The sequence below is a fragment of the Ursus americanus genome, chromosome 19 (genome assembly GCF_024610735.1).
Source record: "Ursus americanus isolate L20-20 chromosome 19, mUrsAme1.1.p, whole genome shotgun sequence".
Classification (NCBI taxonomy): Eukaryota; Metazoa; Chordata; class Mammalia; order Carnivora; family Ursidae; genus Ursus; species Ursus americanus.
Window position 1 is genome coordinate 9,705,860 of NC_142145.1, and position 576,716 is coordinate 10,282,575.

Here is a 576,716-nt window from a genome sequence, read left to right on the forward strand (position 1 = left end):
AAAAATCAATTGTTACTGGATTGGAAATGGTTATTTACTACAGGGCCGGGAATAGGGTGAGGCAAGTGAGGTCATCACTTTGGGTACAAAACCTTAGGGGGTACCAAAAACTCAGTGATCAAGGTAAAAGGTATTTTATTTTATTTTATTTTATTTTATTATTTATTTTAGGGGGGCAGGGCAGAAGGAGAGGGAGAGAGAGACTCTTAAGCAGGTTCTATGCTCAGTGCAGAGTCTGATGCAGAATTCGATCTCACAACCCTGAGATCATGACCTGAGCCAAAATAAAGAGTCGACCACTTAACCCACTGACACACAACTGCCCCAAGGTAAATGATACTTTAATTTAGTTTTCTTTTAAATCTAAATTAATGCAAATCTCTATCATGAACAAAATATCAACATTTCAAGTAAACTATTAGCTGAGTGCTGATAGTTCTGATTCCTTTCCAGTTCCATAAGGGAAACTGCTTTCATTTCTGTGGCTAAAGAAACATTGCAAAGAGAGGCTCCCACTTTAGAAGAGTCTGCAACAGGGCATGTGCTGGTACTTTAAAGCACCAGGGGAGAGAGCAAACATATCTCCCCTAATATGCATACTTGCCCCTCTGTAATGGGATTTCGTGCAGCATCCCAGTTGCACATATCTATGTTCTGTGTTTTACTGCAATTTCAGGACTACAGCAGGCTTCACTGTGTCCCCACCTATATGGTCTCTAGCAAATCGATATGTATGTCAAGGAAGAGATGTAAAAGTCTACGGACAAATTTTGCATATTTACATACTCATGGATTAAAATTATGTCTAACAAGTTACAACAGCTTAGAAAAAATTAGCAATGATCTCAGCAAAACTTCAAATCACATGAAGACTATTCATAAGAAGTGAATTAGCATAACAAAGGTTAAACATAACCAACCTCATGTAGTTACTTACTGAGAACGTACCCTTAGCTTTATTATTAAAATTGACATAAATGCAATTTTCAATCTAATTTTTTACCTAATATCTAATTAATTGAAATTAATCTAACAAAATATGTCGACATGGATACATTTTCAATATATGAATCAGAATGATGCAATTGATAGTAATTCTTAAATTACTTTGATGCTCTATTATTTGAAATTAGTGATAATTCATTTTTTTCTTGATACCCTTTTTTTAAATGATTTTTTTGATAATTCATTTTTTATCTTCTCTTTATACACACCTTATCTAGGAGAAAGAGTATTTAGCATAATACATTCCAATTGTTGAATTAAAGTATCAGAAATTATTCCAAAGAATAAATAGATCTCTTTGCATTATCTGTATTTTTAAAAATTCTCTATTTCATGGATGCTTCCATTATTTTGAGAAATATTTATGTATTAAAAAAGCATTTGTTGAATAAAATAGATTTCATTTTTCTTCTCAATTTTTTCAATAGTCTCCAGAAACTCACTTTAAGGATTTTCTCACTAATCATATATAAAACAACACTTACTTCCACCAAAAATTATTTAAGGAGTATCTGTAGATATATTAAGGGACCTAATGGATACAGAAGAATGATAGGGCTTGGAGTAATTACATGCTACTCAGCGACTTTTTTGTAGAACCCCAAAGGCATTCTAAGACTTTTGCGAGGAAAACCTGTCATGAATGAAACAGGATGGCAAATTCTGTAACTTCATAATTCATGTGAAAACCTGACTTTGTTAAACAAAGGTGTTATGACAAATGGATCGGTTCAACCTGTGAGGAAATGCCAGGTACTGCCTGTCTTGATCTATACCTTTAAATCATGTTTTTATCTTATAAAGCTAATAGAACTGGACCTTCATTATTTATATTTCCTACTTGTTCCTGCTTTTAAATAAATCTCCATTTTGGTTCTGACTCTTGTTTGTGATTCTTCCCATAAACGAAAGGTGATGCATTTGAAATGTTTATTTCATTTCCTGGGAACTCCAGCGTGGATTTTCCCTTCCAGGATTCCCCAGTTTGGACAATGTCAATGTGTGTGAAAACCTTGGGCTCACACTTTGGCACAATAGGAGGAAGTCAGTGAAACTGTCTCACTCAATTTGAGGTTGAGATTTTTGGGGTTTGGGGCTATCCTCGCATGTACCTGTGGAACCGTGTAGCTCCAGTGATATATATGTATTTTGTAGATGACAGTGAAAGTGTTGAAAATGATATTAACATTCATTCTAAAAAGCTTTACATCTCTGAGACACTAGACCAAGGAGGGCTGCTTCTAAAAACAACAACAACAACAACAACAACAACAACAACTACCCTTTACGGTTTCCTCATTGGTTTAGAAGTTGTGGAACTTTGGTTACTTTGTTACTGTTAAGAGCTTTAAAAATTCATGATCCTGGTCTATGACTGGTAATATTATGCCATTTTCTTCTTGCTCACTAAAGTGGTTCTCTATGGCGGTCAAAGCGGTCTGGCCAACTTGATGATCCTCCCGAAGTTGTAAACATCAAGTGTATCCATCCTGTTGAGTTCTATCAGAAAATAATTTTGCCTTCTCAGAAACCTTCTCTGCCACGTGGTATTGAGGATGACGACAATTTTGGTGTCTTGGATGGTGAGAAGATTGTCCAGTGGTTCCAGTACTTCAGAGTGGACACGCGGAATCAACTGGGCCATAAGCCAGGGCCCCATGGTCATGTAGCTCAGGGCCCAGGCTTGCCTCCTCTGGATGGAGGACTTGGGGCACATCATCACCAGCTGGACCAGCATGCTCAGCATGCCTGCATCAATGGCCACCTGGGTCTGGTGATCCATCCCAGTGACAACGTTCCCTGCAGTGTGGAAAGAGGGGTCAGGATGTCAAGTTCAGAGAGCTGCTTATTAGTTGGCTAGCCCAGGCAGGACCTGTGCCAAATATTTGGCCAAGAACTCGCTGAAGTCATTGGTGAGGTAGGACAGGGACCAGCAGGTGCCCAAGAGAATGTTGCTGTTATGGTTGTCCAGAAGATGGAAGCAGATTGGCAACATTTGCTTCATTTTGAAAAGGTTTGTGTTCTTACTTCAACACAGGGTGGACAAAGTCCATGTGATTTTCTACAGAAACACAAAACCAGGGTCAGCAAATGAGGGACAGCACTGCTTGATACCATGTCTCTGAACTCTGGGCTGTCTCCTGCTGTGTTACCAAGAACCCACAGTCCTGTGGAAGGATGACAGGAGCTCAATCAAGGACCAGACAGCCCCCTTCCACAATGGCTGAGGTCTGCTCTGAAGTCCCTGAAGCAATGTTGGTCAGAGTCCGGACTACCTCGAACGGCAAGCAGGGGTGAAGTGATGACTCCAGGAACTTGACCACCCTGGGAACAAGCCCTCCTTCAACAGACGACTTTAGAAGAGGGTTCCTTTCCCAAGACAGCATTTTCTTGGCTGCCTGGGTGGCCTAGAAACATAAGTCTGGATGTGAGGCATTCACACCATTGATTATGTCATGCATGGTGAGGCTGACTGATTTGGTTGGCTCTTCAGAAGCTGGGTCAGGGAGAAATTGATGATGTTCCTTCTCTTTAAAGCTTGTTCACCTTTCTCAGCCTTCCGGAGCTTCGGGCTGACGGCCATCTGCTGTTGCCACCTCACAGATGCATGTCTGCCTTGGTACTTCCATTTTCTCACCCTCCTTCTGGAGCTTCTCAAGTCAGCAATATTGACAGGAAGAAGTAAAGCACCTGGCAGGAAGCCACTGTGATTGATGAGGTAGAAAGAAAGCAATATTCAAAGCCCAAACCCAAGTTCCAATTTGTAAGTGAATAGAATGTAAATTTTAATATCATCTACAATGTTATTTAACTTTCTTAGGCATCAGTTCTTTCATCTATAGATTAGTGGTAATACCTGGCTCTTCTAGTGTTCAAGGCTATTTTGAAAAAAGAAAATTATTAAAATGTATTAAAAAATTAAATGTAATTCCCATTAATAGTCCTTAATTCCCATTAATTCCCATTAATAGTCTGTTAATAGGCAGTGCAGTGCATTTTTATCATTATGTCAGCAAAAATTCTTTGAACTAGATATGCTAAGGGTGAATTGCCCCAGAAAAGAAAGGTATACTCTTACAGTGATATTTTTGAGCTTCTCAGAAATCTGTCAGGGGCTGTACTTAGGGACTCAGTATTTACACTTATACTTATGTATACACATCCTCTCGTCTCCCATAAAATATTGATTAAACATTTATATTTATTGAGTAAAGTAATACATAATTCCAACAGTAGTATCGATTTTCAAGAAGATCATAATTTACATATGAGATTGTACTGTCAGTCATTATACAGCCAATGACATTTTTCTAAATTTAATGCAAGAAATATATTAATGATTGCTTAGCTACACCAGTTAGCAATCTCTTCTCCCTGTTTTCTCTGAGACCATCCATGTCTTATAATTCTAGACTAGCTATGATTTTATGCTTTCCTTGTTATTTGGATATGTGGTTAATACTAAGGATATTTCAGAGTGTTAAAAGCATGCGTAGAAAAGTCTGTCCAGCAGAAAAGTGGACATTGAAGATAAAGAAAGAGCCAGAGGAGAATGGATAATGGAAGAGAGTTTTCATTTAGTTTTATGTTGGGTTAAAGCATATTTAAAAGAGAATAAATAGACTCTAAGTAGATGATCAACTAAGATGAATCATCATAGATATGGAAAAGAGAGGGATGGGATCCTTTGGGTCAGGAAGGGAAAGGAAACGAGTAGGTAAAAATAATTGCCCATTTAGAGAATTGTTGACAGGAAAGAGAGGTCACAGTTGATGCGCCTTGCAGGGAGGTGGGGAATATCTGAAAAGATACACATGTTTTAAATTTACCCAAATGGAGAATGGGAGAGAGGCTCGCTAGAAAACATGGCGGGCCTGGGGGAGCATGGAAGTCTAATCGAAATCGTTGCCTTTCCATTTATAGAGGTACTAAGCTGTCTGGTTTGTTGTTTTTCTTCAACAAAACTTGATACACATGGAAATATTGAATAGTGGTATTCACTCAAGGCTGATGCATGTGGATGGACATCAGGTCATGAGATTTGAAGGAGGCCATAAATTTGACCTCTGGCAGAAAGAATGTGAAGATCTGAAAGCCCCTCTGGGGAGTGTTCAAGCCAGCTGTGGGAGATCTCCATCAGGGCTGCCCTTGACAGAAGAGCAGGCAGAGTCCTTGCAGACAGCAGTACCAGAGGCAAAGGGACCTGAAGAAGAGCGTAGAAGGAAAGCTGCCAAGCATTGCAGAGTTCAGGAACGTTCTGTCATGGGAATGAACCATTTTTTCTGTTGTGTGTAGGGGGCATTTTTAATCATGTTTTTGTGTTCAAAGAATAAGCAGTTATATTGAAAAAAATATGACCCAAGCCCTAATTGTGCTATTTATTAGTTTCTTTGCAAATCTGCTACTAAAGAGTTAATTAAAATTTTTTAAAAAAATCACCAAGGTTAAAAAGCAAGCAGTTATACTATTAAACCAGAAATTAATCTACGATCACTCTTTATAAACTGTAGGCTTTTACACTGAAAATCAAAGCAGTTTTTAAAATTATTTTAAGGCAATTTTATCACTTAAATTCTTTCGTTTTATTGACATTTAATTTATCCTTTCAAACTGCAAAAATATTTACAACCCCAAAGTTAAAGACATAATATCCAGTCAGAATTGTCCTTTTCCAAAATCCCTCAGTTTTTATACAATGAGCTAAGGAACAACAGATCTTGCTTTGTCTCAAAGGGATTTTTCTGACATTAAAAAAACCTGGCGTATTTTCTCTGTTTCAGTGTCATTTTACCATAACAGCTGTTTCAAGAAATATCAACTGAGTTCACATGAAATATTTTGCCTCCTAGCTTCAGAAAGCACGAGGAGGATCTTTCTCTGTCAGGGTGCTTGATTGTGAAAATATGAGCTGGTGCCAATACCCCAAGAAAAAGAAGAGTGTCCTGAGAATCAGAGCCAATATTCTTATCCTGGCTCTACTATTGAGAGAACTACATTCAAGCCAGATAATAGCATGACATTCCATAGGCTAACAGGACTTTACCATACACCCATATTGCTGACAGTCTTACATAGCAGTAGAAACACCTATTGCTAGGTTCTTGGATTCTGATGGCGTCTGCCCTTGGGCATATGTTACTCCCTCCACTAGTTATGGAATCCAGATCCTCGATGGTGTTCTATTGCCAAGAAGTCTGCTTTTGAATTCCCAAGCCAACTAAAAGAACAGGTTTCCAAAGCCTATAAAGTACAAAGGAAGCATGTATTTACACGAGGAATGAGATCAAAAGGTTCTAGTACAAAAACTAGAGAAAATTGCCCATTTCACTGAAGCACCCTCTGAATAATCAGTACAGCACAACATACCCAATTCTAACCTAAAGTCATATAATCTGAGCCAGGCCTTCATAGATAGAAAATATTTTATCTGTTCGGAAATCAAAATGCAAAACAAGTTAAGAAACTTGGTTCCAAGAATTCCAGAGGAAACATGTTTTTCAATTACAGAAACGTGGCTTATTTTTCCCTTTTTCTTTAAAAATACAGTCGACATATTATATTAGTTTCCAGTGTACAACATAGTGATTTGACAATTATATACATTAGAAAATGCTAAGCATGATAAGTGTAGGTACCATCTGTTACCAGACAGTTATTGCAATATTACTGACTATATTCCTTATGCTGTATTTTTCATCCCCGTGACTTATCTGTTCTATGGAACTATAACTTCTTAAGCTCTCTTGCTTATTCTTAAAGTGCACAATAAACCTAACAAGTGTTTAAAACCACCTCAGAAAATATAGCCACTCTTTTGATAGCAGCAAAAATGAAAATAAAATACATATTTTCCTACATACAAAGGAAATAGTGACCCCAAGGTTTTCATACTTGTTGGATTTTTGTGATGCTGTCAGTTAAATGTATTAAGATGTCTAGAGGTAATTATGGGCAGTCTGGGGTGAGTCAATTCACTGCCATTTTATATAGCCTTTATATTTTAAAATCCTTGAATGAGAATGCAAAATATCTATTTTATATATGTCATCTACCAGGGAAATAAACACGTAATTGACCTCTAATAATTTACCTTTTCTGATTGCCTGATACTCAAGATTCAGAGTGTTTGTTCTTTCAGAACTGTATCTCCTGCTGGGACCATAATTTAACACATCATACCCTAATTTATATAATGTCAAAAAGATTAACTGCTACCAAATCTGTAATGATAACTACAGCATAGTTTTTGAAGCATCTTGTAGCAAATTACCATTTTGTCAGACATTTTCTACCAATTTTGAAAGGAGAAGGCATTTGACTTTCACGGTGTTATTCTTGGTTTTAAATGGAAGATTTGTATTATTGATAAAGACACACAGAAACATGTACTCACACGCTGAGTAAAATCAGACATTGGAGAATGGTGGCTTCGTTAAAAAAAAAAAACAACCTAAAGCCTTTTATTTTGATCATGTTATTACCATTAAAATGTGAGGCAATCTGAGCAAGAGGAAACCAGACAGGATTAGAGTCCACTTTACAGGTATTAGTAACACTCATTTAAAAATGGGAAGGGCACCTAAACTGAAGGCTTGTGTGATATTATTTGCAGACGTGGGAAGGGGTATGTTTAAAGAGTTTAATTCCCTCAAAGTGACCTTTTTGGAATGATCCTCTGGAGAAGCAGGCAATGGGTTGCCTTTTATGTCGAAGTAGTGTAAATTGCACCAAACCTTGACCCCAGCTGCCTTCCAAGAATTGCTGAAATCTGCTCCTCTTAGGTGCCCCTTGTCATTTGGTCTCTGCTTCAAACAGGGTGCTGCCAGCACCAATTCCATAGGGAGAGGTAACTTTTCTTCAGGTTTTGAAATACGTATTTTACATTTACATATATAGGTGTGGATGTATACATATATACATAAAAATCTATACTCTATACTCTATTTTAATAAGTGTTTTGACTACCATTTTGTCCTATAGAAACCATAGGCTGACATTTTCTCCAGTTTACATTCCCTGAAAGAGTTTGAGGTCTGTGCACTTCAGAGTTCAAAGGCACTGAGTTAAGTGTATTGAGTTCCAATGGTTAAGATCTCATTTTTATGCACAAAGAGATGCGGGTTCATTTGCTACCATATTTATGGCATTAACTATTATAAAAACATTAAGATATATTTAACATTGCAAAATGAAAACGAGAGTTGCATCCAAATTATTTTGGTCTAATCTTTTACATTTGAGGTCGTGAATCTCGAAATATACTATTAGTTCCCTGCCAATTTTCTTGCTAATTCTATTTGCCTCTGGATTGTTCCACAAAGTTCTATTCATATTATCGATGTGAATTTATTGCACATATAAACATCTCCTACCCATTGTTCCCATTGCTTATGTCTGCTCTTTTACCATATAAGTAGGCAAATTATTTTCTTCTTCTATGGTTCTTGAGAATTGAAATATCCGAGAGTTTAGCAAGAATCCTTTTTGAAGATGGATCTACAAAGTATCTACTTGCTGAACCATTGTCCCCTTCCAAATTTCAGAAGTTTTTTCTGCACCCAGCAGTCATATCATTTTGCCAACCCAGTTTCCATCTCTCCATCCACTTCCCAGATTTGGCTATATGTGGCTTGGCTCCAAAATGGACAAGGTTTGAGGGATTTCCCAGGTCCTGTCCTAACAACCATGTAAATCAATTGAATTGTATTTGTATCATTGTTATTGATGAAATATTGACAAATACACATTAATATACATTGAGTTAATATTTCTGTTGTGATCCTGTGAGTTTGCTTCTGTACTAACCAGAACACATCTTATAAGACTGTGAAAGCAAATGCCCAGCACTGTGTTACTGTGGGTCCCTTCCACTGTAGCTCACTGGAGAAGAGCTATATCAGAGATAATACGGTAGCCAGAAGTAAATGTGAAGGGAAGGGACAGGGAACTAGTGTCAGCGCAACCAAGATGAAACCAGGGCAGGAAAACGGGAGTATTGCAGAAAAATAAAGAAAGTTAGTTATCCACACATCTTATTTCATTAATAAGAAAAGACTTTTCTTTCTTGGGCCTAGAAAGACACTAAAGACAATTATACTGTTTTTGCATTTGGCTTCAGTAAACATCTTTCAAGAAGGCCATCTCTGATAGGGTCTTTGGCACTGATGAGTAAAACACTGCAAAATGTGTGATAGCTGTATGAGTCACCTACCTTTTACACTTTTATTTTTTAATGGTACATGGTATATATTTTAATGGTACATAGCAGCAAAAATGAAAATAAAATACATATTTTCCTACATACAAAGGAAATAGTGACCCCAAGGTTTTCATACTTGTTGGATTTTTGTGATGCTGTCAGTTAAATGTATTAAGATGTCTAGAGGTAATTATGGGCAGTCTGGGGTGAGTCAATTCACTGCCATTTTATGTAGCCTTTATATTTTATATAACTTTCGGCTAACTTTTACACTTTTATTTTTTAATGGTACATGTATTTCTCAAATAATAAGCAGCAAGTCAGCAGGTTTCTTGTAACTAAGGACAAATCTATGGAGACAGGAAGAAAGATGGAGAAGGGAGATTAGATATATAATTTTTTAAAATTAGGCAAACTGTAAGCAATCATACTAAGACAATGGCATAGATTGGGAATACAAACATTACTAAAAATGTGCTCTGAAAATATTTCTTTGAAGGAATCATTCTTTTATAAAAAACATTATTTATTTTTAGAGAGAGAGAGTGCATGTGAGCCAGGGGAAGGAAAGAAGGAGAGGGAGAGAGAAGGAGAAGGAGAGAGAATTTCAAGCAGACTCCCTGCTGAGTGCAGAGCTTAACATGGGGCTGGATTTCACGACCCTGGGATTATGACCTGAGCCAAAATGACGAGTCAGATGCTTAACTGAACTAGCCACCCAGGAGCCCCCGAAGGAATCATTCTTAATAAACTAATACCATATAATATTTGGAGTTTTACTTAATAATTCTATGTCAGTTACACCTAGTACACACAATTTTCAGAGGCTTCACATAGAAAGTTTCTTTATTTGCTACAAAGACTAAGCCAGTATGTATGACTGACTCCTGAACATTTTCTTCCTATGTTTATTGAGATATAGTTGACAAAAAAAATTGCATATATTTAAGATGTATGATGTTTCGATATACATATGTACTGTGAAATCATTGTCACAATTGAGTTAATTAACATACTATCTCAAATAGTTAACATTTTACAAATTTCAAATATACAGTATAGAATTAACTATAATATTCCATTATACACACACACACACACACACACACACACATATACACCTCACATTTCCTTCATCCATTCATCTGTCAGTGTATACTCAGGTTGTGTTCCTGTTTTGACTATTGTGAATAATGCTGTAATGAACATGGGGATGCACATATCTCTTCCAGATACTAATTCATTGCCTTTGGATGTATACCCAGAGTGGGATGGCTGGATCTTATGGTAATCCTATTTTAAATTTTTGAGGGAATCTCCTTATTGTTTTCCATAATCCCCGTACCAATTTACATTCTCAGCAACAGCGTACAACATCCTCATCAACACTTACCTTTTAACGTTTTGATAATAACCATTTCAACAAGTGTGAGATGATAGCTCATTGTGGTTTCGATTTGCATTTCCTTGATGATCAGTGATGTTGAGCACTTTTTCATATACCAGATGGCCATTTGTGTGTCTTCGTTTGAGAATTGTCTATTCAGGTTCTTTGTCCATTTTTCAAAATTACGTTATTAGTTTTTAGCTATTGAGTTGTGTTAAGTTCCTTATATATTTTGGATATTAACCCCTTATAAGATATATGATGTGCAAACATTTTCTCCCATTCCATGGGTTACCTTTCACTCTGCTGGTTGTGTTCTTTGCTGTGCAGAAGCTTTTTAGTCGGATGCCCTCCCATCTATCTGTTTTTTTGTTTTGTTGCCTGTGCTCTTCAGTTACAAACTTGCCAGGCCAATGTAAAGAAACTTTTCCCCTGGTTTCTTCTTGTAGGTCTACGATTTCAGCCTTATATTTAAATCTTTAAATCATTTCAAGCTAAATTTTTATGTTTGGTGTGAGATTAAACCCTTAAGTGTTTCTCCCACGGTGATAAATTCACCTTTTACTTTCACTTTCTTTTTTTTACCTCACTTGGAGTCATCCATAGGAGAATAAGTAACTTACTGTTTTGCTCAACTTTTCAGAAAAATCTTAGTTAATTGTCATAGCTATGATCATTTGGATCCTTTATTGCTCATGTCCGGTGCTATCCAAGACCCTTGCGTCTTGGGCACTACAGTGGGGCTCCGGCCAAACTTGGGAAATGCCTCACGCCATGGCTCATTCTTTTTTGTTTTCTTTTCAGTAAGAATTGTTTTCCTGGTGAACATGTGTAATTTCAGCATTTCCTCCCCTGTTTCGTATAACTGGTATAACAATCTAGATTATAATTATGACTAATTGCTATTTCCTGAGCTTTTAAAAGCTATATATATATATTTTTTAAAGGCTCTAAGACAGTTTGACCATAATGATTACACTACAGGTGGAATAAAATATGTACAAATTTATTGAAAATATTTTAGTCATTCAATAAGATTATTATAGCCCATAAGATATCAAAAAATATCCTTGTATCTTTCACGTTTTCCAATAATAGAAGTTCAAGGCTTCCTGCCATGAATGAGGTGATAAGAATTAAGATGAGAACTTCAGAAAAATAATAAGGTTTGGAATAATGTACTAACGAGATATAAGTAAAAGTTGACTATGGAGTAGTAAAATTTGTAAGGAAGAAGGGGTCTGGGGAAAAGAATAAATAACACTGGAATAAAGAGGAGAGAGGAAGAGTGTTCATAGACACTCCCTTTACATGGTAGTTACAAATAACATTTATACAGGAATACATTTATATAAAAATATATGTATATATTTGTTCTATATTTTTTAGAAATTGGGTTGTTTACAGTATTTAACTGTAAATTAATAAAGTATGTGAATTACATATACATGTTATATATGCATATATCTTTATATACCTTACACATTATATTCTTTTATTGTCAAGTAAAAGTGAACATAATAAAGTACATTAATATTTAGAAAACACTTTCAAATACTTAAAAATTACTCAATTCTCACAATTGTTCTTTTGTGGACATATATTCAGCTTAAGGTAAGGATTATGTTTCTAGCACAAAATAAAAATACCTGTCAAATGCTAAAATTTAGGATCCATGAGGTATAGCACAATTGTAAATCTTCAAAATCTTCAAAATGAGCTGCACATTACTAGTAAATGGTATTCTGGAGATGATTCAAACATAAAAGAGAGCCTGACCTCATAAACTTCCTAGTGCCTTGGAACACTCCGAGTCTTTAATTATCGGAATAAAACACCCTCTCTTCATGGCCCTTGGCTTTGCATCAATGTGTAAGTGTTAAAATCACTAATTCCACTATATGCCAGATGGTACTCGTGGGATTGTTTCCTAATTAACCTGGCTCTGACATGGTGTTCATTCCTTTTTGGTTTTACTGACATTTTATCAGCTAAAACACATTTTATATTTAAGTAGCTTATCAGCTGCATTTTAGGCAAACTGGTACAACAAAGATAATATTTCTAACTTATAACGAAGGACTACTACATTTTTTGTACTTCCATTTCAACCTACATAATTGCTGCAATGGTAAGATGAACACTCTCTATGTTCAAAGGTTTTATAGTTGCAAATCTAGATGACTTGGCTCACTAGTTCTGAACATTTTATATTTAAAACAAATTAAAATCACTGAGTGTTGAAACTACAACTTTTATAATCACATGTATGATTTAATTCGGGAGACACATAATGGTGAATAAGGGATATAAATCTGTCAAAAAGAAATCAGCTCCCTCCTAGAAGACAGGATAGTGTAGTGATCACAGCCTTCACATTTTATGTCCTGGATCAAGTCACAAAGTCTCCTTAAGTATTAGTACTATTTTCCCTCTGCAAAAGAGAATGATCATAGTACTTTCTTCATTCAACTGTTGAGGGTATTACTCAAAATAATGCAGCTAAAATTCTTAGGACTGTGTCTGATACAACAGCAATTACTCAATAAACATTATATGGGAAATGTCCTAGAAAAACAATATATAATCTTGCCTTTAACCTAGTTCTAAAGTTAGCATTGCCCTCAAGGAGTAGTACAAAGTTAGAGCAGCCCTAAGATGGGTTATTTGGAAATAGAGGCCAGGTAATCTGTACTTCCCCAGTACTACTGTGCCATACTCTGACAGAGAGAACTTAGAAAGATTGCGTGAAGGCAGAAGTTAGTGTTTCTTCATCGCCAGGAGGAAGATTTGCTGCCAGGCACCTACTAGGTTTGATGCTAGCTCTCACCTCCCTGGACATTCTCTTTGAACTATACAAGGCTTCTCTGACTATTCAAAAGAATTTTTGGTGTTGTGCTCTGTAATACCTCATGTCTGGAAGTATAGCTCTCCATAATGAATTTTATGAAGAATTATATGCAGAAATTGCTGCAAGTGTTTACTAAGTGTGAATATAAAGGATCTGGAAGTCAACATCACTGAAGTTCCCATTAATGACTTAGGTGCCTATATAGGGATTATGGACTCTTTAGGCCTAACTACAGAATTTTAGAAAAAAAATTTAATTATAAATTTAAATCCATGTAGAATGCCTTTTACAAACAAATCTTCCACTACATTTCTTTAAAAACGTCATTTTCCAGAGTGCGATTTATAATGAAGAAATGTATACTCTACTGAGAGTTTGAAATCAGTTATTAAGGGTTATAATTAACAATTCACAAAGAACTAACTCTCCTTTCTGCATTGTTAGAACAGACAGATGATATATTAGAAATTCCCAGGCTTATAGATAGAAAGTAATTATTCACCTGAATTCATTTATTTCAGAGTGGTGCCATTTCTCTAAATATAGTTCACTTTCACATCTGTATGCTGACATTGTAATTTAGCAGCCCTCAAAGTATTATAAATGCAAGGGTTTTTAATTTGATTTAAAAATGATTTTAGATTATTTTTCTGGAAAGCAAACTAAGTAAAAGTGAATCATGTATGAACCACGGAGCATTCATGAGGGTGTGTTATGGAAGCCCGTCAGAGCTTTGGCTAAAATGTGAGCTCAGCCATTCATTGCTGCATGTTGATAACCAATTGAATTAGTCATTATTCAGTGAGAAACAGAAAATAAATATTTGTTCTTAAGAACAAAAATGTTCTTCACATTTAAGGGGTATACCAGTTTAAAAATTAAATTCAACATGTTCGTATTAGATATTATGCTAGCACTGTCAATACCAATATGAGTAAGACATGGGCCAATCACTGGTATGGGACAGAGGGAAGAGACTTCAAAGTCAAAAAAAAAAAATGATTCTGGCTTGGTTACTTTATTCTGTGGTCTAGATGTTTAATCTATTTATGTGAATGTGCTAGTCTGTAAAACACAGAAAATTATTATAATACCACTGTGATAATAGTCCGGGTGCCCAAGATATTATGAGCTCACTTAATATTATGAGAGAGGGAAGAATTTGAACCTGAGGCATGGGCCCACGTGTATTGAGAATGCAGTTGGCACAATACATATGGTCCTGAAGACAACGCCTCTGCAAATCCGATGCTTTTCATTTACATGGTGCCATTCAGCCACATAGTTCCCTCACCCTCCCACCCGGTTTGTGCCCCTTATGTGCACATACGTTTCCATCACTACACCATTCCTTTTGATTTCTCAAAACAGAGTATCCTCAAACATCACTCATGTATGCATAAATTTATGTGTATATACATCTCTTCTCAGTCTTGTCACCATGGTTCTGTCGCCTTTTGCATTAAGCTTTCTCATTGCATCAGACAACAAAGGCAGAAATTCTAGCAGAAGTCTTGACACTTGCTAGCCTCTTCATCTAAGGTGGAAGGTGTGTAGCTGAAAAGCAGCAGGCTGTACTCCAATATGTTTTAGAGTTCAGATTTCAGGACTTGCTGACAGATAGGCTTTAAGGGGTTAAAGAAAGAGAAAGACAGGAAGACTCTGATTTTGGCTTCAGAACTATGTGGATGGTGGAGCCATTTACTGAACGAGGAAGACAAGATCACAGGTCTGTATGATAGGGTAGAATTATGAAGTGTAGTTTACACAGACTAAGTTTGACATGGTTCATATATACTGAACCGAGAGAAGGTGTGTGGCAACAAGATTGACGGAATAAGCAAACATTCTTTAGGAGTTAGCCTGAAGAAAATTCATTCATAGTAAAATATTACTTAGTCTTAGAAAAGAAAGATATCCTGCCATCTGCAGGTGGATGAACCTGGAGGGTATTATGCTAAGTGAAATAAGCCAGAGAAAGACAAATACTGCATGGCAACACTTATATGTGAAATTTAAGGAAGAAAAAAGTCAAATTTACTGAAACAGAGAGTAAATGGTGGCTGCCAGGGACTGGCAAGTGGCGGGACTGAAGAGAGGTTGGTAAAAGGTAACTTTCAGTTATAAGATGAATGAAATCTGAGGATGTATGGTGTGGTGACTGACTACAGTTAATACCGTATAGTCACGATAGTTAATACCATATTTTATAATTGAAATTTTCTAAAGGAGTGGATTGTAAGCATTCTTACTCCCTCCAAGAGGTAAATGTGTAAGGTGATGGATGTGTTAATTAGCTTGATTGTGGATCACAGTGTATACTTTCAACATATTACACTTTTGTTTGTCACTTATACCTCAGTAAAGCTGAAAAGAATTATGTTACAAATAATAGGTGCACCTCACATATTTATTGTATTTTATTTAGATTTGCACCACTACAAAACATTCTTAACCTTAGTTATTCTGAAAATAGTATTTGTGATCTTAGATGAATTCTTATTTTTTTCACCACTGTCTTGGAAAAATCTTCTGCTCGGCAAAGTAGATTGCTGTTGTTTACTTAAAAACAAGTTAATCAAGAAATTCATTAACAGTTTGTGCTAAAGATATGATGGTTTTTAAATTATAGTCTTGGCCAGAAAATACCATTATTAGAAACTCAGTCCTAAAACTTAATGCAATTGAACTTAACTATAGAGTTCATTGTTAGCAATCTTGTTTTGGACATGAATATTCCATTCAGATTTAACAATGACTGTTTTCCTGTCTGTACACACTGATGAAGGTAATTATTTTCTTCAGTAGAAATGGCATGATATCCAAGGCATTGTTGTCCCTAAATACCATTCTTCCTGATGCTAGTTTTAATTTGATAGTATATCACTTATTAACTAAAATGATCATGTAAAGGATATACAGATTTCCTTCAGTCTGATCATTTGCTTTAGTTAGTGATGACAGTAAGAAGTACTGTAAACTAACGGGGTGGAATAATTAGGAGAGGTTATATGAGGGACACTGCAAGGACAAGAGTCCTAAAATCTGTGCCTGTTGACCATTTTCTTAATTGGTTGACCATTAGACCAACACACTTTTAAGTATATACACTAACACACAAGAGATACTTTCGGAGAATTTTTCATGTTGCATTATGATAAATCATATGACGTATGTAACATAGTTAGGAAAATCAGAAGTGTGGAATGATTAAGCAGTAGAACCAAGAGTTGCTACTGATGAGAATGTGTGAAAGCAAATGCGTCAAGGCCATGAGAAACCTTAGTGGTTAAAACTACAGGCATTAAAGCCAGACTGCCTGGGTTTGGATCTTTGCTAGTAAGCTGACCTTGCACAACTTAAATAATATCTCCATATCTCAGTTTACTAACCTCTAAAACAGGAATAATAAGTGTACCAAATTTTGTAAAGTTGTTGAGAAGGTTAAAATGTGTTAATATATGATTGGAAAAATAATAACTATGTCTAGTAAGTGCTATACATGTTCCAAGTAATCCTATTATTAACCAGAAAGCCCCTTTATTCCATCCACTTAAAAAGCTCTCTGTATTTCTTTAATCTGAATGTTCTCAGACAGTGTCTGTGTGATGAATTCTACTTATTTTGTTGCCTGGATGAGTTTTGTTAATGAGAAGGATGATTTATTCCAGTATACTACTAGTGTGTTGAATAATTATAGTGATGGTGGGTATCATAATTATTCTTGATTTTAATGGAATTTCTTCCAACCTTTTATCATTAAGTATTTTGTTTACAGCAATTTCTGGTAGATAATTTTCAGCAAGTCAAGAAAATACCTTTCCATTTATAGAAAATTAAGAGTTCTTTCCTTGTTTAATCAGAAACAAATACTCAATTTTAACAATATCCTATTAGTAGGTCCATCTTGGAGTCTCTTAAATGAGGACGACATTCTATTTTTATATGGCTGTTTTATATATTTAAGCATTATTTATCTCTAACATAGATACACTTAATACTTTTCTCCACTTCTACCACACAAATTCAAACCTATTAAACCATACTTGTTTAAATTGCAGTCCCAATTCTCCACCTTGCCAGAATGGTTCTGACATTTTTTGTTTGCTTGTGTGGCAGGACCAACAATTGCCAGCGAGATTAAAGGCAATCTCTCTGTAAACACAGTGATATAATTTCATTTATTAATACGCATTCCTAGTTTTTATCCAATCTAAGGTTTTGAAATTATGAATTGGATAATACATCTCCTGTCCCACTTTTCCTTCTCCACTCTGCACATTAAAGAATAACCTCCTTCTAACGTGAGAATGCCTGCCCCATCTCTTCTGACAATACCTCTTGTGGGGTTGGCTGCATAACTTAAAAAAAAAAAAAAAGCACAAAGAAATAACAAAAAATAATTTTGATTTTTACTTTGTTCATTACCCTATCTTTGTCACATTGTAATCCTTGTAGCACCACTACCCGAACTGCTTATTAAGTAAAAACCTTGAAAGTGAAAACTGAAACCCTTGCTTAAATCCTCGCACCTCTCCATTTCCACTACAGCCCATCAAGAAGCTTGATTTAACACCAAAATTTGTTCCGAACCTAATCACCTATTTCTCCTTGCACTACAACTTCCCCAATACACTCTAATACCTCATTCCCCAATGCCTCTTTGCTCCCACACCTCCACCTGGACTCTTGCAATGGACCTATGCTGGCCTCTTTGGTGCCTTTCTACCCAGTCTACAGAGCAACAAAGTCATCAACTTGGAATATGAATCAATTGATATCTACATAAATATTCAACTTCATCTCTTCCCTCTTTCATTCATTTTGATCATAATTCTCATTTATAACATATCATAGTCTTTGGTGTATGCATGTCACCACTTAAAAATTTATTATATTTTATTTTTCATTCCCTGCCACCATTATCCTGTACTTACTTTTTTTGGCACTCCCCACACATACATCCCCCTTAATATTATATTACACTCTGCACTGGTATTACTTTTTTCTTTTTACCTGACATTATATTTTTTTTAAAAGATTTTATTTATTTATTTGACAGAGATAGAGACAGCCAGCGAGACAGGGAACACAAGCAGGGGGAGTGGGAGAGGAAGAAGCAGGCTCATAGCGGAGGAGCCTGATGTGGGGCTCGATCCCATAACGCCAGGATCACGCCCTGAGCCAAAGGCAGACGCTTAACCGCTGTGCCACCCAGGCACCCCTGACATTATATTTTTGAAATCTGCTCCTATTTATATTGGAATATTGAACTTATTACTTTTTAAACTGTATAATATTTTATCATTTGTATATGGCAAATTTTCTATGAAATATTCTTCTTGATCAGATCCTGAGTCAGGTCCGTTATGTTTGCCTTTCTCTCTTCCTGGAATCTAGCCTGTTCAGAGACACTAATCTGGTCAAGAGAAATATAGTCAAGGCACTGATCTCTATCATTAATTCCAATCAGATATATTGTCAGAAAATCATCCTAAGAATGTTAAAAATACAGTCCAAATGCTAGTACTTAATGAACCATGCCAAAATTTCACCTTAGATATTACATTAGACATTTCACCTTAGATATTACATTAGACATTTCACCTTAGATATTATGCTTTTAGTAGTTTCTATTATGCACACTTATTTGTGTATTTCAAGGCTAGGAAATCAAAAATAAGAAGTTTATCTTCATCAGGTTCTGCTTAGAGAAATTTTAATGTGGGTAAATTATTCTCTCTTTGCACATCCCCAAAGCTGCTAAGATTTCTGTTGTGCCAGAAAATGACTTTCCTTACTTTGAATGCTTCAAGCCACAGAAGAGATACTACACCAGTTTCCTCAAAGGGCCTCATAGGCACTGGTCCCACTAAGGATTTACAGTAATATGCATAATCGTTAGTTTTTCAAAGAGGCTTATATTCAAATAGAATCCTCAAGATATGCCCTCTGTTGTACAATTGATTTGTCTAGTTATAACCTGGCAAAAAATGGGCAGATTCTTACTGAATGCATGCAAATTACTACATTACTGTGAAAAACAAAGTTACTTAGTAGAAGTATTTTGTGAAGTCAGTGAGAACAAGATATGAATCAAACAGTGTTTCATGTCAGTTTATACAAGCAGAGTCTACTAAAGTTAAAAATAGATCAGAAAGAATGTAAATGATGTCCTCATATGTTTCTTGGAATATGGACAGTAGCACATAACAATAATATTCCAAAACCAGATAACCAAAATTATATTCTCCCATTATTACTATTGTTATTAGACCATGTAGTTATCTATTTTTCATTAAGATCTTGGATTCACAATCAGCTTTCATTATGTCTTCTACTTTGAAATTGAAAAAGAATCATGGAAATCCTCACTCAACCCCTTGAAGAATTCTGACCGTCTATTGAAATGATGACACCAGTTCATATGGAAAAGTCTGTATCCCTGAGCCCATTCCCAGTAGTGTGATAATGACAAGTACTTTGTTATGGTCCTTTATTCTGGTCTCTGAGATTGCACTTTCTCATTTGGAAGAAAACAGATGCCACATGTTGAGGAAAAGATAGATGGCTCTAGTTAACTTATTAGAGTAACTAGCAATATCTGAATGGAAATTAGTACAATTTCTGTATGAAGAGGAGAGAAAAGAAGGTGATGAAATAAATAAAATACTAAAAAGCATGTTTGAGAAATTTTGCTGTGAGGAAGAGTAAAAGGATCTGAAGGTAGCGATGGGAAGGCAAGGGTTAAAGAAAGGGGTTTGGATGCTCTGCTGCCTTTATTCTTGGTAGCTGCAAGTTTAATAACAGGTGGGAAAGAGCTACTTGAAAGGCTTAAACTATATAAGAGATAAGGGATATACTTTGGGTAAGGTCTATGAAGAGAGAGAGATACAAGTTCCTGAGCAAAGGGATTAGGCTTTGATAGGAAGAAAAACTCCATTACTTTATCAGGTGAAAAGGAAAATAGGTTTCTATATTTGGTATCATAAAGTGAGAGCACTCCTGTCTGGGCCATCCATTTTTCTCTGTACAGTGAGAAATGAGGTCATTTTCTGTGAAAAATAGATGAGAAGGTTTAGAACTTTGAGGAGAGTAGGGAAGACTTGAAATGGTCTGTGTAGATGTTTGGTGAGTAAACTAAAAAGCAGATATTAGAGAGTCAGAGGGGAGTGTGGGAACGCAAATGAGTTTTATAATTATGAAATTTCAAAAGCAGATAGAATATTTATATATGCCTTTCATAAATAAAATGCAAGCTATGAAAGCAAGCCTCAATATATTTAAATACATTAATATCATTTAGAGTAAGACCTTTGACCAAATGGAATGAAATCAGAAATAAATAAAATGATACCCAAAAAGTAACGAAATACATTAAACAATATGACTTTATATAACACATGAATAAACGGGGGAATCACTCAGTAAATTAGAAATATTTTAATCACATGAAAATAAAAACACAATACATCAAAGTTCATAGAATGCCACTAAAGCAGTGGTTAGAGGGAAAATGGTCCATCCAATGCTTATAATGGAAAGGCAGAAATCTCAAATATTTTTACCTAAATTTTGACCTTAAGATGCTGGGCAAATAAGAGAAAATTAAACCCAAAGTATAAAGTAGAAAATAGTAAATAAAGGAGTAGAAATCAATAAAAGAGAAAAGAGAAAAAAATAGAATTAATAAACTCAAAAGATGTTTCTATTGAAAGATCAATAACTATGATAAATAACTTGATGCAGGAATTTTTTTAAAGTAGGATGTCAATATCAGGAGAGAAAAGAGAACATCCTTAACTACTTTGTAATTATTAAAGTTATAATAAAAGATAATTATGAAAAGCTTTATGGTAATAAGTTCAACAACTCAAAGGACAAAGGGAAAATTACTTTGAAAGTCAAAATTTTTAAACTGACACAAGATGAAATAGAAACTGTGTATCTTTGTATCTTAAAGAAATTGGATTTCTAATGAAAAACTTTTCACCGAGAAAATTATAGGGCACAATGACTTCACTGATGAATTATATAAAATATTTTTAAAAGATATAATATGAAGCTTACACAAATGCATTAAAAATAAGTAATTGCATCTTTAAGAAAGCTATTTCCAAATAAGGTCACATTATGACATACTGTGGTTTAGGACTTCAACATATCTTTTAGGAGGGCACAAGTCAACCCATGACCGATACCTACACTGATACCATTTGACAGAAAAAGATTAAAATATAAAATTTGAAAGATAAAATATAAAGTTCAATCTTTTTCTTTTTTTTTAAAGATTTTATTTATTTATTAGAGAGAGAGAGAGAAGGAGCAGAGAGAGTGGTAGGTAGAGGGAGAAGCAGACTCTCTACAGAGCAGGGAGCCTAATGTTGAACTTGATCCCAGGATCCTTGAGCCGAAGACAGACACTTAACGGACTGAGCCACCAACGTTCGGTAAAGTTTAATCTTTTTAAAAGATTGCAGAGTACTCAGACAAAATCTAAGTGGAGACATACAATGAGATATAAGCAGCTGCTTTGGGCAGGCTCAGTTGATCTCTACTGGGCATACTCATGCACTTGTGGCCAGTTGACAGATTGTCTGGAGCTGCATAATCTAGAATGCACTTCTCTCCTGTGTGGCACTTGGTCACTATCCAGCATGCTAGCCACTCTGGCTGCGTCCAACAGCAGTAGGCTTCCAAAAGAAGATGAGTCTTGACATGTATTTTTCTCTGCTTGCATTACATTTGCTGTTATTCCATTGGCCAAAGCAAGCAAACAGAATAGAGGCCAGAATCGACCCAAAGGAATAAATGAAGAGGTGAAAACAAATCAGGGGCCTGAGGCAGACACACCCTGTGGTGAAACCCAGTGAAGTCCACTCTGAGCAATCCACTACTTGAAGACATATGTCTGGATTCTAACCAAAAGAACTTGGAAAGGGTGATAGAATGCCACTTCCTCAATAGTTTACCTTATATGACAAATTTGATCACTGCATGATTACTTGTCTTAGCTGATAGGAGAGGAATATTTCCTTGTTGTTCTCGAAGAATCAAATGACCATGTTGTGAACTGTCTATGAAGAAGAACCCAGAAGAGGGGACAGTAGATGACCTCAGGACCTGAGGCTGGCATCCACTAAGAAGACAGGACTCCCAGACATAGAATTGAAAGACAATGAATTCTTCCAGCAACCAGAATGAGCTTGGAAGTAGATGCTTCCCTATGTGGAGACTCCAGATAGACCCACAGCCTTGCTAACACCCTGACCACAGTCCTGTGAGATGGGAAGTGGAGGGCCTTGATAAACTATGCCCAGATTTATGACTAACAGAAAGTCTGAGTTAATAAACTGTGTTGTTTTATGTCACTAAATGTATGGTGAATTGCTACAGAACAGTAGAAAAATAATACAAGAACATTACTAAAAAATATCCATGACAGTCAGGTATCAGTACAATCCTCTATCATTATCTGCACCTTTGTTCTTATGCCAGTCTTTGCTCTCTCTTTTCACCTGGCTTTTCACAAAAACGCAGCTTGCCATGCAGCCTCTCTAGTAAGAAATATTTTCTTTCTCTCATACTCATTAGGTTCCACATACATAAGCCTGGGTAAATCTAAAATTTATTACTCCTCTCCTGCATATGCAGCTGGAAAGAAACAAAAAAAATCTTGCTAATTGCGATCATAATTAATTCATGAATATCAACAGCAAGAGGGCTCTTAAAGAAGCCCAGCAATACTACATTTCTATCATCTACTCACGCCTCCACACTCCCAGGTCAACTATTTCATAACATCTCTTTTTTCAAATACCCAACACTCTCATCCCCATCTTCCCTCTCTGCTGATGACTTGTGTCCTACATCACTGAGAAAACAAAGAAACTGAAAGTTCCTTTATACATTTCCAGAATCTGTGCATACACACTCTACTACAGAGAAATAATTAACCCACACAGTGCTTCTGTGTGATTCAGAATCTCCCTAAGGAAAGTTTTTTTTTTAATTAGCCTTTTTTAATGATAGCCATTACAGTAAACATAAAATCTTTACATTTAAGTTTGTTGAATTAAATCATTAAGTAAAAATGACAGAAATCTAAAATTTGAATCAGCATTTTAATCTTAATATTTGATTTGGAAATTCAAGTCATTAGAGTATATTATTTTTTTACAGAATACATTTATGGATGTTAAACAGTCTATATGTTCTTAGAAAAAAGTAATAAAAGAGGCCATGACTCGGGAACAGCAAATTAAAATGATTTTTATTTGTTTTTTTTCCAGCCTTATGTTATACTCAGTAGTAACTTTTTATTATTTGCAGTAACTTTTTCATGCTACAGTAGAGGGACATTTGCAAAGGTATCAAGGGCTGTGTGAGTATTTGATATCTCAGAGGTCTGGTCTGAAACCTTTTTGGTGGAAAATTCATTAGCAGTTGCTTAGCAACCAAGGTATTTGGATGTACTAAGAATCACTTGACATGTTTTCAGTGGAAAATATTGCCACAGGGAGTAAAAATTTGAGATTTGGGATTTATCTCTGAAATTTGAAAAGCATTAATTGTTCCCTGCTAGTAAAATATTATATTTGAAAGACATTTTGGAAGGAAGATCTTCAAGATTGAGACTTATTGGATACACACACACACACACACACACACACACAGAGACCCAAACCAAAAAAGTAATTGTCAAATAAAAAAGAAAAACACATATTTGCTTATGAACCTCAAATCTATATATATCAGGTTATTTTTATAGAAAATAATATCTTAAAATTCAAAATATAATAGGGAAGAGTTGCGGCTTTAGATAGATGATGGCAGTTATTCCATATAAAACCAATGGTCACCAAAGGGGTGGAATCTGTGTATATAATTACAAAGAAAGAAACCTCATTGTCAGGAAATCCCGGATATTGACATATATATATTGTATATGTCTGTCTATCTATCTATCTATCTATCTATCTATCTATCTATCTAATCTTTGTTTTTGTTTCTTAGAATTTGTTTCTTAGAATAGATAGATATATCTATTTCACTTAGAAACAAATTAATGACCAGGGAAAATTAGTTTGAGGAGAATAGGAATATAGAATTAAGGCCCCAATTTGGAAAGAAATGTTGAAAAAATTCAGGGGCTCTTAAAAATTCATGATTTGAGTCCCTTACATAGTTGCACCAATGAAAAATAGGTACTATTCTGAAGCATGCTTTGTCCTTAACTTCTAACTTGTCACAGTATTTGCAGAGTCAGAAGAGAGAAAAAACAAGCAAGTTCAAATTACCTGTTAGGAGAAAAAAATAAGCATCTACTTCTGGCAGGATTATCACTTGATCTCGTACTGTAGGCTTGTACAGAGTGTGAGGGGAAGTCCAGATAACCTGAACAAAAGAAGTAAAGAATAGAGGTGATTTAACAAAAATCATTTCCAGAAAGAGAAAGGCCATCTAAGTGTGAAAATGCCAGAAATAGTTGCAGTAGATTGGATCACTACCTACAGGAAAACACTTAACAGTACAGGGAATCAAAGAGGCAGTCATGCAAAGGCATCCATTCTCAGGCAGTAAAGGCTAAATAGCAATATGAAAAGGGAGAAAAGCAATGAAGAAGGCAAAACATCCCCCCCATCCTCCAGCAAATGGTTTGAATTAAGAAAATTGAATTTGCTACAGTAGAAGAGAGTATTCTTGAATGAGGAATCTTGTAGTACCAATTCCTGTCCATAGCATGCAAACACAAAAATACAGACACATGAACAGTCTTTACCTATACAAAGCTACTACGATATGAAAACAGAAAATGAGAATCAAAGCACTTGAGACAGTAAAATTACCTTTCCCCTCTCCTACCAAAAAAGAAAGAAAGAAAAAATCAGAGAATAAAACTGTAAATAACATAAAAACTTTAATTAAATATCCTTAAAAAAAGCTGGAAATATGAACGAAATCTTGAACCAGAATTTCCCAAATTGAAAATAGAAATGTAAAACAAAATAGAAAAATTAAATGAGATTAAATTAAGGAACTGTAAGGCAGAAAAGACCACCATAATTTTAAAAATGAAGATAATGTACAAGGTGCCCAAGGGAGAACAGAATTAGATGCATATTGCATATTTAATAAGGGAAAATGAAGAAAGTCAGGGAGGGAAAACAAAAAGCAAGGAAGTAAAGATGGAAAATAAAGAATTAAAATATTTGAAAAGAAAGTGGTTAAAATGGAAGTCAAATAAAAGGATACTCTAAGTGGAGTACTCAAAGGAATTGAAATGATTAAACTCTATTAATACTTATAATCAATTAAATTTTTAAAAATAAAGGACATCTGAATCTACATTTTGAGAAGACTACTTGAAACAATTCTCCAGACTGTCCTGTTTTTTCAAGTTTATCTATATAGTATACAGTATGGAAGTTCGGTATGGTGTCTTCACAGAGCATGGCATATATGCTTACTGCCCATTATACAATATTTTCTCAGGTTCCTCTCTTGTAACAGAACCCACTGAAATCTGCAGGTGCTACCTGGCTTCTTGTGTCACCCCACAGGAACTGTGGCTGTGGGAAACAGTGTAAAAATGTTGATACTCTACCTACTGCTATTCCTGTGAGTAATGAATTGCCCTTCACATCTGAGCCAGGAATCTTGTCTTCTGCTAGCATTCAAGAAACTGTGGCAGGCTAATTCATTAGCAAGCATGCAAATAAGGTAATATCTCAGAACATTTAGAGTTCTTGATATAATAATTGTAAAACAATTAGACTTTAAATATGAGGGGGATAATTTCAATGCCTTAAAAGATGAAATGAATTCCAGATATGCAAAGTTGATTTAATATTAGGAAATCTTCTAATATAAATTACCATGTTAAGAAAACTAAGAAGATAAAATATATGATTTTTCCACAGATACTGAAGAATGTCCTAACACCAGTATTTTTCTTAATGGAAATAAGTAGATGAATGTCCTCCAAGATTAGGAACCTTCTACACTACAATTGAACATTTAAAGAGAAGGGTTATTAGGTGATGGAACTAGGCAAGATAAATCATATAGTAACATAGGATTTTGAAGAGAAAAAAATAACATTATTATGTTTTGTGGATATATTTACTTCAAAATATACTGATCTGGCAGGATACTAATTAATGTATAAAAACTGATAGTCTTCATATATATAAGCAGCAACCAATTAGAGAAGATAATGATAGAAAAACCCCATTTCCAAAGGCAATAAAGAATGTTAATACTTAGGAATAAATTTAAGGAGAAATGTTCAAAAACTGTAGGGAGAAAATGTTAAAATACTACTGACAGAAAAAGTAGTGATGAATAATTAGAAAGGCATAACTGGTTCTTCAACAGGATGGTTCAACATCATAAATGGGTTAATTTTCCCAAGTTTATTTATAAATTTAATATAATCTCAATAATTTATACCAACCAGACTTACTGAGTAGCAGGAGGCAGTGAGAGAGGAATGTGGATACCAGTCTGCTTTTGTGAGTCTGAACTCATTTTTGTAGATCCTGGTTTGTCTTATTCCCACTTCAGAACACTTTCTTTTTGACTGCCTGCCCAGCTGACTTCAGTCGCCAGCACCCAATGCAGAAGCAACGATCTAAGATAGACTGTTTAACCAGTTCTCACGATTGCACAAGTTCTAATCATTTCATAAAACCCTTATTGTTTATCATATTTCATGATTTTTCTTCTCTGATCACACTCTGATACAGCCATAATTGTAGAACAGTGAAAAGGTTTGTATTCATTAAATGACCAGATCAAAACTGTTCTCAATATTTATAAGGTATGCTGATCACCACAGGATGTGTTTGAGAAATCCACGATAGCCATCTTCCCTTCTTGTGAATTTATAATCTGTAAGCATATACATTTCATGGTGCAGGTGGTGATTTTTTTCTATGTCACTTAATTTCATTCATATATCAAATGTAAATTTTGTCTAAATTTTATGTGTTTATACTTTAATTGCACCTGATATTTTCCAGTTTCTTTCAAGTAACAATTTCTGAGATAATAAAAGATTATTTATTTCATCATTAGTTAACAATCACAGATTCTAGGACAAGAGTGTTTAGAAATAAAGCTAAGCAGGAAGATGGAGTCTAGGAGGACCCTAGACTCATCTAGTCCCACGAACAGAACTAGGTAACTATCAGGTCATCCTAAATACCCCCCAAAATCAACCTGAAGACTGACAGAACAAACTCCACAACTAAAGGGAGAGAAGAGGCCACACTGAAGAAGGTAGGAAGTGCAGAGACATGGTTTGGGGAGAAACAGATCATGGCTACTGTGGAGAGGAGGGAGCCAGGGTCATGGAGAAGGGTGAGAGAGAGAGGAGCACACAGGGGAATACAGAAGGAGAATGATTCCCCAAAGCCATTGGCTTGGAAAATGAGAGAGGCTGAATTTCATGAGTTCTTGCAACCAGTGGGGCTTAAAGTCTGGAGTTTTAAAGGTCAGTAGGCTTGGCTGGGATAGAACTCAGAGGGTGCTGTGTTACTTCTGGAAAGAAGGCAGGCAAACAACCCAGGGCCAGACAGCCTGTAAATAGCAATCTGGAGAGCACCTGGGCCACAGAATGGGGAGGTTATTTGCTCTTCTGGGAGCACATCCCTGAGACACAACTCTCCAGGAACAAAGGAGCTGACCAGCACCATTTTCCTCCCTTGACCCTCAGCATAAACACAGGGCCACCTGTGAGAAAGAGCACAGTGTGGACACTGGCTGCCTAATTTGCTTAAACTAAGCCCCCACCCCCTGCATTCTGGTGGAACTGTCCTTTTCAGTCAGGCTTGACTCAGTCCCAGAGCAGCAGTACACTTCCCCAGGAGACCAGCATAAACCCTAGCCCACACCATGTCTCCTCACTTAGGGAACTCAGTGACTCCATCAAACATAATAACATCTGTATTATAGGAGTCCCAGAAAAAGAGAAAAGGGGACTGAAAATTTATTTGAAGAGATAATAGCTGAAAACTTCCCTGATCTGGGGAAGGAAACAGACATCCAGATCCAAGAGGCACAGAGGATTCCCATCAAAATCAACAAAAGCAGCCAACACCAAGACATATTGTAATTAAATTTACAAAATATAGTGATAAAGAAAAAATATTAAAAGCACAAAGACAAAAGTTCTTAACTTACAAGGAAAAACTCATAAGGCTAGCTGGATATTTCTCAAAAGAAACTTGGCAAGTCAGAAAAGAATGGCATAATATATTCAAAGTGCTGAATGGGAAAAATCCACAGCCAAGAATATTTTAACCAGCAAGGCTATCATTCAGAATAGGAGGAGAGAGAAAGAGCTTCCCAGACAGAAATTAAAGGAGTTTGTGGCCATTAAACAGACTCTGCAAGAAATATTAAAGGGGACTCTGAGTGGAAAGGAGAGACCAAAAGTGATAGTATAAAGGTAGGAAACACAAAAGCAGTGAAAAACGAATATTTATGTAAAAAATCAGTCAAGAAACTCACAAAAAAGTATATTAAATATAATCACATATACCTGAAATGTAGGGAGGAGAGGAGAGAAGCATGGGTTCAAACTTGAACACCCATCAACTTCATGTAGACAGCTACTTGCAGAAGAGGTTATATACAAACCTAATGGTAACTGTATGTCAAAAACCACTAATACATATGCAAAGAATAAAGAGCATGGAACTACGCATATCACTAAAGAAAATCAGTAAACCATGAAAGAGAGAAAGACAAGAAAGGATCAGAGAAAATCTCCAGAAATCACCACAAAACACGTAATAAAATGGCAATAAATGCATATCTATCAATCGTTACTTTGAATGTAAATGTACTAATGCTCCAATGAAAAGACACGGGGTGTCAGAATGGATTAAAAAACAAGACCCATCTATGTGCTGCCTACAAGAGATTCATTTTAGACCTACAAACTACTGCAGACTAAAAGTAAGGGGATGGAGAAACATTTATCATGCAAATGGATATCAAAAGAAAGCTGGAGTAACCATACTTATATTGGACAAAATAGACTTCAAAACAAAGACTGTAACAAGAGATAAAGAAGGGCACTATATAATAATAAAGGGGATAATCCAACAAGAAGATATAACAGTTGTAAATATTTAAGCACCCAACATTGGAGTGCCAAAAAATATAAAACAATTAATAATAAACATAAAGGTTCTAGTCAATAATAATATGATAATAGTAGGGGACTTTAACACCCCACTTACATCAATGGACATATCATCTAAACAGAAAACAAAAAAGGAAACAATGGCTTTGAATGAAACATTGGACCAGATAGACTTAACAGTTATATTCAGAACATTCCATCCTAAAACAGCAGAATACACATTCTTTTCAAGTGCGAACAGAACATTCTCCAGAATAGATCACATATTAGATCACAAATCAGGCTTCAACAAATACAAAAAGATTGAAGTTATGCCATGTGCCTTTCTGGCCACAACACTAAAACTAGAAGTTAGCCAAGAAAAAATCTGGAAAAATCACAAATACATGGAGGTTAAATAACATGCTACTAATCAATGAATGGGTCAACCAGGAAATCAAAGAAGAAATTTTAAAAAAATGGAAACAAATGAAAATGAAAACACAATGGTCCAAAACCTTCAGGATGCAGCAAAAGTGGTTCTAAGAGGGAAGTTTAGAGCAAGACAGGCTAACCTCAAGAAACAAGAAAAATCTGAAATACACACCCTAACCTTATGCCTAAAGGAGTTAGAAAAGGAACAACAAATGAAGCCTAAAACCAGTAGAGGGAAGGAACTAATAAATATTAGAGTGGAAATAAATGATACAGAAACAAAACAAAACAATAGAGGAGATCAATGAAATCAGGAGTTGGTTCTTTGAAAAAATAAAATTGATAAACCTCTAGGCAGACTTATCAAAAAGGAAAGAGAAAGAACCTATATAAATAAAATAAAAATGATTCATAATTAAAACCCACAGCTAATATCATTCTAAATGGGAAAAAACTGAGAGCTTTTCCTTTACTGTCAGGAACAAGATAGGGATTTCCATTCTCACCACTGTTGTTCAACTTGGTACTAGAAGTCCTAGTCACAGCAATCAGACAACAAAAAGAAATAAAAGGCATTCTAATTGGCAAGGAGGAAGTGAACTTTCATTATTTGTAGTTGACATGATACTACATATAAAAACCCCAAAATTCTCCACCAAAAAACTGCTAGAACTGATAAATGTATTCAGTATAGTTAAGTATACAAAATCAACATACAGAAATCTGTTGCATTTCTATACACCAAATATGAAACAGCAGAAAGAGAAATTAAGGAAAAAATCCCATTTACAATTGCACCAAAACAATAAGATAACTAGGAATAAACCTAACCACAGAGGTGAAAGATCTGTACTCTAAAAACTATAAGACACTGATGAAGGAAATTGAAGATGACACAAAGAAATGGAAAGACATTCCATGCTCATGGACTAGAAGAACAAATATTGTTAAAATGTCTATACAACACAAGGCAATCTATACATTTAATATTATCTCTATCAAAATGCCAACAGCATTTTTCACAGTGCTAGAACAAACAATTCTAAAATTTGTATGGAAACACAAAAGACTCAATAGCCAAAGCAGCCTTGAAAAAGAAAAGCAAAACTGGGGCATCACAATTTTGGACTTCAAGTTATGTTACAAAACTGTAGTGATCAACACAGAATGGTACTGGCACAAAAAATAGACATATAGATCAATAGAACAGAATAGAAAACCCCAAAATAAACCCATAATTATATGGTCAACTTATCTTCAAAAAAGGAGGAAAGAATATCCAATGGGAAAAAAATGTCTCTTCAACAAATGGTGCTGGGAAAACTGGACAGCAACATGCAAAAGAATGAAACTGGACCACTTTCTTACACCATACACAAAAATAAATTCAAAATGGATTGAAGACCTAAATGTGAGACCTGCACCCATAAAAATCCTAGAAATAACATAGGCAGTAACTTTTTTGACATCAGCCATAGTAACTTCTTTCTGGATATGTTTCCTAACGTAAGGGAAATAAAATAAAAAATAAACTACTGGGACTACATTGAAATGAAAAGCTTCTGCACAGCAAAGGAAACAATCAAGAAAACTAAAAGGCAGCCTACAGATTGGGAGAAGATACATGCAAATGACATATCTGATAAAGGGTTAGTACCCAAAATCTATAAAGAACTTAAAAAACTCAACACCCAAAAAACAAATAATCAAATTAAAAACAGGCAGAAGACATGAATAGACATTTTTCCAAAGAAGACATACAGATGGCCAACAGACACATGAAAAGATAATCCACATCAGTCATCATTGTGGAAATGCAAATCAAAACTACAATGAGATATCACCTCACACCTGTCAGAATGGCTAAAATCAATGACACAAGAAACAAGAAGTATTGGCGAGGATGTGGAGAAAGGGAACTCTTTTGCACCGTTGATGAGAATGCAAACTCGTGCAGCCACTCCAAAGTAGTACAGAGGTTCCTGAAAAAGTTAAAAATAGAGCTACCCTATGATCCAGCAATTGCACTACCAGGTACCCAAAGAAAACAAAAATACTAAATCAAAGGGATATATGCACCCTGATGTTTACAGCAGCATTATCTACAGTAGCCAAATCATGGAAAAAGCCCAAGTGTTCATTGACTGATGAATGGATAAAGAAAATGTGATATATACACACAGTGCAATATTACTCAGCCATAAAAAAGAATGTAATTTTGCCATCTGCAACAACATGGATGGAGCTAGAGTATTATGCTAAATGAAATAAGTCAGAGTAAGAAATACCATATGATTTCATTCATATGTGGAATTTAAGAAACAAATGGACAAAGCGGGGGGAAAAAAAGAGAGAGAAAGGCAAACCAAGAAACAGACTCTTAACTATGGAGCACAAACTGATGGTTACCAGAAGGGAGGTGGGTGAGGGCATGGGTGAGATAGGTGGTGGGGATCAGGAGTGCCCTTGTTGTAATGTTGTAGGAAAAGGCTGAATCACTGTGTTGTACACCTGAAACTAATACTACACTGTATGCTAAATAACTGGGATTTAAATAAAAACTTTAAAAATTTGAAAACGAATTCTTTATATATAACGCTTGTTTTAGTTTTTATAATTTTTCTTTTGGGGGACTAATCTCTTCCCAATATTTTACAGTAGATCATCTAAAGTTTTATTCTTTAATATTATCCTTAACTAATAATATGGTAGCTATAAATTATAAATAATAATGTGGTTTATAGTTACTGAAATTCAAATAATCCCCCAATTTATGTATACTTATTAATGCGTGATCTTACTACTGTTAAAAGAAATAACAAAATTTCTTACATGCCAAACACTGCTCTAAATTATCTGGGTATCCAGGACGCCTGGATGGCTCATTTGGTTAAGCGTCTGCCTTTGGCTCAGGACATGATTCCTGGGATCCAGTCCTGCATCGGGCTCCCTGCTCTGAGGGGAGCCTGCTTCTCCCTCTGCCTCCCACTCCCCTGCCAGTGCTCTCTCTCTCTAACAAATAAAAAATATCTTTAAGTTATCTGGGTATCTTACCTTATTTAGCCATCCACATGCTTCCTCAAGTAGACATTGTTATTGGTGCTATACTGATTGAACTGATGCTTGCAGAGATTAGTAAATTGCCCAAGATGAGACAGCTAATATGTTGTTAAGTTTGGCATTTGGGCCAAGGTCCATGGCTTTAAAAGCTTTGCTCTTAACCTCTTCAATATAAAGCATTCTTAAAAATAGACTCCAATCCTAACACTTGTACATAATTTCTTTGACTATCCTTAAATACTTTCACTAATGTCTCTTGCCTAGTCAATACCAATTGTTAGAAAATACTTTGACATAAAGTATGTTTGCTGTAACTTCTTCCTGACTTGCCTCTCGTTGCCCTCTGAAGCGTCACAGAACACCCAGTCTGCTTACCCATGTGTAAGCATTCCAAAGGCTGTGGGGTGCTCCACTTCACTCTCTCTTTTGTAAATAATTATCTTCACTTCTTCAGATGCTCATTTCCAGCTCTAATCTCTATAATCCTTGCCATCAAAACTGTAGCTTTGGGGGCACCTGGGTGGCTCAGCCATTAAGCATCTGCCTTCGACTCAGGTCATGATCACACGGTCCTGGGATTGAGCCCCGCATCGGGCTCCCCGCTTGATGGGAAGCCTGCTTCTCCCTCTCACATTCCCCTGGCTTGTGTTCCCTCTCTTGCTGTCTCTCTGTCAAATAAATAAATAATATCTTAAAAAAAACCCCAAAAAACAAAAAAACTGTAGCTTGCACCTCATTCTCAGAGTAAATTGAACACCTCTTCCAACGAATTAGTAATAAAAGTGAAAATAAACAAAAGCAACAATAATTTAATGTTCACTGGTTGTCCTTTAGGATAGCAATTGGCACTGTTTAAAACTGAATCAGCCTGCTTAGGGACACTACTGTCATTACTCTGTGTGATTACCAGTGAGGCATGGGTCCCCAGGGCCCAGCTAAGAAACATGAATCATAGTTAATACGTATTAACTCACATTAAAACATGACTACACATTAAGTGAAAATAATCTTTGGAGAAACTTTTTATGAAGGGCTGCATCCAATAGTTTATTTCCTGTAGTTTGGAAATCTCTCCTGTCTGTCTGTTGTGTGTAGCCTGGAGCTCTTACTTAGCATTAAAGTAGTACTGTCTTCATTAATGTATGATGCTGTCTTTCAGCTGGCTTAGGGTATTACCTTGCGCACCATCAGCCTCCACTTCAACTATAATATCTCTAGTATGTTATATGAGGTTTCTGCACAACCTTCTCACAATGGATTTTCATTAGTCTCTTAACTTTTTTGCCTCATAGCCCTGGAAAACTATCTTTCAAATCACACCTGATAAATACAGGAAAGCTTAGGAGTTACACATACCCAACACCTGCATTTATCCTGGGCATCTGCCAGTTGAGCCTTGTCACGCCTGTGTGACTGCTGTTGTCTATAAGTCTGACATGTTACAGTGCCATACTTCAGTGGTGTGCATGCCTCTTTCTATGCTTCCCATGCTTCTCCAGCATTCACAACATCCTAGGAACTAGTGGCAGCACTATCTTCCAATTAGTCAATACACATTGTTATTATCACCTTATTCTTGAGATCATATGGATCAGGAGAAAGAGAGCCACTCTTACAAAGATACTGTAGTTCTTCTTTGTAAGAACCTTAGAACTTTATAAGTTTAGAAAGTTCCTTTCAGAGACAGTCTCAGGCAGAATCATGGCAAGGGCGGTCATCGGAAATCCTGATGCTCCCGTACGCCTCTTGACCACGCTTCACATAGTCATTGTACTCTCCATGGCTGCCCAAGAACCCCTACAGAAGGCTTACACCTGACACATAGTTAATGCTTTAAATTCCAAATGCCCTTTTTAAAATTTGTTTCTCTTATATTTGGTTTTCTCACGACTCTGTTTTTTTCCCGAAAATTTTAGTTTTGTTCAAAGCTAGTATCGTGCTTGAAAATAATGCTTGAGATAATCATTTTACTAAGATCAAATAATCTTAATTTAAATGATTGAAAATTAATGTTGAAGGTGTAGGTCTCATAGGGAAATGGTAGGGTTGCCCTGGATGCCAGGGTCTCGCAACATTCCTCATGCCACTCTCTACGGCTGTTCAAAATCTACTTTAGATACACATGATCAGTTTTAGTGCTATTATCCCAAATAGTTATTGATGACCATAGTTTAGTATTCCATAATTACTACTCCCTACATATAGAACCATACACTTACATGTTCTCTTATTTTAAGAGGAACTCAATCACTTACTTGAGTGTATTGTGTGTGTGTGTGTATTAATTCAAATATCTCTTCTTTATGCCTTTCTGCTCGCACAGGAGAATTTGAGGATTAAAGACTCTGCTGCCAAATTGTATCCATCCATGTGAGGAGCAGTGGTCAGATTTTATAATGATGTTCTTTGCCTCTAATTGCTTGTTGTTCCATACACTAATCACCCTCTGCCTGAGGACATTTTTCATGAACTCCCTTGGTGTACTTTCTTTTTCTTAGCTTTAGCTTCAGTTCATGGCCTCTTATTTTTCAGTCCATTACCTCCTCAAGTAATTTGTGGCTTACCACTTTATATGTCCTTCAAAATTTTATTCAACTAAAATAACATTTTTCTTATTTTAGATTGGTTTGTTTTAAGGTTCTCTTATTTTCTTTGGGTAGTCCTTGTCTATAGATAAGGAATTAACTTTCATTTTTTATTCACTTTCATGACTTATAAGTTTAAGAGCCTGTATAATGCCATGATTAGGTACTGGTTCTCTGTATGAGATGCATTCCGTAGGGAGGTGAACAAAAATTAAATACTACCCATGAAATAAGCTAAGCGATTTCCAGTGTAAAAAGCTATGCACCTTCTATTATATTTTTATTTTGTTTTGTTTTAGGAGGTTGGAAACTAGAATGTGGTAAAGATACAGAACCGCTAGGAACTTAGATGGAGAAAAAGTCTAACTAGAATGTTTTGTAGTGGTAAGAGATTTAGTTTTGTTTTGTTGATCATGCAATTCAGTATCTACTTTGCTCATACGATCACAGCCGAATATGTGAATTTCTTTTAGAATTTTTTCCCTATTAGATCTTGGCAAACCATATAAAAAGTAAAAATTAGACAAGTTCAGGAAGTCATATGATAAAATTCCTTCAATGACCCAAATTATGTCACTGAATGACCCAAATTATGTCTTAAGGTTAAAACAAGAAACTGGGTATTGACATATAGGTCACAAGAGAAGCTGCACGTATTCACCACTTAGCTTAAACAATTTTTTACTTATTTTCTTCAACAGACAAAAATGGCAACTATAAACAAACGAGCTAGTAAGGAAGGTGGAAGGTCCGGCCTATCAATCAAGGGATCCACTAGGGATCAACCAATCTCTCAAACTCCCTCAGTCACCACTCATTCTTGGCTGCCTTGCTCATTGATCTCCACTTACAGGGGTCTTCACTCCAGTATGAAGAAGGGACTGGAATACATAGGGTCACCCTGTAGCAGTCTGCAAAACGCTCAGCACACACCAGAAAGATGCACAGAATCAGTACTTGGTGTTTTCTGGCAGGCCAAACCTTTCTACTAGTTGGAGAAATTGAATATTTTTGGTGTGCTTCAATGTTTATTGGCTCGCGGTTGCACCAACCATATTCTGATGATACATGTACATAGATACATATGCACAGATGTAGGCATGTATGTATGGTTTTCAGTTCACACCATTCCTTATCAATACATTCTAGATTTTTTTTCAGTACTGTCCAAACATGTTAACAACTAATTTATGGTGTTATTTAACTGTACTAACTCTACTAGGCAATGTAGTTATATGCTTGAGGGAAAAATAAAGGTTTATAGCTATACTCTAAGAAAACATGTTTATAAGCAAAGGAACGCTTTGTAGTGGGAAAGTTGGTTGGTGCTTTCAAGTATACAAAACATGTTAAAATTCACCCTTATTCAAATGTAGGAAGAGGCATACTTCACAAATTTCACTGCACAATCATAATATATATTATTTATTCGATATTGGTAACAAAACTTTTTCAAGGGTCAATTCTAAACAGATAAACTAACCAAGCATTTTAGAACTGCCATTGGAAAACATGTTTTCTGCTGTTTTCTGGTGAATTAAAATATCTTTATAAAAATGTTTGTTTTGATAACCTAGGATCTCTAACTACAAACAAATGTCTAACTATAGCACTTAGGAAGTTTTATTGACCTGAAATAGACAAATTTTTAGATAAAAAATATTTCTTTAAATGATTGGCATCCAAATGATTTGCACTTGAAGATATCAAGCTAGTGTGGCTTCCAGTGGAGGAAGGCAGGGAAAAGAAAAAGTTGGAAAGCATTATAAAAAGGCTTTTAGTAAAACTGAATGGGAAGGTAGATCAAATTTCATAGAAAAGACTTCTAAAATTGGAAATTTCTCATTTGAATTCCAACATTCTTCTCAGCAAAATACTGTAATTACACTCTGATTCCCCTCCCCTATCTTATAATTATCCTCTCATAGTTTAGATATTATTTTTAATGGTGAGTAGGTATCTCAGTTTACATTTATGGAAAGAAAAATCAAAAGAAATTGCAATCACCTCAAATCCAAAAATAAACTATAAATTAAAAAATCTTTTTTGATGTACAATAAAATGTCATTAGTAAGGATCATAAATAAAGTTTAATTTTCAGCTACCTAAAACCAGTATCAAAGGTTGGCTCATTATAAAAGAACTATTCCCTAAATCAGAAATTAATTAGCTCCAGAATAAAAAAATGAGAAGGTATATATTTCTGAAGGTCACGTCATACCCAAAATAACCCAAAATAAAATTGGTCCTTATATGAGCCAATAATTATATTTCAAAAGGACCTCTACTAAATAAAAGAAACTATAGCTGAATTTTCTTTGTGAAGGTGAAGTAAAATACAAATGCCTCTATGTTAATCCATAGTTTTAAAGATGACGAAATGGAGGCAGAACAAACGCTAAGCCAAAATTTTATGAAAGTCTCTAGTTGGGCTAATTACCTGCTGTGTCTTACACACCTTCTAAAGACACTTTTGCTATAGAATTATAAAGTTTAGAAAATGTTTTGTTGTAATACAAATCTCTGATCATTTTTGTAATAGTGAAAATTGCCTGAGAGCGTAAGTTACCTTTTTCATTTCAAATAAACTTTAGCACTAATAAACTGAACCAGAAGTGGCTTTGAAAAGCTTCCTTTAGATGTGACACACTTTACTTCTGCTCACATACCATTAACTTGAGCAGGTCAAAGTAGAAAGCCCTCCATGTGGAGACAGGAGCATCACCTTCCCAAGACAAAGCAATCCAGCATGTTATGTCTTGTTCCTTCTTGATTTCATTCAATTTGCCACACCTAACTTCCACTGCCTTCTGATGATGCCCAGAAAAGGTAATTTTTTGAGAATTTCTGAACTTAAAAATATCTTTATCCTGTTGTGATATATCAATAGTGATTTGGGTATGTAATGTGAAAGTGAAATAATTTTTCATCAGAATACAAATGAATCATTTCAATGGCCTCATGCTTCCACTGGTATTATTAATTAGTACCAAATGATCTATTCTGCAATTATTTCTGATGGCTGTATTTTAATTTAAGAGCTTTTAAGCTTTACTTTTCATCTCAGATCTGTTGCAATTGTAAAATAATGTGTTTTCTTATGGGTCTTTTTTCAATCCTTGTTTAGGGTATGGGCTTGACCAGTTCATTGGAGGATCCCAAGTATCAATCACTGGTAGGTCTTTTCTCTCAGGTTGGTGATTTTCCATAGAGAGAATGCTCCAATCTTCTGCCAGGCTTTGAGAATAGAGAGGCTCATCATTCAATGTGTTGACTTTAACTTTACATACATCCCAGATATATGTTTTTAGTATTTCATCTCTACCTGGTCCTTTGCTGTGAGTTTTGAGTTTCGTGGCTTTCAAATCTTTCTACAAAATAATCCCGCAATTTTTCAGTAGGGTTAAAATAGCTATGGTTGCATGACTTAGTGTTTACTGTGTGTGTAGGTGGAGCAAGGGAGAGGTTCTAGTGATTTTACGTGTATTTTTCTTTGTTTCTTATAAAGACTTTCAACCTGTCCTTTGATTTCAGCCCCACGATATTCCACAGGTCAAAACTTTTGATTTGTCTTATTTCTAAACATATGACTGGATGTAAGTAACATCCATATTATACATTATGATCAGTATTGGAGTTTTGAAACATTGGGAATAATTTAAACATAAGAATTTGGAGAAACTCAAAAGTCATCTCTTTTCTTTAGTAGATGGTAGTAAGATATAGTCTAGTAGAAGAGATAACATGTAAGCTATCAATAAATAAAAATGGGATAATCTATGAGGGGAAAAGTATGGATAACAGGAAATTTAGAAGATAATCACAACGAAAAATCTTCAGGTGGCTGAGAAAAGTTGTTATCAATATTGAGAAGAAAAGTGTGCTATAAATACCATCTTGACCTATGCAAAGAATCCTACCAGTAATAGAAAATCACTCTTTTATTGTCAAGAATTGTTTCCTCTTCCCATTTCTTTGTGTCATCTTCAATTTCTTTTATCAGTGTTTTACAGTTTTCAGAGTACAGGTCTTTCACCTCTTTGGTTAGGATGATTTCACCCACATGTTGAATTTAAGAAACAAAATAAACGAGCAAAAAAAATAAAAAGACAGAGAAAGGTAAACCAAGAAACAGACTCTAAACGATAGAGAACAAACGGATGGTTACCAGAGGGGAGATGGGGGCGGGGGTTAAATAGGTGATGGGGATTACAGAGGGCACTTGTGATGATGTCAGGATGTATCGAATCATTGTATTGTACACCTAAAACTTTAAAACTTAAAAAAAAAAGAAAAAGAAGTGAGTTTTCTCATTGTAAATGACAGTTGCTGAAAAAAGTACGTAACACAAAGCAAAACAAACAAAATACAAATAGTCTTTGTCCTGAACCGAACATTAAACGAACACTGAACACTGAAACAAAATTTCCAAAACTTATGAAAAGGTTTTATTGAAGATCTGTCCTTCAAATCTCTTTTCAGATATTTCTGCTTTCAGGTTACCCTCATGTTAACCACAGTTTAAACTAATTTGCATACACACTATTCACTTTAAACATTGATATGTAATGTTCTATCTTTCCATTAGAATGAATGTTTGTTATATTGTATATAGACTTGATTCACATACAGGAAATATATTAGATAGCAAATCGAATTTCAAAATAGAACTCCTAACACCAAAACTTTCATTTGTGTGTCAGTTACATTGATTGTGAAGACAAGGAATTCTCTGCCCTCTTTTCTCATCTGACGATTGCTTTTTGTTCTGTGGTTTATTTCACATTCAACAGTATATTTCATCTTCAGCTCCTCCTAAAACCATGCCATGTAAGTTTTCAGAAGTATGTTTTCTTCAGTTTCACATAGCTATTAGTAAGCTTTCAGTAACAAATTCTTATTCATAAGAATGAAAGGAAAATAAAAATACATTGCAAATCATCTTCAGAAGACTCATCATCCCCTTTCCAATTTTCATTTTCTGCTCCAAGTACTTCCAAATATCCCCATCTCGTGAATTCTCAGTCTCAAAATTTATTGTCTGCTTCCGCTAAGTGGTGTCATATAAATTATATGAAATTGCCGGTACTGTAATGGAGGAAACATTTCATCCCTCAGGAGAATAAAACCCTGACCACACTTTCATAAACACGGTGAAAGGTTTACTCTTGGAACAACTTGTTTCTAGTGATTTCTGTGCCATGGGAATCCCAAATACCACTCCAGTTTCCAGGTATAAAATATTTTTGCATTCTGTGGATGCTATATGTACCACTCGGGTCACTGGCTGTGTATTCTTCTATAGCAGTTCTGAAGCTCTCCAATTACATGGTAAACGAGAAACGTACTATGACCCAAATGAGTCAGGGTAGAATATTTCATCATTTTCCAAACCAAGTGATCTCGCCAGCTTCCAGACTGCTCCTATGAGTCATTCTTTGAATAGACACACAGAGGTGTGGCTCTGCATCAGACAGTAACCCTAAGAGCCCAGTCAGGTCTCAATATCCAGAACTGGCTATGGGCTTTCTGTTCTGAAATAGAGTTTGTGAAGTTAAAAAAAAAAAAAATTAGCCTAAGTAAACTGGTGAACAATAACAATAGAGTAAGCAGGCTTAAGTGTAATCTAAGGGTAGCAATGAATAAGGACAGCAATAGCAGAATGATAAATTATTATGACATCTGCAAAAGTCCTCTTCAACACATTTTAATGTAACACCATAAGTCAAATATTATTTCTAAAGCATCATTCCTATATTTATGACAGCAAAACCAAACTAGATATGTAAGAAAAGGCAATTTCCATACTACATAGTAGTTGATATTGGGCATGAAAAAGAGGTCTTAGAGGAACAAAGGTGCATTGAGGGAAAAAACGTGTTAACAATGTTAGCGTCTTTAGATTGTCTTTGACCACAAACTCACTACAGGGAAAAAATCATAGAGATTTTTTAATTGAGTCCACAGTAGGTGAATTTGTATCGACTATAGCCTGACAGATGTTTGAGGAAGAAAAATTCCTGATTAGATCAAATTGGTGTAAGGAAATGAAAATACGGTTGGATCAGATTGATTTTTCCCCGTAACATACTACACAGACTTTATTTCACTTAAAAAATATACACTTCACAGATAGCTCACAGAATGTTTGAGCTCTATCTTTACTAATTTAGGAACCCTATTTGGTAAACAAGAGGACCATCTGGAAGATCAGGCTAAATCAATAAAGATCGACCTTCCTGCATAAACTCTACTTGAAGTTTAAAGATCATTTGCAGCCTTGGAAGGATAGTAAACTGTTCAGAAGAAAAAAATGCAGTTTGGCCTAAGTGGTTTGTTTAGTTAAGAGAAAAGCTTGATTAGGTTTCTCTAAAGTATAATTAAAATAGATAGCAGTAAATGAGACATAGTGAATAATATCTCACAGGCAGTGGGATTTTCTAATAGAAGTTATTAAGTATGCTCTCAATAACAAAATAGCCCTCCAGAAACTCATCTCATTTTTAAGCATTATTTAAAGTATATCCAGATAGATTTTAAATACCTATTATATGGCATAAGTATTGATTTTTAAAAATCTTAATTTCTGTTAGCATTTTCAATGATCTAATGAGGTAGCATTCATTAAAGCATGCATGATTTTGCAATTAAAATAACTGTAATTTTATCAGCTTTTGGTTAATCTAAGTCCATTTACAAAAGAATGTGTTACACTACCCTCCTACATAAGTCTTAGAAGAATCAATACAAGATATAAATAACATCATCCAAAAAGATTTTGTCAGTACAATTACTTGGAGTTTAGAATCCCTCCCAACCAAAATTAATATTATATCTATATAAAACCTACACTGTATCATATATTTCTAAGACTTTTGATTAGTAAGAGTATATAAAATAGAGTTAATTCTTTGTTGTGTTACTTAGTAAAATAGTAAGTCTAACTCAAAACTGTAGTGTGTAAAATTCAGTATATAAAGGAAAAAAATCAGTTTTTAATTAAATGATTTCCTGAGCCTTCTCCTACACTTTTGCTCCCTAAATTAACTCTGACCTGAAATTCAAAATGCAGTTAATTAAATGTCATATATATTTAAATTCACAAGTCACAAAGTTTAACATGCTATCTTATATCTAAAACTTTCAAACACTGAAATTTCTTACCTAAATATTGTATTGGTTCCCAAAATATAATGAATTTGATTTCCCTATATTTAACCTCAGAAAAATCTCTCAGTGTATGTTCACATGTAGTTTGTGTATAGATAGATAAATACATAATGTCTTTTTAATAGAGTGGTAAATAGAAAATAATTTGAAATCAAAGAGTTGCTAGTATTTTGAAAATTCAAATTAGAAAAAATAATAACTGTAGAAATAATAACCTTTGATCTCTAGATAAAGACAGCACCAGTTCTATGTTATTCACCAAAGTAATACAGGAGTGTTCTTTCAACAAAATACAGAAGGATATGTATAACGTCCACCAGAAGACTGGTATCAATACACTGAATGATAAAAAGGTATGGTGCATTTCAGTTTAATTCACAAAAGAAAATAATTTCCTTCTGATCTTTAATGCTGAATTCAACTTGTAATTTTTGATTAATCTTATTTAAACATTAGTTACTCTTTTAAAAGTTATTATTTTTATAAAATCTTTCTTTTTTAAGTTTTAACATTCCATATATTCCTTAACTTATTAATACACGTGGCCTTTTTATTCCTGATTTTAGTTTTAGCCTTTTGTAGGATTTTAAAAAGTTAATTAAAAGTTAAGCAAATATCTATACAAATTGTTGTTTTTTTTTAAACTGCACTTTCAGAAAATCAAAGTACTTATGTTGGAAAACACAGATTGAGCAAGCTGCTACCTAATATGAAAGGATATTGTGTCACTGATGTTACATATTTTACATTAACCAGGAAGTGTAATAACTTCTGCCTTTAGTCAGGACATACCAGAATAATTATATAAGGAGATATCACGCTCCACTTCTCTTTTGTATCTATTTGAAATAGTACCTGTGCATGTGGCTGAAAGAAAAATAACATGTAATGAAATTATATGATAGATGTAGAATTTTGAAAAATACTTGACAAGATGAGACTACAGAATATTTTTGTCTATATTCATTTATCTATCTACCTATCTGTCTATCTTCCTCCTCCTCCTCATCTATCATTCTATCCAGGTAAGTGTGTGTGTGTGTGTGTGTGTTTAAAGTTTTATTTATTTATTTTAGAGACAGTGAGAAAGCGACAGCGGGGGGAGAAGCAGAGGGAAAGTACAAACAAACTCTGGGCTGAGCGCAGAACCTGATGCTGGGCTCCATCCCACAGCCCTGAGATCATGACCTGAGCCAAAACCAAGAGTCAGCTGGTTAGCGGACTCCGTGTGTGTTTGTGTGTGCTTGTGCACGTGAAATAAGACAGTGTGTTTATCAAGAATTGCATTGGAAGCAAAGCAGAACATACCTATTTCCCTTAGAAAACCTTTATATATTTTTACCTGAATCATAGCCTACTCACTACACTTTTTGAGCAGAATTTTTTTTGAAAGAAAAACAATTCATAAGAACATAAATTTGGGCTGTGTACCTATAAAGTGACTATTTGAGTTCATAATTTAAGAAACAGAAATTAAGAGTTATTAGAGGGACTGGAATCAGTATCAACTATATAATGAAGAATTCTTTCAAGATTCTATAAATCACATCAAAATGAAGATAAACCATTTAAAATAGTAATGGTCTTGTTTAGTATGAATAGAGTAACTTCTACTGCATTAGTGAAAAGCAGTTTATAGATTATATCAAAAGATGGAAATGAATAAAGTGACACATTGTAAAGCAGTTTAAACAGCTTCATAAATAGCAAGTTACATATTGGGTAAAATATGGAAAGTAGGGTGTTTTAAGTGTGTATAGTCATTATGTTTGAAGGTGATACCAACACACATTAACATCACTACTCAATATTTCAAATTCTTTTTATAAATTGTCTCAGCTATATGTTTCATCAAAAAATTAAAATTACGACATGAAAAGTTATACTTGTTCACATGTTAACTGCTAAATAACAAATCATTTCCAAGGACGAGTAGAAAAAAGAAAAATAAGTAGGTTAAGTTTACCAAATAGATAAAAATGATCTTCTATCTTCTTTTACTATTCTATTATTTACTGTTATTTCTAGATAGAAATGCAAAAATGATCATAGTTCAGCAATAATAAATATTTATGTAATGTTTAATATGATGGATTACTATGTGCAAAATAATTATCTTAACATATGTATTATTTGAGGATTAATACACTTTCCTTGATAAACCATAACAGAAAAATAACTTGGTAGATATATGCATGTATAGGTTTGTTTAATTTTCTTGTGTTGCCCTTTTCTGTGTATCTTTTTTTTTTTTTTAAGATTTTATTCATTTATTCGACAGAGATAGAAACAGCCAGCGAGAGAGGGAATACAAGCAGGGGGAGTGGGAGAGGAAGAAGCAGGCTCATAGCAGAGGAGCCTGATGTGGGGCTCGATCCCATAACGCCGGGATCACACCCTGAGCCGAAGGCAGAGGCTTAACCGCTGTGCCACCCAGGCGCCCTTTTTCTGTGTATCTTTTAATCTTTATAATTTTAAAGGTCTTGAGACCTTTTATTTTATAGTTACATTATGCGCTGGGGTGCTAATTTTGGAACTGCTGCAAGAAAGTAAATTAAAATAATGTAACTATATTAAATAAATTTAATGAGCACTTCTAGATCACATTAATTAAATCTGAGTCTTATAAAATATTGATTTATCATTGTAATATTTTAGAATCATCATTTTAGCTGGTATCATCAAGTAAATAACTGCTGAATAGTCTTATAATTGGTTAATTCGATACTACTTTTTTTAAAAAGTCATAAAAGAATCATCTATATCCCTGGGTGCAAGAATTATGTGACTGCTGTTTATCTACACATAGTGGGAAAATACTGATCCATGCTTTATTCTAAGTCTCTATTGAATTTGATTTTCTTAATTCCAGTAACTGAACTTCAACACATTTTCTGGCATAGGTTTTAGTTGGTTTCCAAAAACACAGAATATTTTTAGTACATGAAATATTTTTGATGTATGGAATATTAAATTTTGCTCCATATATAGGTTGTTGAAAAAGATAGGTATTACAGTTTTGAATTTTGAATTATCATTTCCTCATATTGGTTCCTGGGGACAGAATTCACTATTTTAATGATTGCTTTAATAACCAAATCTGTTGTCAAATATTTTGGAACACAAGCATACAAACATTAAAAAAAACCCAAAAATATTTTTATAAAAATTGCGTTTTAATGGTCAGTTCCTTGGTAATCACGTAATCTCTGAAATAACGTAGGATTTTAACCACACAAAAAAATTGATCTACCTTTACTAAAAGGAGAATGCAGTCATTTTGCCAGTTGTATTCTCTTAAAACACAGTGAGGTTAAAGCAATGACCTTCAAACTTTGGTATCCATCTGAGTTTATCAAGAGAGGTCTAGGCATCTGCATTTTCCTAACAACAAAAATAAAAGAAAACCCAGAGGAGGCGCAGTTGCCACAACTTCCTGGGAAATGGAGAAATGATGTGCTGATGGGGGATTAGCTAGGAAAGCCAGTTAGAGCAAGCATGGTACGTGGCTGGAGTGGTATCACAGCCTGGCTCACTGGATACGGAGCTGCTGATTGTATTGGAAAGGCTCTAGCCAGCGCCCACCATATAGGTGCTGGGGTGAGTCTTCAGAGGTAACTTAATACTTCAGACTGTGGAAATCTAGAGGCCAGGATACGTTTGGGTTCTTTCAGTCTACGAATTTTTATTAACAGGAAAGTGAAGTATTATTTAATCAAATCTTAGGGTGTACTGTGAGCAGAATATATAAAAATGATGCCTTCTACAATTTTGATAGCTATTTGTAAAAGGAGAGTGGGGCTTTCAGTAAAATATAAAAGTGTAAATACAAAATGGGTAGAAAATTCTAACACACTTCTAGTAGTTTTGTGTGTTTAAAGATGAAAACATATTCTTTCAATGTTTTAGAATAAATTGTTATGACTAATAAATAAATGGATGAAAAATTCAAGAAATATGAAATTACTGATTGACATGAAAATTATAGTAATCAGCATACGTCTTTTATACTTACCAAAAAAGAAAAGGTTATTCAAGAAAAATCACATTTCATGCTGTCTTTGTAAAATTCTTTAATATTCCTTGAAACTTCAAGCACACAATGAGCAAATAAATTTACAACAAAAGACCATTTTGAAGAACTTTGCTAAACCATTGCTTTGAAGATGGGTGGGGTTTTTGTTTCTAAAATCTTTCATAAAAATAAAAGCCGTATCAAACTGTACTTATTTTTAAGTTCTACACTGTACATTAAATAGAGTGGACAATCAATAGCTGTCACTTATGAATTCACTTCTTTATCTTGGCCTTTTTACCATTTTATAACCCAAATATGATTTTATCATATGAAAAAAGAAAATTGAGTATTTAAAACAGAGAAAATGTTACATATTCTCACAATAGAAAATATAAGCAAAATATACTATTTTCAGAGATAAGGAATTTTAGAAATATTATCCTGTGTTATTTTATTTGAAAATCTTATAAATAAATTATCTACGTCTAACATCAGAAGCTATCTTGCTGCGTTTCCTTCCAGTATTTCTCTATACTCTTTATTTTTTGTGTTATTTCTATATTACATATATATTTACTTTATTTCATAAGCATTTTTCTACAACACTAACATTGCCCATAAACATTATAATGCCTATATAATAATTCTCATGGTGCATATGATCTGTTCTGCAGCCCCATCAATTCCTGTGGCTGTTTTGGCAGAATATTTGAACAAATGTCTTTAATCCATTCTCTTATAGAGAATTCAATTCATTTTCTTTTCAAAGGTCCTGCCATATATAAAGGCATAATCAACATATTTAGATCATTTGTCACATCCTTTCATAGATGTTGTGCTGCAAATGGAATTCCTGGTGGCCACTTTTAAAGTTCATGATACATACTGCCAAGTTTCTTTACACAAGGTGGCAATTGGTAATATTCCTTTTAGAATGTAAATACCTGTCAGTACCATACTGTCTAGATGCTTACAGCTTTGTAATAGAGATTGAAGTCTGGCATTGTGATGCCCTTTGATTTTCTTTTTCAACATTCCTCTGGCTATTTGGGGTCTTTTCTGGTTCCATACAAATTTTAAGATTATTTGTACCAGCTCTGTGAAAAATGTTGATGGTATTTTGATAGGGATTGCATTGAATGTGTAGATTACTCAAGTAGCAGAGAACAAACTTTGCAAAGAGCTGAGATGTCCATCTACAGACAAATGGATAAAGAAGATGTGGTCCATATAGACAATGGAATATTACTCAGCCATTAGAAAGGATGACTACTTAACCATTTACATTGATGTAGATGGAACTGGAGGGTATTATGCTGAGCAAAATAAGTCAGAGAAAGACAATTATCATATAGTTTCACTCATATGTGGAATGAAAGAAACAGCGCAGAGGATCGTAGGGGAAGGGAGGGAAAACTGAATGGGAAGGCACCAGAGAGTGAGAAAAACCACAAGAAACTCTTAACTATAGGAAACAAATTGAGGGCTGCTGGAGGGGAGGTGGGTGGGGGGATGAGGTAACTGGGTGACGGGCATTAAGGAGGGCACGTGATGAGATAAGCACTGGTTGTTATACAACGGATGAATTATTGAACACTACATCCGAAACTATTTATGTACTATATGTTGGCTAATTGAATTAAACAAAAAATGAATGTAAATACCTAAGGGCAGGAATTTATCTGTGTGTTCCCCAGATCTAATATATAGAAGGAACTCAATAAATATATATGAAATTTATGGAAGAAGGAATGGAGTAATGCAATTTATAATGCCAATATTATAGCATCTTTGACATTGCCAAATATAAAACACATATCCTGTGTTATCATAGATAAAAACATACTATGTCTTTTACTTTATTTCATATATATAGCTGTGGGCATTGGGGTTTTTTTGATGAGTGGTGAGAGCTTGACTCCTTGCAGACAGTGTGGGTTGCAGGGCCTCTAGCATCTGGGGCATCCAAGGGTTTCTCATCCCAGGACCACCCTGTATCCCAGTGGAACTCTGAGATCTCAAGAGATAGGGTTTCCTCTGGGAAAAGTGGTCAGGTAGCGCCTAATGCCTGATTCAACCATTCACAGAGCCTCCCCTGATACTCAGAGTATCCCGCTCCTTCTCCCCCTCCCTCTCCACCATCAGGATCTGCACTCATTCCCCACATACCCTAAGCCACTGGTGGCACCCTATTTACCTTCCTAGGAAACACCACACAACATCCACCCAGACCCAGCCCTAGCCCATAAGCATCTCCCATGGTGTTCAAAAGAGAACATTTCCTGATGAGGAAGCTTAGATGGAGGGGCCAGCTCCCTCATGTCAGGGTGCTGGTAGCTGAGCTGAGTCAGAGAGAACTGTGCCCTCCCGCTGTTCTGCAGGGGAAAGCTTTAGGGCCAGGGAACATGATCTCTCGGGGAAAGTTCTAGATGCCTCACAGCTGCTGGGAGGAAAACATCCCTGAGGATGTGTAATGGAATTTAACACTCATATTTTTGCAGCCTTGGACCATGGCAGATGTCAGATTGTGGCCCTGGAATCTGTGCCAAAAGCCCATGTCCACTGCCTAGGGGCTACTGGAAGGCTGTAGATTCTCAGCTGGTGGATGTACAGTTCACTCCATTCTGGCTTCAGCCGGTCCCACCCCTGCACAGCCTGTGGCCCAGAGCTCCTTCCCTGGCACCTGGCTAGGCCCCTGGGACAGAATGCCAACACACTGTGACTCTGAGTTTGGGTTCAGGGGCCTCCAGGGCATAATCATAAATCACAATTTTTCACAATGTAAATTTTGATATATAAATTAGGAAGCACAGCCTTGAAATGCATTGAAGGATAAGTATTGAATATAGAACATGAAAATCTGAAAGTAAAAATTCTAGTAGGAAAGAAAGCAGGTTTGTGTGACACCTTCAAGGTTTAGGGGCTCTGTGTACACCGTGTTCTAACAATAGATCACAAGAATGATGAAGACTGATGAATATTGAAGAAATATGTCACTAATGAAAGTACAATTGATTGTAGAAAAGGAAAACTATTAATGTTGAGCATAGGCTAAATGTATTCTAACATTTTTGTTTTTGCTGCTTATATTTTGTAACAATACACTTAAAGATATTTAAGAGGAAAAATATTGCCGACATTCAATGAAAAAAAATGCCCTATAATATTGCATGTCTAATGTATCCTAGTTTCATCTTTTCTATGGACATCCATCTTATGTAACAATTTAAAAATAATATTAAATAAATAGTGTTCAAATAACTATGGAGTTATATAAGAATAAACACCATAAACATCCATTCATTTATTTATGCAGGAATGCATTTTTTGATCACTAAGCTCCATCCATGAATCAAGGTTCTGAATCACTTGCTGAGATTACACCATTATGAACAACAAACTAGGAGAAAGTATAGATTTTTTAAAAAATATCCACAAATTTAGGTAATTAGGAAAAGAAGCAAAAAAGTGTTAATGAATATTGCAAAGGGAAATTTCAGAAGGCAACAGACACTTACCTGAAGGACCTAAGGTAGATGAAAATGGGGGCAGGTCCCATTGAGGGAAATTTATGATGAGACATGGAATTGAGTAGAATTGAGACAAAAAATGTGAAAAAAAATGATTCTTGAGAAGAAATAGCATTTTAAAAATTTGGATGAACATGAGAAAGTTTGGTTTATTTAACAAACAAAAGAGAAGTCAAGGTAGCTGATAAAATATTTGTAAGATAATGTTACTTTCTATACTACAAAGGAAGGAAGAGAATAAAAATAATTCTGTAGATTTGATGGTGAAATGAGAGTATTTTTGTCTCCTGAAATTATTTGTAAAAATACACAATAAATATATATTTAATATATCAAATATATATGTAATATATATAACTATACTATATATAGCATAAATGTATATAGTATAGAAATACAATACACACATATAAAAAATAAAATATGTAATATAAATATCTTTCAAAGTTGGAACTTTGCCTGCATGTTAATTACTTAAATTGCTCAATGTATTTGAAGAATACAGAGAGCTCATTTAATCTGTATGTATCAGTCAAAAATATTACTTTTTCAGATGTTTCGGGAGAATCTGGTGTAGATATCAGGGAGCACTCAGCTTCTCTTTGACAAATCCCATATTAATTATTAGGTTTTTTTTTAAGATTTTATTTATTTATTTGACAGAGAGACAGCCATCGAGAGAGGGAACACAGCAGGGGGAGTGGGAGAGGAAGAAGCAGGCTACCAGCCAAGGAGCCTGATACGGGGCTCGAACCCAGAACGCTGGGATCACGCCCTGAGCCATAGGCAGACGCTTAACGACTGCGCCACCCAGGCACCCCAATTATTAGCTTTTAATTATATTTTTAAGGGAATAAAAGAAAGGTTCAGAATTTCAAGTTGCACATATCAGTCTGAGGGAGTCCGTATTTTTCTACCCTTGATAGCATTAAGTAACAATTAGATAATATTAGGTACAAAAACAAACAATTAAGTAAAATGACCATCCTGTACTGATTAGGCATCTCTTGGAACAGTTTAAAAGATCTGAGGCACTGCCTCTCTGTCCTCAGCTATCTTCTACCAACTTTTGAGCGGTAGACAAAAATGATTTGCCAATTTCCAGCCTTTGGGGCAAAGTCTAGTCACCGCCGTTTCTCTTCCTCTCATGAATCAGTTTCTTATTTCTCAGAAGATTAATATTTTCCAACCTTTCCTTTCTTATTTGGGGCACTGAGAGGATGCTTTTATTATTTTTTCCGTAGATATTTCAAAACAGGAACCACACAAAAATTCTCAGGAAATAGCATTTCAGGTCTTCCGTCCTTTTTTCTTTTTCTTGTTATTATGATGGGAAAATTTCCCAAGAAATTAGGATATCATTGGTCTTGATGCACCATGTTTTTCTTGTGGCAACGCACCCACTCCATAGGTTCACAGATGATGAAATTATTACAAGTAGAAATGGCCAAAGGTGAACATGACATTTAACATAGTTTTCTCTCTCACTACTTTTGTTTACAGACACAGAGACCCTGCTCTGACAATATATCAACTTAACTTTGCCTTGGTCTTCTTAGCTATGTGGTACTTCACCAATATTTTTAAAGAGTCAGTAATAAGAAATGAATTGAAGCTTCTGCATTAAGGCTAAAAATGATGATGACATGGCCTCTGTAGCCCATATGTGTGAACAAAAGCATACAGAAAATATTAATTATTTAAAACATTGATGACATTTTCACTAGGCAACTTGCATTGTCTTTTTTTTTCTACCAGATGAGACTACATTTATGAGCAGAAAAAAAAAGTTTTATTGTAAAGCAAACATATATTTTACTTGAAGTGAATCCATTTCATAATTAAGTTTAACAGAGATGACATTAAAAAGTATAGTCGTATAGTATAAAATAAAGCAGATATCCAGAAATTTAGAAGAAAAAATATGTACCAATACTGTATGTTAAAAAAAAGAAAGAAAGAAGAAAAGGGGAAATCCATTAAGCAAACTGATTAAACTTCTCTTCTATGTATACAATTTTCTTTATATGAGAAACAAAGACCTGAAACACTGGGGCAATGTGAGCTATGGTGAGCCCTCAAAGAAAGCCAGGCCTTAGAAGGGAGGAAGGCTGTTGGAGAAGCTGCAAGAAGGGAGTCAGTCTGGAATCAGAAACCTAACAAGAGCTTTATGAGCGGAGTGAAAGAAACTCTTTAGTAGCAAATCTCTGACAAAAAGTCATATTGAATACTTAAATAAAGAGGGTCAGCATAAGGTAAAGAATAAAAGTCTTAACATCTCACCTGTTTGATAGTAAAATTTTGGTAAAAAGTTGAATGCTCTTCCGCATATAACTTATGTATCTCTCTGAGGCTTTTGAGTTCCTGGAAGTGTTATCAAGATGATAATCTCTTTCTGGAAAACGACTAACCATCATTTCTTATTAAGATCATTGATACAACCTAGGTGTTTAGGTTATAGAAAACCTTTTGCAAATTGCCTTTTGCAATTTGACAGACGATATGTTTGAATATACTTCTTACCCTGAATAATCTTAATGTTTTTACTATAAAAATGGTTCTCTGAAGAGAGATGTCAACATTGCTAAATTGAAAGCCATTTCATTTGTTTTAATTTATATGAAACTGAATTATATTTTTGGCTTCCACTTAGTGGAAGGTCATTAGAGTGTAATTGTCCCATCAGTGACAGTCTGAAAATGTAGGCATGAAGTCATAAACTATAAATTCATCTCACTGATCCTTTGGGATTTGTTTTAATGCCTTCTTGTCTGCTAGTTTTCCAACAACGTTGGGTATCATAGAAGAGATGACTCTGTTGGTACTGTGTGAAAAGCAGCAATAACTGGTCATATTCATAGTAAATTATTTTTTTTCCAGCTGGCTCCCAAGAGAATAATTAATATTAACATGGTTAACAGAGTTTCATGCCTACTAATATGAAGGTGACATTCTTGTTTTTGTTTTTGTCTTTGTTTTTATTTTTCTCTCTCCAAAGTCATTTCTGCCTAGAGATGGTTGTGGTAATGATTTAGGAAATGGAATTGGAGGACACTTAAAAAGATGCTTTTTGCTGAAATCCCTGAATATTGCTCTCTTTTCCTGGCTGACTTCTCACAATAAAAATAATAAATACTATTGTAAGAGTATGAGGTTGTTAGGAATGTGAGATGCTCTGATAGAGCCCTGGACCAACTTTGATCTGGAGACAAAACCCTGACACTTGTCATGCCTAATGCGTTCAGAATCCCCGCTGAAAAGAGTGGCCACCAGGGATTATTTACACATAGGCTGCTTGCCTCTGAGTCATGTGACCTGGGTGGCCTAGGTCAAAGTAGACTGGGACTGGCCCTTAAAACAAAGGGCAGTCATCATAGCCTAAATCGGTGGCATGGAAGTTTTGCCAAAGCACATGCCTCATTTTGATTGTGACTAGACCAATCTGACCTTCAGGGAGTTTGGACAAAAAACACACAGAAACACATTTGAAGGACATAAAGGAAAACCACAGGAGCCATGAAGTTGTGGAAGCTCTGAGCACAAAATGTCCTAAACTAGGGAAAGTGAAGTAAGGAGAAGTCATTGGACATGTTATCAGATGTAACCAGAGAAGAGAAATGGAAAAAGCCACATTACAAAAGTAGCCAAGTGAGTAATGTAGGACTGCTATTCATCTGGTGCACACTGGTATGACCGTGCTGTCATTCAAACACTGAAATAAGTACAAGACGGTTGGCAAATAGCTGCTTCTCGGAGGCACCTATGCATCTATTCCTTGGTACCAGCTGCTCTGGCTACTCTCCTATATCCAGAAACTAAAGTGTTAAAGTCAGGAGCCTTTATTCTGAGGGACTGAGGATTGTGCCTTACTGGTGATTAAATATTTCAATTTTTATCCCAGCAGAGTAAGGTTCTATGAAGGCCTGCCCCCGAGGAAATAAAGGATCCTGATCCGTAATCTGTAAGACCCTGTGGGTCTAGAGGAGGCATTTTTACAAGTCCAGTGCTTCTTCATTTCTCTGATGCATTATCACAAGAAATTCCTATATTTGAAGAAATTTCTGATCTTTCCAATCAGGTCAAGTGAGCCTGACAATAATATAGGTCACCCAAAATATAAAGTTGACATCAAAAAAACAAAACAAAAACCCAAAAATCCAAAACCAAAACAAAATCTGTTTAAGGAGACTCAAGGTAAATGACATTATTGTTATTATGCTCTGAGCTCTACTCAAAGTTAGTATAGAAAAGGTCAGTAAATCTTCCCAACATATCCAGATATATTACTTATAACTTCATGAGTAGGTTTTTAAAAAAGATTTTATTTATTTATTTGAGAGAGGAAGAGAGAGTGTGGATGCGAGTGGGGGGATGGGCAGAGGGCAAGGGAGAGAGAGAATCTCAAGCAGACCGTGTGGTGAGTGGGGAGCCTGAGGCAGGGCTTGATCTCAGGACCCTGAGATCATGACCTGAGCCGAAAACCACGAGTCAGACACTCAACTGACAGAGCCACCCAGCTGCCTCTAGCAGTTTCATTAGTAACATTCTAGGGCACAGTTTTCTTAAATAGATAAATCATAAGAGAAATTGAAGTACTTCCACGTTTTTCTGATTACTTCCATCAGTCATATTACATATAATGAGAAGTATTCCATATAAACATTAATATATTGTATGCCTATATCTTTCCATGTGCATATATAAAAGATAATGTGTGTGTGTGTGTGTGTGTGTGTGTGTGTGTGTGTGTGTGTTTATGCAATATGGAATACATTAGACACTGCTGGATCACCGGAATCCAAAGATTCTTCTCTTTCCTGGATGCACAGTTAGACTTCACTTTCTAGTTTCCCCTGACATTAGCAGTGACCATGTGACTGAGCAGTTGTCTATCACTGGAATACAAGCAGAGTGTTATATGCCACTTTCCTGAATGGCCCACAGAAACTCCCTCTGGGCCCCTTTGCCTTTCTGGCTGGCTGGATTGAAGACAACTTCCAGAATAAACTTGGAAGCCAGGAGAGGAAATGGAGTACACAGCATAGGGATACCCCATTGCCTTGTTTACTTCATAGCACTGCTGTCAGAGGAAAAAACAGGCTTTTATTATATTTTAGCTATTATGTAGTTTTGGGTGTACTTGCTGTAGCAGTTAATATATCCTAACTTGTTCATGGTATTAAATAGTAAAACTTAGAAGAGAAGTTTAGGTATGGGCTGGTAAGAGATTTAGAACTTACTATCCATAAAATAAAAAAAATCAGTTTTTTGATTTTATATATTAAAAGAATAACATTTAAATCTCAATGATGTTACTAGGTTTCTGGTCAAATATTACTAAGAGCTATAACAGAAGTTCCATGAGGGTAAACACACCATTTTCTTTTTGTTCAATGATGTACACCTAGCTCCCAGGATAGTTCTTGACATATGATAGTTTATCTGTAATTATTTATTAAATAAACAAGCAAGAATCAGAGTTTACTAGGATGATCTGTTAATTTCCTAAAATTTTCTTCTTAAAGTTGAGCTCTTAACTATATCTTATGATTTCCCAATATGGTAAAACTTAAATTGGGTAATTTGAGGACAGTATTTAAAAATAAGGTGAGCAAGGTGACCAAAGTGCAAGAAATTCACAATGAATAGTACAGTATTCTGTGACTAGTACGAGCAACAGGCTACAAAACATGTATGAAGGGATGAGGGAAGGAAGTAGCTACTCAAATCAGAAAGGAGACTGTATAAAGAAAGCCATCTGGCAGAAGCTGTGATCTTCAGTCTAGAGATTTAGCCATCCCTCAAAACCCTACAGAAATGAACCAAAGAAATAAGTACCCCAACCACCGTCCCTACCTCTCTCCAGTTCCTCCTTGTGCTGATCATTGACCAAACCCAAGTAAAGGATAGAAGGCAAAAGAGCCCATTGATGCAGTCTATATCCAATAAGCTCTTGGACAAATATAGTACAGAAAGCTGGAGAATGAAGGTAGAGGGACAAACGGGGTGCCTAACTATCTCTCTTTATTAAATGGCTTCACTTACATTTGTGGTCACTACATTAAAAAAAAAAAACAGTCAATATTAGGTGATCAGGGTTTAATCTGAACTTAAAATCCTCCACATGTTAATTTTATTTTTAGATATGACCGTGCCAAGGTATTTGTATACATTGAATAGAGATGACTTTCATAAACATTGTATGGATAAAATTAATAATCAAATAAAGTTGGGGCGCCTGGGTGGCTCAGTCGTTAAGCATCTGCCTTCGGCTCAGGGCGTGATCCCAGGGTTCTGGGATCGAGCCCCAGGTCAGGCTCTTCCGCTGGGAGCCTGCTTCTTCCTCTCCCACTCCCCCTGCTTGTGTTCCCTCTCTCGCTGGCTGTCTCTCTCTCTCTGTCAAATACATAAAATCTTAAAAAAAAAAAATCAAATAAAGTTATAGGTAGAAGTATTACAGAGACCATCTTATTCATTATTTTTCAGATTAGTATTCTTACATCTGGTAGGTAATAAATAGACACAAGGAAGAGACAACATGATGTGTGGTTTTAAGCTTTAATCACTCCTGCCTTGAAGTGTAGTTCAAATACTAAAACACTTGAGATGTGAGATGCAGGAATTAAAATGATAGGGTACAAAGCAGCTTCCATTGATAAAGTCATATAGAAAAACAGAAATTAGAAGTGGCCACAATTTGCCTTCCTATTTCCTCTCCTGAGATTAGCATGTATGAAAATCTGGCCTCGGGAGAAATTGGATCTGAAAAATAGACTACATACCTGGAAACTCTCCCTTAAATATCCCGAGCCCCAAATGTGAGGATAGAGGAAAAGAGCCTCTCAACCTTTCTCAATAGGAAGGATTGAATCGGAACACTAAAATAGAGGAAGTGTAGGAAAATACAGCTTGCTCAGGAATACAGATTGGAAAATGTGAGTAAGAGAGTTTCAAGCCACTCATTTTCATGCCCAGCATTTTCTCCAACAATTCCTCCTTGTCTGTTTCTAGATCTCTTCCTACTTATTCCAGCTCTCCAATCAGCATGGAGAACACACTCATGTCTCTTCCATACCAAACGTAAGTGTCTTTTCTCTGGATCTCATTCTTCTCCACTAAAACTTTTACTGGTCAAGTTTTACAAAGCAATTTTCTTTACACTCTGGCTCCATTTTCCAACCACCTGGAACTCCACTCTGCAATTTGTGGGAGATTAGCCTTCACTATTCCATTCATCAATCTTCTTGCTAATGTTAAAAAAGGCCTAACAGGGGACTCCTGGGTGGCTCAGTCAGTTAAGCAGCTGCCTTTGGCTCAGGTCATGACCCCAGGGTCCTGGGACCGAGTCCCATATCGGACAGGTGAGCCTGTTTCTCCCTCTGCCTGCCGCTTCCCCTGCTTGTGCTCTCTCTCTCTGACAAATAAATAAAATCTTAAAAAAATAAAAATTAAAAAAGTTAGCTACAGTTATCTAAAAAGAAAAAAAAAAAGGCATACCAGGTCCAAAGTGGAGGCACTGGGGGCGCCTGGGTGGCACAGCGGCTGGGCGTCTGCCTTCGGCTCAGGGCGTGATCCCGGCGTTATGGGATCGAGCCCCACATCGGGCTCCTCTGCTGTGAGCCTGCTTCTTCCTCTCCTGCCCGCCCTGCTTGTGTTCCCTCTCTCGCTGGCTGTCTCTATCTCTGTCAAATAAATAATAAAATCTTTAAAAAAAAAAAAAAAAAAAACAAAGTGGAGGCACTGGTGCCAAGTGCCACGTCAGCAAACCAGGACTTAGTAGTAACCTAATTGGAGTTTCAGCCTCTTCCAGGAATGTAACCTTTAACTGGTCAGTCTGGAATTACCTGGTCAGCACTAATGAGGTAATCCACTGGATAGACCCAATCTGCTCCCCACAGGAAGGGGACCTTGTTAACAATCCATTCTTTCCTTGTCTCTCTCAATTTTCTGCCTATAAAATCTTCCATTTTGTACAGTTCCTCAGAGGTCCTTTTTATTTGCTAGAATGTACACTGCCTTATTCACGAATTGTTGAATAAAGCCAATTTGATACTTAAACTTACTCAGTTGAATTTTGTTTTGTTTTTTTTTTAACACTAAGATTGCATGAAAGTTTCTATTTCCGATGGCATTTTTCAGATCACTCTGTCTCTTTCTCTCTTTTTTAATTTAATCTCTCTGCTGTATCAACAGGGTCAACCACACCGTCTTGGAGAGTTTCCTTTTCTGGGACACTGCGCCCTTTTCTTTTCCCTTCTGACTTTCCAGTTTCTGTATCTCAGCTGTTTGGTGTCTCCTCCTTTACTGGGCCATTAATCATTTGCGTTACTCAGGTTTGATCCTGGGTCTTTCATTTTTTTTTTATTCTTTTTTTTTTTTTTTCATTTTTTTTTATTCTTTAACTACCCCAGCCACAGACCAATTTATTCTCACTATGGCTTCAAATACCATATTTTTATCTTTAGATCGTATACCCAAATATTTACTTAACATTTCCATGTTATTTTTTATTTATGTTTTTTAGATTTTATTTATTTATTTGATAGAGAGAGACAGCCAGCGAGAGAGGGAACACAAGCAGGGGGAGTGGGAGAGGAAGAAGCAGGCTCATAGCGGAGGAGCCCGATGTGGGGCTCGATCCCAGAACGCCGAGATCACGCGCTGAGCCGAAGGCAGACGCTTAACGACTAAACCACCTAGGTGCCCCTTAACATTTCCACTTTAAATATCTAAGTGAATATATTAAAGCCATATTCATACTTTCTTCATCAACTAAAGTATCGGTTTCCAGACTTCCATCTCAATATTACATGACGTACTCTTTCAGTTAGTTACTTGTGCCAGTAATCTGGGGTAAGAATGGACATCTCATTCCTTCCAACTCTCATAGCTGATGAGTCATAATATTTTACTGGAAATAACTAAAAATAGTTTTACAAAACTTCTAATGTCTTGCTCCATTTATTCAAAGAAAAGGGGAAATAGGGTGATACATAAAATGTAATACATTTCACAGAGGGCTCTAAGAGAAAGTAGCACCTGAGTCATGTTCCCAGTAAGAGGAAAGTCATGAAATTAGATGTGGAAAGTGTTTTTGTTTGCTTGTTTGTTTTTTCCAGGCAGAGAGAGGAGGAGGAGACAATCATACTATGTAGTTTTGAATTTGAGATACAATGGAAGACAAAAGATTGGAAAGAATGAGGGGAAAATAGTAGCTGCAGAATGGGAGATATATAGAAGACACATCACATGGGAACATTCTTATGGGAGAATCACATATGATTTATGTTTTTAGATGAGTATTCTTGTTTCCTTTTAAAATATTTTTAAAGTTTTAGATCAATGTTAGGTTTACAGAAAAAATGTGAAGATAATACAGAGAGTTCCTGTATATCCCACACCCAATGTCTCCTATTATCACCACCTTACATTAGTTTGGAACCTGTTACAATTAATAAACCAACAAATACATTACTATTAACTGAAGTCTTTATCTTTATTTAGTCTCTAACTAAAGTCTTTAGACTTTTTCAGATTTGTTTAATTTATACTTAATGCCCTTTTTCTGTTCCAGGATCCCACCTAGGATACCACATTGATTTAGTAGGCATGTCTCCTTAGGTTCCTTGGGTCTCTAACAGGTTTTTGTTTGTTTCTTTGTTTTAGATGGTTTTTGTTTTTGGCTTTTTTTTTTTTTTTTTTTTTTTTTTGATACTTCTTGTTTTTGACAACTTTGAAAGTTGTTTTTTTGTGTGTGTTTTTGTCTTTTTGTTTTGTTTTCTGGTTTTTTGGGTTTTTTTTAGGAAAGCTTGTTCTCATGACTCTTAGTTCAAGACCTGAGCTGAGATTGAGTCGGATGTTTAACTGAACCATCCAGTAGCCTCGACTTTGAAAGTTTTTAGTATTGCTCAGGTATGTTGTACAACACGCATTAAACAGGATTTTCCTGGTGTTTTCATGATTGTATGGATTTATGGGCTTTTAAAAGAAAGACCAGAGATAAAATGACTTATTTATTTTCTTATATTAATGCACTAACTAGGTACTCCAGCACATTGTGGGAAAGAGGAGGTGAGAGGAGAGATTTTTGTCCTATTTCTGATCTTAGAGGAAATGCATCCAATTTCTCACCATTAAATATTATGTAATTATAGGCCTTTTGTAGATGTCCTTTATAAAGCTGAGGAAATTCTTGTCTATTCCTAGTATGCTGAGTATCCTAGCATGTTTTTTTGTTTTCTAATCATGAACACTGAATTTTTTCAAAAGTTCTTCTGTATTGATTGATTTTTAGTTTAGTTTGCTGGTGTACTGGAAAACATTGATTGATTTACTAATGTTGAATCTGCCCTGAACCCCTGGAAGAGAGGCGCCTACTCTCCCACAGAAACTGGAGATAGAGAACGCTATCTCCCTTGATGTTCACATTTCAACTCCAGTCGCCTGAGAAAGACAGTCCTGGGCTGTAAACCTGACAAGAGGCTGTTAAAAAAAGATTTACATACATCTCAGAGGAGTAGAAAAAGAATTTGCAATTATAAGCTTACAAAACAAATGTTCTAACAAAAGGGAGGTGGGATGTCTCTCCCATTATTTTTAACAGGGAAAATAAATTTTCTTATTTTTAATTGTTATGTGACCTTATAGCTGTTGTTGGTGGAGGATGCATTATTGGGTTTGGGATGTATTTAATTTTTATTTTTAAAAAAATTGTTTGCAAGTTTTCATTTACTTAAGTAATCTTTACACCTAAAAAAGAGTCTCACGCTCTACTGACTGAGCCAACCAGGTGCCCCATCTTTTTTTCTTTTTTTAAGATTTTATTTGGTTTGGGATATATTTTAGAGGTCAAAATAACTGGATTTGCTGCTAGATTTTGATGTTAGCATGACAGTTAAGAAATAATGCCAGATTAATTGAATTGAGCAACTGGTGAATTGCAATGCTATTCACCGCAGTGTGAACACAGAAAAAGGGGAACCTGGATTACTCATTTTAACATGTTAGGTTACAATTAACTATTTGATGTTGAAATGTAGGTGAATTTGGGGCAGTCTGGGATTCAGGGCAAAGATGATGGCCCCAGGCCTACTATTTAGAATCATTGTAATGTAAGGATGATTTTTAAAGACAGGACACTGAAGATCATCCAGAGAATACAGAATCTGATGGAGGATTAGGTCCCATGGAGCTCAAACATTTAGAAGATTAAACACAGAGAATGAGAAGAGGCAAATGTGTAGTCTTTGGAGGCAGTTAAAGAAAGAAGTTCAGGAAGAAAGTAACCCATTAAGTATAAAACCCTCCCCTGTCTTCCATTCTTTTTCTTTTCTTTTATTTTTTTTAAAGATTTTATTTATATATTTGAGAGAGAGAGAGAGCATGAGCAGGGCCAGAGGGAGGGGGAGAAGCAGGTTCCCCGCAGAGCAAGGAACCCGATGCGGGGCTCGATCCCAAGACCCTGGGATCATGACCTGAGCTGAAGGTAGCCAGTTAACTGATTGAGCCACCCAAGTGCCCCTATATATGCCACAATCTTTGTCCTCTAGATCCTTTGTGTCCCCTGATTTCTCCTCTTCAGCACAATCCAGATACCATCTCCTCTTCCTTTTTTCCTTTTTAAAAAATATTAATTTATTTATTTATGAGAGAGAGAGAGAGAGAGAAAGAGTGCAAGCAGTGGTGGGGGGAGGGAGAAAGGGAGCAGGGGAGAGTGTCAAGCAGACTCCCTGTTGAGCCCAGAACCTAATGCACCGCTCTGTCTCACCACCCTGATATGGTGGACTGAGCCAAAAGCAAGAGTCAGACGGGTAACGGACTGAGCCACCCACGCTCGCCTTATCTCCTGTTTGTTTACTTCATCTCTCAGAACTCATTTTAAATATCTCTCTCCCTCAGAAAAACCTCATCAACTCCTCCTAATAATTTAGGGCTCCCTGCTATGTAGGTTCATTGTACTTAGTAGTTCCCTGTCATAGCACTTCACCTCATTTTAATTAGAAAATCTGCATAGATTTTTTTTAATTCCTCTTTCCTCCAATAGATTATAAGCTTTAAAAATTCAGCAACCAGATGATCTCGCTCACTTCTATTTTCCCAGCACTTGGCACAATGAAGCATACTTGTTGTATGAATGAGAAAATAAACGAAACAAATAGTAAACTATTTTGCCTCTTCCTGGACTGTTTAATGCAACCACAGGAAATAATCTTTCCAACTTGTTCCCATGCAAACTAAATGTACATTTATTTAGCCAGTACTTTAAAAGTCAGTAGAGGTTGTGAAAATAAATAAAGGAAACTTCTTTTAAAATGGAGTCAGGAAGTCCTGAAGGGGGAGCTCTCATGCATGTATCATTCACTGCAGCCTGCTTCAGCCGCAGAAAGAAGGAAGGTAAGAATTATCTTGACAAAGGACATTTTTCACATTAGAATTTTATCTCCTGCCTTTAAGAAAAAGAAGATCCCTCCCTGCCCCAGCAAAGCGCTAACGACAGCTCACAGCCAATGAGAAACCACCTCAACCTTGAATTCTTGTTTTTCTCCAATGAACTTTTGTTTAAAACAACCCTCCTGCATTTCCTCCTAAAACCTAATAAAAGCTGACCTTCCCTTTGTCTCTTTAGATTCGCCTGTGATTCATTATAGCTTACATATCCCGAATTGCAATTCCTCTGCTATTCCCTTAAGTAAACTCATTTTGCTGGTAAAATACTGGCTATTTTATTTTTAAGGTTGGCAATGTTAAGAAAATAATAAAGCTACTTTCTTTTCAATTAAAAAAGGTGTTTTTACTTAAAAGAGTCATTCTGCAAATGTGCCACATCAATATGCTAGGAAGAGCAAATACCATGTGACAATTAAATTGACTTCTGCATCTCTTTGATTAAAGTTAACATTGCCTTCACACACCAGTGAGTTCTCATATCATAAACAGTAATTAAGATATTAATCACAGAGATTCTCAGATGGTATAAGTTGTTTCAGTGGAGAGATTTTTTTTTCTTCTTTTCTTCCTTCCTTTCCTCCTTCTTTTTTTATTAATCTCATTTTATTACATCCTTAGTAAGAATTATACTCAATATGATCTGGAGATTAAACACACCATATAATCATTTTCATAAAGCCTGTTAACTAGGAAGTTTCCCTGTTTTTATTTAGGTAATTTAGTTGCATAGCACTGACTTGCAGTGTAAGCTGTAATAGCTCTTCTGAAATTAAATGATTTTTTTATAGGATATTCTCATTGCACATAGTAATGTGATTGCTTCTTTAATTAAAATGATTTCTTATTTGCCAAGGAAAGAAAAACAACAATAACAAAAAAAATTAAAAAAAAGAAAACCAAAGCAAATTTAGACTTTGATAGCTTTACTTCAGATTGTATTGCATTTGAATGCAAGATGTTTATGGATATTATCCCATTACTGATTCTCAGAGCAGTGGCTAATTCCATTAAACAATGTGTTGGCAGCACCACTGTGTGTAACACACAAAAACACATGTTATTATTGCAAAGCAAATTGGGCATCAGTGCATATGAATATGAATTTTAGCTGGTAAAATGAAAATGTTCTAGATGCCATGGATAGCTAATAAGTTCTATAGTTTAAATATAAAGAAAATATATTGTGAAAAAATATTTTTACAAAATTATTTTATTCAATGAATAATGAAAGAAGTGCTTCAGCAAGAATGTGCTATAAGGAGGCTAAAGCACTTTTGTGTGGTTATTATTATCGTTCTTTAGTTCATTTGCATGTGGATAAAGTAATATCTAGCTCTACTAATTTATTATTAAACTTGAAAAAAGTGCTTTTGTTACACCATTTAAAAATTTAATATAAAATTGTCTAATTGATCACCTTGAGCTCCATTAACCAATAATCTGTATATTGAATTAAATGATCCCCAGAAGTCTCTAGAAACACATTCTTTTCACATCCCAAGACTCGCAAAACTATGGCTCTGTGTGCAGGGATGAAAGAGAACTGATGATAATCTCAAACTGAATGTGGACTCAACACATGTTTGGTGGGTACATCTTGCTGTCCTACCAGATAACTCCAAACCTATGACACTTCAAGTGTCCCCACAGAAGAAATATTGGAGTAATGATTTAAAAGTTAGAAGAAAATAGACACAAATTAAAATAATTTTCTAAAGACTTTGTATCAAATTAAAAGTAGAAAATCTTTTAATAACAGAACTATACTCTTCTATTACTAAACATCTTATTTCACCAAAATAATATTTTTCCTAATTAATGTGGTTAGTATTAATTCCTTGCCTTTCTCCTACTGTCTGTTTTCTGGGTCCATTGTCTCATATAACAGTTTGCAATTTAGATGTCCATGAGACAGTTGCAGGCAAATTTGATTCCCACAAAAAGACCAAAAAAAAAAAAAAACAAAACAAAAAACAAAAAACAAAAAAAAAACCTCTTTTAACCACACACATTGCTGAGCCCTTTCAGTTTACATAGATCTAAAACCAAGTTATGTCTTTCCTAAGGTAAAACAAAAACAAAACAAAACAAAAAAACAAAAACAAAAACAAAATGATAGACTTAGTTTTCCTTTGATTAGTAGATATATAGAATTAACGTGCTTATTTGCTCTATCGGTTTGATCTGTATATGTGTGTGTGTGTGTAATAATACAACAGAAAAATCCATAAACATGAAGGTATATTTGCCCAATAATTATAATGTGAACAATCTTGTAATTATAATTTAGATTAAAAATAAAAAATTGATAATAGTCCAGAATTCCTCCTCCAGTGTGTAACTCTTCCAATAAACATCCCCCTGCACACTGGAGCTGGCTGTTATATTCTGGAAGTGCACTGTGCAACAGGTTCCACTAACCACATGTGTAAGTGTTTAAACTTAAATTAACATGAATTAAAATAAACTGAGAAGTTGTTTCTTCAGTCACACCAGCCACATTCCAAGTGCTCACATGTGCACTGTGGCTTTTGTATTAGACATTTCCATCAGCGAAGTAAGTTCTGTTGGACAGTACTGCTCTAGAAAAAAAATACTTCTAAGACACAGAAAATGTTTTTAAAAAGTTCAGTTTCATTATTTGACCTTATGAAAGAAAAACAAGTGACCAGTTGTTATTAAAATTAGAAAAGAGAGATCTGATTTTACATTAAAAAAATACTGTGCCATATTTGAAGTTCATTTTGACTGCCATTATGGCTGGTACCAAGAGCCAAGAGGTCTCTATAATGACATTAGGGTCTATCTATCTATCTATCTATCTATCTATCTATCTATCTATCATCTATCTATCTATCTATCTAATCTGTTTGTCTAGCTAGCTATGTATCTGTCCATCATCATTTCTTTTCCTATATTATAATATTTCCTAGCTGGTTGTTCTTCTTGCCCATGTGTCCTGAAACAGTATCTACTCCAGGGCAGGAGAATGGCATTTCTACAGCAGATCACTCCTGGTCTCCGTGACCTCCAACAGCATCCTCTGTCATTCTGAGTGAGAACCAAAGAAACAACTGCGGCTTCTCTGCCTTACTTCTCCCTCCCCATTCATTCTGTGTGGCTATCTCAGTCTCTCTACTGCTCCTTCAACACATGTAGTCTATTTCCACCTCAGCACAGTGGCACAAGCCATTCTTTCTCTCTGCGGTACTCTTCCCCTGGATAATAGTGTACCTCAGTCCCTTCTGTCTTCAAAATATTGTCTCACATGTCATCTTGTAAGTGGGACTTAGAAAGGAAGTACTACATATAGTTACTGAAATTTGTGTCTTCACACCTAAACATGTAATTTCCATCATGGAAATAATTGTGTGTTTTCTTGAGTGCTGTCTCACTCTGTCCGTTGTACAATATTTGGCACATAGATGGCATTCAGAAATATTTATTAGATGATTTTTGAAGATAAAAATCATCATAATCCCAAATGTGTTCCTGAATTGTACAGTATAAGAAAAAATATATTTGTGCACTAAGAAGGAAGATTCTTGGGGATAAACTCAAAGAATAGAATGTGTCAGGAGAATGTTACATAAACTACAATGACCAAATAGTAATTGATAATGACACATCACATACAACATGCTTACTGGTTACATGAACTACATGCTTATTTTGGTGTAGCCAACATGATCTTTCCCATTAGGGTGACCACGAAAATCAGACAAATATTAGACAAATGATTTCTAAGAATGACATTAGAACAAGTATCCTGCATACACATTAGCAAATCCTTTCTAACTCCTTCTCAGCTTTATAGTGCCGTCGTTCAAAAAAAGAAATGGTTATTTTCCAATCCTGATTTCTGCATTTGAAATTTAGATAAACTATTTTTCAGGTAGGACCATTTAGCTAGCTTTTCTAAAATTTAGTAGAGACATTTGTTTACCTTTACTCAATTATGACTGTAAAAATAAATATAATATTTTTATGAAAGGTACATTTCAGAAATGCTGAAAAACATTCCATCTGATACAACATACAATTGGAAGTCAAAATCAGAGAAGAAAAAAAGAACAGTGATTATCTCCCTCATAGAATCTTAATTGTTTGTATTGCTGTTTCATATATATTTCCTCTTACCCAGAATTCTATGTGAGAGACCACAGGACTTGGAGATATGCTCAAAGAGAAGCAAATAGCTACTCCGTGCCTCTCACGATGACCCTTTAGAGCATAACTGCCCATCTGCTTTGGGCTGTTGGTCTATCTGATATGAGAGGGAAATGCTTTACTTTGTGTATCCCATTTTTGGATCTCTTCGTTAAAGCTCATGGAACAATCAATCCTGAGCAACCAAACACATATTTCCATTCTGAGAAATACAACAGGCCCCATTTATAATATATGCCATTTGAGAATATATATATATATATATATATATACACACACACACATATATATATATCCTTTCTGAGAAGTAAATATAATTTTTTCCCTCTAGCAACTAGAGATGTCTTATCATATAATTTGCCTTTCCCTTAACTACCTAGAAGAGTCTATATTTGGGGTCTTTCCCAGAGTAAGAGTTATTACTAGAGATAAATCTTATCTGAATGACCCATTTGTATGGCAGGAGAGACATCTAATTAATAAACATCTTTTCTTCTTATTGTCCTGTGAACTGCCCTCCTCCCCTTTGAAGCCCCAGAGCCCTATCCCATTACTTAGCTTAGGATGGCATATATCCCTCATTTTACCTTTCTGTCTTTGAACTTCTCATATATATGGGATTCCCGTATGTACAAAATTAAATTTGTTTTTCTTCTGTTAATCTGTCTTACGTCAATTTAATTACAAGACAGAAGAATCTGTGAAGGATAGAGGAAAAATTTTCCTCCCCCAACAAACCTCATACTCTAATAAAATTTTTAGTATTTAAAAGGCATTTGGACTTTAATATAATTTTCTAAGTCTGATTCTAGTGTAACTTGCACTGTAGTTAGTCACATCATTTTTTTTAACTCTAACTTAATACAAACTCAATAACCATCTGACATATTCCAGCTTGCAATTAATAGCCTGCTGGACATATTTATGTACCAAGGACTCTTATTAATTTATAGTGGGTACTATGAAATCAATGTTAATGTATCTTGTGGTGACTACTAATCTTTTAGGAGTAAATAAAGTGAACACAGTTAAATATGAATTGATATATGTTCTACAGTCCTAATTAAATTTACTAAATCATTAAGAGAGAAGTTAAAAGTAGACTTATCTCAGTGTGAGCTCAGATAACTTCAAAGTTACCGTTAGCCTGATTTTCATTTCCAACATGTTGCTGCTGCCATAGCAACTGGCATTTGGGGATGGGGTTAGTGGAATTGGTTAAGCCTATAGAAGATACTATGCATAACTAATAGACATACCATTTGTGTTTAAAGTTTAACTGGATTTGTCAATGCTTTCCATTCAAAGACTGCCAGGCACACACCTGTAGTTGAAGAAGCTGGGTTTATAACTCATTGCAATGAAGGAGATCACACTATGGGGAACTGTAGACATAACAATAAGAGGATGTTAGAAAGCACTAATTACAGGACTTGGTCTCATGCTAGGTAATTTTGGGGAGAGATCAAGAAACAAAGGTTTTTCATGGTATCGAATGCTGTCAGGAAATGGGGCAAATCTATGTTTCCATATAAACATAGATTTATAATGAAAAATACTAAACATAAGGTTTCTTATGAATCCTATCTATATAGTGGGAGAGATGAAGAAAGGTTAAAGCTGTCATTGATTAAGAAGTGGAAGTCATTTTTTTAGCCAGGGTAAAGGGATATTTAATCATGTTGTGGCTTTTGCAATATTCATGTTTGTGTCTTTATTAAAACATGACTATGGAATGAAACTGTCTTGTCTTGATCCATTGAGGCCACAGATAGAGCTTGCCTGATCTAAGATTGGTTGTGTTCAACTGAAGAATATCAAGACTTAGCTGTGAGGGCCAGAACAGCGGGCAGATGCCAGGGGCTGCTGAAGGGGAGCTGATTTTGCTACTCTAAAGTATGTCTCTTTGGCATAAGGATTATTTTGAGCTAAAGGCAATCAAAACCCTGCAGATTCAGGAAAAGCTCTTTACCTCCCCTTTGATTGCTTAAATTTACATTGGAAAGGGGGCCTGTACCCAATCAAGCTATTACCAGAGATTCCTTTTTACCTAAGAAACTTATCTAACAGGGCAATCTTTGTTTTCCAAATATCTCTTCCCCTTTCCCAAGAATGGCCTTCCTTCTCTTTGTATCCCCAGATCCCTACCTCTTTCTGAACTTCAGGGTGGTATATGTCTCAATTATCTGACTGCCCCTTGGGTCTTATATTTTTACGGGTCTCCCATATGTATGAAATTTGGATTTTGTAGATGATCAATAATACTCAATTATTTAAAGTTAAGAAAACAAAACAAAAAATTCATTAATGAGTTCCATGACATATATCTATTATACAGTGGTGGAAACATTTATTATTTTATGTATAATATATATTAACCTACCTTAATAAGTGACCTTTCAAAGAAAATATTAATTTTTTTCAATCTTCAAAATACCTAATATCTCATGATAACACAGTCATGAGTAATAGTATTTACATAGTATAGTACTGTACTATATACTACATGTATACTATACTATACATATACTATATATGTGTATTTATACATATTTATACATATACACACTATATATATAGCTATCATTGATCTTATTGGCTTACAATCCATTTCTTTCCCTTTAGGATATGAGTAGGGTTGAGAGAAGCTAAGGAGGCCTAGTCTAATCTCTGTAAACCTCCTAAAATCAACTTCTTACAAGGAAACTCATGATTATAGCAAAGGTAGAGTTCTTACGTATGGAATTATTTTATCTTGATAGTTCCTTCAATAGATTGCTTATGCTACACAGACCTAGATTCTATGACTTGTTTATTCTTCATACTAATTCTTTTCTAGTTATACAATAAAAACATTGTCTCCTATTGTGGATTTTTCTTTTAAACTTTTTACATTATCTTTTACAGAGTAGGTGGTTTTATTAATTTAGGAGTAATCTTTATTAATTGTTTCATCATGATTTATGATATTTATATGTTTTCTCTAAAACCATATTTCCTACCATGTTTTCCTATAAATATTCCATTAAACAATCTTCCAATTTATTTATTTGCTTGTTTTTTTTTTTTTTTAATTTGTGCTCTTTTAACAGCTGGAATTGATTCTTGGAGTATTGTCTTTAAATAATAATTAAGCCATTTCTAATACATTGTGACACTTATATAATAAAGATAATATGCAATAATGGTAGCAGTAAAATTTTATTAAGCCATATCTGTGGTAATGACTAAGCCTTTACAATTTATTGTAAATACCTTCTTTTTCTATTAGTTCATATCTGGTACATCTCAATGACCTTTATTAATATTAGTTAGTTCGTTTGTTTGTTTTTATGTCCACCACATACACCTGTTCATTTAAATGAGCCTGTGAGACATTTAAATTAATTAGAAAAACACTTCATCTTTATAATACTTAGTTTTTCTATCTTGAATTATGAGTAGGAGTCTTCATTTAATATTTGTCTTGTATTTAGAAAATTTCATGAAATTTACTTTCTAATAATTGCTCAGTTAAGTCCCTTCAGTTTTTTGAGTATATAATCAAAATGTTTCCAAATAACAAGATATTTATCTTTTTTTCCCCAAATTGCATATTTTATTTATGATTATATATATATTGTATTGGTCAGAATCATAACAGGTTTTGTAAATATATATGACCTAATATATTTCTTTTAGAATTTTCATTACAATGTTTCTAGTATTTTTTTGTATTATTTTGTTTTGTTTTTAAAGATTTTATTTATTTATTTGAGAGAGAGAAACAGAGAGAGAGAGAGAGAGAAAAAATGAGTGGGGGGAAGAGCAGAGGGTCAAGCAAACTCTCCACTGAGCAGGGAGCCTGATGTGGGGCTTGATCCCAGTACGCTGAGATCATGACGTGAGCCAAAGTCAGATGCTTAACCGACTGAGCCACCTAGGCGTTTTTAGTATGTTTTTGACTAAATGTTTAACATTAAAAAATAGAATATTACTATTTATGGAAGCACAAACAAATCTATATTAAGCAATCTCTTCAACACTCAAGACAAACTCAATCCCTTCCTTGAATTTATCTTTATTTCTAAAATTATATCAAATATATTTTGCAAACAGTATGGCATAGGAGAAACAAGACCGAATTTCACGCCAAATATGGGTACTGTAGTATTTTTTATGTTATTAATCTCAAAAATTTCTTCTATTTATTAATAGTAAAGATGTGCTTTTATAGTAAACTAAATGTTTTACCTGTATTTTTCTTAAATAGAAGTTAATTGTCTTTAGTTATGTGCATAGAGCATGTCATCATTGTGGATTTACCATTATATGGTCAGTAGACTAACAGCTTGAACCGAACAAAGTAGAAGGAAACAATTAATACATAATAAAAGTCACTGGGGTGTTAAACATTTGGTTTAATGAATGAGTTGGCCCAACATATTGCTATTTGCTAATCAATTATTGAAAAACCAAAGCAAATAACTAATACCATTTCTTTCTCTCAGTAAATGCAATTCCCTGGTTACTTTGTTTCAGGTTGAGAATATATACTATAGAAACATTCATTTTATTTTCAATTATTATTGTTTAGCATGATTATGAAGAATTAATTTAAATTAACTAGGAAGTTTTATTTAAATTAACATAAGACTATTAAGCAAACTATCAGTCTAATGCCAAATATGATTTTACCTTTCTGTTAGTCTGCTTTTAAAAAATATTCTGAACATTTTTATGAATGACGGTTTGTTTATTTAGTTTTGTTTATATGCTAACATATTTCAGAGATCATTTCAGTGGCAAAATAGAAATGGATTAATTAGACTTGGTCTCAGGCATAGACAGAACAAAAACACCAAAATCTAAGCTTTCAATATAGATATTGAGTCACTATGTTGTAAACCTGAAACTAATATGATAGTGTATGTTAATTTTACTTCAATTTTAAAAAAAAAGAAACAAAACTTACAGTCAAGAAATAAGTCAAGAATCAATATCTGGTTTCCAAAAGGGAGTAAAAAAAAATAAAAATAAAAATAAATTAGAATGTGACTTGAAACAGATTAAGTGCATGAAAATTTAGCCCTACCAAACGCAAAAGAACAACAAAATTATTATTTTGTTCACTAAACTCTGGAATAGTACGTTGCCTTTTTAAACCACCAAAGGGGTGTATTTTTAGTTACGCATAAATTTCCTAAACCATGATACAGAAGAGAATTTTCAAAATTTCCATAATTAACATCATATGAAAGACTATTTCAATAAATTTGAGTGAACAAATCATAACATTTGGAAGAACATTAATATGAAAACATGCTCTCAATGTCTTTGTACAGTAGTTATAGATTTGAGGAAATTATTTCCTTTACTATTCAAACATAAACTAAAACAACTCAAAAATTTTGAATACATATTTATAAGTTGTCTTGATGATCAGAATATTTTCTTCAACAATTCTGTTGATTATTTAATAGAAATGATTCCAAATGTATTTACTTTGACAATTAACATTAGAGAGCAGAGGGAATGATTTTTTTGCACTAATTTGCATGACAAATAACATTTTGTGAATGCTAACTTTGTTTTATAAATTATGACATAAACTAAAAAATTTGTGGAAATTACCAAATTGGCTTTGTTTATAGCTTTTAAATAAAACCCCAATTTTCAATTATACCATTTTAATTGTCAAAATAAAATTAAAGGGGAAGAATTATCTTGCCAAGTTAAATTAAATCACCACCATTGAATAACAAGTAGGCAAATATTTATAAAAATACTGAATTATCATTTATGTTGAAAAGCATTTTCTCAGGCCAGCTAATTTATTTTGCATATGAAAGAACTGAAGTAATACATTAAGAACTCTTTCATTATTAAGAAGCAAATAATTTTTAGAAATGGAACTTAAAGTTTTAAAAATTGTATTCTTTGTGAAGTTGTATAGCAGTTCTCATGTGACACTTGCTTGTCTCATATCTCTAGTATTTAATGTCATGATTTGTACTTACATGAACTACATTTATTATTTTAAAAATTTGAATAGGTTTTTGCTAAACATATGTGAGACCAAAAATATACTTGAGTAAGTCCATTTTTGTGTCTACTACCTTAAAAATTAATAAAAAACAATATTAAGAGCACAATATATTAAAATAAATTTTAAAACTCCAATCTTAATCTTTTTGGCCCACTCTTACAAACCATTGAAAATGTCATTAAGAAGAACAAGGCTGGAGGTATCACAATACCAGATTTCAAGATATACCACGATGCTGTAGTAATCAAAACATTGTGGTACTGGCACAAAAATAGACACATAGATCAATAGGACTTAGAATAGAGATCCCAGAAATAAACACACAATTATATGGTCAATTAATCTCTGATAAAAGAGGTAAGAATATACAATGAGAAAAAAACTGTCTCTTCAATAAATTGCATTGAGAAAATTGGACAGTCGTGTGTGAAAGAATGAAACTGGACCACTTTCTTACATCATATACAAAAATAAACTCAAAGTCGATTAAAGACCTAAATGTGAGACCGACGCATAAAATTCCTAGAAGAAAACATAGGCAGTAATCTCTTTGACATCAGTTGTAAAAACATTTTTCAGATAAGTCTCCTTTGGCAAAAGACACAAAAGCAAATCTAAACTATTAGGACTATACCAAATAAAAAGCTTTTGCACAGCGAGGGAAATCATCAATAAAACAAAAAGGCAATGCATCAAATGGGAGAAGGTATTTGCAAATGATATATCTGATAAGGGGTTAATATCCAAAATTTGTAATGAACTTAAATAACTGAATACCAAAAAAACAAATAATCCAATTAAAAATGGGCAAAAGACATGAACAGACATTTTTCCAAAGAAGACATACATATGGTGAACAAGCACATGAAAAGATGCTCAACATCACTAAACATCAGGGAAATGTAAATCAAAACTACAATGAGATATAACTTCACACCTCTCAAAATGGCTAAAAACAAATCATAAGAAACAAAGTGTTGGTGAGGACGTGGAGAAAAAGAAATCTTTGTGCACTGTTGGGAATGCGAACTGGTGCAAAACAGTATGGAGGTTCCTCAAAAAATTAACAGAATTATTTTCCCTACTGGGTAATTTCCCAAAGAAAACGAAAACACTAATTTGAAAAGATATACACACCCTCTTTTTTTTAAAAAAGATTTTATTTATTTATTTGAGAGAGAGAGAGAGTGAGCGAGAGACAGCACAAGCGGGGTGGTGGGGGAGACACAGAGGGAGAAGGAGAAGCAGACTCCCCGCTGAGCAGGGAGCCTAATCTAAGGAGGGGCTCAATCCGAGGACCCCAGGATCATGACCTGAGCTGAAGGCAGACGCTTAACTGCCTGAGCCACCCACGCACCCCTATACATCTTTTTATTGCAGCATTATTTACAGTAGCCATGCTATGGAAGCAACCCAAGTATCCATGAATAGATGAATGGATACAGGAGAGGTGGTATATATATATACTATGAAGTATTACTCAGCCATTAAGCAAAATGATATCTTGCCATTTGCAACAACATGGAAGGATCTAGAGGGTATAATGCTAAGTAAAATAAGTCAGTCAGAGAAAGGCAAACACCATACTGTTTCAACAAACTGGTGGTTACCAAAGGGGAGATGGATAGAGGAGGATGAGCGAAATAGGTAAAGCGGATTGAATATACTTATGATGAACACTGAGTTATGTATAGTTACCTGATCACTGGGGGTTTACAGAGTGGGGGACAGGGAAGAATGGAGCCAGAGAAAATATGCATTGAATTTAAAATGTATTGTGCATGCTTTTCTCATTAGGAAAACTCTTTCCCAAATTATTGCCAGCTCCCGAATAACCCACCTGGGAAGACAATAGTCGATTGCTCCATATGAAATAAAGGAACGTGTTTACACCTTCAGACAGAAATTAAGATTCACAAAAACTGCACTAATTAAAACTGCCAAAACGTTTTATTCCATACTTGGCAAATAAACGAAGAATAATTATATAAGGATCATGTTGTAGAATTTATCTAGGGAAAGCAGATCATTTGAATAATTACATGTGTTGAATAATTAGGTTTAAAATTTTAAGTGTCTTAATTGTCTCCTCTCTGGTCACATCCAGTTTAGAATAATATAGGAATATAATATTTAATTTTTGAAGGTCTTGAGTTTTTGTTTTTAAATATTTCATGAAATGCGTGATTATTTTGAAGTTTCTATTCTTCTATATTAATTTCATGGGTCAAATGTATTGTCAGTGTTTTTGTGAATAATTTAACATGATGAAAATGTTCTAGTAAGTTGAATTTTAATAACCAATGTCTTTTTAAAACAAATGGCTCTGCAAACCTCAGGAAATGCTCCGCTGCATATCATTTGGACTTAAAGATTCCACCTATGTTTTATGTATGTCAGTTTTAAATATCATCTCTTTGACCATAGTGATAATGCTGCTCTGTAACATATACTAAATATGGTTTCCAAGGTCCTTAATTGACTGTCCTTGTACTACACTAAAATCAAGTGAATTAATGAAGTCACTTTTGATTAATTGGGTAATTTCTGAATTTAAGAGGTTAAGGTAAATATAAGTGTGAAAGTACTGATTAATTTACTATATTGTTCATATACATATTTTATTTTCTCTTTGTAAATCTCCAATTTAATGATAAATTAAAGAAGTAGATGCCCTGTCCTACAATAAAGTGATAAAATTAATACATGAGATGTGGAACTAAAATGGAAAATTTGAATATTGCCATTTCACTATGAAGGTGATTGAGTATGTTGAAGTACATAAATATAAAAGGTATTTCTGGATGTTTTTAACAAGTTGAGAACTACAGCAACAAGAAAACCAACAAATCGGGAGGAAATTTATCTCTAAGAGAGAGTAAGTATCTAACTAGAAGCAATAAGTCCCTTCCATTTGCAAAACTTCACTTTCTGAATCTTCCACCTTTTAAGCTTCCATACTGATTTTCAGCATTCTATTCATATGTTTAAAAATTATCTTTTCTGAAAAAATTAGAGTCTTAATAATTATTGTTATTTGATTGTTTGTATGCAGTATCGCCACTCTAATGAAAGCTAAAACTTAAATGATTTTTGTCTATAGTTACATATGACTTCATAGTCATCCATTTGTGTAATAAAAAAACCCTCCTTTGAAAGCATACTTTTGACATTGACTCTTCTAAATTTGAGGGTGATGGACTTGTTTACTATTTTGACTGGTTTCAGGGGCATATATACATGTCAAAGTTCTTCATATAGTATATTTTAAATATGTACAGTTTATTGTATGACAATTATACCTTAGTAAACTTTTCAAAAGTGCATATGTTTACATATGTTTACAATAACATTCAGCAAATATAATTCTCCTGAAGTCCATACATATATTACTCTTTTTGGATATCTATGTAGAATTTGATTCAAAATCGTTAGATTAAATATCAAACAACTGCAGACAGTAATGACGCCTATGTATTTTTCTGTCCCTCATATTCTTAGAACAATATACATTTAGGTATTTGGTTCATTTTTACTAATGAAAAGGTCAGATAAATAAAAACATTTTTGTTCTTGGAAATGTTATTCAGAATAATTTTCTATGCTGGTGTCTTGGTTTCCCTAGAAACTGTCCTAATGAAGCAGTTTCTAATGTAAGGGAAAGAAAAAGAAGACATCATTTTATATCTTAAAGAAGAGATATGTGGTCTTTCATGAATATGAGTTTTAATGACAGGTCAATTCAATAAATTGTCCTAGAAAAAAAATTTTAGGATTATTCTACAGGTTATAATGTCATTAGAGAGTGAGACTTTTAAACTTTTAGTAAGATATGATTTCTTTAATTATCAGTTTTTTTCATAAAAAGGTGTTGAAAAATAGATTTTTACTTTCTTATATAAAGAAATACTGGGTAACACAGAAATAGCAATAATTTTCCTTTTTATTTCTTTTATACTGAGATATAAATGCATACAGTAAAATGCACTGATGTTAAACAGTTCAATGAATTTTTTCAAATGTCTGTATTCAACTTTGTCAAGATATAGACTGTTTCCCTTCCCACAGAAGTTTGCCCAACCCCTTATAGTCATTCTCCTGTGGGCCCAAGAGGCAATCATTTTCCTGATTCCTTTCATCAGACATTAACTTATCCTGAAAACCTTAATTTTTAATAACATCTTAGTCATTTAATGCTATGGAAATTCAACTCCTCTCAGCAAATCTGAGCTTCTTTCTTCCTTGATGACTTCTACCTGTTCTACTAGCTTTTCATCACAGATGAGTTATGAAATGACAGAAGCACTGGATAAAATACATGTATACATATATGTATATATACATGTATACACATATGTGTACATATATACATGTATATATAATTAGGTATAAAGTTTAGTTTTGTAATTTATAGTCTTACCTTCTGAGTTTAAGGGTAAGTAGAAAAAAGTCATTGGGGATAGATAGTTTTTTTTTTGCTAAGAGTAAGCTAGTGTTCATCTTAAATACGCAAGTACACTTCTATCTAAAAGACTAATCCTTTGTGTCTGAGGAATAGCGTTGTAATTCTGGAATATGATGCTATATAAAATTTGAAATTTTATAAAAGTGTAAGAAAAAGAGCTAGTAAAGGAAAAAAGTAACTTTGTTTTTAAGTAATGTAAAAAATCATATATATAAAAGGAAAGCTAACGAATGAACAAATTCCATATTAATTCCCACCCCTGTGAGAAAAAACAGAATTTTTAGATCTTATGAGGGTGTGTGTGTATATGGTATGTATATGTTTGAATACACAGAATCAGACTAATTGTATAGCTCTGGACCAGATAAAGTGTTTGCATCAAAAGCCAAATACTGTGTGGCTCAGTTGGTTAAGGGTCCAATTCTTGACTTTGGCTCAGGTCATGCATGATCTCAGGGTTGTGAGATTGAGCCCCAGGTTAGACTCCATGCCGGGTGTTGAGTCTGTTTAGGATTCTCTCTCCTTCCCAGGACGCCTAGGTGGCTTAGTTGTTTAAAAGTCTGCGTTTGGCTGGGGTCATGATCCCAGGGTCCTGGGATCTAGTCCCACATCTGGCTCCTTGCTCATCGGTGAGCCTGCTTCTCCCTCTGCCTGCCGCTTTCTCTCTCTCTGACAAATAAAATCTTAAAAAAAAAAAAAAAAGATTCTCTTTCTCCGTTGCCTTCTGATCCTTCTCCCAAACCACCTCTCACTCCCCACTCACGTGCATGGGTGCTCTATCTCTTTCAAAAAAAAAAAAAAAAAGAAGTCAGATACTCAACCTTGAGGTCTGTATCAAACACTTGGAAATTCGGTGGGAAATTTCTACATACAGGAGAATATCTAAAATTAAAACAAAATCTCCCTGTTCTTGTGATTTTCTTTAACCTGTCTAATACAATAGATGATGCTATGTTATTGAATACCAAAATATTATATATCCTTGTTCTTACTCTACTATAATGAGATAAGGAATGAAAGCTCAGAAAGAAAGCTTGCACACCACTCTAAAGGATATTATTTTGTCCTAGAGTCTACTCTATATTCAATTTAGACACTAAAAATACCACATAATGAAAATATATTTTTTCAAAGTTGTTACTCATACGTCTATAAAGGGACTTTACTAGACATGCTGCGTCTGTTTTGGGTGGGGACAGAGAGACCCAGCAGTGGTGCCTCCACAAACTCCCGAGGGATCATCTCGAGATTCCAGCTGCACTTGACTCTTCTCACCCCAGAGTCCAACTCACAACCTTGGTAACAGAGGTGGTTCTCTCTCCTGGGTACACATTACAGCCAGGGTCCCGAGGAGCTTTATAAACACCTACACCTGAGACATCAGTGCTGAAACTGTGGACGGGGTCCTGTTCATTCTGATGGATTAAGTCAAAGATGCCCCAGAGTAGCACGGAGGTGAGAGCGTGAAGAAATGAAAGTAAAAGCAATCGACCTTCTTCCAGTCTAAGTCCATTACACGTATCCAGAGTCTGGAGGACTCCCTGGGAGGGGATGGGGCTGAGGGGAGGGAGGAGGAGGGAGTTTTACTCAGCAGGGTTTTTATATTACCAACTTCATTAGTATTTTCATTCACTCAACAAACATTTGTGGAGTACCTCCGATGTCATATGCACTCTTGTAGGGTATTGGGGATATAGGAGTGAATAAAAAGCCAATATCCTTGTTCTCCTGGAGCTGGCATTCTATTTGAATAAGGGAGATAATAAACTGAGAAGAAATATAAAGCAGAGCCAGGGAATAAAGATGGCATGATCTTGCTATTACTCAGACGGGTCAGGAAACACCTCTGTGACCAAGAAGGCTGATACTGGAGAAGAAACCCAAATGAAGTCAGACCTAAATAAATCAGAACGTTATGGTGACTATAAGAGTCTGACTTTTATCATCTTTGAACATCTAGAAAATCGATGGGACTTATCCTGTGATTTCTTTCAAGGGCAGGAAGAAACTGACAAAATGATTTTAACAGGGTGTGTTAGGAAACAGTAAAGTTATTTTCTACTTACAACTTATACGATATGGCTCATCCAATAAAACTGCTACATATATTCAATATACATGCATCATTATAAAAGAAGTCGTTCTTTTTTTAAACACAAACAGTAAAAATATTCTGCTGAGGCTTTTTAAGTATCTTTTTATGACATATATGAAATAAGGGTAAGATGTTTCATCAAACAGCTCCAATCAAGTTTGCATTCATTTTATCAATAAATACTGTGTGCTTATAGTGTGCTCAGTACTATGACAGGCAGTATGGGGAAAGAAAATACATGTTCTGGCCCATGCCTTCAAGAAATTCATTTACAATGAGGGGCACATTTAATGGAACAAACTAGATTCTTTCATTCATTCCACAATTATTTATTAAGTGTCAAGGGTCTTAGAGTAAGATGACAAAAAAAAAAAAAATCAGGTAAGGAAGGAGAAGCTTTATATCAGAGTGTCATTTTCTCCACCTTCCAGCATTGGCAGATAATACGCATGTTACCTGCACTTTCGTATTTAATCAGAAAAAGGAGACCAAGAAATAGTACTAGAAGGTGAGGTCAGAGATTTATTAGTAGTTCTGAGTTTTTGAAAAGAGATGGTCTAAGGATTCATCAAGAAAACAGGAGAGTAAAGTCTAAGATTGGCAATTTTTGTTAGGTAAGTATTGTGGTCTTAACTCTTTCTGTGACGACTGGATAAAGGCCAGAGTACAGGTGCAGTCTCTGCTTTCATGAATATTACTGTATTACAATTAAAGAAGAAACCCTGCCCTATGTAGTTCATATATAATCCTGAGCTCTAGGACCAGACTCCTTGTAATTAAATCTCAGCTGCTTCATCTATTGGCTTTGTGACTCAATTTCCTCATCTGTAAAGTGGATGTTAACACAGTTCCTATCTCTTAGTATTATTATGAAGACTAACTGTGGTAATACTTGGAAAGCCACAAGAATATGTATGGAATATTGTCAGTGTTCACTAAACATTAGCCAAGATAAAATAATTAAGAGGATAATTTAAAAGATTAGGATGAGATGATAATTTTAATTTTTAACTTTTAATTCTGGTAAGTGCTGTCTATAGCAGAAATAGTTTATGGTGAAAAGTTCATAAAATCCAGGAAGGGAAATTTTTTTTCCCTCATGAATCTGCCGGAAAAAACCACAGAAGCTAATCTACCATGTTAGGATGAAATAGAGAATAAAGAATAATGGCAACCTTGATTGTTAGGGACTGAGTTGTGCTCCCCCAAAGTTCATATGTTGTAGCCCTAACCTACTACCTCAAAAAGTAATCGTACTCAGAAATACAATGCCTTTGTTTTTTTAAAGATTTTTATCTCTCTATCGTCTATCTATCATCTATCTATCTATCTATCTATCTATCTATCTATCTATCTATCATCTATCCATCCATCTATTTATTTATTTATTTGAGAGTATGAGCAGGCAGAGGGAGAGGCAGAGAATCTCAGGCAGACTCCGCTCTGAGCACATGTGGGGCTTGATCTCAGGACCTTGAGATCATGACCTGCGCTGAAATTAAGAGTTGGATGCCTAACTGACTGAGCCACCCATATGCCCCTAGAAATACAATACCTTTAAAAAGGTTATTAAAATGAGATCTCTAATCCAATCTGACTGGTGTTGTGATAAGAAGCAAGCATTAAGACACAGAGAGAGATGCCAGGGTGCACGTGTACAGAGAAAAGGCGATAATGAGGACACTGGGGGATGGCAGCTGTCTGAATAACCAAGGAGAGAAACCTCAGTAGAAACCAAACCTGCCAATACCTTAATCTTGAAGCCTACAGAACTGTGAGCAAATAAATTCCTTTTGTTTAAGCCACCCAGGCTTGTGGTATTTTCTTGTGGCAGCTCAAGTAAGCTGTCTCTCTTCTGTTAGCCTTTTTCTTTCTTACTCTTTTATATCAGGAAAGACAAAACTAAAGTGAATTCCTTAATTCTCCTGCCACAGTTCTTTTTTTTTTTTTAATTTATTTATTCGACAGAGATAGAGACAGCCAGCGAGAGAGGGAACACAAGCAGGGGGAGTGGGAGAGGAAGAAGCAGGCTCACAGCAGAGGAGCCTGATATGGGGCTCGATCCCATAACGCCAGGATCACGCCCTGAGCCGAAGGCAGACGCTTAACCGCTGTGCCACCCAGGCGCCCCCTCCTGCCACAGTTCTGATGAGGAAGCAATATAGGTAACAGTGGGAGGATCTCCTCAGATCCCAGGCTCCTGTGAGGTCTCATTTATGCCGAAGGCAGACAGGTAAGGAGGAGGCAGCCAGGTGAGAAGGCAGACGCAGGGTGTATCCGGGAACAAAACTGTGCACTTGATGGATTGAGGCATGAGTTGGGTTTGCCCAAAAATGGAAAGATACCAGTTTTTTTTTTTTTGTCTGTTTGCTTTTGTTTCTAAAATTCAGTGATACAATGGAGAATAGAACGAACCCTATGAAGTTAAAAGCCAGAAGAGACCTTGGAAAGGTTTGAAGCATGGGATCCACCCAGTAAGATGATACCTTGAAAAGACTAATTTGGCATCTGTGTGGATAAAGGTTAGAATTGGACACAGAAGTGAGGAAAACAGTAAGGAAGCTATGAGATGGTTATGGCAAGATAACATTATCAGTACAAAACATACATTCTGGAAGGGGGAGATTTGCCCCCTTCAGATGGCAGGAGTTCAGATGCAGAAGTTTATGCAGAAACTGGTCATGACCAGATTTCTCAACCAAGCCTTTACATGGTTGCTGCTGTCTGAGGGAGTCTGGAGGAAACTTGGATGGGTATCAAGAGTCATTTTGGAACTACTTCGAACTAGCTAGTTTGAATTCTGTGCTTACAGTTATCTCAGTAAGCCCCCGAAACTTCCTGTTGGCTGTATTGTATATACCATATCCCCTACCCCTTGACACTATCTATAGATATCACTGATCATGTTATGTTGAATTCCTGATATTACTGCTTTTTGGCCTGTTTTTTATTACCAAATTTCTCATGCATTTCTAATCTTTAGCTCATTTCACAGTAGAGAAATTTAGAGAATATTACCGTCTCAAGATTTTTCCATCTGTGTGACTTTGAGTATGTTACTAACATAGTTATTTTTTAGTTTCCTTTTTTGCAAAATGGAGAAAATAAAACAACAATCTCTCTCACTGGCTGGTGAAAATAGAATAAAAATTTGTAGGAGTGCCTGGGTGGCTCAGTTGTTAAGCGTCTGCCTTTGGCTCAGGGCGTGATCCCAGTGTTCTGGGATCGAGCCCCACATCAGGCTTCTCCACTTGAAGCCTGCTTCTTCCTCTCCCACTCCCCCTACTTGTGTTCTCTCTCTCTCTGGCTGTCTCTCTCTGTCAAATAAATAAATAAAATCTTAAAAAAAAGAAAAAAAGAATAAAAATTTGTAAAATGCTTATTAGAAATCTACCTGGCACAGTAGCAATGCTATTTATTAAATATAAATGTTAATGTATCTTATTTCTTAATGCAATGGATGTTATTAAGAAATTTGTAAAAAATTAGTTAGACTAATTTAAGCTTAGATATTAAGGAAAGAAAAATTTTAAAAATTGGATTTATAAAGAGGAAAACTGAAGTCATTGAACCTAAAAGCATTAAAATTTAATAGCTATGGGTGGGATCACAACAGAGGAGAAAAAATTAAACCAGGATTGCAAATGGATTTCATATAAAATAAATAAACAAGGAACCTTATATAATCAGCTGTGCATATTTTAGCTGAAGGAATTAGATCAAAGTATATTAAATACATACGACTTAACTGTTTTTAAAATTATTGGAAATCATAAAGAGCAAGGATCTCCTGCCATATGTTGTTCTGCCACTCATCTCTGTCTCCTTCGTTCTTTCTCCACCTCTGCCTAATGCTCGCGCAAATGCTCTTGCTTAATGTAACAGTGGGGTAGATTAGATGTGAATATAACAACCCAAGAAACAGTGATGCTTGACTTAGTTTACTGAAACCAGTTATGCACTGAAGAATATGACAGACAATGAAGAAAATATAATAAATGAGGCAATGTAGAGTGGGTAAGACAGGCGTTTGTAATTTGCTCAACTTATATTCATATCATAACTTTCAGCTGGCTACTTACTGGCTGTGCAACTTTGGGTGAGTTAATTTAACTATCTGGTCCCTTTATTCCCTTCCAGTTTCCATCTCCTCTTTTTTTCTCTCTGTTCTTTTCCCTCTGTTATATCCATCTTGCTGAGTTGCTGAGGCAATTATATATACAGCACGTTGTGACAAGTGACATTTATTTATGACACTAAAGAGTTTTAAGAACTAAAATCTCTCAGGAATATTTTATTTTTAAAGATCTGTAAAATAAGATGTAAATGTCAAGACAGAGAGAAAATACTAATACTATACACAGAAGATAAAAATTTTTCCAAAAAATATTAGTCATAGATTAGGTCATTATATTTTTGGATTTAAAAGATTGTATTTTCAAGATTTTTCATATTTATTTGAGACAGAGAGAGTGAGCAAGGGGGAGGCAAGAGCAGGGGAAGGGGCAGTGGGAGAGGGAGAAGCAGACTCTCCACTGAGCAGAGAGCCTGTCGTGTGCTCGATCCCAGGACCCCGGGATCATGACCAGAGCCAAAGGCAGATGGTTAACCAACTGAGCCACCCAGTCACCCCGAATTATAATAATTTTTTACAATCTATTTAGAAAATGTTTTCCTGAATCAATCTTTCTTCCTCAAAGGAAACATGCTGATGACTCATGTAGCAGAGATTTATTTCAGCAATGCAAATAAACACACAAAGACTTAATTAGAAAATTTTCTAACTAACCACACCTACGTGTTTTATATAAGAAAAGACATGAAATATAAAATCTAATTAAAACTAGAGCCAAACCAATTTTTAAATTTTTTTTATTTTACTGACTTCTGAACAATATAGCTTTAGAGTTGGAATTAATATCACATTATAAATAACTTAATTACAAGGCTAACAATAATAAAAATTACTGGTTATAATTAAAACTAATTGTATTTGCATTGAAAATATTTGTTTTAGCATATTTTTTGCTTTGAACAGAATTCTAAGCTTTATAATTATGGGAATAGTGTTTTGTCAAAAGTAGTATGAAGTTTGTTTTCATTACTTGCAATAAAAACTTTTATTTGAATAGATTTTGAACAAAGTTTGCATATGTTTTCAATACATAAAAATCTGGATGAATAATCCGAAAATAAAAATAGGAAAATTTTATTTTGATGAGATAATATGGAATGAAGTTGAAACATAATATATGTGCATTTTATTGAAAATTCCCAGTTATTATGAATTTCTAGATAATTAAGCCGTGTAATACAAACTGTGAAGGCAGTGGTGCAGAAAAACATCTAAACTTATTGCTAAGTTATCTGTAGTGCGAAGTGTTTGGGTTAATATAGGGGATAGATTAGAGGAAGTTGGGAGGGTTGTCATAGACCTCTTTCAGTGAGAGCATCCACCCACATTTGAGAAATGAACTTTTCAGTGTAACAGTTTTCAAAACCATTAATTTTCTCATCATACACATTGTCTCATTAATTGTCACACATATGAACATAACTGCATTATATCGAGGGAAGATATTTACTTTTACAGAATTGGTTGTTCATGGTAAAACCGGCATTTGGTCTCATGTTTTTTGATCCCATGTTGAGAATTATATTCACTACAAAATGTTAAATTACCATAGGGCTGCTATATTTTATTTATTATTTATTATTATCATTTATTTTATTTATTATTTATTTATTTTATTTTGAATGTTCTGAATAGCAGGATCTTTTATGAATGAGTACTCTGTACTACATTTAAAAAGAAAACAATAATCTGTTAAAAGATTAACTGAAGTATGGCAAACATTTCAAGAGTTTACTCGAGCAGACTTTGAATCCGATTGGGCAGGCCACACGGAAAGTGGGTAAGGAGCTGGGGAAAGTCTTCCATAGGACAAATGCAGAAGCAAAGCAGGAACAACATTTGGTTGGCTACAGCTTTAGCAGCGTTTATTTAGAAAAGTCTGGTGGACTATTTGTAATTAGTTGTGTATAACTGGTTTTCTTCAATGCAAGAGTATGCACAGGAATGGACTCTGGCTTAGGTTCCAGTTTGTTTACTTACGCTACCAAGACATTAGAGCCATGTAAGGCTAATTTAATTATTTTACCCATAAGTCATTCAATTACCTTAACAAACCTTAAAGTAAAAGAGTGTATTTTTTAATCATTGTCTCATTTTCAGTTAGTAAAATATTTTCTTACTCCCTATTTTAGATGAAGAAACTAAGTCTTGCTCTCTTGGTCCAGGACTTTATGATTTTTCTGGGAATTTCCACTTAGATGTTTATAAGGTACTCCTAATATAGATACAGGACCATTAAGATTTATATGGTTAAGAAATAAAACAAATGACATATTTTACTTATAGTTCCCTTAAAATTTTATTTTCAGTGATATTAGCATATATCTAACTCAAAAGTATTTAAAAGTAAAATGAATTTGAATTAAAATCTAAAATATTCCATTTTCGGGTAGATTAGAAATTCAAACTAAAGATTGAAAACAAACAAACAAAAACAGCAACAAAATCCATGCTACTAAAGGGCTGATGTGTTAATAGAAAAAGACACAGTGAGTTTTACAAAGTACCTGCCAGATTTACAGAATTGGAGTTCACCACTGGTGTCTATAAAAAATGGCAGCCAACTGGCTGTGTTCTCCCTGGTTATTTTCAACCCCTGTTCATCTTGTTCAGACAGAATGCCTGCCTGGCTTCTGGGCTTATTTTAAGTGGCCTTGAAATACTGAAAGTGATTGGTGTCTCATTTCAGTCCACTGATACTCAAATTTCTCACCCTTCTGAACTCCATTCCAAGTCTAGTTTCGTGACTTTTGGAAAAGAGTAGAAGGAATTCTCATAGCACAAAGGTAGCATTACTTTCCTCTTAGTATGATGGCCATGGTTCAGAGCTGTAATGATTAGTTTGACAGAATTCTCAGTTCCTTGTTCTCTTCTCAAAGTTGAAAATATTTATGAGATGTAATTAAAAAATACTAGCTTCCTGTGTGTCTAACAGCTAGTATGCAGATTCATGCAAATGTAAATTGAGTTTGTAGTCCTTAATGTGCCCTTTCTCATTTCTCCTTTTATTTTTCAGGGGGGAAAAAAAAAGCTGGTGTCTATTTGTGCAGTGCTCAGCTCTTTGCTCTATTGTTCTTCCCTTTTGATCATCACTGTTAAGTGATGTTGGAAGTAATTACATCCCTCTCTCTCTTTTGGCCAGGAAGCAGTTTTCAGATAGAGAACAGCTTGAAAGACATTCACCATTACACAGAAACCATGTCTCAGTGATACCCTCTGTGTAGCAGGATTAGATTCTCCCTGTGCCTGGTGAGAGCAGTGCAGACTATCTGGTTAATCATCTCATGCCTGTTAATGGGTTAGCCACACAAATGTGTCTTTATCCTTCATTTCACATCCCAAATCAATCCTCAACCCTGAAACACCTCTAGATCACATTACTCTGTCCCCACTCTCAATTCCTGTAGTGTTTATGGCTGGTGACATCCAGTTTACACCTAGTGATAGACTTACAGGTGTGTAAGATGTCTGTGCAAATGATATCCCAAGACCTGTGGAGTAAGAGCTACATCTTAAAGATCAATATGTCCCCTAGAGCTGAGCTATTTGTAAAGTACTTTTCACAGAGTGTCACTTAATACATTTTAAATTGAATTTAATTGTACTCAGGAAGCATGGTGTTTTTAATATCACTCACCAGGAACTAAACTTTAGAAGTAGGTTAATAAGTGAAATGCCCAGGGCAGTGTTAATTTCCCCTCCCTTCAGGCAATGTGCAAATTCTGCTCTTAATCATATTTTATTGTGCTTGCCTATTTGTTTTTGTTTTCCCTAATGGACAGTGAATTTCTTGAGGACATGGGACTATGGGCTTGATTTCTTTCTCTTTTTCTCTTTCTTTCTTCATATATTTATTCCACACATTGGCACACTGTCTACATAAATTTGGTGTTTCTTGAATGAATGATTAATTTAAATTTTAAGCATGAGTCTCAATATTTAAGTTCTCACTGTGCATCCCATCTGTCATGCCTTTGTTTACAACTGAGAGAAGAGTCAGTCAGCTGTGCAATCTTCATTAGTAAACAGAGTGCATCTTTGCTTCTGTCCTCACCTTGATAACCTAAGTCGGAAAACCTGGCAAGTGATAAATAGAAAAAGTGGTGGTCCTTGCTGTCATTCTCCTGAGATTATGGATTCTAGAGATAACTACGGGAATATATGGGGAGTTCTATTTTTCTTTAAATCTCTACTCTGCTTGGTATTTTTATGTCCTCCTAGGGAGAACAGATTGCCAATCACCACACTTTATTCCCTTATTCGTGTAACAAATATTTCTAGAATTCCTACTCTAGGCTAGCTGTTATGTGGACCATGGGAGCAACAGCTAGTTTATAACAAGACAATGGTGTTCTCTGCTGTCAAGGAGAGGTCAGGGCAGTGATAACCATCCACACATCACTGTGGCTCCGTTTATCAGGTCACTACATTATAACAACAAATACCAGCTCTTTGAAGCAGTATTGTAATAATATCCATATTTCACACATGAAGAAACTGAGTCCAAAAGAGTTTCCTAAGACTGGGCCATGGCAAAATACCCAGGTCCCTTGATTTGACTTCTAACTAGTGGGGATTCTGTTTTACTTTATTTCATTACACAACGCAACTCCAGTTTCATGATTGCTTTCCTTGGAGGTCTTTTACCATTTTTCCTTTCCCATAGTTGGACTAATTTTTATGAGTTGGTGTTTTTTTTTTTATCAAATTTCCTTCTCTTTAATTTATGTTCTGAATGCCTATGTTCATAGCTATTTGAGATGTATAAATGAGTGAAAACAAAGGCAAACAACAAACAAAATATACAATCATTTGACTAAACACAAGGATTTAAAAGAAAGATCCACATCAATAGATACTATAATAGATGCATAGAGGGATAAAACAAATATTGACCAGATGTTATATTAATTAAAAGTAATAGTAATAGGGGTCCCTGGGTGGGTCAGTTGGTTAAGCATCTGCCTCTTGATTTCAGCTCAGGTCATGACCTCAGGGTTGTGAGATGGAGTCCCACATCAGGCTCCACACTCAGCTTGGAGTCTGCTTGAGATTCTTTCTCTCTCTGTCCCTCTGTCATTCCCCCCCCAACTCTCTCTCTCCCAAATAAATAAATAAAATTTTTTAAAAATAATAACAATAGAACTTCACTTAGAAGAAATGTATGAATGTATGCCATATGCATTCAATACTTCATTTTATCCTCACTCAATCCTGTGCTGTTGGTATTCATGAGAACCTCAAGGATGAAGAGACCTTATGTAGCTTGCTAATTTTAACAAAGCTTATAATAGGAATAACAACAATGCCTCACACTTTAATATAAGTAATATTTTTGGGGTGATTTTAAGACTCAAGGTATGCATTTTTTTTTTAAAGATTTTATTTATTTATTTGACAGGATAGAGACAGCCAGCAAGAGAGGGAACAAAAGCAGGGGGAGTGGGAGAGGAAGAAGCAGGCTCATAGCGGAGGAGCCTGACGTGGGGCTCGATCCCATTACTCCAGGATCACGCCCTGAGCCGAAGGCAGATGCTTAACCGCTGTGCCACCCAGGTGCCCCTGCATTTTGTTTTAATCCCATTATTGACTCCACTTTCCTTGATTATTTAGCTAGGTGTTATGTAGATGGCAGATTTGTATATTCCGTGAAAGCAATTTCCATTACGCAAAAGTGAAAACCATGTTGGGTATATGAATTTTTTTTTCATAAAGCTCTGATTCTGAAAAGGCAGAAATAAAACACATGACAAAATGATAAACGGGACCAAAGCATTTATATACTTCCAGGGGCTGGGCAACATTAACATGATGATTAGTTTTATGTGTCAATCTGATGTGGGTAAGGAATGCCCAGATATGTGGTATAACATTATTTCTGAGTGTGTCCATGATAATGTTTTCAGAAGAGATGAGCATTTGTATGGGTAGACTGAGAAAGGAAGATCACCTTTACCAATGTGAGTGGGCATCATCCAATCATCTGAGAGCCTGGAGAGAACAAAAAGGCAGAGGAATAGCAAATCTGCTCTCTCTGCTTGAGGTGAGACATTCCATCTTCTCCCACCCTCAGACACTGGTCCTCCTGGTCCTTGGAACTTGGGACACAGACTGAGACTTACTGCCCTGGTTGTTAGGCCTTTACACTCAGACTGAATTACACCACTGGCTTTCCTGGTTCTCCAGTTTACACCTGTCAGATTTGGACTTTTTTGCCTCTATAACCACATGAACAAATATCTTATAACTTCTCTCTCTCTCTCTCAATCTCTTTCTCCCTCTCTCCAGATATGTGCAAGTATTGCCTCATCTCTCCTGTCTATTGGATAAGAAGTATTATTATTTGATTTAATCCAAATGGAAATAAGAAGATAAAGATATTAAGCCACTATGTTCTCCTTGAAATTCCATCTACTACTTTTACTCTTCCATCTTTTTTTTTCAACATGGAATCTGTTCACTATAAATCATTCTCAATTAAAATAAAATATTTCATACTGTGGCAAGTATACCTCACAATACTGTAACAAACACCCATAATTCTCTAAAAAAAATTAAACAATCAATCAAACAACATTTCCACAGCAACCCTACTCACAAGTTTGCTACATCTGTTTAGAAACGACACTAAGCAGCTGCTGCCCCGGCTAGAAATAACCTTTGCTACTTCTTCCAAAGAAAAATCTACCTCTCATTTTCATAGATTTCAGTTACTTATTTATCACTTCTTTTGTAACATGGATCAAAGTAAAAATAACCTAGGGTTCTATTCCACATTCTATGTGAAAATTCTTTATCTGAATGGCATGATGAGAGAAGAAAATCTTGATCTTAACAGATTTCTTTAAGAATCCCATAATTGATAAAGAACAAAAAAAATTATTACAAAAATAGGTATCAAGGAATTAGCTTTGCTTATATGTTTTTCCTGCTTCCTTACTTCTTCCCTTCTTGCCCACTTTTCCTCAGGGTTGAACTTTCCTGCCATAAGGAGCTAACAAACGCTACTCACACAACTCAGTAAATGTGAATATGTCTCCAAACTCCTGTCAATTCTCACTCCAAAAAACCCCTTTGATCTATCTCTTTCCATTCCAGTGTCTGTATTCTCACTTTTAAGATTCCCTTAACCCTGACACACGAATATCTATTGCCTTTCAAATAAAGTCTCAGTGCCTTGAGCTTGTATTCAAACATCTCTTTGAATTTGCATCACTTGTGTTTCTGGTCTAAAGGCATCTTTCACTCAAACTATGCTATTCTGTATTCTTGATCTTTCCAAGTCTGCATCTTTGCTTCTTTATTCTTTCTAAATTGAACAATCTTGCTTAATGTCCATATTTGCATCATATTTCTTTCTTTTTTTAAGATTTTATTTTTAAGTAATCTCTACACCCAATGTGGGGCTCAAACCCACAACCCTGAGATCAAGAGTTGCATGCTGTACTGAGCCAGCCAGGTGCCCGGCATCATATTTACTTCTTTGCTTATGTTGCCATTTCCACCTAGATTGCAAGAGTTTGGACAAAAAACATTTCATCTGTCCCAGGAGGTATTTCGCCTCATTCTAATAAGCATATTTGATTGGGATTGTGACATCTGTATAAATAAAATGGAAGTTCTAGAAAAGAAAAGAGGTAACTACTGAAACAGTTCTGCACACCCAATTTCAATGTATGGGGAGGGGGCTTCCCCCACCATCAACTGATGCTCTGGACACCAGCTGGTGTCCTGCAGTTCAACCCAATTCTGATATTTTCTACCAGGAGACATTTTGTCAGTGGTTATTTTTAGCATTTTATATGGTTTCTATGAATAGTTGGGATTCTATTGACGGTGAGTAACAGAAATCCTGTCAATTCCACCAACTGATGAGAAGAATTGTTTTGTTTTGTTTCCCCTCATGGAGGTAGAAGTCTGGCAGTGGGCAAGGGTGAGGACACTGAGGCATTCCTGGTCTGTTCTTCAAAGTTGCCTGATGACCAGCTGTCGTGTCCATGTTTCAGCAAGAAAAATGGAGAAAAGCAAGAAAAAGGGACAGCACGTATGTCACAAAAGGAAAAAAAAATGCCAGAAATTCACAGGTGACTTCCACTTATTTCTCATGGTTACATTACAAAATGTGAACACCCTTGAACTGCAAAGAAGTCTGAGGAATGTCATTTCTCAATGTATAAATTGCTAAACTGCACAAAACCAGTTTTGTTAGTAAAGGGGAAGAAAGGTGAATGGATGTTATGTAGGGATATTTGAGTAGAGTCCACATACCCTAATTTTGTCTTTTTCCTTTGTAATTAAGTCTTTGTCAAATGGATTAACACCAATATACAAAAGCTTTTTAAAGAGGGTCCTAACACTTATTAGAATTAACCAAAGCGATTGTATCGACTTACATTTGTAGCATATTCTTACAGGCTTTTTTTTTTTTTTTAAGAACAGTGTTAGGTTTACAGAAAAATTAAGCAGAAAGTACAGAGTTCCCATCGTCTCCACCTCCACACACAGCCCCTCTCTCAGCACCAACATTCTCTGTCCTATTCCAGAATGGTATGTTTCTTATAACCGATGAACGGACATTGACACATTGTTATCAATCAAATCTATAGTTTACATAAGTGTCCACTCTTGGTGTTGTGTATTCTAGAGGTTTTCATAAGTGAATAATGACATCTACCCACAATTTACAGTTTCATACAGAGTAGTTCTCTTGCCCGAAAATCTCCTATAGTCTTATTCATCACTCCTTCCCACCAAATCTCTGGAAATCCCTAATATTTTTACTGTCTCTGTGGTTTTGCCTTTTCCAAAATGTCATACTGTTGAAATTATATAATATATAGTTTTTCAGTTTGGTTTCTTTAACTTAGTAAGATGCATTTGAATTTTTTCTATGTGTTCTCATGACTTGATAGCTTCTTTCTTTTTAATGCCTAATTGTATTCCATTGTTCGGATGTACCACAGTTTATCTGTTACCTACTGAGGAACATCTAGATTGCTTCCAAGTTTTGGCAATTATGAATAACAGCAAAGTTTTGGCTACTGTAAACATCCATGTTCAGGTTACCAAACAGCATAATTGTTGGATCATATGGTAAGAATATATTTAGTTTTGTGAAAAATTGCCAAATTGCTGTATTGTATTTTAAACATAATGTTAGAGGGGACTATGAGTGTTAATGATTGTCTGATAGTCATACACAGATTAAAATAAACTCCATATCTAATCACTGGGTGGGAATTTCTTGAGTTATGTGAAAATCCAAATTGAATTGTTCCAGTTTAAGCTACAGTCTCATGATTCAGGAATTATCTAGGCATTTCCACATATTTTATGTAAAAAGTTAGATGTATCACCTCAACATATCTATACAGGGAAGTCATACTGAGACACAATTTGGCTACAATTTGTCCCAGCTCTCATATTGAAATAATATAGAACATCTAATTATATATTCCTCAGTGGTATCTTTCTATCACCCTGAAATTTTGCATCACAAATAAAGTATTTCATTGAATTACATCAATAAAGGAAAACAGTATATCACTAAGGAAATTATATAAAAGAAAATTTACACATGTAAAGCTTATATAGGTTATTTCTCACTGTTGTTAGAATGGAATCAAATGCATTTGATATCATGATGCTAGAATATATTGTTGTGGGGGGTCCGTGCATACTGAGTTAAACAGTGTGTCTGCAAAATACACGCTGTCTAGAAATGACCATGTTCACTGGTGCATGTCTGTGCATGTGGAGAGATGCAAAGTAAGGACCAGTGTTGAAATGTAACAGAAATATTTATGACTGCTTTGGTTGTACTTTCCTATCTCATTCCAGGGCTGTCATGTGGGGGATTATGAAACTACAATGGCTTTTTAAAATACCGAAATATTCAGTCTAGTTACAGGGTCAAAATTTTTAGTGTTCTCTGTTGGAAGTTAAAGGTCATGATCTCTTTCTCAGCAGTAATTTGGGATCTTTACATTGTTTTTCATTTATTTTTCTAATTTTTAATATATTCTCAATTTAAACAATTAGAATGATATTGCATACCTACCTCAATTCAGTCTCACTGGTAGAAATAAATATTCTTAACAGTTTGTGAGGAATTATACCCATGTTTTCTGTACACCCACATAGATGTATTTACATATACTCAGGTGTTTTTTTTACATGAATTGAGTCACAGCATATATAACATTCTGTGATTTGAAACCTTGGACTAAAAATATATTGTGGAGACAAACCATAAGAGACTCTTAATCATAGGAACCAAACTGAGGGTTTCTGGAGGGGAGGTGGGTGGTGGGATGGGGTAACTGGGTGATGGACATTAAGGAGGGCACGTGATGTAATGAGCACTGGGTGTTCTATAAGACTGATGAGCGTCTGTCTTCAGCTCAGGTCATGATCCTGGCGTTCTGGGATCGAGCCCCATATCAGGCTTCTCTGCTAGGAGCCTGCTTCTTCCTCTCCCACTCTCCCTGCTTGTATTCCCTCTCTTGCTCTCTCTCTCTCTCTCTCTCTGCCAAATAAATAAATAAATAAATAAATCTTAAAAAAGAAAAGAAGACTGATGAATAACTGATCTCTACCTCTGAAACTAATAATACATTATATGTTATTTAATTGAATTAAAATTAAAATTAAATTTAAAAGTATATTGTGGAGCTCTATTTTAGGATCAATGCTTTATATAAACATGTAATTTCCATATATATGAATATATTGTGATTTATGTGAGTCTTCTCTATAAATGGACATGTGGACATGATGTTGACACCAATTTAATTTACCATATATCCTTACACTATCATTTATTTTTTAGAGGAACTTACAGTTAGTCAGCAAGATGCTTAGAACTGTAATCATTAATCAAAACACATATGTGTTTTAAAATTTGATGGATAACAACAACTCAGCCTGTACAATTATCTCATTAAATCTTAACCACTGAAAGAGTAAAAATAGGCCTTCCATACACCTAGGCTGACTGGGTATTGTCAACATTATTATTTTTGTTAATTTCACAGGTAGAATATCATCTCTAAATTATATTTCAATTTCAATTTTCATAATTATTATTGATTTTTGAGTATCATTATTTTTATTTAGTTTTGTTTTCCTGTGACTTGCTTACCCACTTCTTTGTTCATATTATAGTAGATTTCTTTTTTTTTACTTTTTCATACTGCTTCTATCATGAATATTAGCCATTACCTGAGTCTGTTGTTTTGTCAAATAAACTTTTACATAGTGTCTTTCCATAAGAAAAATACACTGTTGTTTATATTTCAATTTAATAAAATCATGCTAATTATAAGAACAGACATTATAATTGAATGTATATTTTCGGGTAATTTACTCATACAGCAATTATTCACCATCATTTTTATGCAAAACTAACAGTCTTATAGGTTACAGATAATAATAAGAAAGGCATTGCCCTTAATTTCAAGGAGACCTTGGTATCACTACGAAAACAGAGAATTACACCAAGAATTAACCTAAAATATAGGTAGAGGATTAAGGGATTGTAATGAGAATATTTAGAGAAGGCACTTACTGCACCTAGAGATGGGCAATTAAAAGATGTATATGACTAACTGGGAGAAGAAACTCAAAGCATTATAAATGAGTTAAAAGGAAATGTATAATTTTCACTTACTTCAACGATCTATTTTGTAATTATTTTGTGATACAAAGATCTTTAAAAGGTATTGTTTGGGGGGAAAAAAGGTATTGTTTAAACAATACCTTCGTTAGAAAAATGTCTTCTTATTCAGTCCTAGCATCTCAAAGCCACCTTACCACACGCTTACCAGTATCTACACTTAGAAATGCATCCCCCGAACTATTAGCACTGATGAGGTGCCTAACACTTCAGACTCTTATAAAGAAAAATAAAGTCAATTCTTAGAGAATTGGAGATGGACTCATGATATCATGTAAATTAACTGAATGTGTGCATTCTTTAATTTGTGAATACATACAAATAAATCTATATTAACAAATTCTCAAATCCATAACAGTTAATTATGTGAAGAGCAGAATTGAACATTGTCCATCTTGATAATTTGAGATAGGGCTATGATATTATTTGATATTCTACTGACGCCGAGTTTCATCAGGCAACTGAATTCAGAAAGATGTTATTTACACTTATAGTGCTCATAAAATAAATTACTACTGAAGAAGAAAATAATTTTAGCTTTAATTAATTTAAAAAATAAGCACAAAGCAAATAGTAACTCTTAATATTATCTTACTCCCTAGGAAACTACAATTTCTGGGCACATTTGCAGTATAAATAAAACAGGGCTGCGTGAGTAGATGGTGACATAGGGCGGGGAAGTCAATCAAGCCAATATTTGACCTCATGTGCTTACTTATATTTCTTTTTCTGAGAAAATATGACATTTTTGGCAAGACGTAGAATAATCTCTTTGCTCCTTCCGGTCCTGTTCTAAACTGAACAGTAAGTTATTTAAATATGATATCTCTGTTTATAAGCATTTAGAGGATTAAACTAACTCAATCCAGGCAATTTATTAAGCAGGGGTCATAATTTCTGAAGGAGAAATCAATGTGAATTATAGAGAAACTTAGATAAACTCATTTCATCTCCATACGCCATCTTTTGGAAACAAACGTTTGAAATCATTGGGGGATTGTAATTTATGTAACAATCGTAAAACTTTGACTTGAGTTCTTCTTAAGATGTCTTTGAAGATAGAGATCTGAACTAATTAACTAGGTAAAAGTATGACTCAAATAACATTTGAATCAGCTTCTCTATCTTCCTCAAAACTTTGAACAATTTTTCTCTCCCTGTCTGAAAGATTAACTGTGCTTAATATTTCCTGGCAAATTAGTCATCACACTTTTGTTGGATTTGGGTTTTATTTTTGTCTTTCAGGTGCATAAATCACACAGCTTATTAGCTGGAGAAGCCTTTCATGTCTTTAATGAACTCCAAGTTTGAAAACTCTGAAAATGAATCAGATTGGCAGGCATACTTCTGAAGATTTTTAAAATATTCCCTGGTAAGGAGGATAAGTTGAAAAGATGGTCATTTGGCAATGCTGCCTTCAGAGAAATACGCTTTGCTGAAAAATGTGTGCCTTAGTACTTGGGAATGTGTTTGATAAATAGTCTGCCTTCATCAAAGATGTACCTTATGTCTGCTGCCATGTCTAGAATTTGAAAACGGAAGTTGATAGCTTGCCAAATATTCACCATCATTAAAGTATTAACATATATTTCTTTGGGTGCCATTAAATAACTACAATTGAAAACACCTAATTTACATATACACATACAAAACTGATAGCCACCTCCTGTGAATTTTAAGTTACTTAGATAAACATTTGAGTAAAATGAAATAAAATATAAAATATATAGTATACCTCAGTTCATTTTAAAATTAAGATTAGGTTATTATATTAGTCTTTCACATATTTTCTAAGCATTTTCTTTAAATGAAGATTGCAATAATAGAAGTTTAAAACTTGGAAAACATCAGTAATAATCTAACACCATTCCTGAACAACCTCTGTGCAGCTCTGGGAATTGGACCTAAGTGCCCACGGGGCACCAAGAGTATAAACATGGCCAAGAAGACAGATACTTCAGCCTGGTTTTAATCACAGAAGTGGCTCTTTCTATTTCAAGGATTTCCATAACAAACATCAAGCTAACAAACAAAACAAACAAAGCTTAAAAACCTAGAATAGATGGAGTCCAGTGATTCTCAAACCAACTGTACAATCGAATTACCCTGAGAAATATTTTCAAGTACTGAGGCCTGGCTGCCCACCTCTAGAGGCTCAAATTGGGTTGATCTTGGTGAGCAGATCAGCATCTGCTTTGACATGGCCTTTGAAGACCTGCTCGATCTCTCTAGCGTGTCAGAGTAAAGGCTGTCTTCCAGACTGCGGGGACATGTGAAACCTGATCTGTGGACATAGGGACTGCAGGTTGAGGATGTGCCGGGTATGGCCACATCACCCATGGTGACTAGGTTGGGCATCTGCTTTATGTCTTTCATTGGTCATCTGTTTCATCTTTCCACCATCAGAGGAAATACTGGATATTAGTTTGAAGGGAACACTGGGAGCTGTTTCTCACGTACTTGAGGGTTCTCCCTCTTTTAAGCTTAAATCAAATTGGGCAATGAGGGAAACATGTGGCAGTAGAAATGGAAGATTCAGGAAGATGCATTTTTGAATTGCTTTGGGCCATAGTGTGGCCAGCATCTTCAAGGATACACTTGAGGGCCAAAGAATAGATGTGGGGGTTGTTATAGTGACCCTATTAGTTGGGGTCTGAGCTGAGGCAGGTGTTGGGCCTGGAGACTGGGGGATGAACAAAAAAGGAACATAGGGGCAAAGGGCTGAGCAAATATCCAGAAGATACCTGGGACAAATTATGTATGGTCACTCTATTCAATAGAGGATTCAGTGTCTGTCTTCAAGTCAATGCAGCTCTCCTTCTTGGGCCGTGGTTGGTTGAGATAGATCCAGGGAATCAGTTCCTCTCTCGTCATCCAGCTGAGGTGAGGGACAACACAGAGCAAAGGCGAAAATGGTAGTATCTCTTAAAGAACAGCTTCCAGATTGGTCTCAGGAAGGGGGAAGTTTGATGAGGGGAAACCTAGGATAGACGCCACCAGCCCTCTCTCACCAGAACCACTGGTATGCTCTGAGATCTGAGAGATGGGTGGGGGAAGAACTGGGGTCTTTCGGGGCCCCAAAAAGAACAGGTGTTGAATTATTTACACAGTCTAGGATGGCTTTTAGGGTCCACATTCTACTCTCCATCTTTTCATCGCAATAGTTAGGACATTAATCAACATCGCCTGGTGATACCTTCAAGTTACACCTCTACCTTAAGACAGTCTGTCCAAGAAACAGTGCAGGGAGAAGGAAGCCCGAGGTCGTCCAGTCCTGGAGAAAGAGTTTAAGCCTATTTGCCTTCCTAACTTCTAATCCAGAAGGTCTTTGAAAACTATCAAGACATTATTAGTTATATACACAGAATAGAAACATTTATTTAATGGCTTAGAGATGAAGGTGCCAAATATGCAAGTAAAGAGAATATTCTTTGTGTTTAGAAACATATTTTCTGAAATGAAATACATCATTGGAAGCAGATCCTCCTTTTTTAAAAATGTTTTATTTATTTCTTTAAGAGAGAAAGAGAGAGACTTCGAGTGGGGGAGGGCCAGAGGGAGACGCAGACTCCCTACTGAGCAAGGAGCCTGATGAGGGGCTCAATCCCAGGACCCTGGGATCATGACCTGAGCTGAGGGCAGATGCTTAACTAACTGAGCCACCCAGCAGATCCTCCTTTTAATATGTTCTATAACACGTGATCTCATATGTTCTTATGTTTCCTCTTGTAGACCACAGTCATTGATACTATACTTAATACTTTATAATAATAATACTTTATAACAATAGTACCCCTTACATTTACCAGGACTGAAGAATCCAAAGGAAAGGATGATCTGCTGCCCTTTACCTGTGTAGAAAATTGGGATTCTATTCATAGAATAAGTAACTAATAAGAACCAGATCATAAACAGTATGCAAAAATTGGGGCATTGCATGTTAACTGATGAAGAATAACTGATTCTTATATGAGTCAGAGTTTTTTAGAGAAATTCTTCCATATTTTGTGTCTTTAGTTATATGACCTTTGCTCTCTTTTTATTCCCCTTCACTATGTATAATGAAAACATTACCTCCCACATTATGGTTAGTAAGTTTTTAAGTGTGACTGAAGAAAAAGAAGTTTATACTTATAAAATGTTGAATTTATAATTTAATAATTTGATTTGATTATAATATCCATTAATATCCTCAATAACAATAAAGGTTGAAGCATATAAAATTGTCATTGTTGTGAGTCAAAATGGTTGAGTATATTAATAACTTTTAATTACTAATTCCAAAGGAAGACTTTAGGAAAATGGGATCGGCCTGTTTGGTTAGTAAATAAAGTTGTCCCTTTGTAATCTATTTTACTATAAAATACATACTGGTATTTCTTACCCAAATTGCCCCTGAAAAAGGCCCTAACAAAATTCAGTTCCTGTGTTTTCCTCTGTAGGACATTAGAGGAAAATGACCTTGTTTACTCTCTACCAAATAAAAATGCTAACAAAATACTTTACATACCAACTGTCAGTAAACAAATAATGCATATGTCCTTTATCTGTGCCTCTCTTGCTCTTCTTTCTGCAGATTCCAGGGATTTTATATCCATCTGGGAGGATTCATATCTGGGAATTTTGGAGCATGACTTTGCCAGAAGGTCCTGGAGAGCTGATGAAGAGCAAAAGAGGTGGAAAAGGGAAAATACTAACAGTAAACCCTAGAATTTGCCTCAACGGACCTGAGAGGTTCCTTGGGTACTAACATAAAACCTTGATATTTTTGTAAACCTAGGTAAGTCCCCGAGATACAATACAGTATTTGGACCCTGTATATTTTTTATTGCTATTCTTGAAAGTTTTCAACTTTCTAAAAAAATATATTCTTAAAACCTTTAAGGGACTTTAAGCTCTTATCCATGCATGATAATAATCTTCATTTATAATATTTTCATTTAAATATATTACTTTAATGTTCTTTGTCATTTATATTTATTTTTCATAACCATAATAATTCACCCTGGGATTTTTTACGGTTTGAAATGACAAATCAGAGTTATTAAGGGCAGCAAAAGCTTACTCATATTCCTAACAACCACCAAGGTGTGTCCTTATTAGAGTCTAATGCTCACATTGTTGTGTTTTATTACCTAAGGAGTGAAGTAAAAAATTAGTGCATAACACAATTGGACAGCTCCATTGGTTTTATGCAGTGAATTGCTCTGAAGATGAACATTACCGAGCTCAGGAAACTCTTATTCTATTTTTGGAAAAAAATGTTCACAAAGGGACAAATACCAATTTAGTGACTAAATGAGAAGAAAATGTTCTGAAAGCAAGAATAGAGTAAATGAGTTACTAGGCTTCTTATGTCCTAAATTGTCACATTTAGCCACCACTGGAGATGAAATGAATGCAACAATTGATAAGAATAGATAATTCTCAGAAACAGAGATTTAAAATTGGGGGCTGCCTCCCCTCAGTGCATTAAATAAATAAATACTTCTTGGCTAAATACTAAGTTTATAGTGGGTCATACTGGCACTCAGGACACAAGAAAAAAAGTTATTTCCTAACCAAAAGAAGTTGAGCCTAGTGGTTAGTCTTGCTGAAGCAGGGCTGTAGTCATGTTTTCTATACGGAAGGGGCCATGCACGCAAACACAGGGATGAGGGATGGCAGGCTGTGTGTAAAAGTGTGCAGTCAGATAGGTGAGTGGTTGAAGATGAGGCAACTAGTGAGGCATTTACACAGGTACTTACTAAATTTGCATATGCATTATCTCCTTTAATTCTAACACCTAGCCTATGAAATAAGTATTATCTTTTTTTTTTTAAAGGGTTTTTTTATTTTTTCATTTGACAGAGAGAGAGAGAGAGAGAGACAGCCAGCGAGAGAGGGAACACAAGCAGGGGGAGTGGGAGAGGAAGAAGCAGGCTCCCAGTGGAGGAGCCTGATGCCCGCTCAATCCAGAATGCCAGGATCACGCCCTGAGCCAAAGGCAGACGCTTAACGACTGAGCCACCCAGGCGCCCCTGAAATAAGTACTATCTTAACCTCCATTTTTCAGTAAAGGAAACAGGCTGAAATGTTTCCCATGCCCCAGTAGTGAAATCGGAGTTTGAATTCATACTCCCAGATACCAGAGTCCTTAAACACTAACTCGAATCATGAAAGTTCTTGTATGACAATTAAGTAAGCAGATTTTGTTTTATCCTGTCACAGATCAGCAAACTGGCTCTGAAGAGGGCCACTTAGGAAACATTTTAGGCTTACATATGGTCGCTCATTAGTAAATTTCATTTGTAAATTTCCTTCTTCCTCCTGTTTCTTCTTCCCTTTAAGACTAACAAGCATTCCAACAGGCTATCAGTTACATTTGAGTGGGGGCTGTACTTTGTTGCCAAGGGTAGCCAGGGAGAATTTTGAGGTGAGGAGAGAGAGGATACGGATTACTTGCTAAAAATGCAATTATGGCTACAATATGAAAGATATATTGTATGGGGACAGGAACCTGATATGAACTAGACGGTAAGCAGCCTACACAAACTGTCCTGGTCAAACACTGTGAGGACAGGAACGGTGGATAATGGAGAGAAAGTAAAATCAGGAGCACTTAACAGTTCACTGTTTGCAGTATTTGAATAAGAGGGAAAACATGGCATAAGTCATACATTTCTGGGCTGGACACATGGGCATATGAAGAGAGAAGGGATCAGATTGAGCTTTCCTCCAGATATTGCAATATTGACTTTATCCTCACAAATTTATAAAGTCTTCTACAGAACAAAATTTGGTTTACTGAATTTTATTTGACCCCAGAATTCGGCATAGATTCTGAAAGACAGCTGTATTTACCATAAGGTCTTGTAAATCATACCTGAGTGAATGAGTAAGTGAGTGAATGCTTCCTTCTTTAAGTGGGGAAATATTAAATTATTATTCTGAAAAAGAATTACCAAAAATGAAATCTGCAAAATATGGGGTGATTATATAAATGTCTCTTATCTAACCCATGCTCTGGGTCTTTAGTGTAAAAATGAACTTAGATATAAAAAAGGAAAACACACTTGAGGTTAGCTCAAAATGACAATTTTAAATTGGAGAACTACTTAAAAAGAGCACGCAGTCTTTTCTAGTCCACATTGACATAAGTTTAAAAGCTGATTAAAGAGCAGAGGGGAGAGCTGACTCTGAGTTAGGAAAAGTAGGAAGGATTTGGTGGAAGACCTCACACTGTACCTATTACAGCCCTCTTTTGTGCTGGCAGGGCAGGTGGGAAGAGATCTGAATGAACATGAGTTTAATGACCAGAGATCATGTCAACATTTTAATCTATTCCAAAAATACTCTTGTCATTAACCTCACATATATAAAGTCTAGAAATTTATTAAAACATATTGGTCTTTGTGATTAAAAAAATGAATTTTTTAAAAAATGAAATTCTTCCTATTTGGGGTAGTGTACATTTTTATTTTTCATCATGTCCATGGATGTGGGAGTCATTGATTATGTTTAATATTCAGATTCTATAGCAGTTCTATGTAACTAACCAAGCTATAAATATGAAATCACTAAAAAGGTGGTGGTGCTTACTATAAATTTCTGAGACCAGTTGCTTTTAATTTCCAAACCTGTTGAGTTAGATTAATTTCTCTATGATTTCAGGTTTGACACCTAATGATGAATTTCTGGATCCACGTAATAAGAGTTAACTGAGATCCTGCCAAATGTTAGGCACTATTCTGTGTGGGGGTGTTGCAGCTGTAAATAAGATAGACAGGAGCTCTGATCTCATGGATTTTGCATGCTGGCGCCATTCCGTCCAATATAGTAGCTAGTAGCCACGTATGGCTATTCACATTTAAATTAATTTAAACTAAAGAAAATTAAAAAGTCAGTTCCTCAGTCATGCCATCTTCAAGTGCTCAATAGCCATAGGTAGCATGTGATTATCATACTGGAGAATGAAAATTAATAAAACATTTTGTTCATCATAGAAGTTTCCACAGGGTCATGCTGTTCTAGGGTACTCTGGAGAAGTCCATTTGAAATTATATTATTTCATTTTAAATTATATACCATACGGGAATTTTCCTCAACAGTTTGTGAAAGCTGGGTAGGGATAAATTAATCAAACTGACAATGATTCACTTTTAAATTACTGCCTTTTAAATTATTTATCATAGACATAAATCTTCGTTCTATCATGACTACATCTGCAGCCTTGGGCAACCCACTTAACCATTCCATGCTTTAGTTCTTACAGGGTTTCAGTGAGGATGGAATCAAATTACACAGAAAGTATTTAGAACAATTATCAGTAAGTTTTAATGATGATTGTTATTACTGTTGTTATTATACACTCACCCTTCATTTTATCAAATAGCTCCAAAATAGATTTACTTCACTTTTTCTCCTATATGTTCTATCCTTCAATTTTTAAATATTTTCTAAATCTAGAATCTGTGGATATAACACATAGAAATGTCCTTTCATCTATTAAAATTGAGATATAAAATGAGTCCCTATCTTTTTTCTCAGTTAAAAATTGTAATAGAAATTTTCTTTAAAGATTCTTCTCAATTATCATACAGTTGTAATAAATACTATGGAGATACCTCATATCCTTTACCCAGTTCCCCCCAAAGGTAACATCTTGCAAAACTAGATTACATTATCACAACAATAAAGTCAAAATACAGAGCAATTCTGTTCCCGTAAGGATCCCTCTTCTATAGGTATATCTTATAGCTATAGATATATTTCCCTTCTGCCACAGACTATCATTAATTGTTTGTAACAACTAACCTATTCTACATTTCTGTAATTTTGTTATACCCAGAATGTTATTTTAAAAATGTTATATAAATGGAATCATAGAGTATGTAACGTTTTGGATTGGCTTGTTAACACAATTCTCTAGAGATTAATCCAAGTTGTTGGGTACAGCAACAGTCCATTTCTTTTTATTGCTGTGAAGTATTCCACAGTGGATATACAGTTATTTAACCATTCATCCAGTGAAGGACATCTCAGCTGTATCAAGTTTTTTGTTATTCTTTATAAAGGTGCTGTAAATATTCATGTACATGTTTTTGTGTGAATGTAAGTCTTTATTTCTCTGCTCAAAGGTACGATTAATGGGTTATATGATAGTTGCATGAGTAGTTGTTTAAAAAACTGCCAAACTGTATTCCAGAGTGGCTATATAATTTAATCTCCATCAATAATATATGAGTGATCTAGTTTCTCTGTATTCTCACTTGATGTTGTCATATATATATTTATATAATATATATTTTAACTTCAGACATTCTGATTATTGTTCAGGAATAGCTAAATGTAGTTTTAAAACTTGTATTCTCCTAATGGCTAATGATGTTGAACATCATTTCATGTGCTTATTTGGCATTGTATATCCCAACTTGCTGCTTTTTTAAAATCCTGCTTTTGCAGTCTATAAGCCTCATAATTTTACCAGTTTGAGGGAAGCAGAGAAAGCTGACTTCACTTTATGTCTCTTTATCCTCCTCTGCTTATAATATAATTTTCTTCAATTTTTCATCTCTGCATATTCAAAACCAAGTATGACAATGTTATAATTTTGCTTCAGTCATCAGACATAATTTAGAAAACTTGAGAAGGGAGACTACTGCATTTACCCATATTTTTGCGTTCTATGTTCTTTCTTCTTCCCTAGTGTCCCAAGATTCCTTCTGTTATCTTTTCTCTCCTGTTTAGAGACTTTCTTTTAGCCATTTATTAAAGTGGGTCTGTGGGTCACAAGCTGTCTTAGTTTTCCTTCATCAGAGAATTTCTTGACTTTTCCTTTCTTTCCCAAAGGATTTTTTTTGGGGGTGTAAGATTCATTCTTTTAGTGCTTAAAAGGTACTGGGCCACTCCTCTGGTCTCCATGGTTTCTGATGAGCTATCCATTGTCATTCAAATTATTTTTCCTTTATAGGTATCATTTTTCTCTTGCTGCTTTCAAGATTTTTTTGTTCCTTTTTTTCCTGAAGTTGGTGCATATTACTTTGGTTTTATTTTGTTTGAAGATTATTTGGCTTCTTAAGCCTACAGTTTGTCTCTTTCAACATATAGGACTTCAACTATTATCTGTTCAAATAATTTTCCAACTCGTCCCTCTTTTTCGTTCATCCTCAGACTCTGATAAGCAGTGTTAGATCTTTTTTTTAAAGTCTTCCCACTCCCTTAGATTCTGTAGTTTGTTTGTTTGTTTTGTTTTGTTTTGTTTTCACAGACTTCTTTTTTCCCTCTAGTGTTCATAGTGAATAATTACTGTCGTTCTGTCTTAACACTTTATTGCTTCTTTCCACCACGTAAGAGATGTGAGGTGTGGCCACAATTTTTCTACAGTATTTGCTTGGAGTAGAACAGTCATTATCTAAACATTTTCTGTCTGGGAAAGGTTGCCTCTTTCCTAGTCCTTTGAAAAGTAAGAGTAGCCCTTTGTTGGAGCATTTTATCTTTGTGCCCATTGGTTGCCATCTTCCCAACGCCAGGTTTCAGAGACATAAGGCAGAAAGTTCATCACTGCATCACTGTCACTCCTTGCGTCCCAAGGCCCTGGCTGGCCTGCCTTCTTCTCTCCAACTTTCAGAGTCTTACATTTGTTTTATGATGCCCAATGGTTTTAGTTACAATTATTGGGTGGAGTAAAGGAAAGCCCATGTACTCCATGTTGCTGGAAGATAAAGTCTCCTCAACACTTTTTTTTTTTTTTTTAAGATTTTGTTTATTTATTTGAGAGAGAGAGAGCATGAGTGGGGGCCGGGGGTGGAGGGGCAGAGGAAGATGCAGACTCTCCACTAAGCAGGCAGCCTAACTCAGGGCTCAACCTCAGGGCCCTGAGATCATGACGTGAGCCAAAGGCAGACGCTAACTGTCTGAGCCACCTGGGTGCCCCGCTCATGCTCTTGATAAAGGAACTCTATTTATCATTCATTAACTTTTTCAGTTCTTAAAAATTTCCTAATTTTTTCTAATTTCAAATTGTCAAAAGAAAGTGAATAAACTATTTCTCACATGCTAGTCATAGCTTTATTAAATGAATGTTCAGATGAGATATTCAAAGTTGGAAATCAACAAAACAACTATACTATGGATGTTTTATTTCTCAATTTCTGTAACTACAGAGGAGAAATACCTCTAAAGAATACACCCACAATACTGGCATATTAATACTGGCAATTTTAACACATTGGTTAAATACTTAACCAACAAAATGTAGTTGTTTAGGTTTTTTTTTTTAATATTTATTTATTTATTTGATGGGAGGAAGGGGCATAGGGAGAGTAAGAGAAAGAATCCCAAGCAGGCTCCCTGTGAGTGTAGAGTCCATTGCAGGGCTCAATCTCAGGACCCTGAGATCATGACCTGAGCAGAAATCAAGATCTGATGCTCAACCGACAGAGCCACCCAGCCGCCCCTTCAGCTATTTTTAACGGGAAATAATGAGAGTCAAGAGCCCCTAAGAGATGTTTCAGCATAACCTTTAGGATATGTCAGACTACACATGGCTCAATTTCTAAATTTCTAGTAAAGCCTGAATTGGGGGTGGGGGTAGGTGGAGCATGGTACAGAATCACCACTTCCGTTAGAATAAATGGGAAAAAAAAGTTTTCTTCCATCCACAAGATAAAAAAAAAATGTGAACATTCTATTTTTATAGTTCTCAGCATGGCTTATCATAAACAGATTAAAACTGAACTGGTGTATGAGAGTCATACTCTTTGCAGTCCTAGATCTACAAAAAATTTGTTGTGTGATGAAGGAGAAGTGAATTCTGCTCTGAAACTCCTATCCTTATTTGCAAAATTTAGAAAGTGAGTTTTATCTCAAAGATATTTCTATCATGAATTTCTGTTTTAAATATGAGACACATCTAAGAACATCAAGATATAACTGAAATAAGTTTAGTGATCTATTTTATACGACTTCGTTTTGTTTTAGGTACTGTATGTTAAACAACATTTTCTGTTGGATATTTTATAATAATCTTATAGGCAAACTATGATTTTTCTCAGTTCTACCATAATTTCTTTTCTTTTCTTTTTCTTTTTTTTAAAGATTTTATTTATTTATTTGACAGAGAGAGAGAGACAGCCAGTGAGAGAGGGAACACAAGCAGGGGGAGTGGGAGAGGAAGAAGCAGGCTCATAGCGGAGGAGCCTGATGTGGGGCTCGATCCCAGGACCCTGGGATCATGCCCTGAGCTGAAGGCAGACGCTTAATGACTGAGCCAGCCAGGCGCCCCTCTATTTCTAACATAATTTCTTATTCTTAAAATTATCTCTTTAACAAATGCCGTATGATTTCACTCATATGTAGAATTTAAAAAGAGAGAGGCAAACCAAGAAACAGACACTTACCTCTAGAGAATAAACTGATGGTTACCAGAGAGAAGGTGGGTGGGTGGGGGGGTGAAACAGGTGATGGGGATTAAGGGGGCACTTGTTGTGATGAGCACAGTGCACATCACAGTGTGTGACGTGTTGTATGTAAGTGTTGAATATGTGGAATTACTATTACACTGTATGTTAACTAACTGGAATTTAAATAAAAATGGGAAAAAATGATCTCTTTATAAAGTATCTTCTCTTCCAGTTCATGTAAACTATATTGTCAGGCTGGTTAATCAGCTCATGTGCAACTTTGAAAATTTACTTAAACATATCTTGTGGCAAAGAAAACACAACAAAATTTTACCAAATGAATCTTTGTTGTTACATTTGATTAATTTTCCAATTAGTAAAGCAAAGTTAAGTGTGCAAAAATATACCTTTGTGGGGGGTTTACTACCTGTCTCTGACATATATTATCTCATATAACAGTTTTTGGAGTGAGCTTTATAATGCAAATGAGCTGTGATGTGCTTCAACCCAGTTGCTTTCTTTAACTGCTAGGGCAGTAGATTTTATACATCCTGACAAATGACTTTTGATTCTCTTCCTGTGTCTGTTTTCATCTCTTCCTTAAAAAGTATTGGTTGAAACAATTAGTCGTCTGATGTCATTAGGTTTCAAAACATCCACATTAAGCTCTTGTAAACCTTTACAGAGTACAAAATCAATGTTGAGACTTTGTCAGGATTATTTTGTCTGCTTCTTTTAAGTGAGCTATTAAATGCACCTCAAATAATTCCAGTGCATGTGTGAAGAGAAGAAACTAAATCAAAGCCTGACTATAGAGAGATGAGGGTGATCATTAGTAAAAGCATAAGAGGAAGCTGGCATAAAAGAGTAAGTAATTTGAAAAGCAGACAAGCATGAAGATTCTAATGATAAACATTCTGAGAATGTAAACAACTTGCTTAAAAAAAGAAAAAGAAAGAAAGAAAAGGCACATGCCAAAAAATTAAAAAGCCTAGAAGCATAGATGGATTAATTGGATTCACAGAGAAAATGGAATCACACAGCTGTCATATTCAGTCAAGAGATAAAAATGTTGTTTGGATCTATGATAGGAAGAAAGGCATTAAAGCAATAGAAAGGGTCTGTTCACGTCAGCACAACCCTTTCAAATCACATGGCTTAGACATAATCACACCAATTTAAAGCAAGTGCCAGTTACAACTTTGGAAAGTGACTATTTGGAGATCTTCATCACCCTTAGGTGACATATTCACAGCTTCTAGATAGGGCATTATGTTGAGGGACATATCATAAATAATAGCGCTCCAACATGACTCAAATAATTCAATAGTATAGGCCTACACATAATGGAGACATTGTTCTCATTCACTCAGGATACCAAGTAATGGAGGCAAAGAGAAAGAAAGCTACAGAGTAATCATCTTATGGAAGTGAAATACCCCCAATTTGTGAAAGACAATCAGACCACATGAGCAAACCCCACAAGCAGTACCAAGAACAGTTTCTCTTACCTGCTCTAACCTGCAGAAGGAAGTGCTCTGTGGTACTGACACAAGGTTGAACACAATCCCAGAATGACAAAATCACTCCTCTCTTTGTCCAGTCCTTAGCCTTGCTCAGGCTTTAGCATATTACTATGCTCCTTTTATTTTTCCTCCTGAAGCCTCACAATTTATTAAGTGCTTTGTAATATTGGTATTTTTTTACACTTAAGAAATATTGGGACGCCCGGGTGGCTCACTCAGTCAGTTAAGTGTCTGCCTTTGGCTCAGGTTATGATCCCAGGGTCCTGGGATCGAGCCCTGCATCGGGCTCCTTGCTCATCAGGGAGCCTGCTTTTCCCTCTCTCTCTGCCTGCCGCTCCCCTTGCTTGTGCTCACTCTCTCACTATCTCTCTCTCTGTCAAATAAATAAATAAAATCTTTCAAAAAAAAAAGGAATATTGTGAAATTATTAATTAATGGAGTGTAGGAAGTTAGATTACCCATCTGTCTTATCCTTGTTTTATATTCCCCTATGATTCTGAATTTGCATTTTCCAACCCCCAAATGCTTTTTCTCCCCTCCCTCCATCCAAATACTTGTTCTGCACATGATGAGAAGCCTCAGTGATTGATCAGTTTTTCCATGCACCCTCATCTACGTAAAATGGTACTTTCCCTGCAGTCCTCTCAAGTGAGAGTTGCTCATTATCCCTTTGTGCTAGTCAGAACACAGGCCTCTAAAAATGTCACATCTTAATCACCAGAACTTATTAATATACAATGTTACATGATAAGAAGAAGGACTTTGCAGATATAGTTAATATTAGGGGTTTTAAAATAGATTATCTTAGATTATTGACTTGGTCCCTGTCTAATCACAAGAGGAAGCAGAACTTCCTCCAGCTAAAATCAGAGTGACGCAGCAGAAAGGGGAGATTTGAAGCAGGATTTACTCTACCCACTGTTACTAGGGAGGACCACATGGAGAATAGGGGAGGGAATGTGGGCAGCTTCTAGGAGCAATGGCTGGCTCCAGCTGACAGCAAAGAAATAGAGATCTCAGTCCTATGAGGACATTAGTTCCACAAATGCAAGAAAGTGAAATTTGCCCAACATCCTGCATGAACTTGGAGGCAAATTCATCCCCAGAGCTCCCAGAAGGGAGCACAACCCAGCCAATACCTTGATTAAGTCTTGTGGGGATTGCTGTGGAGAACTCAGTGAAGCTGTGCTACACTCAGACTTCTTATTTATAGAACATTGAGATAATAAATGGTTGTTAGTGGTGGTGATTTGCTATGGTATCAGTAGAAAGCTAGTATACCTTGTTCCCCTACAGATCTAGAATTGGGGCGGATATTCTCATACTACAGTCTTGCTTCAAGATCATTCCAGGAACACCCAGGAATGCCAATCTTCCCTCTTGTTGTTGGGGTATTTTTTTTCACTTTCCTGTAAATCCTCTTTATTAATTGCAGACTTTGGCACCAATTCTTAGTCTATACCATCACTGGCCAACAGCAAGAAAGTTCTTAAAGGCCACATGCATGACATGCTTAATATCCTGGATTTTCATTTTTTTTAATCTTCTTATATCTAGCTATCATCACTCCAGTCCACTTCAGCCACTTGCTCTATTGCCATGACTAAGAATTCATCACTTCAGGGAGCTGTTTAACTTTGAAAACACTTAAATAGAGAAATCTCCTTTCTAGCGATATTTCCATATCTTTCTCACAGGACAACAATTCTTCATGGGCCTCTCATATTTCTGCATGTGTTTGACAACTTTCACTCTAGATTGTTTTTTATAAGGGTGCTCCTGTAACAACACTGGGGGACAGAGATAGTGTCTCCGCTGGGCAGAAGGCCGATTTTGTGTACCTCAAAATAATGAAAATAATGTCTTTCTCCCAATTTCTTCCTAGCTCTTTTTTTACAACTGGCAGTTTGCTAAACTTGGGGCTCCCAGCCAGAAACAGATCCCCTGCCTTCTGCAGCATTCGCTCAGGAAGCTCCACATCACCCCAGTAGGCCGGTGGGAAAGAGGCAATAATATAACCACGAGGCCCATACTGTGCAATAAATAGTGGGTAGACAGTCTTTCGTCTTTGTCTTCTGTCTCCTACCAGCATCCACGAGACTGGCTAACTTGTTAGCTTGTGAGTAGAGCAAAAATCTCAAGCCTTTTCAGTTTTTAACACTTTCTTCTTCTCTTACAATCTTAGATTCTTAAATTTCTCCCTCTCTAATAACCTCCTCATATTTTAGATTATTTCCCTATCCAGGTGTATAAGAATAAGGTTAACTTATAATATAAATATATGTAGGTTATAAAGTTTATATATCTTTAATTTAGATATATATTATATTTAAATGGCAGCCTTTGAATATATTTACTCCATTGATTTATGTTATTCTATTGCTTGTTCTTGGTGTTGACTTAATCACACTTTGCAGTTCATAGCACTTTGTCAGCTTCAATCCTTGCAGGGGGGAAGATACCTGTCACAATTGCTCTGTTTATCTGTTCATTCTTATTTATCACCATGTCCCATTAAGCATTCAACTTCTCTCTCCAACTTCTCCCAGATTAGGCTAAGTTTTCCTCAAAGCTGACCCCAAAAGCAGGATTTGAGTACAAGCAGCTTGTTTTGGCGATGCTCCTAGAAAGTAAAGTTGGGGAGTATGGGAGGGAATGAGACAGGGAAAGGAAGGAAGACAAGGTAGGGGCAACCATGAAGCTACTTCCCTGACCACTGGGCATCCTCTGGGAGACTGTGCAGAACCTGCCTTGGAATTACCTCAAGAGACAAGTCAGATACCACAGTTAACCTGAAGCCACTCCCGTCTTTGGCTGAGGGTGGTTCCTTAGAGCGTACTTGAAATTAGGGGACTGTCCCCCCTGCAAACAGAGCGAGCACTCTCAGGTGAGGGGGCAGAGAGTACTGCTGTATCATGTTTGGGAATAATCACCCTGAGAAGCTATGGGTGGGCACCGGCAGCATCTGCTAAGCCCACACAAAATTAATGACCGCAAGGTGTTTAATCTGTGACTTTTTAACTGTATATGTTACCAGAGAATATGTCTTGTTGCTTAGTTACATGAACCATGAGTAGCTAAGGAAACATGAAAAAGAATAGCTTAACTATTTTTACTAGGGTAAAAAATTGCCTTGCAGTAATCGCATGTGTATATTGTGAAGTGGAGCTGCTGAGTCACAGGGGAGGCCAATGTTCATATTCTAAAGACACCGCCACAGTTTTACAAAGTGGTTATATTAATTTACCGTTGCACAAGCTCCGCGTGCGGTTCCAGGCAGCCCACCTCCTGAACAACACCTGGTATTTTGAGTTCTGTAAATGGCCCTCCTGAGGGGCGTATGCTGAAATGCAAAGGCAGCTGTCATCCTGAGCCCCTAATAACACTGAGCGTCCTTTCCTAAGTTTACTGACCATCTGGAATTCCTTTCTGGGAGATGTGGCTGTTTAAGATACCAGCCATTTGTTTATCTATTTTCTTAGTAATTTGTAGGAATTCTTTTAATAGGAGTGTGAAATTGTGAAGGTGCAGATAAAACATTCATCTTTTATGTTATACGTCATTATTACAAATAATGGAAAGGGGACTTCCAGAATTGAGGACAGATTTGCACACCAAAAACATACATTTGCAGACTTAATAAATGTAGTATAATCAGCGAGAAAATAAATAAGCATGAATGAAAACTGAATTACTGAAAATAAAATATCTTGAAATAATTGACTGAATGCAGAGGAAAATGACAAACTTTACAACTGTTAATGAGCATATATATATATAAATGGAATATAAAAATATTTTATGGTCCCTATTTGTAAAATTCAGAGAAAAGGTATTATCAAGGATCTAATGAAAAATAATTCCCTGGTGCGTAGGAATAACTTAATTTTGAGAAAATACATGCATTTAATATTCCAGGAAAATTTGGTATAGAACAATTACATCAATTACATTTTACAGTTATTTATCCTCTGGGAAAAAGAAACAAATCTTGAGGGATTCAAGCAGCAAATGCACGTCATCCGCAAGAGGAAGAACTTAGGCTCGCCTCAAACTCACTGCAGTAATCAGCCCCATCCCAGTGCAAAAAGAGAGCAGAGCAATAACAAAGTTCTAAAGGAATGAATGTGTGATCTAATAATGTTACTATAGCAAGCTCCCCCCTTAAATGTAGACGCAATCAGCTATTACTGTCAGTTGCCTGAGAACTTAGAAATGTGACAATTATGATCTCTTCTTTTAAAAATAAATTATTGACAATAAATTCTGCTCATCAAGAAATAAAATTAAATAATTCATTAATAGAGAAGATATGCACATATAAGATATAAGGAGCATTATATACTATTAGAGAAATAAGAATAAACAACTAAGGGGATTATTGTGACAGAGTATAAATATTATAAAGCTTGACAAACTATGAATAATGGTATACTTACCCAGCCAGAGAGTGGATGTGAAATGCGTGTAGGAGTGCAGACTTCATCATGCTCGGCAAGAGATCTATTTGTAGTGTTCCTAAAATTGAAGCACATATTTACAAATCCACGTTATTCTAGCCTCCTAATATTTTTGCATACTCTACACAGAGGGGAATGTTAGAAACAAAAATTTCTTGTATCGATAAAACATTTATCTGGAATTTCAGCCATTCTTCTAGCTTTAAAAGAATCATTTCATTTTTATTTTCCTCTAAATAAAAGTAATATAGATGCCAGTCTTTTTACTTTACATATATATATATATATATAATTTATATCTGTATCTATATCTAAATTTGGCCTTGGGATTATTTACTCTAATTTAGTTAGGAATTTTTAGTGATGTGGCTTTACAATAGTACCACAAAGCAGGAATGGGAGGATGAGAGGAGGGAAATAAGTCTTAGAAATTACGTAGCTGCAAAAAATCGAGGCACATGAGTTAAAGTGAATAAAGGGATCAAAACACAATGTCTAGATGTCTCCATATACTAAACCAGGACATGTACACGTTTCCCTTTTCTTTACTCAGGACGAGCAGTGATGAATTTCTACAAATTATGCTTACACGTGGCAACATACGTTCTAGTACAAACAACGGTCGTAAGTGCCTACACTTCTTATTTGTATTGAAATAATTTTACTTTGTAAACAAAGTTGTTAAATTTCCACATGACTCTGGAAACTGATTTTCACTTCATATCAGGCGACACTGATGAATGTTGCTTGAGAAACTTGCCAGTGGGAGGCACATTAAGGGGAAGATATCTGTGACAAAGTACTAGCAGCATCAGCAAAAGATTAATGCTGAGGCTGGGGAATAAACGAGATATGAAGCCAAAGCCCTGGAGAAGCAGTGGGCAGGAAGCAGCATGTTGGACAGTAAAGTGAACGAAACTGCAAAGTAACAAGAATAAATGCCTAAGTGTCAGGAAACAGTTGCAAAGCAAGATAAGTCATCAAACTTAATGTGAAAAATAACAGTCCGAGGCTTTCTAAAGATAAATATTTAAAGTTTATGTATATAATCTATGTAAGGTAGAAAAGAGATGAGTCGTAAAAAAAAAGTATGATTTTGGTATTTGAGTGGGTAAGTTATTAGTGCTGTAACAAATTATGACAAACTTAGTGGCTTCAAAGAACATTAATTTATTATTTTACGATTTTGGAGGTCACAAATCTGCAACGGGTCTCCCTGGGTTAAAACCAAGGTGATTGCAGAACGATGTTTCTTTTTTTCAGGTTCTGGGGGAGAATCTGCTTCTTGCCTTTTCCTTAGGCACTGCTTGTATTTCTTGGCTCATTTCTCCTGATTCCTTCTTCAAAGTCAGGACACTGGCACCTTGAAATTTCTTTTCTGCCTCCCTCTTCCACTTTAAAAGATCCTTGCAAATACACTGAGCCGACACAGATAGTCTAAAATAATTTCTTTATTCTTAGGTCAGCTGATTAGCATCCTAATTCCATCAGTGATTGTAACTCCCCCTTGTCATGTAACATAACACATTAAAAAATTCTGGGGATTTGGACACGGACATCTTTGGAAGGCCATTAGTTTCTTACCCACAATGGGTTGAGGCTGGAAATTAAAATTTGATGCCCCTACCTGATCAATCTCAAGTTTTATGGCTCTATTTTATAGGAGGAACTCTGTGTTCTCTCCTCAACTCTACTAATGAGACTTTTTAAAATGTAAGTTTTATAACTGAATACATGAGTGAAACTATGAGACTGGGTGAGAACATCAAAAATGCGAGTGTAGAGTCCAATGAGTAAAAGCTGAAGCATTGAGTTCTGGCACAGGAAAATATTAAGAGGTCACATAGAAACAGTTAAACCACCAAATGAGGCTTAAAGAAAAAAAGGAGCTACCAAGGAGGGAGCGGGGAAGTGGAAAGAGGTTAGTATTTCAGATGCCAGGAGAAGACAGTGTGTCAATGAGGATGGAGACATCCATGATGGCAAATGCTGCTCATCAGCCAATGGAAATGAAGTCTGATCATTGAAGCCGATTTTATCATTGACCATTTAGTAGTCGAAGAAATTGGCTCTGGGGACTTGTGAAAATGGTTCCTGTTATGAAACAGTACTCAGAAATAGTGCTGCTTCAATAAGTGACCTCTCCTTTAACTGTCTCACACGTTCATAGCTTATTTTTTTTTTTAATTTTTAAAATTTTTGTAGTGAGCTCTATGCCCATTGTGGGGCTTGAACTCATGACCCCGAGATCAAGAGTTGCACGCTCTACTGATTGAGCCAGACAGGCGCCCCCCTAATCTTTCATAGTTTAAATAGGCAGAGATCCGCTATAGGCTGTATTCGATTACCAAAGCCTCCTTTGCTTCCAGTCAGATAAGGTATTTAATGAGAATTTAATTAGTTTTTACTGGGTTAATAAGAGCTTTCTGAGTGTGAAATGAAGAGGATCTGATGACTTACTAGTGACCACTGGCACCTAACACCTCTATCATGGGTGGTTTGATCCTAATGCAGTAGGTCCAGAGCTGCCAAGTGGGTTTGGTCACTCGGCCTTGGCCTTCTCACGTGACACTGAATGTTGACCTGTAATCCCCCAAATAGCACGTTATACAGAATGATGTCCATCTGACTTTTAAGTACTACTCTTATGCCCTGGATTTGTTCATTGTTAAGTTCAGCCTCTGAGGTAGGCTACTTAGTGACTTGGAAGTTTCAAAACAAAGTTGACTGAGCCAGGATGAAGTTGTTGCATCTTTTCAAACCTGTACCTGCCCACCTTGCAGTGCCAGGTAGACCCACAGGATAGTCCTTTTAAATCAGTCAGTGAATCTCCTAAAACTTTCTGAATATATACTCCTACCCTTTCTCTCTTTCTCTGTTTGCCCCTAGTTCCAGGCACCACAAGAAACTCAAATGGTTCATTTTTCACTTCCATGAATGCAAATATAAATATATTTATTAAATATTTTAAAATATCTCTACAAATACTCATATGCTCCCATGTTAACACATCGTTGGAAAGATAAAGTGATGTTCCTTAATCTCTTCCTTGTATTAGGTGGTAGGAGAAATTATTAGAGCACCACCTGAATTTGTTTTTCCTCACTTCTACTCATTGGTGTATTCTCAACAATATATTCCATTACGCTGACCTCCCTCCTTTCAAATAAGTACTTGACTATAGGTAACAGCAATCAGAGTGGTGTAGTCATGGATGAATTGATTCTGGAAATACCTAGCTACATACTTTTAGCACTAAAACAAATAGGAAAGATCACCTAAGCCAAGCCCTCACTCTACAAAGGAAGTAACTAAATCCTGTAGAGGTGTTTTTCTTTTAAGATTCTGATGATTACGGGGGCAGTTGGGTGTCTTAGTTGGTTAGGCCTCTGTCTTAGGCTCAGGTCATGATCCTGAGGTCTTGAGATCAAGCACTGTGTCAGGGCTTCCTACTCAGCGGGGAGTCTGCTTCTCCCTCTGCTCCTCCCCCTGCTCATGTTTTTTCTCTCTCTCAAATAAATAAATAAAATCTAAAAAAAAAAAAAAAAAGATTCTAACCAGTATGTATCTAGATATAGGCGGGGGCTCCTGGGTGGCTCAGTTGGTTAAGCGTCTGTCTTCGGCTCAGGTCATGATCCCAGGGTCCTGGGATCCAGTTCCACATCGAGCTATCTGCTCAGTGGGAAGTCTCCCTCTACCCTTCCCCCCTGCTCGTTATCTCTCTCTCTCAAATAAATAAAATCTTAAAAAAAAAAGATATATAGTGTATATAGTGGACACGACTTAGACTGTGTTTTGACCATACCGTTGCAAAGATGGGATGTGCAAGCTAGCTTAAATGCTTGGGGAGTGGGGTACTAGCTAGATGCTTAAGCATTGTGTGCAACTTGTACAGTGAAGCATAATGCCTACCACCTGTCTCAGGTTCTTTTTGTCATTTATCGCATTGGTTGATGACTCCTGCCTTTAAAATAAACTGTAGCTGCATGAATTGTGCTCAGCAACATCTTACTTTGAATTCTCCTCTTCCTGTCAATTCACAATGCAGTACCTGGCACCTCGTGGGAACGTAATAAATGTCAAGTAAATGACAGATGACTAGTTACGAAATCAGCATCATAATAAAGACAGGATTTTTAGTAAATTCCTGAATTATAGATTATTTTTTATAGATGATGATTTTAATATAGTCAAAATTTAATATGTGCAATGATTAAGAATAGTGACAATTATATACATATCAGTAGTTTAATACCAACTTAATTTTTACAAGGTATATACTGATAATGCAACTAAGAGTCTAATTTCACTTCCAACCCCTAATTGTTGTATGCTCATGTGTAGTAATGGCATGTCTGGCTATGTAGTATTTACCCACTGCTTTATAATAAGCCCACAAAAATCAGCTCTGTTAATGGGAAAATAAACGAGTTTTATAATACTACAAAAATCATTATTGGTGTACATCTTCTCTGTATTTACGTGGCTCCAGGCTTTACTTAAAGGCATTTTTCGAATGCAGAAATGGCCTTCATATATCTTCAGGCTAGGCCAAACAAGTAAAAAAATGCCTTGATTGATTAGCCAATTAGCACTAAGTACTAGTGTTAATTTATCTGCATATTTAAGAGTCTGTTAGGAGACCATGGTAGAAATTAAGTACCTGTAAATAAATCAAAGGGAAATACGTCAAAAGGAAAAAAAAATTTTTTTCAAGGTAACCATGTTAAGCTGGATAACAGTAATTAGAGATAGAGTCAGTGTAGGGGACTTTCAAGCATACTAGATTCAGGAGTCAGTGAACTGCACTGGGATCAGTGATTTAAATGCTCCCTCATCTGGCAAACAGGGGTTAAAGCAGTACACTGACAAGAACTTATTACATGCATTTTCTTTGGAATGGTAAGTACTCACTTGGCTTTGGGAGAATGACTTGGCTTCACTCTTGTACTCTATGAAAGCTGCTATCATTCTATGAATCTCATTATCAGATTCTGTCTACATTGGGTTTTTTATTTTCTTTAATATGGAATAAAACACAGGATAATGAATCATTCACAGTTCCTACCCCTAGAATCTTTATTGATTCATTTAGTCAACCTACCACTTGGTTGGCTTGAGGAAATTATTTAAATCTCTAATTCCCAGTTTCTGTGTCTGCAAAACTTGATATACGTGTCCACTACAGTATTCCCTCTGATAGAAACATGCCTGATATATTAGTAAATATTTGTAAACTAAATGAACACAATTTATATTTTTGTAAATACACATTACTTTTCGCTCTGAACTTTTTACATAAACCTCTTCTTCATGGAACTCACAGTTGATTCATCTCTTACCTTAACTCTCAGTTCACATCCTGATTCTGAGCTCATCTCCATGTCTGTAGCATCCTGCCCAGTCCTCGCAAGCAGAGGTCATCAGTTGGCTCCTGAGGGAGAGGAAGAGGAAAGCTTCAGTTTACACAATTTACAAAATTGATTTACCTACTTAACCATTACATGATTCACAAATGCATTCTGTGTATACATATTTGTACATAAAACATACCACTGAATCGCATTAGGGTTTCCACATATGCCACTCCTGTAATAGTTGTTATTCATGTGCCCTGTGATCTATATACTATTAAAACTTACTAGTGTAATTGTGCTAGTATATTAGTATACTAATGAGCATCAGATAACTAAGTATCAGAAAAGACCACTGGGATTGGAAATGTCTCGACTTCCTGCCCAAAGTCACTACTCTATTGTTGTGGGTGGAAGGGAGTAATAATACCATGAAGACAAAAATTTCTAAAGAAAGGGATAATATAACATTGATTTTATTTTTAATTCTTTAAGTGATTAATTTATAGATAAGATTTACTTCAATATATCTACTGAAGGTAAGATTTGGGACAAAAAATTGAGTATTTGAAGAAATCTGCTTGGTCTCTTATTAAGTATTTGATCTACTTTAGTGTAATTGTTAGCTATTTAATTGGGATAAATAATCATTTTAATGACTATGCAGTGAAGCTGTAAGACCAGGAAGACAGCAGGACTGAATGTTCAGGATAACAAACATGATGTATCAGAGCACAGAAGAATGAATGCTGGCTGTAGACTCTTGGCTCCGCCCCTTCCCAGTTATTTAACCTTTCTGACATTCCGTACTGCAGTCTAATTGGGGACCTAATCACATGCAGTGCAACAGGACAACCAAACAAATGAGAAGGAGCCTCCCAGAGATAATTTTTGTGTTATGAAGATATGTGGTCATCATGGAAATAAAGTTTAGTGTTGCTTACACTTATTTTATGGTTTAGTATTTCTTTCTAATTGTACATGGAAGTGCTTCAAGCTTCTAAGTATCTTAATCCTTTTCTGTGACTTTTAGTGACCTCATGTATAAAATTGGAAAAATAATATCTACCTTTCATATTTGCAATAATAGCCATGCGAACCAAATGATTTACACTGTGTTTAGTTCATAGTACATACTTAACAATTCACACTTTCCCAAATATCTTGGGCTAAATGCAGAACATTTAACAAGAATGATTACATTGTAGTTGAAATTTAGGAAAGTGTTGGGGTTTTTAGGGTTTAATAGCAACATACATCCTTCCCTCTGAGTTCAGAATTGATTAAGAAACAGAGACAGCAGTCAGTCTTAGGAGTATTAATTTTAAATTTATTAATATAAAAATATGGATTGCAGGATATGATTAGGTATATAGCCATTTGGGGCTTTACTATACACTGCTGCCAAATTGAAACTACCTGCCAAACTACAGCATCTCCATGTAGGACCAGAGTCTTCCTCTGGGAGTTTACCTGACAGGAAAGTAGATAAATGTCTCCTTCTGGGCCCGTTGTGTACATACATTGGGAAATAGAGACAGACAGGCAAGCAGGCGTCTACATAGGTCTACATAGGTCAAAAGAAGCTATCATCAGTCCTGTTGGATTTCATGATTGACTGAAAAATAAGCTTGTTTTGAAAACCAACATTGCATAAGTGTATGAATCCATGCTTGGACTATTAGAAAATATTATATGTTTTCTTCTACTAATTTCCTTATGTAATTTTTTTGCTGATAGTTGACATCATTTAGGCTATTTTTCTGCCAATCCTGTCTGTGTAATTTGATAGAATACAATATGAAATGAAAAGTGATGGGACATAATCAAAAGTAATAATCACTGTTGTTTGGGTGAATCATAAGGCTTGGTGACATTTAGCTTGTATAAAGAATTTGTGAGGTTTAATCTCAAATTTTTCTAGAAACTACTTCAAGAATTTTGCTCTCAAGGAGAAGTTTTGAGATTTGATTTTCTTACTAGAGGCAAATGCCCTTTATTATAAATGACTAATTTTAGCTTATAAATGTGGCAAGATGTCTTGTTTAAATCTAATTTTAGTTTTGATGTCTTGTGCATCATTTCTAGCTGAAGAGTATCAATTTATTGCATGTTAAATCTGGAAGGAGGGTTCACAATACTCTCGGGTCCAACCAATGTATTTATCTTACAAATGATTAAACAATTGAGAAATGCTGACTTGCAAATAATCAGATTCCTGCACCTATGGTGAGATATCTAATGACTGACTCAGTGAAGTAGAGAAGCTAGGACCATTCATTGTCTGATCCTTTATCCTTCCTTCCTATTATATGGATATAGTTATGTCTATGTATTTCCTGCAATGATAGGTTTATTTTTATATGGCAAATTTCCATGGAACAGAAGGTTACAGTTCCTTTTCAGTTTATTCAACTTTTAAAAGAAAATGTATCACTAAATAGTAAGCACAATTTTCTAGTAGTAGGGCCTTAATGGGAGCTATCAAATAAACCTGAGTAGAAGTAATTCTCTTTTCTTATCATTAAACCCTCCTTTAACTTATGTTCCCTGTAAGTGGTATGGTCTGGAATTCAGTAGTGCACTTCTAGAGAAAGAATTAAAGGAGTTAATTCATTCTTTTGTGTCTAAGTCCCGGGTCCTTGCAGCTTAAGCTTGACCATCCCGTGTGGTTTTACCAACCTTGTATATAGACAGCTTTGGGGTTTGGAACAAATCTTCACATGGCAATTGTAATATAAACAATTATAATATTATAATATGATTATAATATAATATAGAGAAGCCTATTACCAGGACTTTAATTTACCTATACAAAAGAGGAGAGGAGAGGTAATTAGGGAACTTTAAATTCTATGTAGTTCATGGGGTTCACCTAAAAATGAATAGATGTGTATTTGTTCAGCTTTATAGTGTAATTGAAGATTATGGACATTAAACAGGAACCATATCATGTAAAATATGCCATCAAGAGTTGTACATTGAATAATCAAAAAAATTGTTAAAATAATTGTTTCATGTAAAAGAATAAGAAAAAAAATAGGATTATTTATTTCTCTGTGCACTATATGAAGAATCATTTTAAATATTAAAATTTAAGTTTTGCCCAGATGAAAATCAGAGCTTCTTTGGCCAGGATTCATATGACATTAATAAAGATATTAAGGGGCTGGATTTTCCCTTTTATTATTCTCAGAAAAATTACACAAAAGCAGTAAGGATAATTGTGCAAATTATTCCATTAAGATTCAAGGCATCTCTTATATTTCTCCTCAGAAATATCAATGTCTCTGCCCTCTGAACATTTGGCTATTAGACTCCCTGAATCAAAAGAAAACAAAAAATCAAACAGAAAGGGTGAAGTATCCCCAAGTATAAGATCAATTTACTCTCTTCCTATGCTTTGTATACTCATTCTCATATAGGAGGATTTTTTTGGTTCACAATCATTATAGTCAAAATACTAATGAGGTTACCTATGCTAGGAAGGAAACTTTTGCACAATGGGCACATATTAGCATATATTTAGAAAGCCATCTTCCGTTTCTCCGCCCATGAACGTGGTATAAGGTGGTGTTTGAGAGATTTACTTGCTTGTTAAGTGGTACATGATGCTAATTTATTATAAATCCAAAATTTAAGGCTAGGACAAAAGTTTAGACCAAAGAGGTTCTCCTTTTCCTTGATAGTCTAGCTCTGCTGATCAGAAATAAAGTTCTATATTGGAGTTTGGGGCCAGAAACAATGAGTAAGGAGATGTTTCTTTGTTGACTCATGTCCTGAGTATAGATACCCTAGTTGAGCTTCCTGTGGATTGGTAGGTGGCTGATATAAGACACATCTTAGATACTGAGGAGTCCAGTTCCAAATGCCAAATCCTTTTCACCTTTCGAGACACACCTTATAATTTCAAATAAAGCTTTTAAAATTTGTGATCCCCAATCTGACAGATAAGTTCTTGGCATTCATAGATCTTTTGGTCACCATTGGAGGGTCTTTAGATGGTTAATGGATCCCTAAAAATAATATGCAAATATTTTTCCATGAATTTTCATAGAAAGAAAATTAAGCCTGCATGACAGCATCAATAGGGTTTATGATTCTTCCTCTTAAGTATAAGAATATTTATCTATCAACAATAAACAAAGAGAATCCATTGACAAATAGAATCCATAAATGTCATTGTTGAATGACTACTTTTTGAAACACTCCAGGCTAGCAATGCTTAGGATTTGTAATCTGGCCATCCCATAGATCATTCACTATTACTGTTAAATACCAAATGCTGTGAAAGTAATACACATTTAGAGGAATGTAATGAGGAATAAGACTCACTATTGTCAACAAATTCATAGGTCCATAGTAGTAGTAGTGATAGTTATGTGAATGTGATAATTTTAAATGGTGTTTAATCTATAGAATCTCAAGGTCACTAGTGTATTTTTATGTTATATATTGACACAAACATGCAGGTGTTGCATCATTAAATCATATAATAGGTGTCACTAGTAGTGTCACTTCAGAACCTTAGTCTCCTTATCTTAACATAGACTAAATAATAGATTTTTAAAGGATTGCAAAGAGGTTAAATTAGAAAATCAAGATAACTTGTAAACCTTTTTGGCATAAAGGTTTTAATAAATAGACATCCTAAAGTTAATCATAATACTCAGAAATGTAACTTACTTTGTTATTGAAAATAATCTAGTATGCCCTGTTTTTCCAAAATAATAATTTAATTTTAATAAATGCACTGGGCTGAGCTTACAGTATTTCCACATAAAGATTACACCCAAAATGTTAATGACATTTGAAAGATGAGTTTGTAAGACAGATATGACACCAAGTTTTACAGAGTTATTTGGTGTAAGGAGAGCCTCAGCTATTTTTCTCTTTAATACCACTTAAGCTGTTTGATAATAGAAGGGACCATTGCCATCCCTTCCAAATCGTGGGTCTGTCTTGTTGGTGCATCACTAAAAGCAGGCTTTGATTTCTTAAAAAAAAAAAAAAATGTTGCACATTCCTAGGAAGGGGAGGAAGTTGTGTGATAGATCTTCATTTGAAGCATTAATTAAGTGAATTAAGAAGAAAAAAAGATTCATGGAATAATTTAGAATTCTATTAGTACTTATGTTGATGGTAAAAAGCTAGTATTTGCAGTAAGCATCTCATACGTAAGTACTATGCAAACATACCACAAATAATAAATTATGAAAAAGCTATTTTATGACAAAAATATAGTTCTTTTCTAAGAACATAAAGGCAATCACTTATGCCACATCATTTTCAAAAGTGATACATTTTTTTCTGACTCATTTGTTGGTGGAAAAGCTACACTCCTCTTCAACACAAAGATGTACATACGTGTACACACACACACACACACACACACACTTTCCTGCACCATGAATAGTTTTCCTAAAGATGCTTGATAAAAATATATCTGTTTTCAAGAATGTGCTTTAATAATACACCATAAAAAGGGCACATCAGAGAAGAATTTATTATGATAGTTACTTGGACAAATGATACGAGAAGATTCGAAGGAAATCATAGATGCCACAAAATGACTTTTGAACAGAGAAAAGAGATGGCCGTCATCAGAAATAAAGTTCTCTAAAAAAAAAAAAAAAAATCAAGCGATCTTCTCCACTGGAAATCATCAAAACTTCCAGTAATAAGAGAATGCCAGTCAAAGGAAAACTGGACATAAGTATAGGAAGATTTCTATAATTTATTAATCCCCAGAACATTTGTAATAAAAGCATTCTACCTGTCACCCTCAGAAAAGGAAAAGAAAGTTAGAAGTTTAGCTGGAATATACCTAGAAGTTTCCTATGCATGGATAAGCTTCTCTGTAAATAGCACTTTTAGCTAGAATTAACAGTGGAGTAGCCCATGTAGTTCCATAAAAATGTATCCAGCATAAACCTCCTGAAAGCAGATACATGTGGTTGAGTTCTGGGAAGGCTGAAAGGATGTGTACTTGAAGCATGTGCAAAAGCAAAAATCTGGGGAGAACCAACAGCGGGGGACACTATAGATATATACTTATTTGTATATACACACACACATCCCGCATACCAGGAAGACACTGTATGTGTGTGTGTGCATAAAAGAGATTTAAATACATTAGGTTTTTCAAGTTCATTATGATCAAAAGTGAGAGAGAAATGGATAATTGAATACACAATACCTCGAAAACTTAATTTTCTTTCTGTCTCATATGATGTGCATGTTGCTTTCTGTCTATCAATACTGCACAAAATACAACTCAATGTGTACAATATGTCCTTTAAACTCCAGTCAACTATATTATTCAGGGTCCAATTAAAGAAATAACAATCTGTTACGGAGAAAAAATTGGCTATACAGTACTTGGAATTATTGTTAGATGGTGTATTTTAAGACACGCACGGTGGGTGATTTAGTAGGCTTTCAAGGAAAATTTTGTCTAGGAGGGATTTTGCATTATATCTTGCTTTTTTTTTTTTAAGCCTACTGTTACCACCCACTCCACACTGAGATCCAAACACATCAGTAAAACGAAGTAGAAAAATGAAACTTTCTTAAAGACTGAGATTATCTGGGAAATTTTAGTGCCTGTGTACAAGCTTTCACATAATTTTGCATATATATGCTATACTCTATGCCTTGTTCATTCAGTGTCTAAATCTCTGTCTTTAGTAAGTGTGTTTATTTATTATTTAGAATATTTCCAAGGGCTTAGGTAAATGCAGGGACAGACATGCTCACCTAGAAATTTCCACACAACAATTTCCATACAAATACTTATATTGTTTAGAAACAAAGAAAATGCTTATTTATGATTTTGTTATTATGGAGACAACAGTAATAGAAGACGATATTTAGGTTAATGGTCCCATTAATACATGAAAATTTTCCTTGAAAAAACACTCTTCTCAGTCAACTCCCCAAGGCAAATTTAAACACAAAAGTTAAAGCTAAGAAGCACTTTAAATGCTAGCTGGATGTTTCATTGAATAAGATAAATAGAGATAGCAAGGAGGGAGAAGTTTATTTTGAACCTTGGTATAAGTAATTCATTTTTAACAGCAACCAAGGTGGTATTTAAACTTTATATGACACTTGCAATTCTTTCCCAGTTGGTTTCTCAATTGAGCTCAAAGGGAAAACCATAAGTGGCTTTCTATTCTAGTGGGCAGAACTACAGTGAAATATCACATCAAACCGTGGGCTCTTTGTACTGTCTGTCCTTTAAGTTCAAGTAACATCAAATTAAGACAAGCCAAAGGTCGATGATTTTTATCTTCAATGTAGTATAAAAAAAAAAAAGAATGTGTTGAATCTTGTTACTAAAAAGGGACAAGAGTCACATACACCAATGTCAGGAGAGAGAAACAAGACAGAAAGGAGAAATATTTGCCCAACTGCATAGAACAGAGCTATCCTAGGTCACAAACACAGATGTTTTCTCAAGAGGGAGGGTCAAAGTTTCCGATTTAATCACCCTTTACAATAGAACAGAGAAAAACCAAAAAAAAAAAAAAAAAAAAAAAGAGAGAGAGAGATAAAAGAGCTAGAGAACAGTCTCATGCATTTCCAGTCCTACTCAATTCTCCTTTGAAAAGGAAGATCTGTGTGCATGCAGGTTATCTTCTTGGTCAGCAGTGTCAAGAAGGAAAAGGAAAGGGAAAGATGCTTCTCCCCATATTCTAATTGCTGAGAACTTGCAAAAGATCATGCCCCCAAAGTATGACAACCACTAACTAGAGAAAGTTTTCCAGATCCTAAACAAATACAAGAGATATAAGCACCCACGAGCAGCCCTTAAAGAAGTAATAAGTAATGTTAAATGGAAAACATTTGACTAGGACTGATTCACAATAATTTGAAATGACTTATTCTGTCATTGGTTTGATTACGTGGATTTCATAACACATAATACTATTTAAATAGAAATTATATCTCATTAACATGTAAAGGCTGTGATATTGGAAAACTGGGTCTCTTGACTGAGCCAAGGAAAAGAGTCAAATTGAGCATTTTGATAAAGTACATCCTGAATTTGTTAAGATTACAAAACAGGCAATTTGAATGGCAAATTATTTAGTTGTTAGATAACATTGAATTATTTTTTATCTGTTCTTTTTAAAAATAAATCAGCATCTAAAAGAGTGCTGAAGCTATGCTTTAAGTGTTTTTATCATGAGTAAGAACAACAACATTCCTAAAATAATCAGTTAAACAACGCTCTCAAAAATCAAAATGATCCAGGCTGTCCAGAGTTGTTTAGGAAAGAAGGAGCTGTGACTCCAAAGACACACTTGGTCATCTTTGCTTTCAAAATATACAGTACAAATATTAACTAACATCCCCTAAGCATCTGTGGATGGTGCTCAGGCATTTGGTTCTGCTGTAAATATGGTCAAGGGTTTAAAAAAAAATCTCTAAATATAGAATATGTAATGTTACAGCACTGTACCTTAAAATAAAGGTTCATATAATGTAAAAAGAAAATTGAGGACATACTAAATCTGAATCTTGTTTTAAACAATAAAATGATTCCCTACTTAAAAGAATAGTAAGTACAGAAAACCATATTATTAAAGTTTAATAAAATATTTATGTGATAGAGTGTAAAGAATTGGAGTATTAGATAAGATTTTTAAATAATGTACAAATTTTGGTGGAAAGCCATAGTAAGATTAATATATAGCAATCTAGTTTTCTTATGAGTGCTACTTTAAATATATTTGTCATCTTTAAAATGACATTTAATTACATAAAAGTAATTTCAGCTTAATATATGTTATAATTTTTCTCAAGTAGAAAGGAAAATACTTGAAAGGCCAAATGTTTTACAAATATGAAAATAATTCAATAATTTCATTCTATGCAATACAACTAACGTCTTAATGGAACTATTTTTTTTTTAAATGCCCCCAATAGTATTATCTACTTTTCAAAGAAATTTAAAAACTCCTTTTACAAAATGGTAAATTTGACCAAATTTAGATTTTTTTTATTGTTAAAACTTTTTCTGATTTATATAGACTCACTTTGGATACCTATACTCAATTGCTGTTTCATATAGTTCTAAAGAGTAAAAATCAAATATCATTCAGACCACATATTTCCAACCTGTTCTCTGCAGAAGACACGATTTCTTAGGTTATGTACAGTTTCCTGAGTTTTCACGTTCAAGTCTTAAATAGAAACAAGACACCGCTTTTCCTTTTGAAGGCTGAAAGAAAAGTCCCTAATTTTGATCACATGGGGCAGGTCTTGACCTTCTGCTGGTCTAAGAGGCATATTTCTAATGAAAAACAGTAACAATAGGAAGAAAAAGAAACACTTTTCGAAGTGAGGTATTCTATCTCCCTCTTGTGCTTCCTTTAAAAGAAAACACGTCTTGCAGTGACTGATCCTGAGCTATTCAGTCTGATACAATTACAATCAGAGCGGCAAAGAAAGCCTGTCCCTGTGGTTCCTATGGATGTTCCTTGAAGAGCATCACAAAAATCAATTAAAGATATGCTGAACAGTTTGCAGATCACTTTGTGTTTGTATCCTGAGACGTTTGGAAGCTAATAAGCAAGAAAAATGGTATTGACTCTTTGTTCTGCTCCTGTTCTCACTAAGCTCATTTGTCAGACAAAATCCAAGAGCACGCCAGCAATATGTCTTATTAGTAAAACAAATTGAAAACCCTACTGGTTGAGGTCATACTGCAGTACAAATGATAGAACTTACTACAAGAAATGTAAAGGAATAATTTACTTTTCAGTTGAGAACTACAACAGGGAAAACAGTGGCCCCACATCAGCATGAGAGAAGTGCTACTGTTGTAACCGAAATGAATTACCGGGCTTAATAACTTTTGACCTAATTATACCCACTTAAGTGTAAGTTCTTTGCCAGAGAAAATTTTGGCACATGAATCTTGTTTTTTAAGACTATTTTAAATATGGAAGTTCAGTGTTTTATCAACCTCTCACTAAAAAACCACTTAGTTCTGGAAAGAAAGAGATAAATTTAGATGATAGTTATATTTTAAAATAAGATTGAATAAATGTATACACATAAATTATTCAAATAATCTCAATATAAACATTCATACTTGCTCCAGAATTGAGGAAATTATAAATCGGTATATGTACTGATGTACCAAAAAAGAGAAGATGTCACTGCCTGGTAATCCTTCCACTTATTTGTAATCAAATAAAATTATTCAAAGAAGTTTATTGTTCCAAGGTATTTTTTTTTTTAGAAATTTACATTAGTCAGATTTATTATATAACAATTATCCCCAAAATCAGTGGCTGAAAGAAACTGGAATGGCCATTTATTCTTGTTTGTGTGTCTGTAGGTCAGCTGGGACTCAACACAGCTCTCTCCTTCAAGCTGCTGGTCTAGAGCTTGGTTTCTTGCTGTAGTTTGGGCTCAGGTGTGCTCAGATGTGTTTAATTGGAGCTCTGTCTGAAGAGGGAGTGACTATCATTGCTTAAGTAAATCATGTGAGCAAGCTCCCAGTCAAGGGATGGGAGAGTGCCTCCAATAGGAGGAGTTTCAAAGTCACCTAGTAAAGGACAAGGTTGCAGGGATTGGTGAAGAATTTGGACCATTTTATTCTGTAGAGAAATATCATGCTTACTAACCAAACAGAGCTCTTTTAATGACATCTTTTAATGACAAACCCTGAATATTAAAGAGATTATTCTTCATGACAATTAAGAACTCTTTTCACATATACAAATATTATTTAAGCATTATTTGATCTGCATTTCACAAATTTTTCTATATTGTATCTTTATTTCCATTCAGTTGAAAATATTCTGTAATTCCTTTCTCATTTTTTCTTTGCTTAAAGGGTTACTTACAATTTTGTTACATATTTTCTATGTTTTTATTACACTATCTAGCTTAACTACTCAGTGGTCAGATAATATATTCTGATTATTTCCAGCCCTTTCAAAGGTACTGACACTTACTTTATGCAACAACGTGTTAGGTAAGGATATATATTCCATGTGCATTTCAGATCATATACTTTAGAATTATTGATATCAATTAGGCCAATGAGATCAATGACCTTTTATCTATTTTGTTTTCTGTCTTTGGGGATGGAAGACTTTCATAGTTTTGCAGAAATTTTAAACCCTTTTTCTGCCATTCAGATCTCTACTTTCCCAAACTCTGGTGCTTCCTCCAAGCACTCCCCATCTACAATCTCTCAAGAAGTTAAAATTCTTGGGGCATCTGGGTGGCTCAGTAGGTTAAGTGTCTGCCTTTGGCTCAGGTCATGATCTCAGAGTCCTGGGATCCAGCCCCAGTTGGGCTCTCTGTTCAGCAGGGAGTCTGCTTCTCCTTCTCCCTGTGCCCCTTCCCCCACCCCATCTCCTTAGCTTGCGCTCCCTTAAATAGATAAATAAATAAATAAATAAATAAATAAATAAATAAATAAATAAAATATTTTTTAAGAAGTTAAAATTCTCCCACTTGTCTCTCTAGGCATATAGAAACTTCTCTCTTTTTCACATGACTCTACCTAGAAATATACCTAGAAATCTTTCTCCATCGAAGCCGGGCTTACATGGAATTTCTCAGAGCTGGGAGGTGGAACGCAGACACAGATGGTCTCAGTTCATTTCTCATGTAATATCGGTTTCCACAGAAAATTCCCTATCCTCTCCTGCTGTACTGCTCCTCTTTTCAGCCCTCAGACTGTGGGCCAGGAGGGCTTAGCAGTGGGTTCCCTGAGAAGGATGTCAACCCATTCATGTCATCTGAAAATCTCTTTCTTTCCCCAAAGGCCTTTTCCTCTTGCTTTTTATTGGAACTTTCCCACAAGCTGTATTGTGACATAGATTATAAACTCTCTGGTTTAAGAGACTTGTTTAGTTTTTTACAGAGAAAGGTAAGATATTAGGAACCGAGCAAACATCATATTCTATAAGAAGCTTGGTGAATAAAACTATTGTCCTTTTAGTTACAAACAATGTCAAAATTTAGACTGATGGCTGAAATACAAAGACTTTATCCATACAACAATCTAGTACAAATATTGACTCAAATGTTTGTATATTTTTGCCTGGGCAAGGCAGAACAAATATTGAAGAGTGCATATATCTTATGTAAAACATACTTCTGCTTGGGGACAGACTTGTAAATGTTGCAAATATAATTACTTTGAACTTCAGTTAGGTACTGAAATAAATAGAGTTTCAGAACTGGAAGAGAACATAATAATCTCTTGCTTTACTTTTTTATGGATAAGAACATTCAAACACTGAGTTATTAGGTGATTTCTCATCTGAGTTCTCTTTTCCTTTTCAAGGACTGTTTTCCTATTTGGAAATATATACCTGGTGCAGTTTAGAAATCTTACCTAAGTTTGTTACCCATTTACCTATGTGTGTGTGTGTGTGTTTTTAAAGGATTATAATATAATCTTTAAAACTTAATGGTATGTATCATCCAATTTTCATTTTAGTAACAAATTTATAGTAAGAAAAAAACTTGTGGAAATAGTGAACCATGCACATTTATATTTTATTCCCTTATATTGATGCATAAAAGAAAGTATCAGAAATATATATATGTATATATATATATATATATATATATATATATATATGGCACCCATATGCACATTTAAAAGTACTAAACAATATACAATTTTCACATTTATATGGCAAAGCACAAAAATAGCTAATATCCGTCAAACAGTATGTCTCACATGACTTTCTTAGGGCATAAACATATGTTAAGTCATTTAGTCTAAGAAGTAGACATATTATCTTCATTTCTCAGATGGGAAATTTATGGCTATAGAAGTAATTTGTCTAAGATACCACAGAATATGATTCTTGAGTTCATGCTCTTCATACTATAAAATATTGCCTATATATCAATTTTAATGATGAATACAATGCAGAACAGGACAGAAGGAATTCTGATTAATTCAGGGGTAGAGAAGGGTAGGGTAATGACTTCAGGAGAGCATTTCACCCAGGGAGAGATCAATTTTATTTTATTTTATATTTTTTTAAAGAGTTTATTTATTTGAGAGAGAGAGACAAAGAGAGAACGAGTGAGGGGCAGAGACAGAGGGAGCGGGAGAAGCGGACTCCCTCGCTGAGCAGGGAGCCCCATATGGGGCTTGATCCCAGGATCCTAAGATCATGACCTAGCCAAAGGCAGATGCTTAATGAACGGACTGAGCCACCCAGGGATCCAGGAAAGATCAATTAAAAAAAAAAATTAGGAATAACCTGACCTTTTCCTTTTTCCCACAACCATAGAGCATAGTACCATTTGCAAATGTACACATTTTCTGTAAATATACACACATTTCTTGCATAGTATTGTGACTAATCTAGTTGGATAACACCATAAATCCGTAAGATCGATTTATAGAAACCTTTGTGCTATACACTGTTTCATGTTTCACTAAGAGTAGAAACTTTACCAGTATCTATTTAAATATATTTTATCTAAAGTAATTTGCATTATCTAAAGTAATTAGGCATTTTATCTAAAGTAACTTGCAATTTAAAAATGTCAAGTCTCTCAAGAGACATGGTTTAGTCAGTGCTTCTCAAACATACACTCTGAGAAATTCGGGGAACACAGAGGATGGAAGTGAAGTTGGGAAGGAGTCAAGGTGCTTAGGCTGCTGAGCCCAAGAACAGCTTTGACAGAAGCAGACACTCCTGTATGTAATATAGGGTTTTCCTTGGACTGCCCTGACAATGTAGCACAAGCTAGGTGTTTCGGGATAACACCATGTATTCTCTCACCATCTGGAGGCAAGAAGTCTAGGATCAAAGCGTTGGCCGGGATTCCTTAGGATGGCTAATGGAGAGAATCTGTCCTCTCTGCTCTTACAGCTTCTGGTGGGTTGCCTGCAATCCTTAGCATCCCATGGCTTGCAGACGCACTGCTCTGATCCTCTGGCTCCACACCGTGGGTTCAAGTGTGAAATTAGGTCCTGCCAGTCTCCCTGTTTTAAGGTCAGTTGATTTGAAACTTTAACTACTTGTGCCAATCCCTTCACAGCAGCAGGACCCAGGAAAATGCTTGATAACACAATTGGGAGAAAGTGTGTTTAGACAAGGAGCTGGAAACTCTGGGTAGTCCATTAGTTTCCTAGGGCTCTAGTAACCAAGTACTATAATTATTGGCTTAGAATAATGAACATTTATTGCCTATCAATTCTGGAGGCTGGAAGCTCAAAATCAAGGTTTTGATAGGGCTTGCTCCCTCTGAAACTTGTAGTGGACTCCCTTCTTGCCCCTTCCTAGATTTTGGTGATTTGTCCTCAATCTTTGACATTCCTTAACTTATAGAAGTATCACTCCAATTGTCCATCTCCACATGGCATTCCGTCTGTGTCTTTTACATCTTCTTCCCTCTGAACATGTCTGCTTCCATGTTCAAATTCCCCCTTTTATAAGGATACCAGTCATATTTGATTAGGGTTCAGCCTAATGACCTCATTTTAATTTGATTACCTCTTGAAAGGCCCTATTTCCAAATAAGGCCATATTCTGAATTACTGAGGCTGAGAACGTCAACATATTTTTTGTGGGGGACACAATTCACCTCATAGCATCCAGTTTATATATTGGACTTTCTACTGTATTTGGTTTAAAGTAAGGAATCCATGCCCAAAATAAAACAACCCCATTGATAAAATTCTGAAGGGTTCTTAACCAAGTGATACCAAGTTTAATACAAGTACATGTGTTTTAGAAAAAAACTGCAATATGTATAAAAAAGAAAATCACTCACCCTTTGAGCCAGAAATTTCACTTCCAAATATTTACCCCAAAGTACAAAACATTGACTTTCAGAATAGCACCTCTGAATGGGGAGAGAAAGAAACAAGTTTTGGAATGCACAACTGGGCTCATTTTTTCTGTATTCACTTAAAAAAACACTGAAGCGAGTACGGCCATTGCTAAGATTTGATAAAGCTAGGTACTGATGATTATTGCCTTATTCCTTATAACTTTTTTTCTGCATTTTTAGATGTTTTGTTGTTTTTAATCAAATATAACTAAAAAAGCAAGTTGTTCTAATATTAAATTCTGCAGATTTTACTTCTGAAAGTAAATATATTACTATAAGCAAGGCAAGCAACCTCCATGTGGTTCTTTTTTTCTCATTAAAACAGTATTTGCTTCTAAAGAGTATTATGAAGAAACAATGTGGGGGGAAGTGTTTTGAAACTTTGAAATCGCTATTTAAGACTAAGGTATTCATGGAAGTAGAGACAATTTGACCAGATTTTTATAAAATTAAATGATGTAGATTGGTGATCTGAAGTATGGAGAATTATGGTGGGATTTAGTTAATATTTTGGAGCTATTTCGTTTTTATTTATGGTTAATTAATCAATTATTGGCTAGCATCAAGAGAGATTAAATACAAATTAGACAAAATAAAGCTGTTTAGAAATTCTTCTATTTGTTTCTGTCTATGATCAACGCGATAGTGTGCTCTTCCAAAGATTTCTCCTTATGGGATCATTTTAATTAGTGTGAATGTTAGGTTCGCGACTATAGCATGCTGATTAATAGTGAAAGCTTGCCATCTGGCGGACAAAGTAAAAACTGTGGCACTTTCTGGCTAGAAAACCCATACATCAGTATCTTTTGGGATTAAGCATTTGCTTTCTACATATTTATTTGTAGCTCATGGCTGGATAGCCTGAATTACACACGTGTGTACACACATACGCACATACATACATATACACACACATATTTACACACCTGTATACACGCTCAACAGCCCTAATGGATTTTCGTTTGTATTCAGACGATGACTTGTATGAAGTCCTCTAATAAGGATGATTTAGATTAATTTCTGCACAAAATATTCTTTTCCTTGAGCTATATTATCTTATCAAACCTGTTGAGACACTGCTTTTGAAGTAATTTGAAGAACTTTAATTCATAGTCATTTGCAAATAAATGTGTCATGGATAGCTCACATTTCTTTTGGTGCACCCACCCTCCCTTTTTAACTCCTGAGTAATTCACCTAAATGTTAAGTTCACACCCGCAAACGCCACCCCCACCAAACTGACATACACCCCTTAACCATAACAGTGAGTAAATAGGGTGAGTTCTATTTTGACCACTAGACTAGATTGTGTCAGTGGGGGTTCTGTAAAACCCTTCAAATTGGGGGAGATTATGGTTGAAAAAAAGAAACACTTTTGTCCTTTTCACTTTGCATGCCGCATGCGCATAGGGCGATAGGATGTTCGAGGTCTCTCAGTACTGTGTAACAGCGCACGGTAGAACCATGCTTGCTTGAGTCCAATCTCAGCTTTTGGAGAGAAACAGATGCCCCTTGATAGGTGGTGAGAGCTGCACCGGACAGGGGAGAGATTTAGCAGTCTGGCAACACTGATTTCCTGAATTAGCTCCCCCCAAACTCTCCATATGCAACTTTGACTAATTTTTATGAGACAAACAGGGTCTTCAAATATAAAATAAAATAGAAGTGGGCTTTGCAAACCAAAAAAGGTCTCTGTATATGCTGTCATTCAGCTGCTGCTTCTTTGCCATCTTGTTGCCATTTTAGAACTTGTGAACACAGATTGTATGGGCCAGAGCTGAATTGTGTAATAAATGTTTAACTTTTTTTTTTTTGCAGTTTTCTCATTTAGTTATTTATTGCTTCCTTCTGTTGACATTTTCTTAGAAGTCGTGTTTTGCAAACACGTTGCCCAATGTGGCGATTTTTGAGGCAACATGTGACACACAAGAAAACGATGATGGTTACAGGGCTTAGCCAATGGACACATCTAATTAGGTCATGTTGCAGAGTTACTATGCTCCGAGGTATTTCATCTCATGAGTGTGACAAGGGACACAGGAGAAAGCCAGGTGCACAAAGAGAACAATTTGCCAATGGTGTTTACATGAGGTAGTGAATCATGTTGCCCCTTTCCATTGGGAGCTATCTGCAAAGCACAGAACACAAAGTCAACAATGGTTTCTGCAAAATCATGAAAGACTGAGCTATAAACCAGAGCCATTGAACAAGTAAAGGTGCTGATTATTTTAAGTGACTAATGGTATCTCAGAGTAAAGATTTTGTTAAAAAAAAAGTCATAATTCTTAAAATGGCTTAGAAAACAAGTTATTAGCAGAACTTTTTTCCCAGAAGAGGGAAGGAAAAAAAAATAGTGTTGGTGAGGACCAAATAATATTCACATGTAAATCAGGGTGACTATATGATGAAATCAGCGTGAGTATACGAAAAAATGCAGTGTGGGAACTTGAAAAGATCCCATTCTCAAGAAGTACAAGTACAGAAGACACAGAAATGATGCCCAGGAGATTTAAAGAAACACATTAATTTCTCTGTCGAGATTGATTGTTGTATCAATAAATGTCATGTGTAGCATTTGTAAGATTTGCAAATAATGGTGAAATTCAACATTTTTTTTCTTATAAGCTTCCCCAAACAAGCAGAGGCATAAATATATTTCAAGTTTTGTCTTCATCTGGAAACAATAAGTGTATCTTAAAGGAACTCTGTTGGTGTCATTATTGGTGCCCATCGATGTTTGGTTTTGTGATGTTTCACTTCTCAAGCTGCAAGAGTAAAACTGAAGTCCTAATGTTTCACAAAACACTGTCTTCTTCACGGAGAGAAATTATTCTCAAAAACTCTTGTTGGTTATGAAAGATGGTTCTGGAAGATGTTACTTAATGGTTAATGTTATAAGGCTACTTCGTTGAGGATGTTCAAGACCATGAGGAAGCCAGAATAACAAATGTATAATTCTCCTCCGGCACTGAGTAATCTTGTGGTTTAGCAGAGGAAGATTTCTCACCAGGATATTTGAATTGAAAGTGAATTGCAGGAATGCTTCCAACAAAATACTAGGCATATATTCTGTTTGTTTTGAAGAGGATGGGTAGCCACGAAGGTAGCATACTTAGAAGAAAAGCCTCATCATGTGAACCAGTTGGGTAAGTCTCCTTATGACCCTAGAGAAAATGTTTTGTTTTTAAGTGGATTTAGAAAGAAACTCAATTTTTGGAAACCTGGGTCAAAAAAGGAAATAGTGAAATGTTTCCATTCTCACAGGGGATTCAGAGTGAGGAAAAGTATCAGCAAGTCTCAAGTCTTATTGAAAACCACTTGGATGAACTGTAGAATCAAAATTGAAAAATAGCTACCCTCCCTCTCAACACAAGTGTGAGACAAGATGACAGACCTGTTCAGAGAACTTACACTCAGCCCAGAAATTGGTTTTATGAGGAGGGGAAGAATTTTGTGAGGGAAAGGCTAGTATGGACTTCGGATAAAAAAAATATTGATCTTCACTTAGACCAATTCTGGATTTCAGTGACAACAATAAACACTTTGTTGCAGTTCAAACTCTGACGCATCAACAAGCTTCCTCTTGTCTAACAAGCACTGGGAGCCTGGACAGATACTGACTTACGTCACTTGAAAATAAAATCTATGTCTCTTTTCTCAACTTCTACCAAGAACTGAATATTCATTCAGCAAAAAAACAAGAATAATATTTATATTAAAATTAAAATTTCATTATTAGTTTAGGTACCCAGCAGGAAATTGATAGCTCATTTGATTCTTTCTTTGAAATAAACGATTTACAAAGATGAAGGTGTGGGAACACCAGGGGTGGTGTCTAACTTCTGGGTTAGAAGCAGATAGTTGTTAATGCCCATAAGTCTGAAGGAGAAATGCGTAGGGACCTGCACGGAAAGAGTCTCATAGAGCAGGGCTTCTCAAAATACCTGTGGCAAAGAACTGTGTTTAGTTTTTTGTTTGTTTGCTGGTTTTGTATATTTCCAATCTGTTGAAGATCAATACTTTAAAAATAAAGTAAATTATGAGGGAAATAAGTTACAAGGCATTTGTTAAATTAAAATTTGGAAAATGAACCACTAAAAAAATGAAGTAAAAAAGATGATCTAAATACAAGTCTAGTTTTGGTATTATCAGATTGGGAGATACAAATTTACCCTGTGAAATTGCTGTAACATTTTCCAAATTCTACTCATCATGTTTGTAATTAGTTCATTGCTGACCTGCAGCAATAATTGGCAGAGTGATATGGTCAGCAAAATAATTTGAGCAGCAATGCTATAGACTTCACCTCCTCGGAGGAGGAATAACCTTCACAATGGACAGTACAACACCAGGCTATTGAAAGAGGACAGGGAAATAGATCCATTGACCACAATATCCTCCCCCCCACCCAGCTGGGGCAGCCCATTGGTTAAATCTGACTGAAAGCTACATGGCTTGGGAAACCACAGCAAACAGTGTGGAAAAGGTGGAGGGGGTTCTATATTGACATAAGAAAGGAAACTGATAAAAAATATTTTTTACAACTTAATGACTCCTAAATGCCTTGACCTCTAAGGAATTTCTTGCTAGCTTTTTCATAGTGTAATTGGGGTTAAAATTTTGCCTTCCCTGAATTTATTAATTTCTTATTTTCTGCCTTCCATTAATCACTAACACATGATTTACTGTTTTTTGATAACTGTATCAACAAAAATACAAAAAAAAAAAAAAGAAAGAGAGAGAGAGAGATGAGTAGATTCAGGGTCTAACAATTCATGACACACCCATGAAGTCTTCTTAAATATTTAGGGAGAAAGGAAGGGAAGTGGAGATGTCTAATAACCCTATAGGTTTATTCTTTTCTTCTCTTTATGTTATTCACAGAAAGATAATTAGAAATGTCCCATTCCATCTTCCTTATTTTCTACATCTACATGAAATTAAACTGAAAGCAATCTTCTCCCTTCATCATATTTTTTTCTACTTTCCACCAGATATTTAAAATTGGCAAACACTATTATTTTCCTCATATAAAAAAGAAAAATATTCTTTCTTTCCAGCCTAGTATTCATTCTCTTACTTGCCCCTCTTCCATCTCTGGTCAGCAAACTCCTCAAAGGTATTGGTTACACTTGTCTCTAAACATTTTCTCCCATTCATCTTTGACATCAGGCTCGTCAAATCCTCTTTTGTCAAGTCTACCAATGACCTCCATGTTGAAAAGCCAATGGCCATTCCTCAGCATTTATCTTAATTGACCCTATAGCAGAATTTGATAAAGATGGTATCTCCTTCCTTGAATAATTTTCTTCACCTAGTTTCAGAAAATCTTCCTTTAGAAAGTCTTTCCTCTATTTTTTGTCTGCTCCTTCTCAGTCTCCAATATCTTAAAGTTGAGCCTGATGACTCAGACTTTTTTTTTCTTTCTTCCCTGTCTTCTTTCACTCCTTTGGTGATTTTACTCAGTCTTATGTTTTTATATGCTGTATAAATGCCTGCAAATCCAGAGTTCATATCTCTACCCTAGACCTTTCTCTTAATTTCCTAACTCATATAGACAACTGTCTTCTCTACTTGAACCCTTCACCTGGAAGTGTACTAGGCATCACAGTCTTAAATGTTGAAAGTTTAGATGCTGGCCTCACTTTAGAAGCTTAATTGTGCTGTCTCTCTATCTCATGTACTAGCAATAACGTCATTTCATTTTCTTAGGGCACAGACTTAGAATCATTCTTGATATTCCCATTTTCTTAAAGCTCACTTTTTAAAAAAACTTTTCTTATTTATTCATTTCAGAGAGAGAGAGAAAACAGGAGTAGGGGGGAGGGTTGGAGGAAGAGGGAGAAGAAGACTCCCTGCTGAGCAGGATTCTCAATGTGGGGCTCAATCCCAGGACCCCAGGGTCATGACTTGAGCTGAAGGGAGGTGCTTAACCAACTGAGCCACCCAGGAGCCCCAAAGCTCACTTTTCTTAATCAGAAAATCCTATCAGTTCTACCCTGAGTGTGTCTACCCTGAGTGTGATCTAAACAGATATATCCTGGGTCAAGACACTGTCATCTCTTAGCTGAGTAATTCAACCCTTTCCTTGTGCCCTCTTTTGGTCTGTGAACAACACAGTTAGGTCCTGTCAAATGTAGTCATTTATTTCCCCTCCTGAAAACCATTTCATTCAGAATGAAAGCTAATGACTTACGATGACCAATAAGACCCTATAATCCACTCCCAGCACTTTCCTTCTAATGATGGCCCTGGCTTACTCCCTTCACCTACACTGCTCTCCTTGATGAAGCACAAACTCAGAGAGAACACTCCTCCTTGAGACCCACATGCGCTCCCGTTCCCTTTCACTCCATTGGACTGTTCTCCCCTTTGATATTCTCAAGGCTCCCACCCTCACATTCTTCAGATCTTTTCTCAGATGTTACTTTTGCATCTTTTCTAACCCATCTTTTTATTTCTTATTTCTTTTTATTTCCAGTTAGTTAACATACAATGTAATATTAGTCTCAAGTGTACAATTTAGTGATTCAGCACTTCCATAAAACACTCTTGTGCTCATCACAAGTGCCCTCCTTCATCCTCATCACTATTTAACCCAACCCCCCAACCCAGCCCCCCTCTGGTAATGATCAGTTTGTTCTCCATAGTTAAGAGTCTGTTTCTTGGTTTGCCTCTCTCTTTTTTTCCCCTACGATCATTTTTTTCTGTTTGTTTCTTAAATTCCACATATGAGTGAAATCATATGGTATTCGTGTTTCTTTGACTGACTTATTTCACTTTGCATCATACCCTCTAGTTCCATCCACATCACTGAAATCCTAACCCATCCATTTTAATTTAATACTTCCTCCAGCATGTGTTCTCCTTCTATGTTTCATTTTTCTCCAACTCAAACATTATTTTCTACAATACTATATAAATATAGGCCATGTCTCCAAGTAGACTATAAATTTCATAAATGCTTAAGATTCCTGGTGCTTAAATGATATATCGCCAATATTCAGAACCAATCCTGGCAAATCCTGGTTAATAAATAGTTGTTGAATTTGAAAAATCAATCTCCTGTTCAACATTACAATGTTTTTCAATGAGCAATGATCCATATTATGAGTTTTTGAGTGATTTACTCACAACAAAGTGGGTACTATGACTTTTAAAGATTTTTTTCTAATACCCACCTACAAAAATCACCACTATTATTCAAAATAAAGTATAACAACTATTCGAGAACCAAAAATATTAATTTTCCATAGGAGTTAAATCATTGTAATTTTTAAAGAAGGAAGTAGAATTAATTCTGCCAATTGTTTTTCAAAAGTTGGCGAATGGTAAGAACTGTTATTTTGGATAGGCCAGTGATGGGTATTAAGGAGGGAACATATTGCATGGTGCACTGGGTGTTATATGCAAATAATGAATCATGGAACATTGCATCAAAAACTGGGGTTGTACTGTATGGTGACTAATATAACAAAATAAAAATTATTTAAAAAAAAGAAAGAAAAATTCTCTTTGCTAATGGAAAAAAAAAAAAAGAAGAAGAAGAACTGCTATTTTTGTATTGGTCCCAAACTTTCAGATATAAGAATTTGGAAAATTTTTGAGATATCCCTTTCTGCTTCCAAAGCTACAGCTTAAAAGATGAGCAAAATAGGAAAAGTTACCTAGGTCTCATTTAATTTAATAATACAGTTTACCCTTGAATAAAGTGGAGGTTAGGGATGCCAACCCTCTGTGCATCAAAAATCTGTGTACTAACTTTAAATTTTAGACTCCCTAAAAGTTAACTAATAATAGCCTGCTGTTGACTGGAAGCCTTGCCAATAACAAATGGTTAACACACATTTGTAAGTTATAAGTATTATATACTGTATTCTTCAATAAAGTAAGCTGGAGAAAATAAAATGTTATTAAGAAAATCATAATGAAGAAGTGGCTCAGTTGGTAAAGTGTCTGCCTTTGGCTCAGGTCATGATCCCAGGGTCCTGGGATCGTGTTCTGCATTGGACTCTTTGCTTGGCAGGGGGTCTGCTTCTCCCTCTGCCTGCCACTCTCCCTGCTTGTGCTGTCTCTCTCTCTGACAAATAAATAAATAAAAGTCTTTAAAAAAAAAAGAAGAAAGAAAATCATAAGGAAGAAAAAATACATTTATAGTACTATACTGTAGAAAGGTCCATGCATAAGTGGACCCATGCAGTTCAAACTTGCTGTTGTTCAAGGATCAACTCTATATTTTTGATTTATAAAATTTTGACACCCATGCTCCATTCAACTTTTTTCTAGTGAATCATTTATCTCCCTCTTAACCAAGTTTATAGTTCAATGACTTAAAGTGAACATTAAAATTAAGTACAACTAAGATTTTTCTGGGTTATAAAGATATATTCATTCACGTATGTAGCCAAATACTTTAGTTAGCTGTGATATCTCTCTTGTAGCCAATTACCACCAGTCATTAAATTTAATCAAAAGATCCATTATAAAAATTATTTATTAAAAGTAAAATTAAATAATTTATTCAATATAATCATCCATAAATGTAACTAAACATGAGCAGTATAATGTACACATGTATATGGACATTACATATCTAATGGAATTTTACTGAAAATTCAAACAAAATTATATAAGAATATTTAACGGATTTAAAAGAAAAGAAAGATACAGTATTATCTCATATGGTATAATATATACTACACAAAATGCCACTAAAGCACCATTGTTGAACTATAGAATACTGTCTTGAATGAGACACTTTCGCTTTTCAGAAAATAAGAGATAATTAACTTGAAATGCTGACAGGGCAAAAAATCAAATTATGAGTTTGAGCATTAAGACACATCTCATGGCATGAATCAAGTTAAGTACATAGCCATCATTCCTTTGTTAAAATGTTCGGATTGAATATCAAGACACTTGCTGCTTTAGGCAAGAGCTCTTTTTTTAAAAAAGGTTTTATTTATTTATTAGAGAGAGAGAGAGAGAGAACGTACAGGGGGAGAGGCAGAAGGAGAGGGAGAAATAGACTCCTGCTGGACAGGGAGCCCAATGTGGGGTTCAATCAATCCCAGGACCCTGAGATCATGAGCTGAGCTTAAGGCAGACACTTCACTGACTGAGTCACCCAGGCACCCCTAGGCAAGAGCACTTTTTGAGTCCATCTATAATTCAACTTCCTTCTAAAGAAATCAAGAATTATTTTCTTAAATATGGTTTCGAAAAATGGTATACTTTTTTTCCAAAAGTGATTTAAGATAGATTGATTTGTTAAGAAAGAAATGCATGGCTATTGGTAAAAGAATAATAATTTGAAGAACCAATTTCTTGTCCTGACAATATTGCCCAGACTGAGTAGTGCTTGTTTACAGCTGTGGGAATAACAACATTCAAATGAACAATAAGCTTAGTGATGCATTTATAAATTGTAAAAAAAAAAAATTAATGTAGGATTATGCACATCAAATTTTCTCTCTTTTTTTTTAAGGACTTTATTTTATAGAGACAGAGCATGAGTGGGGGGAGAGGCAGAGGGAGAGAGAGAGAGAGAGAGAGAATCCCAAGCAGACTCTGCCCTCAGCATGGAGGCCCATGCGGGGCTCCATCCCAGGACCCCAAGATCATGACCTGAGACAAAATCAAGAGTCTGACGCTTAACTGACTGAGCCACCCAGGCACCCCTCAAGTTTTCAATAGTTGTATCTCAGCCATAACAAAAACCTTGGCAAACTCATTTTAGTGGTTCAAAAGTTCTGGGAACAAACCCAGTACAAAAACAAAACAAAACAAAACAAAACAAAACAAAACAAAACAAAACATGTAAGAAGCATTCCCATCATAAGTGTAATTATTTTTCTCTGCATTCAAACAGCAAGGTATTACACTTATCACACTATTTTAATTCATCCTAATTTTTTTCATTTTAAGGAAATTTCCGAAAGACCAAGGGTCAGTAAGGGCCTTGTCAAAAGAAGGACAAAAAGCATCAATGGTCTTTCCTTCCATTATCACTCTGTGTCTGAATCCACATCGTTTAGACCAAATACAAGCTTCCAACATTTCAGAATTTTTTGGATACAGAATGAGGGGTAACCTCTACACAGACACACAGACACACACAGACACACACACACACACACACACACACACACACACACACACCCCTAGGAAATCAACTCTTTTGAACTTCAGAAATTATAAGAGTCATGAAGCTTTGATGAATAGTACTAATACTATAGGACATATTAAAAACAAGGAATCAATTTCTTAGGTAGTTTCCCCCTCTCTCATCATTGATTTATCACAGTCATGTGGAAAGGATGACATTAAACTTCAATGGGTAAAGCACAGCACAGAATGGTGATCATAGAACAAATACAGCCTATGGAACAGCCCCACCAAGGATACTGTAAATATAAAACCATGCTCAATGTCAGCAGGAGGGAGTCAAACCACAACTATGTATCAGGAATTTGAAGAAGTAGGGATAGTCATATCTGTGTTCTCTGAGAAATCAATATTTATTTTACTCATGTATGTTTCCTAAGGTCATAGAACAGTGCATGACAAACAGTAAGTTTTCAGTATGTACTGTTTGAATTGTTGAATCTTCCCTAAGCCACAGAATTGGCTAGTCAAAGGACAGATTGATTTTAAAGGTTATGTAAATACACACAATTTAATCGACCTGACCAGATATTATAGAGGTTGAACAGATATTCATCTTCTGCTGTTGTGACTTTATCAAGTACTAAAAATGACACTGTAATTGTTTGGCGTAGTGAACAGTTGCTGCACAGCCCATAAAGAAAACAACTAGCCTTCTTTAGCATACATCAACTAGAAACAGCTTTGACTATATCGCAGGAGTCTGTGTCATATCATGGGCCAATGAAGGGGAAAAATAAGGCCCAAATCTGGGATTCAATAACTACCTGTTCCCTAAGTCTGTTAGATGAAATACTACTCCCTTTGAATGTCAGTTGCTAGACACTTGTGCTTTTGTTGGAGAAAAGCAAATTTAGCAACCACCAACACTATCACCACCACGATATCAATAATAAGACTCATCAAGGGACGTTAGATCCAAAATCCAAGCTTCCTATATTAATTGGATCATTTACAATTCAGCAAATGGCAGCTGCATTGGGAAATGGCAGTCGTACCTCAGGGCTTGCATTATAATTGGCTCTAGAAGCATTTCTTTCAGCTTATGATGGGGTAATTTCTGCACTTGCAGAGGGTAGCCTATGCAAGAAGTTATGATATCAACACCCAAGAGATCCTACAAGTATGTGGGTATCTCTTCTATGTGTTATTGTCTTGTGACTGCAGATCTGCTTTTTGTTTTGAACATCTTAATAACCATTGCTTCTGGAAAGTAACAATATGAGTAGAAATCTTTGAGAGGGATAACTCGGATCTCATCCCTTTGGACATAATCAAAGTTATTACCTATGACTTTTACAATTATGGACTAAATTCTTTCTTATAATGATTATCACCTCACTGATTAGAACATATGTACACCACAAACTTAAGTAAGGAATACATAATTTCTCCTGATTATCATTTATTTTAAAATTTTCTGACCCTGTTTACTTCTTGATATTTTATCTCTTCTTCTAATTTCTTCCTCTTTATCTCTCCATATTTTAATATATCACATTAACTCTGCTTATCAAAAGGCCTCTCTTCTTTCCTCCTATTTTCTTTTTTGATAAGTTCTAGCTTAGTTAACTGTTGTACATTTTTATCATGTCACCATCATTGAATAGGTAGTAGTGTTATAAGACATAGTATCATAACGATTTATATTTTAAAACAATAAATACACAGAACCTTATTTTACAATTATCAATTATGTGGCATTTTATAATACCAGATGGGTAGGTAAATAGAAGGAAGAAAATTTAAAACTTTTGAAGACTATTTTAAAACAACTGTCCAATTTATTTTTGAAATGAGTAAAAAGCTTTAAAATCTTTCTCTTGATGGGGTTCCTGGGTGGCTTAGTTGGTTGTCTGATTCTTGATTTTGTCTCAGGGTCATGAGATCGAGCAAATGTCAGGCCCCACTCTCAGTGAGGAGTCTGCTTGATATTCTCTCTACCCCTCTCCCTCTGCCCCTCTCTGCCCCATGCTCATGTGCTCTCTCTCTCAAATAAATAAATAAATATTTAAAAAAATAAAAATAAAGTCTTTCTCTTGGATATTCTAGATGACTGCAAGCTTCAACTTGTGGTATTATATGGACACACAAAGTGATATAGGGAATTAAATACTTTGTACACTTAATTTGAATTATTCAGTTATTGATTAATTCACCATTTATTTAAACCTTATTGTGTTTAGAGAGCTATATGATGCCAAACAACTACAATAATCTCTTCGATATGCTCATCATATAATTGAAAGTTATTTTACCATTATATTGTCATAATCAGATAAAGAAAAAGCTATATTTTCTATACTAATATTAAACTTAATTTTGATTGTTTTTCTAAAATATCCTCAGAATAGTGATCTAGTGTCTTCAGATTTTCTTTTTTAAGCAGCTATATTGAACTTAGACATATAAAAAGCTGTACATACTTAATGTATATATCTTGATGAGTTTGGGCCGAAGTATACCCCCATGAAACCATCACCATCATGAAGGTCATAGACATATTCACCACCTCACAGTTTCCAACCACTCTCATTATTACTATTGCTATTTTTTTTTGTGGCAAGAACACTTAATGTATGATCTACCCCCTTACTCAAAATCCAAGTCAATCTTTTTTTTTTTTTTTTTTTTTTGGAAAATTTAGAAGCTGTTTCTGGAATTTCCATGATAATAATAAAAAGGCATAGAAGAGCCAGTGTGATCTTGAAAAATAAGAACAGAGCTGAAGGTCTCTGTCTTGGTATCATGTTTTTGTTGTTCCCTTCAATTTATTAAATGATGCAATTCATATCTTTGTTCCATTTTTTCATGAAATGCTATGGAAGTTATATATCATATTCCTGCTCCCTCTTTTTTTTCTGTTCCCTCTTTTTATTAATTTTTTATTTGAGTGTGATTGACACACAATGTTACATTAATTTCAGGTGTACAACATAGTGATTTGATAACTTTTTTTTCAACAACTTACTCTGTTTTCTAGATTTACTTTACTTGTTACAGCAGGTTTACTTTTCAATTCTATCTGTTCCACTCTTTTACTTTATTGCTTTTTAGTGAGATGATTACATGTCACATTGTGTTTCCAATATTATTACTTATTTTTCATAAGAATTTATTATTATGGGTAAAATATGAATTTTAATTGAGTATAATGATTATGACTATGCTACACAAGTTTCCTCTGGTTTTAGCTTTTCTCTGTTTATTGTAGTGACTGAGATGATATTGAATTAAATAAAATATTTATTTTGTTTTTCTATTTGTATTTATATATGAACATTGTACACAAGGTTCTGATTATTGCTGTCAGCCACTTCTGATTGTGGGGGAGGAAAGTTGTATTTATAAGTGTGGGCTGCTCATACCATCTGAGGGATGTTAGATGTGACACTACTTGTCCTCTCCTGTCCTAAATAACGTTTGCATTTTCTGCCATAGCTTGGAAGCCAATGCCAAACTTTCTTGCCATTCTGTGCAAGTGGAAAGTGGAGTATGAGCACATACCCAGTTCCCTCCTGAATTACCTTCAAGTTACTTCAGGAATCCTACATTCTCCATATTTGTGTTAACTCTAACTTCATGCCTTCTAGAACTCATTTTACCACCTCAGCTGTCTGCTCTTGTGCATTTATTGGGTTTTGCTTTTTTTCCCTTTGTTTTTGTTTGTTTTAATCAACCTAATTTTGAAGTATTTAACCTATTTCAGCAATTCTTAAAAATGTGAAATATACTACTTTTAGAAGTCTTTCTAGTTTTAGTGCATTGTAATTGATTGACTAAAATTCATTTTCATTATTTTTTTTGTTTCATTATTTTGTCTGGAGAAGATATAAATTCTGATGTTGACACTGATCTGATCATATCATCATAATTGTAATCATGGGATTTTTCCTTTGAGCAAGGATCAGGACTTCTTCATCTTTCTATTTCATTAAACAATTAGAAAGTGATCTTGCATATAGTATAGTTTTAATAATAATGTTGATAATAGTCAAATACCATATTATCACTTGCCATATACTAAACCCTTGCTAAGTCCTCAATTAATCCTCACAACAGCACTCTGAGGTAGGAACTGTTTGTATTCTCATGTTATATATAAGGAAACAGAGGCACAGAGAGATGAAATAACTTGCTCAAGGTTACATAGCTCCTGGATGTTTTATTCAGAATTTGAACCCTAATGTTCTGACTCTAGAGACTGTGCTATATTATAAAGTAAGTCCTGTCCTCCAAGGCCAAACCTCTAGTTGCTAGCCTTCTCTTCACTTACATGATATACTTATCAAACATACAGTCTTGTGCTCAAAATATCCCTCCAGGTCCTACCAAAATATGATCTAGGAATATATTGATTTATTAAGTATTTTTTATTTGCCAATTTGATAATGGAATACTTCCCCCACAACTATATGAGACTAAGAGCTCATTCTAGAGTTAAAGATTAATAGTCCTTAGAACTAACTTCAAAGGTGGGAATCCATGCAGTCAATTAGATACAATAAGCAAATTTATCTGAGTTTATAGTCTAATTTAGTTCTCACGGTGTCATATAGTCACAACATAAGTATGTAAACAAACAACCCAGGGAAGCAATATTTGTATTACTGACATTCCAAAGCCTTCACCTGATAAGCAAAGTTAGTGTTACAGCTGAATACAGCAAAATAAAAGCTCAAAAAACTCCTAATGCACCGCTTAGATGATTAAATATAACTCAACTTTTGAAGATATAACATTTTATTTTACCAAAGTATTCATATTTGTGGTAATTCTGTATAAAATATTTTAAATTGCCACATCTGAGGCTAATTATTTACTGGTCTACAAATTAAAGGCATTGCTTTGGTGTCATACTTTCCTGGCATAAGAAAGCAATTCACCATCTCACTCGGAATCCAAAAAGTAATTCTCAGAAATATAATTCACAACCCATTATATTTTAACACAAAATATTTCAACACATACATCAAGTTGTCTGCATCTTCATCTCCCCAAGTCACAATTAAAATGAGTTAATGAAATCATTATCCAACTTGCTCAATCTTATCATTTATATATGACACAACTTGTTATTTATGATGTTATTGATCTTCTATTACACACTATAAAAATAAATTCTTCTTCTCTTTTGAATGCTTGGGGTAATATTTTTTTTTTATTTTAGAAACTGTCATATGTATCTAAAAATAAAGTGAATTGGCTATATAAAATTTATTTAAACATTGAGCTAATTTGATAAAATGAAAATTTCATCTTATTTCTATTTAAGTAAAGTTTTCAGTTTCCTATTATATTTGGTAATACACTAAGGAGAATTATCAAATTGTGAATGATTTCCTTTGATTGGACCAAGAAGATAACCTCCAATCATTCTAAAAATAGAAATAAGTAGCTGAATATCATGACAGCTGAAATGTTTGAAAAGATAAAAATGAAAGGATAAAATTCTATTGAAAACATGAATTAGATTGAATATATTTCCTCAGACATATTTGAGCTTTTTTGACAAACTATGAGAACTTAAGTATTGAAGATAATCTTCTCTGGTTTGATGCTTTGCCTTCTAAACCCACTGGACTGGCAGTCCTGTCCCTAGAACCCACTAGAGCAGACAGAATATTAATCAAAAGAGATGTCAAGAAGCATAAAAGAGGCAAGAAGCATAAAAGAGGCAAGAAGTTTTTAGGTATATAGTATGGGAGTAGAGAAGTGAATGTGACTATGGCAGATGAAGTGGTCTTCATGCAGTTGTCAATCAGTCAATCAATCAGTCAGTCAACCAGACAGTCTTTGATGAGTATTGGTAATGTGTCAGACACTGCTTAGTGGATGATGCAGTCTTCAGAATGAATCCTTCTACTATGATGGAGCTCCAGAACAGCAAGAAATTTTGCCTATTGTGTTTGATATCATATGCTCATTGATAAAGCCCACTGAAAATGTGTAATAAATTTCTATCTATAAGTATTATAAAAAGCAAATCAACTGAAATGAATCAGATCTCAGGAAAAAAAGACTTTATTTAACAATTTTCTAAATATTACCTAATTCTTAGCATGTACCACTCTGAATATCAGAGTTATGACACTCAATCGAATGCCTATAAACAGACAGGCATATATATTAACTTGTGCTTTATGACTGCTCAAACTTCAAATTGCTTTATTTTGTCTTGGATAGGATGACAATTTACACTTTATCCATTCCTGGTCTTCAAACCATTCCACTGATCCAGTTCCCTCTGTGAATGTATTTATTGTTTATTACTTGTCCACAATCTTCTTATATACACATTTTAAAAAGACCATTAAATCCCCCACAAACAAAGAAAAAAAAAGATACTCATTATGTTAATGACAAACAAACTCCATTTGCTTAGAGTTAATGATAGAGTTACTTATATAATAAATAATGAAGAAAGTTGAGTGATTAATTAGTTAATATTATTTAATTAAACAAAATAGTTTCACTTCAAATATGATGACAAGAAGCTATTAGCATTTGATGATTAAAAGCACCAAGTTATGTCTCAGCACATGTGCATTTTTGTCTGCATTTATTGACTTTTTTTTAGCTGAGGAATATTTTCTTCTATTATATCTTTATTTATTTCTTCCTGGGCACCATTCAAGATAATCAATCACTTACTTGTTGGCTGTTTCCTGTCTGACTTCCATTTCTCTCTTTTATTTCCAACTCATAATTTTACTTAAAAATTTCCTTTATTTAGCAAAGTTTGCTTTTTATTCCATACATCCAGCAATATGCCCTTTTCTTTCTTACTTATTTAAATAAAGCTTGAGAAAACTACAATGCCCATTGCATTTCTACCAAAGCTGTCTTATTTATGTTGCTACATAAAATGTTTTCCAGGAAAATTTTACTCTCTCATAAATCAGATCACTATCAGATTTTTCTCAATTTCTTCTAACTTTTTGACTTTTGGGTTTCTTCTTTAGGCTTCTGAATAGATAAATATAGAAAAAGAAGATAGGAGAGTTGTATATTTTTCTGTGTCACTTACATTGTGGCTCTAGAGGGAGAGTGGGGTATAACTTCCTGGTGCTTCAATTGTTCATACCTAAATCTGTTATTTAGGAAATTGATAGTGAAGGCACATGATTGTCTTCTTGTTTTTCTCTATATTTTTATTTCAATGACGCTTAAAAATGCAGTACCCTAAAGCCTTTATGGATTTTTTTCTCTGCCTTATAGTTACACCAATCTGTCAGAGAGATAGATAAACATTTGTCAATCTTCATTTTTAATCTTGTAAGCTTCAACTTAGTCTGCCTTTCATTTGGAATTTACAAAGAAGTAGAGTATTGCTAAATTTAAGATGCTGGCTAAATACTATTTTCAAATAAAAACTCATATATATGTTATTACTTTATACCGACAGAACAGATTTTTTCCTTCCAAATATCACTAAGAATTTTTATAATGATAAGATATATAACTGAATTATCATTGTTAAAATGTGGCCAAAATTAAAGTTTGATTTTCATCCTAGAACTTAATGTGACCTTGGACGTGTAATTTACCTCTCACTGATCTCCACTAAGACTTTATAAAATTATAAAACTCACGTCATAGGGTTGCATGAGATTCATGGCTTGCCTCTTATTAGTATTCAACTAACGTAAATTGTTATCATAATTGTTAATAATCATGTGATGTTTTATTCATTTTTACTAATTATGTTTTAAATGGAATTTTAAACTGTTTTAGGCCCAAATTATTCTGAATAATTTTAAAGTTAAAGTCATGTTTACATGATACAAACAATTTATCTAATTTGAAAAGTAGATTATTTTATGCTTGTTAACAGAGACTTAGATATACCCTCATTCCTTAAAACTTAGTATAGAAATTATGTTTAAATACATACAAATTATTTTCATATTATTTTGCAAATTTACCTTTGAATATTCTTTTATTCATTATAAAAATATTTGCTGAATTTATAATTTCCAATTTCTGTTATAAGAATTTCATTTTATGTAAATAAATTCACCCAAAATATTAAATGAATGTCTATAATATATCCAATAAATACACATAAAGCATTTATCAAATGAATTACATTATAATAATTTTAATAGTTATTATTGCAACGTAATATTCGCTATTCGAAGTTTTACTCCCCTAGCATTGACTCATTCTAGGTCAGATAAAAAGTTACTTAAATATTGCTTTGGAAATTTACATCATATCAATGGAAAACTTTGTGTGTCACAAAAGGCAATTTGTCTTTTTTGTTCTGTTTTTTTGTTGTTGTTTTGCTTTTTTTGAAAATGACCCTCTTTGTTGATGCTTTGGATGCATTTCTTGAAGCATTTGAAGCCAATTATGGTTGCATTTTTTGAACAAGCAAAGGCATGTTTTTCCTATGCTGATAATGACATACATTCATATGATTTTTATGATAGGATAAACCAGTGTGTACATTTACGTGATGAAATTGAATATTTCAGAAAGACCACTAGATGTCTCCACACTACACTTCTTAGAAAGACTCTACCTAAGAATCACCTATGAATAAATGGAGAGTAATATTGACAGTGTACAAAAAGTGCAAACAAAATAAAATCTTTTTTTCAGAAAAAAAAATCAAGAAATTTTATATAGGGATTCAGTCACGTTGTTTTAATTTTCTCCAAACAAATATATCCATGATAGGAGGGGTTTAAGGGCATTGTCTCAGTAACTACTGGCCTTTTAACAGCAATGACTGAAGGATGAATACTCCAGGGAAAGGAGTCTACAGGAGTGTGGGTGCATATTGTTACAATGAAGGATACCATATGTATATATGGAGATACTATTATAGCCCAGATAAAAAGGAGTAGCCTGATTTCAGGCAGGTTTGATATTCGAGGGGGTACTGTGAAGGGGTTTGGTAGGACATCAAATAGGGTCCACTGGAATAATAAAGATGGTGGCAATTTACTAGTTAATAGGGGAACACACACACACATATAAAGACACACACACACACACTATGGAAGAAGACAAGGCATAGAAGAGGAAAAACACGCTTGAAGATGCGGAACAGATGTAGAAAGAACTAGTCAGGAAAATAAAACCATGGCAAACTATCTCGCACAAGAGAAATCACATCACAACTCCCTTCATTCAGGTGACAGGGATCCTAATACACTGCAAGCTTCCTCTAGACCAGCAAAAGAATCAGCATGAATAGGACAGTCCATTGCTTCGAAATAACCCAGCTACTGCCTGAAGACAGCTCCACCAACACAAAAAGGCAGTTGGTCTCAGAAGTGTCTGTATTACTTCGAACATGGGATAGGGTTTACAGGACATTTTTTAGAGCACAGAGCACTGGAAGACTCTCTCACCCCACTCCAAATGCCCTGCTAGCAGAGTTAAAATGCATGGATTTTAACTGGATTTCAGTCAATCTGTCATGTGTCAGAGCTGGCAGCTGATGATGGTTCCTTACTCATTGTAAAAATAAGAAAATTATAAAATGCCTCTAAAGTTATGAGCAGTGACTGAAAATCTCACTTCAAAGAATAAATGTAGAAAAAATAACAAAGCTTTTGTTTGGAGCATATTACACGAATGTAAATTTCTTATGTGTATAGTTATCTCCGGGCCATGTGGTTGCCAAGAAGTTCGGTAATAAATTTATTTATCTATCTATCTATCTATCTATCTATCTATCTATCTATCTACTTGAGAGAGAGAGAGAGAGAGTGCACGGGGAAGCGCCAGAAGGAGAGAATCTCAGGCAGACTCCCTGCTGAGCATGGAGCCAGACATCGCACTCATCTCACAACCCATGGGATCATGACCTGAGCCAAAACCAAGTCAGACAATCAACTGAGCCACCCAGGCAGGCCATGATTTTGTTTATTTTACTTTAGGATCATCATTTTATCACATGTGATGAATCCTAAGTTTCCCTAAACTTATAAAAGGTATGTAGTCACTTATGTTTTGAACTGAAAGCATTTCTCATGGTAGAAAGTAGACAGTCTTGAAAGAGAATCTGCACAACACGGCGTTCAAAATCTGAAGGCCTAATTCCCTGCTGTAACTGTAAAAATAAATTTTAAAATTGTATTTAATAAGCCTAACTTTATTTTTATATCAACCTCATTCATAATTTCAGATTTAATGAATAATAAGAATTAATTTACCAATAAAGCCCCAAAGTATTATTTTGCTAAAGTAGCTGCTGAACACGAATACGCCTCATTACAAGATTCTATAAGGCAGGCCAATTTCCCAATTTTCCCCACATGATATTAAACAGATATTATGGGCAACAGAATGAAGATATTGAGAAATCATTATGGAGATAATCTTTTCTCATGTGAATGAGGTGAAAATATTCTTCTAGACTACTCTTAGTGGATTATTTTGGATGAACAGATTTGCTTATCTGCTGTTTATTTATTTCTTTACCAAGACATTAGTGTTTCTGTGTTTAAAAATAATAAACACATTGATTATATCTGAAAATGCTCAAAGTTCATTTAATGAGATTTTACTGGACTATACCAATACATGTGGTATAGGTTTTCTGTTTAAGGCCACAGTCTATATGCATCACTCCAAATACAAAGATACAGAGCAATAAGAAATGAAATGCAAAAAGAGAGATTGAAAACATGAAGATTCCTTATAACATCAAAGAAGCACCGAGGATCTTTTGCTCATAGAAAAACAGAAAGCTGCTTTTCACTGTCTGCTTAGAGAATGCTGTTTTTTATTTTATTTTATTTATTTTATTTTATTATTTTTTAAAGATTTTATTTATTTATTTGACAGAGATAGAGACAGCCAGCGAGAGAGGGAACACAAACAGGGGGAGTGGGAGAGGAAGAAGCAGGCTCATAGCGGAGGAGCCTGATGTGGGGCTCGATCCCATAACACCGGGATCACGCCCTGAGCCGAAGGCAGACGCTTAACCACTGTGCCACCCAGGCACCCCATGTTTTTTAGACAGAAACTGGCCATAGCCCGTGAATAGGGCCTGAACCCACCCACCCATGAACTAGCTTTGTGACAGGCTTACGGATATCTACAATTTTACTAGAAGATGTAACTCCAAGTGGAAAATGGAAGATCTAACCCACATTAAGCATCCTAGAAAGCAGTAAGGAAGGAGGACAATAATCCTAGAAGGAATGTCTGAGCTGACAGAACTAACAATAAAAAAAACATTGGTAACAAGCAGATAAACCCTAAAAAAAGAAAAGCAAACAAACAAAAAGCAATCTTTATTACTACAACACCACCAAGAGTATCTCATTTGAAGATAATGAAAAAATATACTAAAAATGAAAAGGTAGGGGACCCTGGATGGCTCTGTCTGTTACGAAGCTGCCTTCTGCTCTGGTCATGATCTCAGGATCTTGGGATGGAGCCCCACATGGGGCTCCCTGCTCAGCAGGGAGTCTGCTTCTTCCTTTCCCTCTGCTCCTCCCCCACCTTGTGCTCTCTGGCTCTGTCAAAAAAATAAAATCTTCAAAAAAAATTGAAAGGGGGCATTACAGCATAAATAAACTTTAAAAATGACAAAATAAAGAAAACCACCTTACTCCATATTAGTACATGTCAATACATAAGGAACTTTTGCCAAAGACATAACTTTGTAAAAATCAGATCAAATTAAATAAAAAAATTAACCCATAACAACTGACTGAAGGGAGAAAAGAGCTTGAATAAAGCTACCACAAATCAATTAAGTGTGAATCATTAGATTTAAAGAAATCTTCCTACAAAACACAAGCTCAGTTTTTTATACAGATAAATGCTTCCATAATCTTTCTGATAATGAAGAAGAAAGAAGTATTTCCCAATCCATTATATTAGGCTATCGAACCCTTGACACAAAAATCCCCCAAAATATTTTTAAATTACAGGCATGCTTATCTATACACAGGTATAAAAACCCTAAATAAAATATTAGCAAATTAAGTCTGGCAGTATATAAATAAGAAAACACATTTTAACTAAGTTGTGTTTATCTTCAGAATGCAAAAGTAGTTTCACATTCTAAGAACTAAAATATCATTCACCACAATGACATATTAAATTAACCAAAGTACATAAGCAATTCAATAGCTCCAAAGAAGTTCTCATTCTTGTTAAAACTCTTAGTAAAATAGGAATAGAAGTGAATTTATCAAAGCCTTACAGCAATTTTCATTCTTCATAGAGAAATGCTAGAAACAATTATATTAAAAAGGTAAACAAAGAAAAGATGCCCACTACCACTAATTCTATTCCATGTTTTACTGGAATTTCTAGTCAATGCAATAATAGAAGAAAATGATTTAAGAGACTTCTCCATTGGAATGAAAAAACCAAAACTTCCTATAGTTGCAAATATATAGAAGTTTTTTTTTTCAAAATTTAAAGATAATTTAATGAGATTAGTGACAATTATATAAATATAAATATATATACAACCTTTCTATACATAAGCAAAAAACTTTTAGAAAAAAATAATTTGAATAAAGATAACAAGTCTAATAACAACAGCAACAACAAGGAAAAAAGGGATAGTATAAATAAAAGGTATCTGAAAATCTTACAGTGATAGATTTGCCAGACCTTTTGGAAACAAATATAAAAATTTTATAATACATTAAAGAAGACCTAAGTATTTGAGAAGGTATATGCAAACATATGTAGAAATATTATATCATAGATGTGATCCAACTTTCCAAATTTATCTGTATATTTAATGCAATTCCAATAAAAATATGGTGGATATCGGCAAGCATATTTTAAAATTATATAGATGAGCAAATAGCTGAGAATAGCCAAAATACGTTTCAAGAATATGAACAAACTGGAGGAGGTATTTTCTAACACATATCAACACATACTTTAACATGTATTTATAGAATGTAAATCTACAGTGTGGCTTGGGTACAAAAGTTGACTGACTAAGGAACAGAGAGGCCTCCCCATATATGAAGAGGTGATACGTGGAAGAAGAAACTTGAATTGCTCACAAAAATACAAAAAAGATTCTCAAATCTACATTGAATTATGACTTCATCTTACCCTAATTTCACAAATGTTAAGGATTTTGATGGATTACTTTTTTATTACAAAGCAAATGTGTTGCTCTTTAAACACACACATACATACAGGTAGATATATGCAAAGTATCCCTGCATAAACATCTATTTTGATTTTTTTGCTTATTTTTTTCCTGATTAATATTTTTAATTTTTTTATTTTTAATGATATGAAATCATCATGCCTTATGTTTACCATTTTCAAAGTACGTAGTTAGATTTGTGCCATATTTAAAAAATCTAATTTGATGACACTGGACCACTTTCTCACACCATACACAAAAATTAACTCAAAATGAATCAAAGACATAAATGTGAGACCTGAAACCATAAAAATCTGAGAAGGCATTGACACAGGCAGTCATTTCTCTAACATCAGCTGTAGCAATACTTTTCTAGATATGTATCCTGAGGCAAGGGAAATAAAAGCAAAAATAAACTATTGGGAGTACGTCAAAATAAAAAGCTTCTGCATAGCAAAGGCAGCAATCAACAAAACTAAAAGGCAACCTACTGAACGGAAGAAGATATTTGTAAATGACATATCCAATAAAGGGTTAGTATTCAATATATATAAAGAGCTGATACAACTCAATACCCCAAAAATAAATAGTCCAATTAAAAAGTGGGAAAAGATATGGACAGACATTTCTCCAAAGAAGACATAAGTGTAGCCAACAGACACAAGAAAAGATGCTCAACAGATACATGAAAAGATCACTCATAGGGGCAATGCAAACCCAAACTACAATATCACCTCACATCTACCATAATGGCTAAAATAAAAAACATAAGAAACAAATGTTGGTGAGGATGTGGAGAAAAAGAAACCTTCATGCACTGCCAGTGGGAATGCAAACTGGTGCAGCCACTGTGGAAAACAGAATGGAGGTTCCCCAAAAAGTTAAAAATACAACTACCTTTCAAGCCAGTAATGACACTACTGGGTATTTACCCAAACAATACACAAACACTAATTCAAAGGGATACATGCACCCTTATGTTGATTGCAGCATTATTTACAAGAGCCAAATTATGGAAGCAACCCAAGTGTCCATTGATAGATGAATGGATAATGAAAAAGTGGTATGTATATACACAATGGCATATTATTCTGCCATATAAAAGAATGAAATCTTGCCATTTGCAACAACATGGATGGAGCTAGGGAGTATACTGCTAAGCAAAATAAGTCAGAGAAAGGCAAATACCATATTGTTTCACTCATACATGGAATTTAAGAAATAAAACAAACAAGCAAAGGAAAAAAGAGAGAAAGACAAACCAAAAAGTAGACTCTTAACTATAGAGAGCAAACCAATGATTCCTAGTGGGGAGGTGAGTCGGGGGATAGGTGAAATAGAGGATGGCAATTAAGGAGTTTAGGTGTAGTGATGAGCACTGGGTGATGTATGGAATTGTTGAATCACTCACTATATTGTACACCTGGAAAAATATAACAGTGTGTGCTAACTATACTGGAATTAAAATAAAATAAAATACAAATTAAAAAATATATTAAAATAAAAGAAAAAATATATTTTGGGATTTAGAAAATAAACAAAATTTTTAAAAAATCTAATTTGATAGTTATTGTAAGATATAAGTGTAATTTATTGAGGATTACTGCAATAAACATTTACAAAATTTTAGTTCTATAGGATTTATGAATAGTTAGGAATAATTGTAACATCTTAGTAAGTTTAAACATAAGAATAATAAAGCACACACGTATAAACCAGGAAGTCAAAGTGTGATAAAGTTTCTGCAACTGTAGAATCTGGTTTCCCTCCTAGTTCCAACTCCTGCCTCCTAGCTTGATTTTATTTTTATCATGCTCTTCATTTATAAAGTTTTTTTACAAATGTAAACACAAAACAATATATTGTGTTGATTTCTTGTTTTAAAGATTTATTCATCATGTCTATCATGTTTATAAAAAATTTACTCAAGTTTAATATTTTTGAAATCCAATTAAAATGTATTATATATAGTGTACTTATTTAATGATGACAATAGCCTCTTTTGTGATATAATATAATGTATTAATATTTTATTTTACTGTTGAACATTTGATTAGTTACCCATTTTCCCTCATATTCTAAATAATGCTGCTATATATATTCTTTTATGTGGGGTCTATATACAATAGCACTTCTAATATTCACATCTATGATATACGTAATAAAAAGGAACCTATTTCAGAGCCTCAAGGCCAGTGTAATTATCCATACACGCAGTACGTTGCAAAACCAGTTTTGTGCCTTATGGTGTTTCCATACATATATATTATATACATAATATAGACAGCCCTGCACTCAAAATAATCATTTTGAACACAAAAACATTTACAAGTTATGCCTGCTTTTAAGTCCCGGAATCTATAATAAACTTAAAAGAATTTATAAGAAGGAAGTGATCATACACAAACACAATTATATCAGAAATTAACAATTAGAAAATTCTTAAAGTAACAATATACCTAGCAAGCTGATATTAAAAATGACACCTCTAAGTATAAAATAGTTTTAAAAATCAACTAGAATGCAATTAAAGAACTGTTTTTTAACAGAATGATACTGAAAACGTTATGTATCTAAACTTGTGGGAAGAAATTAAACTGTCTTTTAGACTGAATATATAAGCTCATTTATGATAAAACAAAATATTGATGTATTATAAAACAAAACAAAACAATAACAAAATTTAGGGAATTAAGTCTTTGATTTGAGAACCTAGAAAGAAGAATAGAATGATCCTCAAATATTACTATGTAGGAAATATCTTTAAAAAGTGTGGAAATTAACGAAATAACAATGACGCTCTCAAACAAGTGGTGAAACTCGAAAGTGCATTCTTATAAAGAATGATTACTTGAAAAATGTTTCATAAGCCATATCAAGGACGAAAGAGAAAAAGGATTCTGACTTCCACAATACCCTAGGCAGGTGGAATGGATCCCACTCCTTCCTAGCCTAAACAATCTCTTCCTGCTTTCTACCTAAACTGCTCTCAAGAAATCTTCACAAGCATATAACATAATTCTTAAACCCAGTTCAAAATAGCACTCATTAATAACACTGAATAAAATTTAAGAAAATAATAACAGTCATAAGTTGGATTTGTTTTAGAACTTGGACATATATGTTTGTACTGGGATACTGGACCAATTTTTGACTGGTAGCCAAAGCAGACAGTTATGTGGGTATTAAACCTTAGGTGAACAGCATAGCTAGAAAGTTCGGAAGAGGACAGGACCAAAGAATGTGGGAGAGGTATCTGTGGGGAAGCTCGGCATTTGGTGGTTTTACCTCACTGCAGGCAAATGTCTAGAGTGCAACTGTTGCAGAGAGAGCAGTCTTAATTTAAAATATTGATCCACAAGAGGATTTTAAAAAAAGATGATAAATGGTACTTCCGTCAGTTGCATATTTGGTGCTAGACAGTGTATTCCCTTCATACTTTAGACTCCTTCTAATGGCTTTCCCTTTTTATTTTATTAAGATCGTATTATTTTCATATCATTTTATCTCAATTCCCTCTACAACAGCAAAGGCTTATGAGTTTTTCTCTATTTCTTCAAATATATTCGAAAAATATATTTGATGGAGTTAAGTTTTGTTAGTATTTGTGTGTGTGTATTGTGTTATATTGTACATATGTGATATATAACTATAGAATGTGGGGTTCTTCAGGTTAAAGGGTACAAACTTTAAATTTTAAGATGAGTAAGTTCTAAGATCTAAGGTACACTGTGGTGATTACAGTTAATAATTCCATATCTTATACTTGAAACTTGCTGAGAGTAGATGTTAAGTGTTCTCAACACACACACACACACACACACACACACACACACACACACAACATTGTAACTATGTGAAGTGATGGATGTGTTCATTAACTTGATTGTGGCAATTGTTTCAAAATGTATACATATATGAAATCATCATGTCATAAAACCTAAATTATTTGTTAATCATACATCAATAAAACTGGAAAAAATAAAATAAGATGTATGCCCATGTAAAAAAAAAAAAAGAACAACAACAACAAAAAGTTTTTAGTGTGCGTTCAGTGTTTTGTTTTCCAAAACACATATTTCATCAACAGCCAAGTTTTTGTTGTCATTGTTTTAATGTAGTATATTTGCTTGACTCCTTAGTTGCTTTCTTTGGAAAGTGAATTATCAAAATTCTTGATTGGTAAAAACGCAGTAACACCTACTTACCTTATGAGATTTTTAATCTAAATCTTTGCTCCTATTTAACATAGTGTCTGACAGTACAAGAAATTAATATATTGGGGGCAAATAAATGCTCAGGAATGTTATTACAAGTAGCAGCATGTTATCAGAAGCTCAGGTTTTAATGTATCTCCAGCCTACCATGCACCAGGCTGAAGGACCAACATTACCAAGCTGAAAGCAAGAGGGGTACTGTCCTAACTGCTGAGGAACTTCTTTCTCCTTACCCTGATCTTTGCTCACTGCTTTATTGTTCACTTTTGCATGTGGTTTCTGCTTACCTTTTCCAGCTCTGTTGTAGAACCATCTATTTGCTTCTGGCTCTCACACTTTGGCTTATTCTGACTCCTTAGTTTGTTATATTCCTTTAGGCTTGATGCCTTGAAATGATATCCAAAAGTAATGACCATATGATTTTCCCCTTAGTAGGGACAGGAAAAAGCCCAGTTAAGGGCCCAGATCACATAAATGTGGATGTGTTGAACATCTCAAATAAAATTTACCTGCTTGGATTCCAAAGAAATTTAAAAAACATTACAAGGATGAAGACTATACAGAAGGACCCCAATTCAAAAATACCATTGTGTCTTCATTGTCAAGAATTTGTGTATCAAACAGCTTCTTAAGGTGCCAGAGTAGGAGTTTATATCAAAGAAAAAAATATGAACTAAACTAAAGTTATTTGATTTCTTAATGTAGTATAATCATATTTTCAAAGAAAATACTTATTTCAGCTCTATTAAATTTGTATATTCTTTCAAATTCAAAACTTTTGAGTTGATCTATAAGACAGCTTTGACTTGATTTATATGACATGGTACAAATAATATATTTCAATAACTCCAAATGTGGTTCTCTTTCTTTGCTCATTATTTTCAACATCTCTAGGTATGTGGGGCATGATGTAAAGAGAAAGAGAATATAAACTTAATGAAAATAAATGCTCTAATGGCTCTTTTTGACACAAAGGTTATAAGAGGTAAAGATATACAGAACACAGTGAGAGCACTTATATAGAAATTATAAGTTGGGAGCCAAGAAAATTTCTCCCATGATGAATTAGCATTGCATAATATGCATACATGTGTCAAATAATTTAAGATAATGAGGACAGTAGTGCTTCAAGAATTCTTATTTTTTCAAAAGGAACAAAACTTTTAATTTTAAACTATTATATCACTTTTTCATCCTCTGGTGCTATATTAACCTTTAAAATTATCATATAAAATGAAATATACTTTTATGCAACTGAAACAGGTCTATTTTATCTCCTTTTTATGAAAACCATGGCTATTACTTTTAAATGATTTTAATCCACAAATATCTTTAAAATATTGGGAAGGAATCATTTGCTTCTCAGATTAATAACATGTTTAATTACCTCCTTGGACACATCTAAGGTATCCCCCATCTCTTCCTTCATATAACATGCCGCAGCCGTTGACTCATGATCTTATACAATTTATCAAAAAGTGAAAAGATGCATGTTGTTCAGAAACTGGAAAAATAAGTACTTCTGGTCTGTTTATACCTTTAATATATAGCCTACAACTAAGTGTCTTAGCTGAAGGAATTTTGATAATTTGTTTCCTTCTTTACTTTTTTATTAAAGAGCAAACTCGGGTTCAATTGGTGTGTTTTTATATTCTAGTAGCTTTGTCTCTTGTCAACTTTTTCTATCGAATTCTTATCCCCCATTTGCAATAAGGAGGCTGTTCTTGGAAAATGATGCTGACTTCAGTGTGCACTAACGGCATCTAGCTGATAGGGTAGATGTTTTACTCATCCTACAGAGGAGAAAGCTTCAAAAATCTCAACCTCCTACTTTCAAGCTCTGTAGAAAAACATTTCTCTTTAGAATAATAGCTAAGGCACTATTATGTAATAAATACCAGAACAATTATCAAAGCCTTACATTTTTCTGTCTACCTAGGCAGACATATCTTCTTCCCTTCTAGGCTTTAGTTGAAATATTTCTTTTTCTTTAATATGCATATTCTTGGACTTGAATCCTGAAAAATCTCTGTTTTAATGCTGGTCTCAAGATATCTCATTCAGTTTCCTTATGTAGGAGTCTTCTATTTTCCTAATCTAGCAAAATCAACATGTTATAAACCAATACTAGTATGGAGAAATACCCACATATTTCTTAATTACAGATGAGACTGTCCTAACTTTTTACATTGGAAAAAGAAAAAATTAGGTTATTGTATTTTTCACTATTAATAAACAATTGGATTACTCACACTTGAAGTTTAAACTCTTAAAATTAATAACTAATTTGGTTACAAGAAGGATTATCAGACTCACATAAAACAAAAGAAAACCCACCTGTATATTTGAATATGATATTATTTATCTCTGCTGAATTATCGATTGCCAATATGGCATCATCTTCCACTCTTCTAAGTTTTCCCCTGCATTTCAGAAAATGAGCTGCGACTTCACTTCTCGGAATCTCCTTCTCTACACGGTCCAGTGTAGAGAATTACAATTTGCCAACACAAGAATCTCACATGATATTCGGAAGGTGTAGAAAAAAGAGATGTTCTGTAGGTGAATTACAGGCAGACCCACATGCAGGCACGGGGTTCCTAGCAGTTTCTTTGTGAGAATTTGGGAAACAGTCGTTTTGTTATTACAGTATGAGTGAGAGAGATAGTGGGAGTTTGGAAGTTTTCTGAAAACTGAAGCAGTTTTCTTGTGGTACCCTTAGAACTACACTTTTTTTTCCCCCAGAGAGAGAGAGAGTCTGTGTGTGCACGTGTATGAGAAAGGGAGGGGGAGAGAAAGAGGGACCGAGAGAATCTTAAGCAGGTTTCACCCCAGTGAGGAACCTAATGCAGGGCTCGATCTCACAACCCTGAGATCATGACCTGTCAAGAGCTGGATGCTCAAACAACTGAGCCACCCAGATGCCCCGAGAACTACACATTTTAAATACAATATTTAGTTGTGAAGTTAAAATTCCTTACTGATAGCTTATGGCTGTCAGTTTTGTTTGAGTCCAAGGCAAGAGAAGACTCTTGAACTGTCCCTGACTGCCTTGTAAGCTTATGTGCCAGCTGGGCTGCATGATCCACCCAAGAAAATGGTGATTGTAGGAACGAAGGGTCTGCGGCAGATAGTGATTCTATAGGGAAGCTTCAGCAGGTTCATAAGAGATTCTCTATCATTGATTTGCTGGGTCAGGGATTTCAAGACCACCCACGTGTTCCATGCTTCACTACAGGGACTCACGGTATTCAGTATGTATTTGTACTTGCAGCTAAGATTTATTACAATGGCACAGTAAGGATAGGCCACTGGACCAGCAAGGGAAAAAAGTGGAGGTGGAATCAGGTGTAGTCTGGAGAAATCCATGCACAGGCATCCTATGCTTTCTCACACCCTTTGGCAGGCTTCTAAAGAGCCTGATTTTTTTTTTTTTCAAGTGGCAATATGCATCAATACATCTGTACAATACTTCCCTATTGAGACCCAGTTCTCTGGGTTCTACTGAGGACTGGCCATGTAGACACTTTGTACCAAAATCCAGATTCCCGGTAGGAAATCAAATATTCACAGTTTATCGTAACACTCTGGACAGGCTGGTGCCATTCTGGAAGCAAGCCCTTCTAAAGCTTAAGCTTGTATACTCTTTCCTGCAAACTCACATACCGATAATTGATTATATGCAAATATCTGCAAATATCTGTTATCTCATGAAAACATGGTTCCTGGGTGCTTATTGATCCCTGACAGAAACGGAACCCTTGATCAATGGGGTACCAAGAGACTGTGCCCCCTGAGTTGCTTATCATGGAACCAATGTGGGCATGAGTAGTAGTAACACAAGCTAGTTCAAACTTAAGTCAGTTCTGATGGACAGAAGCACAAGCAAGAACTTTAGGTCATTATGGTAACCATGCCTATTATATTAAATGCTATCCCTCAATTCGTATCTGTAGCATCATAGGGAGATCACTACGACCAGGTGACTCTGGAAGAAGGTTTTTTTTTTTTTTTTTCTGGTTTGCAAATGATTCTACACATGAAAGTAGGGAACTAGAGAATTCTAACTTTACCTGGTCATGACTCTGAAACACAGTGACAGAGGGAAATTCTGTTAGCAAGCAAAACTTGAAGCATTGGGCACGAAATTTCCCCTTTATCTGGACGAGCATATGGAAGGAGTATAGATTGATGCTGATTTTTAAAAGCTTTATTGAGGCATGATGAACATACAACAAACTGTATATATCTGTGCTGTGCAATTTGATAAATTCATGTGAAATATTTGTGAATTTGTCACCACAGTCAAGAATGTGAACATATCAATCACTCTCAAACATTTCCGTGTGACCTTTTGTGATTTTTCTTCCCCATCCCTCCCCAAACACCCCTCCCAGAAAATCTCTGATCTGTTATTTGTCATTATAAATTAGTTTTCAATTTGAAAAGTTTCCTGTAAACAAAATCACATTGTGTATACCTTTTTGCTTGACTGTCTTTTTTTCACTAATCATAATTATTTCTACTATAGTATATTTTAATAATTAATTCCTTTATTTTCTGCATAGTATGCTATTGTTTGTATATACCACAATTTATTTTTTATTGATTAATGCATACTGAGTTATTTCCAGATTTTCTAATTACAAATATAACTTCTTTGAACATTCATGTATAAAAATGCATGCTTATATTGGGCTAATGCTTGGAGGTGGAATGGATTATGGTAAGAGACAGTTTAATTTTTGTGATAATTTTATGTGTCAACTTGAGTGGATCACAGGATGCCCAGATATTAGGCTAAACATTATTTCTGGGTGTGCCTGTGAGGATATTTTTGGAGAGATTAGCATTTGAATCAGTAGTTTGAGTAAGCAGATCACCTTCACCAATGTGGGTGGTCATGACCCACTCTGCGGAGGGCCTAAATAGAACAGGATTCAAATACAAAAGTGAATGTAATAATGGAAGATATTTAGTGCTTTTTAAAGTTATTTTGTTTAAAATATTGAAAATCAAGATTTTTGTAGTTTTCTGTCCTTGTTAAAGCAATTTCTTTTCATTAAAGTCATGTGGAAGATACCAAGTTTCATTCTTTTCGTAGATAATAATTACATGATTATGAGCTCACAAAATTGTGGGGAGAGGGCAGTGTATGAAGGATAAAAGCAAGAATTCATGAAATTCAGTTCTCCATTTCTTGTAAGATAAGCATGCAAAGAAAGAAAGAGTTTGCTGAGTTTGAACCCATGATTACTGAATTTGAAGTCTACATTTTTAAAGTAACAACAAGCATTAGAGAAGGTACAGACATTCTTCAGGTTCATGGAATAGACATATTATGTACAGGGATTTAAACCAGCCTTAAGCGTATGTAGCGGTTAGAAAAGCAGTTAAAGAAGATAAATTGAGTTACTTTTATTTTGTGCTGTTGTTTGATTTGTTGTAGTTTTTTTTTTTTTCTTATATTGATATTGTCTCACTCCATTCAGTTTAATGGGTGACATTTAAAATGTTGTGCTTTCCTAATAGATGTAACCTGGGTATGAGGACTGGCCCCTCCAATAGCAGCTTCTCTGCTAATTATTTAATAACAAGAGCATATTGGTTCAATTATATAATATAAACACAAGCCTAAAACAGCAAACTCAGATGCATTTTCAAGAGACACGAAGCTTCTTTTATCAAAAGATTCAATATACTCCCTAGAGCCAACCACAACGGGGATTTGCTATAGCAGCTCAACTGCTTTCTCTGGAGCCAAATTACTTTCGTATTTAGGAAACATGCCCAGTAATGGTTAAGACATATCATCGGCAACCTGATAGTGACAGGAATTTTTTTCAGTGCTTTCAGCCCTCCTGATAAACATTTAAATCTTAAGATAAACCAAACTTACAGAGGATTTCAAGTGTATGTGTTGCCTAATAACTGTGACAAGGACCTACTATCTACTTCACACATTAATGAGCACCATACCATCTCCAATGGGAAAAAAGTTTTGTTAGTATCATACCTTAGTGAAAGGTATTTTCACTCTGTATGAAAAAGCAACCTATAGAATGAGAGGAAATATCTGCAAACCACATATCTCATAAGAGATAATATCCAAAATATGTAAGAGACTCACACAACTCGTTAGCAAAAAAAATCAAATAACCCAATTAAAATGTCAGCAAAGAAATTGAATATACATTTCTCCGAAGGTCATAAAAAAGATGCTGAACATCAATAAGTATCAGTGAAATGCAAATCAAGACTATAATGAGATATGACTTCACACCTGTCAGGAAGATTGTCATCAAAAAAGTCAAAAGACCACAAATGTTAGTGAGAATATGAAAAAATCAGAACCCTTGTACTCTGTTAGTGGGAATTTAAAATAGTGAAGCAACTATGGAGAAACAGTATGGAGTTTTCCTTAAAAAAATAAAAATAGAATTACTGTATGATCCAGCAATCCCACTTCTGAGAATATATACAAAAGAATTGAAATCAGGATCTTGACGAGATATCTGCATTCCCATGCTTATTGTAGCATTGTTCACAATAGTCAAGATAGGGAAACAACCTAAATACCCATTGACAGATTAATGGATAAAGAAATGTGGTATACATATACAATCGAGTATTATTCAGCTTTAAATGAGAAAGAAATCCTATAATTTGTGACAACGTGGATGGACCTGAAGGACATTATGCTAAGTGAAATAAGCCATTGACAGAAAGACAATTACTATGTGATTTCACTTATATGAGGTATCTAAAATAACTAACGTGTAGAAGCAGAGGATACAATTGTGGTTGTCAGGACCCGGAGGTTGGGGGAAGGGGAGAGTTGTTCAGGGGGTATATCATTTCAGTTATGATAGATGAAAAAACTCTAGAGATGTGCCATATAACATAGTGCCTATAGATAACAATATGGTGTTGTACACTTCAAAGTTTAAGGGGGTAGATTTCATATTGTGTTTACCACAAAACAAAAGGAAGTAACAGAACCAAAAAACACCAAGAAACAAAAACGAATGAACATAAGAAGACTCTAGGAGATGCTGGATAAGTCCATTGCCTTGTTTGTGGTGATGGCATCACAGGTGGGTGCATGTGTCCAAATTCATCAAGCTGTATATATTAAATACACACAATCCCTTGTATATCAGTTAAATGATAATAAATACGTGGGCAAAAAGCCAAAAAAATTTACAAATGAGAAAATCAAATATGAGGATTCTGCCTTGCCTTCCTACTTATTCTATTACACGATATTTTCCCTTTTTCTTCTCTTCCTTCAGTTATGAATGTTATTTAAATAAGCAAAGCATTAGTGAATTCTATAAAGGAGCTGTTACTTTTAGCCTAATTCAAAACTGAAGTAAGTATTTTGGAAAACACCCCGGGAAAAAAAAGTAATTTTTTTGGAAAACAGAACTGCATGAAAACTTCCTGACTGGGAGATGGTGTTGACTGAATTCAAGAATAATTTATGAACGTGGTTTTTATCTGTATCCCTAAATAGTGAATTAAAGTTCTTAGAATCAACATGTTAACAAGCTGTTTTATTTGTGAAAATATTCAGTAATGTTTTATATTTGAGGCATTCAGAAGTGAGGAAAGAGAGTTCTTTACCCACTGTTAAGTACAGACCTGCCCAGATTTTTCTGTAGAGCTGGTGAGCAAACTCACTAGAGTTTATATTCATGAAGAAAAGTGTTTCTAAGGGCTCTTTTTGGTGTTACATCTTAATCCTATGATAAACAAAACATATTGTTTGAAATGTATTATTAAACAATCTGCTTATATATTCACAAAATTAGAAAAAATAGAAAGTGGCTTTATATTTCCACATAGGAAATTATTTCTTGTAAAATACCAAGTACTAATTTATTTTCTTATTACTTTTTTTAAAAAAGAATGTGTTTGAATAATTGTAGGTTTTTTTTTTTGCTCTAAAGGAAGTCCTTTAAATCAAATTCCACTACAATCATGATTACTTTATTTAAATCAAACTATTTTATAGATGAAGAAAACTAATGTCAGGGAAGGCAAGTTGATTAAAATCATGGTTTATTATTGGCATAAGAGAGATTAGAATCTTGGATAAGCACCATCCTTTCCTCCCACTGTGCTACTGCAGTTATATGAGATAAGTAGATTTTAATATCTGACTGCTTAATTATTTAAAAAGCCTTAGAATTCCTTCCTCAACAATCTCATTAAGTAATATGGTCAAAATAGAAGTTAAAACATGTCAAAATGCTTTTAAAACTAGGGCACTTGCCACATGTCTTAAATTAGCCTACCATTAGTGAGACAAGGTCCTTGATTAAACCAAAAATTCCTGTCAGGGAAGGCTTGGATCTCCTCACAATGAAAACTAGCAGCGATTCCACCAAATCTTTCCATTATACCTGCCATATGAATTCAATATATCACCTTCATCTTTAAATAATCTGAACTCACCAAACCTTCTAAGTACTTAGAATAAGTTTTCAAAAATGAATCCTTTAAAAGATTACTTAGATGGAAAGTCTTGCTTTCACCTTTCACTTTGTGGATTATAAATTACACTTATACATCTTAGCAGTGGCATCAGATTAATGATATATTACAGAGGCAAGTAATCAGCACGATATTTCCTTAATAATGTATTCCCTCAAGTCATCAACATCATAGCATTGCAGAGATATTATATCGACGGTGGTTTCCACGAGCCTATCATCTATGCAAGCACACATCACTCCAGTGGTGGGCACGCTAATAAATTCTTAGCTGCCACTTTAATACAGAGTATTAACTTAATGCTGCCATGAGGTAACTAAAGAAATGGATTTTTTTCTTCTATTACTCATTATCACTGGAGGTGAAAGTCATTGAAAGTCTGGAAGCAACTGGAGTATACTGAGACTTCTAAGCATGAAAAGCCCTAGCATGTTAGAAACTTAGTCTTTGCTTTGAGCTACACTTTAACTTTGGAGGAAAGGCACCCTTAATGGAAATCATATGGACCTGTATTTCTCACTAAAGGGAAATAGTTCTTTAACATACTTTTAAGAAATATAACAATATTTTAATCATTTTAAGGGTGCTATTTTTATGCATTTGTGAAAGCAATTTTTGAAAAAAAAGTGTAAGGGGGAAAAAGTCCATTTCTGGACTTTGTCTTTTTTTGCACATTTAGTAGTTTTTATGCCAAAGACTAATAATTAGAGCTCCCAAATGCAACCTTTTTGCACTTTTTTACTCACCTAAGTCACTTCCATAATACAGATTTTCCCTAAAGCACCGTTGTTACTTTTCTTTTAAATTTTTGCCTCTTTCCAAAATGTATGCATTTTTTATATGTCCTAAACTCTCAACTGCTTATTTCTTAAACTAACACAAAGGAAATTATAAAAAGGCTAATTTAACATTTTTGGTAAGGGACATCCATATTTTAATCTTCTTTGGATATACTGCCTCATCTTTAAATAGTAGAGAAAAAAATATATCCTCCATTTTTATAGATTTGATATGTATGTCTATTTTTTCACTCTTTATACATACATTTATAAATATATTATCCATATATACTTGCATATATATGTGTATTATATATAAATGTCAGATGTAAATAATATAATTATATATATTTATATAAATATGTGTGTGCATATGTATATTTTTTTCAAAACTTTCATGCCTGTACTTAACTCTTGAACATGTGGAATGTGAAGGAATAACTTTTAATTTCTTTGCTTCCTAATTCAAGTATCAGTATTGGTCATGGGCCTATTACGATTTTTTTTTCTTTTAGCATCATGGGTCGTATTTTTCTGTATCTTTTCATGTCTGATAATTTTTTATTGGATGCTAGACAATTATAAATTTTAACTTACTGGGTTTATATTCTTATAAATATTCTTGAGCTCTGTTCTGAAATGAAGTTATAGTTTGATGCCTTCAGTGTCTTTTTTTAAAGATGTAGTAGGTGGGACACGGTATGTTTAGTATAGGGCTAATTTTTCTGCAGTAGTGAGGCAGGACCTTTCTGGGTGCTTAACACATTGCCTTGTAAATTATGAGGTTTCCTGTCTGGCCAGTGGAAGTAAGTTCTATTGCTGGCCTTGTATGGATCCTAGGCCCTGTTCCCTGCATTCCTTGTGGAAGACTGTTTCTTGTCTCTCCAGATTGCAAGGGTTCTTTCCCAGTCGAGCTGTCCCTTTCTGATATCTAGTCTCCTGTGACTTCTACTAATTCTGTCCAGAGAGTTCACTGAGCTGCAGTCTGTATTCCCCCCCTCTCCACTGCTGCTCAGAGATGCTCTTAAGGAAGGAAGTTTGAGTATGTACAAGATTCATCTCATTTGTTTCCCCTCCCTCAGAAATCATGATCTATTATTCCCTGATACCCAGTGTCTTGAAGTCAATATTTCAAAAAATATTTTGTCAAAAATTTTTATTTGTTTCAAGATAATGTAAATCTCTTCCTTGTTCCTCCATTTTTGCCTGAGTCTTCAGCAATTTAATTAACTCCTTTGCACCTAAATTTTCTGTCTATAAATTAAAGATATAGTTAATATATTTCTAAATGTTTTCTAAGATTGCTGATTTAGTTAGTATGTGTAAAGCATATGCAGCTTTATTAATATTAAGTAAGGGCTCAGTATGTACTCATCTGTAATATCAAGGTGAAGAGGTATATATTGTTTGCATTAGTATAGTTATATAGATTGTTTTAATATTTTGTTTCTTTTAGGTCTACAACCTTAAAAAAAGAAAAGCAACACCATTGACATAGCATGGGTCTGTATTTCAATGCCATGAGACTCTTTATAAGTCACTTAACCTTCCTAAGCTTCAGTTCCCTCATTTGCAACATAGACATTGAAATGGCACAAAACTCATATGTTTTGTCAATGGATCAAAGATTCCTGAGTGTTTAAAAGTCATGACGATGTTTTTGTCCAGAAGCTGCTAATCCCTTCACCTCTTTCCATTAGCTTTCAGATAGTTTGAATATGACTCTTACTGATAAACAGTAAAGAAAACTACCTGCTGCTACCAAATTCCGTAAGTTGATTTATTATCTTAGAGGATGGGGAGATTAACAATCTGTGTGACTTTATTAGCTTGAGTCTATCGCATCAAATATAGAGCATTTTAATTAAGGTGTTTTGTTTAATTGAACTTTCAAATGTTCATGTGCAATGTATCAGACACCAAAATTAATTATAAATGAATCTATGGAAATGTTTTTGACCCAGACTGGAATAGCAATGTTATTAAATAACTGAATCATTATTGGATTTAAATGCTTTATGGTTATTACCTACATGTAAAATAAGTTTCAAATTAGTAAGTGCTGCATCATTTCATCATTGATTAGCCCTTTCAGCTACATTCTGAGCTTTCAGAAAAGAAAAATGGGTTAAAAATATGATTCTTAATTTTATACACCTTGTTATTAGAAAGCCTTTTATTAGGAAATAATGCTTTCCTGTAGAACCTAAAAAATCAAAGTGTACAGTTAAAGAGCCATGCTTTTTGCCAAGTCATTGGAACTTTTCTTGAAAAGGGAAGAAGTCCAAAGGTTTTAACTCATTTGATTTCAACACAGTATGTTTAAAGCCCATCCCTAGATGTTATGAAGTTCCTATATACAGTCATTATTAAAATAATTTACTTGACATACAAAATTATGCCTTGTATTAAAATATATGATGACATACATCATTAGAGACTATTCAGTCAAGATTAGAGTTTCTCATAATAAGGCTGGTTGCTGATGCATTCCAATGTGTTCTGATATCTTGACATATTTTAAGCAATCTTTGTCTTAACTTTTCTTAAATTTCTACTAATATAATTAGGATGGCAGGGAGAATTTTTGAAAACTCAAAAACAACTGAAAACAAACGTTTAAAAGTAAGTTATTGCCACATCTTTGGGAGACTTCCACTAAATGAAATATTCAGAGTAATTCACTGGTGAGACATTAGGTGAATTTAGTAAGAATTAAAGAAAATCATATATAATTGAGTTTACCCTAATAAATCAAGATTTGCTGGACAGTTGATAATTAATTAGTATATTTCACCATGTAAACGAAAATAGAAGAGAAACCCCATAGAAGCATCTCAGTAGTTCGAGGGAAAAAAAAAGGACAAAGTCCAACATTCATTCATATTGACTTTCAGTAAAACAGAGATAGAATGTAACTATTTATTCTAAGAACTACAAAAAAAACCCTACAGAAAATACATTTATATCATTTCCCTTGTAATACCAAATGAATGTATGAATGTTTATTAGTCTTCTATTTAACATTGTCTTGGAGGCTCTAAGCAGTCCAAAAAGGCAAGAAAAAAAAGGGGGGGGGGATGGAAAAGAAGAAATAAAATCACATTATGCATAGTTGACAAAGGTGTGGACTACAAAAAAAACCCAATAGAATGTACAGAAGATTATATGGGATAAAAATTAAACTAAAAATTTCTTGATACAATTTTGAAATAAAAATTAAAATCTAATTAAATTTTAAATAAAAATTTAAAATAAAAAATTAACAAAATTTAGAAAATACAATAAAATATATATGATCACCTGAAAAACTTCAAATACCTATACATAAATAGAGTGGAAGATATAAAAGAATATTTCCTAAAAACCACAAGTAATATTGAAGAAATTAAAGAATACTGAAATTAAAGTTTGTTCATGGAAAGACTAAAGATTGTTGAAATACTTGTTTTCTTTAATTTTATCTCCATATAATGTAATCTGAATCAAAATGTCAATAGGAATTATTCTGTAGAAATTGAGAATTTTATTCCAAAATTCATATAAAAATTCAGCAGGTCAAAAATTGGAGAACATATACAATAATGGATGAAGCCATTCTAAAGCTCAGTATTTTGAAGTGGTAATAACACATCAATAAATAAATAGATAAATGGAACAGAATCCTTAGCCAGACTCATAAATTATGACTGATATATGACTGATATACCAAATATACACACTTCCCATTATTTGTATTATTTAAATTTTTAAGGCATGTTTTATTGCTCAGTTGTGATTTATCTTGGTAAGTGTTCCATGTGACTTTGAGGAGAATGTGTATTTAGCTGTTGGTACATGGAATACTGTGTAAATTTCATCAAGATGATTGAAAGTGCTGTTGAGGTCAATCAGATCGCTACTGATTTTCTGCCTATTTAATGTCCTTATGGAGGAGCTAGTATCATTTTCATTTTTTATAAAAATAATCCTGAAATATATATAGATTAACCAACTAAGATCATGCAACAAAAGAGTGCTGAAACTTTTGACTTTCTGCATGCATGCATTCCCAATTCCCAAAACCACATTTTAGGCAAAGTTGCCTCTCAATGTTCAGAAATGCATAATCCTCAATAAAATGGTTAATAATCATAGTAAAAAACTAAAAGCAATTCCACTTCTGGATATAGGTCCAAACAAATGAAAACAGGATATTGAAAAGATAGCTGTACCCACATGTTTATTGCAATATTATTCACAATAGCCATGATATGGAAACGATCTAAGTGCCCATCAATGAGCGAGTGGATAAAGATGTTTACACACACACAGCACGTGCGTGCGCGTGCGCACACACACACACACACACAATGGAATATTATTAACTCATGAGAAAGTAAGAAATCTTTCCACTTGTGACAACACGGCTGGAACTTGAGGGCAATATGCTTAAGTGAAGTAAGTCACAGAAATACAAATACTCTATGGTATCAGTTATACACAGAATTTCAAAAAGTCAAACTCATAAAAACAGAGGAGAATGGTGGTTACCAGGGACGGGACCTGGGGGAACTGGGAAGATGTTTAAGGGTACACACTGTAACTAGTAGATAAGTCCTGGCAACCTACAGTACGGCACAGTGATTATAGACAATAATGCTGTATTCTATATTTCAAAGTTGCCAAGAGACTAGATCTGAACTGCTCTCACCACAAAAGAGAAATGATAATTATGCGACATGAAAAGGTGTTAGCTAACACCATGCTGGTAAACATTTTGTAACATACAAGTGTATCAAAACAACAGGCTGTATGCCTTACACTTTCACAAAATGGTATACATAAATTATATCTTAATACAAAAAAAAACCCTGAAAGCTACCCACTTGACTTTAGAAATATAGTTTAGATCAGATATTAAATATGACTTCCCTTCACTTGCTTTTTACACACCTGCATTCTTTTGACTTCTGTGGTTCTCTCTCTTCTTACCTCTCTAGTCTTCCCAGGTGTCTTTCCGATTTCCTACCGCTCTGTACTGCCTCCAACTGTGGGGCTGTACAGGACCTCTGCACCCTTTCTCCCACTTCTTTGCATTCCCCAAATAATTTAATCACATCCCAGATTTCAAACCTCATCTATATGCCAGTGATTCTGAAATATACATTTTCTACTCACACATCGTCCCTGAAATTCACATTCTTACTTGTTCTCCAAGTTGTAGTGAAAAAGACAGAACTTTTCATTTATACCATCTACCAAATCTACTTATAGCTTCCAGATGTGTGCTGGGGTCAGCTAATACTGACTTGCAAGAGGCAATTTTTAAGTTTTCAGGAATATCTGAACCATCTGTTAGACCATTAGTTGTTGGATGTGACAGAGTGGGCTATATTTACAACAAAAAAATTGAGAGACTAGTAGTAATTGGGTGCTTTTCAGAGACAGCATGTTGGTTAACATTTACCATCAAACCACTGCACCTAATTCTCCTCTATCCAGATTTCCCATCTAAGAAATAATCTATCCACCCTTTTAGGTAAAATTAAAATAAACAAACAGGAATCTTGTCTTCATCATCTCTCATGTGCATTCTATTTGTGAATCCTATCACCTCTAATAACAAAACATATTGGAACCTGTTCCCTTCTCTCTATTCCCATATTATCACAGTAGTCAAGAGGGTCGTCATTATTCTTTACTGCTTCAGCAGCCACCAATCTCCTCTTCCAGCTTCCCCACTTTGTTCTCCCTTATAGCTTTTATCCTTTTCATATTGTAATTGGAATGATTTTTTAAAACCAGCATTGTCCACAATAGCTAAATCGTGGAAGGAGCCAAGATGCCCTTCAACAGATGACTGGATTAAGAAGATGTGGTCCATACATACGATGGAATATTATTCAGCCATCAGAAAGAACGATTTCTCAACATTTGCTGCAACATGGACGGGACTGGAGGAGATAATGCTAAACGAAATAAGTGAAGCAGAGAAAGACAATTATCATATGGTTTCACTCATTTATGGAACATAAGAAGTAGGAAGATTGGTAGGAGAAGAAAGGGAAGAAGAAAGGGGGGATAAACAGAAGGGGGAATGAACCATGAGAGACTATGGACTCTGGGAAACAAACTGAGGGCTTCAGAGGGGAGGCGGGTGGGGGAATGGGATAGGCCGGTGATGGGTATTAAGAGGGCACATATTGCATGGTGCACTCAGTGTTGTATGCAAGTAATGAATCACGGAACTTCACATCAAAAACTAGGGATGTACTGTATGGTGACTAACATAATATAATAAAAAAAATATTATAAACAACAACAACAACAAAAAACAACCATGCAAATTCCTTGCATTTGTCTGCCATGAGCTGGTGACTGCCTAGCTTTCCAACTTCTTGTTACACTTTAGCCTGGCATTCCTTCTGATTCCTCAACATCCACAATAGCAAGGACACGTGTGCCTGCCTCAGGGCATTTGCACTAGTCACGCACTGGCTTAGAACAGTCCTCCCTCAAAACTTCACAGCATTGGTTCTCTTCTGGTCTCAGCTCAAATGTACCTCTTTGAAAACCTCTTTCTTCAACAACTGGCAGTCACCATCCCAGATCTCATTTACATTCAACCTGTTTTAATTATCAATATCTGAGATAATCATATTTATTACTTTGCATTATGTGTTTTTCATCACAAATAAGAAGCTCTGTAATAGCAGAGACTGATCATTCTTGCTGACTTATTTACGGAGTATAACCTCCGAGAGCAGAGGCTGTTGCTGTAGATGGCACTATGTATTATTTAACGAAAATAAAACAAAAAAAGATATTAATATTCTCATTTATGATTATAGTTCAAGAAATCCTGTATTAAGGAACAGTATCATGGAATCCACTAACCATGCAAAACAATTATTTTCTTATCAAGCAGCATTTATTCCAGGGATTTAAAGATTTTTAAATTTAGGGAAAACTATTTCTACATTACATCAATTGACCTAATAAAGATATGATCATAATAAAATATTTATTAAACACTACTCTGTGCTAAGCACCATCTTAAATATTTTACATCAAATATCCTATACAATCCTCAAAATAATTTTACAAGGATAGTATTCTTTTTACCAACTTCATTTGAAAAGTAAAGAAATTAGACGTGGAAATAGGTCATTTGTGTGAGGTCACACCACTAGTATGTATAGGCTGCCAAACTTTAGAGACTATTCTCAAATAAAATTCCCACATCTCAATCAATCCCCCCTCAAAAAAAAAAAGTGGTTGATAAAAATTAAACATAAATTCCTGGTTTTTATACAGCTTCTAAAATGAGTATATAAGGATACTGTATTTACATTATATGGAATATATATTTTGACCAAAAGTTCACATACTACTTATTAAACTTTAAGGGTTATTTTCTCTTTTCCATAACTTACACTTTCCTCTGTGTGTGTGTGTGTGTGTGTGTGTGTGTGTGTGATAATAAACATCTGGATTTGTACCAACCAGCTTAAGAAACAAAACATTTACTTGAGTAACTTGAGTTTTTTCTTCACTTTTCATCTTTTCTTTCTCCTCACTCCCTGACATAGGTGATCATTCCCATGCATGCATTTTCAGTTTTGCTTTATAATAAGCATAAGTAAAAACCTATAGCTCTGTTTAAATGTTTTGAATTTTATGTGACTGAGCTCGTGTCTCTCATAGCGTATACTTCTGAAATTTATCTTTAAAAATCAATAATATGTGTGAGCTTTATTTATGCTGATATATAAAATGCACATTTATTCTTATTGCTGCAGTATTTCATTATAAAATGCACTGCAGTTAATTTGCCCATTTTCTTGATGTTATTCATTTAGTTGTTTTCATATTTTCCTTATCACAAAGGCATAGTGAACATATGCATACACGTTTACTATACATATGCTTTTCCCTCCTACATTTTCTTAACTTAAAAATATTTTTGAACATATCAGAATGTTTTGTATTGTTTTTTCCCTCTTTTCTTCCACTAGCTTCCATGATTTTCCCCAGCTACTTAATTTGCTTGTAACATTAATAGCATGGAATATGATGGACACCAACATGAGATCACTTCATGAAATTTTTGCATATTTAGTATAATCTCTTCTAATTAGAAATATTGTTTATCTTTCTACTTTGAGATTAAACACAGTCCACAGTATTCTGATAGCAGATTCTATATGGTGTGCTTGCATGTATACTAAAACCATTATCTATGATATTACATATGAGCTCATTTTTTAAATAAAGTGTTTTATGTTTTACAATGGAGAATAAAACATATCTTAAAGCTCATAATTCCCCCCTAAAATAATATGAAATAAATGCCTATTTATTTATTAAGTATAAATAAATATTTTACATATGACAATTCTTTACTCATTTAAAGTAAAATTAAATATATTGGTAAGCACTCTCCTTTCTATTCTAAATATACTCAGTTCTTTTACTTATTCTACTTTATCACGGTTTCTACACCTGAAACTCTCTTGTTGCCCTGGTGCTGTAGGGCTTGAACTCATTAATTTTTAGTGGACAGTAGAGCATACTCTTCGAGTTTTTGCAAGAGGTGTTTGCAATCCCTACATAAACAAGCATTGTCTATGTACTTAATACATGCTGTCTCACAGTATATGTGTATATATACACACACACATGCACACACACACTACAAATAAATTTATGTAAATGCAATGCTGAATTTATGGAAACCTTGTCATTATGTTATTTACTTATTATCTTATTCATTTATTTTGCTTTTGATACCAAAATTCAACTATCATACATTTTGTGGGTAACCATAAAATTATTTGAAGTGTATAAAAAATCATTGTGCCTGAGATGATTGGATTAGATTTAGATTTATGCTTTAGATTATGATAGAATTTAGAGCACAAATCAAGCCTGCTTGGGGGATTCCATAGCAGAACTTTCATCAGTGCCCTGGATTTGAAGGGCAAGGCCACCTTGACTCCGGCAATTGCCATGATATGTCTTTTTTTGTTCAGGAGCAGAATTTTGTTAAGAATATTTGGCTTGGAGTGGTAATTGTTTAAAACATCTGGGCTTATTAGTCATAGCCATCATATCATAAAGACAGCTAGTTTTAACAAATGTGAACTATATTAGTCAGTAAGAGTCCACTGTTTGAGAAACTGACTTAAGCTACAGAACATAAAATAAAAAATAATGATTAAAGTGGAATCACAACTTCTATTGGTTAATGTTTGAAACCATGTAATAATTAAATAATTTTTTCCCAAAGACATAATGGGATATTTATGACAGATCTTTTAATCATTTCAGAGTTTTTGATGATGTTTGGAATTATTTTTATCTATAACTCCTGCTTTTCATTGATACACATTTGAAATGTAGTAGCATGATATTTTTGCTTATCCAGTTCACCTGGTTTTCCAATTGCTTTTCATATCTTGTTCCCTATAGCTTTTCATTTTTCTCCAATTGAACCTGAGAATGTCTCAGCATGAGAAACTGATGCTTATTTGCAGGTTCAGCTATTTCCTCTGGTAACTGTGGTTTTCACTTTGTTTGATGTTTGGGTCCTCCGGCCCTGATCTGTTGGACTAAGAAATAATGAACGGCAAAATACTAACTTGTGCCATACTTAGTAGGGTATACTACTGTACCTTAATTTATTTAATAATAATGGAACATTGTACCAAAAACTGGGGATGTACTGTATCGTGACTAATATAACAAAATAAAAATTATTTAAAAATAAAAAATAATAATATTTGAATATTTTTAATAGCAGTTTTGATTAACAACCTGTACAATCACTTTAAAGAACAGAATAGAGTTATAATTTAGATTGGCTTAATATCATTGCATCTTGTGAGAACCCAATATTCTGTTTAGATCATCTGCTTTGACTTTTCGTGGTATATGTAGTTAGCTGGGTATATGTGGGCTTATTTAACTCAATGCAGAGATCACTGAGTACACAGTGTGAACATATTGACTGGCACATTAATGGTCCTTGATTGAAACCTCCCCCAAAAGACTTAACTAAACGTTGCCCACTAGAAATTTATTCCGTATATAAAGATACAGAGAGATTAAGAGATAAAGGATTGACTAATAATGTATAACATACTAATATCAATCAGGAGAAAACTAGAGTAGCTATTAATATCAGACGAAATAGGTTTCCCAACAAAGCATATTACTATGGATAAAGTAATATTGATATTTCTGGATGATATACAAGTTCATTCATTGACAACATAAATAACATAAGCATTTGTGTGCCTAAAAACAGAACAATCTGTATGAAATGAAGAATGACAGAATTTCAAGGAAAAACAGAGAAATATATACTACAGTCAGAAATTCTTTTTTTTTTTTTTAAGATTTTTTTTTTTTTAATTTATTTACTTGACAGACAGACAGCCAGCGAGAGAAGGAACACAAGCAGGGGGAGTGGGAGAGGAACAAGCAGGCTCCCAGCGGAGGAGCCTGATGTGGGCTCGATCTCAGAACACCAGGATCATGCCTTGAGCCGAAGGCAGACGCTTAATGACTGAGCCATCGAGGCACCCCAACAGTCAGAAATTCTAAGACTTCTCTCCCTCTCAATAATTGATAGAGCACTTAGACAGAAAATCAGAGAGAAAATAGAAGACTTAAGCTATGCTATCAAATAACTCGACCAAAGTGATATAGATAGAATTCTCTTAACATCATCAGCAGAATTCACATTCTTTTTAAGAGCATGGGAAATATTCATTGAGATGGTTAATAATCTGGCCCATAAATTGAGACTAAATATATTTAAAATGATTAATTTCTTAAAAAAGTAGAATCTCTTACTATAGTGGAATTAAATTACATATCAAAAACAGCATGGTTATTTAGCACTAAAAAGATATGAGCTATTAAGATATGGAGAAGAGAGGAAACTTAAATGCATATCACTAAGTGAAAGAAGTCAATCTAAAAAGTCTACATGTCTGTAGGATTCCAACTGTATGACATTCCGGAAAAAGCAAAACTATTAAATAGTAAAAAGATCTGTGATTGTTAGGGGTTGAGCAGGAGGGAGAAAAGAACAGGCGAGCACAGTGAAATTTTAGGAGAGTGAAAATATTCTGTATAATACCATAATGATGGACACATGTCATTATATATACAACAGAATATACAGAATATACAACACCAGAATATACAACAGAATAGTGAATATACAACACCAAGAGTGAACTGTAATGTCAGCTATGGGGTTTTTGTGATTATGATGTGTAAAATTAGGTTTATGAATTGTAACAAGTGTATCACTCTGATGGGAGATGTCGATAGTGGGAGAGGCTGTGCCTGTAAGAGGGCAGGAGGTATACGAGATGTCTCTGTACTTTTACATTATTTTTGCAGTGAATCTAAAATGGATCTTCAAAAATACAGTCTTAATAAAAAAAGAATAAATCCAAAATCTGACTGTATCTGTATAGTCACACATGATACAGATGTTTATGATACTATTTTCCAATTTTATTTATTTATTTATATATATATTTTAAAGATTTCTTTTTAAGATTTCATTTATTATTTGACAGAGAGAGAGAATGAGAGAGAGAGAGAGAGGGAGAGAGAAAGCACAAGCAGGTCTGGAGAGGCAGAGGGAGAAGCAGGCTCCCCGCTAAGCAGAGAGCCCACGTGGGGTTTGATTCCAGGACCCTGGGATCATGACCTGAGCTGAAGGCAGACTCTTAACCAACTGAGTCACCCAGGTGCCCTATTTTCTCAATTTTTAAAATATTATTTAAATCTCCAAATAAAATACGTATATATTTTATTTAATATTGATATATTCATATATTTTTATATCTACTTTCTTACATTTCCAAAATAAATCCATTTTATTTTCATTACCAGAACAAATTTGAAATATATAAAATTTGCATAATATTACTTCTAAACCTACAAACATGCAAGTGGAAACTTAATGATAATGTGGTATAAATATTGTTGAGTAAATTATGGTGTTGGATAAAAGACCTATGACCATAATAATTTTCAACTTTTTTTCTATTTTTACTATTTATAAAAACGTTTCTGTTCATTATTCACATGGTTTAGTATAGTTGAAATAAACATAGGTATTAGAACTAGTTTTAAGAATGAATATGGAATCTGGGGCGCCTGCATGGCGCAGTCGTTAAGCATCTGCGTTTGGCTCAGGGCGTGATCCCAGCATTCTGGGATCGAGCCCCACATCAGGCTCCTCCGCTAGGAGCCTGCTTCTTCCTTTCCCACTCCCCATGCTTGTGTTCCCTCTCTTGCTGGCTATCTCTCTCTGTCAAATAAATAAATAAAACCTTAAAAAAAAAAGAATGAGTATGGAATCTAAGAAATACAAGTATCTTTGAACTGAAAAAGAACATTGAGAGACTATAAATACTGGTCAACATGTGTAATTCAATTTTGAAAATATTTACGAGTATTAGTATCCCTATAATATTTTAATACATAAAAGAAATACTGTAAGAAATTTCTTGAAATTCCATATTAATGTGAAAAGTAAAAAATTTAAAAAGATATATGAAAAGTAAGAAAAAGTTTAAAAAATATAAAGTTAAAAAATAAAACGTTAGATCTACAAAAATGCTTTTAATAAGACAATTGTTCTCTGACTCGAAATAAGGGGGTTTTGCATACTGTGTTCCACGTAAGGGAAAAAATAGTTTTTTCATATAAATAAATAAATGATTCCTTCAATGGTCTGATGAGTCATACCACATTTTCCCATTCCCAATATAACTGAGTGTTCACACAATAGAAAGAGGGATAGCAATAGTCAAGAAACGAGAATCCCATTTTCTTACTATGCTGCTAAAAATCTTGTATGGCCCTGGGTTTCTTAGAAGATAAACAAGCTAAATTTCACCATCTGTTATACTGCTATATATCTGCTTTTGGATGTAATGGATAGTTTTTAATCAAACTCCTCTGATGACATAAAATAAACGGGAATAGAACAGCACTTTGAATGAATTATGGAGCACTTGAGTTAGCCAGGATGAAAAGGCCAAGATCCTTGGAAAAGGCAAATGAATCCAGGCAAGTACACCATCCTCCACTAATTTTCCACTTGAGACAACTGGCAATCACATGCAATAAGGGCCCCAGCGTCATACTTTCTACAGTCTTACAAAAATGGAAGATTGCCACCAAGAATTACTAAGAAGACTGAACTTGAGCAGCCAAGATCATGGAGAAAGGGAACCATAGTGAAGTAAGCCTGATATTTTGCATCAAACTTTGTCTCAAAGCATCTGCTGGTAACTATATTGTGTGGAACAAGAGGCCAAGAGGGATGGATCAGCTAAAGGGCCAGAGAGCTACACAGGATTTTCAACAAACTTACAGTGCTGAGAAGGGAAAAAATGTAAGGCCAGGACCTACAAAGATAGAGGTGGCCTGGTTAACAGCCAAGTTTTCAAATGAGATTACTGACTCCTAAAACTTAATAGTAGGATTAAACTTATAAATAGCATAGCCAGGATCAAATTATCTCAAACATTGATTGGATAAAGGTGATTTGACTCTAGACTTACAAATTGCTAAAAGCAAACATTATGCTTACAGGAAGAAAATAACATTTCACTGAACCTCTACACTGAAATTTTCATACAGTGTATTAAGCAATTTTCACATTATTCCCATGGCCAGAGAGATTTAAAGCTCTTTTTTAAACCCATGTAAAAGAATAGTAGAAAGTAGGAGAACAGTAGAGACTAAGGTAAATTGTATTTATACATAAAAAAAAGGACACCCTACTTTTTCTATCAGGCTGCTAACAGGGGCAGGGGTTGTAAAGTTAATCTGTTATGGTAGGAAGTAGTTTGACTCACACAGTGCCTGCTGCCACACACACCAACCTCTGCCCACCTCTGCAACCTCCCTCCCATAGACATACAGTCATTTAGTTTTTTCTCAACAGTTTTAAAAACCTTATCTTTATTTTGCCTTTAACAGGGCATGTATTATAATGCCTAATATGTGGTTATTAATTATTTGATGTAGAACATGATTCTTTTTAAGCAAACATAGTTGAAACAATAGAGCTAATGTTTCACAATTTATCAGTTAAGGGTTTAAATTATGCTGAAAAAAAAATCAAGAAATCTCCATGTACGCCATGATTTAGTGGTAGCCATTTTATGAGTTGGCAAGCTTTGCACCCTCTATTTGATGGGGAAAAAAAGTGTTACTTACCTGGAATTTTAAAAGAGAGTGAGAGTGAAAAAGAAAAAGGAAGAGAAGACTAGTGTTCTGGAAAAGTGGTTTGTGACTTGAAGCATCATTGATACAGTGCCAGCAATTGTCAAATGGAATTATTTTGTGTCACCTTGGCAGTTAAGATGAGTGTTCAGACTTCCAAATAGAAAATTACTCCCTTATCCTGAACCGAACAGTGAAGGATAGGGAAAGTGTTGGGGAAAAAATGGAAAGGGTAAAAATAATTTGTCATAAGAAATTATATTTTACCACTTAGCATCCTAGTCGAGTGACAAGACGGACTGATGACCGATGAGCAGATAATAATACAGACACATGACCTAATATCAAAGATGGACGTTTGCTAGATGAAAGATTTTTCTCCCACTAATGCTGACTTATTACAAGTAGAGTTCCCTATGTGATTCACTTCACAATGCTGCCAATTGCACTGACTTTTTGAATACCATTTATAAATAAATTTCTGATCTTAATATTTCAGTAGCATTAATGAGACTAAATCAAAGATAATACGAATACAAGAATGGCCGTACAACAGGAAATGTCAGAACGCAGAACTTTTCTGTGACATATTCTGATTAAAAAGAAAAAGTCATTAAGAGTTTAACAAAGTTTCAAGTTATGCTGGCAAGGCAGAAAATATAAATAAATAAAAGGGTTTAAATACGGAATATTTGTCATTTCCTCTTCACAGCATCTTAACAGTAACTGAAAAAAAAGAGACTTTTCCCAAAATATTTTAATTATGTATTAGGGTATATTCAGATACATGTATCCTGTCCAGCTGCACATGATCTTTCTTAATACAAGATCATAGTATTTCTTTTTTTTTCTTTTTTTAAAGATTCTATTTATTTGTCAGAGCGAGAGAGAGCGAGCGCACAAGCAGGGGGAGCAGCAGGCAGAGGGAGAAGCAGGTTCCCCACTGAGCAAAGAGCCTGATGTGGGATTTGATCCCAGGACCCTGGGATCATGGACCTGAACCAAAAGCAGACGCTTAACTGAATGAGTCACCCAGGCGTCCCAGTATTCTCATTTCTATCACTTCATTAAATGCTACATACTGACTTGATGTCCATGGCAAATACCTCAAAATGAATAGTATTGCATTTGTCTTTTTTCTCCCCAATGATGAACAACTGAAAAGAATTCCATTTGAGAAGATATTTATAAGAGCAGTCTTACCTATTTGCACTTTTCTAAATATATGGCCCATTTCCAGTATAGTCTGACATTATGGAGTTCATCTCCTCTTTGTCTTAGATGTACCATTTAAAATAATTTATTGAAATTAAGGTCCTCTCTTGGTGCTGTTGTATTATGTTGCATTTGGGCTAACACAGCAATTTTGGTAGAGTGTGCAAAGTTAATCAGACCAAACAACACTGGGGTCCACCTAATTTCCTGCATGCAATCTTGTCTTTCCTATATTTGGGGACACTTGATACACAAATAAGTACTCAACTCCAATCCTACGATCAAACCTGAATAAGACTGGTACATAATTCTAACTTACAATTCTTATGTCTCTCCTATCTTTGCCTCAAACTTTACATACAAAATTATAAAATATATATCAAATATCACCACATTGAAGGAATTTAACCCCATGATCATACTTGCCACATTTACCTTAGACTTGAATCCCCAGTCTGAACACGATGCACTGGCTTATTATTATTTCTCTAGTCCTTCTGGGGAAACCAGAGATAAATAGTAAAATAATATATTAGTAATGAAATAATTCCAATAAATTGGATTAATAAAAAGTCTTCAATTAATTTAAAAGATATAGGAAAAAAGTAATAATATGGTTCTATTAAATGGGAAACAAATAGTAGTTGTAAATTTAAATATGTCAGTGATTATATTAAATGGAAAGGATTAATCATTTCACCAAGAAGACTAAACTTGGCAGGCTAATTAAAAAAAAATTATGAAGTCAAACTAAATATACTCATTGTGGAAGACTTCATTCAATAACCGATAGAATAAACAAAAGAACATCAGAAAAAATACAGAAGATCTGAACCAATCTTGACCTAATTTACACATATACACATGAATGTGTATGTGTGTGCCTAAATACATGAACAAGAAAACTTTAAAAGTCATAAATTTAGTTCTTTTAAAATATTAATACATCTTGAGCCCCGAGTAAGACTAAAATGAAGAGGAAATACAAAATAACAATATAAGGCATGAAATGGGAGAGCCATATCAGATCTTATTGATATTGAAAAGATAATAAAAGAATATTATCTACAACTTTATGCCAATAACTGAAAATTTAGATAATGTGGATAAACTCCAAATAAAAATCTTACCAAAACTCCATAAGAAGAAATTAAGAAAAAAATCTCACTGGCTGGCCTGATTTCTAGCTTTTGACTCTTATTCAAGAAACAGCATTGGATTTTATGATGCGCTGTTTAAAGTCCTTTGTTACCCATGTTGGGGGAGGTCATCAAGAAGACATGACCTCAGGTTTGATCCTCAAGCTGGACTCAGGCAATTGGAAGCTACTTACTACCTCCCCTTTACTTGAAACGCTCTCTCCACTTATCTTCCCCATGCTAGGTCCCAATCTTGAGAGAGTACTGTGTTGTTGAGAACATTTGGACTGAATACCCGATGGAAACTTTAAGGTCTCCCAATAAACTAGTAGGACTTGATGGGTGGGTGTGGAGATCTACTCATCTTGCAGCAGTCCAAGACAAGCCTCTTATGTAAGTTCCCTTGCCTGTTGAAACTGCTGCCTAACAATCTGGAGTGGCTACCTCTTTCCTCCATCTCTCCCTGCTCTCCTTGCTGGGACCAGTTTCAGATTTCATGGGGGAGCTTCTATGGTTGCAACCCACAAAATTAAGCTCTTTACTTTTGGTTTGCAATGGCCTAACCAGTTCGACAAAGCTGACTTGATTATGTAAAGGGACGCTGAGAGCTCTTTTGGTGAGCTCTCCAAAGCCAAGACTCCTCCTACCAATGTGGAGGTTCACACTGGGGACACAGCATGTCACAAGGGGATCATGGGTACAAGAGTAGCTTATGCATGGGGTGTTCTTTAGACTTGCAATGTGTGATCGCATTCTCTTTCTCTTGCTGCACTATATTTTTTGCCTTTACATCTCTGTGCAGTCTTGTGAGCACTTTTAAACATCTAAACATAGGAAAAAATATACCTAGATATTGTAAAGAAATCAAATATGCAATTGAACCTTTTCAAAAAAAATCCAAAACTATCAAAAAAGACATAAGACATAATATGACTCCAGATTCAGGTAAATTTGCTTGTGTATTCGTCCAAATATTTAAAGAAGATATAACCTCAATCATAACTAAATCAACTCTTTCAGAAAAGAGGAAAGGCTTCCAAGTCATTTTGTGGATTCAGCAACTATTGTACTAAAACCTGGTAAAGATACCAAGGCAGTGGGAATTACAAATGTAAAATAAAATAAAAAAGTCAAGAAATCAAAGCTACCAAATATAAGAAGGATGATCCATCATAACTATCTAGTGCTTATGCTTGGAATCAACAAGTGAGTTAGCATTTAAATATCAGTAATGTGATCTTTCATATTAACAGGAAGAAGTAGGAAAAAACATATACACTATTCAATAAATGATTAAAAATCATTTTATATAAAATACTTTCTTAATATGATAAAATATCTAAAATACAAGTAACACCATTTAGACTGGTAAGTACTGAGAACTTTTCTTCTGAGTTCTTTAATAAATCTCTCCATGTATATCAAGCATTTTGTGGCTATAGGAGTGATGCCTGCCACATGGTATATAGTCAATATTTGTCAGCTCTGCAATTACTATTTTTGATGAATAACGTTATTTTTATGTGATGGAAGTTAAAATGTTCCATTGCATATTACTTTCATTTCAGACTTCAGTACGCAGGGGGAGTTTTCTATCCCTCCAACTTTTCCTATTTACCAAAATAATCTCATTCAGAGCTTCCAATGAAATTTGATCCCCTTCCATTTTGTTTTTAAATTTATCCTGGATTTGGTGTTCTTACAAACGCTTCACAGTCAGACCTTGCAAATTCTCTGTACTAATTCTCCCCATGAACTTTCTGATCAATCTATACTACCTTTATAATCATTACAAATTCCTCCTTCCAAACCCCACAAATCCTTGATCTCCATTACTGTCTTATGATATTGCCCTAAAACACAGTGTCCTCCTGGTCTTCTCTGACTCATAAATTCTTGAAATTCCAGATCAAGCTTCATCTACACAATAACACATGTTCTGACCCCTCTGACACATTTGGATCCTGCTATTGTCAGAACCAGAAAGCAAATTATCTTTATTTTGCACTGCCATATGCTCTTCCATATTGTGCATTTGCATACCAATAGTTTATGGACATAACTTCATTGAAAGCTTCTAAAGGCCAAGATCATGACTCTGCTTTTTATTACCTCCCAAGATGCCTCTCCAGGTTTGACATGGTACATATTGACTGGTTGATTTTTACATGCGTCTCTAATAACAAACAGCTTTCCTTTTTTTATGGGGCAGGGGCTAGGATGAGGTGAATAAGATAACTTGCTTTGGGCACAGAATGAAGGTGCACACCAAAAAGCTCTCATTAATCAAGACAGTTAATAATGTAATAAATTTAAAAACAGCAATTAACACAAAACCCTATGAGGGACAAAATATGAAATGTCAAATATATATAGGATCAGTATTACTGTTTTTGCCTTATGTCTCAGGCTCCAGTATTGCTCAGAACAGCAATGTTTACTTTATAAGCCAAGAAAAAGTTTCATATCTGGGGTCTTTTCGTCATTCTTTTAGCCTATTGGTTAACTGTAAGCTCAAAACTGAAATGGCAGAATGACACCAGCAATCCTAGGGAATATCTAGGTTAATTTAATGTTTAAATATTTTAAACTGTTAAGAAAGGAGTTGTAGTGGTCTAGTGATCACAGCTCAGGTACTGAAGTCACACAGACTTACTTCAGAATAGTAGTCCCTTTTTACTATTATTAACTAGAAACTCTTGAGAAAATCTCTAACACTTAACATATAGTTTTCTGATTTATAAAAAGAAAAAATATATTAATATCTTTGTAGAGCTTAGGAAGATTAAGGGAAAGAAGTAATACATATAAAATGATTGCTGGAAGCATTGTAATAATCTCTAAATTACAGATATTAAGGTTACTACAAGCCAATTATAAAATATGTTAAAAAAGAACTCTTTTCTGATCTGAAATGAATCTAAAAATATGGATGACTCCTAAGGAAAGGAAGAAAAATTAATTGTGCTTTTTTGTAATTTACGAACAGCTCAAGGTAAATAGGGAAGCTGGAATGAATCAAGAAACTTAGGATTCTCTAAAAGGGCCAGGGACATCAGAATTTTCCTTTGTCTCTTCCTGATGAAACCCTTGAAGACGAAAGACTCATCCCCCAAAAGAACAAGCTAGATTTAGGATAAAACAGGCAGCTGGAGCAGGAAGGACACTGCTGCCTGCAGGTGTCATGACACAAGTCTGGTGTGAGGAAATTAAATTTCACTCTCTGGAGACTTGGAACACAGGACAAACCATTTCAGAATCCTTAAAGAATGGTGTGGACTCTGGAGACATGAACTATATTTACAATCTTTCTCAGTAAGGAATCAGTAAGCACTTATTAGAGGCCATAAGTAAAAAAAACAAATTAATAATAAATCAATTAATCAGTAAAAAATGTTAATTATGAAATGCTGATAAAACGCGATTTCTGCATCCACGGACTCACGATCCAACGACAGAACAAACAAACATTAGCGATTAGAACTCAAAGAACACTGGAAAATAACTAAAATTCTTATTAAAAAGTTCTAAAAAGACAGAGCGTTCCATTTTTTTTTTTAATTCTGATAAGCGGAGTTCAGAACAATGTGTTAACACCATTAGTTACCTTTAGTTGGTAAGAGATTATATATGGTCACAAGTTCAAAGGTGAAGGTAAGGCAGATTTCCACAAAACTTTTGCCTTCAAATCAAGTAATTACACTCCTAATACTAAAAAAAATTACTACAAACATCCTAGATTTAAAGAAGAAAAGCCCTACACATAAATACAAATGAAAATAAATCAACCTACTCTTACATCAATTTCATAGTATTAACACAGGAAGAAATAATTTACATCAAGTAACTTAGGAAAAGATGTTCACTGTACTTTAAGAATATACTGTATATTGGATGCATTTGAATTAAAAAAATAAGGAAATTTAAATTTCACTGTATAGTGCTATTTTTATTGGTAAATTGATATTTTGTTTTGAGGCCACTATTATACATTTCAAGATAAAACAAGTAATTAATTATGTTAATGATGCTACAAATCAAGATTTTTGGTTTAGGAGAAAATATGTAAAATTATAAAATATAACAAGTAGAAACACTATAATATTAAAATTAAGTTGGAACTGTCAATATGAATTATGGGTGTATGATATATACCTACATAAGCTTTTAATACATAAATGTATATTTATAATGCATATTATATTTAATACATAAATGTATATAAAAATAAATACGTATATTTTTAATGTTTATTATATGCTATATAAATATAAACATGTTTAAAGACGTGTATGCATGTATATACTTTTTTAGCTCTGTCTTCTAAATGTCTTGGAAGCAATTTTTACCTCAATAATAATGAATAACTTGAACATCGGGTGGTGGTTCCTAATACCATTCTACAGTAAATAGAATCAGGGCTCCTTGGAGAATGGCTGATTCCAGGAATGAAGGAAGGAGGACACAAGATGAACCTGGGATATTATATTGTGCTGGAAAAAAGGCAACTTAAAGTAATTTGCAGGGGCTATATACATAGGACATAGGAATCTACTTGAAGAGAATTCCCCATTAAAGTTGCTAAATAATAATTATTTTATTGGATAAGTATTTATTGAATTATTAACAAATCAATTAGTTCTTAATATTACTCACAAAAAAGGAAAAGCTAAGTATAACCAAACGGCGTCAGTCAATAAAGGAATGAAATAATTTGAAAAAGATAATTTTATAATACATATATAGTTTGTTTCAAATATTGGTAACTGCTTTCAAGACTGTTAAGGTAATGGTTGCTGGAGAAAAAGATATCTGTATAATGCCAAAGAAATACTATATGTGTTACTCACTACTCTGAAGAGGAAAAAAACAACTAGTATCAGTACCTAAATCACTGAAACCTAGCAACAGTATAGTAGGACATCTCAGATGATTAAGTATTATGAAATGTGAGATACTACAAAATAAACAGCCATTAAGGTGCATTTTAGCCAAAAACCTGAATCTACATTTTTTTAAACATTTTATTTATTTATTTGAGAGAGAGAGCAAGCCTGTGAGTGGGGGGAGGGGCAGAGGGAGAGGAAGAGAGAATCTCTAGCAGGCTCCACACACTCAGCATGTAGCACAGAGCCCAACACAGGGTTCAATCCCAAGACCCTGAGATCATGACCTGAGCTGAAATCAAGAGTGAGATGCTTAACTGACTGAGCCACCCAGGTAACCCCTGAATCTGCATTTTTTTAGAACTAACTTCAATTTTACAGAAAATGCTGAATATTGAAAAGGAAGATAATACCTCAAATTAGAAATATTGAGGAGTTGAAATAATCTGGCAATAATTCCAATAGCATTTTTTTCATAGATACAGAAAAAAAAATCCTAAAATTGATATGAAACCACAAAAGACCCCAAATAGCCAAAGCAACCTTGAGAAAGAAAAGTAAGCCTGGAGGCATCACATTTCCTGATTTCAAACTACACTACAAAGTCATAATGTTCAAAACAGTACAATACTGGCATAAAAACAGACACATAAAACAATGGAATAGAATCAAGTCTGGAAGTAAACTTATGCATATATAGAGTCAAGAATACTCAATGGGAGAAGTCACTCAGTAAATGATGTTGGGAAACTTGATATTCACACATAAAATAAATGCAATTAGAACTCTATCTTACAACACTCACAAAAGTCAACACAAAATAGATTAAAAGTCAAAGTAAGCTGTGAAAATGTAAGATTCCTACAAGAAAATATAAAGACAAAGTCCTTGACATTAGCCTTGGAAATGATTTTTTTGGGTATGAAACCAAAAGTAGAAGCACCAAAACAAAAATAAACAAGTGGGACTACACCAGACTAAAAAGCTTCTGCACAAAAAGAAGCAATCAACAAAACAAAGAGGCAACCTTTGGACTGGGAGAAAATATTTGCAAACCATATATCAAATAAGTGGTTAATATTAAAAATATGTACGGAACTCATATAACTCAAGAACAAAAAAACCCCACCCATATCCGATTAAAAAGCATCCATTCCACACCACAGATATTTTGACAAATTTCTTAAATATGGTATCTGTACATTTGGAGGCTTTATTTAATCTCTTATTGGAAAAGTAAATGAAATGTGTCAGTTTGTAATGCTGATCATTATAACACTCATTTTTCACTTAATTTTACAAGTTGCATTTTCTTTTCTCATCTGCTCATTTGTGACTAGCAACTGAAATATACTGAATGGAGTGTATAAGACAGAAACAACAAAAGTGTAAATCTTAAGTGCATTTTTGAAGCAGCAATAGAGGCGATTCTGCAAGTGCCATATGCACAGAAATAGTAAAGGCCTCAATATGTTCAGAGCTACTTCATCAAGCAAATACGTTTACAAAGCACAGGAGCCAGCGGGTTGGCTCATTCTCTATGAGATGTCTGAATTATGTTGACAATCTAATAATGTGGCTGAGGAGCTAAAGGCTTATGCAGGCCTTCAGGAGTTAGTAATGTTGCTGCAACATTTTACAACATTAATGGCATCATGGAGATAAATGAGACTAATATAGTTTGAAAATGATCATCTCTCTTGTTTTAAAGAAAGATTTAAAATGTATAAATATTATATATTTATATGCATATGTCTCATCATTCACATTATACGTCTTAGCACACTGAGCATTGCATATAAAGTAGAAGAAACCAACAGTGGTATAAAGTCTTTGTGAAATTCAACTGAACATTTTCTTAAAAAGGATAATTAAGCTGTAATAAAAAAGATTGATTTCAAATTCTAATATGATTTTTAAGAGAGAAAAAAATGTACATTTCTCTTCTTTTTCCCAAACAATGGCTATATGCTCATAAAAATCCAAAAAATATATGAAAAAGTAATGAAGTGTGGGTGAACATGTCAACTGAGATGATATACACAATAATATGCTTTATAACTACATGTGATGGTAGTTTAAATACAGTCGAAATACTGCTTGTTACAGCACTTCAGACAAATGGTTGATGAGTTTATTTCATTCCATTTTAAACAGTAACTTACATTAAACTAAAAGAGACTTGGTATTATAAAAGTTAAAGATTATTTATTATCAAGTGCTTTGTATTCCATATAATTTTTCTCAACATGGAAAAACTGTTAATTCCTCTTTAAAATTCAGTTAAAAAGTAACATGATGGATATTATATTTCTTGTCACTTAATCCATTTTTAACTAATTGCTCTTATGTTCATTTGCAGAAAAATAGACATTTGCTCTGAATAATTTAATAATCTATTGCCTGCAAGTGTAAGAATATAAGAGAACAAATATAGAAAAAAAAAAACATCGTCATGGTACAGAGTTAAACTGACATTTTTGTCTTGTAGTTGATTAAAAGAAAGGTTAAAGTGACCATTCATTTTCAGGATCTCATGTTCTTTGTTTCAGAGGCAGGGAAATAAAAACCATATAAGTCCAAGGGAAAATTAAAAAGTGAAAGTAATAGGGGGCACCTGGGTGGCTCAGTCAGTTAAGCGTCTGTCTTTAGCTCAGGTCCTGATCTTGGGGTCCTGGGATCAAGTCCCTACTCAGAGGGGAGTCTGCTTTTCCCACTTCCTCTGCTCCTCCCCCCACTTATGTGCTTGCTCTCTCTCAAATAAATAAATAACATCTTAAAAAAAAGTGAAAGTAATAAGCCCCAATGGACACAACCAAGGTGATGTGATGCTGATAAAAACAGTCTGCAGTGAAAACAAGATTCATGTGATAAGTTCAGCTCTAAAGAACAGCACACTGCAAGAGTCCGAAAGCTGGCTGTAGCAACTACAATCCTTGGCTGTTCTGTGAAAACTTGCCAACAGAAAGAGCATTTTAAGTTATTCTGGGAGAAAGAGGAGGCCACTTACAGGTGTCTGGTAAGCTCTGTCTTACAATCCATACATCTATCCATTCAACAATAGTTATTGTACATTTTTTAAAGTTCTTTTAAAAAAATTATCATTTATTTATTTATTTGAGGGAGAGAGAGAGAACAGAGGGAGAGGGAGACATAGACTCCCTGCTGAGTAGAGAGTCCAACATGGGTCTCAATCTTGGGACCCAAGATCACAATCTGAGCAGAAGGCAGATGTTTAACTGACTGAGCCATCCAGGTGCCTTGTTATTATGCACTTTTATTTAGAAAGGATTTTGGTCAGATATAGTAGGGAACACAAGGATGAATAAGATAGTTTGTATCTGAGACAACTACGCAAACATCTGTCAGTTCCTTAAGTCAGCCCAATCAAGCAAGCCTTAGTCATTTCATGAAAACAAATTAAATCCAAATTAGTGATTTTTTAAAAAACTAATTCACTTCCTTTGCTTCTGCTTCGCATAATCTTGGCCTCATTTCCCTGGCAGAGGACTTCTAGTATCTATGTTATTTTTTGATCTATTGACCATGTGGCTATCCTTGTGATTTGTCAACCTTTCTTTGGAAGACAACATACCTGCATGATTTCTGTGTTTGCATGATCATTTGTCTTTGGTGGTCTCTGCTGTTTCAGCTGACAATGTCCTGTATGGACTCTCCAGCACTTGTCACTACCCTGTCTTCAGCTAGTTAAATACCAGTCTACCAGCTACTCAATGTCATAATATAGGGGATTTGAACATTTTATTTCAGAAATGGAAGTGAATTGAAATACAGTATAAGGACATAGATGAAAGAAAACTGCAAATGCATATTCAGTGGAAGGAACTAAAATGGATCCACCAAACCATAAAATTAATTAATTAATTAATTAATTTATTTATTTATTTAAATTGGAAATACATGTATTCATTATGCCATAATTTTTTTATTCTTTTATTATCTAAACCCTGCTCAATCTACATTAATCTTGTCATAAAGAGAAAATTTATATTTTATATGGACTATACAAGCAGCATAAGCAGTAACTGCCAAATAAAACAAAGCTGAAAGTGTTTTGGGAAGGCATATTTGATGATTGACAATAAATATTCTAGCAATTTTTGGCAAATATCTAACAACCACAGACAAAATGGCATTAGCATGCAAAAATGGAAGATCAAACCCACTGAAATACATATTTGGATCTTCTGAATTTTGGGGTAATGGGGTTTGTGTTTGAGATGTATGAAAACTTAAACCCATAGTCACAGAATTTCCACCATTTAAAAAAATTCCTAGATCTTGATAGTTTCCCTCTCAATGCTACCCATTCCCTGTGTGCATTGATTCCTGGCATCACTGTTAACATGCATTTTCATCAGGAGCAGATTTTTATGGTGGTAACTTAAGACTATCTACAAAGCCATTTCTCTTTATTGTTTCCTGTGAAATTTTAAGTCAGCATTTTGAAAAAGGAACCCTTGTGCCCTGTTGATGGTAATGTAAATTGGTACATCAGTAGTGGAAAACATTATGCAGGATCCTCAAAAAATTAAAAATAGAATTATGATATGATCCAATGATTCCACTATGGGGTATCCACTCAAAGAAATGAAAACACTAATTTGCAAATATGTATTTGAAAATATATATGCATCCGTATGATTATTGCAGAATTTTTTACAATAGCCAAGATACAGAAGCAACCGAAGTATCCATTGATAGATGGATGGAAAGACATACACATATATATCTTTTATAAACATATAAATATATATAACATATAGATATATATCTATATTTAATATATAAACATTTATATTATATGTTTATATATATTAAACATATAAATATTTATATACAAATATACAAAGATATGTGTGTATATATATATCTTTTCTTTTCTGGAATATTATACAATGATGAAATAAGGACGAGATTCTGCCATTTGTGACAACATGGATGGACCTAGAGGTATTATACTAAATGAAATAAGTCAGACTGAGAAAGACAAATACCATTTGATTTCACTCATATGTAGAATCTGAAAACAAAACAAAACAAATGAATAAACAAATAAAAGCAGAATCAAACATAAATATAGAGAACAAACTGCTGATTTCCAGAGGTAAGGGGGCTGAGGGAATGAACAAAATGGATGAAGGGGAGTGGGAGATAGAGGCTTCCAGTTACAGAATGAATAAGTCATAGAAAGAAATAAAAGGTACAGCAAAGGCAATGAAAACATAAAGCATAGTGGCCTCAAGTTTTACTTCCCATTTCTTCTTGTCATGGCTTTAAGCACAAAGAACAGAAGGAAGAGGAGAAGAAAATAAAATTAACACAGGAAGGATTTACTGCCTCTAGAATTCAGATATGTCTATATTTTGTTCCTGTCCTTTACTTCCCCACTCACATTTTAACTTTCTAATTACCAGTGAGTCTGTCGATACAGTATATATAGAGTCCCTTAAGAAATATTTATGTGCAAAATCTAGGAATAATTTCTTCCCTGGCTTATCTTGTTGGTTATAACGAATATTCCAAGATAATAGAGTTAGAATGCCACTAGGCTGCACTTCAGACTGGCATTAAGATTCATGCCATATGAAATGTGTCAATCCCATCTGTTTGGGAAAGGAAAGGTGAGGAGTATCTAGTAATTTTAGGGAAATGAACAAAAAATAATTTAATAATTGAGATTCACACAAAAGGTATATTGTAAGTATAAATTTAAAATTTTAATAGTCACACCAGCCACTTTTTATTTATGATTATTTTAATAATTAGAGATGCTTAATTTGGAAATACAAAACTTCTGAATTTCACAAAAACACATTCTAGCCATATTACATATTCTATCAAATACCTTTTCTTTTTACGGTTTAGTAAAATAAGAAAGGAATAAAGGAAGGTTGGAAAGAAGGAAGGAAGGAAAAAGGAAGGGAAGAAGAAAGGAAGGAAGGAAGGAAGGAAGGAAGGAAGGAAGGAAGGAAGGAAGGAAAGAAAAAGAGAAAAGATAGTCTTTGTCATTCTTTTTAAAAAACTCTAACCATATTTCTATTCATAACTCGATAGGATTTATATATCCAAGGAGACTATCAGTTATTTCTGCAATTGCTATATAGTTAGCAACAAGTCTCATTGTCTTTCATTAATATTGATTGATTGATTCCTATGGGGGAAAATGTAGCGGCTCTGCTTCATCCTCCAAGCTTGAGTGGGGTTTAGGTTTACTCCATATGTTTTCTGAATCTGGGACCAGAACCCCCCCCAACACCTGCAGAGTACTAGAAAGTTAGCAAAACATACATTTCTGAAGACCTACACTGAGAACTGGCATATTGACATCTCTTGGTAAGTGTCATCTGGCAGTCCAACATCAGTAGAAGGAGGAAGAACGTTCCATATATAATGGGAGGAGATACAAAGTCAAACATTGAAGAGCACGTGTGTGTAATTCCATTAAAAGTGAGGGGAATGGGGACAATCAGCCAATCTATTACTGTTTTCTAGGGATATCAGAAAAGCCATCACAGTGAGGTAAATCCAAGTTGAACTTTATTCAACAAATATGAATCAACAAACTTTTCTTTAACACCTATTATGTTTATGAATGGCTTATTCTGAGTTGCTTTTGAAACTAATTTAATGTTTAGTTTGTCTCTAGGATAACTTTGAATGGCTTATAGGTTCAGCATTTAAACTGTATTCTTGGACCAAGGAGACAAAAACTAAGTTGTTTTATGTGTGTTGAAAGAATTTTTTGTTAATCACTGAAGTGCTTAAATGTTCTAAATAAATGAATGTTCTTTAATCAAAAGAATTATCTTCTAGTTCTTTTGTGTATATAACATTTATAATGAAATGCTGTATACAAGGCAGGTACTTATGGACTTAATAAAAGTTTATAACTTTTTTCTTATTAGCAGAACAATACATATTAATTATTATTGTAATGCATATTATACTATATTTAATCTAAATAATTTAAAATGATAGTATATTTAAGTAATTAAAGTATCTATTTTATAATGCAGATGTTCATTTATATTTTCTTTTAAAATTATTTTAGAGCACAAATATATTTGGGAATTATTATTCAAAAACATATGTATAAATATATATCTTACTGTGAGGAAAATTATGTATTACATATGTATTTTATATATCATACATGAAATATTTCTTCTCTATCTATGTAAGTCCATATTTATTTAAATATATGTCTGTATATATTTTATTGTGAAGAAAAGTAAAACCTGGCTTGATTTCTAACACTATTTCAACTGCAAAATAATATAAGACTGTGATCAAAAGAGAAAGGTGTTTATACTTGTGTTAAATGATTAAAACTACTGAAGTTTATTAAATTGTACACTTTAATATTATTACTGTTTTATAGTGATGTAGAATATTATACAATTAACCTTTATATTTAAATTTAGTTGTGTTCATGAAGATACAAGTACATTTTTGATTTGAAGTCTAACTTTACAGGTTAACAAAAATGACTATCTCTTTTATAATTGAAACACTGACCTATGTATCAATAAAACTATTCTTTAGTTTTTACCCAGACTACTATCCACGAACTGCTAAAGATTTCAGAGGGGAATAAAAAAAGTGAAAATTTGAAAATCATCCTCTTTTCTTTTGGTACACATATTAATTTGGAGACTATGCAAATATTCCATAATGAACTTCAAAGAAAGTAAAACATTTAGCTACACAGTAGGGTAAGACTTATTATAATCAGTTCTAGGAAGAAATACTTGTGTATAACTTTTATGAAGATGGCCCTACTAATCAGGGTGTCCTACTAGCCAAGTAAAGACACATAGTCAACCTAGATTTAAAAGGAAAAAAATAGACCTGCTTTTGATGGAAGGAAAGTATTTAGACTTAATTTTGTAATCTATCCTAGCCTTGACCGTATTTATTTATTTTTAAGATTTTATATATATTTTTTATTTGAGAGAGAGAGAGAGAGTGAGCAGGAGGGGGAGGGAGAAAAAAATCTGAAGTAGACTCCCTGCTGAGTGCAAAGCCTCATGTGGGGCTCGATCCCATGACTGGCAGATTGCAACCTAAGCTGGAACCAGGAGTCAGGGGCTTAACCGACTGAGCCACCAAGGCGCCCCCATCTTTACCGTATTTATAATATTCCCATTTCTTATCATGTGCAAAATATGATCACTTCTATCCAAAGACTCCCCAAATTATCATCCAATTATGGCATCAAAATCCTAAGTCATATTTTGCATTACATTTATCATCTCTATTGGGTCCAACTGGAAACAAAACCCTTCTGTGCAGCTTCTCAGGTGTGGTGCCTCTTAATCTAGAGACCAGTGAACTAAGGAAAAGAATGATTTTCTTTTCACACTTGTAAGTGTCATGATGAGCCAAATTGTGGCTAACTGTGATACAGCCTCATATTTTGAAAATGAGGAACGAGATGCACATAACAGTCACTGGGTCCATAAAAATCTGAAAATCCATAGGGTGCCAGGTCAGCCTACTCAAGCAGTGGTGCATACTGCTTCACCTTGTTCTAATCTGTGGGGATAGGTCCCTCGCTTACTCTCCATGTCTCTTGACTCCACCATATGGGATCTTTCCTCTGCCTCCTGAGATATCTCATTTTCTTCCTGAAGAAATTGCCAATATTTATAACAATAGCTTTTTCAACAAACTTCCTGCCTGTTTGGCAACCCCAAGGGCATTATGAAATTTGAGTGATTTCAATTCCTTTCCAGTGAAAGTCACCATATTTTCCTTAAAAATTTTTGTGAGAATATTATCTTTAAGTTTATAATACATTTATTAGAGAAAAAGAAAAAAAAAACTACAGTTCTGAGATGGATAGACCTTTCTCTACTTTGTGTTTTAGCCTTATGTAAGACCAAAAAATGCAGAAAGAGCATTTTAAGTTTTTCTGGGACAAGAAGAAGGCTACTTACAGGTATCTTTTTTATTCTAGCTGAATGGGTATATTAGGCATCATATTAAACCTTTTAAAGGCATTAATACAGAGCTTTAGTTAACATGTCTTTGATATTAACTGTGATGTCAGGAATCCTTTTACTTCAAGAATCTTATACTAGCTTGGAGACTAGCTGTAAGTAAATTTGTTTTCCATCCCAATAATTTACGGCTCCTCTGTAACCTTTTAAAATTATCCTCACAATTTTAACAATTTCTTCCATGGCTCTCCTTCCTCCTAAAGTTCTTTATCATATGCAGCTCGGAACATTCAACTGACACTTTCAATATTCTGTCTGGGGATCTCTTTGGAAAAAAATCACGTTTATTAGGCCAAGTAACTGCAGGTTACAGTTCTGCCAATTATTTAAAAACTACATAAATAAATTGTCATTTTTTCCCACTCTTCAATAATAATTTCTCCAGCAGCATTTCTCCAGCTTTTTCCAACTGCATGTTTGGTGATTTTTCATTTTTTGATTATCACCCAATTTCAAATCCAATGCCATTTGTTTTAGTATTTGTAAAGACGGTACCCATTTATAGATAACATTTTTTTTATCAGTTAATTTTTTTTTGTAAGCCATCACTAAACTTAAAACTTGTAAGAGCAATGTTATATCAATTTTTATTTAGGTAGAAGAGTCTGTGGTCACTCTGGTTTGTTTAGCTTTATTGCTGTCTGCTGGGCTTCCTCATGCCTCCAAGGTGAGTGAGTTGAAAGCTGCTGTCTGGTGTTAGGCAGGCTGATTGGTTTAACGTGGACAGTTTATAATCTGTTCCAAATGATCTCAGTGTCTAGAAGCCTAGTCTGGCCTTACTAATATGTTTGTTTTATGGTTCAACAGAGCAGTGGCTGAGTAAGCTCATTTCCATGCACTTTTCAAGCCTTTGTGTGACTCACAGTTGCTAATGAATGTTCTATAGGCCACTGAAAGTCACTGCATGTAAGTCACTACATAAGCCACTTAGATTCATGGGGTGGAGATATAGCTTACACATTTCGAAGGGACAGGAAGTATTTGCGATCATTTCAACTCTAGCAATACATGTTTCTGCTTGCTCTCTTGTTCTTCTGTCATCAGGAGGAAAAAGCATTCTCCCAGGTAGTGGCTGGTCTACTAGGCTCAGCCTTAAGAGGGACCGTATGTTTCCATTTGCCTTCCTGCACTTCCTTCTCCACATAGCTCCTGTCCCCTTAGCATGGACTCCAGAACGGAAACATGTGGAGGATCTCTTACCCGACATGTAGTGAGAATCAGCCCAACTAGTTCTGTGACTTGAAGCAGATCACCCAACCTCCCTCAGTCTACAAAACCAGACACACGTGTGTGGGTGAAAATAAATGCTATTCTACGCCATTGAGATTGGAGTGTTCAAATGAATCAACAAATGGCTATACATGCACCACCATAGAGACTGACTAAAGACTTGACCTGTGCTCACTCGGTTCATTTCCTTAGATGAACTAATAATGTTCATAATGTTTACCTATTATTTATCTGTATGAACCAATACATTTTCTTTTTTATGCCTCGGTGATAAGAACTGCATGGAACTGCCATAACTCTCCATGATGAATGAGGAACCTGTGGCCAAATCATTTCTTTTTCTTTTTTGGGTGAGCAGGATATCTCCAAAGAATTCTAGAAATATCAGCTTAATATTTGTGCAATCAGATATCTGCTAATGAATGCCAGGTCACATCTAAATAGTAAATGGGACATTTGGGAACCAATATTAAAAAGATTTTATTTTTTTATTCAATTTCTGCATAGTGATTTTGTTAAAAAGTTGCTTCAGTCTTTCTGTTTGGGTATTTGTAACAAGAATTTATAGTAATCCTTGAAATCAGGACTTTTTCATAAAACAAAAATTTTGTTGAAATTAATTTAGTGGATACAATGGAATGAACAGTGCTGACTTCAAGAATTACCCTCAGTACAGTCCCTACACACACACACACACACACACACACACACACAGGCACGCACGCACACTATGCACTCACACACCAAGATATTTCTTACTATGGCAATGTTTAGCCCCCATGAATTAGTTAAGGCAGAATCCCCAACCTTGGTTTTTATATTAGCTTTATAGTCCACTGATTTATGTCTACAGTACATGATTTCTCAATTATATTTTGCTGTATCAAGACACACAAGGCTGATTACTTCTTTGATTCAGTTGTTATACTTATTCAGTGCTCTCCATTTTTATGTCAACATTTTCTCATATATGGTCATTAAAACATAGGGCATATATTGTTTGAAATAATTATCTATTTGCTACCACAAAGAATGGTACCATATGAAGTCACTGGAGTTCAAGTTTTTCTAGTTTAAGTGATTTCTACTACAAATTCTACAATATGTGTTTGTTATACAAACTGTATTAGACCATATTTTGTGGTGTATTGAGAGAATTTATAAAAGCTGATGGCCCTAGGAGCAGAAATGATTCTTTGGGGGTTTGAATATTGCTGAAGAATTCCCTACTTTCTCAGAATCTGACCCTTCAGCTGTTATTTCCCATGAAGCTTGTGGGTTATCAGGCTACAGGAGCCAAATGAATGGTACTTTGTAAATATTTCATGGTCATATCATGGTTATGAGAACAGTGACAAATGATCGTAGGGTCTTGAAAACATGCTAGATCCTAGGTTCAGTCATTTGCTTTGATGGGAAATCCAGAGATTCATAGGGCACTTGGGTGCATTTTATTTTCATTGGGTGTTTTATTTCTATTTCTTATTTTATTCTGAAGATCTTACTAAAGTATTTATTTGTGAAATGGTGGAATCAAACTTCAAAAAGGTAGGAGGGGAGGCTAGAAGGGCAAGTCTCTGAAGTTTTCCAGGCGCAGCCCAACATCCCCACAGTCTCTTGTTATCCCTGGTGTTGTGTATCAGAGGTTGCAAGTTGCCTTTGATTAGGTAATTGGGTTCAGGAAACCCTCAGGCATGAAAATACAATTATTGCTTCTGTCTTCTTTTTGCTCTTCTGACCCACAAAAAGACATCTGGCTCAACTGTACCATTAGGAATGAAGGGAGAAAAATTGAACAATTAATTCAAATTGTAGTTTTTAAATTTCTTATAAATCTTCTTTTCAACAAAGAAGAAACATAGAGAATCTGTTCTTGACAGCCCTTCAGAGACATAACAGGGCACCTAAACTAAAATATGTAACAATTCAAAAGAACAATGTCAATTTTCAAAGTAAAACAGTTACACATTTGCATAATAAATAAAATGGCACATCAGGTTTTGTGATCAACATTGACCAGAGAGAAATATCCAAAAATGAAATGAAATACTGAAGAATAATCAGGGTTGTAGATGCTTTTCTTTGTTTTTCTTCAAAATTTTTAAAGCTGCTACGTCAGCAGTTTCAAATTTTAAAAAATTCTAGAACGTACATTATTTTGAGGTTTGTTGAGTTGTATATTCTGTTCTTGTGCCCGTTTTGAAATACAGCTGAGGAGGCAGATTATATTTTCTGATGCTGTCAAACATTCCATTTTTATCATTAAAATGACACACTTTAATGTGATAACTAACAGTTAATATCAGCAGATGGAAAAATCATGTTTATTCTTCGACTGGTTACCATGATGAACTGTAATCTCAGATCTTGCACCCAGGAATTCAGATATTTAGTATCACTTCTGTGCTTTAAAAATGTGCACCCCTATGTTTATGTGACTGACTCCCGTGTGGCAGGTCACACATGTAGCTTATTTCTTGCTACTGACGTGAGTCCAATGATCTGTTTTGACCTTTTTCAAACACTGCAATGCCTTCCCAACTTTATTCTACTCCTATTATGTGACATACCCACTTAAACAATATTATGTCCTTGGACTTTTAGAGGCTGGGTTAGCATATTAGCATACAAGGAATCAGATAATGAAGGGATGAGAAACAGTATTTTGATAGCCTATCCTTTACACAGTTCATTTTTCAATCTGACCTCAAGTAGAATATAATGGTTACTTCTGGAAGACTGTCAAGGGTTAAGAAGCAAATTATAAATGATATAACAAGATAAAACTTTTTAGAGCAAGAATATTATTACTATAAATTCTTAGTGAAAAGTTAGCTTTAAATATAATTTTGTTAAGAAAATACACACGTACAAACACAGATGACTCTATTCCAACCTTTGAATGGAACTATTTATCATGGCAAGAAACTGTTAGAGAATTCAGTAGGCTTTCTGCCATTGTGGTAAGATGAATGATGAATCAGATGCAAGGCAGGGTACCTTAATAATTTATTGGGTCATGAGTTATGGTTTTGTTCAATTGAAAATTATAAGATAGGTTTGCCTCAGGCAAAGAGCATAATGTATGCAAAAGGAAAATAGATTAAGCAAACATTCCATGAGTTTAATCATTTCAAACATTATACTGGATAAAGGCCCTGATGCATTTGTCATTAATTCAGGGGACAACTTTACCTCCACATAACATGATCACAAGATGGGAGTTGTCACTACAGTTTCGTAAATGCGATGCTCATAATGAATAGTCAGTAGAAGTCATTACTCTCATTCAATGTTTCTCCTTGTGAACGAGGATAAGGAACAGTGCAGAAACCAACGCTTGTGGTTATGTTTTCTTTTATGGGAAGTTATTATTTTTCTATCTCTAATTACTTGTTTACCCATTGACTTTCATACTCATTCAACATACATTTACTGAGCACCAACTCTGTGCCACAGACACCGTTCAGAGTTCATTATGAAGAGCCACTTCTAATCTTTGGTGGCTGGCACTTTTGAAGCAAAAACAATTTTGCATAGGCTTTCTTAGATTAAGACATTTATAAAGTTGCCCAGATTTTACCAAAATAATGAAATCAATGCATAGGTAAGATTACAACCTCAATCTTTATTTAATTCATGTCCTTTCACATTCTTTGAGAAGTGAGCATATGTATGCTCTTATATACATAAAACAATGCTCTATTAAACAAGTTGATATAAATAATATTTACTTAAAGGTTATAAGGCAATGTTAAACCAACCTCAAATCAATATGTATTTGGTTTCAGGCTCTTTGGTTTTGTTTTGGGAGGTTTTTCATGCTCCAAGTTCTTTACCTGGTAACTCCTCATAAAATGTATTGGTTCTGGCAAAAAACAACAATAATAAAATCATAGTAGTCACATTAGTTTTATGTTCCTCTCTGATAAATCTCCAACTTAGGTCTCGATATACTGGGATATAGGAATCTCAAAGGAGGAATAGTATGGCCATATATTTTGATTGTAATGTTTCTCTGGCAGTGAGCTGTCCAAGAAATGTGTCTCTTGAGGACTGAGGGTCAACCTCGTACAGGCTTAGGAAGAGACAACAACATTTCAGCTACCTATCACTAGGCTTTAGGATAACCTAGTGAGTGACTGTTCTATATTGGTCAGATGCAGGTGCCTCTTGTCTGAGGTTAGCAGTGAAATCTGAGTTCATTTATTGTCCCAGCCAGAGATATCTGTTCATTTCTACAGAACACTGAAGAGGAAACCTACAAAACTGCTCACATCTAAAGTTCATATTTTTGTAAAAAATCTAATTCAATTATTTCAAATATTTTTAAAGGTCATCTAATCCTTTTTTTCTTTTAAGTATTTATCACATATTTTGTGCAAGAGACTCTATGTGTTGCTGGTGTATTAGAACTGAACAAAATACTCAACAGTTTCTACCCTAATGGACATTATTTTCTGACAAAATAAAAGATAAACAAATAGATAAAATAAATTTTATTATATACCGAAATACGCTATGGATAAATAGGAAACAGTGAAAAGGAATAGTGAGTCATATGTAGAACAGCTGTACTTTTAGGTTTTTTAAAAAATGAATTCTATGAAAGTTTTAGTGAAAAGGTGATTTTTAAGCAAAAACTAGGAGGAGTAAGAACACAGAACTCTATCTTTGGGAAATGTATTCCAGACAGGGGGAACAAATCTTGTGTCTGACTTTGAAATTAAAGGTTTTGGTGGCTGTATATCTACCCTTCCAGGAGGAGAACGGTCTTTTAAGATCCTGAAAATAATGTGGTTTTAATCTGACTGCAACAGGATCCTAGCACAGGACTGACATGTTCTGAAATAAATATTAACTTGATAAATCTGACTGTTTTTTTAAAATAAGTTGAGGAACAAGGGTAGAAGCAAAGATTACTGGAAAAGAAGACTAGTCTCGTGATTTATAAAATCAGTGAAAGTGACTTAATCAGGTTGATAGTGGTTGAGGTGATACCAAGCAGCAGATTTTGGATATATACATATTTTTTTCATGGTGAAAATGAGGCAAAGGTACAGAGATTTCTTGCATACCCCCAGCCCCCACATTTACATAGCTTCCTGAATTATCAACATCCCCCATCAGAGTAAGACATTTGTTACAGCTGATAAACCTCCACTGACACATCACAATCACCCAAAGGCCATAGTTTACAATATAGTGCACTCTTGGCGTTGTGCATTTTTTGGTTTGAACAAATGTATAATGACCTGTATCTATCATTATGGTGTAATACAGAGTATTTTCACTGCTTGAAAAATCCTCTCTGGTCTGCCTATTCATTCCTCTCACACCTAAAACGTCTATCAACCAGTGATCTTTTTACTGTCTCCATACTTTCACCTTTTCCAAAATGACATATAGTTGGAATCATATAGTAAGCAACCTTTTCAATTGGCTACTTTTGTCTTCTAAAGATATGGGCATGTGCTTGTCCTATTACAAAGAACATAAGGGAATGTAAACCATGACTGCAAATCTTTAAACGATGGGGTTGTGATTTACTTGATTAGATGCTATATCTACTTTATATTTAAAACTTAAGATTGGGGAGATAATATTCATTTAGTACTTTTTCTTTTACAATGCCGGAGGCATTTATCTTGATCACTGTGGGAAAGATGTACTTTTCAAGAAACATGAATGTATAATTGTATTCAAAATTATGCATTTTCATTTCATATAACAAAAATTATTTGTTTCTTTGTGGCTCAAGTACCTTTTCCTAAAATAGTCATTATGACATATCTTCTGTCTATGTACTGTTTTCAGCTCTATGATTTTTACATAAAGGGAAAAAAAGTAAAGAGGAAAGCTATCTATTTTAAGTTGGGCATATAATTTGTTAGTTTGCATTTGATTCTGTAACTGAATGAATTAATGTTATTCTGAAAGAAGACACCAAAATCAGGGAGGGGAGTCACAGAAACATGTCAAGTTATATATAATTCAAAATCTCTTTAAAAAGCTACTAAATAAAACTGCCAAATTTTTAAATGTCTTAACTTTTCTTTTTAAGAAACAAATGAAATTTGGCAAAAATACAACAATCTTATTACAATCTTATTTTAAAATCCCCTCCTTAATTTTTATAAATTTTGGGAGAGTATAAATTACTTGTGTGGGTTATATAAATCATGCATCTAGATTAGAAGCAAAGCTGGGAGTGTTTTATTTGAGAATATACATTGGTATTCCCTTTATCATATATGTAGGACAGAGTCATTGTGTTTGGCCAATAAATGCTGACTGCATATAGTATTTTTGATCCTGGTATACACTACACAGGCTCATTAAAAATTCAAGAAAAATATTGCTTAAATGTTAGCTAATTTATCCAGGAATTGAGACTGTGGTATGTTTTTTAGAGTCAGAACTTATTCCCTATGAAATACTCATGTCATTGATTTACCTTGTTTTCTTACACACTAGAGAGAAATAGTTCAAAAACCGAAACAATCGGGGTGCCTGGGTAGCGCAGTCGTTAAGCGTCTGCCTTCGGCTCAGGGCGTGATCCCTGCGTTCCGGGATCGAGTCCCACATCGGGCTCCTCTGCGGGGAGCCTGTTTCTTCCTCTCCCACTCCCCTGCTGTGTTCCCTCTCTCTCTGGCTGTCTCTCTGTCACATAAATAAATAAAATCTTAAAAAAAAAACAATCAAGGAAAATATTTTTATTCTGTTGCTCATAGAAGTAAGACTCCTAAATTCTGAGGTATAGGAAGAGCTGCTATGGATGGTTATGAGAGTTGAGCACTGCACAAACCAGAGGGCACCAGAGGGCGTAACTGTGTAACACAATGTCTCTAAGCTTAGATCTTGTTGTGAGATGCTTATTTTGTCCTAGAACTACATACCTTTCTATCTTGGACTGCAGTATTTGATTTTGTTTCTTCAGTATTTGACCTTGAAAAACATGATAATATGGCCTCATTTAGGCTGAAAGTAAAATAAAAATGTTAGGTAAATTTTTAAAGTCACCGTAAGTTCTAAGGGACAAATATATAGAGAGAATGAAGAACTTCCACTCGGGAAAAAAACCCCAAAAGGGGGTAAAGATAGAAAGGTGTCCTTAGAAAGTTGAGTATGGGGAAATAGTCTATTCTCCAGAAGTCTTTTATTTTAAAGTTACAGATCCAGATCCATCGATATGGGGGGTGGAGAAGCCAATAATATTGCACACTTAAGAGCTGATGTTTTTCTGAAAAAGTAAATACAGTACAAGCAGGGCAGAGTTTAAATCATCATTTGCTTTAACATAGGTAATCAATAGAAGATGGAGCCAATATTGATGTGGGGAGAAAAGGCACTAAAATGCCAGATGCAAAAAAATAAAAATAAATAAAATAAATGAAGTGCCAGATGCATGCAGGTCATCACTCTTTTTCTTTGATGTGAAAAAATCTTTAACTTAAGAGAAAATATCATGGCAAGTGCCACAGAGATTCTTAATTAGAGATAGCAGTGAACAGAGCACAGTGGCTAAATCAGGTAAGAGCATAGCATGGAGAAATACCTGAAATATTCCCAGGAACTAAGTCTATTTTCAAACTGTGGTAGCCCTAAAGCCTCTTTAGTGCCTAGAACATAGTCACTGTGGCTCACTGAATGAATGAGCACATACGTACTCATGGAGAAGTGGGAAAAGTGCCTGACAAGCCAGTGTATGGGTGTCGGACAAGGGCTGGAGAGAATCAGGCAGTTTGAGCCCACTGGTCAGGTTCAACAGTTTGTAACTCAGGAACATCAACAAAAAAATAGCAGAGAAAATTAAGGATAGGTGTTCGAGCTGGCTTAAGTTTTCACAGAAAATACTACGGAAAAGAAAATCAATTAAGTATTTGCTTTACATAATGAGATTAACAAATAGTTTGCTGCAAATCTAACCAATCAAGAGGTTTAAATAAATAAGTCAAGCAGAGAAAGACAATTATCATATGATTTCTCTCATCTATGGAACATAAGAACTAGGAAGATCGGTAGGGGAAGAAAGGGATAAAGAAAGGGGGGGTAATCAGAAGGGGGAATGAAGCATGAGAGACTATGGACTCTGACAGACAAACTGAGGGCTTCAGAGGGGAGGGGGGTGGGGGAATGGGATAGACTGGTGATGGGTAGTAAGGAGGGCACGTATTGCAAGGTGCACTGGGTGTTATACGCAACTAATGAATCATCGAACTTTACATCAGAAACCAGGGTTGTACTGTATGGTGACTAACATAATATAATAAAAAAAAAACCATTAAAATAAAAAAAAAAGCTTGGAAAATGTTATTTGAGATAAATCTTCTGTAAAAGACCCAGAAACAGAAGCTGCTCTTGTTCAAGTGGAGCTGGGACCTCCAGAGCCCATGTGGGAATCCTGCTCCTTCCTCATAAGTAGTGAGGGTGCATCAGTTCTCATTTAGAAAGTTCTAGAACCCTCTTGAGCATATTTGCAGTATTACCAATCTCATATGAACAAATTTAATCCTCTGTAAAATGGAATCCTCTTAACCTCTTGCCAAACAACAGAAGTCACAGTTGTGGAACGTAGTTTGAAATGCTGAGTTCTTTAGAACTCATGATTTATATCTACAGAGTAGACACGCACCGGTTTACCTGTATTTGTTTCATGGGCAACATGTGAATCTAAGAACCACAAGTGAATCACAATCAGCGTGTTGAGTAATTAATCATAAGCAAGAGGACACTGTTGCAAGTCTAGAGTTTAATGTCAGTGCATACTTTGCATAAGTTTAAGCATTTTATAGAACTTTAGTGTTCCCTGACAAATTCTTCTCTGTGGGAAAGAAACCAGATGGTGTGAATTCTAGGTTAAGTTTTTGTATTTTTGTGACTAACGTAAAGTGAACTTCATATATAGACTGTAGAGACATGCGTTACAATTCTGAAGCCATAATTCAGAGACTTAATTGCCTATTGCTGCATATTACAATTATACATATAACATTAATATAACATTAGCTAAAAGGCCTGCCATATACTCATGAAGTTAAGGGGGAAAGTTCATTTATATTTTAATTTTAGCTTTAAACAGATAACTCTGGAATATTACTCAATCTATATTAACTAAGACTGATAATCAATGCTTTCATTTAAACTTAAATACTAATGCATGCAGCAAAATTAAATCCAATGGCTTTGATTTTCTTTTCCTGGAGCTATTCGAAATTATTTGATCCATCTTTCTTAACACTCAAATCTGGTCCATTAAGACTTTGAAAAGGCAGAGAAATGCTGCATTAAAATTAAAAGCTCATATTCTGAAAAGCAGCTAGCTAAACTCTGAGACATTAATGTCTAGATGTAATATTTTGGTTGTATATGAAGGAAAATAAGCTATTATCACTTTTGACCTTTAGAAGTTATGTTTTATGTATAGTTAAAATAAATAAACTCCTGTTTGCTGATCAATAAACAATGCCGTTTTTTGGAGTCAGTAGAAATAACTGTGTATACATGAGAAAAAAAAAGAAGTGTGTATACATGAAATTTTAGGAAGTTCTAAACTTTGTACCCTACAGCTATTCAGACCTATTCATTATTATTCTACTTTATTCAATTTTGCACAATTATTTACACACATCTAGCCATCTAATCAATTTCAACCCTGTTTTTTAGCTACAAGTTTTCTCGACTAGTGGAAAAAAAAATGTTGCTTTAGGTACTAACGAATTATATTTCTGGTTAAAGTAAAATTATTTGATGCAGATATTTCTATGACTCTTCTCAGGGTTTTGTGTCTTCTATTTTAATGATCATCTTTACGCACTTTAACATATCATGTCTACGGTCCTTCCAGAGGTGTCATTTTCAGTCTAGATTTTTAGGATATGATGATACTTGACTACATTTTCTTATAATGAGCATCCAGAAATAGATTCGTACTCCAGTTCTGTAGACCTTGCCAACCAATTAGAATGAAAGGACAGAAGCCTTGTTAGAATTAGTGAACCTATACTTTGGCTAAGCCATTCTTACATACTTTTTATGAAATTATCATTATTCTTATTCTGTCCTTCTCATGCATTAAGGTGGGGTATGTCAATGTACAGTGTAGAAAATTCAGTGAGTTTAATTAGTAATCATAAGTCTCTTTTAATAATATTAAAAACCATCAAAATTCATTCACTGATTTAATAAACAAATTCACTCTACCATCCCGTTCTGTTTGAAAAGTTTTCTTTCCAAAGGAATTCTATATTTATTATTACAGGTTGAGGGAAATATGCTGGTAAGATAATCTTTCATATGTAAACGTAATTTAATTTGTATTTTTAGAATTTTTATTGGTTTGGGCACTTTTCTGAAGATGCACAGAGATCTTTTAGAAATTCAATATTATGTAACTATTAAGCAAGGATTATGAATAATGTGCTATTTTCAAAATCAGGAGTATCAAGGTATCTTAGTAATTGATAGTTATTTTGAAGACATAGGTAAAAGTGAAAGGACAATTCATCCCCAAAATAAGACTATAATCATCAGGATGACTTTCCACAAACTAAATGGAAATAATATAAAAGAATGGACTCTGGAACCATATCGTTAAAATTTGAGTCCTGGATTTGTGACCTTAAGGATTTAACTTCTATGATCTCTTTCTTCATGTTAAAAATGGAGTAATGATTATCATGCCTATACTGTGGTGTTGTGAGTTCTAAAGTTACAGTGGAAAGAGCTCTGAGAACTATCTTATGCATGAGTATGATCTCTTGTGACTATTTCCCAAACTCAGTAATATATTTAGGCTGAATTTCACATGTAAGCTATTCCAGAGGCAGTTTTCATTGCTCTTGTCAGAAGTTAATATGGAAATAATGTACTGGTCTCTTACAGATTTTATATACGATTCCAATATTCTTGCTCCATAGTAACACATATATAAAAGATACTTCAAGTATGTTTTATTTTTTCAGATCTTCTGGCAAGCATTTTGTAGAATATACCATAGATTGAAAAGAAAATTTTCATGAAACCTACAGATCTCCTCCCATGTTGATAACATCCTTGTTTCTAATCAAATAACTCCAAAGAGGTCCAACTTAACTTAATTTCTTCTCACACATATGACTCTGCTATATTGTCTTACATATACATATACATGTATATATATATACATATTGTCTTACACATATGTGTGTATATATATGTGTGTGTGTGTGTATATATATATATATATATATATATATATATACACACACACACATATAAAATCACTGATTGCACAGGAATACCCAAACTGTCAAATAATCTTATTCTGTTTTTATGGATCGCTTTTTCTTCTCCCAGAAGAGACTCTTATTCTTTCCTAAACTTCCCTTGCTGCTTTTACAGATTTTCACCTGATGACCTTCCCTTATGCTTCACTTAAAAAATCAAGGCAATTAGGAGGGACCTAATTCACCTTTTCACCGTCAAATACATGCATCTGCAGACACTTGTGCACAGATTCTCTGCCTTTTCTGCACTTCCAATTAAAGGTCTTGTTCTGTTTTTTATTTCTTCCTTCCTCTGGTATTATGGATCCCCTATTCTCTCAACTTTTCAAAGACACTGGTCCAGAAATTATCTTCTAACTCTCTCTGTCTGTATTATTAATTTCTCACTCACAACTAATTCTTCAGGGAAGTGAAATATTGTTCAAAATATTTCCTGCCTCTATTAACCCTCTTTAAAAATCCTCATTTTACTAGAGGATTATGTTCTTCTTATAATGAACTCATATATTAGGATTTTCCATGTGACTTCCCTTGACTAATGGTATCACAGTGAGATTGACAGATGTTAACTTTCAGCAAGAGCATTAGAAATATTATATGGTTTTTCCTATTCTTGCTCTCCTCTAATACGAGGAGAGTGATGACCCAGAGAGGAGATGCTATTTCAGCCAGAGCTACACAAAACCTGGACTAAACAATGAGAAACAGACACTAATGAAGCAAATTTTTTAAAAAAATGAGGTTTTAAGCTAATGAAACATTTCAGTCCTGGACAGTTTGGGATCGGGGTCTATGGTTTTCCCTTCTGTTCTAAAATACATTCACCACTTTCTAAAGGGATAGAAACTCAAAAGTCGGATCAACCTAACATATTCAGAAGTCATGTCTTGAGATCACTTCAAAAATTGCTTTTCAGACTGAAAACTAATAATCAATCCTGCTAGTTCTTTTGTGATACTAACCGGACTGTCTGCTTCTTGATCTTCTGCCACTGAAATCACACTATGAAGATGTGCGTATGCTTGAACCGTCTGTGATATCTTTAGAGATCAGTATTGAAAGATAACAATTTAATATAATCACTTGGAAATTTACCCTAAACTTGGAAAAAAGAAAATAGTTTTCAAACTCTGATAATACCTTCAGGAAATCTGTTAATAAATACATGAATCCTTCCTTCCTTCCTTCCTTCCTTCCTTCCTTCCTTCCTTCCTTCCTTCCTTCCTTCCTTCCTTCCTTCCTTCATTTAATACTCATTAACTTCCTACCAAGTACTATGCCCTGAGACATATAATAGGAATACAAATACATAGGAGACACAGTCCCTGACGTCAAGAAGATTTTAGTTACAAAAAGTTAAGCAGCGCTGAAAATAAATTAATATGATAAAGTGTTACAGGTATCATTATAGATTCATAAACAGGATAAGGCATTAAGAAGTATATAATCAATTCTACTAGGAGGAAACGAGATACATTAATAGAGTGCTGCTTTTAGAACTGATTAACCATAAAGGTGGAGAGTGGTCTAAAATGCCAAGGAACGATGATCATGTAAGCAAAGACAAGGAAGGGTGAAGCATCTTGGAATGTTCTAGGAGTCAGGAGCACTTCAAACTATAGGGAACAAATTGAGGGTGGGGGGATGGGGTAATGGGGTGATGGGTGTTAAGGAGGGCACGTGATGCAATGGGCACTAGGTGTAATGTGCAACCGATGCATAACTGAACTCTACATCTGAAACTATGATACACTATATGTTAGTTAATTGAATTTAAATAAGATAATAAAAAATGGCTAGTTTCATGTGAGCGGAAGGAGTAGTGAGTAGGGAAACTTTGATTAAAACTAGCAGCATAGATTTCTTTCCTTTGTAAGTGATTAAAAGTGCACACTAAGCATGCCGTTTGAATTGTCTATATCTATGAGAAGTTTATTAATCATACCACGAATCCAAATAAAACATGTCACTGCCTTTAGGAGCAGCTTTCGTGGATATATCTCAGTGCTTAGAAGACACTTGTCTTCATGATGTTGATATTGTAAACTTAAGTCCGTAACATGAGAGTAAAAGTTTTAATTGCATCCTGAAATTGATTTAAATTATTGTACTAGGAAAGCAAAAGACACAGGACACTTTTGAGATTCCAGGAATGGGAGTGTAGCATAGGAATAAAGTTACTGCAAAACAGTTTTAGGATGTGCTAGGATGACACCAAGTTAGAAAGTAACTCCATCCACCCTTGAATAACTTTTTAATTGACTATTAGGCATATTAATTAGGGTGAGGAATAAAATAGACTTAGATCATTACTGTGAAAATAAACCAAAATGAGCTTTCAAAGTCATGCAAAATATTAAGATAGAATACATTTTGCCCAGAGAAAGATTTGGTTTTTTTGACAATGTAAATAGAAGGGTATAATTGCAAATTAAGTTTATTATCATTTTTATGTCAGAGTTTTTTTCTGAACTTCTCACTGGGAACATTGATGAATAAAGAATTACAAATGGGTGTGCTTCATTTCAGAAATACATCAAATGTTAATGCACTATAGAAAGCTATTCCATAAAGTAATGTGAGCATTTGTTTTTGAGTTTTCAACTAATACCAATTTTATTCTGCATGAGTTATTTTTTTTCTTTTTTTGTCCTAATTTCCTTTTAAAGAAATATTATGGAAGCACTCTGAGATATGTAAGAAGCTGTTTTGTAATAAAATTTGACTTTATGTAGGTCCAGTCCAATGGCCTTTTTCATGTTTTTGTTCTTTTGTTTTTCTGCAAAATTCAGCATTCATCTTTCTGTATTTTAAAAAATTTTTTACTCATTCATCAAACATTTACTGAATATCTAGAGTCTATTAAAAACTGTCCCAGGATAGGGAATTTCAGTGGTGAATCGGGTTCATGTGGCTTCTGTCCTCACACATGTTATCTCACTTATATATTATTTAAACTTCTCAAGATCCATTGGAACTATTTTCTAGATGAGGAAACAATGTCTATGATCACAATGGTGGAAACCTGTCAAGTTTAAATAGCTGACAATCTTTCTCTCCTACATTCCTTTATACTCTCATTAATACCAGGGATTTCTAAGGCAATCATTTTAAAATTAATAAAATTTAAAATTTTATTTTTTATAATAAAAAATTTTTATATTTTTTATTAAGTTCTTAATTTTAATTCTAGTATAGTTAATATACAATGTTACATTAGTTTCGGGTGTCTAATATAGTGATTCAGCAGTTCTATACATAACTCAGTGCTCATCATAATAAGAGTACTCTTTAATCCCCATCACCTGTTTAACCCATTCCCCCACCACCCTCATTTTAAACTTAACACTTTATTGTCTGTATCAGTTTGGTGGTTAACAGCATGTCAGTTAATTCTTATAAGCAAGTTCTTAAAAAAATGCATTGTTATTCCCATGATAATCACCTTGGTCTGCACTTTTATGATTGCATGGTTGCAGTAATACAATCTCCTCCTTAAACTCCCTAAACTATCTTTTAGTCCAGTCACTCAGCCCAGAGCAATGAAATCAGCCTTTTACTCCCTGAGTTACCCAGCAAAAATAGGTAAGATCAAAATGGTGGCTTCCTCCCACCCCCCCCTTTTTTTTGGTTTATGGTTAAATCTTGAAAGGATTTCCTCTCCCTGTATTATATTTAATTTACATATGAGTTACTTATTTCCTTATCTTCTGATCTTATTCCTGTCTATAATAACATATTCTTAGTTGGTCTTTTGCCATATATTGCTCTTTATTTCACTTCTTGGTTAAAATTCATATATGTATGTTTATTTCTGGTCACTTGGTTTAAACCAACCCATTCTTTCCTGGTTCACTCAGGGGTTGTTCTGATGGATGTCCTCAAGCCTCAGACAGACCCCTTAGTGTCTCTAGTCTTTATTTCTCTTTACTACATCAACTGCGTGCTGTGTGAACTTCTATTTTTTTATTGAGCTGGGTGATCATGCTCAATTGCCTCATGCTAGGAACACCTTAACCCTGGATCAATCCATCCAGTTAACTTTCCCATAGCAACTCAAGGACTGATGAAGCTTACTGGGAAAAAAAACAAACAACAAAATAAGCCCTACTTCTCAGATTTGGTCCCTTTATCAGTTTCTTAACTCACATTTAACTGAGTCCTCATTAGTGGCTGGAAATTCTTTCCTTTCTAATTACTGTTTTCCTATCCTCCTTTTTTTTTTTTTTTAATCATTGGCACAGCTACTAATCCATCATTTTAAATAGGCAAACTCAATCTCTACTTCACCAACCAAAAATAGAAAAAAAAAATCAAAGAATTTCCCTCAAAGTTATGCCAAAGACACTAAAAAGTGATCTCAATGGATGCCTTTGCTATCAGATGCTAATGGACAAGAATTCCCTCAAGAATAAAGGTAGTTCTAGTACCCAGCTTTGGATACACCCTCTCTTCCCAATCCAAGATAATTTCCTTTATGGAAATAAACACCTTTAAAAAAATCAGCTTTTCTTTTTATTGCAGTCTTCTCACTAAGATTAAACACAGTTAAAATATTGTGTTTTATAAACAGAGACAAATGCACTTGAAACTCCTTTCTCCTGACTTCATTGTTCTCCCTACTATTGCCCACTTTACCTCCCCCCTATAGATTAAGTCTTCATGAAGGGGTGACTTCACTGCTGCTTCAATCATTCACTTTCTGAGTATTTCCTTAACTCACTGTCACCTTTGCCCCCGGCAGTCCTTTGTCACTAATGTCATTAATGATATTAGTCACTAATGACACAGACCCTACACACTCCACAAAAATTAATTAAAATAAATCATAGACCTATGTAAAATGCAACACTCTAGAACTCCTAGAGGATAACATTGGATAAATTCTCTATGACCCTGGGTTCAGTGATGACTTTTTTGATACAACAAAGACACGATCCATGAAAAATAATTAACAAGTTGGACTTCATTAAAATTAAATATTTCTGCTCTGCAGAGGAACCAAAAAAGAAGATAGCCACAGAATGGGAAAAAGTATCTGCAAAAGGCATTGGCTGTTAAAGGACAGCTATCCAAAATATACAAAGAACTCTCAAAACTCAACAATAAAAAAAAAACAGATTAAAAAATGGGCATAAGTTCTGAAGAACCTCACCGAAGAAGACATACAGATGAAAAAAAAAAAAGCATATGAAAAGGTGCTCAATAGCAAATGTCATTAGGGATCTTATAAACTAAAGCAACAATGAGAAACAACTATACACCTGTTAGAACGGCCAAAATTCAAAACACTGGAGCACCAAACGCCAACTGGGATGTGAGTGACAAGAGTGCTCATTCATTGCTGATGGGACAATGAAACAGTACAGCCACTTTGGAAGGCAGTTTGCCAATTTCTTACAAATCTAAAATACCTAACCATATTACCCAAATTAAATGTTGAGAACATTTCCATACAAATACCTGCACGTGGATGTTTATAGCAGCTTTATTCATAACTGCCAACAATTGGAAGCAACCAAGATGTTCTTCAATAGGTAAGTAGATGAACTGTAGTACATCCCGACAATGGAATAATATTTAGTGCTAAAAATATATATATGAGCTATCAAGCCATGATAAAAAATGGAGGAACCTTAAATGCATATTAATAAGGGTAAGAAGCCAGTCTATAAAGCTACATACTGTATAACTCCAACTATACAATATTCCAGGAAAGGCAAATTATAGAGACAGCAAAAAGATCAGTGACTGCCAGAGGTTGGGGAGAAGGGAGAGATGAATAGGTAGATTACAAAGAAAATTTACATCAGTGAAATCATTCTATGATATTATAATGGTGGATACATGTCATTTATATTTACATGATACGTTTTTCAAAACCTATAGAATGTAAAATACCAAGAATGAACTATAATGTAAGCAGTGGACTTGGGATGATGATGGGTTAATATAGGTTCATTGATTGTAACAAGTTTATCATTTTGGTACTGTAATTTGGTAGTCCAGGAGGCCATGCATGTGTGGGGGCAATGGTATATGGGAACTTTCTATACTTTCCACTCAATTGTGCTGTGAACCTAAAACCACTTTTAAAAAACAAAGTCTATTAAAGAAATATATTACCCCAATCAAAACAAAACAAAAATAGGGATAAATTTAACAATACTTGTACAAGACAAACATCAAACATTATCTAAATTCATGGGAAGTTATACAGTGTTAATGGTCCAGAAGACTCAACACTGTTAAAATAGAGATTTCCTGAAAATTGATCTACAGATTAAACAAACCCCATTCGAATTTTTTGGCAGGCATTTTATTTATAAATGCACAGATTATATAATTTATATGTTATACAAAAGAAACCAGACTAACCAAAATAATTTTGAAAAAGTGGAACAAAGTTAGAGAAATTACACACTATCAAATTTCTATATTTACCTTAATTCTATAGTAATTATGAGAGTGTGCTGTTGTTGAGATAAAGGACATGCAGACTTTCTAAAAAATATCATGTGAGAGTGGCACACATTTCTTTATAGTACAAGAGATTGATTATTTTGGGTTTTGCAACCACACAGAATTTCCTTTGCATATTCCTTTGTTATTTTTGTTGTTTGTTTGTTTAATACCATGTTTAAAAGTGAAAAAAACACTGTTAACCTGTGGGTCATAAAAAACAGGTTGCAGGCCATATTTGATCATGAGTTTCTACACCTAATATAAATAGTCCAGAAATAGGCTCAAGAATGTATGATCATTTGATTTGAGAAAGGTGTTAATGTAATTCATTAAAGGAAATTTTTTTCTACAAATACTTATTTATTCTCTAATGTAAACTTACTTCTACATTAAATTTTGGAATACCTCTAACAGTATCACTGTTTTTGATTTTTATTTGTTTCTTCAATGGACTATCTATTTTATTTCATTTAGGGCTTCACTAGATGTTTTTTTAAATCACATAGGAGCATTTATTGTTATAATAAGATAGTATTTTTCTTAGTGAAATGGAATTTATTTATTTTACAAATATAAAGAATAAATAAAATTACATTTTTACTGCTACTTGAAAATTCTATAATGTTTTGAAATTTGAGGAAAAGGTTGTATGATAGCACACATTTGTTATGATTATATAATCCTATTGCATTTTTATCTACCATAAACTAATTATAGATTTGAGTAGCATACATTGTTATTACCTATAGATCTTGTAGTTAAAGCTACTGAACATGTTATACAATATAAAATATTATATCTATCCATTCAAAGGTGTGCTGCATATTTGAGTGAGGAGTAATAATATACTAATTAAGAAATAATATATTCATTAAGAAAAATAAAGGAAACATTTATAAATTTATAATTAAACTTGGTTTAAATCACAAATATCTCATCTTTCCATGACTCCTTTTTTTTTTTTTAAAGATTTTATTTATTTATTTGACAGAGAGAGAGACAGCCAGCGAGAGAGGGAACACAGTCGGGGGAGTGGGAGAGGAAGGAGCAGGCTTCCAGCGGAGGAGCCTGATGTGGGGCTCGATCCCAGAACACTGGGATCACGCCTTGAGCCGAAGGCAGACGCTTAAGGACTGAGCCACCCAGGCGCCCCTCTTTCCATGACTTCTAAAAGGCAGAGTTAATTTCTTTAAAAGCCCATATAAAATTGTGATGGGACTATTTTGCATGGGACCCATTTTGGATTTGGGAAATTCATGAACTTTTGCAATATTGTGATTTATTTTACATATAATTATTCTAAGATAACATTCTATCTCATGATTATTATACATTTCCTTTATTCTTATATGTGTCAAAGAGGACTTGTAAAAGACATATCACTTAGAGGATTTTTTAAAAAAAGATTTTATTTATTTATTTTGAGAGAGAGAGAGGGTGCACACGTGCAAGCGAGGAGAGGGGCAGAGGCAGAGGGAGAAAGAGAATCTCAAGCAGACTCAATGCTGAGCATGGAGCCCAACACAGGGCTTGATCTCAAGACGCTGAGATCATGGTCTGAGCTGAGACCACGAGTCAGAGGCTTAACTGAGCCACCCAGGAAGCCCTAGAGGATTTTAATTAAATATCAAATACATATAGCATGTTTTACAGATAGCACAATAATTGAATGAACAAATGAGTTAATATTTTGCAGTTTTAATAACATATTTTAGACAACCATATAACAACCCTGCCTTTCTTAAAATTTCCATTAATAAAAAATAAAGTTCATATTGATATGAAAATGTTTGTATTAAGGCCTGGGCCTCACCATAAAATTGAAAATAGAAATGACCAAAATATAATTAATTAGAATAAATCTCCAGTTTTCCCAACCTTGACTCTAACAATGAATGAGAGGGAAACTGTATACTGGCAGGAAGGTGATAATGAGCAGAAGGCCACTTAGGGACTACATATGAGATCAGGGTTCATGAGAAATGAATAATAACGCATAACTAATTCCCACTGCAAGCAGCCCAGAAATATTCCAAGTCAAGAAGTTATGCAAATACCAAAAAAAAAAAAAAGATCTTTACAAATGTTACTTATAATTACTAAACTTCCCCAAAGTGTTTTTTACTTACATTCACTTCTGTCTGCCCTTATTCCCAAAATTTGATTGACATATCTTTACAATGATGGGCTGCTAGTTTACTTTTCTTTTCTATAATGTAAATATTTTAATTTAAAAAAAAAAGGCCGTGGAATCATAGTAAGGAAAATATCCTATAATTTCATGAAGTCTGTTGATAGGAATCAAGAGGTGAAGGATAAGAAAATATCTCTGCCCAACTGTGCAGGAGTAAATCTACCCTTCCTGAAACATGTACTATGTCTTTGAACTTGTGTAACAGATTTCTCTGTGTATTTTCTCATCTAGAAAATCAGAATGATAATTATATACAATTCATAGGTTTGTGTGAGAATTAAGAGTGTAGATGTATGAAAAAACTCTTAGTAGTGGCATCCCTGAGCAAATATCTCCTATTTTGGTTCAGTTATATATTACCATAAATAATATGTTGATTCATTTTGTTATTACTATTTTGCTTTTGAAATTGAACTATCATGTAAGGCTGAAATGATATATGAAATAAGACCTAATAATATCATCACGTTATTTCGGTAAACCTCTTTAATAGATTTTCTATGGTCACAAACGTTATGGTTTTCACTAAAACTGGGCTATTCCATTGTATTTATTACAAGAAATACTAGTTGAAGTATTTAAAATAATCACAGGAAACTTGTAATGGATGCTTCAGACAGAAGGATGCTCAGGGAGATTTGTTCCCAAGCTACATGTTAAATATTTATGATATCAAGGTCAATACTTCATTAAAAGAAGCTTGGGAGAAAACAATATAAGAAAAAATATTCTGGAAAATTATCTGTGGGATAATATCAGCTGGAGATTTTCCTAGTGTAAATGATCTTTTCCCACACTTTTTTTTTTTTAATACTGTTTCTATGTTTCTGGGATAAATGGAAATTATATGTTGACACCAGTAATTAACATCATAATGATATTGCCAGAAAGAAACCAAATGTAGAAAAGCAATCTTGATAAGAAAATATGGCATATGCCATAAGAAGACATGGCAACATATGGGCTGACAAGGTACGGAACTGTATGCAAAATAATAGTTATAAAGAATGTAAAAGTAGGGGCGCCTGGGTGGCACAGCGGTTAATCGTCTGCCTTCAGCTCAGGGCGTGATCCCGGCGTTCCGGGATTGAGTCCCACATCAGGCTCTTCTGCTATGAGCCTGCTTCTTCCTCTCCCACTCCCCCTGCTTGTGTTCCCTCTCTCGCTGGCTGTCTCTCTCTGTCGAATAAATAAATAAAATCTTTAAAAAAAAAAAAAAAAAGAATGTAAAAGTAATACGTAATGTATGGGGAAAGATTATGTAAGTCCCGTCATATTCCCTGTTTCCCTCTAAAGTATTCAACATCTTATTTGATTATTTCAATTGATATATTAGGCCTGACTCAAATACAAATGAGTTTAACTTTGGAAAGATAGGTACTTGTATATTACAATATAAGAAAATGTAGTTGTCAAAATAAAATGTTGAACAGCAATATCAGTCAAGCGACGGTTAACATAGATTTATCTCTCACATTTTGATTCTGCATATTTTCTATTGATTTATTTAGTATTCATGCAGAGACCTTGAAAAATGATTCATTTTTGCTGATGGATATAGAGGTTGAAACTGCATCATTGCACAGAAAATGCATTAACTGATATGATAACACAGTCATAAATGTCCTAGGATTCATTACTACCAAGAACTAGCACTATGATGCCTATAAACTTTTTCCCTGATTTTTAAAATGTATATTAAATAGAAATTTCACCAAGATTGTAAGCCTATAGGGATTTACCTTATAGTCAGTAAATAAACTGAAATTAATCATTTCAAAAGCAAAGAATTATTTTTGTTCTACAGGATATACTTTTTACTTATTTATTTTTTGTGTGATTGAGATGTGAAATAAAACAAGGTATGTGTAAAAATAAAACAAGATGTGTGTATAGAAAAATACATACATCTATTAACTACATACGGCCAAACACCCACACACTATTTAGTTTGGCCTGCAGTTATTAATGTTCCCCTGGAAAACTCTGACCTACGTTAAGAATCTATGATCAACTACATTAGTCAGGATTCTCCAGAGAAAAAGACTATATGTATATATATCTATATCTATATCTATCTATATAGGCTATATATCTATATATCTATAGATATAGATATAGATAGATATAGATATATAGAGAGAGAGAGAGAGAAAGAGAGAGAGAGAGAGAGCATGAGAGGGAGAGAGAGATTTATTATGAGAAATTGTCTCATAATAAATGACCAGGAGAGTCAATGATATAAATCCCATTCTAAGGACTGGAGAAGATGAGAGGCAATATTCCAGATCTTAATCACTGAGGCAGGAAAAGAGAGGTGGATTTCTCCTTCCTTAATCTTTTGTTATAGTTGAGCCCTCAAGAGATTAGTTCAGGCCCACCCATATTGGGGATGGCATTCTACATTATTGAATCCACTGATTCAAATCCTAATCTCATCCAGAAAACATTGTCATAGACACACCCAGAAATAATGTTTAATCTGGGCACCCCAAAGCCGGTCTCACTGACACATAAAATTAACTGTCACACCAGCTATGCTGATTACTAGAAGAATCAAGAATGCATAGATTCTCTCACTTTTTGACCTCACATCTTGGCTTATACGTAACTTCCTCCATTAAGATTTTCCTGTTTCCCTGAAATTTTATTATTTATTCATCAATCCAATATTATTCCATAGGCTTTATGAGATGTTATCTTGATTTTACTCTGTTTTGGTTTCCTGCTTGCTTATCTGTATATCCAAGAGCATGTAAGTCCATTGTGAAAATAGTAAGGATGAAAATGAGAATAGCTAACATTTACCAAGAGGTTACTTTGTACATCATTATTCAATAATCTTACACTAAAACATGTTATAGAGGATAACTTGGATTTCTATTCAGATTTAATATTTACTGTTACATCTTCAAGGGATTCCAATTTTCAATAATGTTAGGGTTTGTAAATTATACTTGATAAAATCTTTACACTTTTCTATTGTGTAGTAATGTTACCAGACTCCAGAAGAAAACAAGTATCATTTCAAACAAGCAATTTAGGAATTTTCACCAATTCTTGATTAAGTCAAAAGATCTTTTTATTTATTTATTTATTTATTTATTTATTTATTTATTTATTTATTTCCGGCTGGGTACAGTATACTTATTGAAGGTACATGACAAGGTAGGGCTCCTCAAGCCTGTCCTCTTCTTCAGGGGGTCTGGAATGGAAACTGTGTAGAGGTAAGGAGAGTCTCAGTGTGTTGGGAGATGAGTTGGGGTGAGGACACCCCAGCAGCTGAGGGCCTCTCTCTTCCTCTTGCTCTCACTGGGGCAGGTGGTCCAGGGGCTCTTACTCCTTGGAGGCCATGTGGACCTCATTGTCATACCAGGATATTAACTTGACACAATGGTCACTGAGTGCAGTGCCAGCACCAGCATTGAAGTTGGAAGAGTGGGTGTCACGGTTGAAGTAGCAGGAGACAACCTGATTCTCAGTGTAGCCCAGCATGCCCTTGAGGGGACCTTCCAATGCCTGTTTCATCACTTTCTTAATGTCCTCATATTTGGCAGCTTTCTCCAGGCAGCAGTTCAGATCTATGACTGACACATTGGGGGTGGGGATACAGAAAGCTATGCCAATGAGCTTCCCATTCAGCTCAGGGATGATCTTGTCTACGGCCTTGGCAGCACCAGTAGAAGCAAGGATGATATTCTGGGCAGCCCCTTGGACATAATGCCACAGCTTCCTAGAGGGGCCATCCATTGTCTTCTGGGTGGCAGTGATGGCATGGACTATGGTGATGAGTCCCTCCACCATGCCAAAGTTGTCATGGATGACCTTTGCCAGAGGGCCAAGGCAGCTGGTGGTGCAGGAGGCATTGCTGGTAATCTCGAGGGAATTGTCATACTTCTCATGGTTCACACCCATCACAAACATGGGGGCATCAGCAGAAGGGGCAGAGATGATAACCCTCTTGGCCCTACCCTTCAAGTGAGCCCCAGCTTTCTCCATGATGTTGAAGACCCCAGTGGACTCCACAAGATACTCAGCATCAGCATCACCCTATTTGATGCTGGCAGTATCTTGCTCCTGGAAGATGGAGATGGGCTTTCCATTGATGACACGTTTCTCATTCTCACTCGACTATGCCGTTAAATTTGTTGTGAGTGGAATCATACCGGAACATGTAGACCATGTAGTTGAGGTCAGTGAAGGGGTCATTAATGGCAACAACATCCACTTTGCTGGAGTTAAAAGCAGCCCTGGTGAGCAGGCACCCAGTATGGCCAAATCCACTCTGACCTTCACCATTCTGTCTCCACAATGCAGCTGGCACTGCACCAGAAGATGCCGCTCTCTGTCGAACTGGGAGGAGCAGAGAGCCAAAAGATCTTTTTTAAAAAGCCCTTCAAATGCAATCCTCTAATCATCTGGATGACTCTTTTTATTTAATTAAAAAATTACATCATGAGTCTCTTTAAAACTATATTCTTAATTACTTGCTTTAGAATTATTTCTCTACTTATTGTCCAGACTCCCCTTCTCCAATTATTTCCCCAATTTTCCTGCATTGTACTTCTTATTGCATTAACATGAGTGTATTGGAGTTAAACGCAGTTTTTGTTTCTATGTATATTTTCTCGTTTGAGTAGAAAGATAGTTTTTCTGGGTATGCAATTCGGAGAAGTTATCTATCACAGCACATTAAGATATTATATTACCATCTTCTGTTTCTTGTTGAGAAAACTATCTTTCTAAATGTCTTGATTTTGTAACTGTTTTCTTTTTCTCTGATAGTTTTTTAGGTTTCAAAGTTTTGCCTTCAATGTTTGCCCTGTTAATAAAATGTGTTTAGTTGTACATTTAGTCTATTTGAATTCAAAAAGCTTGTGCCTTCTGGATCTGTGGAATCATGTCTTCTTCTACTCTAAAAATTGTCATCCACTTCTCTCTCCCATACTGTCTCTCTTCATTTTTTTCTAATCTCTTTCTCCTTAAATTCATTTTTAAATTTGCACATTGGACTTTTGTTGTTTGTCTACCTTTTGATTCTGGGAGTTTCCTCCATGGGAGTTATATCTGCAAGAAGTGTCTCAAGATCACTTCCCCAACGGTGGCCTCAGGGCTCTTCTTTAGATTTTTCCCCCATGATAATTCTCCAAATCAATTGCTTTCTTTTACCAATAACCATGGATTTTTCTTTCACCTACTATTTGTTTACACTTCTCTTGTGTGTGTGTATGTGTGTGTGTGTATGTGCATAGGAAGCAGTTCCTTTCATGATTTCTCTTTCATTTCTTTGAATTTCAAAATCACAGAAAATAATCTTTAATGCAATTTATCCACAGGTAGATGGGGAAGCAGGAGAATATTTTAGATTTCTAAGGTTTCCATTCTCTCAGAATCTGTATTCAGTTACAAAATTCTGCCTTTGTTGTGGTTGTGATTGTGCTTTTCAAGTGTTTTGAACCCCAGTAAGAGATCCTGAGGATCCAAAGATCCTGATACATGTAAGGGTTTAATATATTATTTGAGCTGAATAAATAAATGAATGAGTAAGGGAACACATCTCTTTCTATTAATACTGTCATATACATACTTTATGGAGGTTTTTGTTTACACATAAAAAATGATTTATTAATTTTACACGAAATGTTAAATATACAGGCAACAACATCTGGTAGTTTTACATGTTAACTGGTGATAATTAATATTTTCCTTGATACACCAATTTTACAACCCACCAAAAATATTCTAATTGTTGGCATTTTAAATAAATAATGTGGACAGCATTGCATATTGAAAACTCCAACGATATCTAAGTCTACACTTAATTCAAATGAAACAAGACTGAAAGCTGACAGAGAACACTGAGGTGATATTTCATAAATCTCTGAAACTTATTTTTTATAATGTTTGCTGTCATAGAGGCTTAAAATATCCCTTTATTAGAAATATCTCAGATTTCTCCTATAGCTGTTCACAGTAAATTATTTTTGAATATTTTAGGCTGTTGGGGCATTGTTGGACTCTATTTCATTTCAGTGCAATGCATTTGCTCCAATATTTTCTAATCATTTTTTATTAAAATGAGACCTGGCTTTATCTTTTACTAGGGGGTATCAAAGTTACTGTCAGTGTGTCTCCGTGTATTTTAGACAAAGTTTTTTTTATTAAGCAGCGATATTCCTTTATTAATACCCACTAAGATATCTGAACATAGATGGCCACCTGGTGTGACACAATAAATTTATTTAAGTCAAAGTAGAGAAAACTCTTTCCGGTGAGAAAAACAAAAATATTTTCCTCATGCTTCTTTAAAACAACAGCAAAAAAGGATGAATTTAATTTGTAACTTTCTTTGAAAATTCATTTCCAAATATTCATCCTTACTTTTAAATTAAGATTATTTTTATTTGCTTTCTTGTTTCATTTAATGGAAAAATATACAAACACTTTAGTATAATGAAATTTGCAATTTTTCTTCTAGTAGGTATTTTCCATGTACTACTTAAATAATGCTCATAAGTGAGTTCTTCTTGGTATGAATCAGATGGTATATGTATATTGGTACATGATCCACCATGTGCAATCACAAAACTTTAATTTGGAAATGGATTAGTAGTTATCTCATTTAATCTTCCATTATTTAAAATGTTTGCTCCTTTAAGATTCTTTTTTTTTTAAAGATTTATTTATTTATTCGACAGAGAGAGACAGCCAGTGAGAGAGGGAACACAAGCAGGGGGAGTGGGAGAGGAAGCAGCAGGCTCATAGAGGAAGAGCCTGATGTGGGGCTCCATCCCATAACGCCGGGATCACGCCCTGAGCCAAAGGCAGACGCCCAACCGCTATGCCACCCAGGCGCCCCTCCTTTAAGATTCTTTTTAAGCAATCATTCAACCAACACTTCAAGTTAAGCAGAAATTATTATTTTTAGCAATATGATAAATATGACCCAACAAATGCTCTGACAAAATATCTGCTTCATATTTTTATGTTTGTTAACCAAATTGACCAATGAAAGGGCATATTTTGTAACTGTTTTAGTGATAGTTTATAAATTCTTCTCCATCTTTTAAGGATTTAATAGACAAAATCAGGACACTACACATTGCTATCAGGAAAAAATACTCTTACACATTTATCATGAAAAGACAGACTATATATTACTCCTTTTTCTAGATACTTTGTAAGAAACAGATGTGCATTATTTCATTTAATATTAAAATACCCATCACATTTACAGCAAATTTGATCACCTACTCATATTAAGCCATCTAAATTACATTTATTTGTGTTTATTTATTTTCATTTCATCCCCACCTTGCAAAAATGCATGTATATTTATGTTTCATCTAAATCTATTCTACAACATAAAAAAGACAAAAACTATTTGTTTATCTATCAATGTACATCATTAATATATGCCGTTAGTGTGTCTTTCATAGAAATTCCATTTTCATTGTTTTAGCCTATGTGTAAACTACATGCAGCTATTAATCAATGAGCATGTACTGGAGGTACATTAGAGTTGCTGAATCCTCTAGTCTTTAATTAGAAAAATTAGGTACCCTTAACAACAAGCCTACTACTGCTTACCCAGGAGTATTCCCTCTCCACTCTAAAATGTCTGGACTTGAAAGTAGATACAGTTTGAGTGAACTGAGGATAAAAGTATGCTGGGTGAAACAGAGTTCTTATTATGGTAGGTGGCTTTCAAGGTCTGGGAACAGTAGACATATTAGTATTGTTTTTCCTTAAAAATTGTTCTAGGCAGGTCAGCTAACTGGGTTAGTCAGTCAGTAGAGCACACGGCTCTTGATCTCGGAGTTGTGAGTTCAAGCTCCATGTTGGGCATGGAGCTTACTTAAAAAAAATAAAAAATAAAAATAAAAAATATTTCCAGGCAATCCTTTTAAAATAGTGAAAGAAAATATTCACAACCATTCAAACTTAATTTCTTGTTCACATGTAATAACTAAATCCTGATGCAGTATTTCAAACTTGAACTACTTCTTTGAAACTTCACAATAGAAAATTATCTACCATGACATATATATTTCCCAAAATATATTTATGGATGCTAAATGGGAAGAAAGCACTGTTGAAATATCAAATATATTTTTTCTAATATGGAATTCACTAGAGAAAAAAATTCCATATAATTACTGTTTAAAAAAAATTAAATGCTGTCTCAGTGGCAGGAGTAGGATATACCATATTCTCTTCTACCCTTTCAAAACGAAAAAAATGCAGTACTGAACAGAACAAAGGTAAAACAACAACTGAATGTACGTTGATATTGAAAGATCATGAATAGAATTGTGGACAGATGCACATTGCGATGAAAATGTGGAATATATAAAGCTAGATAGGTCAGACTGACAGCAGAATTAAACTAAGTTGAAGAATATTCTACTCCAGATAAGCAAAAACAGATTATCTCCAATAAAGTGAATTTTCAAAAAAAAAGAGATAACCTAAAATAATCTGTAATTTGAGGACAAGAGCTTCAAAGGAGAATGCTATGAGATTATCTAGCTGGTGATTCATTTAGGAAAACAAAGCAACAGAATGATGTCTCCATATGTTACCTAATGCAGAACTATGGGCTTCTGCAGTCTGTCTCAAGATAATATCATAAATACCACTCACTCCCTGATGTAGAAAATTTTAAAAGTGAGACTTTGTTGGATCTGAAGTAATGGAGTTCTCCACAGGTAACCTAGCTTTCTGGGGAAATGTGAGGACCACTATAGGATAGAAAAATCACTGGTGTACGTTAAAGGGAAAGTCATCCAACAAATCCTTGTTCCCCAAAACATTATCAGGATCAGGGTTTAATCATCAGAATTCTGCATTTACTGATGACCCAGGGGTAGAAATAATATTTTTACATGGGATGAGGAAATTAAATGATCAAATGTTATTAATCTAGTCATTTATTCTCAAATTTGACCAGTAAATTTAAAATTTTACCCAATATTAGGGAACAATAAAGGATAAATTTGGGAAATAAATCTACAAGTCCTAACCATGCATAGGAAAAAGAAAAAGAGTTGACACAGAAAACAAAAGGAATATTTTAAGTATAAATAGTCTCATCTGAGACATTTGAGAACTTGCTTAATTGGAGAAGAGTAGCCTCCTGTGAAAAAACTATATTTTTATTGTTGGAAGTTAAAAATAAAAATAATTAATAAAAATGGAAAAAATTTAAGGAAGGAAAAAATCATTATTGTAATGCCTGGAGGAAACTTTTTTGTCTGGGGGCTATTTCAGCTTCTAATTTAGAATAAATTTCATTATTTTTCCAATGAAATTTTTATGCACTGCAATTGCTAGGCTAGTAGTACAGAGCCACAAGCTTGGGAAGCACGTATTTCACAAGAAAGTAACTGGATATAATTTTCTGAAGTACAACACCCTTGCCTGAGTTACAGAAACCATCTTGGTTGACTTTGGGAGAAATAGCAGCACGGTATTAAAGGACATGGACAGCAGCCTGGAAGTCAGCATACATATTAATTATAACTGAGCTTTTCATAGTTGATTTCTCCTTAGAGAAGGTAGCCTGGTTTTATATTGCGCCGTGCATATTAAGGTAAGAAGCACCTGAACAGGTACTACCTAATAATTTGTCTGCAAGTTCTTTAATTTTTCATGTACGGCCAGCCATGAGGGTGGAGAAGGCCACAGGTGAACCCATGAATGCTGGAGTTGACCGAGACAGCAAAATCATATCTAAACGTGGAATAAACAACTATCCTGCTGATGTTGAGAATAAATATTGAATTTACTCTACAAGTAATAGTTACTTGTAGGGCTTTTTATTGTTTAATGCCCAGCAAGGTGAAACCTCTTTTTTTTTTTTTTTTGTTCCACAAATACTGTAGAGCAGGGCTGTCCAAGAGACCTTCATATGATGACAGGCTTGCATAGTCCATACGGCTGCATACAGTAGTCAGGAGCAACATGTGGCTTATGAGCTCTTAACATAAGAGAGTAAACCCTAAAAGTGCTCAAATGAAAAGTCAAAAAAAAATTGTAACTGGTATGATGACAGTTGGTAAGTAGACTTACTGTGGTAATCATTTCATAATATATACAAATACTGAATTTATGTGTTGTACACCTGAAACTAATGTCACATGTTAATTATACCTCAATTAAAAAAAAAGAAATATGGCTATTGCAATGGAGGGACTGATTTTGTAATAGTTTCTCATTTTATGTTAATTAAAACTAACTCTAAATAGCCACATGTAGCTCCAAGATACACCTGAACTACCAGAAGCTAAAGGGGACAAGGGAGGATTCTTCCCTAGTATCCTTTGAGGGACATATGGCACTACCAGCACCTTGATTTTGGATTTCTGGTTTCTAGGACCATGAGAAAATGAATAGCTGTTGTTTTAGCCATCAGTTTGGAATAATTTGTTATGACAGCCCTAGAAAAATAATACAGATGGCTTAACTGAGGCATCTGAAACTAGAGCAAATGGCAAAAGGACAGAAACAAGGAAGCTTTCATGCATGAGAGGTCCTGGGTCTGAGTGGTGGCAGCACCATTACTCTCACCAGACTGGCCATGAAATACAATTTCACTGCCTTTCTGGGCCCTCATCTCCATGGTCACCATCCTCATCCTGAGCCTGTTTCTTCAACCTTCCCTTTAATTGTGTGTTACCCAATATAATCTATTATCGGGTTTAGGTTAACTACAATCTATTTCAGTCATCTACAACCAAGAACTGAGGACCTCAATGGTTTTGAACAAGTTTCCAAAACAATACTTCTTGAGTAAAATAGTTTTTTACTTTTATATAAAATATATATTTATATATTTTAATATATACAATTAATACATATATGTATTCACTTTTTATCTCTCAGAACTTAAGGTCGTACAAATAATGTGTGCCTCAAAAGTATGATACCCTTCTCAAAATAAAACACATAATGAGTTTTCCTGTTGTTTAGGGAAAACAGAAGTGAGTGCCGTTCTTCACACTGAGAGTTGTTTGCCACCTGACAGCCATGGGTGAGTGGTAAAAGCAGCCACAATAGAAATGTAAATTGAGCTGAAATATTTCATTTGGCAGCAGCTCAGTTTTAAAATAAACACAGTAATCTGCAGAAATGTCATATATATTAAGATTTTTATTTAACAATAGCTATGATTTTAAAAGATTATTGCATTAGAGAGAAAAATCATGCTTCACACTGTAAAAATTTAGCATTCCAGTAATCTGTAAGAAGTGTTATTTCACAATATTATGAATAATTCATATATTTTAAATGTATTTTTGTCTTAGCTAGAATTCAGCAACTGACAGTGCTAGGTGCACATTTTCATTATTTTCCTATTCTAATATTTTAAAATCCATTTTAATTTAAATGATTTGATCAACTAAATTACCCTGAAATATCCAAGAGAGTTATGTACATGATCCAGTTTATAGAATACAAATGAATATGTAGACATGTTTTTATTTATTATACTATTTCTGCTTTATTTTTTTTTAAGTATAGAATTTTCTTTACTCTGTATAATTATGGCTCTGGTAATATATTAAAAGGTTTTTTTTTTTAAAGATTTTATTTATTTATGTGACAGAGAGACAGCCAGCGAGAGAGGGTACAGAGCAGGCGAGTGAGAGAGGAAGAACCAGGCTCCCAGCAGAGGAGCCCGATGTGGGACTCGATCCCCGAATGCCGGGATCACGCCCTGAGCGGAAAGCAGATGCTTTAACGACTGCGCTACCCAGGCGCCCCCTAAAAGGTTTTTTTTAATGCCATCTTTTCAATTTTCTCAAAATTAAGAAAATGAAACTAGAATGTCCCTCTATCCTTTCTGTTTCTTGCATGGTACATGGTTTATGTTCTCTATAGTTCTACAATTATCTGTATCTACATTCACCTATGCAGTGATCTTTAATGAGCCTTGATCTGAAACGATGGGGGATGATTAGTATTTGATGACTTTAGGGTACAGATCTCCTTTTCTTTTTTCTTTTTTTCCTTATGCACACGATTCTGTAATGGTGAAATGGTTTTGCTTTTATTTCACTCTACTGTGGTCACGGGATGAACTTTGCTGACATTACTGTTTTATGAAATTATCTGTTTTCCATATGAAACAACTTGGTCCAGCTGCCTGCCACGCAACCACAAGCTGGGAGCTCCCAGGGTTACTTTCTTTTTCTTTCTCTTTCCTTATCTTCCATTAGCTACATCCTTGGCAAAGTGGGGGATCCCCTATGTGATGGTTGCCATGGAAATATCCATCTGTGTGGTTTTTTTAAAACTCATTGGAATTTAGATAATATTTCCCAAGAAATGTATATGGCCAACTGCTACAATCATGGTCATTCTGTACTTCTGGGTTCAGATAGTCACACTCTAACACACAATACCATGCAATATGAACATGAGGTGGTATACTTCTTAGGTATACGTTCTAGATATCTGGGAGGGAAGGTGGGTGAAGAAGCACTCTTTGGATACGTAGACATACATTTTATTTATGTATTTATTTATTTGTTTATTCACACATTGCTTTTTTAAATAAGGTACTAGTTTTGAATTGTGTTACTTTGGATAATTTCTGATACTATCAGTAGTTTCTATCAGGCCATTTGAGTCATTGTACCTCTGGATATATCTCTACTTCAATTAGGATGCCCCACAAGAGTAAAGACAATTTTAGTAGCAGATAACTGTGCTGTTCCAGCCCTGCCAATGACTTAAGAAAAGAGATCCACATCACCTCTTTGTCTTTATACTTCTGTCCTCAACTAGATAAAAAATACCAAGGTACACCCTGCAGGAGAGGTGGCGATGGACATGGCAATGCCATCCTTTTACTAATGTAAGGAAGCTATGGCTAGACTCATGTTCCATCTGCTTGATGCAAGATAATAATGATTCTGCTAATGCATTAAAACAACAACAAAGGAAAGGCAGACAGGACATTCAATATAAAGAAAGAAAATGAATTGCCAGTACAATTATACGTTCAGGTAACTTAGTTCATTCACACTTACACACACACACACTTAGTTGGGTAAACAACGAACTCTTGATTTTGGTTCAGGTCATGACCTCAGGGTCCTGAGATTGGGCCCTAAGTGGAGCCCCCACTGGGCTCTGCACTCAGTGGGGAGTCTGCTTGATATCCTGTCTCTCCCTTTCCCTTAGCCCCTCCCAATTGCTCTCTCAGTCCCTCTCTCTAAAATAAATAAATAAATCTTTAAAGAAAAATAGATTATTTTTCTAACAGCATTTTTAGACTTATGCTACTAGCAGTTTATCACTCAGTTGTACTAAAGACATAAGTTTGAGATTTTTTCCTAAAAACTAAACAGATTATTTATAAATAATATAAGAGAACAAAGTCCTTTCAAATGAGAACAGAAAGTATCTGAAAGCATTGACTTCTGATGTAACAAAATAAACTGGATAGATGCTGAAGCTAACAAATGCTGAAGCTAACAAAGTCAGAGGTGTTGGAATTGAAGCTGAGAATGAAAAAAATTAAGCTACATGATTAAAGAAAAAGGAAAATCATGGTCATAATTCTGTATTTAACAAACATTGTTATTGTTGCATTTCGGAGGGGGCTAAGTATAATCATTGTATTTCTGTCTAAGAGAATTTAAAATGTTTAACAGACTCTAATATTTGCAACATATAAAGAGCTGGACTTGCAAAAAGCTTAATTTATGTGTAATCAGTTTTAAATGCTTTGGAAAATGCAATTGGTCACAGATATACATTCTGTATTTGTTAGTTTGTATAAGTATTATTTGAATCTTAAGAGGTTATGTCTAAATAGTAATAACTGTAACATTAAGCAAATTCTTTTTTTTTTTTTAAGATTTATCTACTTATTTTTAGAGAGAAACAGAGTGAGCGGGGAAAGGGGCAGAGGATTCAAGCTGGCTCCCCGCTGATCAAGGAGCCTGACCCACTGGATCCCACAACCCATGAAATCATGACATGAGCTGAAACTGAGGGGATCGCTTAACTGACTGAGCCACCCAGGAGCCCGTAGACAAATTATTTTTTTAAAAAGGAAATATTTCTTCTATTCATTAAACTTTTTCAGAAGACATACTATAGAAGAATATTCTTGCTGTCACAGGGTGGTGAGATTTCCTGAAACTCCTGCTTGTCTCCATCATTCTTTGACACTCTATTACCATAAACTCACTCCCTACAGTGGGCTATTCCTTAATCATGTTTAGGTAAAGGAATTTTTCCTCAAAAGGAAAAAGGGGAATTGTCTGGAAAGAACTTTTGAAATTACTTTTTCAAATAATAATATTTTTGAAAAATCAAAACTTTTTCTTTAAAAAAGAGAAGAAAGTTATTGGGTAATTACTAAGTGGGGGAATTTAGGAGTTTCTAAGGGCTAGAAAGGGGAAATTCATGATACTGAGCTAATTAAGCACTGAAAAATAGCACTTGGGATAAGACAGATTTAGTCCTGCGTGTACACATTTGGTTAAAACGAGTCCCTTTGTTCACTAGGTAGGAAAGTGTCTTATTAATTAAGTGCAGTAAGAGTTTGACGTCCTGAGGTTACCTAAAGTCCATGGTCTTTACCAGCTTCAGTTTATTAGAACCTGTTGCACAGAAACATGATGTCAGTTTTGATATCTCTTGGGCAAAAGCTGCTGTAATTGGAAATGTTTATTTTATGATCTCCAGCCTTTGAAAACCAGTAAAAGAAAAATAAAGCTATGTTTCATCAGTTACTTGGATCCTTTATATATTAATTTCACAAAGGAAAAAATAACTGAGCTCTGATTTGGACTCAGAAAAATGCTATGTACTTAAGAGTGAGAAAAAAATTAGCTGATTGGAAGCATATGGATACTCACGATGATGATGATGATGGTGATGGTGATGATGATGATGATGATGGTGATGATGTTTCTGGTCATGTGCTGAGTGATAACACTATGCTGAGATCTCTGCATATGACTCATATTTTGTCCCAGGAACAACCTTGTGAATTGAGTGCTGTTATTTCCTCCATTTTGTGGATCATTAAACAAAACATAGCAATGTTGGGTGGCTCCCCTAGGTGTGTACAGCTGGTGAATGGCAAAGACTATTCATTAAATCTAATTATATCAAAACAAGAGGACAGAACCTCTATCCAGGGCTTGTAGCTTACTAAGAAAAATAAAAATCACCCAAGTTCTAACAATACTAGTGATCAATAGTTTATATGTATGTAACATTAGTACTGAGAACATATTTTAAGCTATATTAAAGTACAACACCTATGTTGGCTCCTATACTATCACTTTTAACTGAGTATATTTTCTTTAAACTATGTGTAGTAAATATTTGTTTCATAGGCGAATCATTCCTAGGAATACTATCTTTGGATAATAAATAAAGCTAAAATAATTTTAAAAAAATAGTTAGAGACCTAGTTTCTTTACTTAAGGTAATATTCATTCAAGTAGAAAATTAGTAGTGTTAAAATTAGATCTGAAAATTCTACTGACAAAGAGTAAAGAAAGTAATTTCTTAAGGGAAAAAAAATCCCCCATAATTTTTTCCGTTATCTGGACTACCTAAATCAGGTCACTCTGAATTACATGTGTTAGAGAAATTCATACTAAAATGTCTATTTTCAGAATGAACTTGTATCCTTAATATAATAATTTAAAATTCATCTGTGGTAATTTAACAAGTGAATTGACTTCTCTATTTCATGTACAGTTACTGTTTACATAAAAATGATCTTCTTAACTAAAAAGAGCAAATCCAACCTCACTCTCAGAGTCATCAACATTTCAGGATTTACAGGAAAATAGTTAATGTTACTTTGCTATCCTGCTTGTAGCTGTGTGTTCTGTGGTTTCTGAACTGAGATAAGGAGTAGGTGTAGAGGGCAATATTCTGCCCCTTCTGTCTTGGTAAAATAGACTTTTAATATATATGCATACTCAGGAAAATAATATTAAACAAATTTATCCAGACGATATAAGGAATCTGGGAGAGAAGCAGAAAACAGTGGGGCCCCAGCAGATGCAGCGGGAAAGTGAGGGACTGAATCCCACAAGGTGGCTCTTGTCTCGTTTCTGATCATTCGTGGCCCATTCCCAGGCAAGCCACAAAAGGAATGAGAAATGAGAGAAAATCTGGCAAAATCTGGTGAACTCCCTGCTGAAATAGGCAATTAAAGAAATAGAGCTTCAGAAAGGGCCTAAGTGAAATAAAAGTTGGGCCCTCAAGAGGAAGGGTGTCAGGAGCACGCTATGAAGGCTCACATGAGTTGTGTCTTTCTACAATATCAACTTTATTCAATCATAAAGCAAAGTTAATCACAATTATAAAGTAGGTTCAGGATTCCAGACGCAATGACAATTCACCATGTGATTGAAGTTGGCTTCTTACGTGGCACACAGAGCAGGACAGAAGTCAAGCCACACAGCTAACAGGGTAACAGAGGGTGCAGGAAATTAACAAACCCAACACGAAGTCAGTCTGTGGGCCCACTGTTCAGACCTGGGTCCGGTCCGGGTCAGCTCTCAGCACTTATTGCTTCTGGTGTTCAAACAGTGCAGGATCTCGGCTCTGTTCGGAGATCAATCCAGCAGAGCCTTCGGTGGCAGGTGACTTTTTCAAGTGGTAAGACATGGAGGGGTCAGGTCTGAAGAGTCTGACAGTTTGCTGCCAAAGTCCTTCCCTTTTTAAAGGGACTTAATCAGTCTTGGGCCCCTGCAGACCTCCTCTGCTTCTGCTCATTATCGGTTCTGGGGTGTCATTTGATGTTGGTCCAGAGATATCTCCTGGCTGCAGTACCTTACCCGCTTGCGTCATTGCTTGACACAGGCTCTTGCTTGACATGAGAGACTCCATTTTGCTCTCTACAATGGTCTAGGTTCAGGGGACAAAACTGCTTACACTGAGTAGTCTGTAATGTTATGGAGCAGTTAAGGTTTGCCCCACAATTTTAAGGACAAGACACAGGTGTTTTTGCCTTTTCACTAGGGAAGCAAAGCAGCACTCCCTGGAATTAAAAATGATAATGCCTCCCTAGAAATCATGTGACCTCCCATGAGATCACAAAAACCATGTAGATGATGTTTTGTTACCTACAAACAGCTGCAAATTCCACACGTTACATAAAAAAACATGTCGGATAACCATGTCCAAAGAAACTGTTAACCTATAATTACTAGAAATTGCTAGGATAAAATCCCATCTATTTAAAAATACATTAATGCCCCCTTTCCAGACTTTTTTTTTAATTTGGATTTTATAAAACTAGATACCATATTTAAGTATCATATTGGAGCCTAACAACAGTGTAAATCAAACAAAGTGATTCTGTATTCCTTTTTTGGAGTTAATTGTGCAATCACAGCAGAATGGGGATTGGGGGATCATGATGAGTTAACTGATGCAAATGATAATTTCCAATGAATATTCTATACCAATGTTACTACATCTCTTATTTATTTGGTGTAAAAGTTAAAATGTCTGTGCAAGGGCTAAATATCTGAAAACCATTTGTGAATACATTAAAAGATATATAAAAACAATTTAAATGGTCATTGAAACAAAATGTGTTAATTAAAATATCTTTTAGGAATTGGTCCTTTTTGAGTTGGGAAAATGTCTAAAATTGAAGGCCTAATATTGAAGGTCAATATTCTCCCCTTAAACTCCTAGATGCTTTCCTTGTTTAATATGGGTTTCTTTCAACATCTAATGCCAATGAGCATTGATATTGTAGGGATTTTTTTTTCAAGTTATGCAGAAGGCTATCTCTTCATTTGAGATAATTAAATTGAAATTTATGGGACACTTTTGAATGGCTTACCTCTCTGTTACAGATTATGTGTTTCTATTGCCATTGTCTAACGAAAACATTTCCCTATTTAGGTACTGAACCAAATTTGTAAAATGTATTGCATGGGAGACAATTCCTTTAATATTTTCCTCATCCTTACAATACTAAACAGTTGAGCAAAGACAGGATTTTAAAGAACAAATTGACCAAATTTTGTGTATTAGTGTTCTCCAGATAAACAGAGAAAATAGGTTGAATATATAGGAAGAGATTTATTATATAAGGAATCTGCTCACATAATTATGAAGGCTGAGAAGTCCTAGGATTGGCCATCTGCAAGCTAGAGACCCAAGAAAATGGATGGTGTAATTGAGTTCAAGTCTGAAGTCCCGCAAATCAGGAGCACCACGGACAGTAGAAAAATCAATATATCACCTCAAGTAATCAGGCAAGAATTGAAAGGGGTTAAGTCTCCTTCCTCTGGCTTTTCTTCTATTCTGGCTTTCAACTGATTGGATGGAGTCCATATTGGGGAAGGCAATCTATATCACTGAGTTCACCAATTCAAATGCTAATCTCGTCCAAAACACTCTCAGATGCATGCCCAGAAATAATGTTTAATTTCAGCATCCAATAGCCAGTCAAGTTGACATATAAAATTAACCATCACTTTGTGACAATACAAATTCAAATTGGGCAGGCCTCCTCTTTTATATTAATGGTTGGGGGTGTGGCACACCACAGAGGGCAGCTCTGGATGGAGTTCTGAGTCCCTCAACCACCCTCCAGCTTTTCTATTGCCATGCTTGGGCATGAACTTCTGCTCACCTCCACTTTCCAGAGGTTACTTTGCTTCTTTGTGCCTTCACTGTAGCCAAATGAAATTTGGAGGACGAATTCCTTCTGCCTGAAATGTGCTTTATTATTATCTCCTAGGTTATATACTAGACATTTCACAATTGCAAAAGCTTCCTGACCTTGGTGAAGCTCTTTCCGAATCATTCAGGTAAAGTTAGATGCCCCATCTTCCGTGGTTCTGTAACACCTATAAGTGTAGGTAATAAACCATTGATTGCATCTTCTGTAACTTTATATTTCATTTTTATCCATGTCTCCTCCCCAGTGAATCTCTCAAAGATTGATATATTTTTTCAGCTTTGGATATTCAGCACCTAATATAGAATTAATTAATATTTAGGGAATGTATGAGTAGATGAATAAATAGAGAAAGGACATTAATCACTAAGTTGACACAAATGAAAATAAAATCAATGAAACCAACAAAGGACAATAATGGTAGACTAGACAAAATAGGAATGACTTTACCAAAAAATAAAAAGAAAGAAAAAAAAGAAAGAAGAAATACCTCAGAAATCAACCATTTGATAAAAAAAAAAAAAAGAGTAAAGTGAAGCATTGCCAAAGATGGAAATGGAGGGAGAATCAAAAACAGAAATCACAGAACATGTACAGACCAGTATAGATGATACTAAAAGAAGAAGAACAAAGTAGGCATATGATAATGTATCAGTATTTGCTCTTGATAATAGAGGCTGTTAGTGAGCCCACATGATAAATGGAATGGGTGCTAATATATAAATTGGATGGGGAAAGTTTTGTGAAGTGAACACAGCTGCTTCCTAATCGCTAATTAAAACTCAGAAGCATAGTTTGAGATAAACTTTATTTTAGTAGGATGGTTTTAAAGGCCATGCAAATTGTAAAGGGTTATCCTGTGTTACACTAGATCAATGAAAAAGATAATGTGGTGGTAAACCAGAACCATAAATCTTCTCCGTCCACTTAATAATGTTTCCCAGGAGATCCCTAAGCTGCATTAAGCTGAGGAAATTGTTTTGGGCAAGGAAAACAGGTGAGAAGCCAAAAGGAATTCTTAAGGTTAAAAATAACTATAAATGGAACACTTTCTGTACATGAAAAATTGTTTTCTTGCATTTGAAGAAAAGTTTTTTACAAGAATGGATAAGGCCTCTATAAAGAATGTAAGTGACAAATTCCTTTATAGAAACATGCAGTGTCTTTACTAATGTGTCAGATCCATCAGTTACACACGCACACGCACATGTGAGCATGCGCACACACACACATACAACATAGACATACAGAGCCATACACAACTACATTAAATTCTGATACTTAGCCCCTGAGCAAACTACATAATATTCTTCATTTTGTTATCACATCGGTAAAAATGCAACATTAGGAGATATCTTGTATGGTTGTCATAAAAATTAAGTGAAAAATTAACTGTATGGAAAATGCTTGCTAAGCACTATGAAATGATGTAAGTAAAATTTATAGTAAGAGCCTAGCAAATATTAAAGCATATGAAATTAATTCTCCTTTTTCTGCCATTTTCATCGATCTGTGAGAGAGACTAAATTGTCTCACCCTTTAGTGTCTCTTTGTGCTTAGGAAACTGCATTCCTGAGAAAGAAAAAAATATATAAAATTTCATAGAAATAGCAGCTTTGAATTTGAAATTCAGTTTATGACAAAAAATGCTTACAAATGCACATAATAAATATATATGTAAAAAGCAGTCATAAGGAACATGTAAATTGCTTTCTATGAGTCCACAAACCTCCAACTATCAATTATTTCATGGGCACTTTTGTGGCAACTAGAACATACAGAAAGAATTTATGGAAATTAAAAAAGAGTCTTTAATACTATAAGAAAAGACTCTTGATCAGTACAGTTATTCAGCTTCTGAGAAAATTACAGATGAAAGAAATGTAAAGAAATTGTAAAACATGGTTAAACTTCTAAACCTTTTAACACTAAGCTATTATTTACAGCTAAACTAATAGACAGCCAAGGAGATTTCAATATGATATACCTGACTTCAACATTCTGACAAACTTGAAATTACTCTTTATTGTGTCAGTCCCATCTGTCACATTGGCTGCAGTCAAATGGAGAAATCAGTTGCTGAAAGTTTCATGACTTATGGCAAAACTTTGTGTTTCAAATGAAAACACAAACACGTAAAAATTACTTAATGCCTTATTAAGACAATATAAGAGTTTTCATTAGCTAAATTTAATTAGGCAGTCAGTTATAGGCTTATGTCCTAAGACAAGGAGAGCCTTTAGCATGAGACATTTGACTTAATTTCTTTGATGACTGTGGGTGCCATTTTTCTGCCATTAACTTTGTTTTCATTTCAAAAATCAATAACCTTATGCTCGATTCAGCTTTATTATTTCCATTGTAGCATTCCCACAGCTGTTTGAAGATATTGTTTCATATATATACGAATATGTACATAATGAAATAGATTTAAATGTATGCCATACAATAATTTAGAATTTTTGAGCAACACCATGAAATTATTTGTACTAAATACATAAAAGAATTTTCACATCACAAAATGTGATGAACATATATATAATTAGAAAGGGGGGGGAAGCAGGGAAGGGCTGAAGGAGCGGGGAAGGGCTGAGGGAGAGGGAGAATCTTAAGCAGGCTCCATGCTCAGTGCAGAGCCCAACACAGCGGCTCCATTTCACAACCCTGAGATCATGACCCAAGGAGAAATCAAGAGTTGGATGTCCAACCACCTAAGCCACCCAAGTGCCCCATGACAAATAAATTTTAATAAAATATTAAAAGTCCAAAACCAGATGTAGCAGTAGGGAAAACTACCATTTTTTAATCCCTCAAACCATACATGTAACATTTTAAAACTTCTGAATACATCTTTAAAATAAGCTTCTAGGTCTGTTGTAGGTAACGCCCCTGCCCCCAAAAGCGATTATAATATCAGTGTATGACAGCATCAGAAATGCAATTGTTACACAAAATAAGACCTGTCATCTTCAGCAGAGTTTGTCCATTGTGACATTCCTGGACAGACTTCAGTGTTCTGGAGTTATCTTTTACAACAGTATCCTGAGACACTGGCTTGAATCACTACTTTATGTGCTGTGGAGATTTCTGATAACCGGAGTTTTTTGGGGGAATAGATTGGAATTAAGTTTAGGATTTAATTTTCTCATAATCAGCAGGGCTATAAGTTATTCCTCCTGTTTTACTGCCCTTAATTGTTGATTTGAGGTTTTGGACCTGGTAATCTCTCCTCTGCTTGTTTGCACACTCATGCCACCCTTTTCCCTAAATCCCTCAAGATTTAATTGTGTGGAATATCTTTATTGAAACTTATGGCTATAACTGGAATAGTATCTCATTTCATCCAAGAAGCAATTTCAAATTTAATGTAACCTCTACAATTTAGTTGCCATGTTTGGATACATAGTATCTCTCTCTCTTGCTCCTCAATGTTTCCCAAGTTCCTGTGTATGCTGTAAGTACTCAGCATCTTAGTTCTTCCTTTTCTTTTTCTTTTTTTTTTAAGATTTTATTTATTTATTTGACATAGAGACAGCCAGCGAGAGAGAGAACACAAGCAGGGGGAGTGGGAGAGGAAGAAGCAGGCTCCCAGCGGAGGAGCCTGATGCGGGGCTCGATCCCAGAACGTTGGGATCACACCCTGAGCCGAAGGCAGACGCTTAAAGACTGTGCTACCCAGGCGCCCCAAGTTCTTCCTTTTCTTACTGGGTTCCTCATACTCTCTTTCTCTTATGTTTTCCTCAGAATTCAGGATTACATTAATTTATTCCCTAATCATCTCCCCACATATTATTCAGTCAGGATAAAACAGCAAATCCCCACTATATACTGTCTACCTTAGAAACACTTTAAGTGTAAAGACACAAATAGTTTGGAGGTAAAGAAACAGAAGAAAATGTACGATGCAAACAGGAATCTTAGAGGGCTAAATTAATATCAGGCAAAATAGGCTTTAGGACAAGAAATATGACTTGAAACAAAAGATATATTTCATAGTGATAAAAGAGCCAAAGTGCGAGACAAACACATAAATTATAAATGTATATGCATCTTATAACAGAGCTTCAAAATATATGAAGCTAAAACTGATAAAATTGAAAGGAGACTTATACAATTCTACAATTACACTCAGATATTTCAGCATGCCAATCTCACTAATAAAAAAAAGATAGAAAATCAGTAATTTTATACAAGACTTGAATAGCACTATCATTCAACTTGAACCAGCACTTAATGTAACACTCCATCCAACCACAGCAAAATGCACATTCTTTTCAAGTATCCATAGAGCAGTCTGCAGGAGAGAACATATGCTGGGCCATAAAACAAATCCCAGTGAATGTTAAGAAGATTGAAATCATACAAAGTATGTTACGTAATCACAGGGGGATTAAATTAGGAGGCAGTAAAGAAAATCTCCAAATATTTGGACAGTAAATATAAAACATATATTCAAATAACCTATGGGCTAAAAAATGACAAGGAAAATTAGAAAATATCATGATTAAATTCAAAATATTTGAACTTCTGTGATGCAGTTACAGCAGTTGAGATAAATCCTTAGTTTTAGGTGATAATAGAATAGAAGCAAAATTTCAAATTAATAATTTAAACCCAGACACATCCTATTAAAGCTACAAAGTGTTAAATATAAGGCAAAATCTTCAAAGTATCCAGGCAAAAGATCAAATAAAGTGAATACAAAAGGAATCAGACTAGCATCGGACTTTTGAAAACCAACATACCAAGTAAAGCAACAAGAGTGACATGAAAACAAAATCAATGAAAGGAAGTGCAAACCAAGTATTTTACATCAAGTCAATCTTTCCTTCAAATATCAGCCTTACAGAAAAACAGGATTTAAATATGTAAATAGTTAGGGATTTCTGTGATAAACAGTGAGCTTCATCTACCCAAATGGTGACTGAGAAAAATTGAGCAGAGGAATGCTGGTTGCCATTTCTAGACATAAAATGGTCACCTTTGACTAAAGAATAAGTGGGGAAAAGGATGGATGGCTAACATACAAATGTTATATGTTAAAATATAGTACAAAGGATGGAACTAAAAATGAGAGGAAAAATAGGTAAAGCATAAGTAGCAAACAATATATTGGTGTATAGGTAAGTAATAGATGGGTTAAAGGATACTAAGTAACATTTATAAGCCATATATCAAAATGTTCAATGAGTAAACAGGGAACTAAAAGCAGTAAAAAGCTATAAGTACAAAGATAACCACAGAATACAGATACAAACTAAGTTGAAAAAATAAGAGAATGTACATGCCATAAAGAATCATAGAAAATATCACAAATGAATAATGGAAATTATCACACAATACACATAATTATAAAACTATACCATATAGTATTTTATATATTCTATATAACATAATGCATAACATGTATATGTTATATAGCGTATTACATATTATAGTCATGTACTAGTATGACAAGGTTGAAAACAAACATATAAATCATAAGAATAAATGTTAAAGGGCTTAATTTATTAAAAGACAGAAAGTTTCCTATGTGGCTTACAAAACAAAATCTACAACAAACTGATTAAGGGTAAAAGGATAAACAAATTCTACTAGGCATATGGAGACAAAAAGGCAATAGAGGTCCTGATATCAGTAAAAGTAAAACTCAAGCCCCAAACCATTAAGCATGATGAAGAATTTTAAGGTAGAAAGCCAGAATCCACAATGAAAAAATAATACTCATCAATATCTATATACCAATTAACAGAGCAAACACCTTTAGGAATAAAAAAGCTACAGAAAATGCAAGAAGGCATATATAGAAACTGATCAGTAACAAGACATTTTAGGTCAGCATTCTCTGTACAAGACAGATCAAGTGGGCAATGATAAATAAAGAGACAGAAGATCTAAAAACATAATCAATAAGACTGATCTTATTGATTTATTGTATAAGAAACTCTATACTTTATAACAGAGAGCATACATTCTTATTAAAGGCCTATAAATTATTCAGAGAATAGAGATATATGCCCCGGACAAGATTCAACTGCTGGAAACCTGCCAAATTAAGTCCACGTACAGCCAAGATAATGACCACAAGAGTTCCAATTAAATAAAAAAGCTTTTGCTTTTCCTGCAATACCCACCTCCTTCTACTCCAGCCAGCAGCAGCTGAATGGAGAATGAGGGAGGAGTGAGAGAGGAATCCATGGCGTCTAATCTTCAGCGGCAAATCTTTCGAGTTAGAGATTAAACCTCAGCTGGAGGAAGGTTAAGAGAATTATTGGAATAGTAAACTAGAGTTGATTGAGCTATTATTTTTAGTGTTTAAAAATAAATGAAATTTTGGGGTGTCAGGGTGACTCAGTCGGTTAAGTGTCTGCCTTTGGCTCAGGTCATGGTCTTGGGGTCCTAGGATTGAGCCCGTGTTGGGCTCCCTGCTCTCAGGGAAACTGCTTCTCCCTCTCCTCCCTGCTCCTGCTTTCTCTTACTATCTCTTCAGAGAAAAAAAGAATATCGAAATTTTATAGACTATGCATGAAATAGATTCTATACATGAGACATGGAAGACAGAAATTTGTCATGGTTTTTTGAAGACCGTTATTTGAGGAAGAAAAATTATGTATGCATCTCACAGGTTTAGATTCATACATTTGCTACATAGTAAGCATTTGAAATAAGGAAGTAGGAAGATAATTTTAATTTTAATGAGAAAATTCTGAGTTGCTGCTTGGCAGAAAGTGGTAAAGTAAGCATTGAGATTTAAAACAAACTAGGAATTTGCCACTATACTGCACGTTTACTAGAGATGATTGGGTTATAAGCCAAACAATCAAATGGATGTGGTATCAAAAGAACGGGACAGCTATTTAAGAAGTAAAGTTTACTAAAAATTGTAAAATACATAATATTCATAATAAGTGAAGACTTTTTCAAAAGTCCCCTCTGATATAGGTAACTTAGTGCATGGTGGTACAACTAGCTATATATGTATTAGCTAAAGGTGACTGGGTTTCATTTAGGAGGAAATAATAAGGAGTTGAATTCATGTGTCTGGATATTGAGAAAGGGATAGGCTGAAAATAAAGGTAAAGGGCACATGATTTCTTAGATCATAATTAAAATTTAAGGTTTTTATTAATTCATTCAGGAAGAGTTTACGGAAATAAAGGAAAGGAGGGCCAGGGAGTAAATCCAAACCATACTCTATAAGTGTTCATATTTAATAGTAATTCATTTAATTTTGAGTACATTAATATATGATTCTTTGTCTCCTACAATTTTCTCCATAATGTATCAGCATATAGTTCCACACATTGATAAGTGATTTGTTTCTCCTTTTGATATTTATTTTGTCAGCATCTTTCTCAGCCTTTATAGTAACTTTAAATAAATTTTGCACATTTCAAATAAAATGTATATTCCAAATAAGATTCATTTGCTTTATTTTTATTTTGAACTAGCACATGTCTTACTTTTTGGAACTATAATTAAATTTACTTTTTCAGGGTGCCTGGGTGGCACAGTCGGTTGAGCGACCAACTCTTGGGTTAGCTTGGGTGGTGATCCCAGGAGTTGTGAGATTGAGCCCCCTGATGGGCTCACTCTCGGTACAGAGTTTGTTTGAGGTTCTCTCTCTCTCCCTCTGCCTCTCCCACTCGTCCTCTATCTCTTTCTCTCTCAAATTAGTAAATCTTTTAAAAAATTGTGTGTGTGTGAATATATATATATATATATATATATATATATATATATATATATAATCTGTAGTTTATTTTGGGACCTCGTAAAGTACACACTGGAGTACATTCCGATGAGAGGATTTTGATTTTTAAATTATGATTCTTAAAATTGAGTACCTACTTAGGGTCTGACACTAGGCCGGATACTGGTACCTATACCTCAACTTGGAAATAAGCTGAAAATGAGTCAGGAGAGTTCTAAACTATTTTCAACATATTGTTACACACAAATTCCATTCATGTCCACAAATTATACTGAGATGGTGTAAGCAATGTGGGCTCTGGGAACAAAATAATGGCTAAACTCCTACGGTCAAGGTATTCACATTTTAAAAAGCAAGGGGACACTGTACTAACTACACTGCTTTTCACTAAAGAATTTATTAGAGCCATGAAAATCCAAATTTAAGGCTCTCTAGATATCTAGTTGAGTCTTCTGTCTTACATTATATAGAGGAGCCCAGTAACAAATGTTATACATTATAGAGAAATCACAGTTTTTAATGCTCAGTTTTTTTTCTTGAAGTGGAGAATGAATGAGGTGGTGTTACGGGGTTAGGGGTGGTGTAAAAAAATTAGGAAAGCCTTCCCAATAGAGATAAGATTAGTGCTAGTTTTAGTGGTGGTATAGTCTTCTTTGCAGATGTTGAATATATTTGGAATTTAGTAAATAAAAGCATTCTAGGTAGAAATAACTCCTGATTTCTGCTTGCAGGATTTACTACAACCTGAAGATGAAGGTCTCTTGGATATTTGAGACTGGGAAATCTTTGGTTAACTTATGTTAATGTACTTTTCCTTGCAAAGCTAAAAGAAGAAATTCTGGGTAGGTAATCTGGGCTATCTACACCTTGTGGTACCCAGCTTTATCTATGACATTAACTATTTCTGTGATATCCCAAAGTTGCAGACTATCAGAATTTAGAAGGCAGAACACTACTCTCTATTTCTGTTTACAGGCCTCTTCATTAATTCAGCCTTTTGCCCAAATAAGGAGAAATGCAGATAGATGCCAGGTGCAGTTATACTTTTCTTTGGTTTCCTTTATTTGTTCAAGATCAAACTGGTATATCTATATATCAATAATATAAATTGATAGATGATAGATCTGTATATATATATGTATACTACAATCAGCTTTTGACTTTAGTATCTCTCTCTACTTCTCATAATCACCAATAGAGATAGCAAATGTGAATAAACTACAAGGGAATCAAGTAGTTAAGCAGCACTCAAGTATGAAATCCAAGAAAATAGTGAAGTAGTAGCAAGACAGATGAGGGAATGAAGTTGAGTCATATCTGAAGAGCTGTGTTTGACAAGCATAAAGCTTGTACTCAATCCTACAAGCCACTGAAAAGTTCTAAGTAGATTTGCATCTTATTAATTTCATTTTGTGGGAAGTATACAGGATATATTAGGAATTGGGATAAAGAAAGATTAAACTATTACTTTGTACAAATTAATCTCTTTAGACCAGGCAATTCAAATATAAGAACATCATGATCTTATATAATCAAAAGAAACTACATTATTTTTATAAACCAGAACAAACTAACACTAATGTATAACTTGAAATAAGGAAGCGCTCCAGAAATTTTGCATTCTAATTTTCACATCACAAGTAAATATTTAAATCTAGCAAGGTTTGTAACTATTTAAACTTTTGATTAAAAGCAAAGTTATTCTAAATCAAAATAAATTTCAACTAGCCTCAGGAATCCAATTGCTTTACCTCATTTGGGCAAACCTTTGCGAAATGACCTAAATTGTCCTGAATTTCTAAGAAGGAAAAATAGAATACATCACAATCTCTTATTATTAACCACAGGAATTTACATTACATACAAAAGAACTAATAACAAGATGCCCGGGGGGTTAACTATGAGCTGTAGTGTCATCTACTTGAAGTTTTTTCCCTTCAAATGGGCAGTGGCATCACACTGTTTCTAACACCCCTGAAAAAATATTCTGTCAATTCTCTGCTCCTAACCATCCCATCACTTTTACTTAGATTAATGAGAAAAGCTCACTTGAAAGAAATGAGCTCAGTTTAGAATTTTGATCTGACAAGGGCTTTCTAAGCAGTGGATTTTGGATTAGCTGATTTACAGTTTTTAATTTTCAGCTACATCACCTACAAAAGATATAATTTCAATTGAAAAATTTTCAATTGACTGTGTATACTTTCATTACTGAATCTGCATAATTTTGATTCTCCTAAAACATTCTTCAAAGAGTTACCAAACTGACACCATCCTGATCATTTGTGAATTTTACTTGTTTTGTGGGCAGTGAGGGGAGGTTATTTTTCCTCTTTGTAGGTTGGTGGGAAGAATTATGTTACTGAAAATGTAAATTGTTTCCATGACTGATTCAAGAAAAAGTAGTCCTGAGCTTTCCCTTTGGCACAGAGGTAACATTAGACTTTGAAGTACTTATAACACTGAGTTGACAATCTTTTAGCACAGTCTACCATTTTGTAAATTTACCTATAACCTATATTTCATCATCTGAACAGCAGTAATAATGACCTTACACCTCAACCTAACTGAATGCAATGCCCATTTAATTAGACTTGCTCTTATTCTTCCCCAGGAAGAAACACATAACTGTGTAATTATGTGGGTCTTGGTCATTTTTTATTAGTTCAATCACAATTTCCCTTTGACATCCTGAAATTAAATACTAAATTATATAAAATTATTGTATAAAATTTAGGACTTAATTATATTTAAACAACCATAATTATAAAATGTGTATGTAATAATATAATGTATAACCACTTTTAACACATCTTCCATTAGATAGAATGGTATAGAAAAAGAAAATATGGTTCTATACATTATCATATACATCTACATATGGAAAATATGCAAATCTCAATTCTCATTTCTGTGGCTAATCATATGGTGGTATTTGGTATTTACAACTCACTTCTTCACAAACCATGCCACGCTCTATTTGTCCTCACCCACCTTTTGTCATCTGGCACCAAAATAAAGCTCTCAGACACCAAGCTGGGCGGTTGTGTAGGGCTGCCTCTACAAGGGGAGTAGCAGCAGCTAAATTCTGCACATAGCTTTTATTTTATCAGCAAAGCAAGGACAGATGAATCAAAGCATGGGGAAGGAATACAAAGAGATGGCAATTATCCTGAAGCCCAAAAGCAGGCCCACACCCTCCCTGCTCGAGGGCACACAGGGAGGCAGTCATGGGATAAGGGGATGTCTGAGCTAGCAACCGCCCAAGGCAGGAAGCGGAGTTGAGGGTCACTTCTTTCATAGCTCCTTATCTATCCCCTGCCACAGATGATGGGCTCCTGTTCCTACTGAGCCACTGCATTCAACAGCCCAAGAGCAGGAACTCTGACGACACTTCAGCAGCTTCCAGTAACTCCTTACAGTTTACATTTTCTAACAATAACCCACAGCTTTTCAACTTGTTCTGGTATTTACCTGGACATATGATCATTATTTTATTCATAAAAGATCTGTGCAATTAGCGCGCCCCATCCCTACTGAGTTGTTATAGATTAATATTAACTTCTGCCACTGGACATGGGAATACTCAGGGGAACTCAGATAATTATCTGATTTTAGATATACTCCCCTTTGCCCTCACTGTGTATTAGTACTCTACTTTTTCTCAATAAACTGGATTATTCAACAAATTCAGTAAGACTTCCTCTGCCTAGTCCTTCATTGGCACAATGAGCCCAGAGTTGCACGATGACCATCTCAACTTACAACTTGGTGGAAGGTCCTTATGTCTCTTACTGATTTTTTGGGCACTGAGACATCTAAGCCAGCAAAGCCAAAGTTGCTGGAATGGAGAACCAAAATTGTGTATGTGCATAAGGAGAAACAGTAAGAAAAACCACTCACGTCCAGTGATTTGTTCCCAGACACGTGTATTCTAGCCGTATGCTGATCATCTGTTCTGAGTATATACTGCAACATATAGGGAAGCACCTCAGTCCCACAAGGTGTTATTACACAGCTAGTGCATTAATTGGATTTTGAATATGCCATCCTGCCTTCTATCAGGATAGATACTTCAGGATGATGGCATACATAGTAAGATCAGCGAATCCCATTGGTATAAGGTCATTCATTCCTCACGTTTTTTGCTGTGAAAATAGTTCCTAGTTGGAAGCAATGTTGTGTGGAATATCATAAAAGTGACTAATATATTTTACATGTTCACAGGTGGTGCTGGCAGAAACAAATTAATATAAAGTGTAAGCGCCTGTTCCAGTGAAGAAGAAAATCACTGCTCTTGCCTGAAAGGATCTATTATAGTTAACATGCCACCAGGTGCTTGGCTATTCCTCTGGGAATAGTGCCATTTGGAAAACACAACATTTGTTACCACTGCTGTCAAGCAGGGAGCTCAGCAGGTGGTAGGACACGATCAACCTCAGTGCGGTTAAATTCATTTTCTTGATCACATACATAACTACCATCCCACAGCCGGAACTTTTTTCTTCCTTAGTCCGTGGAACTTGACCAGGTAGGGGGAAAAGTGGCTGATGTTCCTAAACCAAACTGATCTACCCATTTCGATTGTTCTTTACAGCTGATGTCCTTTGTGAGCATTCTCACAGCACTCAAATTTATGCACATCCTGCTGTCATTGTCCTGAGATGTCTTTACGACTCTTGATTCATAATTCCTGGATATCTTGCCAGACAACCTCTCTTCTGCCTTACCTCAAGCTCTTTTCATTAGAGGAGTTTTAGTCCTCAATGGCTCTTCGTCTTGCATATAAAATCTTAATTAATTGTATTAAGTTCCTCAGAAAAACTCATTTTTACCTATTTTTTAAGAACTGCAATAGCAAATCTTTAGTGTTATTTATATTATCTTCAGATACTGACTTATTACAAGTAGAGTAATCCAGTTTTGTTAGCTGAGTTCCTATACTATCCCTTCTTATCTCCCTACAGTCCATTCACCTTTGTAGTCACTTCTTTTTAAGTAAGCCCTCCTCAAATTTTACAAATTTGTATGTGTGATTTATTTCCTATTGGGTCTATGACAAACATGAAATTAACATATATAGGTTTTCCTTTGGTAAGGTTATTGATTTCATTTATTTATTTATTTTTAAAGATTTATTTAATTTATTTGAGAGAGGGAGAGAGTGCCCACAAGCAGGGGGGAGGGGCAGAGGGAGAGGGGGAGAATCTCAGGCAGACTCCCCACTGAGCCATAACCCACATGGAGCTTGATCTTGCTGCCCTGAGATCATGACCTGAGTGGAAATCAGGAGTCGGATGCTTAACTGACTGAGCCACCCAGATGCCCCTCCATTTATTTATTTTAAATATTAACCCTTGTGTCCTTGGGATATCTATATTTATGAATATAATGGCCATGAAAATATCCTTTTTAGCAGTATAATCCCCCAATTTTACTGTTATGATCAGGCTGGATCCATAGAATGAAATATTTCTTTTTTATCTACTCTCAAAAATAGTGGAAAGTAGAAAAGACTACTTACTTTAAATTTTATAAAACTTGCCTGTAAAATTATCTGGGCTTTTAAAATTGGAGAAATAAGGTATTTAATCACTGCTTTCATTTCTTTGATAGTTAAAATACCATTGAGGTTTTTTTTTTTTTAAAGATTTTATTTATTTATTTGACAGAGAGAGACAGCCAGCGAGAGAGGGAACACAAGCAGGGGGAGTGGGAGAGGAAGAAGCAGGCTCCTATAGGAGGAGCCTGATGTGGGGCTCGAACCCAGAACGCTGGGATCACGCCCTGAGCCAAAGGCAGATGCTTAACCACTGTGCTACCCAGGCGCCCCAATACCATTGAGTTTTTAATTTTTTTTCTGGAGTCAGTTCTCTTGGATGTGTGTATTTATATGTGTGTGTGTGTGTGTGTGTGTGTGTGTGTGTGCGTGTGTGTGTGTATATATGCTGTATATATTTTTAACAATTTGTGTAGCTATTTATATTATTTTTTTAATATTATATTCTCTTTTTTCTGAATTTATGTTCTCATTTTTATTAGGACATTGTTTATTTGTGTTTTTTCTCTTGAGGCTTTATCAGTCTTTCCAAATATTTATCTCCATTGTTAATATTTTGCAAGAACTAATATTTGGTTTTCCTGATAGTCTCCATTGGTATATATATATTTTAAATCTCATTAACGATCTTTTCCCAGTTTATATGGGATTTCCCTGTTGTATCTTTTCTAATCTGAAAAGAGGAGCACTTATTACTTGTGAGAATCTATTGTGTTTAATATACTAATTTAAGGTTAGAAATTGCTCTTGAAATAATGATTTTGCTATATCCCATATACTTCATATGCAATATTTTCATTATCTTCAGTTCTTCTTTTACAATATAGTTTAAATTTTATTTTATATAAATGGGATTGTAAGATTTATTAAAAATGTGTATTCTCAATTTGACAAGTGGAAATTTCCAGATAATTTCTGTAGGTTAATCCTTTTAATTCTGTCTCTCATACATCATTTATTCTCCTTGATTTTCTATATGTTTTGATCATCAATAATTAAGATAATGTGTTAAAGATGCACAAGTTATAAATTTTACCATGTAGGTCTATCAATAAAATTGTTTAAATTTGCTACAGTTTTTAATGAATATCTATATCCTTTATGATATTTCTTATCTTAAAATCTATCTTTTATTTGTTATTTATCCAGCTACCCCATAAATAGCACTTTTTCTCTAGTGGTCAGAATCAAGGTTAAGGGACTGATCATTTAAACTAAATCAAAAGTAGTAATGATCAACTGGGATTGTACCTTTAGCTTTAGTTCGATTCTGGTTTTTCATGTCTCAAGGATGAGATTTGTCCCAGGAATCACTGGTTCCACCCATTAGCAGAATAATGGACTAGGGGATTAAAAAAAAAAGTTTCTATCACTTCTAAGAAAAGGATGATTTTTCTGTAGCCATGGTAACAGTTGACCACCAGTTTGAAATCATTTAATTAATTAATGTCACCATCTCAACAGTACAGTTTTCTACCAGGACACAGTTCAATTATTACAACCTACTACCCAGTGACAGACGCGTACTTCTGAAAGTCAGCCAATGGGCAAAGCCTCACCTCTATGTCTGAGCTTCTGAAATTCAGTCATTCTGCAACAGTCACAATCTCATTACCTTTCCATAGCCAAGGGACAACCAACCTGTAAAACATCCTATCTTCAGAAAACCTCAAATCCCCAAACTCGTATTTCCCTAAATCTCTGCTTTGCTGTGTCTAATTTGCTTAAGTAAAAAAATAAATTAGGCTTTCGTTTCATATGTCTCTTCCTACAACATTTGCTAACATCTCCTCTCCAGTAATCCTACCACTCTGAGAATACAAAGATCTCTTAGCAGACCAGCCATCTACCTTCTATGCTGCCATGCACTGCAAAAGCCCTTGTGGAAGTTTTAATGGATAGCAGCTTCTCTGTAGATGAGACTTCTACAGAAGCACAGAATAGCCAGTACAAGGAAAAGCTCCCTGTTTTCTTGTTACTTCATCAGAAGCCTTCCGTGTGTGACAGATCTAATCTACTGGCCACCTGTGTGCAGACTTGGAAGTCTGGCTCCAGGGAAGGAAGCAAACATTAGTCTCTGCTTTCCTAAGAGGGGCTTTTGTTTTTATGAAATGGAATTCTCTTACATTTCTTTGTATGCTTAGATACAGAATGGCTTATCCATTTTGTCTAGTATTTACTGTAGGAATGGTGGTCTGTATCCCAACTGTAAGAGGTATCTTTGTCTTTTAACTGGTGAGGTTAGGACATTTTTCAAAATTATTGCTAGTTTGGACCCCCTTGTCACAACTAAACCTATTCTTGCATTTTGATCTACTTTAATGTCTTTTAAACTCTATTATATTTTTAAATGCTGTATTTCCTCCCTAATAAAATATTTTACCATTCCTCAGGTGTCTTGTTTCCTTCGCTATCATTCCAACATTATCTAGACTTCATATAAATACTACATGGACTTTCCTTTTGAGTTGTTGTGTCTATAGTTTCCCCTGTTTTAATTTCATCTTGGGTATTCTTTCAAAGATAACAAACTATTTATCAACGTATTCTCATCTTTATATGATACACCCCTTGCAACGTGTTCTGACTTGGACTGCCCTTCTTCTTAGGCATGTCATCCAAAGCAGTTATCAGTGAGCTTATGTTCATGGCAGATTTCTGGAGACTTTGATGCTAGAGAATATTTTTAACACGCTCTCATATTTGAATGACAGTTTGGTTAAATATTCAATTCTAAAGCCTAAGATTTTTGTTTTATTCCTTAAAACTTTCTGACAGCTTTCTTATGTCTCTAGTATGGAACTTGCTCCTTCATCAGGACTCAGCACCAGAGCACATGTTTTACACGTAGAAAAACAGCTGCACTGTGATGCTTTGGAGGAATTCTAGGACATGGAAAAATAAATTGGCTATGTATACATTTTACTTTTTTTTTTTTAAGATTTTATGTGACAGAGCATGAGTACAAGTAGGTGTTGCGACAGAAAGAGGGAGAAGGAGAAGCAGACTCCCAGCTGAGCAGGGAGCCCAAGGCAGGGTTCAATCCCAGGACCCTGAGATTATGACCTGAGCCAAAGGCAGACGCTTAACCGACTGAGCCACCCAGGCATCCCCACATTTTACTTTTTTAAAATCATTCTATTTGTAAGGCTCAAAATAGTAATGGTAATTATTAGTATGACATGGCTGAACTGTTAAACTTTTAGTGCAGTGATGCATTCTTAAAAATGCAGATTTTGTACGAAATGCACAGATTTGTAAATCACAAATGTCCTAACGAAAGCACATGTCTATACTTGTGCTGAATTCTGGTAGCACTTGATCAAATGAACTACCTCTGACATTACTTCTTCTTTAATTTTGTTAGCCATAAGATATCAGTTCCTGCTAGCCAAAGCATACTTCCAAATCAGTAGCAGACATAAAAAAAGGATAGAAAACAAAATAAAAACAAAAACCAAGACCCCTATCATTTTAATAAAACAGAGGAAAGGAGGGAAAATAGAAACATCAAAAGCAGGATATAAAAAGAGCATATGGATATTGCAGAGCTAAGGTAAAATTAATTAGTTACTTTAATTATAAATAAAACATTTTTCCAATTAAATAGATGTAAATTATACATATATATATGTACTATTTGATAATTTATCAAGTCACACATAAAACATAAGCTTAAGAGAGGAAAGAATTTCAAGTGATGGAAAAAAATGATCAGGCAAATATCAACTGAAAGTTGTCACAACTGTATTTTCTATACTAAAGAAAAATTAAGGAAGCTATTTGATGTTGAGTAATGAATATGCCATAGAAACAACAGAGAAATGTTCAGAGAAACGACTTCGGAAAGGTCAATTTCATATCATTTCTTGGAAGTGATATATGTAAGATTGTGGCACGGGCTCTCAGCTTACTGGCAACATTAGAATCCTAACCGTATCACCTTGACAAGACACTTAAACTCTCTACTACTCAGTTTCCTTTTTGGTTAAATATATGAGTATTTATATTTTTGATATGTATTTATATATATATATATATTTGAACATAAAAAACCCTCAATAAATATTAGCAATTACTATTTATTGATCATATTCATCAATGTCCAAACAAGAAATGGAAACCAAGCTATACGGTGGAGAGAAATATGTTAGTAAGAATTATTACCTATAACAGAGAAGGAAGGATATCTGTGTCAGGAGAACATGAACGGGTGCTCTAGTGGTGAGGAAGAGTACCCAAAAAAGGAATATACTCTGAAACAGGTTTCTTTCCCAGTGCTTGGACTCAGACTTCACTGGAAAAGTAGTTGCGGCACTCTGAATGTAACCTCCTGGGTTTCCTAGGCCAGAGTTTGTCCATAACTCTTGGGCAGTTCCCAGGTACAGTCTAGCCAAGGCTAGTGAGTGGGTGTGCAGAGAAAGTCTGAGAGTCTGCAGCTCTTGCCAGCCAGTGGTCTGGGGCCTTGATGCACAGTATCTGTGTGGGAAGATGTTGTCGTGCAGACTGGGTGAGGCTGGAAGGCAATGTGAAGAGGTATTTAGGGTGTTGGAAGCCTGCTGGTTGCAACTCGAGGCCTGGGATGCATGATATCTGTGTCAGAGGTTTGTGGCAAGGTGGAATGCAGAGAAACAACTTTTATTTCCCCATGGTGCAAACTCTGTAGGGGGAAGATAATCCCACTTCACTAGTCATAATCCTTCCTAGAATCTTTCCAAAGAGGGACTACAACACTTCCTCACACTACGTTTTCTGTGAAAGCTATTGTTTACAACTTGATACTCTGTATTGTTAGAGATCACAGACTTTGCTGACACCTTTCATATTACAGTTTAATGGTGGAAACTCACTTTTCAATTGTGTTGTCAAAAATAACCCAGCTGTTATAAATGTGCCAAAAAGATCTATCATATTTCATCCTGAATGATAAAGCTCTTGACATAAGATGCTATGTTCTAACACCCTGCCAATGTCTTCCCTGACAGCACCTTTGGAATGGGAGAAGTGACAAGTGCTGTTGTGGCTTTGGGAACAAGTGGATGACGTGTGCTCCTTCTGCTCTTCCAACATGAGAAGTGATCTGCTACAGCCTAAAATGGAGGGAGAAAATACTTAAAACATATCGATATCGTGTTTATGACTGCTGCATTCTTGAAGTCATTAAAAGTAATAGTACTAGGAGATTTTTCTCAAAACCAGCTAGTTAAGACAGATCTTGAGAAAGTAAAACACTATAACTCTTAAAGATGAACTAAAAAGTTTCACATGTATATTAGTCAAAACTTGAAAGCAAAATCTTAAAGAACAGATGCATATAGATTTAATACTCTGAGTTAATTTTGCTTCAAATATACCACTTTGAATTAGTCCACTTAACTACTCTGAGAACTAATTTTCTCATCCCTAAATTGGGTTTGATGATTTCAAAAGCCTGCAAAATATAAATTTTTAATAACACTGTGAAACATTTTATATAAATATTAGTAGGAAGGAGAAGTCTATTACGAAATTTAAGAAATAAAGATTCACTACCATGAGTATATGTTCCATATCTTTTATGTCCTTGAAAGTTACACTGACACATTTATCAAGATTTAGGTGTAAATACACAGGCTCTTTTAACTATGCTAAACCAATTAATAAAACAGAAACTAAGTTAAACTGAATTGCTGACAGTGAAGTTAAGAAGAGAACAGAGAAAAACTTAATATTCAAGTCATTCAATGACTTCCAGGTCAACTGCCTATCACTTTTTGGCAATGCTGCAAACACTGACTGTCATCTCCAAGAGTCATTTTAATAATAACTTTTTTTTACCACTACATTGATTGAGTTTATAAAGCATATTTCAATTTATTTTTGTGTCTTGTTTACTATTTGCATATTCTGGTCTTTATGGCTTCCTTTTCCTTTTTACAAGCTGGTTAGTGAATATTATGCTCATTTAAACAAAAAGAAATCATAAGCACAAAGAGGTTAAATGACTTGACCAAATTTACGCAACTAAGTGGCTAAGAAAAGGCATGCTATAGGGTGAGATATTAGGAGCTCAGGCCTTGTGTGAGATAACCAGAGTTTGAATTCTGACTCTGCAATAAACTCTAAGGTAACAAGTAAGGTACTTAATTTTAAACCCCAGAATTCTCATCTGAAAAATGGTGTAATAATAGAACCTAGGCTATAAATCCATCCTGGGGATTTAGAGATTGGATTGGAATGCCATTTGAAGTAGTGATAAATATCTGAATGTACTTCTGTTCACAATATTTTAGAATGAATATTTATGTAATTGTCTGTTTAACAAAAGCTTCCCAGGTACACTGTGATACAAGAACACAGTCTGTTTTGGAGTGAAAGAGTGGATCACTGGTGATCCAAATGGGAAGAACTAGCGTAGAAGTTTATGTGATGCTCTTGAAGGCGCTGTCCCCAGCTAGATGAGTCCACAGTAGAAAAAGGAACAGAGATAACAATGTATATGATTAGCTATCTGATTTAGACAAGTCAATGACTTACCTGAGACTCAGATTTTTTATAATTTAATGGGATAATAGTGCTTGAGTCCATTAGTATTATGAAGATTAAAGGAAATCATGTATTTGCTAGCTTTTCAATAATGTATTTGTCAGCACATCTGAAAATGCACAGGGCTATAAGGCATGTTCATGACGACCTTACAGTTACAGAGAAAAGAAAATAAATATTGAAGTGATTTAATCAGATTTTTTTAGATATTTATAAAATATTGTTTTTACACAACTGAGCTTACTTTTATAGTAATTCAGTTATAGCACATAACCAAATCAATTCATGCACTAGGAAGAAGGTGATAAACCAATAAACCAAAGTGTATAATCAAACACTTAGCTTAAGTAAGTGTCAGGTAAGTTTCTCTATTTATTACCAATACTTACATCAATCTTTAAGTGGGTTAGAGTATAAATCAATGATTTATCTTATTACCCCATTAATTTCCTTTTTTATTCTTACTTCAATCTATAACTATCTGGTGTCTTAGTGTGTTTCTTTCTTTATTATCATAAAATTAAAGTCATACATGGGCTGTGTACTTGTTTAGTTTGGGGTTTGGTTTTTACTCCTCTTTTGTTTGGTTCACATAGGTAACTGTACAGCCAATTCATGTGTGACATAAATTTTTGTAGGCATAGGCATCCCCAGTAGCTTTGTATGGAGAGAAAGAAAGAAAGAAAGAAAGAAGGAAAGAAAGAAAGAAAGAAAGAAAGAAAGAAAGAAAGAAAGAAAGAAAGAAAGAAAGAAAGAAAGAAAAGAAAAGAAAAGATTGAGGGAGGGAGGGAGAGAGGGAGGAAGGAAAAGAGAGAGAGAGAAAGAGGGAAAGAGAGAAGGAGGGAGAAAGAAAGAAAAAGAAAGAAGGAGGAAGGGAGGGAGCGTGGGAGGAAGGAAGAAAAAGACGGAGGGGAGAAGGAAGGGAGATAGAGAATGGTGATGATGATAAAACAAAAAAAGTGGTAATAATATAATGCTAGATGTAGAAGTAAAACACAAACCTATAAACCTCTAAACATAAACCTTTAAAACAAGTATATAATGGTTCTATTTTGCTAAACATATATGTGCTTATATGCTTAGGTATGTACATAAGTATAGAACAAATTGAAGTTTAATACAACAAACATCAGGGTTTACTTTGTCATTTATTTTGCAGAAGTAATTAAATTATATATATATTTAGCATTAATGTATATTGAATTATATATATCTTTTGTAGATATTCTAAATTTTCTATATTTAGGAAATCTTATCTTTATGAATAAATTGGAAGCAATCTAAATCTGTACTAGTACAAAGCTAGTTCTACTTAAAGTTCATCGGTGTACTCTATTTTCATCTAATGGAGATTATGATCATGGCAGTTTCTAATGTTCAAATTAACACACAGAATACAAATTTTTTTAAATATTAGAAGTAATATAACTGACAATCAGAAACTGTTTGCTTTCATTTGTGTATTTGTTTTTATTTTATTTTTTTTTAGTGAGGCAGCACAGCATAGTATTTAACAGCCCAGATTCCACGGCCAGATTTCTTGGATCTGTAATCAAGTTCTATAGTAACACTCCTAAGCACTTATTTAACCCTTCCATGCTCACATTTCCTTTCCTGCCCTCAGAGTGCTGTTCTGAACATACATGAGTTAGTAGATCTAAAGCCCGGAGAGCTGCACCTGTCCCATCATGAGTGCTAACCCAGCGAAGACAGACTGAAAAATATTTTTTTTTTGCACAGAACTGAACATGCCCAAATCTCAAAAAAGTATTTTTTTCCTCATTTCTATTTCCAACTGAAATATTTCTCAATACAAAAGGGTTGTGTCAACCGTCCACTGTGCATAATCAAACTGCAAGTTTCTCTGAGAAATACAACAGGTCAGGCTCTAACTTGCTCCACGTCAGTTACTGTATGTAGCTCTCTGGGTTTGGCTAACAAACGCCAAACTTCTGCAGGATATTTAAATCTTTTAAAAATCTGTATAGAAATATTACCTAATTTATTTTGAGTATATACTTTCTTATCTATTCTTCAAACTGAAGTCGACATGACACACTTAGATAGTCACGTGCACTCCATGTTTTTGGTTTTACTTTCAGAGATGCTCCCCCCCTCCCGCACTGCCCCCTGTGGGGGGAGGTCCTTTCATAGGAGTTTCACACTTTGTTGGTGTTTCATGTTTTCTTCAGTTGGATGAATATATTTTTCATCTCTGTCCTATTACACATAGTCCACAACAGCATAATTTAGATTTTTCATTTTACTTGGTATCATAGTTACTTGTTTATAAGGTTTTCTCCTCCACTGGATTATATGTTACTATGGAGACTGCATCATACTCATTTTCATTTAGCTCAGAAATTAGAACTTTGTTTTATACATAGTGTTGGTGTTTCATTTATGTTGTTGAATAATTGAATGGCCAAATAAGCACAAGTCATAAATACTCTCAATCTAAGGATTATAGTTGATTCTACTGATGTTTCTAAAATATATCAACTGCTCAGTGATGGATCAGTTGGTTAAGCATCGAATTCTTGCTATTGGTTCAGGTCATGATCTCAGGGTGCTGGGATCAAGCCTTGCCTTGGTTTCCACACTCAGCGGGGAGCCTGCTTGAGATTCTCTCTCTCCTTCTGCCTCTGTCCCTAACGCCATGTGTGCTCTCTCTCTCCAGAGTAAATAAATAGATCTTTAAAAATATATATCAAATGCTCAATTTCCTAGTGCATCTGTAATTATGGCCTTTAGAATTTCTGGGGGTACTGAGAGAGATTAGGTAAACAAGATAATGCAAAGCAAAATAATGGGAAAGAGTAGATAGAAGATGAAGAAATGGCATACTTAGTGATATTAAGGAAAATATTTGTGACATTCATGTTACTAAAATAACCTGCCCCGTGTGTATGAATCTGGATGTGGCATAGGCATAATCCTGTAATGAAACACAGTTGCTAATTTAAAACTGGCAATACAAAAGTAATTTATTATAAATAATTAAAAGACTTTCCCTATCATAGTTCTTTCCATCATAATGAGCCAATTATTCTTCATTATATAAATTTACTGAACCTCAATGACAAGCAGACAGGACAGTTAAAATTATAGTCACAATGAAGCTAGCATGATGTTTTCCCTTTGTAATTTTTCACAATATATTTTGTAAATTAAGATTTTATACAGCCATAATAATATTAATGGCTGACAATTACATTTTATATGGTTAATAAAAAGCCATATATAAAATGCATATAGTGAAACATTAGGTTGTAGTAGTTAATATGTGGACTCTAAAGTAATTCTGTATAGTTTTATAACTTAGCTGTGCATCTTATTGCTCTGTAACTTGAAAAGTAACATATCATTTTTGTGCTTTAGCTTTCTCATCTACAAAATGGGAAAATAACTTTAGCTCCCTGATGGACCCTTGTGAGGACTAAAATCTATAATATTCAGAGTTTTTACTACAGTGCCTGACATTAATAAGCACTGAATAAATAGCAATAATAGTAATGATAATAATAATGATTGTTATTGTATAAACTCATCTACTCACTCAAGAGAAAATAAAAGAGCAATGTTCAATTTCAAGATGATAATATGGAATACTACATGATTTCTCCATTTCCAACAGACCATAATAAAAAAACAATTTTAACAAAACATAAATAATAAAGATACTTTTAAGAAACCAGAAAATCAGAAATGTTCATGAGTACTGAAAACAAAGGAATCACATTATAGATAAAAGCCATAATTGTTGAGCACTCAACAAAGAAAAAAATATATACAGCTTAGAATTAAATGAAGGGGCATTTTAGGAAAGCAAAAGAAAGTCCCCTGAACCTAGAGTTTAAGGCGCTGGTAGCATGGATGGATCATGAGACAGGTAGTGAGTAGTACATTGAATGATTTCTCTTTTGGAACATATATCAGGGTCCTACACATAGAATGTCCAGGTAATAGGTCCCAAGTCCTGACTTCACTTATTTTTTATTGATCACTAAGTGTGGTATTAAGCACACGTACCAAATAGAAGAAAGTCTATACCTAAGTGATTTTTTTCACCATAAACACGGCAAATAATTCTGTTTCAATTGTATAAACTAGAATACAATTCCATAGCAGGATCTATTTTTCCTATTTTCTTCCCTAGATTTTATTGGTAATCAAGTTCTAACCAGATATCAACATTACAGCAATGTCTCTACACCCTAAAACAGGTAAAAACATAAGTACAGGATTTATATTTAGAACGTATTCCTGAGGATGATGCTAGATGTGGCTGGGTCTTTGTTTCTTTAACAAATCCAAATGCAACACGGAACTGTTGCTCTGTGAACACTGCACGAAAATCTATCCACCTGACCCTTTCTTATTTTCTCTGAGAACATTCTTCCCATATGCATCTATAACAATGTGTTTCCTTCCATAAGTGTGCTTGGTGAGGTTGGGGTAAGTGCTGTGGAGGAAGACAGAGAGAGAGAGAGATTGGAGAGAAAGGAGAGGCTTGCCAGAAAAATGGAATTAGTGCCGACATAATCGTTGATGGAATCTTGGTGATTGTTCATCAATCTTGTATAATGTTTCTTAATTTCAGACTCTACTGGGCAGCTTTTGAAAGGCAACAAATATAAAATTATTTTTCAATAAATGTTAGTAAAACAAATTATAACAAAGGAAAAGATATCTAATTTGTACATCCTTGTATAGAATTCACATGTATAAACTGTATTACAGATGATTAATTTTCTCTTTGCAACTTTACGTAAACTGTGATTTACTATATTAAATGCCTACACATACACTTTGAAAAACACAATAAATCAAATTTTAAAATTCTGATGATCTTCCTAGCTCCTTCCATATTCCAATCTATACTGGATTGTTGACATCACTACTCAGAGGGAATACAGTGTAACTAAAATACTCCTGTGTTTTACTTTTATAACACTCAGAGAAATTGGTCTCACAGAGGTCTGTTGATAGAAATGAAAGAACCATCATGGAACATTGCATCAAAAACTGGGGAGGTACTGTATGGTGACTAATATAACAAAATAAAAATTAAAAAAAAAGAAATGAAAGAACCAATTTTAAAGCAAGTTCAATCTGAGCAAATTCAGATATTTATTTTTAACCTTTATTGAAAATGAAACCAGTGATCTGGTATTATCAAAGTTCATCTTCATACTCTCATCAGTAATCAGGTGCAATAATGTTTCTTTAAAGGCACAGATAAATTTGAATTATTTTTCAAAGAACAAAAGAAACATACTAGATTCATAAATGTTCTATCCGTGGCCTTTTTAAATTGAAAATATTATTAATATAATTATAGATTCACCTGCATACTGAAGAAACTATACAGAGAAATCCCATGTACACTTTATGCAGTTACCTCCAATGGTAACATCTCCAAAACTATCACAACCAGGGTACTGACATTGATACAATCCTCTGATCTTATACAGATTCCCCAGTTTACTTGTGTAGATGTGTGTGTTTTGTTTGTGCATATGTTTAGTTTTATAAAATTTTGTCACGTGTAGGTTGTGTATCCATCATCACAGATGAGACCAAAGTTAAAAAAAAAAAAACCCATCATCACAAAGTGCATGAAGTTTCCCTTTCAAATTAAAATTCACTTCCATCCTGCACTCAATCTGCCTTGTCCCTAACCTCTTGCAACCACTAAATTGTTCTCCATATCTAAAATTTTGTCATTTACAAAATAATATATAAATAGAATCGTAAAAAATGCAAAATGGTATATAAATAGAACCATAAAATATGCAACCTATTGGAATTGATTTTGTTTCTTTCACTCAGCATAATTCTGTGGAGATTAGTCCATGTATTATGGATATCAATAATTAATTCCCTTTTATTTCTGAGTAGTATCCCCAGGACGTCTACATCACAGTTTGTGTACTGGTCACCCACTGAAGTTCATTTGTTCCCAATTTGGGGCTATTACAAATATGACTGGATGAATAATCCCCACCCCCACCCCCAACATGTACAACTCTGAATTCCCTCCATCTGCGAATGTTATGTTCTAAGACAAAGACTTCGAATATGTGATGAAGGCATTTTGAGATGGAAAGATCATCCTGGGTCATCTGGTTGGCCAATAAGTGCCATCACAGGTCACCTTATGAGAGAGAGAAGGGAGCTTACAGAGGATAAGTGATCTAGATGCAAGACAAGGAATACTGGCAGCCTAGTGGAAACTGGAAGAGTCAAGCAGCAGAATCTTTTCCCTAGAGGCCCCAGAGGCAGTGTGGCCCTGCTGACACCGTGACCTTGGCCAAATGATACCAACAGAGGATTCCTGGCTTCTGGAACTGTGATAGAATAAATACCTGTTGTTTAAAGCTACGAGGTCTTTGATCAGTTGTTATTACAGCAGAGATGAGAAACTAACCAATGAATTAATCTGCTATAAACATTCCTATAAAGGATTTTTTTGTGAAAAATATTTTAATTTTTCTGGGACTAATGCCCAAGAGTGTAACTTCTAAGTTATGTGGAAACTGTGTGTTTACTTTTATAAAAAACTGCCAAAGTTTTCCAAATGGCTATACAATCTCATCAGCAATGGATGTGTGATTCAGTTTCTCTGCATCCTTGCCAGAATATAAGGCTATCACTATTTTTAAATTTTATCCTTTGTGGTAAGTGTGTAATACTATCTCAATGCAGTTTTAATTTGCATTTTCCTAATTGGTAGTGATACTGAACATGTTTTCAAGTGCTTATTTACCATCTGCAGATCCTCTTCACTGAAATGTTTATGTCATCTGCCCATTTTCTAATTAGACCATTTATTTACTGTTAAGTTTTGAGAGTTCTTTAGACATTCTAAATCCTGATCCTTTTTCAGATATGTGACCTATAAATATTTTCTCCTAGTCTGTACCTTGTCTTTTCACAATGGTGGGTTTCATGGAACATAATTTTCATTTTGATGAATTCCAATTTATAAATTTTTCCTTTTATTGATATGGATTGGTTGTCAAGTTTAAGAACTTTTTTCCCTAATCTCTCCTCCACTGAACTGCTTTCTCATCTTTGTCAAAAATCAGTTGGTCATAAACATGTAGAGTCTACTTCTGGATTATCTATTCTGTTCTATTAACTGATGTGTCTGTATCTGTGCCAAAACTAAATTGTCTTGATTATCTTAGCTATGTAATAATGATTAATATTGTACTGAATGATTCTTCCTACTTTATCCTTCTTTTTCAAGATTTTTCTAGGTAGTTTACAGCTTATACCTTTCACTATAAATTTTAGAATAAGATAACACTGACGGATCCCAAATTTTGGAGTAGAATGACCTTGTCTATAAAGGCAAAAATTGTTTCCGGGGTTTGATAGCAATTATGCTAAACCTTTAGATAATCTTTATTATGTTGAGTCTTCCATTCCATAAACACAGTATATCTCCTCATTTTTTAGAATTTGTTTTACTCTTTCCATCAGTATATTGTAATTTTCATTTCAAAGATCCTATACACGGTTGGTTAAGTTTCTACTTAAGTATTAGTTCATCAATTACAACAAATATACCCCAATAATTGCAAGAGGTTATTATAAGAGAGGAAACTGTGGGCAGAGGGAGGAGGGTGGGAAAAGTATATGGAAACTCTACTTATTCTTCAGGTTTTCTATAAAAATAAAATATATTGCTCTAAATTGCCCTTCCTCTAAAATTGCTCTAAAATTGGGGCATCTGAGTGGCTCGGTTAAGCATCTTACTTCAGCTTAGGTCATAATCTTGGGGTCCTGGGATGGAGCCCTGCACCAGGTTCCCTGTGGGGAGTCTGCTTCTCTCTCTGCCTCTGCCCCTCTCCCTGCTCATGCTCTCTCTCCAATAAATAAATAAATAAATAAATAAATAAATAAATAAATAAATAAAAATTTAAAATAAAATTAAGTGTTCTAAAATAAAATATGTTATTAAAATATGAGGAATGGAATATTCATAGAGTATAATTAAGTATTCAAAATCAGACAACGGCACAAAAGAAAAAAAATAGTTAAGAACCATTATTACCATTATCATCATCATCTTCGTATTTCATTTCTGCAGGGAAACATGCTTAGAACCGAGAATCAATGACATCAGAACAGCAATGGAAGATATATGACCTTAGACGTCTATGTACAGGCAATTATCATATACGTGTTTGGGAAAAAAGGAATAGATTTTCAAACATAAAGGGAATCTTACTCACATCCACTGTATAAAGAAACAATAATGTGAAATAGTAAAATTGCCCAAACATATTTGCAGAGAGACAGAGAGAGAGAAATTTTCAATTTAATATTTCACGTGAAATGATTTAGGTAAAATCAAATAATGGAAGCTTAAATTTCTGTCTAAATATTTACTGATTACAAGTCATGAAGTTTAATAAAATTCTAATTTTTTTAAAAATAGAAAATATAGACAATAAACACAAACAGTAATGAAATTTGAAATTTAAACTTTAGAATGTTTAAAAGAAACCAAAACAACCTTGAATGTTGGGTAAGAGGAGAACATACTACATTGATATGTTCTATTTTTTTCCTGGGGCATTATGAAAGATAAAATTTAATAATTTTACTTTTTTATGCTGATTTAAAAAATATTGAAATGCGTTTTCTATACATGTAAGATAAACTGCAACTGGAAAGCAAATAAGATATAAGTTTTAAACCTACAGAGAAAAAACAAACTCAACAAAAGATAGTATGGTTCCCAAGGCTTCCCAGGGACGTGGGCTAATGTCCTTCCGTCTCTTCACTGTAATCCTCACAACATAGTGTATTCAACTTCCTCGTCTTTGTTAAAATCAGCTACTACACCTGTATTTGCATTCTGTTACCTTCTCATTTGTCCTTGTGTGATTATGGATTTTTAAAGCTATTTGTCTAATGGTGTTTTATACTCTCATTTATATATCATAATTAAAACCCAATGTTATTAAAAGGGCTGGATAGGAAAATTCTCAACATAATGATTGCAGTAATAGCTCTAAATTAATTAATAAAATGTTGGTAGCATTTTAATCCATACACATTAATAAGCCACAATGAGTAGTGTGTTTACATACTATCAGAGGAAAAATAAGTATTAAAACTTTTAACCAAGACAGCTTCATGTGGTTGTAATTAATAAAGAACAAGTCTTTTAAAAATGTCAACTACACTGACTGTGACATGAATGGTGGAATTGGGAACTGTGCAGTACACAATCTACAGGAAGAGAGGTGGAGGCCCTGTCCTGAGTCATGAGTTCTCTACTGCTGTTTAATCCATAATAAGTTCTTACTGGAAATAACATTTTAGGGGTCTGGATGGCTCAGTTGTTTAAGCAGCCTAGTCTTGATTTTGGCTCAGGTCATGATCTCAGGGTCTTGGGATGGAGCCCTGTATGGGGGAGTCCACGCTCAGTGGGGAGTCTGCTTGAGGATTCTTGCTCTCCCCCACTGCTCCCTTCCGATCTCTCTCTTTCTCTCAAATAAATAAATAAACCTTAAAAAACATTTTCTCACTCCCTCTACCCCTCTCCACCCTGCTCGTACATGCTCTCTCTCCCTCTCCCTCTGTCTCTAAAAGAAAAAAAAGAGAGAGAGAGAAAGAAAGAAAATAACATTTTAAATGGGGAAGTATTAGTTTGAGGTAAGAAATATATCTCTCTTATAAATACGGTTAGTAAACTTGCTTCCAAGTTATTTAATTCACAGAAGTTATCAAAATCATTTTCTTATGGAACTTTTATGCAATATACTGCAAGTATAACACAATAAATAGAGCACAGGCATTAAATACAACATATAAATAATAATGAAACGTATAATGTTGTAAGCATGGTACATGCTTATATGCAACAAATATCCTTGTTAAAATAACAATAGCAAACTAACAAGGATAATAATTACATTACATAATAACAATATTACCATACATTTAGTGCATATCTACTAGACAATGTTCTCAGGAGTTTATACACGCAGGTGAACACACACATTTGTTTAATTCTCACAATAACCTCATGGGGACTTTGTCTTTAAATCATAAGTAGCTTCCCTTCTTTTTTCAACTTATGGTGCAGCAACAACTTATGGAACTATATTTTATTTTATTTTATTTTATTTTATTTTATTTTATTTTATTTTATTTATTTTATAAGTTCAAGGCCTGAGTGGAGCCCAATGCAGGGCTTGAACTCATGACCCTGATATCAAGACTTGAGCTGAAATCAAGAGTTGGACGTTCAACTGACTGAGCCACCCAGCTGGCCAGAAACTATTTTTTAAATCATCTTGCAAACTAGTAGTGCAGACTAGAAGTTAGTAGGTTTATTATAATTATTGTGCAATATATTTCACAGTTTTTTAGCTATCTGGTTAAAATTCAGAGGTTCATAAATAAATCCCAAGAAGAATAAAACCACTCAAATAGAACACATATACTGCAGTAACCAACTGTACTTATTTGTTACTTTTGCTTACTTCAATGACTGAAAAAATTTAAAAAATAACACAATCTGAATAAATTTATATTTATTAATTCTATTAACAATAATATATTCATTTGGTAAACTAAGTCTCACTTATAAGGGTAATTTCTCTATAACTATACCATTCATTCAATTAAAGTTATTTAAAAATAAGTTCTGAGATAATTGAACACTGGCAGTGAAGAAAGGCTGTTTGCATTTGGGGAGAAATGCACTTCGGCAGTTTCTGTGATTTTCATCTCTCAATTAGGCTAGTCAAAGATGAAGACTCAAAGGAAAATTTTACGTTGTTAGATTGTTAGAAATTAGTGGCTTTTCGTGGAAAATCTCTCTTTGTGTTTTTTAAACTAGAAAAACATAATTATATCCCTAAACTCATTGCTACTCAGTGGAATACAGTAGCTGCCTCAAATCTGAAATACTTAAGTATAGCTCTGAAAACAAAATCAATCTTCTCCATGTAATTCTTTCCAAGTCTTTTATTTCATGTACCCCATTTCCAATTTCCCTCCTGGCTTCGTTTTTTACCCGCTTTTCAAAGCCCTTTTGATAATCAAATCACTAAACACCATTCACTCCTTGCACTTCTGGGGATCAGATCTGTCACTGGTTTATATACCTTTTTGCTCTGCGCTGATTTTGATTCATGCCTTAGAATGTCAGAGCCTAAAAGGGCAATTCTACTTTCACTTTTCAGAGCCAGTTTCAATATCAACTTTAATTGAGTAGATAGTATTTAATATAGTTCTCCTCCAGTAGGCAATAATCTTTTACCCCAAGGTTCTTTGTTTTATATTGAACGAAAGAAGGCTGACTCAGAGGTTTTTGTTTTGTTTTGTCTTTACCCTTGCTACCACTTTAACTTGGTTTGAGAAAAAGAGTTTTACAAGTTAAAATTCCCATACTTGCCAAAAATACAGAATTTAGGAAAAAAACATATTGTTTTTAATGTTTTAAAGGTAATGGAGTTTAATTTTTTAAACTCTTTTTAAAACCACAGGAATAAAAGTAGTATCAATAATAGTGCAGTGGACTGAATGCTTGTTTTCTCCCCCAAATTCGTAAGTTGACACCTAATCCCCAGTGTGATGGTATCAAAATGTGGGGGCTTTCGGGAGATGATGAGGTCAAGAAAATGGAGCCCCAAGAATAAGACTGGTGCCCTTATAAAAGACACCTTAAAGAGTTCCCTTGTCTCTTTAATCATGTGAAGACACAATGAGATCTCACCAGACATATCTTGACCTTGCGCTTAGCGGCCTCCAGACTGAAAGAAATAAACTTCCATGGTTTATAATCCACTTGGTCTACAGTGTTCTTTTACAGCAAATTGAACAGACTAAGTCATATAGAATAATTAAAAATAACTTAAAAGAAATATATATTCACAACCTAAATATTGACTAGATACTTAAAATCATTTGACTAGATTCCCCTGATTTACTATTGGCCAAATTTTACTGCCAAGTTTAAATATCCAGTACAAAAATCTTTTTAAATAAACATTTTTAACTATTATAGCAATTCTGTTTTACAAATCGGAGCTGGTATTTGTTGTATGACAATTTAATTAGCATACTCCCCTCTCAGAAATTCTGGAAAATATAACTCCAAATTGGCAAAATTCCTCAGCTTCTCTTCAACTCCTCCAAACCAGTCCTCCTCAAATTTGTGCACACATTTTCATGTGCAATGGTAAAGTGAGGCTAAAATTTAAAGAGGAAAAAAATTATTAAAAATAAAGACATGATTTGTGGTCCTGCAGGTAAGAGGCTTGAACATCACCATCTGTCCTAATAACAATTAAAAAGCTGAACAGACTGAAAAATAAAAAAATAAAAAACTTTTCTTGGATCCATAAGAGAGGAAGGACACAAGGCAAATCCCTGCTGTCAAGATGGGTGAGACAGACAGGCAGATTCAGGGAATCACAGCTTGCCACAGCAGAGACTAGTGAACAGAAACCACTGTGGTCACTGGTGCTGGGTAGGAAAACCTGAACTGTATTGAGAAATTATTGGAGGCTCAGTGTGGACAAGTCTGAGAGTTAAAAACTCCATTGTGTGTGGGAGTCATCACAATATTGTGAGATTTACCTCCAGGAGCTCAACCATTTTCCCATACTCAACATCAGAGAAAAATCTCCTGGACTTTGAAAGGGGAAGGGAAAAGAAATAATTCTGAAATATATCAGAGTCCTATGTTCTTAACAAGGCCTGCCCTCAGGGGAAAATAGCTAACCAGAACCTAATCTGCAGGGCTATTATGAGAGCTTAACTGTCATGGAGAAAGGGAAATACCCAACTCCAGTCAGTTCTAGCCTTCCACATAAGAGAAAGGAAAACTCAGATCCAACCCACTCTAACAATGCTGTCTCACACATGGGGAAGAAGAAATAAAAATAAAACAAAGCAAAACACTGAGAAACACTCTTGAAGTTCAAAGTCCAGAGGCACAGGCTTACTAAAACTCTGAGATCTAATCAGGACTATAGAATACTTCCTTCCTCCCATTTCACAGTGCCAGATTACTAAAGATTTATTTGCAATAGTTCCCTTTAACCAGTGTATCATGTCTAGTTATCAAGAAAAAAAGAATAAAGAAAGAAATACCAACAGCCAAGCAAACAAAATCCCAGTGTTAGAATGAGTGTTAGAATGAGACACAGCAAAGATTTTGGAAAGAGCAGCAATTTAAAACAACGATGATTAATGTGCTAAGGGTTCTAACGGATTAAGTAGTCATCATGCAAAAGCAGATGGGCATTGTAAGCAGAGACATCGAAATCCCAAGAAAGAACCAAGAAGAAATGTTGGAAATCAAAAACACTAACAGAAATGAAGAATGCCTGTAATGGTATTATTAGCAGACTGGGCACAGTTAAGGAAAGAATCTCTGAGCTAGCGGATATATCAATATATTCTTTAAAAACTGAAAAGCAAAAAGAACTGATTGTTTAAAAAGCAAAAAAGAACGGAATATCCAAGAATTAAGGGACAACTACAAATGGTGCAATGGGAATACTAAAAGGAGGAGAAATAAAGAAGTAATAGAAAAAAAAGTTGAAACAATAATGATAAAGAATTTTCCTAAATTGATGTCAGACCACCAAACCAGATCCACAAAATTCAAAGAACACCAAGTAGAATAAATGCCCCCAAAACCCCAAAACAAACAAACAAAAAACCAATTACACCAAGGCATACATCTTCAAACTATGAAAAATCAAAGATAAAGAAAAGTCCTGAAAGAAGCTAGAGGGAAAAATTACCTTACCTATAGAGAATGGTAAGAATTCACCTTCCCTGGGGCGCCTGGGTGGCACAGCGGTTAAGCGTCTGCCTTCGGCTCAGGGCGTGATACCAGCGTTATGGGATGGGGCCCTACATCAGGCTCCTCCGCTATAAGCCTGCTTCTTCCTCTCCCACTCCCCCTGCTTGTGTTCCCTCTCTCACTGGCTGTCTCTATCTCTGCCGAATAAGTAAATAAAATCTTTAAAAAAAAGAAAAAAAGAATTCACCTTCTCCTCAGAAACCCTACATGCAAGAAGAGAGTGAACAAAATATTTGAAGTGTTGAGAAGAAAAAAACAAAAACACCCCACCAGCCTAGAATTCTATACCCTCCAAAATTATCCTTCAAAAGTGAAGGAAAATACTTTTTCCAAAAAAAACAAAAACAAAAAACAAAAATCCAACAACACACAAATAAACAAAAATGAGGAAATTTGTGGTTTGTAGACATGCTTTAAAAAAAAAGATCTTTAGAAAGAAATAAAATAATATATGTAAGTAACTTGGATCTTTGGAAAGAAAGAGTATCAACAAAGAAATAAGTGATTCCTTCCTAGTCTTAATTTATCTAACAGATAACAGTTTCTTTAAAATAATACCAATAATGTATTACATTATGTATGCTTGTGTACATATGTACATATGTGTGTGGGTGTTTATCTTTATACATATATACATTCTTGTGAATGCTTATATAACAGTGAAATGAATGACAGCAGTAATACAAGGGGCAGCAGGGAGAAACGAAGTAAAATTATTGTTATTAAAGACACTAAAAAATAAAATAATATAAAATAAAATAAAAGCACTTACACTACCCATGAAATGATATAGTCTTATTTGAAAGCAGACTTGGCTTAGCTGTAAATGTATATTGCAAATTCTAAAACAACCACTAAAATAAATATTTTTTAAAAACTATAACTGATACAATGATAAAGGAGAGAAAATGGAATCATATAAATTACTCAATTAAAACTACAAAAGGCAGAAAAAAGTGAAAAACAAAAATAGGAACAAAGAACAAGAGCAAAAAATAGAAAACTAAGAAATATACAGTAGATATGAATCTATGTCAGTTATTACTCTGAATGTCCATAGTTTAAATGTACCAATTAAAACACAAAGATTGTCAAAATTGTTAAAAAAATAAGATCCAATTGTATGTTGTCTACAAGAAATCCATATTAAATATAAAGGCACTTACAGATTTAAAGTAAATGGAAGTAGAAAAATATATGATGCTGACATTAATCAAAGCAAGCAGGAGTAGCTAGATCAATTTCAGACAGAGCTGACTTCAAAGCCAAAGACATTTATAAAGGATAAAGAAGCACATTATACAATGATCATGGGTCAATTTTCTAAAAAACATTACAATCTTTAACGTGTATGAATCTAACAACAGTGCATCAAATTAAGTTAGACAAATACTAACAGAATAGAACAGAGAAACAGATGAATCCACTAATATAGTTGTAGACATCAACACCCCTCTATCAGAAATGGACAGATCCAGAAGGTAGAAAATCAGTCAGGACATAGTTGAGCTCAACAACAACACGAATCAACTGAATATAATGAATATTTACGGATGACTTCAACCAACAACAGCAGAATACACGGTTTTTTTTTTTTTTCATGTTCACATGGAACATTTACTAAGACAGGTCAATTTCTGGCCATAAAACATACCTTAACAAATTTAGTAGGATTGAACTATACAATGTCTACTCTTAAAATACAGCGGGATTAAACTAGAAAATAATAACAGAAAGAAAACTGGAAAATCCCCAAACGTGTGGAGATTAAACAACACAATTTTAAATAAAACATGGTTCAAAAATGAAAACTCAGGGAAATGAAAAACTATTCTGAACTAAGTGAAAATGTAGATACAACTTATAAAATTTGTGGAATGAAGCAAAAAGCAGTGCTTAGAGGGAAATTTATAACACTGAATATATATATTACAAAAGAAGAAAAATACAAAATCAAACATCTAAATTTCTACTTTAAGAACTAGAAAATAGACAATAAGTCAAATTTAAGGTAATCAGAGGAAAAGTAAAAATGAGAATCAGATAAGAAATCAATGAGATAAAAAATAGGAAATCAATAGAAAAAAATCAATGAAATCTAAAGCTGGCTCTTTGAATAGATCAATAACACTGATGAGCCTCTAGCCTTGCCAAACAACAAAAAAAGAAACAAAATAAATTACTAATATAAGAAATGAAAGAGAGGACATCACTACAGATCCCATGGACAGTAAATAGATAATAAACAAATACTATAAACAACTTTATGACCACACATTAGATAATTTAAATGAAATGAACCAATCCCTTGGAGACACCATCTCCCAAAATCAAACAAGAAGATATTGATGATCTGAATAAGCCTATATCTATAAAATAAACTGAATCAATAATTAATAACCTTCCAAAACAGAAAGCACTAGGCCCAGATCAGGTAACTGGTGAATTCTACCAACATTCAAGGAATAAATTATACCAATTCTCTGCCATCATTTTTAGATAACAGGAGAGGGAATACTTCATAACTAATTTTATGAGGCTAGCATTACCCTAATACCCAAAATGGATAGAGATATTACAAGAAAACTATAGAACGACATCTCTTCCAAACATAGACAAAAAATACTCAACAAAATATTAGCAAATCAAACCCAACAATGTGTAAAAAGAACAATATACCACAACCAAGTGGGATTTTTCACAGGTATGCAAGACTGGTTCAAGATTTCAAAATCAATTTGTGTAATACATTATATTCACAAGAGAAAAATCACACGGCTATATCAAGAGGTGCAGAAAAAAAGCATTTAATAATCCAACACTCATTCATAATAAAAACTCTCAGTAAACTAAAAATAAAGGATATTCCTCCACTTGATGAGAAATATCTACAAAAATTCTACATCTAACATAATACTTAATAGTGAGAAACTCAGTTTTCCCACTAAGATAAAATGCAAGGCAAGTATGTTCCCTCTTAACACTACTTTCAATATACTGGAAGTTCTAGCTAAAGCAAGAAAATAACAAAACAAAATTAAATACAGATTGGGAAGGGAGAAATAAAACTTTCTTAGCTTGCAATTGGATGATTGTGTTAAATATTCTAAAGAAGTAATAACAACAACAACAACAACAAAACAAAGCTTCTGAAACTAATAATTGATTATAGCAAGGTTCAGGATATATAGGTCATTATAATAAAGTCCTTGTTCTCCTATATGCCAGCAATGAACAAATGGAGTTTGAGATTAACAACAGAATACCATTTACATTAGTGTCCAATAAAATGAAATACTTAGGTATAAATTTAACCAAATACACATAAGACCAATATGAGGAAAACTATAAAATTTTGATGAATAAAATCAAAGAAGGACTAAATAAATAGACAGGTATTTCATTTTCATGGACAGGAAGACTCAGAATTATCAAGATGTCAGTTATTCCCAACTTGATCTGTAGATCTGACGCATTCCCAGTCAATATCACAGCAAGATATCTGATGGATATCAACAGCGTAAATATATGTTTATATGGAGAGGCAAAAGGCCCAGACAGTCAACACAATATTGAAGAACAAAACTGGAGAACTGATTCTATCCAACCTCAAGACTTAATTTGCAAGTGCAATAATCAAGACTGTGTAGTACTGGTGAAAAAATAGACAAATCAGTAGAAAAGAATAGAGAGCCCAGAAACAGACCCACACAAAGAGAGTCAACAATATTTGACTGGAGTAAAGGCAATGCAATGGAGAAAAGATAGCCTGTTCAATAAGTAGTGCTGTAAAGACTCAATATTCTCATTCAAAAAAATCAATCTGGCTACAAACCTTATATACCTCACAAAAATTAACTCAAGTGGGATCTTAGACCAAAATATAAAACAAAAAATATAAAACTCCTAGAACATAACATTGGAGAAATTCTAGATAACTTTGGTATGGTCAGACTTTTTAGATTCAACACCAGAAACTCAAAAAAAAAAAAAAAAACTGGTAAGCTGACTTCATTAAAATTAAAAATACCTGCTCTGCAAAAGACAATATCAAGAGAAAGAGAAGATTAGCCACAGACTGGGAGAAAATACTTGCAAAACACACATCTGATAAAAGACTGCTATCAAATATATGACAAGAACTCTTAAAACTCAACAATAAGAAAACAAATAACCTGATGAAGAAATTGGTCAAAGGCTTTAACAGAAATTCATCAAAAAAGATATACAGATGGCAAATAAACTTATGAAAAGATGCTCCACATGATAAATCATCAAAGAAATAAATATTCAATCAATTACACACCAGTACACATCTATTAGAATGGCCAAACCCAAAACACTGACATCACCAAATGCTGGAAAGGATGTGAAAGAATAGGAACACTTATTCATTGCTGGTGGAAATTCAAAATGTCAGAGCCACATTAGAAAGAAATTGGGTAATTTCTTATAGAACTAAACATACTCTTACCATAAGATCTAGCAATCACACTCTTTGTTAGAGATTTGAGAGCTTATGTCCACACAGCAACCTCTGTTTGGGATTTGAGAGCCTATGTCCACACAGAAACTTCTGTAAGCAGCTTTATTCACAATTGCCAAAACTTGGAAACAACCAACATGACCTTTGGTAGATGAATGGATAAGCAAACTCTGGTACCTAGACAATGAAATATTATTCAATGCTAAAGAGAAATGATCTATCAAGCAATGAAAAGACATAGAGGAAACTTAAATACATGCCACTAAGTAAAAGAAGCCAGTTTTTAAAAGCTATATACTGTATGATTCCAACTATATGCCATTCTGGAAAAGGAAAAGTATGGAGATAGTAAAAAGATTAGTGTCTGACAGGGGTTTTGGCTGGTGGGAGGGATGGGCAGGGAAGTTCAGAAGATTATTAGAGCAGTAAAAATACTCCGTATGACACCATAATGATGATACATATCATATATTTTTGTCCAAAACCATAGAATGAACAACACCAAGAATGAACCCTAATGTCTTGTCTCCCCCACTTATTCAAACCATTTATATATATCCATTTAGAATCATAGATGCCTATTTTATATTTTGGATTATATTCCAGTGATACTTAAGTTGTTAAAATTGTTCCAGCTTTGGCCATTTGGGAGGTCCTTCATTTGGCCAGTGTCCCTTTGACATATACTCGTTGGTGTGTGTATATGTGCATGCATGTTTAGCATTCTCTTACTTGCCAGCACTAAAATACATGTTCCAGGCTCATCTTTTATATTTTTTCCCCAATCATAAAAGCAGATATTTCTCTGATGAAAGTTTTATGCTTTTATGGAGAATAGTATTCGAAACTAGGATCTGTGTGCTAGGCCTGCTCATTGCTGGTGGAATGCCATTGTTGCTAAGGCCCATTCAAATGAGAAAGCAGAAAAATGTTACGTGTATACTAACATATATATATATATATATATATATATATATATATATATATATATATATATATAATATAATGTTATATATATTATATATATACACATATGTCTATATATTTCAACATGCAATATGTGCATATATATGAATAAATTTATGACATCATGCTGGTCTATATCTCTCAACCATTACCATATGTATCATTCTAACCATGCTTATCTGTAAATTCCTACCTCAAAAGCGAGAAACCTGGCTAGTATCATCCTGCGTAGTAATAGCAGAACTGGTAACCCACACCTCTGGGGGTGGAGGAGGGCTTTATCAAGTAACGCACAGTGCTTATGTACACCTTCATTTGCATTTAGAATTACAGACTCCACTCATTTTCAAAGTTACTTAGGTCAGAAAACTTCGACCCCCCCTCCCACCACATTCAATGGGGTTGTTTTATATATTTGTAATGCAATTTGACTATTTTGCCACATTCTGCATTCTATCCTTGGGTCACCCACTTTCTACACGATTTTTTTTTTAATTTTGCATACAGTAAGGATAACTGTGTTTTAAAAGCTTTAATGTACTTTAACAAATCAGGTGTTGTATATCCACAATTACAGTATTATACAATAATTAAATCATCCTGAAAATGTCTTCTGTGCTCCATGTATTCAAACCTTCCACTTCTCCCCAAGAACTCATACCAAACAATAATCTTTTTACTGTCTCTATAGTTTTCCAAAATGTCATATAATTGAATCATATAGTATGTAGCCTTATCAGATTGACTTATTTTACCTAGCAATGTGCTTTTAGGATTATTAACGTCTTTTCACGACATAGTAGTGGTTGTCTTTTTATAACAGAATAATTGCTCATTACATGAATGTACCACAGTATTTTGGGAGAACCATCAGGAGTAAGCTGCTCCTTACTAGCATGTAGGCTTTTGTGTGGACTTAAGTTTTAAAATTAACTAGGTGGATACCTAGGGGTGCAATTACTCAATCATATGATAAGACCATGTTTAGCTTCATAGGAAACTGTCAAAATCTCTTCCTAAGTGGCTGTACCATTTTTATTCCCATAAGCAATGAATGAGAGCTCCTTTTGTTACACATTCTATATAGCAATTGGTATTATCAGTTTGTTGTTATTTGACCATTGTAATTTGTGTGTAGTGGTGCTTTATCATTGTTTTTTTTTTAAGATTTATTTATTTATTCGAGAGAGAGGGGGTGGGAAGGGGAGGGGCACAGGGAGATGGAAAGAGAGAAATCCAAGCAGACTCCCACTAAGCAAAGAGCCCAGAGCCTGATGTAGGGCTCTATCTCATGACCCTGAGATCATGACCTGAGCCAAAATCAAGAGTCGGATGCTCAACTGACTGAGCCACCCAGGCACCTTCTTTATCATTGTTTTAATTCGCAATTCTCTAATGACAAATGATGTTGAGAATCTTTTCATATGCTTGTCATCTATGTATGTATGTATGTATGTATGTATGTATACGTATGTATGTATGTATCTATATTTGATAAGGTGTCTATTCAAATCTTCGCTCTATTTTTACCTAGGTATTTTTTCCTATTATTAGTTGTAAAATTTATTTTTGTAAGTTGTATGTAAGTACTTTATCATGTGTCTTAGAAATATTTTCTCCCAGTCAACTGATTACATATTGACTTTTCATAGGGCAGTTTGTATTTATTTACTAAAATTCAACTTATCAAATTTTCTTTCATGAATCATGATTTTTGTATTGCACCTAAAACTAATTGCCAAATTCAAGGTAATCTAGATTTTCTTTTATGTTTCTGCCAGAATATTTAGTTTTACATTTTACCTTTAGGTCTATAATTTATTTTAAGGTAATTTTTGTGTAAGATGTATAGTGTAGCATCTTCAAATCCCTCTCTCTCTTCCTCTCTCTCTCTCTCTCCCTCTGCTTCTGTCATCGCATTGCCTTCTGCTTCTCTGATCCTCATCCCTCTTATAAAAACACCTGTGATTACAGCAGATCCACCTGAAATCCAGGTTAATAACGTCTGCAAAGTGCCTTTTGCCATATTAGGTAACATTCACATCCTCTGGGGATTAAGATGCAGCTATCTTAGGGGAGCATTATTTAGCTTACTGTACAGTTAATAATAAATTTTCAGAAATATTATTCATGAGGTCATGGCCTGCATTGCCAATGGTTAGCAGAAACTGCAGAGGGTAAAATAATTTAAAATGTGCATATTTCTGTAACAGTAAACTATAGTCTATAAATGAGAAAAATCATGAATCTTCTGCAAAGGTGACTTCCAAGCACTTAAAGTAACACAACAATATGTTTAAAGATCTATTGTACTAATATGAACTAAAACCAGGTTTAATACACATGACACTAATAAATTGCTACTTTATTATAAGGAAAATGATTATATTCTTGAGGAAAATTTTGAAAGCATATTCATTAGTTAGATGTGCTAATATATATTCAATTATAACGTTCAATTATCAGTGGGGTTTCAATATGACAAAGACGTTTGCAGGTTTGAAAGATAAAGCCTGTTTATTTTACTTTAACCTTCACATACTGAAAAAGAAAATATCAGAAACTCCCCAAGGAAAACATAATTACTTTGATAAACAGCCTTTATTGAAAATATTTGTAGGGATTTTTCTTCAGGGTACATTGCATTTGAAGTGCAACTTAATGGAATTAATTAAAGCTCCATTTGAGGTACCTAACCTGATTCACTGACTCTTTGTTTTTTGGTTTTTTTGGATCCATGGCCACATTTAATAGACAGAATCAATTTGTCTGTCTATAAAATTAATTGAAAAATACTGTTTTATTTGCTTTTATAGAAGACAAATACAATACGTTTTAAGATGTGTATGAACATTAAAATTTAGGAAGCTAGAAATCCCCTAGTTGCTGTTAACAAAAAATGCATTATTATATCTATGCTAGATTTCTAGAATAGTTTGCAAAGTTAACTTCATTTTCTATGTTTTGGGTCAAAATACTTTTTTTTTACATTTATTGTTTTCATCATGTAAGATCAGCAATGTAAAAACATATTTAAAAACAATATCTGGCTTCAGTAAATGTGGCTCATTTCTCCTATTTTTCTCTTCAATGCAGTCAATAAAATAAAAGGACTTCTTAAGTCCTTTATCATTCTGCTTTCTCCTGTTTGCCCAAAGTTGAGCTAATTCAGCATAAACTGTAATTTAGAAAAATAATTGTTTCATGTTAGCAGATTGGAAGAATTAATCTTTTTAAAATGTACATACTTCTCAAAGCAATGTACAAATTCAATGTAATTCCTATCGAAATCTCAATGACATTTTTTACAGAAATGGAAGAAACAATCCTAAAATTTGTGTGGAACCACAAAAACCCTGAATAGTCAAGCAAACACCAGAAAGAAGCAAAAATCTGGAGGTTTCACACACACTGATTTCAAACTATATAAATCTATAGTAATCCAAACAGAGTAGAATTATCCAATTGAAAAAAAGAGTCTATTCAACAAACAGTGTTGGGAAAATTGGATAGCCACATGCAGAAGAATGAACCTGGATCATTTCCTCACACCATACACAAAAATAGGCTCAAAATGGAAGAAAGACCTAAATGTGAGAGAGGATTCCATCAAAATCCTAGAGGAGAACACAGGCAGCAACCTCAGTGACCGCGACCACAGCAACTTCTTGCTAGACACGTCTCCAAAGGCAAGGGAAACGAAAGCAAAAATGAACTATTGGGATTTCATCAAGATAAAAAGCTTTGCACAGCAAAGGACACAGTACACAAAACCAAAAGACAACTGACAGAATGGGAGAAGATATTTGCAAATGACATATCAGATAAAGAGCTAGTATTGATAATCTACATAGAACATATCAGAATCAATACAAAGAACAAATAATCCAGTCAAGAAATGGGCAGAAGACACGAACAGACATTTCTCTGAAGAAGACATACAAACGGCCAAGAGACACTTTAAAAAATGCTCCACATCACTTGGCATCAGGGAAATACAAATTAAAACCACAATAGGATACAACCTCACACCAGTCAGAATGGCTAAAATTAACAAGTCAGGAAACGACAGATGTTGGCGAGAATGCAGAGAAAGTTGAACCCTCGTACACCTTTGGTAGGAATGCAAGCTGGTACAGCCACTCTGGAAAACAGTATGGAGGTTCTTCAAAAAGTTGAAAATAGAGCTACCCTATAACCCAGCAATTGCACTACTAGGTTTTTACCCCAAAAATACAAACGCAGTGATCCAAAGGAGCACCTGCACCCCACTATTTATAGCAGCAATGTCCACAATGGCCAAACTATGGAAAGAGACAAGATATTCAATGATAGATGAATGGATAAAGAAGAGGTGGTATATGTATACAATGAAATGTTACTCAGCTATCAAAAAAAAAATGAAATCTTGACATTTGCAATGACATGGATGGAACTAGAGGGTATTATGCTAAGCAAAATAAGTCAGTCAGAGAAAGACAATTATCATATGATCTCACTTATACGTGGAATTTAAGAAACAAAAGAGAGCATCATAGGGAAAGCCTGGAAAAAATGAAACAAGACAAAACCAGAGAGGGAGACAAACTATAAGAGACTATTAACTGTAGGAAACAAACTGAGGGTTGCTGGAGGGGAGGTGGGTGGGGTAAGTGGGTGATAGACATTAAGGAGGGCACTTGATGTAATGAGCACTATATAAGACTGATGAGTCACTGACCTCTACCTCAGAAACCAATAATACATTACATGTTAATTAATTGAATTTAAATTTAAAAAATTAAAAAAAATAACAACAAACAGTGGCAAAAAACAGTCATGGAGATGGGCTGGGCTACTAACGCTGGCTCTGCCATAGGCAAATCCCTTCCCCCTTCTGGGCCTTTGTGCTCCCACATGTGAAATAACAGTGTTGAACTCTAGATCAAGGATCAACAAAGATTTTCTATAAAGGTCAGTAAATATTTTAGGTTTTGCAGAACAGACTGTCCTACTGCAGCCTCTCAGCTCTGCCATTGTAACATGAAAGTACCCACAGACAAAACATAAGTGAATGAACGTGGCTGTGTTCCAATAAAACCTTATTTACAACAACAACAACAAAAACCAGTATAGAATTGATATAAAAAACATAGAACAATGTTGGGGATGTACTGTATGGTTACTAATATAACAAAATAAAAATTATAAAAACAAAAGAAAACATAGAACAATGGAAAAAATAGAACAGAAACAAACCCACACATATATGTTGAATTAATTTATGATGAAAAGAGCCAAGAATATACCAGGGGAAATGGACAGTCTCTCCAATAAATGGTGTTGGGACAACTGGACAACTATATACAAGAGACTGAAACTGGAACTGTATCTTACACCATACACAAAAATTAACTCAAAATGGGTCAAAGACTTGAATATAAGATAGAAACCAAAATATCCTCAAGGGGGGGAAAAGTATATATATATATATATATATATATATATATATATATATATATATATATATATATATATTATATAGGGGTAGGCTATGTGACATTGGTCTTGACAATGATTTTTGGAATTGGCACTAAAAAGAAAGACAACAAAAACAAAAATAAACACATAGGACTACATCAAAGTAAAACGCTTTTGCATAGCAAAGGAAAGCATCAACAAAATGAAAAGCGAACCTACCAGACGAGAGAAAATATTTGCAAATCATATATCTGATAAGAGGTTAATATACAAAATATATAAATAACTCAAACAACTGAATGGTGAAAACAAAACAAAACAAAACACCTGATTAAAACATGGGTGGGGGATTTGAATAAACATTTTTCCAAAGACTTATAAATGGCCAACGGGTACACGAAAAGATGTTCAACTTCACTAATCATCAGAGAAATACAAATCAAAATCACAATGACATATCCCCTCATACTTGTTAGAATGGGCTACTATTAAAAAGACAAGAAATAACAAGTGTTAGCAAGGATATGGAGAAAAGTGAACCCTGGTGCACCACTAGAATATAAATTGGTATAGCCACTGTGGAAAACAGTATGGGGTTTCCTCACATAATTAAAAATAGAATTACCATATGATTCAGCATTTCCACTCTAAGTATTTAACTGAAGAAAATGGAAACAGTAATTTAAAATAAAAAAAAATATATTATGTACCCTCATGCTCATTACAGCATTATTTTCAACAGCCAAGTTTTGGAAACAACCCCAATTGTTCACTGATGGAAGAATGGATAAAGAAAATGTGATATATATATATAATATATATTATATATATATTATATATATTATTTATATCTCAACCATAAAAAGAGGGAAATCTTGCCATTTGTGACAGCTTAGATGGAACTTGAGGGCATTATGTTAAGTGAAAAAAGACAAGACAGAGAAAAACAAATACTGTATGATCTCATTTATACATGGAATCTAAGACAAGCAAACAAACAAACAAGCTCAGATACAGAGAACAGATTGGTGGTTGTCAAAGACAGGCGTTGTGGGAGTAGGTGAAATGGGTGAAGAGTGTCATACATAAAAACTTCTAGTTATAAAATAAGCCATGAGAATAGAATATACTGCATGGTGACTATAGTTAAAAATAATGTATTACATATTTGAATGTTGCTAAGAAAGTAGATCTTAAAATGCCTCATCACAAGGAAAAAAAAACATTATATATGATGAGATGTGTTAACTAGACTTACTGTAGTGATCATTTACATATACACAAATCTCAAATCACTATGATGTACATTTGAAAATAATGTAATTTATTTTGTCAATTAAACATCAATAAAAAAGTCAAAAGGTTAGCTCTGCTATTTATTCTGGTAGTGTTTTTTACAGAAAGGACAAAAAAATAAATTGATATTGAAAACAGTTTTGGATAAAATTAATCAAACTTATTAACTTTCCATTGGTAATACATTTGAATTTGTTTACAAAAAATAATTCCATATGGCATGCAGAAAATTAACCAGCAAGTAGACCATTGTTATATTGTGCAATTCATCTATGTGTGTTTATAGGTGTATAGATGAGAAACACTTCCCTAATCCAAAAGTTCTAAGAAACTCATTGAAATGTAATTTTGGAAAGGAGTAACTGAAGGTGTATATTTAGCTTTTATATTTATCATACCCACAGCATATGAGATACTAGAAACTTAAATTACTATTTCACTTGTTTAACATATATTCATGCAGTACCTACTACTTTTCAGATATTATTCTATACATTGCTATTACAGAAGTGGAAAAACAATACCAAGTGTTTGTTTTCTTGGAACTTGTACATTCTACTGGACAGAGAAACAAATATGCACATAAAAGTATAGCATGTCAGGAATTATATGAATAATGAAGAAATATAAAAGAGAGGAAAGAGAATATATGATATCAGGATATTTTATGTAAACATGTAATAAAGTGAAAATAAACCATATGTCTCCCCATTTCAACCTTCTATTACCTGGATCCCCAAAATCTACATTGACACATAACAACCAGGGACGTATTATAGATGGCAAATTAGAATTCAAAATTGGTCTAAACTTTTGCCATTAAATTATCTTTCTTTTACAAATTACAAAAAAACATGTAATACTATGTGAATACATCATTATGTGAGAGTTTGGGGAGAGAATTCTTGTAGAAGTCCAGGATTCCAAAGGCCCAAGAAGCAGGAGCTCCAATGTTCAAGGGCAGGAGAACATGGACATCCCGGCTCAGGAAGAAAGTGATCACCTTTTGTTCTATTTTGACCCTTAGCAGATTTAATGATGATCACCTACATTGAGGAGGGAGATCCTTACTCAGTCTCCTGAGGAACAAACCCAGAAATAACGTTATACCTGGGCATCCCTTAGCTAGTCAAGTTGACACACAAGATTTACCATCACACACATTTACAATACAATTTTTAAAAATTGAAATCTAAGGGAAAAAAGGCTAGTTCTTTACTTGGAAACTAAAATAAGGTAAATCAACAATTTCTTTTGTTTCCTTTATTGGTGAATTGTTTTTTTCACCTAAGGAAATGGTAGGGAAATTTTTGTTTGTATTATCATGCTTTGATTTAGTCTTAAATCCACATTTTTAGAAGTTAAGAGAATCCAAGGAGGATGTTTTCTTCTGTATTATTACTAAACCTAATTACTACTTCATGAAACTTAATATCAGGGATATTCTTGTCATTTGCATAAAAATGATAAGAAAAAATAAACATACCCCAAATAACTTTCCCATATTTACAGTGTTATTGAAATACTATGTAGTTTGGTTGAATTACACAATCACACATATCAGTTGTACAAAATGTTACTTTAATTCTGATGATTCAAGAAAATATTCAGATTTCTTCTAAGAAAACTCAGCATTATTAAGACTTTTCTCAATATATTTGGGTAAATACACATTCAAATTTAAATTCCGGTCTTTCTTTTTAAAACACCTTTTTGTTGTGAAGGAGGGGTGGCTTATTTTAGGTACTCTGTAAATTTATTAAATAACCAGATTCAGACTTTCTCTCTGTGCTACTTTGTAGAATTTGAGAAATGATTATCTCCAAATAACCTTTTTCTAAAAGCATACTTTTCCATCTATAATTTCATTAGATTGAATGGTTTTGAAGGAAAATGTACTAAATGACTTTTTTCTATATATTTTTGCCATTTGATTTAAAAATTAAGAAATAGTAATGACATTCTGTAATATATAATCATCAATAACAGGGTGCTAATATTTTAATTTGGGTTTTATAAAATTCTAATAGTACAAGTGAATTCAGATGCCCTCCTGTAAAAATGCTGAGATTAAACAAATAAGAAATTCATCTTGATGTGTGTGAGATGATAACAAAATATCAATGTGACTAAAGAATAGTGATATTTAAGATAATTAATCAAAAATCATTATAAATCCATGTAACATAATTTAAATTTTTTATTCTATAAGAATAATTTTATTACTAAACATGAAATTGTGAAATGTAGCTATTAAAATAAAATTTAGTATACAGAAACTGTTAATATTTCATCATTCCTATTATTCAGCCATAAAAAGGAATGGAGCCAGAGGGTATAATGCTAAGTGGAGTAAGTCAGTCAGAGAAAGAAAAATACCATATGATTTCACTCATCTGTGGAATTTAGGAAACTAAACAAAGGTAAAAAAGAAAGAGACGAGACAAACCAAGAAACAGACTCCTAACTATAGATAACAAACTAATGGTTGACAGAGGAGAAGTGGGTGGAGGGGTGGATGAAATAGGTGATGTGGATTACAAAGTACACTTACCATGATGAGTGCTGAGTAATGTATAGAATTGTTGAATCACTATCTTGTACAACTGAAACTAATATGACACTGTAATGTTAACTATACTGGAATTTAAAATAAAAAAACTTAATAAAAATATTTCAGCATTCCTACTAGATACCTTAGTATGAATGCATAAGTAAAAGTTAATTTTCAGATTTTAATTGTCTAAGAAGAAAATCCAACCTATCTAAATATGATGTTATTTAAATGGATAAAAAGAAATAGAGACTGAAGGGTTTAGGTTACTTATAACTCATATTAGATGATAAAAAATGATGATTTTCTCACTTTTGCCTAATTTCTATTAATGTATCAAAGAAACCCCAATACTTTAGAGCATAGATTCATTAGAAACGTGTAAAACATTCTTCAAGCTCTTATGTAAGTATTTAAAGATTAGTATTAAGAAAGTAGTCTGCATTAGCTCTAAAGCCTGTATCTCAGCAGAAAATATCACAGTTGTGCATTCAGTTCAAATTTTTAAATTTGTTGCTTGTTCAACATCATCGTTATGGGTATAATAGAAGAGAGGTCAAAAAATAAAAACACAGATTGTTCAAGCTATCTGCTGTACCAAATCTCTTTGTTAATCTAGATGAATCATTTTAATTTGCTATAACTTCATTTTGCTTAATGTGTAGAAATCATAAAACACTAAAAGGAAAGCATTCTATGGTAAGTTTGAAAACTGATTGATAGAATGACTATAATGCTATCTCAACTTTTCATAAATATTGTATACACAAATGCAAATCTACTAAATACTTACATACATATATATTGTCCTTTATTTTTTATTTTTTTAGAGATGGGGGGGGAAGAGAGAGAGGGAAAGAGAGAATCCCAAGCAGACTCCACAACCAGCACGGAGTCAGTCATGGGCCTAATCTCAGGACCTTGAGATCATGACCTGAGCTGAAATCAAGAGTTGGACACTTACCTGAATGAGCCACCCAGGCACCCCTATATTGTTTTTTATTTATAAATTGTCTTTTATCAGGTTCCATATGATTAAATTCTACTTATTCTTCTCTTAAATGGCATCTCCTTCATAAGGCATTCCATAGCTTTCCTATAAGTAACTCCCCTTTTCACCACTTAAGCATTGTACTGTATCTTTATCACTGGCTTTAGAATTATATTCCTTATATATGGCTTAATCAAGAGTAAGTTTATTGTACTCCCTCTGTCCCCCACCCCCACTTATGCTATTTCTCTGTCTCTCTCAAATAAATAAATAAATCTTTTTTTTTTTTAAGTAAGTTTACTGTATAAACTACACAAGTTCTTCCATGGATAATAATGGGAGACACATAGGTAAAATATTGGGAGAGAAAGAAGGGGGCAGACAAAGGCCAGACTCAGTGAGTAAAAAGAACAAAAGTGTAGGAAGATAAAAGAAGAGGAAAAAAAAAGAATAAGATTCTAGTGTGAGAGGAAGCAGGAGAAAAACATTTCAAGATGAAATAATGGACAGTATATGTTAATTTATAACAGGAAAAGGGAAACAAGTTAAGGAGAGTTTTTAACAATAGATTTACTAAGAAAATATGAGATTCTTACCACATAAAATTAAAAAAAATTCATAAGAAAAAATATAAATGGCCATTAAAAAATGAAAAATATCTTGTTTCATTATAACCAAAGGCATGAAGGGCACGAAGACTAGATATGGGAATGCAAGAGCGAACACTTGTGCTCAGCATACAATCACCACCTCTAGGTCTTATGACCTCGATCAAAAAAAAAAAAAAAAGAAGCAAACACATGGGTGAATTGTACAAGAGTAGGATTTCATTCACTATCTAACATAGCTGAAATACTGATTGGGATTTAAAACAGTAAGATTTAAGTGGAAGTAGAATCTTACACTCCTGGGAAAACACACCCACCACCTTTCTGCCCAATACTGACAGTTCATGCCCCCCACTACCCCCTTTATATACAAATTCTAGTTACTACAGAACTCTCTACATAACTATTTGTGACTCCATCTCTCAACTCTTTCCACATTCTAAAATCTTTCACTACATACTGATGGACGTGGTGGAACAGATGTCTTCTTTGCTCCACAGTGCAGCTATGAGACACCATTGTACCCCATTTTTTATGCCCACTGTCAGATCTCTTGTCAGATTGTACTACCATCTAGTTATTCTCTTCTTAGTCAAATGTGATCAGATGATTACTGTGAATAATTTCTTAAATGTTTTAGCTATTGACGGACTGTCATTTATTTCTAATATCATTTCTGTTAAAATTTTTAGTAATTTCAATTTTCACACAGATGACTCTAAATACACTGGCATTTATTTTTTGACCTTCTATCTACTTACAATCTTTCCCCCACATAATTTTAAGCAAACATTTCTATGATTCCATACCCTAGAATTTGATATTACCAGTAATTACAATCCCTCTGTGTTCTCTACCTTTTATAATCCCAGATTACTTCCTAATGAACTTCAACACCTAAAAGCATTTCAACTCACTGGGATTTACAATCTATTTATATTTGCAACCACCGTTTCTCATGTCGCCAATTCCTTCCTTAACCAGCTGACTCTCCTGGTAAGTCATTATAATTACCAGTTATATGCAGCAACAATTCCTTTATCTCTCTCTGGATTTCCCATACTGATGTAGAAAAAGCACAAACCTAGTTTAATGTATCTCTGTGCTTTTACTTGTGCTTAAACCTGTGCAGCTACATTTACCTGATAATAAATTTCTGGAGAGAACTATAAAAATAATTTTAGGTCTCACTTTAATTATATGACCAAGAATACTAAGTGGGATTTCATTGATTTCAATGAAATCAATATAGCTATACTATATTTAATTAGTCTTATTTATTATCTTTCTCTTCTCGACCAATATTTTGTACATGTACTTTACCTATAAACACCATCTTCTCAGTGCTGTCAGTGGATGACTGAGAAACAGAAATAATCAGCAGACTCTATATGGTTCCCACCAGCATGTCTAACTGCTTGCCTATATCTGAGCCTCTAACTTATCTTCTTCATTGCTCTTTTTGACTATCTGCACTCCAATGCATTATCCCTTCTTATTTACTCAAAGTAATTGTTCCAGTAATCCTTCTCTCTGTCGAGTATCAAGTCTTACCTCTACCAAATCATGACCATCAGTATAAAATCATGCTATATCTTTTAATCCTATTCTCCCCTCTAGCTACTACTGTTTTATCTTCTTCCAAGCAATGATTATTAAACTAGTTATCTCCATTCTATATTTCCCTATCTCTTTTCACATTCTCTATTGAATTTACATCCTAAAAGCATTTACTTCCATCACTACACTGAAAAAGCTGTTATTGAGGACAACAATGTTACCCAATTATGTGATCTAATAGCTCCTTATCAGATGCCATTTTCTTTGACCAATTGGTGGCATTAGTTCCATCCATCACTCCCTTCTTAATAACTGCAGTCTTCTGCTCTACCACCCACCTCTTTGGCTGCTCCTACCCAGTTTCTCTTCCACTGATTCTTCCTCATTCCAACCTCTAAATGCTGGATGGTCAGCACCTAGTCCTTGAAACTCCTCTATTTTTTTCTATGCACTCACTCTTCTGGTCAGCTTATCAGTCTCATTTTTTAATACAAAATAAAAACTAATTTCTTCCCAAACATATAAATAGAAAAGACATTTTCTGTAAAATGCCTGAGTTCCTGATATGCATATCAATTGAGATTACTAATAATGGTCTCAAAATTATTCTGTCACCAACCAAGTTCTTTATATTTCCTCTCAAACTTGTTCCTCTCCTTGTCCTCTTCCTCTGTAACTATCAACTAAATTCTTCCCCTTGTATTAGCTAAAACCATTAGAGACATTCTTTCCATTTTTTTTCTTTCACAATCTACAACTAATCAGTTCTCAATCCCTGATAGCTGTAGAATATCCAGAATTTTACCCATTGACACCATGTCATTGCTTTTTCCATTAGCCCCATCCATCATCATCTTCAGCCTGGTTTATTGTGACATTTCCTGCACTAATTCCAAGACAGAAAAATGGAAATCACACTGCATATTTCAAACACAGGCATTTCTTACACACAGGCTGGAGGGCCAAGTGGCAAAACAGGAAACTGAGGTAACTCAGACTTTAATATCTTTAGGGCTCAGTAGCTCCCTGAAGGCTGGGGAAACAAAAGAAAATACATGGTATTTTTAGATAGCAGAAGGTTGGAATAAGGGCCCTTAGGAGGCTGGTAATTAGAAATTTGTAGACATCACCACATGGCTATTTGTAGATCCTCTGAGGGATACTCAAGGACAGCAGGTGTTGGAGAAAGACTGGGTTCTCTTACTGCAGAGGTGGTGTTCGTTTGAGTGAGGTTGAAACCTATAATTGGCTCACCAAGGCTAGTGCTGCTCAGAGTTCTAAAAGCAACTATCTGATCATCCAGATAAATATAGATCAAAGCTGGAGGAAGGACACCAGGCTTCTAATCTACTAGAGCCTCCCATTGCACAGCTAAGGGGAACCAGATGACACATGTTGATAGAAGACTAGGGTTGCTAGATTTAGAAAGTAAAAATAAAAATGATTAATGTGAATTTCAGGAACATAGTATTTGTAGTGTATTTCCCAAAATGCATAGTACATTTTTTTCTGGTTATATCCTCGGTACTTAAAACAGTGCCTGGTAAGTAGAGGATAAACAGACTTAAAAAAAAAAATGAAGAAATAAGGTGATACAATGGCAAGTTCATCAAGTGTGGCTGAAACCTATAGCATTTATGATTATTAGCTATTTGATATTCAGCATAAAGGGAAACATGCTTTTGTTAAATGACACCCCTCCCCTGCAATTTTAGTCTACATCTAATGACAATACAAGAAATTTTTCTTAGTGTAGTTAATTGTATATGTCATAAATGATATGTTAAATACAAAAGCATATTTTAGTTATTAATCTAGGTATCCATAATTTACAATGACACAGCAGTAGTATTATGCATTCCATCAAAAGTAGACCATTCTAATTAGAGATTTTAACATACTGAAGACCAATATTATTGATAGCCCAAAATGCAAATTCCAAGAAAGTTACAATCTATATTTGGAAGTATAGACAAAAAGATGCCCTTTTCCTCTCCACTTTAATAGTCCAAATAATTTTTAGTTCCTGTGTCAAATTATGAACAAGTTGAGTTAGGAGATTGTTCTTGAATAACAAATACCCTTCCAGGAGGTAGGAGGTGAGAATCTCACTGCAATCAGTGTTTCTATCTCCAGGAAAGAGATTAAAATTAAAGTGGATGGCATTCTCTTAACTACTCCCAAGACTCAATATTATAATGGATCTCTCAGAAATGCTAAAAATCTATCCACCCCTATATCTCTGTCCTCAAACAGAATAAAATGTGAATGATGGAGGATAAGATACATCTGGTGATAGGTCATGGTTTCTTAATGTCTACAGCTATAGTGCCTACTTGATATTTGATTTATATGTAATATAATATTCTTGCTTATATAAACTTTTGCAAATGTATTGAGATAACTGACTACCAAAAACTGCATGTTTAAAATGTATAATTTGCTAAATTTTGACTTATGTATATCCTAGTAACCATCTCTACAATTGAGATAATGAATATAACATTAACCCAAGCTCCTTTTCTGTCCTTTGGATCATGCTCTATAATCACACATCTTCTCTCACTTCGGACAATTACACATCTGCTTCCGGTCACTATTTGCATATGTTAGATTTATTTGTAAGTGGGATTGTATACTATGTAACTTTTTTTCTGCCTTCTTTTACTCCCCATGATTATTCTGATATGGATCAATGTTGTGTGTATTAGCAGTTTTTTTTTTTTTTTATCTACTGTTGAGGAATATGTTGCTGTATGGATGTATCATAATTGTTTACCCATTTTTCTATTGATGGGCATTGCTGTTATTTTTACTTTGGGGGTTTTACTAATAAAACTATTATGAAAATTGTGTATAAGACATTAATGGATGTATATTTTTTAATTTCTTAGGTAACACCTAGGAGAAGAATGGTTGAATCGCACAAAGAATATGTTCAACTTCTTTTTAAGAAATTGAAAAATTATTTTTTTGAATTTTTTTTTGTAGAATTTATTTATTTATTTTAGAGAGAGAGTGAACACACAGGCAGAGGAGGGGCAAAGGGAGAGGGAATCTCAAGCAGACTCCGTGCCACCAGGCACCCTGCAAAATTCTTTTCCAAAATGCTTGATATTCTCACCAATAATGATTGAGGATTTCCCCCCTGGCACATCCTAACAAACACTTTATATGTTTTAACCATTCTAATTTTTAGCCTTTAAAATAGTTACATAGAGGTATCTTCCTGTGGTTTCAACATGAATTTTTCTAATGACTACGGGTTTTGACATTCTTTTATCTGCTTATTTTCATTCTTTATCCATATTTTTATTGGGTGTATTTTTATTATCTTATGGTTGAGCAAGTAAAGATTTCTCAGAATAACTTTTTTTAAATCATTTCTTCAAAATTGGTATGCCCAATTTCTAACGTAAATAGTTAAGTGATCAAAAAATGATGTTATAAAATATCCTTACTTAAGAAAAATATTGAGAGGAATATGCACATCCCACAAATGTCAGTGGTTTGAGCCTTGCTTAGAAGGTCAGCTGGTTCTTAATTTGAAACTTAACAGTTATGAAATGACTTTGGGGTGCCTTATATGTCAAATATGCCTGTATTAGACAGTATCTTATTTAATTATCTTGAGGTATCTTAGTAAAAATCAAGTTCTGGTCATAGCACGTTGGGCATTCTAGTACTTAGAGTAAAAGGTGAAAATTTTTCTAATTTCTGTATTTTCCTAAATACAGGCACATAATTGTTTAGATTCTGTGTTCAGTATTAATTACATATTTTCATCAATCATCTCTTCTTTCTTCTCCATTTGCTCACTATTAACCTTAGTGTAGTACTTTTAAATACAATTTTAAATTAACTATATGTTGGCGGTTTAAATTTGGACATATAAAACTATAAATATAGAAATAAATTATAACTACATATTACCTACCACTTTTGAGATTATTGGAAAACACTGAACATGATATATTTAATTCCATTAACCATTATTAGTTGCCAAAGTGGCTTTTCTATGAATAAGCACCTGGCAAATATTTTTGGTTAAATGGAAATAGGATGCAACACTTGGCATTACTTTCACAGAAATATTTGATGACTACAAAAGATTATTACCTAAATCAATAGAACAGACTGGTCAGTTGGAAGGTTCACAACTGGAAGGGAACTTCTGGGTTGCCTGAGGAATACTTAATAACAAATTAAACTGTTTGTAAAATACATGGAATAACTTCAATTGAGGATATTTTTTCTCTATCCTCTATTAAAATTATGATGTTGAATTATATTACCTAAGACATGAATATTCAGATATTTAAAAAGCACATATTTTTCCCACGTGCTTTCTAAAGAGATTATGAATAGTAGCATTTTCATCATGTTTTCTTCTTATTATAAACAAACAAAAGAGTAAATAGATCAAAACTGAAAACAGCTTCTATTTCAAAATCCTTCTTTGGAAGATACTCCATTTCAATGGAGAAAAGAGTAAGTACTTGCTGTTTTACTTTACACTGTAACTGAAACTGTTAGTACAGCATAGCAACAGTGTATTGTTAAAAGCATCTTTCTACAATGTTGCCTTTCTGCAGTGAAAGCACTTTGCACCTGTGGAGACAAAGGCAGTATTTTTTGTTGTCTAAAATGTCATAATGTATAATGATAATGGTGATGTTTCTATGACAGAACTACTATACTATTTCAATAGTGTGTGACGTATTGAGTTCTACTTCGATAAATTGCATTTCTTGCCCAATTTTATGAAATACTGAATATATTAGCCATAAGAAAAGGGACTACAGAGTTACTGATAATGAGAATTAAAACAGGACTTTAGGTAGCATTGCATGCATCTAAAATTTTTATTATTTTCTTTCTTTCCACAGAACAGTTCCCATAGAAGGTTAATACTTAGTTTAGAAGGCTATGGTGTGATATTTCATAGATATTTCATATTTCATAATAAGACTCATGTCTTACTAAAAAGCTTAATCATAATCATTTTACTCTATGTCATTTTGATATCTATCCCTACATGTAAAAGTTGGGCTTAAATCTTCAAATTTAGAATAAGCCCTGGGCATTATGCATACATCATGCCAACTATATTTTACCTAGATTTATCAAAACTAGGTTCTGACTGATTTTTCAGTGCTAAATAATTCAATTTGAGACTCTTTTTATTATAATATTTTTGCTTATATTGTCAGTATAGCTGGGCACAAATCAAAATAACAAGACCATATTTTTGTATCCACTTATGTTTCTTCTGGAATAACATTTCCAGTTTCAACTAACAAAACTGTTGGTCTTCTGGCCTTTTTATTCACAGAAGACATACTTCAAATTTGATAAAATGTAGATAGTTTAATGTTTTAAAATGTAATAATGCAAAAACTTTAGGACTTGGTGCACTGTGCACATTTTTGAGGAAACAAAGGACATAGCTATAATCATCAAAATATGGCCTTCATTGTAACATTGGTTACCTTTTGCTCATGTTATAGTCACAACTACATACATATGAATTTATCTATACAATGTTTGGGGATTTGAAGATGCAAACAGAATGGCTAATATTTTAAAAGAAGTTTTCATGAAACATTTAATTTCTGGAAGTTAGTTGACAAAATCAAACTCAGATAACTATTTTTGTAGTTTAAATTTCTGTAAATTAGTGACATTTGTTTCTGTATCATATAAGGTCGGAGGAAAACTGTAGCCTTTAGATTTGTTGAGGATATTTGCAATAAAATCCTTAACTTTTACTTTATCAATATTTATATTACCTGGTAAAGGACAATAAGAATGCATACCTTTTGAAACAATGTACTGGAAAAGATGGTTTGAATGGATACATATCTGGGTGACAGATTAACCTTCCATATAAGCCGTTATCACTTAGGCTGATTACATATTTAATACTTTTTAAATATACTTATTTTTTAAAATATTTTATTTATTTATTCGACAGAGATAGAGACAGCCAACGAGAGAGGGAACACAAGCAGGGGGAGTGGGAGAGGAAGAAGCAGGCTCATAGCGGAAGAGCCTGATGTGGGGCTCGATCCCATAATGCTGGGATCACGCCCTGAGCCGAAGGCAGATGCTTAACCGCTGTGCCACCCAGGCGCCCCTAAATATACTTATTTTTAAGTTGTTTTGACTGTGCACAGTTTATTTATCATTTAGAGCTGTACTTTAATGCAAAATTTCTGCACACCCTAAAAAAAATGCTGGCATGGAGAAGAAAGAAAGGCTAAGGAAACCTGATATTGGTGTTAATTTGATATTGTAATCACTCCCTGGTTAAATCTTATCTTAGGGAATTTTATCAACAAGGCCAGTAGAGCTAATATCCAGATATCTACTTTTGTAGAAGACAGTCAGTAAAGTATGTTCAATATCATCTTTTCATACCCAATTTAACCATTCTTAGATATATCTGTATTCTTTCTATGTAGCAAAGAGAAAATAAAACCTTTTAGAAAAACTGTACCAAGTGCTGCTGCTCTGTCACTTATCATAGTGACTGCAGCGGATTCTGTTCTTTTTCACGATAAAACTATATAATTTGTGAAAGAAGACATTCATTAAAATTGTAGATGTAACAGCCTTGGATCCCAATAAAAACTCTTTGACAAAGAATGTAATTTGTACCTTGAAATCAGTTTTGTATGGGTTAGCGAGTGGACAATACAATTTAAAAGATAATACATCAGTAAATCATCCACATTTGTCTACTTTCACTTATATGAAAAATTAATGGATTACCCCTATTGGCTTAGACTTTTGAAACTCTCTTTGAATTTTAACTATCACTGATATCCATGGATAGCTATTAAAATTAACTTTGAGTGACTGACATAAGAGAAAATATAATTTCCAAATCAGCAATATCTATTCCAGGAAACAATGATGCGCATTTGACTCGCAACAGAAAGTCCCCTAAGTGATACTCCATACCAAGTAAACTAAAAACATGATCAACTGAGCAGCATTCCAGTTAAAATGTTCTATAAAAGCACCATCTCTCCCACGAAGAACATAATGTTCATCACTGTGATATCAGTTAAAAAAAAAACAAAAACAAACAGTGCTATCAGCCATCCTAAAAGAACAGAATACAAAACTCTTGTGTTAAAGAACAGAATGAAATTTTACATAAACTGAAGTATTCTTTTCTTACTGATGTTCATAATTTTCTTCTCACCTTACAGGCTGGATTTCCAGTGACTGTGGATGTCTAAATGCGTGCTGAGAGCAACACCCAGTAAGTGATAACTTGTGGGGCCAAACTAATAATTCAGTATTTTGATCCACTTCTGTTCACAAAACTGTTTTTTGTTTTTTTTTTTTTTGGTCTTACTATTGACTAGCTAACAATTTCAAAAATACATGACATTTTAATTCTTCTCTTCCTTGGAATTTTTTCTCTTAAATATTTAGTCAGGCTTTTTTGTTTTTGTTTGTTTGTTTGTTTTTGTCTATGATATTGTTGGACTAATTAATAAAAGCTTTACTGACTTAACAAATGAAGGCTTTTGCTTTATCATAAATCCTAATTCATTTCAATAGTTACTATGACAGGGAATATTTTCTAAAATACTGAGAATACATGGGAAATTTCTAATATTATACATTACTTTTAAATTGTGAACATGGCTAAATATACATGATTCATAAATTAAATATATTTCATATAGGTTCTCCTAATATCCCTATAATATCAAAGCAATGAGTAAGAAATTATATAGCATAAACAATTCATAATCTGGATATAATTTCAAATTAGAGTCACTCAAATATAATCCAATGTTCATCAAACATATAACAAACCACGCCTTCATCGCGGCTGTATAAATGAAGTATTTAGTGAACATCAGCTGGATCAAGTGCAGTAACAAGACCTATTCCATGCTATTACATGACTCACAGAAACTGATTTTTATTTTTTACACAACTATTTTCAGACCCACACTGGTTATTTAACAGAAAATAAAAGACAAAGGAAAGAAAGAAAAAGAAAGGAGGAAAAGATAAGAAGAAATTAATCCAAAATAATAATCTTAGTTTTGACAATAACATTTTTGACATAAAATGGGGGCACCTGGGTGGCACAGTGGTTAAGCGTCCGCCTTCAGCTCAGGGCGTGATCCCAGCGTTATGGGATCGAGCCCCACATCAGGCTCCTCCGCTATGAGCCTGCTTCTTCCTCTCCCACTCCCCCTGCTTGTGTTCCCTCTCTCGCTGGCTGTCTCTATCTCTGTCAAATAAATAAATAAAATCTTTAAAAAAAAACATTTGTGACATAAAATGAAATGAGATAACCTTCCAGAAGATAATTTTAACTTTCAAGTAAGTGTTCATTTAGGAATGGTGAATCCTATCCAGAAAAAGCAGTATTTTATTTTATTTTATTATTTTATTTTATTTTTTATTGTGGCAGGCATTTTTTTTTGTTTGTTTCAATTTTCTTAATTTAAATTCTAGTTAGTTAACATATATTATAGTATTGGTTTCAAAAGCAGAATTCAGTGATTTATCACTTACATATAACACCTAGCGCTCATCATAACAAGTGCCCTCCTTAATAAGAAGCTCTATTTTAAAGGTTTTTTTTTTTTTTTAAGATTTTATTTATTCAACAGAGAGAGACGGAATACAAGCAGGGGGAGCAGCAGGGAGAGGGAGAAGCAGGCTCCCACTGAGCAGAGGGCCCAACGTAGGGCTGGATCCCAGCACCCTGGGATCATGACCTGAGCTGAGGGCAGACACGTAACAGACTGAGCCACCCAGGTGCCCCAAAGCTGTATTTTTAAATACAGATACTGGAAGTGAATAATCACAACAAAGCCCCACTCTTTACATGCATGTGATTTAACCGTTGCCCTCCTTAAAAAACAAACCTAAAAACAACAAAACCTCTTCGTGTTAATCTTGTCTCCATTAAAGTTTTAACAGGAAGTAATTGCTGAAACTGTTAACTTAAATGCTGTACTATAGAAATAAATCAGTAAGCATAATCATAAAGCCTCGGAGTTATGTGGGAAAAAAATCAGTTTTAATAAAGAGAAGAATTTAAGACTACAGAGTACTTCTGCGGAGCAGAGCATGGCAGGGTTGGATATTACACAAGCGAGTCATCGTACAGTTGAAAACGGAGGAAAGTTGCTTATGTTAGAAGTGTGCAGAGAAACATATAAGTGTGCGAAAATTTGGAACAGAAGGGCCTTCACATGTGATCATTTTTAGAAAGACACCAGTAACAAAGGTAACCTAATTTTTAAAAGTTCTACCAATACTACTTTGTAGGATATTATAAGAATTCACCTTAACCTTTGCCTTTAATAAACATTTTACTAACTCAACACCCTTAAATTTCTCATTGGGTGTCTCAATATACATGCATTATAGATTTGGCAAAGACATTGTTTCAATACATTAATTATCTCAAATATATTAGTCCAATCGTTTCTTCCAGGGGTATGGACTTTTTTTGAAAATATTTTACCTCTTTTTTTCTCCTCTTACCCTTGCACACAGTTAAATCTAGGCCAAGTTTTTTTTTCCCCCCTCAAATCTATGATGTGTATTACATTCGCTCTTTTATAAAGGTACGCATTGGCTTAGTTTTTGGTTACAGTATTTGCTCTATAACTGTTTCATCATTCAATTAACATTTTGAATACCTATGATGGCTTAGGCAAAGCACTATGTTCTGATACTATCACAGTGAACAAACGTAAGCCCTGGACTGGGAGCCAATGCAATGCTGAATCCAGGAATTTACATTATTGTGGGCTTTGTCTACTTGTTTGTCTGTTTTGCCATTACCATTCTGAAGTTTTATTTTTTATTCCTCTATCATTTAGTTCATGGCAATAGTTTCTTTGTATATATATATATATATATATATATATATATGTATATATATATATACATATATTCCACCTAATTGATCTTATACATTACAATTAATATTACTATTGGAAATATGTCCTTTGTTTACTTTTGTACATATTGTCCACTCACTTTTCAGCCTTTTGTCTTAATGGATCTACAGAAACTGTTTCAGACATAATGTTCCACTCAGTTTTTATTATCAGAACCTTTATTTCTGTCTTCCTGCATTTCCTTAGGTTGTTTTCTGCATATTCAATTCCTCTTTATCATAAAGATACAATAAAATTGTAAAAATAATAATACTTTAAAAATATTCAGTACAAATTATTCCAGACTATCAGCTTCTCTACTTTCTGATTTTTGTTTCACTGGCCTTATAATTCTCTCATTTTTTTTTTGTCAATTTATTTGGGTTACCTTTTAAAGTATCATATTCCACAAAGCTAACCTCAGGATGAAAATATTGCTGTTACACACACACACACACAAACACACACACACAGACACATTTAAAAGTACAATCTACTAAATATCCATGATTTATCATACAAAGGACAGGATTCTTTAATAAACAGTTTTATAACCCTATTGTATTTGATGCTTTTTATTGTTCTTATATATTTTATTGTAATCATATAATTTAAATTAACATATATGATTCTTTTGCATGATGGCTTTTTTCCTGTGAAGCATGAAAACACGATGAAGTGGAAAGTAATTTCTTTTTGCACTTTAGTCAGTTCTTTGAGTGTTATTCCATTGAAGATTTGCATAAATATTATTCAATGAAAATGGAAGTGATAGCATTGATTACTAAAATCCTTTAAACTTTTCATTGATTATTGAAATCCTTTGAACAAGGACTACTTCCAAAATAATCCTATCTATAAAATATCTGAAGGTATTCCCAACGAGCAGTGTAATTTCCAACATCTGAAAGTCCACAGCTTCCTTTATTTTAAATATATTTTTATGTAATTTGTGACATAGCTGATTACATATTGCCTCAAGCTGTAATTCAGGTATCATTTCCTCCAAGAAACCTTGTGCAGGTGTGGCTGAATGTCAGCCTGCTCTGTTTCTTTAGAACTAAGTGCCAAATGCTAATAAAAACTCATTGCATGCAATGGAAAATATCTGTTAATGAATATGTCTCTCTAATAGACGTAAGCATTTGAAGGATGCTTTATTCAACTATCTATTCCCCACACATACCAAAGAGTTTGGCACAAGGCAGATAATATATAAATGTTTGTTGACTGAAGTGATCCTGAATTATATTCTATCTAATTTCTGACTTCCAAGTCTGAGTTACATTAAGTAGACATCATAAAATCTCTTAATTTGCCTTATGTTTTCAGTCATAATAGAAATATGTACAATACTAACAGAGTCTTTTACAATCATTGATTTTTATACTGGACTGTCAACTACTTAAGGATAGTGACTGTTTCTTTTTTTAAAGTGCCTGATACGTATTGATCCCAAATAAATATTTCTCCAGTGAAGTTAAATATTCATTAATGAGATGACTGAACTACATCTCTCATAATGGACTATATGCATTTTTACAGGAATGTTATTCATTTGTTTTTCAAGCAAAACACAAGAACAACAATTACCTGCTGAAATATTGCTTTAATTCTGTGAGTATATGTTGCTGTGTGATGCAATGCCCAAAATTAAGGATTTGAGGATAGAAGGCAGGAAATAAAAGTTTAAGGGAACTCGGTGCTTGTGCTAGTTGTGAAGATTTCCACTTAAGAGAATAGGGGAAAAAAGTAAAGGAAGAGGAGGAATCTTGAAATAAAACAAACAAAACATGAAAATTTTATGTCCTGTGTACCTCTGATTTCTTCATAAATAGCATTATTTATAATGCACATAATTTATACAAATTCTTTATTACTTTATTCATAAAAGAAGAATATCTTTAATGTCCTTAAACATATGTCATCCTTGATTTTTTTTTAATAAAATAAAAGCTCAAATCCATTTGTTTTGAAAACAGAGTGGGACAAAAGTCAGTTTGGTCAGTTAGCAGCACTAACCAACAAAAACAAGGATGAACATGCCTCATGCTATGTAAGCACCTGTGTATTTGAATATGTTACTTAGATTGAATATTGACTACAGTCAACTGGTGGGTGGTTTTTGTAAAACATCAACCATAAAATTAATAACGTTCTTCCTTGATGTGTCCAAAAGAAGTCTGATTCCACTCATAGCAATATCCTATTGTTTCTAATCTCATAAAACAGCAACATGAAATGAGACTGAAATTTTTTTAATAGTAGGAGGAGAACAATTCATGGTGACTATACCTGGAAATTTTAGGTAATCAGGGCTGTCTTTTTAAAATGACCCTATGCCTCACAAAAATCCATTATACTGACATTTTTGTGTCAATGTTGTGGCTTCTTGACCTTTAAATTCCAAATTAGCACATACAGATCAATAAATCTTAGTAATGTCCTCAATTAAAATCACTATGTCCTTATTATGCTTACCAGAGAACCATTGTAGTTAGCTGTAAAAGCAGTCTGGATGAATGGAAGCAGTTTTCATTATGCATAACATAGTCATCTGTACCAGAATTTATTAGAAGTCAGGTTAATGACTCAAATCAAGTTAGAAAACAGATACCGTATACAAAGATGCAACCTTGATGGGACTCCAGAGTATTGCCTTTGCCAAGATATACAGTGAAATCTCACTTAATTTTTTCACAGAGTAAAAGGGAAATAAATATAGATTCATTTGGGCTAATAATGCATGTATTTATGAGATAATAAACTCAAACCTATTTATGTTATTCTAAGGTGAGCCCATTAATTCAACAAATATAAAATTAATTCCAACTATTTGACCAGCAACGTATTAGGTGAGTGGGTACTAAGATGAAAAAACAAAACAAAACAAAAAATAGTCTCACTACCTTAAGAAATTCATGAAATATTGGGGCACCTGGGTGGCTCTGCTGGTTAAGTGGCCAACTCTTGGTTTCAGCTCAGGTCATGATCACAGGGCCTGGGATTGTGGGGGAGTCTGCATGAGGATTCTCTCTCCTCCTCTTCCTCTGCTCCTCCTCCCACTCACTCTCACTCTCTCTCTCAAATAGATAAGTAAATCTTAAAAATAGAGAGAGAGAGAGAGAGAGAGAGAGAGAGAGAGAGAAAATACATTCATTGAATCCTAAACTGCTTTTATAACTATTATAATATAATATTAAATATTTTATAAGGTATTTTTAAGTTACTGTAGGATCACAGAGAAAGAAGGGATTTTGTCAATTTGTAGTGGTCTAAGAAGGTTCCATAGAGGAAATGACTCAGAAAAGACACTTAAATACTATCTCTTCCTCTTCAAATATTGTTAAAATGCCTATGCTACCCAAAGTAATCTACACACTCAATGCAATCCCTATCAAAATACCATCAACATTTTTCACAAAGCAATCCTAAAATTTGTATGGAAGCAGAAAAGATCCCAAATAGCCAAAGGAATATTGAAAAAGAAAACCAATGCTGGTGGCATCACAATTCCAGACTTCAAGCTATAATACAAAGCTGTAATCACCAAGAGAGTATGGTACTAGCACAAAAACAGACACACAGATCAATGGAACAGAACAGACCCAGAAATGGACCCTCAACTCTATACTCAACTATCTTTGACAAAGCAAGAAAGAATATCCAATGGAAAAAAGACAGTATCTTCAACAAACAGTGTTGGGAAAATTGAACAGTCTGAAACCTCTTTCACCTCAGCCATAGCAACTTCTTGCTAGACACCTCTCTAAAGGCAAGGGAAACAAAGGCAAAAATGAAGTACTGCGACTTCATCAAGATAAAAAGCTTTTGCACAGAAAAAGAAACAGCTGAAAAAACCAAAAGACAACCTATAGAATGGGAAAAGATATTTGCAAGTGTCTTATCAGATAAAAGGCTAGTATCCAAAATCTATAAAGAACTTACCAAATCAACACCCACAAAACAAATAATCCAGTCAAGAAAAGGGCAGAAGATGTGAACAGACTTTTCTCCAAAGAAGACATACAAATGGACAACAAACACTTGAAAAGAATGCTCATCACTTGGCATCAGGGAAATTCAAATCAAAACCACAATGAGATACAACCTCACACCAGTCAGAATGGCTAAAATTAACAAATCAGGAAACGAGAGATGTTGGCAAGGATACGGAGAAAGCGGAACCCTCTTTTTTTTTATAATAATTTTTTATTATATTATGTTAGTCACCATACACTATATCCTTAGTTTTTGATGTAATGTTCCATGATTCATTATTTGCATATAACACCCAGTGCACCATGCAATATGTGCCCTCCTTAACACCCGTCACCAGCCTATCCCAATCCCCTACCCCCTCCCCTCTGAAGCCCTCAGTTTGTTTCCCAGAGTCCACAGTCTCTCATGGTTCATTCCCCCTTCTGTTTACCCCCCCCTCCATTCTCCCTTTCCTTCTCCTACCGATCTTCCTATTTCTTATGTTCCATAAATGAGTGAAACCATATGATAATTGTCTTTCTCTGCTTGACTTATTTCACTTAGCATAATCTTCTCCAGTCCCATCCATGTTGCTGCAAATGTTGGGTAACCGTTCTTTCTGATGGCTGAGTAATATTCCATTGTATATATGGACCACATCTTCTTAATCCAGTCATCTGTTGAAGGGCATCTCGGCTCCTTCCACGATTTAGCTATTGTGGACAATGCTGCTATGAACATTGGGGTGCATATGGCCCTTCTCTTCACTACGTCTGTATCTTTGGGGTAAATACCCAGTAGCGCAATTGCTGGATCATAGGGTAGCTCAATTTTTAACTTTTTAAGGGACCACTTCCACTTTTCCAAAGAGGCTGTACCAACTTGCATGCCTACCAACGGTTTAAGAGGGATCCCCTTTCTCCACATCCTCTCCAACATTTGTTGTTTCCTGCCTTGTCAATTTTTGCCATTCTAACTGGTGTAAGGTGGTATCTCAATGTGGTTTTGATTTGAATTTTCCTGATGGCTAATGATTTTGAACATTTTTTCATGTGTCTGTTAGCCATTTGTATGTCTTCATTGGAGAAGTGTCTGTTCGTATCTTCTGTCCATTTTTTGATTAGATTATTTGTTTCCCGTGTATTGTGTTTGACAAGTTCTTTGTAGATCTTGGATACTAGTCTTTTATCTGTGGTGTCATTTGCAAATATCTTCTCCCATTCCATGGGCTGCTTCTTAGTTTTTTTGACTGTTTCCTTGGCTGTGCAGAAGATTTTTATCTTGATGAAGTCCCACAAGTTCATTTTTTCTTTTGTTTCTCTTGCCTTTGGAGATGTGTCATGAAAAATTTGCTGTGGCCGATGTCAAAGAGGTTCAGCCTATGTTCTCCTCTATGATTTTGATGGATTCCTGTCTCACATCGAGGTCTTTCATACATTTGGAATTTATCTTTGTGTATGGTGTGAGAGAGAGGTCAAGTTTCATTCTTTTGCATGTAGCTGTCCAATTTTCCCAGCACCATTTATTGAAGAGACTGTCTTTTTTTCACTGGATGTTTTTTCCTGCTTTGTCAAAGATTAGTTGCCCAAAGCCAAGGGTCCATTTCTGGGTTCTCTATTCTGTTCCATTGGTCTATGTGTCTGTTTTTGTGCCAGTACCATGCTGTCTTTGTGATCACAGCTTTGTAGTATAGCTTGAAATCTGGCAACGTGATGTCCCCAGCTTTGTTTTTCCTTTTCAACAATTCCTTGGTGATTCAGGGCCTTTTCTGGTTCCACACAAATTTAAGAGCTGTTTGTTCCAGTTCTTTGAAAAATGTCATTGGTATTTTGATTGGGATGGCATTGAAAGTGTAGATTGCTCTGGGTAGCATAGACATTTTAACTATGTTTATTCTTCCGATCCATGACCATGGAATATTTGTCCATCTTTTTGTGTCTTCTTCAATGTCTTTCAAGAGTGATTTGTAGTTTCTAGAATATAGATCCTTTAGGTCTCTGGTTAAGTTAATTCCAAGATATCTTATGGTTTTTGGTGCTGTTGTAAATGGAATGGATTCCCTAATTTCTCTTTCTTCAGTCTTATTGTTCGTGTATAGAAATGCATCTGATTTCTGAGCATTGATTTTGTATCCCACCACATTACTGAATTGCTCTATAAGTTTGGGGGTGGAGTCTTTTGGGTTTTCCATATACAGTATCATGTCATCTGCGAAGAGAGACAGTTTGACTTCCTTTTTTGCCGATTTGGATACCTTTTATCCCTTTTTGTTGTCTGATTGCTGCTGCAAGGACTTCTAGTACTATGTTGAATAATAATGGCGAGAGTGGGCATCATTCTCGTGTTCCTGATCTTAAGGGAAAGGCTTTCAGCTTTTCCCCATTGAGAATGTTATTTGCTATAGGCTTTTCATAGATGGTTTTTATGAAATTGAGGAATGTACCCTCTATCCCTACACTCTGAAGGGTTTTAATCAGGAGAGGATGCTGTATTTTGTCAAATGCTTTTACTGCATCAGTTGAGAGGATCATATGGTTCTTGACTCTTGTTGATATGATCTATCACACTGATCGATTTGCAAATGTTGAACCACCCTTGCATCCCAGAGATGAATCCCACTTAGTCTTGATGGATAATCCTTTTAATGTGCTGTTGGATCCTATTAGCTAGGATCTTGTTGAGAATTTTGGTGTCCAAATTCATCAGGGATATTGGTCTGTAATTCTCCTTTTCGATGGGGTCTTTGCCTGGTGTGGGGATTAAGGTAATACTGGCCTCATAGAATGTGTTTGGTAGTTTTCCTTGTGTTTCTATTTTTTGAAACAGCTTCAGGAGAAAAGGTATTATTTCTTCTTTGAATGTTTGGTAGAATTCCCCGGGGAATCCATCAGGCCCTAGACTCTTGTTTTGGGGGAGTTTTTTGATCACTGCTTCAATCTCTTCATAATTAATCGGTCTGTTTAAAAAATCAATTTCTTCCTGTTTCAGCCTTGGTAGTTTATAGGTTTCCAGGAAGGCATCCATTTCTTCCAGGTTGTTTAATTTATTGGCATAAAGCTGTTGATAAAAGTTTCTAATGATCCTTCCTATTTCATTGGCGTTGGTTGTGATCTCTCCCCTTTCATTCATAATTTTATTAATTTGGGTCCTTTCTCTATTCTTTTGAATACGTCTGGCCAGTGGCTTATCGATCTTATTTATTCTTTCAAAAAACCAGCTTCTAGTTTTGTTGATCTGCTCTACTGTGCTCCTGGTTTCTAATTCATTGATCTCTGCTCTAATCTTGATCAACTGCCTTCTCATGCATGGGTTAGGCCTGTTCTTCTGTTCCAGCTCCAGCTTCATGAGGTGAAATTATAAGAACTGCATTTTAGACTTTTCTATTCTTTTGAATGAGGCTTGGATGGCTATGTATTTTCCCGTTAGCACCGCCTTTGCAGTGTCCCATAGATTTTGGACTGTTGTGTTTTCATTCTCGTTGGTCTCCATAAATTGTTTAAACTGATTTTTAATTTCCTGATTTACCCATTCTTGAGCAGGATGGTTCTTAGTTTCCAAGTTTTGAGTTTCTTCCAAATTTTTCTTTGTGATTGAGTTCCAATTTCAAAGCATTGTGGTCTGAGAATATGCAGGGAATAATCTCAGTCTTTTGGTATCGGTTGAGACCTGTTTTGTGACCCAGTATATGGTCTATTCTGTAGAAAGTTCCATGTACATTTGAAAAGAATGAGTATTCCGTTGTTCTGGGGTGTAGTGTTCTATATATATCTATGAGGTCCATCTGGTCCAGTATGTCATTCAAAGCTCTTGTTTCTTTGTTGATTTTCTGCTTAGGTGATCTGTCTATTGCTCATAGTGGAGTGTTGAGGTCCCCTACTATTAATGTATTATTATCTATATGTCTCTTTATTCTGGTTAAGAGTTGGCTTGTGTATCTTGCTGCTCCCCTGTTGGGGGCATAGATATTTATAATTGTCATATTCACTTGTTGGATACATCCTTTAAGAATAATATAGTGTCCTTCTGTATCTCTAACTACAGTCTTTAGCTTAAAATCTAATCAGTCTGATATGCGAATTGATACCCAGCTTTCTTTTGAGGTCCATTGGCATGAAAAATGGTTTTCCATCCCTTCACTTTCAGTCTGGATGTATCTTTAAGTTCAAAATGAGTCTCTTGTAGACAGCAAATGGATGGGTCATGTCTTTTTATCCAATATGCAACCCTGTGGTATTTTATGGGAGCATTTAGGCCATTCACATTGAGATTGATTATTGAGAGATATGATTTTAATGATGTCATGTTGCCTGTGAAGTCTTTGTTTCTATAGATTGTACATTTCTGTTCTGTATCACTCTTGGGGCCTTTTTAATTTTATATAACCCAAAAGGGGAACCCTCTTACACTGCTTATGGGTATGAAGGCTGGTACAGTCAGTCTGGAAAATGGTATGGAGGTTCCTCATAAAGTTAAAAATAGAGCTACCCTATGACCCCACAATTGCAACACTAGTTATTTACCACTAGGTATTTACTCTAAGGATAAAAGCATAGTGATCCGAAGGGGTACCTGTACCCCAACGTTTATAGCAGTGATGTCCACAATAGCCAAAATATGGAAAGAGCACAAATGCCCTTCGACAGATGAATGGATAAAGAAGATGTAGTATATATATACAATGGAATATTACTTAGCCATTAAAAATGAAACCTTACCATTTGCAACAATGTAGATGGAACTAGAGGGTATCATTCCAGGCAAAATAAGTCAATCAGAGAAAGACAATTATAATACGATTTCACTCAGATGCGGAAGTTAAGAAACAAGACAGAGGATCGTGGGGGAAGGGAGGGAAGAATAAAATTAGATGACATCAGAGAGGGAGACAAACCATAAGAGGCTATTAACTCTAAGAAACAAACTGAGGGTTGTTGGAGGGGAGGTGGGAGGGATGGGGTAACTGGGTGACGGGTATTAAGGAGGGCACTTGGTGTAATGAGCACTGGGTGTTATATGCAACTGATGCATCACTAAACTCTACCTCTGAAACTAATAGTGCACTATATGTAAATTAAAGTCAAATAAATAAAAAATACTATTTCAAGGAACTGGATGGAAAGGATATACAAGTAGTACAGAAAGAATATTCATATCAGAATATGATGTTTCTTAAAAATACAAGTGGTTTTGAGGGTTGTGAAAAGTGGCAGAACACCAAGCTGAACGGACAGATTGGAATGTAAATGATTTTGATGTTGGTCTGCTGGGTAATATCTTGCAATATTGACAGATTTTATGCGAAACTATCTGTAGAATCTAAAGAGTACAGACTCTGAAGTCAGACGACTAGAAACTTCATTTCTCACTAAGAGAAGCATGTAGTGGTTACAAGTAAGGGGTTTTGAGCCAAACTTCCTGGGTTCAAATCTAGGCTCCACCATGTCCTGGAGATGTGGTATTGCTTAAGTTTGTTAGGAATGATGCGTGCCTGCTAAAAGCATATATTATTTCTCCTTCCCCATCTACCAAGCAGAGATATTAACAGGAGCACTGTGGGTGACAGTAATTGTTCTCCACGACTCATCCCCCTTTTTGTTTGAGAAAATATAGATCGTTGCCCATATCCAGGAAAACTTCAGGGTCAATGGGATGTGAACAAATGTCACAATTATAATATCTAAGCAGAAGCTTTAGGTACCATTGCTTATTTTCAGCTGCCTTGTATTCTTATGCCCTGAGAATGGTAGCTCTGGGGAAGTCTTGTATTTCACAGGCAAAGACACTGTAATTCTTCAACTGACAGGTAACCTGACAGGAAAAGACTGACCTTAAAAGTCTGGCAAAAAGGAAGCCTTTTGGTCAAAGGAGTTCTTAGTGATATTAAAGTCAATCACCTTACATTTTATTACTTTTCACTGATCATAAATGTTGCCCTTAGATGAACTGGCCTTTAGCCTTACTGGTCATTTTGTTTTCACTCTGGGTATTATAATTATCAGATCTCATCAAACTCATATTTCAATAACTCATTGGAATTTTCCTGGCTAAACTTCCTGTCTCTGCTTTTAGAATTACTAGAAAGACTTTTTGTCTTTCTTCTAGTATTTGGCAAGAGAAGTAAAGATTTTGAAAAGTTTCTGAGAAATATATATATGTGTGATAATAGATCCCAGGCAAAACCAGTGTTGTGCATTGAAAAGTGAAAGCTTAATGAATGGATAAAATGGTATGTTATTTGGAGGTTTGTGAATGCTTCTAAGTCACATAAAATGAATTAGTATGTTAATATAAACTATCTCGGAAGACCAAGTATAATCACTTGAAGAAAGTATGCAAGAATATAATCACAACTATTTTAATCATATTATAATATGCACATAAAAAAGCATGGAGACCACAGAGTATGTTAGTTGAAAAATATATATATTTAGAGATAAGATTTGCATATTAAGCCATGTTATTATGCTTATGCAAATCAAATACCACTTAGCACTTCTTCATTACAAGGAGGAACTTAATGTCATTTTGCCTTTAAAATACATACTTAAATAATGAAATTCACATCATATAGTTTGACTCCTCTTCAAATTCTTTGGATGTCTAGAATATAGTTCACTTTCTTATAATAATGAAACAACTTTCTTGCCTGGTATCATGTACTGAGTATTGAGATGCCTACTCATTCACGAGCAGCTGTGTAAATTCAAACTACAATCATTCAGTGCAGAAGAAACCATATTCAATGGTCTATCTATACATAATAAGGTAGATTCTTAAAATATAACTACATCCTATCTTGCCAATATGGTATCTTCAAGTAAAGTCTAGTAACACAATTTCAAGTTCACTGGTCAGATTTCAAAGGACTGCATTTGTACAATCAATGTTAGATTATGAGGTTACTGGGGTTTCCCCAGAATTCCATGGAACAATGCAGAAGTGGGAAGCTATTAGAAGTAGTCACAGGATCTAATTTCTAATGTATGTGAAATATATAGGAATACCTCAGAGATATTGTAGGTTCAGTCCCAGACCACTGCAATAAAGTAAATATCACAATGAAGAGAGTCAAATGAATTTTTTGGTTTCCCAATGCATATAAAAGTATGTTTGCACTATGCTGTAGTCTATTAAGTGTGCAATAGTATTATGTCTTTAAAACATACACACCTTAATTAAAAATATTTCTTTACTAAAAATGCTAACCAACATCTGAGCTTTCAGCAAGTCATAATCTTTTTGCTCGTGGAAGGTATTGCCTCAATTTGAAGGCTGCTGTTTGATCAGGGTTGTGGTTGATGAAGACTGGAGTGGCTGTGACAATTTATTAAATAAGACAATAAAGTTTATCACATAAGATTGACTCTTCCTTTCACAGTAATTTCTCTGCAGCATGTGATTCTGTTTGATAGTATTTTACCCACGGTAGAACTTCTTCCACACGTGTCAACCCTCTCAAACCCTGCCTCTGCTTTATCGACGACGTTTATATAATATCCTAAATCCTGTGTCGTAATTTCAACAATCTTCATGCCATCCTCCCCAGGAGTAGATTTTCACGAAATCACTTTCTTTCCATGTGAAGCAACTCATCATTCATTCACGTTTTATCCTGAGATATAGCAAATCAAGTCACATCTTTAGGCTACACTTATAACTCCTGTTGCTATTTCAAAGATACTTGCATTTACTTCCATCATTGAAGTCTTAAACCCCTCAAAGTCCTCATGAAGGTTGGAATCAGCTTATTCCAAACTTCTGTTAATGCTGATATTTTGATCTCTTCCCATGAACGTTCTTAATGGAATCTAGAATGGTGGATCCTTTCCAGAAGGCTTTCAGTTTACATTTTGAAGGGCCATCAGAGGAATCAATATCTATGTCAACTATAGGCTTACAAAGTGTACTTCTTAAATCATAAGACTTTAAAGTCAAAATTACCCCTTGGACCACGGACTGCAGAATGGATGTGTTAGCAGACATGAAAACAACATTAATCTCATTGCACATTTCTGTCACAGCACTTGGGTAACCAGGGGCATTGTTAACGAGCAGTAATATTTTGAAAGATTTTTTTTTTTTTTCTGAGCAGTAAGCCTCAATAGCAGGTTTAAAATATGTGGTAAACAGTATTGTGAACAGATGTGTAGTTATCCCCTTTGATCTTCCATTTATAGAGCACAGAGTAGAATTAATATAATTCTAAAGGGCCTTAGAATTTTCAAAATGATAAAAGAGCATTAGCTTCAACTGAAAGTCACCAGTTCCATGAGCCTCTATAAAAGGGTCAGCCTGTCCTTTAAAGTTTTGAAGACTGGCATTGACTTCTCCTCTCTAGCTATGAAAGTCTTAAGTGGCTTCTTCTTCCAATATAAGCCCGTTTCATCTACCATGAAAATCTGTTGTTTAATGTGGCCACCTTCATTCATTTTCTTAGCTACACCTTCTGGATAACTTACTCCAGCTTCTACATCAAAACTTACTGCTTCACTTTGTATGTTTATGTTATACAGATGGCTTCCTTCCTTTAACCTTATGAACCAAGCTCTGCTAGTTTCAAACTTTGTCTGTAGCTTTCTCACCTCTCAGCCTTCATACAGCTGGAGACTTAGAGCATTGCTCTGGATTAGACTTTGGGTTAAGGGACTGTTGTGGCTGGTTTGACTTTCTTTCCAGATCACTAAAACTTCCTCCATATCGTCAATAAGGCTGCTTTGCTTTATTATCATTTGTGTTTCACTGAAATAGCACTTTAATTTCCTTCAAGAATTTTCCCCTTGTGTTCACAACTTTCTAATTGTTTGGCACAAGAGGCCTAACTTCTGCCTATCCCAGCTTTTGGCATGCCTTCCTCACTAAGCTTAATCATTTCTAGGTTTGGATTTAAAGTGAGAGATGTGTGACTCTTCTTTCACTTGAACACTTAGAGGCCACTAAAGGGTTATTATTTGTCCTAATTTCAATATCCCTGTGTCTCAGGGAATAGGAACACCCAGGCAGAAGTAGAGAGACAGAAGAACAGCTGGGCAGTGGTACAGTCAGAACACACACCACATTTATTGACTAAGTTCACCATCTATATTGGCGCAGTTCATGGTGCCCCAAAACAATTATAATAATAAGATCAAAGACCACTGATCACAGATCACCAAACAAATCATAATGAAAAAGCTTGAAATATTGTGAAAATCACCAAAATCTGACAACAGACAGAAACTGAACAAATGCTGTTGGAAAAATGGTCCCGATAGAATTGCTCTGTGTAAGGTTGCCACACTCTCAATTTGTAAAAAACATAATATATGCAAAGCACAAGGAAGTAAAGCACAATAAAATGTGGTATACCTATATTAGCCAGAATCTTAACTTTTACTGAAACAAGCTTAAGTAAACTGACTTGATTTAGTAATAATTCATAAAACTTAGTGCCTGTAATAAATATTATCTGAGGATATCTCCATTAAAATGTTTCAAATATGCATTTCACAAAATACATTTAAAAGTTATCTCTAATAATATGAAAAATGTGAAGAAGATCCTTAAAGTTTTATTCCTTGACTAGGAATGGTGTCAGTTTATTAGATCTCATTTCCTTTTTTTTTTTAATTTTAAAGGCATTTTACAGTAGAAAAATATAATATGTCCTTATATATAGCATTGAAAATTATTGCCAAACATGTTATTGTGTTATTCAAACCATATTAAGAGCACTGAATTGTTTAAGAAATCAGTTTTGTCCTCATGAATTACTAACTCAATTACTCATGAAATACTATACAGTAGGAAATGTATTTGGGAATATGGTAAATCTTTGCCTCTTTACTATTTTAGGGTTATTGAGAGTGCCAGGCCAACAGCCTTTGGTATGTATGATTGCATGAGCCATTTGTTAATAGACAATTATAAATTACTTAAATATGAATTATCAATAATAATAGTGGCTTTTACTTCTCAATAACTGAAACTAAAAATTCTTAATTTTACCTTGATGGAAGAGATCACCCATCTATTAACATCTGGATAATGTCCAAAACAGCTTCACAAATTGATTTGCCAGCAATGACTTCCCAAAGTAATCTGATTGAATTGAAGAGAGAAGAATTAAAATGAATGAAGGAAGAGGTGAACTATCTGTGTTTAATCTCCAGTTTCATCAGAAATCGATTAACTAGCTGACTTTGGGTCCAAAAGAATTAATTATACTCAGTCTCCAGTATAATTAACAACACTATGGCCATCTCCCAAAATATTCATTAAACAGTCAGGAACAATATGAAATTCAAATTAAAATTGAAAAAGAGATTAAATAGCAGTAGTCATCTCTAAAAAGAATCATACTACATCTGAGATGAAATCATCTGAGCAATACAAAATATGGAAATACATTTTGTGTTACATTTAATTATCATTAATTCCAGCACTGCAAGCTGGCAGCTATTTTAGGTTCATTACAAGGACTAAAATGGGCTGGAATGTTAATATGAATCTATCCTCATTGGAATAATGGGAGTATGCTTCAAAGTTAAAGAAAGTTTAAAAATAAAGTTCAGAGTTTCGGTTAATTTCTTACATTTTCAGTTAGAAATATGCGTTACACATAACCTGCTGATAATACACCGATTGCAGTAACAACAACAAAAACATCTATCAACATTTCTTTCTCATAAAAACTTTTAAAATACATATGCTCATTGTGCGTCTTAACAAAAACAATTTTTGCTTTGTCTATAGATTTAAACTAAGTCCTATGGCTATAAAATCATTTTTCAGTTAATATTTGAGTCTTAGTGATTATGATTTCCTTATTTGGCTGCAGGCATACTATATTTTCAGAAAAAATATTGCAACCATAAGGCTGACACATGCACATATGAAGTCATATATGCATTAAGTGCCAAGATACTTCAATCAGAGCCACAGTTGGCTGGGATAGTTTGTAGCCGAAATGTAAAATTTCAATCTATGGAAAAAGTGCTTACTAGTTTAAGGTATTTTAAATTTTGATATAATATGTTTTTCTGTTACCAGGAGACAGGTTTCAACTATCCAAGTTGTTACTATGGAACTGACTGTTCAATTCACTACAAAAGTAACTACACATATTGCATATTTTATGAAAATTTATTTCACACATATGGAAATTATATATGGCAAGATAACTGAGAAACATTTAATAATATATAGTGTCATACACACAAAAAAATTTTCACACAAAAAATTGAATCATGCTCTCCTCAAAGGCATAACCAGATAGGTTTTGTAGTTTGAAAGTTGCAGTTTTGAAATGCATGTGTGTGTATGTCATGTGTGTTTTTAAATGCATGTAATTTATATAAACCTTCCACAATGTGTTTTAAATGTCCATTAACTTTAAATTCAATATATGTATGAAATATAAGCAAATAAAGATACTATATTTTTTTAAATAAACTGGGAAAACAAAATTCTAAAATGACTGATTTTTAAGCCTGCAGCAAATTGAAATCTGACTTAGAAAGGATGACGGAGTATGTAAGTGATGAACACTACCCCAGAAAAAAAGGAAACAAGAAAAGAAAGGATGACTGATAGATGCAATTAGTCCACCTAACTGGTATTATTTACACAGAGCGAAACCGTGATTAACCTCTTCAAGGAGAAATATGAGAAAAGGAATAAAAAAATATAAAAACACTTAGGTCATTCTTAGAGACACCTGTGATCTAAGCAGTGTCAGTGTTGCTTTAGAGTTTACGAAGCAAGCCTAGTTTTTTCCCCCTGAGCCACAAAGGGAAAAAACAAAAACAAAAAAGGCTATCCTTCAGGTCACCAGGATCAGGATAGTCCTCATAGTTCAAATTTGAATTTCAGATAAAGAAGAAATAATCTGAAATGAAATTAGTTTAAAAATATCACAGAAAAACTTAAAGAGTTTCAAAATTTAGGGGGGCTAAAACAAAGTATAATATTATAAAATCTAGGAAAATAGCTAAAGTAGTTTTGAAACATCAAGAAAATATGAGATAAATATCAGATTTCGAAGCAGATATACTACTTAGAAAAATATAGAATTATTAAACTAAACCAAATATATGGTAAAAAAAAATATCTGTAAAGAAATGGACATTAAATAAGTCTGTAGACCAGAAGAAAGATGCATTGTAAATAATCCAACACTGTAAAAAGAAGGAAACACGAAACCCAGTCTTGTATTTTAACTCTTATGTTGTGGATTCTACAAGGGGCTCAGAGATTTCATTAATTCTTCAAAGTGAAAGCTTACTTTTTCTTTTCTTTTTTTATTATTATATTCAATTAGCCAACATATAGTACATCATTAGTGTTCAATGATTCTTATTTCTTCTATCACAGTATTGATTACACAGCCTTAAGAATATCATACCCTGTTTCAAAGAGGCCAGATTAAACACTCGTGTGCTTTTCACAATGGATCCTAAAATTATTGCCTTATCAGAGATTATATTTTCTAGGGTTCTTTAGTTATAAAATTGTTTGTTTTGCTTTTTCGAAAGGTACCCCTGAAGGGGGAGAAATAAGAGAGGGAGATGAACCATGAGAGACTATGGATCCCAGGAAACAAACTGAGAGTTTCCGAGGGAAGGGGTGACAGGATGATGGGTATTAAAGAGGGAATGTGTTGTGATGAGCACTGGGTGTTATATGTAACTAATGAATCACTGAACACTACATGAAAAACTAATGATGTATTATACAGTGGCTAACTGAACATAATTAAAAAAAAAAAAAGGAGAGGTTAATGAGCAACCCCCTGCCCAGAAAGTGTTTCTTAACAATATATGAAAAAGTTTATGGAAAATGATACCATTTTTCTATAACGGTTTTCTATATCATCCTGAGATCCAGCTATAATAACAATCCAGAGGCACTGAGTATATATTATCCTATTTTTAAAAATAAACCATATGTGCCAAAGTTTGTAATGAAGAATGCATATTTTCATCTAGTACTTGGTGGCTAAATGCATCTGTTGGCACCAGCTACTGTTGCCAGGGAAATTGTTAAATTTTTAATTTAAGAATTGATTTCCACACTGAGACAAATTTATTATGCTGTTGAGTTGGCTGAATTCTCAATTTTTAAAATTCTAACCAGAGTTATATTCAGTATTTAAGGCACATAGTAGCTGAAGTTATAAAATATATAGACTACATAAATGCTCTCCCTTTATATAATAGTCCTTTAACTTTTTAATCATACCCAGATGCAATTATATGTTTTATTGTACACTGAAACTAGAAGACACTTTGTAATATCTTGTCACTATACACAGGATCATTTTTTTTACTATGGTGTAGTTTCTGAATGGATCTGTTTTTGATCAAGCCTAGAATTAGCAAGTGATAGCCAAGAGAGGATGAATATAATTTTGATGATATAAAATCAGTGAAAGATACATTCTGGAGAATAAAAGCAAGTTAACGAGTTTTCTGCTATACTATGCAAAGGAACCACTAAATTAATTTAACTAGTATGAATTTCTAAACACCTTTAAATGCTATGAAGCCATGGCATCTTAGGAAAAGCACGCTACATAATTACGAATTATCTTCTTCATGTCATACTCTGCACATTCCGCTTCCAGTTTGGGTGCTTCCTTAGATGGTCAACTTATGGTACACAGATAATTCTTATTTCCAAAAATAAGTGATGGATGAATACAGTACATTTATTTTAATAATTGGTAAAGAAGTGTAAAGTTTATCAAATAAAATGCTGAAATAAATTAGTGAGATAATCACCAAGACATCAATACAGAAGCAATACAGGAATGTGAGAACCACTATAAATGGAACTCTGGGCCTAGAAGTCAAAATACTATAAACAAGTAAGAGTTTGTCTGAACTGCAAAAATAAGAATTTGATTTAAGTAACCAAGTACCAGAACCAGGACATCAATTTCTTGTACTGGGGGAGTAGATACTGCAGGCTGAAAGCAAGGCAGAGAGAATGTGGAAGATACAGATCTACAGGAGCAAAAGCCCAGGTCAAAAGAAATCCGCGAGTTAATCTACAGTTGCTGTGTCAATTGGATTTTATCTTTTTAAAGTCACCACGCATCTTTGAACAGGAGGTGAGAACAGCAGGCAGGCATTTCCCAGACTTCAAATGAGTCAATCATATTGTTAGCACACCACAAATATCATCAGCTTGCAGTGTCAGCGCCTTTCCTTGGGAGTATCTGCAACATCACATAAATTCAGTGTATCCTGAGTTGGCTGCTTAAAAGTTTGGGGGAATCTAACCACTCTCTAGACTCCTCTTGGCCATTGCAGTTTCTCAGACTTCCCTTGTTTGTGATAACCTTGACTGAGGGAGAAATGGTCAAGTTTTTTGTAGAATGTCCTGCAGGTAGGAATTGTCTGATATTTTTCCATAGTTAGACTATGCTTATCGGTTTTAGAGAGGAACACTAGAAAGGTAGCGTGCTATTTTCACTACATGTATATCATCGGTGCATACTGTCAACATCATTTACAACTGCTGGTGTTGACCTTGATCACCTGGCTAAGGCAGGGTTTGTCAGGTTTCTCCACAGCCCAGATGCCATTTTCTTTTCCCCTTTTCCTGTTTGTTCTCTGGGAGGAAGTCACTATACACAGCCTTCCCTTGGGGAATGGGGAGTTGTGCTACCTCTCCTTGAGGGCAGAACATTTATATAAAAATTTGGAGTTCCTCAGCACAGATTTGTCTATTTTCCCTCATTATTTATGTGTTCAATCATTTATACTTATCAGTATGAACTCCTGGATATTTACTTTCATTTTTTAAAAATTTATAATCTATTATAAATAAAATTATTAAAAATCTCATTGTTTTGGTCAAATTACTCCAGCATTTGCCACTAAGAACTCTTTCAGTTGGCTCCTGTGGCCCCCCCCACCCCATCATTTTTTTTTTTTTTTTAGCATTTTCTTACTTTTGGGAACTATAAGCTCTCCAGGCCCATCTTGTATATGTCCCATTACATCCCAGAATCAGCCATTTCTTTCAGCAACTCTTTCCTTTTATTGGTGAATGGTGTTACAAACCAAGATCTGAGAGCAAAATGTGGTTGTTGTTACTGAAATTTCATTTGCTTCAGGCCCTCAGGCGTCAGGACAAGGAAATAAATGTGTGAATACCCACACATGTATATCCACATAGATGCATTTATATACATTATAAATATATAAAGTATCTATAAAGAATCTCCAGGGTCATCCTGTATTTATCTCAGAATCAGTCATTTATCCAAGGAGTCCTGTCTTCTTAAGTAATATTCACATAGAATATTTTAACTTTTAAATTTTCTGTAACATATATGGTTAGATTCAATAACAAACCTCCTCTTCAACTACAAGTTTTTTTTGTGTAGCCTGGTTTGTGGATTGTCTCTAATAATAAATACTGCATTTCCTTTTTATGTGACCATGGAGTAAAGGGATTAGGACTATTTTTATGACATTTTCTCAGACTACATGTTCATGTCTTATGTGGGGTATAGAACTACATCTCTGGACTCTCAGTAATTACATTTTTTTCCTAACTGTACCACATTAATTTTTCTTGAAGGTGCATTGATCCCATTTATCCCATTGGTCACAATAGCACAGGCTTTCAGGCTTGCTGTCCTTTATACTCTTTATATTTTGTCTGTTTGGGGATAAGGATAGCAAGAGTCATCCTCATTACTATAAAAAAAAGGAAAGTCTTGCTAATCTTCAATTATACACTTCTGCATTTGATTTTTTTGGTGCACTGTTTCACCTGTCATTAATGATAAGGTACAGAAATGAGTTTTCCACCAGCCTCCCTATAATGCACTCTCTGTGATCTGACCTTTATATGAGTTTCCTTTTTTATATTCTACTACTCACATCTGACCTTCAAGACTAAGTATGATTACCAATCTCCCAGGAAAACTTCTTTGTTCCTTCTTTTTTTTTTCCTATCAAAATCTCCAAACACAGAAGAGGACATCGAAGTATACTGTAATCATCACTTTACCCCTATGGCTGTGGGAGGATTGGACACTGAGTCCAAAGCCATAACACATATACAGAAACAACATTGTGTTTGTGATATGGAACAACACAAGAAGAGGAAATTTAGCTAATGAGGTTGCCAAGTAGGTCTTAGCAAGAAAGTTTAACAAATAAGTAACATAATCAGAAACAATTATGAGAATCTTTTTACTATTGCGCCTTAATTTCAATTACTTGTAAAGTAACAATGATCTTTAAGTTATGCGATCCAATCTTTAAGTAAAAATAAAAGACAAGAAAAATAAAACACGAGATGTGCTTATTTGTGTGCATATCATATGACTACTAATTTTTTTTAAATTCTGTACCACTTGATAAGAACGAAGATTGCAATGAATTTTTAAAATACCTTCATAGAAAAGTATATTCTGGAATAATCTCAGCAGAAAGATTGCAAATTTTTAATAAAAGGTAGGAAATATAGCTATTTATTTTTTTTAAATAAGATTAACTTTTGAAAGTCAAAAAAAGTTCCATCATAGTTAGCCTCACTCAATTTTTATCACTCATTGTATGAATTATAGCCATCATTGCAGACTGGTCTGCATTAAAGCAGAAGTGCTACTAACTACATTCAATAATTTTGATTGACTTTGTGCAACTGGTCCCAGCCTGAAAAAAAAATAATAAACTCAGCCTGGGGAAACAAGAAAAAAAAACTAAACTCAATAGCAACAATTCATCATTTCTAACATCAGTTAAGAAATTTTGTGAATAATCTGAAAATTTCTGAGTGAAATTTATTACTTAATGTTGTGTATGAAAAATTCTGCATGCTGTTTTAAGAAAGAACTAATGAAATACCATATGATTTCACTCATATGTGGAATTTAAGAAACAAAGCAAACAAGCAAAAGAAAGGAAAGAGAGAGAGAGGCAAACCAAGAAACAGACTCGTAACTATAGAGAACAAACTGATGGTCACCAGAGGGAAGATGGGAGGTGTGGGGGATGAAACAGGTGATGGGGATTACGGAGGGCACTTGTGATGAGCACGGGGTGATGTATGGAAGTGCTGAATCACTATATTGTACACCTGAAACTAATATAACACTGTATGTTAACTACTCTGGAATTAAAATTTAAAACTTAATAAAAAAAGAAAAAATTGTACATTTAAATCATTTATGCAAGTTACAAAAAAAAAGAACTGAAGAGAAAATTTGAGACTATGCTTTTTTTTTAATCAACCGAGTAATAGACCTCAGATCAGAATCCAGCAGTGGTATCATTACTCTTCAGTCTACATCAGTATGTCAAATGGGCAAAGTATGTAAGGTCAGTATTTTTAAAACTTTCCTAGATAGGATATATTGTACTGTCACAGAAATCCTCCAAGGCCACAACCACATGTGATTTCAGGAACAATGATATTAATCGCTTAAAGGCGGCATTTTTTACTCACAGATTTGATCATTACCATTTCATGGGGCTAAAGAATACTGGAACCTGGATGCAATGTTTGGCCAACCCACGTAAAAAAAGAAGAAAGCACAGAGGAACCAACAGTGGTTTGACCTCTAGGAAAAACAAAAACAAAAACAAACAAAACAAACAAAAAACCAAAAAACCTGGTCAAATATTCAGGTTGTATCACAGGTAGCAAGCTGTGTTGTAATGGGAAATTAAGTGTTGTAGTTTCTGTGTCTGAGGCCCAACTTTGCCATTCCCTATATCTAGAGACATGGAAAATCTACGTACCTTGCCTCAGTATGTTTATTTGTGAAACAGATACAAAGCATCTATCTCATAGCTTGCTAGTACATAGCATAATATCTGGAAAACACTTAGCATAGTGCCTGGGATACAGGAGGATAAACAAACATGTAATATATCAGTAAGAAATACTCTATTTTCTCTATTTTTATATAAATGCAGCAAGAGGTGCGTGATAAATAATTTGAGCTTAAAATGTATGTTTCTCGGGGCGCCTGGGTGGCACAGCGGTTAGGCATCTGCCTTCGGCTCAGGGCATGGTCCCAGCGTTCTGGGATCGAGCCCCACATCAGACTCCTCTGCTAGGAGCCTGCTTCTTCCTCTCCCACTCCCCCTGCTTGTGTTCCCTCTCTCACTGGCTGCCTCTCTCTCTGTCGAATAAATAAATAAAATCTTATAAAAAATAAAAAAAATAAAAAAAACATTAAAAAAAATAAAATGTATGTTTCTCAAGCACATGCAGGTTTAAAAGCACAGGCCTCTGATAGATTGATAAAAAAAAAAAGTGTATATTATTTTCAGGAGTTCTGTGTAAAAAAGATGAAATGTTCCTCCCAAAAAAATCTAAAGATAAAAGCAAAGAAACCACAAAAAAAAAAAAAGAAAAAAGAAAAGAAAAGAAAAGAAAAAGAAAAAAAAAGAAAAAGAAAAGAAAACTTGTATAGAGTTACAAATGCCAATTTAGTAGTCTGAGAGAGTCTGTCATTTAGGGAAGATAGTTTATCATTTTTAAAGAGCATAAATTAACTGCAGATCTTTCTATCAAAGACTGCCCTTGAAAACTCATCAAGGTAAGTAGTTTTGGAAGGAATTAAAGCCAGTACCTGAATTATAGTGATTTTGTAACCAATAATGTATTTTCTGAGAGCTTTTATTACTTCCTAATTATTTAGTTGATACCAATAAAAGTTGCAAATCTTACTGAGGAAGAGGTATATGATCTGTAGTGATACTATATCATTCAGAAATTAGGAACTATTGAGAATGCAAATGATATTATGCAAATTAAATCAAATAACTTTGACATATTTGTGTATTAACTGACACACTGATTTTATTATATTTGTAGATCTATAAAATATATTCAGAAGTATTTAAAATAATATTCTGTTTAAAATATTAAATAGCATCTGTCTGCACTAAAGAAAAGTAATAAACCATAATCTCTTCAAAGATTTATTTTATTGTTACAGAATTTAAAGTTTTGACAACTTCAATTAAATCCTTCTGTAGACCATAATATTTTTAATTGAGAAAATACTCTCTTATAACCAGATGGAATCCTCTAAAATTCTCCCCTTCTAAGATAGTAAATAAAAGTCACTATCAAAACCTAGAAGGAATGGTAGAAATCAGGCCTGTCTCTAAAGACTTATGGGAGGCAGATTAGTATCCATTGTACATACTTGCTAATAAATGACATAATACATAGAAAACAGCACAGGTCCTGAGCCATCATAAGACTAAATAAATGTTAAATATATTAATATTTTCTATTTGATTTATTTAACTGTATAAAATTCCAACAATCAGTTAAATTCATGTTTACAATATCACCAATACATTAATAAAAAAACCACTACATCCACAAAGGTGGCAGCATATATAACTCTACAAAAATAACCAAGATGTAGCTCCAATTGCAGATATTGTGCTGTGGTATGTTTATTATGATATCTTTGATAAAGAAAATTACCATAGTCTGAGGTATATTCTATGCAATCATCTCCATAACTTAATCCTCTGCAAATTTATAGGATTTGGTTCCCAAAGAAAAACAATCTGCCAAAGGGAAAAATGCAATCTTCCAAAGGGAGAAATCCCCTGAAATGTAAGCTTAAAAATGTAAGAGCAGGAACCCAAGCAAGATTTGAACAGCATATTGCATTTACCACAACTCCATTTTGTTTGCATTCTCACGTATGTTCTTAGCATTTCTTCTCATATCCATTCTCTACTATCCATTCTAGAATCCCCACAGCCTTAACAAACACTTCTCCTGGTCTCAGTGCCTTAACTGGTGGTGTGACCCTGAACCTCATGCTAGGCCATTCCCAGGCCAAGATGACTGCATTTGTCTTTTATCATCAAAGTAGGACATCTGCATATGAAGAACATCCAAGTAAACCAAAATATACCAAACATATTTTCCCCTGCCTCCAATTGTAACAGCAGCCTTACATCTAATTAATGATCCACATCAGTTAGCCTTCCCTAAATGATGCTTCACCTTCCTGCCTGCTGGTCCCTTGGCAAAACTTTCTCCCATAAGTCTAAAATAAAAGTTGTCCAAAGTGTCCAATGGTCCCCTGCAGCTTTAGCTAAAGATTCTAGAGTATAAGAATTCTTGTAGTTTCCACTTGTCTTTTAACGTCTTTGTCTTTGATGTAGAACTCACCTCAGGGATGCTCCCTGGGCCCCAGTTTGAGACCCAGATTATACACATTTGGAGTAGACCTGAGTCTAGAATCAAAGAAGAGACAAGCCCAGATAAATCCATAGCCTGAAGAAGAGCCTCCATCCCAGGCTTATCCTAGATCTTCTGACCCCAGCCAACCCAAAGATTTGTAAGTGATAAATATTGTTTAAAGCCACAGAATTCTGACTTGGTTTATTAAATAGATAAAACTAACCTATCCAAAAACTGGTATCTGGAAGGAGGGTGGTGATGTAACAGTAACCTAAAGTTTGTGGCAATATTTTTGTTTTTTAGGAACTGTGTGGAAAAAAGTGGGCAAACAAATAGAAGTCCAGAAAATGACCATGAAATTGTTACAAGTGCTTGGAAAAATGGCTAACCAAAACATGGGAAAATTGTCACATAGAGATATTTGAAGATAAAAATTTACAATGGCTTAAATATAAGGAAGAGAATGGTTTGAGCTAAATGGTGGCGAGGAGTGTGAAGGTCATTTGGCCAGAGAAAGAAGCATGAACCATTGGGAGAGGAAGACTTGGGGAAAGAAAAAGTCGTGAAAGTGTTTTGGGAGAAGAAAGTGTGGTAGGGTGGAGGGAAACAGCAACTGATATTGGTGAACTTTCTGTGAATTTGAAAAAGTTCATTTAATCATATTCTAAAATAGCATAGTGAATTTATATTGAAACCAGAGTATGTATAAATACATTTTTAGAGCACTTAGATATTTGTAAAATACTATGCTAAATCCTGAGAAAGGCAAAGCTTTCTCCCAAAAGTCTAAAACAAAAGTTCACAAAGGAACATACCAAATATTAAATTAATACAAACAATAGAATGGTTGTCTGCATGCAAAATAAATGTAAATTTTCCTCAGTATTCTTCTTACTCTTAAACTTTTTTTCCAACATAGTAATTTCTATAATCATGCAGCAGTTTGGGCCCAGCACGCTCCCGCTGCGCAATCATGCAGCAGTTTGAACTATGTTGGGGGGGGGGTGAATGACTCAATGGGCCTGTCCTGTAACAGGCAATCCCCTGTCTGTCTGTCTCTCATGTAAACCTGATGTTGGATGTGTTTTTAAAGTATTTAGATTAAACACTGGTGTGTGCCTTTCTTATTCCTTTTTTTTTTAACTTGTTAAATGATTGATTATGGATGTGTTATTAGTATCTTGTTTTCTGTGCACTGTGTTGTTTTCCAGTGAAGTTTAAAAATTAATAAATAACAAGGAAACTTTCAAGAATGCATTGCCCTATTGCTTTGGGGTTTGGGGTGATCCTAGCAAAATGCTTTGCTGGCTGATTTCTTGTTATGAACTGGGCTCTCTCCTCCAAGCACAGTCATAAAATTGCTTTGCCATTTTTTTCAATTACCAATAAAAACTGTCAAAGAGCCACGCTCAAAAGTGAGTCGTTAGCTGAAGTCAGCTCTTTTATTTATATTTAGTGGACCCACAGTACCTCTAGCTTTTAATATTCCAACCAAGATGTAAGCATCCAAACAATTACCTACTACACTACATAATGCTTTAAATAATTTTATTTACCTGGTCCCAATATAATCCATTCAGATAATTCTAAAAGGAGAAATACTACTCATTTCGAATCACAGATCTTATTGTAGGGAAAATACCAGTGATGCAACAATTTACCGTAACAGGTGAAGCACAGCACCTAACGGAAGCATTTGTCAGTCTAGTAAACCTGTGTTTATTAACACACTTAAATGACTTATTGGTTAGTTTAGTGGAATAAAGTTGGGTATGTGTGGCTGCATTAGATAATGTAAAGGTTTTCTAATAACAAATATGAGCACATAACAGCATCTATTGTCAATCATTAGTGTTGGTAACAAAAATGTTGTCACCTATGATTTGCAGCATTTTCAGCATCATATGATGATGCAAAGAACAGGGAAGTACAGTGCTAGATGAAACAATGGCTTTACAGAGGAGGAAAAAAAGCTGGCAGTGTGCCATTTATAGGATTAAAGGGTGCAAGTGATGGCACTGGGTCTAACTGGTTTATTCACTGAAAGAGCACCTTGAAAAGTGCTTTGAACAACGTCCTTGTCTATTCAGCATATATTTGAACTGTACCATGATGGCAAAGAAGGTCTTCTGCTTTCCTATGAATTTCAAAGAATCAAAGACACCTATATGAGGGAAGAAACTCAACTCCAATTCAGTCTCCACATGATGAATACATGGAGGCTAAATAATATGCTTTGTTACACCATCCGTCTTACTCATTTATAATGTGACCTGAGATTATATGAAGGCAGGAAAAAAATCCAAGAGGACAAACTTATGTAGTGTAAAATGACATTTAAAAGCAAGGGCAGGCTTCCATTGTCGTGATTAATTATGTCTCCATCTGTACTCGGCACAATGAAACTTTTGTGCACCATCCATACAAATCAGCAAACACACAGTGGTTTAGTGAAAAGAGTAGAGGTTTTGGAATAAAGAAGAACAAAGTACAAATCATCGGCCATTGTCCGACTATGAAATTTTCTCTCTGTTAGTGAAATAAAGCTAACAATACATATTTCACAGGATTCTTGGTTAGAAGGAAAGCAACAGTGTGGAAATTTCTTCCATATTCTCTCGAAAAATGATCCTTTACAATGGTTTGTTCCTTCTTTTCTTAGTGCCTTCATACAAAATAAATGATAAATCTTCTGATTGTCTAACAATAAAATTTAGATGAAGGTGCCAGTGATTTAAAACTTGCTCCGGAATGCCTATGAAGTTTAGCACGAGATTTGGTTGGGGAAATACAGTCAGAGATTTTTTTAGTGAAGTTTTTATTTCATTTATTTTTATTTTTTATTTGAGTATAGTTGACACACAACATTACACTAGTTTCAGGTGTACAACATAGTGACTTGACAAGTTTATACATTATGCTGTGCTAACGACAAGTGTACTTACCATCTGTCACTATTACACTATCGTTAACTCTATTCCTTATGCTGTGCCTTTTATTCCCCTGATTTACTCATTCTAACTGGAAGACTGTATCTCCCACTCCTCTTCACCCTTTTTTCCCATCCCCTCCAACCCAACCCCTCAGGCAACCATCAGTATATTCTCTGTATTTATGAGTCTGATTCTGCTTTTTGTTTGTTTATTCATTTGGTTTTTACTTGCTCCTCTAGTCTTGCCCATTTGTAAATTACATAACAATCCAATCAGGTACCTAGGCTAATGATCCCAGACTACTCATTAATTTCTCTCTTTTCCTCACAGCACATTCAATTCATTGATAAACGCTCTTAGCTCTACCACCAAAAAGCACCTTATTCCAGACATTTCTTTCTGTTTGAACTGTAACTACCATAGAGCAAAGCAAGATCTTTCAACCAATTCTTCCAAAATAGCTGCCTCCTAAGCCCAGAGTAATTCATTTCCTGCATAGCAGGTAAGGTGCTCTCTTGAAAATAAACATTGGATAATACTGCTCTCCTATTTGTTCACACTGATCATGTGATCTTTCTTTCTGTTCTGCAAGCATATCAAACTCTTCCTACCTTAAGGTATTATCCATTCTGTTCCCTCTTCCTCCAATGGCATCCCCCTAGAATACGTTTTAAAGAACTCTTTCTCAACATTAAATTTCAAATTAAATATAAATTTCAAAGATCCTCCTATGATAAAGTGTCTGAGGTGCCCTTCTGATGATATTCTATGACATTACTCTGTTATGCATAGGGCACTTGTGACCACCTGAAATAGTCTTACATGTCTCCTCATTTGAGTGAAAACTCTTGGAAGGAAAGTATTTAAGATTCTTGCTTGTAGTCTGCAGGTTAGCTTGTTATTCTATTGTGGATACTGGCAGAAGACTAAATGCCTTTGGGTCAGAAACAAAGGATTTTATTAATTGTGACACAGTGAGGGAGACAAACCATGAGAGACTCTGGACTCCAGGAAACAAATGGAGGGTTTTGGGGAGGGGGTGAGGTAGCCGGGTGATGGGTATTAAGGAGGGTACGTGTTGTGATGAGCACTGTTATACACAACTAATGAATCGTTGAACACAACATCAAAAACTAATGATGTATTAAATGTTCACTAACTGAACATAATAAAAAAAAATTGTGACACAGCAAACACCAAGAGTTTCATCTTGAGTCATTTCTTCATGATCCATCACTCCTCAAATTCCACAAACGCTATGTAGAAAAGTACAGAAAAATACTATGAATGCAGTGGATTTATATTACACATAAGGAATTATGAGCTCGGGAAATCCCACACTTTTATACTGAGACATTAGCAAGTTTGCTCTTTATATAATGGAAATAAAACTCTGAGGATGTCTGGACAAGGAACAGTTAGAACCTCATTCCTGGCATGCCCAGAAGGAAAGAAGATGCAGGAGCATTCAAGACCCATGGCAGATTGTTCCTTCCAAAAATCCACCCCTTGGTCTGACAGGTTCTTGCATGAACGTGAATTTTAACATGAGTATGTCACCAATCACTCTCAATGATTTGACCAACAGAGGCTGGGACCAAATCCATTAAATTTGTCTTATACAACACCAAACTAAGGCTACTATCAACAGGACTCCAAGGCTAGACATATATGGCCAAACTGAAGTATTGAGCTCACCATACTCTCCCTACCCACCACCAGGTCCAAGACATAGCAAATGAGCTGAAAGCAAGTTTCAATCTTGTAATGGTCTGAATGTTTGTGTCCTCCCCCAAAGTTCATATGTTGAAATCTTAACCTCCAAAGATAATGGCATTAGGAGGCGGGGCCTTTGGAAGGTGCTTAGTCAAGGGAGTGGCCCTCATGAGTGAGATTAGTGCCTAATAAAAGAGCTCCAGAAAGCTCCCTCATCCTTTTACCATGTGAGAACACAGTGAGAGGTCTACAGTCTGTAGCCTGGAAGAGGGTTCTTGAACTTCCAGGCTCCAGAACTGTAAGAAATAAATTCCTGTTGCTTATAAGCCATCTTGACTGTGGTAATTTGTTATAACAGCCCAAAGAGGTGAAGAAAAATCCCCCATGTCCATTTAGGGTAGTTATGACCAAGAAGGTTAGGTTTATTTGGTTGGACTGAGATTGCTGTTAGGGAAATGAAATAAATCTTAATCTCTAAAAAATCTAAAACTGAATTTTAAAAAGATTAGTTAAATATTTAAAGGAAATGTCACCTTTGCAAAACAAATGGGCCTAAAAATATTTAAAATTAAAAGATATCTGTCACAAGACAAATTATATCATATTTTTTAGTTATCCCTCTCTCCAGATATTTATCAAGCAGTTACAGGTTACAGTTAGAGGTCTAATCACTCTATTTGAACTTGTGTAAAACACTGAAAATTAAACTAGGGGAAAACATTTAAATTATACTACCAAAAAAGGTAAAGTGCATTTACTTCTTTAAAGAGTGGGTCACCCTGGGTATATTATGCCAATTCTGTATCATGTGTGTATGAGAAACAGGGAGGGGAGACAGAGAGAGAGAACATAAACATACAAATAAAGTTTTCTGAAAACGAATCTAATGGGCTCCTATAACCAGTGAATTTATTTTAAGTCTTTCTTCAGAGGGCTTATGTTTAATAAAATTATAATTGTTTATTTAACAATAAGAGGTGTACTAATTGTTTCACTATTCTTGTTATATCTCATATAAATAAAGACACTTAAATAGAGTGCACATATGGTACAGGGATAGAACTAGAGGTGTGTAAATACATAATTAATTGTCTCTCTGATGAGAAGAGAATGTTTATATCTACATACATAATTTTATTACAAATTTTATTAATGTAAGGGGAGTGTATCATAAAATTTACAAATGATAATAAAAGATTAATTATGCTTCATTATAAATTCATAAGCCATTTGGTTCCCAAAGAATACTTTCATTAATTTTTTGCTGAACACTTATGCCTGAATCCAAGAAAAAATTGCAACTGACCAACAGGTATAAGTAGTAGTGACATGAATGTTGTTTGGTGTTTCCTTTATACTAAGGAGTAATATGAAAATGAAAAATAAATACAGATGTTTGTTAATGATGTGAACAACTTTCAACACTGGGATAATATTTTCTTAATTATGCTAACTGTAATAAAACAGCTATAGATACAGAAATTTTAAAGTTTAAGCTTAATTAAACACAGTTTCTTAACATATTTCTATCAAAATTTAAGTGTAGATAATTAGCAAACAATAAATCAAGTCTGATTTGTAGTGTTTGTCAATTTCTAGGTGTATATACTGACACTCCGGTTGATTTCCAGATAACCAATGGATGTTACTGAATGCAGAGTTGAGAAAAAAGGCACATTAATGCATCATTTTATAGTATTCTACCATGCAGACTGAAAAGATGTACATAACATTAAAATGCAGCAAGGCAATTAAAAAGTGAGTCTTGTATATTTATTAGCTTTTATTTTAATTTAATTTATTCAATTTTAAGTTTATATTAATTTTTAATAATGGCCGTGTTTAAACATCAGCTCCCTCTAATTCTTGAAAACTTAACAAATCTGCTCTGCGAAATTCATCCTAGCCAACTCCAGCACACTACTGGATAGAATAAAGACAAATAGAAACATATGTCCTGAACAACTGTAGGAATAATAACTTTGATCTGGGGGGTGGGATGAGGGAGAAACAGCTTTAAATATTTGAAAGAGTTCATGTGGGAAAGGAACTGTTCTGATTCTGCATCTAGGGATTTTATATTCAGTCAATGATGCCATTTAAGAGAGATTATCTTCAATTTAATATAAAAACCAAGAAAAATTAATCCTCACTAATTATATGTGGACAACTGGTTTCTACTGTGAATTGTAGAGAGCTTGGAAGTTGTCATTCCTGTACTTCCAAAAAGAAAAAAGCTGAACAAATCGAAAATCAGTAACCTAGCTGAATATACCAGAGAACCACGTTAGCATGATAAGCCACCACCCTAAAACCTAGAAAGACAGAGGAATCCAGAGAGTCACAAGATGTGTTTGTCAGGAGCAGAAACTGCTGGAGCCCTACTGGTAGATAGTTAAATGGTAATTTTGTGGATAAAAATGGAAGTAAGAAACTACTGATGGCCACAATCTTAGAAGGACTCCCACAATTCTGTGAGGCTTTCTTCCATGAACTCCCTAGTTTCATGCAAATAAGAGAAAATCCCCAATGTCTGTGGCAGGGAGAGGGTAATATTGTGGAATAGTAATATTGTGGAAGACTAATATTGTAGAATATACCCAAAGTTTTCTCCGTCACAACTGAATGGGTAATGGATATTGTTTTCAACAAATGGTGGTGAAAAATTGAACATCTATGTGTGAAAAAAATGAATATGCACACAGATATTATGCTTTTTAAAATAACTCAAAATGGATCAAAGGCCCAATCATAAAATGCAAAATTATAAATTTTCTAAAAAAACCTGTATAACTTCAGGTTTGGTGATACAACATCAAATGAGCAAAACATGAAAGATAAATTGATATTTTTAAGTTTATTAAAATAAAATCCTCTGCTCTGTAAAAAATGCTATTAAAGACAAGCCACAGATTGAAAAATAAATTGCAAAAGACATATCTGAATAAAAACATATATTGAAAGTATATAAAAATATTTTAAAACAATGAGAATTTTTTAAAAAATTAAAATGGACAAAATCTGAGCAAACACCTCAGCGGAGAAGATATAGATGACAAATAAGCATAGGCAATTATATTCAATATTATGTATCATGATAGAAGTTCAAATTAAAACAATAAACAGATACCACTACACAATTATTAAAGTGGTTGTTATCCAAATACCTCACAATATCAAATGCCACTAAGAAAGCAGAGTAAGAGAAATCTCTTTCATTGCTAGTGTAAATGCAAAATGGCACCACAATTTTAGAAAATAATTTGTAGTTTCTTACAAAGCTAAAAATTATTTTATTATATGACCCAGCAACTCTACTCCTATGTATTTACCTAGCTGATTTTTAACTTAATATTCACCCAAAAAGCTGAGTACCCAGATGTTTATAGATTTGTTTATAATTAACAAAACCTGGAAGTAATCAAGATGTTTTTCAGTAAGTGAATTAACAAACTAGTACATCTGTACAATGTTTTTTTTATTGTATGTTGAGATATTACTTTTATTGTACAATGAATTATTCAGAAATAAATAATGACCTATCAAGCTGTAAAACTATATGGATAAATCTTAAATGCCTATTGCTAAGTAAAACAGGCCAGGCTGGAAAGGTTACAAATCAACTGATTCCAATTGTATTCTATAAACAGGAAACTATAGATCCTAGAAAAACAGTGATATCCAGGGGTTGGGAGTAGGGTTTAAATAGGTGAAATGGGGAATTTTATCATTTTTAAATTTTTATTTATTGGGTTTTATTTAAATTTGAGTTAGTTAACATATAGTGTATTATTCATTTTGGGGTACAATTTAGTGATTCATCAGTTGTAATACCCAGTGCTCATTACATCAAGTGCCTTCCTTAATGCCGATCACCCAGCTACCCCAACCCTCCACCCACCTCCCCTCCAGCAACCTCAGTTTGTTCTCTATAGTTAAGAGTCTCTATGGTTTGTCTCCCTCTATTTTTATACTATTTTATTTCTCCTCCCTTTCCCCTATGTTCATCAGTTTTGTTTTTTAAATGCCACATGAGTGAAATCATATGGTATTTGTCTTTCTGTAACTTATTCCACTTAGCATAATACACTCTAGTTCCATCCACATCATTGTAAATAGCAAGATTTCATAAAAATGGCTGACACATGAAAAAATGCTCAATATCACTCATCATCAGGGAAATATGAATCAAAGCCACAATGAAGTACTACCTCACACCAGTCAGAATGGCTAAAATTAACAACTCAGGAAACACGTTGGCGAGGATGCAGAGAAAGGGGAACACTCGTACACTGTCGGTAGGAAGGGAAACTGGTGCAGCCACTCTGGAAAACAGTATGGAGATTCCTCAAAAAGTTAAATATAAAACTACCCAATGGGCCAGCAATTGCACTACTGGATATTCATCCAAAGGATACAAAAATAGGGATTTGAAGAAGCACATGCACCCAATGTTTACAGCAGCAATGTCCACAAGAGCTAAACCATGGAAAGAGCACAGATGTCCATTGATGAATGAATGGACAGAGAAGAGATGGTGTACCTATAGAATGGAATATTACTCAGCCTTTGAAGAGAAATGAGGACTTTTTTTTTTTTAAGATTTATTTATTTATTTATCTGAGAGCGAGAGACAGAGATAGCGACAGAGAGCATAAGCAGGGAGAAGAGGGAGAAGCAGGCTCGCCATGGAGCAGGGAGCCCGACTCAGGGCTCGATCCCAGGACCCTGAGATCATGACTTAAGCCAAAGGCAGACGCCTAACTGACTGAGCCACCCAGGCACCGCAGAAATGAAGAATTTTAAAGAAAAAATTTCTCTTAGACATAACACATTTTTCAAAACCCATAGGAATTTACAATGCAAAGAGTGGAACTTGATATATAATTTCTCAAAAATCACCTAGGAATAGGGGATTCCAGAATGGAATTCAGAATATGACAAAATAATCCAACTGTATTATTACAAATACATGAAACAATCTCACCTAACTGGGCAGCAGGGAGTGGGAGAAGAGCTGATCTATGTAACTTTGGAAATGTGTGGAGTCTATAAAATTAAAGACAAAGAAATGGAATATAAGCATTACACTTTAGCTGGTAAAGTTTGTTTTTTCTCATGGGAGGTTAACAATTTTGATACTGCTCTGCAAGTATACTAGAATACAATGATCAGGAAAATGGATGGAATGTATTTCTCATTGCTGGGTGGAATTTACACGTGAGTGCCAGAGGTTGGAATAATCCATGTGGTCATGGATCAGTATCACATCAATATGATTCACTGATAGCTTAATATAGATATAAATGGCTCCATACAGAAATATTAATAAACATGTTTTTATACATGAGTTATTAAACATATATTTTCTTGCTCTGTCAGCCGAAAGGGCCCACCCCAGTAGCAATGTACATACCAAATACACACATCTTGATTTCTAACACCATTATTCCAAAAAAGGAAGCAGGGCTCCTTTTAAAAACAGGTGATCTAGGACAGGCCAAAGAATGTACAAGATGAGCCTTAAGCAACTTGCAGTAACAACGAGTGAGGAAGTGTTAAACACACATACACACAATGTTGGGGATATGACATCGAAACAAATCAACCAATTGGAACATGCCAATGATGAAACACTTAGAGAGCAAAATAATAAAGGGGCATTGTGATATAACATAAAGCATAAAATAAATATCCAGAAGCTCATATTGATATAAATAAATGAGTAAACAAGTAAATGAAGGAATTAGAAAAATCTCCCACACAGAATTCCAAATAATGTATATTATATTCAACCTTCAAAGAATTTGAATGTAATTCCTGACTCTGTAAGTCTACCTGCACATAGCAACTTCCGTCTACTCAATATAGTATGGTGGGGCGGGGGGAGAGAAAGAATAACTTTACAGTGGAGAAGTCTGACAAATGCTACTGAGCCCAGTGATCAAGATTAACATGAATAGTGATATGTCATATCAATAGAAGGTATGCTTGATGTGATGCGATGAAAATGACATTTACCTCTATAGTCTTCCTTCAAAAACCACATAATCCTCTTCTAACCATAAGATAAATGTCAAACAAATCCCAACTGAGGGACATTCTACAAAATGTCTTACCAGTACTCTTCAAAACTAAGGTCATCAAAAAGAAGGAAAGTCTAAAAACTGTCATAGCCAGGAGGATCCTAAGGAGACATGACACCTGGGTGTGATGTAGTAGTAGTATGTAAGACCCTGGAACAGCAAACAGACATTAGGGTATTAACAAATGAGATTAAAAACAAAAACAAAAACTATGCTAATAATATTGTAACAATATTACTTCATTCATTATAACAACTGCAGTCTATTAATGTAAGATATTCACAATGGGAGATATTTAGTGTTAGGTATGTGGGAAGTCTCTGTACTAGCTTCACATTTTTTCTGGAAATTTAAAATGGTTCTAAAATAAAAATATGTAAAAAACAAAACATTGTATTATACTCTTAAGTTCTCTAACACTGAAAATATTCAAGTACAGCCCAGATGATTGTAGGTTGGGCAATTTCCTGAAATCAATGCAAACTTGGACTAATTTCCTCATATGAAATGCTTTTTATTGTATTATAAAGTAAGGTCTGCCTTTCATATACCTGAGGCTCAGCATAGTGTATTTGACTCAGTGTATAAAATGCTGACAAAGTCTCTATCCTAGCCTTCTAGGAACTCACAATACAGAAAATAAGACATTTAATGAAATTTTATTCACACTTTTAGACCCATAATAGGGGCATGCTAAGGCATGGCAGAAGCAAAGAACAGAGAAGTGAGCCCAGTACAGGGTTTTTGGAGGCTTTTCTGGAAAAGATGTTTCCTGATTTGACTCTTGAAAATAAGTTGTAATTATTTAGATTAAGGCGGGAGGAAAGGACTTCTAGAAAAGAATTTGGAGGGCAAAATAGAGAGTAATGAAGGAGCATTCAGGCAGCTAGAAGCCACGGGGTTGAGTGGATTATTAAAACCAAGGATTATTTTGAAGGAATATGTTGAGGTCAGTCTGCAGTGGACTCTATCTGTCCTGTTAAATACCTTACGTTTTACCCCTATATTCAAATTGATTTACTCTTTAATTGTGTGAGTTAACTCTTCCTGTTTGCTAATATAAATTACTTGTATTCTAAAAGTTGTCATAAAAATCAAAATTAGTATATTTCCCTGTTCTGCTTTGATGCAATTGTTTAGCATGAACATTTTAGGGTAGAGTTTGACTAACATCTGGATATTATTGCAAATTTGCCTTTGGGGATGCATTTCAGAATGGCTGCTACAAAGAATAAACATATAACTTTTCTCATTTGAAAGAACACACTAGATTTGGGTTTTTTTTTTTTCCCAAAGAGAGAAAAAAAAAATCAAAGCACAATGGAATTAGGCAGATGTCACTCATTCATTAAACACAGTCTCAACCACTTTTTGTAAAAACAAAGGAAAGTGGAAAGTTATTTTTCATATGTATATTCCATATCCTTTTAAAACTCTTAAAGTAACACTGCATCTGTGCATAGATATTTTAAAAATCTTTTAGGCATTGATTTCCACTTTTGTGCACAGAATGCTAAAGGCTTTAAGAAAGTCCTTGAACAATAACTGAAAGACCAGCTGCTGATTTTGTAATCCAGAAAGGTTTACATAGACAATAGGTTCTCATCACACATGCTTGCTTCCCATTACTTTTCTCCCTGTGTTCAAATAAATGTTCGATGCATCGCTCTTTTTCTAATTGTAATTTCTTCATTAAGTTAATAGAGACAAGCACGGTGGATGTGCATCTCACGGTGTGAAAAAAATATCACCCACCAAGTAACACATCCCCTACTGAGGTGATTAAATTAACAGAACTGTAATTAAATGAACAGGAACTGTTGGTTTCAGAAGCTTTATTTTGCACAGTATTTCATAATGTGATTACAGGCTCTTTTAAGCAGAGACTTTATACTGCCTTTGTGTTAAATAAACTTCACAAACAAAAGTTACTTTGTTAACGTTTATTTACATAATGGTAACTGCTATTGAAAACTTCTTAGAAGACATCTAAAGATTTTATTAAAAAATAAGCCATGTTCAGTGCTGTCAAAATCACGCACTTTTACATCACCTGACAGGAATAGTTGCACTATGGACTGTGTAAAATATTTGCGGGTTCTTGAATATTTGACAAAAACACCTGTCTTTTATAGTTTTGCAAAATACTGTTTTACTATATAACTCTTTTCGATAACAATTCATTGAGAGGAGTTTATAGAGTTGTATATGTGGGACTTTATAGAATTTATAGGACTGAATAAATCAGTCTTTCCAGTAAAGAGAATAAGTGTGTTCATTGATTGAGAGCACAGATTATTGCAAAAATATCTGGGTTCGAGTATCAGCTCTCATAATGTCATTACCATGTGTACACTCACAGAGAATTTTTTCTACTAAAACCTCACTTGAGATGAGCATTGATAACTCCCCAGTGAGCTTTCTAAGAAGTACACCGCTCTCTGTGGAGGCCTAGACCTTCCGTTAGATTGAAGAGTGTCCCCTAGTCATTCCTCACCGTGAGAAGCCAATGGGAATAGAGTTCTCTGCTTTTGCATCCACTGCACCTGTTGTTCTATGCCTCTCACTGGCCTTCCCAAGTTCTGGAATGCTATTAAAGAGTGCATTTTGTTTGCCACTCTTCAGTGGGGCAAACTGTGGTAAATCTTTATCTGTCTGAACCTTGTATTCTTTACATGTAAAATTGGATAACAGTTACGTCCTAATTTGAGTATCCCCCCAAAAAATCTCAGAGGATTTTGCTCAGAAGTTTTATTCAGGAGATCATAGGAAGCAGCTGAGGGAGTAAGGAGAGTGAAGTAAGGAATGGAAAACAACCAACAGAAAATGTTATAAGCAGAGGGTGTTTGACTTCATAAGACTTCTTCATAAGAAACTTTCATGAAAGAAAGAAAGAAAGAAAGAAAGAAAGAAAGAAAGAAAGAAAGAAAGAAAGAAAGAAAGAAAGAAAGAAAGAAAAGGAAGGCGAGGAGGGAGGAAGAAGGAGGGAGGGAGGTAGGAAGGTAGGAACTAACTAACGAACATTCACACGTCTCCTAGAACCATCCATTTGCAGAATGGGAAGCTGGACCTTTATCTGCTAGATTTGCTCTCCTTGTTATTTAAATTCCACTAAGCTGAAAGACATTTAGTGTGTGTTAAAGGCAGAAACTATCTGTGTGACTCTGAGCTGCCATGGAACTGTCCATTGTAGCTTCAGGGGAGATAATGCAGGCACTAGAAACAATTGCTCTGTGCTTCCAACTTAAAGGATTATTTTGAAGATTAAATGTAAAAATACATTACAGTATTTAGAAGAGTCCTGGAGACATGTAGCCATCATGCAATAAGTGGTCTTCTTATTAGTGTCGTTTTAATTGTCATTATAATGATGCTCATTTTTATTATTCTGTGACGAATTACATGCTTTGAGACAGCTCATCTTCTACTTATTCTTTCACATAAATTAAACATAAAAGAACTTCAATCTGCTAGTTTATAACCTATCTCACAAACAGACCGTGCAGGATGTGAAGGAATGGATAGAGTTTATATCACTTTCTTATCTCCTTGCTAATGGTTATTAAAAAAAAAAAAACAATCCTAGTTTAATTCCCACTTCTAATTGGCTGTGGTAATCACTTGCATTAAATTAGTCTCATTAATTTAAAATAGCATTATATATTCTGCTTGTCAAAATACTTATATGAAGCCCTTTTTTCACTGAATAAAGGGCTCCTTCCCTCTCTCTGTGTTCCTATCCCTCTCCCTTCCCTCCTCCCCCCTTCTTCCACCACACATCCCGCACTTGCTAAGTTCCATCTTGTGTAATTCCTAACGACACTATCATCACATCAGTACTGTTCTCTACATTCTTACCTTTTCTAATTTCAGCCTTGTGCTGTATCGTTTTTCCCTTTTGCCTCTCACATTGTACAAACTCAATCACATGTTCCTTTAATTATGTTATTCTTCCTCTACCTACTTTCTTCTTTTAATTTCTTTCATTCAATTGTATTCCACATATGCAAGGTACAGAGTTTTATCCATCAAATATGGAAGACTCAATCTCTCCTTCCTTATATTCTTTTTCCTGTTTTTTTTTCTTTTTTTTTCTTTTTTTTTTGAACAAGGAGCAGATTACTACTAATCTACTTTTTTCAAATATTCGGGTGTAAAACATAGCAAAGAAAGATTTAAAAGGACGATCATTACAAAGTTTATGTGTTTCCGGGTTAATAGGTTAATAAGTGAGAGTTCTTTACTCACACATATTTATTCCACTGTTCTTTGTTTTTTGGTTTTTTTATGCTTCATTGCATTTATTTTTTTTCTTCGTGGATTTTTTTTTATGTTTGTTGATATGTGACTTATACAAACAAAATATTCAAATCTAAAGTATACAACTTGAGGGATTCGTATTTTACATTCAGGTTAACACAATTCTGAGCAAGATACAGAACATTTCTCTTGTATTTTGATAATTTTTTTAAAATGTGGATATATTAAAATAAATTACTGTGTAATATATAAATATGTTTCGACTCAATGATTCTAACGAAATCTTAACTATTTAAAAAATTTATCCAGAATTTATGCTCCAGATTAACAGTTTTTCATATTATATGCTCATTTAATTTTAACCTGATTTCAAACATTAAAGTCATTTATTCATTTTGTATCATATTTTCCTTTCAGATTCTACGAATGGGAAAGCCCTTTTACAAGTTATTGTCACTGAAAATACTCAAGCTTAAGTTTTAAATATACCAATTCCAATCTCTTTGCAATGAACGATTATTCATAGATAGATAATAAAATTTAATTAAAATAGAAATGCTTGATCTATTGATTAGAAAATTGTAAATATTTGTGCTTTCTTCTGAAGACTATATTAGAAATGATTTCAGTTATTACATAATGCCACATATAATATTGCTAGCTTTCATACAAGGTGATCTTCCCAAAATTCCTATCTAATCTCATTTTTAACACTTGGAAAATTTTATTGCTACCTCATTGCCCATAGAATTAAAAATTCCATTTCTGGCATTGCATCCAAGATAAATTTTGGTCAGGCCCTCCAATTAGACTTTTTGTCTTCTCATATCTGACTCAAACAAATGCACCTAACTTTCCAACTAAAATAAATATTTTTGCAATTTTCAGCATATCCTGTTTTCTTCTTTACATAAATGTACATTTCTCCTTTGCCTCAAAATGCACCTCTTTCTTTCCCCACCTCTCTCTTTTTCTCTCTCATATCACTTTTTTCATCAGTTTTTTTTTCTACCTGAATGTAAGGTCCAGCCTAACAGTTAACTTATCTATGAAGCCATCTTTAGACAACTCAATCTGCCCTTTTTCTCTGAGCACCATGTCCTATGCCACCTGCTTCAGCCAAACATGTCCAATAGTGTTTTTGTAAATTATTTACCTGTCATATCTAAAGAGAATACGGGAGGACTATGGGGAAGTACAGTACCCTGTACATCTGCATATCCCCAGATGTTGGAATGCAGTCTGTTGACTGAACAAAAGAACAAAATGAATACTTCTTTGGGCATTAGTGACTGAGGCTGATGTTTCCCGGTGTTATTTTTTGGACAAAATTTTCCACACGGAATGTGTCTTTCCTTCTTGATTTTCCATGTAATTTTGAACAAAATGTGTACCTAATTTTGAACAAAATGTGAACAAAAGAACAAAATGAATACTTCTTTGGGCATTAGTGACTGAGGCTGATGTTTCCCGGTGTTATTTTTTGGACAAAATTTTCCACACGGAATGTGTCTTTCCTTCTTGATTTTCCATGTAATTTTGAACAAAATGTGTACCTAATTTTGAACAAAATGTGAACAAAATGAAATTGTTTGTGACAAAAAAAAAAAAAAATCCCTCATCTAAAGTGGGTCATAATAAAAGTCCGGATTTTAAGGATGAAAGAAGCAGACTGGAGCTGAGCATTTCTTGCAAAGTATTCACTTATGCACTTGTTTTCTAAGTATTTGAATTAATACAAAAAGTCCCAAATGATAGGAGATTAGGTTCTGTACATTAGCTAATCCTTTGTGAAGTAACAGCATGCCCAAATGTCATTTAGTTCAAATCAAAGACCTCAGACAGTTGGTGAAACACAGCAGAAGGAAATCTTCTTTGATATGCTAATGATTCAATGTGTTATTCATGAAGTATTGCTCACCCTAGACACTGATATCAACTTCAGGAGAGAAAACAGTTATTATACTTTGTTTCATTTAATTTCCATGCTTTACTTGAAAAGTGAATATGAATGAAGAAAATGCTAACCTTTGTTTTTGGAAAACCAAACCTCCAGGGAAACAATAGACCTTTTTTTTTTTTTCCTTAGATCTGTTTCAGATTTCTAAAGAATATATCACTATTCATAGAAGTATGTTTCTATTCCTAGCATGATCTTTTTCTCCTACATACTAGCCAATTTCGTTGGATGAATGAGTTTAAAGCTACACTGTAGACCAAATTCTAATAACGACAGATACAATTTATTAAATGCCTTCTACATTTGGTGTTTTGTGTGCATTATCTCTAATAATAAGAACAATTCTTAGAAAACAGACTCAGAGAGCATACACAATTTCCTACGTCACACACATGAAAATGTGTGGAGGAAGGTGTAAATTCATGTTAATCTTTTCTAATGGCCATGTGCTTTCAACATCATTGTATTAGTTGGGATAGGGTAACTTTCACTGTAAAATCAAACTGCCTAATCTTAGTAACATAGCGAAAAAAATAAGTTTTTCTTTTGCTCATGTTACATGTCCTTTGTGGATGAACAGAGGGACTCTGCTAAATGGTATGACAGATTTCCTGCATCACCACAGCAGTGGGCGGAGAATGTGGTAAAATGCACCCTGGTTCTTCAAGTTCTGGCATGTAAGGAGCACATTTTCTTTACACGGCATTGACCAAAGCAATTCCCATGATTACCACAAACTCTGAAGAGTGCTGGAGAGTTCAATTTTTCCATTAGGCTGGAAAAAACAGAGTTGTAAATATTTGTTAATTGAACAGTACTGGTGACTGCTTCAAAAAGTTATTTCCCAAATGCATTCAGAAACTTGTTGCATTGATAGCATAAATAGTTCAATAGCCAATAGTTCTTATAAACTTGACAGAAATGAAACATCTGATAAGAAATAGGATGTGAAAGAAAAAGTATGTGTGATATTTATTTCCAACACTTCCTAGTAGAGGTCTTTGACTGCTCTATTCCAGTTTTCCTATTTTATCCCCCTCTTCCTTTTCCCCTTTTGAATAGTGAAAATTATTTCTTACTCTCCATTCTTCACATTCCAAATAATGCTGAAATTGTCCACCACATTACCTACTCCTAAGCTCTGCTTATTCATTTCACTCTGATGCACATAACCTTTAAAAGTGTCTCATAATGGCTGGCTTGAGGTAGGACTACAAACCAGGCACATAATTAATACTTCCTGATTTTTGCCAATGTGACACTAGCACCCCTGTATATGATTGGTAAATACATTTTTCAAAATCCTATTTCCCTGTGGTTTGCCAAGGAGAGAAGCTCACACACAATGTATAAGGTAGAAATGAAGAAGAGGAAGTATTCTTGAACAGCCTTGGAAGTTACACATAGCTTTCTATCTAATGGTCTGTGAGCTCCTGTCACAGTCAAGGCTGATTTCACAAAAGCTCACCCATATTCCACTTTGCTGTCCCAACTGGTTCCCATATGGACCCATATATACTCTTCTGTACTTCTCTAGCTTTACCACCTGCACTGATGTTTGGGGTTGGAATGTTAGTGGTATTTCTCTAATAACTCTACCTACACATTGCAAATTTCTGTCACAGTTCCTCCCACATTCCTGTGGATCCCTCACTCCCTTATCAGACATCTGTAATAAATGTTTTCCAGACCAATCACAACTTGGCACAATGGCCACAACTCTTCAGCCTAGCTTGCTTGGTCTTCCATACTCAGGAATAACTACACAGTTATACTCAGAATGGAATATGTACTGTACAAAAATCATACCTTCCTCTACTTTGCATCACAGTTCTGGTTATTGAATCCCTGCCTGGTGTTTTTCTTCATCTCTATTTCTATTTATAGGAGTCTTACTAATTTTTCATGAGCTATTTTAAATGCTACCTCATTCTTGATATTTCCATAATCACTTCAGATAGAGGTAATGGTTCTCTTTAGATATTCATAAGGCATTCCACATACTTTCTTCATCTTGGCATTATCACATTAACTTTGGCCTTAAAGTAATCATATGTATATTTGGTAAGAATAAAAACAGGGACTGGGATTCAATATTTCCTATTTTAATTCTTTTCCTTTTCAAGTTTAATTGTTGTTGGGTTAAGATTTTGGTAGTTGCCGTTGCAGTGATTTAGAATTCTGATAAATGAGAAAAAAATTGGAGGTAAAAGGATAATTCTTACACTATTTGACACTTATAGGATTTATCCCTAATGAAGAAATATACTGTGGTGTCAATAATAGCAATTTGTTGTAAAAGAATAGTAAACAAACATTAAACACATTCAGCCTTTCCGCAAGATCTGGAGCAAATTCTAAACTTAATGCTATGTCTCGGAGTACATTGAGTCCTCCTTATCTTGTAGTGGAAGTGGCACTTTACAGATCTTAGATCTTAGTTTAGTGGTCATTCAGTAGTAATCATCATTTATCTATATCCCAATGGTATTAGATTATGCTTTGCGTCTGTTCTCCCAATATATAGAATTTGATGATTCAAATCTCTTGAATGTTATGCAGACACCTTAAATTCAAAAGGTCCATAATGAACCCCAGATGTGGTCTTACTCTAGCATTACTTATTATACTAAGGAGGATCAACATACACGGTTGTAAAATCCAGTCGTACAAAAGAATATGCTTTCTTATCTTTTTTCCTCTCACTGCCTGCTCCCCTCAAATAGCTAACAACTTCCAAAATCTTCTTAATTTTACCTTATAAGTTTTTCTTGAAACTGTCCATTTTCCTCCACCTATAGTAGAAACACCCTAGTTTCTCCTGGAATACCAAAAGAGTTTCATTTTTTTTTTCCTGTATCTATCCTTACCTCCTTCCAATACATTCTTCAACAAATGAGATCTTATGAAAATGCAAATTTAAACAGGCCTAAATCTATAGATGACTTTTCAATTTTACTAAGGGGAAATCTGAATTGGTAGCATGAGCTTCCAGTTTCCTTACGATTTTCGCTTTCCATAATCAATCTACTGATTCTTACCAGCTTTGCATATCTTCCCTTCTCTCACAGCAATTCAGTATTATTGTTTCAAGGAAAAACCTTATTTATTCTAGCATCTAAACATTGTGTTTAGTATGTTATGAACATCTACAGATCTTCAACACTGATTTTATGTGTTCACCGACTATGATCCAAATTAGTAAAAGTGTTGTCTTCCCTGCAGTTTATTTTAGGGCAGCCCTCCTTGACTACCTGCCTCCTACTGAGTCAGAGCTCTACTCCTCACGCATGTACATGTGAAGCATCTTGTATTTTTCTATTTACAGCAATGTGATGATTGAATTAGTGTGTATTTAATAATAATCTGCATTCTGGACTACACCGCATATACTCTGAGGAGAAATCTTTGCAGTCTCATTCAAGACTATAGCTCTCATGATGAATATGCTATCTTCACCCAGTGGGCAGTCACCATGTGTGCTGAGCACATGTTAAAAGGCAGTGCACCAGGTTGTATTTGAATATGTAATTTTTTTCTCATATCTAGGCACTTTTAAAGTAGACTGAAAGTTGAGGCTAAGTAGTTTGTAGACAGTAATCTTAATATAAGCTACCATTCAAAATTAATTAAAATTAAATTAATCAACTATTTAACCACCATTAATAACTACTCATAGAAGATTTTTGTTTTTTAACCTGCCGGGAAATTTCAGGAAAAAGTTCTGCGTTTCAAAGTATAAAATGGACACATTGGTATTTAAATCACAATACACAGGAAATAGAGGCGCCTGGGTGGCTCAGTCTTTAAGCGTCTGCCTTCAGCTCAGGTCATGATCACAGGGTCCTGGGACTGAGCCCCTCATCGGGCTCCCTGCTCAGTGGGAAACCTGCATCTCCCTCTCCCACTCCCCCTGCTTGTGTTTCCTCTCTTGTTGTGTCTCTCTCTGTCAAATTAATAAAATCTTTAAAAAAAGAATACATAGGAGATATTATCTTGTCCAATATTCTCTCTTGAGTGTCTTTCCCAAAGTTGATGAGTCTATTTAAAATATAAATTTTTTTTCTTGGTAATGATCACATTGTTATTGGTTTTGAAAAATCACTGGAGTCTGAAAAACTGTTACTACAAAGTGATGACAAAGAGTCCTTTTTTTGTATGTTTGGATACCATTAGTTCATTATAAAAGAGAGACATGGAAATTATTTACATGATGAAAGATTTCACAACTTCACTGGAATGGGCAAGTTCACTTCATGCCATTTTAATAATGATTTCAGTCTACATACTTTCTGAGAATGTCACCATCTCTAAATAAGAAATAATCCTTGTGTCTAGAACTATTTTGGTGCCTCCATATTTTGGGAGAAGAACTTTATCTTCAACTTTCACACAAACTGGTTGAATCTCTCCACCCTTTCTTTTAGAGCCCAGTCCAACAGCTAATACTGTTGCTTGCAACACTCGTCCTTGAGATTTTTCTGGAAGCATAATACCTCCTTTGGTTACAGTTTCAGATGCACTCCTTTCAACTAAAACTTGGTCAAAGAGGGGAAGAAAGTTTCTAAATGTCTGCCCTGCCATGAATCTGGCCCTGTTCGTACTCTTAATAGAGTCCTTTGATGGCTATCGATTTGAGACATTATTGTTTGAATTGCAATTTGGATACAAAGAAATAAGCTTCTACAACCTGACCTACAAACAGATGAAAAATAACTACGGAATACAGGAAATACTTTTTAAAATGTCTGAAATCCCTAAAGGGTAAATAGAAATAAGGAGATTTGAAAAGGACTTGAGATTAAAAACAAAACAAAACTGCTGAGGGAGGAAAGTTTAAGGTTTTGGGTTTTTTTTTTTCCTTTTTTTTTTTTTTTAAATTTGTGTGTGTGTGTGGTTTTATCTACAGATGACCTGTATGCATGATGTGAGAAAGCAAGCCGACAGGAAGACTCTGTCTTTCTCACTGGAAAGTCTAAGGAAAGAAATCCAAGGCACAAGGGTCACAGAAGAGTGAGAGGCAAATCCATAAAGGAGAAATCCAGAGGAAGGGAAGCTCCATATATGGTGTATAAATTTCGACCAAGTCTTAGTATGGCCCCTGAACTACATATTCCTGGGACAACAGGAGGCTGATTTTATGAAGAACTGTGCTGCAACCCACTGCAGGTGTGACAGTTTCTAGTTAGTATCACACCAAACTAACTACCTGCTAAGACAAAGCATACACACTCTAAAGAATAGTACAACAAAATCCAGAGTACCCACAAAATAATGTTCACAATATCCAGGAAGCAATCCAAAATTATCCAAACTAAAAAGAACAAGGTTAATTTGACCTATACACAAGGGGAAAAAATAGCAATTAACAGTGAACAGCCCTGAGATCACTTAGATGTTGGAAATATAAGATAATAAATTTAAAATATTTTTAAAAATCTCACCACAGAAATAGAAAACATAAAAAAGAACAAAACAAAACAAAATATAAACTGAAAAACATAGCATCTAAGATTTTTTTTAAAAAGTAAAAAAACCAAACCCATGAACCTAGCTTCAGGTGTGTAAAATAATATTAAAAATTATATGAAATACATAAATTTACAAGTAAAAGATGATCAATTAAATCCAAATATAATAAATATGGAGAAAATCACACATGCACACATCATAGTCAAACTGTTGTAAACCAAAAAAAAAAAAAAAAAAGAGAGAGAGAGAACTTTAAAGGCAGCCAGAAACAAAACAATCCACTAATATTGGCAGAAAAGAATGTCTTAGGCCAGGGACTACTCATCAGACACACTAGAGGCCAGAACTGACCAGCACATCATACTTAAAATGCAAAAACCAAACAAAGAAAGCACCAAAACCAAAAATCAAACCAAAACAAAAAAATCAATCCACAATTATATATCCATACACCCAAGGTGATTATCTCTCAAAATGAAGGTATGATACATTTCAGATAACAGAAAGAAAGTCATTTTTCCAATATCGGACATGCTTTAAAAAAAATATGCCAAAGAAGATTCTTCTTGCTGAAGGAAAATAATACCAAAGGATACTCAGATTTCCATAAATAAATAAATATTGGAAATGGTAAATACACAGATAAATATAAAATATATCTTCCTCTAATTTGATTAAATGCATTATTACTTTTTATTTTTTATTTTATTTTTTATTATAATAATATTTTTTATTATATTATGTTAGTCACCATACAGTACATCCCTGGTTTTTAATGTAAAGTTTGATGATTCATTAGTTGCATATAACACCCAGCGCACCATGCATACGTGCCCTCCTTACTACCCATCACCAGCCTATCCCATTCCCGCACCTCCCTCCCCTCTGAAGCCCTCAGTTTGTTTCTCGGAGTCCACAGTCTCTCAAACTTCATTCCCCCTTCTGATTACCCCCTTTCTTTATCCCTTTCTTCTCCTACCGATCTTCCTAAATGCATTATTACTTTTTAAAGCAAAAATAATAATATTGATTTCTGTGCTTACAATGTATACAGAAGTAATACATTTTATATTTATAAAGCTTGGGTGCATTAAGTAAGAACACATATATGATTGCAGGATTTCCTATGTTTAAGTGAAGGGGTAGAATATTAACTTTGAATTCACAGTGAACATTTAAACATGTATATTGTAATCTCTAGAGCAGCCACTAAAAATTTAATGGTAAGAAGCATAACTGAAAAATCCAGTTAATGATTATAAATGGAATTCTAAAACAATAGTCCAAAAGAATACAGGAAAGGGAAAACAAAGAAACAAAAATGTGTACTGACAGGAAATAAACACTAACATAATAGAGTGAAATCTAACAATATCAACAATTACACTAAATGTTAATGGTCTAAATAGTCAAATTAAAAAGCAAAGGTAATCAGCATGGATAAATAAACAAGGTCCAACTAGAGCTTTCTACTAAAAATACACTTTAAATATAAATACACATTTGTGTTTAAGTTAAATAGATAGAAAAAAAATTACACTATGTAAATCAGAAGCATGAGAAAGTCAAGGTGACTATATTAATACCGATTATAACAGACATCAACATAATTACCACAAATAAGGAGGGCATGCAATAATGATAAAAGAGCCTATTTATCAGTGGAGCATTACAGTTACAAATAAACTACTAATAATAAGGTATAAAAATACATAAAGCAAACATTGATAAAATTAAAAAGAGCAATAGAGAATTTCACAGTCTGAACAGGAGATCTGAAGCATCTCATAACACCTAAACAAAAATAACCAATATATTTGTGGAAGATCTAATTATAATTGCTATTTATAATTACTAGGTTTATTAAATTATTAATCACCAAGGTCATTTGATATTTTTTTTAATTCTGCACCAAAAAAAGAATACATATTTTTTTTCTACTTTATATTCTAAGTTCCCAAAGATAGGTCATATTCTGTTCAGAACATTAAAACAAGTCTCACTTAATGAAAAAGGACTAAAAGTATATAAAGCATTATCTTTGACCAAATCAAATTAAATTACAGATTGATAACAAAAATATATCCAGAAAAACTACAAATATATTGAAATTATACAACACATTTCTCTATCATCCACAGATAAAAGATAAATCACAAAAGATATATTTCACTTGAATAATATTTAACAAATATATGCATATATAAAGATCATTGGAAGGGATATAAAACTGTTCCTTTGAAAGAAATATGTATCATTAGAAATGTATATTTGAAAATAAGGTCTAAAATTAATGACCTATGTTTCCACTTCAAAAATTCAGAAAAAAAAAAAAACATAGTTTAGATTTTAAAGGGATAACACTACATAACAAAATAGGATTTGGACAAGCAATTGAATGATACTTTTGAGACCAGCAACTGAATGATACTTTACATTCAAATATCAATCAAATTTTTTACATCTACAAAAATCTTGCTAGCATTTTGAATAGGATGGCATTAAAATTGGGGAAAATTGACATACTAAAAATATCAAATCTTTCTATCCATGAAAATGGCTCATCTCTCCACTTATTTAGATATTTTATTTCTGTCATCAATATTTTTACTTTCTGCATACAGATCTTGCATCAAATTTATTAGATTTCTAAATAACTTTCATTTTTTGTGCTATTATATTTTTTTTAAAAATTTGAGTCCAGTCATTTATTAATGGCTTATAAGTATATGACTGAATGCTTTATATAAACTTTTTCCCTAGGACCTAAACTCGCTTTTGTGTTCTTGGAGTTTGTTATTGTTGTTTTGCAGATTCTTTGGCATTTTCTATTTGGGCAATCATTCATTTTCAAAAAAGGGCTGTCTTATTTTTCTTTCTAATCTGCATCCCACTTGTTTATGTATGCTTTATTGTACCAGCAAGGCATTCCATCACAATTTTGCATAGGAGTGGTGATAGAGGACATTTCTGTCTTAGGTGATCTTAGGTGGAAAGTATTTAGCCTTTCATAATTAAGTATGGTGTTAGCTGCAGATATTTTGCAGGTACTTGTAAGATTGAGGAAGTTTCCTTCTATTACCTCTTTGTTGAGTTTCTAGCATGAATGTATATTGAATTTTGTATAAAGCTTAATAGATAATCAAATGTAAGTTGTCTTTGATTGCAGCCTGCTTGAACACACAAAAAAAGAAAAAATATATTTGGGGGATAATCAGGGACAGTCAAATATTCACTGGGCATGAACAAGATTGAAAATTATTTTTCAATTGTTAGGTCTGGTTTTGAGAATCTGTCATAATTTCCTGGTGATTTATTTATGCTCATATATTTTATCATGGATATTCTTATGACCTATAAGTGTTTCAGGGAAAATTACAGCAGAATATTAAAATGGGTTATCAAATTAGTGTGTATATGGGTGTCCACTGCATTTTCATGTCACCTTTTATAAATATTTGGTCATTTAATTGGAAAAAAATAACATGTACAATATGCATTATCTTGGATGTATGTATTTTGTTAGTAATCTCTAAATACTCTAATGGAACATTTTGCTGAGTAAGCACTATGTAGCTTACTTGAAATATTACACATTATATCATTCAGTACTTCTTTATGAAAACATTTTACAGCCAATTTCTGGAGAAATCATTGCTAAGAAATGTCTGTACTTTTAAATATAATCAGTTAATTCTAAACATAAGAGTTACTTTCAATTTTTAGATTTTGATGTATATGTATGTGTGTACACATATGCATATATATAGTATGTATACATATATATGTATATAAAATATATATATAAATACTAATAATTCTATTTGCCTTCTTTACATGTGTAACAGGGATAATAAAAAACATTTGTTGAGTGAGGTCAACCATGGGGGTCTAAATCACAAGTCAGAAAATAAAAATCAGTACTTGATTTATCCTATCTGGGGATAAGGAGGCTAGTTCAGTCAAATCATGGTTATGTGATGTGAAATCAGAAACAAAAGTCAGGAGGAAATCAGTAGCTTGTCATATCAAGAATTACTTCCTTTCAAAAAATGTGTTCAAATTATATCAAAGGAAAAGGTTTTAAAATTTGTCTTGGAGATTGTTGTGGGGTTAAAAAACTTCTAAGCAGAGAAGATTGTATTTATGCAACAAATATGCAACCTTGCATAACCTATATTTATTGTATAGTGCCTTTCATCCGGAAGTGCTTCACAAACTGATTTACAAACTCTGTGTACTGCAATCATTTTCATTTTTGAAATGCACTTCATCCGTTATGCATACGTATATTTCATTTTATGAATTTCAGGATATGGCATAGCAATCCCCAAATATCACTTTGAGTTTGAAACACTGTTTATGGCTTCATGAAAACCACATGACAAATTGCTTACTCTGGTTTCTGTGACAAATCTGTCTTTTCAGTAAGTGGAGCTCTAATTGAAATGTACACTTCAACTTGCAGGCAGCAAAAGACAAAAAATATCAACTGGGGGCTCATGAATGGGTGATGCATTAGTTAGCACAAAATTTATTAGGTTACCACTGTGTATAGAAAACCTATTTAGGTGTTATATGGGGGAAATAAAAAGTGCAGCCTCTGGCCTTGATGATCATACAAATTAATTTGCACAGACAAAACATAACCACATTTAGATTTCAGTATTTCTTTAAGTAGCATACCAACAGATGTGAGCAAACATATGGCTCAAGCTCAATTCACAAGTGCTGAGTTAGTGCAGTAATAATATAATAATCAGAGCAGGACTGACTTAGATTCCTGAAGGGAATACATTTGAACCAGGCTTTTATGTTAGTAGAAAGGTTAAAATACTCCTAACATTTATTGATAGATTTATTATTACACCATATACTTATCAGTTCATTTATTGTAACAGCATTCTAAAATTCATACAATTTCTGTATTTGTTGTTGGTTGGCTCATGATGATTCATTAATTCATACATTTATTCGTTTGTGTATTCTACCACTCAGCCATACATTCAACCACCACTTATTGAACATTTCACGTATGTCAGAAAAGTGATAGAAGTCAATGACAAATTGGGGGACAAAACACAATCTATGACCTTAAGAGATGATTACTATTATTAAGATATGTTTTCCACTATCTGATATCACAGTTTTAAATAATTAATATATATTTAAAATCATAGTAGCTGAAGTTTGGGTAATACCTGTTTATATTTATGAATGTAAATGTTATAGGCTGAATTGTTTCCCTTCAAAAATCACATGTTGCAGCCCTAACTCCCTTGAAGATAAGGCCTTTAAACAGGTATTAAGGTAAAAAGAGGTCCCACGGGTAGACACTAACCCAGTATGACTGGTGTTATAAGAAGCAGAGATTAGAACAAAGACAACACCTAAAACATGTGAGCACACTGGGAGAAAGCAGCCATCACCAAGAGAAGGAGAAATGACTCTGAGGAAACCTTAGCTATGGACACCTTGGTCTGGGATTTCCGACCTCCAGAACTATGAGAAAATAAATTTCTGTTGTTTAAGTCAGCTATTCTGTAGTATTTTGTTTTGGCACCAATATCCAAATAAAGTCCAGTATGATCGCTTTTTCCTGGTCCCTATGCATTAGATTATTTTTTCCAGCAGTTGACAAAACGTAATAGAATGATTAAAAGTTTTTAATTGAATTTCTAAAAGTGTCTTAGTAACAACACCCTTTCAATATCATGAGAATATTAGTAGGAATTTTATGTAAAATAACTACAGAGGAAATTTTAACATAATATGCTACACTTTCAAATTCATTTTCATTATGAAACTGGAGCTATATTGCTGCAAAAACAAATTTGCCCTCAAGATACAATGAATCACATTTTAAGATTCAGAGAAAGGAAGAAAGCAAGCCCAGAAACAGATAAGAAATGGGAGAAATAATGGATACAGAAGGTGAAAAGTTGTTTGTAAAATACCCAAAGAAAACATTAATGAAGTTTTTATTCATATTTATGATTACTATTCTAAAACAACTATAGAGAAATACATGGTAGGGCAAGAAAAAAATGAGGTTCTTAAGATATATATTTTACTCTCTAAGAGCATTCCTTTTATTCTTTCCCTGCTTATAAGTATATGTGTATCTTGAAAACTTACCTCCTTTTGTTTACAGTTTCCTGAGTATATACAAAATTCTTTCCTTCCACATAAATGAAAATATGGTTTCAAGTATTATGGGAAAATTGCTGTATGTGTCATCAAATTTATGACAGAAAGTCAGTATATTGTTTAATATTATACATGTTCATGAAAAAATCATTTATATAATATAATCATATCTATAAGTATATAGATCTTAAACATTATAAAGCTAAATACAGAGCATTTCATTCTGGGTAATATGGTAATTATACTTCCACATCAGAGTTAATAGCAGAATTTGGCATAGGATTTTGTACTTTTGAATTGTTTCTACCATCAAAAGATGATATCTAAGTATTTTGAAAATGAACATTGATTTCAGAGATGAAAGTAAAAAAATCTGAAGTTGATAGCATTATATATATAGCAATAGATTCAGGTAAAACAATGCTAGGTATTACAAAGAAAGAAAAAAGAATGCCTATATTATAAAAACACATTTCTCCAAAGAAATCAAGGTAATATGATTAATTGATATTTGGCATGTTTTGAAAAGCAATTATTTTTTTTGAAAACCACTATTTACAAATCGTTATACAAGTTCAAATAATTTCTGTTGTTTTCAACAGTTGTGTTGCTAGTTTCTTAGTTTTTGCAGACCTCAGCAGTTAAAGGTGTCAACAGGCACAGATTATGACACTGTTTTCTTGGTGGAATTCTAAATCCTTTTATAGGCATGCAGAGTCTTCAAGTAATAATAATGTTAGAGACAATTTATTTGCAAGGATATCTTTTCATATGTAATTTCAGTTTAAAGTTAAGAATATAAAAAATGTAATATTCAGTGCTTCTGAACACAACTATCATACCACCTGGTTACAGCCACAGTCACTTCTGAATTGATCATTGCTCATGCTGTAACAGCTAAAGGATTTGTGTCTACTCTAGATAAAACATCAAAATATCCATAACATTCATTCAAGTGTGATCCTCTGCATATGCTGATGGTACAATATATGTATGAAACAATATCCATTTTGAACTTGCGTAAAAACAGTGTAATTTATATAGTATTTCCCTAGCTTATATATAGTTTTTTTCATGTCTAATATTGTATTTGTTCATAATCATAGCAGTGATATTAGGCATGGCATGTAACAACTGTTTTCTTTTATAGAAGAGACCCAAGTATGTGGGGAGTGAAAACAGAAATCTTGGTGTTCCATGTTTGAGCTCATGATACTTCTTACAGTCAATGGTAGTAGGCTGGTGAAATACAATAGACATCATGAGGAAGTCTTGTAAAATGCAATACTCGCATCAATCTGAGACAAACTCACACTGAATTAGATTTAATCAAGATGAAAGATGTTCATTTTGTTTCAGTTCTTCAGTTGATTTCAATGTACACATTTGACAAAAAACCAACATATTTTAGAGTGCTTTATATATTACACATATAATCTGCATTTATATATTTATAAATTATTCTTTATTTTGTGAATAAAAGTATTTGATTAATTAAATATCAAATTCATCCACTAATTATACTTCCATTCTCAAAAAATAACCCTCATATTTCTTTTGAGAAATTCCACTTATTCATCAGTTATTCATAAAGATTTCTCATCTTTCTGAACAGAACACAATATAAAGGCAGTGAACTAATAATGAATACTAAATGATATATTCAAATATTGCATGCTAAGAGAGCCTATGTTGTTGTAAACACTTTGTTTATACACCCACAGAAGTGTATACATAGAATATTTATCATATACATATACACACAATATATACCTTCTATTCATATTCTGTATTGTATTTATATATCCTAATATATCACTATATATAGGGAAATAATTCATTTCCAAAATGCTAGCTTGCACAAAGGTAAAATTGATTTCTTTTTAAGAGAAATACTTTCAACAAGAGAGACAAGTTATATTCACTCACATAACAAGAGAAAAGGTATCTCAGATGTAACTCAGCAAGACCAGAGGCTTTTTCATATTGTAAAAATTACTAGTTTCCTCAATTTCCTGACAAGCTTATATAACAAATGGCAATTAAAGGACCACTGAATGAATGTGAAGGATAATAGAAAATGTTAGGTGACTAGAAGGGGAAATTAAAGAGAAATGAAATTGCAGAGAAATCAAAAAGTAAGGAAAAGAGTGAATAATTAGAGAGAAGGCAAGTATCAAGACTTGAGCCAAGAAAGGGGAGGTGGAATATAAATTTAGACAAAACTTGGTTAGAGTGTCCTCTCAATACTGAAGAAAAAACTCATTGTTCATATGACTCTTCCCTGTTAAAAACTAAACGAGTGGTGTTTTCTTTATATTATTTCCTTGATGTCACTTAAATCTTCAAATAAATTATGTACATCCATTAAAATTCAGCTAAGGTAAAAAATGCTTATGTTACAGATTTTAATATATTTTATTCTTATTATTTGTTTACTTTGTTCCTTTGATATTAATCCTATGTGTGTCAAGTTACTCGCCACTGGCTGGCCAATACAATAACATGGAAAATAAGGCAAAATTGAGGCCCTAGGCATTCATATTTCAAGCTTCGTAAAGTGCTTTGTCTTCATAGCTAGAAATGGAGGAACAAGCTCCATCGCTGTATACAGATGGAAATAAAGAGATAATGATCCATATAATCTACTCACTTCTTTTGAAGTAAGCAAAAAGATATTATACAACATTACAATTTTCCAAAGTGTTTTTCTAGAAGTTATCCTTGAAAACTAAATCAAAGGAATTCCTAAAACCTTTCTATAAGGGCTTTTCACAAAGTCATAATAGCGCAAGCCTACAAAGAGGATTTTCAATCATGACATAGAGGAAACACTGCCTTAATTCATCCTGCAGACAAAATGGATGAGAGCTGAGTTTTCCTTCAAATAATTTTCAAGAACCTGAGGCTTGAGTGCTTCATCAATTTGAAAAAGTGAAGAGACACTTTTAGAACCAATTTGCAACATCAATAACTGGAGTTTGCTATAAATACTTGAAGTATATCACACAGAAGAGTGATACAAGTGTTTCCCTCCTAAAGTTTCTAGATCACTGTATGCAAAGCTTCAAATATATCGTCCATCTATAACAGGCGGGTCCTCCTGAATGATGTAATTTTTTAAAGTAGGAGGCAGTCATTTCCAAGTTATTCCAAACCAGGTAAACTTCTATCTTAAACTCATAAATCTTTCCAACTAAATTATTTTTTGACAAGCAAAGACAATCCACACGGCACAGGAAAAAAAAAAGTTGGCCTTAACATTCAAATTTAAGCCAAAAGCCATACCTATATCATATTATTTTCCCTAAAGACAGTTAGGTAAAGTATAGCATTTCTCATTAATCATACAGTCAGTAGTGATGACACAGTTCATCTTAGAAGAGTTTTTTCCACATTAATTTTTTAATGATTTATTTATTTGAGAGAGAGAGCAGGAGGGGCAGAGGGAGAGGGACAGAGAATCTTAAGTAGACTGCACTAAGCACAGAGCCCCATGCAGGGCTTGATGATCCCAGGACCATGAGATCATGACCTGAGCTGAAACCAAAAGTCAGACACTTAACCAACTGCACCACCCAGGTGCCCCTCCACATTAATTTTTGCCAATAATCATGGTTATCCGTCTAAATTTGAAAGATACTGTAAAATCCATGCTTTCTGATTTCAGTATCTAACAACATAAAAATTGACATCCTTTATTTGCATTATAATTCATCCAAGTTGATATTCTGTTACCAGAAAGTGACTAAGGGTGAACTAAATGTACTAAACACTTTAAGTATTTCAGTCATCTCCATTGAGCAGATAAAGAATCTAGAGGTCAGAAAGGAATATGGAGTGAATACAAAGTCAGGTTAAAATCCAGCTTTGTGTCCTCAATATTTATATTCTATTAACTCCATCACATTACATAGTTCTCTTCTCTGATAAGAACACTTATGACAAGATGTATTTTTAATTTTTATTAACATTATAAATCTCATGAAAAGTTAAAGGCAATGTTTTTCATCTCTATATTTACAATCACATAGTACCTGGAATACACTTTTGTCAATTTTTAGCTAATTATATGCCTTTGTCATTTGTTCTTGATTCAGAAGATTTTTTTATTCTACTATTTACCCAACTTACATTTACTTTGTAATACCAAAAACTTTAATGTTTTAATCAGTAACCCAAATTTTCATATGCTTGTAAAATATGAAAGCTCTCCGCCAGCTAGGCCACTAGTAATCAACCCTATTTAGTAGCAGAATTAATTTTAATCAAATACTGCATTCTATATATAAGTGATATTTTCTCAAATAAGTACTTTTTAATTGTAAGTTGATAACACGTGCCTACTATAAATCCCATACTTGAAAACCACAAGATCATTGCCATCAAATGTGTTATTTGAAATAAGGAATGGTGAATGACATGGTTTATATAAAAAACTATTTTTTTCTTTCAGTTAGGGAGTAGCACAGCATAAAAATTATTCATATAAATATTTGAGAAATTAGGATGTGATAAAGGCTTCTCCAGAATCTCATATAAATTTCATTAAAAGTTGATGCAAAAGTTTGGAAGAAATGGAATGATTCGCTTTTGTTTGTGTGTTTGTTTAAAAAATGTATCACTATCAAACCCCAATAACTCACTGTTTTATTGTTAATGTTCATTTTAAGCGGCAAATACAAGTAGTGGCAAAATACATTATTCAGCTAATTTGAGTTTTCACTCTTTTATTAGAGTATTTCTTAAAATCTTAGTGGATATTAAAAAATGTTGATTAAAATATATCAGTACCTCAGTGACTATATTTTCCATTCAAACTTAAAAATACATCTGTTCTTTATGTTATCATAGGTCATTGTGCAAACAATCCAGTGAAGTTCTAGGGACCTACTTAAATTCTTTTAGCTTATTGAACATCATTGAAGCACTCAAAAATAGGATAAAAATGGAAAATCTAACTATTTAAAATACAATCTTGGAGTGATAAAACTTTGAGCCTAACATAAACCCCCCCCAAAATATGTTTGAGTCTTAAATTTTGTAATACTGGCACTTCATGATATTGAACTCATAACATTATTTTTATTCAATACAGAGTTTTGAACTAATTTTAAAATACTCTTTATTTTGTAAAATAAAGGAAAAAAAGCAGCAAACTCATTAGTTTTTATTAAGTTCAACTACAGTAATAAATCCCACTGGTTTGCCCTTTACCTGCCATTCCCCATCACCCCATGCCCATCAATCGGACCCTGGAAACAACTAGCCTATCATGTGTGTGATTTTTTTACTTATTCTGAACATTTCATATGAATGAATTATGTGGCTACTTGTGATTGACTTCTTTCACTTAGCATAATGCTTTTATGACTCATCCATGTTAGGGCATGTTTGAGGAGTCCATTAGTTTTCATGTTTGGATGAAGTTCCACTGTTTGAATATACCATATTTTGTTTATCCATTCATCAGCTAAAAAACAAGTTTTCCATTTGTCTGCAAATAAACCATAGAGTGGAATTACTGGATCATAGAATAGTTGTGTTTAACCATTTGAGCAATGGCGAACTGTATTTTAATTTCTCCATACCTCACCAACAGTTAGAGGTGAGATTTTGGAGAAATTGGAACACTTCAACAGTGTTGGTGCAAATGTAAAATGGTGTAGCTTCTATGGAAAACAATACAGAGGTTCATCAAAATATTAAAAATAGAACTACCAATGATCCAGCAATCCCACTTTTTGGGTATCTACCTAAATGATGTGAAATCAGGAGAGAGATCTATACTTCCATGTTTATTGCAACATTGTTCACGATAGCCAAGATATAAAAACAACATAAATGTCCACAGACAAATGGATTACAAAAATATGATATATACATACAATGGAATATTATTCATCCTTCAAAAAGAAGAAAATCCTATCATTTGTGACATGAATTTGAGGCAGGGATCTTCAAGAATGGGCACACCTGTGAGCATGCCCTTCTGGTTTATACACTAGGTGTGAAATAACTAATTGTTGGTCTTAACAAAACATATTCCATTGAACCACACTGCAGCCAGAAGAGATATAGGAAATCAATAAGGAAGTCAGTACGACGTTAAGAAAATAGCCTACAACCCCAACACAGTAGCATTTGTGCCAGTTTTTGGCTGGAATTGTGACAACATGCTACAGCAAAGTGCTAATATGCCTTGGCTTAAAGGATGGAAAATCACCTGTGTAGATTGTAATGCCAGTGGAACCACACTGCTTGAAGCTCTGGATTGTATCCTGCCACCAACTTATCCAAATGACAAGTCCTTGCACCTGCCCATCTAGGACATCTACAAAATTGGTGGCAATGGTATTATCCCTGTGGACCAAGTGGAAATTGGTGTTTTCAAACTTAGCATGGTGGTCACCTTTACTCCAACCAATTCACAACTGAAGTGAAGTTCTTGATATGTACCATAAACTTTCAGTGAAGCTCTTCCTGTGGACAGTGTGGGCTTCAATGTTAAGAACATGTCTTTCAAAGGTGTTAGTTGTGGTAACATGGCTAGTACAGCAAAAATGACACCTTAATGGAAGCAGCTGGTTTTACAACTCAGGTGATTATTCTGAACCATCCAGGCCAAATCAGTGCTGGCTATGCACCTGTGCTGGATTGTCACAGAGCTCACACACTGTTTGCAAGTTTGGTGATCTGAAGGAAAAAAAAAATGATCACTTTTCTGGGAAGAAGACAGAAGAATGCTGCAAATTCTTGAAATCTGGTGATTCTGTATCATTGCTATGGTTCCTAGAAAGCCCATGTGAGCTGAGATTTTCTGACTGGTTGTTTTGCTCTTTGGGACATGAGACAGACAGTGGCTGTGGGTGTCATCAAAGCAATCGGCAAGAACATTACCAAGGCTAGCAAGGTTACCTAGTCTGTCCAGAAAGTTCAGAAGGCCAAATGACTATTACCATTAGTACCCGCTATCCTAGTCTTAATTAAATGTGCAAGAATAATCTTAGAACTGTTTGTCCCAATTGGTCACAAATGTTTAATAGTAAAATACTTGCCAATGATAACAATGCATCGTAAAACCTTCAAAAGGAAAGGAGAGTGTTTTGACCAACATTTGATTTTTTTGTAGTTTTAAGTTATTAGTTTTTAAAATCATTATCTGTTAAAAGATTTTATTTATTTATTTATTTAATTTTTTGAGAGAGAGAGAGAATGACAGAGAGATGACGAGCAGGGGGAAGGGTGGAGGGAGAAGCAGACTTCCCGCTGAACAGGGAGCACAATGTGGGACTCGATTCCAGGACCCTGGGATCACGACCAGAGCTGAAGGCAGATGCTTAACTGACTGAGCCACCCAGAAGCCCTAAAATCAGTATTTTTTAAGGGAAACAACTTGACCAAAATTATGTCACAAAATATTGAAACCCATTAAAATAAAGTTTAATAGAAACAAATAAATAAATAATGGAAATGTTTCCCATATATTTCTTTAAAACATGTTACCAGATGAATACCTGAATATGCCATATTCATGAGCAAAAGTTATACTTCTTTGGTCTTATTTTCTTATTCTAATACCTAGCAAAACATGTTACCCTGTGGAAATTTGATAACACAGTGTATAGTAACAGGCACATAAGCAATTTTACCCTAACATATCACAACAATCATATACACTAAATGATCATGGAATAAAGTAATTGAGAGAGCAAACCCAGGGCCAAATATTGTAGGGCCTTTAGATTTTATTCTGAATAAGAAAGGAAACCACTAATGAGATTTTAATAAATAAGAGTTGAATTAATGATTAAAAACATGCCCTGCTTTGATTTCATTAAAAGGGATTTTATGGTCACATTTTAAAATAGAAGGGAGGCCCCTAAAGAGGTAACTGCTATAATCTGTTCAAAAATAGTGATGATTGGACTAGGACTGTGATGGAGAAAATGGAGCAAACATAATATAGGATAAATTCTTCAGGTAAATTCAACCCCTTGCGAAGGGTTTGGATCTGGAGAGGTAAAAGTCAACGATGTCTCTAGAAGTTCTGCCTTGGAAAAATGGACCAAATGGAGTTAATAGCTCCTTTGATAGAGAAGTCTGAGGGAGAAACACACTGAAATGTGTAGAAGAGTTAGACTTTAGAAGTTTGAATTTCAAATCCTTCTAATAGGTCCATGTATATTGGACATGCAGGTTAGAATTTAGGGAAAAGGTCCGGAGTACTGTTATTTGGTAGGTATAGTATCACAGATGATTGGTTTGTCAAAAGACATGCACACAGATAATAAATATCACTCATCATTAAACTTTCCTAATGATTAGTGAAAGATATAAGCAAAAAGTAGGCTAATTGCTGCCTTACAATAATAGTCTCTCAGATCACCACAAACCCATCAGATACAGCTTCCATGACAAAATAAAATAAAAGTAAAGCAAAACAAAAGAAAAAAACAAAGCTGAGCAAAGCAAAAACATACATGTTTCCCACCCTGTGAATATTGAATTTGGAAAAAGAAACAGATGTGCATGGGACAGTTAAGCACAGAGGAAGCAGTCTTCGTATGAGGTCCTGGTTTCTATACTCCATTAGTCGGTCACACAAGTAGATAGGCCACGCAGCTAACTTTCATTCTCCAGCGAGCTTTGACCCATAAATCTCTGCATCCCAGGTTTATTTTCAATAAGTGATATAGACAAATGGTATGTTCTGCTTTAAAAAATTCTTAGGTAAGAACTGCCTCAGATAATCTTCCTGCTATAAATCGCACTGCAATATTTATAAGTAGATTTTGCCGAGATCAGCATTGCCTCTTGAGTGCCCAGGAGAGAGGAAACCTGCTCTTAACTCTTTTTTTCCCAGAGTCATCAGGATGAAGATAATATATGAAGCAACAGGAATTGGATGTACAGTGTTTCCTACCAGAGCAAAAGTATGTGCAACAGTATTTACTTTCAGCTACTCCTATCCAGGTGCAGGGTAAAGAAAGCACTGGATCCAACAGGGCTTGGCATTTTGCAAGGTGAGTACAATAGAAATATATATTGTTATTGGTGAAAGGATGAGAAAACAATATCAAACAATAAATAACCTGCTACCAATTTTGTTTACATGCTCGTCACACTTCCTGGATATCTGAGATTCTAATCATATGGGTCTTCAATAAGACACGACTATTGTCTTATTGAATAATAATAATAATAATTAGATCCTAATTGTGTGGGTCCTCAAAAAGAATCACTGGGGAGCTCAAACAACAGAGAATAATAAAGTGCATTTACTGTCATTCACGTTGAATGGAAATCTCTTGTTTCATGAGATAGACCTCTAAAGACCGCAATTCTCCAGTTCAGTACTATTGACCAAAAACTTTAATTTATATTCCTTCCAGATTCTAGATGAAGCTTGATTACCAGTCTTGATTTGTAGTAATTCTACACATTATCTTTTCATATGAAAATATATATTTAATATATTACATGTATTATATAATAAAATATTATGTAATCATACTTAAGAATATTATATAATGTTATATATATATATATATATTTCGCCTCCTAATATGTGTGCATGTATTAGTTGAAACATGATAGAATCTACTTAAGACTTGTTTGCTTCTACTTTCAAAAGAAGTCCTCCTTTTGAAATTTCACAAGAAAAATTTCTGCTTCAGTGAAAATTCGCTCACCTAGATAGAAATAGCTTGTTTAACTATACTTTCTCTGTCAGATTTTGTTTATTTTGCTTTTCCCTGTAAATGTAGCTGAATTTGAAGGCAAAATTATGGTCACGTACACCAAGTCCACTTATCTACACCATATATGCGAAGGACATTGGAGTTCATGAAGGTTACATTTAAATTAGTTAAGAAAGAAAGCTCTATTATCTAGGGTTATTAACAATATATACTTCATTTAAACACTAGATTAGGCATAATCACACACAACAAATGAGAAATTATATTATAGTTAGTATCTATCAAATGTGCCAGCCCACAGTCTCATTTTGGCATTTCTCTACCTTATGAAGCATGCATTCCTAGGTAGAATCAGAGCGAAATTTCCCACGATGTCTTGTCACAAGACAAGGGCAAACAGCAGCATACATTTCCAAAGATTTGAAAGTTGTGGTGCAGGCAGAGTGTGCTCTCAGTTCTCTTAGCCATATTCACTGAGGAGGTTATTTCTTTTTCTTTGGCAAAGATGCTGGCTGTCTTGTACTGGCCCTGGCTTTTTGAGTATCAGTGCAGTGGATCAAATAATTTTTTGTAAAAAAAAAAATTGTGCTAAGTTCGGACACAAGTAAGTCCTGGCTATGTATCACAAGCTTTGATTTCCTGGCCCCTCCAAAAATTGTCAGCCAACAAATAGCCTATAGAAGACCCTTTCTGTTTAAGCTAGACAAAGTAGTTGCTGTAACTGAACCTTGGCAAATACATAACAGTCACATGCGTTCAGTGCTGAGCAACTGGCAAAAATACTTAGCCATATGTGGCAAAGGTAATTGTCTTTGTTTTTGACTTCATATGCTGTGTCCAGGGAATTAGTGCTGCTAATCTACTCTTGCACATCCTGAACTGTTCTTGTCCTCTGTATGTCCCAGGGTGACCCTTTGCTATCATTTTCCCCTGAATTTGTCTTCCTTGCAAAATCTATTAGCAATAAATAGGGTCATTGCTATTCATAACCAATCGTTTCTGACATTCTGGGTATTTTTTGTTTGCTTACCTCACTCTTTTTTCTTTTCTTGATTAGGTCACATCAGATTTTATAGTGTGGTGGTGTTGAAGGTATTTCACAGAGTGATCACATTATTTTTTAACATGACTGGACAACAGGTTACTCATCCCCACTCTAGTTTTCATTTTGTAATCCATTTCTCTTTGTAATGTAAAAAATATCCAGAACTTTATTGAGCAAACCATATAATAAGTTGACACCTAAGCTTAGAAACAAATGTGTATATTACCTACCAGAAAATAGAGATTATTTTTAATTCTTCAGGTGTGAGAGAAAAATCATCAGGGATCAGGCCTAAATTATGGCTCTCTGGATATCCTCAGCTCTCCATCTTTTCTGGAGAATATTTAGCTTGCATCTTCATCACTTTTTGAACAAAAAATACTTTGAATATATTTGCTAAACTCATCTATGACTGATTTTCAGCCCTAGTGAGCAACCAGGACCCTGATGCTAGAAAAAGAGTTTAATAATCAATGTCATAGGCAGAATAATTTTCCAGATAAAAAACTGTCAATCATATCACACCTTTTTTTTTTTGTAATATGCCTGTTAGCTTATATTAACTATTACTGCATATGATATTTTGAGTCAGTGGAAAAAACACAACCCTTTTTAAAATTTTTCTTCTCTGTGCAAAGGATATGTTCTCAACTCTAGTAAATTATAGACTTTTATTATTTTGAATTATACTTCTCGAGCCATATTTCTTCTTTAACAGTCACATGAAAGCCTTAATGAATTACCCTCGAACTCTGAAACCCACACAATTAAATTATTTGATTGATTTCCAATAAGGTGAGCCTTCTAGATAGAACAAAGAAGAGATTCCTTTGATGCCTGTAAGTGGATCTATGCATGAAGTCCAGAAATAAAGACAGACATATGTGGCCAATTGATATTTGACCAAGATGCCAAGAAAACTCAATGAGAGAAGTATGGTCTTTTCAACAAATTGTTCTAGAATAACTGGACAGTTTTACGGGAAAGAAATCCTGAACCAGCACACATACTCTGTAATATAAACTACAGACCTAAATATATAACTGAAATTTGTAAAATAGAAAATTCAGGGTAAATCCCTTGTGACTATTGCTTAGGCCACAATTATGCAGGGCATAAAAATATGATTTATAAATCATAACTTACAAATTCCGATTGATAAATTGAATTTCATAAAAATTTAAAACTTAGATTCCTTGAAACAGAATATTAATAAAGTGAAAATACTAGTTACATCCTGAAGGAAAGTTTGCAGGAAGCACAAAGCTGTCATGAATTCTTACAATTCAAAAAGAAGATAACACCCAATAAAATTGGATAACTTCACTGAAGAGGATTTATGAAAGAAAAAAACAAGAAAAAGATACTCAATAGATTTAGTCATTAGGGGGAAATCAATTTAAAATCACACTGAGGTACCAGTACGTAACTAATAGAACGTCCAAAAATTTAAAAACACAACAAAAGAAACAGACAATTAAAAATGCTGGTAAAGGAGGTGTAGAAACTGAAACTTATACTTTACTAATTAGAATGTAAAATGTACCTATAACTTCAATAAAAATTTGAAATCTTTATAAAAATATACTTACCATAAAACCAGCTATCCCAGTCCTAAATGTTTATACAAGAATACATGAAACATGTCTGTTACAAAATCCTTTATGTGACGTGTTCATAGTCACTCACTCATTAGAGCCAAAACATGGAAACAACCAAATGCCCATCAACTGATAAAGAGATAACCCAACTGTGGTATATCCATACTATACACATGGATGTGTGTGTCTGCATGTGCCTTCCCTCATGTATTGATTATAATCATTCTATAAGCTATAAAATCTGATAAAGGCGATCTAATCAAGAGATGAAAAAAGAGTGAGGTAAACAAACAAAAAAGTACCCAAAATGTAAAGAAAGTTTGGTTGCAAATATCAATAGCTGTATTTACTGCCCATAAGTTTTCCAGGGAAGACATCTCAGTACCAGAGTTTGGTCTGGGTTCAAAACTGCTTTTAGTTTTATTCATTCCTGAAACCGCTAATAACCAATGCTTAATATGTGTAGTGGATGCAGGGCTCCACTGATTACTTCTTTTCTGACTGAGGACCACCTAACAGTGCACTTACACTAGAGGGAATAACTAGGCTCTTCTGGAAGTTCCAGTACGGAATTTAATGCTGATTTTCCAAGCTGTAAGTTTCCCATTAAAAAAAACAAAAACAAAAACAACTTTTGTTATCAGGATTAGGGTAAGTTCTCCTAGTTTTTCTCTGTGAGGCAGGGTCTATGAGGTTTTCATTGTCTACTTAGGGTATTTTTCAAGTGTACCTGCCAACAGCCTACCATAAAGCAATGGTTGAGATGATAAGCTGACCAACTCACATCAGAAAAGAAAGGGTGAAAAGAGAAGACAATTAATTCTGCTTTTGAAGGGCAGCGATCATTTCACCTGTACTATCAGAAAAGACTGTTCTGTATCTTAAATCATTATCCACTCTAAAGAACGATATTTTAATAGTCAAAGCACAGGGAGAGTAGAAAAAGGTTTTCTGAATTATAAACAAATCACCACATAACTTGAAAATTTTGACAAAAGCGTATGGAATATTTTTCCCAGTCAACTTTCCAAATCTGATATCTGATAATATGTAAACATCTGTAAAAATGTTTTCCATTTCCTCTGGTGATAGTGCAATTACACAATAGAAAGTCAAATCTGAAGTGAATTGCATTGCTTTAAGGAATACAGTTTCTATTGCACGTAATGACATTGTTCCTTTGTGTAGAAGGGAAGAGTAATTATCTTAGACTAATTTTAATGCATGTTGGTTCAATTAACCAGACAATATATGAATTATAGTGTTAATATCCATGGGAAAAGAAAAAGTGAAAAACAATGAACAGTTTCGTCGTTGCAAAACCTACGGAAATACCTCTTTGTGACAATGCAGGTGCTATAATACTGCATACAATCAAATTTTTACTATACAACATTTTGGAACAAAATTGAATTCTGTCACATATGGTAGTTCATTGTATTTGATCTGCTACTCTCTATGGTGTAAACCACATTTCCAGATGGCAGAAGTAAATATGGACTCCCCATGATAAAAAAAACACTAGGCAATTTTAGTTTTGGCATACTATATAATTGCTAAAACAATAAACAAGATGAGAACAAAGAGAAATTTTTGGAAAGTTTATTGATTGCTTTTATTATTTCCTGACTCAATAAGTAGCACATGCTCATGTGGAATATTTTGGAAAATGGAAATATTTGGAAATTCTTAGAAGTAGTAGACACAAAAGAGAAAAGAACAATGACCTTTAATCACACAATACAGAACATATTGTGAATGCATGCATGTGTCTGTGTTTGTGTGTGGTGCCTGTACATTACATGTAACTCATTCGTATATATTTATCATAAATTTGGAACTTAATACAAGGTTTTACACTGTGAATGCTTGCTAAATCTATCATTTAGCATTTGAAATGTAATTTAATAGTTGAATACTTTAAATTTTCTTTTTGTAAAAACATTTGTCAATAATGTAGGTAAAATTATCTCTACTTTATAGATGACAAAACCAGAAAAATCACTTACACAATGTCATACAGCCAGATGGAGAAAATCTCTCCCCAAAGCTAGTTTTCTTAATAATTATGTGTAATCTACCTTGAATAAAGTTGTATCACTAGGTCAAGTGATATAAAACTTGCTGAACTAGGTCCCAAAGAGATGATAAAACTGCACGATCTGTATAACCAATAAAAAGAAAGTTAAAAATTATTCTTTAAAAACCTGAAGTTTAACATTTTTAGTTCAGCCAGCCATTTTTATACTTATTATTTATTCATTTACTATACACTATATGTGTAGATTTTCCTTAAGCCTTTTAGAAGCTACTGATGTAACAGGGATATTCCTTTTTTTTCCCTGTTATGCTTGCTATAGGCAGTTAATCTCACTACGTCCTTTATATAAATTTCATTTTGGTATGTTTTTCAAATAAGAAAACTTTAATTTTTTGGAAAAATTACCAATTTTTCTTCTTGAATTCTTTTATGTTTAAGAAGTCCTTTCATATTTCAAGACGTTGCAAAAATCTTCTATTTTTTATAATCATAATTAAACATTTATCTAAAAAATATTCAGCTCTGAAGCAAAAGCCAATCTTTATATTTTTCTTTATCAACCGATTGCTTTTACACAATTAACTGACAATCATTTTACCCACCCAATAATTTCTACCATTAAACTTACATTTTTCAAATATAATGAGAATTTTTTCTGTGCTCTTTATTGTGCTTTATTGTTTGCCTGCTATAACCTGAAAAAGATAGATCTTTATATATTTTACTATACCCTGGTATAAAAGCCACTTATTCTTTTTCCTTCTCATTTTCCTTACTATTTACATTCCAAAATTTTGCATATAGAACATGTTCATTTCAACCAAGTGCATTTCCTATATATAAATATGCATGTGAGAAAGAAAATAATACAAAAATGTAGAAAAGAGAAATAAAATACTCAAGGTTCTATCGATGAGATAACTCCAAAAAAAATTGGATTTCAGGTTTTGTGAGCAGTATCAGTCTAACAAATACATTTGGAGTTGAGAATAAGATAGGAAAGGGGAAGAAAAAATATTTGAAATGCCACCTGAGAATTATTCAAACTGGATGAAAATTACAGCCCACAGATACAAGAAGCTCGATGAACAAAAATCAAAAGGATTCACTCTCTGAAATATCAAAATTAAATCATCATTTCAGATTCCACACAAGAAGTATATATTAGCCATGTGTCTTCCTATTCTTCCTGCACAGATAAAAATTATGTATTTTATATGTTATACCATAATTTATATATAACTAAGCATTCTATACCATAATAACATAAAAACACTCTGGAAGTTGAAAAGAAAAAGCCTCGTTTGTAAAATTGACAACCACAAAACACCGAGGCAGATAGTTCCGAGGGTTTTCTATATACCTCATACACTCCAGACTTAGAGCTGAAGAAGCCAGAAGCCCAGAAGCACCACTGAGCACAGACAAACCTATAAAAATTAAAAATAAACTAAAATCTGCTTTCTCCAGTCAAAGAACCAGGAAAGGGGAAGTAGAGGAAGTCAGAATACCTTTCAATAAAAACTGTCCCTACTCTAGCCAACCCCACCCAAAAAAAGGGAAAAAAAAAAAGTGCCCCATTCCCACCCCTGCCAGAAAAAGCTGAGTCCGGGACCAGCTGTAATGAAGCACAGTTCACTGGTGTGGTATCAGACAATTCCAAATGGAAATTGGAAATTTCTTCCTGTCCAGTGGTAACCAGATTTCCACCCTCCCTCCCATACACATATTACTGGAGACCATTTGAGGATACTGACTTTCAAATCCGATTAGCAGCAGTAAAACACCTTTCCCACTACCCTTCTGTGTAGTGTCAGAGGAGGCTGAATGGAAGCCAGAATTTTCATCACTTCCCAGAGGTAACTAAGCCCTCAATCTCCATGTTGTTAATATAAGCCACATGGGAAGCAATGGTAAGGTGACCTTCCTCCTTGAAAACAGGGTGTATCAGTAGTGCTAGTAAGAAACAGATTTTTGCCCCATTAATCAACAGTGAGAAAGTGCACCCTTCCCCTGCTGGTGCAGTGTAAGAGGAAACCTTCAAAACAAATATTCAGATTAGAGACACAGTCACATAAAATACTCAAGATTTCCACGATACAATATAAAAATCACTCATTATGCCAAGATTCAGGAAAATATCTACTTGAAGGAGAAAAGTAAATCAGCAGATGTGAACACCAGAATGGCACAGATGTTGGAATTATCTGATAAAGATTTTATAGCAGCCATAATAGATGTTTCAATGACCAAGTTTGAAGCTTGAAACAAATGAAAAATAAAAAGTCTTAGCAAATACATAATTATAAAGAACCAAATGAAAATTTTAGAAGTGACAAATACAATTAGAGAGAAAAAATAACAACTCAGTGGGTGTACTCATTAACACAGTAAAGATTCAAAAGAAAGACTCATTGGACTAAAAAATAGAAAAACAGAAATTCCATAACTTGCAAAGCACAGAAAAATCATGTGCCTTAAAAGAAATATCAATACATTGAAGCATAACAACTGAAGTCATGAAGAGAGTGTTCTTTTGATCACAATGGGAAAAAAAATCCTGGAAATCAATAACAGAAAATTAACAGAAAAATCTGGAAACTAAAGAACATATTTTTGATAATCAGTTGTCAATGAGGAAGCCTCAAGGGAAATTAGAAATATATATATTTTATATACATATATAATACGTATAATAACTGAATAAAAGTGAGACTATAACATATTAAAATTTATTAGGTGCAGCTAATGCAGTGCTGGAAGAGAAATTAATAGCACTAAGTACATACATTAGAAAAAAGAAAAAGTCTCAAAATAATAATCTAAGCTCTCACTTCAGAAACTAGAAAAGGAAGAGCAAAATCAACACAAAGCAAGCAGGGAGAAGAAATAATAAAGATAGGAGCAGAAATTAATGAAACTGAAAGTAGAAAAACAATACAGAAAATAAATGAAACATAAAGTTCATTCTTTGAAAAGATGGATACAACTGACAAACGTCTAGCCAGCCTGACAAAGGACAAAATAAAGGGAGAAAAGAAACAAAATATTAGAAATGAAACAAGGTATATTACCACAGACCCTGAAGATATCAAAGGGTTAATAAGAGAATACTCTGATGAAAGTACTCAAATACATTTGACAACTTAAATGAAAAGACGAAATTTTGTACTTTCTTTCATAATGCGCAAGATACTACAACTCACTCAATACTTTGAATAGCTCTATTACTATGAAATAAATTGAATTTTAAATTTTTAAAATTCTCAAAAAAATAAATATCCAATATTATTCTGATTCTATAACCAAAGAAGGAACAGTAACAAAAAAGAAATCCATGAAACAGTACAATTCATAAATATAGATGCAAAAATCTTTAACAAAATATTAGCAAATTAAATTCAGTAACATATAAAAACAATCATCCACCATGACCATTTGGGATTTATATTAAAGATACAAGACTGATTCAATATGAAAAAGCCAATCAGTGTAATCAACCATAATAATAGCAGGGTAAATAAGAAGAAAATAATATGATTCTATCAATTGATGCAGAAAAATGATTAACAAAATTCAATACTCATTCATGATAAAACCACTCAGAAAACTAGGAATGGAAGAAAACTTCCTCAATTTCATAAATAATACCTACATGAAAACTATAGCCATCATTACACTTCATGGTGAAAAACTGAATTCTTTCCTAACAGTAGAAATAAGATAAAAATATCCATTTTGTTATTCCAATTCAACACAATACTGGAAATCCTAACTAGAAAATAATATAAGAAGAGAAAGTAAGAACATAATGATTGAAGAGAAAAACTAAAAACTCTTCCTATTTGCAAATGACAACCATAAAACTTTTAGAAAGAAACATTGGAGAAAATCTTTAAGAACTTATGGTTGGTGAAGAGCTTTCGGACATTTCACCAAAAATACAAAACATAAAAGAAAAAAAATGCACTTCACTGTAATTAAAAATATTTGCTCCAAGACTCTATTAAGAGAATAAAGCAAAACAAGACACAAAACAGGAAACAATATTTGCAAACCATATATTAACATAGAAATCATATCTAGAATATATAGTCTCAAAATCCAACATTAAAAAAAATAGAACATGGGTAAAAGCTGTGAAGGAACATTTCACAAAAAGGATATATGCATGGCAAAAAAAGTACATAAAAAATGTTTAGAATCATTCTTCCTTAGGAAAATGAAAATTAAACCATGACATTATGATGGGAATGTAAAATGGTACAGGCACTCTGGAAAAATAATTTGTCAGTACCTTTGAAATTTAAATATGCACGTACTTAGGGCTCATCAATCACACTCCTGGGCATTTATCATAGAGAAATGAAACTGAGATCTACAAAAAACAAAACAAAACAAAAAAAAACATAAAAAGAACTAAGCTAATTGCTGGAAACAAAATGACTTTAAAATAATCAGGTTTTTTTTTCCCTTATGGGTCTTGTAGTCAAGTGGTAAGACTGACATGAAATAAATGATCACTTAAATATATTAATAACTCTGTAGTATATTCTGTGAAGGAGAAATGCAGGACCCATAACGTAATACAATAGAATGAATTAACAAAACTCAGAAAGTAAGAAAATGGCTCCTAAGGAACAGCCGATTGAATTGGTATCTGAAGGAGTGTTCAGAGTTACCGTGGCAAAGGAGAAGTGTCAGGGCAAATTCAGGGAGGGAGGGAGGAGATATTTCTTGTTTCTAATGAAAGTATTTAAAATGGGAAGTGTGTGTGTGTGTGTGTGTGTGTGCGTGTGTGTGTGTGTGTGTGCGTGCGCGTGTACGATATCCCACACGGTAGAGGCTAATTCAGATGAAAAATAATGGCACCCTGGACTAGGTAAGGATGGTGGGGATTAATGAGAAAAGGAGATGCATTTCAGAAGACAAGAGTGAAGCAGAAGAATGTGATTCAGAATCCAAAATTCTCAATGAATGAGGTTGGGGGTAGTGTTCATTTCTTAATATTTAGGACATTTACTGCTTCCTCCGAAGGAGAGGGGGAAAAAAAAGTCCCTGACAGTGTGGGGCATTTTGCACTTCAGAGGACAGTGAAGTAGAAGGGATTTGGGAGTGCTGAAAAATAACTGGAGAACTGTTCATGAAGCAGCTCATATTTAATTTTACTTCCTGTCTTTTAGCTTTCTGCCATCCATCTCATTCTAAAAATGAGGCAAAAATGAGTAGCAATATAACAACTAATACTACCACTCCCTGCTTAAATTTCTCCCTAGGAACTCAGAGTATTACATATACATTATTGTACCAATCTTCACAGCATTGCATGTAAGAGCACTGACATTCCAGGAGCACCAGGAAAGATGAGTACTATGTGTGATAATGGTCAATTGAAATTTTAGATTAGTTCTAGTAGCTCAGTGAAAGCTCATTAGGCAGAGGTTTGGTTTAAGGACTGTATTTTTCTGACTTTGTTATGAAAGTTGAACATTCGTATCAATTAATTCACACTCTCCCTCGTTCCCCTGTCTCACTACTGATTTTAAGAGAAGGTCTCTAATATAGGTCAGAACATATATTAAAGAATGGAGATTTCTTGGCGAAGAAAAAAGAAAGTGATTATTTTCCATGTGTTATTTTCTCCCTTTTTGATTTATATTTAAAGGCATTTCTAGTTTGATGGAATATTAACATTGCATTGATATTATTCATTCTTGGGGATCTGTTCCAACCATTTGGAAAGCCCAGCAGAACAGGGAGGCCATCAGAAGGAAGGCCATGAATTAGAAAATTCAAGCTCATTTGCTTCTCTTTGATCTGTCTTTTCACATCTTATTATTTGAGCAAGAAAATTCAGAGGGCCAACACCAAGGTTTGAGCTTAAGGGCCAGGAGTGGCCAGATGTCTGGTATAAGCAAAAAGAGCCTTCATTATTTATGGCTCAGCCAAGTTCACTGGAGGTAGGAGAATGAACAAGTCTCCAGCATAAAAGTGAAATGGTTTCTGGTATACTCTTTGAGCAATGATCTGATGCAAGGTGTCTCTACAGTGTCAGTTAAGAATGTATTGGCCCTGGGGCATAATGGTGGCTCAGAAAGTTGAACGTCTGACTCTTGTTTTGGCTTGGATTGTGGTCTCTGGGTAGTGAGATTGAACCCTGCATGGCTGGGGGGGGGGGTCCATGCTCAGCAGGGAGTCTTCTTAGGATTCTCTCTCCCTCTGCCCCTCCCCATGCTTGCACCCATGCTCTTTCTCTAAAAATAAATTTAAAAATCTTTAAAAAAATGTATTAGCCCTTTGCACATAGTCTCAGCACATACATTTTCTGATTATCTTAGAAGAATTCACCTTCCAGTCAGAACACAATGTCATGAGGCACCAGGAGGATCCGCACATTTGTCTTAGAACATCTAGCTAAGAGAAGAAATGCACTGTAACGGTTAAGAGACTAGAAAATAAGCCAAATTTCAAATTCAGTCCTCTCCATTTACCGGTTGTCTGACTTGAGCAAATTATTTAATTTCCTTTTTCCTCAGTATCTCCATCTATAAAATGGAGATAATTGTAGTAGGTATTTTGTCAGGATTTAATGAGTTAATCTATATTAAGCATAGAGGTCTTCTTTTTACAAATAGCCATCACTATAGTTAAGATTAAAAGCCGGGGAAATGTCATGTGTGTGTGTGAGAGAGAAAGAGAGAGAGAGTGTGAGTGAGTGGCTCTTAGCACATAGCAATGGTTCCTGTACACAATATAACAAATATTTATTAAATAAATGAAGGAATACTGGAAATTTTTTTAAAGTACTTGAAAAATCTTTTGGTGTTGTTCTTGGACACTCTTCCTTTGTACTCTGTGTCTGTTCCAAGAATAAAATGTCACATTTTTATGTTGTTTTAGGCAAGTATAAACTGACTTCACATAAGGAAGTGAGGAATTCAAAGATGAAAAAAATAAACTGCTTAAAATTGAAACATTAATCTTTAAAATTCTATGATTTTTATTTTTAAACACTCTATATCACCAGGTGGGCAGATGAGAACATTTCCTTGGGACAAATTGCTGATGCTCTAAGAGGAGTACTTAGAAAGCCATGAATCCATGTGTGATGCCTTTTAATATCCTAAAATAAAGAAAGGTATTTCCCTTGGTCCTTTCTTTCCTTTTGTTTTGGACAATATCTAGAACAAAGTGTGTGAGGTAAACAATAGTAACTCTAGCTCATTGCTGCAACATGGTATAAATCAAAGCATTAGAGCAGAAGGTGTAAACCTGTTGACCTTAGAATTCTTAATATTATGAAATGCTAAGTGGGACTTTCACATAATACCAAAGAAAAACTGTAAGAAAATGCTTAAAATCTACTATAAGGAATGCTACAGATGTGAAACATAGGTGAGTTTAATTTGAAAAAAAGATAACAAGAGCTGACTTACTATAATTAATATAATTGTTAATTATATATACATATATTTATATATTATTTTCAATATAATTGGTTATAAAAGCAAAGTATACCACCACTGAACAATGTGTTTGATCTTGTTTACAGGAGATGAAACTGTATGAGTTGCTGAAATTCATGCAAAAACATGATAAGGGAACTGGCCCTGCTCTATTTCTCCCAAGTCATTGAAAAGTATCTGCTTAGTACATGACAGTGAGTAATTCTTTAAAGTAAAAAATCCACTGAAGCAAACAAAATTGAGAAGGAATGGCACACGACTGAGTACACCTCAATAGTTTGAGCGATGTTAACCTAGAAATCATTGTGCCTCAAAGTGTTACTTATTTTCTTTTGTGTTCTGTATTTAAAGAGCATTTGCTTTAAGCAAAGGTTAAAAATGAAATATGATGTATTCTTAAAGTATTCAAAATAAACTTAATACATTTCCAAACACTAAAAGCATCAGTTAAAATGAAACCGGGCCAATTAGTTGTAATGATGCATTTATTCTTCCACTCATTCATTCAACAAACAAAATGAGCCCCTAGTAGCTGTTATTTTTGGCAAACAGAAAGAGATCAACACAGATTCCTTGACTTCATTAGGGCTCATGTTTTACTTTAGTTAATAAAAACAACTAATTGTATAATATATGGTGATAAATGAAATGAATAAAAATAAAGCCAAGAAATCAGACTGGAAGTGATGGGTGACAAGTGCTGTTTTAGATGGATGGGAGGAAAAGGCTTCTCTAAGGAGGTGATATTAAATCAGGACCAGCATGAAGTGTGGGAGTAAACTAAGAAGTAACTGGGGAATGGAATTCTTAAGCAGAAAGAAAAATAAGTTCAAAGTGACTGGATTGGATCATCTGGGGAATATCTGAAGGAGAGAAAGGAGGTTACTGTGGCTCCAGGGGCCTTAGGTAGGGGGACTGGTAGGATACATCATTATAGGCTATATATTTTAGGTCCATGTGGACCACAGTAAGAACTTTAATTTATTCTGAATGAAATAAGATGCTGAGCAAAAGAATAATACGACCAGATGTGTACTTTAAATTATCCCTCCAACTACTGTGTAGGTAACAGACTACACAGCAGGGTGAATTCTCACAAGATGATTGCAATAAGAGAGGTAACATCTCTTATTATGGTACCTTGGGCAGTGTAGTAATGGAGGAGGAAGTATGAAATGATTCCATTCTAGGTGTAGTTTAAAGGTAGAGCCAATAGGATTTGAGGACCTGTTGATGACTTGGTAGTAAAGTGTTTGGGGAAAAAAAACAAAACAAAACACAACAATAATTCCAAGTTTTGACCCAACAGACAAACTAGAAGAATGTAGTGACCACTTACCAAGACCAAATACTGAAGAAAGAACAGTTTTGTGGTGGACTCTCTCTGGTTTGGGTCAAGTTGAGGATGAAGTGCCTATGAGGTATCGTGCGGAGTTACAGGGTGTATGAGCTGTATGAATGAGTCTATTTCATGGGAGGTGACTGACCTGAGGAAAATGATTCAAAATCTGGTGATGTGAGGAGAAAAGGCATAGATAAGACACTTAGTTCTGCTATGGGAAATGAGAACACAAACTCAGAATTTAAAAAATAATACTATCTTACAGAACTGCATTTCAGAAAGAGAGGAATTTGGAGGGAAGTGATCACCTTCCAAAGTGTGAGACTGCCATACCTCAGTTCCTTTATGTTTCACAACCCCAGACTTTCTTTTCATTTGAAGACACCACAAAATCTTCCTGAAAATTGTCTTTGGAAATGCTCAAATAGGAATGAGCAGACCTTGCACTTACACGGTGTCATGGATTCCGATGGTTTATTATACAGGCTATACATTTGAAATTCGCTGAACAGCTAAATCGGAAAGAGTTTCAGAGACGTGGTGTTAGGTTTAAAATTATGACGGTATAATTAAGATATTATGTCCATCCTGATATCTGGCGAAACTGGGAAGGCCTTGAATGGCTTCACCATAGTGCTCCTCCCTACTTTGTTCCTATGAAAAAGGCTCCCTAGCCAAACCATCTCCTTACTAATACTTCCTAAATAGCAGGTTTCAATTACCTGCCAGCTCCAGGAATTATTCAAACAGGCCAATCTCCTATCTTCCCATGGGAACCAGGGGTCACTTCACCCTCTTGCTATGACAAAATCTGCCTCCCACAGCCCCTTGGTTGTTTCCACTATTCTTGAATACAACCCCCATGTGGCCCTGTCTGGTGTGTGGTGTCCTCTCTAGGTTGTGAGCACCCATGACTAATAAACTACAATAGCCTCCCCTTGTCCACTGGGGATATGGTCCAAAACCCACAGGATGCCTGAAACTGCCAATAGTACCAAACACTATATACACTATGTTTTTCCTATACATACCTATGATAAAGTTTAATTTCTAAATTGGGCACACTAAGAGATTAACAACAATAACTACTACTAAAATAAAACAATTATAGCTACATACTGTAATAAAAGTCATGTGACTGTCATGTCTCTCTCTACATATCTTGTACTGTACTCACCCTTCATCTTGTGATGATGCGAGATGATAAAATGCCCATGTGATGAGATGAAATGAGATAAATGATGTAGGCATTGCAATATAGTGTTAAGCTATTACTGAACTTCTGACATTGTGTTATAGGAACAATTATCTGCTTTGACCCACAGTTGACAGTGAGTAACTAAAATCATGGGTAACTGAAACTGCAGATAAGGGGGGGGAGGTACTGTATATTTCATCTGTCCAGTTGGGTGTATTGTGTTCCAGCATTCTCAAAACTCTAGGGCAGAATTTCCCTCCTCATCAATGGGGTGAATAGAATGTGATTAAGAGAATCCAGCCAAACTTTTTTTTTTTTGGGGGGGGGTGGGTAAATAGCAGCCCTAAATAAAAGCACTCTAAAGCAGAAGTACATAATTACCAGGAAAAAATCGAGCATGGAGAAATATACTCCACACCCCTAAAACAAGAAGGAAAACAAGTGTAAGGAATTGATATAATACAAAAATGGAGAAAATACAAGAACTATTCCTGCAAACACAACTATTTTCTTTATAGAAAATGCACTCTCAACAACCACATTAAATAAACTTTTAAGCAAGAGTTTGACAAAGAGCTAATGGATAAATCAAAGAAGAGATGGGCATAAATAATAGAAACACATTAAAATAGAGGGATCAGTTCAAAAGTAATAACTGACATTAAACATTATAGAATAGAAAACTTCATTAAAGACAGCAAGAAGTGTAATTGAAAGAGTTACATATACATATCTTAATATAGTGGACTGGCTAGAGAAAATGGCACAGAATAATGAGGAGAAAAACACAGAAAAAGACAAATATACTATAGATGTAAGAAAGGATTGGCTCCATTTGGTGTCCCAGAGCATATATTAAAATGAGGTTCTGTGGGCAGATCATTTATTAAGGAAGCACTTTCAGAGGGAACCAGAGAAGAAAGAGAGTAGAAAGCCAAACCAGAATGGAGTGTCATGAAAATGTCCTACTGAGGGCTACCATGAACCTGATCCAACAGAATAGCTGTAGAGTATAGGTTATGCCTTATGGTTTCCAAGGAAAAGGAAGAACAGTGCGGTCATTGGTTAACTGCTGCCCAGGGAGCAGAGGTAGTAAGGAAAGGAAGCGAAAGATGTAAACTCCTAGGTGTATTAGTTCTCTCTGCTGACCCATGCAATGGCTCCAAGGGCCCAAGGAGGGTACAGATATGGCTTCCTAAAGTCCACTGAAGCACATCAGAAATGGTAAAATGGTAAAATCTCAAAGAATATGGCAGGGAAATGGTACTGTCTGCCACAAATTTAACTGATGGGGTTGAAGGACAAATAAAGAAGAACGACCCTGAGAATAATTTATATTTCTGGAGAAGCAAGGAGACAAATAAAATAGAAAAATAAATGAAAACATGAGAGAAAAAATACATTGTAAACAGATTGTCAAATCTGTAGATAAAAACAAGTAAGGAAAAATAAGGAAATATAAATAATCAAGATTGAAAATGTGAATAAATAACATTTATAAACCTCCAGCAACCAAGCATAAAAAGTAGGTCAGCTTCATAGGAAAAGTAAAATATAAAATAAAATAAAATAAAATAAAATAAAATACTTCATACTAACCTCAGAAATCTTAGTAATATTAGGCAATGGACGACAATGGAATAACTTACCAGATATTATTCACATGTCAGATAGAATAAAGCATTCTCATCTATCTACATAATGTAGGAATCTAATATCTATGAAGTATTTTTTATAAAGATTTTATTTATTTATTTTTCAGAGAGAGAGAGAGAGCACAAGCTGGGGGAGCAGGAGGCAGAGGGAGAAAGAGGCTCCCTGCGGAGCAAAGAGCCTGATTGATGCAGGACTAGATCCCAGTAACCTGGGATCATGACCTAAGCCAAAGGCAGACACTTAATCAAGTGAGCCACCCATGTGTCCCTCTATAAAGTATTTTTTAAAAATGCATTTGAAGGGTGCCTGGGTGGCTTAGAGAGTTGGGGGTCTGACTTTGGCTTGGGTCATGATCTCAGGGTCCTGGGATCAAGCCCTGTCTCAGGCTCCGCACTCAGCAGTGAGTCTGCTTCTTCCTCTTCCTCTGCGCCCCCCCTCCCCTGTTTATTCTCCCTCTCTGTCTCTGTCTCTCTTTTTCTCTCTCAAATAAACAAATAAAATCTTTAAAAAATGTACTTGAAAATGTAATCCAGCCAGTTGAAAAATAAAATAGAACTTAAGAATCGCAAATACTAGGGGCGCCTGGGTGGCACAGCGGTTAAGCGTCTGCCTTCGGCTCAGGGCGTGATCCCAGCGTTGTGGGATCGAGCCCCATATCAGGCTCCTCCGCTATGAGCCTGCTTCTTCCTCTCCCACTCCCCCTGCTTGTGTTCCCTCTCTCGCTGGCTGTCTCTCTGTCAAATAAATAAATAAAATCTTAAAAAAAATAAAAAAGAATCACAAATACTAGAGTTTTGAAATGAAATGATTGGTGGACTCTGGTTTAGGATTAAGAGAAAAATATATATATTGCTTATTGAAAAGTATAACTGTATGAAAAATATAATTACTGTTACATTTTTGTTGGAAAACCATATAATTAAACACAATTTCATAATAGATTCAAAGATAATGTATAATCTATGAATAACTTGAATCTGTTAATAAACACCATCCCACAAAAACAACTCACAGACCCAGATGGCTGCACTGCTGAAGCCTAAGAAGCATTTAATGAGAAAATAGTACCAATCATCTGCAAACTTTTCAGTAAATGGAAAAAGAGGCAACTCTCCTTATTGAAAAATGGGGCAAGTGTATTACAAGAAATAAATGCTAAATGGAGGTTTCCATAATTAATATAGATGTCTCAAGAGGGAGCCTGAAGATGGATTTCTGGATTGGGTTGTTCACATATCTTACAAGCACATGGAAGACTTTCTTTCTGAGTGGAAATGTGACACTACTAATTTGTATCACATGGTGCCATCACAATCATCCACATTTACCTTGGTAAGAATAAGGCATCTTACTAGGTTGCTAGAAAGAAGGGCATTAGAAGGTCAAGTGACCATGGAAAGAAAAGGCACACACACACACACACACACACACACACACACACACATGGTGATGAACTTGCAACTCAAGCACTACTGGGAAAAAACAAAACAAACAAAAAACAATCTTGTAGGGGTTTGTGTGTGCTGACCTGAGAGAACTCACCACAGTGATAGATTAGTCTCAGGACCTGGTATTTGGGTCCTGGAGTTGCAAAACCTTACAAAGATGCAGTCTACTCATGTAGTTATTTCTTGCAAGCCAATGGGATCCTAACATTTAAGATGGAAATATTTAGATAGATAAAAACAAATCTGAGAAACAAATCTTGAATACCCACGCTTCAGAAGTAAGTGTCTGCCGAAGCAAGATTTCTTTCAAACAGAGGTATGTTTTTATGAAAAAAAAGGAAAAAGAAAAAAGACAAACACATTTTGATTGTGGGAGTTGACACTCAAAAGCGTATTTATTCTTCTCAAAGCCTGCCACCAACACATCACATTGATTCTAGAACCAAAACACAATCCTAGCAGAGCCTAGAGAAATTGAACTTTCATATTACTAAAGCCACGGTCTCTGAAAACTGCTTCCTATAAATCAAATAAGAATCATAATACCAAGTATAATAGAAAAGTTCCATTTCTTTGAATCTGGCAAAATAGTAATAAACTGCATAATATTTAATTCGTATTTATAAATATCAGCATTATATATGTAATCATAGTATTTTTTTTGCAGTTGCTAAGATTTAATGTGTTAATTCTAATGTTCAGAAATTTGGGGTTCATAAAAAGATCTCTGAATCAAGATTATGCTTTTGGCCACTAAAAATAAGCAATATCATTAAAAAAGAAAAAAGAAAGAGAGTTGCAGGGTGCATAGTCATTCTAAGATGAATAGTAGAATGACTAGCAAAGAATGAAAAACATAAAAAATGGTGAAAATTTTATTTATTATTACAAGTAAGAGAGAAAGTGCCTACCATGATAATGAAAATCAAAAAGAGATCTATTATGTATAAATTCTTCCTAGGGAGAAATAATGGTGTTCAGGATGAAGCAGAAATCAGAAAATGAGTCTATGGGCCTCTGTTTGACCTTATTGCCCTTCCTGCTGCTGGATCTAAAGTTCATATGTTAGGTATCAAAATTCCAGTGTGGATTAAATGGGCAAGAAGATATTATCTTGATGCTGCATGGTTACAGCGCATAGCTCTCATCAATGACTCATCAATCAGAGCTGGCAAAGACACATTTACATAGAGATGGCACCAACTTCAAGGACAAAGTTAAGCTGTGCTCTCAGGAAAATCAGGGTGAACTGCAGAGCAAAAAGATAAATGTCGAAAAAATAAAAATAAAAGTTAAACAAAAAGAACTCATTGACACAAAAAAGGTATATGCTGATTAATTTTTTTCTGGTGGTATGAGTGAGTATTTTCTAACAAATGTTGATTGGATTTCTAAAATAGTCATGGTTATGTAAATGTACTTCTTTTCCTTATATGACTTGGTTCAAATTTATTCCTATTTTTTATTAAGGGAAAAATTATCATCTATATGTAAACATATTGTATAAATTGATAAAAATATCAAGACTATTGCATGTGCTTGAAATAATTTATAAACAGAATATTGCAGATTTTAAGCTAAATATCGCAATTCATACTTTTTTCCCCATTTGTCCCTTTATTTTTATTTTTTAGTAATTTTTTAAAAGATTTTATTTACTTATTTGACAGAGAGAGAGAGACAGAGCACAAGCAGAGGGAGAGGCAGAGGGAGAAGCAGGCTCACCACTGAGCAGGGAGCCCACACACAGACTCAATCCCAGGACCCTGGGATCATGACCTGAGCCAAAGGCAGATGCGCAACCGACTGAGCCACCGAGGAGGCACCCCTACTTTTTTTATAATTTTAAACATTATTTTATTTTAATTCGAGTTAGTTTACATACAGTTTTATATTAGTTTCAGATGTACAATAATTGCATACTTTTTTTTACCTCTGTAATTGTTGACACATGAAATAATTTCTGAGGCTTTCAAAATTAGTTGATCCGATTTTTAATATTTTGTGGTGCTTTTATTTAATATTTATTATACTTTCATTTACCAATAGTTTTAGCTGTAATCTAATTTCATTCCAGCTAGGTTTTGATTTAACCTAAAAAAAAAAAAAAAAAAAAGACATAGCAGTGTGTTAGATTACATGGACAACATACCTATCAGATAATTATGCAGGTTTTAGTTCCTGAAGTTTTTATCTCTGGTGAGCAAGAGTAGGTGTCTTTTGTGGCTCACTTTAAATGACTTTTTGAGTTTTTGGTACTTGAGTTAAACATATCTTTTAAAAACTGAAAGGTTGCAGGTTTTATAATAAGCTTTCTTTCTGTGGATCATATCTAAATATTTCTAGAGGAGAGCTAAGATAGAATATTTTCCCTGACAGTATATTAAATGGCAGTCCAATATTCAGGAAGCTTTTAACATCTGTTAACATCAGGAGTAATTCTAGCTAATGAAAAATATAGCTAAAAAGTTTCATTAATTTAATTTGGACAATAGTGGTTCCTGGTGCTCTAACATAGATTCAAGTCATTAAGGACAAAATTAGGTTAATATTCTTCCTAAAATCTTATATGAATGTGTCAACCTTATTACTGAAACACATTTACCAAAATTACCATATTTATAAATATACAGAAATACATACATATGCAGATATAACTGGAACTCTGTAGACATCTGTACTGATTAGCCAATATTCATTCTATTACACTATTGCTATTCTATTGAGCAATCATTTATTTGCTTTCATTTTTGCTAATGTATCAGTACTACTGAATACAAAGTATTTTTGGAAACTTATTTAATTATAGCAACTAGTCCGTTTTGCCTTGAAGTTCTTGATTATCGTCATTCACAAGGCTTTCAGGTCCTTTTATAAACTTCATGGATGGACAGTCATTATGTTTAATAGAGAACGGATTCTTGTGTCCTAGATGTACTGTAAGTAGAACTCATAAAAATATTCTTAAGACATGACTTTACAGATCATTATTCTCTAATATTGTTTTATGGTATCTTACTGGACATTTGCATTTATTACTTTTATCTCAACACTCTTACATATTTAAATATAAATACATATATGGGCTGCATGTAGATGTATATTTGTTACTGGTCAATTCATGATTTTACACTTTTATTTGCACTAATTTAAAAAATCTCATATGCTTATTTTAGATTTATATCTATTATTGCATAATAGGTATAATTTTATAATCATGTGTATATCTGCTTACTTGGATGGATGCTTTATTCATCTTTTGATCATCTTTTTGATTATATACAGAATCAAAGAAATAGATAAATAGCTGGATCTTTTGATCTGGGAATTACTTTATAAAAACAATTCTATAATTCACACACCAAAAAATCTCATTTCTTTTTTTTTATTCTATAAACTATTTAGAATTGACTCTTCGGGTAGTTTGAAAATCATTAGATCAGTCTGTACCTGTTTTTGAACTGACCATAGAAATCACAGCCATCCAATTACTGAGTGATTTATTCAGTCAACAAATAATCACTGTATCCTTGCCTTGTTCCAGCACTAGACTCTGGGGAATTCAGTGAGGAAGGAAACAATGTTATTGTCCTTATTGAACTTATAGTTTAGTGGGTTACAGAAACAACAAAAAAATAGGTTTATAATATATTAAGTAATAAGTGCTATGGTAAAAAATAAAGCAGAAACATGACAGATGTATTCAACTAAAACTTTTTAAAGAAGATATCTTTGAGGAGGTGACATTTGAACAGAGACAAGAATTAAGTGAAGAAGTGAGGCATGCAAATGTCTGGGGACCAAGAATCCTGAAGCAAGATCATTTTTGAAAAGTTAGAGAAATACCACAGTAGAAAGATAAAAGTCAATATACTAATAACAATAGCATTTCTCTACCGTAACAAGGGAGAAAATGACATGTAAAACATATCTATATACAAAAGTATGCTTGGACAGTTTTGTTTTGTTTTGTTTACTAGATGCCTGGCATTGTGAATTTTACTTTGCTTAGTTCTGCATAGTTTTTTATTCTTTTTAATACTTTGGAAATTTGTTCAGGTGTACTATTAAAGCATGTGATTATCGTTTGATCCTTCCAAAGCTTATTTTAAAACTTTATTAGGATCGGGAAAGAACAGCCTTAATTTAGGTCTAATTTCATCCCACCACTGAGGCAATGCTATTCTGAAAAATCTCAATACCTCATGAATTGCTGTTTTTCTTCTGCAACTGGTGAAAACAAAGACTACTGCGGGTGCTTTGTGGGCTCTGAGGATTGTTTCCTCTTCCCCTTTCAGGTGGCTCTTTTCTCTTAGGAGTAGCCTTCTAGCCTTAGTAGTTTCCTCCCCTGCACACACTGATCAGAATTCATCTGAAGACTTAAGAACCTCCTTGTGTAGATCTCCGCATCTGTCTTTCTCTGTAGCCCCTCTACTGCATGACTCGGACTGAAAACTCCAGTTGCTGGGCATGCCTGAACATCTAACTGCAGCTTCTCAGATCAGGAAAACTGCCAGAATCGTTCTGGTTCCCCCTTTACTGCACTGCATCCTTGAAATTCTCCAGCCATTATGGTGTAAGGCACACCACAGTTTCCCCCTTTCAATGTCAATATTCTTTACAAGGAGGGTAAAACCAGTTTCTGTTCCTCCATCCTAGGGAGAAGTACAAGCTGGTCATATTTTTCTAAAGAACATATCTAACTTAAAGATCATATCTAAATTGAAGATTCATTAACTTTTCTCTAAAGAAAGTATAAAATACCAGAAAGTATCTTTGATCAATCATTTTTGGATGAGGAGTTATTGAGAGAATCCACCACCCACATGTCAAGAATATGAAAAGATTTGGAGATTGTGAACCTGGTTGCCTCTGGCTTCAGCAGGGAGCTACTATTGTCCAGGTGATATGGCCTTGTGCAAGTCATTTAAACATACCAATGGACTTAGTTTTCTTATCTTAAAACTGATATTGATAGAGTGAATGGACTCTACGATCTGTATGTTGTCAATTTCAGTATTTGATGACTAAAAGAAGAAAATGCACTGATGTTAGAGACAGTAGAATACATCTATGATACCACAACCAAGTTATGTTTTATTTAGTTTATGTAAGAGCATATATGTATTTTTACAAGAATATCCTATGTAATTATTTTGTGAAGAGAGAGGCTATACCTATTCCCTTCTTTCCAGAATTTTTGTTACAAAAACAAACAAACAAACAAACCTGAAAGAACGCTTTTGTGCATACGCAAAATAATTTCAGAAATATTTAATAAAATTAAGTAAGTAGTAGGTATCTGTAATGAAAAATAAATGATATGTCAGCTTCCTTCAGGCTATCATAGTGCCAATTTTAATATTCTCATACTATCAAGTCAAGTTATGTGAATTAAGACTGTGGGTTTCCTTTATGTCAAGAAATTATTTCCTGAATACCAGTACTGCCTTATCTTCTGCCTTTCTAGATCCCCTAGGGCATGTTGTAATCACTAGTGGTCTCAGCTAAGATATTTATTAAGTAGATGTGACACATGGTCCAGTAGGAGCTACTAAAAAGCATATTCACCAAGATCTGTTACATTAAGTGATAGATCATGCTGTAAACAAAGGGAAGATTATTCTGGTTTGATAACTTTCTGTTTAGAAAAGGTTAAATTATTTTTAAAAATTCTGAGCCAAAAATACATATGCATGGTGAGGTGAATAATTTTTTTGCTGATTATTATGAGCTAAATTGTGTCCCCCCCCCAAAAAAAAAACCTCAAATATTAAACACCTCACCTGAATGTGACTATATTTGGAGATAGAGCCTTTATTGAGGTAATTAAGGTCAAATGAGGTCATTGGTTTGAAGCCCTAATCCTATAGAACTGAAATCCTTATAAGAAAAGGAAGAGACACCTGAGCACATAGGAAGGAGGTCATCACGGTGAGAAAGTGTCCATCTACAAACCAAGAAGAGACCAGAAACCAAATTTGCCAGCACCTTGATCATGGACTTCTAGCCTCCAGAGCTGTGAGAAAATAAATGGCTGCTGTTTAAGACAACAGCCTACAGTATTTTCTTAGGGTAGCCCAAGCTGACTGATAAATCAACACATGCACTTTTTTGCATAAACAATATGATGTATAAATGTAATTAAACTGTTGTTCTTTTATAGCTAATTTCTAAATGTGTTCTATTGAAAAGGACCATGAATTCACTGTTGCCTTAGAAAATAGTATTTGGTAAATCTTCAAAAGTAACACAAAAAAGGATGTGAGCTAACACACTACGGGAGTTTAAAAATGCATGATAGAACTTCTTGATGAGGACATAAAGAAGGGCTCCAAGGAATAGCTGGGATTGGGTTTAGACACTGACAAACAGGGAGCATTTTGACAGGTGGATATTGTGGTAGGAAGATTCTGACAGAGGGAACAGGGTAAACAAAAGTTTGGCAGTGAGCAAACAGAAAATATGTTCAAAAACAGCAAGGAACCTAATTGGCATACCTTGTGCTCACTCTCTTTCACAGCAGTGGACAAATACTTATGTATTTGGCATTTGGTCCTTCTCTGTGTTTTAGCAACAACCATTTAGCACTCACACAGACACTAAATATTTCAAAACCAGACTTCACAAGGCGATATGTATGCCCAAACTAATCAATTTGTACACTTAAAAAATGGACTTTTGTTGCATTTGTAATTTCAATGCATTTTAAATTCCCATACAGACTTAGATGCCCTAGCTTTAGATATGTTAAATAAATAGAACATTCACAAGTCTGTAAGTTCTAAAGATAAAAAAAATAATAATAAAATAAAAGTGGATTTTTGTTGTATTTGAATTATACCTCAGAAACCTGGGAAGAAAAAAAAAACATGAAAATGTGTGGATTGAATATATACATCAGAACATTTTGGAAATGATTTGTCATAATGTAAACAAGCAATTTAAATTGTAATCACATGATCTATAAAATTAGTAAAGAATGTGTAATTAATAGTTGTTTGAATCTACACCTTTAGAATAAATTTTCTATCTTGTCAATTAAGAATATAATTCAAAGTATAGAAACCTGAATAATTTGACCTTCGATTTATAATGAATGCAGATTTAAAAATTTTAAATTTGTAAAAATACGATAATCAATAGAAAATCAATTTCCACAACAGGGAAAATTTAAATTCTAAAATTTGGTTAAATGAGAAATCTAGAAAAAATATAAAGTTAATTTACACAATGTCAGTAGGAATAACAGAAAAATAACACATAATCCACAAGAATACTGCTACACCTTTCTGGTTTGATGAGTGGAAGATCTTGTGCATTCTATATTTTTGTTTTTTGCTATTCTCAAATTTATGCACATGCTCAAATATATAGTACCATAAACTCCATACACATTCATGTTGTTATGAGTACACTACAAAAACAACCCAAGTTCAATTCAGTATCATTTTTTTAGGTTGTTCATTTTGTTGTTGTTTCGTTTTTTAAGATTTTATTTATTTATTTATTTATTTATTTATTTATTTATTTATTTATTTATTTGAGGGAGAGAGAGAAAGCTCACAAGAGCAAGGGTTGTGGGGACGGAGAAAGAGGGACAAACCAACTCTGCACTAAGTGCAGAGCCCAACATGGGGCTCAGTCTCAGGACTCTGAGATCATGACGGTGAGCTGGAGGCTTAACTGACTGAGCCACCCAGCCACCCCTTTTATCTTAGTTTGTTAATAAAAAGAAAAACACGAAGTCTTTATAGAATGGCAAAATAAGACACCCTCCCATAACTGTTTGTCTTTGTATACGGAAGAAAGATGAAGCAAACCAAATTATGAGAAATTACATTATAGCCATACAAAGTCAAGTTGAATCTCAGAAGAAAGTGAAAATTATCTGGCAAACTTGGAGCAACACGTATCTGCCTTATAGATGAATGTTTACATTTGACCCAGGATGTTGGTCAGATCGAGAGAGAACTGTTAAGAGTTGATGTTCAGAGATTGTGCTGGTGTAGATTATGGAGGCTGCTAAATGCTTTGTTGACATAACTATTTAAATTGAAGGACATGAAAATCATGGGAGAGTTTAATAAGGAATGCACATGAGTATACTTTTAGGAAAATTAATCTGCTGGCTTACTTTCCTTTTTGCTTTTGCAGGATAAATTAATAGGGTAATATTTGAAGGAACTAAAATCGGGGGGGGGGTGTGTTAAGGTATTTGCGAAAGTATGGAGAGAAATTCTACCAGGGCAGGAGACATGTGGATTTAGAGCTCAGGTGAACCGGATATATTAATAGATAATTCATCATGCAAGAAATGCTAGTGGAGTTTTGGGTGTGTGAAATATTACAAAGAAAATCTAACAAAGAAGAGACAAAAATTAGAGGCAGAGTCTGGGAATGTAATGAGGCTTAGGAAGAATATGGAGGAAAGGGAGAAGAAATGAAAAATGGTAAAAACAGAAATTGAGGCAATCCTCCAGAGCATCTTTGTCTCTCATGTTAAATTTGGCATTTGGAAACAGCATACAGAATACTAATTTGTTTACTTTTTCTTTAATTAAAGATTAATAAATCTAAGGTTGCAGGATTTTTTATGCCTTCAGTCCGTAATGTGCATTTCTGATTTATACAATGTCATTCAAGTTTGTAAAGCTATATTATTATACAACAAAATATAACACAGCTACCATGCTTAATTGTAGCTCAATACAAATTACTAAAGGTTTTTAAACTGTCTTCTGAAAACAATAAATTTATAGAAGTTGTTGTCATAACATTAACCTTGATGCATCATAATAAATGCTCTTCCAGCAAATCAGAGTATGAAAAAGCAATATGATTTTGAAAGAGACAGTAACATAATTACTGTTATCACAAAATAAAAGGGAGAGAGTAATCTGACCTAAAATATAGTTGGCTACAAATGACAATATTTTGATTAAAGTTTTACTATTTTTAAATTCAAAATTGAACTGAATCAGATTCAGTCAAATTTACTCAATTCTGTTTTAGATATTCCAATCTCATAATAATGCAAATTAAATATCTTGATCATGCAAATTAATAAACTGATATGCAGACATTTTGATGATGATTGCTTCAGATATTTTTGTTTGTAGAATTTAGATGTTATTAGTTATTTCCAGTAGACCAAAATATATATATATATAATCAGCCATTATATTCATTCAAATGGGGCCAAAAATGTTGACAAGATTATATAATGATTAAATGTTGACTAATAAACTTCTTGGATTTTGTTATTCTGCAAGGAATTTTTGAAACTTATTAAATTAGGATACTTAATTATATATATAAATATATTATTAAATATAACAGTATAATGTCTGCATTGGCAATTTCAATTGAATTTATTCCAAACGTCTGCATCACAAATCCAAAACATTTAAGAAGTTTGATGCAGTTAGAAAATTAAAACAAACAAAAATCATCAGAAAAAATAGAAGAAGGAATACATCATTCAATAAATTAGTAACTGCACTTTTTTCTCTTGCCTATTGATATCTGTAAAAGTCTACGGCATTTTCGAGATATTGCTTCCTGATAAATACTTGAGTTTTACCTAATCTAATTGTAATTTTTTGCTAAAATACCTAGCAAAGTTATTCTATCTTAGGTCAGCATTGACAACAAATGCAATGACTGAATTTCTCTGTATTCTGGCTAAACTAACCAAATGAAACCATTTTTTATTGAATTAATTCTAAATAATATTTTTTAGAGAAAACTAATTTTTCCAGTCAATATAATCCTCTTATTCCATTCCAAAAAAGATGTTTTTCTGTTGCATCAGTTACATTTAAGTATCAGTTCATATTCATCTAGTTTGCACCTTAGAAAATGTAGAATTGACCTTGATGTCTATTCACCTTTCTCTACGTCTTTCACTTTCTTCACTGTTTAATCTCTTCTTACTCCTTTTTCTCTCTGTGAAAAAGTTTCAATTTTGTGTTCCATTTCACTCCTCTGAATTCTCCCACTGGCAATTTGTTCTTTGTGTTATCCAAAAAGATTCCACTTCACTGTTACAATTTATCCATTTATGCTTTTTACTTATTTTGTACAATACCTTTGTCTGAGCTTCCTCGCTTTGCCTTTAAACCTCATTCTGTTTAATTTTCATTTCTTCCAGACCTCTTCCATCTTATTAAGATTCTGCAAAGGACTATTTCTGTTTTCAGAAAATATATGCTGAAGTGTTTGTTATTAATAGTGAAGAAATGATTCCAAGTTATTTTTCTATTACTGATAACTGTATCATCAGAAGTATACATCTCCTCTCAATCACTAAATATATTATATTTTCCTTCAGAAAATGCTTCTCCAAATGCTCCACATTTATTTTATATTAATTTATACTAGTTCTTAACTATGTATATTTATATCAAATGTATTTTTGTAGAAAATTAAGAGTACGGTCTTCTCTTGCTTCTGCACATTATCCAAATGGAGGCTTACAGAATTGACTCCTAAATCCACAGTGTGAAGGACACTGATGCCTGAAAATGTTCAATTTCCAAATTTCCCTGAAATATCGCCTTTCCCTTTATCAGAAGCAAATAGTAATCCTTGCCTTTAAATCACATAATCTCACTTGAAATTAAGTGTCCTGTAAATGACCTTTGTTCTCCTCAAAATCCATCTGTTTCCTTTCTTTGCTGCTATATGCCAGCACTTGTAGCTCAGTTTAGCCTAAGCACAAAAAAATAAAACCTGGTCTAGGAAGAAATGACCTAGTAATATAGGAATTTCAGAATGCAGAATAGAAGTTATGCATAGGGATTCAGTATTGATAGAAAAGGCACTCATTTGGGTCACCGGGGTGGCTCAGTCAGTTAAGCCTCTGACTCTTGATTTCATCTCAAGTCATGATCACAGGGTCTTGAGATCAAGCCCCATATTGGGCCCTGTGCTCAGTGGGGAGACTGCTTCAGATTCTCTCTCTCTCTCTGGCCCTTCCCCTACTCATGCACATTCTCTGTATCTCAAATAAATAAATAAATAAATAAATCTTGAAATGAAATGAGAAAGAAAAAAAGAAAGAAAGAAAGAGAAAGAAAGAAAGAAAGAAAGAAAGAAAGAAAGAAAGAAAGAAAGAAAGAAAAAGAAAGAAAGAAAGAAGTGGAGAGAGAGAGGAAGGAAGGAAAGGCACTCACTTATGAATGTTTTGGCAAAGACCCTGAAGCTGGTACCAATAGTTTCTTGTATGGCTACTTAACACATGGACTCAATGAAGATCTTTATTAACTTTAATGGAGAAACCAAACTTCCTTATATTGGTGTCCAATAACATTCCTGCAAGTGGGAATGTTAGGCCTAATTTATCATATTTGGTCTGAGATCCCACCATCTGCTATATTTACTTGGATAGTCCAGAGAACGCTATTTTTATTAAGGTAAAAAATAATGGACTAGTGAGGAAAGTGCTGGGATTCCTGAGAAGCTCAGGAATGGCTTTCCCCTGTTAACCACATATTCTGCCACAGAAGTAGGCTCTCAAATAACAGTAGGAAACACGTCATCAGCCATCTCAGAATGACATGTGGGAAGGCGCAGCCTTTAGCACTAAGGCCAAGGTGGACATAATTTCAAAATGACCAGCAAGGCCTCAGTGGGAAGCAGGGTATCTTCGCCTGAAACTATTTATGGCAGTAGCTAACAGATTTTGGAGTCACTAGCATTGAGATAGAAAAATAGCTAATGACAGTGTTGCCTGATTTATTTACATAAGAAAACAAAAATGAAAGCTGGCACAGAGAAAGTGAATGAATCAGTCACTACAATGAAAAATTATGGCCTCTTGCCCAGGTTCCAGATTTAGTCAGTTGATTGATCCAGGATGAAGAGAAGGTCAGATCAGCTTGAGGTGAGATGTCGCACATCATAAATATATTCAGCACAGATTCCTTCCCAACCAGATTCTCAATCTACTCACCAAGGCAAATGTCACTGAGAAAAAGGAGAGTCCTAAGATTTTCAAGGTCTCCTCAATACAAGGATTGATATAGAACTAATACCAGGAGGCCTGAAATTCTGTCATGCCTTTATAAGAAGAATGGAAATGAAAAATCTAGGTGGTAAATGGAATTTTGGCACAAATCAGTGAATCCAATGGATCCAATGACTACACTGCTAGGAAGAATGCTCCCTCCCCAAGGCCCATACCCTCATCTCTGCAATCTGTGTCTATGTTACCATACATGGCAAAAGGGGATCATCTGATTAAAGAGTCTGAGATAGAGAGACCATCCTGGATTATTGGTGTGGGTTCCATGTAATCCAAAATGTCTTTATGAGAGAAAAATGAAGCCGGAAAGTCAGAGAAAAGAATGGTGATGTTGGAAGTAGAGGTAAAAGACATAAGGGCCACATGCCAAGGAATAAAGGAAGTTTCTAGAAATTAGAGAATAAAAGACATTTTCCCCTACAGCCTCAGAAAGGAACTCACTTGAGGTCAATATCTTAATTTTAGTCTTGTAAGATCCATTTTGAATTTCTGATCTCTAGAAACATAAGATAATAATTTTGTTCTTGTTTTAAGCTACAAATTAAGTCACACTAGCAATAAGAAACTAATGGAACTTCTTTGCAGCTTGTTTTGTTTTGTTTTCATTTTTAAGGATAATGGAATAGATATACTTAGCAGCTGGTAGAATCACACTGATTCCGTTTGAAAAACAAGGGCCACTATATCACAAGACATTGAGTGAAAGCCCATAAAATTGCCCTTCCCCTCCACATACATAGTAATTCAAAAGTAAGGTCACAGAAATTAACATACCTTCAAATATTTGAAAAATGCAGTGACAGAGTTACTACTATAGCCCCATTTAATTTACCTCTGTGGGCACTGCAAAAACAGATGGATCATGGTCAACGGTTGTGGATAATGATGAACATAAACAGGTCATACCTCAATTGCAGTTGCCTTCTTGGATATTGTATGCTTATCAGAGTAGACAAGCATGGCTTCAGACACCTGGCATATAGCTTTCGTTTTAGTAAATATTTTCTTCTCAGTACACATGAAGAGGACAGATCAAAAGCAGGGTGCCATTGCACAGCAAGAAAAGAAGAAAATCTTTGCTGCCCTGGACTCAGGAGCCATTATGATATTATATATTTTATATATAATAAATGACATATGGTATTATATATGGTATAAAGAGATTTTAATCATAGTATAATAGGGTATAAAGAGATCTTAATATATATAATAACTGGCATTACAGTATTATTATAGGGTATAAAGAGATCCATTATAATATGGTATAAAGAGATCTTAATCACGGTGACCTTCCAAAGAACATCATGCTAGTTAATATATAGATGACAATAAGTTAATAAGACCTGGTGAATACGAATGGGCAATAAGACACATGCATGCCAGAGGGTAGGAGATAAGACCCATATTTGGTGAAGTATTCAGGATTTCGGTTTCCTAAGACATGCCAGCGTATCTATATAAAAGGTAAGATGCTGTACGTCATACTTTCTACAAATAATAATAAGGCACACAGTTTGGTAGAATTTCAAATGCTTTGAAGGCAACGCATGTTACACTTGGGGAGTTTTGATTCACTCTTCATAGACTCAGGAAACTGCCAAGTTCAAACAGGTACCAGGAAAAGAGAAGGCAATGGAACCACTCCAAGCTGTGTTATCAGCTGCACTACTCCTTGGGTCATGTGATCCAAGATATAAAATGATGGTAGATATATATTTAGTATGTAGAAGCTCTGGAAATGCCCACTGGAGAACCAACAGAGACTCCCTAGGGTTCTGTTGAATGATCACATCTTCCAAAGACAGAGCTGTTTTGCTTGAAAACAGCTAAAGACTTCTGACTCCAGCAACAACATGGAAAGATCGAGGGAGTTTTCTCTCCCATTACTACAACAAGAAACAGTTGGAGAAACTGAAAATCAATGTCTTTCCTATACCAATCAGAGAAAGGCATTTGCAAGGCAAACTGCTATCCTGAAATCTGAGAGTCAGGTGTACCCACAGAGAGCAGCAACTGAAACCTGTTTATCTGGATTGGAAGTCACTGGAGCAATAAATTGATAGGAATACCTAAATACAGTAATTTTAAAAAACTAATGAAAGCTGAGTGTGGATTAGCATGAAAATAAGAAACTCCTACAGGTCACTGTCTTAGGGGAGCCCCTACAATTTCCTGGGATTTCCTTCCAGAAACCCTACCAGGTTCTCATGGCAGTGATCTGAGAAAGTTCCCTTGTGGCCTCATACAGGAAGAAGAAAAATAATTGTGAAACATGCCCAGAGACTTCTCCATAGCAAAAACCTGTACTCTAGGGGAAAATGCCAGATTCACTGAAGCATGCTTCTGAAATCTTCCCAGATAGCTGAAAAGAACGTCTCCCCACTCCAGTCTCCTACAGTCTTCCTGTCTCCTCTGAGTGAGGAAGGAAAGAGGACAATAACAATGTATTCAATAGAGGATGAGACTCTAAGAAATAAATTAGGAATACTGCAGTCAGCTAAGAGAGTAGGAGGCAGGGGACACAAAGCTATAGGAGTGAAGAAAAGATGGAAAAACTTATAAAGTTGCTAGCACTGAGACACAATCCCCTAGAAGACCGAGTTATCAGAACATCATAGAACTACAATCTCTGACAACTTATGACCCCACCACAAGGCTCCAGATTATAATAATGCATTATAGTAAAAGGATTGTGATACACAGACTCTGTCCTAGCAGCAAAATATAGGAAAGCCCCAGACAAGAGAGATGAAAGCAGAGGGGAATTAGAGGATATGGAGCCTCTGTTACCTGTAACTACAACAAACATGAAATGTAAACCGACTCCCAAATCCTCATGTAAACATCTTATTTACTCAGTTTCTATTAACTCATGCAGCACGTCCATCTTCAATAAAAAATTACAAAGCTAACAAAACACAAGGGAAAAATGAACATCAGAATGCCCACTCAGGTATGACACAAATGCGAACATCAGAACCAGACTCGGGTATGACACAAATGTTAGAATGATCAGATAGGGAATTTTAACTAACCATTTTTAATATGTTAAGCACTGTAAAGAATAAGTAAAAACTATAACAGAAAATGTAAGTAATATACACAGAGAGATGTAAACTCCAAGAAAAAAATCAAAAGAAACTGCTAGAAATCAAAGACTGGAACCAAAATGAAGACTGCCTTCAATGTGCTCACCAGTGGACATGACATGACTGAGCAGAGAAATCATGAGCTTGAAGACAGATCAATGAGAAATATCCTAAACTGAAATGAGAGAGGAAAAAAGGCTGTAGAAAAACAGAACAAACATTCAAATCCTGGGAAATTTCAAAAGGTATAACATACATGTAAAAGGTATTAAAAGGAGAAGAAGGATGAAAAATGGAGCCCAATAAGTATTTGAAATAATAATGGCCAAGAACATTCCAAAATTTACTTAAGTATGCATTTAGAAAGCTCTAATAACATTAAGCAGAACAAATATCACACACACACAGTGACATTTTACAACATCCCCAAAACAGCATAAAACACATTATTCTCAAGTACACATGGAACAATCATAGAGAGAGATCACATTCCGGGCCATAAAAATACATCTTAAAAATTTTGGAAAAAAATTATAAGAATGTTGTTAGGGCATAGTAAAATTGCTCTAGAAATCACCAACGGAAAGGTAGTTAGGGGGGAAACCCCTTATAGTTGGAAATTAAACAAAACACTGTTATAAAACACGTCATCTCAAATGGCATTTTAAAAATGAACTTAATTGAAATAAAAATATAACTTATCAAAATTTGTGAAATGCTGATAAAGTGGTACTTGGAAAATAGCATTAAATGCATATATAATAATAAAATAAGAATGAAGCAAAAGCAAGAAGAAACAAAGGTAAAGTAAACATTAGAGCAGATATCAGAAATAAGCCTAATAGAGAAAGACAGACTTACACGGTTTGGTATCACTTATTGTGAAATCTAAAATGAATGAATGTCAACTCATAGGAAAGACTACAATGGTGATTTCCAAGGGGTTAAGGGGTAGGAGAAATGGGGAGAGGTTGGTCCCATAGGTGTAAGATAGATCTAAGTACTGAGGATCTAATATACAGCAAGGTGAGCATACCTAAATTTAAGAGTAGCTACGCATTCTCTGTCATACACACAAAGGTAACTCTGGTGATGGATGTGTTAATTAACTTGATTGTGGGAATCATTTCACAATATGTATGTGTATCAAATCATCATGTTGCACATGTTAAATATATTACAACTTACTTGTCAATTATAACTCAGTAAAGTCCAAAATAAAATTAATGTTCCTATACTTAAGAAAAACAGAGAAACAATTGAGAAAAATGACCGAAATCAAAACTGGTTCTTTAAAAATATCAATAAAATTAATTAAACTCTAACCAAACCAACCAAGAAAAAAAAATTACCAAAATCAGAAAGAGGAGCCAGCACCACTAACTCCATGGACATTAAAAATTAAAGGAAGAGTATAAAAACACTTTATGCCTACACATTTGATATTTAGATGAAATGGACCAGTTTTTGGACAGAAACCACCGAAAGCCATCGAAGGAGAAATAGATAATATGAAAAATATTCTATGTATCAGAGAAATGGAAATAATAATTAAATCCTTCACAAAAAAGAGAGGATTAGCACAGGGCGATTAGGGGGTAGACAGAGTATGAGCCATTCAGAGTCACCAGGGACAGCAGTGTGGGCTGGACGAGAACCTGGGCAGGACACACCCACTGCCTCCTACACACAGGAAGGAGCAGCTGTCACACCTCCAATGCTGCTGTTCCGTTTTTGTTGTTGTTGTTGGTGGTGGTGTTTTTGAATTTGTGACTCTTTACAGCTATGTCTGCTCTCACCAGTGAGAGTCCAAGGCATGATAAAATTTCAAAAGCTCTCCAGTAGACTGTAAAGTGAGTACACCAAGAAGACTATGGAATAAAAAATCTAGAGTTTAGGTAAGTTCAGGGGAAGAAAAGAACAATGAAACAACATACATGTAAGCCAGTAATCAGGCTAGATCAGATTCCTATTGTAACTTTCAGCAGCATTTTCTTTCTCACACAAAAAATAAACATAATAATTCTTCATGCATATTTGCATTTTAAAATTTCTGTGACAAATCTCCTATTTTCTTACAAAGTGTGCAACAATTTTCAAAGTCCTGCATGGTAGATGGCAGAGTAAAGCAATCACCAACTATCTAAGCGACAGTGTATCATTTAAAATCAGTAAGATAGTGAATACATATGCTTAATCTGCAAGGATAGGGATTTTTAATAGAAGAAAGATGCCCTCAGACAAAATTTTTAAAAAATCAGGCCAGAAATCAGGTATCCTAAAATAATGCCAAAATTATAAGACATATTGAAACAAAAGCACTTACAGAAGATGCATGATGAAAAAAAAAAATTCGGATACTGACACAGAAATAAATAAATATATATGCACAAAAACCAACTGTAACCCAACACCAGTTAGAATTTAGAATTCATTAATTTAAGGGACACTCTAGTTTATGCCTATTAACCAGATACCATTTTAAAAACTGCAAGAAAATTTTGCTTCATTAATGTTACTAAATTATTTATGAATAATGACTGAAAGTGTACTTTAACAGAGCAAAAACATTGAGAACATTAATTTGCGGGTCAAGGGATGAAACCACTTATATATATTGTACTATGAATGACTTAACATCGTTTCCTCAATTTTGCCATGATATCCATTTTTCTGAAATAATGTAGATAAATAAAAAGTTTTGTCAAAGGAGCAATAATTAAAAACCGAGATGAAATAACCAAGACTTATTTTTTTAAAGAAAGATAATTATTAACAAATATACATCACTCATTTTAATCAACTTAAGTTTATTTTTACATTTGAAGCATTTCCACGATACATGCCAAGAGAAAGGAAGATCTGAACCTGTGATAGCTAGGCTCAAAATATAATCTTGATTGAGTGTCTGGGTGGCTCAGTCGGTTAAGCTTCTGCCTTCAGCTCAGGTCATAATCCCAAGGTCCTGGGATCAAGCCCCGCATCTGGCTCCCTGCTCAGCAGAGATCTGCTTCCCCCTCTCCCCCTGTGCTCTCTTGCTCTCACCTCTCTGAAATAACTAAACCAAAAAAATTGAAAAAATATATAAACTTGATGTTTTTCTTCACCTTTATCAGCTACCAACTAGCTCCAGGTTGGTAAATTAACTGGAGCTCATACTATTTATTCCTCTAAGAACTTCCAAACTCTTTATTAGTTTTTATTAACTATTTTCCCTGCATACTAATTCATGTTTACATTTGTTCAGGACCATAGAGTGTTCTTCAAAGATGCCAAATTAATTTTATGGCAATTCTCCTAATAAAGGATAAGAAATCTCTAGTTCAGTTTCTAACCAGGTAGGCACTCATCCAACAGAAGAATAATCGACAGAAGAATAAGTATCAAAGGGAAGCTTTTTTTTTTTTTTTTTTTTTTTAAGGCTCTCTTAATTACAGGGGCAGAGCTAGGACAGCAACCACATGGTACCATTGCAAAAGAGGAGTCTGTAATCCTTATGATCAAGTAACCAGTAATCATCGGACACATCCAATTACACCTGGGGTCTTCCAAAAATGAAAACAAAATGAAACAAAACAAAACAAAACTTTAATCTTTTATTCAAGATGAGAGGAAAGGAAGTATGGATTTGCCTTCAGTTAAATTTTAGTTATAACAGGTATTGAAAATACATTCCATTGTTCAAGTAACAGGGATTTTTTTTAAACAAAAGCTTATTTTTACTTAAACCCACAGAATATAAACAAATTTACTAAAAGAAGTGATATCTTTAGCATTTTAACTGTGAGCAAAGCCACCCTCATCAGTTAAGCTGATATATACTAACAATTATCTAATGAGATTATGTATACATATATAAATGCAAATATTTTACTCCATATGAGTGAAGCAAAGCATTTTGCTCTTCTCACGTATACTAGAAAGAAAGTGGAAGAAGTACCATTTTCTTCAACTGTTCACTTTTGCTTTTCTTTTATGTGTGCTATTTCTGTGTGTTTGACAAGACTGTAGGATTTACTCATTACTTTGCCCTATAATTGTCTTCTGCGTTATAACCTGGTATGTGAGAGCACTCCATGTACAAGATAGTCAAAGTCCCTCAGTGTGAAGAAAAAATATTTCATGAATATTAAAGTGAGAAAGTTTTACCCATTAAGGAAAAGGTAAATATAATTACAGAGAGATAGAAAATTAAAAAAAAATATATATATATATTTAACTATCTTTTGAGTTGTCCTAAGTGTTTGATTTTTTCCAATGGAAAGATAAAAACAAGTTCTGAATCAGTTACACATCTGAAATTGTATTGTCCTGCAAAGTGGGTTTTAAGAAGGTATATAAATTTAAACCTAGAGAAGGCAAACAAAAACCCATCATGCATTTCTTTGACCCAAAGAATTCACCTCTCTATGTTTATCCCCAAACTTTCTGCATCAGAACTCTTGCTAAGTGTTAAAGTTTCCGTGAAGAGAAAATTATCCTTAGGCTTGACTGACTGATGTGGAATGCCTCTGCCTGTCTGAAAATCCATCACACCTGCCAAGAATGATACCCACCCTGCCTCTTTCATAATCTCTCAAGTCTTTTCTCCCTCTCTCCTTCGGCTAGTCAGTAAACACCATTATATTGATTTTTATATGCAAATCTACAACTCTGTATTTATTTCCTTTGAAATTGGTGTTTCTTACATGTATAAACTTATTTTAATAATGCCGTGAATAATTGTGAAAATTGCCTCGGTATCTAGGGTTGCCATAGAATGCAACACGATTTCCCTTTTAAAATTAATGAGATTTTTTTCTTCTCCTTCTCCTTCTTCTTTTTTGAGTAGGCTCCGTGCCCACTGTGGAGCCCAATACAGGCTTTGAACTAAATAACACCAAGATCACGACCTGAGCCAAGATCAAGAGTCGGACGCTTAACTAACTGAGCCACCCCGGCACCCCTTTTTCTTCTATTAAAGACCTTTTCACGTTGTGTCAAGATTTTGAAGAATGAATTAAAATCTTTAAGTGAAAGATAGGTGTAAAAATACCTCAGCAAGAAGTATCCTAAAAGTGAGAACAAGATTTAAATATGGGTATCTTGTTAAACAGAGAGTAGTGAACATGTCTGATGCAAAGATCAAGGGTTAGGAACTGCAAGCAAAAGAGAAAGGAGAAAAGGGAAAGAACTAAGGTCAGCAGAATGATGCCAGGATCCCCACATGCAAACTGTATGGTAAGACGCGTGTGCCCTGTCACACGGATCCACACCAGAAACTACCAGATGACCATGGTGAATTCAGAGATTAAGTGTTCTTAACCTTTTACAAACTACCTGCCCAATTATCAAGGAAAAGAGATGGGGTTATGGCTGAGAACCAGGGTTTAATTTGCAACTCTATAATTTATCAGTGGCTATAACAGGCTGGCTTTATAAGGTCATCTGGGCTCACCCAAACTATCATACTTCCAAAAATGATATTCTAAAACCCTCTGGGCTTTACTATTTGGTAGACAACAAATTTTTGATGTTTTACTTCTTATGTTGCAATTATATTCAATATCCTCCCCAAATACATACATGAGCATTTTTAAAAACTGTGTTTTACATTTTTTGGTTGTCCAAGAGGATCTGGATTAAGGATTTTTATGGTTATTCTCCTTTTTTCTGGTATTATAACTGGGAATAAATGTTATGTTATTCCTGGGGGTTGATCATATATTCTCTCCTATTCTGAGCCACATAAACCTTCTATAATTAGTAGCACTGTAATTTTTATGAATATAATAAAATTACATGCATTTTTATATATTACATGCATACACATATTTGAATATATAAATCCAAATAACACTAACTTAGCAACTGTTCAGAAGTTCTCATTCTCGGTTTATTCCCTTACTGCCCTCTTTTTTATGTAAAATTATTTCCAGTTTCCCAAGCCTTTCTCTGAGAGAGATTTATCTCTTGACCTTGTATAAATCTTCTTGACACTAAACAATCACCAGGTGTATTGAGATATGTGACTATCACTTTGTAGGGTTGAATTACTCATGGTATACCAGGAAACTTAGTCTTATATTTTCCTTGTTATTTTTATGTTCTTTCCTTCTATCAAATTTTTACTCATTTTTATTTCATTTAGTAGCAGTGAAGCATCTCATTATTGATCTCTTAAGGCAAAATAATTTCATGTTGTCTCAAAGGGGTCTTCATTCTGTTTGTGTTTGATCAAATAAATAATGAAATCTTTTTTAAAAGAGAACAGATGATTTTCATAATAGCACAGGAATACATAATCTAGTATCTGTTGGGAGAATGTTCTTAGTAAAAAGCAACATTTCAGACTCTCACATGTATGTATCACCCAGACATCAAGCCTAAAACTTATGAAGTTTTTATTCACAGTTACAACTATTCACCCTCACACCGAGTATTTATTTAAAACTATGTTCCAGATAAGGGGAGGGAGGTAATGGAACTTCCAGGAGAGGAGAAATTGAAAAGTGAGCTTATCTGTCTAGCCAATGTCCCTCAGCAGCATGGTGGAGAGTCTCTGGGTCTGAGACCTCCAAAGTACAGCTGTCTTTTAGAGTCTTTTAACTGCAAAACATTATTTTATTAGTAGGTCACAGATACTGGGTGAGATTTCCCATTATATGAAAAGTATGCAGATTCTAAGTATCTAAACATTTGATGTTTCGGTGATTTTTAAAATAATCTGATATATAAAAACTGGGAGTATCTCCAACATAGGCTTTTGAGCTACAAGGTCTCAGTTAGCAGTGAAGAAATATACTCAGTAGCCAATATACAGAGCAGTCTTTGGCTCACTTACATAACAAAAATGAATACTTGCTGATGATTTATTACACGAGTAGCCATGCGTTATAAATACATTTTGTTTTAAAAGTAGGTTTTAGTTAACACCAATTTCTGATGGTGCTATTTTCTTTTGTTTGTTGACCTTTTTTTTCAATATGCAGTCTCTATCTGCACATGTTTTCTGGTTTCAAATTACTAGTACTATCCAAAATACACCAATATTTTTTACATTAAGTATTTCTGATATGAAATTTATCTAGAATAAAGAAAGTTACCTGGGGCACCTGGGTAGCTCGGTCAGTTAAGCCTCTGACTTCATCTCAGGTCATGATCTCAGGGTCCTGGGATCCAGCCCCGTGTAAGGTTCCCTGCTCAGCAGAGTCTGTTTGTCCCTCTTCCTCTGCCCCTCCCCCCACTTGTGCAAACACATGGGCACACTCTCTCTCAAATCAATAAATACAATCTTTAAAAAAAGTTATCTGTGTTACATGAAGATCAAAGTCAGTCATCCTTTCTAGAGCTTTTATATACAGGTACCCACATATGTGCATATACATATAGAGAGAGAGAGAAAGAGAAAGGGAGGGGGAGAGATATATGCGCATGACAACACACACATATATAAAAGTATATGGAATAGTAATTACTTTCACAGTTGTGCAGGGTTTATTGTGCTTGTATATAAACTTCAGAAAATAAACGCACAAAATTTGGTAATTTTATTACTTTGGGTAATAAGGAGACCTATCTATAAAACTTACATTTTCTAACAACTTCTTAAACAGATTTGCTATAATGAGTACATTTGTCATTTCAATTTTTGTTTTTCTTCATACAGGGTTTGAGTTTTTGTTCCAATAATATGGTAGAGTAAAAACACTAAAATAGCAGAGGACGAGGTTTGAGCAGATATCAAGAAAATTTACATTATAGGATTTGCAACTCCAGAAAACCTAAAGAGCAAGTTCTCTGAGACTGTGTCGTTCAATGCTGAAAGAAGTTGATAAACTAGAATGATTCCAAAACAGAAATAAATTTAATGGTTAATATGTTTCGTTTTGCCTGTCCGTTTGTACTTCACGTAACACATATTCTTCCAGGCTTGTTGCTTTAAAATTTTGCTTTAAGTGTTTATAGAAAGTCACTCTTTTGCTTAGTAGCAACATGTTAGAAATTTTCTGTGAATGTCATTTACCAGAGTAACACATACCAAGGATAGAAGAATATAGGAAATGGACAAATCCTTTAAGAAATCTCTTATTTACACTGAAAATTTTCTCTAGGAAACAAAATATTTGGTATCTTCTGCATATAAGACAAAGGATAGCCCTTAATATGTAATTTCCTATTTCCACAAGACAAAGAACTGGATACAATAATCAATACCTAAATCTTAGTCAAGATAAATTTCCTGGAAAGGATAACAGCTATTTTTTTATTCTAGAAATTCAAGCCACTCATTTAACACACAGGACCAATATCCTCCTTCCACAGAACATTTAGACAGTTTAGCTTTGTTTCAAGATTGTGATTTAAAAAGGAAAGCTTATTTACATCAGATGGACCATATGAATAAAGATGTTGTTTATAAATAGAGACAGAGGTATTTGAAGAAACCAGAATTTACAAAGGCATGCTATTATTGATTAATGTACAACAAGGAAATTAAAACAGAAACAAAATGGTATTACAAATATTTAATTTCTGACATATAAAAATGTTTTCATTTACCAAACTTAAGAACTAATGAGGTGTCACCAAAGCAATATTTGTGATGCATTTTGCAGAAAAATTCAGTAAACAGAAAACATTTATCAGGTTGAGTCTAAAGGACTGACAGAAGAGAATGTGCTAGCCAGAAGCTGAAGTATGATTTTAACAATTACATGTTAAAAAAAGAACAGAAGAAATAGGTTTCCTAAGCTGTTTCCAAACGTCTTCATATCATATCATAACTTACCCCTCATGAAGTAGAGATTAATTCCTGTAGCTTCTCAGAGAAAAGACTGCCTATGGTCTTTGATTGGGCTGCCCAATCACAAACATGAACTGTCAATTAGCCTCACATTTCCACTTGTTTGTAAAATACTATGGTAGGTAATTACAAAACAAATATACATTTGGAGTGACAACGCTGAATATATATATTGCTAGTTTTCATGACATTGCCCTTATACTGCTAACATCAGGAATGCTCAACTACTAAAATATTTGTCAGGTTTGGAATTTCAATCCAGAGGACATTTTACATTTTTAAGATTACCTCCAGCAATCCACAGAAAAGATTAATGGATAGTGATTAACTTCCTATTATAGGGGTCAGTATTTTCAATTTTGTAAATGGAATTCAAGAGTTATTTTTAAAATTATATGAGTTACATTTTTAATGTATTTGGCTTTCTCTATTCTTCTAAAGAAAATTATTCATGTGATTTATAGCTGTAAATATCATTTTATCGTTTTCATGGTTAATAGTCACAGAAATGAAATGACTTATTTTCTACATGACCCGAACACTAATTACACAGTGAATACTTTGGGGAAATATGCATGTTAATAGACATATTTAATTGATTACTGGAAGAATTTTCTATTATCTTATATATGCTCAGAAAATGTACTCAAGAGAAAAGGTTATCAGCAGCTATTACATCACAGTATTGGGAGTAATTTTTTAAATAAAATAAGTTATATTCTATATTGAGATAACAAATTTCTGTTGAAAACTACATGATATAGACATTCTTTTAAAAAGCAAAGTATTTACAAATTAAATATGTAAGAAAAATAAGATAAGAAAAACGACTTTTCTATAACAATGGTAATATTTGTGGTTTCTAGACACTTTTGAAGAGATGCCTTTTTATAAGAACACTATTACAAATAAATTACAAATTACAAACTATCAAAATGGATTGTATATTGTCATCATAGCCACTTATCGCCTGTTTTTTTTTTTTCCTACTCTATCAGTAGTGTTAGATATTTCTTCTGACTTTCCCATAAAACATCTTCCACATTCATGTTTTGGAGTATAGTTTCAATCTTGCAAGTCACTGAAATGCTATACAGAATACATTTCGAAAAGATGTCTTATAAACACAGTAGCTACTGGTACTGAAACAATTTGTCATCAAATATGTGCAGACTTGAGTTGTATTTATAAATAAATTACCACAAACTCAGTGGTTTAAAAACTATAAATTTATTATCTTATAGTTCTGGGGGTCAAAAGTTCAGTGTGGGTCTCACTGGGTTAAAATCAAGATGTTGGCAGAGCTGAATTTCTTTCCAAGTCAGAGGAGAATCCATTTCCTTGTCCATTTCGTGTTTCTAGAGGCTGCCCGCTTTCCTCCACTTGTGGCTTTTTTCTTCCATCTTCAACACCAATCTTTTTCTCACTGTCTTCTCTCTGGTTCTCTTTCTTCTGCCTCCTCCACACTTGTAAGGACTCTTGCAATTACAGCAGGTTCACCCAGATGGTCCAGGACAATGTTCCTATTTAAAGGTCAGCTATTCATAATCCTAACTCCATCTGCTATCTTACTTCTCTTTTGCTGTGTAACCTAACATACTCCTAGGCCCCAGAGGTTTAAACACGGACATGTTTGGGGTGGCCATTATTTTGCCCAGCACAAAATAAAATGTTTGGTTATAATGAGTTTTCAGTTTCACCTCTCTACCAACTAATTCCCATGGTTTTTTAAAATTAATATATGCTGGGCCAGCTTCTATAAAGTTTAAATAAAAGTGATCCTCTGAAGTAGAAAACTGAGTAAAGGTAGAAACAAGTACTAGTTTTCAGATGACTTGTCCTGACCACAAATCAAATAATAAAATTCAAATTTTGTAATAGGAGTATTTGAATTATCAGAATCTGACCCTTAAGATTGACGAAGTTTTATGCTGGTCCCACAGGATTAAGTAATGCATATTCTCTAAATATATGTAAGATATTACACTACTGTGTCTAGTAGTTTCCTGTATGTTTTAAAAAAATACACCAACCAGGGCACCTGGGTGGCTCAGTCAGCTGAGCGACCCACTCTTGATTTTGGATCAGGTCTTGTTCCCAGGGTCATGGGATCTAGTCCCCTACTGGGCTCGTACTCAGCAGTCACCTTATCCCTCTCCCTCCCCCTCAGCCTTCCCCTCTCAGATAAATAAATATATCTTTAAAAAATACGTAAACTTCATATTGGTGTGGAATAAGGATTGCCATATATGAGTTACTGATGGTATGGTGATTCTACCTAATACCATTTTATTTCAGTAATTATCCAATTGAATAAAGTATATGTACTTAAATCAATTATTCCTGAGTTCTGATAGAAAGTATGGCTAGTATAATTTTATTTTTCAAAAAATAAAGATATTATCTCTCAGAACGGGTAGCTTAAGGTTCAATTGTAGATTTTATTAAATTATGGCTCATCGTCGTCATCAAGACCCAGGTTTCATTGATAGAAGCCCATATCACAGGATGGCTACAGCAGCATTAGGAATCATCTCTCCATGCACCAACATCCTGAATCTGTTCCTTAAATGCTTTTGCCTATATATGCCTAGAATGATAAATATTTGTCCTGTAAAATTAAGGATGGGGTCAACCTTTCCCAAGACACAGAACATGTAGGAGAGCACATAAACATAAACACAAGCATGTTTTGGTTTTGGTTTTGGTTTTGTCAGTGAGGAAGAAGGACAAGGATGCCTTTGAGGAGGTAGGCAGCCGTGCCTATGACAACCATGGGATATGGGAAACATGAACATATACTCATGTTTTAGTTTCAACAGTTGTTTGATACTTGTTTATGCTTTGAGATTGTACTTTATAACATACCTAGTCCATTTATAGCATTTATAACAATATCTTAAGTCCATTGTTTTAAGTCCATTGAACTTAATTAATTATTGTGATTATATGACCTGCATAGCATGGTGTTTTTCTCAAGAAAAAAAAAATACAAAAATAGTGGAACAGAAACAGAAGCATATTGACTTTTGATCTTGTAATTTAGGCTTATACACTTCAAAATGGGCTATTGGCAAAAAATCTGATTACTTGGATATGGCTTTGACTAAGACTGAGTGTTCACAAATAAAGTCAGGGAATACGCTACAAATATCCTCGTAATACAATCCTCTCAAGCTAAAGGCAACTGGATGTCTTGGGCTCTTGAATTATCCAGAATATTTGTACGCCCCTTGAAGTCACTCTTTTGCTCTCTACACAGGCATATGTATATATGCTTATACACATGCTTAATATATATAAACACTGAATAAGAGAACAAAACTTAACTTCAAAATATTCTCATTAACCTAGTAATTTTTAAAGTAAATTATCACATCAAATATACTTCTTATATTTGAAAGAAAGAAAATCAACTATAATATAACTTCCAAAACCAATCTCTGCAAGCGCGTTCAAACTGAGCAGTCACAAGATGACCTGTAAAATCTAGAGGCTGGAGCAGCTCAGATTGGACAGGACAGAAGGGACTTGGGGCCACCATCTATGTAGAGTTTCCATGATTTAGGCCCACAGGTGGGGCCTCAGGCAGTCTATCACAGGCTCCTACACTACAGAATCAAAAGCGAAACCAATTGGTTTGTATTCAATCACACAAACAAATTCAGAAACATATTTTGATTTAATTAAAATAAAATGTCAGTAAAATGTTAATTCACTAATTAAACATGTTAATTAACTAAAATACTGTTTTAATGTAAATAAAAGAGTATGTAGTTCTAGAACTTATGCACACTAATTCATTTAATTCTCTAAACCATTCTGAGAGGCACTTATACTAGAGGAAACAGGTTTGAAGAATCTTGCTCATGTTACACATCAACCGAGTTTTCAGAGGATGAAAGTGGTCCTAGGTGGTTTCGATCTTGAGTCCATGTCCCTGAACATTATGTTTTTATCTGGCTTCTCAGCTTCTGCTTTTGCAATAATACCTCAGAGTTTTGAGTCCCTAGCACCATAACGTAAACATAATTCTCAGCTACTGTCTTTTATGAGAGAAAAAGCAGACAGGTTATGTCCCTTAAGATGCAGAAGCCATGCGAGGGCTTAGGGGATGGATTACAGACAGACGAATTAAAAAAAAAAATAAATTCAATGATAGTGTTTTAAAAATATGGTTTAGGGACTACCTGTTTCAGAATTTCCAAGGATACTTACTAAAAACCAGAACACTGAACTCTACTCAAGATTGACTGAACTTATTGAAATCTCCAATGTATTCAAGTCCACACAAACTGAGAATCACTGCTATACTTACACCACTGATTTGCCTATGGCTGATTCTGTAAACAAATTTAGTGAAATGCAGCAATAGCTCCACTTCATCTGAGAGCCATATGATTAACAACATTACTTCAATCAGTTTGGGGGGAAAAATTGCCAGACAGCATTGCTACCTTAATTTACCAGTTTCTTCCCAATGCTTGCTGTCATTCTCTTCATTTCCAGAGCACAAATCAGATTACTGGAGGGAAAAAAAAAAAAAAAAGGAATCTGGGAAAGCAGAATGATTAGATGAATTCTATGGGCAGGCATTTTTTCAAATATATATTAGATATATTTTCAAGTACATGGAGAGGGACAAAGAAATCTGAAAAACTTGCATAAGACTTATAAACAGGAATATGCAAAATTGTGAAAGACAAGGGAATTTTAAATACTATGTCTATTATTCTAAGCAACATATTTAATTTTGTACCTATAGCTAATATCCATTTATACACAAATTAAACATATCACTTATTATTTAATTTTTTAAATCGTTTATAAGAATGTCTGCTATGAACCGTACTATATCAATTAGATGTTTTTTTCAGGTGGCACTTACTACGGAGCTAGGTTTTGTGTTTAAGAAAATTCCTCACCAACAACATTACAACAATCATTATTTACCAAATAAATTAAAATCATATTGGACTAGTAGCTAGAGATTTTTAAGTACTGAAGAGGGTCAGCTTAGAGTCATTCTCACCACTATAACTTTTTAAATAAAACATATATTTGAAATATTTGCCAAGGTTATTTTCAGTATATAAACTCACTCAAAATCTAGTGATCGTGGTTGTTGCTTAATAATTGAAAAATGCTTGGGGTGCCTGGGTGGCTCAGTCAGTTAAATGTCTGCCTTCAGCTCAGGTCATGATCCCAGGGTCCTGGGATCCAAGTCCCACATCGGGCTCCCTGCTCAGCAGGGACCTTGCTTCTCTCTCTCCTCCTCCTCCCTCTTGCTCTGTCACTATCTCTGCTCTCTCTCTCTCAAATGAATAAATACAATCTTTAAAAAAAATTGAATAATGCTTATAATTTCCTGGACATTATATAGAACAGCAACATGGAAAAAATGTGCATTCTAAATCTTTTGAAATGAAATAGCTAAGAAAAAGATAGCACAATTATTCAAATCAGAAGGTGAGATGACTGGAAGTAATAAACACTGAATGAAGGTATAAAAAGATCAGATATCAATCCCGGTTCAACCCCATAGTGTTGAAGGGATTTTATTCTTTGAGGGCCGGGTTTTTTCTTGTACCAGTCTACATGATTTCTAAATTCATATTTATTATTTTTCCATGGTTCGGTGTCACTAAAAAAATAAAATAATAGTATTTTAAGTATGCAGGATATATTTATTATCAATCACTAGATGGCAGTAGATGTGCAACTCTGAGGTGCCACCACTTTCCCGCATACTCAAGGAGAGCTCAAAGCACAGCCAAGACCATCACTGTTTGACAGCCTGTCTTCAAAGGTTAGCGAGAGGAGAATATATCCTATCCTAAGAAATCACTACAGAGTGTAAGAAGAAGAAAATGTCGTAGCTCAATAATACAGTAAGAAATATCTTCAAACAGTAATTTAAAATACTTTATCTGAGGTAAACAGTTTCTACCTTCCCATTTAAAACTGCAAAGAAGGAATAAATAAAAGCTGTGGATCTGGACTTGTAAAAAAGGAATCAAAAAGCATATATCTTACCACACCTATTATATGTTTCTGCTCAATCTATATTAAATTATAAAAAATGTGTGCAGCTGTTTATATATGGCAGGAAATATCAAGAATGGTATATCCATTTATCAAGTAAAATTGAATTATCTCATTGAGAGTAATGGTACAAGGAATCCCATTCCATTACTTTTAATGTGACTGTGTCTATATATTCCATACCAATACATTCTTCATAAATATAACAAGCTTCCCAGCATATCCACATAAAGAATGAATAAAGGAAATGAGAGTCCTGTTAAATGAATATCTAATCCCATTTTTTGTAAATTCTGCTTGTTATCAGCCACTTATCACTTACCCCATAACTATATTACTTCAACAATATTGTCATGATAATTTTGTCCCTCTGCCCATCTAACGTATATCTGGCAGAAGGGTGATAATTTGTCATTATTCGTAAATTTCCAAAGTGGAATAAATTTTAAAATAATTCTGAAGTACATATGTATGTTACTTTAAAAAAGAGAGAGACATGGATAGATAGACAGACACATCTAAGTCTCTCTTTTATTGCTCAGGGGTTGATATATATCACACACTGCTTGAGCATTATCCGCAGTGGTAGTTTTCAAACAGTAAACTGCATTCTTCATGGGAATTGTGTGTTTGTCTACAAATCCTGGCAGGCCAAAAATGTACAGGAAAGAGGACACGGTGACAGAGACTCCAGTAAGCATCATATTTGGTTTGAAGAGACTGGTTATATAAAGTTCTCTGTCATTTATATAATATAAGCCCTAGCAATAGGAAGTGGGAACATTTTACATTTGCTAACTTTGAGCCTTACTCCAATGCTATATGGCCAAACGTCTATATAGGAAAGAATCAAATAAAATGAGTCATTCACAAAAATTCCAACATGATTAACAGAATTGTTGTTTTTTTTCCCCTTCTAATTAGAAATAACTAATTCCCCTCCAACGCTAATCCCTATGATCTCAGTGGGTTGAAAAGATGTTTTGAGGCACTATTACAATCACCTGGTGAGCTTTTTCAAAATGTCCAGCCCTTATTCCTTGAAATATTTTCAAAGCTTCCTGAGTGGAAAAGTAGGGGAGGAAAAACAAAGAGGATAGTGAAACATGTGGCTTAATGGGCCTTCCCATTCAGGCTGGTTGAAATCCCTACTCTTCCTCTAATTCAGTGATTTATAAAAATCATCATATCTCTCTAGGCCTCAATTTATTTTAATGTTTTGTCTATAAAGAAGTTCCCATGATTGTTTGCAAGGACTAAATGAGATAATATTTACAAAATACAAAAAGTACCATAGCAATACTAAATAAATGAATCAAGAAATCAAACCACTATTCTCACAGTGATCATTTGTGTTGGAAATAGCTAATGAATACAAGGGAAAGGAATTTTATCTGCATTAGATTAAGTGTCAACAGTAAAGCATGTGGTACTAATTTGGAAATGTTTTGGGACTCCAACTGTCCTCAGTAAAGGAGGAGAATTGATTCTCTGAGGACCGAAATTGAACAGGTTTCTTAATGACCAGAAAGAACTAGACAGGAATTTAGCCCAGTAATGAAGAATGGTGCCAGACTCACTCAATTAATTCATTCACCATTATGTTGATGTATTATTTATTGATTCCTTAAAATAAGGCAGACTTTGGGGCACCTGGGTGGCTCAGTTGGTTAAGTGTCTACCTTTAGCTCAGGTCCTGATCCCAGGGATCAGGCCTGCGTTGGGCTCCCTGCTAAATGGGGAGTCTACATCTCCCTCTCCTTCTGCCCCTCCCAAACTCATGCTCTCTCTTGTGCTCTTTCTTATATAAATAAATAAATAAAATCTTAAAAAAATATATAAACCAGACTTTGTGTTAAGCCTTTCAATATTAGCCTATTTAATCCTCACAATAACCATGTACGTTTTGAGTGATTAGTCTTATTCATTTGGAAAAAGAGAATACTGAGGCTTACAACATTTAAGTAACTCGACTATATCATTCTAAAGCTAATTCAGTGGCAGAGCCAGTCATTTCTGTTTTGATAATTACAGAACAATGTAGTGAACACAGGGAAAGAGTTATATGCCCAGCTATATGAGGGAAGGCTTACTGGGTTGAGTTAGGGAAAGCTTCCTGGAAAAGGAAATCTGTAGCCTAAGGCTTGAAAATAAGTAGGCATGGGTCAAACGAAGATACTGGGGTAATGAGATATGGTGGAAGGCATCTCATGACCAGAAAGAGAAACAAAAAAGGAATGTGAAATAATCAAACAAACCTAAAATATCAACTGGGTTGGAGTGCAAGGCACAAGTTAGAGAGTGATTTAAAGGAGACTAGGATAAAGAGCCAGATGAAGTTGAAACATTTTCAGTTATAGTCAAGAAGTTATTAAAAGGTTATATATAAAAGATTTCATACATAGTATCACAAAGAGGATACAGAGGAAATGAGAAGAAAATGCTGTAAGGAGGAAGAATTTGGCATGTTTTTGCATGTTGATAGAGTTCAGATAAGAGATTACCAAGTTCTAAACTAAGACAGAAAAATAGAAATTGCACAATAGGTAAAATTTGAGAAATAAGAGTAAAAGCAAAAGACTCTGTAATAGATTTGATTTGGGCCATCAAGCAAGTTAGAAAAACACAGTTCACAGAGGTGATAATGAGTTAGATTTCAGGCATGATATATCTAAGATATTAAGGGAAAACTGGCCAAGTATATGCATTAGAATTTGAGTATACATTTCTGAAACCTAGGAGTGAGATCTGAGTTTAATTTAGAAATCAACATTACTCAAATGATATCTGAAGCTGATAAATTTCTTGAAATTACTGAATAAAAAAATGAACAGTATTTTAAGGTCCAAAGTCATGAGGGCTTTGAAACCCTCTTTACCAAATCAGAAATAAAAAGGCAATTAAGATTTATATCAAGTGGCTTCTAAATGGCAGAACAGAGATATTTTTGGGAATAGCCTAAAAAGAGATAGGGAGAGCATGAGTTTGTGCACGATTCAGAAAATATGTCCATAACATGAAAGTTCAAATATAATTTTTTGCTGCCATGGGAAACAGAATTATTTCAGGAGGAAGTCCGGGTCCATTCATCATTCTTCATTTCCTACAAAGAAGGAATCAAGGTTTCTGGGAAAAGTTAAATTAAATGTTTTTCATTAATTCACTACATGTACCAATTCAAAATATTGCTTCTGATAAGTATATTCCCTAATTTAACAGAAACATGTTGCATGCTCACATCAAATTATAACATCAACCTTAACAGTTTTCAGTTGCTCCGGAACATCCTCAGTAAAGTAAATGTCCCTCACTGATTTTGCTAGAGGCAAAGCATGACTTGCTCTTTATCCACCATTACCTGCAAAGTGATTAATCTCTTCTCAAAACATCATTTAACCTTTTCATTTTCCTCCAAAAAGACCTACTTCATTGGTGGTCATCACTAAGTCTTGATTAACTAGGCTTATTAACCTTAAGATAATTTTGAGCCATTTTTTCCAAGAAAAAAAGAATAGTGCTTGTTATATAGCAGGTGTTTAATAAATATGTGTTAACTTTTTACATATAACATCAACTATGAATTTATATTAATGTTGTGCTGATTGTTAATAATGTATTATTATTATTAATCACTAATATATAAATCAATAATCAATTTACTGACTAAGAAATGTATTAGTCACTTTAAAAATATTCTTATTTGGTCCTTATAACAATATTATGATGTGCATCCCTTTTATCAGTGAGGATAACTAGACTTAGGTTAAATCACATGCCCAAGGTCAGGGCTGTTTGGTGGAATAGGTGGGATTTACCAAAGTCAGCCTAGCATCATCCTGTGTCAATGTTACTTCAGGTGTAGTTCCTTAGGGTACCTGAAGCAGAATCCTTGGGATACTTTTAAAGCAGACATAAGAATCTATACATTTGACAAACTTCCAGATTTTTTTTTTTTTTTAATGTAGACCAAGGTAACAAAATCAGCCCAAGGGAGAGCCAAGCACATCATCAAAAGAGTTAAAACCCGTGGACACCCTGAGCCTCATCAGCTTAATGACAGTTCATTAAAGACTTTTTGTTCAGTTTCATAGTTCCATTATTTAGCAAATCTCAATTGAGAGGTCCCTATATGCATGGTACAATATCATATAATCAATATTATTCTCTTGCCTATTGGGGTAACTGTCTCACTAAAACTTGTCTTCACATTTATGTGAAGAGCGTAGGCTGATTTCACCTGTTGCTAAAAATATCAAAGCATGCTCTTTCTTGGGTTCGTATTATAATGTGAACACATTCATTCCTTGTATGACCCAGTTCAAAGAAAAAAAATTCTTAATATTATATTACTGCGGTTATATGATCTATTTAGAATTTCTAGGAATTTGAAAATTCAATTTACTTTACAGGGAAAAAGGGGCAAACAACATTGATAGAGTTTTCCTATGTCCCTTAAATTTAGACTTTCAACATAAGTACCATACTTGTTCACAGAGTCAAGTGGTTTTCTCTTTGGGTTAGATAATACAAGTAATCAAAAAAACATGTAAGGCAGTCACTTCCTCTAGGTAGAATTTGCTAAAGGCATTTTCCCTTCACTGGGCTCTCTGCTTGATGGCAAACAGCATTCTGCTTTTCGTGCAGATTTTTTTTGTGTGTGTTCGTCATTAAGAAACCAGTAATCAAAGTAGCCTTCTTATTTTTTACTATTATCCAGCATTGAGGACACTGGAGAATGCCATAGTCTGACCTAGTGGGATGATATATTTATTGTCAATCACGGGCACTTTCATTTGGTGAGGCTTACAAAGGCAAAGCAAATATAAATTACCAGAAAGACTGTATCCCTTGGGTGCTAGATTAATAAAGGTTTCTCTGTGGGGTGGGGGGAAAGAAAAACAAATCAAAACAAAATAAAATCATTGCCTTACTGAGGCCATGTTCTCTTAGGATTGTAGGTTCAAAACCATTATGTGTTTTAAGATATGTAAGTCTGAACATCACATCCCTGAAAAGAAAGCCCCTTAGTAATACTATGCAATTACACAAATATTAGCAGTGTTGTGTCATAGATTTTATTAAATCATTTGTGAAGTTAAGAGCTCACAGTCTTGAAAATCTCTGATTTCCTAGGAATAGCTTCATGCCCTACCTTCTTTTCAGTGTGCCATTTTTATTTGAAGTTCAAGATGAAAGACTTCTTTAATGGTACTATCAATCATATTTGAAGACTTTTAGATAACATTCTTCAGTTATACCAACTTTAAATCATCAGTGATTTAAAAAAATCTTAATATAGTCTCGAAACCGTTTTCTTTGTTAAATTAAGATAATTTCGGCAAGCATTTAAAAAATCATCCCTTTTACATGATATGTGTACTATATAATTATGATTTTTTAATGTGTTAAGGGTAATAACTAGAAATGAATGAAAAAAAAAAGTCTTAGTAAACACTTTTCTTCTTATTTAAGTAAAAGAACCAAAAAGGTTTCATCTGCCCATTTGTTATTTATACATAGTCACAACTATGAGATTTTTTTTTACAAAACTGATTGCTATATACATTGGTTCAGGAATCAGATCACAGAACTCTTTGCATTTTCTATAAATAAATCTTAAGTTAGCATTTAAAAAAAAGGAGAAAGTATTGCCATTATTGAATACTTAACTTTTGCTAACAGCCACATCAAATACTCTCACATATATAATTTGTATTCCTCCTAACAACCTTGTGAGATAAATAACATTATCTTAGTTTTACTCATTGGGAAACAAAATCATAAGATTTAGCTAACCTGAAATAAAATATAATTTATAATCTTTAAATCAAAACTGAACTCATCTCTGTTACTTTCCATATAATCTGATCACATACATTTACATGGGTTTATTTCCATAAATTATAATTAAATAAACTCTAAAGAGAAATTTGGGGTGCCTGGATGGCTCAGTCAGTAGACCATGCAACACTTGAACTTGGGGTCATGCTCTTAAGCGCCACATTGGGCACAGAGCTTATTTAATAAAGAAAAAATTTTTTAATAAAATTAAGAGCAATTTTAGCACATGGGCTATCGGAAGCAGCCCCTGAATTTGTTAAATCTATGTTGTGTATGCACACAACTACAAATATGTGAAATAAGTATAAATGAATCATGTTGGTACATGTGGCATTCCACATTTCCCGTGGCTGTATTTGGTGCAGCTGGGAGTGGGAACCACAAGGCCTCAGACTTACCAGAGTTTAGAATTATGCAAAATGCGGACACTCAAATTATGAGCATGGAGTGAACATCTCTCAAGCAGTGACTATGCATCTTTAACAATATTGTCACCTAGAAGTCTACATAGGGAATTTAAATACTCACTTGTTGAATGTATTGAAGGACACCTAGATAATAAGGAATTGCTTCTGTGCAGACTAGTTTTATAGCACTCAGAAACAACAACCATTAATATCCTTACAAGTCAGAAAACTTTAGATTCCAACAGATCACCAAGGTGAGAGATAAACATTGATGCACTCAAGAGTAATAATAATTCAAGTCATAGTAACTATGAAGCTCATGAGGAGAGCCTTAGAAAGATCAGCAAGCAACATTACCCCAGGGGCTCAGCCAGGACATGGCAGATTCTTGGAAGAGACAAGCATTGTCTTCTCTGTTAAACCACACTCATATTTTCTCTTTTTCTAGACGATACTCTGTTTTAGCCTTAATGCCTTAGAATTTGCTGTCTCATCCACCTGACACCTCTTCCTTCAGATAACAACATGACTTGGCCCTCAGTTCATTAGTTTGAGGATGATGTTTTTCAAAATTTTCTCATATATCGTGTTGCCTCCCCAAACCATGTACAATGTTCTGCTATATGTTCTCCATGTAATTTATGAAAATTAATATTTATTTACTTATGTATTAGTTCTTTTGTCTGCTTTCCCCAAACTTGACTCTAAATTCCAAGAGAGCGCTCTTTGTATAAGTTTTGCTCATTTTGTGACCCCAGTGCCTACAGCACTTCTGAGACAAAGCTGGCATTCAGTTAATGGTAATTGCTGTCATATGCATAGTAACCCAAATGTAGATTCTCTCTTTTAGGTGAGAAGGCACTGGGCTTGGATTAATGTCCTTGCTTTATGGTGACAGGGCTCTGGATAAGAAGGAAGAGTCCAAATTCAGGTTTGGCTATCAGTTTCCTGACCAGGATGAATGGATATGTATGAAATAACATGGTTGGAAGGAGCAGTTAGGTAGCAAATTGAGGGGCAGATAACAAGAAAAACTAATATATGAGGATTAAGCTCAGGTGAAAAAAAATGCTGGGATTTGGGGCGTCTGGGTGGCTCAGCTTGTTAAGCGTCTGACTCTTGATTTCAGCTCAGGTCATGATCTCAGGGTCCTGGAACCAACCCTGCGTCTTCAGGCTCCCCACTGAGTGTATTCCTGTCCCTCTGCCCCTCCCACCACTCACGCTTGCTCCTTCCCCCTCTCTCTCTCTCAAATAAATAAATAAATCTTAAAAAAAAAAAAAAAACACTGGGAATTATTAAGAAAGCAAAATTCTGCAGAAAGAAGTGGCCATTTGAGGTCAAGTTGTTCACAAGGACTGAAGATAAGCTTTTAATTCTAAGCCGGTTTTGAATAGAATAGCCCCCGTTTTTCACTCCTTTATTTAATTATTCCTTACTATACCAAGAAATTATTGTACACCTGAAAGGTGCAAGTATTGCACTAAGTGGTCTGCTAGTCACTGCATGTGGAGTGAGAGTGAAGGAACTATTTTCTATCCCCTAAAGCAGTACTGGTACTCAACAGAGGGAGTTAAGGTATTTACACAAATTACTGTTAAGCTCTGGAGAAAATGCTGGTATCATAGAAAGATGTAAAGGATGCATAAAAAAGGCATCCAGGAAGCCTCCAGAGAAAAAGGAACATCCAACTTGAGCAGTTGGAAGGGAGCGACGAGGAAAGGGAAGGAAAGCTGAAGACAAAGCAGAAGCTGACACCCTGCAACCCCCCTCCCCCACATGGGATGTATGTGACATTCTTCAGGCACTCCTGGCTGCTCTAAAGGACAAAGAAACAGTCCTTACTACCTACAGCCCATTGACAAGTCCTTGAAACAGGCACAGTGACATTCCTCTAGGAAATTCAGCTGCCTCAATGTTAATACTTTGCTAAGGGCAAAAGGCAGTCCAAGCCTGACTCCCTCCCCTCCACCAAGATCCTGTAAGTCTACTTTATTTAACGTATAAAAATTCCTTTGGAAACTTCCTTTATCTCTACCCCCCCCCCCAAGATACGTATTGACAATCATCCCCCAAGCCTATGGCCTACTGATATACATCTGAAGGGTCTCATGACTAGGTTTTATTAGATGGTAATAAATGACCTTTTCCGAACAACAGCTAGCCCCCTCAAGGTCCTGGAAACCTTGCTTCCAAAATTCCTTAGAGACTTAGGCTATCCCTAACCCCCTCCCAACTTGAGGGTATATAATGGGCCATTCCTCACAACCCCAGGGCAGCAGCTCTTTCTGCCCATGGGTCCTGTCCCCGTGCTTTAATAAACCACCATTTTGCACCAAAGACACCTAAAGAATTCTTTCTTGGTCGTCGGCTCCAGACTCCACCCCACTGAACCTCATGTATATTCCCCAACCATGTCAGGAGGACCAGCATTAATAAGAACATGGGAAATCTAGTCTCAAGGTTAACAGAAACTCCAGTGTATCAAACACACCTCTGTATCAAGTTCAGGGAAAATGGAAGCAGGGAGAAGAAAAGTTGAAAGAAGAATTGAAGGTTATATTTAATATTGTGTTAAACAAGCCAAAACATTTCTTAATAGAAGATGTTTGTTGATTTTCAAGCATATGTAACTCATCATTTGAAGACCTCTAACAAATCATTTCTCTACTTTTTTTTTTTTTTTTTTGCTTATTTGTACATTTCCTTTGAATTTCTCTGTCTGGATGCAAAAATAAAACACATCCAAATAGCAAATTAAAAAACAAAAGACACTCCCCAGATGATATCTGCCTGATAGGGAAGGTGATGCATCATTTGTCAATTAGTGCCAAGAAGACTTCCATTCTATTCTTGAAAACACATTCAAAGGGCCTTTCCCCTCACTAACATCCATAGCAATCTGCCAGGATTTCCCTAAGCCTTTCATTATGCTAATGTCATCATGATGATGCATTTGATATTGAAAGGAACTTAATGACAAAGAAGTTGGATGTAATTCTGTGCATAACAATTTAAACTTTATTTCTTCCCAAACCCTCTCTGTGGCAAACATTTAGGAGCAGGCTAACACATATAATATATGAGTTTGGGAACTTGATATTGTTGAAAAGGCCAAACATATTTCACTTCCTTTAAAGTTTAGGACACAAACACATTCTAGGCCAGTGGCTCTCAAACATTAGAATCCAGAGTAATAGTTCTGGGAGCTCATTAAAAACTGTTTTCTAAGTCCTTCTCCCAGAAACAAGACTTTCAGTATGACTGAGGGAAGGTGAGAGATATTAAAAAAATACCTTATGTAATTTTCAGCAGTTGGTCCATGTTCCACTTTTTGAGAAATAGTTGTAATCAATTACATACATTGTTAAAGTACTGGATAGGTTATTAGTGGAACTCACCCAAGAAGTGAGTTATTTTCAAGATCAAAAGCAGAAAGAGCAAAACAGAAATCTGATCATATTTTATCAATATTTAAAATCAAACTGTCATTTTAAAATGATATTAAATTTAATAAGGAATCAAGATACAGAAGGCAGTATTCTGTCTGTAGCTAAAGAAAATATGAGTCAGAGAACAACTAGTTTGTCAGCATCATTGCTGAGGGATGGGGTTTATCATACATTTCTAGGATGATGGTCAAGCATATTCCTATAGTAGACAACTATTTGAAGAGATGACAATGGCCATTAAAATCACTCAAATAATTCTCCCTAGCCGGATTATATTTTCTCCAAAACAACTACTTAATAAGTTACTTCCATGTAGATTTTTTCTATTTAGTGACCAGGACTTATTTTATCGTTGGTCTAGTTTCCACATGAAATTGGTAAGTTAGCATTTTGATTTCTGTATCACCCTCCTGTGAAGACAATAGGGTGAGTTAAGCATGTAAACCAGATCAAAACAGATGCAGTAACAAACTCTATTTTCTGTTCCTATAGATCTCTGAACCAGCCCCTGGATTTCACGGTTCTAAGAAGGCCCAACAATCTTGTAAGCTAAGTGGTAAACTGTGTTCTCCAGCTCATATTGCTAATGTGAGCTGTGAGACTTAAAATTCTCATTTATATAATTTTCAAATAGCTTATTTTCCTATAATTTGACTTACATTTGTGCTTTATAATACTGAAGCATGGTCTCTTTTCTCTTTAAATCAGAATAAATGTGGGAAACCATTTCAAATAATTTGATAAATTTAGAATTGCTTGGCTTACCCTACACCTAGTAACAATGTGGAATTGTTCTGTATTCTCCCAAATTGTTTGATGTGTTTTGTTCAGTGAAGTTTAAATTGCTGAGGGGATCTTAAGACTTTGTCTTCCAACTTAAACTAATTTTTTGACAAATGATAGCATTCATCATGGTGGCAAACAGCAGCCTCCAGTATCAAAAAAAAAAAAAGAGAGAGAGAGAGAGAAAGAGGAAGGAAGGAAAGAAGGAAGGAAGGAAGGAAGGAAAGAAGGAAGGAAGGAAAGATGGAAGGAAGGAAGGAAAGCAGACCAGGAAATTACCTGATCTTTCTGATTCTAAACAACACTGTGGCTTGGTCGGCCTCAGATGCAGAGCTCTCATGCTCAGGGGAATAACCTACGACTGCAGGCTTTCTCAGGGCTCTCTACTCACTGCAGCTATGACAGGGACAAGGTGCTATTTTCCACGCTTGTCTGGATGTTTCATCTCAATGTCCATTTGTGCAAGGATTGATGGCTCTGTAAGCGAGTGGAAAGATCAAGCTGCTTTATAATGCTGTGTCAGTCAAATCTCAAACTTTAGTAACATTTTACCATGAGATTGTGCCCTTGGACGAGTGCCCCTTAAGAAATACAAGGAGAAAAATGCAGTTCAACATGAGGCCTTATAGTTCTCAGAGTGTAAAAGAAACAGACATAGGGCCTTAACGTGCAGAGCAAATGCACTGATTATCGTTGAACAACTGAGATATTTAAGGATGACATAACTCTTGAAACATTAGATTAGTTGAAAGGATTTGTTCCATTAATTCTTAGACAGTTAACATTTCATATAGAAAAAGGGGTAATTAGCACTAAAATTGTCTTCAATCCCATGAGAAGTTTTTGGCCTTAATACCGCCTAAAGCTGTACTACACAAAGGTTACCGTTATTTATTGCCATGCCTCCCATCTTTAATAGGAGTCTATTCAATAAAAATTACCAAGAAGACTTTTCGGCTGCTTTCTTTAACATCCCAAAATCAATGACTTGAAATAAGTCCATCTGTTAAAGGCTAAAATGTCTTTTCACAGATACACTTGTACCCAAGATACAAATTGCCTTTTTTTTTTTTTTTTTTTTTAAAGAAAGACGGTGGTGAATAATGATTTCATTTTAAGGGAAAAATGTGTTTTAGGACTAAGGATGGGATAAATATAGTGAGTTCAACCCACTTAGAGGGAAAATACTATATATTAGTTCAAATAGAGTTGGAACTCTATATGTTGTAAGCTTTGTGACCAATTGTTACTAAATAACAATTTACTTAGTAGTCCATTCAATTTTTACTTGCATGCCTAAAGACTACAAACAACCCCATGATATTCATATTTTAACTATACTGTATTAAGCAATTATGTCTATGTCTTTTCTCTACTTTTTTTGAGATACTCAAAGATAGAAACTTTTTGCCATTACATCACTCTATTATGAATAATTTGATTAATTCTACAAATTATTTGTATCTACCATGTGCTACTCCACGCATATGCCATAGTAAATACATAATAATTTTTAATTTCCATAATTTTTTAACAGGATATATACATAAAAATCTGTTAAAAATAGGTAAGAAATGTGAAATGCTGCATACAACAACAGTCTTTGGCAGACTTTTTAAGAAACAAGTACACATATCAAATTCTTCTATGAAAAAACAAAGTTGTATGATTGTCATTTCTGATATTTAAAAATGAAATACAGTGCAACAGTAATGGCCAACTACATCACAAATAGTAACTTTGATTGTTTTTGTTCTTTAATAATTTTACATAATTTGCAGGTTTTAAAACTATTACAACTTTTTGTTTTATTTTGCTGTAATTGTGCTCCTTGAAGAAAATTTAATTTTAAGTGAAAGAAAAAAGTTACATTAAATTGTTTCACCATATTTAGATTTATGTCTGATATAGTTCTTCTTCACTACGATGAGTTTTCACTCATTATCACTAACGGTGTTTTATGATTCTATATAGCTAATAAGACCTCATTCTTTTCTACCCAATACAACTAAGGAAAAGAATCTATTCCCATCTCTAATAGGTGGTTACTACAATAGTAATTCAATAATCACAGGCTGAATTTAAAGTGTAGGTTTTTATCCAGGGTATGAAGCTTGATGTATATAATATTATAGTTGGAGACACTTTATAGATAATCAAATAAAATCCTTCCACTGTTCAGATTATTGCAAACTAAAGGCTTATAAAATTTGCTCATGGTCACCCATGAGGAATCCCCCCTTCGACATAATGTTCTTAAGTTCATCAATGTTTTTTTGTGCATAATTTGCTTATTCTTCTTTTAGCTGAACAGTATTCTACGTAACACTGTTTAGCCTTTCAGTTGTGGAGGTGCAAACGTTTCGATTGTTTCCAGTTTGCACTTCATGAATAGTTTTGATGTATTCATTTCCCAAGGCTGCTGTAACAAGGTACCACAAACCAGGCAGTCTAAATCCAGAGAAATCAGAGTCCAGAAATCTAAAATCAAGGTGTTGGCAGTCATATTGGATTAGGATCCACCCTAACGACCTCATCTTAACTTGCCTGCATCTGCAAAGACCCTATTTCCAAATGAGGTCACATTCTTAGGTATCAGAGGTTAGGACTTCAACATATCTATAGGTCATAATTCAACCTATAACAACTACAAAAACTATCACGTACAAGTCTTTATATGACATGTGCTTTCATTTTTCCTGTTCAAATTCCTAAAAGTAGAATTCCTACCTTAGATGCAAGTATATATTAAAGGTGGTCTTGCCATTTTATATCATCCCTATTAAAGTATGAGAGCTCCAGGTGAACTGTCTTCTTGAAAACACTCAGCATTACTAGTCAATTTTTTGAGACATTTTAGTGAAGGGAGAGTGGTATCACCTTGTGATTTTTAATTTGAGAATAACAAGGTTCACAATTCTGCATATGTTTAATGGTTACTCATATATTTTCCTGTGTGAAATTTCTGTTAAAGTACTGGGGATTTTTTATTGTTTTATTTTATCATAAAATTTTAGAGATATTTACATTTTTGAATTTATATATTATTAATATTCCTCCCAGTCTCTGTCTTGACAATTCATTTTCTTAACACTGTCTATTAAACTAAGGGGATTTCATGTGAGTGAAGTTTAATTTATCAAGTTTTTCCTTTATTGTTTGCGAATTTTGTTTCCTAAGAAATCTTTGATTACCCCATTTATTCTCACTAGTGAGAAGATTCTCACTAAGGTATCCTTTCAGATTTTTATGCCTTTAGTTAATATGTTTAGTTTTATTTGTATATGGTGTTAGATAAGAGGCAATGCTGGTGTTTTGCTGTTGTTTTTTTTCCCACAGGTATCTGTTGTTCTAGAGCATTTGTCGTTGTACATTTCTTTTCTAATTGAATTATCCTGACACCTTTATCAGCAAATATTTCATTATATGCTTGGGGGTTAACTGCTTCATAATCCATTCTGTTCCACTAATTTGTACCATACTATCTTGAGCATGATAGCTTTATATTACATATTGAAATCACTCACTTATGTCCTCTGCCTTTGCTCTCTTTTTTCAAATTATTCTTTCTATCCTAGGTCATTTGCTTTGATTTCACCAGACTTGCCCTGAATTTATAAAACAATGTGAGAAGAATCATAGTCTTAACAACATTGTATTGATCCATTAAAATTGAGTATTTCTTCATTGTTTTTTATAAGATTTTATAATATTCAATGCATAAGCCTTAACTATATTGTTAAATAAGCAGTTCAAGCTTGATGATACAGTATTTGATTTCTTTAGATTGCATTTTATTAAAGTAAAATTCATATAAAATTCATACATATTTACTAGTCTAAAACATTCAATTTTGTGTCTTTTAGTGCATTCACAATGTTCTGCAACCCTCACTACTATTTAGTTTCAGAAAATTTTTATCACCTCAAAAGGAAATATATTAAGTATCTCTACCCATTTCCCCTCCCCAAGACCCTAACAAACACTAATCTCCTTTCTGTCTTTATGGATTAATATAGTTTGGTCATTTCTGTAAAAGGAATCGTATGATATGTGGCTTTCAGTGTCTGGCTTCTTTCACATAACACAGAATTTTAAAAGTCCATTCATATTGTAATGTCCATCACTACTTCATTTTTAAGGTTAAATAACAGTCTATTTCATACACACATTTTGTTTATCCATTCATTCGTTGATAGACATTAGGGTTGTTTCCACCTTTTGAATATTGTGAATCCCAATATATATGGAAACTAATCAACATAATTCTAAATAACTGATAAATCCAAGAACAAATCACAGGGGAAATTAGAAAGTATTGTGAATCTAATTAAAATGATTATAGACATCACTTTTTATTTTTTTATTTATTTTTTTTAAAGATTTTTTTTTTTTTTTATGTGACAGAGAGACAGCCAGCGAGAGAGGGAACACAGCAGGGGAGTGGGAGAGGAAGAAGCAGGCTCCCAGCGAAGGAGCCCGATGTGGGACTCGATCCCGCAACGCCAGGATCACGCCCTGAGCCGAAGGCAGACGCTTAACGACTGAGCTACCCAGGTGCCCCTAGACATCACTTTTTAAAGAGAGACAAAGGGAGAAAGATTGGAAGACAATATGAAAAGGAAGGAAAATGGAACCGGGAACAGGGAGAGAGATGAAATTAAACACCTTGATTACTCGACAATATTTAGATCAGTTACTGTTAAATTACAGTAAAGTACTACATCTCTATTGTTCTCAACTCTTATCATGGTTCTTATAAATAATTTTTCACTCCTTTCCTGCATGCAGGGGATAATTCATCTTATATCCCTGATTCTAACTCTATTTACCTGTAACAGGTAAGCTTGACAATATTTCATTTAGTATTAATCTCATTATTTTCATTCCAACTCAATATACCCACTTTTGTTCTTTTGTTCAATGTCATTATTTTCCTCCATTCTTTTAATATATATTCGTTAGTAGTCTGTTATGGCACTATGACATATTTTCCTGTTAAAAAATTCTCCAGAGGAGCATCTGGGTGTCTCAGTCAGTAAAGCGTCTGCCTTCAGCTCAGGGCATGATCCTGGAATCCAGGGATCTAGCCCCCCTAGGGCTCCCTGCTCAGCAGGGAATCTACTTCTTCTGCCCTTCACCCTGCCTGTGTTCTCTCTCTCTCACTCTCTCAAATAAATAAAATCTTAAAAAAAATTCTCTATAGCAAAATAGCAACTTACTATAAGCATCAAATAGTTAATAATTATGTTCAGAATATAATTTCCAGGCTCTTTATCACTAATGGTGTTTTATGATTCTATATAGCTAATAAGACCCCATAACTTTCAATCACATCAATTTCTTTGATGTGAAGCTCCAATCTAAACTTTCCAATCCCTTTTTTAGTCCTCTGAATGAGAGCTTAAAAGAAATATTAGTATCTTAGTTATCTACTCAGTCTCATATTTGACATTTTGACTAGCAGACAAAAACTTTTGAAGGGCTTGAATTTCTCACTTTTCAAAAATTCCATTTCTATTAATTTCTTAAATGAAAAGATAAAAAAATGTGGAAATTAGAAAAGAAGTCTTCAGTATATAAAAGATAATTTTTATTACTTTCCAGTTGTAGGCCAGTTTTTTATATTACATAAATATTTTTTTTTGGCTAAGGGCATCTCTTTCTATATCTATAAAAACAAATTAATAATTCATACTGCCATGATCATCAGTATTTTATTTTTGACAGTTACACTATAAAGCACATAGCAAAGATTATTTAATTCTGGTTACTAATGCTAACCATTAAGCTGTTTTCTTAAATTACAAGACAAATAATCATGCTATCATGAAATGTACAAATTCCTAAATATCAGTTTTCATGTATAACTTCTGAAGAAATTCAACATTTATATTTTAATTACATGTTCTTGTTTTTTCCAACCCAAAAGAAATACAGTTGTTACACTGTCCCTTCTTTATAAATTCTTTTTTGAAATAAAGTTATCCAGAAGCAAGCAGCAAAGATCTTTCCCCAGACAGATTGTAACTTTTCACCAATCCCCACTAGCATAGAAAATGGTAACATCTGCATTTAAATTACTTATTTATTCAACTCGCTTATATAAAAGTGTACTAAACCTAAAATTCAGTTCTGGAACACTGCTCTGAACCTAGAGGACATCTCATTTCATATACTAACTTGTCTCTAGTAACTGTCAAACCAATAATCTATACGGTGTTGCACTGCAGCATCATTCAAATGCAGCATCTTGGAAAGCCTAATAAGAAACTAGACCATAAAGTAGACCTTTCTAAAATGGAAAAAGAAAAAAAAAATCCTATTACTATTTGAGATTATCTGCCATCATTTCAAAACATCTTAGCTAAACTGGTTCCCTCTGGCTCCAATGATTGTTTCATGCCATCTGTTCATTAAAAAGGGTGCTAATCATTAACATTTAGTAGCCATTTTGGAAACAATTTTAAAATATATTTTCTGCAAATTTGAACACATTCAATCACATTTATTCAGTCTGAAAGCCTCTGTAATAAATATACCATATCTTCATGTATAAAAAAACATTGTTAATTACCAATCTAGTTACATTAAGCAAATACTGAGAGGCTAGTATGTGTGCACAACACTGTTAAGGTGTGAAAGATACAAAGAAAAAAAAAAGATTTGTATCTTTATTAAAGAAACTTACAAGACATAGATTATGGAGAGACAATTATAATCAACAAGAAGGGAGAATGTCTAGATAAGAACATTAAGTTATTGCTATATTCTAGAGAAAAGGTGGATTTGTTGGTCTTCAGGGAATCAAAGAAAGCTTCATAGAGGAAAGAGCATTTTAGCTGACATGGGACCAAAAGTATTTTAATAGTTAGTTTATAGGAAATAAACATTTAAACTTTAGAATACGATAATAGTGTAGAAATGGGTATAGAAAAAAATGAATTCAGAAAGTAATGGTCATGTATGTGTAGGAGTAAGGTATTTGGGGAACAATGTTGTAAAAAAGTCTGAATAGGTTATTTGTGTTAAATGATGGAGGGATATGAAAGCTACATTAAAGAGACACATGTATGCTGTAGAAAATGTTAAATACCACAGGTTACTGAAGTTAGCCAACCCTTATTTTCAATATAACTTTAAGTAGCTGAGAGTAGAAAAGAAAGGAAAACAAGGTAACTGAGGTAGAAGAATAGGACTAGTGAGATAAAAAGAAAGTCTCAGCTAAGATTGTGATAGCTGTGGGAAGACATCTTATAGGCATTCTATTTATGTATGTGTGCATGTACACACCTGTGTATGCACACATATGTGCATGTGTGTGTGTAAATGAAAACAGTAATAGTCAGAATTACCTATATGTACCGTAAGCATCCCTTTTAGCCGGAGGTATTATAGGAATGCTCTTTCTTTTTTCTATTCTGCATGAAGTTTCCCTTCTTTTATGTCTAAAAGCCATGAAAGACTTAGAGTTTCATGTCTTTATGACTTATGTATGAATGGGTCCACAACATATTTAAGTCAAACTCCTTATTGCTTAAAAGTCAGTATTTCCAGAATGTAATTATACTTCTCTTAATCAAATATACTGAGAGCTTTGTGCTCATAATTATATAACCATCCTTCTCTCAAACATTCATTTAGTCTTTCCACTTTATTGCAAAGTCCAATAAATTTTTCTTTAAAAATATCTTAAATATAGTATCCCTTTTCTTGCTTTGTTTTGCATATCAATGCAGACACCCTAATTCATATCCTCAGTAATTTGATATTTTTCCTATTTCTTTTTCTTACTTCCACAAAAACAGACCTTACTCAGTGTTAACCATATTAATCTTCCAAAGGGGAAAGTGTATGTTGAGGAAAGTGTATCAGAGGGGGCAATGTGGCACTGCAACTGACATTGGTAAACTCAGGAGTCAGGAAAAGCAAACTAGTTTCAAGTTTAAGTCTGCCGTATTTTCACTGAAACAGTGATCTATTTGATTAACTGTTTACTTTGGTTTCTTCTTTATTAGCATAAACATAATGATAGTTTATCTTTGCATCTATCAACATCAGCCTGACATAAAAATGCTACATAACAAATGACATTAATAATCAGTGTTATACCTCATGGGCAGTTATTTCTTACTCATGTGTCCTCAGAATAGCAACATCCTAGCTATCTTACATTAAGAGTGAAAACTAAACATTTGTCCAGGCCTTCTATGTGTGTGCTTTGTACTACTTTTCTATTGGTGCCATAACAAGTTCAAAAAATTTAGGGGCTTAAAACAATATAAAGTTATTATCTTACAATTTTGTAGATTAGAAATCTTATACTGGTCTTTGAGGAATAAAATCAAGGTGTTGGTAGGCTGTCTCTCTCTCTAGTGGGAAAGTATGATTCTTGATCAGATTACTGGCAGAATATAATTCCTTTTAGTTGTAGGACTGAGATCCCATTTCTTCCTAGCTATGTGCTGATGAACATTTTAAGCCAAACAGTAATGGAGAGAAGTAACTCCCCCCATTAAGATACAGAGGGAAGAGTGGGTATTTGCTAACCAATTATATATTTGATCATACTGTTTGGAATATTTAGCAAATAATCTGTGTTAAAGGCTTAGCATTTTATCCGATGTATAGTTGGCACTTCATTTGTGTATTAGTCAGGATTCTCCAGAGAAACAGAACTAATAGGGTGTATGTACGTCATATATAGACTATAAAGAAAAAAATTTCTCTGTTTCTCCTCTATTCTCTAAACTTCTCTCGGACACCAAATGTGGGCGGGGGGGGGTATGTTTCTCACACCCATCAATTCTTTTGTAAGGGCACATCCCACAAAACTGCCCTCACTTCAGATGGTAATCACAAGACCAGGTAGGACCTGTGTTTCTTTCTGACCAACCACATATAGATCAGAGGTCTCTACAACCCCTTCCTCAGGTTCAATTATTTGTCAGAACAGCTATAGAACTAAGAAAAACAATTTACTTACTGGATTACCAGTTTATTACAAAGGATATAAATCAACAGCCAGAAGAAGAGATACATAGGATGAGGTCTAGAAGGGTCCTGAACACAACAGACTCTGTCCCCACAGAGGTCTGCCACCCTCTCAGCACATAGATGTGTTCCTCACCAACTCAGAAGCTACTCTCCAAACCCTGTTCCCTTGGGTTTCTATGGAGGCTTCATTACACAGTCATGACTGAGTAAGCCATTGGCGATCAGTGTTTAATTTAATCCTAGCACCTCTCCCCTCCCAAAGTAGGAGAGTAGGGATGAATGATTCAATTCTCAAACCACAAGGTTGGTTTCCTTGGCAACCAGCCACTGTCCTGTGATCATCTACAGGCTTTCCAAAAATTACCTCATTAATATAAACTTGGGTTTGGTTGGTAGGGGTTTATCAAGAATAAAAAAAAAAAAATCCATTTCACCTTTATCTCTCAAAAGCTACTGCAAAGTCAAAATTGTTTCCATAGAATAGGTATTACTTATTAGCTAATATGCTATTCCATATAGAGAGAGATAATTCAAACCAAATGCTGCCTTGGAAATAACTCCCAGATAGGTACCCAAGCAAAATGTGGAGGTTTAAGGCCAGAAATTTCCCAAGTTTGTTTGTGTTTTGACCCCGTTGTATAGGAGGCTGTTCACAAAGGACTTTTTTTTTTTTTTTTGATCCCATGAATCTTATTTAGTATGCTCAAATAACACAGGCTTCATCCTTCTTTCATCAAGAACCGTTCTCAGAATCATTTTATGTTGGAAACAGATATACCTGTGCTAATATCTGGGTCTAACTCTATTGTATTTGTGGATCTAGGCAAATTACATAAGCTTCTAAACTTCATTTCCTACAACAGTGGAACATTGAACCTACTCTGAAGGGTGTTTATGTGAATTAAACCAGATCATAGAGGCGGTATCTCCTTGTACAGTGTTTGGCATCTTACTGGCTTTTGGTAAATTTTAATGTCCTTTCTCCCAGTGCTTCTGAAATATGTATGTGCCTTCAACTGTTTTATGTTTAACCTTGTAGATCTTTCTTTAAAGTGTTAAGTTTATGTTCTCATTTTGTATAACAGCTTTTTCAAAATGATTTTACATTTCAAAAACTCATATTTCCCACTACCTAGTTTGATGATAAAAGTGGAAAAGTCTTATATTACCATATTCCATGCTTTTTGAAATAACTTTCCAAATAGAGGATTAAATGAAAATTCCCTAGCTCTCAGATGTACCTAAAAATAAATGGTAGATGTGGTCATATAATTTAATGTTTGAAAAATGATACTTTCTGCAATAATTTACTTAGGAGGTCAACTAATTCTTAGAAGGTAGTTATTATAACTTTTCATTACTGATGATTATACATTCTATTTTATAACACATATATAAAATCCTGACTTCAAAATACTTTTTCCATCAGTTAACAATGTGTTTGTTATAAAAGAAAGCTATAATGCCTTGATGAAAATAGTGAATAGTTCATAAAATCTATGCAGCTTGAATTGGTCTCATAATCTGTTTGCAGTTAGGGAACAAAGTGGTTTATGTTATTGCATGTATTATTACTGATTCTGATCATTTAATTATCAGTTAAGTTTAATCCAAATATTAACTTTGAGAGCTCATACATATTTTAGAACAAACATAAACAAAAAGACACCTTAGGGAATGGTTTATTATATTGATATAATTAAACTGCAGGCTGCCAATTAAGAACACATGTATTATTGTGAATCCCTAAGCTTAAAGACAAAGAAAATTACATAAATTCAAAGAAAATTGCCTAACTGAAAATTGAAAGAAAAAAACTTTAAAGTGACTTTTATAAACATATTTTTATAATCATGTTGTTTCTAAGCAAATGACATGATTCAATTTTTTTCCTACAAGAATGTTGTCTTAGGCCATCACAAGATAAACACTTTAAATAATTCATTATTAAATAAAATGGTTTTTTTTTTTTTAGAATTTTGCACTAATTTCAATGTGATGATGAACTGTAAATTTGAAAGTACTAAGCACAGAGATAGTTCATGAACTTTTTTTATGCACATTAGAGGCATATTTCAAATACAGACTTTCTTCTTCCAGCTGCCTGGTTTCACAGAAGTTATGGAAGGATATGATGGCAGAAGTTCAAGGGACACTATGAAAGTACAAATAACTATTTTTCTTTCTTTATAACAACTTCCAAACTACAGCGTTTTTTGCCAAGAATCCAAGTATTTAGTATAGAGGATTCTTTTAATGAAATAATTTTACTTGCTTTATCTATTTTTAAAATTGCCTAACTTTTATTACTAAATGTGTTAATTCCTATCTGAAGGATTTGCTGTGTATTTAATTTTGTCTTCATCTTATTAAAGTTTAGCTTCTTATAATTTTGTCTTTTGGGGCTGAGCATCCTTACAATGCAATATTTTTTTTTAAATACTGTATCATGAAGACCATGCCCGAAGAGAGCTGGAATTGAACACCTGCTGTCTACTACAATCTGTATCACATTTTAAAGTTGTTTAACGTCACTGAGATACAGTTTCTTTATGGATTAATTTCACATGTTTTTTGTGGTTTGGATTAAATTATGCAATGAGCTATTTGGCATAGCTTTTTGGCATGATGAAAAATCAAGTGAAACTCAACCTAAATGGTGCTTATTTATGGAACTGTATGTTTAGTTGTTTCAGTATTTTCAAAAGCCTGGCCTAAGGTCTCGCAAAGAGTTGGCAGATTCCTTAACAATGGATATTTGCCAGATGCCAAAGATCATATGATTTGTTCTAATAAAGAGAGTACATTAACAAAGAGGATGCATGATTGGAGACACCAAGTGATCCCATTTATAAAAAAAAAAATCTTTGTTTTTTATTTATTTATTTGAGAGACAGAGATAGCAAGAGAGAGCACGAGTTGGGGGAGAGAGGGAGAGGAGGAGAGGGAGAAGCAGGCTCCCTGCTCAGAAGCAAGGAGCCCCTTGTTTGTTTGTTTTAAAGATTTTATTTATTGGGGCACCTGGGTGGCTCAGTTAAGTGTCAGACTCTTGATTTCAGTTCAGGTGGTGATCTCTAGGTCATGAGATTGAGCCCCGCCCTGCACTCAGTGTGTTCTCTGCTTGTCCCTCTCCCTCTACAACTCCTGCCGCCTCTCTCTCTCTTTCTCTCAAATAAATAAATAAAATCTTTTAAAATAAAGATATATATATATATATATATATATATATATATATATATATACATATATATATATACACATATACATATATGTATATATATATATAACTTCTTCTTTATCCATTTATCAGTGAATGGATATTGGGGCTTTTTCCATAATTTGGCTATTGTTGATAATGCTACTATCTTTAGAGAACTTTATGGCAACACTAATCTATACCATATCCTTATAGATGCCACTTAGCTTTTTAGTTTAGTAGGAAAGGAGAATCACACAGACTTCTACTTGAACTTTCCCTCTCAGACCCTTAGGTAGTATAAAAGGAAGAGAACACATCTGTCAACAAGCTGCTAAATTCTACTTCAGCTGGACTTCCAGGACTTAGAATATAACCAAGGCTCTATTCTCATGCCTACACTACCCATTGTGAGAGGGACTTGGGACAAAGTTTATGTATCTTGTATCACTATACCTAGTATTTTCACATGGAATTCAGGAAAATCACTAAGTCTTTTCCCCCAACATATTCTTTCCCACTTGTCTCCACATCATGTTCTTCCTTAAAGAGATTCTACACACTGTACTACTTACTCATTGCTAGATGGCAGGTAGACACGGAAAAGGCAATTCTTTTTTTTTTTTTTTTTTTAAAGATTTTTTATTTATTTATTCGACAGAGATAGAGACAGCCAGCGAGAGAGGGAACACAAGCAGGGGGAGTGGGAGAGGAAGAAGCAGGCTCATAGAGGAGGAGCCTGATGTGGGGCTCGAACCCGGAACGCCGGGATCACGCCCTGAGCCGAAGGCAGACGCTTTAACCGCTGTGCCACCCAGGCGCCCCGGAAAAGGCAATTCTTGTTCTCATTTTTATTGTCATTATTTGATATTTTGTTTTCTCCATGATGTAACTGGCTCAGTTTAACTACTGATTATGTCAGCCTCTCTCCTATTTCTCAGGCTTTCACTGAGGTATTTGTTGTCTGTCAGGGCCTCTGGTCACTACATCCCCTCATCTTGGCTGTCAAGACCATTCACTCCTGTATTATTTTTTATTTGCCTTTTCTTTTTTCCACGAGATAAGGGAACTCATGGCCCATGGGAGATCTGAGACTATTTGTGGCATCTGAGCTCTGCCCTCCATTCTGGATTTATGCAAGCCTGTGACTAGCAGAGTTCAAGTGAGATTAAGTGCTCCTTACTACCAAGCCGTTTTCTTTTTTTGTCTCAGTATATATGTTTGTGTATTGCACGTAGGCTTCTAAATGTTCAAATTCAACTTTGCTTCCTGTTGTTCAGATTCTCTTCCTTTTAGCCAGCCCAGAGCATTTTATCTAGCATAAAGGAAAAAGCAAGGGTGAGGAGACATAGTCTCCATTTGTCCCCATTTCAAATCTATCCTGTTTAACAACCAGATGGTGGCTGTGGAACATAGAATTAATCTTTGTTTTCTAATGTGGATTCTTGCTGGTTTGCTCATCCACCTAGCTGTTAATGGTTGTTCAAATGGTAGGGTATGAAAGAAAACATTAATTAATATTTTTATATACTATGCTGCCAGAAATCAATACTTTATTTACCTTCCTTCTACATACAATTTATATTCTTAAAACTATTTTTAAATTCATTTTCCTGATTTATGATTATATGACTAAAACTTCATCAAGAAGAGCTGTCACTGAAATCTATCTTAACTATCACTTCAACTATGACAATTTACATTGATATCTAGAAGTTCTCAGAGTATGCTTTTGTGTTTTGTCAGTTAGGCATTGCACATTTTCGAAGGGGGGTATTTTTTAGCACAAACCAGTGATAAAATTTTTCTCAGATAAGCATTTCTTACATATTTCCAAATACAAAGACATTTTTTATCATATTAAATATTATATAATTTACTCACATTGATAGATTGAATGAGTTTGATGTCTCTCTCTTCCACATATGTCTAATTTTCACTAGATTTTTATGACTGGAAGTGACTGTGCTTTGGGGGAAATTAAAATTATGTCATGAAAAAACACTCTAATCAAAAGACTTGAGCATTAATACACGTTCTACTGTGTCACCACCATAAGATTTTGGACAAGTTACTGACCCACCTGAATAATTTTTTCATGTTCCAAAAGAAGTATAAAATTACCAAGATTTATATTTATGAATTCTTTTCTAGAAAATGACTCTGATACATATTTATATAAAAACATATATATAACTGCACATAACTTATGATAACAACTATATTTTATTCAGATATACATGATCTATAGATGGAAAGGACATTAATACTGTGTTATAAATCACCAGTGGTGGAGAAATCATAATGGAAACATTACGTTGCATTTTTCATTTATATTATACGAAAATTCATTTCATTAAAATTGAAAAAGTAGGACAATAATCTTAATAAGTCAAGGTAAAAAGATGCAAGTGTATACACTTCTGTAAGATTTAAATATTGATACAAATATATAGCATTACTGGAAACAAATGAACATTCAATTCACCAACAGAAAGGCTGAATAAAATAAGTTACATACTGTGTGTTATGGCCATGCATAGCCAATTTAAGTTGGTTAAAAAAATTAAAGCATACTTAGGTAAAAGTTAGTAATGCATGGGTTTTCATTTTATTCTATATTTTTGCATATGTATTTCATTAAAGTGTTTTACATACGAGGATAAAACATGGACACATAGCTGAAGATTGTGGCCTTTTACTACATTCATAGACAGAGATATTAACTTTAAGTGTTTAAATTAACTACAGAGGATCTGCTAATAAATGTTATCCCAGAAAAATGAATGCAAGAGCAACTACGGGGAGAGGGAGGAGAGGAGGTGGCAAAGTAGTTGGGTGTGATGTTCATAAAGGCTGTATGGAACAGAATATACTTTAGTTGGTGTTAGAAGACAATTCAGCTCTTCTTTCTCACAAGCATATCTGTGAAAATTGTACATTCATCAGTAGTTCGTTCATACGTTATTACAGTTAACCAAAAAAGGGTTTTTGTATTTTTAGTATTTTTTTAGATTAAATGATTTTGTTAGCATATGATTAAAATACCTGTCAAAATTGTGTCACTATTACTCTTCCTTTTGACTGCTATAAATGTATTCTCAAAGAAATTTTAAAATTAAAAAGAACAAATTAAATGTTAAACACCTATGCAGATATTTCAGAAAAAGGATCATTTTAAGATTTTTAAAAAGATTTATTTATCTATTTTACAGAAAGAGAGAGAACAGGGGGAGAAGCAGAGGGAGAGAGACAAGCAGACTCCACACTGAGTGTGGAGCCCAATTCGGGGCTTGATCTCATGACCTTGAGACCATGACAGGAGCCAAAATCAAGAGTCCTGTGCTTAATTGACTGAGCTACCCGGGCACCCTGAGAAAGGATCATTTTAATGGAACAAATATGAGAAAGATGCTATAAAACTCTAGTCCCTTTAAAACAAGTATCCTAGTATATTTCTTCATTATTTGAACACACTGACTTACATATAATTACATAAAAATTTGTTATTGGTTGTTTCTTTTAGAGATAAACAATTAATAATAATTTGTGTTTACCCAAATGTTTTAGTAATAATTATAATACTTTATTAAGCTAAATTATTTTATATAGAAAACATTTAATTTCTTCTACTAAAATGTTTGATTCAATTCATAAGACATTGTATCATAACTTCATTTATAAACATATGAAATGTCTACATTTGATTGCTTCCCTTTTTATTATTATATTTAAATGTACTTGCTTGGATATTACAAGGGCATATATTAGTCCCCAGTTCACATCTGTCATTTATCAAAGGAAAACAAATAGATTGTACTCATGAAATGGTGGTTGAATCAATTTTGAATTAATTATGGAGCCACTACGAAATATATACAGATAGAACAAAAACATTTTATAATTATTTTAAAAAAGAATTTCCTATTCGCTCCCAAGTCTTTAAAACAGCATCCATTAGGCATTAATTTTTTAAAAACTTTATCTACCTATTTATGTACCCTGCAAATTACATTTTCTTTATATTCTCAAAATTGAGATCTGGTGCCAACAGGATCTAAAATTCACCGCACAGTATCTTTGAAACAGTGACTGTGGCACCCAACAGAATTACTTATTATTCAAAGTTTTAAGATATCTGAAGTTAGGAACAAAATTTCAGTTCTGAACTATGTTACTGTATCAAGAATTGTACAACTTAGCTAAATATTTTTAAATTTATTTTAAATGACAAAATTCTAAAGTTTGTTAATAATCCTAAAATATTAGATCCTGTCTATTTATAAGTGTCAGTTGTGAATAATTTCCCTGCAAGAACTTAATTGGTTAAACAAATTTGAACAAAGCCAGGTAAACCTCAGGTTTAATTTGCATACATTTCTCTAAGTCCTTCAAATTCTGTAGTCATTACACAGTGATAGACTAAATATGAATGTAACTAATTGGTAAAAAATCTCTTAATTAACAGAAGTTTTAGTTCAAACAGATGCAAATACAAAGGTCAGCATGTCCATCTGGGTGAAAGATTTTAATCCACGATACTGGCAAAAGCAAAGTGCAAGAGAATTAAAGGTCTAGAGACAGATGTGTGGAAGGAGAAGAAAGTGTCTGAATGCATGATTTAAAAGTGTGCTTGGAGAGTCCTGAAAACTTATTTCCATGACAATGTAAGAGTGCAAATGATGTGCTTTAAAAAAGTGACGATAATGTCAAGAAGACTGAATCAAATTTATTGGTATCAAAATCTGCCCTTGTCAATAGGGTTCATGTATTCACAGTAAGAAAAATCCTTAAATTAGGCTAACAAAAGTTTCTGTAATTAGGCATGTTCAAAATCCACTAATGGATATTGAAACTCTGATCTTTAAAAGGAACAAAACTGCATTTGTGCGCACGTATAAACATATACACATACACAAGCTACGTGAAATAAACACGTATCACACATAAACACACATATCAGCAACTCACCTCACTAACAGCTGTGATGGTATTTAAAGAGGAAGAGGCCTTTATTTTTATATGGAAATAGCAGAACAAAGGGTAACTAAGCAGAGAACGCACTCATAGAACCTGATATTTTCTTTTGTAGATTCTGGTAAGACATTTTTTTTTCCCCTCAACTTTACCAAACTAAACTTTGACTATGGAGAAGATTAGATGTTACTCAACTGGAGGTTTAAAATTTAGAAGCTTCTAAAGTAAAACTTATTTTTTGATTTCATATAATAGGTGGATCAAGGGAAACAGCACTTAAAGAACAGAAACTGTGAGGTCTCATCTACATGTAGACCCGATTTACATGACAAGATCCTGGGCTTCACACCAATGCAATAATAGGATGAGTCTTTTTCAAGGCTTTAGGGAGGGTGACTGTATCTGCATGTGCAAGTGATGTAGTTAATTTGTGGCCAGAGAGTAAACTATGGTAGATTAAAGATGGCCATCATTTTTTGCTATTCCTTTCACCAAGGGTTAGAATAAAATTCTCTTATCTTGACTTGGGACGGCCTGAATAACTTACTTGACCAACAGAATGGTGGAGAGTGATAATATAGGACTTCTAAGACTAAGTTATAAGAAGACCTGTAGCTTTCACTTAGATCTCGTGCAACATTCATCCTTAGAACCGAACCATCATTCCAATGGAAGAAACCCACGCCCAAGCAGCTCAGTTGAAAGCTCCAGAAGGAAACAAAATGAATCATACGGCTGACAGTCCCAGCTGGGCCACTGGTCAACAACCATCATCAATGTGCCATGTGTGAGTCACATTCACAGATCTTGTAGCCCCACTTAAGCCAACCTGGTTGTCACTATGTGAAGTAGAGAAGGGCTGCCATCTGATGAGCATTTCCCAAATTGCAGATTTGTGAACAGAATAAATAAATAATGTGGTTTTAAGTTAGAACTTTGCCAAAAACAGCAGATAATCAGAAGAGCCATGTATCATACTACACCCACACTAAAATATTCATGTATCCTTATGTTCTCTAGCTATACATCTCAGGCATTCACTTGATATTCTCCTAATCCTGCCTCCAAACCTTATTCAGGTCTATTGGCACATTTGCAGATATGTTCATATTTCTACTGAGGGTTCAGAAAACTCTGAGAACCCCTCAGCCGATTATTTATAATCTCAGCTCAGTCACTACTGTTGTGAGGCATGTGGATCTCTCCAGGACAATCCTCCTGGAGGCTATCCTTAGAAGGTAGGCAATAATTTCTGTATTCTGAAATTTCAAGACATAAATGGATGGTTCTTTTTCTTTTTTCCCCTTCTCCTTCCTGACTCACGTGCTAAAAACTTCACGCCCACATTTAAGTTCATGTTAAATTCTATCCAATTCTCATTGACTGGATGAAATTTAATCCTCTTTTAAGATGGGATTTCTTTCTTTACATAATCCTGCATGATCCCTTTTTCTATATTCTGAATATCTGTGTATAATTTTTTTTCAAAATTCTCAGCCCACAGGATTAAAATAATTATTTGATAAAATTAGATGTTGGAATTCAAGGCTCTTTTTAGGTAGAGTTTTTCTTTCATGCATTGTGATACTCTATTTTAGAACTCAGTATTAAAAAACAGATTCTTTATTTCAACCATATCATTCTTCAGACAGCATACACAGAAATTCTTAACTGCTGACAGTAGTCGGGGCAGTATCATGAGCACAAGGAGGCAAACGTAGATCAACCTTGATTTTCACTCAAAATTATTTTTGTTATCATTATTATTATCATTATCATTATTATTAACAATGTCTGCCTTCATAAACAAACTTACTTAGAAAGGCTTATTTTTTTTAGCCAGGCAGCAATATTTTGCTTTAATGCTATTAAGCCTAATAATCAAGTCTCTAGGAATACTTAGAGCCTCAACACTTCTTTATTTAATTCTCACTCTTACCCCAAATGTCACTAGCTTTTTGGTAAAAGTGGAATTACAGGAAATTGCTGTAGCAGAAAGATTTTGGCAACCACAGTAAACCAATCAATAGTACCTCAGGCTCATGGTGGTATAAACTTCAAGGGAAGGAGTGAACATGTTTGCTATAAATGCTTCTCACCAGAAATGTTGGCAATTATACAAAATATTTAAACCTCAGTTGTCAAATGAGCAGCAATGGGGGAAATTTATAAGTAAGGCTAACAGATTTAAGCCACCAAATCTAAGTATATAGCAATATTCAGAATGATATTTTGTGAAAATAAACATTTCTGTGGTCTATATATGTTATATAATCTCTCCTTTCAATAATTTTGTTTAAAAGTTCTCGGCTTAATAAATAGGAACACTGAAACTTAATGTTTTTCTATAATTTGGGAGGCATTTAACAAATGGAGGCACTACCCGTGGAGTTCTTCCAGAGATAATGATTAACCAAGACAAGTAAAATGAAGACCACCTGGAAGATGAGCGTTCATCTCTATAGACATTTTAAAGATTTCTTTTGATTCACTATCTCTGTCCTGATTTACCCTAATCCTTATGCATTCTGTATTCCCCTTAAAATATCTAATCTCTGGTGCTGGTATAACTAAGCATGATTAATTTCAAAATCTGACATTGAAACATGAATTACCAATTGGCTAGTATCCCAAGATAAATGTTTCTAAAAAAGGGAACTCTAATACATGTAATGCATTGAAGATACATTTGTTTTGGTGAATTTTCTGTTTCTCCTTGGCAACTGATGGTCACTATCCCAGAAAAGAGAAAGAGAGAGAGAGGGGTAATATGAATGTCCTATGTCCCAATATTTGCTGATAATCAGATGTTTGAAATTTAGAACACATTTTCTTATAGAAAGAGTATTATCTATAGATGTTTGAAAGCCCATATGTTCTTAGTTTGCCAGGAGGAACATTCAATGTGAACTACTGGACCAGTGATTTCTAAGCACTAAATAGCAGGGTGCCTTACAATCAATGGATAGACCCTTGGCTATAACCGACTACAGTTCTGAATTTATAGGAAATACAAGGATATCTTTATAAAACTTTTTAAAAATACATGTTTTCAAATCAACAGCCAACATGATACTCACTGATGAAGTCTTTCTACTAAAATAAGAATTCATAAATATAATATCCACTACTATTATTTCAACAAATTGAACAGAGATAAAATATCTATTTATTCCAGAATATTCACATGTGTCAGGACTTACTCTAGAAACTATAAATACAACTGTGAATGGTGAAAAAAAGCAATCTGCCTTCACAATGGTTAAATTTTAGTTGGGAACCAACCATAAAGACAGATAATTTCAGATTTGGGCAGGAAATGTCTCCCAGGAAAGTAACAGTTATGCTGGATATTTACTGCTGATAAGCCACCATCCACATGACTATGTTGAAAAATAATATTCCAGAAAGAATGAACATCTTGCTTGTGTGAAGGTATTCATTTGGGAATAAGTTTAGTGTGTTCAAGGATAGAAAAGAAAGTGTTATTGAGATACACTGAAGAAGAGTATATAGAGTACAACAACATTAGTAGAAAGGGTCTTAGTCATGTAGGGTTTTAAAGGTCACTGCAAAAAGTTTAGATTTTAACATAAACATAGTCATTGAGAGATTTTTAAAGATTTCTTTTTTTAAAAAGAAATATGATCAAATGAGAATCCATTGCAATAAACATGACTGAGAAAACAGAATAAAAAGTCATTATCCCAAAATCTATAGTACATGTAGATACAGATATAGATTTGTTAAATAATTTAGAGGAAAAAAATTCCAGTCAAAATGCCAACAATATCAGAGTTGGTATGAAATGGAAAAATAAGATACATTAATTGTAAAGACAGAGAACATACGATATTTATGGCATCATTCACCATGAATTGCTTTGTACTCAAGAACAATGAAAAAGAAGTTAAAAGCAAAAAAGTCAGGACCTCATCATGAACATAGTAATTATTAACAACAGGAATATAAGCCTATGTTAGAACAAAAGAAATTTCAATAATTTTTCATGCAATTGGATATATTACAGCAGACTGCTTTACAAGGTCATATTAGGTGTCTTAGTCTTGGGGTAGCTGGAGCTTTTTTGTTTCTTTTGTTTTTCACCCAATGAAAGAAACAATCCTATTTGTATCACTCCAGAAAAGATTTCCAAGCCAGTTCACCAGCAAATACTTCTGTGATGAAATTTGGCTCACTTAAATTGTTGAGTATTTTCATACACACACAAATTATGATTTCATCAGTTCATAGCAGACTTTAGGAAACTCATTCTACTGGTGGCATCCTTCTATGGCTATATACCTTTCCAGAAATGAAATTGATGGTCTGATCCACTTTCCAAAAAAACTGTGGATCTGAGATATTAAAGACAATCATCTAATTTCAACCTTTATGACTTAACATTTTCCAGTTCACTTTTCTCAATTTTTATAGAGTGTGAATGAAAAACTACTAGTGGAAACCATTAAAACACAATGCAAAAGGATATTAAAAAATAGCAGATTTCTGTTTCAGCTCAGAGACAGAGAACAGAAAAGATGTCACTCCCCCCATCCTTTACAAGACTGCACACTATAGATTTTTTGTGAGCCCATAACAAAACTGAGAACCAAAAGCAAACTGCCCTACTAAAATCAAGAGCTAGACCCGAGACTTTAGTGAGACAGAAAAATCGAGCATTTGCTTACCTGGGCAAAAGTGCCAAAGCCCATAAAATCTGGGAGATGATAGAAAAAACTGAACAGAAGTGTTGACAAATTGCTAGAGGCAGAGTTTGGGCAAACAATGTCAGTAGGCAACACAAGCATAGGCAAGTCCCCACCTCTTTATTGTATTTTCCTCCAGGAACCCATCAGGCTCTCAGTGAGAAAAATCCTGAAAAATCAGGAGAAAGCCCATCCCTCCCCTGACTGCCAACCTCCCCCCTCCACCCCCTCACTCCCCGCACCCCTGCCACCAACAGTGGTACAAGCTGGTATGGGAAGAGCAGTCACTGCAAAGCCACGGAGACATATTTACCCTATGTCCTTAGGCTATTAAATTAAAAAGGCAATAAATTTAAATGAAGAAAATTATATAATATACATTCTCATAACTGAATTAGACATTAATAATTGAAGGATATCTGGAAAATCTGCAAATATTGAGAAATTTAAAAATAAACTTAGAAGCAACTATGGAATAAAGAAGAGGTATCAGGTAAAAAATAAAAAATAAAATTTTCAATTGAATTAAAATTAAAAAAACAATTATCAAAATTTGTAGGATTCAGCTAAGTCCTGTGCTTAAGAGGTAATTATTTTTCACAAATGCACACAGTAAAAAGGAAGACTTAAAATGAAAAACCTAAGTTCCCACCTTAGGAAACTAAAGAAAAAAAGTATATATTAAACCTAAAGGCTGCTGAAGGATTAAAATAACAAAAATCAGAGCAGAAAACAGTGAAATTTAAAATAGGAAAGTAGTAGAGAGAATAGGAGAAGCAAAAGCTGGTTCTTCAAATATATAAATAAAATTGATTGAAAACATGAACCACAACGTATGTCACAACCTATATAAACAATAACTCAAAATTGATATCCATAAAGACAAAACATAAAAATATAACATTGCTGAAAGAAAATACAGAATATCTACGTGACCTTGAGTTGGAAATATTAAAAGATTGGTCTTTAACAAAATTAATTACTTTGTGAAACTTACTTTTACAAGAATAAAAAGACAAACTACAACCTTAGAAAAAAATGCTTACGCACCATATATATTATAAAGAACTTATATCCAGAACATATAAAGAATGATTAAAATAGCAGTTGAAAAGAATCAATTTAAAAATGACTAAAAGTACATGTATTAAAAATATACTGATGACAAATAAAAAGCTGAAAGGAGTCTTTACATTCTTATTACTAAGAAAATGCAAATTATAGCCAGAATGAGGTAACATTACCCATCTATTTGAATGGCTAATATGTAAAAACAAAACCAAAACAAAAAGCCTAATGATACCAAATGTTAGCAAGGATGTGGAGCAACAGGAACAATATGGATGGATTTTAAATGAATTTTGATAATGAGGGAGCCAGATTTGAAAAGCTACATGTTGTATGATTTCCATTAATATGACATTCTGTAAAAGGGAAAACTATAGGTCTAGAAAACAGAAAAATGATAGAGATAGGGGATGGAGGCCTTTTCTACAAAGGGGACATGGGGAATTTTAAGATGATAGAAACTATTTCACATTGCATTGGGGTAATGAATACATGACTATATATTCATCAAAACACACAGAACTGTTCATCACAGAGGGGAAATTTTAATGTATGCCAGTTTTAAAAAATTATGAAATAAACTCTCAAAAAAAAAAAATAATCATGAACCAGGATGTCAAAGAATCCCAAGATGGAATGTAGGCTACAACAAATGATTGGGATTGTCATAAAAATCTATGACCTAAGAGCACTAAATGGGATATGGAAGGAAAAGCAGTCATGGTAACTTTGAAAAATGGCGTTTTGGCTGCAAATCGTAAGTTAAGGCAAAATGAACAATACATAAACATTGTAATCGGTAAGTTTATTTTTCATGGAGGTATGGGTTAACAATTCTGATACTACTTCTCATACATATTGGGGTTGAACAAATAAGCGAATGGATGGTGAATAGTGAGATCCAGATTTTTCACGGTCAGAAAAGTTACGGATCAGCAGGAGGGCCAGGCTATAATGAATCTTGTGGTGCTGGATTACAGGTAGAAACACCAGCATGCACTTATGTCTATATGTGTGTGTCTGTATGGATAGATAGATATAGATACAGACATATGTAAGGATACATACGTGTGTTCATATATACACATATACATACAATAGCTGGGTAGATACAGAAACAACTATTATAAAGATGAATATAAACGGATTGGTATGCATACATGTACTATCTGGTTCTTTCTGCCTAGAGCACCTAGAAGCAATGAACGTTAGTAACATATAACACTCCCAACACTTAAATCTTATTTCTAAATACCAATCTCCAATAAAAAGATACTGGACTCCCTGGAGCACTGGTTGATTCTAGACTGGGGAAAGCAAAATACAAGATGAGCCTGGAACTCTTGTAGCACAAAATGTAAGAAAGTACTCAAAAACAAAAGGATTAGGGGTATGTCAAAGGGAAACAGGAGTCAAGCTAAAGAGTTCCCAATGTCCAAATCTGGAAGAAAATTAGCAACAAAATAAATAACATAGTTCCAGATTATAACCCAAAGTATGAAATAAAAATACATGAATATCTCCTGATATAATGAGTGATTGCAAAAGTAAATAAATGGGGACAAGAGATAAATCTTACTGAAGTACCCTAAATAACAAGTACACATACTCATATTTCAGAAAGTGGAAGTTAGTTTTCCCAACCATCATGTGAAATGGATTTCATTGCAGAGAAAGGGAAAATTAGTACCTTCCAGTGGACAAGATGGCCCCAATGTCCTAACCAAGTGACCAAGTTAAAGTTACCAATGATGTCACGTGGCTATTTTGTTGCCCTCATACGATACAACGGGATGGGAATGGCACATCACTTCCAAAGTCCCATAACCCCAGCCTGATTATGAGGTAGAAACCTCAGAGACCCAAATCAAGTTAAAATGAGGGACATCTTTTTAAAAGACTTTCCAAGTACACCTCACAATTCTCAAAGTAATCAAACATAAGGAAAGACTCAGAAACCACAATAGGCTAAGTAGACATGATCACTAGATACAATGTTGTATCCTAAATTGGATCCTGGAAAAGAAAGAGTACAGTCATGGGGAAACTGGTGAAATCTAAATATTCTGCATTTTAGTTAATATTAGTGTAATAATGTTGGTTTCTTTAGATTTGACAAAGATATGATAATACAAGATGGTAACATTAGGGGAAATTGAAATTCTGTTTCTGAATTTTCTGTAGGAAATTCTGAAATTTTCTATACTGTCTTTGCAAAGTTTTGTAAAACTAAAATTATTCCAAAAATTATTAAAGAAAAAAAACTAAGAGCCTATATTTCCACACTTTATAGAATAAAATATGGGGTAATGGTGCCCCTTTTCTATTGATATTGGTATTATAAAATTGAATAGTGAAATGACAATACGCAAACATTAACTGACAAAAAACTAAGACTGGTCTATTTTTATGAAACAAAGAAGCTGGGTTTTCAGTCATAAATCAGAAGAAATTAAAAAAAAGGAATGATATATTTATTCTTTTTTCATTTTTGAACTTAAAAATACTGCTGCCAAAAACCAAGCATACTTGCATTATTGCACAGAGTATTTGTCTGTGTGATACTGTGATTTCTAATAAGAAATGTATATTTGATCTTTCTCTCCATTTCTGGCATAGAATTCCTAATGCCCTTGGAATTTCCTAAGTGATGACAGTGCTAAGGATGTCTTTTGTTATGTTAATAAATGACTTTTGGACCCTGTGTGAGGATGCAGGCTGGATGCCAGGGAAACCAATCCTGTGATAAGAGGGCTGAAACTTTCAATCTCATTCCCTGACCTCAGGGGAGGGGAAATGGGCTGGAGATTGAATCAATTTCCAATGGCCAGTGGTTTAATCAGCCATGACTATGTAATGAACCTTTCATAAAAAACAAAAAGGACAGAGTTTATAAAGCTTCTGGGTTGGTGAACACAAGGAAATGTGGGGAGAGTGGTGTGCCTGGAGCAAGCACCAAAAATCTATGCCCCCTCTCCATACCTTGCCCTTGGCATCTCTTGCATCTGGCTCTTCTGGGCTATACACTTTCATAATAAACTCGTGATCCAGTAAGTAAAATATTTCCCTGCGTTCTGTAAGCTGGTCTAGCAAATTAAACAAGTCCAAGTTGGGGTCCTTGGAATCTCCAATCTATTATAGCTAGTCCATCAGAAGCCCAGGCTGTCAATTGGTGCCTGAAGTGTGCCTGTCCCAGGAAAGGGGTGGGTAAGGGGTAGGATTGGGGAATCCTGTTGAGTGAGCCCTCAAACTATGGAATCTGAAACTATCTACTGAGAAGTAGTGTCAGAATCTAGTTGAATTCTAGGGCACCCAGCTGGTATAGCAGAGAATTAATTGCTTGGTGCCATAAGAAAACCCCCTCACCCATCCCCCACTCCCTGCCTAACACATGTTGGAATTGGGTTCAGAGCCCGTATAGTATGGGAAATACTTCAGTAAAAAATAATTATAATTTTTCTATCTATCGACTGAAATTGCTTCCTGCCTATTGTAACCTTCTGAATTTGCAATGCCTAACCTGGGCTTGCTGGAAATTATACTGTGGTTTTTTTTTGCTTTGTTTTTTAAGAGGTAGGAAAGCAGAGAAGATGTAGGGCTTCTAGGAGACAATAAGTGCTACATATTGTAGCTTAAGTCACTGGATTTTGTTTTTTGAGCTGGCTATGAAATCAGTAGTGTTAGCAGCTCAGACCTATAAAGCAGCCAGAGCAGGGAGTAGTTGAACAGACTTGATACTGGGCACTGGGGCACCCAATCCTGGTAAATGTCTTTCTGTATAAATTCTTATAAAACTGAAAACAAACAAAAACATCAGAGTTGCTCCCATGTAGATAAAGGTGAGAGAGATTAATCTAGAGGGGATGGAAGCAAGAACAGTATGTATCCATTGTTAGAGAATAAAAGGAAGGAAGGATGACTGGAGGGGGGATAGGGGAACAGGTAATTTTGGTGCAAAACTGAACAAATTTTATTCCCATAATTTTTTTCTCTATATAAATCAAGAAATGGGTCATTACTGATGAGGGAACAGAAGGCAAGCCAAGGACAAAGCAGAAGCTGACACTCTGCAAACCTCCCCTCCCCCATGGGATCTATGTGACGTTCCTCAGGCACTCCTGGCTGCCCTAAAGGAGAAACAGCCAACTAATAGAGATCACAATCCTGCAAGACCTGAGTCTCCCTCAGTTTACACATGACCTAGTGATTTGCACGGAAGAAGCTTTCTTATCAATAGCCTAACTTCCAGGGATCATAACTCAGTTCCCTGAAGCCCTGATATACCCTCCATAAAACTGAGGGAAGCTGAGGCAGAAGCAAATGTAAATACAATTAAATGTCCTTATAACCTGCAGCCCATTGACAGATAATTGAAGCAGGCAGAGTACAATGTTCCTCCAGAAGCTCCCTACTATCTTAGTGTTAATGCCTTACTAGAGGGGTAAACAACCTTAACCTGACAATAGCAAGGCCTCTGGTATCCTGTGAGTCTTCTTTAACATATGAAAGTTCTTTCTCGAAACCTCCCTTTTTCCTTACCACCCACAACTCCTTCTGCCCGTGGGTCCTGTTCCCATGCTTTAATAACCACCATTTTGCACCAAAGATGTCTCAAGAATTCTTTCTTGGTTGTCGGCTCCAGACTCCACCCCAGTGAACCTCACCTATATTTCAAAACTACATCAATCACTAAGAATGAGGTATGTGGTTAGGAGATTAGGATCTTGGGGTAATAAAGCTATGTAGAAATTACTTCTGTGCTATTTGAGGAGAAAAAATGACTTTTTTTCCAACTTACTAAAATGGTCATAGTTAAAAAAAAAACACAGGTAATTCTCATCTGGAAATAAGTGAGAGATCTAGAATGTAAGTATAACTTCTTACAGGTCTGATTACATTGCATCTCAGGAATCTGAGTTTTGCTTTGTGTTTTTGTTTCTTTGTTTTCTGTCATTCTAAATTTCCACCTTAACCACCAAAGTTTTTATTTATAAGTGCCTCATCCACAGTAATGGGTAACAGACTGTGGAAACCAAAGACCAAAGTCAAAGCTGAAATTGCCATAGAAAACTACCACTCCATAATCATTTACTTTTCAGAGGCTTAGCCAAGCAGTCCTGTACCACAATCAGCCATAAAAATGTTCAAGATTGATGGCCTTAATTATGAAAGCAGCACAAAAGTCCTTGGAGCAGTGAGGTAGGCAGAGGTTTCTCAAGTATAGCAAAAGGGTATCTTTGAATCAAATTCACTCAACTCACCATTTAAGAAGGTTACTCAGACCAGCACCGTTGGAAACAAATACCACAAAAGGACACATTTATAATTTTTCATACATTCAATAAATACTGTAAAATATGTATATATTATGAGCTAGTGATGATATTTTATTGTATAAAATGTGTTTATGGGACTATACCAAGATGCTTAATACCAAACTGTAGTGGTATTTGACTTTAGCTCAAACTCTTGCCATATAAATCAATGTTATCCATGGGTGCCTGGCTGGCTCAGCCAATAGAGCGAGTGACTCTTGATTTCCTGGTCATGAGTTCAAGTCCCCTGTTGGGTGTAGAGATTACTTAGAAAAAAAAAATGTTATCCAAAGCACTGTGCATATATCTATGTGAAGATGAAAGACCATGGAGTACAGAAATGAGATATTATAAATTTTACATATGTATATGTCTATTTTTCTTTGTAGATGATATTATAGGGAGGTTATGTACATATATATGAAATTTACAAAGAGGCATTAAGCTTTTGTATGATATAACACATAGATTCCATGTCATACCATCACTTCCTCCTTATATTTCAGTGTCCGGCAACAACTCGCGTATTTGAAATGTCCTGATTGAGATACCATGTGCAGAGAGGGTGAGTATGGCCTTAGGGACTCTTCCAAATCAAGTGTTTTGAGATGTATTTTAATTAATTACATCTAATTAAGCAGAATATCATCTAATTTTAATTGAGTTAACTATGACAAAATGGATGAGCGATTTAAAAAACAAATCTTACAAGGAAACTATGAATTGGAAACCATTATAAGTATAAATGAGAGTGTCAGAGCTGACATACTTCTACTTCCGCTATGAATCTGTGTTTTAAAAATGTTTGTTTGCAGAATATTAAATAGTTTAAAGAACATCATAGATAATTATATAATTTTATCCCTCATGTTCCTCTACACTTTCCAAAAATAAAAAACAAAACAAAACAAAAAACTAGGAATACTTTTATGTAGACAAAATGCTACCATCACATTTTTTTTTTCACATTTAACATGAATAAAAATATCATGTAATCTCTTGTAGATGATCAAACTTCCCTGATTTTCTCAAAATTACATTTTTATATTTTATTATTTAAGCCTCCTTCTTAAACAAAGCTACACATAATTTTTAAGCCAATTTTAATCTAGAGCTTGGAGTTTGTAAGCTTCCTGGACTGTGATTTAATTTTTTTTTTATCACCTATGGAAAATTCTCGAAAAGTATTCTTCAAATATAGCATCTTCTCCATTCTCTCTACCTTCCTCATCTTGAACTCCAATTACAAATACATGCAACATTTTCCACATTCATTTTTTTTCTTTTATGTTTTTCCTTTTATGTTTTTCCTTTTGTCTTGCTGTTGTTAAAAAATTGAAGAGTGTGTGTGTGTGTGTGTGTGTGTATTATTAGTTTGAGCAAAAATTGATTCAAACTGGGCAGCTCCAAACTGGTAGTGATTAGGAGTTCTCCATTAAGAAGACCTCAGGGAGAAACTCTGATAACAAAAACGTGAAAGCAAAGTAAAGAAACTATTGGTTGGCTATAGCTTAAACCTACTTGGCTCTTTGTGATTAGTTGTCCTTAGGTTTCAATTTCATAACCTTGAAACATTCACAGGCTTAGATTTTGGTTTACTTACAAAAGTCACCATGACATTAGACCCTGCACAGTCTAATGGCCTCCTTGTTTAATTAAACTCTGTGCTTCAACCTAGATTTCCTGTTGATTAGTCCATCAATCCTTTGTTCTGTTCTGCCTAAGCTATTACACTTTCTTTTTTTTCTTTTTTTTTAAGATTTCATTTATTTATTTGAAAGAGAGAGCACAGGTGGAAAGGAGAGGCAGAGAGAGAGGGAAAGGGAGAGGCAGACTCCAAGCTGAGCAGGGAGGCCAACATGGGGTTCAATCCCAGGACCATGAGATCATAACCTGAGCCTAAAGCAGATGGTTAACCCAAACTATTTAATTCTTAAATTTACTTTCAAAATTTATATTGTACTCATTTATATACATTTCAGACATCTTTTGAAATTCTTTTGAAAACATATTAATCATATTTGTTTTAAAACTCCTGTCTAATAACTGAAATATATTAGTCACTTAGTGTTTGCATCTATTTTCTATTATTCTCACTTGGTTTTCAGGGGTTAGGCCATCATTTTTTTTTTTTTTTTTTGGTCCATTACATTTTCATATTTGTTTATTATCAAATGACTGACAGTGTGTTTCAAAGTCTGTCAAGGTCAAGGCTAAGGGTATAGTCTTCCAAAAAGTGGTAAGCATTTTTCTGCTGGGAAGGTGGTGGGCAAACAGATCATCTTCATCCTGTTCAAGGTTGATTTAGGCATTTGTAGGGCTGGTTTATTTCAGATTTTTCTTTAATTTTAAGGTCTTTTACTTGGAGTGTAACCCTTGTGTAATCTTAACCCAAACTCTGACTTTTCTCTTCTCACTATTACATGGCTGGCTGATGAAAGCCCTCCTCGGCTTTTCAGTTTCCCAGCTGTTACTTTTTCCTGGTTTCTTAGAATTATACCCTGTGCCCACTTATTTTAAAAGCCTGCAAAAAACTTTGAAGTGATAATTCATGCAGATGTCTGGGTTTCTCTTCAGCTCCTTCACTGCTGGACTTGCCTCTCACAACTCAGCAGTTTGGCCGGCTATGACTTTTGACATGTCCATTTAGTCCAATGAGACTGCAGCTTTCCTTTGGTTTCTCTTTGCTGGTGCCATCTACCGGCAAGTACCCTCAGGAAGAAAGACTGAGAGTGTGTCGTGCACATAAGACTTCTCCATTTTACAGGAATAGTAGTTTTTCAAATTCTGCCCATATCCTTTGTGCTACAATGTTTTCAAACAGCTCCTCTGTGTATCTTGTACCTTTTTCCTGTCTTTTCAGAGAGAGGATTTTTCAACGTAAGTATTGCATCATAGGTAAAACCAAAATGTCCCATTTGGTGTGTTATATTATTTCTACATTATCAGAACACATAACAATTGCATAGTACATGTTCATCATTTTATTCTTTATTATTCATCTTTTATTCTTTATTCTGTAAATAGATACATCAATGCACAAGTTTATGAAGTTTATCCAATCATTCCAAGGTTGTCCAATGTTCATTTTCTAGTGGATACCCTGGAGAAATTCAGGAGTTAAATATCTCTGATTACTGCGTGCTCTTAAAAGTTGGAGTCTAGCATGTATATTTGAAAATGGTATACCTAGATAGAAACACAATCTTGCACTGCATTTTTTTTCATTGAGATTCTTAGAATATTTTCTAGTATGAAATGTTGATATTTTGTTCTAGATCAAGAATTTGATAATGAGGTTTTTTGTTTTTGTTTAGTACGTGCCTATATTTTCATTTTTATAATTTTTCCTTACAGTTAAAGTACAGTAGCTTTACTGGACTATGTCTTGATGTTGATTATTCTAGGTCTATTTCTATAGGTACCAATTATGTTTTATACTTTTAAAATGTAGTGTCAAGATTTTGTTCAATTTTAGCAATGCTTTCCTGTTGATTCTAGATGTTTCTTTTTCCATGTATTTGGTATTGATGACAAATATTGGAATACAGACACCTATTTTATCATCATTAATAGGAAGCCTCCTACTTACTTTTAACATTTATAAAGAAGGAAAAAAAATTTTTTTAAATTTACAAAGAAGGAACATCCCCTAAGATTTGTTTTTTAATGTCGGAAAATGTCATAGTTTGAAAATTTCTAAAAATGCGATTGCTGATATAAGAACTTTCTGAAAAGTATTTTGATGCTCTTCTTAGCAGTCTTTTTTCCTCAATTAAATTGATAACTCAGATCAAAGAGTATACTGAAGCTAACGTAAGATTTTCAGAATTGTACTGTATCATATAAATGACAACATATGAAAGTGGTCAGTGTTCAATTATGATTTTAATAAAGTAGGGCTGAAGGGCATATGCACCCATCAAAGTATGCGAGGGGTTTTCAAAAGACGTAGGGACACAAACTGTCATGACTCTTTTTGATATGGTGCCCTGTTACAATCCAACCCATGGAAGTAGTCCATGGAAGAAAAATGATGTTTAAAATCAAGTCTATTTTGCACAAATACTTAATTCTCCTCAAATATATGCTTAAATGAGATGTACCTACAAACTGTCACTCTTATCAGATTTCATTATGTTCTGCCCAATTTCTCAAAGACAGACCTAGATCCATAACAGACTTTCTAAATTTATTTCTTTTAAAAAATTTTTGGGTCATCAATTTTACCAATTTACTAAATTTCCAAGTGACAGTTGAACAAAGTCAGGAAATACACTTTATTATATAATTTCTGGTATCACGTCTTTATATTTTATCTAATGAAGAAAAATTAGTCGCAGGTGTTATAAAAGCATGATATCTCAAGAATTACCCTGAATAAAATTCAGCACATTTTCATTTTCAGTGTGGTGTGGAAAGAATGAGAAGATAAAGACTAAAGTTTCTCTACTGCTATCCATGTGTATGTGACCAAAACAAATCAAATAACAAAGAAATAAAATTACCAGAAAGAGTTCATCTTTATTTTTGTACAACTATATATAATATTATGTATTACATTGTCTACTCACTGGAATGTTTTCCATTCAAAACGCAGAGCTTTAAATTGAAAATGGCTAAAACTTTTCTTTCTACAGGATTTGTAAACACAATTTTATAATCATTCTAACAATGGTTTAAAAGAATTATTTGCTTTCTGGCAGTGACAATAGCATAATGTTTTCTTAGCACATAGTACTTTTCATAATGATCATGTAAGAATGTAGAAAACAACTCTGCTTTGTTGTTCTGTATAATCAAAGTTGGCACAGTTTACTTCAACATCATTCTGCTATAATTATCTTTCTGGGTATATCAGCTCTTAAATTTAAAGAGTATTTTTTTGAGTAAAAGAGGATGGGATAAATAAAATATAATAAAATCATTCTATTTCAGCATGTTTTTAAACATCCACAAAAATTCTAATTCATTCAAATTATCTAAGGGTTTTTAACTATTCAGTCCCTGACTCAGGCTTAAGTTCTTAATAAATGCTTTTAAAGATCTGAGATACTTTGGTCAAATTTTAAGACATTTGATAAAATTTTCAACTATTTTATGCAGCTACTCATGTAGAATTTATAAAACCATCATATTTTGTTTTTCATTTACTTTTAAAATTTGTATTATGAGACAATTTCGGTTTTATAGGAAAGCTGCAAAAATAGTACAAAGAATTTCCATGCATTTTTCACACAAATTTTATAAATATTACCAAGTAATTACATTGGTTTATCATCTATCCATCTATTGATTACTTATCATGGTTTATCATCTATCCATCTATTGATCTCTTATCATGTGCCTATAGGTGTATATATTTATATATTTATGTATATATATTTTTATATATTTACATATGTATTTATTTATACAGCACATTATACACATGTATTTTTTTCTGAGGTTTTTGAAAGTAAGTTGTTGACTTAATGCCCCCTTTCTTCTGATCTCTTTAACATATATTTCTTTAAAACTAGAAAATTGTCTTACGTAACCACAGTGCAATTATAAATATAAGGGAATTCATATTGACCTAATACAATTATCTCATCTACTGAGTATGTTATAATTTCAACTAATTATTCCTCTGACTTACTTTATAAAACAAATACTGCTTGTCCAGAAACTGTCCCAATATTATAGGTGCTTTAGGCTATCCAGTTTCTAGTCCCCTATTACAGGGGTAGTTCGCCCATCTTTGTTTATCACTGGGATATTTTCAAGAGTACAGACAAATTACTTTGTAGAATATCCCTCAAGTTGTGTTCGTCTGGTACAGGTTGTAAATTTGGGGAAGGAATAAACCAGAAATGATACTGTATTCTTAGTACACCAGAAATCCAGATGGCTATTAGTCCCATATAACGAGATGTTAATTTGGATCATTTGGTTAAAGTGATGTCTGCCAGGTTTCTCCACAGGCAAAGTAACCCCACGGCAAAGTTACTGGTTCCCCCTCTGTTATTATGCACAAAATTTTAAGACCATATAAATATCCTGTTTCCCATCTTATTTTCACCATCTAGCTTTGATACCCATTGGTGATCTTGCCTGAAACAATGAGTACTATGGTGGTTGCTAACGGAGTGCTTTTTTTAGTTCCATTAACCCTCCATAATTATTAGAATTCTATTGTAAAGGAGAAATTTCCCTTACTCCATTTACTTATGTATTCATTCATTCACATGTATCTGTAGGATTCATAATTTCCACTTTTGATAAATGTGTTTAATCCATTCCCCTCATCATTTTCTTTGATGCTGTTTGTCTCACATTTGGTCTTTTAAACTGTCCCTGTGTCCTATGACACTTCCTTAACATTCCTTGAATATTACCATTTCACAAGATGCTCAAGGCCACTTTTCCTGCCCAAGATTTGGAAAAGGCATTTCTCTAAGCAGCTCTGATTCTTATTATTGCAGAACAATAACTGCAAACTAAAGTGTGTATACTAAGTGTGCTCATTCCTCTATGGCACAAGTGCTTCCTGGCCCAGTTAGCTTATTGAGACAGGGGAATATATCTTTATCTATAGACACGGAGAGATATGCACATACACACATATACAAACAGAGGCACAAATGTATAAAAACACTCACTAATGCCCATCTATACCTGTTTCTACATCAATCTACCTATTCAACCTAATACCTATTATTCCTGTCCAACACCATGGTTTTTATTCTAGCCTCTCCCCTTTCCACATTAGTAATTTTATTTTCTGTCATTGGGAAACCTGTCTTTCATTATCAGCCATGTATTTATTTATTTGATCAAGCTTAGAATATAGAGCTGTGAACCCATGCTACTATGAAGAAAAAAAAAGTTCATTAACTATTAACACAACATCATTTACTATTTGTCTTTAATCTAGATTATATTGTGTTCAAAATTACTTGGATTAGTTCTTACCCACACACTTTATTAATATTGATAATCTTCTCATTTGTAATATAGTTAGGCTGTTCTCTTTGTCATTTTTTATTGCATTTGTGACCCTCCACATCTTTACTGATTTTTATTTACCTATTTTTGAGTATATAAAACAGCATGGTCCCAAAAGTCAAAAATATAGAAAAATTATACTCAACATCACATCTCCCTTATCTTGTCCCTAACCCCTATTTTGTAGGTAAAGAAACTTATTAGCTTCCTGGCTCATTCTTCCTTTGTCTTAGGGGCTCCCAAGCAAAAGAAGGCATATGTTTATGTTTTTTTATTTCTTCCTTTCTCTAACATAAAAGCTAGCATACTATACATACTCTTTTTCACATTTTCCCTTTAATAATATACCATGGGAGTCACTCCATTTCTATCTGTAGATTTTTTTTTCCCCTCATTTGTATAACTGCATAGTATTCCTCTGTATGGATGCACCATGGTATATTCAGCAACTCTTCCATGTATGTGCATTTAAGATGTGTCCAATATTTTGCAATTACAAACTTTAATAAATAACTATATACATGTAAATTTTATATTGTTGAAGATTTATCTTCATAGTAAAATCCTAAATGTGCTGGTGCCGTGTTAAAAAATATATTTATATATGTATATATATGTATATATATACATATATATATATGTGTGTGTGTGTGTAGTTTTATTAGCTATAACCACAGTTCTTTTGATGGTAGTTTTAAAATAAAAATATACAACCCTATTACTAGCTAGATGGCTTTCTATGACACAAAAGGAATATCCCATGCTCTTTGTAGGGGCCTAAAATACATTACTACATTTTTAACTAACCTATTTTTTTTCAAATTTTGAGCAATATTAAGTTCCCAAGGGGCAGAAGCTGTATCTAATTGATTATTTTTAATTCCCAACACATCTAGCATAGTATCTTCAAAATACAGAAATTTCTAATTAATCTAATACGGGTAAAGATATTACTTAAATTGGCACAATTTCCTTCAGACTTTTTGGTCCTAAGGGGGTGGCAGAAATATATATATGTGTGTGTGTGTGTGTGTGTGTGTGTGTGTGTGTATATATATATATATATTTGTATATATGTATATGTATGTATTTATGTGTATATGTATGTATATACATACATATACATATTTTCTATTTATTTATCTACATACAGTTGTGACTGTTCAAGAGTCACAATAGAATGAGGAAAATTGATAAATCAATGAAAATAAAAACACTATCTAAACTTTCAAGATTAACACAGCCCAATTTGAAGTCTTAACAATAAAGCTACACTAATTAAGACACTGATACTGGTATATGGACGAATCTGTAGAACAGTAGAGCAGAATAGGTATCAGAAATACAAACTCATACTGATGTTCAACTGTTTTCATCTAAGGTGACAAAGCAATTGATTAGGGAAAAAGGCAGTCTTTTAAAATATGCTGGACAACTGGATACTTCTATGCAAATTTTAATTAATTAATTAATTTTAAACAGCAAACACCTCATATCATACCAAAATATAATTCAAAATAAATCACAGACCTAAATGGAATACATCAAAATTCTTAATAAAAACAAGATACAATATTTCTGACCTTGATTTAGGCAAAGATTTCTAGATATGACATCAAGAGTACAATATATATTACAAAATTTGATCAATTGGACTTCAAAAAAATTAGGTAATTTGGTACCTCAAATGATACAAATTAAAAATTAAGAAGTCATAGATGAGAGAAAATATTTGCAAGTTATATTAGATAAAGGACTTGTATTCAGAATATATACTGAATGAAAAGCTATATAAATAAGACAAAGAACACATATAAAAATGCACTGAAGAGTTAAAAAACATTTCCATAAAGAAAACATATGAAAATATATGAAAAACTGTTGACCAGAAGAAAAGATGCTCAACATCATTCGTCATTAGGAACATGCAAATCAAAACCACATTGAGACAGCCCATTCTACTTCTTAGGATGACCATAATCAAAAAGGAAGACAATACCAAATATGGGTGAGAATGTGGAGAAACAAGAAATTTCTTATATTGTTGGTAGTAGTGTAAATGGTATAGCCATTATTGGTTTGTAAGTTTCTTTTTTTTTTTTTCAATATTTTATTTATTTATTTGACAGAGAGAGAGGCAGCAAGAGAGGGAACACAAGCAGGGGGAGTGAGAGAGGGAGAAGCAGGTTCCTGCGGAGCAGGGAGCCGGATCCAGGACTCAATCCCAGAACACTGAGATCATGACCTGAGCCTAAGACAGACACTTAATGACTGAGCCACCCAGGCGTCCCTGGTTTGGAAGTTTCTTAAAATACCAAAGATAAATTTAACATACAACTGAGGAATTCCATTCCTAGGTGTCTATACAGGAGAAATGAAAACATGCTATCTCCACACACACTGCACACTAATGTTTATAGTAGCCGTTTTGATAACTGCCCAAAGTGAAAGCAATGCAAACATCTATTAACTGGTGAAAGGATAAACAAAATGAGTTATATTTACATGTGTATATTCTGCCAGAGCAATTGTAGAGACATATAAAGGTTGAGAGAACAGGAAAAAGTGTGAACCAGCAACAAGGAAAAATGCCTAAGAAAGTGAGGATCAAAAGTCACCATATGAGGGGCGCCTGCGTAGCACAGTCGTTAAGCGTCTGCCTTCGGCTCAGGGCGTGATCCAAGCGTTATGGGATTGAGCCCCACATCAGGCTCCTCCGCTGGAATCCTGTTTCTTCCTCTCCCACTCCCCCTGCTTTGTGTTCCCTATCTGGCTGGCTGTCTCTGTGTCAAATAAATAAATAAAATCTTAAAAAAAAAAAAAAAAAGTCACCATATGAAATAAATGACTGACTAAATTAAGAGAAAAGCCACTCCAAGAAGGAAGAATAAGGGAAGCAAATGGAAATAGAGTGATGGAACTAGTTTAAATACTACTTCAAAACTTTGGAAATATTAGTTACAAATACAAAGCATTAAAAATAGCAAGAATGGGGGCATCTGGCAGGCTCAGTCAGTACAGCATGCATGCAAATCTTGATTCTGGGATTGTGAGTTCAAACCCTGCATACAGAGATTACTAAATAAATAAATAAACAAACAAAGAAACTTAAAAAAAAATAACAGCAAGAATGGGGGCACGTGGGTGGCACAGTTGGTTAAGCGTCCAACTCTTGGCTTCAGCTTAGGTCGTGATCTCAGGGTCCTGAGATCGAACACTCAGCATGAAGTCTGCTTGAGACTCTCTCCCTCTACCTTTGCCCCTCCCCCATTGCGCTCACTCTCTCTCCTTCTCTCTCAAATAAGTAAATCTTTAAAAAAAAGTATAAAAAATATCAAGAATGACTAATAATCTGAACAATTATTTATTTTTGTCAACATACTATTTTCACTTCTTTTACCAATTGTCAATACAGCACTTAATAGATTTATATAAATATTTGCAACAGTTCAAAATTAAATAAATCAGTATCAGTAAAATTTTATTAAAAATAGAAGCAATCAACCTAGCTATATACAATTAACACAGGAAGATGATACCTTTGGTAATTTGAGGGCCTTATAAGAAAAAAGAACTGTGTATTTATTTCAATAAAATAACTGTAATGATTATGCATTGTTAGGATCAAAAGAAAATCATCTAATTAAAAACTTAAAATGAAACTTTTTTTTTAACTTAACCACACAACTGGGAAATAATGAAAAAGTCAAGAAGATCAACACTCAATAAGAACTTCTAGCACAGAAAGAAATTATCTTAATTACAGTTAATGACATTATTAATAGCTAATATAATGAACTTTTACTATATTAAACATAGCTGGATAATCCTATTTCTATTAAAACTTAGCTTCTAAAAAGAGAACAGAGTATAGTCAGACATTAATGATTTTCCAAGTTTGAATTTCTCTCTCTCTCTCCTTTTGGAAAAATAAATGACCAAAATTAGTGTTCCTTAATATGAGAGTAAGTGAATAATACTAACTTGTACGATTTTTGAAATTTAAATAGAATTTGTTTCTACAGGCAATTATCTACTGTTACTACAAGAGACATTTTAATGACTAGAATATTCCCATTGAAACAGTACATTTCTAAAATATTTTATGGAAAGTTAGTAATAGATTGAAGGTATTTAATTATTTCATTCACGCCACATAATATGAGATTAAATACTTTGGAATCATCTAACTTTGATGTAGTTTTCTCAGCTGGCACACTTATGCAAAGGAATAGTCAGGATGATTTTGGGTAAAACACTAAAATGTAAGACTAACAAGGCCAAATTTTCTTTTTCTGCCTTAAAAAACACAGAATGATTCTATTTACCATCCTGTACACAAGCTCCTAGATCTTTCTTTTAATTTTCATTATTAAATTTTATAATAACTTCAGTAAATAACAATATATCATGAGCTAAAGTTTGAATCTATATATACTTATTTTAAAAAGAATAAAACAATTGCAAAATACCATACACAGCTATCCTTTAAAACAAATTCCTTTTGACAGAGCACACAAATAACTGTAAGATATTAGTGTACCATATTGACAACACATAAACACATATTTGTATGCAAAGCAAGAAGAAAGCACACTATCTAAGGCCATTTATAGAATATGTTCATCTTACATTGTATCAAACCACTGGAATGATTACATTAGGAACCTTTGGTATAATTTTTCAGGCTGGGAAAATGCATTAAAAAGTTTCCCTTAATCATTTCTAAAAATTTATGTCTAATGAATATAGGAATTCCTGTTGAAGTGAGTCATAAATATGTGGTGAGATTTTAAATGAATAAATAATTATTTGCCATATAATAATAAATTATCTATTGTGTGCCACAAGAAGACTAGAAAAGTACACGTGATTATTTTGATGACATAAAATTCAGGATATTTTGAAATTTCAGGGATTCTAATGTGAAACAATGAAAGAAATGGTATTTGTTTTTACTTACTGAAATACAAAGTTAACTATTTTAAAATGTTCAATGTGGTAGTGAGATGTCACATTTGAATTCTAGTGTAAGATTATATAGATTGCTATCTATGGTGGGTAGTAAAAGCAAGTCTGAGTTAGGTGATTGTTCTAGTAAATAACTTTCTGGCATTACAGTACCTTAAAAAATAACAAGAAAAAATAAAAATGAAGTCAAAAATGATCCTATTAACCTATTAATTGAACCTATTAATTTTTCCTTAAAAAAAAAACAAAGACAACACTGATTTCTCTAAACAAGCGTAACAATAATATGACTTCCTCAAAAGGAAAAAATATTTTTCATGACATTTATTTGCCCTAATTGACATGTGTGTGTGTTGTGTACTATTTTATAGAAGGCTGTTGATTAAATTTAATAAAGAGAAGTCACATGTCATTTTAAATTTATCTCTATAAAAAGACTGGGAAAAAAAACTTTAAGCCTTTATGTCTCTTTTCCTAACATCAAAATGGACATTAAAGTAATCAGTAACCTGATTTCTAATGTTATTTGTAGAGATTTCTAAGATTATGTTAATCTGATTAGTTGCAATAAAAGTCATCCATAGATAACTACTGGTGATTTTTATATTTGTATTCTCTGCCAATATTTTCAATTAATTCATTTACTGATACATTAATTCATCAAACACAAATACAGTGAATATCTTTATACTAAATATTGTATTAACCAATGTGGATACAGATATTAAAAACAACTTCTCTACAAGCAGCTGAGACAGAAAAATACATGTGGATAATGTGTTTAAGTGTTGAAGTAGAAATAAACATGAGGTGGAATAGAAACAGGCCAGAAAAGCACCTAACTAGAGTGAAGGAATTTCTTCTCTAAGTTAAACAACGGGTAGGAAAAAAGGAGTTAGCAGTTGTTTTTTTTTCTTAGAAATAATTCCTACTCTTTTATTACATAATACCATATTTAGAAATCTATAATTATCAAAAACTTTTATGAACTAGACATTGAAAATAGCTGATAGTCTTATAACAGATTAAAAAAAGAAAATGCTTCTCTCTAAATAAAAACAAAAGGGCATTTCTTAATGTTCTTTTAAGTAACTATTGCACCAATCTCAGATTCATTAAAAAAAGCAAGGTGAATATATTATCCCATATTCTATACAGTTTGTAATCCAAAAATAAAAGATTTTTACCATGTGACCTTATTCATTAAAGCACACCTTCACTAAGCTTCAAATAATGATACATTAGAGGTAACATTATTTAACTTTATTCTTATGCCATTTTATATGTTAACTGTCTTGTCCTGCTCATATAAAAATATTAAATATAATACTTTCTGATATGCTAATGAACGATACACAACATGTTAAGAGTGATTCAATCAGTAACATAACAGGACTAAGAACTGAACTCTACATGAGATCCAAATTCTGACTCAATCTTAGGGTGATGAGATTGCTCTCATCTACCCGCATTATGCCAGGACAATATATTACCACAGAAAGTGGTAGAAACTGGCACCTAGCCATATCTTTATAATATTGTAATTTGTCAATTTTAGAGCTGAATGTACATGATGGTGTGTATACACAGTCCATGATTCCCTGTGAATTGCAACTATACCATGCTGACTAGTTTCAACTGTGCTGAATAATTTATCTCTACATTCTTATTTAACAACATACCTATAATCCCTACAAAGTAGAAATAGTGAGTAGTCAATCTTTATTCATCCTAAGCCCTCAAATTCCTCAGTGACTAATATTCCCCAAATTCAAAATTTGTGTATCATAAAATACATAATTTAGATGGAAATAATTCAAATTTTTGTAATTGTATTAAAGTAGAAAATTGAAATTTTGAGTATTTACTTATAAAAGTATTTCTTTTACTTGTTTTTAATTTTTTACTTTTTTACTTGTTTTACTTGTTTTAAAAATTGAAAACAAGAAGACTTCAAACCAAACAATGAAATATTCCTATTTATAAAAGAATAAGAAATCTGAGATTTCATTTATATACACAATTAACCAAGATTTGTCAATTATATATTAGTATTTGGTGATTCGAACAATGACTAATATTCATATGGATAAGAAAAATCTCAGTCATTTTCATTAATAGCAAATATATTCAGTAAAATGAAGTTATGAATTTTGCGTCTTCTTCTGGCACATACCTCTTATCCAGAATCTTGTACTTTTTAAAGCATTTTGTACCATTGAAATATAGCATGTAGAATATGAAAAGAAACTTTGTTATCAAGTTAACTAATGGGCATTAGGGCAATAATATAAACTCTTTTCATGGATTAAATAAAAATATTCATGGAAAGTGTCCTCAATTTGTTAAAAAATGATCCATTACAATATAGTTCATACATGTTTTCTGATGTATTTGTCTGCAGTTATGTCCTAGCTAATTATTTAGATCACTTATTTTTCTTTAATTTTGTTTCAGACAAGTATAACAGGACAAAGTGCCAATTACCCCTCCACATAAGTACAACCAAAAGGGCATAAATATTGTAGGGACTGATCTTCTCCTTTTATCTTTACCATCCTTATTTTTTTAAATCATAGAACGTTTATTAATCATGTGAAAGCTGGCAATAAAATAAACTAGAAATATTTCTTGTAATAAGGATAATGACCAGGATATTCATTGCACAATTTTAAAATCTGTTCACCTTGTTCAACTGCATATAATAATGGTAGAAACTATGTATTGGCTGACCCATCTTGATGTTCAATATTAAAAATTTATCTATTTAAATCAGCACTGACAATTTTTAGATAACATCTCTACATTTGTATCAGTGGTTTTTTTTTCATTCTTCACTTCACATGATTACATGTGCCTTATTCTCTAGAAGCCCATTCTTTTTAAATTGTAGAGAACAATATTTTTTTAAAAATGTTCAGAGATTCAGTCTCCTATCTGCAAAAGCTTACTGATGTTTGGTGGGACTGCCAGCAAAGTTGAACAATAGCATAAATTCTCCTAAAATAAGAATAAAACGAAATAAAGTTGTCAAAACAATTACTTCTGGAAACTGATTAGACTCATACTCCACAATGAGAAGTCTTCATTCAAAAAGACTACTGACCTCCAATAAAAACCATGGAAGTTTGTTATTTTGGTGGGGGAATGCCTTCATTTCAGCCCCATTTCCAATTCCATTGCAGTAATTCTTACTGAGCAGGGCAGGCTGATTTGATGTAGAGCTAAAGTACAATGCACAGAAAATCTCAGAGAAGTGTGATCAAAAACAAAACAGAAGAGTCCAAAAAGATCACAAACCACTTGGGAAAGTCAACACAGAGCTAGCCTGAGGTGGTGATGCTGGCTGAGGCAAGCAAAAAAACTGGAAGAAAAGCCAGAAATGTACCAAACACCTGAGAGTAAAATAGTCATAATGAACATTAATGAGATTTCATGTATCCCTGGTATAGAAGGCAGCTTGCTTTTGAATATTCATGAATAGGCTGAGAAGAAAGCAAGAGGATCTAAGCTATCTACTCATCCCAAAAGAACACGAAATCTTGATTAGGCAGGCCTGCTAACTGCCTAAACTCTGAATGCGTTCCCCAAACTACAAAAAGATCCAACAGCAAAGAATAAACCCTGACTGACCCAGTGTTAAAGCCTAACCTTTGTACCCATTTTCACTGGAGATCACACCTGATTAAAAGAGTATTATCTCAAAAAACGTGGAGGATTCGGCCTTCATTATAACCGTAAGGCATATTTTTCCAATGTGTTTCAATCTGCAAATACAAAAGAAAATTTGAAAAAAAAATACATACCCTAAAATTATTAGCAACATGAATTAAGAATGAGTATTCACAGATATCTCTCTATCTATGTCATTTATCTATATTTTTCTTTCTGGACTAAAAGGGAAAGTTATGAACCACAATCAATTAGCTAGATGATAGGCTTCAATCAGTCACCCTTCAGGGTAGTCAGTGAATTCGTCACCTGAGTTAAAATTAGGGAAGATAATGAGAAGACTGATAATATCCTTAGCATGGCTGCTTTGACACAAATACTGACCCTTCCATATTCCTAGCAAAGGGAAAGTGCTTGCCAGATTATTAGTTGGCGAAAGGTGTAAGGATTTTTCTCATAATAAGTGATAAATTCCACTAGTAAAGTTAGTTTAACTAACATTAAACTAATATAATAGGCGATATAAATAGGACAAAAAAATCAAACAAGTAGTTGTTAGGGAAACTTGGAAAACTCCCTGAAGTTAGTAATATGCTTTGACTGTGCTCAACATTCAGCCACCCTCTGGACCCTAAAGCATAATGAATAAAATATAGTCCTATATAAATGTTCATTATATTATGATTTTCTGCACATTCTTTTGTCTGCCTTTCTTCTCTTGCCTGCCATAAGTGCTCTTATTTCCTTCAAAGAATAGCAGGAGTTCTGTCACATTTTCTTAGGGTGAGACACTGTGGAATGTGTGAATAAATATAAAGGATTTATCAGAGTGCTTGTAAGATTATTTAAAATATATCTTATAATGTAATTCAACTTCCTGAGCTCATTACTGATCATACTTTTCATAAAAATTTACTAAGAAACTTGGAAAGAAAATTTATTTGCTAATGTAAGACATCTCCTAGTCTTAGAAATAATTAAATACCAAAATACATCCTAAGTAACTATTTATCCATACTCTTTTAGAATAAGACTTTTCTACCATCCTTCCTTATGTGAAATTTTTCTTTGCTAGATGCCAGTAAAGCATTAGGGGGAAAAATCATGGCCAGTTTGTATTTCAGTGCACTTAACTAGGGAAAAATAAAAATACTTGCATTTGGTTTAGGGTCTTCCTCCATTTCTCCATATGCCTGCATATAAATCTTTAATATTTGAAAAAAACTACTGTGTCCTCTGTAAAATAAGCAAAATAATACCCACCAATCACTCTCACGAACGTGCAGTACTAATCTGCTGAAACAATGAGAAACGAATAATGATGTCACTTTGTAAATTTTAGGGAGTTTTATAAATATATAAGTAATTATATATTTATTCTATAGTTTACATATATTTTTTAAAGATTTTATTTATTTATTCGACAGAGATAGAGACAGCCAGTGAGAGAGGGAACATAAGCAGGGGGAGTGGGAGAGGAAGAAGCAGGCTCATAGCAGAGGAGCCTGATGTGGGGCTCGATCCCATAACACCGGGATCACGCCCTGAGCCGAAGGCAGACGCTTAACCACTATGCCACCCAGGCACCCCTATAGTTTACATATATATGTATATATACATTGTAATGTTATTGAGCTACGAAAGGGAGTGACTTATTAATATGTACAATTTTGAATTTCAGAGGAATTATGCTAAGTAAGAAAGAAAATCTCAGATAGTTACATACTTCATCAATCTGTTTGAAATGACAATATTATACAATTGGAGAACAGATTAATGGTTGCTAAGATGAAGCAAGAATGTGACTATATGGCAATAGAGTGGTAGTGCAAAGAATCCTCATGATAAAACGGTTCTATGCCTTGTGATAAATGCACGTGGAACTAAAGACACACAAACACACACATAAATGAATGCATGCAACACAAGTGACATCTGAATGAAATTGGTGAATCATATAAAAATCAAATTCCTAGTTGTAATATTGTATCATACTTATGATAGATGCTACCATTGCAGGAAACTCAGTAAAGAGTATATAGCATCTGGCTCTCTCTGTATTATTTCTTACAAGTGCATGTAAATCTACAATTACTTTAAAATATATTTTTTTTTAATTCAGATCTACATGAAACCAATTTGTATGAAGAGCTAAATAATTTAAAGTAATTTTCTGCAAGAATTATCGGCACATGCCATTCTAATATTTTACTTAGAAATAATTTATCAGAAATATATCACAACCTATAAGATACAGTGCTGTAACTTAACAGCAACAGTAACCATGGCAGCAGCAGAGTCATCATTCTCAAAATTAAAAATTGTCAAAGATCATTAGTCATGATCTCACATTTGCCAAGAATGACTGATGTCCCTTTCAATTGTATCCATTGAAAATGAAAAAAAAAAAGAAAATAAAGTTGTAGTGAACATGAAAGTATATGAAAGAATATGAAAGAAGTATATAAAAATTTAATTGTATTTCTAAAAGAAAGCAATGAACAATTGGACATTGAAATTTAAAAAATACCAATTACAATAGCATCAAAATACAAATTAATTAGGAATATATATAACAAAGTATTTGCTGGGGCTGTACAAAAAATTGCTAAGATAAATGGAGATATATACCATGAGCATTAATCAAAATAGTCAATACTATTATTATAATAATGCTCCACAAATGGATCTATAGATTCAATGTATTCTCAATCAATAATGAAGACAGTATGGTTTTTTTTTAACGTATATATATGGGGGCGCCTGGGTGGCTCAGTCATTAAGCATCTGCCTTCGGCTCAGATCATGATCTCAGCGTTCTGGGATTGAGCCCCACAACGGGCTCCCTGCTCAGCGGGAAGCCTGCTTCTCCCTCTCCCACTCCCCCTGCTGGTGTTCCCTCTCTCGCTGCCTCTCTGTCAAATAAATAAAATCTTAAAAAATAATAAAAAAATAAAGGGTACATATGTATACACATATATAACTAAATAGAACAGGAAGTCCAGAAATAGACTCATGCATATACTGATTTTTAACCAAATGCCAAAGCCATTCAGTGAAAATGAATAGTTGTTTAAACCAATGCTGCTGAAATAAAAACAGAATATCTTTATTAAAAAAATAAACTCCATTATATGTCATAAAATTATCTTGAAATTGATCACAGATGTAAAATTAAAAGGTAACAGAATAAATCTTACTAAAATATAGTACAAAAACTTTTGATCTAGTGTTACACAAATATTTCTTCATTTATCAAAGCATAAAAATTGCTAAATTTGACTTTATAATAATTTAAAACTTTTGCTACCTTCCAGCTATATGATGAATGATTTCTGGGGACATAATGTACAGCATTTGGACTACAATTAACCATAATGGATTATAAACTTGAGAGTTTTAAGACAGTGGGCGAAAAAAACGTTCAGCCATTTTGGATTAAGAAAAAAAAATATTTGCTAATGATAAGAAACTGTTAAAAAAATTACATGACAGTTAAGATGGCAGAACAGTAGACAGACCCTAGACTTGCCTCATCTCTCGAACACAGCAAGATCAACATCAAATCAGTTTGAACAACTAGGAAATCGATCTGAGGATGAAGAAAACAATCTGTACAACTGGAGGGAGAGAATGTGGCAGACGCAAGGTTCAGAGACATGAATTGGGGAGGAGAAAAGCCACGGTGCTACAGAGGGAGGGAGTCCTTTTTGTGGGGCAGTCAGGAAGAGAAGGAGGGAGTGGGAGACAGAGTAGCCAAGACATCATGGTATGGGGATCCCCTGGGTTGCACTGGGAGAGAATGTTCCCGTTCCTGAAGTACATCTGGAAGAGGGTATTTTGTCTCTCCAAGGACTAGAGGCCTGCTAGGTGCCAATGAGCAGCTGTTTAACAGCAGGGAACAGAGGAGAGATAACCTGGCCACAACTTTTCGCTTTGCTTCACCACAGACTTGCAGCTTTGTGACTGTTTTTCTAAGACAGAATGGTGCTGGAGAGCTGTGAGGCTCTCCTCTGGGGGAGGAGAGTGGGCCACAGCTTGCTGGGTCCTTTAAGATTTGAAGTTTTGAATCCAGCCATGGGCCAGGGATAAAACACAGAACTGTGGCACTGGGTGTGCCCAGGGCCCAGGCACAGACAAGTTCAGGGCAGAGATCTGACTAAAGCCTAAGACACAGAGAAGGAGATTGTTCACTTTTCCATGAGGGGTTCCTGAGCAGCAGCAGCAGCAGCAGCAGCAGCAGCAGCAGCAGCGAGTTCCCCTCCCCAGGGATGGGGGAGGGTGATGTCATCTTCCACACCACAGCCCACCAAACCGCACCCCTGCACCCGGCAGGGGCGTCTTTACTAGAGCAGGTCTGACTGTGAGCCAGCATAGTGGGCCTCTCCCTCAGAAGACCAACACAAGTCCCCCTGGCCTCCTGATGTACCAAGTTTGCTGATCACAGAGTGCTCCAAAATGTCAGCTTCAGTTCTTCAGTTCTGGTTCTGGTATAAATAGGACCAGGTTTTCTGTGTTTTTTTGTTTTTGAATCAGGCTTATAGTTTTTCGTTCATTTCTTTGTTTCCTTTTCTCATTTTTTGGATCAGGCTTCCATCTTTGTTTCTTTCTTTTCTTTTTCCTTCTTTCTTTTGCTTTGGAACTCTACAGAGGACTGACCTGTGGCAAAGAACAGCCAAAACAGAACAGCAGAGTGCACATAGCATACACCAGAAACACTTCCTGAAGCACCAGGGCCTGGACAGTGTATGACCCTTTCATAATATAGTAATACCCTCAGGAGCAGGAAATATAACAAGCTTTCATAACATCAAAAGACAGAAAGCTAGACATAATGACAAGATGGAGAAATTCTCCCCAAAAGAAAGATCAAGAAGAAAATCCCAGCCAGGGATATGCTCGAAACAGATATAAGCATTATATCTGAATAAGTATTTAGAAGAATAAGAATACTAGCTGGGCTTGAAAGAAGCTTAGAAGATACCAGAAAAACCCTGGCTACAGAGTTTAAGGCCTAAAAACTAGTCAAGCTGAAATAAAAAATGCTGTAACTGAGATGCAATAATGACTGAATTTAATCTCAATGAGGATGGGAAGAAGCAGAGGATTGAATAGATAATATAAAAGATAAAATTATGGAGAGTAATGAAGCTGAAAAAAAGAGGAAAAGAAAACGAATAGATCACAAATATACTTACAGAACTGAGTGATTCCACAAAGCACAATAAGAGCCATATCATAGGAGTCCTAAAAGAGGAAGAACAGGAAAAAAGGGCAGAAGGTTCATTTGAACAAATTATAGCTGAGGATTTCCCTAATTTGGGGAAGGAAACAGGTATTCAAGCCCAAGAGCCACAGAGAACTTCCCTCAAACTCAACAAAACAGGTCAACACCAAGATATATCAGAGTGAAACTTACAAAATACAAAGATAAAGAGAGAATTCTGAAAGCATATAGGAACAAAAGGTCCTTAACCTACAAGGGTAGCAAAATTAACAGTGGATCTGTCCACAGAAATTTGACAGGCCAGAAAAGAGTGGCATGACATAGTCAATGTCCTGAATGGGAAAAATATGTAGCCAAGAATACCACATCCAGAAAGGCTGTCATTTAGAATAGAAGGAAAGATAAAGAATTTCCAAGTCAAGCAAAAACTAAAGGAGTTCATGAACACTAAACCAGCTCTACAAGAAATATTAAAGGGGACCTTTTGAATGGGAAAATAGAGACCAAAAGCAACAAAGACTAGAAAGGAAGAGAGACAATCTACTTCACAGGTAACACACTGGCACTCAATGCATACCTTTCAATAATCACTCTGAATGTAAATGGACTAAATGATCCAATCAAAAGTCACAGGCTATCAGATTGGATTAAAAAAACAAGATCCATTGATATGCTGCTAATAAGAGACTCATTTTAGACACAAAGACACCTCCAGTTTGAAAAGTGAGGGGTTGGGGAACCATCTATCATGCTGATAACCATTAAAAAAAAAAAAAAAAAAACTGGAGTAGCCATACTTATATCAAACTAGATTTTAAAAACCAAAGACTGTAATAAGAGATGAAAAAAAGGAAATTGTATCATAATAAAGTGGTCTATCCAACAAAAAGATCTCACAATTGTAAATATTTATACCGCCAACTTGGGAACAGCCAAACATATAAATCAGTTAGTAACAAACCTAAAGAGACTCACTGATAATAATAAAATAATAGTGAAAGACTTTAACATCCCACTCACAGCAATGGACAGCATCTAAGCAGAAGATCAACAAGGAAACAATGACACACAGGACACACAGGCTTTGAATGACACACAGGACCAAATGGACTTAATAGATATAATCAGAGCATTCCATCCTAAAGCAGCAGAATACACGGTCTTTTCAAGTGCACATGGAACATTCCTGGGAATAGATCACTGGGTCACAAATCAGGTCTCAACCAGTGCAAAAGGACTGAAATCATACCATGCATATTTTCAGACCACAACGCTAAGAAACTTGAAGTCAACCACAAGAAAAAATTTGAAAAGACCACAAATACATGGAGGTTAAAGAACAGCCTATTAAAAAATGAATGGGTGTGTCAGGAAATTAAAGAAGAAATTTTTAAAAATACATGGTAGCAAATGAAAATGAAACACAACAGTCCAAAAGCTTTGGGAAGTATAAAGCAGTACAGGCCTTCCTCAAGAAACAAAAAAAAGTCTAGTACTGTATGGTGACTAACATAATATAATAAAAAATCATTAAAAAAAAAAAAGTCTCAAATACACAACCTACCCTTATACCTAAAGGAGCTGGAAAAAGAACAGCAAATATAGCCTAAAACCAGCAAAAGAAGGGAAATAATTAAGATTAGACCAGAAATCAATGATATAGAAAATTAAAAAAAAAGAGAATAGAACAGATCAACAAAACTGGAGCTATTTGAAATAATTTGAAAGAATTTATATTTGAAAGAATTAATAAGATTGGTTATTTGAAAGAGTAAGATTGATAACCCCTAGCCAGACTTATCAAAAAGAAAAGAGAAAGGACCCAAATAAATAAAATCATGAGTGAAAGAGGAGATATCACAACCAATACCAGAGAAATATAATTATAAGAGATTATGAACCATGCCAACAATCTGGAAGAAATGGATATATTCTAGAAACATATAACCTAACAAAACTGAAATAGGAAGAAATAGAAATTTGAACAGACCCACAACCAGCAGAGAAATTGAATCAGCAATCCAAAATCTCCTTACAAACAAGAGTACAAGGGCTGGATGGGTTCCCAGGGGGAATTATACCAAACATTTAAGAAGAATTAATACCCCTTCTTCTGAAGCTGTTCTAAAACATGGAAATGGAGGTAAACTTCCAAACTCATTCTAGGAGGACAGCATTACCTTGATTCCAGAACCAGAAAGACCCCACTAAAAACGAGAACTACAGACCAATATCCCTGATGAACATGGATGCAAAAATTCCCAACTAGGTATTAGCTAATCAAATCCAACAGTACATTAAAAGGATTATTCACAGGGTACCTGGGTGCCTCAGTCAGTTAAGTGTCTGTCATAATCTCAGGATCCTGGAATTGAGCCCCACATCAGGCTCTCGGCTCACCAGGGAGTCTGCTTCTCCCTCTGGATCTGTGCTTGTGTGTGCTCTGTCTCTCAAATAAATAAATAATTCTTTAAAACAAAAGGACCATTCGCCATGATCAAGTGGGATTTGTTCCTGGGCTGCTGGTGTGGTTCAATATCCGCAAATCAAACAATGCAATACACCACATTAATAAAAGAAAGGATAAGAAGCAAATGATCCTCTCAGTAGACCCAGAAAAAACACTTGACAAAATATAGCATCCTTTCTTGATAAAAACCATCATGAAAGTAGGGATAGAAGGAATATACCTCAACATCATAAAGGTCATATATGAAAGACCCATATCATCCTCAGTGGGGAAAAACAGCTTTTCCCCTAAGGTCAGGAAAACAATGGGGATGTCCACTTTCATCACTGTTGTTCAACCTACTACTAGAAGTCCTAGCCTCAGCAATCAGACAACAAAAAGAAATAGAAGGCATCCAAGTCGGCAAGTAAGAAGTCAAACTTTCCCTCTTCACAGATGTCATAATACTCTAGAAAATCCAAAAGACTCCATGAAAAAACAGCTAGAACTGATACCTGAATTCAGCAAAGTCACAGGATATAAAATCAATGAACAGAAATATGCTGCATTTCTATACACCAATAATGAAGCAGCAGAAAGAGAAATCAAGGAATCGATCTCATTTACAATCATATCAAAAACCATAAAATACCTAGGAATAAAGCTAACCAAAGAGATAAAAGATCTGCACATTGAAAACTATAGAACGGTTATGAAAGAAATTAAAGAAGCATAAAGAAATGGAAAAACATTACATGCTCATGGATTGGAAGAACAAATATTGTTAAAATGTCTATATAACCCAAGGCAAACTATACATTCGATGCAATCCCGACCAAAATAACACCAACATATTTCACGGAACTACAACAAACTATCCTAAAATTTGTATAGAACAAGAAAAGACCACAGATATCCAAAGGAATGCTGAAAAAGAAAAGAAAAGCAGGAGGAATCACAATCCCAGGCTTCAAACTGTATTACAAAGCTGTAATCATGACAGCAGTATGGTACTGGCATAAAAACAGACATCGATCAGTGGAACAGAACAGAGAAGCCAGAAGTGGACCCTCAACTATATGGTCAACTAATCTCTGACAAAGCAGGAAGGAATATCCAATTGAAAAAAGAGTCTCCTCAACAAATGGTGTTAGGAAAACTGGACAGTGACATACAGAAGAATGAAACTGATGGACTTTCTTACACCATACACAAAAACAAATTCAAAGTGGATGAAAGACACAAATGTAACACATGAAAACATGAAAATCCTAAAGGAGAACAGAAGAAGCAACCTCTTTGACCTCAGTCACAGCAACTTCTTTGTAGACATGTCTCCAAAGGAAGGAAAACAAAAGAAAAAATGAACTACCGGGACCTCATTAAGATAAAAAAGTTTCTGCACAGCAAAGGAAACAATCAACAAAACTAAGAGGCAACTGATGAAATGGAAGAGGATATTTGCAAATGACATATTGGATAAAGGGCTAGTATCCAGAATCTATAAAGAACTCATCAAAATCAATACCCACAAAATAAATAATCAGGTTAAGAAATGGGCAAAAGACATGAACAGACATTTCTCCAAAGAAGACATATAGATGGCTACCAGACACTTGAAAAAATGCTTAGCATGGGTCATCATCAGGGAAATACAGATCAAAACCACAATGAGATACCACCTCACACCTGTCAGAATGACCAAAAATAACAACTCAGGAAACAGCAGATGTTGTCAAGGATGCACAAAAAGGGGAACCCTTTTTCACAGTTGGTGGGAATGCAAACTGGTGCAGTCACTTTGGAAAACAGTATGAAGTTGACTTAAAAAGTTAAAAATAGATCCTATAATTCAATAATTGTACTACTAGGTATTTATCCAAAGGATACAAAAATGCTGATTCGAAGGGGCACATGCACCCCAGTGTTTATAGTAGCAATGTCCACAATACCCAGAATATGGAAAGAGCCCAAATGTCCATCAACTGATGAATGGATAAAGAAGATGTGGTATATATACAGAATGGAATATTACTCAGCCAACAAAAAGAATGAAGTCTTGACATTTGGAACATTTGCAAATGGATGGAACTAGAGTCTATTACGTTAAGCAAAGTAAGTCAGTTAGAGGAAGACAAATATCATATGATTTCACTCAGATGTGGAATTTAAGAAACAAACAGAAGAACATAAGGGAAGGGGTGGAAAAATAAAATCAGATAAAAACAGAGAGGGAGGCAAGCCATAAAAGACTCGTAACTATAGAGAGCAAATTGAGGGTTGCTAGAGGGGAGGTGGGAGTGGGATGGGCTAAAAGGGTGATGGGCGTTAAGGAGGGTACTTGTTCGGATGAGCACTAGGTGTTATATGTAAGCGATGAATCACTAAATTCTACTCCCGAAATCAATACTACACTATATGTTAACTAACTTCAATTTAAATTAAAAAAAAATTAAATGGCAAGCTGTGGGCTGGGAGAAAATATGTGTAAAATATATACCTGTCAAAGGTCTTGTATCTATAATGTATATAGAACTCATATCAAAATTATAAGAAGACAATTTAATTAAAAATGAGCAAAAGATTGAAAAGACAGGTCATAAAATTAATACAAGTCACCAATAAATAGGAAAAATTGGTCATCACCATTTTTCATCAGAAAAATGCAAATTAAACTCTCAATAAAATATTCAAAAGAAAAACTCAGAAAAGGTGATCAGACTTGTAGTTACCAGAGGTGGAGGGTCGGGGGAGGGGGAATTGAGGGAAGGGGATTAAAAGGTACAAACTTCCAGTTACAAAATAAATAAGTAGTAGGGATGTAATGTACATGATGACTACAGCTTAACATTGATGTATGATGTATAGGAATATTGTTAAGAGAGTAAATCCTAAGAGTCCTCATCACTAGGAGACTTTTTTTTTCTTTTCATTATATCTATATGAGAAGGTGGATGTTAGCTCAACCTATCTGGAGGTCATTTCACACCATATGTAAATCAAACCATCATGTTGTATGCTTAAATTTTCACAGTGATATATGCCAATTATTTCTCAATAAAGCCAGAAAAAAAGCAAAATTTTATTGCTATGGCTAAAATTTTAAAAATCAGGCAATACCAAGTTTAACAAGGATGCTGAGAACTAGAATCTTATACACCTGATACAGGATACAAATTTTTACAGCCACCTTGAAAAACAATTTAGCAATTTCTTAAAAAGTTAAATACTTTCCATATTACCATTCTTATCCTATTCCATTTTACCAAGAGAAATAAAAATGTATGCTTGCTCCTACACAAATATTTATAACACAAATGTGAATTCATAATAACCCAAACTGTACACAACCCTTTTGCCCATCATCTATTTTTTATTGAAGTAAAATTAATATTATATTAGTTCAGGTCAAATCTATTCAAGGAATAAACAAATTATAGTGTACGCTTATAACAATAAACTACTTAGTAATAAAAACAAGAACTAATGATAAAAAAAATTACTTGGATAAATGTTACAAGGATTGTGGTAAATAAAAGAAACTAGTCACAGAAGACGACATCCTCTATAGTTTCATTTACACACAATTTCTCTCTCACACACACAGTCTACAGCTATAGGAAGAAATGATCTGCGGTTGCCAGGGTCAGGGTTTGGGGGAGGATCTAGATTCCAAAAATATATTAGGAAACATTTGGTGTAACAGAATTGCTCTATATTATAATTGTGGTGGTGGCTACCTCCCTGTATATATACTTCAAACTTTATTGTACTGTACATTTAGAATTAATGAATATACAAATACATGCACACACATACACAGTAAGTTCAAAGATAAAATCATTAACTTATCCCAGGCTCTCTAACTGACAATGATACAACATTAACATTTGACTTCCCAGCAGAAATGAATCCAAGTTTGCTCTTAAAAACACACTGTACCAATGTCTTGAGAATTATTCAGGTAAGAAAAAAAAAAGTCTAAATATCTCAAAGCATGCCTCTTAGATCTGTCTATAAAACCATAAACTTCTTAGATTTTAGGGTTGGTGTCCCTCAATAGTCTTACAGGAATCTTAAGGTACAGACATTCTTTTCTCAATGATGTATGTGGATCTGGCTTTTATCTACAGGACTGGATATTTCTTATGGAAAAGAAAGGATGACTCAGAGTCACCCCAAAGGCACAGAGGGTATGGGCATGAGAGAACAATGAAAACAGGGAATAGAACTAAACCCTAATTAAGGAATTGGCAGTGTGTACATAGATTTTTAGAATTTCTCTGAATCAGTGGCTCTCAGTTTACTGCTTTGTGAACAGAAGTATCCATACTGATTATTCTCAACCTGATCCAACACTGGATGTTGAGTGGGTGGACCTAATGATAACTTGTCTCATTCATTCATAGCCTCATTCTTATTTGGATTTTATTTAGATGTCATAATTTTAAAACACAGACTGAGTCTGATTCTATGTTGCTGAGACTTTTGTTGGTGTTTTCGTAGGCATGCCTGCATTTGGGAAGAATGTTAAGTGAAATAAGCACGAGTTAGAATAGAAAATATCAATGGTAACCTTGAGAGAAGCTTGGGGAAGAATTTTAGAAAGGTTGTTGCCATCAACAGGATCAACTCATGAGAGAAAATATACTTTAAAAGTTGCCTTGAGTTTGCCTGCTCAAGCAAGCTCCTAGGAACTGCAAACTTATGGCCTCCTCTGTTAACTTTTATCAACTGTTAAATAAACTACCTGCTTGACTCACTAGCACCTCTGCCTGAAAGTAACAGGATAGTGTAATGGGATTCTTGTAATCAAGAAAGGTATTGCTAATAGGGCTCCCACTGTCCGAAGGACACATGTCCTATCTCCATTGTTAGCTGTGGCCATGGATGTATATTAGAAGAGGAATATGGAATCAACACGTTAAACTTCTCTGTGTCTATATAGTGGCTTTTAGAAAAATATTTCCCAAGACTGTGCTGTGTGAATTCAACAGCAAAAGCAGTGGCTAAGCTCTTAAATGCTGTAATCCAAATGACTAGATTCAAACCCTAAGTCTGCCACATCCTAGAAGTGTAACCTCAAGGTAACTCATTTATCCTGGATAAACCTCTGCTTCTTCACCTATAAAGTGGAGCTAAAAATTAAACTACATCATAGGATCATAATATATTTAGAAAATTCACTTAAAATGGTTAGCACATTACCTGAGACATAGTAGTGCTTAATAAAAGTTAGGTGTTATCACTACCATGGAAAACAGTATATATCATATAGTAGGTACCCAATAGTTTATTTAATCCCTTTAAAATAATTTTTAAATATAGAGAATTACAAAAATAAAAAGAATAATAAAATGATATTGGCCAAAATATGTATTAAATGCATGCCCTATATGACACATGACCAAACAGTCTTTCGTAGTCAATTACTATGTTATTATAGTACCAACATGTTACACACCAAAATAAATAAATACATACATATACACATACATAAACAAACAAATAAAACTATTATTCCTCAGGACTTAGCACTGAAGAAAAATTCAAGTAAAGTAAATGAAGATACTATAAAAAAAACTATGCAGGAATTGACTTTGGAGTTATTCTACCTGTATCTAAATACATCTGTGATGTAGCAATATTCTCTTAAATTTTATGAAACATTTTCTAAAGCATTTAATATTTGCAGAAGATATTACACTTCTTGATAGAAATTCATCCAGTATGTACTGTTTATACTTTAATCTTTTCAGTAGTTTAGATAGAAAAGAACAATTTGACAGCAACTGATGCTTTATATTTTAGAATTTTTAGCTAAATTCTTGGGCCCCAGTAGTATTGAGAGACAGGCCAGAGGTAATGATCTGGGCAAATTGAAAAGTGTGATACTGATTAGGCAAATAAAGAAAGATATCTCTGCTCTGCATGAATCATTACCAAACCATTTGATAATGTTCTCAGGCATTACCCACTGACAGACTTTTATCAATGGGTAATTAGAGCAATACAAATAAAGGAACAAACAGAGCTCCTAATTGGACCAATACAATAATTTCTTTTCAGAAGAAAACAGATATAAAATATTTTATGAAATTGGAAATATTTATTTATATATTTTTATATTTTATTTTTTATTTTTTTAAGATTTTATTTATTTATTCGACAGAGTTAGAGACAGCCAGCGAGAGAGGGAACACAAGCAGGGGGAGTGGGAGAGGAAGAAGCAGGCTCATAGCGGAGGAGCCTGATGTGGGGCTCGATCCCATAACGCTGGGATCACGGCCTGAGCCGAAGGCAGATGCCCAACCGCTATGCCACCCATGCACCCCTTATTTATATATTTTTAATAATAAAGATAACTGTGTGGAAATGTTACAAGGAATTAGAAAAGTTTATAGCACTTTATAACTTCAGGATTTGAAGTAAGAACCACCCTTGTATGCCCATCCTTTTGGGTATGCCCTTGCCTTTATTTATTCTTCACCACTGTTCTAGACAACCTGGCTATCATCATCACATCTACCATCCAAAAGAAATAACAGCCATAGCCTCCTCTTTTAAGCAGTCAGTGAGCTTTAACATAACAGGAGTCACAGGGACCAAAGTATAGAAAGATTCACCATAATGAAGAATATAAGAAATTAGAGTCTCTAAAATAACAAATGAAATTCCTATTTAAATATTTACTCAGTATACTGAATAGAATAGTGCTATAAAGCAGTATTTCTAGACCATCTTTCAGATATCTAACACCAACAAAATCCAATTTTTAGATTAATCCAAATTAGTCAGTATGCATTTGTCATCACAGGTAACTATGTTTGTGAAAATATCTGACACATTTACAACCTATTTATTTTTCTGCTTCTAATGCGGACAAAGTACAGAAAAGAATTACTGCTAGAACTTTTTAAAAATTTGAGTGACCAGAAATTACAACAGGTAAAACAGAAAAATCACAATAGAGAAACAGAAAAACTAAGGAAAATGGAGAAATAAAGATGAGAGAGAGGAGACTACTGTCAGGAATAAAACAGGGGTCATAATCAAGATCTGAAAATATTGAAAAGATATTAAAAGACCACTATGCAACACTCTAAGCTAAAGGTTTCAAAAAGATAGAGATTGGCAAATTTCTCAAAAGACAAAGATGTCACAACTCAGTGAGATAACCTGAAGACTCCTATGTTCATTAAAGAAATTTAATAGGTAAAAGCCTTCTCACAAAAACAAAAACAAACAAATAAGAACCGCCAACAAAAAAATCTCCATTCTCAAATAGCTTCTAGGTGAGTATCTAAGAATTATAGAGTAATAATACCACTGTAATACAAATTCTTTGAGTAAATAGGAAGAAAACAATCAGGTAATAGAAGAGAGGGGAAGATGTCCCAACAATTGTATGAGGTCAGCAATATCCTGATATAAAATGAAATGTGTACAAGGTGTTTGTTTTTTTATGAAAGAGACTGTGAAAACTTCAAGTGTCTATATATCAGGACATGATATATGAAAGATATGTCATTATAATGGAATACTTTGCAATCATACAAGTAAAATGAGAATCTTTCTGTACATTATATTTGTTATGCACAATTTTATGACATTTAAAAAGCCCCAGGCTTGTTAATGCATAAGCAAGGTATAGAATGATGAAAATATTTGCACAATAGAATGGAAAACAATATAAATATGTACCCAATTTTGCTTTTGTTTTTTAAAAGAAACACCTGAGGGGGCCTGGGTGGCTCAATTGGTTAAGCATCTGACTTTGGCTCAGGTCTTGCATGATCTTGGGATCCTGGGATCAAGCCTTGCCCCCTCCCAAGTTGGCTCTTCGCTCAGCAGGGAGTCTGCTTGTTCTTCTCCTTGTTCCCTGCCCCTTCCCCCTGCTCATGGGCTCTCACTCTCTCAAGGTAGACAAAAATCTAAAAAAGAAAAATAAATTAAAAAAAAAATAAAAGAAACACTGGAATAAATGACCAGAAACCAATAACATTGATTTCTTCAGTGGAGAGAGGACAAGATAATGTTGGGCTATTCATAATAAGCTTAGCTGAGCAAGTGATGTTCAAGCTAGAATCTAGAGCATTTGTAGCAAATTGCCAATTGGAAAGATACAGGGAGAATTTTTACAGAATGAGGCTACAGCATTTCCAAGAGAATGTGGGTTGAGGAGCTTAGCATTGATGAAAGACCACCATGGCAGGTAGTTCGAGACCCAGGAGAACAGAAGGTCAGGATGTAGCTGGGAAATCAAGCCAGCCTTAAACTGAAAAACCTGTAATCAGTCTCAGTGTATCTATCCATAATTACCTTGAAGGGTGACATAATTCCTTCCCAAGTATAAAATGATGGCACTGTAATTAATCTTATCACATTATAGCAGATACCTTGATGACTTTTATTAAACTTTTTAAGTTTTTTTTTTAAATTTTTATTTATTTATGAGAGAGAGCAAGGGAGGGCACACAGGTGGGGGGTAGAGCAGAGGGAGAGGGAGAAGGAGACTCCCCACTGAGCAGGGAGCTCAAGGCATGCAGGACCCCAAGATCACGACCTGAGCCCAAGGCAGACTTCACTGCCTGAGCCACCCAGGTGCCCCTAAACTTCTTGAAGTTTTAAAAAGAGCAAATGAGCAGTATTCTTACGGGCACTGAAAAGTCCTGATACCAGGTAGGGATCATCGGCCTCCATGGAGACAACAAAAAGATGAATTTTCTGAAAGGAGGAAAACAAATGTTTATATAGAATGTTCAAACTACTGAGTACCTGTGAGTCCATTAGGCCCCTCAATTTCATCTCATGCATAAAGATACTAAAACAAAGAGTCAATTACGTGCTTGAAGTTCTAGCTTCAGAACTGCCACAAGAACATACTATTTCTGACATTAATCAACTACTCTTTCCTCTAAAGAATTCCTAATTTCAAGAAAGTGGTTGAAAATTCTGTAAAACACATAGTCAAAAAATATAGTCACCATATAGCTTTAGTCACCATATAGATCCACATACAAAGTATAAACAAAGGATGTTTTGGAAAAAAATCAATTATTTTAAATTAAATAGAAGTCAAATCTGCTTGTGTTTAGAAAGAGCTTTATTCTCTAGCAATACAGTTGCCTCATCAAAGAACACATGGTCAGACAACCACATCCTTTTCCCAGGCATTGAATAATGAAGAGTCATCAATTTTCTGGTATGTATAAATTTCCATAAGACTTTCAGAAGCCAAAAACTGAGATGTATTGTTTCACTAATACAAATAATGTGACATATGAATATATTTAGAACAGCTTTTATAAAATAGTATATTTTTAATCAGTGGAATAAATGGTTTGATATTTGAGATTTAACTTGATGTACCATACATTACTTCATTTATGATTTATGACTATTAGAGAAAAAATAATAATAATACAAAAACCAACAGTACCTGAGTTTGGTTGCTAAAGTTTCATTTTAATGAGTATTTTTTAAGTTCAAAAATGCTTTAAAGAGTATTTTCAAAGTTCACTGAAAATCTTTCAAAGTTCCTTGAAAAGTTTAAAAGTTTTACAAATATCTAATAATAGATCATTATACCTTTGTATTTATTTGATGCTTGAGTATATTAATGCAGATCTCACTAATTAGCTGAGATGCTAAAACATTTTTATCATTAATTATAATGTTGTATGGCAGTTAGGTCACTTTTAAGGAAATCCAAATACGTGCACAGAGTTCCAAGTGACATATAATGATATGAATTGTAAAAGCTTTATCTTCAAATTACTTTCAATCTGACCTTCTGATTCTCTTTCTACTTTAAATAATAAGAAATGGGGGTAAGAGCACATTGATGATTCCTCTCCATTCTACTGTTTCCCCATCCACAGATTCATTGAGCTATAATTGACATATAACAAAAAAATAAAAGGTAGTAGTTATATGACCTGATGGAGGTGTTAGCCAACTCTATGGCGGTAATCATTTTGCATTATGTAAGTGTACCAAATAAGCATGTGTCCAATTCACTTTCTATAACAATAAGATACCTTTCTAAAACTTAAAATGAAAGTCTTTTACATTAGTTAGAAAACCCTTTCTTAACTACATTTATATTATATGAAACCATTATATTATAATCTCACAAACGGGAGGTGATCCCTTCAGTAAAATGTAGCTAACACATATTATCAATTTTTTCCACAAATATAGCCAGATTTATACAACAAGTCATCAGTAATTAATGTTTATTTCAAAGCAAGCATAAAGATATATTGCAAAATCTAAACCATATTCTTTTTAAAACAAATTTAAATTGTATTACTTAGAATTAATTGTAGTTACTGGAACAATTGCAACTTAAGTCATATTTTAATGACTTAGGAAGATATTTTTTTATAATTATTATATCAAAGCACAAGCCTAGACTGTAAATAGGTTATTTACTATAATTTCTAGGGTATCACTTGAAGTCAGAACACAATGTCCTGGAGATCATTTAATGTAACATCATTTACTGGAGAGCACCCAACTACACAATGTGCAAGGATCATAGAATCTTTCTGCTTTTTAGTCATCAGGAATCAATTATCAAAAATTTTTATACATTGAACATAATTATAACTTCCTGAAAGACCATCAGTATCAAGATGAATTTTACTGTCTATCTTTGTTGGTGGTGGTTTGCTACAGATTTTGTGTATGTACGTGTGTAGCCAAGTTTGTTCTTTCAGAGATTTTGATTCAAAAGATCTCTAACGAGACAGGGGAGGAGTTATGTGCATTTTAGAAGTTACTGAAGTAATTAAAGTTGCCATACAAAATTGGAAATTTTACTGTGTATTAAAAAGAAAATCAAGATTATCAGTATTTGTGCTTTCCAAATGTTTAGGTTAATTGAGTTTTTATTTGTAACCTTTCTTGTATAAACAAATATGTTTGATTTGCTGAAAAAGCACTTTTTCTTTATAAAAGAAACTTTCTCTTCCTGCCTTCATTTATTTACTCTGCATACCACCTTTAGCTTGGGTATGCAAATTATCCCTCAGTTAATTCAGTGCCAGAGTAAAGAAAAATTTAGATTTACATGAATAAATTGGTGAAATATTTTTTGGAAAGATTTATCTACTGTGGAAAGCTTTTGAAGTCCTGAAACATGAGTTACATGGGAAAATCTGATTTGTATTTTAAATTGGTTACTATAACATAGTTATATTATCAAGAATAAAACCTAGAAAAAGTACAGAACGACTGACAAAATTAATGAAAAAAGATAATGCAGATTCACTTATCTTATTTTGCCATTAAGGACTTGGGCAGACAATTCAGCAAGAATACAGTTTCTGCTATTTTACATGCAATCTGACCCTGAAATGGTTAATTATTGTCTTACTATTTCAATGATAATTATATCTTATACTTTAAACTATAATCTAGTAATTTGAATTATAACTTAGTATTTTAAAATGAACTGATATGTTTATCATATTTAAATGGACTAAAAAAATCCAGTTCAAGGATTTATTGTGAAGAATATATGACATAGTGCATTTTGGGTGGTTATCATAGTGCTAGTGAAACAGTAAATCTTCATTAAGTAGTCACTAAGAACCAGGAAACAGTCATTGAATAAATGCAATTAAAAAGAAATAAAATATGGGTTGTTTTATAAGGAAAAAAGCCCCACAAGAACATAAATTTAAAAATCCATTAAATTGTTATTATTGCTCATTTATGACTATGTATATATCTACAAGCTGTGTCTAAAAATAAAATATAAGCACAATATCCAAATAATTCTTTAATTCATCTTTCATGATTCTAAAAAAGCAGGGAAGGGGAGATAGTATCATTAAGGTAAAACTAGCAAGATGTTTGATGAGGAAGTAAGTGTAAGAGACAATATGAAAACCACAGCCAAAGCTAATTACAGTATTAGTTGACTCAAAGAAAGAATGGCTCAAAAAACTGAGATATATAAACAAAAAATATAATTAATTTCCAATATACAAGTATTAGTGTGGGTAAGAAAGAAAGGAATAATGGGGAAAGCAGGGTAGGTATGGTAGGAAGAAGAACACTGAAATTGGGAATTTAAATTGGGATTTTCAAAATCTAACAAGATTTAATGTCAAGTATATTTTGTACTGTGTGTATCTGCATGGCACTCAGGGCATTTTCATAAAAATAAAACACATATGAAAATATTAGTAACTGTAATGATCCACATAATGGGATGGGCTATGGCTATGATGCAGCTTCCAAACTCCTGATTAAGAATGTACCGCTCTCTCTCTTGTGTGCTTTATTTCTCCTTCTGCTAAAGAAAAGATGAAATACTGCTTTTGGCAGGAAATATTCACTATATCTGCCAAAATTGCACTTTGTAGACAGCAATTCACATAGTAAATATATTTCTATGGATAATTAGTTGATTGAATGTGTGAATTAGAGGCTTTTTAATATTCATGACTAATTATATCTATGAATATTTTATTAATTTCTGTTTTGTTTGAAATAATGATGCTACAATAACATGGAACCCAAATACTTAACATTAATAAACTCTAAGTAAAAAGTCAATGGCAATTCTGTGATTAAGTATCACCCAAAGCTTCCTTGACAGAACAATATAATATGCAAAATACAAATACTGTGGCTTAGGTATAGAGAAATGCAATCCACTATTTTCCTTATAAATCAGAAAACGTAGATGTAGAGCCACCTTCATTGTTTTCAACACTTTCTACAGAATCACTTGAATATAAGAAATCAGGCCTGCTTTTTGGTAACAGAATCCACAGAATGGGTTTCCTCACCTGCTTATGACTGGTACACACATTTTTTTAAGTAGACTTTCATGTACTGAGCTCACATATTGCCCCGCTTAAGTTTGCATTTGAGCCCTACTGCCAAAATATTGTAATTGTTTATTCACTTTTGGGGTATTTTTTTTCACTGATCTGTATCCTTTTAAGGACAGATATAGCACATACATTCTATTTTGTCTTTGCTTGTCTTTATTTACTGGTTTTAGCAAAGTAAGTCTTATATGAATAAAGAAATAATTTGCTCTGAAATTCTAAATGTTCTCAAAGAATCATAAAAGAAAAAATGATATTTAATTCTAAATATCAAAGCATGAGATGATTAAATATTATTATAATTACCCGATTTCTTCTAGAGTCCTACAAAAGAATCTTTTATGCTGTGGCCTTGTCTTTCAGATCAGTGCATACCTAATTACAGCCATAGCTTCTCTGCCTACAACCACTGCAACTTTTTCACTACTGCCCAAATCTGAAACAACCACAGCAGGAATCTAAGCAGGCGCATTTAGTGTGAGATAGGAAAACTGAAGGACTTCATAACAATCTGCTTTATGCTCCTTTTCTTGCCTCTATTCTTGCCAGGACCTGCACCTCCACTCTACTTTACACATGCCTTGTAATGCACACAGCATATTCCTTCTGGTAAGGGACAAGGAGTTAATGATTTTTCTAGAACAGATAACATCTAAGGAAGGTCCAGGTGGGAATGACTGGAGGAAGCTATCATATGATCTTCCAGACCACAGACACTAGACATCTCAGTGTTAGACATCTCGTCACCAGACATCTAGATGCAAAGGCCCCGTGGCTCCAAAGAATAACACCTGAGACTTCTTCTTTGTTCTAAATGGTTCACAGATCACTGAGAGAATACATACACCAAGCCACTGTCCTCAAAAAAAACCCTCAGACCCTGAACAAAGCTGAGACTCCCTCTTTTCCTTTCCAAGTCTCCAGGATGCTCAGTCTGTCTGTCTGTCTCTCTATATAGATATCTTCAATAAATTCTGCTTTCACCTCCTGCTAGCTCACGTTTGATTTCTATCCTGTGTGAAACCAAGGACCCTCCTGGTTGATCCTGTGGGAAACCCCTCAGACCTGACCTGCCTACATCAGCTATCCCCCAATGGAGACCAAATCTCTAGTCATTCCCACTGAACTGTCAGAAACAAATTGTTGAAATATTTGAGGAATCAAAAATGACAACTCCACTAAAAAACTGTCTGTTTAGATCACCATTCATGATTAATGTCAGTATCTACAGCAGGAATATTTAACAGGAAGCCTAAATTATAAAATCTAAACAGACTATTTAACTTAATATGTTTTAGGTGGTTTTATCAATTTTGGACCCCAATGAAGCTACAAAAGTCACATATTTCTCAAAACCTCTTCTCCATTTGACTTCCCCTACTGACTAACTCAATCAAAAAGAGAAAATAAGCACAATGAGCAAAACCCAACATTAATCTAAATCTTTGTGTCTTACGTTTTGTAAAGAGTTGACCTTACTTCAAGATCTGCAAATAATTCTTCAGCTTTTGAAACTGTTGCTATTATATGTGTTGATCAATAATAGGGAGATACTCTATTACTCAAGTCACATTCAATATCCACTGTACATGTTTTATGTTTGAGAAAGTTTTATATATAAATATAGTAAATAATAATACCCATCTTCTTGTGCTGAGTATTGATACAGAATTCTGGCTGAATGGTATAAAACCTTAGTTATTCAAATTTCTAAGATGTTTTAAAAGTAAATTATAGTATAAATGTTATACTTTAAGAAATAGAAGTCTAAAATATTTCAGTCTGAGCCCCTTCGCTTCCACAGATTAGTATATAAGCACCGCTAGCTATAGTAATCAAAACAGCATGTCACTGGCATAAAAACAAACACATAGACCAATAGAATAGAATAAAGACCCCAGAAACAAACCCACACATACACAGTAAGCTGATCTTTGGCAAAAGCACCAAAAATACACAACAGGGAAAGGATAATTTCTTCAATAAATGATGTTAGGAAAACAATATCCACATGCAAAAGACAGAAATTATACCCTTATCTCACACCATACACAAAAATAACTCAAAATGGGTTGAAGACTTAAATATAAGAGCTGAAATCATAAAAATCCTAGAAATCATAAGGAAAAGGTTTCTTGACGTTGGTCTTAATAATGATTTTTTGGGGGTAGGACACCAAAAGCATAGGTAGCAAAAGCAAAATAAACAAATGGGACTATATCAAACTAAAGAAGTTTCTGTACACACAAGAAACAATCAACAAAATGAAAGGGCAACCTATGAAATAGGCGAAAATATTTGCAAATCATATATATATCAGATACATATCAGACATATATATCTGATAAGGGGATTAATATCCTAAATATATAAGGAACTCATATAATTGTTAAATAATTAAGCAAGGAGGCCACGAAACTTGAAGCTACAGCCGTTCAAAAATCTCCTTACTTTGCTTCCGCCGTTTCTCTGTGAAAAGCCTCTCACCAAGCAAGATCCAGCGGGTGGAACGTTCTGAACCATGTCCAATTTGGGTCGGCCCAATTTTAACCAATTTTTGCTCATGGAAACTCTTAGAATGTTTACTATGCCTCAGTGTATCTCTTAACAGTTGTGGCGTCAGGAGAACAAACCGAAGGAGACGCCCAACACCACCCAGCAGCAAAGAGCAAGAAGGTAAAATAGGTAAGGTACCTGTGCAGCTTGTCTAGCTCCCTGCTTTCCTGATGCCTCCAGAGGTCCCGGGTAAGTCCCTCTTGTGTCCCAGAGTCCTGCTCAGCAGCTCTTCCATTAGGAGCTTTCGACTTGCCTTGAGCTTTTTTCCTGCCCCTGGGCAGTCCGGAAACCAGCTGGGGTCTGACTGACTGGGTCCGAGTTTAAAACCGGTCCGGGTGCCGGGTCAGACTTAGAAACCGGACTGGGTCCGCTATTGGACTAGGTCCGACTTAGAAACCAGAGGGTGCAGGGTCACACCGGGTCCGCCTTCGAAAGCCGTACAGTCCGCAGGCAGAATGGTTCGGGTTTAGAAATAGAGCTGAGTCCAGTGTGAGGTCTCAGGTAATTAAGGTTTTGTTCTAAGGCTCAACAAGGAGGTTAACCTACCAAAGATAATCTTGAATTACAGTGGCCACAGCAGAGAACTTGTAACCATCTTAGATAAGCGCGTCCATTAGGAGGTGCCTAGAGAAAAACAAGCCTCAGCTAAGCGCTCACCATAAAAATAGAGGGAAAATTATTTGTCCTCCTCTACAGTTTCTGGTGACCCGGATGGGACCTGCTGGGATGCTCTACTCGCTCTGGAGCCTGCAGACGGATCCTGGGAAAACTGGCGGAATCCTGTAAAGGGTAAGGATTCTTACAAAAATCAGCTCTCCCGGATCTCCATCGGTGGTGCCTGGTGATGAAAGGAAGGTAAAATTTCACAATGTCCCTTTCTTTCCAAACTCAGATTGGCGGGAGAAAACATTGGCTGTCGAACCTTTCTCTCCCAGGGATAGCTGTTGCTTCTTGTCTCATATTGTTTCCCGAACACCTGGCTTGGCAACTGTGGATTAGGGGACCCCAAAATATAGCCAAACAGAAATGTGGTTGCACCCTATTTGTGGCTCGATACGGCTGAGCAGAAATGTGGCTTACGCTCCGTTTGCGGTTTGGGTTCAATGGACTAGGCCAGATTTGAGGGGAGTTGTCTGCCTTCCTTTCTTTGGATATCTTTAAGAGTAGCCTGGCTCTTGGGAGCGTAGTATCCTTTTAACCCTTTTGGGGGACCCCCTTTGTGCCCATGGATTTTTTTTTTTTATACTGCCAGGAATATTTACTGTTTGTCTAGGCTGAAACCTAACAGGGTACCTGAACTTTGTTGTTGTCATTGTTTAAAAGTAGCTCTCTGGTGAGAAACTGACAAGATTGGAAGGTATTATTCAGTCTGATAGGAGCTTATTATTCATTTTTTATTAAGGTATAATTGACATATAACACTGTATTAGTTTTAGGTGTACAATGGAATGATTCACTATTTGTACACCCTAAGACATGATCACAAGTCTGGTTACCATCCACCATGTAAACTCACATTTTTTTTTCTTGCCATGGGAGGTTTTAAGATGTACTCCCTTAGCAACTTCACATACGCGATTCATCATGCTATCAGTGACATCCCCATGATTTATTTGTTTTATAATTGGAAATTTGTATATTTTGACCCCCTGCATACATTTTACCCATCCCCTAACCCCCTCTCATCTGACAACCACCAATTTGTTCCCTTTATCCATGTGTTTGATTTTGTTTTGTTTTGTTCATTTGTTTTGATTTTTAGGTTACACATCAAAGTGAACTCATATAGTATTTGTCTTTCTCTGACTGATTTCACTTAGCATAATACCTTCAAGATCCATCCATGTTGTCCCCAATGGCAGGACTTCATTGTTTTTTATGGCTGAGTAATATTATTTATATATATATATATATATATATATATATATATATATATTCATTCATCCATCAGTGGGCACTTAAGTTGTTAACATATCTTGCCCATTGTAACAAATGCTGCAATGTACATAGGGGTATATGTATCTTTTCTAATTAGGGTTATCATTTTTTTAGATAAATACCTGAAAGTGGAATTGCTGGATTATATTGTTCTATTTTTAAATAAAATAAAGTAAAAAGGAGTAAAATAATAAAAAACAAAAGCTAGTTTAAGTATATTGATTCAAGACAGGCATACCTTTAGAGTTATCATCATTAAATATAATGTTTCATCCTACCTAGGCTTACTAAAAGTCAAATAGGCTCCTGTTATTGGTGCAGACCCTATGGAAAATATTATGGTGGCTCCTCAAAAAATTTTTAAAAAAGAACTACCATATGGTCCAGCAATCCCACTTCTGGGTATATATCCAAAGGAAATAAAATCGGTATACTGAAGAGATATTTGCATGCCTATGTTTAGTGCAACATTTTTCAGAGTAACGAAGATATGGAAACAATCTAAAGTTCTATCAGTAGATGAATGATAAAATGAAAAGACAACACACACACACACACACACACACACTAGGCAGTTTGAGTCACTGCTCTTCATATATTAGTATGTAAACAAATGAAAGTCAAATATCTCTGACCTTCAATTTTCTTCTTTCAGTCATATATGTATAAATATTAAATATGTATTTTGGGTCAAGAATCTAATAGTTAAAGCAGATAGAAAGAGGTATAGGAACGATATGTTCTCCAGTCATAATCAAACCAGAACCCAATGCAGCTATCATTTTATTTCTTTCAAAGTATCTGAACAAATTTAACTTTATGAATTGCTGATTTTAGCTTCAGTTTTTAATTATTTAAATTTTTATGAATTTTATTTCATCAAATATATCATGCTCTTGCTTAAGAGAGTTACACATAACTAAGGATCTAAACATTTCCCCATTACTTCTTTGACAATCAATGAAAAGCATATTTGTTATGACATTATCATTACCCCATTAAAATGTTTTGTACTTGGTCTTCTAATACTTTGCCTACCTGGAAGAAAAATATCAAAATGTACTTGGGGTTAAAATTTCTAGGCAGAATAGAAAAATGCTAAAATACTTGATGTGAATATTTAATTTTTGGAGAATCTTTGTGATCAATATTAGAACTATCTATGCTTGAATTTTATGTTGACTTGATCAACTCTATGAAAGTAAAAACTAAAGCTGATATTAATTTTTTGTTAATTTCTCTTATACAGGCAATTCATAAATTTTAAGAAAAATCTGTTACAGTTATTTTATAAGCATTTTATTCCCCCTTTGTAACAAGGACTTGTAAATTCCAAACCCATATTTAACAAATATTTTATAAGTGTCTTAATTTACAGCAGTTGAGAAGAGATTTTTTTATCTGCACTTGGAAGCCAGGGAAAAATTTTATAGCATTAATGACATTAATGAGTTGAGACTTAGAGGAATACATGCTTACCCGATTATCTCATCATGGGATTTTCACTATTTGCATTGTTTCTGGTCAATTTCTGCTGTCTGTGATATCAAAAAACCTTATAGCCAGTAATGGCATGCAGTGATTCTGTAGTGATCCAGAAAATCTGATCCAGTTTCCTTTGTCAGCATATCAGAGTCAGGGGTATCTGTTAATCTTTGTCCTACATGGGCCCCAGCGATTCAAGTTAGTTTATTGCCTTTATTTTATCAGGGCTTAATCAAAAATTGAAAATTATTTTCATTTTCTGCCTGCCAGTTCTCAGAGCACAAACTCTTTATAAAAAAGTGAGTTTTCTAATGCTTCATTTCTCTGTTTTTGTGTGTTATAACATTAATCCATGCAAATGCTGGTATTTCAAAATGTAAAATTCTCCTTTAATTCTGCTTGGTGAAATACTGGAGATAAAGAATCTTGTTTGGGGAGGGGAGCAGAAATAAGAACTTTGTTTATATCAAGTGCTAAATGAGGTATTCTCCCTAGTTTCTGAACAATCTTTCCCTCTACATTTGTTTTTGTTTTTTTTCATTGTCAAATACCTGTCTATGAAGCTGCAGTTGAGTTTAAAAGTTTTTAATAGATTTATTGCAAACTTACATGTTTATTAAAAGCCTCAGATCAGAGGCACCTGGGTGGCTGTGTTGGTTAAACTTCTGCCTTCATCTCAGGTGGTGATCTTAGGGTCCTGGGATCCAGCCCCATGGCGGTGGAGGGCTCCTACTCAGGAAGGAGTCTGCTTCTCCTTCTGCCTCTGCCCCTCCCCCCCCACTAATGTGCCCATGCGCTCTCTCTCTCTCAAATAAATAAAATCTTAAAAAAGAATAAATAAAAACCTCAGATCAAACCATCTTTGAATTAACTGCAGTAGTACAGCTGTTTTTGGCACCAAAAATTATGCTCTACCATAAATTTTATCCCCTTCCTCCTGGAAGAAGACATCTATAGAGTCTTTAATTTTTACTTTCTAATACAAAGTAAAAATTAGAGTTAAAATCTTTCAAGTGAGCAGCACAGTTGCTCTTAACCTTGATAGAATGAGGTCTTATTGATAATATTAGTCACATATTTTAGGTAATAGATTCATAATACTCTTATAATGCTCTGTACTTATAAGTCAAAACAGAAAAGAAGTATTCTGTGAGCATGTTTATACTGTATATGTGTGTAGATACGTGGTTATTTGTTTTTTTATGTACTTGACAAATAATCTGGCCAGGATACTTCTTCTAGAATTCTCTTGTTTATTTCAAGATTACTTTAGGAACAATATGTATCTAATTGGTTATGGTCTGCATCCTTATCATTTACAATTGGTTTCCTTTGACGGTTGATTACAAATACCTAGAAAAAAGGAGAATGCTACACTTGTAAAGTTTTTCTTCCTGTAGTTTGTCAGTTACTACCAAAAGACATTTTTTGTACATTATAATGACTGCCTACAATATCCTGACACAAATTTCCTTATTATTTTTAGCAAGCATTGAATGTTTTGCTTAGTTCTAATTATTTTAATAAGATTGATTCAGTTCCTGTATCTTTTGTTACTGTTTTTTGTTGTTAGGTATTTATTTGAAAATAAAGGACACTATGGGAAATTGATTTCAGTTTCAGTAGAAAGGTACGTAATAGATAGGCAGACAATGAAAAAGAAAACTAAATTAAAAGATCCATTTTGAAGACAAAGTTTGTCTTTGAATTCCCATTTATAATCCATTATGTTTATAATCCTACACCTCTTTAACGATCCTGAGTAGCAGTCTATGAATTTTCCCCGAAATCTGGTTCAAACGCTTTTCACGTTTGAAACGTATTTTACAACCGTAGGACTCAGTTAAACATATTTAACCACTAATCTATATGACAATGTACATTGATCATTAAATAGATCTTAGATAAAATCTGGGGTTGATTTTACTTTAATCAGCGATTCTATAAAGCCAGGAATTAAATAAAATTGGATTAAACATAACAAGTATTAATAAGGAGTAAGAACAAGTAAAAATAAATTATTAAGGAGAGAGAGAGAGACAGAAACAGTGAGATAGAGTTGAGTTCTTTTACATTCCAAAGGAGGAGTCTGAATTTCAATAAAGGTGAGTAAAATGTAATGTAGCAAGAACTCTTCACAGACCTTTTAGCATTCAAATTATGGCATGCATGCTCCATGCTGCAGTTTTACAAGCCTGTAAAATAGTAACATTAATGGCCCAGCATCTTTAAAAATCTTAAGTCTGCAAAATGATTCACTTGCCATGCATATTGAATATTAATAACATCAAGTAGTTCTGTTTATTAACCTTTTACGTTAATGGTCAGAAATGAAACACGCTGAGAACAATTGCACGACAGAAGGGGTAAATGTTTCTGATGACTGTTGGGTTTCATTTGACAGTTAATAAAAACCATCAAGTACATATTATGTTAGATTAGCCGAGATCTGGATTCCATATGACAAGTCATTATTATTAAAGGCAAATGGAGGGTATTTTCAAATACACCCTGGAGTGAGGTAGACTAAAATATGATGGTGCACTCTTGAATGTCAAGGACATTTTGTGCAGTGTATAATGGAAAACTACATGTAATGTGCAGTTTGGGAACTATTTCATGTTCCTCTGAAGACCTCAAAGCATCACACTGAATTTTTTATTGGAATCTGTCACACTCTGCTATAGGTTCAAGTGCATAACAAATATTTATAGACAATCATCATTTTGATGACAGAGAGAATGTGTCAGAGCTAATAGTTAGCATATGATTAAGTGTATAATGTCATACTCTTGCTAGTCCCTCTTCATTTTCTTTTACTGAAAAATAATCAGCCCAGTTTTACATAATCTATAAGTTATTTCCTGTTAGAAAAGTAGAGTTATGAACGACTGGGTGATTTTTCAATAACGTAGTAAGTGATAAGCTATGATTCTAATTGTGCCTTCCTAAATGTCAGTTATACTCATTAGGAAGTGTGAAGACCATCGGGACAATTTTGTTTTAAGAATGTATAACTTTTAAAGTACGCAAATATCGGTAACCTAAGAAGTAAGTGCTTGTTACAATACAGAAAATCTAAAATTTGACCAGAAAAGCAATATTGTATGGTGTGAGACTTTTGTATGTAATAAAAGCAAAGAACTTGGAATCAGAAGACCCAAATTAGATTGTGTTCTCCTCCTGCTATTTAATATGTGACCTACCCTAAGTAAATGGTTTAACCTCTCTGAACCTGTTTTCTCAATAAATCTCAATCTAACCCACATGACACATTTGTGCCTAGAATTACATATAATTGAGAAATTTTGTAAACTATACAAAGTTAAGGAAAAGAAACAAACTGTTATTAATAGTTGCGATCTAAATAGTAACAGCTGACCATTAATTGTCTGGGGATGGGGGTGAGGGTTTTTGGAAGAGACAAAGAGGAAGAATTACAAAGGCCCATGAAGAAACTTTTGTGGATTATGTGTATGTTCACTAACATGATTGCAGTGATGATTTCTCATATAGATAGATAGATAGATAGGCCAAAGCTTATAGTACATTTTAAGTTTTATTATATGTCAATTATATTACAATACACCTGTTTTTAAAAAATACTAGGATTACTACCATTACAAGAAAAAAAACAGGGATTGGCTTATAAATATCAAGTTGGATAAAAAAAGCTGGGCACAAAAGAATACACAATGCTCCTTGGTTCATGTAAAGTCAAAAAAACAGGCAAATATTATATAGTATTAGAAGTCGGGATAATGGATACTATTAAGAAAGAGGGAAAGAGTAGTAATTGAGCAAGAGCAAGAGAAAGATAATGAGATTTTGAAAATATTCTATTTCCTTACCTGGGTTGTAGTTACATGATAAGTCATGTTTGTGATTACTTATTGAGATATATGTGATAATTTGTGTATATTTATTTATGTGTGCTGTATTTCAATTAAAATTCATTTAAGAAAGGGATGATTTGTGAAGGTCGTCTAAGTTGAAATGGACATACCACCAGTTGCATACTTTACCAACCAATTAAACTGAATTATTTACCTAGATAAGTAAAATTCTATATCTCCATAAGAATATACCTAAGAGGTTTAGTTTTATAGTTCTGTTAAGCTACGAACTAATAAGACTCTTGGTGCACCCCCAAAAGCAAATTTTAGAACAAAACAGGATGTTAACCTGGTAAGTGTATCACTCTCAGTTCTCCACAAAAAAAGAACCAATACATATACATAGGCTTGATTATAAGAAATTGGATCACAGTTATGGAGGTTGAAAAGTTCCAAGATCTGCAGTTTATAATCTGGAGACTCAGGAGTATCAATGTTACAGTTCCCTCTGAGTTCAAAGGTCTGAGAACCAGGATAAGTGCTGTTGTAAATTCCAGGCCAAGTCTGAGCCCAAAGGCCAGAGAAGACACGTTTCCCAGCTTTTGTTTAAAAATAATCAGTCAAGTTCTACGTAATTTACAAGTCATCCCTTGTTAGAAAATTAAAATCATGAAAAAAACATAAAATCACGAACTACTGGGTGATTTTTATCCAGTCAAGCAGAGAGAGCAGATTCTCTTTTACTCAGCCTTTTTGTTCTATTCAGGCCTTCCATGAATTGGATGAGACCCATCCACATTGGGCAGGACAATCTGCTTTACACAGTCCACCAATTCAAATGTTGATCTCATCCAGAAGCACCCTCACATCCCTACAAATAATGTTTAACCAAATATCTAGGCACCCACTCTCCAGGCTAAGGTTCAGTCAAGTTGACACAAAAAATGAACCAGCACAGTTAAGGACATAGGTCAGAAGAATTTGAGGCACAGCATTGAGAAAGACAAAACAGTTCAGGACTAAAGAAAATACATGGAATGACCAAAACAGAATCCAACCAACAGTATATGCCTAATTGTCTTCAGTTGTGAATCCCAAAGACGTTGAATTTTAAACTCTCCTTCAGAACCCAACCAATGTCACCACCAGGCCTGCCCATACTACTTAAGTATTGCTGTATTCCTTTTGATTTTATGTTTACTACCAACATTCTAATTCAATTGGCCATCATCCATTAATTAGACCCAGTGCCTGTGCCTTTGACCTAGTTTCCTGTATGACTCTTGCTGCTGCAATCCATTTTCCAACTATCAGCCAGATTGATTTTTGTAACACATATATCGGATTGGTCAATTAAAGTAATTAGTGAGGGTTCTCCATTGTACATAGAACAAAATCCCATAGTCTTACAATGACCTGCAGGGCCCTGAATGAACTGGTTGGTCCTTACCTTCCTCTCAGACCCTATATTACATTTAATAACTCTCTCTATTACAATATTAGCCTCTCTTTGTTTAGGAAATTCTGCAAATTAATTCTTGCCACAGAGTAGTTACACAAGGTGTGGTTTTTCCATAGAATGCTCTTGCCTCATTCATCCCTAAGCTAACTTCTTTGCATCGTTAAAGGCTTGGCTTAAATGTTACCTTTCCAGAGTGACTGCCTATGTCAACCTTTTCTCAAGGAAACTTCTAGTTTACAGTTTTGTTTGTTTGTTTTTAAAGATTTTATTTATTTGAGAGAGACTGAGAGAGCTCAAGTGTGCATGCACTGGGGGAGGGACAGAGGGGGGAGGGGCAGGGGAAGAGGGAGTAGCAGACTGCACCCTGAGTGCAGACCCTGACTTGAGCTCAGTCCCAGGACCCTAAGATCATAACCTGAGCTAAGGCAGACACTTAACTGACTGAGCCACCCAGGCACCCCTAGTTTACAGTTTTGATTAATTGTTATGAATTAGACACTGTTCATAGAGAATGTTAATTTTTCCAAATTATCACTTGCTTCGATTGCCAGTTTTTGCATATCCATTTATAGCCAATTCGGACAGGTAGAAATAGGTGGAAACAAGTAAAGGGACACCTGTGCTATGATACCTCTCTTTGCTCTGTACTAAGTTGACACTAACTCTAGTAGCAAGTATAATATTTCACTATTGCTATGAATATTTTGATATGACAGCATGGTCATAAATAAAATGTTGATTTCACATTTTCTTTAGTGTGTAAGATTTGAAATTTCATAAATATATTTTACTATTTATCAAAGTATTTATTGACATCATTTTATCTCATAATTGAAAAGTTATGAACTAACTTTGATATATATCATTCTAGTAGATTCTCTGATGAAATAAAATCCAAATGGGGAAAAATAACTGAAAATGAGGGCAAATATCTATTCTGAATCCATAATTATTCTCTGTGTCTAATGGAGCTGTACACTGAAAATGCTTCTCTGGAGCTGCGTTTTCACAAATGGCTAAAAATGAGTAAGAGGTGAATGTTCATTGAGACATTAAACTTTCACTACTAAAGAGTCATGTAGACTCACTGCAAACTCAGGGCTTACTTCTCTACACAAAACTATGCACATATTTGGTGCTGAGTGGTAGAAATTGTGAATTAGAAACAAGCAGATCTGTTTATTTAAAGGATATATAAAGACAAAAATAATAGGAATAATTGTTTTAATGGGTCAGGGATTCCATATGAAAGAGAAAAGTGGCTCTTTAGAAGAGGCAAATTAGGGTAAAATATGATACACACACACACACACATATATACCTGTAGAGTATAACTCATTCTGATGCCGATTATATGTTCATACAGTAGAAGGTACTTGAGTGATAAAAATCATTTGACCTTAATCTTATAGTCCAGTTGTCATCAAGGTATACCCATAAAAAAGGATAAAAAAGTGTATTCCAGTTTATAATGACAAGATATAAATGATTAAACCTAAATGATGGGGAAAGTTTAGACTACATAAGAGAATAGGAATACTCTAAGAAGTAAGTGAAATTTCTGAAGCATAAGAAGATATGTTACTTTGTTTCCTGTATCAGAGGGAGAAAATTCCTTGGTTTAGTTATAAAAAAAAAAAAAGTTCAGTCAATCAGAGCATAACAGCCTTTTACAATATTTATCTCAATGTGGTACAGAAACAATTTGGGTTTTAGATTTCACAATGTCCATGTATTTTTATATATCGCTATTACAAGTAATCTATTTTGTAGCATTCTACATAAATAATAAGCTGTAACTTTAAATTCATTGTTTCCCATACTTGAGTTACAAGTTCTTTTAATTTGTTGATGAAAATTGATGGATCAAAATGGAATTTTGATGGTAAAGCCTCAGGTCATAAAATGTTTCATTTACATATCACATAGAATAGCACTTTCAATTTTTGCATTATTCTAAAATGTAACTGAGTATAACAACATTATTCTTTGCTGCAATGGAAGTGGCATAGTACATTAGCATGATTGTGGATTGATTAGATTTCATTCTGCATTGATGAGTCAAGGAGACAAGCAAAGGAAAGTGTGCTGACTCTGAATTTATGAAATGGCGAGTAAACACTGTCTGTTAACCAAGAAGCAGTTAAAGTTTTTTTCTAGTTCCGTGAGAACCCATCTAAAGTCTACCTTGTAACTACCATAGGAAGTGAACCCTGAATAAAATAAAATAATAAAACCTGTGTACCTCAACTGCAGTGGTTTAGGGGGTATTACCTCAAAGAAAACAATGCTACCATTTACCTCAAGGAAAACAGAAGATGTCAGTTTTACCATAAGATATGAGAAACTTTACCAGGAATGACACAGAAATCAAAACAGCAGGATTGATATTTTGGTGATCTCATCAACAAATCTGCATGAATACAAGGCTACTCTAGTTTACATTAATACATTCAGTAGTAAATTTTTGAACACTAATATATGCCAGACACTGTGTTAGGCTCCAAGGATACACTAGCAAGGAAGACTTCTTTTCAGGAACATTTTATGTCATTGTTCAATATGACCTAATTTCTCAGCAAAAATTAACAGTTTTGGCACCCTTTGTCTGTGCATTTTTTTCCTCCTTTGGCCTTAAAGTCATGGCAATATCTTGTTTCTCCTTCTAACTTCTCTGACTTTATGTTATTGTCTTAATAAATATTTTTTTAATATTTTATTTTTATTTATTTGACAGAGAGAGAGAAGCCAGTGAGAGAGGGAACACAAGCAGGGGGAGTGGGAGAGGAAGAAGCAGGCTCATAGCAGAGGAGCCTGATGTGGGGCTCGATCCCACAACACCGGGATCACGCCCTGAGCCCAAGGCAGACACTTAACGACTGCACCACCAAGGCACCCCTGTCTTAATAAATATTTTGTTTTTTTTTCCTCCTAATTTTAGACTTTCCAAAGGTTTTGCCTCAGAATAGCTCCCAATAGTCATATATAGCTTCCAGTTCTGATGTATGTCTCTGGCTCTGATTTACTCTTAATATCTTTACCCAGACAGATGAATGACTTAATGCCATTCCAATATATACATATATACATATATATACATACATATGTATATATTTCCCACAAAAACATGCCCTTTTTAGTTCTATAACTGGACCCAATAACTTTCTTTTCATTTGGTTTCAAATCTTTGGCAGCTTTGTATCTCTACCCTCCCCCATTTATTATTTACTTATAATTATTTGCCATGTGTGGTAAATACCATCTAATTTCCATTCTCAAGGACTCTACAGTGTAATCAGGTCTTAAATATTCTTGCTTCAATACATAAGATACTAAAATATTAGCACTTCAATTACAGGCGTTGTCTCTTTCCCCTTTGATCCGGTCATCTCCTCTCTTCACTTATAAAACCCCAAGCTAGTGATGTTACTTCCCTGCACTTCTAAAATACATTTTTTTTTAATGAACTTAATTTCTCCTTAAAGAAATGAACTTAATTTCTCCTTAAATAAATGAACTTAATTTCTCCTTAAATAAATGCTGTTTTCATTAAAGCATTTAAGACCCTCTATTTTATTATTATCCAATGTTTTCCAACTCACATTATCAAGAACTATGAAATAGAGTCTGAAAATTTACCCTGATTTCAAGAAGCCAGTTAGCCTTCCACACTTCCACACAGATGCTGGAAGACAATGTGTAACTTCTGGGGTCAGAGAGAGAACTTTATTACTCAGGGCACAGCAGGGAGCATGAGTCTTGTTCCTCTTGCCCAGCAAGTCCCGGGGCAGTGTTGGGCAGGTCAGTTGGACATTGTGCACACAGGGATCTTGCCTCATAGCAGAGAAACTCTTGAGTTTAGGGAACCTTGAACTTTTTCGAGGGGATGATAAGAAACCTGCCCATACTTTGCCTTAGAATGACAGTGTCTTTCCTATCTCAGCCAGAAAACAAATCTGTTCTCTGCCTCCAGAGGGAGACAGTATCTTTACCTTCTAAGGATGGTTGTTACATAAATATCTTCAAAGAGATAGTCCAGAAGAGAAGTTAAAAGACATGAAGAGATGCAAAGGCCTCTTTAAAATTGTCTCCCAACACATATATCCACTTCATTATCTCCCTCTCTGTGAACTCTGATTTTTATATTATCAGGGAGGCTTGTTAAGACAGATTAAATGTGGTGACCAGTGAAGTAGTGAATTGTTCGTCTGATAAATGTAAATGTAGCAGCCAGGGTTTGTTTGTTCCTACCTGAGTCACTTGTTTTTCTATTTTCCTGAAAAACTGAAAACCCAAAAAACCAAACAGCCTATTGATAACAAATATGGCATTCATATTTAAAATTACATATGAATGCACACACAAGTTACCCTTTATTTAATTACAAGGGTCTGGCAGGAATAAGGGTAAAACAAGGCAAAACACAGAAGCCGGCGGTACCAGCAGGCCTGCCATTATTCCCCATGAAAAAGTGATGTGAGATTTTGTTCTGGAAGGAGAATCAAATAGACCCAGAAGACTTCTTGAAGAACAGCAGTGGTCTCTAGTAAAGTGACAATAGCCAGCTTGAGGAATCCTCTATGGTAAGAAAAAGGAAAATAAATATAAAACCCTTATTATTTACTCTTACCTCTTATTTCCAGTTGTAGATGCCTGTAAGCCCAATCTAATCAGAAGCTGGAGGAAATGGGAACCTAGGGATGCAAATCACATAGATCAGTCTCTTGATCCATAAATGGTAGTGTTGGTTTAGCATTCCAGGGCATCCATGTGCAAAATATTCTCCTGTTACATGCAGATGACCAGCTTATACACTAAGGGGATGGTGAACTATTGATAGTTCAGTTATTTGCAGTAGTACACAAATCAGCATCAACAAGACCATTTTTGAGTCTACTGGTCACCATGCATTGTCTTTATCTCTGCGATTATTGCCTTTTTGTAAACAGACCCATCGGGTAAGTGTTAATGGTAATTTGGCAAAGCTGCTGACTTAAATTCACAGAGAAGTTAACTATTTCCCGGATTATTATAAACATCCACTCTTGTATATGCCTTCTAGGTGGTATTTATGTAAAACATGAGTATTTTCTCATCTTATGTTGTTCCAGGAAATCCATCCAATGTACCTAACCCACACCTCCCAATAACCACTTTCACCCAGTCTCTAACTTCCCTGCCAATCATTAGTCATTATCCATTAGTCAGTCTACTGTGATTTAGACGGTTCTTATACATAAAGGGCACAATCAAAATTCTATTCATTGGGAGACTATCCCTATGTCGCCATTTTTCAAGGTTATTCTTTATTAAAGTAAAATCAGTACTTTCTACTGTAGGCCCTTAACAACATATCATACAGATCCTTCTGTGAAGTAGTTTGATATTTTTTTCCTCTTTTAACTTGTTCTAAGTGCTCAAAGTAAAGTTATAGGTGTGGATAAAAAAAGATACATTGAAGTATTAAGAGAAAGTTATCCATCATACAATTTGTGGATACTTTATGGATGTACTCAACCTTTTCCATTTCTATAACATGTCTGTTTTACAATAAAATTCTGGTGTTAATGCATGTCCAAATATATGGTTCCATGGGTCAAATAATATCCAATGCATGATTGACAATTTAGATTGCATAGTTATATTTTGTTCCATGATCAAATGTTTAGTCTCTACTAGGGCCTAGCAGCTAGCCTAAAACTGCTTTAAAATTAAATATTAACCATTAAAGGAGGGGTTAGACTTACTCAGAAACCTTGAATGTACTTTGCGTTTCTCCTGTTAGGACTGCTTGCCAGGACCTTATTCTGCATTTCTATCTGCCTCCCACACTGTTGGAACTGCTGGGTCAAAAGTTCCAAGAGATATGGAAGCTCACACCTGTCAGTCTAGACTTTCTGTGGAGTCTATTCATGCTTTGGTTCTCATTTTAAACTGTCAGCCTTGCAGGTTATTGTGTAAGTAGCTTCTAGAAGCAAGTTCAGATGTGATATATATTGCCTTTCAAATCCAAAGAGATCCACAAAGAATTGTGTCTTTCTTCATGGTAGGTAGACACAACAGCTCAGTTCTCATTTTACAAGAGTATCACAATATTCATACCAGTAGACTTCCTAGAAGTTTCACTGGGTTTATCGTCTACCTTTGGTCAAACGTATGTATTGATAAGCCATCTAAAGCACTTTCTGCTCTTTGCTGACCAGGTCTAAATAGCATAATGTTATCAATGCTATGGGTCAGTGAATTTTTTGAGGTCTATCTGAATGGTAGAAGCTTCTATGAAATATATTATGATGATGAGCAGGAGGGTTGACCTAGCACTGAGTAATATATTAAAAGTATACTCTTGTCCCTGCCATGAAAATCAAAAAAGTTTGTGGTCTCAATTGTTTGGAATGGAAAGGAAAATACTTACCAGGGGAAAGGCTTTACACCAGCTATTACAAAGTGTGCTGATTTGCTCCAGTAAAGATACCACATCTGGAACCAAAGTTTCAATTGGCAGTACCACTCATTTAAGCATACAATGATTTGTCATTTTCCACAACCCATCTGACTTCCCACTGCCAATTGGAGAAGTTAAATGGAGATGTGACAGGAGTTACTAGTTTTGAATTTTTTTAAGTCTCTACTTGTTTAATTAGTCTCTATAATTGATTTGGAGACTTAGCATTGTTTTTTGTTTACTATTTGTCAGGAGTTGCCAATTCTCAGAACTACCACTTAGTCCTTCCCACATTGATAGAGCTCATTTTGAAACCAATAAAATGACTCTGACAGCTATAAAATATGTCTGTTCCCACTGTATACTCTGTATACTCTCAGTCAGGGCAAACAACCATAGAATAGGTCTATAGTCCCACTATGTCTACCATTAGATTAATTTGGGCCAAGACACAAACAGACACCTGACCTCTTCATCAGCCATTTGTCTCCATTAATTGTCCCTTGCTCTGAGATGCTTTTAAGGACCAGCTTAATGTTAATACCAATATACAGTTACCTCAGAGGTTTGATTATTTCTCTTTTGGTAGGAAACAGTCACTCTTTTGAAAACTTTGGAGGAGTTTCATGCTCTATACCTTTCCCCTGAGGAGCTCAATCTTTGAATCAGTGTAGAGTCTAGTGATCTCCAAAGTGCTTAAATTCACTAACTGGGTAAGAGGCAGTATATCCCCACTACAGTGATTATAGTTATGGACTGGCCCACCATATCTTAGAATTTTTCTTTGCAGGTATGTCATGAAAATCATAGGAGGCTATCCAATAATTTAACTTGTAAGTGATCTGTAGAAGGATTAGCCACAAGAGTTCCCTATGCATCCAAAACATGAAACTAGGTTTCCTGTAGCACCTCTCCTTCCTATCTTTGGCCTGCAGAATTCAGCTATGAAAGAATGCTTCTTATTGAACACAGTGGAGGATTAATTGTCATTAAAACTTTGTAATACATATACTCAGAATCTATCCTTGCTCTCAGCCATGCTTATGACTTCAAAACTTAAAGGTCTCTTTACAAACTGTCTTTTTCTTCAACACCTTTTCTTAACAACTCATTTTTCTATGTCTGCTCCCTATGACTATAAAAAGACACATGACTGTTGCCTTAAAAATTAAGTACCACTGCCACTTGATGTCACATTTTCTTGACTTCCAAGTGCTCTTCATTCCATATTATAACCAGTGATATTCTGAATAATTTTGTTGGCATACTATGGAATAGATTGTATGCGTCTTATTTACTGAAGCAGAGAGGTTAATTAACTTTCCTTTTCTTTTTTCTTACAACATTTACTTTAGAAAACTTTTAAGTACTTTGTCTCTTTGAAGTGTATGTAAATATTTTAAAAGCTAAAAAAGCCTCTTGTCAGGTTAAAGACCCAGAAATACCTTTCTCAAGGACCTGAGAATCATGTATTTGAAATATATCCATCAAAAAAGATAATGTAGGTGCTTTCTCCCGGTTTCTGAGGGAGGGTAGGAGCCTGACTTCAGTGAACCAACTTGCTCCAAAACTACCTCGTGTCATAAACGCATGAGAAGTTTATTTTCCTTTTGGATAAAGCCATTTAGCTAATACGTATGGTCACCCCAATCACCATGTAAATGTAGGATAAAGTGTGCATGGCATTGGTGCCATTAAATCCTCTTACTTGGGGGACTGGGTATTGTTTATCTTGAGAACGTATAGGTAGTGGGTTGTATCTGTGTGCTTGGATATAATGAAGGGCAAGATTTCCTTCAGTCTTTGCAGTCTCTTAGCAGGCTGCCTGCGATGTGCATCACATTCTAAGTATCCAATAATGAAATCGTTGTCTTTCTCTCCTACCTTTGTGGAAAGGTGTTACAGGTTAGGAGATTTTGTTTTTAACTGTATTTTCCTAGCAGCCACTACACTGCAGCTGTTCTTTGGAGCATAAGTGCTGACAACAAGAGTATAAACTAAAGAAGGGAACCTTTGAGAAGTAAAGAGAAAAAGTAGCTTCAGCCAAACATAGCAGGGAGATGGTGCCATTCATTTCTGCCTGTACTAGAATCTAAATGTGAGACCCTCATTCCATCCCTTTATCACAGGTACAGGTGTAGTTTAACAGTGACAACATGGGAGTGGTAAAGAAATAGACTCTGAATGCCCTGGAAGTAGTTATCTCTGACTTTGAGCCATTAAAACAGAAAAGAAAAAAAAAAATACAATTCCCTCAGGCTGGATAAGACAATTCTTTGACAATCATGGATTGGAAGGTTTTAAGACAGAGTCACTTGACTACTTCCTGACAATAGTTGCCTGCTCCAGTGAGTAATTGAAAATCGAGAAAATGAAGGAGATACGGATTTATTTTGCATACACAGAGTTTGTAAAATGACCCACACTATCTAAACCTCAAAATACTGCATTTTTTTTTCATCTTCGGGCCTTGGATTATATTTGTTCTCTATCTGAAAAACACTTATATCTCCAGCTTTTTATAGCATTGACATTCTTTTATTGGTGTCAGTCTTCAACAATTTTGCAACTCTATGTGAACCTTCCTCAGGTTGCCCACTGAGATGTGATCTTCCTACCTAATCATATAGTATAAAAATTATCTATATACTTCATTTCATAGTCAAATAAAATCAGGCTTCTTTACCTTTCTGCAGCATGGGAAAAACTGTCCTTAGAGGAGCCTTGATAATGTCACAAAAAGGGAGGTAAGGAGGGACCGGTACTAGAGGTTTGAGTTTGCGCTAGGTGATTTGATTGATTGATTGACTGATTGATTAAGCCGGAAGCAGCTCTGTCACTGATTACTTTATTCCGGTCAACTCCTTATGCCTCTCTAAGTCTCAGTTTATACGTTGAAATAATGGAAATAAGAAAAATAAAAGTCATCACATAAGATTTTTGAAAAGGTCACACACCGCAAAGAAAAACTTGTGGGAGGCAGCATGCCTCAATTTGGGGAGTTACACTAAGTTGTTAAGGAGAAATTGTGCTAAGTGATTTTAAGAAGGGAACTGGGAAGCATGAGCTAGTTTTGGATCAGACAGGGCAAGAAGGGGTAGTTATTTATGAATGTGTATTTTAATGTTTAATGTTTTTAAAGGGGAACTAAATTTGTTGTCCAGAAAGGGGCATATTTGGTCATTTTTGTGGAATCCATGCAGCCTGGCTTTATGCTATTGTGAGCCTCACTTAATGTTCTGCTGGAAAAAGCAGGGCCTGGTGTTTACAAGCTTTGTTTTCACTTTCTTTGGTTGTCAACAAGACCCATTTCACCTTCTTAATTATAAACCTCATTTTTGAAATAAGGTATTTCAAATGTTTAAATAAAGCTCTCGCAGTTGTAATTAGCAATATTCATGCAAACTCTAGAGTTCTGGTTTCTAACCATTATGCCCTTTAGTATGGAATTCCACACCCATGTATTTCTCTGTAGGTCTGGCTTTACACTTACCTGCTTAAACCGACCAGTTCCCTGTTTTGACGTGGTGAAATTGACCAGATACTTAAAAAAAAAATCTAAGTTCTGTAATCAAAACATTTTTACTATACGACAACTGCTTGGACAAAGATCTTATCTTTGTCATAATTATTCAGGTATTCTACATAGGTATAGTCAGGTATGTCATAGGAATCATGTACTATAGCTGACATATAATACAGTCATTACAACTTTCTGATACCTACTATAGACAAGAAAAAAAAGATACATGTTCTATTTTTCTACTAAGTATCTCTAACATCTTGATCAGTATAATGGTTCTGGGTGGTTGACAACTTGATTAATCTCAGCAGTCTCTGATCAGAAACACACTCAAACTCTTTTTACTCTGAAGGATTTTCTGTCTCCTTTGTGGATAAGATCAATCAAAACTGGGATAAATTGAGTAGATTTATAGTGGAAGAGCCATATCTTGGTACTGAAAAATGCTCTGTCTTTTCTAGCTCACTTTAGACAGCTCTTCTCAGAGAATGAAAGGTAATAAAATAGCCTTTAAAATATCTCAGAATTGGAACTATATTCTGTGATTTCATATAGTCAGAAAAAAAAAATCTGGAATAATCCTTGTTCCATTTCTTACTAATACTTACATGCCAGAGACTAGCACAATAAATATTATATCTTATAATATTATTATACACAATATAAAAATCAAAGGTTTACTCAGTTTTTCCCTTCTAATAATTTGTTTTATCCTTTTTTTCTAATGCTCCTTTAACCACTGCATTCTAAAGATATAAAACTGCTCTCCTTTCCTGACCACACCATCTCATTCTCATTATTATTCCTTTCTCTGCAGAGCACCTTTTTCCATTTTTTATCAGCCAAATTTTACATGCCTTTGAAGATTCAAGTCTGATATTACCCTTTCAAATGCACAGCCCATAGATGTATCTGGATGTATCCAGTTCTTTCCCTACTGCCGAATGCATTCATATTACCCTGGCATATTTTGTCGGCATGCCTATTTGTATGCTACATGTCACATAGCTTGTCTGATTTATTTATTAATTTATGGAATCTCTAGGGAGACGCACAGTGCCAGAAAGAGAAAAGGTACTCAGATATTTACTAACTTTACTGAAATCAACCTCTCTCATAGCATATTTTACATGCATCTTTATCTGTACTTATCATTTCCACTATTATTAATGTATTTAAATGTACATGTTTCATAATAGAGTCTAGTCCTTTTTTTAAGTCAGGGACCGTTTTTCCAGCATAACACCTGCCCATATCAGTACATGTATGTTAAACTAACGAGGAAGGATTAACAGTGCCACAATCATTGAAATAATGTGTAATTATATAATTGAAAGCTATGTGAACTGTTTAAGGAATTCAAAATTAAGAAGGAGGCAAAACTCAGGATTAGTGAAATAATTTTCTTGAAGAAAATCAGAATAGAGGCATATTTTTGGTTTTTGTTTTATTTATAGTTTTTCCATTCTGTTTCTTGTTTATTTTCTCTCTCTCCCCCTCTCTCTCTCTTTCTCTTTCTTTTTAATAATAAATGCATGGGAGATAATCAGGAATCCAGCTGTTTGAATTCACAAAGGAATTTAGTTCTTTTGGACCTCAGTTTATTCACCAGCTGAATGAAAAAACAGGAGATTTTATCTTAAGTCCCTTGCTACTCAAACCTTCTGTATGTCTTTACCCCACCTCACTTTACCAGGAATAGCTTTGGTAACTGCCAAGAGGGTCATTTTTACTTATGAGAAAAAGGAGAAGAGAGACAGATAAAAACTGTACCAAAAAAATTTGGAAAAAAATAGAGGAAAAAAAGAGATAAATATCTATCTAGGCTTATTTACAGTTAATGCATTTAAATACCAAAATCTGCATGTTTAACTTATTCTTGACAAATAAATCCTTAATAACACAGTTTAAGCACTTCTTTCATTTAAACCAACTAGGACATCTCTTTTAAGCCAATGCTCATGAACGATTCCGGTACATATTTATTCTAGCCAAATAAATTACCCAAATTTGCGTCAAACTGAAAGACACAAATTTCTCATCCAAATCTTGATCCTAAAGTGAGCATACTCATGAGCTTTGACTGCGTTGGCATCATCACTTAGTTAAGAATATGGAAAGAAAATATTGACGTAATCTTTCAGATACTTGTAGGTTATTCCATCAAGTTATCTCAGACTTCTACAAATAAAGGCAACTTTTATTTACCTGTGCATATGTATAACTTAAGGGTATGGGAAAGAATTTTGCCAGAGTGAGTATATTAATGATGCTAAGGACTGTCACTTGACTGTGATGTGGATACTGTGCTCTCAGGGTTCTGTTTTACCTAAAAATAAGAAAAGCAGATGTCTTTCATGTTATTTATTTCATTGCCAATGCTTATGGCTCCTCAATACAAGAAGGAATGGAAATGAAGCTTGTCATCAGAAGCATTTTAGGATGGTAAAATGGAAGAGGAATAGGAACTCGTCTCAAAAGTCTACAGCTCCACCTCTGTGGGGTTATAGTTTTCTTCCACTGAGGGTAGAAGTGGCATTTCAGACAGCTTGTCCCAAAAGTGGGAGCTACAAGCTTAACTGAAGACCATGGACTCTGTCATGTGAAAGAGGAGTTACAGCCAGTTCTTTTTTTGGTAATACTCAGCTATGTTTGCTTTCCATTCCTTCCCCATCAATCAGTTATACTTACTGAAATTTGAAATCAAAATAAATATTGATTTAACACAAGGGATTGTACTAAATTTGTTAATAATTTTGGTGATTATATAATACAGACTTATAAAAGGTAAAGGAAGGTAAAGATAAAGATTTTCATCTTCAACATATCCTAGAACATCGTGCGTACACTAAGAACACAGCATATTATCATCAAAACCATACTAATGGCATGGAGATCTGTGAGCCCTTCCCAGTAGGAAGAAACGTGGCTTCCATCCAATATAATACTGGAAATACAGGGTGTGTTCTTGGGAATGGGGAATGGGAATCCTAGTATTAGTTCCAGAAAAAAAAATGGATTTAATATAAATGGATTTGGTGTGTGTGTGTGTATGTGGGTGCGTGAAATATTTATATATTTATATATGAATATTGTGTGTATAAATATTTATATTTATATTTGATAATTGATTTATATATTTATATCACCTATATAGAGAGAGAGAGGGAGAGAGAGAATGAGAAAAACAGTGTTCAAAATGTGTTCGTTTTCTTGATCCCATAGATGAAATGTTTTCTGTGGTCCCTAGTGGTGATTCCCCTGAAAGACAATCAGGAGTATAAGGAAAAGCATAGTTTATGAGAAGAAAGTCATGAATCGTATTCTTACATTGCTAGCTTTCATTGCTTAGTTACTTACCATCTTAGTTACCTTTCTCTACCATGGCTCAAAATGTGTAAGGAGATTATGAGTTGTTTAGCAAGAAATTGTTAAAGCATTGAAGTAAAACTATATGCTCTATCTACCATAATTCAACATCATATTTAAACATCATATTTAAAAGGAACTGCATGTTTTTCTTGCTTATTAAATACATTGCTTCCATTGAAACCTACTGACTTAGGTAATTCTACTTATTCTTGAAATATTCCAATATGACTAATAGATTTTAATTTCTGATGCCAGAATTATTCTATGTATAATCATTAACATATTCTTAAAATTGAAAATTAAATTCAGTAAAGATAAACAATATCAATATAATATAATCATATAATATGTAGAATTCCTATTAAATTTCATCATGTTAATGCTCATAATTATCACCTGCACATTTAATTGATAAATGTATATAATGTTATGAATATTTTTGAACTAACAAAATACAAGTGAATTTGGTGACATAGTATCTGTATGGAAATATTTTCTATGAAATAATTAGAAGAACCAGTTTTTAATATGCTCTTTGTAGAAGAGCTTTCTTTTTTCTTTCTTTTTAAATCTGTTAAAGATAAAAATCTGCCTAGTTACTGATCAAAATTGTATCAGTATTTTACTAAGACCATGTATGACTCATGTAAGCTATATATGGGAAATCACCACATTTTTATTGGATTCAGTGACATCTTTAAATGACACAGTAATAGAATAGACGTTTACAAACTTGGGAAAATAATACTTCCTAAATTTGTCCTTCAAATATCCCTCACTATGTTCTTTACTTTCAGATTTTACTGATTGTTTCTTTTTGCAAAATCTATTAAATGTATATTATTCTTTTAAAAGTTATGTTGTAATAACATTCCTATAATGAGTGATGTATTTCTTATTTTATCAGTGTGATTTCATTACATTTCACATATTATATATTCAAAATGTAGTTTATAAAGTTGTTAATGTAGTTTTAGATTATCAAGTACTGAGTATTACTAAAGCTATAAAAATAAGCTTATGAAGGGAAAGAGTATGTTTTATCTGCTTTTTTATAAGTTCAGATAGGGAGAATCTTTGATCCACTGTTAAATAGGTATTACAAATTAAGTAATCACTGAAAAGGAAAAGAAAATTGCAATTCAAAATTAGATATATGATTTACCTAATAATAAATATAAAAGTGTCATTTAAGATAACTATCATTATTTAATTTATATCAAAAGAATTCTGTAAGTGGTTATTAATGTCTATGGTAATAGGTGAGCCAGTGCAGTATATTGCAGATTTTTTTTTTTTAAGATTTTATTTATTTATTTGACAGAGATAGAGACAGCCAGCGAGAGAGGGAACACAAGCAGGGGGAGTGGGAGAGGAAGAAGCAGGCTCACAGCGGAGGAGCCCGATGTGGGGCTCGATCCCATAACGCCGGGATCACGCCCTGAGCTGAAGGCAGACGCTTAACCGCTGTGCCACCCAGGCGCCCCTATTGCAGATTTTTTATTGTAAATGTCCCTAGACATTAACTGATAATATTGTTCTTGCATTTGTTTCCATTCTTTAAAAGTAGCCTGTAATATGAATACTCTGCATACTGTAATCAGTATCTTTAAATGACTTAGGATTTTAAGTCTACATAAAATCAAAGAAAGTGGTACCAAGATAATCCAGACTGAGAACTTTCAAACACTGTCTTGTATTTTTTTAAATGTCTATCTTCATGTAACCCAAAACTAAGACTTTTCTAATCCTATGTTCTGATTATCTAATTTTTCCTAATAAATTACCTCAATATTTAGTGTCTTAAAACAAACAAAAAACATTTTATTATATCTCATGATTTTTGTTTTCATTTTTATTTTGTTTGATCAGAAATTTGAGCAGTTCTCAATGTGGCCATTCTTTTTGTTCCTCATGGCTCTGACCAAGGTCACTTATTGGAATTCATTTGGCTGATGGACTGGCATGGAGGGTCCGAGTTGGCTCTGCTCACATTTTGGATGCCTTGGCAGGGCTAGCAGGATAGCTGAACTCACTTGGACCGTTGATCGAAATGACTGCACGTGGCCTGTCCATCATGACAGTCTCAGGGTAGTTGGACCCCTGGCAGCTTTAGGACTTTGAGCTAGCGTTACAAGAGACAATAACCAAAAGCCACCAGATACTTAAGGCCTAGTGCAGGAAATTGACAGTGTCACTTCTATAGTGTTTTCTTTATAAATCAGTGACAGAACCAGCCATCATGGAGAGAAAAATAAAACTCTCTCCCTCAATAGGAGAAGTAGCAAAAATATTGTGGCCATTTTAATATAGTAGTATCTGCCTACTGGTTATAAGTTATTTACATCTCTCTCACACGCAAAGTAAAGTCATTGCCTCCAAGTCCCCCCCCCCCCCAAATTCATTCCATTCCATTATTGGTTCAGAGATTAGGATCTCAGCATCCAAATCAGTTCTAGATGCACATGAGCCTGTTCAAGTTCAGTTAAATGTTCTTGAAAAATAAAAAAATAAAAAAAGATTTATTTACTTATTTGAGAGAAAGGGGGAGAGAGCAGTGGGGAGGGGCAGAGGGGGAGAGTCTCAAGCAGACTCTACACTGAGCACAGAGCCCACCAATGTGGGGCTCACTCAAGACCTAAGGTCATGACCTGAGTTGAAACCAAGAGTCAGATGCTTAACTGACTGTACCACCCTGGTGTGCCATCAGTTAAATATTCTCAAACTTCATCTATTATAATAATTCAAAAAAATCAATTTTAATTTAGATTCTAACTTGTTATACTAGGATTATATAACTCGTCTACTTTCTCCTAAGTCACAAATTTAATACAACTCAGCAGAAATTCTTGAATGTTGTTATCTATAACATTTCTGGGTTTGTGCTAAATCACGTCTGTGTTTTCCAAGGTTCAGTTCCTTGAGTACAATTTCTCCTTAACTGAGACCAGCAAACTACAGAGACATGTTATCTGTCCCCTGGACCCCCATCCATCCAGTGCAAAGTGGTATAGATGACTTAAAAACTTTGTGGGATTTCTGTGAACTAAAATGTAATTTAATTCATTAGACAACTCACACATAATTTTATTTCACTCGAGACTCTTTTATGCTTTGTGCTGATAGTTTACTATGCAAACAACACATGTAGATACTTAGAAGCCTTTTTGTGTATTTAAGATTGGTTTAATAAGCATGCCCTTAAGATTTTTAGAAGCCCAACCATGCCTGCCCTTCAGTCTTTTCAAAATTTCAGTAAAGGTTCTTCGGGCCTCAGTGTTGAGATTTTAACTTTCAGTCCATGTTTTGTCGGAAGTGCTATGAATTTGACCTTTGCCTTGATGCCATTTTTTACTTGAACTTTTTAAGGGAGAGAATGGACTTGAAAAATTGGCTTTAATTTGATACCATTAATCCCTTAAATGTCTTCTAAATTCTGCTTAAAATTGATTATTTACCTTTTCCGACACATCTTTCTCTAACTACACCTCTCATATATGCCTAAAATAACTGTTTAGTGTTTTCAACATGAACATTTCCTTAACCAAATCCAACAGGTCATGAGATATATTTTCTACTTTATGTATGACTACAGATGACCATGTTACCAAGCTTCCTGCCCATTTAGGTAGCCTCCAGTAACAACTTCCTTCCTGTCTTTTCAATTCCTGTTAAGCATTTCCTGAGGTTGTACAGCTCTTCTATCTTCTGCTTGCCCTGTACTCCCAAAGTCAATGTCTTGCACATTTGTTTTAGTGAAAACAGCACCACACTTAAAATAAAATATTTTCTATTATCTATTGATGAGTTGTAAATTATTCTAAAATATAGAAACTTAAAAAATAGTCATTTCATTATATCTGAAATATCTGTTGGTTAAAATTTCAAATCAAGCAAGTTGTTGATTCTAGGGGTGTTGACTGAAGTCACTTTGTGGTAGTAATCCAGCAGATGGGGTGATTTGGAGGCACCTAAAGTGCTTTGCTGCCACATCTTGCGTATTTACAGGGGTTTCTGAGTCTCCAGATCAATGAATCCTTTTGAAACCTTTCTGGTAACATATTCGAATTTTGGATTTGTACTCAATCCATGAGTACTAATGTATCCATGATACATTTTAATTATCTATTGTTTACATCCCTCTTAGAATGTAATGTTTGTGAAATTGGACCTTTATTTAGTTAAATGACATATCCCCAGAGACTGGTGGAGTGTGAGGTACAAGTAATGATGTGCTGAATGAGTGAATATGTGAATAAATGACTCTGACTTGACTTGAAATTAATTCTAATAATTATTTTCCCATACCTGATTACAATATTTACATTATTCGTTTTTTGTTTTTTGTTTTTGTTTTTTTTGGTTTCTTTTTGAAGACATACCTGGATTTTGGAGGGAATATCCATATTTTAAAGATTCAAAAATAAGAAATGCAACTTTTTTTCCCTAAGAATAACTACAACAAAATAGAGTTTGTAAGAAGCACTGTTTGTAGGGAGGAGGCAAAGCTTCACCTCTGTCCATGCTGTGTTTTCACCGGGGGCTCTTCAACATAAATAGATTAACAAGAGAAAAACAAATAATTTATTAATGCACTGAGTGCACATCATATGAAAGAAAGCTAAAAATAAGAGTAACTCAAAGTGATGGCTTGGAACGCTGGTTTATATAGCGTCTTCAACAAAGGAAAATATATTTGTAGAAGAATGACTGGACAAAGGATAGCAATTGTAGGCTTCCATGAATGGCAAATTATGGGAAGGTAAATATATGGGATGGAACTATTGGAGTAAGTTTTGGTTTTTGTTTGTTGCAAATGAGCTGATAAGAGTCTGTCTCTAGTAAAAGGAGAATTTATATCCTGTCTTTAGGCGGAAAGGCGAGGTTGAGAAAACTTTTCTACATTTGTTGCTTTTTACTTACCTTTAGCTGAAAATAATTTCAATGCCAAAGTAACATATTTTTAGGGTGGCATATTTTCCTACTCTTAATTTGTTTTTGTTTAACTTAACAACTCTTATGCAAGCAATATCTTTTTAAAACAGGTCTTATTCAAAGAAACAAATGAATATTTGCTTTGTCTGTTCCAGAATTTCTTTATAAGGAGGAACTCAGTTTCATTACTCTTATGGCAGGAAGCTGGAGTTCTTGCTCTGAAATTTTGCTTTCTAAGTAAACGCTGGTACTTTTACTTAGATCATATGTTATATATTTGTATGACTCTCAGCAGAAACCAATAGAGACTATGGAAAGGCATGCTAAATAAAAATAGAAAAGAATACATTGGTACTACACCACTGTTTGAACTCTAGGGTATATAAACTACAAGCAGTGGCAGGTTTATGCCACTAAGTGGGCATAATGTGCATCTTGTGGTTAGAATTTCTGCATTTGTATATGGCTAGAAGCACAGGTATGCAAATAATTCAAGTCTCAATTCTTTTCTTGATAACACATGGATTGAATCAGAATATGCATATAAATTCTCCTCCAGTCATAGACCCTTCTCTCTGACAGGAAGCACAGAAGGAAGTCTAAAGCTAAAAGGGACCTCAGTTGGATTGAAAAAATGATAATTAGCATCATTGGTACAATGACAGTTATGCATTTTGGAGTTAAAAGGCTACTATGATCTAATAATATGGAGGGCAAAATTAAGCCCTATTTAAAAAGGAGTTAGGTATGCAAATTTGGGGTGCTGCCACAAGCTTGAACAGATGTTTGAAAATTTAGCTGAGTGTGTTTATTCATTCTAAATATGTTTACATAATGTATTGTAAGCTATTTTCTCAAGCACATTTGCATGGAAATGTATGTGTGGCCCTGATTCTGCCATCTTTAATCATGTAAAACTGCCACTGGCTTCTGGTGGAATTATGCTCATGTCAGTTGTGGCAGAATCCGGCCTGTGGAGAGGGTCTTGCAATCAGTGGAGCAAATGTGCCTATTACCTCCACATGTTCTGTTACACATTAGTGTTTGTAGGCAAAGATTGACAGGGACTACATAGGTCTGGAAAGGAGATTTATAGAAAGTGTTCTGAATTACTCAGAGAAATTTAATTATTAATTAATATACACTTAAGTTGTTTCAGGTAATTAATGCCCTGCTAATTTTTTTCCTAAATCTATTTTTTATGCTAAATTTACTTCTCAGTGTCCTTTCCCTACTCGGACCCACATACATACATCCTGTATGCCTCTATTAATGACTAGTAGGAAGGAAAACACCAATTTAGAGGTCAAAAATACTTAGATGGTTATCTTCTTCATATTACATACAGAGCATTGACAACAAAAGAAGGCACATTTTAGTAAATTTTCTTCAAATTTCAACAGACTCTTAGTCTGATAGGTTAGAACGTTTTATATCTCCACATTCACTTGTTTAAAGTCTGGATAATCTGTTCTCTTCGGTAATGATTTTTAGTATTCCAGGTTTTTTTTAAAAAAATGACAAATTATTTAAATATTTAGTACCTTCTATGTGCTAGACATTTTTTTTTCCAGGTTTCAGGAATGCATTGGTGAATGAAATAGAGAAAAAAAAAAGTCTGCCTTCATGAAGCCTATAATCTTTTTAAGAAGAGTACAAAGACATTAAGCAAATTAAGACCAAACAGTTATGATGATAAATTTTATGAAAGAAGAGTACAAATGAACTTGAAAAGAATCACTGGGAAGACTTCATTTGGATTGGGGCATCAATGTAATCTTCTTGATTTAGTGAACTTTAGGCTGACATCTGAAGGATAAATTTAGATTTAGACATATGGAAAATAGGTCTAATCTTCCAGGCAGGTAGAACAACATATGTAGAAATTGTGAGGTGAGAAAATGCTTGGGGAATTGAGGAACTAAGGAAGCAAATGTGAATTCTGTGTTCACTAGAATGGCCAGAATAGTGAACAATAGATTAACAGACAGGAGCCTGATAATATATGCCCTCATGATCCTGTTCCAGTATCTGAATTTTACATGAAGAAAATGGAAGCCCACTAAGAAAGCTGTTAAATAGAAATCTGGCACAATTGTATTTTCATTTTCAAAAAATATACATGAATAATGTGTTGAAAATCAATCTGTATTTTGTAGGAGTAGAAGTAGGAAAACCAGTTTGGTAGATACTGCTATCGTGATGATAACTTAAGCCAGTATGGTAGAAATAGCCATGAAATGTAATAAATTGATTTCAGAAAAATACTGAAGTGAATGTGAGCAGAACACTGTGATGTAACAGATAGATAGGATAAAGAATTCAGAAGAGTTCACACCATCAGCCAATATACTGCTTTAAGCAACTTGGAAAATAAACAGAGCCTCATTTAGTGAGAGGAGGCAAACAGGGATGAAAAGTTCAAACTTAACCATGTTTTGAGAAGTCTATGTTGACATATTGAAGGAAAAATATTAAAGAAAAGCTGAATATACAAGTCTGGAGCATAGAAAGGCTATCTAGTTGAAGATTTGAGATTTAGAATATTACTGGCACATAGTGATTGAAAATCACTTGGAGGTAAAGAAGAGTAATGGGCTGTTTTGGATAAAATATTTGTTTCCCCTTCAAATTCATACATTGGAGCTTAAACCGCTTATGAGATGGTATTTGGAGATGGGGCTTTGGGAGATAATTAGATTTAGCTGAAGCCATGAAGGTGGGATCCTCATGATGGGATTAGTGCCCTTATAAGAAGAGATGGGAGAGCTAGCTTTCTCTTTCTCCTCCATGTGAAGACACAGCTAGAAGCAGCCATCTGCAAGCCAGGAAAGAGAGCCCCCACTACAAACTCAATAGGCCAAGCACTTTGATCTTGGACTTCCCAGCCTCCAGAACTATGAGAAATAAATGTCTGTTGTTTAAGCCACCCAATCTATTGTATTTTGTTATAGCCACCTGCACTGACTAATACATGAGCTCAGTACTGATATCTGGGAACTCCAGCTCAAAGTGACATTTTTCTTTTCATAGAACACTTCTCAAACCAGTGTAAATCCCATTAGCCATATATTTTATAATATGCACCTACCTTTTATTACCAGACGATTCTGTTAAATTTGCCTTTCACTTCAGTCATTACATTATTCTTTAGTACAGTGAAGTTTATTCCTTTTCCAAAATATCAAAATTCAGTGGTTCTCTTCATTCTATCTGACAATTATTGTTTCATAATGAAGCTTCGGGTAGATATGTGTGACACCATTTCAGCCATCCCCCTAACTTGCCCTTTACAGTAAGCATTCTGTGTTGATGAATTTTTTTTTTAGTCATCTTTTCCTCTATTGTAATTCAATTTTTCCTCCTCTGACATTTGTATTTTCCCCGCTTCATTTGAAACCTAAGTCCTCAAAAGGTAAATTTATCCTTCTTTAAAATTCTTATAAGATGCCTATTGGTACATCTTTTTAGTAACAATCCACATGAGGGCACTTAATAAGTAACTTTTGGTTAAGACTTATGCTTTGGAGCAGCAATAGAGAGAAAAAACCATTCAAATAAAGGAAGATAAAAGTAGGAAAAGAATGAGTAATAAAAGAAAATGCTTGTATCTAATTAAGTAGGAATGTGGAGCATTTATATGTCTTATCTAGAATTTAAAACTTTGCATTGTAGGATATATATCTTTTTTTAGATTTAAAGAAAAGAGTGAAGCTCAATGAAAATAAATAGATTATTTAGAATAATAGACACGCAAGGCTGGAAGAATGTCTACCTCATTCACCATTAACCTTAGGAAATAACATACTTATGCCAATGCAAAAAAAAAAACCTATATTTAGATAGTTGGATTTTTAATTATTCTTATGCATCTACATTAATCAAGAATTCATATATTTATTTAGATGCCAATTCTCCTCACAACTACTGCTAACCGTATTTTTTATGATAGCTCATTTGAATGCCCCAGGAAGAAATACTCTTAGATGATCTTTATTTAGGTTGCATTTTCCATGATAACGAAGTTTCCTTATATACCTAGTTAATTTAGAAGTATTGAGTTTTATCAAGATAACTTTCTTATATTATTTGAAATAATCATACAGTTTTTCTCTGCCCAGAGATTGTGTACTTATATCTTACCTTCAACCCTGAAAAAATAAAACAACAAATAAAGTCTTTGTCTGTATTAAAAGAAGAAATAAACTGAACCAAAAAGCAAACAAACAAGCAAACAAAAAACCTAAGAAAACAAAACACACATGTTAGATCATAGTAGAACCAAGTCGTACACACTGACCTAGGCATTCTGGGACCTTCACCCACATCTCAGTCATCTTCTCTCTAACAGCCAGGACTTTATTTCCTAACGTTCTCTCAAATTCTGTTTTAGCTATAGTTATTTTATATTTTGCTCAAGACCATTGCGTGTGCATCATGCTGTGTTCTGGCTCCTGCTTGTTTCTTTTAAAATCCCTATCTCCTTTTCTAGTGTTTATGCAGAATAACTATTATGGACTACTTTGAAATATGAGGTAAGAGTGGGAGGCACACTCATGAAACTATTTGATCATATACTCTTATCCAAATTAATTCCTTTTTTTGAAGAGGATTAACCACTTAAGTATTACTGATCTCTAACAAAACGTGTAGTTGATATTTAATTAACTCAAATACGATTGATTTGGGACCTTAATTACATCTGCACTATCTCTTCAACTGCCATATTCTAAGGGCTAGAAGCAGGTTACAGGTTTTGACCACACTTAAAAGAGGAATGATATGAGGTATGAACACCAGGAATCAGGGACCGTGGGCCATGTTAGAATCTTGACTCTCAGAGTGGATAAGAACAGAAGGTAATCAGTGGCGTTTCTGCCTGGGGCAGTTATCATTCCCCACTTCACCTCAAACTTGGTCAGCACAGTAGTTCTCCCAGGTTAGGGTATGCCCCCCAAAATGAGTAATTTTGCCATCGGATAACAGTTACTTGATTTGGAGTAGAGCATGGAAAACCCCTTGTCCATAGGCATTGGCAATAAGAGAAGCAATACCAGCGTGGGGAGGTGAAAGGGAGAAAGCTAGTATCTCAGTGAACCTGAGGTTGTAGCCTTGGTTGGACTAGCAGTAATCCAGTAGACTGGACAGAAATTTAACAGGAAGAGCCAACAGTTGAGTCAGCTGTAAAAGGCTGTGATAAGCTCACTGCATAGATTTGTCAAATGGGAGCTGTATGTGCATTCGGAGGACACGTTGGCCCACTGAATACATCCCAGGCTGTGAGAATGTGCACACGTGCCAAGGAAAGTGAGAGGAGCCAGCAGAAAGTAAAACCGGACAGAACTGAAAGCCACTTGGTCTTTGAATAAGCTCCCCACACCACATTTGCATCAGGGGGAGAGGGGGAAAGATACAAGAATTATTGGCTCAGATGTTTGAGCAGACTCTGATGGCAAAGCTAAGCAGACACAGGGGAGACTCCAGGAAGACACGATTAAAATAATAGCAAGAATTTTCAATAACTGATTAGTGGCATAAGTGGTTATACACTGAAGAGAGGACACATTTCACTGGTTTACTCTCGGCAAGTTACTAAATAAACAGGCAGCCAATCTATCATATAAACAGCAATGACGACAACACTAAAGAAGGAAAAAGGATTACAAAATTGTGCATATATAGTATTTTAAGTGCCCAGTTTTCTGCCAAAATTACACAGTAAACCCTTGAAAAATTTTTTTAAAGTTATCAAAAATGCTGTGGAGTAAGGAGAGGGTAATTGCAATCCTTCACCAGGGATTTTTCTATTAAGAAACATATAAAGTAAAAGTTATAAAACACAAGAACATTCAATCAACCCACCAAAAGAAAGATGAGAAAAAGTCTATGATAAAATAATGTAAAGAATGGGCTTATATAAATCAATAATTAAAACAAGAATTGATTAAATTCCAGTATTCAAATATAAAATTTTCCATATTCATAGTTTAAAAACAAAAAATTTTGTATGGTTTTAGGAGACAAAAATTATAAATACAAGGATGGGGTATCATATGTATATCTCTCTACAGACAAGCAATCATACATATGTACATACATACATATATGTACCAGGTAAGTGCTAAAATAGCATGCTTAGTATTGATTAGCATGGTTAGCTTGATTAGAATGTATGACTAAAAGAATCAAATAAAACAGAGAAATACATGATTCTAACAAAGGCGTACTTCTGTTGATTCCCAAATGATCACCAATAGAAACACATCAATGGGGTAAAGTGAAGTCCATTAGACTTACTAAAATATGGAAGAAAACCAGCTGACATGGTCTCAATAGTGTCTCCAAATGTGAAAATTATGGAAAGGTGCTGACATGGTCTCAATAGTGTCTCCAAATGTGAAAATTATGGAAAGGTGCTGACATGGTCTCAATAGTGTCTCCAAATGTGAAAATTATGGAAAGGCGCCCCTAAGCAAAGTATTTCTTGAAGCAAGAAGGTTCTGTTTTTATTCCTAGACTTATACAGTTGAACATAAGGACGTAAAAGTATGGCTGGTACCAATGTTGTGTAGTGAGGGAGTGCTGATTTCATTTCTCACTACAAAAAAGCTAAGAGACATTATTTAAAAGTTTTTTTGGTATTATTAAAATGTTTGTCCAACCAACAGGGATTATATATTCCATTGAAACAGTCATTGAAAACTAAAAAATATTCTTAATTTAGTTAAGAAGGAAAATGCATATAATTGTTTTTAAAAATTTATAAGCATATTGGGGCGCCTGGGTGACACAGCGGTTAAGCGCCTGCCTTCAGCTCAGGCCGTGATCCTGGCGTTGTGGGTTCGAGCCCCACATCAGGCTCCTCCGCTATGAGCCTGCTTCTTCCTCTCCCGCTCCCCCTGCTTGTGTTCCCTCTCTCGCTGGCTGTCTCTATCTCTGTCAAATAAATAAATAAATAAAAATCTTTAAAAAAAATTTTTTTTCTAAGCATATTATCGGACTACAATGCAAAGTTAAATAAAAATATAAACACCAATTTACAAAACACTGAAAACTGATACAGGCAAATCACTCTCCTGGTGTATATTTACATATAAAAAGCCCCATAAAAAATAAGTCTTTGATTAACAGGAAATTAATACTAATTAAAAAAGTGAAAAAGAGAATACTGCAAATAGAAACTTGTGAGCTCTGACAGAGTTCACAAAAACACGCATCTATTTAAATGTTAATTTTAAACAAATTCAGAATATTCCCTTCTATGTTTGTGCTTCTAGGAAAGAGTGGAAAGATTGATATGAGGGCTTTGGATTAAAACTATTTAAATAATAGTAAATATATAAAGTGACTTCAGAAGCATTTAAGTTATAGATTATCTGTTTCTCTACTATCATCTATCCATCAGTGTGTGTATATTTCCCCAATATTTGTGTCTAGCCAAGCCAGCATTTATGCTTTTGTAATGTAAATATGTTCAAAACAATGAAATATATAGAGATTCTATAAAGCATTTTAAAAAGTCCATTGAGAGGTTCTTGGTATCTATTTAGTGTTCTGGAACCAATTCCAGCATGCATGTGTGTGACGGTTTCCCCATAACGCCCAACAAGCAGGGCTCTGGACAACACCTGGATGTCCCTCAGTTTAGTCCCAATTCTGCCACTATCTACCAGAGCATCAGATTGCATAGTTTAAAAGGTCAGTCCCTTAAGACTGCTCCCTTCACCACTTCAGAAGCCAGCTCCTTTTGTGTTTTTATGGAGGCTTCAGTATAAAGTCAGGATCGACTAAATCACTAGCCATTGGCAACTGATTCAAATTCCAGTCCCACTCTCTTACCCAGGGCTCTGGAGGATGGGACTGAAAGTTTAAACCCTCTCTCCCAGGGTTGGTTCTCCTGGCAACCAGCCCCCATCCTAAATTGGAGTCTGTAGTCACCTCATTAACATAACAAGAGACACCTTTCTGGTTCTTCTCAGAAGGTAACAAAGGTTTTTAAGAACTCTGCCAAGCATCGTGGACAAAGACCAAAGATATATATAGTTTCTAATTATAAACCAAAATATCACACTATCTTATTTTACTCACAGGATAAGAAATAATAATTTCTTAGTAAACCTTTTATTTTTTCTATTATTTTTTATTTTTTAGTAAACCTTTTAAAATAAGGGCGAGCATATGGCTAAATCATAATGTGAACACATCTCTGAAATGTTTAAGTACACTGAAATGAGAATGGTGTTTAATATTTTAATTTCTAACAATTAAATGAAATAATTATTTCTAATAACAACAGTATATTATATTAAATTTCAAGTAAACAAGTAGAATACTGAATTATTTTATGAGACTATAATCTTATTCCCAGTTGGATATGTTAAGAAGCTGAGGACAACTCAACTATCCTGGTTAAGAAGAAAAATGATTTCCCTATTAAGTTGTACAGACAAAATATTAATGTACTTTCAAAGCATGGGATTAATTAAGTTGTATTAATTGAGAATAACTAGATCTATCTGTATAGATATAAAATATGGACGTATCTGTTGAATAATGAACTCTTGAATTAACACAGGCATGTCCCATATATATCTGCTATATGGCCCCTCCATGTTCACTAGAGTCTGGATTGGATTAGACTGAAATAGGTACAGTCTAACAGTTATCCCCAGGTTTCTTACTTGCCAAAGATAATGGAGCTGAGCACTGGTAAGCAGATAGTTGAGGAGGTTAAATTACAAGAGAACAGGAAGTTAAAAGTCAATGTTGAGTCAAATAGACTCAATCCAATTCATTCCTATCCTTTTTGAGTGAAGAGTTTATAGAAATGACTTAAATTAATCTATTACCCTTGGCAGCTGCTAAACTCCCTGTTGCTCAAATAAGGGATATTCATGGTAATTTTCAGTTCCTTCAGCGATTTCATGGAACAACTACATTCTCCTTTTGCTGTCAATGATTTTTTGAAAAGTTGTTCATACTGAAGAAAAATGGGTACCATTTTAGACACTTTTAGGATTTAGTTTAACGAGGAGCACAGAAAAGCATAGAAATGGAAAAGAACAAAGATGTGTTGAATTTTAGGGGGGAAATGGAATAGGATATAAAGAAAAAATGTTGAAAAGGCAGTACATAAAAGATTGCCATGTGAAGTGAGATTAAACAAGAAGGAAGAAGAATGCACAGTATTCTTTTACACTTTTTATCTGTAATATAATACAGTGAAATACAATTTACATTTTCAAGATTAAACTTGCTTCTTCAAATGGTCACAATCTGAAATCTGGTATCTTATTTTTTGCACAATCCTTTTTCCTCAATTCCTTCTTTTCATTTTTAAAAAGAGACGTTTTTAGAAAGTAAAATGAACTGTTACATTTTGTGAATTCCTAAGTGCGTTCTGAAGGTGGTGGTGTTGGAGTAGATCAACTCTTGTTCTGATCCCAATAAGATATTTGACTTACTAGCCCAAAGTGAATGTAGGAAAATTTTGCTCAGGGCCCTTTCAGAATTCATCTTTGGTATCTACTCTCTGGGCTTTACTGAAGAAACTTACAGCAGAATAGGATAATTGTTACTTTACTTTCCAAAGTAGTGGAGTTAAGGGGCATGCTGTAGCTATAGGTTCTCTGGTTTGGGATTTTATTTTATTTTATTTTATTTTTTTTTTTTTTAAAGATTTTATTTATTTATGTGACAGAGAGACAGCCAGCGAGAGAGGGAACACAGCAGGGAGAGTGGGAGAGGAAGAAGCAGGCTCCCAGCGGAGGAGCCCGATGTGGGACTCGATCCCGGAACGCCAGGATCACGCCCTGAGCCGAAGGCAGACGCTTTAACGACTGCGCCACCCAGGCGCCCCTGGTTTGGGATTTTATTAACTTTATATAGGAACCTCATGACACATAAAGTTTTCAGCTTTTTACTATGATAACCAAAGATACCAGACATTTACCAACTTCATTTTTTAAAGGAAATTTATTTTTTAAAATTCAAAATTATAAATGTAAGGAATAAAATGGAAATAATTTTTAAAGTTAATTCATTCTTGAATACACATTAACATTTAGGAAAGATAAACTTACAAACTTGAAATTAAGGATGGTTCTTTAAATTGGGTGGCACTTGACCTTGTGCTGGGGTTAGAATTGCCAGATAAAATATGGAACTCCATTTAAATTTGGATTTGTGTTCAACATTTGGGACAGTCTTACACCCGCCCCCCAAAAAAAAAAGTTTATCTGCAATTAAAATTATCTGGTCATCCTCCTCTATTTTTTATTAAATCTGACAGCTCTACCTGGAGTGTAATTTAATCATATACCTACCAACCTTTATTTTGCAGTTAAGCATTTGAAAATGATGATAGAACACAAAGCAGAACTGGGCAGATGAGCAGTCAACAAACTTGTAGAAATGATTGACACTTTTTCTAAAGTGTTACCTTGTATTCCCAAACTTCTCTCTTTATATACATTTTAAAGTTGCTTTTCATATAATTAGAGAAATAACATTTTCTAAGACAATAAGCTGTGAGATGATTAGAAATAAGAATTTAGTAATATCATCTGATACAAAACAATTATAAATCTGTTTTCCAATTTATCTTAAGAATAAATGTAGACTACTGTGAAATGAATTTGGAAAATGTTCCTTTTTCTGTACATTCTTGTTAACGCTTGTTTTTTGCATTTTTTATTTTGACCGTTCTGACAGATGTGAGGTGATGTCTCATTGTGGTTTTGATTTGCATATTCTTGATGTTTAGTGACATTCAGCATCTTTTCATATGTTTGTTGGCCATCTGTATGTCTTTGAAGAAATATGTCTGTTTATGTCTTCTGCCCATTTTTAATTGGATTTTTTTATATTGAGTTGTATCAATTTTTTATGTATTTTGGATACTAACCCTTTATCAGATATATTATTTGCAAATATCTTCTCCCATTCAGTTGGTTGTCTTTTAGTTTTGTTGAATGTTTCTTTACTTTATTTTGATGTAGTTTCAGTAATTTATTTTTGCTTTTGTTTCCTTGCCCCAGGAAACATACCTATAAAACTATTGCTATGGCCAATGTCAGAGAAATTACTGCCTGTGCTCTCATCCAGGATTTTTCTGGTTTCAGGTCTCACATTTAGGCACTTAATCCATTTTGAGTTTATTTTTGTGGAAGGTGTAAAAGTAGTCCAGTTTCAGTCTTTTGCATGTAGCTGTCCAGTTTTGCCATCACCATTTGTTGAGGAGACTGTCTTTTTCCCATTGCATATTATTGCTTCCTTTGTTGAAGAGTAATTGATCATATAATTGTGGGTTTATTTCTTGGCTCTCTATTCTGCTCCATTGATCTGTGTCCATTTTTGCTCCAGTACAATGCTGTTTTGATTACTACAATTTTGTACTGTATCTTGAAATCTGGGATTGTGATATCTCCAGCTTTGTTTTTCTTTTTCAGGACAGCTTTGGCTATCCCAGGTGTTTTGTGGTTCCATACATATTTTAGGATTATTTGTTCTAGTCCTGTGAAAAATGCTGTTGGTATTTTGATAGTGGTTGCATTAAATCTGTAGATTGCTTTGGGTAGTATAGATATTTTAACATAACGAGCATGAAATATCTTTTCACTTGTTAGTGTCGTTTTTTACTTCTTTCATGAAATTTTTTTCAAAAGATTTTATTTATTTATTTTAGAGAGAAAGAGAGAGTGCAAGGGGGGAGATGGCCAGAGGGAGAGGGAGAGAGAGAATCCCAAGCAGACTCTGCCCTGAGCTTGGAGCCCAACTCAGGGCTTGATCCCAGGACCCTGAGATCATGATCTGAGCTGAAATCAAGAGTCGGACACAACCGACTGAGCCACCCAGGCACCCCTCATCAATGTTTTATAGTTCACCTGTGAAACCATCTGGTCCTGGACTTTTGTTTGTTGGGACTTGTTTTTGTTTTTTGTTTTTTGATTACTGATTCAATTTTATTACTGGTAATTAGTCTGTTCAAATTTTCTATTTTTTGTCAAATCGGTTTCAGGAGGTTATATGTGTCTAGGCATTTATCTATTTCTTCTAGGTTGTCCAGTTTGTTGGCATATGATTGAACATAGTATTCTCTTATAATTCTTTCTGTTTTTGTGGTGTCAGTTGTTATGTCTCCTCTTTACTTTCTCCTTTTTTCTTTGAGTTCCTCTTCCTTTCTCCTCTTTACTTTCTCCTTTTTTCTTTGAGTTCCTCTTCCTTTCTCTCCCTCCCCTTCTTTTTCCTTCTCTTCTTCCTCCTTCTCCTCATCTTCTTCATGAGTCTGGCTGAAGGTTTATCAATTTTATTGATCTTTTCAAAGAACCAGACCCTGATGTCATTGATCTGCTCTGTTGCTTTTTGTTTTGTTTTTTTCTTTTGGTTTCTATTTTATTTGGTTTTGCTCCAATCATTATTATTTCCTTCTACTACTTTTGGATTTTATTCGTTCTTTTTCTGGTTCCTTTAGATGTGAGGTTAGGTGGTTTATTTGAGAATTTTCTTGCTTCTTGAAATAGGCCTGTATTGCTATAAACTTCCCCCTTAGAACAGCTTTTGCTGTGACTCAAAGATTTGGGACCATTGCATTTTCATTTTCATTCGTGTCCATGTATTTTTTTTTATTTCTTCTTTGATTTCTTGGTTGATCCATTTATTGTTTCACAATGTGTTACTTTGCCTCCATGTATTTGTGTTTTTTCCAAATTTTTTCTTGTGGTTGATTTCTAGTTTCATAGCGTTGTGGTCAGAAAAGATGGATGGTATGACTTTAGTCTTTTTGAATTTCTTGAGACTTGTTTTGTAGACTTATATGTGGCCCATTCTAGAAAATGTTCCAGGTGCACTTAAAAAAAAAATGTGTCTTCTGCAGTTTTAGGATGGAATGCTCTGAATGTATCTGTTTGATCCATCTGGTCCAATGTGTTATTCAAAGCCACTGTTTCCTTGTTGATTTTCTGTTTGATGCTCTATCATTTGATGTAAGTGGGGAGTTAATGTCCACTACTATTATTACATTACTGTGGATTACATCCTTTATTTCTTATTTGCTCCTTTACATATTTGGATACTCCTGTGTTGACAGGTACATAAATATTTACAATTGTTATATCTTCTTGTTGGATTGTCCCCTTTATGATTATATAGTATCTGTCTTTGTCTCTTATTAAAATCTTTATTTTAAGTTCTATTTTGTGTGATACAAGTATTGGTACCCTGGCTTTCTTTTCACTTCCATTTTCATGATAAATGCTTTTCCATCCCTTCACTTTCAATCAGCATGTGTAATTAGATCTGAAATATGTCTCTTGTAGGCAGCATATACATGGGTCTTGCTTTATTATCCATTCCGTCACCCTATCTCTTTTGATTGGAGAATTTAGTCCATTTACATTCAAAATAATTATTAATAGATATGCTCTTATTTCCCTTTTTAAATTGGTTTTATTGTTGTTTTTGTAGTTTTTCTCCATTCCTTTCTTGTCTTGCTCTCTTCTCTCATGGTTTGCTGGCTTTCTTTAGCAATATACTTGACTTTCTCCTTCTCTCTCCCTGCCTCCCTCTTTTGCATGGTTTTTGATTTGTCATTACTGTTAGGTTTTTATATAATATCTTCTGCATATAGGAGTCTGTATTAAGTTGATAGTCACTTATGTTTGAACTCATTCTTTACTGTCCCCCTACTCATGTTTGAGAGTGAGGTGTCATACCTTACATCCTTTTATTTTGTGAATTGTTTGACTGATTTTTATAGATATACTTAATTTTACTGCTTCTGTACTTACCCCCTTTTTTTTCTTACTACTTTTTTTATTCCTGCTTATGATCTTTCATTTCCACTCAGAGTCCCCTTTAACATTTATTGTAGGGCTGGTTTCGTGGTCCTGAATTCCTTTAAATTTTGTTTGTCTGGGAAACTCTTTATCTCTCCTTGTATTATGAATGATAGCCTTGCTGGATAGAGTATTTTTGGCTGAAGGGGTTTTTCATTCAGCATTTTGAATATATCATGCCATTCTCTTTTGGCCTGCCAAATTTCTGCTAAAAAATCAGCTGATGGCTTTATGAGGTTTCCTCATAAAAAGAAACGTAACCATTTTCTTTTCTCTTGCTGCTTTTAAAATTCTCGCTTTATCACTACTTTTTGCTATTTTAATTGCTATGTGTCTTGGTGTGGATTTCTGTGGGTTGATTTTGTTGGGGGCTCTCTGGGCCTCCTGGATCTGAATTTCTTTTCCTTCCTTAAATTTGAGATGTTTTTAGCTATTATTTCTTCAAATAAATTTTCTGTCCCCTTTTCTCTCTCTTCTTCCTCTGAGATCCCTATAATGTGAATATTATTGTGCTTGATGGTGTCACTGAATTCCCTAAGTATATTTTCATTTTTGTGATAACATTTTTCTCTCCTGTTCAGCTTAATTGCTTTCTTTTGCTCTGTTCTCCAAAACACTGATCTATTCTTTTGCTTCCTCTAATCCACTATTTAATCCACTAGTTCATTTTTAATTTCAGTCATTGAGTCCTTCATCTATGATTGGTTCTAATTTATGTTTTCTGTCTCTTTGTTAAGGCTCTCACTGGGGTCCTCCACTCTTTTCTGAAGTCCAGTGAGTATCTTTATGACCATTACTTAAATTCTCTATCAGGCATATTACTTATGTCCATTGTGTTTAGCTTTCTTGCTGTGATTTTGTCTTGTTCTTTCATTTGGGACATACTCCTCTGTCTCCTCATTTTGTCTAACTCTTTGTGTCTGTTTCTGTGTGTTAAGAAAGTCAGCTGTGTCTCTTGCTCTTGAAAGTAGTGGCCTTATAAAGAAGATGTCCTGTAGTTCTGTGCAGTGCAGTGTCCCCTATTTACCAGAACCTGGTACTGCAGGGGTGTCTCCTACATGTGTTGCTCGTGCCTTGAGCTAAGCCACTTTTACCTTCAGTCTCTTTGTCTATGTTGACTCTCTTTGCCAATTGTGGGCCGCTTTGGTCCTGTGTTGTTAGTGGGGTAGTCTGTGGCTGCCTTGGATCTGAATTGAGTCAGACCAGGCATTTGCTTTAGACGCAATTGCAGCAAACTTCTGGGTGCTTTCCCTCTGTTGTCCTCTGAGAAGCTTTTGTTGCTGTATGGGACCTGTAGTCAGACCACATGGCCGCCTCCAGCCCACTACTTTGGCCTCAGCTGGACTGGTGTGTGCAGTTATCTTGCCCTCTCCCTGGGACAGGAGGCAGTTTGGAATGGTGCTGGTCCCTGTCAGAGCTGCTTGCACCCTGCCAGACTTTTGGCACCACTTTGGATAGGTTCCAGCCAGGGGCCAAGGGCAATTTGGATGAGGTAGGTCCACAGGAGAATGAAGGGGCAGAAAATCCAGTGTTAGCTAGATTTGTGCAGGTCTGCAGTAGGAGGGCACCTGGAACCAAGGCCTGGCTGGAGGGGGCATGTTTGCAGAACACAGGGACAGGGCACACTGTTAGCAAGTTATGCAGGGAATGTTAGCACTGTACTGGTTTCCCACAGGTGTCTGTGTCAAGACTGGAGGGCAGCGAAAGAAATGGCTCCTGAAGAAGTCTCCCATCGGTCCTAGCCCCTCCAGCACAAGCTCTGAGATTAGCAGACAACTCAGTCCCCCATATACCCCTGGTGTTTTTCAAACTTCTGTTTTTATGCTGTATCTCTAAGGCACTGTTTATTCTACTGTCTGTTTAAGGGTGGAGACTCGGGCGCCTGGGTGGCTCAGTCGTTAAGCGTCTGCCTTCGGCTCAGGTCATGATCCCAGCGTTGTGGGATTGAGCCCTGCATCGGGCTCCCTGCTAAGCAGGAAGCCGCTTCTCTCTCTCCCACTCCCCCTGCTGTGTTTCCTCTCTCTCTGCCTCTCTGTCTGTCAAATAAATAAATAAAATCTTAAAAAAAAAAAAAGGGTGAAGACTCAGTTTCCTCTCATCCTTCTAGCTCTCCCAGAGCCAAGCCTACTGATTTTTAAAATATTAAGTTTAGTTAAGCCCTGCTGATTGTAAGAAGTAGTGAAATTATGCTGCTCTAATTTTCTTGTAGGTTCTAGTTCCTGGGGTGCTTGGTGTGAGGGCCTGGTCATTTCCCCTTTCCATGCTCAGGGTGTATCTCCCTTCTGTAGACCGTCCCACAAGTCCATCTGTCTCCTGACCACATCTCTGCCCTTCCTACCCCCTTGGATGTGGCCTCTTCTCTACATTTAGCTATGGAGGGTCTGTTTTGCAAGTCTTTGGGTTGTTTTCTGGGTCATTTACTCTGATGTGGGTGTTATCTAGTTGTATCTGTGGGACAAGGTGAGCTTAGGGTCCTCCTACACCACCACCTTCCCCAAAAGTTGATATATATGGATTTTTAAAGAAACTAACAAAACTATGAAAAAGGCAAAGGAGATGAAAAGTCAGAAACAAAGAAATAATCTTAAAAGGTAAACTATGTTTGGTCTCTTTAATAGTAACATAAATGCAAAAGAAAAAAGACTTTTGTTTCACTAAAATATAGGGAAAGTTATCAGATATTGAAAGAGCCCAAAAGGTGGGGGATACGTGCTATTAATGTGTTAACTATATAATTTATACAACCTATTTTGAAGAAGTATCTGACAGTAAAAACAAACAATATATGCTGTTCAACTCAGAAATGCCTTATCTTGAAATATGTCCTGAATAACAATGAAACATTACCCTAACATGCATGAAATAATATTCATTGCGGAGTGTTTATACTAAACATTGAATAGAGGTTTTATTAACTTTATTAAAAAATTTTTATAATGGTATTACATGCAGACTGTATAAAAATTAGAACTAAATGTATTGACATAAAAAGCAACTGGTGACATATTCTATCATGAAAGTAGGTATAGTATGTATGACAATCCCACTTACTAAAAAGATAACAAAGTACAATCAGATACCGATAGACAGATTGAGAGAAATATATATGCCAAACTCAGGTTGTTCTATTAAGTTGGTACAGACCTAGAAAACAGTACATGCAAAGGATGCATGTGAAATGATTTTGTAAGTGAAGCAGTGCCATTTCCCAGTTCTTTTCAAGTTCCTCAAAATGGTGGGCATAAGCTTGGTGATTAATGTCTTTGGGAAGAGAAGAGGAAAGAAACCACATGTTTTACCATTTCAGGCTGATAGTGGGGTCAATTTAAGCATTTAAGTATCTCTTTGCTGGTTAATTCATATCGTTTTTGAATAACTAAATAGTTCTGTGTAATGTGCCTTCCCTTATTCCTGTATCATTAGTTATAGCAATCCGACCAATGCCTTCTGCAAGGCTATATTTTTATTATTTTGTTCAAGTGGCAAGTAATACATTTTTTGTTTTGTTTTGTTTGGTTTTTTTATAATAATATTTTTTTTATTATATTATGTTATTCACCATACAGTACATCCCTGGTTTTTTATGTAAAGTTCAATGATTCATTAGTTGCATATAACACTTGACTAGAATTTTCTTTTGCGTTAGTGAACTATTTTTGGGTCTGTGTTCCTCATCTGCTACTCATTAACTGTTTACTGTGGGGAGGTATGCATTTGCACCTCAATCATCCTTTGGTCCTTCTTCCTCTGCTACTGTGAAGGATAGAATAAACTGTGGGGATCATGTTCCAATAAAAAAGTCATTGGTTTTGCTTCTCACAATGAGTTGCCCACTTAAGTGCTCTCAGTATTCTTTTTGGCTTAACCAAAGATCTGAAGCCTCAAGCATTCCACGCAGGGACTGCTTTCCTGATATCAGCTGTTGTTCAGAATATGCATTGATTTTCAGCATTATAGTCTTTTATTATTCCCTAAAATGTGTGAAGTCTATTAGATTTCATTACTTTTTTTTCTTTTTTTCCCCTTCTGAGCAAATTATTTTGTGAATATTGACAAACAGCTTCTAAAGCTTATGTGTAGAAACAAAAGACCCAGAATAGTCAACACAATATTGAGGGAGAACAAAGTTGGAGGGCTGCTGTTACTTCAAGACTTACTAAGAAGCTACAGTAAACAAAACAGTGTGGCATTTGTGAAAGAGTACAGAAATAGGTCAATAGAACAGAAGAGAGAGCCCAGAACTAGACCCATACAAATATCATCAACTGAACTTGGCAGAGGAGCAAGAACAATACAATGGGGCAAAACAGTCTCTTCAACAAATGGTGCTGGAACAATCCACATCTAAGAAATGAATCTAGACACTGCCCTTACATGTGTTACAAAAACAAAATCAATTTGGATCACAGACTTAAATGTGAAATGCAAAATTATGAAATTCCTAAAAGACAACATAGGAGAAACCTAGCTGACCTTGAGTATGGTGATGACTCGAGGTCCAACACAAAGGCACAGTCCATGATAAAAATAGATGAGATAGACTTCATTAAAATTAGATTAAATTGAAATTGAAAACTTCTTACTCTGCAAGATGCATGTCAAGAGACTCAGAAGACAAATCGCAGACTGGGAGTGGGGAGTTATTTGAAAAAGACACTTGTGATAAAGGACTGATTTCCAAAATAAAAAGAACACTTAAAACTCAACAATAAGTAATTTAAAAATGGGCCAAAAACCTTAAGAGACACTTCACCGGAGACAGCATGCAGATGGCAAATAAACATGAGAAGATGCTCCATATCATATGTCATCAGATAAATGCAAATTAAAACAATAATGAGATACTACTGCACACCTTTTAGAATGGCGCAAGTCTGGAACACCGAAAACAGCAAACGCTGGGAAAAATGTGGAGCAGTGGGAACTTTCATACATTTCTGGTGGGAAGTAAAATATCACAAAATATCAAGCAAAATTGGGAAGAGAGTTTGATATTTTCTTACAAATCTAAACATACTTTTACCTTGTGATCCTGTAGTTGTACTCCTTAATATTTATCCAAGGAATTGAAAACTACGTTTACACAAAAACCTGTGCATGGATGGTTTATAGCAGTTTTATTCAAATGCCAAAACTTGGGAGCAATCAAGATGTCCTTCAGTAGGTGAATGGATAAATAAACTGTGGTACATCCATACTGTGGAATATTATCAGTGTTAAAAGGAAATGAGCTGTGACGTCTTGAAAAAACATGAAAGAACCTTAAAGGCACACTGCTAAATGAAAGAAGCCAATCTGAAAAAAGTGATTTACTATATAATTCTAAGTATGTGACATTTGGAAATTAAAAAAAAATATCTGGAAACATGGAGACACTAATAAGATTAGTGGTTGTCAAGGGTTAAGAGGGAGGGAAGGATGAATAGGTAGAGCACAGATGATTTCTAGGGCGGAGAAACTACTCTGTATGATATTATAATGGTAGATACATATACATCTGTCCAAACCTATAGCTTTTACACCAAGAGTGAACCTGAATGTGAATTTTGGACTTCGGGTGTTAGTGATGTGTCAATGTAGGTTCAAAAATTGTAACAAAAGTACTACTCTGCTGTGGGATGTTGATAGTGAGGAAGGCTGCGGGTGCGTGGGGGAAAAGGGAATATGTGAAATCTCTGTACCTTCAGTTTTGCTGTGAACCTAAAACTGCTCCAAAAAAAAAAAGTCTTTAAAAATAAATTATCTATAGATAAATTTGAAAAAAAAAATGTAAAATATGAGTTTGTGTTAGATTTTGGTTATTATGGCCAGGAAAGTTAAAAAGAAACAAAACAAAAACACCTGGATGTTTGGGTAAAGTTTAGAAGGAAATGAGAATACTTAAAATGTTAAATATTCTTCTAGGAAGAAGAAACACAAAATGCCAAGGCCCTAAGATAGTGGCTTTCAACTAGAAATTACTCTGACCCTCTGGGACATTTGGCAGTGTTTGGATGTAGTTTTGGTTGTCAGAACTTGGGGCAGGACTTTCTTCTGGCATCTAGTGAGTAGAGACCAGTAGTATACAGAACAGTCCCTTATGACAAAGAACTATCCAACCCAAATATCTGGTCAGTAATGCTGATGTTGAGGAATCCTGAGAGATTGGTGGGGCTAGATCGGAGTGAGAGGAAGGGCGAGCTGTAGAATGTGAGAGGTAACATTAGAGGAAAAGGGAGCACATCCTCTGTGATAGAAGGGCAGGAACTGCAGGGTTTGTAGCAAAGCAGTGCCATGAGCCTACACATGTTCTAACAGGATATGCGTGCTCGAGAATATCTTGCTGTGATACATGACAAGGGACGATGTGGGCAGCCTACAGAAGAGGCTATGTATAATAATCTAGGCAAGCAGTGATGTTGTCATGGACCATGCTATAGCAGTGGGGAAGGTGAGAGGTGGCCAAAATTTGAATACGTTTTGAAGATGGAAAAAATTCCTTCCCATATTAAATTTGGGGAGAGAGAGAGAAAGAAATTGAGATACGGAAAGAAAGGACAGCAAGAGCAAAAGTAAAGTTGGCATTGACTGAGATAGGAAAGCCTCGGGTAGGAGGTCCTGACTGTCAGAAACCCAGTTCTCTGTATTAGTTTTGAAATCAAATCTATTTTTGTGTCAATCTATTTGAATTCCTATGATTGTGCCTGTGTTTCATGAGCTTGAAGACATCTAAGAAAGAAGTTTGGGAGTTGAGATGGAGTTTAAATGTCTAATTTGTATGTTATAAATACAACAGTTGAGGAAATTGGAGATTTAAATAGTGAAATTAGAAACCATAGAAGAGAGCAGATAGCAGTTTCCTGATTTTGATAGCCTTCTATTTTGGAAAGAGGACGAAAATTATTCAGAAGTGTCATAAGACAGACTTAAGAACAATGGGAAGAACTTAAAAGATGGCAGATTTTGACTCAAAATAGTGGGGGGGAGATGGTAGCTTAAAAATAATGGAACAACCAGTTAGTGAGGTCTTTGTTTGCTGTTAGTAGTTCAAGCTAAATGTGAATGATTGTTTCTCAGAAATATTCTTGGGTTGGAAGGGATAGGAGATCTTTAACATCCTATGCACCCAAAGTATGAAGTAGGACATACCTTTTCCTGCCATTCAGTATTGTGTTTCCAAGTCTTGCTGTTAATACTATCTACTAATGCACCACACTCAGGTTCTTGGCTGTCAGTGAATGTGGAAAATATGCCAAATTGTATTCAACAATATTTATCTAGAGTGAGATTTACTACGTTAGTATGAGTTTTATCAAATGATTCAGGTGCAATAAAGAGCATTAAACCATCTTTTCTCGATTCTTTGTGAATTAACATGGGCCTTTTTTTTATAGATCTGCACAAAGGAATGATAATTTTCACCCCAGTGTAATTACTAGTGCACTTCTTTTCCCAGGTGCTGTTGTTAAAGAAGGTTATGCCTTATAGACCCAGAACTGTCTGAAGAAATCCATTTTGTTAGTTTTCTCTAGTCAGCACTATTTAACACTTTTGGTCAGAGGTAAATATTATCTGGAGGGCATTGTACACTTTGTTCTCCATTTTAAAATGTGCAAATAGGAGAAGCTAGTGTCTATTTTTTGCAATTATTAACTTTTTCTTGAATGAGAAAGGTATGATTACAGCTAAATTTCCTAACACTTGTCAGTTAGGAATTTAAGAATGCCTGAAGCAATCTGAAACTACTTGAGCTGCTTTGGGCTATTTTAGAAAATAACTTGATATATTTTTTTGAGCATTCCAGAGGGGTATGACCCTTTTCCTTAATGGCTGCAGCTTGAATTCTTACCTGAGTACTTTGGTATGGAGTTTGGTATGACATATGGAAGAATATATGAAGAAATGAATAATTAATAACCATCAGCATTATGATTTTCTTTTATTTTAAATACAGGGGTTTGTGGTAAAGTGGATATAGATTGAAAAGTTATTGCTTCCATTATTTTGAGGATGTTTATCATCAGTATTAGTTCCTGAGCATCTTGGTCTGCACTTAGTTTTTCTTCTTTAAAATCAGGACTATAGTTGGCTGATAAGGGAAGACTTCAGGCATTTTTATCAGCTTAACACTTTGGCAGGACAGACTGCTGTGACAGGTAAAAAAAGATACCCGCCTAAATGCTGATTCTCCTTGCACAATTGGTTCATCATTTTGACAGACAAATCAACCCAAAAGGCAAGAAAACTCTTTTTGGATGGTGCTAACTTTTTTTTTTTTTTTGACAGCATACACCATCATTGTTGTCAAAACTGGTTGGAAACAGACACAAGCCTATTGTATACTTTTGTTTTATTTGGCAGAGTCAGAATAGTTGTTATTTTATGGTAACATATACACCTAGCTTATTCCATTACAAATTTTTCACAACACACAGTAAGCATTCACGTGAATAATAATTCTACAATTGGGAGTTCAAATTCTAACTTTTTCTTCAAATATGGAATTTAAAAAAAAAACAGTGACTACAAAAAACAGTGAGTAAAGAATTGGGTTACACAACTTATCTACTAAGCACAGAAACTTTTTGTGGACTTGAATAGATAGTTCCTGTCTGCGCCTATTTTCTCATCTGCAAAAGGGATAGTAATATCGTACTCCTTATGTTAGTCACAGGGAAGGAGTGCACAAGTACCGTATGTGAAAGTGCTGACAAACTGGATGCATCTTTATGAATAGAAGTTTATTTGCCATTATCAGTATATTGCTGTATATAACATATCTTCCTTCATTAAGTCTTAACACAATTTTTCTAAGGACAAAAGGGCCTTTCTCATTGGGCCGATCATTGGGCCCACATTTATTGTGCATAGTAGAGTTAATAAGGGACACTGAAAAATAGAGAAACCCAAGAGGATGTAACAGCTAATATCAGTTAAAGAAAGGAGGGTAAATGAGAGCACAACTTAAGTGGAATGGAGAGAGGAGTGGCGCGTGTGTGTGTGTGTGTGTGTGTGTGTGAAAGAGAGAGAGAGAGAGATTTGTAGCTTTGTGTGCATCAAGAGTAAAAATGGAGAGCATCTGTCACCTGTATGTGTGAGGGAGGGATTGGGAGCAACAAACAGGGCCAGGTCGAGGGTCCCATAAGGGAAGTGAGTTGTACAAGTGTAAGGTTGGATCCTGTCCTTACGTAAATTTTCAATATTTTGTTCATCATGCATTTTTTGCATTAATTTTGATTTTTCAAGACTGGATTGAAATAAATAGGATTTGTGTTTATTATTGAGAATTTTAATGGCTACTTAAATTTTGTACCCAAGGTCTCGCCTTTTGCCTCACTCTAGTTTCTGCCGTTACTTGGCAACAGAAATGGAGGAAGGCTTTAGAAGTTTGTTTTTCTTTGTTTAATGCATACAAGGAATTAAATCTCTACTTACCATTTTCTCATAGACTTAGATGAAATTTTGTTTCAGATAATTTTGGAGAGTCAGGCTACTATTTCTTTGAATGTGCCTCCATTTAAAAGTAAAGTCATAAGCCAGCTTGTTTTTTGTTGTTGCTGTTGCGTGTTCATTTGTTCTTAAGAAGTTGCATAAGCTATACTAAAAACTCTAATTCAGAAATCAGAGGAAAATCAAATGCTGTCCTTACTTTCAAGTTACATAACATCTTTGCTAAACAAAAGCTAATTGTCTTCTGAGAAGAAGAAAGAAAGGAAAGAAAAAGGGAGAGAGAAGGAAGGAAAGAAAAGAAGGAAGGAATTTCTGTAGACAACATTAGATTGTATGATACAACAATATAACATAAAAATTCAGAAATGAAAATTAGAAAATCATCATTATTAAGGCAGTTATATTAATGAGAGGCCCAGCTGGAGTAAGAGGTACACATAAAAGGGGTCTGTGATAAAATATATATGAAAGAGAAATAATTAGGATATTTCATATTTTTATGAACAACTCAAAACCCTAAATGGTGATCTGTAATTAAGATGTTGAAGTTTGAAAAAGAATTCAAAAATGTTCAGGAATATCTCCATTACCTTGATTTTTCTAACATATGTTCGCAGCTGGGCAAAGTCTCAGGTAGAAGATGGAGGAAGTCTCCATGATGGAGTTCATGATAGAGGGGTGGTGGAACAGAGATCACCATGCATCTTCTCCCCTCTTTAGTCAGAGCTACATATCAGTGATTTCATTTCTCAACTTGGGGTTGGAAATCCATGCAAGATTTCATTTTTCTTAGAAATCTCTCCTAAATCTTGGGGTCCCTGGGTGGCTCAGATGGTTAAGCATCTCCCTTTGGCTCAGATAGTGATCTCCAGGTCCTGGGATCGAGTCCCATTTTGGGTTCCCAGCTCAGCGGGGAGTCTGCTTCTCCCACTCCCTCTGCCTCTTCCCCTGCTTGTGCACTCTCTGTCTCTCTCTCTCTCTCTCAAATGAATAAATAAAATTAAAAATAACTCTCCTAAATCTTTATAAAAGCTGTATCTTTGAAAAATTTCAGAGTTAACGCACAAAATTTCATTTTAAAATTTGAATCATGCCATTTTTAAATTTCTCTTGAAGTATCAGAAACTTGAAATAGATGGCAAACAGATTTTTTTTTGTTTAATTAATCTGTGTGTCCAAAAATAGCACCAATTGAGAAATTATGTAATTGCACTGTGACAGGTCATATTCTATCACACTCATTCTATGAGTTTCACAAAATGTCAAGACGTTGAATTTATATTTGGTTAAACAGTATTGATAGCATTACTTAGTTTCTAAGTTCTGAAACTAGACTCTTAAGGGTCTATAATCTCAGAGATAAATATTAAAGTTTAAACAAAAAGAAATTGCTGAAAGAAGCTGTCTTTGATCAAACATGGTTTATTCTTGTTTGAAAGACTGAACGATTTACCAAAGAACACAGCAACAGACTAAATGAAAAGAATTTAACGAAGGATTTTATTTGCAGTGTGTTTGAAGAACAAAGGATGCTTTAGATATTCCTTTGCAGATATCCCATGCTTCATTTTGTCATATGAACAAGAGAGATTCTGCAAGCCTCTGATTCATCCCAAGAGTCTTCTAATTTCATTTTGAGCATCTCATGACTCCAAGCAGCCCTGTTCCTATGTTGGCATCACTGCCAAAAGTAACACACTAATAGTCATCCCTCAATTGAAAGGTTAGGTTTAAAAACACTCTTTGGTAGATTTATTGAGTTCCTAAAGGAACACTTCCGTATATTTTTTGACTTCTAAAGGAAAGATGGGGAGAGGAAGAAGACAGTGGGAAAGAAAATGGGGGAAGAGAAGGAACTGTATTGGAGAAAGATTGAGAAAAAAAGAGGCAGAAAAAGAGCAAGAGATGGAGAAGGAGACAACTGAAAAGTAAAGTTAGTTTCTTTAGCCATCTTGGATGTTTCATATGTCACTCTAGAGTATTTGTGTCTTAGCAAAAAAGGAAAAATCACTAAATTGTCAGAAAGAAAGAGAAAGACAGGGGACAGAATGAAAGAGGAAGGAAGGAAGGAAGGAAGGAAGGAAGGAAGGAAGGAAGGAAGGAAGGAAGGAAAGAAGGAAGGAAAGAAGGAAGGAAAGAAGGAAGGAAAGAAGGAAGGAAAGAAGGAAGGAAAGAAAGAAAGGGAAGGAAGGAAGGAAAAACAAAGGAAAGTAGAGAGAGAGGGAGGAAATTCTTCTCTAGATGTTTATCAGGATTAGATTTAAAAATTCAAAAGTAGTTGGCTCATCTTGTCCTGAATTGAAAGCTTCTGTGTTTCAATTCATTTTAGAAGAAAGGAAAATGAAAGTGGGTAGAGGATTCAAGCAGTTCTGGATCCAAGCTCCACCTCATTATTGACAGTGGAGGTTCCAGGTTGAAATGGAAGCAGCTTATAGATTGGCCCCACTTTCTTATCACACATTCTGTATGTTTCTTTTGTGAGATGTTTGAGAACAGTCTAAGGGATAGATAAAAGCTGGTACTCTTCAAGTTTTTTACATTAATTCTTTAAATTAAAAAGGAGGTAAGAGCATTATCACCATTTTATAGGCAGGGAAATTCATGTTTAAAAGAAATAACTTTTTCATGGCCACAGAGCTATAAATTATCAAACCAGGCTTTAAATCTAAACCTGACAGTGCATTTTGAATTAATGTCCTACTGCACAGTTACATTTTCATTCTATATCCCACAAACCTTTTTCATTTATTAGCTGACATTATATTCTACAACAGGTGAATTGGTGGATCATTTCCTCCTTGAAATCCTCATTTCCCATGATTGACTTAACATCATTCTGTCTCGTGAGCTTCTTTTTTTTACTTCTTCTTTCCACCTCTCGGCCTTTCCCCCAACCCTGTGGCCTTGGTTATGTTTATTTTTACCATAATCCAGGACTTTCTTGTAACCTACTTTTTTTTTTCTCTCTTTCTACATACACAATTACTTGGTTGAAGGTGTATTCCATTCTACAATGCATATAGAAGGGCAATTATGACTTCTCTGCAGAGAATCCTGATTCTCTTAACTACAGTCCACTTATCTGTCCTTAGCTCTATGTACCCACCAGTATACTAAAGTTCTTGAATTTGCTTTCCCAGACATCTGAAAGCCAAACATAAGCTGAGTTATTCTTCACTCCAAACCTTTTGTTGTTTATATTCCCTATATCAATGATGGCTCTAAGGTCACAGCCAAATGTGGGAAGTTGGGCATTATCACTTCTGCATCTTTCATCCTAGCAATCTTTGGTGATTTTATTCCTTTGTAGCCTTAAAATAAGTGCTCTTTTGAAAGTCATAGGTAACCTCTCCTAATTCCTGTGAGGACCAAAGGGAGTATTTCTCAAATGTAGTATGTGACCTGTATCATCAAAGCCAAAGGAAAGCTACTTTTCTTTTTCTTTCTGGGGTTTTCGCAAACAAAAATGAAGTGCAGACTATGACTTAAATGAAGGATCTTTGTAACAGCTGGAAAACTCAGTAACTCAAGAGAACAGCAGATTCACCTCTGGTTTCTTCAGGCTGCCATTTGTTGCTTGGATACATACACATCTTTGTTTCTGACTGTGCTCTCAACGTGGGTCTCATGTCTAACACCCAGCATGCGACCAAGAAAGGGAAATGTGGTGCTAGCATTCCAGTGGTGGGGTGGTATATGGAACTTGTGTCTTTGACTTTCTTAACTCTAATTAATTTCTTTTTTAAGGGCACTTGTAGGCTTTATAGAGCCTGAAAATTTCTATTTAAAATTTCCCTAAGGCACTTATTCCAAAAATGTAAAGAAAGTATCTCTCACACACACGTACACACACTCACACACTCACCCTCCACCCCTATCCCCTGAGCCCTACACACACAATTGCTAGGAAACAGTGAATAATATAATCAACAATAGATTTGACTTCAGGTAGTAGAAATTCTCAGGGATTGCAAGCTGTGTTTTCAGTATTGGCTGGTATATCCAGTAGGCATGGGAGATATCTGGAAGTAATATTAGCAAGGAATAAATTGTTAGTTGGTGGGATGGAATGCAGATTATTTTTATGACTTACTCCAAAATATTTTTGTAGTCAGAGAGTCAGATCTGTTCCCTAGTCACAAGGGCTCACTCCGCAAGACAGAGCAGAAGGCAACATGCCATTCTAGCAGATGTCTTACTTCTGCAACAAATACATAGTAGGAGCATGAAATAGGCCTTGGGAGGCATCCTGATGTTGCTGACAAAAAAAGGACTTTGTTCTGGGAACACACATGTCTCTTTTTGTTGTTGTTGTTAGGACCAGTTTCTGTTAGGATTTGGTGCTCTGGGAGGAAGTGGCTAATATATAGCCTGACCATCAGTTCATCAGACGTTTCTCACACATCACCTATGAATAAAGTTTAGATTCAAGCTGTGGTTCCCAACCCTGATTCCTGGCTGCAGCACTGGACAAAATTAATGGAATGTTTGTCAGTATTCTCCATCGGACCATATGTGCGTTGTTGACAGGGAGTGTGCTTAATTAATCTTGGTGTTTCTAGAATCCATTACAATGTCTGAAATATATTTGGCATTCAGTAAATGTTGCTAATCCAAGGACATTAAATCAGCTGATATGAACTTATTTTCAAGCAAAATTTTAACTTGTTTTAATTATAAATCAGTGGTTATAATGCAATTAATTTTTTAAATAAAGGGGTTGATCCCAGCTAAAATATTTAAATATTGAGGAAAGTTAAATAGTGTATTAGTTTGCTAGGGTTACCAAAACAAAATATCACGGACTGGTTGACTTAAACAACAAATTTATTTTCTCATACTTCTGGAAGCTGGAAATCTATATCAAGGTGCTGGTGGGTTTGGTTTTCTCAGGACCACTATGTTTGGCTTATTGATGGACACCTTGCTGTGTCTTCACCTGGTCTTTCCTCTGTTGCACATCTCCCTGGTATGTCTCCTTTTCTTATAATGACGCCAGTCCTGTAAACTCGGGCTCCACCTTACTTAAACTCATTTAACTTTAATTCCCTTTTTAAAGACCCTATCTCCAAACACAGTGGGTTTGGATTTGGGGAGCATATGGATTTGGGGAGAACACAGTTCTGTCCATTATAAACAGAATAATATGTTTGTTTCAGGTATTTTTTTTATTATTTTATTCATATTTATATCATGCACAAGTGAAATATTTTCTACCTCTCAGTGTTTCAAAATATGCTCCGGTGCCTGGCTGGCTCAGTTGGTTGAGCGTCTGCCTTCTGCTCAAGTCATAATCCCAGGGTACTGGGATCCAGTCCCACATCAAGTTCCCTGCTCAGCAGGGAGTATGCTTCTCTCTCTGCCTCTGCAGCTCCCCCTGCTTATGCACTCTCTCTCTCTCTGTCAAATAAATAAATAAAATCTTTAAAAAAAATAAAATGTGCTTCAAAACTTTCCATCTGAAGACACTGTATCTGCTACAAGTTCTTTTATCCTTTTATAATAAATATGGTTAAACAAACACATTTAAGTCACAAGGAATATATGATGTCCTACACTGAATGTAATTTCACAATGTCTATATTTGGTAGAGGGGCTAGAGATGACAGGATGTGACATTTTAAATCCAATATATCCTTTTGTTAAAGATACCATATATCACTTTTCATAACATACTCTCTTGCCAAAAAAATAGCTTTATCTTTGCCCTGAGTTCCACATATAAAAAAAGGTTTGCTTAGGTATCTTCAAATATGACTCATGCTATTATTTTGTGATGTCAATGATATGTGACATGTTAAATTGCATAACACTCAAAGCAAGTTTATCTTGACATTTATGAGTAATGACATTTACAGAGAATAAAAAAATGAAATGGTTTATTGTTTTGTTATCTCAGATTTCAGAAACATTATTAGAGGCTTCTAAATCAATATAAAACTGCGAAACACAAATTAAGATATTGAAAAAGCTAAATGGATTTAGTATGCTTAAACTACCAAAACATTTATTGCATCCCAGATTGTATTCAAACTAGAAATTGTGGCTTTTTAAAAAAACATACAAGCAAAAAACGTACAAATGGAAGACCCATAAAAACTTTAATTTGTGATAATTTTCAACATATGTTCAGTAGCAGTGTCTGATTTAGATGTCATCCAAGCACAGCCATATCTAGTCATTGGTTTCTCAAATTTTGTATTATGTTTCTTAGTCCATATGAAGAATGATGATTTTTTAAAAAGCTAAATAAAAGTGTGCACGGGTGAGCCAATTTGTAAAAGAGAAAACTGATTGTCTCAGTAGCTACGTAGTACTGTAGAAGTAAATTAGATCACTTTGAAAATAATTAACTCTCAGGTAGATGTATACAATCAAAAGAACCTTAAATCTATAGTAAATAGATTAAAAATAAATCTATAAGAAATAAAGTTTTAATGCAGAAGTTAATAGGGATACTGTAGAATCATCTCCACAAAATAAAAGGAAAGTAGATGTTTTTGATACTGTGTTAGTCAATGTTACATACATTATTACATCATTTTCTATCTCCAACAATCTTTTAAAATAGAATGTAATACCCTTATTTTAATGATACGACATAATGGTAAGTATGATTCTTAAATATCAGCTGCATAGCTTATGGAAAGGTAGATTGAGATTCAAATGTACAGACTGAAAAGGCAGTGCATCTTATATTAATTTTAATATTTTTATGATTTATTCTGGACAGATTCAATAGCATTATGGCATGGCACATGACATACCATTGGATATTATAATCATGTCTGTTTCAGAGGATCTGACTGACTCTCTGAAAAGCACCACATTCCTAACCAGCAGCCCAATGTCTGTCCCCAGTTATAGTAGAAATCACACTCCCCAGGAGAAAGAAAGCAGTGTGTGCAAAACACAATAAAATAGCAGATAAACACACACACACACACACATATATATATATATATCATGCACAAGTGAATATATATATATTGCCTTATTTTGACTAGTTTAGTCAAAGTGAAATTCTACTCTCAGTTTAGCATCTGTTAAGAATAATTAAAGAGTTTATAGGGAATACAACTTCCATTCCTATGTTTTTTTTTTCCTTCTTAAACATATGTATCTCTTCCTTGTACTACTATTCCTTTTGTTGCTAAAAAATATATTTACCAGTATTAATAGGTACTTAAAAAATTAACTTAACCTTCTTGGTTTCTTTTTTCAAGTTCAGAAAACACAATCTTTCTAAAGATTTAAATTTGAGCCTTTAAATCAAGGACATTATGCTTTTTTACTGGCTAAAAGATTATTATGAAAACAGCCATTGAATTATTAGTCTTCATATATAATAATTAGAGAACTATCTATTTTAGAGAAATGATACATAATTATCCTGTTTTATTTTATATTTCACAATAAGATGAAGTTGATTCCTGCCACTGTTAAATATATAAGTGTATAATAAGTGTAGAAGTGTGTAAATGTATAATAACCTTCTTGAGAAATCAGGATCCTATTTAACAAGTGATCCAGACTTCACGTTATGGATTTAAGAAATATGGTCAAACTGGCTTTTGTGTTATGTCATTCTCTAAGGAATTTTGATTCTTATGTAACTTAAATTACTGTCTGGACAGGCAAGAAAAATTACATTTTCTTTTTTGTTAGGAGAATTCGGTGGAATGGTACTGAAGTTTTTAACAACATGAATGTGGCTTATGAGTTTGGAGAAGGTAAAATTACTAGGCAAGTGTTTCATAAAAAGAGAGCACAATGCAGCCTTTGAGGAGACTGTTTTGAACTGAACCTGAATGGTTCTATGTTCCCAACTTGCTGATTTGGAAGCATAAGGAGTTTAGGTCACAAAAATGGCATTTTGAAACAAATTTGCCTTTATACTCTCTGGTCATAGCCTTGGGATATGAATCATTTTCCAAGCATCATTCCAAAATAAGGGAAGTTTTCATCACAAGATGGAAAACAAAGTATACGATGAGTGGAATGATAGGAAGATGTGATGAAAACATCATTTCATGGCTCACAGCATGTTTTATCGTTACTCTTTTCTATCCATGTAAAAGGTAAACATATAGATTGGAAAAATATGCCCCCAAATGGTAATGAACTCTATGCTACTTTAAGGAGAATGATGTAACAGACCTGATGATTGAGCAATGATGTAGCAAAAGCAAAAAGAATCAAACTCGCACATGGGATAGTGTGTGGGTGGGAGGGTTTCCTCATGAATTCCCTGAGCTGTGCTTTTCCCACCTTTCAGTTACAGCCTGTACTTTTTGTTCATCCTTATTAGTTGTCCTGGCTGTTCTCCTCTAAGTCAGGGCCAAACCTCTGATAGCAAACATAAGGAAAATGAGGCTCCATGACAGTGCCTAAAGTGGAAAAATCAAATTACATGGAGAATACAATGAGAAACTAGAAAAATGTTCAGTAAGTTTTCTGGATTTACCTATTGACTGGTTAATAGATTAATTTATTATATGGGTCGTATTTCTGTTTTTTTTTTTTTTTTTCCATCTAACTGCTAGGAAAACTCCATAATCTCCATCAACCTCAATTTCTTCATCTGTAGAGAGAGTTAAGCTTATGGTCCCTGAGGTTCCATGTGGGGAAATATTTTACAAAGTTTTCAAATAACACTATGAAGTGACATTTTTTTAAAGTATGATCTATATTATGGAAAACTGCAAATTCTAATAAAAATAGTAAGGAGTGTCTAAAATGATAAACTGTGAGATAAATAGGAATATCTCTCTTATTTCCCTTATTTAAATGTTGCTAAGAGGAAAAAAAAATGTGAAATCTAAATTATACTTTCAAGACAGTACATTTTATTTTTGTTCTTTTTTAAAGATTTTTTAAATTCATTTTTAGGGGGAGAGAGAGAGAGAGTGTGTGTGAGCACAGGAAGTAGGGCCAGAGGGAGGGAAGAGAATGTCTTAAGCAGACTGCCCCTGAGTGTGGAGAAGGACATGAGGCTCGAGGTGGGGCTTGATCTCAAGATCCTGAGATCACGACCTGAGCTGAAACCAAGAGTCGGATCCTTTAACCAACTGTACCGCTCAGGTGCCCCACAAGACAGTACCTTTTAATCAGAGATGATTTGAGACCCTAAAGAGGCCAGAGATGGACCAGAAATGAACAAAAGAAGGTATGATCCTAGCAGAAGTGAGCTTGATACCATACATTTTCCTAATAAAATATTTTGCTCAAAAATTACACAGACTGGTGGGTGTGTTGGGATAATAATCTCATAAATTCTTGTATCATAGGGCTAGACATATAAAAATAAACACCAATGACAAAACATTTTCTGAAAGTGAAGACAGAGCTTTATTTTTTGCATGCATTGGCTATACTTTGGTTTCTTGACTGTGACAAATACTTAGGGTACATCCAGTATGGGTATATTTCGAACATCATTTCTATTGTAAAAATGTCCTATTTTGAAATACTGGTACATTTATGAAGATGTCAACACCAACTACATGTTCATTAGTTGTTCCCCATGAAATAGTATTTAAATCCTTCAAGAAAATAGGTGTGAAAAACACTTGATACAGGAAAATAAACTTGAATGTAATAAAAATGTAGAAGGTGTTTTATCATAAGCTCAGTGGTGTATCTTAAAATTTTCAAGGCAAGAACCATTGTCACATATTGTCCCCTTTGCTCAGCCCCCATATTGCCAAACTGTGTCTGTTCCTTTCTATATCCAATTCCTGCTCTGAGGTGGAGACCAGAAATCATCATTGTTCTTAGGATGCCTTCGTGTGTGTGGACTTCCAACTACTTCCATGACAGTGCCCTTCAAGATCTTGATCTTACCCTAGGGATTGCATGGACCCCTTTTGCTACTAAGATTCTTTAATTCTGATTATGCTTTGGTGTTATTTTTGGGTCACCCTGATCTGGGCTAACATATCAGATGACGTGTGATCTCTTAGGCACCACACAATATCTGAGAAATCTGTGAAATTTGCTACACATTTTTCAATATTAGATTTAATTTTTCTTTTCCCCATTGCCATTGTGTCCCTTGCATTTCACTGTTACTTTTTTTTTTCTTATGGTCACAATATACCACATAATCTCTTTACCTCTAATATACTCATATACACAAACACACATGCATATGTAATACTTTTTATTAAATTTCTCATGTGTATGTCTTATTTCTAAACCTGCTTGTGAACTCTGACGCCCAAATTGTGTGTTCATCCTCACAAGCACTAGTGAAACACCTCTGTACAACTCACTGAAAAAAGAATAGTCAGGATTTATTGAATTTCACCCTGTGTGAGGGAGTGTGCTTGGTGATACTATCCCCAGTTGTCAGGTGGAATAAGGCTTTGTTGAACTAAGTGGCTTGAGGGCAGGTGGCTAGTAAAGACGAGGCAGAGATCTGAACACCATCTGTTAAGAGTTCAGGCCAGTACATTTCACTGATTTTCAAATATAAACCTATCACTTTATATCATTCTACATGTATTTGTTTTAATTGATAGGATCAGAAATACAAACACCACACTTAACTTGTAATGTTTTGTCTTGCTTTTCCTCCATCATTGTGAATGTGCGCTTCAGGATTTATGGTTTGTTTTACGTGCCATGTATATGAATTTGATCAAAAGTGCACAACCTAACCTGTTCACTATGTAAATCGTTATCACCAGTGCACTGCATATATGAGTCAAACTCTGACCAAGATTTTGCTCCAGTCAGGCATAGAAGCTCTTTATTTGCCTTCTCAGATTCCTCTCTTGCACACTTGTGCTGGGAAAAGACAGACAGTTCAGAAGAGGACCTTGACTCCCAGGAACTCAAATCTGCTAGGAAAGAAAAGATGAGGCCGTAGGTAGATGAGGGAATAAAAAACCACAATAGAATAGTACAGTAAATGCCCTGGGGAGAAACAGGTCCCCAAGGCCACACCCTGCTCCCTCATGCCCTTTCACTGGATATCTTAATTCTGAAGTGTTTGACACTGCTGCTCTAATTCCCTCATCAGTCCCCTGGCATATCCTATTCCTGTAGCAGAAGCTGCTCAGCAGGTGTTTTGGAATTGCTCGAGGCAAGATTTCCAACTACCCTCTTTGAACTATCACCTCAATCACAAAGGCATGTATATTATATAGTTCCACCCATGAACAACCATCCTAAAATAAATACATAAATAAAATGCTAGGCTCAAATAAATTAAACTACACTAGCATAGTCTTTGTCAGGCAGCTTTGGTTTGGCAAACTGTCTGGGAATGTCTACCCAACCCTGATCTACCCACCCTGGTAGGATGGCTCAAGTTCCGCCATAGGAAGTCAAGGAATCAGATGGGTGAATGATCACCAGGAGCCTTCAGATGCACCGGTTTACGTTATCCCTCTAACAAGGGCATCAACTTCCCCCAGTTATCTCCTGAATGTTTTTGTCATAGCAATACTTAATTATCATTATACTTTAAAACACACACCTTTTTATTAAAACAATTTGTGTAGCAAAATACTACACTGGGGTCACCCTCAAAGCTCTCCTCTTGGTTAGATGCGGTGGATTTTCTCTTTTGTGTTCCCCCTGTGAGTATGCCAATTGTGCCATTTACTAAAACATACTGAGATCTTATCTGGCCTGAATTTCTTTCCTTTGGAAAAAGGCTCATGGGAGCAAGGACTAGTTTCATTCATCCTTGTATTTTTAACACGAAGACCAATTCCTGTCACATGTTGGGGCGCTAGAAAGCTTGAATGAACTATACTTGAATTTAGAAGGAATCACTGTATCTTAGTGGTATTTCAGAGACTTCTCTCAATTTTAAATGTTTGCTGTGATTTTTAAACTATATTTCAAAAATCTGTGACAACTCTGCTCTTCAGTGATAAAAACTTTAGTGTAAATCCCCCAGGTTCTACAATAAACAGCTGTTCAAAAGGGCAGATCTTTGAGCCTAGTGAATGAGCTGCTCCTTGAGCTTTGCTTACAAAGCTGCTTACCTTTGGTGCACTCCTTGTGTTTTCACCCACTTCTGATTGAGATGTGCCAGCATGAACTATCTCCTCTTATTGATGAAGTTTACTGTAGAAGAGAATCTAGTAAGGAATATGTGGAGTGGTCAGGGAGAAGAGAGAGGGAGCAGCCAAGTGAAAAAACACGTGTACATTTTAAAAATGGAGAGATTCTACCTCCTTCAAATTCTGCTAATGGCTTAAATGAGATGAAGACAGTAAATTTCCCTTTGGGTGTGGCAACTGGTAGAGTTGCAGGGGAGGGTGAAGGTGGGAGAAGACAAACCTGACTGGATCTAATTTAGGAGAAAATGGGGTAAGATGTGCACCAAGAGTAAAAGCAGCTCCATCAAGACATACTTACATAGAGAGAGCAGAGCACTGGATCAGTATATGAAGGGAGATGTCAGGTCAAGGGAGGGTTTTTATATAATAGGGAGATATAGCATCTTTATATGCTGCTGTGAATGTTCTAACAAATGATAAAGGAAAAATTGTGGCTCATTTCTGGAGTAATTTTTTCATATAGATGATAATTGAAATCCATCGCAAAAGTACAGTACTTAGCCTTATATATACAAGACAGTTATTCCATCTTAACAAGAGGAAAGACAAAGTATGTGGGTCTCAGGCAGAGTGGGAGATTTAATGAACCATTAAGATGAACCATTGGCAAGATGAACCATTCCCTTTGGTTGCTTCTTTTTCCCTAGTGAAATAAATCAAGGACATCATCTGTGAATATGAAAGGAAGAGCTGTGATGGAGAGTGTTTTGACTAGAGAAAATTAGTAGGCCTGTTCACCCATGCTGAGAAATTCTGATGATAAATTTATAGTGAAATAAGGTAGAATGGTTAACATTCTACTTTGAACTGCTCACATACAGACATTGAGTAAGTGGAGGTAACTTTCAAGGTAAATGTAAGAGAGAGAGAGGGCCAGGGAAGTTGAAGATGTATGCAAAGGAAGGATTAATTTCAGAAGCCTTGAAATTCTGGATGGAAAGGGAGGACTATGAAGATAGGAGGAAGAAGATGGACAGTGAGTAATTGATAGGCCCGATGGACTGGAGGTCCTCACAGGGGCAAAGAATGTTTAGAACTTTGCTATTTGAATTAATTTTAGCACTGCATTTTAGTTTTCTATTGAATTTTTAAGGTATGACTGTTTGTATTAACTTTTTAATTAATTTTAAATTTTTAGTGATTGTTCTAGGGATGTATTATGCATTCTTACCTTATTGCAATCCACTTAAAGTTTGTATTATAATATTTTATATAAAGTAGAAGAAACTCAGAATAGTTCCTGCTTTTCCACCCTATAGGTGCATGTATATAACATAATATGCATATAAATGTATATATAAAAGTCTACTATAACTATTGTGAAAAAGTTAGAATATTTTCTTCAAACAATAATACATCATTTAAATACATGAAGAGGTAACATAAATATTTAACAAAATATTTAAAAATATTTTCCTATGTTTGCCATTTCTGATGCTCTTTATTCCTTGCTACAAATCTGAGTTGCTATTTGACGTCAATACTGCTCATGCTGAATAAATTCTTTAATTGTTTCTTGAAGAACAGGTCTTCTGGTGAGAAAGCTTTTCAATTTTTATCTTAAAATGGCATTTTGCCTTACTTTTGAAAAATATTTCTTTCTGATAAAGTTTGCTTTCTTTTTAGAACTTGACAGATATTGTTCCACTATCTTCTGGTCTTCTTTATTTCTGATGAGAAATCAGGTAGTTTATATCATGATTCTATTACATGTGATCAATCATTTTATCTCTTGCTGATTTCAGTATTTTCCTGTTATTTTTGGGTTTTAGTAATTTCATAATTTTATGTCTAAGAGTAGCTTTCTTTCTAGATATCTTTTTTGAACTTTTGTTAGGTAGTTTATGGCTTTCATCAAATTTAGGAAATTTTTAGTCATTGATTCTTCAAAAATATTTTGATCCCTATCTCTTTTCTGGACTTCTGTTGATAATGTCCCAATGTTCATGGAGGCTTTCCTCATTTTTTTTCAATGTTCTATTTTTCTCTCTTTTCTGAAAATCAAATAATGTCCATTGGTCTATCTTCATTTCACCGAGCCTACCTTTTGCCATTATTTATCTGATCTTAAGCCCTTTCCATGAATTTTACAGTTCAGATACTGTAAATATCAGTTTCACAATGTTCATTTGTACTTTTCTTTCCTATTACTCTGCTAAGATTTTCCATCTGTTCCACAATCATACTTTCTTTTTAACTGTTTAGACAAAAAATAAATTACTCTAAGATTTTGTCAGCTAATTCCAGTATCTAAATCATCCATTGAAAATCATCTATCTCACTTCCAGAATTTATAGCATGTGAGAAATGCTAGAAATACACAACTGCTATTCCAAAAGTCCTTTTGGAAAGCAGTATCCTAGGACATTTGCTGATAAAAATCCTATTTTACAATAGTGTTGAAAAGTTGATGAGTCGAAGGGTTTGGATCAACAGAAAAGAGTAGGATTTTTAAAGATGTAAGGAAGGGGGTTGGTTCTGATGGCATGCGAAGACAAATTTGAAGAATCGGGACTATTATAGTTTCCTTTACTTGACTGTGTTTTTATCCAATATTTGTAATTTAGAAAACTTACTGCTATAATTCCCAATGACTAATGGACATCATGACGTGGAAATTATGATCACATTGGCTGACTAAATAGCTAAAGTATTTGAATTCTTAAGCAACAAAGACCTTACTTACATTGGTGTCATTGCCCTTAGAAAAGAATGGAGTACTTTGTAGGACAAGCATTGTTTTCAAATAAAACCAATGTAATTTGTTTTGAGAAAGTTATTTATTGACATATATAAATTAGTGGCTTCAAAAATACAGTTCAGAACATGTTCTGTTGAGAAACACTAAATGACATTTTTTTGATGTTTTAAATAGATTAATTTCAAGTTATTAGTTCACCTAATTTGGCTGTTGTCATTTTTCTTGGGAACTTTAAAATGTTGTCTTTAGAATAAAGAGGGAAAAGAGATTTATTGTTTCCTTCAAGCTTGGGTATAATAAAAATAAATTTATACATACATTTAATACATACATAGGTGGAGTACACATTTGATTTCTCTCATGAATAGCATTTTATTATAATTCAAATGCTAAATATATTAAATAACACAGTCATAATTTTATAATGTAGAAGCTAATATTATGAGGTAGAATTTATGCTTAGTTGATAGAATAACAAAGTTTGATGACTATACATCAAACTTTACACATTACACAAATATGTGTATAATTGTCAGCTTTTAACAGGCAATATATTGGTTGATGTAATAAATAAAAAAAAGTCTTTCTTATTAATGTAGGTAAAGTAAGACAAGCCCCTTATATTAGAGAGTAGAAAATGTGACTGAAATTTTAAGCCATCATTGCTTAATTAATGAAAGGAAAAAATATTTTTAAAAAAACATTAAAATCATTTTAATTTCTACCAGTGCATTTTATATATATATATATATATATATATATATATATATACACACATATATATATATTTATGATTAGATGTATGCATGCCTGAATATAATATTGTGAATATATGTATTTTTATGAGTAAACTTATGGCTTTAATTATAACCCAGTTCATTTTTCCATTTCTGAAAAATGTTGACCCTATATTTCTCAATTCTTCCCTTATAAATTAAACTATAACAAAGAAACAAAATTAAACACTCCAAGACTTTAGACCTTATATAAAGAATGTACTCATGTACTCTAAGTCACTTTGTTAAAATGATTGGGGAATGTAAATGCTGTAAAAGTGGGTAAACTCAATTGTTAACATTTGAAATGGAACAAAATGAGTGGTAGCATCACATGTTTTAATGCCCAATAGAGCCAGGAGAGATATTGAAAAAAGCTTGACAACTGCCCTGGCAATGGCACTGACCAGTAAGAATCAATTCACCATCCAATCAATATGGACACATGAACCAATTAGAGAAGATGATGACTGGAAACAGGTGGCCAGGATATCCCTGTGTATCAACTGGAATTTCATTCCAAAATTGCATAAGATATAGATTCTCTTTCAAAAAGAAGTGTAAAAGACCAGGGAGTATACCCAAGAAAGTAATCCACTTTGAGTAATTTTTTTTAGGTGTAGAAAGATAAAAATATTTAATAGGAGTAATCATTCTTAATACTCTATATTGAAAGTTTAAAGTTTTGCTTATTGGTATCCCTGATTGTCAGGTCAACTTATTTTAAATATATAAACATACATATATGAACACATATGAATATATATATATATGTAATTTTATGTTAACTCCCCAAATCCTGTTTATCTAAGCAAATAATCTAAACAGATGCTGGCCCAAAGAGAACAAAGGCTGGCTGCAAACAACTGGAACACCTCTGTTAGTATTTACTTATTGAATGTTAGCCTAATGCACTAGATATAGTTTACTCATGTGTACAAAAAGCAATTAAGACACGTGGGATAACACTAAATGTTATACAGGGGATAATGATGGGATGGTGTGGTAACAAGAGGTTTGATGGCTGTATGAGGTAAAGTGGTCAGGAAAGATCTCAGATATGATGTATTTATAGAATGTTATGCTCAGTTCTTACCAAAATGTGTTTAAAGACAGTACCTTATTACTAATTGTTGAAGTTAATCAAGACTATCACCTGAGACATCACTAAATTATCTTTCTTCAATTCCGAGACCTTCTATTTGTGCATTACCATGAGTTCTCACATTTGTTTAATTGCTTTTAACTGCTCACCTCCTCCTCACCCGCATTGCAAAGCCCAAGCTGGACTTTCTTCTGTGATATCATGTTGGTTGTACTTGGTCTCTGATTCTGGACACCACCATCTTGCTCATTTGCTCCCAGTTGGTTTTTCATATCTTACTCTTATCATTCTATCTTTATGCTGCAGCTCAAATTCATGATCAGAATCTCTTGCCTTATATCCTGAAGCACAAATCTATGAAAATGTAGGGTTCATAAGTTAATAGTTTGTTTTTTTGTTTTTGGTTTTTGTTTTGTTTTGTTTTGCTTTGCTTCTTGTTTTTTCATATTGGATTCAGCCATAGATTTGCCTTTTATTCTGGGAGTTCTTTGTAGAACCTGAATATTTTCCCATTCTTACATGAGTCACACAATCAACCACGTTCTACAGTAAAATGAAGTCTTTACAAGCACTGTTTCTGACATTCTATTTTAGGGTTTGTCTTCTTATAAAACTGATGATTTGAACTTTGATTGAGAACATGTATTTTGCAGTCTCCTTTTAAAGTAACTACCTTCCTGGAAAAGTTCTACTCATTTATCAAAACTACTCAAATGTAACTTCCAATCTAATGCTGTCACTTACTTCCTTAGTTAACTGAGGTGATTCTTATTTTGTTTTTGCATGGTGCTTTGTAACTAGTAATATCCTACTTCAGTTATTTCATTGTTGTAATTATCTGTTCACATGTCTATCTCTTCCACTCCTCTGTGCTACCCTAGATGGAAGATTCTATTGCATATTTATCCTTGCATACCCCTGCCTGCTGTTGTATGAAGTAGGAAAACCAAGACCATTATTCCTCTTCTTAAGGTTCACTTGAAAGTATATTGGGGGGGGGAGAACATTATTTATATATTTGTGGGGATGTTTTTAGCAATAAATGGAAACTCAAATACTCAATCATCCCAATGTGTATAATTGAAATTTCATGACTATCTTTTTTTTATTGGTATGAAAATTCACAAAGATTTTTTGAGTGTTCACAGAGTAAGCCTATACAACACCAAAAAAGCTATACAACATAGCTAAAATAAGACAAAACAAAACGCAGTAAAGAAACCCAAAGAATGTAGAATAATTGATCTTCTGGTTGTCAGTGTAGCTTTACTAGCACGTAACAGACTACTCTTTATTATAATAACACAAGAAATATAAGGCTGCGATAAAATAATCTTATGACATGTTTTGGCTACCTAAGATCATTTATTATATTTATTAATTGATCCCCCAAATTGTTGTTATTTGCTCAGAGGGAACTTAAAATTAATTACTCCGTATTCAAATGCAAGGAATAAAAAAATAAAAGAAATAAAGTTTCTCCAATTACTATTAATTTAGTAAGTACTATTTATATGGGTCATGTTTAATTGATACTGCTTTTAAACTTTATCATAGGAAAGATATTCAATGCCATGCAAGCTTTTACAGCAATCAGGTATTTTCTGAGTGTTCTGGGTAACAAAAGAGGAAGGTAGAGAAGTGGTAATTTTAACTCATAATTTTACCACCATGTTTGAGGTTTATTAGTGGTCTATCAAGATAGTTATGATGCACATTTACTACTTAATACTAAAAAGTGCATTATCAGAAAAATATTAGAGGCAAAAGAAGAAAATTTATTTTTAATAGGCAATAGTATTTAGCATTATGAAAGATATGCAGATAATAAGTAACTAGTATATATTTGCTTTAAGTAGTTGATGTACTCCTATTTCTTCTTTCTGATAATAAGATTCACTGTGTTAGCAATCGAGGTCATTATTAAAATCACAGTAATATGTAATGAACTGCATTAGTGTATAATACATCAGATTTTATATATTTATATGTGTGTGAATATGTGTGTGTGTGTATATATATATATACACAATTATTACTCTAAAATCATTTATAAGTTAAAATTTACAGTCTCTCTATGGTACTGGGTGGCTTCAATGTTTAAAAAATGTTACTGATTCTCCAGGCACTTAACCAGGAAATAACTTCAGCATTGATGAGAGGAATTTACTGAAATTTTCTGCAAGCACCTGACTGAATGACATGGAGTCAGTAGATCCATGGGTGATCCATTAAAAGTCTGAGACTTCTAATAGTTGGCAGCATAAACATAATTAGCTGTTAGAAAATCTTGCTAAATTAGGGTAACATAGAATATTTTTTCAAAACAGCAAAACCATACCCTATAAAAATGTATTTTGACTGATAAAATTAAATGCACATTTGGAATAATTCTCATTTTCTTGTTATACCAAAAAAGAAAGGAATTACATATGGTATAAAATAAGAATTAAGCTATCAAGCCATGAGAAGACATGGGGGAACCTTAAATGCAAAGTACTAAGTGAGAGAAGCCAATCTGAAAAGGCTATATATTGTATGATTCCAGTTACATCTACATTCTGGCAAAGACAAATTATGAAGACAGTAAAAAGGTCAGTGGTTGCCAAGTGTTAAGGGGTGGGGAGGGTGAATAGGTGGACCATAGAGGATATTTAGGGCAATGAAAATACTGTGTATGATATTATAATAGTGTGTACACATCATTATATCTTTGTCCAAATCCACAGAATATGCAACACTGAGTGAACCCTGATGTAAACTATGGACTTCGAGTGATAATGACATCAATGTAGGTTCATCATTTGTAACAAATATACATACCACTCTTGTGGGGGAGGTTGATGTTGGAAGAGGCAGTGGGTGTATGGGGCAAGCGGTAGATGGAAACTCTATACTTTCCATTCAATTTTGCTGTGAACATAAAACTTCTCTAAGACGGGGGCAGGGAAGAATTTCCAGAATGGCAGAGTAAAGAGCTTTATTGTCCTTCTCCAGCTCTACTTCCATGCTCTGTTTGGTGCAGAAAGGGCCCACAAGATGGGTTCACATCCCCCCCCCACCACCAGCTTTTAGTATGAGACTACATTTTACTTAGTGAGGACAGGCTGCTTACTTTTCTCATCCACCCAGCCCCATGAAGCACACTTACGTCACTCAAGCATGATTGAAAAGATTGTGTTTCCGTTTCTCCATTAACTCCACAAGATAGACTTTAAAACGAAACTTTTGCTAGAGATAAAGAAAGGTATTTCATAATTATATATATGTCGATATATACAACTATAAGCAAACTATAAGTTACAACTATAAACAAACATGCATCTAAAGACAGAGTCTCAAAATGCAGGAAGCAAAAACTGACAGAACTGGAAAAAGAAATACATAATTCAACAATTATCATTGGAGACATCAATACAGCTCTTCCAATAATGAATAAGACAATGTGGCAGAAGATTAACAAGGAAAAAAAGTCTTAACACTATAAACCATTAAGACATGAAAGACATCTGTAGAATTCAGCACTCAAAGCAGCAAAACTCTTATTCTTCACAGGTGCCAATTGAACATTCTCCAATATAGACCATATGCTAGAACTTAAAAGAAGTGTAAATGAACTTAAAAGATTGAGTTTTGCAAAATATATCCTCTGACCAAAATGGAAATAAATTAGAAACTAGTCGCAGAGGGATATTTGGGAAATTCACATGCATGTGGAAATTAAATACACATCTAAATAACTAATGGACCAAAGAAAAAACCATAAGGAAAATAAGAAAACATTTTGAAGCAAATGGAGAGGAAAACACAACATACTAAAACTTATCATTTAAGGAGAATTTGCTTTGCAAGGAATTAATAGCTCTAAACATTATATTAAAATGGAAAAAAGTCCCAAACCAATACCTTAACCTTGTAATTTAAGAAAATAGAAAAAGAAGAGTGAACTAAACTCAGAAGAAAAGGGAAAGAAAATAATAAAGCTTGGAGGAAAAATAAATGAAATGAAACAAGAAAAGCAATTAAAATAAATTAAATCAAAAGTCACATCTTTATAAAAATCAACAAATTGACACTCCTGAGGTAGACTATGCAAGAAAACAGAAGAGACTCAAATTTCTAATATCAGGAATAAAAGAGGTGACATCACTATGGAACTTACAAAAATACAAAAGGATGATAAGTATAAACAACTTCATGCCAGCAAAGCAAAACCAAACTGGAACAGAAAACACATAAAAAAGGAACAAATACTTTGACATTTGAGCTGCACATGCAGGTTCTTTTCTCTGTTGCTTATTTCTGATAACTTTAGGGAAATTACATGTAAAAATATAACATTTGGTCCTTGATAAATTCCGCCTCTAACTGTCTACAATAACCTGTACTGCCATTCTGTTCCCTCTATAGACTTATTATCGCCAAACTCACATCTAGTTATTGCTAGATGAACTTAAAGTAGGTTAATAAGGTAAATATATGATTTGTCGCTGAAACCATGGCATATTTTGGGGTGTGAAAGTGCTTGTTATCAAAAGTATTTGGATACTATGAGAGGAACAATGACCATTCCAAGCACACCTATCAGCAATGAGTTTCAAGGCGACCTAACTGTGTAATCATTGGTTAGCCAAGGTGATGGAAATGCTTTTTTAGGTGGATTTTTAAATGATGGTAATTAGTATTTGTGAATACCTTCTTCAGTAGGCATTGAGCCAACTTAACCTCCCTCTTTTCAACTAAGAGTAAATGACTGGAACAAGTCTATGCTCCATGTTGAATAAGAAAGAATTATATTAATCTTTTATGAATCTAGAGAAATTTATGTACACTCAAGCATAGAAAGCACTAAAATAGCACTCCATTGTGTCCTCTACTCACAAGATTCATGGATTCAGAATCTATCAAACTCCGTAGTAAACAAATAGACACAGGCCTTTATGTTTCAAAATTGGTGGAAGTACCAAAGTATTTCTTAGCTTTAACTTCAAATACAGCTACCTTCTATCTGCTAAATGCCAGAATCTTTGAAATTCCTGGAAAAGTCAGGAGTTCTTTCAAGCCTGTGTAGAAAAATTTATGCTTTAGGAGATCATTTTTCACAGTCCTGAATCCCGCAGTGAGATGCTGTTTTCTTCAGATAAAAGCATGTGTTTTTTTTCCTAATAATATGTCTTGACCTTAAAATCAGCTTCCTTCAACAAAATTTTCTTTAACTAATTGTACTAAACAAGGCACAATGAGAACAGAAGCAGACCATACATAGTCATATGTGGCTTGTATTTTGTGTGCGACAGATGTGAGATAAATACAGCATATCTTTTTCTTCTTATATATGACCAATGTATTTTCATCCCAGAAATCCTGACGTTGTTTTAGTACCTGGTTGTATCTTTCCAAACACACTTCTGAACTGAGCTGCAGCTGGAAATCTTTAAGGACAAAAACAAACACACAGACAAAAACTTTCCTTAAAAATCACAGGTATCTATTTTTACTTTTAAATTTCTTTAAATTTATAAGGAAGTTTATGGGGCGCCTGGGTGGCACAGCGGTTAAGCGTCTGCCTTCGGCTCAGGGCGTGATCCCGGCGTTATGGGATCGAGCCCCACATCCTCTCCCACTCCCCCTGCTTGTGTTCCCTTTCTCGCTGGCTGTCTCTGTCTCTGTCAAATAAATAAATAAAATCTTTAAAAAATAATAATAAATTTATAAGGAAGTTTTATCAACCCCTCATTTTCGTGTTAGGTGGGGGGTATCAATTGTGAAGGCATTTGTGAAAGTATGCAAAGTATCGGCATTTGTAAAAGGATAGACATCTCTTAGGTATTATAGTTATCTTGTGATAACAGTTATTATTGTTGGGCTATATAAAGCATAAGTTTAAACCATCCAAATAAATCTTTACTAAGTATCTCTTTATGGGATGAATATAGTTAAATATTGTAGTTTCAGAGATGAGCAGGTCATACTTACTACTTTTGGCTGAAGAACGTGCATTAATGACATGAGTGAAGAAAGACTTAATATCACATTATGGTTAGTATTTCATTCCTTTATTGTGTATTTACCAGAAGCTAGGGACAGTTTTTTAGATATTGAGTATATAAAGTCAACCACAGTAAATTACTTTTTAATTAGGAAAAGCGAACAATAAGTAAATATAGACACAGAGACAGATATAAAGAATGGCATTTAAAAAAGTATGTTTGAGGATAGACATGGAAATATGGAAACACATAGAGATAGATGTAAAAAGAGAAATACGATTATAGGTGATGATGATTACAGTGAGTAATAAGTCAGTCTGAGAGACCAGAGAAACATGGAAGTTAGTTCTATTATGTTTGATAATTTTCCTTTTCACAGAATTTTTTTTCTTTATTATGAAGTTGTGCTGCCAAGGTGAATTACTGAAGAGAATTTCTAAAAATATTACAAAAGCTCAAAGAATAAATCAATCATTCATATACACATTTTTCATTTTTTCCAGATTGTGAAAAGATATATCCCTGTTTTCTGAAAGGAGTGTGTCTACTTTTGCCTTTAACTTAGTCTTTATTATACATTATATTTGTTTACGTCCTACTGCTCTGCCTGCTTTCAAGCCATAGGAACTTTTCAACCTTTACATTTCATTTGTTTTAAATCCTATCTTATACCTAGTTTAGCACTGGCCATGTTTTATATTCAATAAATACCTGATGAATTCAATAAAAATGATTTCAATTAAATCCAAAAACCTCATTACTTGAAATGTCAGGGAAAACAATTTTAGTAAACTTGGAAAATTCACATAATTTTGTTTTTATTGGTTATGTAAAATATTAATTTATTAAAGTTTGAAAAGAATTGTAAATTTAGAATTAATTTTAAGCAGCCATCATTTCAGATTAGTCTCCAAATTTATTTCTGAAAACATGGTGACAGATTGGATAATGCCATAGCCCTCCTATAAAATAAGTGCAGAGGGGCACCTGGGTGGCTCAGCCCATTAAGTGTCAGATTCTTGATTTTGGCTCAGGTCATGATCTCAGGTTTGTAAGACTGAGCCAAGCGTCCAGTCCAGCTCCGTGCTCAGTGGGAGTCTGCTTGAGATTCTCTCTCTCTCACTCTGTTCCTCCCCCTACTCACTCTCTCTCTCTCTCGAATAATAAATGTTTAAAAAAGTAAGTGAAGAAGCTTGTGCTTTGATTGCTTGTTTACTAACTTGGGACACAAAGCCTGGATAGCTCAGTACGCAGAGCATTGGATTCTTAGTCTTTAAGATGGGCTGACATTACTGTGGTCAATCAGAGAAGTCAACCGTATGAAGAACCAGAGAATATTAGCGGCCATTATGTAGTTGAAGGTGAAAACAATGGAATCTTACATTGTTACTGTGTTTACTATTCAGGATTTAAAAGGTAGTGTATACAGTTCTTTAGAATAACATCTATCCTGGCAGTGGAGAGGTGGAATGTACAAAAATTAAAAACCCATTTGTTACTGGAAATCAACAGGCATGAATCACATCCATCAAAAGGAGAGATGCAGAATAAACCATAGTTGGCAAAAATAAATATCTGCACAGATTGTTAATGTTTGTTATTAAATATATTAGCAATATTATTTAATTTGCTTAACATTTATTTTTTACATATTTGAGAACAGCAAATAAAAACAGAAATGTTAATTGAAAATTTACATGTTAATTTTTTTTGAAAATAAATTGCTTATAAAGCGTGTCTTGGCTAAAAAAAGAAAGAGAAAGTGTCCCATTAAATAGATTTCAGTATTTTAGGAAATTATGGAAAGCGATTAGAAGTGCCTCTGCTTTTTCTTTTCAGAAATTGATCTTGCTTTTACTAGACTTAAATTTATATTTCAGTGTTGCTTTTATTTTGAGGACTATGACAATAGCATTGATTTGACATCTTGCTTAAGAAGCTCAACTTTATCCCGTAAGTGGAGGCAATGATAGAACAAAACGATCCCATAGCAATTTAAAATTGGTGAGTTTGGAGGGGAAGGGAAGGGGGAAAAAAGGACTGCAAATGGGAAGATAAAGGAGTTGAGACAGCTGAACATACCAGTTGATCACCTTCATTTCTAATCTCATTATAGATTTTTGCCTCTAAAACAAAAATCCTAACGAAACAAAAGCAAGCAAAATAATGAAAACAAAAACCACACATTTCTCATTTGACTAACAGAAATTTAGCATTCTTTTAGAAAATTTATAAGTTGCCACCAGATCTAAAGGCAAAATTTCTACGAAGGGTTGCCTAAGTTACAAATGTAACTTATTCATCTTGTTCATATGAGTAAGTGGCTAATGCATCATTTATAGTTTTTGAAGTGTGTCATACGTATGAACACCTCTGTAACGGAACTGTATGAACCTATAAATGATTTTAGAGAAGAATTGTAAGTGGCATCAGTAGACCTTAGTATCTGTTACTGATCCACATATCGCTCTATTTAAATTGCCTAATAGTACTGTTTGTGAACATGAAACAGAAGCCAGATCTACCGTAAAGAAAAAAACAAATCTGTAATACTGAAACCAGTATGTTGAGGGAAAGTTATACTTTCTGCAGTTTAGAGAGGAATTAAAGCATTTATCTATGATGATCTCTCTGCGTCAGACAGATCTCCCCACTTCAGGAAATAATCCAATGTCAACAAGTAATCCTAAATCACAATCATTGTCATATATATACTGAATATTTCACAGGAATTATTTAAGATAATTGGATATACAGCAACATTATTTCCAATTAATATCTGAAATTAAATGTGATAGGTGGAAGATAAATAATACTTCTCAAATAGCTTAGAAATGATATTATGTTTCCCTGGTTGAAAATTTATGCAAACTATCTAGCTTGTCTGACATGAGATAAATGCTTTCTGAATGTTAGTCCCTTCATGTTACTTGCTAAATTTAGCATGAATCTCAAACTTCATGATGTTTGTGTCCTTCAGTCTTGTGCCCTTATGCTCTATTCACGTAGTCCAAAATACTGAGCTTCTCGCATCCATTCATTTGTGTATTATTACACAAATTATAGAACAGTCATGTTTCTGAGATTATGCAAGTCTCAGAATATAAAATGAACTTTGTCTTTGTATTTAAGCTTTCTTGATCAGATAAAAATCTGAGGGGGATTATTGTTTTTTGGATCTTATTTATACGCTTATTATTACATTTATTATTATTATGAATTTATTACTGAAAGAAGGAGAAATTGAGGTAATATGTTGAAATTAGGGAAGCAGGAGTTGAATAGGTGGATTGAGGAGAAGAATGGACTTCTGCTGTCGTATTTATAAGTAGTGAGAGGGCACTAAACATTAAGAAGAATTATACCTAGCAATGTAGAGCCAATTAGAATGAAAAAAAATAATTTCTTCAATGTAGTAATTTGCATTTATTAGCTTACTGTGTCAGATTTGTATGAAATCTATTAGTTTATCTGTGATTGTTGAATATGGGAATTATATCAGAATAGCAGTAAAGTATGTTGATTTTCAGGTGATTTTCACCAGGCAGGGTTACCCAGCATTGGGCCAAATTATCATTTTCATTAGAGGAGAAACCACACAGGCAGTCAAAACACTCTTAGCTCTATTTTATGACAAGTAATAACCAAGTACCTGCAAATGAACTCTCTTCAAATCTGGCACCCAAGCCTTGTTGGTCTGGTATGTGCTTCCTTTAATTTCAGCCCCCAACTTAGAGCTTCATTTCATTTGCCTTGTTTCAGGGCTCTAAGAAATACATTGCCAAGATTTCCACTTTTTTGCTTTGTTTGGTGTGAATTTCTGCTTTAGCATTCTCCAATGTCTTGGAGAAATTTAAGTTACTTCATATACCAGTTGTTGGTGTTGGTAGTGTTTTGGTTGGGATTTTTCTTAAGTTTAAGAATTTCAAATTTTCCATTCCAATTCCATTTTGCCCATAAGCTTTGCAGCCTGAATAACAACAGGCTACATCTGATTTGCAAACAGCAGTAACTCAGTCTATGCCTTTGGGCTTTTTTGAACCACACTCAAATATGATTAGGAGTTTCTCAACTTGTACTCTTGTAGATTGGAGCTTGTAACAAAAGCCTGGGTGTCCCACGCTGCAGAGATATTTAGGACTTTTATTTTATTTCATATTTTATTTTATTTTATTTTATTTTTTATTTTAACAGAATATGTCCAGGCAAGCCATTTGAAAGACAATTACTTCTATTGATCATTAATTGAAACTACTCATGACTGAAAGACGTAAAATAATCTTGAAACCTGAAGAATACATGGTCTTGGGTGATGCTAGAGAAACACTGTAAGAAAAAATGTGGTGCCCCAAAGAGCTCCATAATGAAATGGAATTGCTTCATACAGGAATGTGCTGCAGGACAGAGACGATGAGGTGCTCGTTGTATACATGAGCAGGCTGCTGACTTTGGAACCACCTGAGGAGCGCCTTGATCCTATTGCCACAGTGGATTTTAGTTCTCAATTTTTCAGTCTGAGAGATTTTTTCAGGAATTTATTTAATAGCAGAAATGAAAGTATCTTTAAGATGGAATTTTAAAAAATGCATATAAGTATATATTTAAACCCCACAAACTTGATATTATAATATACTGTTCTTTATTGAACTTCAGAAATAGTCTTTGTCTAAAGACATCTTCTCTTTTATCATCTTTTATCATTTGCATATTAACCCTCAATTTTGTCCTCTACCATGGCTTACTATTGCATTTCTTTTTAGCTTATTAACAATGATAAGATACCAGGGGGAAAAAGACGGAACTTTAATATCTCCCAATGGAGCTTATAATACCACTTGCAGCGGTAGATAGTCACTTGAAATATTTTGTTCCACCTCCAATACGCTCATGCACTCATTGTAGTCATATCCTATTCCACGGGTCACCACTCTCCACCCTCCAAAGTACCCAGTCTATAAATTGTTCAGTATGAAATTTAGGGGGTGTAAATAAATAAGAGATAAAACAGTCTATTAATTTAATTATTCATTAGACATTTGGGATGTTGGGAATACTGAGAGATTAAAGAAAAGAAAGAAAACACATATTGGCTATAAATATTGACAACCTAACTGTTACAAACATACTATGAATTGTGGACACTATGATTAGTTTCACCTGCTCGAGTCATATAGCATTCTGTGACATGCAAACACTAATAAATGAGCCATTTATTTTTCTCAGGCTACTACATGCACACTAACAGAGAGTATTTGCAATTATTCTTTTATTTTTTAAAATTTTTCTTTGCACACAAAATGTCAAAAGAGATACCAGAGCTTGACCAAGAGTTCATTTTTTCTTTTGAAGGGATAAGACAAAGGCAATAGAGCTTTTCTTTTAATATAATTACAAATCTAACTGCTTTGATATAGTTGGGCAGAATAACAGTGATCCTACCAGAATTGTAAAAATGTTAAAAAGTTTTATATGCTAATCATAGACCAGCACATACTGCTACATGGGAAACAGAGATGTATTTGGGAGAGAAAGACATTCTACAACTATTGGACTAGCTGTTTTAGTTGGGCAAAGAGCAAACTCCAGAAAAATTTAATAGGATAAATCAATATATTTATTTTCCAATTTAACACTTTTTTTAGTTGACCACTTTACCTGCAAAAAAAATACATGTTTTTTGTTATGATGCATTTGGTGTAGTAAATCTCCAAATATAGTATAAGTTGAGTTCATCTTTTTCTAAGACCTACATCTCAGAGCATTAGCTATCAGAGAGACTCTTCCTGATTCACTCACGTGAATGCTGTTCACAGCACCCAGACCTCATCTATATGTCTGGATCCATATTTATGAGATATAAAAATTTTGCATCAAATATGCACCTTTAAAGCAGTCCCAATTTATCCAGTCATTCACTGCTCTTTTATTGCAATATGTGTAATATATTTCAGGGAAATTTGATAAAATAGCAAAGAACATTTTAATAAACTGTCCAAAATATTATGTTTATATTACACAGACAAGTAAAACTTCTAGTTAGTGCCTATAAACAATTTAATGATTTGTGTGAAATTATATTCTTATTTTCTTATACATGGGAAGGCAACAAAACCACATTAATTTGGATTATATTACCTTGTTACTCAAACTAATCTGAAGTTTACTTTCTGGACTTCTTGCTTAAAAAATAATTGGGAATCTAAACTCTGGAAATATTGATTTAAAAAGTAAAAGAATATGTATTTCTGGCACATCTTTTTCTATTTACTCTTAATTTTTTAAAGATGCGGGGTTCAGGATCAAAAGCAGCAAATAACATTCTTTTAATAACAGCTTTACTGAGTTCTACTCTAAACAATGCATAATTCTATTTGAAGTATACAATTTGAAGTTTTGTTCTGTTTTGTTTTTTTGGTAAATCACGAGATTGTGCAACCATCACCAAAATCAAAGATCAGAATATTTCTGTCTGCCTGAAAAGAAACTCAGTGCACATTAGAGTAACTCCCTATTTCCTGTAGATTCCCAGATCCAGTCCTAGGCAACTAGTGATCTCTGTAGATCTGCCTATTCAGAACATTTTCTATAAATGGAACCATACAGTAAGTGGCGTTTGTGAATTTCTTCTCTCACTAAGCATAATGAATGTTTTTAACATTACTCTGTGTTGCATTTCATTCATTTGTATTGCTGATTAATATTTCATTGTATGAACCTATCACATTTTATCTGTTCTTCAGTTGACTATTATGAAATATACTATGATCATCATGCCTCTAAAGTTGGTGTGTGTGTGTGTGTGTGTGTGTGTGTGTGTGTGTGTATGTATCTCTTCTTTTCACTTGGAGGCATTCCTCAATGTGGAATTGCTAGGTCCTATGGTAATGCCACGTTTAACCATATTCATTTTTGAGAAGCTGATTGTTTCCCAAAGCAGCTGCACCATTTTACATTCCCCCAGCAGTGTAGAAGTGTTGCTATTTCTCTGTGTCCTTCACAACACTTGCTCTTGCCTGTCTTCTCTATTACTACCATTGTGTGCAGTAGTATATCACTGTGGTTCTGATTTGCATGTCTCTAATGACTACTAATGTTGAGTATCCTTTAATGTGCTTGCACACCATTTGCATATCTTATTTGGAGAAATGTCTATTCAAATTCTTTGTCAGTTTGTTTAAAATGGGTATTTGTTATTGAGCTGTTACTTTTTTTTTTGTCTTCTGGAAACAAGTTGCTTTTCAAATTTATGATTTGCTAATATTTTCATCATTCTGTGTATTGTCTTTTCATTTGCTTGCTGGTATCTTTTGGAACACAAAGTTGTGAGCTTTCATGTAGTCCAGTGAATCTACTTCTTTGGTTTCTTGCTTTTCTTGTTCTAAGAAAAAATTGCTTAACTTCAAATCACAAGGATTTATTCTTGAATTTCCTTCTATTTTTATAGTTTTAGCTCTTACATTTAGATCTTTTATCCATTTTGAATGAATTTTTGTAATTTTAGATAGAAGTCTCTCTTTTTTCTTTTGCATGTGGATATCCAGTTGTCTCAGTATCATTTCTTCAAAACTATTTTCGCCCACATTGAACTGTTCATCATGCTTGCCAAAAATTAGTTGGCTGGCCATATGTGTAAGGATTTATTTGTGGACTCTGAATTTTATTTCATTGATTTATATGTGTATCTTTATGTCAGTATCACATAGTCTCGATTACTGTAGTTTTACATTAAATTTAGAAATAGAAAGGTTTGAGTCCTCCAACAATTTTCAGTAACATAGCTCTCTGGGTCTTTACATTTCCCTATGAATTTTAGGATCAGCTTATATTTCTGCAAACAAACAAACAAAACAGCAGGGATTTTTATAGGAATTATGTTTGCATTTGTAGAACAATGTGGGGAATATTGCCATCTTAATAATATTAAATCTTTCCATCTTGATTATGGGTGACTTTCCATTTATTTAAGTAATATCTTTCAAAAATGACGTAGTTTTCAATAGATGAACAATTATTTTGTTAAGTTTATACCTAAATATTTTATTCTTTTTTATGTCATTTTACAGGAGGATTTTAAAATTCCATTTTTGGAATATTTATTGTTAATATGTAGCAATGAACAATGTGAGGCATGAGGAACGCTTTCACGACTGCCCAATAGTCATCTCTGATTGCTTTCGAGTAGTTAGAGCCTAACACATACAGCTCTCTAGGCCCCCAGAGTGGTCTGTATTCAAAGAAAGACTAGTCTATGCTGACTCTTTTTCTGGTTTTCTGTATTAAACTTCTAGGTGCTAGCTTTAACATGTATCATAGGGCTACCAGTCTCTCTTAATTGCTCTATAGTGATCTCCATTGTTGCCAGCAACACTCAGGCAAGGAGTTCTTAGTGCTCTGTTGCAAATTGTACCATCAGGCAGAGCTGCAAAGGTCTTGGTCTACCTGTCCAGCCTTTGCCCGAGCTGTAGGGGTTGGTATGGGGTCAATCCTGTGCTAACTTTGGACTGACCTGTCTATGCCTATAAGTGAAGGCTGGGTGGATAAAGTGAGATGTGGGAATCGGAGAGAATTAAAAATACCAACAGCCTGCTTTTGTCTGAATAAAACCATAGGCCCTAAGAAGACACTGTGATGAGAAAGAGCACACGCCCCCTGCCCCCCCCCCCATCTGCCAGACTGCATGTGCCCACAGAGGAGTATTCTGGGGACCGCTTTAATAGCAGCAGTGTGGTGTGAAGGGTGGTGCAGCAGCATGCTGTGAATCACATGCCAAAAATTCTCACTGTTGTCAGCATGATTTAGGAGATTTTCTTCAATGAATATTTTCCTATTTATATGCTATATGCCATTAGGACAATTTCCAGAGATTTTAAATGATTGATTTTTAAGTTGTTATGCTGAGGAGAATATCCACCAGGCTTCTTACTCCATCATTTCAAGAGTACCCCTGTTTCCCCTACTCTTCTCTAGGCCTTATTTAGATAAACTCTGATACACTGACAAAATTGTCAGAGCTGATATCACACCCACATTTCAGTTGGGATGATTTCCACACAGCAGCCAGAGAGAGTGGAACTCTGTAAGACATTTTAAAAGAAGCAAAACTTTGGCAACAGTAAAAAGTCAACTGTCTGTAGGGGTTAGGACAGAAGGAGGTGAAAAGGCAGAGCACAGAGGATTTTTAGGGCAGTGAAACTACTCTGTATGATATAATAATGATGGATACAAGTTGTTATACATTTGTCCAAACCCATAGATTATACAACACCAAAAGTGAACCCTAATGTAAACTCTGGTGATAATGTGTCAGTGTAAGTTCATCAGTTGTAGCAAATGCCCCATTCTGGTGGGGATGTTGATACTGGGTGAGGCTGTGCATGTGTAGAAGAAGGGGTATATGGGAAATCGATGTACCTTTCTCTCAGTTTTGCTGTGAACCACTAACTGCTCTAAAAATATTTTTAAAAGGCATCATAGACAAATATTCATAGCAACTTTATTTGTGGTAACCAAAATTGAAAACTGCAGATATCTGTCAATAGGTGAATGGCTAGGGGCGCCTGAGTAGCGCAGTCGTTAAAGCGTCTGCCTTCGGCTCAGGGCGTGATCCCAGCGTTCCGGGCTCGAGTCCCACATCGGGCTCCTCTGCTGGGAGCCTGCTTCTTCCTCTCTCACTCGCCTGCTGTGTTCCCTCTCTCGCTGGCTGTCTCTCTGTCACATAAATAAATAAAATCTTTAAAAAAAATAGGTGAATGGCTAAACAATCCATAAAATGGAGTACTACAGGGCAATATGAACTACGGATACATGCAACCACATGTATGTATCTCAAATAATTATTCTGAGTGAAAGAAGCTAATTGTCCCCCATTTCCCCCCCCAAAATAAATCAAACATGATTTCATTTATATAAAATTCTAACAAATGTAGAATAACCTGCAGTGAAAGGAAGCATATTAATGATTAAGCCTGGGAGCTGAGGAGGTACTGGGAGTGTTTACATTTAGGGCATGAGGGAACTTGGGCATGAATGATATCATCATCTCGATTATGGAATAGCTTCATTGTGTGTGTGTAAATATGCATATAGCCATATACATGAATATAATATACACTTTAAATAATACAGTTTATTGCATGTCAGTTATATCTTGGTTAAAAATAGAACAACAACAAAAAAGCAGAGAGACATGGGACATTAATGTTCTCCTAGATTCTGAGCTCCCTCTTGGCCTAGAGAGAAGCTATGGAATTAACCAAATGCCTCTTTTTTCGGCTCCCAAAATGGAAGTGGAACTATCCTCTGGTTCCATGATCTTGAAATAAGTTTGCTATGTTCTGCAGAGTGTGGGTCCCTAGGGTTCTCTTGATTTTGCATCGGCCATCCAGATGACACAGATGAAGGTTAGGAAATGACAGGAACACTTAGGACGGTCTAGCCACTGTCAAACCAGAGAAATCAAAAAGGTGGCAATGAGCCTTTGGCTTTTTTCTTCTTCCAACCCTGTTTCGGCATATGAGAAAGCTGTAACTTAGATAAGCTCATTATTTTAATCAGTATCACAGAAGTACTTACACTTATTATACCACACTTCCTGTCCTGGGACACAGGTCCCTGTTCACACATGTGAGGGTACCAAGAGAATGACTGCCATCAATTTTGTGCTATCATTGACAATGTCATCTGCCAGCCACCGTGCCCTTCTATAAACAAGAGCTGTGTTTTGTTTCCATCAGTGAAAAGGAATTGATGGTGTTGAGTTACGTTGGGAAATAGGAAGGGTTTGAAGTCAAAAAGTGCCCTGGAAAAAAGTGGTGAAGAACAGATGAAGGGATAGTTGGAGTTATCAATACTGTGTCCAGAGGATAAATGAATGTTTCATTGATGGGTCTGGCCAAGACCCCTGAAGGACAGATGATCAAGTTGAACCATTCCACATTCTGAAATCTTCTGAAAATTCTCTTTAATTTTCTGGGCCTTGACCTGATCCATCAGATTTTGGAAGTTATAGATGGCCCTGCCAAGTAGAAATCTATAGACTGTGTCACAGTCCTGGATGTTACTTGAAAAAAACCACTGCCCCCTGAAGGACAAAGCATTTGATGAAGAACTTTGACTGGTTTTATGAAGTGGAACATAGCTATCAGAGACCCAGCCTTCCTTACTCTTTCACTTGATGGTAATCCATGGCACTGGGGTCTTGGGAAGGCTTTGCTTATGTACCAGGATCCTGCAGTATAGAGGCTGTGTACTCACCTTAAACTCCTCAAAAAGCATAGCAAGAGTGTGGCTGTAACACAATTATTTGGCATTCAGTAGAATTTTATATAAAATAATGTATTCAGCATCAGTGTTCAAAAAGTATATATATTTTTCCATATTTGGAAATTGAGCTAAACAGGAAGAAATATTTAATTACGTAACTGCTAGCTGTGGAAAAGTGTCAGCTTCTCTGAGCTTGCGGTTGTTACTATTGTACTAATAATACAGAATAACGAGATTTTTAAAGTGTAATGGGGAATTTTCACAAATTAGCTCTTGACTCAAGAGTATTTCAGTTGTATTTCCCATACACTCAAAGTGAAGTAATTGCTTATTTCAATAACATGATTTAGTAAAGTCTTATGATTTTTTATAGAATTGTCCCTATAAAGTTAAATACCAGTCGGATCTTCATAGTTAGTTGTAGGTTTAAATTTCTTGGCAACTTTAAGAATTAAAATTATATCATGCTTTCCTTAAAAGCCTTCAAAATTTAATTTACAATCTGTAGACGCATTTGTAGAATGTGTGAATCAGTGATACAAGTATATGTGCAATGGGGCGCCTGGGTGGCACAGCGGTTGGGCGTCTGCCTTCGGCTCAGGGCGTGATCCCGGCGTTATGGGATCGAGCCTCACATCAGGCTCCTCCGCTATGAGCCTGCTTCTTCCTCTCCCACTCCCCCTGCTTGTGTCCCCTCTCTCGCTGGCTGTCTCTGTCTCTGTTGAATAAATAAATAAAATCTTAAAACAAGTATATGTGCAATTAATGTTATACATACAGTTATGGAGTCAAATAAAATAAAAATTAGAAATTAGTCACATTACATTTCATTGTCAGATATAGATGTCAGTATATAAATTTTAACATTTATCTACTACAAATCAATAAATTCTGCAGTTGATTTAGATAAAATCTAATTAAATTGTTTTAACTGGACAAAATAAACTTCATGTAATGAGAAACCATTATTATATGGAATATTTGTAAAATTAATGGAAATATCTAATGATTTAAGATAGTATTTATTTATTTATTTGAGAGAGAGAGCATACAGAGGGAGAGAGAGAGTGGGAGAAGCAGACTCCCCACTGAGCAGAGAGCCTGACACGGTGCTCGATCCCAGGACCCTGAGATCATGACCTGAGCCGAAGGCAGACGCTTAACCACTGAGCTACCCATGTGCCCCTAAAATATAATTTTTTTTTTCTAAATAACTGGATGTTATTCCGGGAGAATTTATTCTTATTCTGGGAGAATTTTTTTTCATTTTATTTGTGGATTATGTAAAGAACGTATAAAAGGATACAAGAGGAATTTTCCATCTTCTTGCTGTCTCGACCCAACTTGGCAAGAATTTAACAGATACAAGCAAAAACAGAAGGAGACAAAATTATCCTTTAAAACTACAAACAGACTCTGGGAAGACAATGAAGAGCAGTCAAAGCCTCAACTACTCAATCACTGTGCACACATCTCGGCGCTGTCCAGTACTCATGAGATCCACAATAAATGTAGTAGCCAGACTATCATTCTTTTGCAGTACAGAAATCACTGTCCATTAAGTCAACAAATTGGCCATGCTACATTTAAATAAATAAATGAATGAATGAATAAATAAATCAGTAAATAAATAAAAAAATAAAGACGACATTATTGGTAAGGCATTTAACCCTCATTCTTTTTTTTTTTTCTGCCTCTTGTATCATGAGGCTTCTGCTTAAGTATAGGTATAGTATCAGTTTTTAGATCCTACATGGAAATCTAAAAACAACATTTAAATAGCCCCTGGATGGACCATGGCATTTGTACTAATTAAGCACAGATGATCATAGTGTCTGACTAGAGGAAACAGCTAATTTATTTAATATTAAATTAATTCACATTCTGTTATATAGAATATATATAGGAAAGAAGGAGAAATCGTGATCATAAATGATGAATATAAATATGGACTTATGTATGCATCTAGATGTATATTAACATCTATCAATGTAAGTTATATACATAAAATCAATATTGAAAAATTAAAGTTCTCAGAATCTGTTCCTTCTGTACACTGATTAGAGAAAAACCTACACATATGGTTTCAAATATTCAAATACACTCTCAATGACTATAAATATATTTTGCTTTAAACATTTTAAAAATAAATCACAAAATCCTTTTATGCAACAATATCTAATTCTAATCCACCATTTAGTGACGCAGATCTGTTTTTGAATACTCAATATTAGAAAATTCCAGATAAAAACCTAAAATGGTCAGTGAGTGAATTAATC

The 576,716-nt window shown here is 34.4% G+C and overlaps 3 pseudogenes; all 3 read right to left on the reverse strand.

The window, feature by feature from the left end:
* Nucleotides 1-2,290: 2,290 nt before the first annotated feature.
* On the reverse strand, nt 2,291-4,873 carry LOC148108452 (importin subunit alpha-8-like; annotated as a pseudogene).
* A 220,868-nt stretch (nt 4,874-225,741) lies between these two features.
* On the reverse strand, nt 225,742-226,704 carry LOC123787565 (glyceraldehyde-3-phosphate dehydrogenase pseudogene; annotated as a pseudogene).
* A 121,292-nt stretch (nt 226,705-347,996) lies between these two features.
* Nucleotides 347,997-348,304, reverse strand: LOC148108453 (10 kDa heat shock protein, mitochondrial pseudogene; annotated as a pseudogene).
* Between the last annotated feature and the right edge of the window lie 228,412 nt (nt 348,305-576,716).